At 39.6% G+C, this 481,869-nt stretch overlaps 2 protein-coding genes across 12 annotated transcripts; both read left to right on the top strand.

Annotated features, from left to right (window-relative positions):
* Window positions 1-9,455: 9,455 nt before the first annotated feature.
* DGKH (diacylglycerol kinase eta) lies at window positions 9,456-195,075 on the top strand. Of its 7 annotated transcripts, XM_060080213.1 has the most exons (31): window positions 15,384-15,839; window positions 16,512-16,736; window positions 81,284-81,394; window positions 86,973-87,053; window positions 115,298-115,402; window positions 115,886-116,018; window positions 120,351-120,457; window positions 121,147-121,272; window positions 124,732-124,834; window positions 125,955-126,114; window positions 127,896-128,004; window positions 128,116-128,255; window positions 131,583-131,667; window positions 135,887-135,972; window positions 141,514-141,613; window positions 143,222-143,495; window positions 144,185-144,307; window positions 147,573-147,698; window positions 153,857-153,974; window positions 154,971-155,081; window positions 155,224-155,320; window positions 161,209-161,316; window positions 163,376-163,489; window positions 163,741-163,875; window positions 165,048-165,211; window positions 169,616-169,721; window positions 170,732-170,824; window positions 173,636-173,755; window positions 174,946-175,054; window positions 176,544-176,674; window positions 181,787-195,075. In XM_060080213.1, exons 2-31 carry the CDS (start codon window positions 16,545-16,547, stop codon window positions 181,868-181,870), a joined length of 3,651 nt encoding a protein of 1,216 aa, XP_059936196.1. In that variant the 5' UTR covers window positions 15,384-15,839; window positions 16,512-16,544; the 3' UTR covers window positions 181,871-195,075. The 7 variants fall into 7 exon arrangements, with proteins under 7 accessions (XP_059936192.1, XP_059936191.1, XP_059936193.1 ...); XM_060080209.1 differs by lacking the exons at window positions 15,384-15,839; window positions 176,544-176,674 and adding an exon at window positions 9,456-9,506; XM_060080208.1 differs by lacking the exons at window positions 15,384-15,839; window positions 176,544-176,674 and adding an exon at window positions 9,462-9,500.
* A 28,066-nt stretch (window positions 195,076-223,141) lies between these two features.
* On the top strand, window positions 223,142-270,389 carry AKAP11 (A-kinase anchoring protein 11). Of its 5 annotated transcripts, XM_060079807.1 has the most exons (13): window positions 223,677-223,775; window positions 230,350-230,499; window positions 236,229-236,338; window positions 240,346-240,462; window positions 243,147-243,194; window positions 244,655-244,789; window positions 246,430-246,694; window positions 247,252-251,773; window positions 253,812-253,967; window positions 257,282-257,365; window positions 258,163-258,209; window positions 261,026-261,186; window positions 269,441-270,389. In XM_060079807.1, the coding sequence occupies exons 3-13, from the start codon at window positions 236,279-236,281 to the stop codon at window positions 269,579-269,581; spliced, it is 5,736 nt and encodes a 1,911-aa protein (XP_059935790.1). In that variant the 5' UTR covers window positions 223,677-223,775; window positions 230,350-230,499; window positions 236,229-236,278; the 3' UTR covers window positions 269,582-270,389. The 5 variants fall into 5 exon arrangements, with proteins under 5 accessions (XP_059935792.1, XP_059935791.1, XP_059935790.1 ...); XM_060079809.1 differs by lacking the exons at window positions 223,677-223,775; window positions 230,350-230,499 and adding an exon at window positions 223,142-223,294; XM_060079808.1 differs by lacking the exons at window positions 223,677-223,775; window positions 230,350-230,499 and adding an exon at window positions 223,142-223,339.
* The last annotated feature ends 211,480 nt before the right edge of the window (window positions 270,390-481,869 follow it).

Raw genomic sequence — 481,869 nt, 5'->3', positions numbered from 1 at the left:
AGGGGGATAACTCATGGGCAAAGGCACAGGTGGGCAGCAGCCTCTTGGAGGTATAGGCAGGGCTCTTCGTTGCTGTACTGATCTCCTCCCCTCTGACTGACCCAGATCAGGGGAATGCTGGCCCTCGTTCTCCTTCCCCTCTCTGCACTGGGGGTGGGGTGTGGTGGGAGTGGACACATAGACTCACACACACTCACATACACGGGGTGGTTGGAGCATCCCTCTATGACAACACTAGCCACAAAGGTCTAAGATCAGAATGACATTCTCTCTTAACACAGCTTTTCCTGCTTTCTCTTAGGGTCCTCTTTTTCTCAGGGCTGTTAGGAGGACTGATAGGCCGGAGGGTCCCTCCCCGACCTGGGAAGGCCTTAGTGGGCGACCTAAGCCAAGCAGTATCATTCAATATTGAAGAGCATAGACTTTGGAGCTAGGCTGCTTGGGTGAAATCCCAGCTCCTTCTTCCTACCTCTCACCTCTACCTTCTCCTCATCTGTAAAGTGCAGAAATCATGGTACCTGGCTCCAGTGGTGCTTTGGGGTTGAAACGAAGACATATGTGTAAAATTTTTATAACAGCCAGTTATGACTCCTAGCAGGTGTTATACAAATGTCAACTTTTAGACATTGAGACAAAGTATTCATCCAACAATAATTTATTGAGTATCTACTATGTGTCGGGCACATAAGTACTGAGAATAAAGCAGTGAATGAGACCAGATCTGTCCTTACGAGATGCTTAAACATCCTAGAAGGGAGGCAGTTAGTAAACAGATGAAAGAGTAAAAAGACAAGATAGTATTAGGCTGTGATAAGTGCTGTGGAGAATATAAAAGAGGGTGAAGTAACTGAGAGAGTCTGAGACACTACTCTGGTTTGAGTGGCAGGGACAACCTCTTAGGGGAGATAACACTGAATGAAAAGGAGCAACCCCGTGAAGACTAGGGAAGGAGCATCACAGACAAAAGGAACAGCTTGTGCAGAGTCTCCAAGGCAGGAGGATGATTGACATGTTTGGGGAACACAAAGGACAATGTGGCTGGAGTATAGCGCATAGAGGGAGAGTGGCATGGCATGAGGTCAGAGAAGTAGGCAGGGGACAGATTTAAAGCACCTTGAAAATTTTAGCATGTTAGCAAGAATTTTGGATATCTTCAGTGTGGTATTTGAGGCCATTAGTAAATACTAAGCAGATAACTGACATGATTTTATGCTTTAAAAAAAGTCATTCGGGCTTCCCTGGTGGCGCAGTGGTTGAGAGTCTGCCTGCCGATGCAGGGGACACGGGTTCGTGCCCCGGTCCGGGAAGATCCCACGTGCTGCGGAGCGGCTGGGCCCGTGGGCCATGGCTGCTGAGCCTGCGCGTCCAGAGCCTGTGCTCCGCAACGGGCGAGGCCACAACAGTGAGAGGCCCACATACTGGAAAAAAGAAAAAAAAGTCATTCTTTCTGCCATGTTGAACATGGACTGAGTAAGAGGGGCAATAGTGGAGAGCAATAAGGACACTGGTGCAGTAGTCCAGTAAGAAATCATGGCGGCTTGCACTAGGGTCAAAGCAGAGAGGGCTAGACATGGATAGATTCATTTTGGGGGTAAAGCTGTCAGCATGTGTGATGGATTGGATATGGGGGTTGAGGGTAAAAGAGGATTTATTGTAGGTCTTTCACTTGAGCTGCTGTGTGGATGTTGGTACCTTTTACTGGTGTGGGGAAATGGAGAGAGAAACAGGTTACAGGCGAAGTCTGTTTTGGATATGTTAAGTGTCATATGCCTATTAGATATCTAAATGGAAATGTCAAGAGTGTAGGTGGATATATGAGAATGGAGTTTGGGGAAGAGTCGGGGTTGGAGATAGAAACGTAGATGCCATCAGCATGTAATTGGAAGGTAAAGCCGTGAGACTGAATGAGAATCCCTGGGAAGAGAAGAGAAATGGCCCTGGAATTGAGCCCTGGGACACGTCAGCATTCAGAGGATGAGCAGAGGAGGAGGAACCGGCAAAGGAGATGGAGAAGAAGTGGCAGGTGAGGAGGGAAGAAAACTAAACAAGTGTCATTTTCTGCTTCTTTGTAAACATGGACGTCAAGAGAAGGACATAAGTCCAAAAGCAGGGACTGGTCAACTGTGTAAAAGTCAAGTATTGTTGAAAGGCTAAGTTAGGTGAGGACTGAAAAGGGTCCATTGGGCTTGGCAACGTGGAGGATGCTGGAGAGCTTGACAAGACTGGCTTCTGTGGTGGGGAAGGGCAGAGCTGGATCGTACAGGAGTTAAGGAGAGGTTGGGGACTGGGGAAGTGGAGGGGGTGACTATATATATATATTTTTTTGGACTATTCTTTCCTCACCATTAGGGTAGTAAGAAAAGAAGGCAAGGAAAAGCCAGTTTGTTTTTTCAAGGAAGAAAGGGCAAAAGAGGCCTGTTTTGGTTCTCAACTGTAGGCCTGCCTCAGCCTACCCTGGCTCAGCAAGGGACTGCATCACGGTTTGGGACAAAGCCTCACAGTAATTCGGAGGCACGCTGTCCCCTTCTGCATTTTCTTTATCTCTGAAGAACGCTTGAGGAGAGCTGGCCTCGGTGGGCCCTAGGTTTCTGTCACAATCTATCTGCTTCTCTCTCAATTCGCTGAGAACGCTAAGCTACAGTTATCTTTACTACTGAGAAGAAACTGTTAGAATATTAATTTCATAAATCACCACTTCATTTTGAGGCATAGAGTTGTTCACAGCTAATGACCCTTTACCTTCAATCCCAGCTTTTGGAAAGCCTTTAATCTTGTTAATGATATGTTTCAACAAATGAAACGACATGACTAATTCTGTGGCCTAGTCGCTGACTGATTCCAACAGGAAATTTCTCTTTAGGAAAGTTCACTCTGTAGGTACACTCATCTGATGTCTAGTCATACATAGGGTGTTTTTTAGACTGTGAGGCAAGAATATGCTATTCTAATAATATGCCAGGTGAACCTGCAATTGTTTATACGCTTTGATTTCCTTATTCAAAGCCGTGCTTTAAAAACTACATTATAAGAACTTGTGTTTGAAATAAGTTTCCAACCTTGTCCCCCACCCCCTCCCCAAAGGGTAAAGCCTGCTCCAGCTTGTATTCTTACTCCACCCTGGAGGAAACTGTTAATTTCCAGATCTTTCAAGATGCCAGACTTGTTAGTCAGAGGATTTCCAAGCTTGTTCAAAATACCTCCCTCCCCGCTTCAATCTTCACTTCTATGATTCCATTACTCCTTTAGCCTCCTTAAAAAAACTATTAGAAAAGAGATCTTTAAAAATGGTACCTGTGCTCTCTAGTTTTGAAGACATAGAATCAGGGTATTAAAGATGGAAGATAATAAGTTGTTATAATCAAACCTAACTTGCCTTCTAGGAGTTCAAAGGATTAATTAATCAATCAGATGATGTGCTCACTGCTTGTTCTTATCCTTATGTTAAAGATGTGAACTCAGAAGGCCTTCGCTGCTGTATGAAGCCCTTCATGATCCATTATCTGGTCTTTTCTTCAGCCGCAGCTCTACTTCTCCACGTCATACTGTGGTTAACACTCACAGGACAATTCTTTTCAGAACGTGAAAGAACCAGCAGAGCTCTCCTCTGCCTCTGAGCTCTTATAAAGAATCCGTTCTTTCCCTCAGCCTTCTTTCCTTCCACGCCACCCCTCCATACCCGACTTGGTCCAGCTAATGAATGAGAGTTAGGTCTCACTTTAGATGTCACTTCCTCCAGGAAGCCTCCCTCCACTATCCGAGATTGGTTTAGGCATCCCTTCTGTGTGCTCTGGTAACTTATCATGTATCATGGCACTTATCACTCTCTGTGGTAAGGGTGCAGCCATCTCCCTGATACGACGCCTCAGGTAGAGTAAGTGCTTAGTACATATTTATTGAATGAATAAACTGAATACCTATGATTTGGTAAGTAATAAATTAAAAAAATATTTTCCTTTAACACATTCCAAAATATTACAATAATAAATAATACATTAAATAAATAACTTCATTGTAACCATTTGTAAAGTTCTAAAAGTTCCACACCTCACGACCAGAGACACTTAGCTAATGGGAACTGTTTAACCTCATTTCTGGACAAGCCAGCATTAATGATTTGCACAAAGTCAGTGTTCAATGAATTCTTATCGGTAAAGAAATTAAAATGTAAGGTTTTGAGACACATTCCGGCTGACACAAAAAACAGAGGTATCATTAAGTGATTTTCACGTTCAAGTTAGCGGCCGTATGATATTTTGTCTGGGTGCTGCAGTGCCCACCCCCGCCCTCCATGAAGATGAAATGCAAACAGCCCCACTCTTCCAGCCCCCCAGTTTCTACCCTTCCCCCACCTCTTCAGCCTCTACCCTTGTGATCCCTGGCCTGCCGCCAGCCTCACTGGGTGTCCACAGGGGCAGGGCTGCCTAAGTGGGAGAGGCAGGACTGGGCAGACAGAATGACACCCGCTTTGTTCTGGGCTCAGTGACAGCTGCTACCCACCAGCTGGGTCAGGCAAAGCTTCTGAGGTCCTGTCCCGTCATCTGCTTGTAGTCCCTCAGGTCCTTCCCCGGGCTAAAAAGGCTAGGGTAGGGATGAGAGGAAAGGGCACCTGAGGAAGACTGGCCAGGACCCTGGGTGGGTGGGTGGGCAGGCGGTGGTGCAGGAAGCAGAGTTGAAGGAAAGCCAACCAAGGAACGTGTCTAGTAAAGGCGTGTCGTGTGCTGGACGCTGGGGAAAGGGAGGGACAGACTGGACCCAGTCTGGATCAGACCTTTGTACTGAGGGCAGCTGCTGTATCCTGGGGCAACGGGAAAGAAAACACACTTGACTGCTAGATTCCAGTCTAGGTCATAACAACAGTTAACATTTATGGTGCGTTTCTCTTCCTTGATGTTTCTATTATCAGCTCTGAAGAAATAGAGTTCTATAAGCGTTGTTCCTCAACCTGGGCATCAGACCTTCTCCCAGACATCAGTCCCTCTCTCTTTGGCATTCGGTCATTTTTCTTTCCACTAGCTCCTTCCCACTTGCCTAGAAACACGATTGCTTCCCTAGACTACAAACCAACACCAAACTCCGTCCCCCAACAAAGTTCTTGAAGAGTATGTAGTCCACTCTCCTTACTGCTCCTGCCTTTGTACCACTATTCCTGATTCTTCTTCTACGTCTTTGATGGGACTCCTACATGCTAAGAACTCGACATGCTGGCTCTGTTTCTTACAAGTTCTGTGACCTCAGGCAAATTGCTTAATCCCAGAAACGAAGTCTCCTCATCTGCAAAATGAGGATGCCATGAATTACCCCATGTGGTTGTTCTGATGATTAAAACCAAAGTGTCATTTACTTAAAAGGGAGCTTAAAAAATCTGTTACGTGTAAACTTTGGTAAAATCTATGGTTTTCTAATTCCAAGAGCTGCTAATTGCAGAGTATATGACTTCCCTCATTGAGGGAATAAGGGGCAATGTTCCCCATCTAACTTATGTGACATAAAAGTCATATTCCCTCCACTTCTTTTCTTTTTCAGCTGGAGCTTTTTTATGTTTGTAAGGAACACCTATTTTATGCCAGACATTTTTAGTACAGTATTTCATTTAGTCCTCAAACAAGACTGAGAAATTGGTTTTGTTAGGCTCGTTTTACAATGAGGAAACAACTTGCCCAAGGTCTCAAGGTTAATGAACAGAAGAGCAGGAATTTGGGCACAGTTCTCTTTAATAGCAAATCCCAGGCACCGTCCACTCAATGTTAGTATACCTCAAACGGCAAAGAGCAAATCTCATTCTACTTGTCTTTATTTCTTCCTTGTGCAGTTTTCCAAAAGAAAACACTCCTAAGCTGCTCTGAGAAAACCACTGTATGAACATCAGGGGGAATCAAAAAATACAAGATAGCAATAGATAGTTTATAAGAGAGGAACTTGAGAGTTAAAGTGTTTTAGTTATTTTTTGTTTATTTGTTTAAAATTATCTTTAAAGAAAGGGGATGAAGATATTGACTAATCTTAGGTGTTACATCTGTACGTTAGTTTTAAGGGTAACCACTAAAGAACTGAAATAGAATAGGTATAAATTCCAAATCAGTAGAAGTGTTTAGAAAAAGGGAGTATATTAAGAAAATTCAATGACTAGAACAGGAGATGAGAAAGGAGAAAAAAGAAGCAAAGAGGAAGAAAGTTAAATAAATACGAAATGGGAGGGTGGTAATAAATTCAAAGATGATGATCATAATGTGACAGAGTGTGCTCGTTTTCACCAAAAATCTGTTCCCTTTCTTTCATGGTTATAGAGTTGTGGTTGGGACATGGCTACCCTGCTAGTGGCCTCATTTTCCTGCTCCTTTGCTGCTAGGTGTGACCATGTAACTAAGTTCTGGCTGATGGGATATGAGCAGATGAGAAGTGTGTCACATCTGGGTCTAGGCCTTTGGGTTTGGGTTCCATGCTTTTTTCTTCCTCAAGCTGGAAATCTCTAATCTGCTTCTACCATGTAGATAAAGGCAACACCCTAGAGGATGGAATAGCAATATGGGACAAAGGAGCCACCCAGCTCCCTGGACCACTTATCCCGAGAGTGTTTTATGAGAGAGATATAAATATTGTGTTTGAGGGATGGCAGGGAGGAAGGAGCCTTTTACCCTAATTAATATACATAATAAATGAAAACTGGTTAACATAGACTACTAAAAGGCAGACTCTCAGATGGAGTAAATAATACCAAAATTCAACTGTTATTTCCAAAAACACTTAAAAATAATGACTCAGAATGGTTGAAAATGGAGAGAAGGAAAGATGTATACTAGGCAACCACTAACAAAAAGAAAGATAATTGCATCATACAAAATAGAATTTAAGGTGGAAAAACAATGGACAGATAAACACCTAATGAACTTAACTAGGCAAACTGGGTTATAGTCCTGACTTTGAAATTTATACAGTGGAACCCTGGGCAAATTGCTTTATTCTTTTCTAGTTTCAGTTTCTAGCTCTATAAAAGATGACAAAAACATTATTTGCAGAGTTGGGAGTTAATGCATGGGGAACATTTTCTACAGCCATAAACATATAGTAAGTCAAATTCGATCATATAATTCACCCATTCGACATTTACTGAGCACTTCCCATGCATCAGAAACTGTACTGAGAACTAGGAAGATGTAGTCAGTCATATTACCTGTCATCAGAGAGATTATATGTAAAAAACAATGAGTTTAATAAAGTATTCTACAGCGTTATGGAGGGAGGGGTGTGCATTTTGTCTAGACAGAGTGGCCAGCAGAGTCAAAAAAGATTTCATAAAAAAAGGTGACTCTTAGGTTGATTCTGGAAAGATGATCGGTGTTTGGACAGGCTGAGTAAGAGGAAGGGTATTCCAGGAGAGGGTACAGTATACAAATAAGTGGCCTGATAGGGAACTGCATTCGAGAAACTCAGAGTGTTTGATGAGACTGGAGAAATAGATGCTGGCTAAGGTATTGGGACTTCATCCTACAAGATGAAGCCATTTGAAGTGCTTATCCAGGCAATGACTTGCTTGATTTTGCATTTTAGAAAGCTTATTTTAGCCACAAGGTGAGAGATGGCAGAGGTGGAGGTGTAACCAGCTGAGGGGGCTGCGAAACTAATGAGGAAAGGAATGCAATGGTTCAGGGGCTTGAAAGGAAGGACCTGAAACCAGGCAAGAGCAGTGAAATGGAGAGAAGGTGATGGGCAGGAATGTCTGGTCCACGGAGGGGCAATGGAGGAGAGGAGGGGAGCCTGGGACAATTTTCAGATTTCTCCTTTGGTTGACTAGGCGGATTGTGGAGACATTTACTAGAACGAGACTAGCGAGAACAGGCAACTGGCAGGAAAGTTAACTCCTGTTTTAGTCAAGCTGAGTTTAAGGTCAGTGGGACGTCTGGGTAGAAATTTCTGATAAGAAATTGGCTTTACAGACTGGAGATCTGGGATAGGGACGGACACTTTACGAGTTACTAGCACATGGTTGGTAGTTGAAGTCATGGGTGGGTCTGGATAGACCAGGCAGCATTAGAAACAGACCAAGGGCAGACTATTTAAGCACTCCAACATGTCAGAGATGGCAAAGGGGCTGAGCAAGATGGTTAGAGAACTGGAAACTGAAGAGTCACAGTGGCCAATGGAAGAGAGAGTTTCAAGGATAAAAGTTCTGGTCCCCAGTGACAAATGCTGCAGATATGTTAAATAAGAAGGGAATTGGGTGTCGCGGGGGGGAACAACCCAACGGTTTAGGGAATTTTGAAAACCATAGGTAACCTTTGTCAGGGTCGCCTCGGAAGGAGAGTGAGCACAGAAGTGGGTTTGCAGGGAAGAATGAGTGGTAGATGAAGAAATGGATGTGAGAATATTGAGAGAAGGCGTTTATCTCCCGAAGAGCTTGGCTGTGAGGAGGTGGGGACTGCAGACAAACTGGATCAATTAAGTGTTTTGAAAATTTCAGTTTGTTTTAAAAATGTGTGAATATATTTGACATGATTAAGGGCCTTGGGAAGATGCTGACAGAAGGAGCCTGAAAGTCCAGGAGATGGAATAACCTGTGAAAAGCCATTCTTGGATTGGAAATAGACGGAAACCGTCTTCGATGCCAAAAAGATGATAGGAAACGCTGTGTGAAACGTTGTTTTCAAAGGGCGGGACGAGGTGACTTGCCATTTATTGAGCAGTCACTGCGAGCCAGTCCCTTGCCCTCTAACTTGAAGGTAGTGCTCGAATAGGAAGACAGATCGACTCCTTAGCTGGGTTTTTTTCCATAAAACCGTTAATCATTAAAAGTGAATTAAAGAAGTACTCCCCTCAAGCTTAACCCCTCTTGCAGATGCTAACCCATCTGCAGTGCTTTTAACGTCACAAAGAATAAACCATCCCTAGCGCAACTGGTTCAACAGCGGCTGTGGAATGCAGTTATCTCCCTCGCTCTGTCGAAGTCGGTTACTGTCCAGCGTGATTTCGTTCAAGCCTCAGCGCCCAGAGGAGGGGAGGTGCCTGCCGCGCGGGCCGCCGGCGTCTGGAGGGAGGCGGGCGCTGGCTGCAGGCACCGGGAGAGGGAGACTCGGGGAGAGGGGTGCTGGAGGCGTCTCCCGGGACTCGCGGCCACCGCCGTTCCCGTCGCCAGCGCATCGGCCGGCCCAGCCCGGGCTTTCCCCGCCGCTCCCCGCGCGCCCGGCTGCGGCTCGGCGTCGGCCCCCGGGGAAGGCCGCTGCTGTCCCCACTGCCGCCCGGTGCCCCTGACCACCCGGCGGCCGCTTTCGGTTCCGCGCCTTATAAGGCCTGACAGGGGGGTCACGTGCGTCCCGGGCCGCCCGCTGGGAGGAGGGGGCGGCGGGGAGGAGGGGCGGGAAGCGGAGAGGAAAAGGGGAGGGAGCCGGGGGCGGAGGAAGGAGCGAGGGGCGGATTCTGCGGCCGTGGGAGGCGGTGGCGGTGGTGGTGGCGGCGGCGGCGGCGGGGAGCGGACCGCTCGGAGCTGGACCGAGGAGGAGGAGGAAGAGGTGGAGGTGGAGGAAGGGACCGGCGCGGGGGCGGGAGAGCGCAGCGCGGCGGAAGCCGGAGACGGCGGGAGGGCCGGTGGCTGGCCCCGGGCGGGAGCCGGGGCGGTGGCGGCAGCGGCCGTGAGGACCGCGGCGAGGGAAGCGCATCCAGCGGCCCCGGCGGCGGCGGCGGCGGCGGCGGGGGCCCGGGTCTGCGCGCTCGGGCGGCCGGCGGGCGCGGGCCGGCGCGATGGAGCCGCAGCACGTGCGCCCCGCGCCCGGCGCCCGCAGCCCGGCCTGGGAGGAACCGGTGGGTACAGCGCCCGCGCCCACCCCCTCCCACTTCTCCTCTGTTCCCCTCCTCCCCCCGCCCGGGCCGGGTTCCGTTCAGGAAATGGCCCGGGATGAGGTCCCCAGCTGCTTCCCAGCCGGGACAGCGCTTCCTCCGCCGCCCGGGCTCCTCCTCGCGCGCCTCCCGGAGCGCCTTTGTCCGGCGCCGAGACTCTCCTCGAGGGGCCGCCGGCGATCCTCTGACCACGGCCCTCGGAGGACCGTTTCCGTGCTTCATCGACTTCTCAACTTTTTACTTGATTTTAGAGCGAGGCGGGTGGGTAGGGAGGGGGAAAGGAGAAACCCACTCTGTGGGTCCGCGTGCATGGCTCGGAGGAAACCGGTTTTCCCTCCCGAGACCGCGCCCTGGGCCGTCACCTGGGCGCGCAGGTTCCTAGAGATACGCGCTGGCTAGGCGGATCGCGGCTTGAAGCCCAGAACCACGCCTCCGCCTCGTGTTCGCCGCTAAAGCCCTGGGCTTTTCTCGGGGTCAAGGGGGTTTGCCAGGGATGAAGCGGGAAGCTGACCTCGATTTCGACGAGGATTTTCGCTGCCCAAACAACGCAGAGGTCGGGTAATTTTAGGGACCAGAGTAACGTGTGCGTGTGCATTGTGTGTGCGAGCATAAGGATCAGGAGCCCGGGGGGCTTCGGATTTGGTCCCTCAAACTCCAACTTCTTTCTTCCAACTCAGTCAGAATCACCTCGCATCTCTCCAGTGATTCTACCCCGAACCCCCCGTCTCGCTTAGAGCTCTGTAATCCTGTGTGGGCTGCCTTTTCCCTGGCATCGAATTTTGACTCTCTACGTCCTGCCTCGATGTTTGCTACTGCGCCTTGGTTGAAATTCTTGAACCTATTTGAAAAGCCTCGTCCGAAATTTCTGGCCTCATCAGTATTTTGTTCAACATGTTCGGATGCGCTTTTCCCAGGGACTCCGCGTTATCTGCTCAGGCTGGCCCCCTGCCTGTTGAGAGCTTCTAGGTCAGGTGCTAGGCTTGGTTATCCTTTTTTTTTTTTTTTTTTTCTAATATGTACACTCCCAGCTCCTTCAACTTTGATCCATCTGTATCTGCAGCTGTCTTTGCTTTTATAAATCTGAACATGTTGTTAGGTTGCCCGTCTACTCGTATTTCTTCTATTGTGGTTATTCCTGGGGATTAAATTATTCTTGAAATTTCAACACAATTCAGTTTTGGAGTTTAAATCAAAGATCACTGAGAACTAAATTCAGTGACCTGGTTTTGTAACTTTTTTACTTTTAAACTCTCCTATGTGCAGTCTTTTTTGAACTTGCATACTTTAAGCCAACACTAATCACAATGAAAAATACCCAGTTATATGTATTTTACTTTAGGATGCTGATGCCTCAACTACTTTGTGCCTAGAAAAACACAGGAAGACTTTCATTTTTGCTTTACTTATAATGACGAAAATGAGAATGTTCCTTTATTAGCCTTTGAAGCTAGAGCCCGAACAGAAATATGTGAATGAATTGTGACACTTTGTCCAGCTGCAGAATTCTCCTAAAAAAATGAGGTTTATTTTCTTTAAACACTGAAAGCCTTTTTATTTACCCAACAGGTATTTTATACAGCACCTACTGTGTTCCAGGACTGTTGAAGCTGACAGCATAGGCACAAATCCTTAAATCCTCACAGAGTGTTCATTCTGAGTAGACAGAATGTCTTGTTTCATACATATTAATAGTTTACATTCAGAGAGTCCAGAAAAAAATCTTCAGAGATCTCATCTGTGGTATAAAATGATACTTTTGACAAAGTGATTTTATTTGAAACCCTGTGGCCAGCTATGTCTGACACAAAGTCTAAGAACTAATAAAGGGGATTCTCATTTAATTTCTTAGAAAAGTTATCCAAATTACTGAAAAGTGGTGTATGCAAGAAAAAAGAAGGGGTAAATTAGGGGAAATAGAGTATTTAAATGTTAATTATTTCAGATGTGTGTGGCTAGGCGGGGAAATACCAGCTTAATCTAAGTATGTTGAAGGACAGTTTTCCTTTCAAAACAAATTTCATCAAAATCAGGGATTCTTGAACTTTTCTTGGATCAGTGATCCCTTTAAGAATCTAATCAAAGCTATGGACTCTCTTTCTCCCCAAAATGTACGCATGCAACATACATATAAAAATTTAATAACATTTAAATGGAATCGCAGAGTTCCCAAAACCAAATCTGTGGACCCTCAAAGACCTTGGGTTAAGAACATCTGCTTTGCTCTGGACTCCATTTTGCTGTCATTTAAAATCTGTTTTTTTAATTCAAATATAGGCCACTTTAATACTTTAAAAGTATACTCATTTACATTTATGAAAAGGAATATTCAGTGTTGAACAGGCAGTAGTCACAGCACACAGATCCTGTTGCATTATCCCTTACCGTATATGCCAGCATACATGTAAGGATTTACTTGCCTTATCCTTTTTTGCCGGACCCCAAAATGATGTGATTCTACATGGAACTATTCTGACAGAAGAGTAAAAATAGTATCAGGAATCGATGCTGAGTAATAATAAAGAGAACGGCAAGTCTAACTTGAAATGCACCCATGTCTGGAGCTGAGAGGCAGCTGCTGGCCATCGTGACTTTTTTGTACATGGAGATGAAATGAAGTTATTTAGTTAAGTGAGGGCATTTAAATAAACTGTTAGCCTTATCATTACTCCACCTAGGGCACTGGGCCTACAAGAAGATAAATGTTAGCATTCAGGTGTCTGTGTATTTTCTTTCATGCTAGGTCTGGAATGTAATGAAGTCAGTGGAAACAGAGACATTACCTACATTTCTAATTAATTAAAAAATACTTTGGAAATAGGTGGGTAGGAAGATATTTAGCCAAGCAGCCCTTCCTTGTAGATAATATCCTGGGGGAAAATGGATAGTTAGAATTCTAGCCAGAACTTAGAAGAGTGTGGGAGTATTTACGAAGTAGTTCTTAAACAGTGCAGGGATACTAGAGTAACTTTTACTTGTTAAAATTTATTTTTATTTCCAAATGATTTTTATCTGGTTGGCTCTGATGAAACTATTCAGAACTACTGAAAAATTAGGAAGGGAAGCGTTTCAAAGGAAAAAGGGCCAAAACATAACTGAGAGTTTACAAGTATATTTATGTATTAAGTCTAGATGGCCAAAGGTTTTTGCCTTAGGTACAGTGATGAGCATATGTACATGGAATTGATATCACAATTAATTTTGAAATCTTTTTCGTTGAGGTAACAGCTAAGGAAATTTTAATGAAGTTTTGAATGTTAAATTCTAAACGTGGACTAGATAGTGTATTACGGAAGCAGTTTTAAAGTTTGAATGAAAGCAGGTCTGTACCTGTTCAACCTGCAGTGTTCTTTGCATGGTTCCCATTGATTAGAAACTTGAGTCCTAGAACCTAACTCTTTTTAAAGTGCCTATGTACTTGGGTTCTTCAGAATATAAATGTAGACTTCTTTATGTTTGATATAATATTTAGTGTAAAACCATAGAACATATGAGATTTAAAAGTTGCAAATGGATATTAAACCTCTTGTTATGAGTAGTGATCAATAAGAATGTAATTCAAAAAATCTCTATAGATATTAATATGTTAATATTCATAAAGTTGGTATCAGAATGAGAATTGGCTCTAACTTATACATCTTCAATATAATAGTTCTTTTTTTTTTAAATGGGGCAGAAAGCCCTATTAAGTAGAAACCTAAACCTAATTTAGTGGTAGCTTCTATTTCCATTTCTTTTTGAATGTAGTGTCTGTGTGGCTTATGTCCAAGTTTGTAATAGTGTGTGATATGTTGTGTTCCAAACAAAGATTTCAAAGTAATAATAATAAATATGTAAGACACATCTAAGAAATTATTTGAAAATCTGAAAACACCAAGTAAGGAAAAATTCAAGGAAATCTTGTAAATTAAAGAAATAATGTAATATGCCACATATTTGAAATTTGTTTTAGTTGCTATTTTGAGGTACATTAAAATGGTTGCAAATATTGAGCTCTTGACATTGCTATTATATTTTTAAGGGAAGCGAAGTGCATTGCAAGTATACAGTATACAGCTTAAATATTGATTCTAGAAATTTTACAGATAAGACCTGCGAAGTTGCTAGTGGGTCGGCTACTTTAAATCTGGGATTATTTGAAACAGTTCCTCAGAAGAGATGATTGAAGAAAAGAGGGTTTTTCACGAGCTGCCTTTTGTGGGAAATGATGCAACATTCCTTCACTTGCTTACATAGTATCTCACTCTGAGTATGTGCTAGGGAAATTGTAGAGCAGGGATCATTTATTTAGCATGAGCAGGCTAAGACTGGCTGTGCTTTCAAAGTCACAACTAAATTTTAGAACTTGTTACAGGAGTCTTTGAAGAGCAGGGATAACTGTGAGGTTATTTTTTTATGAAGTAATGAATACCTTTACTTTGAAGCATTAATTGCCCAGCTTTTGCACAGGAAACTATTTTAATATTTTTAAGTGATCAGTGTTTGAATCAGAGTGAGAAGTGTATTCAGTCTTCTTTTTAAGATCACAGAATAGGCATGGACATTAAACAATGCCTGTTCCTTTAATCACTCTTTGCCTGGCTTCTGGAAAATGTTACTTATATAAAATTTTAAAGCCTAAAGTGTGAACAGAAACTTATTATAATTGACTAACTTTTGTTGTATGATGTGGTAAGGTGAATAGAACATTAGAATAAGACACATGATTTTGACTTTGGTCCCGCTTGTGGCTCTGGGCCTCAGGTTCTTTACATTAAAAGAGAGGTCGGAACTAGGTTTATTCTTTCAAAAGGCCCTTTACTAGGTGCTCTTATTTACATTGTCAGACCATTGGACTTATCAGTGATGAAATAGTTGGGTTGGGATAAAGGCCATTATTTTGATTATTTTTTTTCTCTTAAAGAATTCCCTTCTCAGCAGTACGTTCTTTGTAGATATAGAATTGCATTTTTACAGAGCCATAAGGGCTCTTAAAGTTTATTTTGCCACCTCCTTCCCTTCCTAAAGAAGACAACTGAGGCCGGAGAAGTAGCCTTTATCAATTAGTATTACCTGGCAGCAATCTCCTGTCTTGGCACATTCAAACTAATCAGCACATTTACATTTCAGTCAATTTAATCTACCGTGTGGATAGACAGTAGTGTTAGGATTGCATATTGCTTCTTAAAATCTCTTAGAACTGTTGGTTCTGTCAGAGCAAATTATTGAGAGTAAGACTGAAACTAAAAACAAACAAACAACAACAACAAAAAACCCCAAACTAAAACATCCCTCCCTTAGTCTGGAGGACCCTCAAAGGTCATGTCAGTTGAAAAAATTCGCATGAATCCTGAAGGGCACGAACACGCTCAAGAGACTGAATGCTTTCCTGAAGTGTGAAGAGACTGCATAGTCTGGCAGGGACTTTTTGCCCTACTTAAAAATGTAGCTAACAGCAGTTTGGAATTCTCTGTGGACGACAAGAGGAATCTGTCATTTTAGTCTCTTCTCCCGGAAGCCCTCCCACACCTACAAGGGTTCTTTGGCACGGGGCGTGCACAACGCACCGCGAGGCTGCTATTCCCAAGTGTCCGCTCAACCCGCTCGCGGGGGACGAGCTGTGAGCGGTGCCTGCCGCCTGTTGATCCCATTTCCTCCGGCTCTAGTCCGGGTTAGGGAGTGGCTCTCCCAGGACTTCCAGTTTTCGTGCTCGGGCACTGGTGTTCACACGGCTCCAGTGTATTGTTTTCTTCCAGGCAGTCTCGGTTAGCGCTTCAGCTTAGATATTTATTTTGCATTCTGTCGTCTCGGGCTGCGGGTACTTGCTCGTCTCTGCGCGCTCTCCACGCCCTGGCCAGTTTCCTGTCAGCCAAAGGGATCGCTCTTTCTGAACCAAAAGTTCTCAGAGCCGAGTGGAACCTCCCGGAAAATGCTCTTCTCTTCCGTGTGCGCCGGATGGGAGTGGGGGTGGGCCAGAAACTAAAGGCCACGGTCGGGAGAGCTGAAAGGACCCGAACCCCTAGACGGAGGCGGGAGAGGTACGGGTCAGCCGAGAAGGGCTCCGGGGTCCGGAGAGAGACGGGGGGGGCAGCGCCCATCCAACTCGGGGCCGGAGGGGACTTTTACTCGCGGGAACTGTGCGGCGAGGCCCAAGTGTCTCTGGAGAGATTCTGGGTCCAGGAGGTGGCGGGAGCACCCAGGGGAGCCGGGAGGAAGCTAGGTTCCCTTTCTACTCCCGGGGCCGTTCTTGCCCCTGCTGCCCGGGAACCGAGGGAGGGAGCATCGCCACTACCGGACCTGCGGGGATGGGCTGCGGAGGCTTCGCTTCTCCCCCGCCCTCCCGTCCGTCCTGGGGACCCCAGACCCTAGGGGAAGTGGGAGGTTGTCCCAATCCCTCTGTCGCTCCCATCCTCTCTGCCCGCGCCGGTTGTATTCCGGGTCAGGAACCCTGTAACATCCCGAGGCTGGGTGCGCTGGCGTCCCAGCGGGCCTGGGTCCGTGTGCCCTGCGCCCCACCGCGGTCGCCACTCAGGCGGGAGCGGAGCGCGGGATCCTGGAGGGTCCCGGCCGCGGGAGGCGTCTGGTCCCCGGCGACCCTTCCCCCGCGGGGCCGGCTGGGGGAGGGGAAGATGGCGGCGGCGCCTGGGCGCGGGGCTCCGGGCCCGGCTCAGGCAGAGCACACCTACTGACCACCGCCGCCGCCCCCGCAGGGCGGTGCTGTGTCCCCGCAGGAGTCGGAGAGGATGGCGGGGGCCGGCGGCCAGCACCACCCTCCGGGCGCCGCGGGAGGAGCGGCCGCCGCGGCCGGCGCCGCGGTCGCCCCCGCCACTGCCTCGGCCGGGCCCGGAGAGGATTCGTCCGACAGCGAAGCGGAGCAAGAGGGACCCCAGAAACTGATCCGCAAAGTGTCCACTTCGGGGCAGATCCGGACCAAGGTGAGGCGGGCCCAAGGGGTGCGTGGAAGGCGGGAGGCGGCTGGGCGAGGAAGAAGAGAGTGGGCGCCTGGGGCGCAGGGCGATCCCGGGAATGTGTGGAGCAGAGGTGAGGGCGGAGCCTGGGCCCGGAGGCGGGGCCTGGGGGAGCCGGACGGCGCGCCGCAGGAAGGGATCCCCGGCCGGCGCGCTGGGGCCTCCAGGGTGGGTTCCGGGGGAGATGGGTGGGCAGGGGCGGAGGAGAAAGGAACCAGGGAGCGTGGGAAAAAGCGGAAGCGCTGTTTAGAGTTCCCACTCGGGTCTAAAAAGGAGTGTTTCATTTTTGGTCCTACCTGCCGTGCAGTGGTTCGGTAGAGTGTGTGCGTTGCGCAGGGAGCGAAGTGCAGGCTGACCAGCCAGAGCTGCAGTGAACTTCACCACCTTCCCTTCCCGTGGGCAGCAGCCTGCCTCTCCCTGGCCCACTCTCAGAGGGTGGATGGGGAGGTGACACCTGACAGTCCTTGTGCCCCTTTGCTGCCCTTTGGTAAATGATGCTCGCGGTTAACCGCACCCTACGCGGCACAAACAACAGACCTCGAGTACTAGGTTCCCGCTAAGTGCAGTGTTCTTATCTTATCGACACACCCATGGTTATTTTTAATAATGAAAAGTAACCGCTTTGTGTCACATGGAGATTAGCATGCTGTGCTACTCTTTATGTAGCAGGTACTGTTGACCTGTGAGGGCTCAAAGTTGAGAGTTTTAATTTTATATGTATATATAGCAAATGCTTACGACTGACTGAAGGATTATTTATACACTCTAATTTTCATCATACTGTAGAAGTCATCACGCGGAGAGTCAGTTATCACGGGGGGACTTTAACGAGGAATTTGAAAAGGGAAACAATAAAATCATTGGATTTGTGTGCTCTTTAAGAATACATTTGCAGAAGTTAATTCATTCTATACCTATTTTTATGAGAATTTGTTTTCTAAGGTTAATGGACCCGTATATGAAAATAGAACTTTTATTATATGTCTGTGGATTCATGTTTGCACCTGCCTCCGTATTTTCTAAAATAAATATGTGTAAGCACACACACAACTGTTAACAAGCTGCACTTAGGGAAGAGTCAGAGATGCTTCATTTTTAAGTGCACATCTTGTAACCTCCTTTTAACAGTGACATTTTTAATTTAATATAATTTTGATAAATTAAGGATATGGAGTTTAATGTATTTTTAGAAGATTAAGGCTAAACAAAATAGGGACTTTCCTAACAGAGAGTAGTACCTTTAACATTTGAAATCTTAGTTAAAAAAAAAAGTTCCCCAAACTGTGTTAATAATGGGCAAAATGGCAGGTTTTAACAAAATGGTATTTTTATACATTCAACTGAAATGGTAAAAATTCCATGTATACTTATATCAAGATTGACCAGTAAATTTATACTGTTTGGAAGAAAATTTAGAGATAACTAATTTGAACTGAGTAAAGTCAAACAACAAATTTGTTGGGAGTACCACTAAAATTTGAAGGGTTCTTGAACTCATGATGATAGCTACGGTTATACTCTTTAAATTTGATATTATCTGTGGTTTGGGGTAAAGCATCTATATCGAGACTAAGAGTAAATTCAGAAAGCATGTTTATTCTTGGTTTTCCATTTAACTTTCTCACAAAAATATTTAGCACATAATGTTTTGCCATGATTAGGGATAATTAGTGATCATTAAATGAAATGTTCCTTAAATTTCTAAAGATGTACTGAATTTCAGAAGTTCTGTCTTTTATACTAGCTTATACAAGTGCATACGTGTTCATCAACATTATATATGGACACATGAAATCAGGGCCTAAACTGGCTGAAACTGGTGGGCCTTGTCCTCCCTGCCTGTCCCAACCCCCCAATCCAGACTGTTCATCTCTGCTACAGATTTCATCAGTTACAGATATCTCTTATCACAGGTACTGATTCTGAGGGATGAGGGCAGGGCAGTGGGCAGAATTCATAGAATGGGAACTGCTAAATTTAACTGTTGGTTTCCAGTCTTCAGTTATGATCCAGATGAGAGTTAAGGGAAAAGATCTTTAGTAAAGGACAGACACTCTTGATCCCTTCCACGGGTGTGTGAGATGGAGGAGCCTGGAGGAGGAGTCCCTGAGACTAGCCCAAGGCTTAGTCATATTTAAGACAGCAGGAGCTTGTATATCCCGAAGATAAACCAAGGGACCACTAGGTCTCACAAGTTGTGATTACTAATGGTATCTTCTGCCCTGGTTATGTAGCAGCCTGGGGTGGTGTTTGTGGCACACGCACACGTATTTACACGCACATATCCATGTGCTTACATATGTCTGCACATATATGCTCTCTCTTTGGAAAGCACTTATGTACAGACATACAAAGTGCCTACAGCAGAGTGAGTTGTACATAGAGGTCGTAAGTATTTCTTAAATGAATGACTATGTGTATATATTACATACATACATATAATGCTTCATATATATGGGTATTATTGTTAAAATGCAGTACTTATTTTAGTGTCCTTTAAGATCCTTAGGATCATAAAGCTGTTTGGTGTCTAGTTTAGGTTTGGAGTGAAAAACAGCCACTAACTTAAGTAATTACCTTATGTGAAGTGAAGTGTTCCTTGTTGTGAATGCTGGTTAATGTTTTAAATAATTTGAGTGTTAGTGAAGAACCTTAAGTTAATTGTGGCATTTGGAAAGTATCCAGACTTTTCTTAGTTGAAAAAGTAACGTGTGCATATAGTAAGACATTCAGACAGTGTGAGAGGATATTTGGTGATGGTAGGGTATCCAGTGAAAAGTAATCTCCCTCCCACGTTAGACCACATAGTCTCTGTCTCAGAGGCAATTGTTGACATTTCCTTGGTGTGTTTCCAGAAAATTTCTATGCACATACAAGAATTTATATATGTGTGTGTGTGTGTATAAATATGTAGTGTTTAAAAAATACTAATGAGAACATTCTCTACACATTCTACATCTCGTTTGTTTGAAACATGGAGATCATTTCTGTAATGCTTGACTACGACTACCTCATTTTTTCTAATGATGGCAAAGTATTCCATTATATTAGGTTGGGCTAAGAGAAGTTGCTCTGTCAGTATGTCAAAATGGTAGAGAGTAGGGCTGGGAGGTGGGGAAAATGGGGAGAAGTACACACGTTCAATTATAAGATGAATATGTTCTGCGGATTTAATGTACAGCATAGTGACTGTAGTTAATAATACTGTATTGTGTACTTGAAATGTGCTAAGAGAATAGCAAAGTATTCCCACCACACACACACACACACACACACACACACACACACACTCTCTCTCTCTCTCTCTCTCTCTTAGCTGTGAGATGATAGATATATTAATTAACTTAATTGTGGTAATCATTCCACAATGTATATGTCTATCAAATCATCACATTGTGTACTTTAAGTATATACAATTTTACTTGTCTGTTATACCTCCACAAAGCTGGAAAAAAATGGTCCAATATGGGAAATTTCATACGGTTTAACCTGCATGTTATGTCATCATTTAATTAACCAGCTCTCTATGAAAGGAAATATGGGCTATTTTAAGACAACACTAATCTCAGCTTTTTTACAGTGGATACGATGTACTTTTTTTTTCTCCGGTACGCGGCCCTCTCACCGTTGTGGCCTCTCTCGCTACAGAGCACAGGCTCGGGACGCACAGGCTCAGCGGCCATGGCTCACGGGCCCAGCCGCTCCGCGGCATGTGGGATCTTCCCGGACCGGGGCACGAACCCGTGTCCCCTGCATCGGCAGGCGGACTCTCAACCGCTGCACCACCAGGGAAGCCCACGATGTACTTTTTAAATAAAGAATAAATAAGACTGGCATGCCTTTTAAATTAGTGTGGTTTAATAAAATGCTCATGTACACTTTAGTACCCTTGTCACATCCTCACATTGTATGCTCTTTGTTCCCGTTTTCATTTCCCATTTTTTCCTCCTGTTTCGTTGCCTTGCTGGCATCTCTACTATTTTTCTCTTTCTCCGTTTTTCACTTTTTTCCTTTCTCTGTATTAGCTAAATGGAATGTCAGGTAGTCTCATCTAGCTACCCAGGTGCTAAACGCTAGATAATTTTATGGGTGCCTCGATTTCCCCAAAGGAAAAAAAATCACTTATATACAAAAGTTTAAATAGTGCTGATGTGGGGAAGCCAAAGGGAGCTGTAACTCATCAAATCTCTTCCTCTCTCTTTACCCTTGGCTGTTATCCCTAAATTCTTAGTCTTGTTTCAAGAAGAAGCTTGATTTTGCATTCAGATTTACTATTGTAGAGAATTTCACAGGTGTTTGCTGGGAGTGAGACATTCTGAAACAGCACTGATACAACCTCAGACCAGCTTGGTTTTGAACATGAGTGTGAAGGACAGTCGGTTTGCTTTTTGCTGGCCCATGAATACTGTAGTCTTTCATTTTGCAGCGAATGGCTGGAGGAACATTGGTCAGGCTTATAGACTAGGATTGTTCAACCGTCATAAGCCAAACAGTGTAAACAAGTGGGAGCCATCTCAATGACTTTTTTTCACACTGGCTCATCTTGGCTAAGGTCTTGAAGCTTCACGTGTCAAAAATATTTCCTAATTTGGTTTATTATGCTCGCATTTATTATTTGTTGACATTTATGTCTTCTTACAGTTAATTTTAATGTCCATAAATGAGTCTCTAAATTTAGGTAAAGCATACCTAAACACTGGAAAGATATTCAGAACTTTGCAACATTGTATCTGGATTAGGACATCTCTTTCAGCCCATTAAAAGAATAACCACCACGTTCTTCAGTTGGTACCTTGGTTTTACTTTAACACGAAGGATGTATAAATAAACTCTTATATCTTTATGGTAAGGCATAATCAATATGGAAATATTGATTTGTATTTTTCACTGCTTTATGAGATACAATTTGTGCAATTAAAACATTATTTTTCACCATAAACCTCTGATAGAGTAGATTAGGGAAGACTCGCTCAGTGTTTTTCAGGTTGTAGGTGGCAGCCCATTAGTGGGTCATGCTGATTCATATCCGGTATTTAAAACAGAAACCGAATAGATTCGAGAATACTATTTAAGACTTTTAGCCACAGTTCTGCATGGAAACATTGGATTGGGTAATGATCCAAATAGGACGGGAAACAGAAACAAGGCCAGAAGATTGTTAAGAAATAAAGTAATATTAACAGGTTTATTGTTCAGAAACTCAACATGATGTGAAAGGCAAGTAGGAATTTTTACATTTTGATAGGTGATGAGCAGGAAGATATCTTGAATTAGAATAATTAACATTCATCTAGGCAGAAATCAGCTAACTTTTTCTATAAAGGGCCAGGTAGTAAATATTTTAAGCTTTGTGGGCCGCAGTCTGTGTTGGAATTACTCAACTCTACTGTTGTAGTAGAAAAGCAGCTATAGATAATACTTAAGTAGCTATATGCAGCTGTAATGTGGTATATGTGTGGTATATGTCTATATGTGGTAAAATGTGACTACATTTGTTCCAATAAAACTTTATTTAAGGATGTTAACATTTGAGTTTATAATATTTTTATGTGTTAAAAAAGCCATTGAAACATGTAAAAACCTTCTTAACTTGTGGACTCTATACTATCAGGTGCCAGAAGTATATGGCCCATGGATTTGTCTTGTGGGCTGTAGTTTTTTGATCCCTGTCCTAGGTGATGGAAAACGGTTTGCAAAGCACTACAAAGTTAAGGTGCTGTGAAATGCAATCAGCGTTTAGGGGACCAAAAATAGCTAGATTTCAATCCATTTAAAAATCTCATCTTTGTAGAACATTTTATTTTTAGCTTGGTTTGCGTCTTTGCTTCCATTTTAATGTGAACTAAATATAGACTGGAAACTCTGAGTCTTGGTACACTAATATATGGTATAACAGCTTTCTTTCCATTTTGATTATAAGTTAAACCTGATATCCCATTATTAAAGATAAGAGAAGTAATAACTAATTTACTAAACCTTTGCATATAACTTAAGATGCATTATTTGAAGGTATCTAAATTTAGAAAGCTTTCAGTTAGTTTAAGGTTGCATGTTTGCTATTGTGGTGAGAGTGATGGAAGGTTATATGAAACTACTATTGTAAATGACTCGGGGCTCCTTACTGTTTCCAGGGTACAGCGTTTCACTCATATTGGATTTGTTAGGCTTTACTTGCTCAGGAAATACGTATACAGCAAAGGTTTTAATTAAAGAGAGTTTGTTTCATGTCTAAAAATAGACCTTTGAAAAAGACCATAACATGTTCATTATATGTCCATGCCCATTACATTTTCCCTTGGCAAATTAGTTTGATTTTGTTGGGTATGGAGTATTTTTTTTCTGTGAATATTTAGTTATTTGAAACACATTTGTATTTTTGATTTGGTTAAGTGGCTTAAGATGGCCAATAGCCATTGTTGATAATGGCCTTAATTTAAGATTCAGTGTACATTGTTTCTACTTTAGATTGTCACTTACTTTTTTCAAATGAACATATATGGCAATAATTCCCCTCCCTGCCTCCCCCTCTCCCCCCGCTTTTTGTTAGAAGGATATTGGAAAGACTTGTTAGCCTCTTGTTTTTGTTTTTAATTTTTATTGGAGTATAGTTGATTTACAATGTTGTGTTAGTTTCTGCTGTACAGCAAAGTAAATCAGTCATAAGTATACATATATCCACTCTTTTTTAGACTCTTTTCCCATATAGGTCATTACAGAGTACTGAGTACAGTTCCCTGTGCTATACAGTAGGTCATTATTAGTCATCTAATCCTTTTGTTTTACACCAAGGAAATATGATTAACTTTATCATGTGTGGAGCTGGAATCTCTAACCTTCCCACTGTGCGGTTTGAATGCCAGGACTTTCTCAAACCCTCAGATTATAATTTAGTATAATAAAGCTTTTTAAAATAAAGCTTGGGGCATTTATGTCAGAAATTTGAAGATACCTTTCTTCTTCGCATTTTATTGTTTACAGAGCAGTTTTATATACATGATCTCATTGAACAGTTGCTTAAAACCATCTGAATTTTACAACTGATAAAACTGAGACCAAGTTTGAACATCTGCCGAGAACTCAAAAGCAGGACTTCGAAACAGTGGATGGCTTCCAAATGTCTTCCTTTAAGTCCCGTAAGCTTCTTGGGTTTTGAAACTCGACATCTACAGTGTACAAGTATGGATGTATGCGGGTGTCTCCCTACCTCTCCTGCCTCTTCTCCTCTCCCCTAAATTCCCCTCTCCTCCCCCTTCCCCTCCCTCCTCCTTCCTGCCCGGCCCTTTATTCGTTTGTTAATCTGTGAACGTATCTGTGACCAATGTTTTAGGTATCCTAATGCCTTTTTGCAATCGAAACCTCTGTTTTTAGTGAGACGTTAAAGAGGATATGTTTGAAAAGTGAATTGTGGAATAAAAAATTTCAGCTGAAATTTATATTACTTTTAATTACTGTTGGGCAAATCATGGAATCGCTTTGAAAATGTCTTTAGAGGACTAATTTAGAAGAAATGCTTATAGGTATCTAACACTTCAAATAAATTTTCAAAGAAAACTGTTAGTTTCACTTTTATAAGGTAAGATGCTATTTTTAAAAGGTCATGGTATAGCGCTAAAACGAATTATATAAAGTACTTTTCCATTGGCCTATTAAGGCAGAGCTGAGGAAAAAATATGAGTAAAATTTATTTTTAAATAAATGGCTAAGGAATGAAAATGACATTTTGAGGGCCCGATTTTCTCCATCTGACTCTTTTATTTAGATAAGAAAAGGTTCCAGGGTGTATACCTGAACAGGCACACTGTTTTGAGTGGGATTATTTGTACAAACTCATATAGTACTTTAAAATTATGTTATAATATTATATGTATATATGAATATATACTATCTCCGTGGTTTGTGAAGCATAGTGGTAAAATGAACACCTGTGAACCAGGTTTGGCAAGAGAACATTTTCAACATCACGCATCTACCTGTGTGCCCCTTGTCTTTTCTACTCCTTTGTTGCCCCTCAATTCATTCAAAAAGATATTTATGGTGTCCAAGTACTATCATAGGTGCCAGGGATAGAGCAGTAAACCAAACCAAAATAGATGAAAACCCCTGCCCTCATGGGGCTCACATTTTAAGGCAGGGAGAATTTATAACTTATAAATATGTAAAACGCATAGTATATTAGAAGGTGAGAAGGGCTATAGAGAAAAAAAGCATGAACGGGAGCGGGGGTGGGGTAGGAAGGGGAAGGTCTTCCTGAGAAGGTGACATCCGAGCAATGACCTTGAGGAAATGAGCTACGCAGACCTCTGGGGGGAAAGAAGTCAGGCAGAAGGAGCAGCGGCTGCAAAGATGAAGAAACAAGCTACAACAAGGAGGAGGTCCGTGGGGCTGAAGTGGGGTGGGGGGATGGGAGTGGAGGGGAAGCAGGTGGAAAGCTGGAAGTAAGTTAACAGTAAGGCAGTGTAGAGTTCCTTGCTTGGGGTTCATGCATTCCATAGTCTGGATGGGCTTCAGAGGGCTCCCCAAATTTTGTGTCCATGTGTATGCCCCTCAGATGACTAAAACCACTGATTTGTAAAGGGGAATTGCAGGACAGACAGTAAAAGACAGATGAAAAAAATACAAACACGAACTGTAACCATCTGTTGTTGTTGTCCTTTGGAGAAATGCTAAAATTAGGAGTGGGTTCAGGGCAATGCAAGGAGGAACTCCATTGGACAGCAGGGTCCCTCGGGGCAGTTAGGTAGTGTCGGGTTTGCTTCTCAGCTCTTCCACGTGCAATTAGGTGACCTTCACCATGTTATTTGACGTGGCAGAGAAGGCTGTGCTTCTCAGTGTCTGGGTTTCCCCTGTCCTTCCTGGCCCGTTTTTAGACTTCATTTCCCGCCTGCAGATAGGTGGGGCTGTGTCAACTGAGTTTGGGCCGCTGGAATATGAATAGGCAGGATGCTTGTCACTTGGCCTCTGAAGCCGTTTGTGGGACTCTCCATGCTTTGTCCCTTCTCTCACGTGCCAGACGGATGTCAGTTATCCAGTGGAAGGAGCTTGGCTCCCTGACTCATAGAGCAGAGCCTCTGTGATCCTGCCCCCAAGCCTCATTGGCCAAATTGGATCATGACACAAAAGGGAAATGGACCTTTACTGTGTTAAGCCCCAGAGATTTGGGTATTGTTTGCTACAACAGTTAGCATACTCTTAATCAATACACTTCATTTCTCTGAACCTCAGATTTCTTATTTGCAAGATAGGGATAGTGATTCTGACCTCAAAGGGTAGTGATGAGGGTTAAGGAAATACACAGGATGCTTTTGTATCCCTGATGATTATAATTCTTTTCCAAAACTAGTATAAAATCCTGATAACGCAGTTATTCCTGATACATGTGCCTTCTAAATACTGTAATCAGTAGGCTACACAGACCACTCTCCTTTGTTGACTATTTAAAGGACTTGATAAAACTATGTATTTTCACAGACCATTATTTTCTAATTTGGAAAACTGTCTTTGCTACTGTGCAGGGCCCTTTGGACATACGAAAACCCATACTGTTGGGCTTCCCTGGTGGCGCAGTGGTTGAGAGTCCGCCTGCTGATGCAGGGGACGCGGGTTCGTGCCCCGGTCCGGGAAGATCCCACATGCCGCGGAGCGGCTGGGCCCGTGAGCCATGGCCACTGAGCCTGCGCATCCGGAGCCTGTGCTCCGCAACGGGAGAGGCCACAACAGTGAGAGGCCCGCGTAACAGCAAAAAAAACCCCCAAAAAACCCATACTGCCAGAGCAGTGAAGAAGGGCTCCCTCGATGACTTTCATGAGGGCCAACCTTGTTTCTAGAGTAAGATATGCTACAAATGTCTTAGGAAAAAATACTTCACTAAGAACAAACGACCACTTGGAGGTGGTAGTGGAGATAATTGGCCAGGTAGGCTTTTAGGTGCATCCATGGCCAAGTCTGCTTTCATCCTGGACTGATCTTTACACCTTCCCTTTCTCCCCTTCCTCAGCTCTTCCTCAGCTCCACAATCTGGCTTTTGCCCCAGCCACTTCATGAAAACCTTTTGCAAAGGTCACTAATGATCTAATTGCTAACATGCAGTGGTCTCTTTAGTTTTCACTCAGCTGTGTTTCTTGCAGTTTTGACACTGTTGACCTTTTTTTTTTCTCGCGCCTTCTTCCCCTTTTGCTTTCAAGGTTTAATCCCTCTTATCTTTCTCATTAGCTTTTACTGCCTCTCAGCCTCCCTCCTTAATTCCTTTTGCTAATGCTGAATGTGTGTGTTTCCTAGGATCCTCACTCTCTTTGCTTTTCCTTGGTTGATCTGATCTATTAGGTTAGGCTTTGACTACCAGCTGCCCCCATCTTTCTCCAGCCTGTGCTCTCTCCTGAGATCTGGACCCTTTGCCTACTAGACATTTCCTGTGGTGGGTCCTGTAACCATCTCAGCCTCAATATTTTCACAAACAGATTTAAATACACAAGCTCCCCACCTCCCTGGCCACATTTTGCTCCGTTATTTTTATAGGAAGGATTTGCCTTGTAGTTAACTCTGATTTTTTGTCTTGCTGATAATATTCATTCATTCATTTGCTTTTAGCAAATATGCGTTCAATGCCTACTATGGCTAGGCTGAGTGCTGGGGCTTGGGGAAACAGTGGTGTATAAAGCAGATACAGTCCCTTGCCTCATGGAGCTCAGTTAGCAGTCACCAAGTTTGGTCAATTGTGTATTTTCATAGATTATCTCCTTTAATCCTCATAATAAAACTAAGTAGGTAGGTACAAATATCCCCATTTTAGAAACAAGGAAACCAAGGTTTAGAGAAATAACTTGCCCAAGGTCACCCAGCCATCAAGCGACCTGCTGGATGCCTGATTTAACTATTATGACATATAGTACCATCCCTTTCTCTACTGCTTGTATCTGTGGTGAGTTCATTCCTTCCTTCCCATTTCTATTGCTGTTTCCCCAACCTTCACTTAACCTTTATAATTTAGCATTTGGACTTTTGTCATGGATTTCCTCTCTGGTCCATTCTCTACTACTCCTCTGCCAGAGCTATCTTTATAAAAGAGAAGTATGATCACAATACATTTTGCATCAACTCTTAGTCATTACCCATTACTGGTGGGATAAAGTCTAAATTTCTTAACATTGCTTCCTAGGTCTTTCTCAATTTAATGCTAAACTGCCTTTCTATTCATTTAATCATTATTTATTGAGTACTGTTGTAGTTGCTGGAATGGCAAAATCACATAAAAAAGCCTGCTTACTAGAGCTTGTAGTCTATTGAAGGAGAAGTTGATAAACATGTAAGGAAATATATATCATGTTCATAAGCATAATTAAGGAAAATAAAACAGGGTAAAGGGAGAGGGAGTGATATAGCGGTGTGTGTACAGATGAGTGTGTGTAAAGTATTTTGAGTGAATTGGTCCAGGAAAGACTGTCTTTGATGAGGTAATATTTGAACAGGGGTCTGAATGAAATGACATGAGCTATGCAGATATCTGGTGTCAGAGCGTACCAGGCAGAGTCAGTACTGTGGTCTCCAGTCCTGGCCACTGCTGTCCTGTGGGCAGTCACGCCAAACCCCTCTCTGTTCCCAGAGTCCGGCGGGTGCTGTCACGCCTCCAAGTCTTTGCATGAGTTATTCCATCTACCTGGAATGCCTCCTCTTTCCTGTTTCTCTGCCTGGTTTATTTTATACTATCATTTCCCCACATCTCTGAAAATATTCGAAGTGCTTTACATTCAATACTGTGTATCAAGCTTGGGTAAAATGTAGCTAGGAGTGTAGGACCAGAAGGAAGCTTAGTGGGTTAGTCTATAGAGCAGAGACTCTGTTCTCTCTTTTCTCTTTATAAAATATAATATAATATAATAATATACAATGTATAATACAGTAATTTTTATATATTATACACAATACATAACATGCACAATACAACATATAATTTTATAACACTATAATATATAATATGTATATTATATAAAGATATGTTGTATGTTTATATATAATATATATATATATATATAATTATATTTTATAAATATAATAAAGATAAGTTGTAAGTTTGGCCCCAAGCTTCATGGCAGCCAGAGCAACAAGATCACTTACAAAATGTTATTGTCAGTGGTGAAAAAGCCCTCTAGATTTTAGCAGGAAAAACAGTTTTCCTAGATCCCAAAGAATGTGTTGTGTTCTGCCAGTCTTCACAGGGGGGTTACTAAGGGGTGAGGTAGACACTCCCCTACATCATAACACAAATGCTAGAGGTGTCCTTACAATGTCTCCCCTTGTAAGGTCCGGATACGATCTAAACGGCAACTTCATGACGGCAGTTCTGGAGGGGATTTAAGTAAGGCAGTTTTAGTTATGGCTAAATCCAGGTGTAAAATCCAAAATATTTTTGAAGATTGAATAAATGGCATGTACTTCAGACAATACTGTTAAACTGGGCGTCTGCTGAAGTACTTTCAAGTATTGTAGCGTGTCAGGTTATCTGCTATTGTTATTTATTTATTCAGGTGCTATTGATAAGAGGGGATTGAGTGGTATGTTTTTAGCTGATCTAGAAAGAAAAATCTGATGTTTCTCGGTGGTTCTCCACTTCATATCTCTAATAAAGTGGTTCTACATCTAGGTTTTTAAAAACTATATTTGCAGTGTTTTATGAGTGCAATGCAGAATATTAAAAACATGTATATGTTTTAGGAAAATTATGAAAAGAGTGTTGACCTCATGGACCTCTGGAAAGGTCTTGGGGACACTTTGACAATTGTTATGTTTGCACAATGTATCTGGACTGATTTTTTTTTTGAGAGAGAGAGCCAGGAGGATATCTGGAGGAAGAGCAGAACAAGCAGAGGGAAAAACAAATGCGAAGGCCCTGAGGTGGAAACATACCTGAGACAGTCCAAAAATGTTAGGAGGCTGAGGGTGGCTTGGAGTGAAGTGAGGGCCGGGGGAGTAAGTAGCAGGGAAGACCCCAAGAGAGGTCAGGGGGATGACAGACATGTTGTGATGACTTCCATGAGACAATATACATATTTAGCCTGGTGGCTGGTACATAATTAACATTTAATAGGTGCTAGTTATCATAGTACTATTAAAGGAATGCAGTTGCAAGTTTGATCTTTAAAATAAAAGCAGCCTCTAAAACAAACTCTTTAGAATAGAAGTAGGAAAGACATGGAGCCATAGCTAGAGAGAGACCTAGGGGTCAAGTGAGGGCTTCTTTAAAATAGTGAAATAATTCTTTTGTTTTAGGAGAAAGAAGAGAATATTGGTGGTCTGAGGAGAATAATCCAGTTGAGAGGGAAGATTAGATGATGCAGGAAAGAGAGGAAAATTCTTGGAGCAATGTTCTTAAATACGTGAGGCAAGATGGGGTCTTGTGAGTACCTGGGAGCTCCTTTGCTGGGAGCAGGGCAGTTTATCCATAGTATTGGGTAGATGCAGTGGTAAGCGTTTCTGGAAGTTCTTTTCTGATTCCTTCAGTTTTCTTAGTGGAATAAGAAGCTGGGTCCTCAGCCGAGAAGATATTAGCGACCTGAAGAGAGAGGAAAGGTATGAAATACTTGAATGGGAGAGTGGGAAAGTGAGTGGAGTAGAGAAATATGGTGTGAGTATCAAGTGGCATTTAGGGCACACCTGAAGTGAGGGGCCGTGAGTTTAAGGTAAGCACTGCCAGCCTGGTATGGGACCATGTTTGGCCGCAAGGGTATAAGCACGGAATAAGTGGAGAATTGGATTAAACCAGGGTTAAGGTTTGTCTCTGTAAATATGGCAAAGCAAGAGGGGATGGGGAGATTGAGGGTGGATACTGGAGGAGAGATGATCATGACAAGCCTTGGCGTTTGTGTTAGGTATCCAGTGAGTGCTTGGAGCAGGTCCTAGGAAGTAAGGGTGGGACTCAGCAGCTAAGGAAGGGTGGAAGGGAAAATCATTGCAGAGTTAAACTTTAGTCATTCAAATTAAAAAAGAAGAAGAAAGAAGATAAAAGAAAGACTACCAAAAGAAGCTGTCCACTTTTAATTATTTTAAATATGTTTTACAGATGCATTACTAATAGGTTTTCCTGGGGAAATCTCGAGATCATGTACTCACAGCTTGTGTCCCTCCATCAGTAAAGTACAGAGAATATTTTATGTAGAACATGAAACAAACAGTTCCTCAAAGAAATAAATAGATCTGGTTTGGAATTTTTGTAAATCATGCAAATGAAACCCTAACACGCATGAAGTAACCCATGAGTCCCAGTTCCAGCTCTTATTGGTTAACTTACAGGACCTCTCTAAGCCTTGGTTTCCCTGTATTAAACCATATTAAAACTCTTGTGAGGATCAAGTCCTTAGCTCAATGCCTGGCACACAGTAAATGCTAGTAAATGTTCGCTATGTTATTCAAGCATCTTGAGGTGAATGGCCCTTTTTCAAGAAGGTGCCTCTGTGCTTACAAGTTATATAAGTGAGTGAGGTGCTAGTGAAATCTTCAGTCATAGTGAAAAAAATTTCAGGCTTATTCTGCCTTTGGCATGCCAGAGCTGTTTGACTGTAAACCTTTTTGTAAGTTGGGAAGTTTACAGAGATTTTCTCATAAATCTAGTTAAGATTCCACAGCAAAGGGAGGAATGTTGAAGGAGGAGATTCAACTTTCCCCTGGTACCACTTCTGCCTTATCATCACCCATACCTGTCATAACAGTTCTAAATTATTCCCATTTGAGTATTCATGGTCTTTCCCCTCCTCCTCTTTTTTTCTGTTTTTTTTTTTTTTTTTTTTTTTTTTTTTTTTTTTGTGGTACGCGGGCCTCTCACTGTTGTGGCGGCATGTGGGATCTTCCCGGACCAGGGCACGAACCCATGTCCCCTGCTTTGGCAGGCGGACTCTCAACCACTGCGCCACCAGGGAAGCCCTCCCCTCCTCCTCTTAAAGAAGAAGCACTCCAGCTTGTTGGATCAGCTTCTTCATTCTCCTTGGTTATGGAGCAGGAGAGTAGATATGATGAACAGACAGGAAGAAATTCCCTATATGTCATAGGTACCTTAAGGGTCTTACTATATGTGGTATAACTTAGAGGCTGGAATGAACAGGAAGTCACATGTGCTTGGCTTTATTCTTAAAGCAAAGTGTGAGCATGTGTGAGACATTCCTTGGGAAATATGTGGGCAAAGGAAGAGGACTGGGTCCTATGTGAGCAAGTAAGAGAAATAGCCAGTAAAATATGGATCACTGTCATCATTGTGATTCCATGTATATCTACAGGCTGATAAAGCCTGGGGACTGGATGTACACTTTAATTCACCATCTATAGTATACTATGAGCATGTTATATATAAAATATTTAAATTATAAAGCAGTGTACACCCATGTTCATGGCAGCATTATTCATAGAAGCCAAAAAAATGGATGGATGAATGGGTAAACAAAATGTGGTCTATACATAAAATAGGATATTAGCCTAAAAAAGGAAAGAAATTCTGACACTGCTACAACATGGATAAACCTTGAAGACATTATGCTAAGTGAAATAAGCCAGCCACAAAAGGACAGATACTGTATAATTCTACTTACATGAAGTCCCTAGAGTAGTCAAACTCAGAGAAACAAAAAATAGAATGGTCGGTTCCAGGGGCTGGAAGGAGTGGGGAATGGGGAGTTAGTGTTTAATGGGTACTGGGGTTCAGTCTTGCAAGATGAAATCGTTCTGTGGATGGATGATGGTGATGTTCGCACAACAACATGCATGTACTTAACACCACTGAACTGTACACTTAAACATGGTTAAGATGGTAAATTTTACATTATGTGTATTTTACCACAATTAAAAGAAATTATAAAGCAAGCTTCATAGGAACAGCCCACTATAAACTAAAATACTAATATTACAAGGATTTTTTAGTGAAACACTCAAGAAATGTGCAGAACATCAAGACAATTATGAAGACATCAGGAAAACTATGAAACTTTGCTGAGGGACACAAAGAATTCAAATGAATGGTCTAAGTTTTACCTAATTTGTCTGTAAATTTTACACAATTACAAATACATTTGCTACTGGGATTTTGGCTTACTGAAATGATCTGAAAGGTCATACAATAATATCTAGTTACATATTGAAAAGGAAGAGTAATGAAGTGGGCCTTAACCAATCAGATGTAATTAAACTTAGCACAAAGCTACAAAAAAATTAATGTGGCTTTGATATGGGAATAAAGTGAGAGATCAGTGGAACAGGATAACAAGTCCAGAAACTTGCCCATAAATATATAAGAATATATTTTACTATACAGATAATATTTCAAATCAGTGGTGAAAAAGATGGATTACTCACTAATTTCTCTTGTGGCAACTAGCTCACCATTCGATTAAAAAAACTGGAAGCCCAATCCTTACCTCACACTATGGACTACATAGTTTCCAGATGGGTTAAAGATCAAATTTATAATAATTAAATCATAAAAGGACTAGAATATATAAAGGTAAGTAATTGCATAGTCTCAGGGTTGGAGACAATTTTAAAATGTGATACTAAGGAAGAAAACAAAGTAAAAGCTTGTTGAATCCTGACATATTGAAACTCACCATGAACCAAGTTGCAAGGCGGATGATTTCCCAAATTACTCCTGTGTTTAGCTAGAAAAATTCTCATTCTGAAAAGGGAACCCTCCTAGCCTGTTGGTAGGAATGTAAATTGGTACAGCCTCTATGGAAAACAGTATGGAGGTTCCTTAAAAAACTAAAAATAGAGCTACTATATGATCCAGCAATCCCACTCCTGAGCACATATCTGGAGAAAACCATAATTCAAAAAGATGCATGCACCCCATTGTTCACTGCAGCACTGTTTACAATAGCCAGGACATAGAAGCAACCTAAATGTCCATTGACAGAGAAATGGGTAAAGAAGAGGTGGTACATATATACAATGGAATGTTACTCAGCCATAAAAAAGAACGAAATAATGCCATTTGCAGCAACATGGATGCAACTAGAGATTATCATACTAAGTGAATTAAGACAGAGAAAGACAAATATCATATGATATCGCTTATATGTGGAATCTAAAAAAACGGGTACAAATGAACTTACCTACAAAACAGAAATAGAGTTACAGATGTAGAAAACAAACTTATGGTTACCGGGGGTAAGGGGGAGAGGATAAATTGGGAGATTGGGATTGACATATACACAGTATTATATATAAAATAGATAACTAATAAGGAAATACTGTATAGCACAGGGAACTGTACTCAGTACTCTGTAATGACCTATATGGGAAAAGAATCTAAAAAAGAGTGGATATATGTATACATATAACTGAATTACTTTGCTGTACACTTGAACTAATACAACATTGTGAATCAACTATACTCCAATAAAAATTTTAAAAAGATTCTCATTCTGTGTTTATGACACAAATGTCCAATAATAAAGCATTGTTTAAATGATTATGCTATATCCATATCAAAAAATCACTGTTCCTTCAGGTGCACAGTGCCTGGCAGAAAGAAGTTGTTCAGGAGGTACATAAATGAACAAATAGACAAATTAATTCACATCATGTTGACATGGAAGATACCCACCATATAATGGACAGAAAAAGGAGATTATAATACCATGTGTAGCCATGTGTAGCCCCGTGGAAGGAGATAACAGAGATACAGTGGTTTCTCATTGTATTACAGATTTATGGATATTTACTCTTTTCTCTTTATTTCTATTTTTAAATTCTTTTTACAGGTTACATGTTTGCATTTGTAATAAGAAATAACTGTAGTTTTTAAATTTGGATATATTTTATTACAGAAGAATGCAAAAAAAATTTTGAATTCTCAGAAACCAAAGGAATTCAAATACCACTCAGTGTGCATTAATAAAATGTGTCAGATAAATAAGTGGCATAATACGTCATATTTCTAGAGGTGAATTAAACATTTCTGTAGGAATAATCAAAGGTGGATGGTATTATTCACCTAGCAGCATGCATCAATTTTTCTTCTTCTGTATAAAGGAATAATTGAATAATAATTCAGCAATTTATCATTTCTGTAAAAGCAAAGTCAAACAAAAAACCCCTACAGGTGTGATCCATACTTATAAATAAGATTACTATAAAGATGTTATTGAGATGTTAGAAGCTGGAAGTCTGCATAACCTAATAAAATCAATAGCCCTTAAAAAGGGTGGTTAAAATTTGCCAGATTTGTAAATATGGCTTGTAAGCTGAACATACCTTAAGACTGACCTAGGCTTTTAATTTGTTTCTTTTAATAAACTGAATATAACTCTTCAAATTTTTGATCATAAAAAACCTTGGCTATTGGTAACATTTCTAAAACTTATTTGAACAAAAAGTACTTAGCAAATTATAATGTATTGAAAGAACACTAATAGGAACTTGTCTGACAAAATGTACTCCTTTTGTGAAAAATTCCCTTCTTTCAGCCCCTGACACAGAGTATAAGCATGTCAATTAGAAATGCTTCATATGCAGAAACCATTAAAATTTATCAATAATTTGACATAAGACAAAATACATGGCCCAAGTCAGTGATAACATACATCAAATGACAAATATTAGTGAATCGCTGCCTTTGCGTCACTGTGAGGTCAGAAGTCATACCTTCAGGTATCTGGCAATCTTCAATGCAACTAGCTGACATCATTGTGTAACCCAACACAACATTTAGTATAATTTTTCACATAATAAACAATACTGCATGCATTTACTTAACATTTTAATAATGGATCCTCATTATTCACATGGGTTCTGTATTTGCTAATTCACCTACTTGCTAAAATTTGTAACTCCAAAGTCGGTACTTGGGGTGCTTTGGTGGTCATTCCCGGACATGCATAGAGTGGTGGAAAATTTGAGTTGCTTCACGTGCGTGGCCCCAGCTGAGACTGAACCAGGTGAAAACCTGCCTTCCCATACAGTAAACATGTGTCCTTTGTGTGATCTATTTAGTGAGATATTTTTCACATTTTTGTGTTGTCTCTTGATGATCTCGCTGTTTGAAATGGCCCCCAAGCATAGTGCTGAAATGCTGTCTCTAGTTTCTAAAAGCAAGAAGGCTGCAGTGTACTTTATGGAAAAAAATGTGTGAGTTGGCTAAGCTTCCTTCACGTTTGAGTTACAGTGCTATTGGCCCTAAGTTCAGTGTTAATGGACCAACAATATGTTTTAAAAGAAACACATAAAACAAGGTTATGTATTGATCAGTTGATGGAAAGTCTCATAGGAACTTAACCCTGCATTTCCCCTTGGAGCTATGGTTCAGTATTTGCTAATTCAGTGTTCACAGCAACTTTTTTTTTTGAGTTTTGAGGTGTTTTCTTTCTTCTTTCTTTTGTTTCTGTTCTATTCAGCTTTATATTTTTAAAATAATTTTTTACTGAGTTATAATTGACATTATATTAGTTTCAAGTGTCACATGATTCACTGTTTAAATGTATTGCAAAATGATCACCACTATAAGTGTAGTTAACATCTGTCACAATGCAGAATTACAAATATTTTTTCATTGTGATAAGGACTTTTGAAATTGACTCTCTTAGCCACTTTCAAGTATGAAACACAGTATTATTAACTATAGTCACCATGCTGAACATCACATCTTCATGACTTATTTATTTAGAATCGAAAGTTTTTGTGCCTTTCGACTCCCTTTACCCATTTGGCCCCCTGCCCTGCCCTTGGCAACCACCAATCTGTTTTCTGTATCTGTGAGGGGTTTTTTTGTTTTTTGTTTTTGGTTCTTGTTGTGTTGTTGTTTAGATTCCACATATGAGTCAGATCATACAGTATTTGTCTTTGTGTGACTTATTTTACTTAGCATAATCCCCTCAAGGTTCATGTATGTTGTCACAAATGGCAAGATTTCATTCTTTTTTATGGCCAAACAGTATGTCCATCGATGCGTGAATGGACAAAGAAGATGTGTTCACACCTTCTTTGTCCATTCACGCATCGATGGGCATTTAAGTTGTTTCCAAATCTTGGCTATTGTAAGCAATGCTGCAATAGACATGGGGGTGCATATATCTTTTTGAGTTAGTGTTTTTGTTTTCTTTGGATAAATACCCAGAAGTGGAGTTGCTGAATCATATGGTAGTTCTATTTTTAATTTTTTGAGGAAACTCCATGCTATTTGCTGTAGGGGATGCACCAATTTACATACCCACCAATATTGCACAAGGGTTCTCTTTTTTCCACTTTCTCACCAACACTTGTTATTTCATGTCTTTTTGATAATAGCCATTCTAACAGGTGAGGTGATATCTTATTGTGGTTTTCATTTGCATTTTCCTAATGATTAATGATGTTGAGTGCATTTTCATGTACCTGTTGGTCATCTGTATGTCTTCTTTGGAAAAATGTCTATTCAGATCTTCTGTCCATTTTTTAATCATATTTTTTTTTGCTATTGAATTGTGTGAATTCTTTATATATTTTGAATATTAACTCCTTATTAGACATATGATTTGCAAATATTTTCTCTCATTCTGCAGGTTGTCTTTTCATTTTGTTGATTGTTTCTTTTACTGTAAAGAAGGTTTTTAGTTTGATGTAGTCCCACTTGTTTATTTTTGCTTCTGTTGTCTTTGCTTTTGGTGTCAGATCCAAGAGATCATTGTCAAGATAGATGTCAAGGAGCTTTCACCTATGTTTCCTTCTAGGAGTTTTTTTTTTTTTTTTCTTTTTGCGGTATGTGGGCCTCTCACTGTTGTGGCCTCTCCCGTTGCGGAGCACAGGCTCCGGATGCGCAGGCCCAGCGGCCATGGCTCACGGGCCCAGCCGCTCCGCGGCATATGGGATCCTCCCAGACCGGGGCACGAACCCGTATCCCCTGCATCGGCAGGCGGACTCTTAACCACTGCGCCACCAGGGAGGCCCTCCTTCTAGGAGTTTTATGTTTCAGGTCTTACATTCAAGTCTTAAATCATTTTGAGTTGATTTTTGTGTATGGTGTAAGATAGTGGTCCAGTTTTATTTTTTTGCATGTGGCTGTCCAGTTTTCCCAACACCATTTATTGAAAAGACTGTCCTTTCCCCATTGTATATTCTTGGCTACTTTGTTGTAAATTAATTAACCATTTATGCGTGGGTTTATTTCTGGGCTCTCTATTCTGTTTCATTGATCTATGTGTCTGTTTTTATGCTAATAAAATACTCTTTTGATTACTGTAGCTTTGTAATATAGTTTGAAATCAGGGAGCATGATGCCTCCAGTTTTGTTCTTCTTTCTCAAGATTGCTTTGGCTATTTGGGGTCTTTTGTTGTTTCCATGGCAACTATATAGAGCACTACTGCAAATAATGGGAATCAACTGTATATTAAACCACTTGAAAGGAAAAATATCACTAATGTCTATGTTTTTCAAGGAAAACTGAAATGTGTTATGGAGTCCAGTTTAGAAAATGATTCTTCAAGAAAGCATCTATTAAAATACTTAATTTTGTTGAGCTCCTTATTTTTGTTCTTCAGGAGAAAAGAATTATCAGAGATTTTAAAAGTACCATGAAAGCAAAGCCAGTATTTGAGTTGGAACCCATCACTTCAGAACCCATCAAATCAGAATAGTGTACTAAAAAAATCTGTTCTGTCAGAAGAGAAGCTAGTTTGTGTTTTAATTTTCAACACACTCAAAAGAGGAATTTTGAAGGTAGAACACAGAATTATTCATTTCATTAAGAGGACCCATTTTTCTCTACACCAAACACATATTTGACTTTGAGATAATCTGTTCATGTCATAGAAAAATGGCTTTTGTCCCAGAAAGATCATAAAGGCTTGAAATAACAAATAGATATCATTGTGTGTGTTGACCTCAACACTTTATATTAGTTCTTAATCTTTGGGTTTAATTATTAATTATTTGTTACAGTTGATCTAGCAATCAGTTATACATTTCTCACTCCTATGTTGGTTTAATTTAAAAGGAACCACTCTGAGACTAGATATATTCTTAGAGACAGAAGGATACAGTTTACTTTTGTTTTTATCAGTTACACTTTATATCCTTTTCCATATCATAATGACATTTCTGGGATCACTACTCACTGTGTTTATGTAATAGATTCCTGAAGGGATCTTTAAAAATAAGGGCTATTGTTTTGCTTCTGCAAGTTCATATTACTTAATGTCTGAATTACAAGAAAAATTTTTATTATGAGGTCTCTTTCCCTATTAAGTTTATATTTGGACAGTTAATAAGCAGGTATACTGAAATGCTATATAACGTAACTGCTCCTTTAAGGCAGTAGAGTGTGGTGATTAAGGACACTTTGTTTTTTGAGAAAGGCCTGGTCTTGAATCCCAGTTGTCCAACTTACTATCTGAGTGACTTTGGGAGAGTGACTTAATCTCTCTCAAGCAATCTCATCATTAAAATTGGGAAAATAATAGTACCTACCTCATGGAGTTGTTGTGAGCATTTAAATAAGATAATAGGAGTACTTAGAACAGTGGCCAGAACATAATTGGTACTTAATAGTGGTCAGTTATTATATTAATATTAAAGGAACATAGATAATGTACCATAGCAAGTTTGATGTTTAAAATAAAATCAGCATCCAAAACAGACTTTACTGTGTGATGATCAAGAAAAAAGAATGTTTACTTTGCAAAGAAACATAGATCTGCCCATTGTCATCAGACAGTGGCATCCCATTAGTGCTGTTTTAAATAGTTTCTAAATTTACTACATTGTGAAATCTCATTATGAAAGCCTAGACAAGGCATTGTCTGTTGTAGTTTTGTTTATAATCAACCTCTTATAGGACATAATGTTTTTTACCAATGGGTTTTTAAACAAAGGAAAAGATATCTAAGATTCTCTTCTCCCCTCAGATGTCTCCTTCTCAGTGAGACCTGCTCTGTCAAAGCCATGCGAAGTTGCAAACCCCACCCAGTCTGGCATGCTCCAATTTCCTTTCCTTCTCTCTTGTTTCCCTTAGCACGGATTACTGTGATACCTATGTTGTACATTTATTTATTTTCTCTGTTGTTCATCTTCTAACTCCAGAATGTAAACTCCATGGAGGCAGAGATATTTGTCTTATTTTGTTTCCTGTTCTGTGCCTAGAGCACTGCCTGTCACATAGCAGTTGCCTAAAAAGTGTTTGTTGAACGAATAAGGAAATAGGTATAGTTTTGAGAAATTCTTTCATATATTTTAGTTGTTGTGGTAATATTCATCCTCCCCTTGATATCTGTGTAGTAAGAGTAACTCAATTTTAGACCAGGATCCTGCCTGATAGACACTCTCAATATTTTATAGCAGGGTGTGAAGCCTATTAATCCCTTTTTTTTCTTTGCCATTTATTAAGGGTTCATTCTGTGCTGGTGATATAAAATTAGTAGAACGTGTTCCCTTCTTTCATCAGAGGAGGCAGCCATGAGTACAAACGTAATATATATATGGGGACTGATGCATGCTATAAGAGGCAAACGTAGAGGGCACTCTTGGGTGGAAGGCTTCCAGAGGAGGTCACATTGAAGTGAATCTTGAACAGTGAGTACTAGAAGTCAGGCACCAGGGAAGAATGGCATTCTAACAAGACTGAACTGCATACTGGCTTTTTCTTCTAGTACTCTGCTATAATTATTTTGTTATCCTTCCCTTAAGACGCTATTTTTTAGTGTCCACTGAATTCATGGAACCTTTTTCAAGGGTTCACACAGAACCATGGTGCTTTTGTTAGACTGTATGTAACAGGAAAGAGTAATTAGAAAATTTACTAAGTTCTGTTTATACTCATTATGATCTATTTGAATTAAAGATTTTTCTTTTCATTGAGTCATTATGGTTTTAAGATACACAGTAGAAAATCCCTAACAGTTGAAGGATGCTGGTTTATTTGCATTTTTGTGTTTTGGACATAGAGAATTATTACAGAAGTTATGTGTGTTTCTGAAAGAGTAACTTAAGCATATTAAGTAATTCTTCAAGACATGATTTTTGCCATTTAAACCCTTATTCATACAGTTTCACATCTTCTGTAAGGTCACCACATTTACCAAAATCTATATCCTGAGGATGATGAAAGTTCAGGTATCTCACTCAAAATCAGTTGTGAAAAGCACTAAATTTCATCTTCCCTTTCTCCTTGGAATAAATTATAAACAAAAGAAATATTTGTAAACTTTTTATTTATCAGTGGCATGTTAAGATAACTATTAAGAAGACACTTGAAACAATCTGCATTATGGAAGGGAAAAAAAGGCATCCTTACCCTACCTTGGCTTATGCGCTGTAACATATCTGTGTATCTCCTGACTCAGATAATGTTTCAAAACAGGCTACCGTCAGTATCCATCCATCTGCTCATCCCCAAACAACTTGAACATAGGAACTATTTATGTGCTGGAATTACAAAGATTAATAAAACACATCTCCCACATTTTAGCTGTTCGCTATCTGATGTGACTTTTAAATGTTGAATAATACCTCAGAACTTACTTCTAATAAATCCATAGTTTGATCTAACAAAACAATTTTTGGAGAAATGGAATTGAATATATGAAGGTATATGTCATTCTTGAAATGAATAGTACCTGGTGCTTTGCTTCACACCCAGCATTCGAGAGGCAATGCATGGTAATGGATAGTGTTGAGTTTTTAAGGACATACAAAGGCCCTTCTGCCTCTTATACTTACCAGTTGTATGATAGTAGATAGTTAACATCTTTTAGCCTCAGTTTCCTAACTTTAAAATTGAGATAATTCAGTTCACCTTTTGGGGTTGTTATGAGGATTAAATGAGATGAGATTTGGAAAAGTGAGCTTCAGTTTGCTTTCTGTATCTTTTGTGCTGTTTCCTGCTTTAGGTCATATTTCCACAATATGTTAAATAAGTTCACGCTTAAATTTACTAGTGTTGCGTAAGCTGGGGCAAAGTGAGAGAGTGGCACGGACATATATACACTACCAAATGTAAAATAGATAGCTAGTGGGAAGCAGCCTATAGCACAGGGAGATCAGCTCGGTGCTGTGTGACCACCTAGAGGGGTGGGATAGGGAGGGTGGGAGGGAGACGCAAGAGGGAGGGGATATGGGGGTATATGTATATGTATAGCTGATTCACTTTGTTATAAAGCAGAAACTAACACACCATTGTAAAGCAGTTATACTCCAATAAAGATGTTTAAAAAAATGTACTAGTGTTGTTTGAAAGTGCAATAATCCTTCCAATTTGGCACTACATTTAGGATATTAATTTTCAGGCTGGCAGGTTTATGGTGGTTATGCTGCTACATTGTGTCTCACTGTTTAAAGTGAAGGAACTTTAAAATATTTACTTGATCATAAAAGTGTGTCTCCTGGGACTAAGGACATCAATGAATAAGACATCTAAGTGTAAAAGTGCATTACGTACTTGGCTTGACTTTTGCCATCATTATTTTTGTACCGTCGTTAATCTGTACGTAAAATGCTGTCATTCTCTTCCCTTAATTTGCAAATCTTTCAGAAGCCCCTTTGAAATTTAGCCCTCAATAGATTTGTCAACTAGTCACCATAGCTTCTGCCCATTTGTTTAGACTACTTAAATGTTACTTACTAATGTCTATAGGTTGCTGGAGCCACCAACTGAGATTTAAGGAGGGTGAAGGTGGGGACTCTCTTAGTAACGGCCTGATGCACCGATGGCTGTTCATCCATTATCATAGTTTCCACATCAGCACTTGTTGGTACCTGTTTCAGCAGCTTCTCCCTACTCTTTCCTGTTTTCAGGCTGCTATCTACATTCTACAAACTCATTGGCACTTCTGTTCCATCCCTGTTAACTATTTCCATCCTTGATTTCTATGCTCCTAATTGAACCTTCCTGTTTTTATTTATTTATTTATCTATCTGTCTATCTATCTATCTATTTATTTATTTATTTATTTGCCTGCGCTGGGTCTTCATTGTTGTGCGTGGGCTTTCTCTTGTTGCAGCGAGCGGGGGCTACTCTTCGCTGTGGTGCGCGGGCTTCTCATTGCGGTGGCTTCTCGTTGTGCAGCACGGGCTCTAGGTGCGCGGGCTTCAGTAGTTGTGGAGTGTGGGCTCAGTAGTTGTGGCTCGTGGGCTCTAGAGTGCAAGCTCAGTAGTTGTGGCGCACGGGGTTTGCTGTTCCGCAGCACGTGGGATCTTCCCGGACCAGGGCTTGAACCCGTGTCTCACGCGTTGGCAGATTCTTAACCACTGCACTACCAGGGAAGTCCCCTGTTTTTATTTTTGAAGGCCCTAAATCTCCTGAACCATTTTAAACAATGTATAATGTACTAAGCTTTAAATCTCACTCCATAATAGCTTTTTCCAGAATAGTTTAAGGAAGAACAGACTTTCAATGTTTGTAGACATGGGGAGAAGGAAAGGTTCAGGAAAGGTAAATGAAACAGGAAGAGGCCATGAGAAAGATGAGCACATGTGGAGGAACTGGCCTTAAGAAAAGAGAAAGGATACAAGTTCTGACACAAAAGGGAAGGCAGAGAGCAGATGCACAGAGCACTTTTTAGGAGGTAACAGATGGGGTGAGACAGCAAAGCTCACAGAGATTCAAATCATCTTCGCAGTCTCCTCATTAAAGGAAGAAAAGGTTGTAGTGAGAATTTTGTGGAGCAATGAAAAATTTTTTGGAACAGTTATTCTTGAAAATGTGAAAAGGTGTTCACTAAAAATGAATAAAAGTGGAGTTAGTATTAGTAAAGTGTGGGCTAAACTCAGAGCAGATTCAAGTACAAAGTTTTATGACTTTCAAAACACACAGACTGCAGCCTGATAAAATAGTCTGTGGGGTGCAAGGAAGCATGGAGATGGATCCAGTGAGAAAACAAATGCCACCAACAACCAAGGTGTACTCAGAATTCCTCCTCATGATTGTGTAGGGGCAATGTTTACCTCTAATTCAACCAGCTTTTTTGTAAGCATCCGTCAATCAAGACCAATGAAAACAACTTCTTATATAATTTATTACATGTATCATTTTCAATTTTAACTAATTGTTAATATAACCCCATAAAAGGAAGTAACTGATTTCTGTTTTTACATCTTGTGATATTCAAAAACTACCAAATGTAAAACAGATAGCTAGTGGGAAGCAGCCGCATAGCACAGGGAGATCAGCTCGGTGCTTTGTGTCCATCTAGAGGGGTGGGATAGGGAGGGTGGGAGGGAGACACAAGAGGGAGGGGATATAGGGATATATGTATGCAAATGGCTGACTCACTTCGTTGTACAACAGAAACTAACACAGTATTATGAAGCAATTATACGCCAATAAAGAGGTATTAAAAAAAATAATAGCTTTTTCCTTTTAATATGAGCCCACTTTCAGTGTGATTCCACTTTCTATTTTGGATCACTGTATATAATCCTCTTATACTCTTTTTTTTTGGAAATTGCAGATGGAATTTGTAAATATTGTACAAATGGCTTTTATAAATAAATTTCTCAAAATTCAGTCTATGATTTGAAAAAAAACAAGACTCTAGCTTCCTTAAAATAAGCTTAAAAAATTACTTGGCTAGTAAAAATTGTTATCCATGTTGTTTATAGCCTGTGTAACAGACAGCTGTGTTGGAAAGGAAACAGCTCAGTTCTTTATTGGGCTACAGAATAAAAGTATTATTGCTATAGACTGAATGTTTGTATCTCTACAAAATTCCTATGTTGAAACCTAGTCCTCAGTGGATGGTATTTGGAGCTGGGACTTTGGGAGGTGATTAGGTTGTGAGGGTGGAGCCCTTATGAATGGAATTAGTGCCTTTACTGATGGGACCCCAGAGAGCTCCCTTGCCCCCTCTGCCATGTAAGGACACAGTGAAAAGACAGCTGTCCATGAACCAGGAAACTGGCCCTCCCCAGACACTGAATCTGCTGGCTCTCTGATTTTGAACTTCCCAGCCTCTGCAACTGTGAGAAATAACTTTATGTTGTTTATAAGCCACTTAGTCTATGGCATTTTGTTATAACAGCCCATATGGACTAAGAGAATTATTATATAACAAAAAGAATTCAATGTGTGGTATATTTGGATGTATAATTTGTGCTAACATAGTAATTTATTTTCTATTACCTGTAATGGAAAACTTTCTGCACTGGATTTTTGGACAAATGACCAGCTGAAGAAAGAAGAGAAAAATCAACCGCCAACATAGAGCTGGAAGGCAAAAGGCAAAATATTTATATCAGTAGAGTGTTTTGCAAGAAAACATTAAAATCTTTTTTATTGCCCATTTTCTAGAAATCTTAACTGCTGTTCACATTTAGGTTAACTATGTATTCCCTACAGTTGACTATTCTAACTTTGTTTCTATTTTTTGTGACTGTGGAGTTTTCACATATAGTGTTGTGAATTTGATTACTTTATAAGTAATTTATGGCTCTTTTCCAAGAATACCTAAGGAACAGAATATTGTTTTAAAAAAATGTGCCATTCAGATGTGCCAGTACAATTCATCCAAGGGAAGCACCTAAGGCCTGCTAGTTAAAATAATTTGATATAACTCCAGTTTCTATAGCATTGAGAAAGAAGTTATTAGAATGTTTTATGTGTTTTTAAATTGTGTATGTGTGTGTTTTTCTTTTGGTGGTTTGTAACTAAGACTTGTATACTGTTAAAATGAAAGTCGCCAAGGATAGAATATAGAATTATGCACCACTTTCTCTTTCTCTGTAATGTTTATTCACACTCTTTTCCCAGTGCAGTTCAGACATCCTTGTTGGTGCTTTTAAGTTGCTTATATTTGTAATAATCCCTCCACTTGACCATTTAATAAAATCTTTAACATACCCAGAAACTATAGTATATCAAAAGACTAGAAGATGCTTCTAGTCTTAATTAATCTGCCCATATTATGAATTTTTAACACTTTTTTTCTCATATGGTTTAGATCATCACTTTATTAATACTTAAAAGGATGATGTTGCAAACTTCAGAATAGAAATACATAATTAGTGACATTCTGTTTTAGAGCTTTTGAAAGCTTTTATGAAACTTTACTGTTATTACTGATGGCACTTGGCTTAGTGTTGCAATACTAAGAAGTAATAAAAAGTCATTTACCCAGGAAATTTTAAAAGGATTAATGAGGAATGACAAATAACAAATTTCTGAATATTGTTCATCTGAATAAGAACAGAAATTGGAAAGTAATTTTTATAATCTTTGGCCCTGTCCTTGAACTTTTATCTGTTTAATGGAAATGTTAGGCTGAATAAGGTCAGCCTATTTAGAAACATCTCCAACTAGTTTGACTTTTGGTTCAAGGCAGTCGTCTGCTTTTCCGGCTAAAGAAAATAGAAGAGACTGCTGACCATCAAGATTTAAACGTTACCTACTTCTATCTCCACCAGATAGAATTAGGATGAAAATATCTAGCTATACGTGTTCCTGCAAGGGCAGTTTAAGATGATTGCATCAGCATTCTCAGTGGTTTTCCCAATTCCAGCCTTCCTTCTCCTCTCCTCCTCTCTCTGCAGGTGAAATGATCTATTTATTTCTTTCAAAGAGAAATATTTTTGGAAAAAGGTATAGAAAAAGTTAAAAGAAGAAATTAGCCTTTCATATTTCCATTGTTCAGAACTAAACAGTGTGAGTATCTTGTCATATTTGCTTCCACTTTTTAAATTTGCTTAAACAAAATCACTGTATTGTTTTTATGAAAAGAAATATGATACATGTGATTATAAAGAATAAAAATAAATACAGTAAAGTACTGTACCAGTGAGGTTTCAGTGCAGGAAACAAAACATTCTAGGTATTTTAAACAGAAAGGGATTTAATTCAGGGAGTTGGGTCCTTACAAAAATCCCTGAGAGGCTGGATGAGTAAAAAATAGAGGCTACCACTGGACTGTAAGTGTTTCAGTGCCATCAGGGGTCCGGAGGCTGCTGTTATTACTAGAAGCACCCCTGCCACTGGCGCAGCTGTCTTATACCTACAAGTCCTTTCGAGAATGGCTCACGGGTTTTTTTTTTTTAACTTCTTTTTAGGTTTGGGAATGTCTGCCTGTTGTCTTTTTACATGAATCACTTGGCAGAATATAAGTCCCATTTTCCTTCCTTTCAAATTTTGTTCCATTGTCTTCGACTTTTGTATTGTGGAAAAAATCTGAGAGCAGCCTGATTTCCTCACATTGCTTTTTCTATCTGGATGTCTGAATAATTCTTTCTTTATCCTTGAAGTTAAATTATGTAATGTCTTAGTTTTCCCTATACCCAAATGGAAAAATTATGTTTCTGTTTAAACACTGTTATTTAGATTTCTTTATCCGCACCTATTGGTGTCCTTTTCCTTTACGCTTTTTGACATGGTGCATTCCACAGAACAGCTCATGTTTTTCAGACCAAATGTAAGAGTATTAGGGAAGGCATTTAACTTTCCAGTTCTAGATCTAGCCTGTACCTTATGTCTGTACTTTATGAGATGCTGAGTTTTCTGCCATACAGATATGTGAGTACTTGTTGAATGGGTTGGGTTTCTGTCCTCTGGGATAGAAGATTGGACTAGGTGACCAGTGACCCTTCCAGCTCTGATATTCCTCAGTTAGTATTTTGTGACTTCCAGTATCAGCCTGTAACTAGGCAATATTCTGGTGAAATCCTTTGCTAATTATGCTTGTTGTAATGAAAATGAATGAACTAGTTCCAGTTCTTGATAATCTTTTGAAAACTAGCTTCTGAACCAACTCACCTTTTAGAAATCTTTCTCTAAGAGTTTTAGATTCTAGGAAGGCCACTGAACTTGACTATTGTAAATGTCAGGTCTTCAATATTAAGTTATAACAGAATCCTTCATGTCTATTTTTTTTCTTGCCCTACATATTTTTCTTGACATCTGAAAGCTTCAGATTTCTGAGCATTTTTCATTAAGTATACCCATGTTAGTTATTATTTAAATTCCCCTCAGAAAATTTTATCCCCAAGATGCTTATCTAAATTTTATAGACTGTAGCTTCCATATAAAATTTTGCTTCAGGGAGAAAAAAAAGATTTCTCAAATTTAACAATTTAAAACCATGAATCTAGTTCATATATCTTTACAGGTGAGAAAACCAAGAATCAGAGAAGTAACTAAGAATTAAGTCCTGGCAGTAAGTCACAGAGCCAGACTCCTAATTTTTATGCTGCTTCACTCACGCAGTGCTGGGAAAACAAAAACTTGGATCATTCTTCATTCCACATTTACCATCTTATATACATATTTTAAAATGCTGTAGTATTTTGGGGGACAATTATTTGGTATTTGCCAAATGGATTTTCTAATTTCATTATTTTCTATATTTATTAGTTGCTATTTTACTGAGGAAATGTTTTCTCTCCATTTATTTTTAAATTTATTTTTTGTACACATCAGTATGGACTTACGACTTTCTATTTTACTCAGTGAGTTATAAGCCATTGATGCTCCCCACAGGGCTGTATAGAGACAGACCTTCATCACCCTGCTTGACCTCCAATAGCTCCTACTTGCCTGCCTTGCTCAGCCCCACCTGCTGGGCTTTTGAACTGAATTAGTAAAGAAGGAAAGGAATACATGTTTTTTTATTGGTAGAAATAATAGTAAAAAGTAAAGCTGTCTTTTGAAATGTTTTTCTAGACCTTCCAACTATATGTTTAGGGACCTCTATGTTCTTAGGATTTTCATTCCTTAATGTTTTTTTCCAGTGTTGTTTGCCTTATTATCTGAAATGATGTTTACCCATCAATTTCCATTTTATTATTATAGGGTTTTTCCTCAATGTTAATACCTTTCAGAGGCAAAGGCTCAAGTTTAATATTTTAGTTTATAGTAAGTAGTGTTTTTGTTTGATGTCATGCATCGTTGGATCTTATTGCTTGTCCTGTAGTAGAATTAATGTGTGTAAAATAATTCTGGCTTGTTCCAAGTAGTCACATTAGTATTTTCAAATCATCATTTTTACCGGGTTCTAGAATGCTGTTTGTTTAATTTTTCAAGAGATATCCAAGTTGATATCTGTTGGAGGAGGTAGTGTCCCCCCCCCATAGGCATCAATAATATTCCATATTCCTCTTTACTCTACAAATTGTATTGTCAGTTTATATTTGTTTTCCCACTAGAATCCCCAGCCTTTGCTTGTTTGGTTTAAGTATCTCTGGGGCCCAGCATAGGGCTTGTTGAAAGTCTTTTGAAATGAATTGAAGAGTGTGAAAATGAGCCATCAGTTCTAGATCTTTGGGATAATGGAGAGTTGAGAGGATTTATGCCAGAGGCTCTGGCTGCCCAGACTCTTCCTATTTTGGGTCTAGGAAAAAAGCCTAGAAATGTCTGCATTAGCTAGACTAGTACTAGATAAGATCATGGGAATTTTTTTAAAGTTAATGAATTTAAATTAGGGTCTTAGTAAGTATGCTGCCTGTTGTCAGCATCTTAAAATGTTTGAGAAGCAAAAAAAAAAAAAAAAAAAGGAAGAAAAAGAAAAGATATGCTTTTTGCTTCAAGGCCCTTGAGACTTGAAGGGGGCAGTGAAACCAGTACGTGGTGATGTGACTCTTGTGAGGTCACTGAAACTCTTTTTTCCATTTGTAAAACAGTGACGTGCCGTCCTCTCTTTCTGTTTTATTCAGCTGTGAGATTCAAATGGAGACACGTTAAAAACCATAAAGAGTTATAGAATGCAAGGTTGTGTTATTTTACCGTTCAGAATGCAGGGAGTACAGTCATCCCTAGGTATCCAGGGAATTGGTTCCAGTCCCCCCCCCATACCAAAATTCATGGATACTCAAGTCCCTTATATAAACTGGCAGAGTACAGTTGGCTCTCGGTATACACAGGATTGGCATCGCGGATACAGTGGGCTGACTGTACCCGGTGCTCCTGGGATTCACAGCTGCCACCTCACCTGGCGCTGCAGATACCAGCCCGGCAGGGGGCGCCGTGCCCGCCCCAGACACTTGCCAGAGGTTGGGAAAGGTGGTTAACCCAACCCAGCAGGGGTAGGGATAGGGCCCAGCCCTCTCCCTTACGGGATGCTCTGTGGTGTCTGTTGCTTCCTGAATGCACTGGTTGCGAATTCATGGCTAGCCCACCTATCCACCCGCTTCTCTTTGGTGACCCCTTTTGCTTTCCTCGTGTTATCCTTTTATCTCCTCTTGCTGCCTGGGGCTCAGTTTTCTCGGGCACCGGAGCTAGGACAGATGGCTTTCTCTGTCTTTAAAAGCATAAAAGAAATACTAAAAATGAAACAAGCCCCCTTCCCCAAAATAAATGAACAAATAAAAAATTGAAAAAGAAAAAAAAATACCCCAGAAGCCAACATATTTTCTCAAGAATTATACAAAATAAGAAATAAAAGTGAACTTGGTGTTCTACCCAGTTTTAAGTGCAGGAGGCACATGGAGAGGGGCAGCTGGGGATTCCAAGTAGAAGCGGTGACCACAGCAGAGGATCAAATATGAGAGCAGATTAAGGTGAATAGTAGAATAATAGAAACTGGTGACCAGACTTTAATAACAATCTTTACATAGTGATACAAGGACTCCTGGTCATTGATATTTATGCAAATATATTAAATATTTAATATAAAGAACATAGACATTTATACATATGTGTACTTTATGTGTTTATGAATATTTGCACCATAAAGTGACTTAAGACAAAAATTTTTTGAATTGTTTATTCACAGGTATCTCTTGGAAGTTCTTTGCTGTTCATCTTATTGCTTTCCAAACAGAAATAGTACAATCTGTTCTTTTTTTCTTCGCTACTACATTGTAGGAAATGATCCCATCTGCTATTCAGTGTTGTATATAAGAGTGCTTGTGTGTTTTTAGTTTAGGTGTAAATATTTAAAACTACCAGGATTTTTTTTTCAGGAAGTTATTCACAATAGTCTCATTCATCTTAAAGAGCTTTACTATTTCAAAAAATTGATAGTAATGGTAACTTTACATAAACATAATGAAGTGTGGGTTACCTTAATGTAATATTTAAGCTTTAGCTCAGTACAGCACTGCCTATGTTCTTTTCATCCTGAACTAATATTAAAATAACCTCTGTGGTTATATTTGATGCAACCAATACAGACTTAGAATACAATTTTATAGTTAACAATAAATACCATTGTAGGCTGTAGAGGGGTAGCTAAGGATTAGATTTGTTTTTCCAGATTAGTATCTTAAACATGCTAGATTTTAGTTTTCTGCAATATACTTATAATAATTTGGGCTGTCAGTGTCCTGACAAAATTACAAGGACTTTATAACTGCCTAGGTTCTGAATGTAACAGAGAAGTGTAGCAAATTTGGTAAAACAGGTGGTAGTGGTCAAATTAATCCTGCTATATTAACCCAGTGAAAATTTTCATAATGCCTATTCTCTGTTAGTATAAAATAACCTTTAATCCCATAAATGGATATTGTGTATGCACCCTGGATTTCTGTTTACTATTCTTCTTGATCGTGGTACTTTATGTTGCTATTTTTATCCCTGCTTTGAAGTAACTAGCAGTCATCCATTTTGAGCTACTGATCCACTTTATGAATTGAGAATATGATGCAACATAAGAAAAAATGCAAATTTAATTTATATTAATGTAAAATTATAAAAATATTAGCTGAGACATGCTGGATCATCAACTAAATAATAGCTTTGGTGCACTGACCAACACTATCTTGATAGGACATAGGGAACCTTTGAGAATATAATAACTGTTTCTAAATCATAATATTTCATTTCATATTTGTAAAATGTCTGTAAACAAAATACTTTCAAAGATTCCCCTCCCATCCCTCCCTCCTTCCCTCCCTCCCTCCAACTCCCACAAAATAATGGCAATCCTGCCTTCATAAACTGCCCAGGATGGTCATGGCCCCATGGAATACACTTTTAAGATACATCGACATAAGGGGAAATCAGTGATTGTGATTTGGAGTTTGTGGCAGTAGGTGGTTTGAAAGCTCTGATAGTTCTCAAAATAGAAGCAATGAGGCTGCTGTGATGTAGCAGACGTACTTCTTGAAATGTTAAAAGAAATGATCAAAGGTGGTAGTTTTGCAGCAGAGCTTGTCTTTTATGTGGATGAAATGGATTGTTTTGGGAAAAAACGTAAAGTAGAACAAAAAAAACAATGCTAGGATTTAAGTCTCTGAAACATAGTCCTATGCTTTTTTTTTTTTTTTTTTTTGAGGCTAGTGTAGGCAGAGTTTTTAAATTGAAATAATGGGTTTTTAAAAATTATTTCAACTCTTGGAAGATCCAGGTATATTTAAAGTTCATAATCTGAATTCGCTCTTTCCTCTGTGAATTTCTGTAGCACTTAAGAAGTACCTTTCCAAAGTTATTTACTACATAGTGTTGTGTTTGTGTGATGTCCGTATTTTTAGCTCACTTATTATTAGACTTTAATTTTCTTCTAAGAGCAGTAAGAATAGAGATCTTTCAGGCATTTCTGTAAACACCGAAAAGAATCGAAAGCAGTGTCTCAAAAAGATATGTGTACACCCGTGTTCACAGCAGTGTTATTCACAATAGCCAAAAGATGAAAACATTCCAAATGCTAAGGGATGAATGTATAAACAAAATGTGTTACATATTATATGTATAAAATGGAAAATTATTCAGCCATAATAAGGAAGGAAATCCTGATACATGTTACGACATGGATAAACCTTGAGGACATTATGCCAGATGAACTAAGCCAGTCACAAAGAGGAAAAATTCTGTATGATTCCACTTATATGAGCTACCTACAGTTCTTAAATTCATAGAGACAGAAAGTAGAGTGGTGGTTGCCAGGGACTGGGGGTATGGGAGAACGGAGAGTTGTTTAACGGATATAGAGTTTTACGTTCTGCAGGATGTAAAGTGTTCTGGAGATTGGTTGCACAGTAATGTGAGTGTAGCAGACATTACTGAGCGGTACACTTAAAGATGGTTAAGATGGTCAGTTTTGTGTTATGTGTATTTTATGACAATTTAGAAAAGCTTGCAGAAACTATATAAAGGTGACTGTTAAAATAGCTCAGCAGCAATTGATCGGATTTGGTTACACTTCTAGATTTTAAGAAGCTTTAAGAGGGCTTCCCTGGTGGCGCGGTGGTTGAGAGTCCGCCTGCCGATGCAGGGGACACGGGTTCGTGCCCCGGTCCGGGAAGATCCCACATGCCGCGGAGCGGCTGGGCCCGTGAGCCATGGCCGCTGAGCCTGCACGTCCGGAGCCTGTGCTCCGCAACAGGAGAGGCCACAACAGTGAGAGGCCTGTGTGCCGCAAAAAAAAAAAAAAAAGAAAAAAAGAAGAAGCTTTAAGAAGCAAACTGACTCAGATTTGTAATACAATATTCATCTTTAAAGATACATTTTTTCAGTCATGAATTAGAAAGCAGAATTTAGTGTGGGTCTGTGAAAAGCACCACAGAGTTCACAGAGATTTGTCCTTGTATCTCTGTAGTAATGCTTTGTTTGAATTTTCATGCTTCATATAGGGTTCGTATTTTTCCTATTTCTCACAGACATAGATCTGTGTAATGAAATGACTGTTATCCGTCGGGTAGAGTTAAGAGACAAGTGTGCAACAGTGTGCCATTTAAGAATCTTATTCAAAAAGGAGATTCAAACAACAAGGTCCTACTGTACAGCACAGGGAACTATATTCAATATCCTGTGATAAACCATAATGGAAAAGAATATTTGAAAAAGAATGTCTGCACGTGCATAACTGAGTCACTTTGCTGTACAGCAGAGATTGGCCCAGCACTGTAAATCAACTCTACTTCAGTTAAAAAAAAGAAGTGTCTTTATAAAAAAAAAAAATCTAAAAAAAGGAGATTCAATTAGATTTATTTAGAAATTTTATGATTTATATGTTGTTGTTTGTTGGTTTTCTTTATTTTTTATTTATTTTTTTTGCGGTACGTGGGCCTCTCACTGTTGTGACCTCTCCTGTTGCGGAGCACAGGCTCCGGACGCACAGGCTCAGCGGCCGTAGTTCACGGACCTAGCTGCTCCGCGGCATGTGGGATCTTCCCGGACCGGGGCACGAACCCGTGTCCCCTGCATCGGCAGGTGGACTCTCAACCACTGCGCCACCAGGGAAGCCCTGTTGTTTGTTATTTTCTTAAGAGTTGAAACTTTTTATTTTATGAATAATTTTATTTTGACTTATGCAAATTCAGTAGTTTAAGGTCATGACAAGTCATTTTTGAGAAACTTCAAATTCAGTTCAGATCCCATTTATGTGGTAAGTTTTCCACAATCACTCCAGACTTGCTTATTCTATCCTAGCAGTGAATTTCAGTAACTCTAATTTAATAATGTAATACATTGAACATTCTCCTATGCTTACTGGGATTTGCAAGATGATTAAAGTTGCCAACACGCTGGGAGAGAACGTTCTGGTTACCTGACTGAGCACTCTTTCGAGGAGGAGGTATCATTTGAGGTGGAGTGCGGGAAACCACAGGAGAAAGGAGAGTGTAGAGATTATACAGAGACTGATGATGCATCCGAGCACGTGGAAGGAGAGGGTCCCGGGTAGGTGGGTTTCCATGTCCGAAGGTGATTCTGTTTTTCAGTCACACTAGGTTGATGGCTTGGCTGGGTTAGAATTCTGGTTTGGAAATTATTTTTCCCTCAGAACATTGAAGGCATTGCTCCACTATCCTCTAGTTTCCAGAACAGAGAAATTCTTTTACAATCTGGACTTTTGGTGCTTTGTATATAGCTTTTTGCCCATTCACTTTGGAAGCTTGAAGGATCTTCTGTTTTCCAAGGGAATCTGAAACTTCATAGCAATATTCATGTGGGTTTATTTTCATCCACCATGTGGGCTTTTCTGTACACCCTTTCAGTCTTCAGTTCTGGGAAACTGGCTTGAATGATCTCTTCCGTTCTGTTTTCTCTGTTATTTCTTTTCGGAGTCATTATTATGTGAATGTTGGACCTTCTCCACTCATCATCTCATTTTCCTATTCCCCTCCCCTCTCCCCTTTTCCATCTTTTCATTTTTTTTGTTCTGCTTTCTGGAAGATGTTCTCAACTTTATTTTCCAGCTCTTTTATTACATTTTCCTGTCTTTAGCTAGCTAGACGCATATACACGTATATATGTATGTATGTGTGTGTGTATTTGTATGTGGAGGTGGGGGCTTGGGGGAGGAGTTTGAGAGAGAGAGAGGGAGAGAGGGAACGAACCTTGAAGCTGAGTGGGCTCTGTGTGTGTGTGTGTGTGTGTGTGTGTGTGTGTGTGTGTGTGCGCAGGGGGGTAGGGGCTTGTCACGGTATAATCAGGTTGGCCATTTTGTTGGTGGCCTCTGATACCATTATCTTTAAGTTTTCTCTTCACTTTGTCAGATCCCCCCAAGAAGGCTCTTCCACTGGAAAGTTGTAGTCCTGGCTGCCAGCATCCATTGAGGAAAGAGTCTTTTGTGTAATTTTCCTGTTTTTAAGATTATATCCCTGCCTTCAGTTATGCCTGGGCTTCAGTACTAGGCATCCTCTGTGTGACCCTCTCCAGAATAAACCTCCAGTCTTATTCCAGGGTTGGGGAGGGCAGTTGCTAGGCTGAAGTTGAAGAGATTGAGGGTGGAGGTATTGGGGGATGCAGGGATGAAAGGGGGTGTTGAGTGATTTTAAAATAGACTTTTCAACCACTTCCTTTTAGCTTCACCTTTATCTGGCATCCAGAGGCACCAGGTGCTGTCAGTTCTTAAGCCATTTGGGGATTGTTTGTTCAAGGGGGTTGATTTTCACCTTTTTCTCATTGCTGTCTTACATTGTGCTAAGTAGATCCATACTCATCCATCTGCTTTACATTTACAGAATTTTGCAGTTGTTGTCTTCTCTCTCTCTCTCTTTTTTTTTTTTTTTTGCGGTACGTGGGCCTGTCACTGTTGTGGCCTCTCCCGTTGCAGAGCACAGGCTCCGGACACGCAGGCTCAGCGGCCATGGCTCACGGGCCTAGCCGCTCTGCATCATCTGGGATCTTCCGGGACAGGGGCACGAACCCATGTCCCCTGCATCGGCAGGCAGACTCTCAACTACTGCGCCACCAGGGAAGCCTTGTCTTCTCTCACTTTGTTTATCTTCGTGGTTTTATGCCTGTTTAGAAATCCCTTTACTGGGATTTTGAAGTATTGAGAATGAGTAGAGCTGAAAGCATGTGTTCAATCAGCCATTTTAAATTGGGAATTTGGGAAGTTAGAACTTCAGAGGTGGTAAAAGAATGAATATCTTTATATATTTATTTTTATTAAAGTATAGTTTATTTACAATGTTGCCTTAGTTTCTGGTGTACAGCAAAGTGATACATATATATTCTTTTTCAGGTTCTTTCCCATTATAGTTTATTACAAGATATGGAATATAGTTCCCTGTGCTATACAGTAGGACCTTGTTGTTTATCTATTTTATATATAGTAGTTTGATCTGCTAATACCAAACTCCTAATTTATCTTTCCCCACCATCCCTTTTCCCCTTTGGTAACCATAAATTTGTTCCCTATGTGTGTGAATCTGTTTCTGCTTTGTAAATACGTTCATTTGTATCATTTTTTAGACTCCACATGTAAGTGATATCATATGATATTTGTCTTTGTCTGACTTACTTCACTTCTCTAGGTCCATCCAGTGTTGCTGTAACTGGCAGTATCTCAAGGAATGAATGTCTTAATTTAAAAATTAATACTTAAAAGTTTGCTAGTGGGCCTCCCTGGTGGCGCAGTGGTTGAGAGTCCGCCTGCCAATGCAGGGGATACGGGTTCGTGCCCCGGTCTGGGAGGATCCCATATGCCGCGGAGCGGCTGGGCCCGTGAGCCATGGCCGCTGGGCCTGCGCATCCGGAGCCTGTGCTCCGCAACGGGAGAGGCCACAACAGTGAGAGGCCCGCATACCGCAAAAAGAAAAAAAAAAAAAAAAGTTTGCTAGTGTGTAGTGGCCATTGGACCATATTTTAAGAGCCACTCTTTTTGATGACAACCCCAAAATAGATCAGAAGATTCTTAAGTATATGATTCCTCATGTATTCATGTTCTTTAAATTCGTAGTGTAATGCTACTCTCTTTGTGATCTAAATATGCGATGAATACTTCAGAAGTATAAATAATTTACTCCTAACTTTTTTAAAAGTAGTATGTGTTTCTGGGACTTCCCTGGTGGCTCAGTGGTTAAGAATCCGCCTGCCAACACAGGGGACGTGGGTTTGATCCCTGGTCCGGGAAGATCCCACGTGCCGTGGAGCAACTAAGCCCGTGCGCCACAACTACTGAGCCTGCGCTCTAGAGCCTGCGAGCCACAACTACTGAGCCCATGTGCCCCAAGTACTGAAGCCCACACGCCTAGAGCCCGAGCTCCAAAATAAAAGAAGCCACTGCAATGAGAAGCCTGCACACTGCAATGAAGAGTAGCCCCTGCTCGCCGCAACTAGAGAAAGCCCCAGCGCAGCAACGAAGACCCAACAATGAAGGCCTGACGCAGCCAAAAATAAATACATCATAAATACATAAATAAATAAAAGTAATATGTGTTTCTAAAATGAGTTATATTAAAAATCCAATAATTAAATAAATATTTGAGTGCATATATGTGCTAGTGCTATGTGAGCTATTCTTAAGCTAAAGGCTGTGCTTCAGAGCTACTGTTAATTGAGAAAAGTAAGTTTTATATATTTAAGGGCACATCCCAGGAGTACACTGAAGTGTGAAAGGATTTAGCAAAAACTCTTCTCGTTGGAACAATTACAAATTCACAGGAAACATGATTAAATGCTAAATTTTATATTAGACTTAGTGCTATAGAATGTCACAGTAGAGAGAAATTCTTCTGGGCCAAGATAACGAAAGGATGCTTCATCTCGGCTCGGATAGCCTTTCGTCACCAATGCATGTTTAAAATTGAGCTCTTCATCTTCTCATCCACCCTGATCGACAGAGTGTAGAAGGTTTGTGAGTAACTGTAAAGGTACCCAGTTCACCAGCTCTTTCCTGGCTCATTCCAACCCACAACCTCCCCACTAAGAGCTTGTCCTGCATCACAGTGCTTGGGCCACCCTCTAGTGTCTCTGCTTTCTGTAATGGTAGTACCAATTTTGCCGTCCTCCTGTCTCTCTTCTTTACTCTCTGTATCCCATGTTATCAATTCTTGCTGATTCTTCCTTTGCAATATGTCTCCAGTGTGTCCATTCAATTCTAGCCTCTCAACATATTTGTTTAAGTACCTGATATGTGCCAGGGAGTGTGCAAAGTATTGGGGCTGAAGAAAGGCCATGAAGGAGCCTGTACCCCTTCATGGGTACAGAGATACGGACCTTGAAAATTTCAGGAAAAATGTGGGATGCGTTAGGAAAGTGCTTTGCATAGGGTCCTATCGGCAGCATGGAAGGTTGGTGTTTACCCACTGGGGGAGATCCGACAATAATTCAACCCGTTAAAGAACAGAGTGTTTTATTTCCCTCTGATGTCGTAGACTGAGGTGAGCAGTCCAGGTTGGCGGGCAGCTCTGCTCCGTGCGGTCACTCAGGGCCACAGGTTCTTTCCATCTTCTTTCTCATCCATCCCCTAAGACATTGACCTCATCTGGTCCCAGGCACAGGTGACAGAACAGTTCTTTTCTTCCAATCCTTTTCGAGCCATCTCCACGCTCTCCTCACACGGTCTCTTCTGCTGGGATGCTCTGTCCTCACCCTGTCTGCCAATGCCCGGCTCAGTACTGCGTTCTCCACAAAGCCTTCTCACCTCGGTTCACGGATTGTAACAAATGTCCCACACCTTCTGGGAAAGTACTATGCTGATATCTATTAAATTGAAGAGTACATACACCCTTTGACAAAGCAGCTTCTCTTTGGGACTCAACCTTTAAAAGGGAAGAGGATGGGCTTCCCTGATGGCGCAGTGGTTGAGAGTCCGCCTGCCGATGCAGGGGACACGGGTTCGTGCCCCGGTCCGGGAAGATCCCACATGCCGCGGAGCGGCTGGGCCTGTGCGTCCGCAGCGTGTGCTCCGCAACGGGAGAGGCCACAACAGTGAGAGACCCGCGTACCGCAAAAAAAAAAAAAAAAAAAAAAAATAGCCACCCCCACCCCAAAAGGGAAGAGGATGTAATGGGTGTAGTTCAGTGTTTGCTGGAATAGAAGGTGGTGGGTCTGAGGCTGTTTTCACTACAGGTGAAGCAGCACTAGTAAGCAAGGGCGAAGGCTCAGAAGATACTGAATTCATTCATTCAACAGATATTTATTGAGCATCAACTGTGTGCCAGGCAACTGTTTCACAATTGGATGCAGCAGTGAACAAGACATATAAAAATCATATATACATATAAATCATGTATCATCATAAGAAAAGCATAAGTATAATAAATAACTAGATTGTGCATCATGTTCAAAGGTGATAATTGCGATGGAAAGCTGTAAAGCAGAGTGATGGAGCTGGGCATCTTGGGCCCTAACCTGTGGCTGAGTGGTTTTCACACTGTATTCCCCAGAATGTTGGAGGCTGCAGAGGTGCTTCATGGGATCAATAAGCATTTGTGCTGGATTTCATTTTTTTAATATGTTTGAAAACATTTCAAAAACAGTAATGAGAAACAGCATGGGCAAACAAAGTGTATTATGTATGAAGTTTTACACATTAGACGCCACCAACGTGTTGACTGGTGCCAATGCAATAGTCATGTTTGGAAAAAGGCCTGGATTTTGAAACAGTTTTGTTCGTGTTGTAATATACAATTTTTATTCATATCACAATATACAATTTTAACCACTTGAACCGAAAGATGAATTTACTTTAATAAAACATCTCACATATACACTGAGAATCCACTACTAAAATTATTTGAAAACCACCTTGTGGAATCCAGTTTGCCTTCCTCTTGGCTTATCAGAGCTGCCTTCAGCACCTTCAGACTTTCTCCTTTCTAATCTCTCTTGCATCCCACTGCTAGAGTTAATTTTCTTTTTTTTTTAAATTTCTTTAAAATTATTTTTTTAAATTTTTGGCTGCACTGGGTCTTCATTGCTGTGCGCAGGCTTTCTTCTACTTGCGGCGAGAGGGGGCTGCTCTTCATTGCCGTGCGTGGGCTTCTCATTGTGGTGGCTTCTCTTGTTGCGGAGCACGGGCTCTAGGCGCGTGGGCTTCAGTAGTTGCGGCATGTGGGCTCAGCAGCTGTGGCTCACAGGCTCTAGAGCCCAGGCTAAGTAGTTGTGGCACACGGGCTTAGCTGCTCTGCAGCCTGTGGTATCTTCCCGGACCAGGGCTCGAACCCATGTCCCCTGCATTGGCAGGCGGATTCTTAACCACTGCGCCACTGGGGAAGCCCGAGTTAATTTTCTTAAAGCACTGAAGCTTATAATTAAATGCTTGAAACTCAAACCTTCTTGTGGGGGAAAGCAAGACCTTAAGCACATCTTTGTTTTCTCATCTGTAGGTATCTTCTCTGCTCTAAATTTTTATTTCCATGATTTTTTCCCCAAGCTGTGTCAGTGGTCCTTACGGTCCATCTCTAGCTTACCGACCCAGTGCCCCCGCCCCACCCCCAATAATCCCTGCCCTTAGAATGTGCCCTAAACTGCTCATCCTCTTTACTCCTGTCTCCTCCCTTCCCCAAAGCACACACCACTTGCTGATTAATTACTCTTTGCACATATTTATGTTGTTTCCCCAGCCCATTCTGGCCTCTTACCTTAGGCCATTGATTTAAATTATGCAAACTCTTTAAATAGTCTCCTAGAACGAATGGTAAAGGAAAGTTCTTGGAGGAATGTTGGCAGTACCAAAAGATGTAGCATTAAGGTAGATTGCAAACTGGGAACAAGCCACTTGATTTGTCTAGACTGTGCTGTCCAGCACAATAGCCACTAGCCATGTGTGGCTATTTAAATTAAAATCAATTAAAATTAACAATTAAAAACTCAGTTTTTCAGTCTCACTAGTACATTTCGGGTGCTCAATAGCCACGTGTGGCGAGTGCTCCTGGGACAGTGCAGATAGAGAATGTTTCCATCGTTGCAGGATGTTCTACGGGACAGCACTGGTCTAAGAGGTCACAGGTGACTTTTGAGTTGTGTTTCAGGGACTTCTGGAGGAAAAGTATATTTACAGATGGTCAGAGGAAATGCCTGATGAAAAAACAGAAGAGATGAGTTTAGACAGTTTGTCCTAGAGATTTGACAGTGGCAAGAGGGAGAGACATAGGGGAACAAGTAATGGCCAAGTAGAAAGAGGTGTGTGGAAAAAATGTTGTGAGAACAGAAGGACTGGATCTGTTCTAGACATTGGAGGAAGAGTAAGTACGAAGAGGTAGACATATTGGATGTTGGGATAAACAAGAGAAACAGGACGTTGGCATGGGTTTCACTCTGTTTCAGTTTTGGGTGACGCCCCAGAAGATTGCAAACCATAGGTGGCAGTGATATCCACATTCCTAAGTAAGGTTTGCACCTCTTAGTTCACCACCTTGAAGGTGTGGTCAAGCTTGAAGAGACCAAGACAGGGGCTGAGAGGGCGGGAGGAAATGGGATGCTTCCATTTCACCTGAGTGAGGGTGTTGGAAGGAGACCATTTGGCTCTCTTGACATGATCTGTGTGGACACTGACTCTGGACTAGACAAGTTTAGAGGTCAAATGCTGGAGCTCTACCTGCCTGCCTGGCTTCAGAGCCAAGAGGCTCAGCTGCTCTGGGGCCCCCTGTGCTTTCGCTAATGACAAGACAGCATGTCCATCAACAGATGAATGGATAAAGGGTATGTGGTATGTGTATACAATGGAATATTGTAAAAAAGAATGAAATGATGCCACTTGCAGCAACATGGATGGACCTAGAGATTATCATACTGAGTGAAGTAAGTCAGAAAGAGAAACACAAATATCGTATGATATCGCTGATATGTGGAGTCTAAAAAATGATGCAAATGAACTTACATACAAAACAGAAATAGACTCACAGACATAGAAAACAAACTTACAGTTACCAAAGGGGGAAGTGGTAAGGGAGCGGGCGAGGAGGGATTAATTAGGAGTCTGGGATTTACAGACACACACTACTATATATATAATAGATGAACAACAAGGACCTACTGTATAGCACGGGGAGCTGTGCTCAATATTCCAGAATAACCTGTAAGGGAAAAGAATAAAAAAATAGGTATATATGTATGTATAACTGAATCACTTTGCTGTACACCTGAAACTAACACAACATTGTAAGTCAACTATAGTTCAATAAAAAACAAAACAAAAAACAAGGCAGCAGGGTTTGTTTTCCATGGACCAGGAGAGGGCCTGGTGGGTGATCTTTTAAATTAAGAGTGGCCCTACTGAAGAGCCTTTCCTACCAGAGACAGTGTGACCTTTGCAGTACAGGCTAGAGGTGTGCCCATCAGACACAGAGGCTGGAGGGTGGGCAGGCATTCTAAGTATCACCTGAAGAGGCTTTGCTTGAGCCCAAACTAGGGGGAGCTGCACAAGGATGTTTCCAGAAGGAAAATCTTTGCAGAACCCACGAAGAGGCCCCTTTGAGGAGACAGACACTGTGGGTAGTAAATTGAAGGAAGGAGCTGACAGATTCAAGAAAAGAAGCCTTTCCATGCCTGGAACAGCCTGGACTGGGGAGGGGAGAATCTTGAACTTTGAATTTGGGCTGGACATTTTACTTACTGAAATATAATGGTTTTTGTGACTAAAGGTGACCAGAGAACTTTGAATTTTTGTGAATGACTGGCAAAGCTTTGGAATAGATTTCATCCATGACAGGGAAGGAATAGGCTTCTGACTGGCTTAAAGGTGCAGTGGATAAAGAACACAGTTTTTGCTGCTTGCACTCCAGGGAGCCTTATTTATTTGGGGTCATGGCTATAATGATTTGGAGTTTGATGAGAGTACAGAATGTTTAGAAAAGCTTTTAAGAGATTGTGTTGAGAATTAATCAGAAGTAAGCAAAAGAATAATAACCTGCATTGTGCTCCGTTGAAGAGAAACAACAGGAATTAATGGGTCAGGCAAGTGGGATTTTTGCTGCTCTTTCCGTGAGTACTCTGTAGTCTGGGATAAGCAGGAGACTGTTATAGATTTATTTGAGGTTTCTAGTTTTGGAATTTTCAAGCCTCACAGTTTTGTGGATTGCCATTTTGAAGTAAGAGTAAAGCAAATGGAAGACACTATTTAACACAGCCGAGTTCTTTTCTGTTTGTGGTGGTTCCAGTGCCTTTTAAGGCTATTAGGGGGCTAGTAATTAAATATGTTTCTTTCAGCTCATGATTAGGCTGGAGTAGTATATTATTTCTATTTTATTCTTAGGATTGGTTTATTTATTATGTGTGTTCTATGGGGACTCTTGTTATACTTCATCCGTTAGGTGTCACATCCAGACAGCAGACAGAAAACAGGCTCTCTTTTCCGGTATACCAGAAGCAGTCCCTCCCCACCCCCAGACCTCCACTCACACCTCATTGGCTGGAATTGGGTCTCATCCCACTTCTGAACTAATTACAGATGGCACGGGGAAAGCAATCCTCATAGCAACTTATTAAACTAATTAATATGTACTTGCTAGAGCTAGGAATAGATTCAGCATCCCCTAAGCATATGACTTGCAGAGAAAGAGTGGGTATCTAATCAGGGTTCTGTGGGGAAGGAGAAAAAGATATTGGATGCTGGGTAGAGTCTTGTACCTATTCCTAGAATTATATATACTGACTTATTACAGATTAGATGGTAGGAACATAGTATATGTTGACTAACTTGCTGTCACAAAAACCCCCAAATATAGTGGGTTAAATAATATAGAAATGTATTCCTCTCTCACCAGTAACAGTTCAGAGGCATGTGGTCCAGAGCTGGTGGGATGACTCTAACATAGCTTGAATATTAGAGTTGCCAAGTTGTAATAAAGAAACCCCCCAAATTCAGAGACTGAGAGAACAAAGAAATTTCTCTCTTACATCACAGTCCAAGGAAAGTTTCTGAGGTGAGTATTTGTGCTATGTGAGGCCACTCAGGGACCCTGGTTCCTTCTGTGTTGTTTCCTTGCCATCTCCCCAAGGGATTGTCCTTACCTGGGGGGGTCCCTTATGTTCCAGGTTCCAACCAGAAAGCGGAGGAAGAAAACTTGGAGGAGGGAGGCCCATGTATCAAGGCCTAGGCCAGAGGGCACTCATTACCTCTGCTCAAATCCCATGTGCAAGAGCTTAGCCACAGGGTTCATCTAACTGTGAAAAGTTTGTGTTGTACTCTGTTTGGGGGTGCTATAACAAAATACCGTAGGCTGGGTGGCTTATAAACAAAAAAACATTTATTCTCACAGTTCTGGAGGTAGGAAGTCCAAGGTCAAGGTGCCAGCAGATGCAGTGTCTGGTGGGAGCCTGCCTCCCAGTTCATAGACGGCCAAATTCTAGCTATGTCCTCACATGACAGAAGGGGCAAGGGAGCTCTCTGGGGTCTCTCTTATAAGAGCACTTACCCCGTTCATGAGGGTAGAGACCTATTCACATCCCAAAGGCCTCACTTCCTAATACCATCACATTGGGGTTTGGCTTCAACATATGAACTTCGGGGGGACACAGACATTCAGCACCTGGGAAATGCAGCATCAGTGGGCACATTTCAAGGTTGCCCAAGTCATCACCATTGTCGGCCAGCAGAAAGTGGGGAAAACATAGTCCAAATCTAGGCCAGGTGCCTCTAAGGGGATGACACTTGAGTTGCCCCCATCTCTTCTACTCACTTCCCATTGGACTAAACTTAGTCACATGGCTGCACATAAGGGAGGCCAGGAAATGGAGTTTGTAGCTAGAAGGCCAAGTACCGGGGAAGGGAAGAATGGACTATGGTAGACCACTAGCGGTTTCTGTCATAAAAAGGTTTCTCTCTGATCTACGTAGAATCTTTCTATCCTGAGACTGCTTACTTATTAACAAGTTTTTATATAATGCCTAAGACCTATAGTCCCCCATCATAACGTTTCTGACTTTAGTTACTTGCCATCTTTCCACCATAGGAAAAACTGATATTAGTAGTAAAGCAGTATTAGTAGAGTCATTATGAAAAACATTTTTCTAAAGGTGCTTTTTATAAAAAAATATACATGACCTTGGCCTTCTAAAACAATGTGTATAGTTGTGTGTGTTTGTATGTGTGCGTAGTTTTTAAACTTTTATAACCTCAGGTTATACATTTGATAAAAGAAAACAGGCATCTTTTTGGAAGTGAGTGGTAAATTTTCTTCCTGTAGCCCATGTGGACTGAGGTTCTGCTACTCTGAGGTGATAACTTACTTTCTCATGTAGGAAATTACTCTTTGAGTGGTCATAGGATGTTGTCCTAAACTTTTATACGTATTCTTTTGCATGCTATTTTCAGACTTTCGGGTTCATACTTACAAACTAGTTTAGTGAGGTTTATAAGTAAGTGAGTAGATTATACACACCTTTCATTTCTGGTTAAAATGAAATTAGATGTTGTGAAAACCCTTTCTAGAACCTTAAGTATGATCTCCAATATACTATTAGCTCCAGGAAGGCAGGCATTTTTATCTGTTTTGTTTACTGCTCTATCTCCAAGGCTTAGAATAGTTCTTGACATGTAGTAGGCATTCAATATGTGTTAAAAGAATGACAAGATACGTAAAATACGATATATTTCATGTGTGAATCATAGAACCTGATTTTCACCTCTGAACTTATGGAATTTGTATTAAGCATCGGAGCGAAGTAGTCCTTGGTTGCCTCACCTTCCAGGGGAAAAGTACAGCAAGCCTTAGAATCTTCCCTGGCTCTGTTTAACTTCAGCAGACAAATTCTATGTGTACACAGAGAATTGTGTACAATAAGGGTACCACATATGTGATATGGCCTAACATAGGCATCAAGATGTAGGGATATGTGAATTGAAGAGAGGGAAAGGAAATGTTCCACTCCAGGCCAAAAACAAAACATTCACTTTTCTCGACACAGCTTTTCTCAACACAGCTTTTCTCAAGTGGATTGGAGTGTGAGTAGGATGAGGAAGAAATAAAATAATTTGGATCCTAAAATGACTTTTGGGGGTTAGGGAGATAGGGTTAAACTATCGTCTACAGATCGAGTGGGTAACTTGATCTGTTTTATGATTTATTTTTTTCTCATACTGTAATTAATATATTTTTCAGAATTCACGTACCACTGATAATATTGAAAATGAGAGATAAGCTTTTTAGAGTAAACATAATCTTAGCACATTGCTCTCCTCTGCGAATCCATTACCTTTTACAAATAGGGCTCCATGAGGACCGAGCACATGGAATTGCAAATGAGTGAGCTCTACCTAGGTGGTGCATTTGGAAAGGAGGGTGTTTAAGCCCAACAGTTAGAGGTGAGTCAGTGAGGAGGAAAGATCCTGGGGAAAAGCATTCCGGGCCTCTGGAAAGACATGTAAATGTGGGTCCCAAGATAGGAGGGTCCGTGTTTTGTTCAGCAAATGGCAGGTAGACCAGTAAGCCGGGAGCATAAGCTACGGGACCAGTGTGGCTGGATGCTGCACGTAGAGAGGAGGCTACGAAGCCAAGTAAAGATGTAGACAGTCAAGGGCCTCAGACGCAGGGTTTGTGTTTTACTCTGTGGTTTATGAACAACCAAGCACAATTTTGAACAGGGAAGCGACAGGATGAGAGCTGTATCTTAAGGAAACAATTCTGGAGGAAAGGAGTATAGAGAATTAATTAGCGGGGACTAGATTTCCTTTTATGAACAATAGGGAACGTTTGTTGGATCGTGCTGTCCAGTTGAGGCCTTCGCAGTAAGCCAGCATCCCTGTGAGTGAAGAACAACTGCGAGGAAGGTTCCTCATCGTGGGTTTTGTTTGGAGACCTTGAAGGTGGTGCCTCTTGAGCTTGTGCTCCTTGGCGGTCAGGGAACACCTGGTGTACACCTGCTGGGAGAGCCAAGACACAGAGGTCCTGGGTCTCTCTTTGGGCTCACAAGCCTGGCGGACAAGAGGTATTTTGTTCCTATTGTCTGGAAAGGTCTTCTCTGTGTTTCGTCCTTTTGTTATCGCCAGTCTTTGGTAAAGACTTGTTTGAGTGTTCTGTGTTGCCCCCATTTTATTATGGGCTATTAAGAGTGGAGCTGTTTTCCACACTCGGGCCAGACTTGAAGGGGACGCAGTCACTTCCAAATGAAGGATGAGTGCTGGTGGCAGGCTGGCTGCTGGTCCAGCTCTTGTCTGCAGCAGGAGATGCTTCCTGCAGTGCTGCTTTTCGTTTCTCCATAGGAGGTGTCTAGGTGAGAAGTAACGGAGTTACCAGAATGGGGGCACGGGCAGCAGGAACAGACAGGAAGACCGTGTTTCCAGATCATTTTGATGGCAAACTAAGGAATTTAGGGGCAAGAGAGAATTAAAGATAGTTCAGAAGTTTGGGGATTATGTGCTTAGGAAGACGCTGCTGCGGCTGCTGACAGATGGGGTCACAGGAAGAAAAGCAGAGCTGCCGTGGGAAGGTGCTGAGTTCGTGTTGAATTCCAGGTTGGGTGACTTTTACCCAGTGTTGTGTAGTTTTTTCCCAGAAGTTTCAGAATTAGAATCTAGGTTTCCTGGACCAGGCACATGTGTTTTTTAAAATTACGCAAAAACATATATGACATGAAATAAAGTAGACTTGTTGAGTTTCAGCTGGTGATAGCATCTCCATGGAGCTGGAGTTAAAAAAACTGAGAATAAATGGAGAAATTTGTTTTAGGAGATCTGTATCTATTTAGAGGACATAATGGGAGGATAAGTTCACCCAGAGAGATTTGGCAGGTAGGATATGTTTGGAAATAGCCAAGGGGCAGTTTTCTTGAAGAAGGAGTGAAAGCTAGGCATTAAGCCTGAAGAAGATGAAAGGGCAATAAGAATACTCTACTTTTGGGGAAAAAAAGAACTTTAAAGGAAGTTTAAAGAAGAGGCAAGCATAGATTGGAATCTGGGACATAATCAAGAGGTGAAACAAGTTTATACTTTTTAAGAGCAGACATGCTGGGGGAAAGAACGGGTGGGGAGGGAACAATCAGAGATGGAAGGCAGAGGAAAGAGCTCAGTTCCTTTTAACAAACAAATTATAAGTACCATTGAGGTGATGGGCATGGGGCTGGGTACCAGGGATACAAAGATGGAGTAAACGCGGTCCTGCCTTTGGGGAGTTGCCGCCTCATAAGGGACAGGAGTGAGAATAACATAAGAACAACTGATATCTGCTGAGCCCTATGTGCCAGGAAGTGTCGTAAATACTTTACATGAATACATTGGCTCATTTAGTCCTTACCACACCCCTACAAGTTAGTTGTCGTTGTTATTATCCACAATTCAAAGGACAAGAAACCCAGGCACAGAAAGGTTAAGTCATTTGCTCCAGGTCTTTATCAACTGGTCAGCTGTGGAGCTGAGATTTGCACCCAGACTGTACAGCTCTACACACCTGTGCATCACGCAAACAGATGAGTACACTACAAGGCACAGAGAGAAGAACAATGCACAAAAGTAGCACAAAGAAGGGAGGAGTTAAGTTTTTCTGGCAGGGGATAGAGTAGGGCAGGGAAGATCTCAGAGGAGGAATAAACGGAGGACAGGAAATGGATCGTGATAAAGGAACACACTGTCATGACCGAAGTATGGAACCTGTGTTGGTATTTGTGTGTGTGTTATCGTTTTACTTAGTGATTTGCCCAGACTTCGTCTCTCACCTTTACTCTGCCCTGTTCTGATCACAAAGGACAGTCACATTTGATTTTATTCATTTTGGGGAACAGTTAAGATGGTCTTAAAAAATCTACTAGAACCGAGTTATCCTTTCAGGGGTATCAGTCCTGCCAATTGAAACCATCATTAGAGTGGAGTTTATGATTTTAAAAATAATCCCTTCCTGCCTCCCTCACTCCGTCCCTCTCTTTCTTTCTTTCCTTCTTTTTTTCTTCCTTCCTTTCTTTTTTTCCTTCTTTCTTCCTTCCTCCGTCCCTCCCTCCCTTTTTCCCTTCCTTCCTACCTGTCTACTGACCTACCCATCTACTTACCTACCCATCTACTTACCTACCCATCTATCAGTGAATTCAGGGAACTGGCAGAAATGTAACTGAGATTTTCTTATGCAGTTGGGACCCAGATAATCTCTGGGGAAGAACCAGTGAACTTGAAGAGCAGATTATTGAAGATTACAATTGAAATTCCAGAAAATAAACAGATATTTTACACAGATTGGTTAATAGCCCTTTCTGAGATAAATATGTGTGGTAAAGATAGGACTCCTGGTTAGATGTAGCCAGATCCTGAGCATCACCCTATTTCCTGTCCCATCCCTGACTGTCTGGACCCTTTGACCACTTACCCCTCGGTTGCACTGCCGTCTGAACTGGGAACACAGGGCAGCAATATTGCGACACTTAGGCATGGCGTGAGGTCGTTTGTTATGCACATTACTTACTAGTTAAAAAAAAAAAAGTAATGTTCAGTGGTTTATTTTAGCCACATCAAAATGCCCCTGCATCAAAATAGTTGTGTCATTGTGGCCGAGTGGGAAAGTAGTTACATCAAAATGCCATGTGTAGGCAAAGAGATTATTCTTGGAAGTGAGTGAATCCTTCCTTTAATAAAGGAAGAAGTGAATTCAGGATTAGAAGGCTAGATTTGTTTACCCCTTTACAGCAGAGTAATTATGTGCCGCTCCTGGGATCTAGGCAAGGATCGGTCTAACTCTGACAAAAGGTCCATCTATGTTCCTGGCTCTGAAAGAAAAAGCTGGACATCGGGCATAACACCACTACCACCCTGTGGTAATGTGTTGTAGTTCAGGGTGTTTCATGAAAAAAAGTACATCTGATGTGTATACAGCATGGACATTTTTTGTTCCTTCTCCTTTAAATAAAAGTATAAGAGCACTTTATAAAATCATATATTTTTATCACTTTAATATTAATCCAAAAAATAAATTTAGAAACTCTTAAAGAAGGAACATATTAAAAATGGAGAGAAAGCTTAATTTTAGGAATGAACAAATAAAACTCACAAAATAACCACAGTCTCAGGAAGGTAATTATATCTATAGCTTTGCTCAAGACAATTACAAACCAGTGTAGGGGACAAACTACTTTCATAATCGTTAGATGGTTTATTGACATAGAGGGTAATTAGAATATGTTGGTATAATGTCTATTATTTTGCTTTAGAATGCATTAATTTATAAATATAGTGCATTCTAAACTATTACATGTAGAATGGATGAACAGCAAGATCCTACTGTACAGCACAGGGAACTATATTCAATATCCTGTGATAAACCATAATGGAAAAGAATATGAAAAAAATATATATGTATAACTGAGTCACTTTGCTGTACAGCAGAAATTAACACAACACAACAAATCAACTATACTTCAATAAAATAAAATTTAAAAAATAAAATAAAAAGACAAAGTGCATGGTCATAGATTCTGATACACAAAACTGCTTGAGGACAACTGCTTCAAGTGGCAGTTTATAGAAAGGGAAATATTTTGTGATGTAAACAAAGCGCCTGCATCACCTTACTGCGTTATCCTTAAATACTGGTTCTGGAAACACGTGCTATCTCCGTTCTTCTGTAAGCTGGGATCTTCCTGGTTCACTGCATTATCCTCTGGCTCCTGACTGAAACATGTCGTCGTCATTGCCACTGCAGTTCCTCTGCCAGTATTCACTTTCTCAGTGAGGTCAGGTGGGTGCCAGCATGGGTTTGGGTGGTGGTGCAGGCTGGAGACATTATTCAGGAAGGGGGAAGATTAAGCATCTAAGGCTGCTCTTTTCTGTCCACATGCCTCCACCCCCCATTTCCCACCACACGGTCGTGTCCAGTGCAGATGCCAACTCCTCGTTTCCTCATCCAGAGGGGTCTTATTCTAGCCTCCTTCTGCAGATCAAATCTGTTTTTTCTCTGAATGATAGTTGAGTACAGCCTGGTTTCTTGTGGGCCGCTGGCTCTCAAGAGGAGGAAGGGAAGAGCTTGAGTGAGCATGCTCAGTTATTAAACCCAAATGGCTCCCCCCACTGGCTGGAGCAGAGGCAGTGGGGTGGAAAGAGGGCAGGAGTGGTACCCTAATGGGGTTCCATATACAGAGGAAAGAAACATTTTGAACATAGAGATACAGTACTTCCTAAAACCATGTTTTAGAAAGATTCTAACACCAAACCTGTAAAATGTTCAAAGCTAAATAAGAGTAAATGATCAGACTGAATATCAATTAAAGTGCTAAATTATATCTTTTCAAGGTTTTATACAAATTATTATACTTAAATATGTTTATGAGAGTTTATTAAACCTGACTGATAATCATAATGATGAACAGAGATTTTTAAAAATTTATTTATTTTTGGCTGCATTTGATCTTCGTTGCTGTGCGCGGGCTTTCTATATTTGTGGCGAGCGGGGGCTACTCTTCGTTGCGGTGCACGGGCTTCTCACTGCGCTGGCTTCTCTTGTTGCGGAGCACGGGCTCTAGGCGCATGGCTTCAGTAGTTGTGGCACGCGGGCTTCAGTAGTTGTGGCTCACAGGCTCTAGAGCGCAGGCTCAGTAGTTGTGGCGCACAGGCTTAGTTGCTCCGCGGCATGTGGGATCTTCCCAGACCAGGACTTGAACCCGTGTCCCCTGCATTGGCAGGCGGATTTTTAACCACTGCACCACCAGGGAAGCCCATGAAAAGAGATTTTAATATGTGTAGGTTCATATACCCTACTCCAGACCTGTTGAATCAAAACGTCCCAGATATGTAAATTGGTGCAGCCACTATGGAAAACAGTACGGAGCTTCCTTAAAAAACTAAAAATAGAACTGCCATACGATCCAGCAATCCCACTCCTGGGTATATATCTGCAAAAAATGAAAACTCTAATTTGGAAAGATTCAAGCACCCCAATGTTCATAGCAGCACTATTTACAATAGCCAAGACATGGAAGCAACCTAAACGTCCATCAACAGATGATTGGCTTAAGAAGATGGGGTATATATATACAGTGGAATGTTACTCAGCCATTAAAAGGAACGAAATGTCGCCAGTTGCAACAACATGGATGTACTCAGAGGACATTATGTTAAGTGAAATAAAGACAGAGAAAGACAAATACAGTATAATATCATTTATATGTGGAATCTAAAACATAATACAAGTGAATCTGTATACAAAACAGAAGCAGACTCACAGACATAAGAAACAAACTTATGGTTACCAAAGGGGAAAGGGGGGGAACAAATTAGGAGTATGGGATTAACAGGTACAAACTACTATACATAAAATAGATAAGCAACAAGGATTTACTGTATAGCACAGGGAACTATTTCAATATCTTGTAATAACCTGTAATGGAAAGTAATCTGAAAAAAAATATATAACTGCATCACTTTACTGTACACCTGAAACTAACACAATACTGTAGATCAACTATACTTCAATTTTAAAAAGTCCCAGATGAACTGAGGCTGTTCATGTTTATAAAGTTCTCCATGTGATTCAGATGATCAGCCAAATTTTAGAATAACTGGTGTATTTGATAGAGCTTAATGTAATGTATGTATACTTATTTTAACAAAGAGGCTTAAATTTGTTTTTAAGACAGTAGGAAATTCATGGTGGGACAAAATTCAGAAGGGGAAAGAAGAACACAAGGCACAAAGCCAAAAGGTCTGGAATCAAGAGGAACTGAGGGAAATTTGGAGGCTGATAGAAAAACGAGGCTTTAAGCAATTTAATACTTGGATGGTAAAAGAGATTGACAGACTGGATCAGAATGACACCAAATGGTTTATGTTCCAAAGTCTTAAGATGATGGGCAGGACTTCCCTGATGGCGCAGTGGTTAAGAATCTGTCTGCCAATGCAGGGGACACGGGTTCGAACCCTGGTCCAGGAAGATCCCACATGCCGCTGAGCAACTGAGTCCGCGAGCCACAACTACTGAAGCCTGCACACCTAGAGCCTGTGCTCTGCAACAAGAGAAGCCACCGCAATGATAAACCCACGCACATCAACGAAGAGTAGCTCCCACTCGCTGCAACTAGAGAAAGCCCATGCGCAGCAATGAAGACCCAATGCAGCCAAGAATAAATGAAATAAATTAATTTTAAAAAAAGGTGATGGGCAGTAGTCATTCAATATAAGTTCTGGCATATGTGTGGAGAAAAACAGTTCTTGTTTTATAATCAGGCAAAAAATAGAGGAGCTAATAAAAGAAAAAAGTGATATTGTCATAGAAGATGCATACATTAAAGTGCAATCTGGTGATCAAGATAGACGTTTAGTTTAGAGATGTAGAGTAGAATTCAGATATGTGTGGTTTGCATTTGACCTTTCAAACAAATGTAAGTTTAGCTGTTGGATAGAATAGGGAAGGATAGAAAGTTTATTACAAATAATCATTGATTTACACATTTTATAGATATAAGTCTGGATACCACCCAAATACAATATTAATGCTGATGCGATAGATGGCCTTCCTTAGCAATGTGGAATGGTAGTGAATAAAAGCAGAATGGCTTTCAATTTGGGAAAAAAAAGAAAACCCCAAGAGAATAGTCAGCAACTAATTGCTTAAATTTGCTGCAGGGACATTTTCAAATGAGAAAGAGATGGCCACAAAATAAGCACCTCTGGGTGCAGTTCTCAGAGTGCTGTCAATTTCCTGCCCAGGGTCTCCTTTAAAAGCTCTTAAGATAGTGTACAGTTCAAGTTTCCTCTAAAAGACATTCAACTGCTTTATTTGAATATCCGTCTTCACTTCATTTATTCTTTTGTGCAATTAAGAGCTATTCTATGTGCTAGGAACTATGGTAAGTGCTGGGGCTACAGTGGTGAATAAGGTGGGCCTGGCCCTACTCTAATCTAATAGGGAGATCAGTTTGAGCCTAATTGAATTTTGAAGAGCCAGTGGCATCCAAGTGGAGTTATCCGACAGCAATTGTCATCATTTTCTAATTCTTACTGGTAAATAAGACTGATGTTCTAAAAAAGTAAAATACTAACACTATATAGCAGTTTTAAACTCTGCTTCATTATTAAATACAATTTCATGATTGATTTCTCTTATGTAAATGTTCAGAAAACTATACATTTTGGAACTGTATACTTTATGTTATTAAAGCTGATCTTTGTGGGATAATTTCTCTAAATATAAGCATTGGGCTCTTGTTCAGAAATGGTACGTCTTTACTGAACTGTGTCAGTCCCACTAAAAACACCTTTTCCCAAAAGTGTGACCTGTTAAAATAGTACCTTGCTTATTAATGACACTTTATACAGCATTTGGGAGTTTATGAAAGATATTTACACTTCATTTTGTTTTGTCCTAACAACTCTGAAGAATACAAGGCAGGTGACAGTGATCTTCACCTTACAGGTAGGAGAACTTAGGCTCATAAATGTTATTGCTCATTTGTACCCACAAATCTAGTAAATGGAGCCAGAAATGGAACTCAATCCAGGGCTTTTCTGGGGAGTCAGGTCTATTTCCTTTGTGCTTTCTGACAGTATATTGACTTGCTGGAGAGAGAAAAATTGCAATATTTTTCTCCACTTAATTCCTCAAGTTCTTATCAGAAAAAAATGTTTTAATCCTCTTAATTGCTTACTTTTTGTTTCCTAATTATTGAATAAATTTATTAACCTTATTTATTTTGTTTATTTATAAATTTATAAATTTATAATTTATTTAATAAATTTAAATCTATAAATTTATTAGTCATTATTTTCTTAGTCTCAAGTCCATGGTTATATGTGTAGGATGGAAAAATAAGTAAGATACAGGAGAGAGAGAGACATGAATTTTTAAAAATTCCTATTCTACATGATTAACACTATAAGTTATGTGTGGGCATAGTGCTGTGGATATGATGGCCGCCTGAGCCCTGGAGGATGATAGGATGGGGAGGGAGGTTTCTAAGAAGAAGCAGAGGAAACTATTATGAGTAGAAGGAAGAGCTCGTGTAAAAGCTTGGACGTAGGGAAGCATGGAGGATTTGGGGATTTGCAGGTACTTCTCTTTTCCTCTCCTGTTAGAGGAATTTAGGAGGAATGCTGAAGATGAAGCTGTTACAGAAAGTGGGTCATTTATGGAAGGAAGGAAGAGTGTGTGCCCAGCTCACAAGTCTGGGATTACACTGTGGGTGATAGGAAAGCACTGAACATATTAAACCAGAGTTTGGCGAGATCAAAAATATTTCTTATGGATAATTCTGTCCATGGTGGGAACAATGGACTGGTGGTGGGAAAAACTGATCGCCTGGAGGACATGTAGGGTACTGCTGAGTTCAAGGAAATGAGAGGAGCTTGAACTAAGGCAAAGGCAGGAGGAGTGGAAAGGGATGGATTGAAAGATAAGATCTGTTCTGTAATAAATAATGCTTAGCACGGGGACGAATGTTAATGATGATGGTATCTTGTCATACCAGCTTTTAAAAAAATTATGTATCCTTTCATATCCATTGTTTCACATGTCACAACAGCACATAAAGATATACAGCATATGAGGATATTTCCACTTTAGAAATTAAAGTCTGTAAAACTAAAGATGCTTACCATTCAAGGAAGTCTAGACTCATGATGTTATAGGTTCTGTACAGGTACCCTGTACATAGACAGCTTTCCTGGACCTTATATAACAAAATGGATACGGCAAAGAAAGGTATAAGACAAAAGAGTAATTCTCTGTTTGGGAGGGGGGAGTAGATAGAGAGTTAAAAGAGATAGGAAAGAAGTGATTACATACAAAGTATAGAGTGGTGAAAATTCTCTTGACCCATGTCTTAGTCTGTTCAGGCCGCTGTAACAAAAATGCCAAAGACTGGGTGGCTTAAACAATAAATATTTATTTCTCACAGTTCCAGAGTCTGGGAAGTATAAGATCAATGTACTGGTAGAGATAGCCATCTTCTAGCTGTGTTCTCACATGGTGGAAGGGGCAAGAGAGTGCTCTGGGGTCTCACATATAAGGGCATTAATTCCATTCATGTGGGCCCCACCCTCCTGACACAATCTCCTCCCAAAAGCCCTACCGCCTAGTACCATCAAATTGGGGGTTAGGATTGCCCCCAAACATTTAGTCCATAACAACCCACATCTGCCATCACAACAAATTCCATTTCCATTCCCTTTCCCTAGAAGAGAAATTAAGGGGTCGAGTTGGGGCAAGACTAGAAGCTCGAGATTCTTCTGGAATTTTTGAAGGCATCTGTAAAAGATGAGTCATCACTGACCTTTCCAGTTCTCCACATCAGGCTCTTCACCACACCTATTTGATGTCCCCCCAAAAGCCAACATATGAAAATGTATGTTTATCAGATAAATCAGGCAGTAACTGATGTTTTCAAAGATTTTTAGCTTTACAAAAAGGCTCACTGAAGGGCTGTTTGTAAAGTTGCACTCTTCTCAGGACACTGAAGTAGTATGCCATCAAAGCAGCTTCAACTTGTGACACAGAGGTGTTGCTGAAATGTTAGGTGAAATCCTAGAGTGCTCATGTGTGTATAATTTAAAAGAGAAATTACTTTTGTTTGCTTTTAGCAAGGGGCGCGAAATGAGCAATTGCACAGCTTTAAGACATTGGACTGCAAACAGTCTCAGAAAGCCAGATAGAAAGGAGATCTTAAAACTTTTAAAGCTTATTTTATTGAAACAATTTTTTTCAAAGCCAAATTCATTTAACTTTTTGTTTTTAAGATTTGGAAACTGGGTTATTGGATTGCGGTTAGGGGCTATACAACTTCACTGATTTTTCATGAAGGTCAGATTGTACTAAACTAATATCTGCCAGATTATATGATGAAATGGCCATTAAATGCAAATGTTTCTAAGCCTTATTTTGAGGGAGGGGAGAGCTTATCCCTTATCCTAGAAATTGTGAACAAAATAAAATTAAAATCTAATGCTTATTTTTCATAGATTGTTAATAATAACTGATCATAGCTGATTCTTGTCTGTTACTAAATTCAATTTGTTATTCTAGTTGAACATTAATATTGAATATAATAGATATTTAGATTTTCAAGAAAGATTCCTTGTTTCTTCCTTTAGTTTACTCATTATTTTGAGATTTTTCAAACCACAGCATTTTTCTCTGAACCATGCTTTGCCTATATGATTATATTTGCAGGAGCTGCTACAAATTCATCATTTTTGTTATGCTCCTTCTTTTATGAGGAGTGTTTGTTTAACTTGCCATATATAAACAGACGTTTATTTTAAGGATTAACTTTCATGTGAAAAACTGCCTCCTAGTTAAGTCTTTTTAATCACATCTCTAGAGGAAAGCAAGCTAACTTCAGATGTTTTTTTCTTTCTTTTCTTTCTTCAAGAATTTAAAATTGACTGTTTGTATATTATAACATAGAGAAGTTTGTAAGTGCATGTATTCTCCTCAGCCTCACACGCTGCAAATAAATCCCTGCTTGTGCAAGATTTAAAGAACATAAAGTTATATAGTAAAACACAGATAAATTATTTGCCTTGAAAGTGACTATGTAAGGAGCATCTTTAAATTATCAGTAGCCATAAAATCAGGATAGATAGACATTTTCCTGCTCCTCTGACTATCTCTCCCCAAACTCTCACCCAGGGAGTGCACCTCAGGGTCCATATATACTTTTTTGCATTGTATTTGCTGTTTTTTATATGCAGTGAAAAGAAGCAGACCTGCTGAATGCTGGAAACCATGAAATCATTTATAGTTATTCTTTCCTGTTTTCTTTCCTAATTCTATCTTCGTTTTAAAAGACAAAGTTATATACCATTTTACACTTTAAAAGTTGTTTGGTTTAACATTTATGGAGGCCTTGAAGTGTCAGCTAACGTGTTAATTGGTGATGTTATTAAAATACGTAGGACATGGTCTTTGCTCCATGAAGGTCACAGCCTGGTGGGAACACAGACATGCCATTCAGTTGTCATAGGTGCTGTGATACAGGTAGGAGAAGGACACATTCGAGGGACAAAGGTGAGAGTGTTCACTTCCTCCTAGGGGGTGGGGAAGTCTTCCAGAGACGGTGGCACTAGAGCAGAATTGAAGTGATTGGGCGCTTTCAAGACAGGCGATTGAGGAGGGGGTATTTAGGGCAGAGGGAGGAGCCTCTGGCAGGAGGGGCAAGAGAGAAGGTTGGACAGCATCACGCAGGGGTCTTCTCATCCATATAGAAGCTTGGACTTTATGCTGCAGGCAAAAAAAAAAAAAAAAAAAAAGATACAAATGAATTCAGTTACAAGACAGAAAAGGAACCACAGACCTAGAAAACAAACTTACGGTTAACAAAGGGGAAAGAGGGGGATAGGATAAATTAGGAGTGTGGAATTAAAATATACATACTTCTGCATACAAAACAGACAAGCAGAGGGAAGTATACTCAAATGTTTTGTAATAACCTTTAAGGGAAAAGAACCTGAAAAAGAATATGTGTGTGTGTGTGTGTGTGTGTGTGTGTGTGTGTATAACTTAATCACTTTGCTGTATACCTGAAACTAACACAGCATTGTAAATCAACTATACATCGATTAAAAAAAAGAGAGAGAAACTAAGGAAGGATTTAAGCAGTGGCGTAATGTAATCAGGTTTTCATTTTAGAAAATTACTCTAGTACCTATGTGAAGAAATATTAGATTATTTGTGCTATTTAGAAACAGCCTGATAGAACATAAATAGACTAAGCATTAACTTTTCTTCCTCACTGCCTTCAACAGAACTTTACAAATCTTAGAACACCCACTTTTATCATTTGAATTGCCAAAAGATGTGTTCTCTGGATGAGTTATATTTTCATAGCATTTCAAGACTGTGATCAAATTTAAGAATATAGACTCTCTACCCTGGGTAACTTTGGAGGCTGCATCGGGGCAGCTCACCACTTAACTCTTCCTTATTAATACCCTTTTCTTTCGCCATCTTTTGCATCTAGTTGCCCAAGGCAAATGCTTACACTTTCCCGTGGTTCTTTTCTCTCTCTTGCCCTTCATGTCTATCAGCGAGGCCAGTAGATTCTGCCTCCCAAATAACGTCTCAAATTCCTCTGCTTCTGTCGGTCTCAGTGATGCTACAACCTTAGTCCTATCCTCCCTGGTCTCTCCCTGGGACTCCTGCAGCAGCCTCCTAATTGGCCCTCCACTCTTTCTCACCCATTTCCCCATTCTCACTGTCCCGCTTCGACAGTTCACTAGCTTTTTGCACTTAGAATAAAAAGCAAGCTCCCTTTGTGGCCAGCATCGCCTGGCTGTTGTCTCCCTTCACCTCATCTCTTGACACTCTCCTTCTGCTCCAGCTGTTATTTGCTCCCACGGAGGCCTGCAAACACTTATTCACTTCTTCCAAGAAGCTCTTATAATTTGGTGCCTGGCAAATACTCCGTGAACTTAATAGCATAACGATATCATAATAACACTTTCTGCCATTTATTAAATATTTTCTGTAACCCAGATGGTGTGCTAAGTGCTCTCCAGGCATTGTCTTATAATTAAATTAGATGCAACAAGCTTGTGAAGTTGGCATTATTATTTCCATCTTTTAGGGGAGGAAACAGGGCATAGAGAGCTGAAGTAACTTACGCAGATTTATACCGCTAGTGGGTAGTGGAGCCTGGCTCGAAGTCTGTCTGTCTGATTCTAAGTCGGGCTCTTTGGTACTGGAGTTTCAAAAGTATTTTGTTATGATTAAATTTTAATGCTCTCACAATTCCTGGAGGACCATCTGAGAGCAGGCTCTAGAGGAAATCTTTTAATGAAACTGAAAGTAAACATTAGTGTGACCTAACTACCATATTAGAGACAACAAACTTTTCTCAGTATTTTATGTCTTGTTGATAATAAAAGACAGTATAGTGGAAGAGTTGGAAATAAACTCTGGCGTTCAAACAAACATGGGTTTAATCTCAGCATCTTCTATTCATTCATATGGATCTCCATATCATAGTGCCAGATAATGTTCTAGGTATTTGAGACACATCAGTGTGCAGTCCAGTGGGATGGATATAGAATGTTGGTTCTGTAAGCTGTTTTTGCCCTGGAGATTCACTGTAGCATTACTGCTCTTCTGTGAATTCAGGATAGATGTGATCCATCTTGGACCCCCATCCCAAGGGGATCTATTTGAGTCAATCCCATGACATATTTCCTAAGGACAGTCTCATAAGAAGGCTGTAAGTTTAGTTTGCTATAAATAAAGTGTCCTTCCTTCTTCCTTTTTTTTTCCTTTCAGTTGAAATGAAACATTAAATTTAACTTTATTAGATATAATAACTCAGGGAACTTATATTCTAATAGGGGTAGCACAATAAGTATAATAAATAAGTAAATTACATTATACATTAGCAGATGGAAAGTACTTTGTGTGGGGAAGTAAATAAGATCAGGATGGGGGAAAATATGGAGAGCATGTGGAATAGGAGGTCAGTGAGGTGGGTCTCATCAAGAAGGTGAGAGACCTGAAGGAGGTGAAGGAGTTGATCAGATGGATATTTGAGGGAAGAGCAGTCCAGGAGGAGAGAATAGGTAGTGTCCAGTCCTAAGGGACGTGCATGCACGCCCACTTAAAAGCAAAGCATCATTGTGAATGGAGTTGACCAAGTGAAGGAGAGATACTAGATGAAGTCAGAGGGGTTCCAAGGATGTTGTTGGTGGCAATAAAATGAACTTGTATACATAAAGCACTTAGCACAGGGTCTAGCCCAGAATCCCAGAGTCCCTGCCCACCTCTTCCAGCCACATCTCTTGCTGCTCCCCGTTGCAAGCTCTACCCTTGGTTTATAACCAGAAAGTCTGTGAAGAGTCCCCAGATATCTGTGCTGTTTTATACCTTTCTACTTGTGCACGCACGTAAAATACCCTTCTCCCGCTCCTCATCATTCGGATAAACTCCTTCAAGACCCACCTAAGGCTGTCCTTTGGGAGGACAGCATCACTGACACCCTCTGAGGCAGAGCTTCCTTCTTCGGGCCGCCATGCACCATGCTTTGAGTATGTGTTTGTTACAATAACACATAGCTGATGGTAACTGACATTTAATGAGCACTTACTACGTGCCATGCAGTAAATACCTTTACGTGTTTTTAAAATTTATTTCTCACAACAGCAACCCTATAAGGTATGTCCTGTTGTCACCCCCATTTTATACATGAATAAATAAAGCCATGAAGTTTCTTGACTTGCCTAAGATCATCCAGCTACTAAGTGGTGGCACCAGGAGTTGATCACAAGGTTTCTGGCTCCAGAGCCCATGCCTTCTTAACCATTACATTATACTGCACCTCCACCCTTCCACCATCTTACTATATACAAGTATATATGTACTTATATATGTACATGTACTCATCACACTGTATTGAAAAGTATTAGTTTTGTGCATGTGTCTTCCATAGTATTTATGACTGCTTTGAGTCACCATGTTGAATTCACCTTTGCTCTTTGGGACTTTGCACATGTGTTCCCTTGTTGAATGGGGAGAATAAAATAGTCTCTCATGTAATTTGCAAAGCATGAGAAATAATATTCAAAATGTTAATGATAGTGTGTCATTAATTTTGAAATTTATTTGGTTTTGAATTTCATTTTAATCATGTCGTTGTGTTTCTGCTTCTCCCTAGACCAGTATTAAAGAGGGACAGCTGTTGAAGCAAACCAGTTCTTTCCAAAGATGGAAAAAGCGATACTTCAAACTTCGAGGTCGTACACTTTATTATGCAAAGGACTCAAAGGTAATTCGAGAGAATACTAGTTGCAAGCACTCGAAGGCTGTAGGTGGAATTGAAATTTTGGTTCTGTAAACTGTTTTTGTCTTGGGGCTCACTAACATTACTGCTCTGATATAAATTCCATATAAATGTGATACATCTTGGACCAAATCCCAGGGGGGTCTATTTGAGTCAGTTTCATGCCATTTCCCCTAAGGACAATCTTCTAGGATGGTCCTAGTGTAGTTTGCTTTCTTTCTTTTTTCCTTCCAAGTAAAATGAACAGTTAAATGTAACCTTATTAGATATAATAAACTCTAAATTTGGGTTCCCCCCTTTCTTGCTACTCTTTACCCCATAAATCTTTTCCTGAAAATGAGAGAGAGAATTGCTGTAGTTCCTAAGAGTTCATACTCTGGTTTCAGACAAGAGTTCGTATCCCTATTCTAGCACATTCCAGTGGAGTGGCTGTGGACAGCATGTTATTGAGAGGAGGCTTAAATGAAATTACATACATGAAGTGCTTACATAATACCTGGCACAAAACAATCACTCAGTTATGCTAGCACTTAGAAATAAAAATCACAGTGAAATAAAATCAAGGCTTAAATAATTTTTATATAATAATTGAATGAAATAAGAATGATGTAGCTTTGGAAGAAAAAAATTGTAATGATGAGCATCCATTTAAAACGGATATTTTCCTGTTCCTTCAAAAATAAACATTAAGGTGGGTACCCTCAGCTGGCACTGGAGCTCCACTAAAACAGCCCCCTGCCCTGTTAGACCTGGTGGACACCTTTGGCCAACACTAGTGTTCCCCTAAAGTGGCTCCTGCCCCAGGCGTCAGCCCCACACACCAGAGCACCCACAACAGTTGCAACTGGGCCTTGCAGCCAGCCACACTGGGGTCCAGCCTTGCGTACAAGCACCCCCTCAGCAAGTGCAGCCGAGCCACAACAGGAGGACACATGCAGCCCACAAAGGGAACATTCCTGGAGCATCTGGCCCTGGTATCCAAGGGAGACCATGCTACTGGGCCCCACAGGATACCTTCTACACAAAGCCACTCTCTCAAGACCAGGGGATGTAGCTGATCTATGCAATATGTAGAAACAAACACAGAAAGTTAGGCAAAATGAAGAAACAAAGGAATATGTTCCAAATGAAAGAACTAAACAAACCCTCAGAAATAGATTGAATGAAATGGAGATAAGCAAACTTCCAGATAAGGTGTTCAAAGTAATGGTCATAAAGATACTCACTGAACTCAGTAGAAGAATAGAAGAGTGAGAATTTCAACAAAGAGATAGAAAATAATAATGGAAATGAAAAATACACCGGAGGAAACCAACAGCAGATTAGATGATGCAAAAGAGAGGACCAGTGGTCTAGAAGATAAGGTAGTGGAAATCACCCAGTTAGAACAGTAAAAAGAAAAAGGAACCAAAAAATGGATAGTTGAAGGGACCTCTTGGGCAACATCAAGTATACCAACATTCACATTATAAGGGTCCCAGCAGGGGAAGAGAGAATGAAAAGGACAGAAAACCTATTTGAAGAAATATGGCTGAAAACTTTCCTAACTTGGTGAAGGATACGGACATCCAGGCCCAGGAAGTACAGAGAGACCCAAACAAAGTGAACCCAAAGGGACCCACACCAAGACACATTATAATTAAGATGCCAAAATGTTAAGCTAAGGAGAAAATCTTAAAAGCAATAAGAGAAAAACAACTAGTTACATACATGGGAGTCCCCATAAGACTGTCAGCTGACTTTTCAGCAAAAACTTTACAGAAGGGAGTGGCACAATATATTCAAAGTACTGAAAGGAGAAAACTTATAACCAAGAATATTCTATCCAGCAAAGCCATCATTCAGAATTGAGAGAGAGATAGAGTTTCCCAGACAAGCAATAGCTTGTCTACTTTATAGTTCATCACCACTAAACCAGTCTTACAAGAAATGTTAAAGAAATTTAAACAGAAAAGAAAAAATTATAACTAGAAATATGAAAATTATGAAAGACAATATCTCGTCAGTAAAGGCAAAATTATAGTAAAGGTAGTGGATCAACCACCTATATAGCTAGTATGAAGGTTAAAAAACAAAACTAGTAAAACCATATATATCTACAATAATTAGTTAAGGAATACACAAAGTAAGATAACATCAAAAACATAAAATGGTGGATGGAGTAAAAATGTAGTGCTTTTAGAACATGCTCAAACTTAAGCAACTGTCAACATAAAATAGACTGCTATATACAGAGGTTGTTGTATAAGGACCTCATGGTAACCACAAACCAAAAACTGATAACAGATATACAAACAATAAAGAGAAAGGAATATAAACATAATACTAAAAAAATCATCAAATCACAAGGGGAGAGAGCAAGAGAAGAAGAAGGGAACAGAGAAGAACAACAAAGATAACCAGAAAACAATTCACAAAAATGGCAATAAGTACATACTTATCAATAATTCCTTTAAATCTAAATGGACTAAATGCACCAATCAAAAGACACAGCGTGGCTGAATAGATACAAAAAACAAGACCCATATATATGGTGCCTACAAGAGACTCACTTCAGATCTAAAGACACACAGAGACTGAAAGTGAAGAGATGAAAAAGATATTCCATGCAAATAGAAATGAAAAGAAATATGGGATAGCAATACTTATATCAGACAAAATAGATGTTAAAACAATAGACGTTAAAACAAAGACTGTAACAAGAGACAAAGAAGAGCATTACCTAATGATAAAGGGATCAATCCAGTAAGAAGATATAACACTAGTAAATATATATATGCCCAGCAGAGGAGCACCTGAATATGTAAACCAAATATTAACAGACATAAAGGAGAAACTGACAGTAATACAATAATAGTAGGGGACTTTAACACCCCATTACATCAATGTAATTGTAATCATTAGATCATTCAGACAGAAAATCAATAAGGAAACACTGGCCTTAAATGACACATTAGACTCGATGGGACTTAATAATATATACAGGACATTCCACCCCATAACAGCAGAATATACATTCTTTTCAAGTGCACATGGAACACTCCAGGTCAGATCTTTTATTAGGCTACCAATCTCAATAAATTTTAAAATACTGAAATCACATCAAGCATCTTTTCTGACCACAACAGTATGAGACTAGAAATCAACCACAAGAAAAACTGGAATAAAACTCAAACACATGGAGTCTAAACAACACACTCAGTAAAAACCAATGGGTCACTGAAGAAATCAAAGAGGATATCAAGAAATACCTTCAAACAAGTTAAAATGGAAACACAGTGTTCCAAAATCTTTGGGACTCAGCAAAGGTAGTTCTAAGGGGGAATTTGATAGTAATACAGGCCTACCTCAGGAAACAAGAAAAATCTCAAATAAACAATCTAACCTTACACCTAGAGGAACGAGAAAAAGAAGAATAAACAAGTCCAGAGTTAGTAGAAGGAAGGAAATAGTAAAGTTACGAGTGGAATTAAATGAAATAGAGACCAAAAAACCCCACAAAAACCTAAGAGCAGGTTCTTTGAAAAGATAAATGAAATTGATAAACTTTTATCCAAAGTCATCAAGAAAAAAAGAGAGAGAGAGCCAAATAAATAAAATCGGAAATGAAAGAGAAGTTACAACTGACATCACAGAAATACAAAGGATCATAAGAGGTTACTATGAAAACTATATACCAACAAATTGGACAACCTGGGAGAACTAGATAAATTTCTCAAAACATACAATCTTCCAGGACTGAATCAGGAAGAAACAGAAAATCTGAACAGACCAATTATTAGTAATGAATATAATGAAATAGTAGCCATAAAGAATGAAATCTTGCCATTTGCAACAACATGGATGAACATAGAAGGTATTATGCTGAGTGAAATAAGTCAGACAGAGAAAGACAAATACCGTACAATCTCACTTACGTGTGGAACCTAGAAAACAAAACAAATGAACAAACAAACCAAAACAGAAAGAGACTTACTGATACAGAGAACAAATGGGCGGTTGCCAGAGGGGAGGGTTAAATGTCATGGGGATTTAATATATAGTATACGGAATATAATTAATAATATTGTAATAATTTTGTATGATGACAAATGGTTACTAGACTTATCATGGTGATCATTTGATGATGTATTTGATTCTCAAATTACTATGTTGTACACGTGAAACTAACCTAATATTGTATGTCAACTATACTTCAATTTAAAAATAGTAAGATTTATTGTTACTGTGCCAGTAGGATAATCGATCATTTCTATATTAAAAAACACGTGTTTGTGATATAATTAGTAGAGTTATACACCAGGAGGTAAAAAATAAATAAACAAACATAATTCTTAGTTTATGCAGCTGTGGAGGTAATAACAAAATAGAATAATCTTATTTTAAAAGTCATTATGTTCACGGTTGTCCCTGATCTGGCTCCATTCTGACCTCTCACATTTATCTCCAGACAACACTGACCACTCGATCGTCTACAGCCTCGCCCCATGTTTTCCATCCCCAGGATGTTTTTTCCTCTATCTCCACTTAAAGAAATTCCCTGTTTGCTTTAAGGTCCCCCTAAAATTGTCTTCATTCCATTATTCACAAGAGAAAGCATTTGTTTTCTGCTGTGACCTTCCATAGCATGTTGTAGTGTCTGCTCTTCCACTTTTAACAGTCTCCCTTACTTAAAACTAGTTGTGTCTATTTCAGCTCCCGTGCTAGATTTTAAATTCCTTGTAGTCAGGGGACAAGTCTTACGGTCAGATTGGTTGGGTTGAAGTAGAGTTGCATAACCCCCTGGAGATCTTGGGGGTGGTAAAAGTTATCAGATAAGGGAGCCTCTTTTTCTAGCAGTCCTAGAGGAGTGGTGTTATACCTCCCTCCCTGTAAGAACATTGAATGACCGTGAACAAGGACCAACTGACTCAAAGTGGGAAGGATACATTTATTTACTAGAATTTCCTAATTTCTCAAGTGTCCATTTTAAAGATTTGATTTCTATGGAGTTTTTACCACTGAAACTCTTTTGATTAAAATCACTTTTAAGCATAAAAAAAATAAATGTTGGAGTCTGCAAAAATAAATAAATAAATAAATAAATAAAACTTCTTTTAAGAGTATAAAAGAAATGGCATCTTATATTGCAGAGCACACGCACCATCTCATTTGAACACATTTACAGATGAGGAAGGTCACCTTCAAAAAGTTCAGTAACTGTCTGTGATCTGAGCCAGGACTAGTTCTTCTCATTGTGGGGAGTGTGTGAGTATGTGTGTATGTCATACACTGAGTAGTAGGTTTCCCATAAACGATGCTTCTGGAGAGCACAGAGCATTTTTCAATGAAACAATATGCCAGGGGAGTTCTTTAAAGTCCTTTACAGTTTGGAATTTATGTGTTCATTGAACTTTATGGTTCTACTCACCAAGCATCAGTAATTTCCGTTTTTCTTCAGTTTTTATTTCTAATTCCTGACATAGCTTCATGGTCATGATGTGACGGTAAAAAAAAAAAAAAATACTGAGGAGCATTCAGTTAGGTTTGCACTTGACATGTTTGTGTTCTTTTTCATTAACAGTCTCTGATATTTGATGAAGTTGACCTCTCAGATGCCAGTGTAGCTGAAGCAAGCACAAAAAATGCTAACAACAGCTTCACGGTATGGTTATACTCTGGTAACTCCCCCCTCAAAAGTTATAGAATAATCTTTCGTGAGCTTGTACTGAACGCCCTCTTTAATTGCCCGCTGTGTGTCACACGGGTTGGAGTTCTCACTAAGAGCAGTAAACTTGATAAGTACATTGTAGATGCTAACACCCAACGTGTTATGATTGTTTGGGTCCATAAACCAATATATTAAATGTATTTTTTAAAGTATTTATATAGTTTTCTTTTTAGACCTTCTAATTTTAGTGCCTTAAAATTTTCACCTCCCTTTAATGTTCAACTAATTCCGCTGTTCTTAAATATTCAAGAAGTTTGGTTTTTTACCATCAATCTTAAAAATAATATTTTCTCCTTTCAATCTACAGTTACTCTAGTTGCTGTAGTTCAGGCCTTCCTTTCTTCTCACTTAGGTAATTCATTTGGCAGCTATTTAAAGAAGTGTCCTCTGTTCCAGTTAGTTTTTTTCCAATTGCAAATCACATTGCTTAAAAGACCTCACTGGCTCGCCATCGCCTGTCAGGTTGCATCTGTAACTCCGCCGTAAAGTCCTGTAAAATCCTTCCTCAGTATTCTAGCATACTGATAATTATTTGTCCTTATACATCCCACCAGTCCAGCAGTTCTGTCTAAACCTAATGCTTTTTCCATTCCCTCTGACTTAAATGATCCCTCCTCCAGGAACAGCTGTTGAAATTCTACCAGTTCTTCAAAGCTTATCTCAGATATCCCATACTTTTTCTACTTCTTTGATTACAAAAATATGAATTAAATATGAATTGAGGATCCACCATGTGCTAGGCACTCGTGCTAATAAACACAAGGGATTCAGAGAAAAAAAATATACATATATATATATATATCTCACTTCCCTCAAGATATTCATGGTGTAGTTCAGTGAAGTTCATCTGGGATTCTTTTTCTTAAAGAAATATTGAAATATTTATTTATTTATTTGGTTGCACCAGGTCTTCGTTGCAGCAGGTGGGCTTCTTAGTTGCGGCTCCCGGGCTCCTTAGTTGTGGCCCGCCAGCTCCTTAGTTGCAGCATGTGGGCTCCTTAGTTGTGGCAATGCGAACTCTTAGTTGCAGCATGCATGTGGGATCTAGTTCCCTGACCAGGGATCAAACCCAGGCCCCCTGCTTTGGGAACGTGGAGTCTTATCCACTGTGCCACGAGGGAGGTCCCTGGGATACTTTTACAGCTACATTTTCCTTAGGTCCTCTCAGGTGCATTGTTCTTGCTAGGTCGCTGACCCCTTCCACACTCCTAGCCCCTGCCCTAGGAAGCTTCCACTGTGGACAGCAGTGTTTTGTGTTCATCCCCTAGGCATGCCAGGGCAGGGAGGACACACAGATAAACAAATACAGAGCAGTGCCATGATGGAGGTAAGCACTGGTAAGGGTAGGGGATGGAGAAGAAGCAAATGAGTTCAGATTTAGTCTTATTGATTTATGGGCATGTGAGATAATTCATGCTGTGAATATTCCTCCCCCGCCCCCTCCCCAGGGACAGTTGAGTTTGAGAAGAGAGAGGACAGCCAAGAATAGAATCCTGGGAAAAAGTTAAAATGTAAGGTTTGACCAATAAAGACTGAGAGAGAGCATTCTGAAGTATAGAAGGAACATCAGGAGGCAATGATTTATAAAAAGCCAGTGGAAGGGAGTTTCAAGACGGAAGTTGTTAAACATCAAATGCTGTAGAAGAGAGGTCAAGTCAAAGAAGAAAGGAAAAGTGTCTGTTGAATTTGTGAATCAGGAGGTCATTTGGTCACACGGATGTGAGTAGTTGCAGTGGAGGGTGGCATGCAGTAGGCTGCATGGCGAATGCTAAGTGGAAAGGCAGAGAGAGCCAGCACGGACTCCTTGTCCTACAAGTCTGGCGGTTAAACGAAGGAGCAGACATATAGCAACAAGAATGTTCAGGTTTGAAGAGGCGGTTCTGGTTTTGTTGCTGTTGAGGATCTTTTGCTTCGTTTTTCTGTTTGTTTGTTTTTTGGCGGTACGTGGGCCTCTCACTGTTGTGGCCTCTCCCGCTGTGGAGCACAGGCTCCGGACACGCAGGCCCAGCAGCCATGGCTCACGGGCCCAGCTGCTCCGCGGTATGTGGGATCTTCCCGGACCGGGGCACGAACCCACGTCCCCTGCATCAGCAGGCGGACTCCCAACCACTGTGCCACCAGGGAAGCCCTTTTGCTTTGTTTTTAAAATGAATTTTGATTGTGTCTATATGAAGAGAGGAAAGAATTGTTAGAATCAAAAGCTGAAGCTGCAGGAGAGAAAGGGAATAATTGTTGGAGCATGATGGCTGAGTAAACTGCAGGGGTTGGGACCCAGAGCACAGGTTAAGAGATTAGCCTTGAATAGTAGACAGAAAGTTTATGGAAGTAGGTGTGGGCAGGAAGTTCATGTATTTCAAACCCAAACACTACTGTTTTCTCAGTGAAATTGCAGATTAGGTCATATGCTATGAATAAGACTTTAGGAGGGTTTGGAGGAGCTTCTATAGAAGATAAGAATCGAAACGGAACAGGGACCAGTAGAAGATTACTAGGTAGTACATAGTGTCCACCAGAGACTGGAGATAAGTAATGTTCTTAATTCCTGGGCCTATAGCATTTTCTTAAAGATAGGAGTAAAAAAAACCAACTACTTGGCCCAGGATTGATGATTTATAGGGCATAGCATACTGGACAGAAAGATAAGGGATTGTTGGATGTTTGAGGGATCAGTAACTGATCCATCTTCCCCCCTGAGTTCTCGGTTTTTGAGAATGGAGCATAAGGAATACGGGATGCCTTTATTAATGGCTGAACAGGATCCAATAACCACTAAATACAGAGCTTCTGATAAGTTGTTGGAGGCCGAAGGGCAAAATGTTGCTTCTTCTTCCTTCCTCCCAGGTGAAGGTCAGGTAGAGTGATTAACCTATCAGATTAACCACTTGTCTTCCCTGGGAAGTGAGCAATGGTTTTCTCCCCTCTGTGGAGGCTCGTGATGGGGTTGTGGATAAGGGGTCCTCCCCAACAAGGACCTAGAGTTTAGTCTGAGTGACGGTTCTGAAATTTAAGATTTGGGAGAGGTTATTCAAATCCTTGGTACAGCTCTTTCTTGGACCTCCAACTGCATGCAGTCTCTCCTTTTGTACCTTCTCATAGAACTTACTGTATTCCGCCTTGTGTTTAGCTAAGTACTTATGTTTCTTATAACCTCCTTGAGGATAGGGACACTGTTATACATTTTTATCTCATAGTACCTTATCCATAAGTATTTGCTGATTTTAATTAATAAGATGAAAGTTCATTTTGGGCATGAGGAGACTTTTTTGTTGAAATATTTTCAAGAAATTTCCAACGTTTCACTCAACCAAACTTCATTTCTGAAGTTTGTTGGATGAGAAGTGCGAGACTGAAATGTTAGGCACATTGCTTAGAGTTTTATAGCAAATCAATTTGGTAGAACTTTCCAGGGTATAAAATGGAATAAGAGGTATGTTTTCAACCGGTAATTGACAATCCTCCCTATCTTTAAATATTTAAATGTTCCACCTTCCTGGGTTCCAGTGACTGCTACTCGTGGTGTTATTTTGGCCAGTTCGTGTCAGAGGTTAATGGTGTAGTTTGGTGGTCCTATGGCTGGGGAATCCAGTGACAGCTGAATTCTGCCTCATTACAGCCACTACTCTTTGCCTTGAAGTCCCTAAGGATGATATATTGACAAGGGGTAATAGTAAATGGAAAATCTATAATTAGTAAATGGAAAGTGGAAAAGCTGTGCTTTACCCAAAAACCCAGTGTCAAACTCTAGTAAAATGGGTTCTACAGGGAGTGTTCTAGAGAGCAGGGCAGAAACTGACTTAGCTGGGGAAGTCATTCTGTGGTTATGAGCAAGCACTGAGACTGACTGAGCTTCCAGAGGAGGGGACACAGACATCTTGAGGGTGGTGTCAAAGGACCTGCAGACATGGGTTAAGACCTACCTACACGATGATTACTTTTTTTTTTCCTCTCTCTTTTTTTTTTTTTTTTTTTTTTTTGCGTTACATGGGCCTCTCACTGTCCCGTTGCGGAGCTCTGGACGCGCAGGCTCAGCGGCCATGGCTCACGGGCCCAGCCGCTCCGCGGCATGTGGGATCTTCCCAGACCAGGGCACGAACCCGTGTCCCCTGCATCGGCAGGCGGACTCTCAACCACTGTGCCACCAGGGAAGCCCACTATGATTACTTTTAAACAGGCCTATGCTCCCATCCCTGGAGTTAATAATTGTCTTGTTTTTTGGGTTGTCTGAATTGCCTCAGGTATTGTATTAGTTTTCTGTTGTTTCGTGACAGATTACCACAAACTTAGTGGCGTAAAACAACGCCTATTTATTGTCTCACAATAAATAAATTCTGTTGGTTTCACAGAATAGCTGGATTCCTCTGCTCCAGGTCTCACAATGTCAAAATAAATAGATATGATAAATTAAATACACACACAGGCACGTGCACATACATATATTCTTTTTAATTACCCTACGTTGGGTTAATTTTGACCTAAGTTTGCATTTCTGGTTTTACAAGTGTCTTCTGCAGTAGGCAATGACAACAAAACCTACTAACGTTGAATGCATTTTCTGTGATGTTAGGTGTCAGTGATGTGATCGGGGAACAGAAAAGAACAGTTCCAGACAGCCTTATTGGCATTTTATGAGTGTTTAGGTTAATGTTCGCAATTAATTTATTTGTAGTTTAAATTCTACCATGACACTGTCTATGACTGTGGAATCAGTGAAACATTCTTAATTTTTTTTGTCCATTTTTAATTGTTTTCTTTTTTATTTTATTGATATTTGCATGGTGTTTTGGAGTTTTATTTTCACTTTAACTTTTTTATCTTTAACATACCTCTGTGCTGTATGTGAATGTGCTCTTCTTATATTAAACTAGAGAGAACTGATTTCCCTTTGGTCATACTGTTGCCCCCCAGGGAAGGGATTGCAGAGCTCCTGATATTTAACTCAGGGCTCTTTCCTATTGCACAGTATTCTTTCCTTCTGGATAGTCTTTGCCTCTGTTCTCTTTCTTCTCACATCCACAGCTCTCTTTGTCTCTTTCTCACTAATCATGGCATGTCTATCCCCAGCTCTTTTTTATTTTTCCAATTGCAGAGCTTAAGACTGAAGTCAAACAGCCGGGGTTTGGGTTGTGGCTTGGCCGTGTCTGGTTAGGTGACCCTAGACAAATTAGTTAACTGCTATAAATCTCAATGTCCTTAACTTTAATTGAGGGTAGTAATGGTATCTGCCTCATAGGTTATGAGGATTAAATGAAATGTGATAATGCACCAAAATACCTAGCACAGTGATGAGCACGTACAGTTTGATACATGTTGGTGGCAACTGTTATCACAAACTTATTATCTCTTGATTCCCTTCACAAGTGACAGTATTGCCAACTTTTAAAAGTTTGGGAATTTTGAAAGAGAATATGGATGAACTTTATCTTGAGAAAACATTCCATGCTGCCTATTTCTCAGAGGTGTAGTGAAGATTTATTTCCACTTTTATCTAATATTAATAAGTATTGTTGGGAAAAGCAACCATTTTGTAACAAATGGAATACAGTTGTTCCTTGTTAGGTAAATGTTATTTGCTAAAGAAGAGCTTTTTAATGATTTGAAAGCCATCACAATGATGTGGTATACATTAGGCTTTCAAAGTGTACTGTTCAAATGACTTTTCTTTAAATTTTAATGAAGTTTGGGCTAAACCTTAAATAAATGAGTCATCATTTTTAAAGAAATTGTATCAACATTGGTAAAACTTCTTAGGAAGGTTTGTAAAGAAAGCTTTTTTTTTTTTTTTTTTTGAACTAGAAAGAAATACAGAGGTAATTTATTTTGTTTATTTAACCACCCTTAGCATTGTTAGCGAGTGATCTACAAGTGTGTTTGAAGTCCCATGGTTACTTCATATCCATGCTGGCTTAGTTGTATGGAAACAGATGCCATGTGGCAGCATTTATTTTTAGAACTAAATGAGCACTGAAACAGAGTCATTTTAGTTCAGGGGTCACTGGCCACGGTAGACATGACCGAAAGTTGATTAGCATTAGATGATGACTCTTCTGATGAGGTTTTTAAAAGTAGACATACAGAGTGAAGTAAGTCAGAAAGAGAAAGACAAATACCGTATGCTAACACATATATATGGAATTTAAGAAGAAAAAAAATGTCATGAAAAACCTAGGGGTAAGACAGGAATAAAGACACAGACCTACTAGAGGATGGACTTGAGGATATGGGGAAGGGGAAGGGTAAGCTGTGACGAAGTGAAAGAGAGGCATGGACATATATACAGTACCAAACGTAAGGTAGATAGCTAGTGGGAAGCAGCCACATAGCACAGGGAGATCAGCTCGGTGCTTTGTGACCACCTAGAAGGGTGGGGTAGGGAGGGTGGGAGGGAGACGCAAGAGGGAGGAGATATGGGGCTGTATGTATATGTATAACTGATTCACTTTGTTATAAAGCAGAAACTAACACACCATTGTTAAGCAATTATACTCCAATAAAGATGTAAAAAAAAAACAAAAAACAAACCAATACAGAGAATACTCTTACTGCACATAAAGTGCTGAAAATTATGCATTCATAGTATAGTCGAAATGAGCAGACTGTGTTTTCATGGAAGGGGAAAATGTTCTTAAGAACTTGTTTCTTTCATGTTTACTTTCTGTTTATTCTCTTTTCCTCTTAGCTTCCTCTCTGTTAATATAATTCACTTCATCTTCTCTCTTAAGAGAGATATATCCTTTGAACCTAAGGAAGTGTCAGTTTACTCTTATCCATTAATAACTCAATCTTTAGATACATGGAAGTAATGAAAAGTTATTTTCTTTTTATATCATTTGTGAATGCACATTGCGAAACAGGCATTTAGATAAACATGTTAATATATAATCACTTAGATAAATAAGTTGCCTATTTTATTTGATAATATTTAGTCTACTCTGTACCTCTTATAATGCTTTATATCTGATCACTCATTCACTTTTTTATATCAGTCTTATAAGGTAGGTTCTATTATGCTTCCCATTTTGTAGGGGAGAAATCTGAAACAGAGAGGTTAACATCCAATACATATAAATAGCTAGACTCTGAACCCATCTGGGTTATATGGCCTCAATCTGTACTCTTGACTGCTCTGCTATCCTGCCTCTTTATTGTGGAGTTGTAAATGAGTATGATTCAGATAGTATTCCTGTGGTTGCTTTTTACACGTTCAGTTGTCTTTTCTCCTCCAAGTCAATCATAGAGTCTTTTTTTTAAATTTTATTTATTTATTTTTGGCTGCATTGGGTCTTCATTGCTGTGTGTGGGCTTTCTCTAGTTGCAGTGAGTGGAGGCTACTCTTCATTGTGGTGCACAGTCTTCTCACTGTGGTGGCTTCTCTTGTTGTGGAGCACGGGCTCTAGGCGCGCGGGCTTCAGTAGTTGTAGCACGTGGGCTCAGTAGTTGTGGCTCACGGGCTCTAGAGCGCAGGCTCGGTAGTTGTGGTGCACAGGCTTAGTTGATCCTCGTCATGTGGGAGCTTCCTGGACCCGTGTCTCCTGCTTTGGCAGGCAGATTCTTAACCACTGTGCCACCAGGGAAGCCCAATCATAGAGTCTTATATTGTGTTACTAGCTGTATCACAAGCACTTGCTGGTTGTACTACAAATTCAGAGCACTGTATTTTATTGTGGACACTACATGTTAAATAGAAAGGTTGATAAAGACCTCACAGAGGCAGGTAACTAATATCCTTTAAAAAAGGTCCGGAAAATGGGATTGATTGACATTAAAGGGCACTTTTTATTTTAAAGACTTGGGAAGATGTGACATCTTTTCAATATTTGAGGGATTCTTATGGATAAGAAACAGTAGACAGGTTTGGTGTACAGAACAAAGATCCGTGGTTGAATTCACAGAGGGACAGTTTCAGCTCTACACAAAAGAGAACTTTATAACTGTGTCATGTGTTAGAATTGGCCTCTTGTGAGGTAATGGCTCTGCCCATTATTAGAAATCTCTAGTCATCTCATTCCTTGTGATTGGAAAGTGGCCTTCAAGAAGAAAGTCCTGGGCTTCTCTGGTGGCGCAGTGGTTGAGAGTCCACCTGCCGATGCAGGGAACATGGGTTTGTGCCCCTGTCTGGGAGGATCCCACATGCCACGGAGCGGCTGGGCCCGTGAGCCAAGGCCGCTGAGCCTGCGCGTCCGGAGCCTGTGCTCCGCAATGGGAGAGGCCACAACAGTGAGAGGCCCGTGTACCGCAAAAAAAAAAAAAAAAAAAAAAAAAAGAAGAGAGTCCTCAGAGCAGACTCAGGTTCAAGGAGCTGAAATGACTATCTCAAGGTCGGATTACTGATAGCTGTACGCAGCTAGTACAGAATTCGAGGCTCTCAGCTCTTGGCGTTTGTCGGGAGTAGGCAAGGAGCAGTGGATGTAGAACTTGCTCGACTCCATGCTGGACATTGTACACACTCTGTCTCGTCATAGGACACAGCAGGAGCTAAGGGACCTTCCTTCAAGAATGCTGTTGGAGAGAGTGTTGCATGGTGTGTATATGTGGGAGGGGAGATGGTGGAGACTGAAATTTCCTTAGGCACAAAGACTGTCTTCTTCACCACTGACTCCCCAAGGCTAACACAGGGCCAGGCATAGAGTGGAAAGACAGTAAATATTTGTTAAATGAATGAAGGAATGTGTCTTGTTGAAGGAATGAATGATATTTGTAAACTCTAATTTTTCTTTGAGAGAAAGGTGTTATTTCAACTTTTAGCCTAGAGAGCACAGTTTCCTAATTTTCCCCCGTGGTGTAGTATTATAATATACCCATAAACATGTGTATCTTTGTTTGAAATCTACACATCATGACTCAGATTATTTTTATACCAACAATAAGTCTTACAAACATGATTCTTGCCTATGATTAACCATTGCAGTATTTCCACATAATTATTAGATGCCAGATAGTAGCAAACCTCATATTTTTTAAATGTCTATGTTGGTTAAAATATTGTATCGCATTCTCAAGTGATACCACATTAATGCAATTTGAGGGGTTATTGTTTTTTCCTTTTTTTTTTTTTTTTTTTTTTTTTTTTTTTTGCGGTACACAGACCTCTCACTGCTGTGGCCTCTCCTGCTGCGGAGCACAGGCTCCAGACGCGCAGGCTCAGCGACCATGGCTCATGGGCCCGGCCGCTCCACGGCATGTGGGATCCTCCCGGACCGAGGCACGAACTCGTGTCCCCTGCATCGGCAGGCGGACTCTCAACCACTGCGCCACCAGCGAAGCCCCTGTTTTCCCTTTTAAAGTTGACTTATATACAGTTTAAGTTAGACTTTATACTATGAATCTGATAATTTATACATTAAGTTTGAAATTTGTATTTGGTTTTCTATAACTTTGACACCAGGCTTTTAGAAATGAAATGCCTTATCATTGTTTCTGTGGGAGTATCATGTTTATCTTTTCATTGAGTGATGTAGGTCTTTTCCAAGAGTGTAACCCAGAGAAATACTTCTTAACATTATCGTGAGCTTCCTTAGGCCAAAGTCTTAGGAGGTAAGAAAATGTTGGTCCTTTTGTAGCTAGACTGAAATCTTGGGGTGGAAATCAGGTGTGGGTGGGAGAACTGTGCCTTTGTCTTCACCTTCATTAGTACTCTTCCATGAACCTTTCAAATAGATTAACTGAGGTCTCAACCATCACTAGTAACCTTCCATACATCTTTCAAATGGACTTTCTAAAGTAAGGCAAGAACCAGTGAGCATGTCCTCGAGTATTCTGGCAGCTCAGGAGCTCTGGGAACCTGGACTTGGTTGCATAATCAGACCATGGGTCTCCAGATCAGTTTCATCAGACAGACCCTCTGATGAATGATGGTATGAATAGACACCATCAAAATGTTGGGCAAGAGGGCTCATCGTCAAGAGAACTGTGTCCCTGGAGGTCCAGACAGGGTACCATGTTAAGTAGCTGTGCTTGGCATTACCACTTGCCCCTTACCCTGTCCTGGCCTTGCTGAAGATCCATGGCTCAGGGAGGGAATGGCGCTCCTGGTCAGTAACCTGCACCTGCTGCCTCCATACCTTTCCTATCCCCCTAGGCTGTTGCACAGCAGCCCACTCCCCACCTGGTCCTCCACTTCCAGAACTGCCCTTAGACATTCATTCATTCATTAGCAAATAGTTATCAAAAGCTTGCTCTATATATCAGACACTGTGCTAGATTCTGGATACACAGTGGTGACTAAAAGGAATTGGCCACTGAGTACCATAGTTTGAAAAAGTTTAAAAGCCTCCAGGAGTAGGTCCCTGTCTTTAAAGTATGTGGCCTTAGAATAGGATTCTGGGGATATAAAAAGCAATGAACTGCCTCCCAACTAAGACTAGAAACTGTGTCATCACAGGGGCCCAAGTTATAGGAAAGAGAAGAGATTACGCAAACTCTTCGACCATTCAGGATTCCATAGAAAAAATCCTCTGGACTGCTTCATCTGCTTTTCTCCACAAACACATACCTGGTGTCAGTATTTCTGCCACCAAAATATGGTGAGATGTAGAACTGCTTATTCCTGACCCTAAACACCAGTGTTTTATGAAGCTGGTTCCCTGGGAAGCCTTAGCCTCAGGCACCTTGGGGATGGCCAATGGAAGATGTCCACCCAGATGAAAGGTCAGGCCTGTATCATGGAGGGTTGACCTCCACAGTGCCCCTGCCGTATTGAGGCTCCCAGTGAATGGCCACATGCTGCACAGCCTCCTGTTCTTGGGCTAGTTGTAAATCTGCATTTCACTGATATGTTCCACTTACTAGGCCTTTCCCAGGTTCCAATTAGATGGTCCTGAGCTGATGCTGTCCCTCTCGCACCATGATCTTGGACACAGCAGCTGTAGCTACGTGGCCTTAACTTCTAGATCCACTTTCTCTTTTGAGAGATTCTGCATGATGACGGGCAAGGATTGCTCAAGTTTCAAAAGAGCAGCCCCAGGGCTTCCCTGGTGGCGCAGTGGTTGAGAGTCTGCCTGCCGATGCAGGGGACACGGGTTCGTGCCCCGGTCTGGGAAGATCCCACATGCTGCCGAGCGGCTGGGCCCGTGAGCCATGGCCGCTGAGCCTGCGCGTCTGGAGCCTGTGCTCCATAACGGGAGAGGCCACAACAGTGAGAGGCCCGTGTACTGCAAAAAAAAAAAAAGAGCAGCCCGAGGCTGACCATCCATCCAGTTGTACAGAGGCTTCTAAGCTGTGCAGACTTCCACAGGAGATCTCTTCATGCTGCCAGCCTGGCTGCTTCACTGTGCCCCTTTTGGAGAAGGGCTATGGGATTTACTTGGACTTCACTGTGGTCTTAACGTGGCTGAAGCCTCTTAGTTGAAGACTCCTTAGTTCCATACTCATTTAGGTTAGTTCTGACTTCTGATCCCCGTTTGTGGTACAGAAGGAAACCTCAAACCCTGTAAGAGATCATATCCTGTCTCACAGAGGTACCTGGAATAGAGGCCTAACATGGGAAAATAAACTACTAGTAAAAAAAATTAAAACAAAAATAACCAAAACTATCATCAGTGTCTGGATATCAGCTAAAGATATCCTGTTATCCTGTGGCCTCTGACTGAAACAGCAGAATCCTGAAGAGTTTTAGTATCTTGGAAGTTCTATACTGACGAGCAGGGTAGACTTCTGTTTTCTAAGGAGTTTGACGTTCCAGATCTCCCAGGAAGTCAGAATCCTTGGTGCCCTGTTAAGAAACTGGGAATAGTGAAGAGCCGTGGTGGTGCTCAGACGCTCCAGAAAATTCCAGAGATGTTTGCCGTCTTGGGCCTTATGAGTGATCCAAGCCTCCTGCAGTCTTGAATCACCCTGACAAAACCCAAATGATGTGCACGCAAAAAGGGGTGCTTTGTTCATCACACCTGGTCTTATTGATGACTTCAGCATCTGGCCTTGCGTCTGGCATGAACTGCTCTAAAAATGAGAACACGTCATTACACTTTTCAGACTTTGGCCCCATTAGACAATTTAAAACAACCACTTATTTTTTTAAAATATTAAAATAGTTTTAAGTTCACCTTGAATGTTAATGAAATATTAAAACAGTACTAAGGAAAGCCTATTATTCTACATGTTTTAAAAGTTTAAGGTGTTTATCATATAGATGAGAAAAATAAATGCTTATTCATTTCCAAAACCTCTCTGGTCTGTCCTGTAACCCGCAATAAGGAGTAATGAGCGCACAGCAGGTAATTTTTAGTTTATATCTCACTTCATTATCTCATTAAGCCCATGAAGTAGTTATTCTGCCTTCCCTTCAATAGATGAAGAGGTGAGGTTCAGAGAACATAATGTTATAAATTTATATAGTTAACATTAGAATAATTAATATTTAAAGCCTGTGATTTTTCCATGAGGATGAATAGCATATTGGAATTGTATGAGTGCAATAGCAGTAATCAGCGTTTTAAGTAGGATTTAGTCCAGTCCGGCCATTCCTAGTGAATCCTCATTACCTTACAAGTGGGAAGAAGGCTGTGTAGACCGGTGTACCAGCTAGCAACGACTAGAGTGCTTGCTTGGTTGCCACCCGAGGTCAATTTTGGTGATAGTCATTAGGTGAATTATCTTTAATGGAAGAGAGAGGATTAGCAGTCTTGATTGCCCTCTGCATCGTGACAGGTCTCTGGTAAGAATTTAATTTCCAACAAAAAAGTGATGAAAGGAGAGATTTTTCAGTTCCGTAGTTTCTGCCTTAAACGTTTCTATGGACCCAGTTTAAACTTTGCCAAGATCAAATCTCAATGCATGCAGGCAAAGGTAGGTTTTTTTTACTCCTGGAAGACAAATTACAATCTAGTCAGCAACCGACAAGGGGCATCAGAAGCAAAACCTTCCTATTGATGACACGCAGGTGGATTGCTCTCCGGTTGGAGATACTTTTCCTTTTTAGTTTTTCTCGTTGTCGCAGGATGAAACTTGCTGGTAGCAGATCTGAAGGCTTTTGGACCCTCCTGACACTCAGGCTGTGTTAGCTGATCAGGGTTTATGAAAGATCGGACAGCTGTCTTAGGATACTTTCAGAAGTTTCTTGTAAGCTGCCCCCGACTATGGGATTCAAGGCAGAAGATGGTCTTTAAATCTTGGAGAGAAACAGATTATTATCAAGACGCTATTAAACAGAGCTGGCATCTTAGAGTAGAGGGTGTGGCCATAGGATAACCTGGCCCTTGACATCAGTGCTTAATTGGGCCCCTTCCAGCAAGGTTGAGTTATGTCTTCCATTGATCCAGACACCGGACATCACCTAATGACATGGTCTGTCTGGATCAGTTGGTAGGGTATCTTGTCCCTGCAAATGGGATGCTTTTACACACTTCACTAATGCTTTGTAATAATCTAGCACAGCCCTATACAGTATGAATATCTGATGGTGGGTAGTTACTGGGGTAGTAACCAGAAGTCATATGGGCCTGCCGCTAATATTTCAAGTGGGAAGAGTCACAGTATTCTACGCGTTTTATGGATGTATGTTCTATGGATCTCATGTTTATAAGCGTTGAATGTTTGGCCTCTGTGTTCTGGTTTCTGCACAAATGGCCATTTTCTCTTTCAGAATTCCATCAGTAAAAGATGCCAACAATAATTAATTTTTTTTTTTTTTTTTTTGCGGTACGCGGGCCTCTCACTGTTGTGGCCTCTCCCTTTGCGGAGCACAGGCTCTGGACGCGCAGGCTCAGCGGCCATGGCTCACGGGCCCAGCCGCTCCACGGCATGTGGGACCTTCCCAGACCGGGGCACGAACCCATGTCCCCTGCATCGGCAGGCGGACTCTCAACCACTGCGCCACCAGGGAAGCCCAATAATTAATTTTTCATAGTTGCTCAATTAGAACTTCCCTATTTGTTAGGCTCATAATGTAAGAAAGGCTGTCAGGACAAAGCAGCAAATCCTTCTCCCTTTGGAGAACTTTGTAAAAATCAGAGTGTTTTGTTTTCTTTTGTTTTGTTTTCGTACAGGTAAAGTGTTGTTCCTGTGACGATGTTCTAGGTTGCATGTGCCTTTTCAGGATGGGTAGAAGCATGCCCACCAGCAAGTACTGACATGACTACTCAAAATGACTACTGAAAAAAGTTTTAACCTGGGCCTTAACACAATACGATCAAGATACATACTTTATGGGGTAGATTGTAAAGAAAGTTTTTTCAAGTCTTTTAGATTCATCAATACCTTTACTGCCCACATCATCCAGAATTAGCAGAGGTGATGAAATGTACCAATTATGTGTGCAAAGACATATGTACAAGGATATTTATTGCACATTGTAATAGGGAAAGATTGGAAACAATCCAAATGCTCAAATTAGAGACTGGTTGAAATGAATGATGAAATATATCACACGGTGGAATGTTATGCAACCATGAAAAAGAATGAATCAGCTCTCTATGTAACAATACACACCAAACTCCAAGTTTTATTCAGTAGGAAAAACCAGATGTGAAACAGCATGCATGTATAAAATGTCACTCTGTGTGTGTGCACACACACATGCATCTAAACCTCAAAAGACCACATATTTGTTGTAAATGCAAAGAATGTCTCTGGAGGGGTACACAGAAGCTTACAGATATTTGCCTTCAGCAAGGAAACTTGGTAGCTGGGGACAGGCTCGAAAACAGAGAGGTACTTTTCCTTCTAAATATATTTTGAATTTTTTTTTTTTTTTTTTTTTTTTTTTTGCGGTACACGGGCCTCTCACCGTTGTGACCTCTCCCGTTGTGGAGCACAGGCTCCGGACGCGCAGGCTCAGCGGCCATGGCTCACGGGCCTAGCCGCTCCACGGCATGTGGGATCTTCCCGGACCGGGGCACGAACCCGTGTCCCCTGCATCGGCAGGTGGACTCTCAACCACTGCGCCACCAGGGAAGCCCTGAAATATTTTTTGAATCACAAGTTACTTATTCAAAAAATTTTTAGATGCTACATGGGAGCCCTTTCTGACAGCTTCCTAGCAGATGCATTTGACAAGAGTGATGGATCTAGTAGGAAGCCCAAGTTGGACACTGCTGCAGTGTCAAGGAAACCATGATAAGGGTACATATCAGACCACCTGTAATAGGAGGGAAGGAAGGGATGGATGAGAGTTGTTTTGGGAAAGTCAGGAGAACTATGGCCAAAGGGAAGGGAGAAGGTAGAGCAGGAAACTAACGTAGGGTTGTTGAATTTGGGGGGGGTGGTACGTAAATGATGCCTTTAATTAAGGGTAGAAAACAAGAATACAAGCAGGTCTGTGGGGCGTGAAAATAAGACATTGTGAATCGGACACTGAGAATTTAAAATGATGGTAAGATATCCTGGTGATGTCTAGGAGGTGATTGATGGAGATGCTTTAAAGACTATTAAAATGATTTAAAGTACTTTTTAAAGTATCGTTTTCCTGGCTCTATTTACATTTCTAGCATATTCAAACATCTTCCCTATTCCTTAAGTATGATTATGGTGTAATGGAAATTTTAGATTTTAGACATGTTTTAGTGTTTTGGTGCCCAGTACAAACAAGATAATTATTTTGTTTTGACAATTCCCATTGCATATGTGTTCTGTACAAAGCAATGTGCGGTTACAAACCAAAGGAGTGGTGCCAAGGGAATGGGGCCAATGCGTCATTCCAGCTGCTGGTGCAGCCGAAAAATATTAGATGAGCGGTAAAACTTTTACTGTGTCCATTAACACACAGCCACTGCTAGTTTAGGGGGGAAGTGTGTGTTACAGCCTCCGTAAAGAATTTCTGAAATCACTGTGCTCCTTGTTATTAAAATTAATACTGAACAAACAGAAAAACCTTTCAGTTTCCCATGGACAATGTAATACTTAAAATACAGTGCTACATATGATTATCTAATCTTGTCAAAATTTTATTCTCCAAAGGTGTCTGGTTTGCAGAAACCTGTCTATATTAGTAAATTAAATTTATTATTATTATTATTTTACCGGTACCTTTTCTTGTTCATCTTTAAAGAATGTACAAGTATATATAGGATTGAGATATAACTATAATATCCCTGATTATCTTTTAAGGGGAGAAAAAGTGAGTAGCTTGTACAGCCTGTTCTGTCTGTCCTTTTAGGATAATGCCAGTAAATTCTTTGCTATTCTTTCGTGCTCTAGTAGATGGCTAGCAAAGCAGACACAATTTAGTTTCAAATTCTACGTGTGCTTTGTGACCTTGGACAAGTTACAAACCTCTCTGAGCCTTAGGTTCCTCAAATGTAAAATGGATGCTACTTTTTGAGTTGTGTGGGTGAAATTTGATATGGTACAATATGATATGGTATGCTATGATATATGAAATGATATATGATATGATATATTTCAGCACACACAGGTCCTGGCCTGTTATAATTACTCCATAAATAGTATTTTGGGCTTTAAACTGATTTTCATTCTAAATGTGAAACCTGGAGTCATCTAAACTGCTCCCTCATTATCTCTCTTCATAGCCAGTCACCAAGGCCCATTAATGCTGCCTCTGAAAAAGCTATTAAACCCTTAATCATCTCTGCTGTTGGCTCCAGTCTTCATAGACTGCTTCTCTCCACAGCAGCCCCATCGCCACCCTGAACTCTTGTCCTGTCTTGCCTTTCCCACAGTTTCGTTAAGAGTCTTTTCCCGTCTCTTGACTACCCAGCTGACCCACTCCGTTGCTGCCACAGTTATCTTTCTAAAATAAAGTATTTTGTGTCTCTTTCCTGCTTACAGTCCTTTCGTACGTGCTGTCACTTTGAAGATCAAATCCAGACTCCTGAGTGTGATTAAAAGGTTTTTCGTAACCACCTCTCTGGTTTCTCTTTGTTCTTCAGCCTGTGATTGTCATATCACACTACTTAAAACACCAGTCCTTACCTGGATCTTTCTTCATCTGTGTGTTTGTGTGTCCCTTCATTTGCAATATCCCTTCCTCCTTTCCCCTTCTGGCTTCCTCCCCACCCCCTCCGAAGTCTTACTTGACATTCATCCTTAACTGCTTGAGTACCATCTCCCACAAAGCTTTCCCTGATCCTTCAGTTTTGGTTAGCTGCCCTTTCACTGTATTCTAGTTGCACCCTGGGTGCTGAGAGCATAGATAAGGGTCCAGATCTTGAAGGATCTTTAAGTCAGGCCAAGTGGTTTGGAAGATGACAGGAACTGACTGTATTGAAATTACGTATCTGAGTTCCCCATTGTACCATGAGCTCCTTGAGTGAAAAGCCAGAGTATTTCCAGGGCTGCAATATTGCTCGGCATATAATAGGCACTCTTTGCATTTTCTAGTGACTGAATGAGTAGTTTGATGGATGAATTCAAATAGAGAGTGTAAGTTTTTAAACTATCACCATAGGTAACCTTCAGCACTTTTCTCATCATGTTATAGCTCATCTAACCCATTATCTTTGCCCATTGCTTAAGACATTAATATGCTCTGTGCTACACTTGTGTTTGACTTGTATTTATTATTATTTATTTATTTATGTTTTGTGTGTGTGTGTGTGTGTGTGTTTGACTTTTAGAATACAGTTGTGCAACAGACATCAAGTGGATGGAGTCAGAAAGTAATCAGATGTTATTATCTAAGTGGAGAAAACTGCTATAAAGGGGAGAATAGCACCTTGTGGTGGAGAGTGAAAGTGGAGACCTTAGATAAGGTTATCAGGTTATTAGTCATCTCTGATTTTCAGACACTTGGGTGTTGGACTCATGGGGAGCTTGCAAACTTGCAAACACTAAGCAAACTACGTAGAATTACACAGCTGATTTGTGTGGCCTGGCTTTCAGTTCTGAATTCTTTTAATTCACTTTGGTAGTTGTGAAATAGGCTTGCTTTATATTGGCAGTGTAAATATTACTTGATTTTGGTCTCCTCTTAGAATGCTGATCAGTAATTTTTACATCTTTTTTTAAACCAATTTTGGTGAGCTAAGTGTATTTTTAGTGATATTTTAGTTATAAATACTATTATATAGTTAAATGAAGTTGTAGCTTAATTATTTACAGGAAATATTATTTTGTTATTACTAATCTGAAACTTTCTTTATCCTAACCCTTTTGTTTTCAATCGACATAATTGTTTTGATGACACTTGGTTTCTTAGAGTTGGACAGGTCAAATTATAGCACAAGCGATTTCACTTTCAGCAGGGTTGTATGGTGCACATAAAGGCAGCTGAGAAACCAGCTCTACTTGTCTGGTTTAACGAGGAAAGAGGTTATGATATGAAGCCGGAAGTTCTGACTGTAAACTCGGGCTCTCCTATTTAACGAGTCTGTGATGTTAAACAAGTTAAATTTCTTTTTATCTATCACGTAGGCCAGCTATATATATGGATGATTAACTGAGATAATGTATGTGACCGTATTGACAGCAAGGCACTCTGAAAACGTAGGAGGCTGCAGGAGTAATAATTCTGTTTATTAACATGAGAGCCTCCTATTTTTTTTTTTTTTTTTTGCGGTATGCGGGCCTCTCACTGTTGTGGCCTCCCCCGTTGCGGAGCACAGGCTCCGGACGCGCAGGCTCCGGACGCGCAGGCTCAGCGGCCATGGCTCACGGGCCCAGCCGCTCCGCCGCACATGGGATCCTCCCAGACCGGGGCACGAACCCGCATCCCCTGCATCGGCAGGCGGACTCCCAACCACTTGCGCCACCAGGGAGGCCCGAGAGCCTCCTATTTTTAAGGAACTTAATTATTAATTCCTTTGAAGAGAACTTGTTTGCATCCATGGATATTAATTAAAATTGTGACTATAATAAGAAAATATAGTAGAGGTGTCATTGATTTACCAGTTCATTATTGCAATATCAAAAGTTATAACTATGTATTATACTTACTTTGTGGGTGTAGTAAGCTGAATAATGAACCCTAAAGGTGTTTACATCCTAATTTCTGTAACCTGTGATCACCCCTTTATATGGCAAAAGGGACTCTGTGGTTGTGATTAAGTTACGGATCTTGAGATGAGATTATCCTGGATTACTGGAGTGGACCCAGTGTAATCACAGGGGTCCTTATAAGAGGGAGACAAGAGGAATCAGAGTCAGAGAAGATGAGACTGTGGAAGCAGATGGTTGGAATGATGCAAGGAAGGCACCGCAAGCCAAGGAATGCAGGCAGCCTCTAGAAACTGAAAAAACAACGACATAGATTCTCCCCTACAATCTCCAGAAGGAATGCAGCCCTTTGACACCTTTGATTTTAAACTTCTGACCACTACAACTGTATGAGAATACTTTGTTATAGCAACAATAGGAAACTAATACAATAGGGATTGACTAACATTAATAATTACAGTTCATTTGAATTCTAAGAGACTTTTAATACTAACTTGGATCCAAACTTTCTTTATTAGTCTTCAAAGAAACAGTGGTTTGTCATTGTACAAGTAATTTATCTATGTAAATGATACAGTAGCTTACTCCAGCAGGTAACACTTATAGCCTTTCCTGGTAGACTCCCTGAAGCCTTTGCCACGTCTCTTTTTCCAGGGAGAGCAGGGAGAGAAGCACGACCTCAAAGGGACTGTCGTCTTTACCCTGTGAGATTTCACTGTGTCCTCCTACCTTTGGCTCTCTAGTGAACCAGATGCTTCTGGGAAGGGACGGTTAGGACCATTACTATGAAACAAAGCCTTAAAGACAAGATATTCCCATAAAGATGTTAAATAGGCTGCTTTCTTTTATAGTTTTTGTAAGTATTCTAAGACTATATAAATTATATAATGTTGAGTTCAGTTGCTCATTTGAAAAATATTTGGGTTCTGCCACCTTACACATCTCTGTTGTATTGTGTTAACATTTCATTAAATGCTTTTCAATAAAATTTTGATTTTAGAGTATTTTATATTTTTAAATCCAAGTAAAGGATAACTTTGCTTTTTAGAAAGTGAGATCCTGTGGAAATACTGAGAATATTGGTACTGATAGTATTGACATCTGTGGTCATGGAAACAGGTACCAGAATTTATGTTTTATTTATATTTGAGGAAAATCAAATTAGCACAGAAAATGACATTGTTATGAAGCCATGATTCCTTAGTCCAGTTTTATGATCTACAGAACTAATCTTAAGCAGAGTCACTGAAACTCCAGAATTATATGGAAGTAAAATTTGCACAGCTCTCTGCAGCTTATTTCCACCCCATCTCAGTCAGTAATCAGAAGTCTTACTTCACTAGCTTCTGTGGACATTTTAGGTCACTTGAGAAAGGGAACCACGTTACTCATGTAATTTGAGTTTGCTATGGGAGAAAGAGGTAGGAGGTCAGAGGCTTGGGTCCTGGTGGGTATGGCCTGCAAGCTGAGACCTAAGACACCCACGTCCCTCATCTTCTTAGTTCCTTGAAGGGTTTTGCTTGGGGTTCCCAAACATTGTTTTTTAATTGTGAAAAATTTCAAATATACACAGACTCAGGATAACTGTGATGAACCCTCCCATGCCCACTGCCCAGCTCTTACTATTATCTAGATGTTGCCACACTTGCTTCATCTATTCTCTCTTCCCTATTTTATCTGAAGTGTTTTAAAGCAGATCTTTCACATCATTGTATTGGCCCCTCATTCTTTTTTTTGGGGGGGTGGGGGTAGGAGTTTATTAATTAATTAATTAATTTTTGCTGTGTTGGGTCTTCGTTTCTGTGTGAGGGCTTTCTCCAGTTGTGGCAAGCGGGGGCCACTCTTCATCGCGGTGCGCGGGCCTCTCACTATCGCAGCCCCTCCCATTGCGGAGCACAGGCTCCAGACGCGCAGGCTCAGTAGTTGTGGCTCACGGGCCTAGTCGCTCCGCGGCACGTGGGATCCTCCCAGAGCAGGGCTCGAACCTGTGTCCCCTGCATTAGCAGGCAGACTCTCAACCACTGCGCCACCAGGGAAGCCCCTGGCCCCTCATTCTTGAGTAGGCGTCCCTCAAAATATGGTTGCCAGTTCTAGCTCTACCTCTTTCCATCTTTCTTCTCAAACAAAGCCTAGGTATGGAGAAGCTGTGAAAGAGATTTACTGAGTTGACCATAGTTACTCCATTCAGTATTTTACAGTGAAGGAATAATCTTTTTTTTTTTTTAATTTGCTGTAACACTTTTTAAACTCCTCATGTAGGAAGTGGATTAAGTAATTGTGGACAACTCATTGAGCTTCTAGATTTTTTCTTCTCTTCAATATGTTGTAATAAAATTAACACCATACTTAATTTACAAAGATGATTGAAGAATCAATGAGTTACTGCCTTTTTGCCGTAAGTCTGTAGTCAAGTGTTCCTGTAGATAAGAAGACACATATTCCTAGCAAAGATGTTCTGCTCTCATCCAGGAGTCTTTCCCTTTCTATAATTAGTAGATTTTTCAGAATAAATGTTTTATGTACTTACAAACAAATTTCCGTTAGAATTTGTTTTTTCAATACTGCATTTTTTCGTAGAATCTTGCCCCAAGGGAGTAACATTTCATATCTATGCTACAGAATTCTCAAATATTTATATCAATGTATAGGTAATTTTTGTTGTAGTTTGATTTTTGAAATTAATATCATATCCAGATGATATATACCTTCTTCTTAGATAGGAAAATAAGCAGCTTTGAGACAGGCTTCCTCAAGTTCATGACTAATGCCTCCCCCTTTATTATGAGAGCCTATGGGGATGATATGTCCTACTCTACATTACAGGAATGCCCACTAAGATCAGTAAGTTGTTTTTCAGCTGAAAGGACTCATCAGCTAGGAGGATGATCACTCAGCCAAAAACAAAAGTGTAGAATGATTTTCAGATATCCTTTTTGACTCTTTACATACTCTCAGTCAAGGGTCTGTGTGTGTTTGTTTATAAATCTAAACATGGTTCTAAACAGACATAGGAAAAGATTTTTAGATCATTCTGGAAGAGAGTAGGGAAGCCCTTAGTTCAACTACCAAGCAATATGAATTAGCATCCTATTGATATTTCCATAGTGTGCTGCCTGCATAGCAAAATTTCTTTATAAATTCCAGATGTAGATTAATAGGTTCTCACATGTATGTTGTGAATTACCTGTTGATCTCAGTCTTACCATTAGTCCATTACATCTTTATAAGTTATTTTACATTATTTTAGATATTGTGGATCCAGGATTTCATGGAACCTAGTCTCTTCATCGTGAGCACTTAATGCAGACTCCACAGCGTTTACAGCTATAAAATGAATGATGTTAATGGTATTGCGTCAGTGTGAGAAAGTCTCTTCCTAACCTAAAATTCTGTTATTTTAATTATACTATCTGATTTAAATTACACTATCTGTTGAAAATACCTGTGGCACTTTCTTTGGTCTTGGTGCCAGCCAGAAATACATTCATCGTGACCTTTTGTACTTTTATTAGTCTCCTGTTAAAATTCAGGCACCCTTAGGAGAAAATTAACCTTTATCCTCTATCAACACCTCAGAAAAAATTACTCTTTAGGTCAGTCGTTGTCACCTGAGAAAACCGATGGGGCTTGAGGCGACTGTAATAAAATAGGGAAGCACTGACCCTAGAAGGCAAAGGAGTCATGGGAGTTTGTATAGGATTTGCAAATTCAGGTGCCTCCATGGGCCGTTAAGTGTATGCAGTGGCCAGCTGAAGAAAATAGATTTAAGCTGCTTGTATTGTGATGAGCAAAGAACCTGTCTAATATGATGGATATTAACTTGTTGTTTTACAACAACACAGCACTTCATGGTTCAACAGAAATGGCCACAGAAACCTCGGAGATCACCGTTTTGTAAACTCTGTTATATCACGTGGGGTGCTGTAGGTGGGAGGCTATTACATATGGGTCCCACACAAAGAAATATTACTAGGGGCAGATGAGACACTGGAAATTTGGGAGCAGAAGGGTGCAGAAAAGGGAGATAGGGGCCCATAAAGATTAAGAGCACTTTCTTTACATGATTTTAGACCAGATCCTACTTTGGCTAATGAGAAAGTTGGATGCTTCTGTTACCCTTCGTGGTTGATAAATGGGTGTGCACCAGAATTACCTGTATAGCTTTGCCAATATACAGTTATATACATCTGAAATGATCCACGTCTCCCCCCAAAATAAGATTTTGATTCACCAAATCTAATTTGGAGCGTGGTTGGCTGTGTTTTGAAAAAACTCTTGTCTTGATTCAGGTACAAACACATCATTAAAGGCCTATGCCCTTGGATGTAGTGGTCCCTATTTACTCTTTGAAGTATCTCTGCTCTCAAAATACATAAGATGTATGGCTACGTTGCAGTTTGGCACATTGAAGCTGTTAAAGTGAATTACTTCATTCCAAAAAAGAAGAATGGAAAAAAAGGGAACATATATAATTTAAGAGATGGATATAGATTTTATGAGGAAGGATGGAAGAGGAATATTAAGACTGAGCTTTTGGCAATTTCAGGTATAGCAGACGTAGTGTTATAAAGACACGTGTTTATACCTGATTGGGCTTTAACAAAAGTCAAATTATATCCCCTAAGTTATAGTAAGTATAGACAACAAAAATTGTTACAGCACAACTAAACTTTTTGTTTGCCCTGCTCTCCAAGAAAGGCTTCTCACTGCAAATGAACCTTTATTTCAGTCGGGGCTATTCAGGATTAATCACTAAAGATACAACAATAAGGATGCCAGGGTGCGGATGTGATCAGTATGTTGTAAACAACTTTAGATTAGAAATAAGAATTTTTGAACAGAAGAAGTTGTTGAACCCTTAAAGTTACACAGAAGGTTGCAGAATTTCCTTCATTGCAGAATCAGAAATCTGAGTTAAAAGGAGGAACCCTCTATCTTGAATAGTTTAGGCACGATACCTACTAGAGACGGCATTCTGAACTCTTTTCACTGCTGTACTGGGATCTCATGCTCTTTGGTAAGCCTCTTGCCGTTATATTCCTGCTTTGGGTAAGGTTAGACGCAGTGCAATTAAGGGGAGGGGAGACCATTTCTTCTTAATTAGTTTGTTGATGTTTTCCTAATGTCTTCTAAGGAATACGTCATTATTTTTATTTCTATTTTGGTGGTTTGCTAGTCAGTGACTATTTTGTTGACAAAATGCCTCCGTTTTTGACCTAAGCTCCTGTTACTTTTGTCTGTGTACCACACTTACACAAGAAATATATACCTTATAGAAGAAAGCTGTAAATACATACATCATCCCTGTCAGCGCTAAGAATAATTGTGATGCTAATATTTAGTGAGGCTTGGCTTGTAACAGACACTGTGCTGAAGGCTTTGCTTGGGTTGTCTCTCTAATCCACACCACACTCAGCAGACCTCTTGCAGATACGAAACTGAGGCTCAAGGAAACGTTCATAGCCACACACGTAAGAAGGGATGCTGTTGGTATTCATCCTGAGTCCGTCTGACTCCAGGGTTTAGGCACTGAATCACTCTGCTGTTACATGAGTGGTTTCCAGTTGGGAATCTTCAATAAAATATCTTTAGAACACAGGTTCCCAAAGTTGGCTGCACTTCAGAATCACCAGGGAGTTAAAAAAAATAAAACAAAAACTGGTAGCTGAGTCCCACCTTCAGAGGTCCTGAGTTCATTGGTGTGGAGCGTGGCCTGGATGTTGGGGTTTTTAAAAGTCTCCCATGTGATTTTAAAGTGCAGCCAAGCTGGAAAACTCCAGCTTTGGAACAGTGCAAAGTTTTAAATTCTAAATTCCCATTCTTCTGTTAGTAAAAAAATTAAAGAATGTGTTTGTTACTGAAGCACTACCTATTTACTTTAGAAACCATAGACCAACCAAAAATATCATATTTAAATTATCTGCAATTCTTTCACTGAAAGATAACCAGTACGGTATTTGGTTTTTTTTTTTTTTTTTCCTGTGCATGTTTATATATTTAAAGTCTTAACTATATTGGTACTCTTTGATGGAATTTTATATATTTAATGCCAGATTGTTTTATATCTGTTTTATGTATTTACATGCTTTCCCAGACTGAGAAATTCTTGTTCCTTATACAACATAATAGTCTTGTTGGATTAACCCTTAGAGGCCAGTAACTCTCAAAGTAGAACAATATCTCTTTTCCTGTGGAGTTTGTATATTATTTGAAGTAGCATTTAGGAAACGAATTTAGATGTCTTTCCTTTGTACTCCATCTTATGTAGCACTTTTTCGGACAGGCAAATCTTGGTTTACTTACCCATCTCCCTTATAGATTGGTAAGGCAAAGCCCATATGGTTTGTATGCCCGGGCTCTGGCATGCAGTGAACACTCAATAAATGCTGGGGTGGATGACAGGTGTATTTCCCAGGACCCAAGGTGGGAGTGGTAGTTATAGTTTGAAGAAACAAATTATTGAAGTAAGTTCAGATGTGCCTGAAAAAAGTCATTCGGGAATGTTGCAGTAGTGGGAAGAGAGGGTAAAAGTAAGGGTTAAGATAAGGCCAGGGGCTAGGGGACACTTTCAGATAGATAAACTGCAGATCCTTCAAGAAAGGTAAAAAGTCCTCTAGTTCTAGAAACATCCTGGCTTTGGCCCCCAACAGGCTCAGAGAGTCTTCCCTGGGAATAGCCCCCACCTCTGTCCTTCCATCTCCCCACCCTACTCCCTTGTCATAATAAAAAGGCTTTCAGAATAAGAACCAAATAATTTTCAGAGTCTGCTGCTCCTCAGATATTTTCCTGACAAAGATTTGGATGAGGAACTACTGTAGTGTAATGAGGTTCGGTGAAGATACAGCTAGAGCCTGTCAGTTAGCAGATGGGATTGTTGGCATATTCTTTTCTACAAAGGTCAGTGATGAGGAGGAATTTAAGTAAAAGGTGGGGAGGGGACTCAGAGCATTGGAGGCCTGAGGAGTGATTAGCCCAGAGAGGAAAGGGACAATCTGGGAGATGTTACAGGTTTGCTTGGTAAACCAGCCTTGTCTTCATTTGGGCCGAGGCTGCTCCCTGAGGTATTTTTCATCCTGCAGCCACAAAGTGAGACATCTCTGCATCACACGATTTATGAAGGATTTTCTTTTCTTGTGTCAACGTCTTATAATGTAACTTTATAATAGATTTCTTAATCATAAGGCTTGTAAATTACAATTATTTATAATTTCTGTTTGGCTCTTAAAAACTTAGCTTTTATTTTAAGAATATGTTATGATCTTTACTTATTACTGCCCATTTTAAAACACATTTTTTTTAAAAAAGGAGAAATTGCAAATGTAAACATTTTACTTCGTCAGTGTATGAGGTACATGCATGATTGATGTTGCCGAAATCCTTTAGAGTTGAGGCATTTATGTAGTTCCAAAAGCTACAAGAAAAATTAGAAGCTATTTCTCTATCCTTTCCCCTCTTTTTATTGAATTCACAATGGCTTTTAAAGAATAGAAAGGCATTAAAGATAGTTAAAACCATCAGACATCCTGCTTTACTTAGAATTCAACAAAAAAACAAAATTAAAGAATAAAATAGAAAGCCTGGTTTATTTACCTAAGTAATACATGTCTCACTCACTCTAAGATCTTAATGAGAGAGAGGGAATCCTTAGCGTTACATCATATAGTATAGCAGAAAAATTAAATAAAACATGCTAGAGGTGATATTTATTCAGATAAATATCAGATTGATTCAGTCAGTCTATTGACACACAGAGATTTCTGGAGTGCTGTGCCAGTCATCAGAGCCAGGGGTGTATTATGATTTAATGGTCCCTCTCTGCTGCATTTGATGAACTGTCCTAGAAAAACATTTTGAAGCAATAAAGCATCCATTTGGCTCCTAAGTAATGAGGGAGTCATTGCTCTTTGCATTAACTATTTATTGAGGAAGAGGAGTGACCAATTGCTAATAAGCTTTATCCAAGGAGCGTAGTGGAAAACAGAAGAAAATACAAAAGTGAGGTTCTGTTCAATTTCATATGCAATTAACAAATATCCAGTGCTGAATGGTTAATGCTCGACGTCCATGTGACTTCTGGCCGGCTGTATTTAAGCATGAGTGCCTGTCCAGTGTATTAAAGGCCCCTTAGTCTACGGGAGGATTGCGTAGCCTAAACTAATGAGAGATGAGAAGAAGCAGTGACTGGTGAGTAGCTACAACTGCGCTGAGCTCTATAGCTTTGAATAATGGACTTATTTTCTAAGATGAACACTAGTGATTGAGGCTTGCTAGTTTACTCCTTTTGGGAAGGGTTCCTTTTTTTTAGATATAATTATTGCTTTTCCATAACTTGGGAAATCTGCTCTCTCTACTGTAATATGTAGATTATCACTTGATCAGAAGGCTTTTAACCTGGGAAAACTTCTAATTTTCTCTACAAGTAAATATATAATTTATTATTTGGAAATAGGTTCTAGGTGGGAATGTAACATATTGCTTTTCTTTCACAAGTAAATAAATGGTCTCTTCTTTGAAGTAAATGCTTAAGATTTAGCAACTTCAAGGTTGCAACCAGAATATTGTATTCACACATAAATAGGGCTTGCTTTCAAGTCATTTCAGAATCTTACTTGGAAGTTTTTGGTGCTATAACAGCATGAAGTTTTATTCCTCTTGCTTTAAGATTCTTGATATAATTAATTTGCCTTCTTTAGTAACATGATAAAAGATGAAAGTCACAATTATTTTCATCCCTTAAAGCCAACTAAAGGACTTATATGCTAATTCTTCTTCCCTGTTCTCACTAAAAAGTAGTACAGTGGAGTTCTACACAATGGGAAGAAAATCCGTCACATAAATCATATTAAAATAGGCCATGGAAAGGATCTGTAAACCCAACATTATTTAAAGCAGAATAGTCTTGATACTATTATAAACCAATTATGAGATCATTTAATATTGCATGCCTTTGATTTTTGATTTTTCAAAATTTCCATATTGAAAAATATGTGTTAATTCTAGCTTACTATGAATGATTTTGATTTATATTTAGAATCCATTTTCAAGATATATTACATGAAATAAGAATATTCTGCTTATATGAGTTCATAGCCTTGGGTAAAGGGCTAGAAAGCCTGATAAGTAAATAGCAATGAGGGCAAAGACAAGAAAAGCCTCCTTAGAATTTTTCTTTCCTAGACCACATTGTATCACACTGAGAACTAAATCCATTTACCTTACAGAGAATCTTACTTTCTTCATCAAGGAAGTAAGGACTCAAGAGATTAGAAATGGTACCACCTTGTAAGATGTTAGGTCTTGCAATAATCTCTCTTTGTTGGTTAATAACAATCAGGTTGCGTTATCCCTTTCAGATAATCACTCCATTCAGAAGACTAATGCTTTGCGCTGAGAATAGGAAAGAGATGGAGGATTGGATCAGCTCACTGAAGTCTGTACAGACCAGAGAAACTTACGAGGTAAAGTGGCCTCTCTCCTGTCATCTCGTGTTCTTAGAGAATAAATGTGAACCGTAGCGCTATAAGCGATATTCTGCGAAAAAAAAGTCTGTGTAGATTCATTCAGCAACTTGTTTAAACCTGATACTGATTTTTTCTAAGTTAAAACAAAGTGTTTTAGTTTTAAAACTTGTGGATTTGAGGGTTTCCCTGGTGGCGCAGTGGTTGAGAGTCTGCCTGCCGATGCAGGGGACGCGGGTTCGTGCCCCGGTCCGGGAAGATCCCACGTGCCTCGGAGCGGCTGGGCCCGTGAGCCATGGCTGCTGAGCTTGCGCGTCCGGAGCCTGTGCTCCGCAACGGGAGAGGCCACAACAGTGAGAAGCCCGCGTACTGCAAAAAAAAAAAAAAAAATTGTGGATTTGAAATTGTAATCATAACTATATACATTCCAGACGTAGTCCTGTTCTCTTTTTTGGCAAATCTGTGCTAACGTCTCATTTCTAGGTGGCCCAGTTTAATGTGGAACATTTCTCAGGGATGCATAACTGGTACGCCTGCTCCCACGCCCGACCCACTTTCTGTAACGTCTGCCGAGAGAGTCTTTCTGGGGTCACCTCCCATGGCCTGTCCTGCGAAGGTACAGTAACATCCAGGGTTTGTTCTCCCTTGACACTGACCTTACTGTAAACACGCTGCCACGGGTACATCTGTGAACAGAGAAACATCATCATAGGAAGACATTTCCCTTGGGTGGAAGCAGTAACAGGAAGCATGTCAGTGGGACCTGAGTGTTTTAATTTTACTGTGGCTTAAAGTGAAGCTCTGCACACATAGGACCAACTTGGCTCAGGAAAAGGTAACAAAATCATTTGAAGGGACATATAAATCAACATGTAGCATTTCCCTCCTGAGGAACTAGCAGCTACCGTTAAAGAAAATTCTTTAGACTTTATGTATCATTCTAATTTTCTAGTATTCTTTTTCTGTTCTGTTTAATTACAGAGAACAAAACTTTCTGGGAGGACAGTATATACTTTTTGGCAGGATTTAGAGTGTTACTTATGTTGCATTGTTTTAAATGTTTGATTTCATTTATATTTAATTTAAACGGATGTCATCCTTTTAAATTTCTTTAAAGTTTTCTAAAAATAAGGTCTATGCTGTTGTTCTCATAGCAGGATTTGTGGGTTATTTTTAAATTTAAGAACAGTGACCACTTAAAAGAAATACATTAATGGTCACCAAGAGAAAACTCATACCTTCTTCAGATTAATTTAATACCTCAGTGGTTCCATCACTGTGTACTACTTTTGAACTACATATAATACCATTATTTAGCTTTTCTCTCTAATACAAAAAATTCTTAGGTAATCTTGTAATAAAACTGTATCATAAGTAAATAATAAAATAGAAATGGAGTCATAGTTTTAATTCATTTTAAATTACAAAATCCAAGATATGTCAGTATTTCAGCTATCTAATGTGACAATGACACAGCCTAGTGGATAAGAATAGAGCTCTGTAGTTAAACCCGGTGGGTTCCAATTCCAGTTTTACCACCACAAACTGTGACCAGGAGTAGTTTAACCCTTTTAGACTTTTGCTTCCTCATCTGTACAATGGGGATAATAATCATTTAAACCTCACAGAGTACTATGAAAATGAAATGAGAGAGTACGTACAATAATGCTACTTTTCTAGTCAAATATATGGTAGACATTTGTAACTGCGTTATATAAGTTCACCAAGTAAACAATTACACATTGCATCATGGCTTGATGCATTAAAATTCATGAAAATGAGAATTTGGAGGAGGCATTAAACATTTTTTTAGATTTAAAGAATGATTGCAAACAAAGATATAATTGGTCTTTATGACTTTAGTGATCTAAAAGTGTTCCTGTAACTCTACTAGGGCTGTAATATTATATGGGATTATTTTGAAGGTCTTTGTATTATTATCTTATAGTCTATTATCCTCAAAATGCTAAAAAAAAAAATCAGATCTAAAATAGCCTTAGATCTGATCTGTGGTATCCTTCTGATTTGAGAGTTATGTGTTATTAAATATGGTTAACTGTTTAGGAATTGAAGTTAATAGTGGGATGACTGAATAGTTTTCTAAGCATTTTAAAAGAAAAATGAAAATTATATTAACTGGTGAGAATAAAAAACTTCAAAGTCTTTAAATAAATGTGTTAACATTATTCTATTACTAATTAAGTTCTGACTTTTTTTAAAGTCTCAATTATAGTATTTTTTAATTATCTTTTTAGGGGAATATATGTTAGTATTCATTTTCTCTGCTGATAAAAATTTTAAATCTGCAGCATCTTGCCCATGGAGTATTTTTAAAACTGCAACAGAAGGTTTTAAAAATCCCAAGGGTTTTATGAATATACAAAAAAGTTGCCTTTTTATTTTATGAGACTGTGGTTATTTAGGATATTTTTACTGTAAGCAAAGTTAAACTTTAGAAACCCCCTTGAAATCTGAATAAACTGCTGCTTGATAAAACTAAGGGCTTAAAATACAAGACGCTTTAAAAGTTATAACAGAGATGCAAATACAGGAAAAATTCATTCAACAATGACAATGAATAACACTGTATTAGAATGGAATCTCGCTTCCAGTGTGTAACGCCATCACTAAATTTACTTAATCTTTCTGCCCTTGTTTTCACAGTAAAAAGAGTCTGTACTGATTTGTCTTGTGTTGAATAATAACTAAAATTATGACTTTAAAGCTTTGCATATACAAAATATATGAATGAAAAATAGAAGACAGAAAATACATTTCGTAAATAATCCCCTAAGTCAATTGAGAATGTTAATTATAATTTCAGAGCATAATTGTGCTTCACAGTTATTTATACAGCACTCTAAGAATAAAAAGTTAAGTGGTGATTTTTTTTTTAATCAACGCATAAATATCTCCACATGGGTACTTATTTTTATCTTAAGTACCCATGAACACTTGCAAAGTGGTAAAGATTGAATACTGCAATAAAGAATCATAATTTTTTACATGTCACTGTATTTTTTATGTTTTATGGTTTTAAAATAATGGCTTTACAGGTCAGGAAAAAGTGCCTTATTTCAGAATAACTTGTTTGGAGAAAATTAATTGTCAGCTAATTACTAGGCACAAATTAAGGTGCCTAGTAATCATGTCCATTCCTTAGTGTCCATAGTTACAGCCCAGTTTGTTTTATTTTTATCATTATATGTTATATATGTTGTATTAAGCAACTTTGTAATTCTCAAGGCTCATTGCATGAAGAAATTTATTGTTACAAAAGTGATTTTTATTTTTAATGAGCTGTTTGATTTTTAATGGCAAAATCTTCAAAAAGCCATGAAATTATACTCTGTTGCCCTCTTAACTTCCTTCTTTGCCTCTTAGAAAAAATATTGACTGTTAATATCAAGTACTTATTTGTACTTAAAAAGCAGCCTGCTTTTTAAAACTAGAACTAAAACTAGAACCATACTTTTGAGAAATACAGTAACAGATGACAACATTTAAATAGTTTAAAATATTAAATCATTTAAAAGTCACTTGGAGCAAAAAGGAACAGGTCATGCTAAATTTTTTTTTCAAACTAAGCTAATTTCCTATGGTGCTGTTTCTTTATACTGTTGTTTATCAGCAGTAAAATTCAGTTGAAAACTTGTTTTCTATACGAAGTCTGTGCTTAGTCACAAAGTCATTTATAACAAAAACAGTATGATTTCTAGGAAAGAACTTGTCAATGTACACAAAAGAGCAGGTAAATGAAACACTGCCAGTGTCTATAGACTAACATTTTTAAAGGAAAAACCAGCTCAATTTAAGTGGCCATTTATATATTGGCTATTCATGATACTTGAAGCATTCTGAACATTTGGCTATAGGCATCTTAGTTATTTTACTTGACCCCTTCGTTTTCATGTTACATCAAATTAGGACAATTTAAAGAGAATGGTGCGTAACCTGTCATTTCAAATTTGTTAACGATTTACTGGTAGAAATTCCAAAACCATGTGATAAGGAGCCGCCTGAAAAGTCAGAAACTCTTATAACATCAGTATCCATTAACGCTTGGATAATGTGTGTCCCTAGAGGGATGGATAATCTTAGTAGGAGTCAAGTTCTGATTTTCATAAGCAAGGGCTAATTTTTCAAATAATCTTTGGTTTATTTGTTTTTTCATGTATGTGCGGCTTCTGTCTTGGTTGTTTCCTCTTATTTCTCCTTTGCAGGCACCTTTTTGATAATATGGCCTGGGAGAATTAGCGATGCCTGTAGTAGGAACATCACTTCATCATTCCGTTCTTCTACATTGTCATGTAGTCATCCCAACAGGATACTTGCAAAAGACAGTGCCATCTTTGTGACCCTCATCAACCTATTTCCCATGATGCCTGGATATTTTCTTGACATACTTGCACTTCAAAATTCCCCTGAATTATCTTGGTCTTTATCTCTCTGGTAGTTTCCAACTTCCGATTTAAGTGTATTATATGTACAGAAAAAAGCAAATATCAGAAGTGTACACAGCTTGTTGAATTTTCACAAATTAAACGCATTCATGTAATCAGCACCCAGACTTGGAAATCGGCTGTTACCAGCCCTCCTGTATTTACTGAATTTTATTTTCTTCCTTTGTGTGTGTGTTGTCTCCCTTCTCCTCAATAATTTTTTTTGTATTTATTTCCTTTCTTTTCTTCTTTAAGAGTAAGTGGAATCTCTTTAAGTAGCAATCTATAGCTTGATCAAAGTGCTTCATAAACAAGTAGCCAGATTTGCTTTTTAGAATATCATTGAAGAGTAATAGAAGCTTTTTAAAATACTGTTTTTCTTCTGCCCCCCGACCACTTTAAAATTTCATGCTGTGATTTCCTTCCATGGTTGGTCCAAAAGTGCATATTCATTTAGCAATGGTTCACTTTTTTTTTTTTTTTTTTTTTTTTTTTTTTTTTTTTAGTATGTAAGTTCAAGGCTCATAAAAGGTGTGCAGTGAGAGCAACAAATAACTGCAAGTGGACGACCCTGGCCTCCATCGGGAAGGACATCATAGAGAACGAGGATGGGGTAAGCTCGTACTGTCTCCCATCTCTCCCCGGCACCTCCGCTCTTTTATTCTCCTCTCCTGTGGAAATTAAGTGGGAGCGTCTATTAGTTCAATTACAACAGAGAGTTCAGGGGGAGTGTTTATTATTATGATTAGATGGAAGGTTTTGGTTGATTGTGACTTTTTATTTTCAATCCAGTTCTTTGTAGCTTCCTTCAGCTCTTAAATTTCAAGGGGAATGTTGTGTAAGGGCTTAGGAGTGGTTGTTGTGCTGGGCTGGTGCTGTAGACCCTTATGTGGCCAACTAAGTTATTCTTTAAGGCTCAGCTCAGCTGTTTACTCAGATGTTCACTCCTGAGACTTTGGGGCCTCCTCTCAGTGGCGCCCCCCACCTTCAAAACCTTGACTGCCTTGCATGTGAATCGCTGATAACACTTCGTGGTCACTTTATGATAATCTCTCTATGTGCCTTTCTCCTCAGCGAGACTGCAAATCTTGCAGGGCAGGGGTTTAGTCTTACTTATCTTTATATCCCTACAGTGCTCAGGGCATAATAGATGCTCAATAAATGTGGGGGAAATGAACGTATGCCACAAATGATACATGGTGCTGATTCCACAGAGTAAGAAATCATTGTATCTCTTCCCTTGGCTAAGGATGATGTCCTCCACGGTCTTTAATTTGACTGCCCTTTCTTCCTGCTGTACAGCTGGCTATGCCCCACCAGTGGCTCGAGGGTAACTTGCCCGTGAGCGCCAAGTGCGCTGTCTGTGAAAAAACGTGTGGCAGCGTTCTCCGTCTTCAAGACTGGAGATGCCTTTGGTGTAAAACGATGGTGAGAGTTTTATAACTATTTTCCATTTAAAATGTTTCTTTCTGTACCTTTTTCATCTGTGTGATTTAGAGACAAAGCTAAGAATTTATGGCAGAGCAGAGCCTGGTAGCACACGCACCTGTTGTAAGGTTCATCCTTTTTCAAGATGTGTTCCTTCCACTCTGGTTACTTTTGCAAATGCCCTTTTTGTGACACCTACTCTTGTCCCTTTATGTGAGGACCTCTTTCCCACAGTTTTACTGTTTTTCATCAATCTTTAGCCACACTTAAGTGGTTTGCTATTTTCAGCCTGTTTTGCTACCTGTTGCCCACAGAAAGCCACCAAATTTTGATTAACAGGCAAAGTGTAAGTTTGCTACAATCCCGTGTGTGTTCTCCGAGAGAAAGAAGCCGAGTTCAGTAGGCTGTGCACTGATATAACTTAGATTATATACATTTATGTTATATAAATAAGTAAATATTTTAAAACTTCTTTGCATGTGCAAGAAAGTGGTGAGAAGCAGACACAGGGTAACGTGGAGCCAACAGCAAGCAATGGTCCCATCTCTGCCAGACTGTGTGAGGACTGGGCCTCCACCCTGCAGGAGGGCAGTCGGTGCAGGAACTCAGAGGGTGACCTCACGCCCCTCAGAGGGTGATGTGGGGCTAAAAGACAGCAGGACGAGGAGGCAGTGAGTACTCACCTGAGCTCCAGGTGATGCTGTCTGATTACGATGCTGATTGCCTTGCTTTGGGGCAGATTTGTTTGGTCATGTTTTGAGTCTTGGAAGTCAGTCCCTCTCCCCGCAACAAAAAGACAGAAAACCATTGCTTTTAATAAGCATGGTGAAGATGAGCAAATGCAAGAGATGTGCATGTGATATGTTGATTTCATAATCAATGAGATTGAGTCCATAGGCCACAGAGGAAAATAAGTCCTATAATTTTTTAGTCAGGCCTGATAGACAGTCGTGTGTTTCTTTTTGGTTTTTGTTTTTAATTTTTTTTGGCCGCGCTGCCCGGCACGCGGGGTCTTAGTTCTCCACCAGGAATGGAACCCAGGCCCCCTGCAGTGGAAGCGAGGAGTCTTAACCACTGGACCGCCAGGGAAGTCCCCTCTTTTTCATTTTTGAATCGAACATGATTCTCTTCATCCCCATGCTTTTGTTATTCTTCATCGATTGCCTCTTTTATTGACATAGATGTTACTTTTTATTTCTTTTATCCCATTTAATATAATATGCAGACTATATTAGATATCTCTCTTTGGAGTTTTGGTGCAACCCTAACCCTGAAAACCCCCTTCTGCTGTTCCTTATTTTAAAGGAGCGCTCACGTAAAGAGGATTTTAAGTCAAGATTCCATCCCACCTAAGATTTCTTTTTGGGGGGGACAACCACTGATGTATGCATCTACCACTATTTTTATTAGCCTGCATTTACTGAAGTCTATTTCTCTACTTCTGGAACTTCAGCTATTCTTTTATAACTTTTTGAAAAGAAAGCAGGTCATCTGTGTGATGAATTATTTTAGAAAGGTTTTATGTAAGTTGTCTTTACCTGCAATATATAGGTCTCTACTTGTGTTTAGTCAGTAGTTGTCTTTTTCTATTGTAGTTGATTTACAATGTTGTGTGAGTTTCAGGTGTACAGCACAGTGACTCAGTTATACCTACATATATATGTTTATGTATTCTTTTTCAGATTCTTTTCCTTTATAGGTTATTACAAAATATTGAGTATAGTTCCCTGTGCTATATAGTAGGTCCTTGTTGGTTATCTATTTGATATATCATAGTGTGTATATGTTAATCCCACACTCCTAATTTATCCCACAGACATAGCAAACAAACTTATGGTAACCAAAAGGGAAAGCGGGGGAGGGATAAATTAGTCAGCAGTTTTTAAACTTTATTAAGTTAACAGTAGGAGTTAGAAAAGCAGTAGGAGTTAAATTAGGTTTTTTACTTGCTTGTTCTACTCTCTGCCACATTTAAAAAATTTCGCAAATGGATCAGAAGTATTATTACAGACTGTAGAAGGGATGATTCTGGAATGTCTTTCCTCTTTTTTCCTAGCAAGCTTAAACATCACCTTTGCATGAAATCATTCCATGTGTCAGTTAGACATGCAGGTTTCTGGGCCACCATCACTTTTGTTGCATGCCTCTTAATCTTGTACTTCCTATACACTATCATTTATCCATTATGATATTATGATGCCTTTAAAATATGAGTTTCTAACAGCAAAACATCTAGTGTCTAAACATAGTCACCTGGTTCAAAACAAAACAAAACCATAGTTCCACAATCCTAATAACTCTTAATTTTTCCAGCTGTTGTCCAGTCTCTGGGCATAGTTTTACCTTTTCTGTAAAAATAGTGAAGATACAATTTTATCTCTGCTTTTCTCATTTAACATTGTTATAATCATAGAGCAAAATGCCCTATGATTCTCAGATGTTTTAAATTCCTTTTAAAACTATCTCTGCCTGCTCATTTTTCTAAAATCCGTTTGGATTGTTAATGATTAAAAGTCATAACAGGAAACGGTCCAAAATTAGGTCATCAGCAGAACAAGAATCGCTATTAAATTTCAATTATTTTCTCAAAAGTTTTGATAAATACATGTTTAATTGATATGCCAGTTTTCTAAAAAGACTAATGAAATAAAGCCTTATTAAATAAGTGCTTTATGAAGTGCCTGCTCTTACTAATAAAACATTTAAAGGCTCTCTAGTCGAGTACATAAATTATTCTAAATTGCCTGGGTCCTACTTGATATGTTTGCCCTGCTTGAGTGACCTTGAAACTCTTTTTTCTGCAGAGTTAACACACTTGCTGAGTGCCTGTGATGTGTATCATTTTCCAAGATGAGGGGGCAATAATAGGACCTTTTCCTTTTCCTTACAGAGCCATAAGTCTAGCTGAGAACATAGGCACGGATGTACTTATAACTATAATAACATGACAGTATTATAAAAGTTGTGTGAATAGAAAGTTATAGATCACTGCAGAAAGAGCAGACACATTACAGATTGTATTTATCTTCGTTAAATTCTGTAAGAATTTTATAAGGTAGATGTCATCATCATTTCCTATGGACAGTGATATTGACACTCACTGGTTCACCTCCCTTCTTCCTTCCTTCCTCCCTCCCTCCCTCCTTTCCTCTCTTCCTCTGCACTTCTTTCTCTTCTCTTCTGCTCTCCTTCCCTTCACCAGGCATTTACTGACTACATATTACTTGCCTGAGACAATCATGAAAACAGGCTGTACAGACCAAATCAAATTCCCATCTCTAAAATGATTAGGCCATTCCTTAGAAGAATAAATATTGTGCCTTTAAAGTAATTTATGAATTACTGAACATTTTGGGATGCACTTGATCTTCATTTACCAGTTCCTTAGATATAATTTATACCATAATAAAACATTGATGTGTTTTTATGATTCCTGAAGGTTTATTTCATTGTTATTAGGTACACACTGCCTGCAAAGATTTATATCATCCTATATGTCCACTTGGCCAATGTAGAGTATCTGTCATACCTCCAATTGCACTGAACAGCACCGATTCTGATGGTACGTAGCAGTAGTGTAAGTATGTATATTCCTGGTATATCAAATGTTGATATGTACATCTATTTTCCTAGAATAAATAGAACTGTAATTGGTTATTCTGGTTAGTTTTTATATAATAATTCCATTTCAATTGCAGAACAGTACATTTAATTTATAAAAGAACGTTTTAAAATTAAGGTGTAAAAACATAACTGTTAACACTGGTGAAATTACAGTGTATAAGACTTACATTTCAGCAAATAAAATAAGATTGTTATTCTGTAACAAAATGCAATCTGAAAAGATTAATTTTTTATAAGCAATTTTTCCCCCTCCGTAATTGAAGCTACCCATTAGCATAGCTCTTATTGAAATGTGTTTTCTTACCATTTCATTGTAGGAATTTATACTCCTATAAATTCATTCACTTTTTCTGGAATTTTACAACTTAATTGTACGTACTGAAGAACCTGTTTACAGCACTGGTTTTGGAATAGCATACTAATAACTTCCTTGTAAGCAAACCGTATTACAAAAGGCTTTTACCATAAACTCTAATCAATGTTTTGCTTCGATAAAGTGCCTTATGCTTTTCAAACTTTTTATATAAATGATGCCAGTAGATATCATAGATATTATAAGCTGCAGAAGATATGATTTGTTAACCTGTGTTATTAGCAGCCCCCCCACCAAACCCTGATATATCAAAGTTCTGTTATTTATTATAAAATTTAAAAATATTTTCTAAGGCCTTATCAAGGAGGAGTTAAATATAATGCTGAAAATGAACATGAATCCTTTAACAGTTGTGAATTTATAGACTATGATTGGTGTCTCTTAATAATTAAGTGTTGTTAAGGCAGGTGGTAGATCTCAATTTATCTATGATTAATACTTTTACCATCTTTGGTATGATTTTTCATTATAGTGCACATTTTAAAAGATAAGTTCTATAGTTTTAGTGTGTAAATAATAAACCTATCTCCTTTTGGGGGCGCTAAATGATAACATTGTTAAAGTAATAAACAAGGTTCTTTATTTATGAATTTATCTTTTTTCCTCTGAAGTTTTTTTAAGAGTTTAAAAAGAGAAAGCTGTACGTATTGATCTTGTGCTGTGTTTTGTTTCTTTTTTTTAACAGGTTTCTGTAGAGCAACATTTTCATTCTGTGTTAGTCCTCTATTGGTTTTTGTCAATTCTAAGAGTGGAGATAATCAGGGAGTAAAGTTTCTTCGCCGATTTAAACAGTTACTAAATCCAGCTCAGGTGTTTGATTTGATGAATGGCGGTCCTCATTTAGGGTAATTGATTATTGATAAATCTCATTTGAATGATATGTAGCACTGAGCACGAAATACACTTGGTTTTTCAGCTGATGAAAATTGCAGATTCATCTAGACATCTCTGTGTTGATCTTCTGACATCTCCCTTTTTTTAAAGTTCTGATCATAAATTTTAACATAAACTTTTTGATATTTATTTATCTTCCTTGGGTGCTGAAAGTTCTAAAATTTGTTTAGAAAATGTTTTAGAATATATCCTACATCAAACAATTCTGTTTGCTTAGCTCTACAAAGTAGATCAACTTGTGTAAATATAGAAATACAAAAAATAACTTGAGAAAATGATTTGCATGGGAGGGTAGTATTGAGTTGTATATAATACAGACAATCAGTTATTTAACCAAAGCACAGATACTGTTGTGGGCCTCAAGGACAGGCCCTCAAGGATTTCAGACTCAGTTCCCATACATGACACAAAAGTACTTTTGTTAATTGTTCATTTCAAACTTTCTGGAATGTCATATAACCTAAAATCTGGGGGGGAAAGCTTAAGTATATTTTCAAGAGGGAAAATATGCCTTGAGGCACTTTGAATACATTTTTAGTGTATATATATGATTTTTGTTGAAGAGGTGATATTGTGTCATCTGACCCAAGAGCCTGTGATCTCCTTATAATTTACTTATGCCAACTCGGCTTTTCTCTTGGGTTCCACTGTCACCTTAAATCATAAACACAGAAGTAGAAATGAAGATTTTAGATACCAGTTCCTGAGAAGGCCTTTGTGTTTTGTGATTTAGCACTCTCCTATCTTCTCTGTTTCTCTCCTCAGTCTCTCTTTTCATGGTGTCCTTTCAGGGTCTTCCTTCTTGTTTCCATTGCCTTTTTCTTGCTGTCTTAAGCCCTTCTGGTCCCATGAGTGTTGGTCTTCTTCATTTGAACCCAACTCTTTCCTTATGTGCTTGTACCTCCCTTCCTTTCTCCTGCATGTGTCCTGGCACTTCCTCATCTAGCCTCTCTCCTCACCTTTGTCTCTCCCATTGCTGGTTAGCTTTGTCTCCCGTTCTAGCATATCTGTTTTATAATCCTTAATGGTTCCAATATCTTATAGTTTTGACATTTATTTTTTCTACCCATCCTCTAAAATTCTAAGCAACTCCCTTTGTGAAACTTCTTGAGATTGTCTCCATATTTTTTCAGTTTTCCACGATACTTGAGGTGTACAAAGGTACATTCACAGGGTGAAATGTGTCAAAATTTGAGATGAAGGAAGACAGAAGTAGAAAGATTGACCTGAGAATAGGAAAAGAGGAAGCAAAACAGCTACTGGAGTATGGCGGGGGTACATTGGGCAAGGTTTGGTGGGTCTCTTTAGGAACTGCCCCTGTGCCACTCAGGAGCATCAGTGCCCTAGATTCTCCTCCCTGGTTTGTAATATGCTACTCATGGAAATAACATATCCTTGTGAAGTAAAGAGAAAAGTCAGTACTCATACCATGTCCTATCACTTACTTTCATTCTCTTTCCTGGATTCTGCTTCTTTTTTGTTTTCTCATTTCTCACTCCCCTTTTTTCCTAATTTTATCTCCATTTCTACTTATAATCTCCTTTCCGCTTTATGATTAAGACATTTTCTTGAGTTACACATTGCACTCAAATTGATTTTTATAGTATAATTCATATGTAAGAGTTCTTATATTTAATCTGAACACGAATACCAGTAACTAACAGAATGACAAAGAATTGGGGAGCGTGATTTTTATTTATTTATACTAAAATAAAATACTTTTTTCTTTCAGTTTAAGATTATTCCAGAAGTTTGACAATTTCCGGATTCTTGTTTGTGGAGGAGATGGAAGTGTAGGTTGGGTTTTGTCAGAAATTGATAAGCTCAACTTGAATAAACAGGCAAGTGGTCTTTCCTTTCACTGCTAGTTATCCTAACCTGCTGACCAGTGATGTACAGATGTGTACCTATGTGTCAGCTTGTCTGAGGTCTCCTGTGGGGCTGTCTTTCAGTGTCAGCTGGGAGTACTGCCTCTGGGTACAGGAAATGACCTTGCCCGGGTTCTTGGCTGGGGAGGCTCATACGATGACGACACCCAACTTCCTCAGATACTTGAGAAGCTGGAACGAGCCAGCACCAAAATGTTGGACAGGTAATAACAAATTCTCTTCTAAAACTAGATCGAAAGTGGCATACTGATAACTTTTTTTGATAATTAAAATTGTACTGACGATAACCCCTGACGGGGGTCCACCCCTGAGGTCTAGAACAGAGCCTGGCACAGAATAGACACTCAATAAATATGTTTTTTGAGTGAATGAATGAATTGTAAAAAAAAAAAAAAAATGAGGAAACTAGTTTAATGAATCCATTATTTTAAAGATAATGTAGAGGCTATGTTGATACTAATTACTTTTAGTGGCTATTTGGCTCAGAAAGCTTAAATAGTTAATGGGGGGGCTTTTGATGAGTATAATAGGTATGGTCCCTTCATCTTCTGGTTTCATTAAAACTAAGAAAGACATATAAACCTTAGATTTTTTAGAATATCTCTTCTTAATTATACACATTGAGAAGGAATTGAACCAACAAAATACTAAAAAGCAATCTTTCCCCAGGGACAGGGAAGTGTTAGGAAGACAGATTCACATGAAGGAACTCTCACTGTTTTTATGGTATCCTCGACTGCATCTCTTAACTGCTTTCTCTCTAAATGCCCCACACGTAAAGAAGAAATCACAGTGTGTGTGCCCTGAGTATTATGCAGGAGGTGTTTAGAATTGGGGTATAGGGAGCAACCAGGGCTCAGTAAGCAGTAACCTCCATCATAAATGGGACACAAATGTCGAAATCTCATTATAAATTTGAGCTAGCATGAATCAAAACAACTTTGATAGGATTAGCCATCTGTGGTACTCTTCCCGAAAATAACCAAATCTCATCAGGGAGCCACCAATCTAAAATGTAATTACTCTAAAATAAGCTATAACCTAATTAATTGTAACCTTGCCTGACATAAGGTAATTTTGTAATGGCTGATTCTTTTGCTGACAGAATATTTAAAAAGAAAGCTGGGCTGGCAAGCATTTGTCTGTGTTTATCCCAAACCAGTCATGAGAGGGATCCCCCAGTAGTTTGGGAGCATAAAATGGACACAGCCTCCAGTCTTTAAAAGAGCCTGGAGGTGATTTCCCAGACGACTGCCCAGTTCAGTGCTAACCAAACCCCACAAGGTGTTTTAAGTGGCTCTTTGTTGTAAATTTAAATACCGCTCTCCCCACAACCTAGGAAATGCTGTGAGGCATTTCCTCTGCTCTGGGTGTGTGCTTTTCCCTTGTAAGTTATAAAAATTTCTCTAGGTGGTTAGCAGAGAAACAACACCCCCTTGGTAAAATTCCTTAATACAGACCTGCAAAAAAAACCAAAAAACAAACACAAGAAAAAACAAATCAAAGGGGATTAAAAAAGCTAGGACTGTTGTTTAGAAACATAAGAATATTTTGTTCCAGTGCTTTCCTTACTAATTTAAGAATACCATGTGTAAAGAACAGGTGAAAAATTGATGTTTAATAATATTACACATCATACATGCTTTTTCATATATATTAGTTTATTTGACCCTCAAAACAACACTGGCTAAGAAGAGCATTATTATGACTGTTTTACAAAGATGAAAATTGAGTCTTGTGGAGACAGTGGAGTAACAATGAATAGTATTTTTTGTCTGCCTGGCACTTCTAGTTACTTTACTTGATAGAGTATCATCTCGTTTAATCCTCACTGTACATTTAGAAATGGCTAATATCATTATCATCTCCATCTTACAGGTAAAAAGGCTCAGGAGGTTTTTATATTAGCAGTGTCACATAGCTAATAAGTGGTTGAACTGGCTGTCTGCAATGAAATCCAGACTCTACTTCCCAGGGGCTTTCAACACTGCACTCTCTGTTTAATGCACATACTCACCAAATGGGTCCGTAACTTCTGCCTTCAACTCTGCTTAGCTGGTACCAATAAGCATCCCTTCCTGACTTGTGCTGCCACTTTCTCCCGTTTCATCAGCTCCAATCACTGTCTATAAAGGGAGGAGGTATAGCATGGAAGGTGCAAGGACATTTGGGTGGATTTCTTTCCCAATTCTTTAACCATCCTTTGACCAGAGAAGTATTGCCAGATATACGGAACTGGACTTTCATGTTTCCAGTTGTGATTTTCCCTATTTGAAAGTTTACAAAGTTTAATTATGTTATTTGTTGCTTGTATTACATCTGTTTCTGCACTAGAATACAAGCTTTATTAGAGAAGTCTTATTCAATTTTGTATTTCCAGACCCTGGAATACTGTCACTTTGAGACATTCAGTACATACCTGTTGCGTGGATGAATGAAGGAATGGATGACTTTTTGTGCTCAAATGTATATTTACAGTATATTCATGTCAAGAGTTGAATAGTAGCTATACACATCTATTTCGTTTACACATCCTAACAGATAACCTATGTCTTTTGGGGAATTCTCTCAGAATTTGAATTTTTATGCAAAGACTTATTGGTATGAATGATACGCTAGGCTCTATTTACATACTGATGCTAATCTTGGGATTTTCCTCTAGGTTCTATCACTGGCATTCACTGTGATATGCTTTTCTTAAAATCCATGTGTTACAGTACTGCTCTTCTTATGCTTTGTGTCTTTGAAAGATCTTTATTTCACATCCTGTTACTGACAACAATAATGTCCCTACCCAATTGTTCTTCCCAAATTTTGAAATTATTTTAGATAGAAGACTGGATTTATCTGGAGTTGATTGCTTTTCTCTAACACCAAATGATTCAATGTTTGGTTTGAAATTAATATTTACAGCTAATTGAAATAAATTTGCCTCAATTAAGTATTATTTCTATTAATTTTTTCCTCTCAATCCCATGCTTACTTTCTTAATGTAAGAAGGACTATTTATCTAATTTTCATAATTTTCATTTCATGTCTGTATAAGCTGACTTGGCAAGACAGATTGTTACGTGCAGAATGATTTATTTTTCGTAGGTACTATGCATTTGTTTAATCTAGCACATGTTTTAGAATTTGGGGCTGTGACCCATTAGCAACTTACATAATCTAGTTAGAAATTGCAGTGAGCATTATTTAAAAGGGAGACAGAAAGGAATAGAAAAATCAGAATGCTTTGCACCTACTGAAGAGGAGACACATCTACATATCTACATTTCTTACTGTGGGCCGTAGCCTTCAAATGTTCGGAAGTCACCAATCAGAGAATTGGTAAGATATGGAAATCATAAATTATGAATTCAGCATTTTATGAGATTACCAAAAGTCCATCTCTACCCATATTTGGTTATTTTAGACACAGTAAACCATAGTTCATGAATATATGTGCATATGTGTGTATGTGAGGTAAGAACAAAGTCAGTTTCTTAAATTTTAAAGGAATTTTAGACCAAAGATTTTTCTCCCTTCAGGTGGAGTATAATGACCTATGAACTCAAATTGCCAGCAAAGGCTTCTCTACTTCCAGAACCTCCAGAAGCATCTGAAGAATTTTATGTAAGACTTTAACTCTTTATCTATTTATCATTTGAAAACGGGGGTGAATGTCTTGAACAAGGAAAAACATATAAGATATGGTAGTATGTTCACTTAATTGTAATTTTTCTTGTTTGGGGTTTGGTCTCATTGACTGCTTCTGGTCCTCTCCTCCAGAGGAAAGAATCCTTACCATCTAGGTTAGTGTCCTTCCATGAAAACCACCCTGGGCGTGTGAATCCAGCCACATCACTCGCCTTTGTGGGTCACATCTTCATGGACCTCACCTGTTGAGGAGACCACAATGTTGGGAGGATTAAAGGAGGTGACGAGTGTGTGGAAAGCACCAGGCATGCAGGTTCCCTTGCTCCCACCCTGATAGAGTCCTCCCTGAATATTCCACCTGCCTATTTACTCGTACCAACCGGGCTCTGGGGAAGCCAGCTGATGCCAGGCTCCTGTTAGCTTTCACTCATCTTCTGCTTCACCCGTGAGCACCTGTTTGAATATTAGATGTTCGCCCAGCTCCAGACACACATCAATACTTACTCATCACCAGAATATTGTATTAGAATTTCTCTCTTCCTGCTTTCCCTGCTGTGTTGAGGATGCATCAGGACAGGCCTCTAGGTTAAGTCTGTGGATCAAGATAAAACAAAGGAAGACAGTGCACTTCATTCCATCCCTGCTACAGACCATTAATAACTACAGTTTTTAGACGTTCTTAAAGATTCAGCATTCTGATTAAACCTCAAAACACTGGAGATTTAAAACAACCTAATTTTCAAAGGATTATTCTCTGACTCACTAAGACCATTCGATCTATGATAGCTTATTTTTCCCTCTAGGAAAATTCATCTGTTTATTTTACAGTTGAAATCTTTGTTTTGTCATTAAGAAAATTAGGATCTTGTCAAAACTAAGGAAAGGAATGATAACTAGAAACATGGGCTATTCCTTAAAAAAGCTAATTGTATTTAAATTTTTTCCCTGATATAAAAGTAGCAAAAACTGCTCCCAAAAATTTTTGAAAATACAAAAATATATAAAAAAGAAGGTAAAAATTTTATTTACAGTCCTGCCACCCAGAGGTAATTACTATGAAAGATTAATATATTTACTACTTTATTTCCAGCAGCATTTTTGTTTATTTTATTATTTTATTCAACTATAAACATAATGTTTTCATAGGAACCAATCTTTTTTCTTAACAGTATTTTTTAAATGTTATTAATTTTCTCTCCAAAGAGATAAAAGGGGCATTATTTTCCTCTTCTTACTTCAAGATGTCTATTTCCTAGCATATAAGATAAAGTCAGACAATTTACTTTTATCATATATGTAGTCACTAAATATCAGGTACAATTGTAACTACATGGAAGAAAGCTCTTTTTTAGTGTAAAGGAGTTTTGAATGAAACTTCATGTATTTTGCTTTTTTATTAAAGTATTTCATAACAAAGAGATAGTGTGCCTTAAGATTACAGGTTAAATGAGTGTTCTTTGTCACTCTGACCCGTCACCGTGTGACTTCTTTGCCTTGAAAACTGAAATAAAAGTAAGCTAAATATTCCTTCTTCGTAGGCTCAATCTAATGTTCCAGCTTATATTTTTTAAGTAAAATATTTATTTTGGATTCCCTTATGCATGATTGTGAAGTTACTGTTTTTTTCGATTTTCCTTAAAAGGCCACAAAATGTGGTTGATCTTCTTATTAACTGTTAGCATTCTGCTGGCACCATAGAATTATAGAGCTTAAGGAATTATGACAGTTTTATTGATTAATTCCTTATGGCCATAATTAAGTAATTCTATTTGTTGTTGTACTTTTTGAACATTGTAAGAATAGTGATTCCATGATTTCCTTCAGTAACAATGATTCTATTGCTTAATGCTCAATGTCAGAAAACGTATTGTTTACATTTAATGTAAAATCCCTATGCCATCAGGTTCTTCTCTCCTCTACCCCTTGGCGAATGAATATGCATCTCTCCATTGGCCTCATACTAGTTCACTCTGTTCTCACCTCAAGTCTCAGCTTAGGTATCACTCATTCCAGGTGTCCACCACTCACTCCAAGTGGTCATCCCTCATCTCCCAAGTCCTACATCTGTGTCTTTCTTCAGTAGTTCCACAACCCCCTTCACCTTCCATCATCTTACTGCTATCACACTGTAAGAATCAGGTAATGTATATATATTATTCACTCACCATTAATTATATTGTCATCTGGTACGATGACTGGCACAAAGTAGACAGTGAATTAAAACTTAGTATTGTTAGGGAATTCCCTGAAGGTCCAGTGGTTAGGACTTGGCACTTCCACTGCTGTGGCCTGGGTTCAATCCCTGGTCACGGAAATAAGATCCCATCCCATCACAGTGCCCCTGGGCCAAAAGAAATACTTAATAGTAGTTAAGCCCAAACAGCTTAATAAGTATTTATGTCCTGACAACTTAATAACCATTTGAAAAAAATAATACACATAAATTAAAAGAAAAGAAATAACTTATCTCATTCTTAAATAACTAGTTGTGAGCCTGTGGGCACTGTATACATCTCAAACCTTAGAATCAGATTGGACCGTGATACCCTCATTTCCTATTCAACACTAATTTTTGTGTGGAGTTTGCTTTATATCACAGCAACTACTGAAAATCCAGCTGCACAAAAACATAATGTCATCAAAAGGAATGTAATGCAACCTAATATTTAAACTGTGTACTACCTCAAGCTAGTAGTTTCTGTGATGTCCAACAGATGTTGAGTATTACAATGTTTTCTTTGAAATTTAAAAGAATCTCATGGTAGCCCTCTGAGTTCACTGAGGTGCCTGGCACACAGCTTGGCAAACATAGCTCTAAGCTGACTGAAACTAGAGGGTAAGTCTTTTATTTCCAGTCCCAGGTACCAATAGGCACTTAATATTGTTGAATGAATGAAAGAAAAAATAAAGTTACAACTTATGTGTTTTTTATTTTTATTTCTTTAAGATGATAATTGACTTATAATAATTGACTTATTACCAAGCAGCTAGAAAACAGACAGAATTGAGGGGAAAGAAGTTTTATTACTCAATAAGAGTAAATTTAGAAATAAACTAATCAGAAGATTTTCATTTCCAGAAATTTGAGGCCATTCTCTCCTGTGTTTTCAGGGAGTTGACTGGGGTACAGCAGCTCACACCTTCTCTTTGATTACCTTGGCATTGATAACAAGCATCTGTAGACTTACTAGACTTGTATGATTGGGGAATGATACAGAAGAGACCAAAAACATGACATCTGCATCAAAAGTCTTTTAATCCAAAGAGAAAGCAGTAGGAATCTGGCTTCCAAGGAATACATAAGGCCAGAGGGCTTTGATGTCAAGATGTCCATTGTTCTAATACAGTTTGGTATTTAGATTAAAAGAATTTAACAATACGATTTTTCTTTTTTTAAGCCATGCTGCACAGCCTTATTCTGGAGATATACGGGGGTGTTGCATTGTGGTTTTAGTTTCTATTTCCCTGATGGCTGATGAGATTGATCACCTTTTCATCTGCTTATGGACCACTTGTATATCTTCCTCTTTATTTATTTATTTATTTTTCATTTTTAAAGTTTTATTTATTTATTTTTGGCTGTGTTGGATCTTTATTGTGGTGCGTGGGTGTCTCACTGTGCTGGCATCTCCTGTTCCAGGGCATGGGCTGTAAGCATGCGGGCTTCAGTAGTTGTGGCTCACAGGCTCTAGAGCACAGGCTCAGTAGTTGTGGCGCACAGGCTTAGTTGCTCTGTAGCATGTGGGATCTTCCCAGACCAGGGCTCGAACCTGTGTCGCCTGCATTGGCAGACGGATTCTTAACCACTGCGCCACCAAGGAAGCCCTATCTTCCTCTTTATTTTCTAGTCTTTTGCCAATTTTTATTAGATTGTCTCGCTTTTTTTTTTTTTTTTTTTTTAATATATTCAGCTATTTGACATTAATGAAATTTTTAATGGATTTTATGGATTTTTCTAAGAATATGAATTAAAGAATTCCAGAAACTAAGAGCCTTTCACAGAAAGGAAATATTTATCTATTTTGTATAATGACTCTTTCATATATATTATTTATTTCATTAAATCCATTTATATTTCATTATAGCCATTGCCATGTGTCAGATGAGTCAAAATGGTCCCATTTTTGAAGCAGTAATAACTGAGTTGTATAAATGCCAGAAACAATAATACAGTGTGAGTTTTTTATTTTTTCAGATGACAATTTATGAAGACTCAGTTGCAGCTCATCTTACAAAAATCCTCAATTCTGATGAACATGCTGTGGTCATATCATCTGCCAAGTGAGTTGTGGAGTTCAAGTCATGATATAGTTATATGGTGAAAATGAAAGGAAAGCTGTTTCCTACCACATATGACATTTCTTCGTGATTTCCGCCCCCCAAAATATCTGTGAAGTAGGTTATAGAACTAGATATACTAAATTTGCACTGGTTTTTAAAAAACCACCTTAGCATCTTATTTGCAGTGGAGTTTATTTAGAGGCTATTTTTTTGAGGCTTAATTCGAAACATTTTTGTCAAAAAGGTACAGTGAATATTTAGAATTTGATTAATCTAAGTTCTTATTTAAAGAAACATTTATGATTAATTATGATGTGGAAAACACATTTCACTATAATTCATTATTTCCATAAACACTAGTATTCAGGGATTGTTTACACCAGGAAAAGGAAAATAATAATGAGATTTTTCAAAATGACATTTCCCAGTATGTTTAAATTATGTAATTATATTTTAGTTCAAAGTTACCAGATTTTAGTTAAGTTGATTCCATACATGGAGCCAAAGCTACTTGATTTTATTATCCCGAATGTTGCCTGTCTGGAATTTAGGGTTTAGTCTTGAAGCACCCTATACTGCTGTCATGAGAACTGGAAAGTCAACTACAGGAAGGAGTGAAACCCACTGAAATTTTCAACTGATGAGCAAAAGTAAAAGCATGCTTTAGGATTCAGGCTTAGCAAGGAAATATTACTGATATACAGAAAGAGGGGAGAGAAAGGGAAGGAAAAGAAAGGGAGTGGGGAAGTGATGGAAGGAAAAATACACAAACTTTACATGTTACATACTTAATTTGCAAAGAAGTCAAGGAAAGACAAAATAAATCATGAAAAACAAATTTGCTTGTGACCAAAGCACAGATGTAGTGACAGTTGCTTTGGGCGCCATAACCTTCAGCAATAGGAGATAGGACTGAGCAATAGGAAAAGAGTTAACAGCGAAAGGCAAGGGAAGCACACTGGTTGCCCAGATTAGTGGGCTCCAGATGCTCTTTATTTGATGGGCAGTGCTGCTGATGGTTTTATGGTTGATGCCTCGATTGGGTGTTTTTTAATTAGTTATATTGCTTTATGGTGAAATGTACAAATCTCTACTTTGTCCCAGACCTTAGCACTCCCTATTGTCTTTCTCCTCTTGGGCCAAATTCACATACCAAAGTTACTTCCTCTGGTATTTCTTAAGTTACTTCTATGAGGAAGACATTTGCATTTGCCATCCTTGCCCTATGAATCAAGTGCCTCTTTATGGGACATTTTAGAGGACATGGCTAGAAAAGATTGAAAGTTGCAACGGAAACTTTTTTAAGGTATATAACAAGTTATAGAATTATTCTTTAATACAGTTAAGTAAAATATTTTATTTGGCCACCTTTCTTAGTTCAGATGTTAGCAAAGCTTTAATATTGGCTTTCGGGTGTTTGATTACTGCCTCTTTTACATTTTATGTGTTTTTTATTTTTATTTCTTTAAGATGATAATTGACTTATAACTGTCTTTTTTCAAATAAAATTTTATGCAGAATCCCAATATTAAAAAACTAAAATTTTATTTTGTTGGCATTAATACACTGGATGGGATTAAATTATTAGTTATTTAACAGAAAAATAAGCAATAAGGTTATAGGTGACAGTTTTAGTTTTATGTTCTATGCAGTTTCCAGTTATTTCTGTATTTTATGTTGGTTACATGGTCGTAAGGATGCCATTTTTATTTAATTGAAGACAATTTCCTTACGACCATGTAACCAACATAAAAATACAGAAATAACTGGAAACTGCATTAAATATAGTACGAGATTTGCACAAAAAATAGTGAATTCTAAAGTAAAAGCTAACATAGTATTGTTCTCTTGTATATGTAACAGTTATTTTAAAATGTTAAGAACATTTAAAAAATTATATTCTATATTTCTAAATGAAATTTTAATCAAGCCTTCGTGAAATCCTTGAAATATTTCTGAAAAATAGCTTGAAAACCACTGACGTAAGTCACAGTGCTGTACTATGTCAGTCTGAGGTCCTAGATGAGATTCAACCATTTGCTGGCTTTGTGACCTATGCCTGTTTTATCAAGTGTAAGAATGGAAAGAATGCCTGTCCTTCCTCCCTCATGGAACTGTTAGGGGAATTAACTTGAGTAATGAAATAAAATTAGAGCTTATAAACTACAGAGTGCTATGTTAAATTACGGTATCATCACCTCATGTTTTACCCAACTGCATTTCACATTTTTTCCTTGACCTTGGCCTGGCTCCTTGTTTAGGCTCTACTCTTAGCTTGGCTTTGGATTCCTCCCTGACTAGCTCATTTGCCTTTAAGCAGATTCTATTACAACCTTGGTCCCCTCTTGTCACTTGTCTGAGCTCCCAGGCCTGCCCAGATGCCTGAACTGTACAACAGCAGATTAAAATTCCGGGGGATTTGCCATAAAGAGGTTCAAGAGAGAAAAGAGAGGACAATATGTAATAACTTTGTACCAGTGATATAGTATATTTTTACTTTGACTTTTGCTATGGATTTTTTTCAAATATGCAAAAAAGTAGAGACACTAGTATAATGATTTCCCACCATACATTCTTAGGGATTTCCCTGGTGGTCCAGTGGTTAAGAATCCGCCTTCCAATACAGGGGACATGGGTTTGATCCCTGGTCGGGAAACTAAGATCCCACATACTGCGGGGCAACTAAGCCCGTGCACTGCAACTACTGAGCCCTTGTGCCTCAACTAGAGAGCTTGCATGCCACAAACTGCAGAGCCCATGTGCTTGGGAGCCTGCGCACCACAACTACAGAGTCTACAGTGCTCTGGAGCCTGCGCGCCACAACTAGAGAGCCTGCACACTGCAACTAAGACCTGATGCACCCCCAAAAATAATAAATAAATAAATAAATAAATAAACATTAAAAAAAAACTCTCAGAAAATGAGATCATTAGCAGGAAAAAAATAATAAAATTGGAACCATTGTCATAGAACCATAGAATTTTAGATTTAGGATCTATCTTAGAGATAATTTAGGCAAACCCCCTCACTGAATAGATGAGGTAAGATATGTAGTTAGAATCTTTCCTCAGAGCACATAGATAACTAGGGGTTTTAATATATTATGCATTGATGTTTGTAAATTACCTTTAATTTCTGATTGGAACTTTTAAATATCAGATTAAAAATAAAGTTTTCAGGCACTGACTACCAATATGTGGTTCTGTTGGGGCACCATTGCCGTATTTTTCTTAGTGTAGCATTTGCATGTTTTATTGTCATTTACCCCTATTAAAAATAAGTGGAAAACTGATAAATGAAGATGCTGTTACCAGTGATAAGTATAGATCCCATATATAACATAATTAAGATGATGGTGGAAATCATAAAGCATGCTAGCTGTGTGGACTGTTGTTAGCTTCAACTGAATAATTTGACCATGTTCAGATTGGAAGAGAGAGAGAACAAAACTAAAGAAGCACAGTCCTGGATATACCTCATCAAAATGATAAGTAATGTTAATTAAACGTGGAATTAGGAATTTAGAATATTTTTAGCTCTATGTGAAGATCCATGTTCCAGGTTCATTCATTTGATTTTTGCACATATTTTCTGGAAGTCTTTATATATTAAAGCGGGAAACTGTATCAGTTGGAGGATGTTTTTTGTGTTACTATAGTAAATACATCTTAAAACTGTTTTCCCCCAAGTTTGCAAGTTCCTAGTTGGTGTGACTTTGAAATCACACTGCTTTTAAGTATACATTTTATTTCTATTTAAAAAACCTCTGCATTCACCATTTAGGTATAACAAAAAGTGAATTCATTCCTCCAGATTATAAATATCCTCTGTCTTCTGGAATATGGAACTTAGTGGACCGTAAGATTCCCCCAACTAAGTGGCCAGTGTTCCGTAACACAGTATCCTCCTCTCTCCCTGAGCCTCTGTCTGCCTCAGCAGCATGGCACAGGTGAGGAAGCACCCCTGCTGCCCCTTTCATTCCTAGGCTGATGGACCGACAGGCTCTGTCCCTAGGAGTCAGTGCAATGCCAGCAAAAGTAGCTATGATAATGTTATGGCATTATGCAATTTCACAAATCCAGGAGGAAAATTTATCAACACAGTGTTGTAATAATAACAAGGAAAACTTTTATTTTGGAGTTCTGTAAAGAGGAGGGAATGTCATTGTTTCCTCTTCTTAAACATGGGACGTCTTAGAAAAACTTTGAGTAAAGTTCATAGAAGAAATTTCATAGTAGCCTGTCTGAATATTTCAAGAAATTCCATAAAAATATTATACATGAACAAAGAAGACCAAACCTGACATGAGACACATGAATGAATCTCTTAATAAATGGTTAGCTAGAGTCTCTGTAGAAATTTGTTTAAAAACCCAACCAAAAAGGTTAAAGGTTAGGAAGTATTACCTTTTGTCCAAGTGAAATCTAGAAATGGTTGTCAAAAATAACAAACAAAACAAAAAATGTTAGGAGTAATTCATTTATTTCTTAGATGATTAATGTGAAGGTTTGAAGAGTGTGTGTGTGTGTGTGTGTGTGTGTGTGTGTGTGTGTGTGTACTGTATCTATTGAATGGCTCAATTTCCTAATACTTAAGTATCTGGAAAGTTTATGTCACTTGCATACCAGAGAAAATTGTGAGTATAATAGAAAAAAATAATTGCTGTAATCTGGGTTTTTTTTCCTAAAATTCCTCAACCTTTATCAATGTTAAAGAGAAATATTATTTTAAAATAGTCTGATTTTGTTTTCAAAATCACTTTATAAGTGCTTGCTACAAAAAGCTGGTTATATACCATTCTGTTGGTTGTAGTTTTTAATCCAACACCAGTTCTAAAGACTTTTGACAATTTTTTTAATGTTTCAGATTTTTTTCTTTTAGTCTATTTCTATTGCAAGGAAACCAAATGTAATTAAAAGAAACAAACAAGTAAACCATATATATTGCTGACACTAACAAGACCTAAATTCAGTTAGTCTGCATGGTATTACATTGGTTATCTTAAGGAAAAAAAATGAATGGATTTACAGAGAATATAACTCAAGTCAAGTGGCACGTTGGTTTCCAGCATAATGCACAACCTCTTTCCTCTTCAGGAAGAAAATAGTTACCTATATAATGAATAGGAGAGCAACAATAACACCATTAGTGACAGATTTATTCTTGTTTGCTCAACACTGAAAGTCCTGTTTTAAGGACACATAAAGTGCAGAAGATAATGCTTTCTTTTTTAAATAAGGTCTACAACTACTCTTCTCAAGAATTTTAAAAATTTAAATATTTGAGAAAGGCTTGTTATAACCGTAAAATGACTTATTTAAATTATGTAGAGCAAGGTTTATTCATGTATCCATTTATCACTTCTAACGTCTTGAGCTTATATAGGACATGTTACACAGCAAATACAAGTATGGGTTTATAAACAAATGATCCCAATATTTTAACAGTTTACTTAATTGTGCTTATTTTTAAATATGTTTGTAAATCAAAGCGAATCAGCTTACTGAGTTTCCTGAATTGCACAATTTCTTTTCTTCAAAGGGTACTTTGTGAAACTGTAAAGGATTTCGTTGCCAAAGTAGAGAAGGCGCATGAAAAAACGTTGGAAAAAGCTGTTGCAGCTGATGCCGTGGCCAATAAAGTAAGCGGGAAGTGTTCAGGACATGAAGGTTTTTTACTGACAGTGTTAATATTGAACTGTGTTTTACAGCTAAATTGATCAAGTGGCTTTCCTGCCAAAATATCTTAAACCAAGAGAAAAATTACTTTGGAATCAGATATGAGGGTTTAAAACATGCTTTATGGTTAGTCCCTTTATTTTTTTTTAATTTTTTGAGAGCCTGTTATTAAATATTTTATTCTGTTGATTCTACATTCCTTCTCTTTTAAGGAAGTCCCCTTAATATGTAGGAAAACTGCATTGCTGAAGACCAAGACGCCAAATTTGATAACTCAACTCCTTTTTCCCACTGATTGACATTTTGAAGGAGAAATGCACAGTAGTCGGGTCACATGGGGGGAAATGCTGGGAAGCTGGCTTTCCAGTGGGAAGAGGAATGGTTTTCCACTTCCAGGCAAACCTTGGCCACTCAAGTTCCCTCCCAGCATCGTTGCTTGGATTTCCCAGATGTTATGATCCTCGGCCTCTTTCAGGGTTCTGTTTCTTGCTTTGCCTTTTTCTTTATAGATATTTCTTTTCCGTTGTGAGCTTTCTGAGGCTAAAATAAGAATAGTTTACTGAACCTTGAAAGCTACCATCTTTGCTTTCATTTGTGCACGACAGGGCATTCTCACAAAAGGCTTGGCTCTCTTGGGCTTTGCAAAGGAATGAACTTCCCCAGCTATGGTGGTTTGATTGAGTGGAAGGAAAAGAAAATAGAAATATACATTTGAAGTTTTCAGCCTCTTTCTCTTGTTTTTCTGCTCTGTGGAGAGCTTCAGAAAACAGAAACCCTCTGTAGTCACACTTTTTTCTCATAACTATCTCTGCTGTAACTTTCTCTTGGCATGTCATCAAAAACAAAGGGAGGCAGAAGGGACTGGAAATTGTGTGAAGGTAAAACGTGTATTAGGCAGTAGCATCAATAGCTTCGGTTCTAAATGTTTCTTTACTCTCAGGAATTCAAGAAAAGCAGAAAGAAACAAGGGCCCAGTACTTGTTTTCTTTCTGCATGGTTCTTCCTTATCCTGTGAATATTCCTTTTTCTCTTTCTTTGAGCCAATAATCCCTTAAATACTGTAACTCCTTTGCAAACCAAAGCTTTGAAGGTGAGTTTACAAGACTCAGCCAGACTTGGCAGTTTGTGTTTACAAGACTCAGACAGGCTTGGCAGTGACATAAGTTGATTACTTAAAAAAAAAGTTTATGCCATGTTTTGTATAATGTACAGCAAATTTTGTCTAATGTGTAAATTGTTAATGTAATGTGTCACTTTATCGTGAAGCTTTCGTTGTTTTCTTTTAAAGAAAAATAGCTTTAGGAAGATTGTAAAGATTTTCACGTGTGCAATGGTGCTTGAATAGTTCTGGAAGTATAAATCAGTAAATTTACAGAATAATTGTGCTGTTTTTTAAAAAATTATAAGTTATTCAGTCCATAGCTGACTAAGGTATAATTTATATAGATAACCAATTAATGATAAACATCAGTGTAGGCATCTTTCCTCTAAAAATCAAAAACCAATCATTTAACCTATCACTTTCCATCTCCACTAAATGAAGATTCATTACCGTGTTTTTGTTTTCTTAGTGTTCAGTTCTAAATGAGAAGCTTGAACAACTGCTCCAGGCTTTGCACACAGATTCCCAGGCTACTCCGGTTCTCCCGGGCATCAGCCCTCTCATTGTAGAAGAAGATCCTGTGGAATCTTCCAGCGAAGAATCCTTGTGTGAAAGCAAGGAACAACTCTTGGATGACACTACAAAACCTTCCTCCCAGAAAACTGTCAAACCAAAAGAAATAATGCTGCGGGCAAACAGTTTAAAGAAAGCAGTGAGGCAAGTCATTGAAGAGGCCGGAAAAGGTACACATTAACAAAAGTAACTTCTGAAGAAGGGAGCAGCATTCCCGTGGCAAGCACAAGGGAATTTTCCTATTGGTCAGTCTGGACACACTTTAAAAAGTTTCGGAGATAAAGTACACTGGAAACATTAAAAGAAAGTTAAAAATTACCTTTAAATCATATTTCTAAAATTAAAATTTTTTAAGCTGGAATCTGTTAAATTCTTAAAGAATATCAAACCTATAAACTACTTTGAAAATATTTTAACATGTATTTCCTAAATGTTGATGTTGCTTTTTTAAGAGTTTATAAAAGTTACACCTATATTTTAATTTTTTTGTATTAATGTAATATGTATAGTTCTCAGAATTTTAGTAGTAGATTAGAAGTTAACTTTAATATAAATAATTAATATTCAGAAACAGATTGTAACTTGTAATTGGACTTGTATTTCATTCTCTAAAGCTCTTATATTTTATTTTTCTCTTCTACTAAAAATATAATTTTGACAATTTAAAATATTTCCTTTTATAATCTCTAGTACTTAACAGACATCACATGACCCCAAAATTCATTGCCAATCAGTGCTTATTTGTGAATGTGGAATCTCTTTGGGTTTCTATTTCAATTTTCCCTTTTTAAGCATATTTTAATATTTATGGATCTTATTTTTGCTTGTTCAAACATACTTCTCTTCTGGGTACTTAAAGTGATGGATGACCAGACAGTTCACTCCTCTGAACCAGTTAATCAATCATTTGATTACGATAGCACAGAAACAGATGAGTCTAAAGATGAATCAAAAGAAGATGATGCAAAAGCGTCATTAACTGGTAAGAAAACTGTGATAAAATTATTTTGGAATTAAATAAAATGTAATTCTGCTTTTAGTTTTCGAAAGACCTATCAGTTTGAAATAAACTATTTGGATTTTTATTTTTAACAAGGTTTTTCAGAAGTTAAAGCTTAGATATTCATGAGTGCTAAAATAATGAAGGTAACATTATTTAGACCATTGTCAAGTACTCTCACATCCCTTTTTTATCACATCCCTTTTTTATCATCCCTTTTTAATCTAGAAATCATCATAATAAACTAAGGATTTGGGGGCCAAATGTGGCTAAATATCTTAATTTTCCCGAAGAAAGAGTAAACACCAAAACAGCAGATTTTAACCTATTTTAGCCCTCAGATTCCTTTGAGAATAATACGGAAGCTGCAGGCCTCACATGAATAAAACTTGACATTTAAATAATTTATCAGTCCCTTGAGTTCCATTGATCAGCCTAGATGGCTGATAATCCTTATCACTAAGTTAAGTTTTTAAATCATAAGACATTTAGTTACAACCCTATCTCTACTGAAATTATTTTTGCCAGGAAATTATTGTGTAGTTGCTTGAATAATATTAACTATTTCTCTACCTTTTAGGTTTTAATTGAAAATGAATTTATACTTTTAGTTTTTCATGTTGTATGAGGGAAAAAGTGTTAATTTACTAGAATAAAACAAGCAGAAATATTAATGAAGATGAGATGATAATATGAAAATAATTACATAGTACTAACGAAAATCAATTGATATTATATCACAACTGTTTGCCATCATTAAATTTTTGCTTTTACTTTCACATATAAACTTGGATAGATTACTTAAGTTCTCTATGGTTTCCTCATTTGTGAAATGCTATAATGATAATAATGATAAAAGGATAAAATGATAAAATGATAGTAATGTACCTACTTGTTGTGACCTTTACATAAGTTAACACACATTAAGTGCCTAAAATAGCACCTGGTACATTGTTCTGTAAAGGAATGTTTGCTGTCATTATCACTATTATGATTATTGCTACTACTTCCGCTGTTGTTGCTAACTACACTAACTTTGAAAGAGTAGTTCTTAGTTATATTTAAAACTCTTAGAAACTTTGAAATTAGACCATATTATAGACCTCACATGTCTGACATACAACCAGTGCTTTTATATTCTACATCCTTAGTCCTTTTAGACCTTATGTATACCTATTCCAGCACACAACCCAATTTTATAACCTTAGATCTTTTAGACCTTAAATGGCCCCATTGCAGAATATAATCCAATGCAGACATATTTTACAACCTTGACCGATGGTCATTGAGCCTTCGGACTACTCACTTTCACTTCGTCCCCCTCTTATGGTCAGCTCTAATTCTTAGGAAATTTTTCTTTTGTTAATGTATTGAGCTTTATATATTCTTCCTTAAATTTCTACCCATGATTACAGTTACTATTAATAAACTTTTATGTATGATAATGTCAACAGTAACAACTACTGACATTTGTGTAGGGCTTTATGGCTAGTTTAAAAGCAATTTTACACACATCATTTCATGATATTGAAGATGATTCTGCTGTGCGGCAGCCCTGAAATGATACTGAAAACAGCTTTCATGGCATCATAGTCTCTTCCCACACATTATATCTTCTTTTCCAGATTCTCTCTCCTAAATTGTTTTACCAATCTAATTTGATGATTTTAAACTTTCTTTTCCTGGTTGCACCCATTTGGTCACTATGATACCCCATTAAAATACGATGCTCCGTTTTGAGCAATATTCTCCAGATATTTCTGTAATGCAAGAATACACTGATACCTGTATGCTACTCATTCTGGACATAATGAATGGCTCTCTTTGGAGGATTGGTTTTTCAGCACTCATTGATAATGGTTTTCTAACCAGCTACTATCCCACCTTACTATACTCTCATGAATTTGACACTTCCATTATAGCCTGCAAAGGAAACCAAAAAAATACAGATATAGTGGTGTAGATGTTATTGAAATAGGCATAGATTATACAAGTCTTTATGGTGCAGTATTTGACATTATTTTTTGGCTAGTAATCCAATTTAGTGGGAATCAGTAGCAGTAGAAGTGTTTCTGTATTAATCATTAATTTTTTGAAGCATATTCATTGTATTATTGAATAATATAATAATTCGTACATCTGAGATGTGCAAAATACACATTAATATGATCAATGAGATGTTATGTTTAAGAAGAACCATGAAACATTAATTTAGTTACCTGCAATGGAAGATCAATCTTAGTCACTAGAACACACTCTGTTTTTTATCAGAGATGAATATCAAAAGGTTGTTTTTATTAGAAATTAGTTCCAGGGCTCCCATCTGTAAAAAAAAAAAAAAAAAGAGTGGCTGTTCTGCTACTTTTTTTTCTTTAGTGCACCTGGACTGTTTTTGAACAGAGAGATGAGTGTATAAGATTAACATAGTTAGTTTGTAATTAGTCTTAGGGAGAGTAAAGATAATTAAGTTTTAGAGTATTTTTAAATTGAGTTTGAGGATTACTGTTTTTTGAAACACCTGCCAATCGCTCCTAAATTAGTTAAAGATACTACTTGCTCTCCATTAAATTGCCCCAGTTTAGATAGAATTAAATCTCTCTTTTTGTTCTTTACTTTGAGAGTAATTCTGTTTTGGAATAATTTTTTAAACATATTGAGCTTTTATAAAAATATGATAAAACTGTTTTGGACAAATCATTGTCTTGAGTAAATAATTAATTGGGAAGTACAGGAAAAGTATATTGGTTTCATTTGAAAAAATAATATTTTTCCTTCCATGTGTAGAAGAAAATGCTACTCATGTTTCACTGTTAGCTCTGGGAATTACATTCCTTAAATTTTATCATTTATCCAACATTTTTGAGAAAAGGATTGCATTGGTAGTATACACTGCAACACATGTTCCATTTTCAAAAATTGTCAGGCTTCAGAATTTCCTTTTTTTAAAATAATGGGTTTCTCACATTCAAATTATGAGTATCACTGACCTTTAATTATGGTAAGCATCTATTTTTTATTAATTGCCATCTGTTCAAAATGGAAGATCAAGACTTCTAACTGTGGCAGATTCCTTCCACATAGTAAATCCCAAGAAAATGAACAGAAAATGGTAAAAGAATAAACACAATGTAATTATTTTTGGTTCTACTGGTTAAACATGTATGAAATTATTTTATGTCATGAGTGTGTAAGGACTTGCTTATTTTTATAACTTTATCTCCTTTTAATCTGGACTTTTTGCCAACAGTTAAAACTGCACCTCGGTCTCCAGATGGCCGGGCAAGTCGTTCCCAAACTGACTCTGGCTCTGGTCCTGCTGTGGCAGCCAGTAAAGAAAACCTCCCAGTGCTCAATACCAGAATAATCTGCCCAGGTAGTACAGATCCTGAAACATGGTGTATTTTTAAGTATTTCCATGAAAACGTATAAGTACTCATTTTCCTGAACTATAGAACTGTGTTCTTTTTTTTTTTTAAGATTTATTATTTGTTTATTTTTGGCTGTGCCGGGTCTTAGTTGTGGCACCGGGATCTTCATTGAGGCATGCAGGATCTGTCGTTGAGGCGTGTGGGCTCTTCATTGTGGTGTGCGAGCTTCTCTCTAGTTGTGGCGTGCGGGTTTTCTTCTCTAGTTGTGGCGTGCAGGCTCCAGGGCACGTGGGCTTTGTAGTTTGCGGCACGTGGGCTTAGCTGCCCTGCAGCATGTGGGATCTTAGCTCCCTGACCAGGGATCAAACCTGCGTCCCCTGCATTGTAAGGCGGATTCTTTACCACTGAACCACCAGGGAAGTCCCTAGAAATGTGTTCTTAAAGGTAAATGTTCCTTTAAGAAAATGTTCTTGGTACTCTTGTCAGTCAGAGTCCAGATCCTTAGACTTTGGTGTGTACAAGAGCTGCCTAGGAAGTATTAAAGCAAGTGTTCCTGAACCCTACCCTGAGAAATTCTGATTGAGTAGTTCTAGAGTGGAGCCCAGGAATCTGCACTTAAGTACTCATGGTAAATTTGATCTTATATTCTACTACCTTTTATGTATCTCCATAGCCTTCCCTGGATAAAGGCTTGGGATTAGGATAATATTAGCAGAAACCAAAGGACTTGTGTGGAAAGGATGGGATGTAAATGTAGATGTCTCAGAGGTCTCCTTAAGTACCATTTGTTTGACTCAGTGAAAACTTTCCAGATTCGTTCCAGAGTAGACTGGAACACAAATTACACCCTGAAAATCAATTTCTCCTACAAATTATTTTTAAAGGTGAATCATAATTCAATAATAATAGTTGGAGACTTTATTATCCCACTTTCAGTAATGAATAAAACAACTAGATAGAGCAAGAAGGAAATAGAAAACTTGAAAAACACATAAGACAGGTATAGCTAACATGTCTACAGAACACGCCACCTAACGATAGCAAAATACACATTCTTCTCAAGTGCATATGGAAAATTCTCCAAGACAGACCATATATTAGGCCATAAAACAATTCTAAATAAATTTAGAAGGATTGAAATCATACAAAGTATGATCTCCAACCACAATGGAATGAAATTAAAAATCAATAACAGAAGGAAATCTGAGAAATGCACAAATACGTGGAAATAAGTGGGTCAAAGAAAAAAAATCACAGAGAAATTTAAAAAAATACTTTGGTATGAATGAAAACGAAAATACACTATACCAAAATTTATTTGATGCAGCTAAAGTAGTGCTAGAGTGAAATGTATTAAATGTCTATATTTAAAAAGTAGAATGACTACAAAAACCTAACTCTCCACTTTAATAAACTAGAAAAATAAGAGTAAACAAACCCATAACAAGCAGTAGGAAGGAAATAATAAAGTTTTGAGTGGAAATAAGTGAAATAGGAGAATATAAAACAATACAGAAAATCAATAAAACCAGAAGTTGGTTCTGTGAACAGTTTAACAAAATTGATAAGCCTTTAGCTAGACTGACCCAGGAAATAAGAGAGAAGATTCAAGTTCCTGAAATCAGGAATGAAAGAGGAGACATTGCTATGGACTTTACAGAAATAGAAAGGATTGTAAGGAAAAGCTATAAAATATTGCATGCCAACAAATTAGATAACTTAGATGAAATGGACAAACTCCTAGAAACAGGCAAACTACTGAAACTGATTCAAGAAGAAATAGAAAATCTAGCTGGATCTATGACAAGGAAAGAGATTGAATTAATAGTCAAAAAACTTCCTCCAAAGAAAAGCCCAGGCCCAAATTGCTTCACTGGTGAATTCTACCAATGTTTAAAGAAGAATTAATACACCAGTCCCTTACAAACTCTTCCAAAAACTAGAAAAAGAAAGAACACTTTTCTTAACTTACATTTTATTTATTTTTTATTAAAGTGTAGTTGATTTACATTATCATGTAAGTTTCGGGTGTACAGCACAGCAATTCAGTTTCATATATATTCTTTTTCAGATTCTTTTCCTTTATAGGTTATTACATAATATTGAGTATAGTTCCCTGTGCTATACAGTAGATCCTTGTTGGTTATCTATTTTATACATAGTAGTGTGTATATGTTAATCCCAGCCTCCTAATTTATCCCTCCCCCCACCTCCCTTTCCCCTTTGGTAACCATAAGTTTGTTTTCTTTGTCTGTTAGTCTCTTTCCGCTTTGGAAATAAGATCATTTGTGTCTTTTTGTTGTTGTTGTTGAAAGAACACTTTCTAAATCATTTTATGAGGCCAGTATTACCCTGACACCAAAACCAGTCAAAGACATCATGAGAAAGCTATAGGCCAATATCCTTGATGAATAGCAACACAAAAATCCTCAACAAAATCCTAGCTAACTGAATCCAACAACATATAAAAAGAATTATACACCATGATCAAGTGAATAGTATCCTACTAATGCAGAATTGATTCAACATATGAAAATTAATCAATGTAGTATACCATCTTAATAGAATAAGGAGCAAAAACTATACAATCATCTCAATAAATACAGAAAAGGCATTTTTTAAAAATTTGACACTTTCCAGTGGTAATACCACTCAACAAACTAGGAATAGAAAAAAACTTCTTTAGCCTGAGAAGGGCATCTATGAAAAACCTATAGCCAACCTCATATTTAATGGTGAAAGGCTGAAATCTTTCTCCCTAATATTAGGAACAAGACAAGGATGTCCAAACTAGCCACTTCTATTCAGCCTTGTTGGAGCTTCTAGCTTGGGCAATTAGGCAAAATAACAAGAATTAAAGGCGTTCAAACTGGAAAGGAGAAAGCAAAACTGTATCTCTTCACACTTTGACCTTGTATATAGAAAATCCTAAGGAATACACACACACACACACATGCACAATTAGAGCTAATAAACAAAAACAAGGTTGCAAGGTAAAAGAGCAATATATAAAAAATAATTGTATTTCTATACACTAGTAATGAACAATCTGAAGATCTTTGAAAAATAATTTCCAATAGCATCCAGAATAACCCCAAAAACGGAGTAAATTTAACCAAGAAGCTGAACTATTTGAACACTGAAAACTACAAAACATTGTTGAAAGAAATTTTAAAAGACCTAACAAAATTGAAAGACATCTGTGTTCATGGATCAGAGGACTAGATATTATTAAGATGGCAGCTCTCCTCAAATTGAGCTAAAGATTCCACACAACCCTTATCAAAATCACAATTGCCTTTTTTGAAGAAATTGATAAGCTGAACTTAAAATTCTTAATGGAAATATGAAGAATTCAGGATAGCTGAAAAGTCTTGAAAAGGAAGAACAAAGTTGAAGGAAACACACTTTGTGATTTCAAAATTTCCTCCAAAGCTACAGTAATCAAAACTGCATAGTGCTGGCATGAAAATGGTCATATAGATCAATAGAATAGAACTGAAAGTCCAGAAATAAACCCCTACATTTATGGTCAATTGATTTTCAACAAATGTGCTAAGACAATTATTTAATGAGGAAAGAATAGTCTTTTCAATCAGTGGTACCAGGGCAACTAGATATTCACATACAAAGAATTATGATGGACCCCTGCCTCACACCATATATAAAAATTAACTCATTATGGATAAAAAACTTTAAGAGCTAAAAATATGAAACTATAAAATGAAAACATAGACATAAATGTTCATAACCTTGGATTAGGCAATAGTTTCTTAGCCATGACTCCAAAAACACAACAAAAGAAAAAAAAGATAAATTGGACTTCACTAAAATTAAAGACTTTTGTGAATCAAAGGGCACTATCAAGAAAGTGAGATGACAATCCACAGGATGGGAGAAAATAGTTGCAAATAATATATCTGATAAAGGACTAGCATCCAAGATATATAGATAAATCTTAAAAATTCAACAATAGAAAGACATATCCCAATTTAAAAATGGACAAAGGATCTGAGTAGACATTTTCCCTAGAAGTTATTCAAATGTCCAATAGGCACATGAAAAGATGCTCAACATCATTACTCATCAGGGAAATGAGTTGAGATCCACAATGAGTTACCACTTTACCCTATTGGGATGACTATCAAAAAAAGACAGATAATAACAAATATTGGCAAGGACCTGGAGAAATTGGAACTTTCACACACTGCTGGTTAGAATGTAAAACGGTGCAGCCATTTTGGAAAACACTTTGGCAGTTTCTCAAAGGGTTAAACACAGAGTTAACATATAATCCAGAAACTCTACTACTACATATATACCCAAGAACTGAAAATACATGTCTGCACAAAAACTAGTACACGACTGTTTTTAGCAACATTGTTCATAGTAGCCAAAAAGTGGAAACAACCCAAATATTCATCAGTTGATGAATGGAGGAACAAAATGTGGTATATCCATACAATGGAATATTAGTCAACCATTAAAAGGATGAAGCGCTGATATATGCTACAGCATGATTACCCTTGAAAACATTATGCCAAGCAAAAGAAGCTCAACACAAAAAGGCACATATTATATGATTCCATTTACATGAAATGTCCAGAATAGTCAAATCCACAGAGAAAGAAGATAGTTTAGTGGTTCCCAGGATCTGAGAACAGGGGGCAATGGGAGGAATGGAAAATGACTGCTAATGGGTAAGGGGTTTCTTTGGGCGAGTAATAAAAAGTTCTCAATTAATAATGATCATCGCACAACTTTGTGTATATACTGCAAACAACTGAATTATATACTTTAAAGGGGTGAATTTTATGGTATGTAAATTATATCTTAATGAAAATATTAAAGTAAAAAAGATAAATCCAGAACACATTTGGTTCTGGAAAGGCTTCCATGTCTAGAGGTCATATCTCTCTTCAAACCTGGAGCCCTGGGATGAACCTTTCCGGGCTGAAGCTGTAATATGGCTAACCTTAAAACATTTTAGAAAATACTGTACTTTTCTATGGGGCATCTGAAATATGACTCTTCACCTCTTCAAACTGTTCTTTTCTCTCACCAGCATGGTTGTTTTGTTCATCTGTTTACTTACTTAGACATAAAGGGAATTGGCATAGCAGAGTATACCATTGCATATTCAAAACTATGAAATTAAATGACAGAATAAAATTCATCTTGATTATATGATAATCAGTTAAACTTTATAGCTAAAATAATGAACGTCTTCTAAGAGGAGCACGTTGTTGAGGAAAGGAATGTTTGCTAACGAAAGGACTTTTTTTCCTAGTGTTTCTCAATTGCAGGACATATTTTTCTGAACTATTCTTTCCTTTTTGTCTGTCTGTTCCCTTGGGTCCCTATTCCTTTGTCTTCTCACCAGACTTTAGTGCTTCTAGCCTTAATATTGGGTTTGTAGATCATAAAGTTCATTAGCTTTGAATACCATAACTAGTTAGTTGAAAGCTAACTAGTTGTTGAAATAAATTTGAAGTTTTGCATATTTAGAGGTAATATAAATGCTTCATTTTTATGTTCAATACTGTATTCTTCTAAAATTCATAAATACCTGTGTTTAATATTTTGCTACTTATTCTTGACACCAACACTGAATTTTCACCTTAGCATGTCAACATTTTTACTTGAGTATCATTATCTATGCTTTGAGAGTATGGAAGTGATAATTCTATGACATTCTGGATAATTCAGCCTTTATTGTAAATTCCTTACAGACTTACTACCTTATTTGCTAATAAAAAGGAAGTAATATTTACTTGTTGAAGTTACAGAATCATTGATGGTAAATAAGAAACTGTCACAAAGAGATTCCTATTTAGGTCCTCACCTGCTTCATTTTTTATGACAACATATAGATTCCAAGAAGCATCAACAACCTTGTATTTACCATGTATGGCTGAGTTGTTTTGCTGTGCACCTGATACTATCACAACATTGTTAACCGGCCAGACTCCAATATAAAATAAAAAGTTTAAAAACAACCTTGTATCTACCAACGTCATAGTTCTTAGTTATGATTAATGAGAAGAACAGACACTGAAAACCATGCTTTGGGAGCAAGGTGTTTCTGATTAGGTCTAAAAACAATGGACTGGCTCTTTCTGTTTTTCTCTTAACATGTGATCCTGTATTTTTTTCCGTCCAGGTTTAAGAGCAGGACTAGCTGCCTCAATTGCTGGGAGTTCGATTATCAACAAAATGTTACTAGCAAATATTGATCCTTTTGGTGCAACGCCATTTATTGACCCAGATCCAGATTCAGTGTAAGAAAATACTTCTGCTAATATTTTGTTTTGGCTTTCCTTGTTTCTGTTTTATACGAATGGTAACATTTTAAATGCATTGCAGTAAATATAGTTTCACATCCAAAAAGGATCATCAGAAAATTTCAAAAGTCGATAATGATGAGTACGTTGACCCACTTGAAATACAGTGGTTTTCATGATCTGAGGTAGGTCCCTTCCAGTCTGTGGTCTTGGATAACAGCCCAATGGCGAAGTGAGTCACAGCTCTGCACACTTTGCCCTGGAATATTTTATTCATCACTGCCTTCATACTCACATTTTGGCTATTCCTTTCACCTCATTTTTTCTCTGTCTTGCCAATTCTGCCATCTTTCCACATTCGGCCTCTAGGTTTACTTATTTCAGAAAGCTTCTGGCCCACATTGGTCCCTTCCCTTCTCAAAACTCCTTAAAAAATTAGCTGTTCAATATGTACTTCTTTTTACGTACATATTTAATTTCGCTTTTGTTATGTCTCATTTCTCTAATGACACTACTGAAGGACGTTACTATACTCCTTTGTATTTACTTTCCAAAGCACCTAGAAGAAGGGACTCGATCTAGTTCTTTTCTGCTCAAGAAATGTTCAATAAAAGTACAAGTGTGGAGGAGACTTTCTAATTAAAAAAAGAGGACTATTGGCATCTGACTGCAAGGCCCTCCCATTTGTGTGTATTGAGGGGCTTAGGTAGGAGGTAGAAGAACTAACATTTTGTTACAATTAATAGAAAAGCATTACCATGACTGTGTCTCTGCTTTGCCCTGCCCACCATCACTTTACATCATATGTACTGAAAATCACAGACATGTACTGGGGTCGTGCGCATGGCATATGAATAGGAAATGATTCTGCTAAGCTTTCCTCTCTTCTATAAGAAATGGAGGCTTGAATGGTGTTAAGTGCTATTTTGTGTGCAAATTGTAATTGTTGTTAGAAACCTGAAATTGACTTTTATGTACTTTTCCTTATTATAGAGATGGATATTCAGAAAAATGTGTCATGAACAATTACTTTGGGATTGGATTAGATGCAAAAATTTCATTAGAATTTAATAATAAGAGAGAGGAGCACCCTGAAAAATGCAGGTAATTTTGGTAATAGCAATCATGTAATTATGCAAAGGCAGTTTTACTTTAATTTCGTTTATTACCTCTTTTGCTCTCTCTGCCTTTCAAGAGTAAATAAATAATAGTTATACTGAAATTCTCTGCCAACATTTATTTTCAGGAGCCGAACTAAAAACTTGATGTGGTATGGAGTCCTTGGAACCCGGGAGTTATTACAGAGATCGTACAAGAATTTGGAACAGAGAGTTCAACTTGAGGTAAGTTCATCTAGAAGTAAAGACATTTCAGATTATCTTACTTTAAAAAAAAAAAGATTTATTCGTGGAGCTGATTTGGCCTCAGTTTCTCTTAAATAGTATTTAAACACTTGAGGGGAAAAAAATAAACGTGGTTATCAACTTTACACCAAAGGAGGTATAGACACTGGATATGCGTGACACAATTACCATTGTCATTAGATCCTGAAATTTGGATGTTCGTATGGAATTGAGGTGCTCTGTGAAATGGTAGGGCCGTGGGAGTACATATATACGGGATAGCATTTTTTTTAAGACGTTTTTTGATGTGGACCATTTTTAAAGTCTTTATTGAATTTGTTACAACATTGCTTCTGGGTTTTTTTTTGTTTTGTTTTGTTTTGTTTTGTGGTACGCGGGCCTCTCACTGTTGTAGCCTCTCCCGTTGCGGAGCACAGGCTCCGGACGTGCAGGCTCAGCGGCCATGGCTCACGGGCCCAGCCGCTCCGCGGCATGTGGGATCTTCCCGGACCGGGGCATGAACCCGCATCCCCTGCATCGGCAGGCAGACTCTCAACAACTGCGCCACCAGGGAAGCCCAACTGCTTCTGTTTTTTATGTTTTGGTTTTTTGGCCCAGAAGCATGTGGGATCTTAGCTCCCCGACCAGGGATCAAACCTGCACCCCCTGCACTGGAAGGCAAAGTCTTAACCACTGGACCACCAGGGAAGTCCCCAGGATAGAATTTTAAACAGATTTTTCCATTTTAAGTTTCCAAATTCTGACCCAATTTTATAATGCCTGAAGTTTCACAAATCCCTGAAAATATCATAGTAAATAGAACCTTTTAATTTAAATGTATTTTTTGTTTTAATTATCTCTAACAAGTTTCTTAAATGAAAAGAGATTTTGAGCATTTAAACTTTTTAGTATTTTTTAACTAATTTAAATAGTAAATTAAGGACAGCAAAAGTTATTTAATCTCTGATTAACAGGAAAAAAATTTGGGGACATGACTCTGAAAAGTCTGCTACTTTCTTAGAATGTTATTTTCTTTCACCTTTGATCCAGGGCTCACTGTTTATGCTGATAAGCATGTCTTTCCTATCTTGTATCTTTTTATAACTAGATATTTTAAATTGAGGTATAGACTGCATACAGAAAAGTGTGCAAATCTTAAGTTGACAACTCAGTGTATTAAACAGGACGTTTTTATTTTAGGTGTTATCTTGATAGTGGAACGTGTACTATCAAGAGGTGCCTGGCTCATTCATTATCAACTAAATGTCCTAGTAAAGATAAGCCTGTTCTACCTTCCACTCTAGAGCATAACTACATGATCAGCTGGTTTGATTTATCATTGCTTGTACAATTAAGATAGATGTTACTGGCTGAAAAGGTACAAAATGAGGAAGACTCACACTTAGTAAACACTGTCCTTGGCAGCCCCATCCGTTACTCAACTTGGGTTCTTGCCTGTGGATTGTAGTGTAATCATTCATTTTCTTTATTCATGTCCCCTAGTCAGCCACACTCTCCTTAAGGACAGGTAGGAAGTTGTGTTCATCTTTGTTATCCCTGTTGTCTTGCACAGTTCCTGGCCCTGACTTGAGAAGGAAATAGGCAAATGATCATTTTACCCTGATTCGTTACGTTCTGTGATCAAGACCCATAGCTGGGCATCTTTAAGATTTAGGGAACTATCTGGAATCAGAATGACTCCATTGCCTTTATTTCTGGAAGAGCCTTCAGCTCTTCAGAAGTACTACTTTTCTCCTTTTTTATTGGTGGTCCAAATTCTGAACAATATCCTACACAGCTGCTTTGTAATCTCCATTTAGCAGAGGTTCTTAACACTTTTTGAGCTGTGGACCCCTTTGGCATGCTAGTGAAACTATGGACCCCTTCTCAGAATATTATTTTTAAAGCATTAGTTAAATATATATACATACAAGAGAAAATAATATTGAAATAAATTAACAAAATATTTTTAAAGTGTTATAGAGTATTAAGTGTTTCTTCATTGCCACAAAAAATGACAAACATCTAACAGCATATATAATAAGTACCATACTTTTGAAGTAATGATGAACATAGATCTTAAGAGATATCTGAAACATCTGTAATATAATAGAAAATGTCTGTTTCTAATGGTGATGAAGTCTCGGGTATTGCTAATATGTGGTTTGCTATCTACATTTATAATTGAGTGCAATGCTAAATTTCAGAGGTTGCTGACCATAAGAGGTATGTTTTTACCATTCCAGTTAACAGACCCCTGAATCTATCTGAATCTATCCACAGATAAACATTTAACATTTAACATAGAAGTTTATATTGAATGATTAAAAGGAAAGTAAATTTAGTAAAACAAGATAAATGAAAGCATGTTAATATACACAAAAGGTGAAGTAGAAAAATTAGAGAATTCTTTGCCAGAGTTAAAAATAAACAAACAAAACACCTGCTACCCCTGAGGACTATGGAAGGTCCGTTGTTTAAAACTTCATTTCCCCGATGCCGGATCACTTGGGATAGAGGTAGAGAAGAAGACCCAAGGCTTGGGAAACTCTGCCCAGAACGGTCCCTTTCACCAGGTGCCAGTTGTTAGCAAAAAAACTCTTAACTTTTTGCTCAGAAGTTTTCCTTTCCCTGTTGTGTCATATGGAAAAAGTCGTGTCTTGACTTTGTGCAGAAGAAAGACTTTAACCTTGGTTTCTCCATCTGCAAAATGGATAAAATAATGCTTTTGTGCAGAATCATAATTCATCGAGCTAATGTTCAAGAAATCACAGTTTAAACTGAAAAGAATTATGCAAATATAAACCCTGTTTTCAAGCCACATAAACTGTGAATCTGATACATACTGGAGTTTTAGAACATTTGAGTAAGGTTTATAATCCTCTCTACAATCATGGGAATGCCAGAAATGCAGAATAACATTGTAACATCAAATTTTCCTAGTTTTAGAGTAGAAACACCTTTGACCTATGAATGAAAACTGTCGTTAAGATGCAAATTTTTTTCTTAAGGATGACTTTTTTGTCCAAATATACCTAATTTACATGTATCTCGCAGCTTGTTCTGTTTTTTAAGTGAAATAATGATCAAATACTGTTTTGAGTCCTTTAAATACTAAGATACATGAAAGAAAAAACAATGTTCACCTGTAATCTGTAATGAAATACATGATAACAAATAGTTAATTCATGTTTTTTACTTCATGTTTTTTGTAATTTCACCTATTTCCATAATCTCATAACAGATATCTCCATAATTTGTTAAATTTGGCTTGTTATATAATAGTACTTTCTATCTTTGTTTAGTTCATTCAATAATAATTATTATAGCTATATTTTAAGTCATGTTATAATAATTAAGTTTCCTAAATGCTTCCTATCAATACAAATCACCTTTAATTCTTAAACTTTATGAGGTAGTTATTTTCATTCTTTATGAGGCAGTATTATTAGTTATTTCAGAAGCATGAAGTCACTTGCCTAACTAAAACCAAACAGTTTATAACTGGAGAAGCCGAAGTTTCAACTCCAATGTTTTTTCCCCATAAAACATTAATTTGTAATTATGACTGAAGAAAGACATTTGCTGACTCCTTACTATGTGTTTTAGATGCTTTCCTCTCCCTTATATGGACTAGGTATGGCAAAATGAGGCTCTGAAAGTTTAAGGCACCTGCCCAAATAAGTGACAGAATTCAAAACAGGCCCACTACCTTCCCACTACACCACATTGCCTAGTGAATGGAGCAGAAAAAGCAGACACTAATCAGAAAAAAAAAAAAGTGTAGCTGCAGTTTTAAAGCATTTTGCCACATTATGAACCACAAGTGGAAATGTGGGGAGATAGAGAAGATTATAAAAGAATGTAACACTACTGAAGTTACTCCCAAATATGAGAGGAACAGTTGAGTCAGGTGACCTTAATTTATTGAATCTGTACTGCTCATATTTTCCCTATGAGACTCTATGAAATGGATATTAAGCTCTTAACCCTGGGTGTTTTGCCTAATGCATATATATTAAACTCAGCAAAGTATATGGAACTTCTGACAGTTTTCATCTTTTTCCATATTATGCTTGCAAATAGTGTATCCATTATAAAATCTTTAAGGACTGCTCTGAAATTTTTTTTAAATATGCCTTTTATATTTACAGAGATAGCATTTTTTCCATTCCCTTTGTTAGCCATATGACTTTTTGTAAAGCACACAAAGATATTTGTTCAATTTCTGGGTTCAGAAAAAAGTTTATTATTCAACTAAATACTTTCATTTAACAAACACACATTGATCACCAATTATGTGCCAGGAATGGCCCTAGGTGCCTAGATACAGTGTGGACCTTTGAATGTGTTTTCATGTAAAAGAAAAGAAAGGTTGTAAAAACACCTGTAAGGGTTAGTGTTAGGAAGTATTCTCAGTTATTTAAAATATTTGAAAAGTGAGTTCAGACCGGATTCTCATTTGTTCTAAAGGTTGAAGATAATTTTCATTGGGCATTAAAATGCAATTTTTCTAAAATTATGTTAATTATTTTTTAATTTGGGAATTACTTAATGAAAATATAGCATCTGTTTTAAGTATGACATCTGCAAACTCCTCTCTTAAAAACGAAGGCTTAAACCTTCTATTCGGTACGAATTTACTCATATATCATATGTAATTACTTTGCCAGCTATATGATATTGTATGTTTCTTTTAATTTAAGTGGTAATTCATTTACATTTACGTGATTAATTAGAAGGCATGGAGTGTAAAGTGCTTTCTGACATACATGTTTTTTCCTTAAAAAGCGCAGTCTTGAGTTTAGCCAGTCACCAGTTAGTTACAGAGCACAAGCAAACTACCAGAGAGTGTGAGAGGTGCTAGGTGAGATGGTTAGGAGCCAGAGTTTACCCTCAAAGAGCCTGCTTTCAATGTTTCAAGTAAGAACAAAGATGACTATGATGCAATTAAGAATATCTTAAGTCACTTGGGAGAGACTCATGAAAAGTACTGCCTGATTTTGGAGGAAAGAAGAGGTAAAACATTTGTTTTCTTTTTCTTTTTTTGATGTATAATTGACATACAACATTATATTAGTTTCAGCTGTACAAGATAATGATTCAATATTTTATATATGTTACAAAATGATCACCACAATAAGTCTAGTTAATAAATATCACCATACACAGTTACAGAATTCTTTTTCTAGTGATGAGAACTTTTAAGATCCATTTTCTTAGCAACCTTCACATATTCAATAGAGTATTATCAACTATGGTCGCCATGCTGTACTTTACATTTCAATGACCTATTATCTTATACCTAGAAGTTTGTACCTTTTGATTCCCTTCACCCATTTTGCCCACCCCTTACCTCCTTGCCCCTGGCAACCATCAAGCTGTTTTCTGTATCTATGAGCTTAATTTTACTTGTTTGTTTGCTTTGTTTTTAGATTCCACATATAAGTGAGGTCATACAGTATTTGTCTTTTTCTATCTAACTTATTTCACTTAGCATAATGCCCTCAAGCCAATCCATGTTGTTGCAAATGGCAAGATTTCCTTGTTTTTCATGGTTGAATAATAGTCCATTTATATATATATATATCACAAGTTTATAATATCACACGTTTTTAATCTATTCATCTGTCAGTGGACACTTCGGTTGTTTTGTAAAACATTTTTTCAATTTGGTTTTCTGTAACAGCTTCGGCTATAATTATTTACCCTTTTAAAATTTTTAAATTAAAACAATAAGATAAAGGTAACGTGTAGGAATATATTTACAGGAAAGCAAACATTATGCACACACTTTCCTCCATTGTCCTTTGTCATTGGTATTCTAGTATCTTCCAAACTTGTGGTTTTGCTCTTTTTATCTGACCTCTAAGCTTTTGACCTTACAGTGTGATGGGCAGTATATTCCTCTCCCCAGTCTGCAAGGGATAGCAGTGTTGAACATTCCCAGCTACGCCGGAGGCACTAACTTTTGGGGTGGAACTAAAGAAGATGATGTAAGTATTTCCTTGCTCCCTCTAGAAGCTGCCCACATTCCTCGGCTCATGGTCCCTTCCTCCATCTTCAAAGGCAACAAAGGTGGTTGAGTCCTTGTCACGTTGCTTTACTCTGATCTCTTCTTCTGCCTCCCTCTTCCACGTCTAAGGATCTTTGTGGTTACACTGGGCCTACCCAGATCATCCAGCATAATATCCCCATCTCAAGGTCCCTAATTTAATCACATCTGCAAAGTCTCTTTTGCCATGTAAGGTAACATTCACAGGTTCCAGGGATTAGGACATGGACATTTTGGACGGCAGGGAGGAGAATATTATTCTGCCTACCAAAATACCTTTCTATACCTTTAATTTTCCAGATTTATATTATTATTATTACTTTAATTTTTTAAAATGTCAAAGGGCCCATTTGGCCATTGAGGTTTAGGGCTGTTTTTGTTGTTATACTTTCCTGTATTGAAAAGGAAAAAAACACAACCTAAGAAATGCATTTGTTCTAGGGACTTCCCTGGTGACGCAGTGGTTAAGAATCCGCCTGCTAATGCAGGGGACATGGGTTCGAGCCCTGGTATGGGACAGTCCCACATGCCTTAGAGCAGCTAAGCCCGTGCACCACAACTACTGAGGCCCGCGTGCTCTAGGGCCTGCGTGCTACAACTACTGAGCCTGCATGCTGTGACTACTGAAGCCTGCACGCCTGGAGCCCGTGCTTCGCAACAAGAGAGGACACCACGATGAGAAGCCTGCGCACCGAAAAAAAAAAAAAAAAGAAAGAAAAAAAAGAAATGCATTTGTCCTAAAGATAATGAGAGAAGGCACGATTATGAAAGTATATATAACAATAAAAATGAGAAGTTTACCACGATCTTTGAAGAGTCACATACACTGAATGATAAGCCCTTTGATTTGAAGCTCGTGATGTAGTGGTTCCCACTGAACAGATTTCTCAGGGCTATTAAATGTTAAATGTGCAGGCAGGGATTAAAGTATAAAATAAATTGGAAAGTATTTTTAATTTTCATAATGTAAATATATTCCAATCCTATTGGAGTATAAAAATTTAAATTAGCAACCAGTTATTTGTTAGCCCATCATCACTCTTAAATATTTTAAGGAGAAGAAATCAGTGAGATTAAGATAAATAAAGATAGGCAGACAGGATTCTGAGAGCTTCACATTCATAACTTAATACCCTCAATTTTTATCTAAATTTTATCAGTGAAGAAACTGACACAAAGTTCACACGGTTCATAAGTAGAAGAGACAGGGTTTAAAACCAGGCAGTCTGATAATGAAAAGTTCCCAAATTTGTGTCCTGATATTTTCAGTAAAAATTTTAATTATGATACTACTTTATACTGAGTATTTTTTCGGAGACATAATTATTTATGTTATAGTTAAAGAAGACGTAAAAGGAACAAAGTAATACAGCTGAAATTGAAAATTTTTAGGTTAAGTTGATTTTGTGAAAATGCATTTAACATCAAAGCAAAGTAAGCCCAGGTGTTTTCATCCTTTGAGAGTTCTTTTCATGTTCTCAAATGCACTGAAAAGTTGTTGTAGATATAAAGCACATACGCACATTGCTCGTAACACCTTGAAAGATTTCCCTTAGAACATATCAAGTGAACTGGATCATAATTTGCATGTTCATTAGCTTTAACTTTATGAAATCTGCATCACCTTTTGAAATTTTAAAGTTTCCTAAAATTGCATGCATCATTGTATCAAGATATCTGAGTTAGTATGAACAGGTATTTAATACATCTTATATCGAGATGAATTATTTGGAAATATATTAGTTCATTGGTCCTACGAGTGCTTTATAAGAGGGGCATGGAGTATTTTATCTGTGTGGGTTTTAAAACATTTTTATTGTGTTTGTTTAAGCTATGTTCAGTGATTTTTTTTGTCCTTGGATTATCATTTCATAATAATATTTACTTACCTTTCTGCTAATGGTTTTTATAAGTTTTTAAAAATATGCCTGTTGCAGAAGTGCCAGTTCACCTAAACCTTAACTTTATCAATGGAAGTGTAATGTCGGTTTTTCTTTCAGATATTTGCTGCACCATCATTTGATGATAAGATCCTGGAAGTCGTTGCAATATTTGATAGCGTGCAAATGGCAGTTTCAAGGGTCATTAAACTGCAACACCATCGAATAGCCCAGGTTGGTTTCTCTACTCAAACCTGACTTCACTATTTGGGCCACTGAGAAAGCTATTCCAAATGACTCCTACACTGTATATTCATCTGTAAAATAATGGACTTTCGTGTCATGTCAGTTGTTACCGTGTTATCCTAAGTGGAAAAGCATAACATTACATTCCACAGAAGGGATTAAAAGTCAAGTGTGAATACAAGACTGAGTGTCAGCTTCTCAGGATGATTTGTACTCTAAAATAACTTGTTTTATTTCAGTGCCGTACAGTAAAAATCACTATATTTGGTGATGAGGGAGTCCCAGTGCAGGTGGATGGCGAAGCATGGGTTCAGCCTCCAGGGATTATCAAAATTGTGCACAAAAACAGAGCTCAGATGCTCACAAGGGACAGGGTATGTAACAAAAAACCATTCTTCTAAATTTTCCTTTTAAAAAAATCTTAAATTGTTATGAAAAATAGAAACCAAGGGAAGATATTTAAATTGTCTTTTAAGTCTGACATTTAGATGGTGCTTTAAATATGAACAAATATTTATTTAGTTCTTAAAATAATTAGCTTATTTTTTTAGGTTTAGAGAAAAATTGAGCCGAAACTACAGAGAATTCGGATTCCATTCCCAAATACCTCCTCACCTCCCTATTCCCCTATTATAGTCCCCTAGTATGTTCCCCTTAACATCTTGCTTTAGTGTGGTACATTTGTTACAGCTGATGAGCCACTATTGATACATTATTATTAACTAAAATAGTAGTTTACATTACTCTTTGTGTTCTACATTCTATAGGTTTTGACAAATGTACAATCACTTGTCCTCCACCTACCCATCCTCTCTTATCCCAACCCTGGCAACCCCATCTTTTTACTGTCTTTATAGTTTTGCCTTTTCCAAAATCTGTATTTTTTTTAATTATATTTTATTTTTGGCTGCGTTGTGTCTTTGTTGCTGTGCGCGAGCTTTCCCTAGTTGCAGAGAGTGGGGACTACTCTTTGTCGTGGTGTTCAGGCTTCTCATTGTGGTGGCTTCTCTTGTTGCAGAGCACGGGCTCTAGGCGCTCTAGGCACACAGGCTTCAGTAGTTGCAGCAGGTGGACTCAGTAGTTGCAGCACGTGGGCTTAGTTGCTCCACGGCATGTGGGATCTTCCTGGACCAGGGATCAAACCCCTGTCCCGTGCATTGGCAGGTGGATTCTTAACCACTGCACCACCAGGGAAGTCCCCAGAATATGTATTCTTAATTAAGGTCACACCCATAACAAATAAGGCTGCAATATCCATCCTGTCTGTTACGCATATAACAGTAAATATTGAAGCATAAATTGAAGCTGTCTTTTTTTAAACTTTTCAGTCATATAATCATCGTCATCAGTTACATTACTTTTTGTTAGTTGCAATCCACTAGAAAGCTTTAAAATATCTTTTTTGTACTTACAATGTATTTAATGAGGTGTTAGATTAGGGAAAACAATAGTAATTTCAAAGTCATTGATGTACTATCTGAATACACATTTATTTGGGCCTTGGAGCTCTAAACTAACAATTCATTGCAATATTGATTTTAAATAGGCCTTTGAAAGCACTCTGAAATCTTGGGAAGATAAGCAGAAGTGTGATTCTGGTAAACCAGTCCTTCGAACGCATTTGTACATCCAGCATGCAGTTGACCTGGCGACAGAAGAGGTGTCTCAGATGCAGCTGTGCTCACAGGCCGCAGAGGAACTCATCACCAGGTACCGAAGTCCTGTGAACCTTGGGGCCTGTGAGAATGCTGGTCTTGGCCAATTTTGGTTTTTGTATTTTTTTTTTAATAAATTTATTTATTTTGTTTATTTATTTTTGGCTACGTTAGGTCTTCGTTGCCGCGCATGGGCTTCCTCTAGTTAGGGTGAGCAGGGGCTACTCTTCGTTGCAGTGCGCAGGCTTCTCATTGTGGTGGCCTCTCCTGTTGCGGAGCACAGGCTCTAGGTGCACGGGCTTCAGTAGTTGTGGCACACGGGCTTAGTTGCTCTGAGGCATGTGGGATCTTCCCGGACCAGGGCTCAAACCTGTGTCCCCTGCATTGGCAGGTGGATTCTTCACCACTGCACCACCAGGAAAGCCTGGTTTTTGTAGTTTTAATACATCATTGCAGTTGTGTGGGGTATCTAGAAGGGATGCCTTTACCCTCCTTCTTCATTTGCTGCCTCAGTTATGCCTTAGTATTCACTGTTTTTTTTCATCAGCTCCGCTCCAACACACACGTGCACAGACCTGTGTTCTCCACAGGCCAGATCTCTGACTTCCTGAAACACGATGGAGAACTTGCCTAATGAACCATGTTGTTATTTATATATATTATATATAACCCTTCCATTATTATTTCCCCAGTTTACACATAATCTTTACACTATACTACTCACTTATATGGTGCCTCATGATTATTAAGTGTTTATGGGAGGTAGAAGGAAATGCAAACATTAACCATGCAAAAAAATCCAAAAAAAGTCAGGGGGTGGACGTGGGAAGAGTCCAAGAATCAGTTTCCGGCAGACGTATCACAGAGTTTGTGAGACCACAGAAATTAATTTTAGGAGACAGAAAGAGGAGATAAAAATCATAAATTCTGTGAATGCAAAATGGATAAAAATCACTATGATCAGGGGCAGACTTCAGGGGGGAGGAGGGATGGTGGGCAAGTTTCTTATCTCCTCCTCACCTAAATCTTATCAACCAAATGGGGATACAAGCTGCCTGACCGGGTCGCTGTGAAGGTTAAGTGAGACCCACCATGTGAAGTGCTTATGAGCACAGCATGTCTGGTGTATTCAGTGTTCTGAGCATGCTCACCCTTATATTTTTCCCACACCTTCACCTGGTCACTGATCAAAATGTTGAAATAGAAAAGAAGGAAAGGGGCTTCCCTGGTGGTGCAGTGGTTAAGAACCCGCCTGCCGATGCAGGGGACACAGGTTCGAGCTCTGGTCCAGGAAGATCCCACATGCCACGGAGCAACTAAGTCCATGAGCCACAACTACTGAGCCCGCGTGCCACAACTACTGAGCCCACGTGCCACACCTACTGAAGCCGTCACGCCTAGAGCCCATGCTCTGCAACAAGAGAAGCCACCACAATGAGAAGCCCACGCACCGCAATGAAGAGTAGCCCCTGCTCGCCACAACTAGAGAAAGTCCACACACAGCAATGAAGACCCAATGCAGCCATAAATAAATAAATAAATAAATAGATAAATAAATTTAAGAAAGAAAAAAAAAGTGAAGGTTGACCAGATTTGCTTTTGGTCTACCTAGTTTGATTGCACATCTCTCTTTATAAATTTTGCAAATGATGAAAATCAGGCTCACTCATTAATTTTCACAATGTATTCATTCAATAGTCAACAAATAATTTTGAGCCTCTTCTGCGTGCCAACCCTCATATTAGGTGCTGGGACGCCACGATGACTGCAGTCCCTCTTCATAATTTGCTGGCAGAGTAGTAGGAGGGAGACGTGTGGCCAAAGATCTGTCACAGGTCACACAGTGGGCACTGTGGATGCACAGAGGAGGCCAGAGGCAGTGAGGGAGGCCTGGCTGGAGGCAGTGACTTCTCAGCCTAGTCTTGAAAGAAGAATAAGAGAAGGAGTCATCTAAGAATGGGAGCCAGCCTGGGTAATAAAACCCAGAGGAGTGTGAGTGCATGGTACTTTTAGGAAATCTCAGGGTGTTTGGAGTGAGTGAAATGTTAACGTGGTATATTTGAGAGTGTGGGAAATGTGGACAGAGAGGTGAGAGGCAGTGTGGTGGGGGCAGATCTTTATCAGGATGTTTCTGGAAGCAATGTGAAGCAGTGTCCACAGAACAGCAAAGCTGGGGCAAGGGTGAACACTGTCAGAACGGTCCTGTTAGGAAACAATGGACTGAGGCAGTAGAGATGGGAAGGAGAAGGATTTAAGACAGGTTAGGGTCTAAAGTTGGTACCCAGGCATGTTCAGGATGATCTAAGGTTTCTAGTGAATGGCTGGTTAGACTAAGGTGCCTTTGACGAAGCCATAGTATTCAGGAAGAGGAACAGATTTTGAGAGGGAAAATGATGGGTTCCATATTGGACTTACAGAATTTCAGTTACATTAGAAATACCTAGGAGGAGATTCAGTGAGCAGTTGAAAATGTTAATCTGAAGTTGATTTACAACTTTCTTTTTCCTTGAAAATTAGAATAACACTTATCTATCTCTGTTCTTCTTATTAATAACCTCTTCTTCGTGATTTCTCAAGGTCATTGGTAAGGATGCTTAGGTGACATTTGCAAGTTCCTTTGTGCCTTGGATATCAACGTATGATCCTTAAGAATTAAACTCTTGGGCCTCTCACTGTTGTGGCCTCTCCCGTTGCGGAGCACAGGCTCCGGACGCGCAGGCTTAGCAGCCATGGCTCACGGGCCCAGCCGCTCCGCGGCATGTGGGATCTTCCCGGACCGGGGTACGAACCCGTGTTCCCTGCATCGGCAGGCGGACTCTCAACCACTGCGCCACCAGGGAAGCCCAAGAATTAAACTCTTGATTCAGCCACGTGGGGCTTCTCTCTCTTCTTTTGTTCTTCCCTTTCCAGACTGAAGATCATTTTCCTTGAAGACGTTAGAAGCAAAAGGATTAGGATAGTCTTACCTTCTTGTCACCTGCAAAGCTTACCTCATTTTCTAGCAATCACTAGAACTTCTTCTCCTTTTTATTTTTTTGGCTGCGTCAGGTCTTAGTTGCAGTGCACGGGCTCTTCATTGGGGCGCTTAGGCTTCTCTCTAGCTGTGGCATGCGGGGTATTTTTTTTCTCTCTCTAGTTGTGGCACGTGGGCTCTGTAGTTTGCAGCACATGGGCTCTCTCGTTGAGGCTCCCGAGCTCAGTAGTTGTGGCATGTGGGCTTAGTTGCCCCGTGGCATGTGGGATCTTAGTTCCCCAACCAGGGATCGAAACTGCGTCCCCTGCATCGGGAGGCGGATTCTTTACCATTGGACCACCTGGAAGTCCCTCTCCTCCTTTTTCTTCTTGGCCTCATTGCCTCCAGAATCATGTCATTCTAGGACTGTTCTTGAAGGTTTATATTCCAAAGGACAGTGGCACTACAGGCTTTGGCGTTGGATAGACGTAGATTCAAATCCTGGCTCTATCACTGTATGTGATTTAGTATCTCATACTAAATCTTTCTGAGCTTCAATGTCTTCATCTATAATGTGGAGAAAGGTAACCACAGCTACCTTTTAAGTTGTGAATATTAAATTAGATAATGAATATAAAGCACTTAGCATACAGAAGATACATGTGGCAATGTTTTTCCCCTAATCTGTTGTATTTGTGCCTGGTTGAAGTTTCAGTGAATAAAAGATGTGTCTATGCTCTACATTTGGGACCCCTCTCAACTTTCCAGTGATACAGCAAAATGAAATGTTACTATGCCCTGTTCTTCCAAATAACACCTCAATATGCTTATCTCTGATTCTAGGTCTAACTTTTTTTATATAAAAGATTTGGGGTTAGTATTTTTTGTTGCAATAGGGTTTGAATTTTGTAAATCTACCCCATGCCATGCATAATCGAGCACTTACTAAATAAATTTCCTTTCATGACCTTTTTTTTTTTTTTTTTTTTTTTTTTTTGCGGTACGCAGGCCTCTTACTGCCGTGGCCCCTCCCGTTGCAGAGCACAGGCTCCGGATGCGCAGGCTCAGCGGCCATGGCTCACGGGCCCAGCCGCTCCGCGGCATGTGGGATCTTCCCGGACCGGGGCACGAACCCATGTCCCCTGCATCGGCAGGCGGACTCTCAACCACTGCGCCCCCAGGGAAGCCCCATGACCTTTTTTTTAAAACTTGTTTTATTCTACTACTTCAGAAAGCTCAGCAGTGCTCAGAGAAGTTGTCTGTTCATTTGCCTCGTTTTTTCTTTTTTTGGCGGTACGCGGGCCTCTCACTGTTGTGGCCTCTCCCGTTGCGGAGCACAGGCTCCAGACACGCAGGCTCAGCGGCCATGGCTCACGGGCCCAGCCGCTCCGCGGCATGTGGGATCCTCCCGGACCGGGACACGAACCCGCGTCCCCTGCATCGGCAGGCGGACTCTCAACCACTGCGCCACCAGCGAAACCCATTTGCCTCATTTTTTGCTTTCAGGATTTGTGATGCAGCCACCATCCACTGTCTTTTGGAGCAAGAGCTGGCGCACGCAGTGAATGCATGCTCCCACGCACTGAACAAAGCCAACCCACGCTTCCCAGAGGTGAGGAGCCAATGGTAAATGCCCATTCCGCAGATTTTTTGGTGTTACACATATAGCTTGATACTACAAAATGTGCCACATCCTTTGAAAGAACATAATACTAGTCTATATGCGTCTCAGCCAGAAGCTTATCATTCATTTGTGGCCAGGTTTTTCTTTATTTTCCTTTTCTGCTGTGTTTCCATTCCTGCTCTTTAATTTGCTTCCTTTTTTTCTATTTCACTTTCAATCACTTGTCACCTTCCCATCTTCCTTGTGCTCCTTCTCTTTTTAAGTACTACCATTCCTCTTTTTTACCTTCTCCCCTGCACCTTCATATAGGGCAAGCCTAGATATCATGCATTTAACTAGAGCTGTTCGTTCATTTTTGAAGTGGTCCACTGAAATTATTCTCCATTTTGTTTTACTAAATCAGTAAATTTAGTTAATTTTCTAATGTAGAAGTTAATAATAGAGTGGATAGAATATAAATGTGATGAAATGTGATGTATGGCATAGAGAAAACTGGTAACATTATTTTTACCCTTTCAATTAATTATTCAGTTGATTTACCTAAGTTATTATACAAATAAGTGTTAGTCCTCAAGATTATTAAAGTCTAAAAATCAATCTAGTTGGAACTATGGAGAGTGAAACTCAATGGATAGAATTAATTATGCTCAGATAATGTCCCTTTTAAGACATAATTTTCTTTGACTTAATTCTTGCGGGAATATGTGTCTGTTGTCGCCAGCATATACATGTTTGTGTGTAGGAGATGTGGTCCTGAGTGTATTCACTATAGTCAGTGCATTCTTTTGGCTCCGAGCTCACAGAATTAGAAGAGGTAATCATGCTAAGAAATGTGAGTGTGAAATTTTGCAATTACAATAGAATTTTGGTGGACTTTTTAAAATATTTGCGATGTGAATTTAAATCGGAAGAGTGAAATGTAAAGTACTCGCTGATGATTGAATCCCAATTTAATACAGAACTACTTGTCTTTGATGTTTTTGTTTTTTTTTTCCTAGAGTCTTACGAGAGACACTGCCACTGAAATAGCCATCAATGTGAAGGCCCTATATAATGAAACAGAGTCTTTACTAGTTGGCAGGGTTCCTTTGGTAAGGAAAAGAAATGATGGATAACATCAGAATGATGATAAATGTATGGGTCTTGCCTTCATTAGGGAGCATGCATTCATCAGATTCTAATGCACAAGCAGCCTCTGGCCTCCATCCCTAGAGCTTCCTTTTTACCTAGCTTTTGCCTTCAAGAAAATTTATGGCTACACCTGGGAGTTACAGTTTAGGCTAATAGGAGTAGAGATTTCCCCTCATCGTGTTCTTTTTTTTTTTTTTAATAGATCCTTATTGGAGTATTATTGCTTCACAATACTGTGTTAGTTTCCGTTGTACACCAAAGTGAATCAGTCATATGCATACATATGTTCCCCCCAGTCAGCTTTGAGAATCTTGAGCTTTACAGAGAGTGGTAGACATTCCCTAGCGACTCATTAACCCATTAATGCAGAAAAGTAGAGGAAGTCATGAGTTTTGTTCCCAGAATTAACATTTGAAATATGATTGTTATTTTCTAGATTTGCTTAGATGATGCTTTCTCGATTCCGTGTTTCAAGAACTAAATTTCAAGAAGTAGACCTATTCGTAGGTTAACTCAAGATTGGTGTTGGAAATCGAGTTGCAGCCAAGTCTGAATCAGACCACAGTCCGTGGACCTCAGGCCTAAGTGCTAGGAATCCATAGATATTCTGTCTGGTTTGCCCAGTCCTTTACTAATCAGCCTTTCTTCCCTCACCCTTGAAATGTTCTAGCACGTTGGGTCTTTTCGCCACCTAGTGTTCCATTGTAGGTTATTCACACATGCTGTTGTAACTGTAGAAGGCCTGAAACATTAGCTATTGTTTTCTTCCTTGTAACAATTTTGATTAATTGATAGGTGATGATCTTAAAACATTTCTCTTTACTGTAATTTTATCTCTTTCTTGGGAAAATTTATACATCTAAATAAAAGTGAGAATAAAAGTCCTAGTATCTGGCACAGTGGAAGAATGGGAGGTGTGTTCCATAGCCTAGCCAACTGTAAGTGATTGGTTGGAATATCTGCTTGACTGGAGTCCAGAGTACAATGTATCACCCCTGGAGCATCCTTTGCTCTGAGAAGAGAAGCTTAAAGGCTGCATGAAGTCCATTGGTTTTACCCACCTCCGAGGGAAACTCAAGTATAACTTCCTTGGGGCCAGAGGTGGCTGCCTCTGCTATGGTCATGAAGAGAAATTTTTAGGAAGAAACATTGAATATCTCTTCTGATAAAACCAATGGGAAAATCTTCTTGGCTATTCTTGGCACTTCTATTATTAACTTGAATTCTTCTTGCTGCTCTTCTAAAATTAGTCCTATAGGAAAGCCAGTGAGCTGTGACCTTGGTCCCAATTATTGGATGAAGGACATGTATTTTTCTCATGTTATTTGAAATACATTTAAGATAATTTCTGATTGACGAGAACTAAAAGCATACCTTATTCTGTATTTTAGCTCTCTACACTGAAAGTACCCATTAAATGTTACTTGGTTAATATTAATCAATTATATTATGTTAATATATAAGGATTCCCCTCCACTTTTAATTCTTCTGTCATTGTCAAATATGGATGTTTGGTTTGAAATGTATACCAGTGAATTTTTTTTTAATATTTGGCAATACTGATATCAAAATAGTCAGTCATGTTTGAGAACAACTAAGTTATATTCTTCATTTTGCTTGTAGAATGAATATGCAATAACCATTTTATCAATTTTGTAAGACATATATTCTTAGACTTAAAGGAAAGTGGTAAATTTTATTTGACCTGGTGGAGAATCTCTATAATTTTATTAACTTCTAGAAATGCTAGATCGCTTGAATAACAGAGGGGAAAAAATAATGTCCCTAATAAATAACAGTAATATTCTCTCTGAACTTTCAGCTTAAAATTCTGTGAACCTATATGTAGGTACTCTACAATTTTAAAGTAGTTTATAAAAGTATTGATTAGCTGGAAGAGATCTTAGAAAGTGTGTAGTCGCTTTCTACTATTTATTGAGAAGGAAACTAAGACCCCTGAAATCAATTCATCTTCCCTTGGTTGCATAGTTAGTAAAAAGGCCAGGACTAGAATTCCGTCACCTCCCTTTCAATTCTGCACCTAACAGTGTTTGCTTCACCTTTATTCATTTACTGAATTTGTAAGTGACTTTTATTAACTGCTTCAAATGGGTGGATAATAGGTGACCAGTTAAATTCTCTTTAAAGTTTGCTAGCCCTCTTCCAGGTTACAAGCCATTTCGCTTTTTGCTTTGCCCTGATTTGTACAACAACTTTTTGTTGCAAATTTTTCTGAAATCCATGGGTCTTTTTTTAACCTGTTATTTTAATTATCCAGAGGATTTTTGTGCCAGGCAGTTCTTATTATATGACATATTTTTGACCAATTTAAAGTATTATTATTTGTTCGCACAGTGACCTATGTAAATCAGAATGATTTTTGCCACAAAGAAGTAGAATAATGAGATTACTCCCTAGTGCAAGCCGGCAGAATGGGCGGACGGATGCATGGATAGGAAGGGAGGAGGGTTGGATTTACATAGAAAAAACATCACCATAAGTAATACTTTTCTCTGTGAAATTATTAAAGTCACACTAGCTACTTATATCATCTTTGGGAAGTAAGGAATAAATCTATTCAGATTTGCTTAAATGAACTCAATATAAAAAATTTTGTTCTTTTTTCCATATTCTTTTTTATTAAAACCAACAACAATCTAGCCTCGTCTGATAAGAGATGAGGATGTTCAGTGTCAGTAGAATAATTTATTCTATTTGAGGTTGGTCACTGAGGCTTGTTTTATTTTGTTTTTAATCTGCTGGTCAAATAGCAGTTGGAATCTCCACATGAAGAGCGGGTATCCAATGCTTTGCATTCCGTGGAGGTGGAGCTACAGAAATTAACAGAGATCCCTTGGCTTTATTATATCTTACACCCAAATGAGGATGAGGTATGTAAAATTTGTCCTGTTTCTTTATAAATGTGTATGCTTTGTGACAATAGAATTTGAATATATCCTTTGAAGAAGAGATGTTCAGGGGAAAATACATTTTGAATTTAGTCGTCCTCCCTTATCTGCAGGAAGTACGTTCCAAGACCCCCAGTGGACACCTGAAACCTCAGAGGAGTACTGAACCCTATATATACTATGTTTTTCCCTATACATACATATCTAAGACAAAGTTTAATTTATAAATTAGGCACAGTAAGAGATGAACAACAATAACGAATAATAAAATAGAGCAGTTATAACAATATACTGTAATAAAAGTTATGTGAATGTGGTCTCTCTCTCTCTCAAAATATCTTATTGTACAAATGTAATGCCTTTTCCATATCAGCTAAGCACTTCTCATGCACTGTGGCTATAACCTTTGCAGTTTGAGATGCAACAGCAAAACTAGCATGAATTTCTTTTTCCTTCTTCACAATTTCACAGACAGAAGATTCGTTCTTACTGTAGGTCTCAGCAAGCTCAGCATACAATTTTTCTCTTTCCTTATTAAGTCGAGAACTTTCAGCTTTTCATTAAAGGAAGCAATTTTACAGCTTCTCTTTGGCATATCTGAATTGCCAGCATCACTACTCTTGTGCCTCGGGGCCCTTATTAAGTAAAATAAGTGTGACTGGAACACAAGCACCGTGCTACCACAACAGTTGATCTGATAACTCAGATGGCTACTAAGTGACCAACAGATGGGAATACGCTGGACAAAGGGATAATTCACATCCCACACGGGATGGATCAGGATGGCTCACGATTTCATCATACTACTCAGAACAGTGCTCAACTTAAAATTTATGAATTGTTTATTTCTGGAATTTTCCATGTAGTATTTTCAGACCGTGGTTGATCGCAGGCAACAGAAACCGCGGAAAGGGAAACCACAGGTCAGGGGAGACTACTTTCAAATGCACTTTTCTTGAACAAATGAGAAAAAGCTTTTATGTGAACAAAGGCATCTTATGGGAATCAGTACCTTTTCAGGAGTACGTAACATCATGAACTTTTGGGGAAGAAGTTATCACTTCAACCATATTTTGTGTGGGTAACTTACATCTATGTTATCTGTGCTGTCAGAGTAGGTTTTTCTTCTCTTAATATCCTGAGAAAATTCTCTTCTTGTTCGACTCGAACAGGAGCCCCCCATGGATTGCACCAAGAGAAACAGCAGAAGCACGGTATTTCGTATTGTGCCCAAATTCAAAAAGGAAAAGGTTCAGAAGCAGAAGACAAGTTCACAGGCTGGTAGGTGATCCACACGGGAAGGGAAAGTATAACATTATGAAAAAAATAACGTATTGAGGTGATATCACTGAGGGGATGAAAGTGATCTGAGGCTGGAGAGTGGTGATTATTGCACCATGTTATGAATGTACTAAATACCACTGAATTGTACACCATAAAATGGTTAAAATGGTGGATTTCATTTTATGTTCACTTTACCATAATAAAAAAATCATATCACACCTAAAATAAATCCAAATATGAGTAGGAGTCTGTAGTCATGCAGTTAACAAGTCTACAAGGTGGTTGCTGATTTGCTTCTACTTTGCTGGGTGAATGTCAGCATGTCTGTTAGATGGGTCTTCGTCTTGCTCAACAATAATTCAAGGCTTGTAATCCGTTTTCCTTCTTCAATGTGCAAAATCTATATCATTTTGATAAATGGAACGTAGAAACTTTCGTTTACTCCTTTAACTTGCTAGATATATTTTCCACCTCAAGTTATATATTCTCTTCCTTCTCTTTTAAGGACTTACGATGCCATTTCAGCCCCTCAGTAATGACAGTCCACTGTGACACTTGTATTCTCAAGCAAAGATTAAACTCTCTCTTGGGTATTCTTTCAAGTTCCCTTTCCACCTTTCCTTAGAGATTAAATTTAATGCTGTACTACTGCTAAAGACCTTCAAGTTCTGTGTATATGATGGTAGGTGCCTTTCATAATCAAATCATTTTATAACTCTTCTGAGTTAGCCATCTCATTTTGAAAAGTGATATATAACCTTATTTTTGACAATCGTAAAGCAGCTGTTGAAGGGCATTTTAAAACCAAATGTGGCAAACAAAGAGACTTTTATTAAGCTAATCAATGTTGGGTAAAATGTATAAAAGAGTGGTTGTACATACTGTAAAATAACAACCCAACTAATCTTAGAAAGCGGTGTTGACAGTTTTTAGATGACATTAAATTGATTTAACAATACATTTATTGCTATAATTATCAATAATGGCAATCATCAAAACCAATAAAGGCAGTACTTGAAGTCAGCAAGACCTGAAGCAGAAATCTGTGTAAACTTGTACCCTGTGTCAGATTTTAAATCTTAATTAGCATTTGTAGCTAATTAAACTATAATAAGTTTCATATATGGTCCTTAAGGAAATCATCAGAGCTTATTTAGACCTTGTACTACTGATCCTAATCATGAGAAATACATTTTTTATACATACTGTGCAGTTTGCATGGCTTTAAGGAGGAAATTGAGCTAAAGAGAAAGGCACAGGTGCGCAGCAGTGAATGTCTTTGTAGAGTCAGATCCTTGTGTTGATTGATAGTCTGAAACTTGCATGGGAAAAAGTGGAATTGTAGTTTTGTTGAGACAATACCTTGAACCTTTCCCTTTGCTAGCACTGCCGCTGTACTCTGTTTCGCATCTTCTTTGGCCAACCTGTGCTTTGTAATGCATTGAGCATGTAGAAATTAAGGGGGTTTTGCTCTTAACTTTGGTAGTTCAGAAATGGGGAACAGAGGAAGTTGCTGCTTGGCTGGATCTGCTCAATTTGGGAGAGTACAAAGAAATCTTCATCCGTCATGACATCAGAGGGGCTGAACTCTTGCATCTGGAAAGGCAAGATCTTAAGGTATTTCCTTTGTGCTACTCTTCTGCTCTTAAAATTTTTCTTGCAAAACACTCCTTTCTCCTGTGCTGTTCTGTTCTGTGCTTATAGCTTGGCTTATGTTATGCAAACGTGCAGTAATCTAATATGCATTGTCCTGTGGTCTGAGTTCCTGGTAGGCTTTTGAAACAAGAATGTCAGCAATACTTTTCTGTCAAAATCATTGTCTGACTGTTATAGCTAAAGCTTAGCATGAACTTAGTAGGTTTTCTCTGCATCCATTGGTATGGCTGTTCCTGTGCTAATATTTCCAAATGGATCATATTTCCATCAGCTCATTTTTTTGGATCAACCTGAAAGGTGATATTTGTTGCTGAAAATATCTGATAAAAGGTTAACAACTAAAAATTAATTCAAAATACCAATAACAAAGCCTTTCTAATATATGGAACTAGATGAGAGACTTACAGCAGTGGCTACTTAGAATCCTGTGATTTGGTTGTGTTTCAAAATTGAGCTTTCAGCGGTCACATGAACAACTAGACAAATTCGAATTTCCTTTCCGCGACTTATTATTAAAATTGTATTCTTCTCAAAAATAAATTTATTATTTTCTTTAGTAAATGAAGTAAAAATTATGCCTTGTTTTTGCTAGAAGGCAGCCCAAAGCCTATTTGTCTTTTATGACAGGGAATGAAAAGTATAAATTCATGGTCTGCAAGCAATTCCCTTTTATTCTTTGGGTGGAGACTCAACCATAGAAATGGCCAAAGAAGCATATTCTGTCCCAGGGTTAGAAGTAGGATTTTGTAATGTTATATTTTCTTACCCCACGCTGCCATTTAAAAATTCCAAGATTGATTCATAAGCAAGTGACAAAGCCTTCAACATTTGTTGGATTGATTCCTTTCCTGTAGACCAGGTTCTGAAATGCGTAGAATTATGAGACAGTAAATTCCTAATAAATTCATGAACAGTTGTGCCTTTATCTACAAACACGTTAGTAGAGATCTTTATCTACAACCACGTTAGTAGAGACCTTTGACCCCATGATGGGTAACCTAAAGTATAGATTTTTATAAAGCAGTCATAAAGATTTAGCACATCAAAAGTAGACACCGGGCCTCCCTGGTGGCGCAGTGGTTAAGAGTCCGCCTGCCGATGCAGGGGATATGGGTTCGTGCCCCGGTCTGGGAGGATCCCATATGCCGCGGAGCGGCTGGGCCCGTGAGCCATGGCCGCTGGGCCTGCGCATCCGGAGCCTGTGCTCCGCAACGGGAGAGGCCACAACAGTGAGAGGCCCGCATACCGCAAAAAGAAAAAAAAAAAAAAAAAGTAGACACCACTTATACCTAAACATTTTTAGCCATAATAATAATAAAATAGTAGATTAACCAATTATCTTAGTTGAGTCCCAAATCTGGAACATAGCAAAATATATAGTGTTACAGTTCATAAAGTAAAAATTGACTTCAACACTTAAATACGCCAAAAAATAAATGTAGAGGATCATTACATGCAGCGTATTTGTGTAGCTTCTGATATCCTTGGCAGGCAGCAATATTTATTGAATAGCTACTGATTAATATATTATGCCAGCTTCTCTAGGTGGCATCTGCCCTCTAGAAGCTTGCATTCCATTTGCCATGAATAATCATATGTTCAAGGAAAAGACTGTGTGTGTATATAAATAGATATGTATATGTTACCTATATGTATATACAAACATATATAAACATACACACACAGTGAGTGAAGCAGTTATTTGCAGAATGAAAAAGCAAAGCTCACACAGAAAAGTCAAAGTTAGACTGATAGGACCTGGCTGGAAAAAAAATAAGAGTACAAAGGAGCTGCTGATTAAGAGTTATGTTAGTAAAATTTCTATTTAGTTTTTCATGAGACTTTTTTGTTGTTTTTATTTTTTATGCAAATTACATTCTTTCCCTTAAAACTTTTCTTTTAGAAGTTCTATTAACATAGTCCATTTTAACTCTTTTGGTTCTAAAACAGGGCGTGGGGCAACGGGAAAGGAAAGTAATTTTACAGAAAGAGCCTTCAGTGGAACAAAACCGAGCTAGAGAACGAGCTGTCCTCGTACTCTGTGGTTATAGCTGTAAGGGGGAGCAGACCCTTCAGAGGAAAGTCTCTTAATGTTGGTGAAGGGTTACCTACTCCCTAGGTAATCTCGTCCATTCCCATTGCTTCGAATACTGTCTATGAATATATCAGTGGTTCACAAAGTTGTGACTTCATTTGTAAACTTCAGGATTATATCACCAACTCTACTTGCTACTTGGCCATCACACAGGATGTCAGTCTTAACGTGTCCACACGAGACTTCTACTCTCCTGTCCTACTCCCATTCTGCCTCTTCTCCAGTGCTTTACATCTTAGCAACTCAGGGGTGTGAGCTAGAGAAACCCAAGGTCATATTTAGCACCTTCCTCTTCCTTATCGTTTCCCTCCTAACTCATTGAACGCATCACATAGTTTGACTTTAATCTCCATACATTTCTCTTTCTCCTTTCCACAGTCCTTCCTCTTGCCTGTGTAAGGTCAGTAGCTTCCTACTGACCTCTTCCTACTGACCCTCTCTCATCCATTATCCACATTGCAGAGTGACATTTTAACATCAGGTGTATCACTTTTCTGCTTAAAACCTTTTAGTGGCTTCCCATTTCAGTTAGAATAAAGACTCGCATCTATGGGAGGCCTACAAGGTCTGCCTATATAGTCAACCTGCTATGGAATACTGGCCCTTGCTGGGCTATACCCTTCCACCCTGGCCCTATTTCATTTGTTTAAAAATACTGACCTCTCTCACCTTAAGGGTGTATCCTACTATGGTATGCTTCTCCCCCTCCCCGTCACCTGGCTAACTTGCCCAGATCTTGGCTCAGGTGTTCCTTCCTTATCATCAAAACAGCTAGAGATAGCAAAGTGACAGTCTAAAGGTGGGAAAGGGGAAATATTGCTAATGTGTTTTAACAGACAAATAAACTGATTGCATTATTTTACCTCCTAGAAGGCAGTAGGAAAAAGTGAGGGATAACAAAGAAAATGGTAAAGACACAGGGGTTTTGTTTGGTTGTTTTTTTGTTTTCTCCATTTGGAAAGTTGTATATGTGTGCGTAGAAGGATAACAATATCTACAAAGCATGCCTCTGCAAAGTTAAAGCTATTCATCCAAAGAAAGAAAAAGTCAACACTAAAGAATATGATAAAAATAAATATATAACAAACATCATGGCATAACTTTATCACAGCCTAACTCCTAGAAGATGTGAATGTATTGAACTCAAACTAAAGAAAATATAGCTAAGAAGTTAGTGTGACTCTAGGGAAAACATTCATCTCGAGACACCAAAATAATAATTCTGGGTAGAGTCTGCATCTCTCAAAGAAGTTTTTTGTTTTGTTTTGTTTTGTTTTGTTTGTGGTACACGGGCCTCTCACTGTTGTGGCCTCTCACGTTGCGGAGCACAGGCTCTGGACGCGCAGGCTCAGTGGCCATGGCTCACGGGCCCAGCTGCTCCGCGGCATGTGGGAACTTCCCAGACCGGGGCACGAACTCATGTCCCCTGCATCGGCAGGCGGACTCTCAACCACTGCACCACCAGGGAAGCCCTCAAAGAAGTTTTTATTCTTGAGAATACAGTGTGCACATGGCATAAAATAAAATATTTAATATTAAATATATTTCTTAATCAGATAACTATGTTATCACAAAGTATAAAGAATATTAAAATATTCCACTCAAATCAAAGAATCTAAATGCCTCTCTAAATGCTTCTACATTTCTATCTTCCTGTAGGGTTTGACCTTGCTTTTAAGTTTGATGTTTTAGTACACACTCAGGAAATGTATAGTTGCCTTAAGACTCAGTGCGGATGACCTGGTATCATATGAGCAAATATTTTTCAGGGTCAATTAAATATTGTAAAAATGTTACCCTGAAATTATCTCAAGCTCAAAAACAGCACTGGCTGTGGAAGGAGTATTTTCCAGAAGGATTCAGAATCATCAGTAGCATTGCTGCTATAGAATTCAAGGAGATCATAAACTATATGGGAGAGAGAGCGTGTGCATGTGTGTGTGTGTATCTTCTCAGACAAATAATCTTGTGGTACCTTATATTTTCTAGGCTGCTTTGAAAGTCATCTTTTTCCTAATTTTCAAATATTTCACACTCTTTGTTTTGTGAAGAAGTTATTTGACTTCACACAAATTGATTATGCCCATTACGCTTAAAGAAGCTATAGGGAGGCCTTCACCATCTCTTAGTTTTTCAGACAGCGAATACTATGGCTATCTTGGATGGGTCTCATTTATCACTGCAACAAGTATTTGTTTTCCAAGCTCCTGCTCTGTGCTGCACACTCTGCAATCACCATTCATTTCTGAAAACTAAATATTGGCTTCTTGGTTCTTTTTTAGGAAGATAGTCCTTTAAGAAACAAGAATTCTGAGGGGAAAGAGTCAAAAGTGTTTTGAGGAAAAGCATCAACCCACAGATACATACCAATGTTTATGTAATTGTTTATATTTATACATTACAAAGTATAAGGAATATTTAAATATTTCACTCAAATCACAGGCTCTAAATGCAAGTTCAAATGCATTTGAATTCCACATTTAGGTCATGGGCACTGGAGTCTTCCTTGAGGATCAGGCCTCACTTGTAAGTTTAATATTTTAGCAAGGAAATTTATAGTTGTTTTAAGACTAATTGTGGATACCCTGGTGTCACATGTCACTTCTTTCAGAGATCACAAAAGGACCTGTGTTTTTTAAAACAAAAAAAGAAGAAGAAAAAAGAGGAAGTAATTTTGACTCTTAAAGAATTGCCCTTGTGTATAACTTATGAGAATGTTACATTTAACAGTTTGTGTAAGATGTGATTTTTTACTGGTCAGTAATTTTTTAATGTCAGGGTTTTTTTGGTTTTATAAACTTACTTTTCTAACTTTTACTTCCTAAATCATTGAATGTAAACTAAAATGAATGAGCTGAAAGCTAACTGTGTTATTAGCTAGTTATATATTTAATCCTCAGTTTTTCTCTTGTCAGTAAACTTCTTCCTCTTTCTTTTTTCTTTCTTTCTACCTCTTTTTCCTTTTTTTTAATCTTTAGGACCTGGGGATACCGAAAGTGGGTCATATGAAGCGAATTCTCCAGGGAATTAAAGAGCTTGGAAGGAGCACACCCCCAGTCTGAGGTGTAATCATATTGGTGCTATTCCTTGGAAGGAAAGTAATTGCTACTTAATACAAAGTCCTTGGGAGCCATTGGCTGTTCTTGTAGTTTTCTGCCTAGATAAGTAAGCACCACTGAGGCACCTCTATGGCTTGATATGGGTGAAAATTTTGATTTGAGGTATTAGAAATACTTTGTGCCAAAAAAATACATTCCACAAAGCCATTTTCTTATTGTGCAAGCCTGACACATTCAAATATGCTCATATTAGTAAAAAGGTGGGAGGAATCTGAGACAATTGCATTGTCCAAAAGGTGGAATTGCATAATGTTTACTTTCCTTTAACCTGGTCAGATGGAATGTTCTTACCGTGCAACCACATAACAATATGTAGCTGATATTTCTTGGTTTTCATTATTGGAGGCATTGGCTTCTTACTTAAAATCACTGGCTAGAAGACTAAGATGTAAATTAAGTGGTGTTTTGAATTGGTATCACCTCAGATTCCTAGCTCTCAGTGGTCAAAGAATATAGTTAAAACCCCTCAAATACTATGAATGAATGCAAATCTTAATGCACGATGTTCCTGCCTGAATTGTCTTTCTGTTTCTTGCATGTCACATTTAATATGTAACACTTAGCTTTAATGTCAGTTTTAATGGAATTTAATTTATTGCTACCTAAGTACCTTTTGGTTGGCTAAAGGCACTTTTCTGTTCTTTGATGTGGAATTTTGCATAAATATTCTATATCTAAGAATTTGTGAACATGTCTGTGCCCTAATCAACAAATGATATATATCTTATGCAAGCCAACTTTATACCAACCTATCATAAGCAGTAGGTGTGCACATTAAGAAAATTCTCTGGATATTTTCATAAAATTATATGTTCTGTTGCCTAACAAAACTTATTATAGCTCTCCGTACCAAAATTCCCACATTCTGTTTTAAATTTTTCATTTCAATTAAATAATTATTTAATACTCTGTTTGCATCTATAATATAGCAGACTTGTTGACATCCAGGAATTTCCCCAACGTCTCAACTGGGATTGGTATACTGATTGGCCACCCAGACTCACCCACTAGCTAAAGGGACTCCTGACACAAACTTCCCAACAAAAGAGATTTAAGTTTTTTCTTAAGGGCTTTCCATTATTTATTATTATCTAACTTAATTCTTATATCCTATCAGGTAGATATTATTTTCCTTTTTGTAAACCACTATACTTCAGTCTAGCGCATGAGGAGTCAACATTACAATGATCAAAATCTTTGAAAGCCAAAGGCATACATATCAAAAAGTCACAAAAATGTCCTTAAATAAATTTTCTTTAGACATTATATACCAAAAAATTAATTCTAATGTTTAAAAATCTTCTATATAAGCGAAGTAAACAGGGTACTGACCCAGTGGTAACAATTTTCATAAAGTAGCCTTCTAGGTAGGTGCTCAAAAGATATACATATATACACATATACATTTATATGTACATTCACACTTATGTACATGTAATCTGAAATATACTCTCATTGATATTTTCTAGACATTTATTTGCCAGATGCTTAAAGAAAAATATTGATGGGACAACATTTAAAATGAGCTATTGTCCGACATATAATTTAATTATATCAAAAGGGTTTAAATATTTGATGCTTATCCTTATTTATAGCTTGAGTATTTACTAGTAAAAATTACAAAATTTGGGCATCTGAAAAATAAATGAAACTTGATGGGTTCCTGACCAAGTGTGTCCGACTATATATTTTACCTAAGTTGTGAATAAATGGAAATTTTCCAGAGCGAATTGTATCAGGTAGCTTGAAAGAGCAAAGAGCTACTCACTATTTTAATGTTATCCACACCTGTGAAATCAAAGGTCTTCCTTTCCAGTCCCTTTTAGAGTCCCTCACCCTGAAAGTATCCTGCTCTTTCAAGCACTTCCCTGTAAAAAAAAAAAAAAAAAAAAAGCACTTCCCTGTGAAATCAAAATAGGCAGACCAGGTTCTCAGAACTCTCTGCTGAACTTGCAGATCCCTGTTCACAAAAAAAAAAAAAAAAAAAGGAATGGTGGAGGCAAGGGGGCAAGAAATCCTAGAAAAGAATGAATTAATGCAAAAATCGTGACCAATTTTCACTCTCCCCAAATTCTCCTTTGCCAATAGGAAAGATTATCTAATTCTCACATGTTCAGAATTTAAGAGTAAGATGTAAATGATTAGATTTTGTATTTGATGTTGCTTTTTCACTCCTGAGTAACATCCCTTATATATGTTGAACCTCAGTTCACAGAATCCTTAGCTAGAATTTTCCAGCAAATGGGTTTTGGATGAGGGAAATTCTTTAAAATGACAATTTTGATCTTTTTGATTAAATAAGAGCATTTTTCACTGTATGCATTGTCTGTGCATAGCTATGTAGGACCCAAAGGACATCACTCACGCCTGTTTGCCAGGATGGTGCCCTCAGAGGCTCCAGAGGTCACTGTCAGCCTCGCAGAGGAATCAGCTTCTCATGGTAGATGGGGTTACAACAAAGATAGGAAGAGCTTCTCCACATGGCCTGATCCCAGCTCTGGGGAGTGCAGGTGGGGCCTCTGTGCCTTGGTCCATGCATAAGCTGAGGTGAGAAGCTCAAGCCTGGGCCTGATTGCCAGCTGTAATTGCCATCTTTCCTCCCCACCAGACTCTCCTGCATGTAGATAATTTGGGGGTGCTGGAGGGGAATCACAGCGAACATCCACTTCCTTTCATTTTCCTTCACTTCTCGTTTTCCTGAGGAACAACTTACTTGTCAAGAAAGGGACAGGGTCAGGCCTAAATAAAATTTCAGAGTACTCAATTTTTCTCTTCACCTGTCCCTCCACCTCACTTTCTGAGTTTCTTGCTTACTTCCTGGCTTCCCATTTTTCCACGTGCCCAATAGAGATGGTTGCTCAAATTCTCACTGCCACGTACTACCCTTTCCTCACCAACTGTCCCACTACAAACTGACTCATTTTATCTTGCCCCACCTTAGCACCCACTGTGGGTCATCTAGCCAAGTGTTAGGAAGAAAACAATTTAAAGAAACTGATTTTACAGTTTGCATTTTATAAAAGGAAACTTACTAATCTTAATGAATTGATGGATTAGGTCATTTGAGGACCATCACATATATTGCTCTGGCTGAGAAGAGGTGATCCCTGAATGTCTAAGATCTGTGCTGTCCTACATTGTAGCCACTAGCTCCATGTGGCTGTTTAAAGTTAATTTAATTAGAAATTTAGTTTCTCAGTTGCACTAGCAACATTTCAATCACTCAGTAACCATAGTGGACAATACAGATGTTGAATAGTTCCATCACTGCAAAAATTCTACTGGATAGCACTGCTCTGCATCATTGCTACTCAAAATGTGGTCCATGGACCAGCAGCATCCATATCACCTGGGAGCTTATAGAAATGCAGAATCTCAGTCCATTCCAGCCCTGTTGAGTCAAAATCTTCCTTTTAATAAGGTTTGTTGGGTGATTAGCCCTGGCCTAGATGCGTTTTTATCTCTCCTAGGTAGGAGGGATCTGAGGTCTTTGAAGGTTCTCAGAATAGCTTGTTGTCCAACCCACTGTTTCCTATCCCTTCTCCAACTAGTCCCAGAAATGAGCTGAAACTCATTCATCACCCAGCTGAGTTTTCTTCTCAATCCTTATTCCTAATCCAGGTTCTAGATGAGCCCTACCTACCCAGTATATATTTTGGTTATATTTTGGTAGATTAGGTGGCACACAGGAGATTGGCCAACACAACTGGCCTCTCTCCAGCCCCTCACCCCATGTCTAAGTCACTAACAATCTGCATTTGCTTATGTGACATTCTCATCTGTTCACAACTTAAGTCACAGGGAACATTTCAGAAGAATATGTACTGAGATAAGTAAAGACCGGGTTGATCTCCAACAACTTGTACTTTTCACTTTCGTTTATCAGTAGATTATCCTATTGACATAGTTCATGCTTGAGGACACATAACAGCATACACACATTAAATGAATCATTAGGCATGCAAAAAAGAGAGAGAGAGAGAGAGAGACCCAAAATGATTACAAGTAAGGTGAATGTGTCATTAAGACCCTAAAAGAAGGCATGTTTTGCTAGACTAAAATCTGGCTTTCTTATTATGCTAACTTATCCTGATTTTCAGATAGTTAATAATTCCTTAAAATAGTGCCTGAAAAATAGTATATTCTTGACCCTCAAAATACAAATTATTTAATTCTATAATAAGATCTGTCCCAGTGTGACATATGGTCAGTAAGCCTTTACTTAATTTTTACATAGTGATATAATTGACCAAAACATTATTGCCTAGAGATTCTTTAGCTAATTTTAATGAATAAAGAGACCACTACTTTAATCTCCATAGAAGTTATTTGTAACAGGAATTGAGGGAGGAAATACCCATGCAAAACTATGACTTAGAAAATTAGAGTGGAAACGTCTCTACATCATTTCTAAAGTAAATTACCTGTTATCTCCCACTGGGTTGACAACATAGTGGACTTTTCTGTTGTATAGATGTGAATTCTTTAAAGATACCGCTTTTTATTGAGCTATAAAAACATTACATCTTTCAACCTTGACATCTAGGATCTCTCCTGCTCGCTCCTTCCAAAATGAACTTATCTTGCATTTTTCAAATGCAGGTTGGATGAAACAATGGGTTTAGAGATTGATGATGTTAGTGGCAGTTCTTTAAATCAGCTGAAAAGAGTAAGAAGTGAAGATTCCTCAATATTACTGGTCAATGGAATAGCTTCCCAAGTGGTTTCCAGAGCTTGACTGCCATGCCTCTGCTCTCACCCATGCCAAGTGCCATGGGGCCTGGGGCTTGTTTCTCTCTGCTATGGCATCTCCCCAGTGACTTGTATAGCAATCTCTGTGTCAGTTGGGTAATATGTTGCCTTTGCAATAGGATGCCTTCTAAAGAAACAAGCAAAACTTTAAAGAGACAGTGATTATTGATTTTTATAATACACAAAGCATTAATTTTTATTATTATTGTTTCCTCTTTATTTCCTCCAAGTTTGTTGAGAGACATCTCCTTTAGAATAAAAAACTGTAAAAGTTTATCGTGACAGAGAACCGAGAGATAAAAGACAGCTGGACTGTACCTATTTGTATACTTCTTTCTGTTATTTTCAGGAAAAGAAGTTTAACAGAGTAACTGAGGCTGCCTTAAACTCAGTAACGATGTTTAAGAAAAACCCCATATTACTAATATAGATGAACAGGTTAATTCCCTTTATGTAATTAAGATTCTATTTACATATATTTATATCCTCTCCCTCTTAATTTTGTATGCACTTCCAAGTTTTAGTTGGAAAAATAGAAACCAAGCCACTACTTAAACGTTATAAAAACTCCACATAAAATATTTCATTTTAGCTACAAGTTATTCATTGTATAGGAATTTATGAATAGTCTGGATATTTCATAGAACCACATATTCGAGAGCAAGTTAATCAAACCTAAAGGAACATAGGGTTACTTTCTAAATGGATTAACGTAAGCTTCATACTCAATTGATAATGCCACTGAAGTAGGATAATGCAGTTAGATATACAAGCTAAAAAGGAAAACAAATATATTTGTTGTCCTTACTGTTTGCACTATTGTTTGCCACTGCTTAGCCATATCTGTTTCTATATTCTAAGTATTAAGCTGATATGTAGCTAAAGATTTCTTACAGTTCTGGTAACTGGTAACTAGTGCTGTGAAAGGTTTTGGCGTTGTAACATTCCCAGTTTTGTGAGTTATATATTGTATATTGAAGATGACTAATAAATTGGAGTAATATATTTATCTAGAGCTGGGAAAATATAATTATTTTCAAATCTTCAAGTAAGTTGTATCGAATTTTTTCTTCCTCTTAAGTGAAATGAAAGTCTCAGTTTTACATTAAAATGTCTATTTATACAACAGGTTTCTCCTTTTACTGGTTTTATTAATTTTCATATTAAAATTTTTCTTATCTTTTTATACTAAAAAACTAGTCACGCTGGTGATTGAAACTGCCAAGATATATTTTAGTTTGTAGGACTTCTGGCAGACAAAGTATTTAATAACAAACCAGCTTTGTATATTTTGTGGCTTTGGGGGCAAGTATTTTACCTTTTGAATCTCTATGCGAGGCAGTGCTGATATCAGCAAAGTCAGTAATAGACAGTATTACTCATAATCATCAGTAGAAGGTTTTTACAAGTTGTATAAATCAGTGCATTTATTTATTATGTCGTGAAATTTAATCTTTATACAAAATGCATATTCTAGATCTTTTCTTTGTTACTGCTGTTGCTTAGAGTGTAACGGCTCTGTTAATGATTTACTTATGTACTTGAAGTACTCATTTCTGTCAAACAGATGCCCAGTTTTTTTCCATGTAAATATCTGATTCTTTACCATCATAGATAACTGAAAAGTAATAGGGAGTTTATTAAAAAAAAAAATTTCATGTTTAAAATAAATATGGAAAAAGGCATAAAGCCAAAAATGAAATCACCAATATTAAGTATTTACTGTAACCAAGGGATTCATCATGCTATATTTTGCCAATATATATTTTATCTTCAAGTCAGGACTGCTTTTCTGTAGTAAATATTCAATTTTTGTTGTAAAAGAGATCTGAGTGCTTATACTGCCAATATGACATTTGAATGAACATTAAAAATCTTGAACCCTCCAAATTTCACATACCTCCAGCTCTAGGTTTCAGGATGTATATTTTTAACAGGTTTGCATTTGACTCTGGGCTGCTTTAGTCCGAGTACCTATGAGGAATAATGGTTTGTCTGTTTCCGTCAATTAAGTCAGTGGGATTTTAATTGAGTTTTGAATTATTTCTGTTTTAAAATATTCTCTCTTCAACTTTTAAAAAACTAAAAATGTTAAACATAATAGCACAACATACCACACAGAATAAAATCACGTTTTCAAGGAAGAAAAATAACTGTTCTGGTTTACCATGAGGCTGTGTCATATATCAAAGAAATCACTTTAATAAGCCCTAAATTCAACTGTTTTATTGTTTTACAGTGTAAGCAGTAGATGAATTGTAAGCTATTTAAGAACTATAGTAGAAGATTAAGAATTAATTTACTGCAATTTAAAAGACATAGAGTTTTATATTAATTTTATTGTTGCACAAGCAATTATTGAAGGCAGGAAAAAAGAAAATATATGAGAAACATTATATGGAAATTAAAGGAAAAAGGAGCTTGGTAATTTGTGAAAGTTTTGGAAATCAAGAGTTTGAACATAGGTATCTTTCAGTTTATATTATAAAAATGCAAAACGTGTGAGATGTATGGTGAGCACAAAACCACAAAAAACAAAAAAATGTCACACTGGTGAAGTCTGGGATTGTATCTGTATCTTTTCAAAATAACCAGTGAGTTTAGGGAGCCCATTCTACTGTTGAAATTTCGAAGTCAATTAAGCAGGTAGTTTGGATAACCTGATATTTGTGTTTATTACATGAGGCAAATGTCTGTGTTTTCTCAACTTAGTAAGTGATGTAGGGAGAACTAGTCAGAAGGGCTTAGCAACTTCACAGAGAAGAACTCTGGTAAATGTAGGTCAGACCAGACCATAAAGAGTAAAGAGATTGATTTTCATGAACCTTTCAAGGCTTAGAGCCTTGAAATTTGTTAGCAAGGATGGATTTTCCTTTCATTTGAAACAATAAAAAAGTATTCAAATTTACAATATTATAAATAGCTAAATTCTGTGATTCTGGAGATGGGAATATGGTTTAGGTTTATCGGGTTCCTCAACTGACTTTGGCACTGGCTCACTGTGTCCTTACTACGAGCTAGATGTTTTGGTGCCTTGGTTTCCCTAATTAGAAATGGCACACAATATTATCAATTATAAGTACTTGTTAATTTTTCTTTTACAAAAGGAACTAGGTAAGTGTGAATATACTTAAATTTACTGCTTCTTTCCCACTGTCATTTTAGATGTATAGAAAAGCTTCCCAGACTTTATCCCATCACATGAAAATTAAAAGCCCAAATTAATATCCCTTTCTGTTCATTTTAAAAATGAGTGAAGTTACATTAGTACTATCAGCACCAGAGAAGGTTATGGGTATGTTCATCTGTGTACTACAGGTTCATATTATTCATTTTAGTATAGGCTAAAAACTCGCTTCTAAAATCTTCAGAAATTTAGAGTAACTTAATTTTTTCACACTCACCCCAGACAACAATTTTATAAATATATATTTAGCTAAGACTTTCACATCTTTTCTTAGATTAACTCCCCAAAGAGGAAAATGTCTCTTTAAATCAGCGTTTTTAAAAAAGGAATACCGGACTCCCTTACCTTGTTTTACTCTGTGACATCACTTTCTTTCTATACTAAGTGAATTCTAAATGGTTTCCTTGCTGTTTGATCTGAAGCATGCATCACTATCTACCTTCTTTGGCCATGGAATGGTACTCTCTCATGCAAAGTACCTTCAAAACTTCCTGTAAAGAAACTAAGCTAGAAATTGTCTTAATTATTACCATAATGGAAATCTAAGTACAATTAAGGGGAAAGAATTAGAACAACCTAGTTAAAATTATTAAATATAGATAAGGGTAAATGAATATTGACTTTATTTTTCCCTGACATTTGAATTCAGTCACTGTCTGATCCTTGACTTAAAGATTTCCTTGCTAAATCTGGTATTTATTTACGACATTGGAGCTCCTGCCACATCCCCCTCCCCTAAAAATGCTGGAATTTTAAGAGGGTGTAAGCTGCATGACATAAGGGAAAAGACTGAATCAGAGCTCATTCACATGTATTTTGATCTGTCTTAATGGCACAACTTAGTTTTTATAATAACAGATCTCTAAATGATGATTCCAGAATGATTTGGTACAGTGATGGGAAAAAATTATTTTTCTGGAAATTTGCTTCCCACAATGACCTGATATACAGTTGACCTTAGTATAATTAAAATTAATTATCATTTTAATTAGAACCTACCCTGTTTACAGATTTCCATTGTGCAGCAATTCTTAAATATACATAATGATGAGCATGAAAGAATTGCAAACTTGAGCAGTTCTTTTGTTTCCTTGCCTCCTTTTACTTGAAAAGCTTTCAGAAAGCTTTTGAGAGATGACACAGTTCTCATAGCAACATTATGTGATTATGTTTTTCTGCCAAGACACTCATAAGCTAAAATATGGAACAAAACACAGGCTTAACTTAATCTTGCTTTGGAATTGTATAAGCCAAAGCCTTTTCTATATCAAAGTGTTTTTTTAGTATTTATACAGTTGCATATTTTTTGTCCATCTCAAAAATTGAATTGACATTTTATGTTGTATTTCTAATTAGTTGCAGTAAAGCAAAGCACTAATGCCTTGGTTCAGACTTTTATCAGTACAAACCTTTACCATTTTTCTCTCCTATGCTTTTAATTTTTTTTAATTTATTTATTTTATTTATTTTTGGCTGCGTTGAGTCTTCTTTGCTGTGTGCGGGTTTTCTCTAGTTGTGGCGAGCGGGGGCTACTCTTCGTTGCGGTGCACGGGCCTCTCATTGCGGTGGCTTCTCTTGTTGTGGAGCATGGTCTCTAGGCGTGCGGGCTTCAGTAGTTGTGGCCTGCAGGCTCTAGAGCGCAGGCTCAGTAGTTGTGGCGCACGGGCTTAGTTGCTCCACAGCATGTGGGATCTTTCGGGACCAGGGCTCGAACCCATGTCCCCTGCATTGGCAGGCGGATTCTTAACCATTGCACCACCAGGGAAGCCCCTCTCCTATGCTTTTGCCATAGTTTTTCAGCGACCAGTTTTCCTACCTTCATTCTCCCCTGCCTCTATTCCATCTTCCACATGGTTGACAGATTGGTCTTTTTAAAACACAGATTTGTTTTGTCATGCCTCTGCTAAAAATTCTTAACTAGACTCTCCCTCCTTTACAGCATGGCAACCTAACTCCTTAGCGTGATGGATAAGGGTCTCCATGACCTTGCCTCTTCCCACCATTTTTAGCATTGTCACCCACCATTTCCTCTAGAGACCTTTTGTAACCCAGGAGTTTGGAACTTCTCACAGTTCAGTGCTTTGGCATAATCACATGCTGTAGATCAACTAATTCAAGACTCAGTTCAAATTTTACCTTCTATGACACTCTACCTGACTTCCCAGGCAGGTTAAGTATTTCATCCATGCTCCATAGTCTCTTGAAACTTCTTCTACTAAAATAACATCGCATTTCAATAATTCAATATATATATATATATATATATATATATATATATATATATATCACATTTCAGTAATTCAGTATATATGTATCTGCTTGCCCACAACTGGATTTATCTTTGTGGTGTCTAGCTAGCACATAACAGGACTTTAATAAATGTTGAGTGAATGAAGGTAATATAGCACCCAAACTTCTTTGTGTTTTTATACTTTCACAAATGAACGCTTAGACTTCCCTGAGAGTCCACATGAGGGGGATGTGTATTCAGAAGCACACATGGACTCTGGGAGAACCAACAGAAGAGAAACAGTAGGGAAGAGCAGTTGCTTTGTGAAGGATAATCATTTGTTAGCTATTCATGAGAAATATTTACCAAATCTGAATTCTTGTTTCTAAAATTGAAGCTTAGAAAATTTTCACATAACTACCGACTTCTTCTTATTCATAATCCATAAATATGCCCTAAAGATGATCTCTCTCTTTGGCAGATATTCAGTGTATACAATCTACATAAATACATACACTAATTACCTACACAAAAGAATGAGACTTGAGAAAGAATTTTTAAAAAGGTAATGAAGGTGTAAATTTCTGAAAAATAGTTTTCAACCAGAGATAGAGACTGAATTTGTGCAATATCAGGTCATCTATAGTTAATGATTATTTCATTTTTTATTATGCAAATATAAGAAGGCTTGTTTGCCACTGTTTTCACCCCGTATAGAACATAAAGACTGAAAACTATTACCTAAGGGTCTGTTTTTTCTTTTGTGATTCTATAAAGGCTTTCTACCTTGTCTCCAAATTATGATAAAGGTTAACATAAAAAGCCCTTTATCGGAATTCCCTGGCAGTCCAGTGGTTAGGACTCTGCGCTTCCACTGCAGGGGGCATGGGTTCAATCCCTGGTCAGGGAACTAAGATCCTGCATGCCACCTGGCATGCCCCCCCCCCAAAAAAAAACAGCCCTTTAAAGTCAATAATTTTAAAAATTAAATAAATCCATAATTTGCATGTAATTAAATTAAATGGCCTCTTACTTCACTCACTTAATAGATATTTTTCTACCTGCTCTACACTTGACATTTGATTAATGCTGGGGATACAAAGAAAATAAGACATAGCTCTTGTCTGAAAGAGTTCAAGTTCGTTTTTATGATTCTTCTTCTACAGTTTGTTTAAGAAATTGGGAGGACATGTTTTTAAATCAAGTATTCTCAGATTTTTTCAGGGAAGTGGTCACCTTCCACCCAAAAAACTAAATTCTGTGTCATAAATAAGTACTGCCATTTCTATGTCCACAGTTTTTGTATTTTCAGGTCAACCACAAATAATTTTTGACCATCACTTGTCAAGTACATCTTTCATCAATCCTATAGGACCCCATTTCCACAGCCATAGGTGCTATGTGTGATCCAAGTGACTAATGAGTTTGTAGGACACAAGTTCAATTTTAAGTCCATTTTAGGAAGGCGTATATCTTCATTAATGACACACACAGCAAAATATATGAAGTATACATTGGGAACCCACAGTAGAGGGAAAAAGTAAATAGTGCTTTCTGGTATACTTCAAAGGCTCCACTTGAAGCTGAGTTGATGTTTCCACCTCAGTTATTTTTAACGGGGAGTAGGGAGTAATAATATTTAACAGGTAGCATACTTATCTAAGCATATAGTAAATCTACTACTGGTATTTTTGTGCCACAATGCACTGATATATAGGTAAAACAAAACAAAAATATGTGAGTTATAAAAAATTAACTTCTCTGACTATTGATGGTTAGGCAATTGGGTTCCTTTATGAGAAGGAAAAAACTATTGTCAATAAGTACGGAAAAAACCTTACTTGTATGTACACTTACATTTTGATAGGCATATTTGGAAGTCACCATTTTCCATCAGTATAAAGTATCAACCATTTCTATGTTCTCTAGCAAAAGGAAATTCTTAGTTTGATAGAGCTTTACTCTTTGTTCGATGTTGTGAAAGGACCACAAAAGAAAGAGGCTCAGAAGGCTGGACACTTGACGGTCATATTCAGCATATTCATTCTTCCTTTCAGTAAAGATAATCAATCAGTCATGGGACTTCCCTGGTGGCACAGTGGTTAAGACTCTGAGCTCCCAATGCAGGGGGCCCAGGTTCCATCCCTGGTCAGAGAACTAGATCCCACACGCATGCTGCAACTAAGAGTTCACATGCCACAACTAAGGAGCCCACGTGCTGCAACTAACACCCGTCACAACCCCATAAATAAATATTTTTTTTAAAAGATAATCAGTCATGATTTACCTCCTATTTATCATCATGTTGAAAACCTAACAATATTGTTCCTTTTGTCCCTTGCATTGCAGAAGGTAGTTGGGATCTAGCCTTTGCCATATTATTTATAGATAAGAATTTACTACATTTTGGTAGTCTGTTTTGAAACTTGTATCTGAAAGATGGAGATCCTATCTATTTATTACACAGTGGGCTCTGTTTGATGCAGAAAAGAGTGAAACTTTAAACTGCTTAGTACACTTGCCAGTGAAATATACCTGACAGAGCAGAGGTTATAACTTTAGCTCTAATGACTTTTAATAATGGTAAGAAAACGTGAGTTTTGTTTGTTTACATGCTGTTTACAATGGCATAATTTTTAAAATATATACAATTGAGATATTTATTGCATACTATTTTAAAGATGTTTTATGTGTTTTCACCTTTGGAATATATTGTTACAGTTCCTTATACTGATAATTTGGGTGGCTTTGTTAATGTAGCTAGTAATTTTTATGACTACTAAGTGACCAGGTTTCTGTGCCTTTTATCGTGGGATGCATGATTATGTATTTATTGTATGGAAGTCACTGATGCGTGTATTTTTGTACTTTGCCGAGAGTAATGGTTGATCTCGATGTACATGATGATGAGAGATGCCTTTTCCAAAGGGCACTGCCTTGAGATCGTCCTTCTCAAATAAAAAGAATGCATTTGGACAATGTGTGAAGTCTCCATTCTTTTTGGTTGGAATCTCTTTTTTTTTTAATTAAACCTTTTATTTTGAGATAATTGTAGATTCACATATAGTTGTAAAAAAATAACAGAGAGAGAGAGAGAGAGAGGGATCCTGTGTACCCTTTACCCATTTCTCCCTGGTGATGACATCTTGCAAACCTATATATAGTACGATATTGCAACCAGGATATTGACACTGACACAGTCAAGATGCTGAAACATTTTCTCATCACATGGACCCATAACAAAGATACCTCGTGTTGCTCTTTTATAATCACACCTACTTCCCTCCTACCTCCATCCCCCCTTAACCCTGGGAAACCATTAATCTATCTCCACTTTTATAATCTTGTCATTTTAAGAATGTTATATTAATGGAATCATACAGGGTGTGACTTCTTTTTTTCACTCAGTCTAATTTCCTGAGATTCATCCAGTTGTTGCATGTATCAATAGTTTGTTTCTTTTTATTGCTGAGTCATATGCCACCTTGTGGGGGAATTCATGGTAAAAACATAATTTGATTTATCCTTAAAGTCATGAGTTCTTGAAGTTCACCAATAAACACTTCTTAAGAACCAAATATGTGACAGGTGTTGTTTCCAGTGGAAGCAATCTATGAATAGTCCTGTCTAGTGAGAAAGAAAGCTTATTGTAACACAGAGTGTTATGTGCAGTGATGAAAATCTGCAACCAAGTATGTGGGGAGCACAGAGGAAGGGAGGATTTAGAGGACGTTTAGGGGCACCTTCCTGGATAGGTGACCTTGAGTTGAGTCTTCAAGCAGTTAGCCAGGCACAGTAAGTGTGTGTGATGCAGGGGTGACAGTGCAGCAGAAGACAGCGAAACAGCATGGTGGGTACAGCTCGGTGTTGCTGAAGCATAAAAGGAGTGCAGCAAGAGACTGGAGATGGAACTTGCGTAGGTGAGGGCAGAGCAGTGCAATCAGATTTGACCTCCGTGGGTGGAATTGACCTGCAGAGGACTAAGGACAGAAAGATCAGCTGGAGGTCTAAGAAACAGATAATGAGGGACTCTTTTTTTTTTTTTTTTTTTTTCTGCGGTACACGGGCCTCTCACTGTTATGGCCTCTCCCGTTGCGGAGCACAGGCTCCGGACATGCAGGCTCAGCGGCCATGGCTCACGGGCCCAGCCGCTCCGCGGCATGTGGGATCTTCCCAGACCGGGGCACGAACCCGCGTCCCCTGCATCGGCAGGCGGACTCTCAACCACTGCGCCACCAGGGAAGCCCCTGAGGGACTTCTTTAGGGCAGTTTTAGTGGAACTGGAAAGGAGGGAACAGATCTGAGAAATACTGAGATGAAAACGGCCTGTGCTTGGAGACTGGCGGTGGATGAACAAGAAGGACAGAAGAATTCCAGGTTTCTACCAACTGAAAAGGAAAGTACCTTGGTCAAATTCATATTCGGGCATCATGGGTTTAAGATGAGTGTAGGATGTCCATAAGATACATGACAATGTTGGAGAGAGGCATGGGAAAGAAATACAGATCTGGGAGGCTCATCTGGTGGCTTGAAGCCATTAGAGAAGATGAAGTTATGGGAATTCCCTGGTGGTCCAGTGGTTAGGACTCGGTGCTTCCACTGCAAGGAACACAGGTTCGATCCCTGGTCAGGGAACTGCTAATATCCTGCAAGCTGTGCAGAGGCCACAAGAAAAAAAAAAAAAAAAAATGAAGTTGTCCTGAAAGACCCCCAGGGACTCAGAAAAGGGGCTCCACAGATCTAGGACTCATACCTTGGAGGAAGGGTTGCTTTTCAGATGGTGCTTCTGGGAGATGGGTGTGATGAAGCTGGTTCTAGGCTGGAGAATCGGACCCACTGCCCTTCCAGGGTGAGAACTGGTGCCCAGGTGACGCTGGCAGCAACAGTGAACAAAACAGGAAGAGTAAGCCTTTTCCCCTCCCACTTTCCAATTTCCCTCTTGTGTAGCCCATTGGCAGAGTGGGCAGAAAACCAGCTGGCAGGGAGCAATGCCATTTGTACTGCAAGAGCTTTAACCCCAGCATCACAGAGCAGACGATCAAAGTGTGTACTGGGAGCTGAGAGGTAACAGTTCCTTCAGTGGCCACTTAGTCTAATAAGGCACTCTTCTTTAAGAACAGCAATCTTTATTACATTCAGTGGAAAGTGGGGCAAGACGCTGCCCCAGGAGGATTAGTTGAGGGACTGGAGGATTCTTAGCTTGAAAAAGAGAAACTTTAGGGTCGGGGAAGGGGGGTAGAGGTGGGAGGAGATGAGGTTGGATGTAGAATTGATTTAAGTATTTGAGGGACCGTTGCGGGGAGTTGGACTTGCATTAGTTCTTTTTTAATTTTTTATATTTGTATACAATTTTTAAAGGTTACGCTCCATTTACAGCTATCACAAAATATTGGTTGTTAGTGTGTTCTGTAAGATGTAGGTATGTTGATTGCTCATCCTTATTTCTGAGATTAAAAAATAATTTTTTAAAAAGTTTTATACAATGTTTAAAGGTTCCGCTCCGTTTACAGTTATTACAAAATATTGGCTATATCCCCATGCCTTACAGTACATCTTTGTAGCCTATTACAATACGTCCTTGTAGTTTGCACCTCCCACTCCCCCCACCCCTATACTGCCTCTTCCTTCTCCCCACTGGTAACCACTAGATTGTTCTCTGTATCTGTGAGTCTGCTTCTTTTTTGTTATATTCACTAGTTTGTTGTATTTTTTAGATTTCACATATAAGTGATATCAAAGAGTATTTGTCTTTCTCTGTCTGGTTTATTTCACTTAGCATAATGACCTCCAAGTCCCATCCATGTTTCTGCAAATGGCAAAATTTCATTCTCCCTTATGGCTGAGTAGTATTCCATTGTGTGTGTGTGTGTGTGTGTGTGTGTATACACACACACATACTATTAATACATCTTCTCTATCCATTCATCTATTGATGGATACTTTTAAATGAGACAAGCAAGTGAACTTGACAGGAAAAACTATGATGTCCAAAGATGCCCTGGGCTGTCTCATTGAATGAGTTCCCCTTTGAGAGAAGGGTTCAAACAGAGGCTGAGAGAATGTGAACTCCGTGTATGGAAGAACATTTTTTCACCACTGTATCCCAGTTTATGGACCAGTTTTGAACATGGTATGTGCACAACATCTATTTGATGACTAAGTCAGAAGTAATTCAAGCATCAGGTCATAGGACCAGAACATCTTGGGGTCCCCTTCAATTCTGCAGTTGACTATATATAAAGGAAAAATATGCAGAATCCTAACCAAATTAGGAAACACATGAATCAGAGGTTGAACTCCAAAAAAAGCTTGTTATACAGCTTCCTTTTAAAAACAAGTCACTAGTAACCAAAACTTTTATGCATCTCCATGGTGACCCTGAGACACTGCCCGATTCTGAAGGACTTTCTGAATCATCGTATTAAATTACTTATACTTTAAAAGGCAAATTACATGTTATTCTGTAATAATTCTTTACAGTAGTTGTTTGTTTATAATTCCTGATTAATCAGAAGGTCAATTCCCTAATCTTGGCAGCTAACAGTTTATAGTCTATCTTTGTCCATTCGGGCTGCTGTAACAGAATACCATAGACTAGGTGGATTTTAAACAACAGAAATTTATTTCTTACAGTTCTGGATGTTGAGACATCCAAGATCAAGATACTGGGAAATTCTGTGTCTGGTGAGAGTCCGTTTTCTGGTTCACAGAGGACCATCTTCTCCCTCTGTCCTCATATGTTGGAAGAGGCCAGGAAGCTCTCTGGAGTCTCTTTTATACCAGGGAGGCACTAATCCCACTGATGAGGGCACAGCCCTCATGACCTAGTCACCTCCAAAAGGCCCCACCGCCTAATTTCATCACCTAGGGGGGTTAGGATTTCAACAAACATTCAGATCATGGAATAGTGCTAGCAAATTAAATTTTCACTGGGAAATCTAAATACAATAGATTTCTCTGCATTATTATTATTATTTTTATTATTATTTTAGAAATAAGAATTGTCAAAGTAGTCCAAGAATCTGACTCTATCTTTCCTTCCATAGCTCTAGCCTTGATATTTGTCTCCCTCAGTCCTTGTGCCACCGCTGGTACATTCACAAAATGTGACAATCAGTGCTATGGTTGGTAACATCCTGGAACTTGTCTGTGGCTGGGGTGTGGATTCCAACCACAAGAATGAGAGGCTACAGATGAAAAATTGTAGCGTCCTGGCATTGTATAGCACTTCTTAGTTTGAGACACTATATGTACATTTAGTCCTCATCACAACTCTGTAAGTTTAGTATTAGTCCCATTTGAAATGTCCTCACACCCTCACACGACTCAGGTTGGTCCTACTTCTGGCAATGACATTATGGATAAATATGGGCATTGAGCACTACCTTTCCTTAAAGGAGAGACACTGACTTACTAAGTAGGAAGCAGCCCCCAGAAGCATGGTGTCAGTAAAGCACGTTCTCTGCATATCTCCTCTCCCACCTAGACCTCCCTGCCACCCCAATCTACGCTGCCATAGCACCCTAGCAACTGAGAGAAAGTCCGCAAAGCGAAGGGACCAAAGATCTTACCGTTTAGGTTTTTTTAAGCTTTTTTGACTGCTACTCACAGTGAGAGATACGTTTTTTCCCAGTATATACAAATATGTATATATGTGTGTGTGCATATATATGTATAAACATATATGTTTACATATTAACAAGCTTAACAAAGCAGTACTTATGCACATGCAATGTGCTTTAATATTTTCTTTTCTATTTTGTTTTTTTAAATACCGATTGCAACCTATGAAAATGATTTTATAACCTGCTAATGAAAGGGTCAGCAAACTTTTTCTGTAAAAAGCCAAGTAGTAAATATTTGGGGCTTTGTGGGCCATGTGGGCTTTTCCAGTTCTACTCAATGCTGCCACTGCAGCAGGAAAACAGCCACAGACAACATGTAAATAATGGGCACGACTGTGTTCTAATAGAATGTTATTTACAAAAACAGACGGCAGCGCAAACACTGCACTAACAGGTCACAGCCCATAGTTCTACAGTTTTAAAAATGCAACCTTGGTTCAACAGTTTCCAACCCTCAGCTGACTTCCCAAGAATCATCTGAAAAGCATGTTAAAAAGTGTCCAGGACCTATGGAAGTAGAATCTCTGGAGAAGGGGTCAGGGCGCCATTTTGATCACCCTCCCTGGATGATTCTTACCTTTGACAAAGGTTAGGAATCACTGATCAGATCTAACCTCTCCACTCAGCCCCTAGTTTACAGAAAATAAACTAGAGCTTGAAAGGCTGATTTCTGGGCTTTAAGCAATTGTCAACAAATTTAAAGAACCCAGGTCATACAAACTAGGGACTCAACCACAATGCAGTTAAGTTGGAAATTAATAACAAGAAATCTGCAACAGAGCATAAAACTTACCTCTTATAATTTGTTCAATACATATCCCTGCAGAAATTCAGCAAAAGTGACAACCAATTAAAGGACAGAAGCCAATGCCCATTAAGCTGACAATAAGAATACTAAACATCTCAAGACTACTATAAAAAATTGTTCAGCCCAAAGGCATGAATGTCTAAAAGCTCATTACTCCATGATGACAATTTTTTGACCATCAAGAAACACTAATATGTAATACTGTAATTAGCTTAACTATGATTTGATGAACTATACAATTTCAACTGGAAATCGAATTATTAAAGCATTTCAGCTGATCTGAAAATGATTATAGAATCCTGGAAATATGTTTTACATTTTTTGGCCAGAAGTAATTTTTAAATTTAAAGGTAAAATTCAGTCTCTATTTTCATCAAGATAGAACTTATCTTAACATAGGGACTTCAGTATACTGAAACAATAAAATGAGTAGAAATAGGAACAAGCAAAAATTGGAAGTTAGAAACTAAGTTTAGTGAATTAATTCATTGTAAACTCTGAAATTAAATATTAATTTACATTCATTTTTATATGTACTCATACTTATTCTGCATTCTCTGATAACTTTAATTACAGAATATTTTAGGTATGAACTAAAGTCACTTATTTCCCTTGTATATTGACTCTAAATAAAAGGAAAGCTTCCAAGCCCTCCTCTGAATTGGTGTTTCTTCTCATCCTTGTCTGCATCATTTCCCCTGCCCCCACATACAACACATACCACACATACACACACACACAGTACCCTAAATTACATCCCTACTCTCCTCCCCACCTTGACTACCTACACCACCTCTTCTCTAGATGTCAAGCTCCTGCTTATCCATGGAGTCTTAGCTCAAGGGATCTCCCAATGAGACCTTCTAAAGTTCATCAAGGCAAACTTAGACATTCTGGTCTCTGTTCCCATTACACTTTGTTCCCATTACATACCTTGACTAGAACAAGTGTGTTGCATCATAATTATTAATGCAGCTCTCTTCCCACTAAATTCGCTGTTTCTTAAGAACAAAGATTGTATAATACTCATCTTGTCCCCATCACATTGCACAAAGCTTGGCTCCTAGCTCTTCAAAAAATGTCTATTGAATGAGTGGAGAGAATAACTTACTTGCAATATTTTGTTTAAAACTCTTACATCTAGACTTCCCTGGCACAGTGGTTAAGACTCCGTGCTTCCAATGCAGGGGGTGAGGGTTCGATCCCTGGTCGAGGAACTAAGATCTCACATGCTGCGCAGCCAAAAAAAAACCTCTTACATCTATGTTCATAAGTGACATTTCACTGCTCTTGTTTAGTTTGGGAGTCAAGGTTACAGTAGCTCATAAAATGGGTTGAGGGAGCAGTTCTTCTTTTTTATTCTGTGAAAGAATTTGGGTAAGTATAGAGTTGCCTGTTCTTTGCACATATGGTGGAGTTACCTGTAAAACTCTTTAGTCATGGCTTTATTTCCTCCTATTTTCTTTGGGTTTGTTCTCTTTTAGTTTTCTACTTCTTGGGTTGGATGTTTAGTATATTCTCTTTATTAATAAAAGCATAAAAATTATCAATTTTCCTTTAAGTACTACTTTAGTTGCATCCCACAAGGATTTTTCTTTTTCTTTTTTTAGAGGCCATGTATGGGTCCAAGATGGTCATCTGCCTATCTAGGACTTCAGGGACAAGTTCAATCACTTAAGAGAGGTCTGTGGGCTAAGATTCAGGACAAGTCTCTAACCTCAGTTAGGAAACAGGTAGAATCCCAATCAGACAACCAACCCAGCATAGTGGAAGCAGGAGAGAGCTGGAGTTCAGTGGAAAAATTCAGTGGGTGTTCAGACTTGAGAGCAAGTCCTCCAGACAATAGACCTACAACTTCACACTAACTCCATATGAAAAGCTTCCCAATGGGCAGAGGCCTGTGCCCTGTTCAGGACTGACATGGCAAGGCCAAGCCTACTGCTGGGAAGGTATTGTACATCCCCCAACTTTGAACATTCAGCTTCATTATTATCCAATTTAAACATATAATAATTTACTTTATGATTTTTTTCTTTGATTCACAAAATTCTAATACATGTGTTAATGGCAGCTTTCCATCCTGGAGGTGGTCTAGATATAGCCCATGGGATGGATTAATTTCTAACTCACCTGAATGAGACTGAAACGGCTGCCTTTTTGTGTTTTAGCTTAATGGGGGAGGGGGAATTTCCTGTTAGATGCCCCAGCTAGGGTGGTTCCCTGTTTGACTGTCTTTCTCCTGAGATCCTGAGAGCCATGAAAATAGCAGTTCATTTAGCCATTTTGGCAAATGCCCTCAGATAAAATCTGATTCAAGTGATAAACTTAACTCTCTAGATTTTTGCCTTCATTTAGATTTTATCCAGCATTTTTAGTTATTTACAAAGGGAAAACTGGTCCAAATCTGCACTGTCCAATAGCTAGCCACTAGCTATACGTGGCTGTTGAACACTTGAAATGATGTTAGTCTGAATTCAGATATACATATCAAAATTTCCTACTTAGGATGAAAAAAAGAATGTAAAATGCCTCAATAATATTTCTTATATTGCCCAAATGTTGAAATGATAATATTTTGGATATATTGGGTTAAATAACATATATTATGGAATTAGCTTTTCATGTTTCGCCTTACCTTTTTAATGTGGCTCCTAGAAAAATTTTAAATTATTATGCATGACTTGCATTAGATTTCTTTTAGACTGTGCTGGTTTAAATAATCTAGTCTTCAATATTATTTAGGAAATGTATCTGTTTTTAATCACAGTATTATTTTAGTCTTTAGTACTTTATGGATGCTGAATATACATTGTTAGAATACTTATTAGTTTGTTTATATTTTATGAGCACGAATGGATATATTTTTTTAATTGGATAAGAATTTTTAAAAACTAACATGGAGGGGAGAATTTGAGTTCTAGTTATTTTCTAGAATTTTTATTCTAAAAGAGAGCATATAATAAACACTTGAGTTTCTGTCAATGTCATTTCTCAGAAGCAAAAAGATTTTTGGCTTGTGGAATGTCATGTTATTTTAGAGGACAAAATATGAATGTGGAATAAAGCAGTGTCAGGCTTATTTCTTAGATTTTAAGAAAGAAAGTTGATGATTAAAACTAAGAGAAAAAAAAAGCTGTTCAGTAAATGGTGCTGGAATTATTAGATATCCATAACAAAAAAGAAAAAAAATTAGATCCCTTCCTTACATCATAGTCAAAATTAATTCTAATAAATAAAAGACATAAATGTAAAAAGCAAAACTTCACACTTCGTAAAAGAAAATATGGGCACTCTTCCTGTGAAAACGCTGAGGAGGTTGTGAACAAAGAGCTGGCTGCTGCCAAGAAGGTCCTGCTACAGCTCCTGAGTTTACCGCTACCTAATCTGAGGTCACAACTGGTCTGAAGGTGGCAGGTGCCCTCTGTGCTTTTTCAGTGGTTCCCTTCTAAGACTTGAGCCCTCAGCCAGTCCTGAAGACAGGTCTGCACGTCCACTGCTCAGGCCTCTGATATCCATGTGACTGACAGGGTCTTGGTGGTCCAGCCGGGTGTCAGGCCTGAGCCTCTGAGGTGGGACAGCCAAGTTCAGGACGTTGGACCACCAGAGACCTCCCAGCCCCACATAATATCAATCAGTGAGAGCTCTCCCAGAGATCTCCATCTAAACGCTAAGACCCAGCTCCAGTCGATGACCACGAAGCTCCAGTGCTGGACACCCCATGCCAAACAACTAGCAAGACAGGAACACAACTCCACCCATTAGCAGAGAGGCTGCCTAAAATCATAATAAGGTCACAGACACCTCAAAACACACCACCAGACACAGTCCTGCCCACCAGAAAGACAAGATCCAGCCTCATCTACCAGAACACAAGCACCAGTCCCCTCCACCAGGAAGCGTACACAACCCACTGAACCAACCTTACCCACTGTGGGCAGACACTAAAAACAACAGGAGCTACGAACCTGCAGCCTATGAAAAGGAGACCCCAAACACAGTAAGCTAAGCAAAATGAGAAGACAGAGAAATACACAGCAGATGAAGGAGCACGGAAAATACCCAGCAGACTAAACAAATGAAGAGGAAATAGGCAGTCTACCTGAAAAAGAATTCGGGGTAATGACAGTAAAGATGATCCAAAATCTTGGAAATAAAATGGAGAAAATACAAGAAACGTTTAACAAGGACCTAGAATAACTAAAGAGCAAACAAACAATGATGAACAACACAATAAATAAAATTAAAAATTCTCTAGAAGGAATCAATAACAGAATAACTGAGGTAGAAGAATGGAAAAGTGACCTGGAAGATAAAATAGTGGAAATAACTACCACAGAGCAGAATAAAGAAAAAAGAATGAAAAGAATCGAGGACAGTCTCAGAGACTTCTGTGACAACATTAAATGCACCAACATTCAAATTATAAGGGTCCCAGAAGAAGAAGAGAAAAAGAAAACGACTGAGAAAATAGTTGAAGAGATTATAGCTGAAAAGTTCCCTAATATGGGAAAAGAAATAGTCAATCAAGTCCAGGAAGTGCAGAGAGTCCCATACAGGATAAATCCAAGGAGAAACACACCAAGACACATATTAATCAAGCTACCAAAAATTAAATACAAAGAAAAAATATTAAAAGCAGCAAGGGAAAAACAACAAGTGACATACAAGGAAATTCCCATAAAGTTAACAGCTGATCTTTCAGCAGAAGCTCTGCAAGCCAGAGGGTGTGGCAGGACATATTTAAAGTGATGAAAGGTAAAAACCTACAACCAAGATTACTCTGCTCAGCAAGGATCTCATTCAGATTCGACAGAGAAATTAAAACCTTTACAGACAAGCAAAAGCTAAGTGAATTCAGCACCACCAAACCAGCTTCACAACAAATGCTAAAGGAACTTCTCTAGACAAGAAACACAAGAGAAGGAAAAGACCTACAATAAAAAACCCAAAACAATTAAGAAAATGGTAATAGGAACATACATATTGATAACTACCTTAAATGTGCATGGATTAAATGCTCCAACCAAAAAACACAGACTGGCTGAATGGGTGCAAAAACAAGACCCATATATATGCTGTCTACAAGAAACCCACTTCAGACCTAGGGACACATACAGACTGAAAGTGAGGGGATGGAAAAAGATATTCCATGCAAATGCAAATCAAAAGAAAGCTGGAGTAGCAATTCTCATATCAGACAAAACAGACTTTAAAATAAAGACTATTGCAAGAGACAAAGAAGGACACTACATAATGATCAAGGGATCAATCCAAGAAGAAGATATAAGAATTGTAAATATTGATGCACCCAACATAGGAGCACCTCAATACATAAGGCAAATACTAACAGACATAAAATGGGAAATCGACAGTAAGAAAATCATAGTAGGGGAATTTAACACTTCACTTTTACCAATGAACAGATCATGCAAAATGAAAATAAGTAAGGAAACACAAGCTTTAAATGACACATTAAACAAGATGGACTTAATTGATATTTATAGGACATTCCATCCAAAAACAACAGAATACACTTTCTTCTCAAGTGCTCATGGAACATTCTCCAGGATAGATCATAGCTTGGGTCACAAATCAAGCCCAGGTAAATGTAAGAAAATTGAAATTGTATCACATATCACGAAATCGTATCTTTTCTGACCACAACACTATGAGAGTAGATATCAATTTTAAAAAGTTTCTGAAGAACCTAGGGGCAGGACAGGAATAAAGATGCAGACTAGAGAATAGACTTGAGGACATGGGGAGGGGGAAGGGTGAGCTGGGATGAAGTGAGAGAGTGGCATGGACATATATACACTACGAAATGTAAAATAGATAGCTAGTGGGAAGCAGCCGCATAGCACAGGGAGATCAGCTCAGTGCTTTGTGACCACCTAGAGGGGTGGGATAAGGAGGGTGGGAGGGAGGCAGATGCAAGAGGGAAGAGATATGGGAACATATGAATATGTATAACTGATTCACTTTGTTATAAAGCAGAAATTGACACACTATTGTAAAGCAATTATACTCCAATAAAGATGTTACAAAAAAAAAAAGGAAAATATAAGAGAATATTTTGTGGTGTTGGGCTATGGAAGGATTATTTTAAGTAAGGCATAAAAAGCGTAGCCCATTTTTTAAAAAGGATTCAAAATCTCACTGAATAAAAATGTTAAGTTTCTGTTCAATAGTAAACAACATACAAAAGTTAAGAGACCACAGACTGGGGAGAAGACTCAAATCAATAGAATTAGAAATGAAAAAGGAGAAGTAACAACTGACACTGCAGAAATACAAAAGATCATGAGAGATTACTACAAGCAACTCTATGCCAATAAAATGGACAACCTGGAAGAAATGGACAAATTCTTAGAAATGCACAACCTGCCAAGACTGAATCAGGAAGAAATAGAAAATATGAACAGACCAATCACAAGCACTGAAATTGAAACTGTGATTAAAAATCTTCCAACAAACAAAAGCCCAAGACCAGATGGCTTCACAGGCGAATTCTATCAAACATTTAGAGAAGAGCTAACACCCATCCTTCTCAAACTCTTCCAAACAATTTCAGAGGAAGGAACACTCCCAAACTCATTCTACGAGGCCACCATCACCTTGATACCAAAACCAGGCAAGGATGTCACAAAGAAAGAAAACTACAGGCCAATATCACTGATGAACATAGATGCAAAAATCCTCAACAAAATACTAGCAAACAGAATCCAACAGCACATGAAAAGGATCATACACCATGATCAAGTGGGGTTTATTCCAGGAATGCAAGGATTCTTCAATATACGCAAATCAATCAATGTGATACACCATATTAACAAACTGAAGGAGAAAAACCATATGATCATCTCAATAGATGCAGAGAAAGCTTTCGACAAAATTCAACACCCATTTATGATAAAAACCCTGCAGAAAGTAGGCATAGAGGGAACTTTCCTCAACATAATAAAGGCCATATATGACAAACCCACAGCCAACATTGTCCTCAATGGTGAAAAACTGAAACCATTTCCACTAAGATCAGGAACAAGACAAGGCTGCCCACTCTCACCACTCTTATTCAACCTAGTTTTGGAAGTTTTAGCCACAGCAATCAGAGAAGAAAAGGAAATAAAAGGAATCCAAATTGGAAAAGAAGAAGTAAAGCTGTCACTGTTTGCAGATGACATGATACTATACATAGAGAATCCTAAAGATGCTACCAGAAAACTACTAGAGGTAATCAATGAATTTGGTAAAGTAGCAGGATACAAAATTAATGCACAGAAATCTCTGGCATTCCTGTACACTAATGATGAAAAATCTGAAAATGAAATCAAGAAAACACTCCCATTTACCATTGCAACAAAAAGAATAAAATATCTAGGAATAAACCTACCTAAGGAGACAAAAGACCTGTATGCAGAAAATTATAAGACACGGATGAAAGAAATTAAAGATGATACAAATAGATGGAGAGATATACCATGCTCCTGGATTGGAAGAATCAATATTGTCAAAATGACTCTACTACCCAAAGCAATCTACAGATTCAATGCAATCCCTATCAAACTACCATTGGCATTTTTCACAGAACTAGAACAAAAAATTTCAAAATTTGTTTGGAAAAACAAAAGACCCCGAATAGCCAAAGCAATCTTGAGAACGAAAAACAGAGCTGGAGGAATCAGGCTCCTTGACTTCAGACTATACTACAAAGCTACAGTAATCAAGGCAGTGTGGTACTGGCACAAAAACAGAAAGATAGATCAATGGAACAGGATAGAAAACCCAGAGATAAACCCACGCACATATGGTCAACTTATTTTTGTTAAAGGAGGCAGGAATGTACAGTGGAGAAAGGACAGCCTCTTCAATAAGTGGTGCTGGGAAAACTGGACAGGGACATGTAAAAGTATGAGATTAGATCATTCCCTAACACCATACACAAAAATAAGCTCAAAATGGATGAAAGACCTAAATGTAAGGCCAGAAACTATCAAACTCTTAGAGGAAAACATAGGCAGAACACTCTATGACATAAATCACAGCAAGATCCTTTTGGACCCACCTCCTAGAGAAATGGAAATAAAAACCAAGATAAACAAATGGGACCTAATGAAACTTCAAAGCTTTTGCACAGCAAAGGAAACCATAAACAAGACCAAAAGACAACCCTCAGAATGGGAGAAAATATTTGCAAATGAAGCAACTGACAAAGGATTAATCTCCAAAATTTATAAGCAGCTCATGCAGCTCAATAGCAAAAAAACAAACAAGCCAATCCAAAAATGGGCAGGAGACTTAAATAGGCATTTCTCCAAAGAAGATATACAGACTGCCAACAAACACATGAAAGAATGCTCAACATCATTAATCATTAGAGGAATGCAAATCAAAACTACAATGAGATATCATCTCACACCAGTCAGAATGGCCATCATCAAGAAATCTAGAAACAATAAATGCTGGAGAGGGTGTGGAGAAAAGGGAACACTCTTGCACTGCTGGTGGGAATGTGAATTGGTACAGCCACTATGGAGAACAGTATGGAGGTTCCTTAAAAAACTAAAAATAGAACTACCATATGACCCAGCAATCCCACTACTAGGCATATACCCTGAGAAAACCATAATTCAAAAAGAGACATGTACCAAAATGTTCATTGCAGCTCTATTCACAATAGCCCGGAGCTGGAAACAACCTAAGTGTCCATCATCGGATGAATGGATAAAGAAGATGTGGCACATATATACAATGGAATATTACTCAGCCATAGAAAGAAACTAAACTGAGCTATTTATAATGAGGTGGATAGACCTAGAGTCTGTCATACAGAGTGAAGTAAGTCAGAAAGAGAAAGACAAATACCGTATGCTAACACATATATATGGAATTTAAAAAAAATGTCATGAAGAACCTAGGGGTAAAACGGGAATAAAGACACAGACCTACTTGAGCATGGACTTGAGGATATGGGGAGGGGGAAGTGTAAGCTGTGACAAAGCGAAAGAGAGGCATGGACATATATACACTACCAAAGGTAAAATAGATAGCTAGTGGGAAGCAGCCGCAGAGCACAGGGAGATCAGCTCGGTGCTTTGTGACTGCCTGGAGGGGTGGGATGGGGAGGGTGGGAGGGAGGGAGATGCATGAGGGAAGGGATGTGGGAACAGATGTATATGTATGACTGATTCACTTTGTTATAAAGCAGAAACTAATAAAAAATTTTAAAAAAAGAGACCACAGACTGGAAAAAATACTTTCCAACATAAAAACTACCATGGATTAGTATCTATTATATATATACACATATGTACATATGATATATAATGACATATCATACGTGTATATATAATATATATACATACATCCTATAAATCACTTATTTTATTTTTAAGTCAGGTTTATTGAGGTTTTCAGTTTTATTTATTTTTTTATACAGCGGGTTCTTATTAGTTATCCATTTTTAACATATTAGTGTATATATGTCAAACAGTCAGGTTTATTGAGATATAATTTTCAAACAGGAAAACTCATCCTCTTCCGTACAGTCCTATGAATCTTGACAAAAGTGTAGAGTTGTGCAATCAGCTTTATTATTAAAGTAGAGAATATTTATTTCATCTGTAAAAAAGTTCTGTAAGGCCTGTTTCCAGTCAACCCATCCCCCCTCCCACAGCTTGTGGCAATCATTGATCTATATTTCTCTGTATATTTTTGCCTTTTCCAAAATGTCATTTAAATGGAATCATATGTATGTAGCTTTTAGAGTCTGGCTTCCTTCATTTAGAGTAAAAAATATTTTGAGATCATCCATCTCATTGCTTATATCAGTAGTTTTTCCTTTTTACTGCTGAGTAGGATTCCAGTATATGGGTTTTCCAGTTTGTTTATCCATTCACCTGTTGAAGGAAATTGGGATGTTGCCAGGTTGGGGTGATTATGAATACAACCACCATAAAAAATTGTGTACAGGTTTTATATGAACACGTATCTTCCTTTCCTTCAGGTAAACACCATAGGATTGCTGGGTCATATGATAGATATATGCCTCTATATCTACTTTATAATAAACTGCCAAACTGTTTTCCAAATCGCTGTGCCATTTTCAATACCACCATTGATGAATGAGTATTTGTACCTGTTGCTCCCATCCTTATCATACTTGGTATTGTCAGTTTTTAAGGCGGTTCTAATAGGTAAGTTCTAGTAGGTGAGGTTATCTCATTGTGACTTTACTCTGCATTTATTTAATGACTAATGACCTTTTCATTTGATTCTTTGACTTCTGTAAAAATTCACATAAAATGATTTTCAGAAAGTAAACAATCCATTAGAAAAATGGGCAAGTTGTACGAACAGGCAATGTCCATCAAAGGAATTCAGAATAAGCAATATCAACAAACATCTAAAAACATGCCCAATAATACTGTAGTCAGAAAAATGCAGGGAGATGAGATATCATTTTAGACCCCTCAGGTTGGCAAAACTGTGTGATAACACAGGTTTTAGCAAGGATAAAAGTAAATGGAAATTTGTACACCTTGCAAATGGAAATGTAAATCAGTACAACCACTTGGAGACCTATTTGGTAGTGCCTTATTAGCTGAAGATACCTCTGGTCTATGACCAAACAATTCCACTCCTAGGTATGTACATATGGGCACAAAGAGATATGTACAAGAATGTGTATTGCAAGATTGTATTAATGAAAAATAGACACATAATAAAAGGAGAATGCATAAATAAACTTGTCTATTAATACAAATCAATGAATCATATAAACATGCATCAATCAGTATGTTGGATTTTTTAGTGTTGAGTGAAAGAATAAGCAGATTGCCAAATATGTACACACCACATGATACCATTTATGTAAAAATTTAAACACTCAAATAGCATATATTGTTTATGAATTCATATAGTAAAAGTATAAAAACATTTGTCGTAATAATATGCAACAATTTCAGGATGGTGGTTTCCTCTGGAAAGGAAGGAGAAAGCATAGTGAGAATAAAGCTTTAACTGTACCTGGAACATTTTACTTAAAAAAAAATCTGTTATATTACCTTTAGTTTATTTTATTATTTTAAATGTTTAATAATTTAAAACTATAGTTCCCATCATCTACCTCCATATTCTCCTGGCAAAACAACCTGAACCAGGTTCTAGGATTTATCCTAACTTCAAAACTTCTGTTCACTCTGATCTTATGTCTCCATTTAATAACTTGGTTGCTGATTCATACGATTGATTCCTCTCTTTTCGTTGAACCTGAGGTCCTTGGTAACTAAGGAGTTGATCCATGAATGTAAGCTTCCCTTGTTTGGGCCATTTCTCTTCCTCAACTGATGTCCTACTTCTGCACCCATATGGATAGATATTATTTTATTTGTTGATACACATTCTTAGTTCCTGCCAGCTGTCAGCCTGGATTTCTGAGTGTCTCTGGAGCCTAGGTTCCTTCAGCTTGGATTTGTCCGCTTTTTGGATAACCTCTTATACTTGTTGCTAGATGCTTTGACACCTGCTGCATTCATGAACTATTTTGGGGATATGGAACTCTGAGTTCCAGATTGGATTTCCACCCAGCTCTGCTGTCTGAAACCTGTCCCAATCTAGTGGATGAGTGTAATAGATAGCCCAGCTAAGAGTGATGAAAATTCACAGCTCTCAGTACTTGCTAAGCTTTCAGACTTCCTTCCTAACCTGTGTCAGACTGATCAAATTAAATGCCCTTGAGATCCAGGCCTTCAAAATAAAAACCACTTATTAGGACACAACTGTCTCTCTTAACCTTCCCTCACTCCTTAGACCTAAAGGTCTATAATATGTCTATATTTCTTGGAAATATAATTCTGTCTTAGAGATGACTGGGGCATCATGAGTCCTTTAAGTGTACACCCAGGATGGCATGCTTCCAAGCTACTTGCCTTGTGAAATACAACATGTCAGCAACCCTTTGCCTTAGATCTCCTGAATAGCCCTGCATTTGAACAGTGTGGTCTTTCTGCTCTCTGAAGATTCCTCTTTGGCTCTACCTAGGTTTCTTCTTCTAAGACCTCTCTGTTTATTGTACTTTTAGAGACTACTACAGCTCATGCCTGATTTAGACTAATTAGCAACTGGTTCACCCGCAACCTGAAACCCCACTATCCTCAAGGCTACTAACTCTGATCCCAGAGCTCCACTTTTTGTTGCCATTCCTCACGCCAAGCCTCAAGACCAGCATATGAAAAGAGAGGGCTAAAAGATATAGTGGAGCAGCAGAGATGAGTCTGCTGCCCAAACGATGCCTATTGTCTAATACTGTGACAGAGGAAAAATCAATTATAAACAACACAGTCCCTGCCTGCCTTCAAGTAGCACAGCTGTCAAGTAGGTTGCATAGAGGCAAAGATAATGGGTGAAGCAGGAGCTAGGCAGAGTCAGTGTGGAGAAAAATTTATCCCATGGAGGCTTTCTGCCAAATGCCTTTTCAGGAGTTCTCAGGGGGAGTCAGACCTTGGGGATAGGAGGTGATGCCGCTTCCTCCAAGTGGACTAATTAGTTTTCTAGACACCAGATGGCAGTAGACATCTCAGCATTATGATTCTGCCTCTTCTGTGTAGGGCAGTGGCCAAAAACTCCAAATGACAAGCAAAGATGAGATGGTAGGCTCTCAGCTCTGGTCTCCTGTTTGTATACCATTTATTGAAGTACTGGAGTTTTTTCCAGTGCATCCAAGAATCTGGTATGACATGAACTATGTATTCCTAAATATCTTTTATTAGTGTGAAGGGTGGGACTTGAATTTGGCAGGATAAAGGAGAGGCTGTTAGATTTGAGAGTTGTAGAACTTAGGAGCTGTAATTGTAGGTCACCAATATGATAGACTTAATGCTGAGAAGATGAGAAGGGTGCCATGTAGCTTTGTGAAAGGTTGTAAGGAGAGAAATTACCAGGATGTTATTGAGATTAGTAACATGCCAATAGGGTTGCCCCTGGGTACCACTGCTGACATAACATTTGAAGGTCACTTTGGCTTCCCTGAGAAAGCTTGTCAGTTACCCTTTGTGGCTTAGAATTCCTCAACATATTCTACAGTTACAAACACTGACAAAGAGAAATAAATCCAAGAAGTACCTTGGTTAGAAAATGTAGTTCATGTATATTTGATATTCTGAGGTAAGGGTGGATGACATTTAAATAAACGATTTAGATGGTGGGAAGGAGAAATGACCAATTAGTTACCTTGGTAGTGGGAAGAATAGGGCTGAAGATATAGCTTTAGGGTCTGGCTGGTTATTTCTGTCTGGCTAGCAGTCTGGGGTGGTATCCGGGACAGGTCCATTTTGACCTGGCAGGTAAAAAAGGGTCTGTCTGAGGCAGGATATAAATAGGATGTCATCATAATTTAGTTTACAAACAGATTTTTTTGAGAAAGAAAAGAGGCATTAACATCAAAAACTGTGATTATACCAGGATTGTGTATGATTTTACCAGGCAAAAACAGGATGTAAAGTGACCCTGAATATAAATACTGGGGCCTGGGGGGAGGGAGTGGTCCTCAGACTGGAGCAATTTTGTTGATGCCTTTATAGAGGTAACACATGACCAATATGAGTATCCCAGTGGCTCCTGTCATAGGTGGAAGTGAGGCACTTGTTACTGGAACAGCCATGAAGTTGGTGTTATATCACTGAGAGGCAGGGTGTTTAATGAGGAAATCCATCATGAAGGTGGCCCAGGGAAACTGAATGCTTGGCAGGGGGCACAGAAAGCCTTTGGCTTCTCCCAGCAGGTGTTTGTTCTTATGTATATCTTGTACCTCATTACATCCTGTAACTTTCACTTTTTGACCTGCAGGTATCAGAAGTCATGAGTCAAGGAAAGTAGAACCCAAGTTGGCCGAGGTGAACAAATGAACAGAGGGCAGGATTCATGACAATCTTCTGTGGCTTGCAGGTAATTTGAGAGAGACTTCTCCCTGAGGGCAGGTGGAGGATTTGCTTGGTCTCTTCATATATTATTGCCATTTCAGGAGGAGGGACAGGAGGTGGAATACAGGCTGGATCAGAGGACGGAACATTGTGATGTCACAAAACCCTGTCCCCAGGGGAGGTGGTGAATCAGATTGTTAAAAACAAGGAGAGGAAGCATTTGCTGCGTCCTGGCAGAAGGGACTGGTGTACAGATTCTGAATGGTATCTAAGAATCAATTATTTCTGCAGAAAGAGCTATCTGTTTGCAAAATGGCATTGTCCAGTCGTGTTTTAATGAAGGGATGCTGTAGCAGAAAGCTGCATTGACTTTTTCGGTAGAGACCAGGTAGAAATGCAGGCACTTCAGAGGATGCTGGTGTGGAGATGTAATAATGATCCAGAATCGAATAGGATAATGTACATTTCAGCAGACATCAGCTGAGGACATTTGCTCCTCTTGAAACTTAGCTGAATTCTTAGAATCACATAAAGAGTAAAGTGAGCAAGAAATGTTCATGATAATTAAGAACAGTTATAAAAAATTCAGACTAATATTGAAGTTGGCAGGGCATAGGGTTTGACACTAAAGCCCAAGTAGTACCTTGTAAAATGTTGACTTCTCTTTCCCATAAAAGAATAACATTTCCTCAAGCCATACACAAAAGGTGGTGTGGTATTCTATCATATTTTATTTATTGCACATCTTATTTTCATCAAGAGTTTATACAGGAATTTCAGAATAGCTACTGACCATCTGAAAAAGAGAGCAAGAATTACAGGTGGTTAAAGTGTAAAACAGGAGCTCTGTAGGAATCTTGTTACACCCATTATGCCCTGCCTTTAGGCATGATGTTTCAAGATAACAAGATCTTTGTAAGAATCTTATTACAGCAACTGATAAGGATAGCAACCTGTACAATCAAATGTGAGATAGGACAGGCTTTAAAAAGGAAGAACTTTTAGGGCTTCCCTGGTGGCGCAGTATTTGAGAGTCCGCCTACCAATGCAGGGGACACGGGTTCGTGCCCCGGTCCGGGAAGATCCCACATGCCACGGAGCGGCTGGGCCTGTGAGCTATGGCGGCTGGGCCTGTGAGCTATGGCCGCTGAGCCTGCGCGTCCAGAGCCTGTGCTCCGCAACAGGAGAGGCCACAACAGTGAGAGGCCCGCGTACCGCACTAAACAAAAAAAAAAGGTAGAACTTTTAAATCAATTTAGAAATAAGAGCAAAATAAAGTCAGAGATTAGGCCCTTACCAATTTGGGCTCTAAAAAGCGTATCTTAAAAATAAATTGCATGAGCATGATGAAGTGAAGCTCAGTGTGAGTACTTAGTCCAAAAGAGAAAAAAAGAATCCAAAAAAACAAGATATAAAAATTAAAAATTGGGGCCTCCCTGGTGGCGCAAGTGGTTAAGAGTCCGCCTGCCGATGCAGGGCATACGGGTTCGTGCCCCGGTCTGGGAGGATCCCATATGCCGCGGAGCGGCTGGGCCCGTGAGCCATGGCCGCTGGGCCTGCGCATCCGGAGCCTGTGCTCCGCAACGGGAGAGGCCACAACAGTGAGAGGCCCACATACCGCAAAAAGAAAAAAAAAAAAAAATTTAAAATTGCACATATCTCAAGAAATTTGACATCCACTATTTATAAAGATAACCCACTGCGTTTTAAGACACTGCTAATTATTTTCCGCTTTATATTTGAACTCAGATCTACTCCCTTCCCTCTGGAGGAACAGAAGTCTAAGCTATTTCTTGTATGACAGTATTTCGACTTCAGTTTATTATATCCCTGTGAATCTTCCCTTCTCCAAGTGAAATACACAGGTGAAATTTTACCTATGACATATTTTCTTACCCCCTCACCTCTGGTCATATCTCACTGGTTAATGCAGGTGTGGACTGACTAGCTTAGAGTACAGTAGGGCCACTACCTCTTTTGTTCTGAGCATCATACTAGCATTCATGTAGCCTAGGTTTGCATTTTTATATTTCGGTAGCCACATCTTTCAGAGGAAGAGGATAGTGCTAACCGTGAAGTGATGTAGGCCAGTAAAGCAGAGATGGTGGGTTGCTTTGAAGTTCATGAGAACTGACTATGAGGACTCCTCGTTTTCCTCTGGAAGGTTGGCTGATTTCACAGGTTTCCTTGCGGGGAAGAAGAGCAAATCCGTTCTAGGACAACCCCAGGGGATCCAAAACAAATAGGGATCAAAACTAGTATGGCGGGGGGTGGGTGCTTCTCTGGTGGCGCAGTGGTTGAGAGTCCGCCTGCCGATGCAGGGGACACGGGTTCGTGCGCCGGTCCGGGAAGATCCCACATGCTGCGGAGCAGCTGGGCCCGTGAGCCATGGTCGCTGAGCCTGCGCGTCCGGAGCCTGTGCTCTGCAACGGGAGAGGCCACAACAGTGAGAGGCCTGCGTACCGCAAACAAACAAAAAAACAAAAAAACAAAAAATAAACTAGTATGGGGCTAGACTAGACATCTCTAGCGCAATTTAATGGCTTAAAATCCCACAAAGAACAGGGATTTCTTAAAGCCTAGGAAACATTCAGGGTATCTTAAAAGTTCTGTGATTTTTCAGCCTAGATTTTTACTACAGTGTTAAATGCTTCTGGGGCCAGAAGTAGGCATGCAGTATTCATATTTCGCATGTATGAGTATTACCTGTTTTTAAAGATTTAATCACATAAGGATATTTCTGTTGAATTTCTTGTGAGTTAACTAATGATTACGGATGCTCTTATCTCACGTTAAGTTAATGTTTCATTTGAAAAGCAAAGCAGCCAAGCAACAAGGAATGATAGTCCCAGGAACAACTTGTTCTAGGATCTGTTTTCTCTTGTCATAAGGTTATGACAATATTCAAAGGACTTCCCTTGCCCTTTAGATACCTAATCCAGCGTAAGTCATCTAATATCTGTTCTTATGTAGTAAACGTATACGCTGTTGGCCCATATGAAGAGGAAGTCTATTTCACCTTTTGCAAATGACATTTTTGAAAAGTTGTACATAAATGTTTTTGTAAATTATTTTTCCATGTAATTATACTAAATGCTTTAAAAATTCTTGATTACATTTGTGCTTCTCTGAATTAGAAAGGTCTGTAACATAAGTGTTTTATGAACCTTTGCTCTTCTATTTTATAATTAACTCTATACCAACTATTTAAAATCAGCAGGGCTCTGATATTTTAAAAACTGTCTTATGAAGTAATTACATTTAGACATGATTATTTGTTTTTGAATTTCAAACAATTACACATTATGTTTTCTTAAAAGATGGTATATCTGTATTTTACATATTGGAAGTTAAGCTAGTAATTTAGCTATGCCTATGATGTTTTAAATCAGAAGAATTATTATATATGAGTAGGATATATAATAGTACTCAAATTTATTTTGCTAATTCAAGATGTCTAATTTGGAGTGACATTGCTGAATTATCACCTGTATTATTCACTATATATATATATATATGAAAACATTACTGGGATAAACCATAATGGAAAAGAATATTTAAAAAAGAATGTCTATATGTGTATAACTGAGTCACTTTGCTGTACAGCAGAGATTGGCACAGCATTGTAAATCAACTCTACTTCAATAAAAATATTACTAGGTATCATGTTATAAGAATGGTTAAGATGAGTTTTGTCCTTCAAGAGACTCACTACAAAAGAGTAAAGTAAGTATAAGTTATAAACGATACAACAGACTGTGGTGTAATATACATGCTAGTAAAACAATCATGAATGAGAAACTTCATCTTTTAAATTGAAAAAGCATTTTTGTTTTTAAATGGCTGATGAAATTATAATTCTCATATTTTCCCACTTTCCAAATGTTTTACATTGGTTTACTGTTACTAAATAATGTTTGTAAAGCAACCACCAGAAAAGGTAGTCTGCTCTATTATCTTTTCCTGTATCCTTTGTAGTCAACAGGTCGTTAGGAGGATTACACTGAGTAGCTAGCTTTGTGCAGCACGCCTAGTTCTGCGGAAAGGTAGAAGCAGATTGAACCAGCTAATTTTAGTCAGAACTGTGACATTTAGTGCCCCCAGTGATCAAGAACAAACCATTCATCCGTGCTGGGCCATAATTCTTTCATGCGCCGATAAACCAAACGTCTTGGCTCCATCAGGCCATGTAAACAAATGAAAGTAACATTTCCATTAAATAGCAAAATTATTTTGGAGGAGACCCCACCAGCTACTAACTTGATTGCTAGAAATGAGCCCACTAGAATGTGTCCTGGGGACATGTGGGGCTTTCCTAGGCATAATGTTAGGTGCACTTAGACACAGCCTGTGTTCTCTGACTTGTCACTCTGCTGCCCCAGCTACACTGTACACCACTGGCCTTCCCCTCTCTACACCCCCTTCTGCAGGGAGCGTGGGCAGGGGACCTGCGTGTCCCCTGCTACACCATCTCAAGCATGGGACAGACTTTCTACTCATTCCCTTTGCCACAGCACAGATTGGGCTTACAACATTTATCAAGACTTTACTGAAGATACCTGGTGTTAAAAAAAAAAGATTAAAGAAAACAATTTAGGTGATACAAATAAGCTACCTCTTCATGAAGCAGACGGTCTCCATTCGGAGAACTGCAAAATGGAGTGGAAGCCAGGAAGCTTTTATAGGATAAAGAATAAAGAACACGGAAAAGAAAAATAGAAAATATCTGATTGGGGGGCCACAGAGTTGATCTTGCTTGGGGAGAGAAGGAAAAAGGAAATAAGTCCAGAGTTGGCTTGGCATTTGGGGATTGGCTGACTGGATATACTGTTTCTGGTCTAGTGGACAATGTACAGGGACATGAAAGTTCTCTAAGCTTGGTTTGCTGAGGTGGCACCATGGGCCCAAGCGCCTCCATCGTGAGCCTAAAATTTAGTTCAATTCTAGCAAAAAAGGTAAAATAGAACTCCTTTCCTTCCTTTCTTCCTTCCTTTCTTCCTTCCTTCCTTTCTCCCTTTCCTCTTCCTCCTCCCTGTTCCTTCCTTCTCTCCTCTTACTTCTCCCCTCCCTCCTCCCCCCTCTCCCCCTCCTTTTTCTCTCTCTCTCTTTCTCTCTCTTTCTTCATCCCTCTCTCCCTCCCTTCCTTTGAATAGTTATTGAATAACTACTAACACCCGCTATGTACCAGGCATGTATAACTAAAAACAGATGCGGTTCTGGCTCAGGGACCCTACTATCTAGCAGAGGATAGAGACAGACATTAACCAAATAATTACTCCAATAGAAATCATTTTAAGTTGATGAATGCTTTGAAGAAAAAGTAGAGAGTTCTAGATAAGGAGGATCTTACTTAGTCTGGGGAGTTAGGACAAGAGTTCTTGAGGAAATGAGAGTACAGCAGGATGCTGAAGGATTCACGGGCATTCAGAGGCTAAGGGGGATGGAGAGAGGAAGAACATTAATACTGAAGGAACAGCCTGTGGGAAGGCCCTGAAGCAGGGAGGGTCTGGCCCTATTTCAAGCAACCGAAAGGAAGACTAGTCTAAGAAGGAGAATGATATCAGAGCAGAGGAGAAAGTTAGGAAGATCATGGGCAGAACCATAATAAGCCACTGAATGGTTTTAAACAGGGGAGTGACATGGTCAGATGTGAATTACCCGAGTAGAAATGCCAACCCTCTGGGGATAGAGTGCACATATTTCAAACAGCAGGCAAAAAAGGCAAAGCTAGGAGAGAAGCAGCTGTTCTAGGAAAAAAAAAAAAAATATGGACTTTGTGAACTGGATATATTTTATTTTTTAAAGTATTAAAAAAGAATAAGCAACATCCACACAACACTTGTACACAAATATTCAAAGCAGCATAATTCAGATAGGCAAAAAGTGGAAACAATCCAATGCCTATTAACTGATAAGTTGATAAATAAAATGTGCTATATCTATACAATGGAATCACGATTGGGCAATAAAAAGAAATGAAGTACTGATAAATGCTACAACATGGTTGACCTTTGAAAACATTATGTGAATGAAGTGAGACACAGAAGGCCACATATTGGATAATTTTGTTAATATGAAATTTCCAGAATAGGCAAATTTATAAACGCATAAATAGATTAGTCATTGCTTCGGGCTGGGGACAAGGTGGAGGATTGACTGCCAATGGGTATGGGGTTTCTTTTATGGGGGAAAAAACTGTTCTAAAATAAGATTTTGGTGATGATTACACAACTCTGGGACTATACCAAAAACCACTGAACTGTACATTTTAACCGGGTGAATTGTATTGAATGTGGATTATAGCTCAATAAAGCTGTTAAAAAAGAAAATAAAAACAATCCAGGAACTAGGGACACCTGTATAAATGGATTTCAACCCTAATTTCTTCTCACTTTATATTCGTTGGATTCAAAATAATGGTAGCTGGCAAGAGACACCACAGTGACTGTCTTGCTAGTGTGACTTGGGAGGATTTATGGCTGTATTAATTTAGGTTAGAATGGTAGAGTTGAGCCCATTGTTCATCTAAATTAGCAGTAACAAGCAGCACTTAATCATTATAAGGACTGCAAACAGCACTCAAAGGAGTACTCAGTTCCTTCAGCAGTTTAAAAGAATGATCTTAATGTGTTAAAATAATGCCATTTCTCATTCAGCACTTTTCCTTTCAAAAAGTAACACTACAATGTTTCTTGAAATCTTATTTTCATTAAAACCAAGGTGTTAAGTTTAAAATATTGCTCCAGATCTTTTAAACATTTCTTTTCTAGTTCTTAAATCTTGATTAGGAAAAGGTGAATCATTATTTACTAAATACTACGTAGGTTCAAAATAGCTACAGAGAAAGGGAGTATGAGGTTGAGCAGGTGGCGATGCTTCCGTTTTCACACTCTGAGAAGGCCAAGGTTTCTTAGGGAAACATTCCTGGTATCTGTATTAATCAGTTTCATAGTTCCTCAGCTGGTGTGTGTGTGTGTGTGCGTGCGTGCATGTGCGCACTTCCAATTTCATTTGGCATGTGATGACGACTCTGTTAGGTTTTTATAAAAATTCATTTCATTTCCCTTTTCAGCTTCCGTCTTGCTGATGTGTGCATGCCAAAGTGTAATTCAGGCTTAACCACTTTGCGTGTAGGTTAGTTCATTGCCTTGTTTTATGTATGAGGAAGCTGAGACTCAAGGATGATAAGGTACTTTGATTTGGTTGAGTCACCCGTTAAGGAGTTCTTCCAGTTGGAACTCAGGTCTCCTGATTTCTGCTTCTGTTAGTGAAACATCTTCATTTTCTAGCCTTCAACCTCTATCTTTTCAAATCTTATACTTAGGAATAAATATCTGCATTGAACATCATTTTATGTTGGTTTTTCTTAGAACTGACTTTTGGACAGAAGCGGTGGTTATCTGTGTGTTGTAAATGGAGGAAAACAAATCAAAGGTGACTTTCCTTTGGGGCCATTCATTTTCCCAAGTCACAAAATTTCCCATTTATTTCTCCAATTGTAATTAAACAGCAGTAACTGAAGGATATCTAGATGTTCTGAACAAAAGGCGGCAAACAGAACCAAGACTCTGACCTAATGGATTTTAGAATAGGAACGTCAAGGTCATTGGAAATTAAAAATTTTCAGGAGTCTCTCTTACATAGATTATAAATCTCCTAATCTCCCTGCTTCCTCTGTGGTCTCCTTAAGATCCATTCTCCACAGCGAAGAGCTTAAAAAAAATTAAACCTTAGGTGTCTCTCCCCTATTTAAAACTCTCCAGTGCTTTCCACTGCACTCAGAATAAACTCCCTAATTCCTTTATTGGCTTACAAAGCCCTACAGGATGTAACCAATGCTTGTTTACTTCTCCAAGTGCATTTCCAAGCTTATTTCCTCTTACTTTCTCATACCTTCCCCCTCAAACCCTATTTAGGGCCTTTGAATTAGCTGTATCCTTTGCCTGGAATGCTATTCCCTCTGATATTTGCATGCCTGTTAAGCCAACCACTTCTTAAATGTCTCCTCCTCAAAAGGGTCACCCCATCACAATCACCATCACATCATTCACTGTATTTCCTCTGCACAGAGCTTAACACTAACAGACATTTTTCTCCCCCGCCCCCCCCCCCCGCCCATAAGCTCCCTAGAACCTAGATTTATCTGTCTTCGAGGCAGCTCAATCAAGAGCCTGGAGGAGTGCCTAACATATGTAGGAGCTCAACAAAAATTTGTTAAATGAAGACATGAACATACGAATATACCCTTTCTTCCCTGCCCCTCTCTCCCAACCAGGGCAAAACTCATAATGAGGATACACTTAAAAACGTCTTTCTCATCTATCAGGTATTTCCACCCTTGAGGAATAGATGTCTTCGAGGAGACTGCAACATCACCGGATTCGCCCTTCTGATTCTACCTTGTTTCTACATATTAGCTTTTCATCTAGACCTCGGTTTCTCCGTGACCAATGCTTTTACTTCCCGATTCCGATATCGCGTAACGACGGAAGGGTGAGCACTAGGGCCCAGAGATCCCTTGATGCTAATTGTTGAGGTTAGGATAGGGCAGTTGGCCTGCTGCGCAGTGAGTGGTCCTCCCTAGAGATGCTGGGGAGAAGGGGCGGAGCTATCCCAAAGGATGAGCCTTTCTTGGGCCGTCCGATCTGGTGGGGCTGCCGCTATGAGAAGGGCCCCGGGAATCAGAAGAAAGCAAAGCTAGCCTGGGGCGAAGAAGGAGCCCAGCTGACCCCAGGCGGTAAAACCAAGGGGACGAAGGAAAGGTGGCAGGGCCTTAAACCAAAACTGCAGAAAGAAAGCCAAAACTTGGATATTTTGCCAGAGGAAAGGGTTAAACAGTTTCCAAGGTAACGGACCAGGAAGCACGCAAGACTTCTGCAGCAGGTTCGAAGGTCAGCCTCGAGTTTAAAGCTCCCCTGGCCCAGCGGAGTCTGGCCAATGGAGGGGCAGCTGGGCGTGGTCACATGATGCGCGGGGCGGTCCTGCTAGCTGCCCTGAAGCACGTGGGGAGGTTTTTCCTGTTCCTTTTTTCCTTTTTTAAAAAAGCCCACCCACTTTTGCGCGGGCTTTGTCGCGGGGTTCTTCTCGCGAGAGGCGTGCCACCCTCTCGCGTGAGTGAGTGGGAGGCGTGAGGACTAGGAGGTGTTGCGGGCTGGAGTTGCTGCGGCGGAAGCCGGGGGTGGGCAGGCCGGGGGCGGGCCGCGGGGCGGGGAGGGGGGAGGGCTGGGGGCCGCTGCGGGAGGTGGCGCCCGCCTGCTCTGCAGCTCGTGCGGCTGGTCGTTGCGGGCCGGTGACATGCCTGTGAGCTGCGGAGGCTGCGGCCCCCAGGTGAGCCGGGCGCGGATCCGCCCGCGGCGTGAGCAGCGCCGTTGGCTGGGGTGGCGGCGGGGTGTAGGGCCGCGGTGGATATAGCGGCCTGGCTCGGGCGCCGCAGCCCCTCCGTCTACCCGCAGTCCCTGCCCGGACTTCGGAGCTGCCCCGAGCTGCGCCTTCGTACGGCGGTGGGAGGAGGGCGGGAGTAGCGGGGCGGAGGTAGGAAGCTCGAGGCGCCGGGCTGTGGGGGAGGGGTGTCCTCGGGCTGGAGACGGGTCTTCCAGGGGTCCGATTGTGGCGGCGGAGCAGCATCCCCCTTGGATGACAAGCTTAGTTTCCATCCCCAGGGTGGTCTTCAGAGCCGGGTCCCCTCCGTGCGTGCTGCTGCGTATGCTTAGTTTGTGTTCGTGGTGCGCGCACAGGAGCATATGGAGGAGGAGGACATTGCACTTTGTCCTCGAACAGCATCCTTCACTGTCAGAACCCTTGAGCCCTGGAACCAGGCACAAACCAAATCTTGTGACAGAAACGGAGAGCGTCCAGCAGCTCCTCGGAGTGTTGAGATTTGGATTTGCTGTCACATTTTCTTCAACGCTGTTAAATGGCTCAAATGCTGGCCATCAGTATTCCGAATGGATTGGGTGTACTTACTCTTTTATTCCAGGCACTTAAACTGCTTTATTAAAAAAAAATGTATGTGACCAAAGTATTAAAAACGTTGGTGAAATGACAATGGCAGTAGAACCTAAACCACAGTGGTATGACGTGGTAACAGTTCTGCTTTCCCTCCTCTGAGACCTTATTAAACTGGAGGTGGTTTAGCTTAAGATGCTAAGGAAATTTCAGGGTGAGAAATACTGCTGAGGTACATACCTTATGGCTTTAGTGCAGATTGTAGTTAAAAATTCTGGATCTGTTTTCAGCTTTGTAGCTATTCAGCCCCTTGCAAAACTCATAAGCTTTCCCTACCTTATTTCCACCTCGTTAAGGATGTTATATTGATTGATACTGATTGTGATATGTGTGGAATTAGAAAATATAGAGTACTCAGAAAATTTAGGGTACTCAGCAATGCAAAGAAGATTTTAATGTGTTATTATTATTTATGATTTTAGGATAAATGGCATCACAGTTCCTAGCACAATCAGTGTTAGTTAAAATAGTGGCATTTAATGAATCCTTTTATATACACAGTCACGTTTTTCCGTTAGTACGCTGGTTATGCATTCTTTTTTATGGTCCTTCTGGCAGAACTGACCCAAAGGTTGACAGTGAATTTCACTGTTAGTTGTAGCTGTGACTAACAGTTTATAAGTGATCAGAGAATGTAAGGCAGTCAGAACAAATGGATTCCCAGGCTGAACTGGTAGCTGCACTACTAATAAGGGCCTAGTGGTTTACCTCCAGGCTAATGATATTTCCCAGCTGTTGAGGATATGGGACTTCCCGAAGTCCCTGAACCACAGTGAGAAATTCTCTGGCTTCTGAACTCCTGGGATAAGTCTTGAAGCTGAAGAAGTCTTCCTTTGTCTTTTGAGGCTGGTAAAAGAATAGTATGTTTAAATTGTCTTTCTTTTTTTAATTAAAAAAAATTCCAGGAACTTAACTGTCTGGGAAAGTAAATCAAACCAAATCAGATGATACATTTTAGGTTATTCTTAGGGAAATTTCTGGTTATAAATAGTCAGTGGAGCTGTCTATACTTGGAGAAAATGTGAAAAACTTCGGCAGTGTCTTTTTGAGAATGGGCGAAAGAAACCTGTATAGAGTTAAGAAGTTCTCTGCCATTTCATCTTGGCAAACTGATTCTCAGGGATAGAAAACCGGAATTTTTTGCTGGTCTTTATCACCGTTTGGCAAGGGTTTCAAGCTTAGGATGTAGATACTTGTTTCCTAGTGCCTTTGAAAAGTAATTGAAGTCACTTTGGGAAGGATAAATATTTAGGTAAGCTGAATTATCCTTTTTCTGTCAGGTGGCCTGAATTTTAGTAGTAAAATCAGCCATTCGGAGGAAATGAGGGGTGGGACAGGTCAGGAAAAGATCTAAGCTGGCCTGGGTTTGAGTTAAGGGTGTATAAACTGGTAAAGCAAGGAAAGGAAACAAAAATACTTTATCAATTTAAGAACAAACCAAACAGATCTGCCACTCATCTTTATATATACAAGTTTATTTTATTATAAAATACTAGCATAAAGGCATTTGAAATGTATAGGTTAGAGACTGGACAGAAGAAAAGTTAACATTTTTGGATTAATCTGAGAATGTTTCATGGGGAAAAAAATAAGATAAATGGCCATAGAGGCTTGGAATGGATTGGATGTTACGTGAATGAAAATGAGGTACCGTGTAAACGAGTTTGTGTTTGGGAGTCCAGCAAATCTGTTCATTGATGTTAGTGGAACTCTTTTTCTTCATCCCTGATAGGAGAGTTAAAAACCTCAAAGTTACTGTGAAGCACATAGTGACTGTTTTTTCTTTGACCTCTTCTGATGTCTTGAGATTATTTGGCTGCAAGGAGCAGAAACCATTTGAATTAACTTACTTAAAAAGGGCGTTTGTCCTACAGTTGCAGGACTGCCTCTGAAGCCCAGCTCAGCGTCCTGGAAACCAGAACATCTTCAGGCAGTTACTCTGCCAGTTTTTCTCTGGAAACACATGACATGGTCTTGTGTCTCTGTGACTCTGTAATGTCTTCCAGTTTCTTTCAGATTGACTCTCTTTGAAGCTCTTGGTTTCTGCTTCCCCATACCTTTGGTTTGCATGAAACTTTGGTTTGCTGTGGTGACAACACAAGATATTTTGATTTTGTAGCATGGTTCTCAACAAATATCTCCATATCTTAATTCTGAATTTCTGGAGAGATACTTCAGTTGGTCAGGTACCTACTTGTAGTCCAGTTGGCTGAGGGTGGGGGAAGATGGAAATGGGAAACAGGTGGGGGAGGAGATGTAGGTGTGTCTCACAGTTTGTACTTTTTCAGGCTGGGTACTGCAAGTTCTCTAGTGCAGGGGGTGTGAACAAGGGGGGGAAAGGTGGGTACTTCTGGTGTACTTTTAACATCCTGCAGTTTTGAGTTTTTCCCTAGTACTGCGCTGAACTTGCTCTCAGCAATGATCTCCTTCAGGACAGATTCTCCTAGGTGTGTGAGGGCAAATTAGTTAAATGTTTTGTGCCTCAGTTTTCTTATGTGTAAAATGGGTGCAATAACAGCAACTTCTGTTGTGAAAAACATGAATTCTGTTTAACAGCAATTAAGCAGTGCCTGCCTGGCACAGTTTGTAAGGATGTGGTGTGACTGTGGCTGAGGGCAAGCTGTGTGGCTGGCACTGTGGCATGGACTCCTGCAGCGTTTGGAGAAGGAAGGATATCATTCCTGCCCTCAGGCGTTTACAAATCTACTGCTGACCACTCCATACTTAAAACTGTTTCTTGACTTCAGTGACACCTAAATTCTCCTAAATCTCTGCCTCACCTGCTTTGACTGCCACTTATTTGTGGTTCTTTGTTTACCTGCCGGGAATCCTTTATCATGGTTGTCCTCTTAGATTCTCTCTTGATCCTCTGTTTTTACACTGTCTCTGGGATCAGCTTTCAAGCTCTGGATAAGTGGATGATTCCTAGAGTAACATCTCTAGCTCTCACCATGCCAACTGAATGTATTTTTTAGGTGCCCTTTGGATAGTACCTTGACATAAAATAATGCTGTCTTCCAGTTATTTCTTATAGCTCCCCAAGCGTGAAACCTAGTAATTATCTTCCACACTCTTCCTGTTTTTATGCCTCGTTTATTCTGTCGGTTAATAAGTTCTGCACAGGCTTTTAGAATGTCTCCTATGTGCCGAGCACTGGACCATCTACAAAGCAGATCCGTTCACTTATTCCTGCTGCTGGCAGCTTAGGATAGAGCCTTATTACTATTTGCAAGAGCTGCTTAAATGCTTTTTCAGCAATCTTAGAGTCGTGGCATCACAGATGTTACTGATAAGGAAAACTGTGTTCCTGAGTTAAAATTCTGAACATATTTTTTGTTAAAAATAATCTTGTAGGTGGGAGTTATGCATATAAGGTTAAGAACATTATTACTCTACCTTCTAGGAAGCATATTCACATTGAAAGCACAGCGTCAATATTTTAGGTTTTTTTTTAAAGTTGTGTTTATTGTTGGTATACAGGAAACTGTAGAGAAGCAAATACCTTAATAGATAATTAGGTTACAGTCACATCTTTTTTACATGATTGACTATTGTTTTGAAAGACAAAACAAAGTAGTAACTGATAGCTGTGGTATTTTTAGATTTTATAAGTTAAACAGCAGGTCTGTACCCAAGGAAGAAGCTAACATTTCAGTTCCTTCTATATGAGGTATTGTTTTTAAATGTATTATTTAATTGCATTCTCATAGCCATCCTATGAAGATGAGCCTCAGCTTCCTTATCTGCAAGAAAGGGATAGCATCCCCTTCACACCACTGTTTGCTTATTAGGTATTATTCTGGTTTGTTTGTGATGGTTGCTCTGGGGTTTACAAGGTAACTTATCAATATCACTTCTTGTATAGTGTAAGGACAGTATTTTTTCAATTCCAGCACACCACATGCTATGTGTTATTTGATCATACACTTTACTTCTAAACCCCATATTGCATTGTCATTTTCAGTTTAAAGTTATTCTTTAAGGAATTAAAAAAGGAGAAAATATTTTTTATATTACCCTCATATTGACCCTTTGAGATATTACCCTTAGTTTAGATCCAAATTTCCATCTGGTATTGTTTTTCTTTTGCCTGTGGAATTTTTTCTTTTTTGTTTTAAACAGTGATTCTAGTGATGGTTGGCTGGTGATGAATTCTCACAGCTTCTTTTAGTTCAAATTATTTTGCCTTAATTTTTGAAAGGTATTTGGGTATGGATATCTGGGTTGACACTCTTTTTAGATGTTGCTCCATTGTCTTATTTTATGATTTGGCATAGTTTCTGATAAGAAATTTGTTGTCTGTCTTTGTTCTTCTGTATGTAATGTGTACTTTTCTGTCTGGTTGTTTTTAAGATTTTTCTCTTTATCACTGGTTTTCAGAAATTTGGTTATGATGTATATTGGTGTGGTCTTCCTCATGTTTATTTTTCTTAGGGTTTGTTAATCTTCCTTGCATCTATCAGTTTTTGGTTTTCATCAACTTTGGGAAATTCTGAGCCATTTTGTCTTCATATATTGCCCCCTTGCCCCCCCCCCCGCCTACTTTTTGGGATTCCAGTTATTCACCTTTTACAGTGGGTCATCGATGCTGCTTTGCTTGTTTGTTTTTAAGTTTCTCTGTGCAGCATTTTGGATAGTTTCTATTGCTATGTCTTTAAATTCACTGAACTTTTCTCTTGCAGTATCTAATCTGCTATTAATTGCATCTGGTATGTATTTTATTTTCATCTCTAGAAGTTCAGTTTGAGTGTTTTCCCTCTTCTGTTTCTTTCCTTATCATGATCATGTTTTCCTCTCCCTTCTTAAGTGTATGGAACACATTTGTTCCAATAGTATAGTTTTAACACCTTTTCTGTTCATTCCATCATCTCTGTCATTTCTGGATCTGCACCGAGTGACTTATTTCCTCCTGCTTATGGGTCATATTTTTCTCCTCTGTTGTATACCTGATCATTTTTGACTGTGTGCCAGTCATTGAATTTTATGCTGTTGCTCGCTCAGTCTTGTTGTAATCCTTAGGAGTGTTGGATTTAGTTGGGGCTAATAGGTAGGTTGTTTGGAATCTATTGGGTTGTTTTGAGGCTTGCCTTTAAGCTTTGTTAGGGTGAGTCCAGAACAGCCTTCAGCATAGTGCTGGCTTAGTTCCTCAACTAAAGCAGTTCCCTTCTGAGGAGTCCATCCATTACCTGATACATTACAAAGTTTTCCCACTCTGGTTGGTGGGAATGCGGACTATTCCCAAGCCCTGTCTGGCTCCAGGTATCGTTTGGCCTACTGCTCTCTAGTAGTTATTTCCCAACCTCAGCTACTCGGCACAGATCAGCATTCGGTCAAGGACCCTAGGGAAGCCGACCTGCAGATCTCTAAAGCTCTCACTCTTTCTGAGCTCTCCCTCCAGTATATCTGCCCTGCAAATTCTAACCACCTTGGCCTTCCCAAACTATGACCTCTGTTTCTGCAACTTGGTGAGACTGCCAGACTGCTTAGCTTTCCTCTCCTTGTGTTGTGACCTGGAAGTGTTTCTCTTCTCTCAGGGATCATAGTCTTGCATTGTCTCTTGTCTGATGTTTGAAAAGCAGTGTTTCATATATTTTGCCCTGTTTAGTTGTACTTACATTCAACAGAATATTTTTAACACTTGGACATTTGGGATTTGGCCAAAATATGTATTTGGAGCATTTATTATATATATTACAAAAGTAGAAATTATTGGAATCTTTTAATTATATTTTCACAAATAATTCATTAAATGTAGAAGTGTCCATTCCAACATTTAAATGTCAACTTTGCTCTTTAAAAATAATTGCTTTTTATTTATTCGGCGGACGTTTGAATGCTTACTGTGCTAGAATACAAATGCAATAAAAAACACTTTTGTCTTCAAAACTCACAAAAGGAGGGAAGCATGCAAACAATGGCATCAAAGGAATAAAGGACAAACCACTTTGGGAACATAAAGGAGGCGGCTACTTGTTTCGGCAGGAGGGATGCAGGAGATGAGCCAAGCGTTCTCAAGAAGGGAGGTCCTTGGACTGATGTGTGAAGAGTAAGTAGCGGTTCAGCTGATGGAGGAGAGGGTACATCTGAGGGAAGTTTAGGAGGATGATGGGTTAGGGTTTGGTTATTGACTAGATGTGATAGTCAGTAGTGACTGAGGGAAAGACCTCCTGGCTTGATTGGTTTACTGGCTGTTACTGATATAGAGAAAACAGGAGGAGATTGTTTAGAGAGGAGAGTTTTATTCAGTTTTTGAACATGCTAATTCTGGATTAACTGGGATATTTATTTGGAAGTATCTAATAAAAATTGGATATAAGGAACTGAAACTCAGGTGCAAGAACTGAACTGGAGATATATGTTGGGGAGTTATATGCATAGTTAAACCAGAGGTAGAAATAAAATATCCTTGGAAAACTAAATAAAATGAGTACCAAAGAGGAGGTTAGAATTATTAGTCATTGAGTAACAAGTTATGAAATAATTTTGGAAGGAGACTAATGGCTAAAGAGATAGATAGACAGCTGTTTCTCAATCAGAAACCACATAGGGTACTTGTAAAAGATACAAATTTCTGGGTTCCATGTAGACTTCCTGAATTCAGACCTTGTTGGAGGGAGGTAATAGATATAAGCTGATCCATACAGGTACTGAAGTCAGAGAACTAGTGCAGGAGGAGGAGGGTCAAAATGGGACAGTATTGTTGATAGAGGGCTAGGAAGGAATTTCAGAGAGTCCTTGGCTCCGTTAACTCATGGTAAAAAAAAGATCAAGAAATATATGATGCTGACCTGAATACTTCTTAGGCCAGAGGAGAGGAGAGGAAAGACTTTGGAAATACTTTTCATATTATAAAAGAATTTATGCACATCTAGAAACACACATAATTGCATCTACCCAGATAAAACCAATGTTTATACCCATCTAGTGTATGTCCTCTTTTATATTGCATGTATTATATAAATGCACACATGTAGTCATAGAGGTTTTACACAAAGTGGGATAATGTGAACATGCTGGAACCTGCCCTATTTTATTTAATCATCTATCAGCTTTCCATTTATAGGTATTTGACATTTTATGACATTAAAAAAAATCCTAGGGCCTCCCTGGTGGCGCAGTGGTTGAGAGTCCGCCTGCCGATGCAGGGGACACGGGTTCGTGCCCCGATCCCGGAGGATCCCACGTGCCGCGGAGCGGCTGGGCCCGCGAGCCATGGCCGCGGGGCCTGTGTGTCCGGAGCCTGTGCTCCGCAACGGGAGAGGCCACAGCAGTGAGAGGCCCGCGTACAGCAAAAAAAAAAAAAAAAAAAAAAAAAAAAAATCCTAGTTGTCACAAGTGGCCACTATCATGAGTTTAGTCTGTGTCTATCATAGTATTTCCTAGGCCTGTACAAACACACACACGAGTGTCAGAGTTGTGTGTGTATATAATTTTTTTTAAAAAATCACAAGCAGAGAGCGCACTATTTACGTTGTTCTGTAACGTGCTTTTTCCCTTAATATATTGTGGACATGCTGTCACATCAGCATGTGTTGCTCTCTTTCCAACAGCGGGGTAATAGTCATACGAAAGTATGACAATTTATTTGACTTGTGGGCTTCTAGGTTATTTTTAGCTTTTCATCCTTTTTTGTTTTAGTGAATATTCTTTCACATATATCTTTGTGAATTTTGTGCAAGTCCACACGTAGGATAAATTTTAAGAAGTGAAATCACAGGATCATAGGGGTAGGTGTAATTTATTCAAAGTGTCCAATACCTGTTTACTGTTTATAATTGTTTCTCTATCTTTCATTTGTTTTCTTTTACAACCTGTGATATTTCTGAAAACTTTCTTGGTTGTAATACCTATTCTGCTTTTTTGCTGCTGCTCAGGGGATTTCATTTATTTTATGGTATTGTTTTTATATCCTGTGGCTTTCCGGAGCTCCAGCAGCTTACTTTTCAGTTGTCTGTGTTGTCCATCTGTACTTTGTCTCTGATCTGCTTTTTAAAAAATTATCCAGGTTCACTTTAATTTGTTTGACTCTAGGGAAACACCCTTAGCTATTCCCTATTTAGGACTCTTGTTTACTCACCAAGAATGGGACACAAAACAAAAAAGCATTAAGTGAAAAGTTTATTATTGTAACATAAAGGTGTTCCAAGGGAAAATACTGTATTTTTGCTCCTTTTGTGAAATCTGTCTAAAACTACATTCTCTCTAATTATAAAAGATGGTGAGGGAACCCTACTGTGTTACTTTCTCCCCCCCCATCTGCCTGTGTGTCTTTTCAAAGATGATTTTTGTTTCTTTGCTTTATCAGAAGTATGAGTCATGTCATCTCATGCTGGATTCACTTTTGTGGACTGTTGCGTAGATATTCTCTCATAGGTTTTTTTTCTTTGTGAGGTTAATATTTTACTTATGTTTTAAGTTGAACACAAAGCTATGGAGTAGGATTTTCAGTAAGTGTATTTTTCTTCAGTGAGTGAAGCAGAGTGTAAACGTGGAATTAAATTTAGTTTCTTTTTTATTAATACAAATTGTGAGGTACTATTCTAAAAACAGATAATGTGAGTTTCGGGTGACATGAGTATATTTGTCTGGAGTGTTTTTCTTTCTTTAGTTTATCTCTTATATGGTTTTTTGTTTTGTTTTTAAATGGTTCTTCATAGGTCCATACTGGATTCTTTAGTGCTCAGCTTTGAAAAGGGTGTTCTATTCAGGTCGGCTATTCAGGAATATTGCAGGTAATGAACTGGGGTAGCTTGAGGTGTCAGATCCGGGATGTTGTATCAGAGCCCCCTGATCTTCCCCTACTTCCGTGTGACTGTTTCTTCCCTCAGGGGCTTGGCCTGTCGCACCTCCACCTTCAGGTGAGGTAATGGGTCCGTAGTTTTTTTTTTTTAAAGAAGATGTTGGGGGTAGGAGTTTATTAATTTATTTATTTTTGCTGTGTTGGGTCTTCGTTTCTGTGCAAGGGCTTTCTCTAGTTGTGGCAAGCGGGGGCCACTCTTCATCACGGTGCGCGGGCCTCTCTTGTTGCAGAGCACAGGCTCCAGACGCGCGGGCTCAGTAGTTGTGGCTCACGGGCCTAGTTGCTCCGCAGCATGTGGGATCCTCCCAGACCAGGGTTTGAACCCGTGTCCCCTGCATTAGCAGGCAGATTCTCAACCACTGCGCCACCAGGGAAGCCCAGGTCAGTAATGTCTTGCCTGGTGAAGCCTCCAGTGAGTTCAAGTTTAATCTTGGCTCGTGTTGACTTTAGTCAGCAGCTGCAAAGGTCATTGCTGTCTCTTATCTCTTTTCCCAACTCTGCCCTCTCCGCAAGGTTAGGGGTCTGAGAAAGTAAAGATGCTCTGTGTGCTGGTCCTCTGTCCTTCCAAGTTGTGTGTAATGGCTGCCCTCGTGTCATGGTGGGAATGCACTCTAGGTAATTCAGTCTCTCTCCTGTTTCTGGCATCTAGAGTGCTTCTTACTTCTCTCTATTACAAAGTGTGATGAACAGCTTTTCAAGCCTGTATACACTATAGAGAAGAGGGTAAGAGCCTGGGTGCTAGAATTTGAAGATTTGGATTTGCATCTCAGCCCTCTACTGCTTACTGTGTGGGCCTGGTGAATTGTTAACCCCTTCCTCTTGCCTCTGTTTTTCTCATTGTAGAACTGGAGTACTGCTCTGCCAGTCCTAAGGATTAAATGAGATGTGCAAGGAAATCTCTTAGCACAGCAATTGGTGCATTATAAACTCTCCTTAGAACCCTCGCTGCTCCAGGAGCATCAGTTCCTTTGATGAATTCCCAGAAGTAGAATGGTTGTGTCATAGCATAGGAATATTTTCAGGGTTTTGACATGTGTTACAAAATTGCCCTCCAGAAAGGTGGTGCTGGTTTACTCAGGAGATGAATTTGAGTGTTTCACTTTTCTGGCACCCTTGTGTTGGCCTCTATATTTTATATGTTTTATGTGAAGTTTGAGGCAAGTCCACTTGCCCCTGAGGGTTTCTGGCAGCTGAAGAGAACTCTATGGGGAGAAAAAAGGAGAGTGACTTGGCCTGGGACAAAGAAAAGAATTATTTTCTTGCCTTGGTTACATAAACCTGTGTATTTACACCTTGTTTTGAGAATTTTGGTCCTCTTGATCATTTTGGTCCATAAGTAAGTATTTTAATTTTTCTTTTACCTATGTTTTATGGTTTCTCAAGTGCCTCCTATAAGTTTTCCATTTGATTCTTACAATAAACTTGTCCAGTAAGTAGGGTAATATACATCGAGGTAATATACATCATACATACCCATGTAATATACATGGAGGAAACAGATGCAGAGATATTGGAATTTACCTAGAGGAAAGAAAGCTAATGAGAGGTACAACAGGGACACAAACGCTACTTTTCTGTATCCTGGTGTATGGTTCTTTATCTTGTGCTATGGGGACCTCCCTTGCCTTTCTGACAATTCTGCTTCAATTCCAGTCATTAATCAAATTTTATTGTTAAAGAGACCACTAGGATTTTTCTTTGTTCAGAATACAATAGGAACTTTTTTTCTAAAAAATAGAATTCTTTGTGAAAAATCAGAATATAGAAATCTCTAAAGGAAGGTGCATGTGTGTGCCTGCCTGCATACACCCTTCAGTTTTATCTCTGTTGTGGAAGAATATAAAATTAGAACTCCACTAAAATTTAGTTTTTTTTTTTTTTCAGTTCTGCAGGGGACTAGGTTGAAGTTTGGTTTTGCCTATAAATGTCTTCATAGTATAAATTGATATTAACTAAATGTCTTGAAACCCTCAACTAGGTAATTCTTGAGAAGACCAGTTTGATTGAAACTAATAAGCCATTTCTCAAATGTTTATTGATTCAATTTTTTTTAGTGTTTAGTGATTTAGTATTCAGTTCTCACTCCTACCCTTTACTGTAATAAAACATTTTCCTTGTAAGACTCTGATCCAAATGGGCTCTATTTGACTTGTTCTCCTCTGTATCTATAGCATCTAGTGCAAGTAGATTTTGAATGAAGGGACAAGTTACTGTGGTCAAATGTGGTTATTGAGTGGTTAATGCCCAGGTTGATTTAAGCTCCAAAAGGTATTTCATTAAAGCATTGATAAAAAGCTGAGACTTAGCTTCAGAGTTTCTCCCAAGGAGGCTGTGTATGTGTGTGTGTATAAACACATGTCTGTGCATGTGTTTTAAATACTACGGTATTAATCATTTAACTTGGATGTTTTTGAACTCTCGTCATTGGTATGCTGTTGAGATTCCTATATAAGGGCTTTGTTTTTATCTGATTTTATTTGATATGTACAGATTTCATATTCTCATTTGTTTATTATTAAACCTTTCTGCCCAAGAAATAAGAATGTTTAGAGCATTCACAGTTGCTGTAGGGATAGAGTGACTTTTAGGAGGCAAGAAGGCTGAGATTCTTTCTGTGACATTGTCTGCTCTAGATTTTTAAAAGGCTTTTGAAATATTTCTTATTGAGGCTTTCAAATATTTTCTTATTTGTAATAAAAAAGGGCAGTGAGATTGACTAGATAAGGGTAAACTAGTTTATAATAATTTTGAACCTAAAAAGATGTTTGTAATAATTTGGTATCTCGTTAAGGTGCCAATATTCATATTTTTCAAATATTCATGTTGGGTTGCTTAATAAATTTGTATGTCTCAGAATTCTTATGTTTTTTTTTTTGTGAATGACTGAATTTAGAGAAGTTATCTTAGGACAGAATGCTTGCTTGAATCACTAAGATCAATAAAATAGTTATTTTCTTTTAATATTTTTTCTTTAGGTCTTTTGTGGACTAACTCGTCACTGATTACCTACAACAGCAATATAGTTATGGCGACCTTCCAGACTTTCAGAAACAGTCACATGAAAACTAGAGCATCTGTCAGAAAAGTAAGTTCACTATATTGGATTCCTTTTAGTGATAGTTTTAATAAAAACGTTGATCAGTTTTTTTGAAGTTGAAGTCTTGTTAAGCAGCAGGTATTCTTGTTTTTAAAATGAATCTTATTATTGAAATGAATAACGATAAAATACTGCAAAGATTGACATATATGAAAATAGTGATATGAAATCTTGAAGACAATGACTTTTATTTGCCAAAGATCACGTCTCGCTATTTCTTCTCAGCAGATAGTTTTCTCTCTGCTTTTTAGCAATATAAATAGCATCAGGTGTGACTTTTCTTATACAGCTGTAGCTTTACCCCAAAATATTACCATCCATTCATTCACTCAGCAAATATAATATAAATTTGAGAGCTGCTTATATGCCAGGCTCTGTGTTAGGTATTGGCTGGATAATCAGTAGTGAGCAAATTAAATGTGATTCCTGATCGTTTCTGCTTTCTAGTCTGAGGAAGAGCCCTCTCTCTTTTCCTCCCTTGAGACGATTTGGTTACCCTTTCATTTCTTGACATTTTTGTCTTTGCCAAAACTGTGGAGGGGTGTTACTTAAAGGCAGAAAGGAAGGATGAATACTGGGGGATGGTCAGCAGTCTTGGTGAACCCTTTTTTTAGCTTCATCTTCTGCATTATATGACACTCTTGACAAGTCCTTACATGTTAAGACGGCCTTTGACTTCTTTTGTTACAGCTTCTTTCTTTTCTTCTCTCTTACGATAACACTTGTCTCCTTTGCACATCTTTCCAGCTTCTAATTGTTAGTGTTCTTGTAAGCTGCTAGGCCTGCCTTTTCATTTATTTACTCATTTCTTCAGAGATCTGAGAAATGTTTGGATTTGACTGCTAACTGGAAGAGAGTGGTTGTCAAATTGAAAGGTGCCGGCGGAGTTGGAAAACAGAAAGTAAACCTATTTTGGAACAGTGTAGTAATTACATTTTTAAGTAATATGCCCCATGTGTTTTTCAGGTACCTTTAAACTTAGTAGGTCCCCTTTTTAATTTGAAAAAAATACAATAAAAACTATTTTCTCTATTTCTACTTTCTGTAAACTAGAGTATATTATACTTTTTTTCAGATTAGCAATTGGACCCATAGCTTTAACTTAATATTTAAATTGTACTGATTGCTTTAAACTAATAATTAGAACTAAGAAATATATATATACAAAATATAGTAGTGAGCTAGTGATCTTGTTCTTCAGACATTGTACTACCTACCTATTTGACTTGAATTTACCAATATAGTCCTGAGATAAGGAATTAGGCTGCAGCTGAAACTTTATACTATTAATTTAATGTCTTTTTTATTCAGACCATTATTTATATTAGGCCCATGATAAAGATTTGGTTTGAATTCACTTGAATACTTGGAAACCCTTTTAGATAAAAATACATGAATGTAAATATTATATACTGTTTATGTATATGTGTGTTATGCACAGCCTCATAATTCTTTAATTGCTTCCTTGCTTTCTAGGACAAAATTGACCCAGTTTCACTTCCTACTTTACCTTCCTCGGACCTAGAATGGACTGTTTCTCCAAAGAACCCCTGAATAGTATTTAGAAATCAAGATCTGTCCTTTGTTCCTTCACTGTCATGAGTTTATAATGATTGCTCATGTTCAGATTTCACATTTCATATTTTTTCCTTTTTTCAGTTCATGTTCATATCTGAGACTGAAAACTTCCACTCATTAATGAAAACAGAATCACTTAAACTTCTGAATATTCAGATATTGGGGGAATAAACAGTGCAGTAAACACCACATATACTCTTCACTCAGATTCACTCTCTGTTAACATTTTGCCACACCCATTCTGTGTGTGTACATATATACACACTTCCCTTTTGAAACCAAATGAGAGTAGGCTACAGACATTATTTTACTTCCCTTAATATATCAGCATGCGTCTCTTAAGAACATCATTATTACCACCCCTCAGGAAATCATTAATTCAGTAACACTGTCTAACATGCAATCCATGCACAGATTTCCCCAGTTGTCTCAAATATCCTTGTTACTTTTTCCTTGTCTCTCATCTAAGATCTAAGCGAGGTTGACACTCTGTGTTTGGGTATTGTGTTTCTTTGGTCTCCCCCAGTCTGCTCCAGTTCAATGGTCTAGATTCTTTTCTCATGATGGCAAATCTTTGGAAGAGTCTGTACCAGTTATCTTGTAGAACATTCCCATATTCTGAGTTCATTTGTTTTTCCCTGTGGTTCGGTTCAGCAGGAACACCTCAAAGATGATGTCATGGTCATTCCACTCTGTCAGATCAGGCAGTGCATATTGTTAGTACCAGGCTTGACCAGGTAGATAAGTTGTAACCACCAGATATCTCCAATCTAAAGACACATAATCCCTTTGTAATTAACACTATTAATAAATAATCTGTAAGGTGATGTTGCAAAACACTGTATCTTGTTCCCCAGTAGCTTTTAACCCAGTGGATTAGGGTAATGGGTGATCCTTTCCTAAGTCAGTAATTACACTGGAGGGAGTTACAAACGGAATTTTAAAATTTTGTCATTCTGTTCATATCTGTTAGCCAGCATTCTCATGTAAAGTAGCACACTCCCCCAATCCCCACCCTTTTTATCTGTCTCTTTTAATGGACTTGTAGTTTTCTCTTTTTAATTCAGTTGTTATACTCCATTATCATTTTTATTTTTTGATGCTCAGATTATCCCAAATTTGGCCAATGGGAATTCCTTCAAGTTGGCTTCTGTGTTCTTTTGAAATAACCCAGTTAATCTGCATGTCCTTGCATTCTTTCACAATAAGATGTCCCAGCCACACTTCATACATTTCTGCCTCAGACCTGGAACCAGCCATTCTGTCAAGGGGGATCTAGTTCTTTTAATTGGTGAATGGTATTTAGAGATCAAAATCTGTGTGCCGGGTATGCTCATTGCTGCTGAGGGTCATTGCTTCTATGATGTATCAATGGGAAAATGTAGTACATACATCTAAAGAATCTTGAGTTCATATTGAAAGTTCAAATTTAACATTGCATTTTTCTTAATTCTTTGATTTCATATTTGTATCCCTTCTCTTAGATGAGATTTTGACTAATTTTTAATTTATTAAAATTAGCGAACATTTATTGAGTTCATCTTGTATGTGAGGTACTGAAATCTGGGGAAATAAATAGAGTAAAAGACAATCTCTGACCTCAGTAATTTGGTTTAATGGGTAGGAAAGACAAATATATATGAAAGCAGTTATTATAATATGTTGTGATATAGGTTAAATGATCTTAATGTGCAAACAATACAGTAGGAACTTAGAGATTTATTATGACTAAGGGATGGGAAAATCTTCACACGTCTTGGGATGGGTAGGATTTCTACAGGGGAACATTGGGAAGTAAGGACATTTCTGACAGAAGAGCAGATCAACAAATCAGAATGTAGAGAGAAATTAATGTTCTGTTTATGTCCAAATTTAATACCCATTTTTTAATGTAACTTTTTCCTCCCTCTGTTTCTTTGCACTTGTGACATCTTTCTCTTTCCAATCTGGAATGCCTTCCCTCATTTTCATCATACAGCTGCTTTAAGACCCGTGAAAAGCCTTGTTTTGAGTTAATTTATCTTTCTTTTGAGAGTCATCACGTTGTTAGCATACCTTACGATTAGCTTCCACATCATCTCCTTATATAAATTGTTGCTCCTGTTCTGCCAATGACTTGGAAATCAGATATGTGATCTGTTAGGTTTTAGTGCAGGGTGAGAGTGAGAGAACCTGGCTGAGGGCCTCGTGGTCTCCAGTAGGTTGAGTGACTGGGCTGTGGTATGTGTGTGTTGAACACGTGGAGCTCTACTGTAGCCTTTTGTTCTTTCTTCCTCTCAGCTGAGTTGAGTTCTGTTACATCAAAAGGTTTCCAGTGAATATTCATTGGAAAGTTAGTGACTCTTCACTTAATCCATCACCAGGAATTTTTACCTTGTCTTAGAATTAAGTAAATTAAGAATATCTTTTATTTTCAGAGCTTCAGTGAAGATGTGTTCCAGTCCGTAAAGTCTTTATTGCAGAGTGAGAAGAAACTATGCAGTGTATCAGCAGAGGACTGTTTAAAGCAGGATGAACATGCCAATTTGACTGAGGTTTGACAGATTACACTAACCCTTTCCTAATACAGCACAATGTATTTTCATATATCTTTGTAGAACTGCATGGTCTGTTTTTAGAATGCCTAAAATCTCTGCACATTAATACATGTGTGAGAAGTACCTGTTTTAAATATTAAATACCTGCTAACGTTATTCTGTTATAATGAGCACATTTAATTCAGTGCACAGGCATTACCGACCACTCATCAGACACACAGCACTGTATTAGATGATTTCTGCTATGTTCAGTAATTGGGACTTTCATACTAAAATTTTCTACTCTGAAACAAAATATATACTTATTTCTTATATTCATTTTTGGGGTTATTGTTTTCTTGCTTGTTTAAATTCAGTGCTTTGGTTCAAAATGAAAAAGTAGTGGTACGTTTATTTTGAAATTAAGATATTTACCACTTAAGGATACGATATACTACTTGCTCATCTATTTCTCTGTTGCATCAGCATTTCCAGCCTTTGTTTGAATTTATTACTATAAAAAGGAGTAAAATTTTTTTCAACAATATTGCCATAGTCCATTAATACATTTATGTTACCAAAGAAGAGAGATAGGGTATTGGGCCATTGAAGCTCAAAACCAATAAATATGTGAATTAAAAAATCTTTTTGAAATCAGAGTTCTAATAAAAAATCTTGATTATTATTTTTGGGAATGATTTTCATTCATATTCCTTGAGAAACTGTATTTGAAGTAGTTCCATAGGATGGTGAGCACACCTTTCAGACCCTGTAATGGTCTCTGACCTGTGCCTCTTTTTGTATCAGCTCAGTGCTGTGGCACTTGACTGTTCTCTTTTTTTATCCTTTTTTACTTTATTTTAGTAAAGCCAAGCCACCCTAATCTCCTCAGCTGTTGCCAAGCGTGACAAGTCTTCTGTGTCCTCTGCCCTCAAACAGTTTTCCAGCCGTCTGTCTCCAGTTGCTTACACAGTGCCCCTCTGAGCCCACATTCCTTAATCAATGGGAAATTCAAACTTCTACTGGCACCTTTAAAACCCTGTGCCAGCTTATTTTCTCTTTTGTATTCAGTAAAAGGAAACTTGAAAGAATAGGAGGAATTTCTCATTTTAGGCTATAGATATCTCCAAGTATCTTTTTGAAGAAAGGAAGGAAACTTGTTATTTGAGTGTCTCTTTGTTATCGAGTGCCTATGATGTGCTAGGCACTTTCCTTCACATTATCTAATTAATCCTCAGACCTGTGGGAGAGGAGGTGTGTTACCTTAAGTTTTATAGGTGAGGAGACGGCTCCTGCAGGTTAATAACTTACCTAGGCACCTGGAAATTAACTGTAACGTTTCTGTGAAGTAGTAACCATAATTAATGAGAATAAAGATTCTGGAATAATCTAAGATTCTGACTTGTTTTTTAATTATCAGAAAGAGATCAAAAGTATATTGAGTGTTGCTTTGTATTTCAACTATGCTGTTTTCCATTAATTCTTGAGAATTGATTATCCATATTGCTGCCATTTAAGTGCTTCATATTTTTAGTCACAGGACTTGCTTAGTAGACAGTTTACTAATCTATCTTCAAGTGGCCAGAATTTCTTCTTATGATGTCAAAGACATAAAGGGAATATAAATTTTTAAAATAATACTTTTTCAGGTTATAAAAGTACATCTCATCCATATAGAAAAAAAAGAAATACTGAAAGCATAAAAAAGAAAATGACTATCATTAATCCTGTGAATTAAGAAAGAAAAAACCATGGGGGAAAAGAGTAGAGAAAAATAAGATCACTTACAATTCCATCATTGAGAGTTAATCACTGCTTATAATTTGGTATATTATCGTCCAGTATTATTTTCCATGCATATGTTTTTAAAAATAAGGTTGAAATTGTGTGCATAGTCTATATCATATTTCTGTAACTTGTCCTTTTTACTTAATAATGTGACATTTCCTCAGGCCATTAGATTTTCTTCAGTAATTTAATTTACATAAACTTTTGCAGAGAAATCTCTGTGTAAAGGCATTGAAGGAAAAAAGTGATGATATCCCGAAGAGTCAATCAGGAGGTAGCCTTGGGGGTGCCCAGGGAAGGCCTCTCTGAGGAGGTGACATTTAGGTTGGAACTTAAAGAATGAGGAGGAGCTAGGCATGTAAACATCCAAGGAATAGAGATCCGGGTTGAAAGGGCACCAATCTGAAGCCCCTAGGCAAGAATGTTCTGGCGTGTTCTGGACCCAGAAAGGGGCCCATGTGTATGAATGAAAGTGAGGGAAAGTTGAAGGCACCAGCTAAGCCAGAGCCTTGGGGCCTGTGTTAGGACTTTGCACTGAGAAGCCTGGAAAGGTTTCAACAGGGAAATGACAGGATAATTCCTGGGACAGGTGGGAGAGGATTGGAGGTGCACAGGTGAGAAGTGGCATCAGGGGCTATGGAGAGAAGTGGGCACATGTGAGATACGTTTGGGGACTAGAATTGGTTGAACTGGCTAATGAAGTGGCTGTGGGGGAGGTTTAGGAACCTCAATTCTGGAGCCAAATCTTTGGTGAAAACACTTTGTGATCATCTTTGAAAAAATTAATCATCCTGTTCACGACAGCAGCATTTTAATGCTTTGTGTGCTTCTTTTTCTGTTTCTCAGCTCTGTCAACCGTCTAATTGAGACAAGACTTTAAAATTTTAATGGATCTTTATTCCTTTTTTATTCAGGTCACATTTCTAGGTTTTAATGAAGAAACAGATGCTGCTCATATACAGGTATGGTCAATTTATTGAACTGGAAAGGGCCCTGAGAGATTATGTGGAACAAATTTTAAGAGCATGGAAAATTTGCCTTATTAGCCCCAAATTTACATTAAACTCTTCTGTTATCATTCCTATTTAAAGTTAAAAGATGACATTTTGAGATCAATTTTTGAGTGTGCCTTGGACATTTTCACTTTTAGTGTTTTCACCGAGCATTCTTGTTATGACAGAAAGCAGTTTTAGGTTAAGAGACCACAAAAGTCACTTATCTGAGAAGGTTGCAAACCGCAGGCTGACGTTTTCTCCATTCTGTCATAATGTAGAATGAAAGATTTATTTTTTTATTTTCACGTCTTTATAATCTAACTTCAACAGTCATATTCTTATGTTTTTAATTGAGATAGAGTTAAATTTAAAAGATAAAATTTGTAAAAAGTTGTGATTAACCAGTGTAAAAATTTTAGCCTGTTTGATTTAGGCAGGTATTTATAAAGGGACTGACAGTTGAGATTAGGATCAGCAAAGGAAAGCTTCACAGTTACGTGAAGAGGAGTTGAAGCTCGTGTAGATGTGGTAGGCGTACTTTTTTTCACCTCGTACCGCTTCTTAAAATTTGTGATTGCCGTGCTTCCTTTTGTGCCAGTAAAGCATCTCCTAGTAGAAGAAGCAACACTGCATTATTTATAAAGATAATGCATATATCAGGTGATGACGAATGAAAACTCTGCTGTGTGTCTTGATTGTGCTCGTGCCTGAAAGAAATAGTTTAGACAGAAGGCACAAGAGAAGATATAGTCCCAAGAACATAAGGCTGAAAGAAGTATCCAAAATATTTCTTTCATACTCTACTTCCTCTTTAAGAATTACTGATAAAACCAGGAAAATACTCTATGAAGGGTCAAAGATGTTAATAATTCTTTTAACTGGGCAAAACAGTTACATAAGAAGGGCAAATGAGAAGAAAAACAAAGGCATTTTCTTTTCCTTTACATCTTCATAAAATTTTCAGTGAAGTCTGATATAATACCTTAGAGAGGAAAGGCAGAAAAATAGACTTGGATTTTATAAATATGTAACTTAAGCTCCAAAGAAGTATATTCTATAGGCAAGAATCCCATTTGAAAAATTCCATGGTTAAACTTTAGGACTTCAGGTTGACATTTGCAGCTAAAAACTATTAAATGCCTATATTGTCGTGGATGTGTGAGATAACCATGTAAAATTTTGTTATAGCTTGGTATCGTTATTTTTAAAAGGCTACAGAAATAGACGTTTAAAAATATTTTAGTACATTTTATTTTTGAGTTTTTAAAAAATTGATTGTGGCCAGTAAACTGCGTATGTTAACTATTATGAAGTGGAAAATTTATTAACCAGTAGACCTTATGATTTTTTTATAAGGCCACATTATAGGGACTTTAACAAAAGTGTTATGCTACAGTGTTATTTATTGTGTTATTGCTTTAAATTAGGATTTGGCTGCAGTTTCTTTGGAACTCCCAGATCTTCTGAATTCACTGCACTTCTGCAGTCTAAATGAAAATGAAATTATTTGTATGAAGGATATAAATAAATCATCAGATATAAACAATGGTCCTCTAAACCAGGTAACTTTTATATATTATTTCTAATGAGTTTTTGTTGGCAAATTTTACAGTGACATTTGATTTAGTGTATTAAACTTTTAAATGCTTGGGTGAAGTTTCTTTTTGTTTAATGCCATCTCAAGGAAATATGATTCATAAGAAATCTAACTCAAGAAGCTTTGAAATCACTGAAGGGTAAAATAATTTTGGTCATAGCTTTAAATTAGATTTTCCATGTGTGAAGCTCTATAAGTGGTATGCAAGTACATATTAATTTTTTTTCTAAAATTTGATTATTTCTGGATTTCTTGAACTACTACCTGTGTGTAAGTCATAGGAATTTTTCCCTCTTATTTCCAGTTTCAAATTTGTGTAAATATTGTGCTGTATGTTTTATTTTTTTTTATTTTTTTCTTTTTGCGGTATGTGGGCCTCTCACTGTTGTGGCCTCTCCCGTTGCGGAGCACAGGCTCCGGATGCGCAGGCCCAGCGGCCATGGCTCACGGGCCCAGCCGCTCCGCGGCATATGGGATCCTCCCAGACCGGGGCACGAACCCGTATCCCCTGCATCGGCAGGAGGACTCTTAACCACTGCGCCACCAGGGAGGCCCAATGTGCTGTATGTTTTAGAGAACATACTTTAACTCATTTTCTTGTTTAAAAAATTCCATGTAAAATGGATATCTGAAGATATGTTCTTTGTTTATAAACAAAAATGTCATCATTTTCGAAAGGTCATTAGTTTTGTGACATTGAGCTTTTAGTTCTTTATTAAGTGTTAACTTTGTTGTTAATACCTCAAAGAAAAATGAATTGTATGTTTTCCCTCCTGAAAATTGAATTATTAGTATATTTAAAATTTGAATTACTTATTCCTTGAAGTATAAAATACCACTGTGTTTGTTAGGAGATTCACAGATAAAAGTAGAACTGCTCTCCTCATTTCCTTAATTATATTTTTCATTTATATTTACTTTGTTTTATTTGCTAGGATGCAAGAGGTGATTAGCTATTTTATCTAATTTCTAGTTTTTTGAATAAGTCATTTGTCAATATTTACATTTTTAAAAATAATATGTGTGGAAAAATCTGGCAACTTTTATTTTTAATCAAAGCTATAAACATTATTGTAAATTGAAATACCAGGGGAATTTAGGTAAAAGGAGGGGACGATTCTTTTATGACAGGAGAGAATGTGGTATCATACTAAAAGCCACAGGAAAATGGGATACAGAAAGACTAAGACCTGGTTCCTGTCCTCAAGCAGTTTACAGTGTAGTTGGTGAACTAGGTGGATAATTAAATAAGAAAAATCACAGGACTGTACAATAATACAGGAAAACATAATTGTCAAAGGAATGGATAGCAAGTTCTCTAACATTTAAGGAGATAGAATAGGTAGAATTTGAATACCTGGATAAGAGAAAGATGGGAGAAAAAGAGATTGAGAATTGAGAAGTATTGTAGAGAAAGAATGAGGAAAAGAATTAAACATTACAAAACCGGGGAGCCTTTCAGGATGCATGTGTTTCTTTTCTTCTTCTTTTTTTTCTTTAAATGGAATCATGTTATTTCTAGACTTCATTTCCAGGCAATATGTCTTATAAGTATAATATATTTTGAAATTAAAATTATTCTTATCATCTTTTGTCTTTCCCAAGAGTCATCATCCTGGAGTGCTTTGTGTCATGAGAGTGTCATCTACATTACCAAGACTCAGAATTGATTTTATCTTTAGTCTCCTAAGTAAATATGCTATGGGTATAAGGTACACCCTGGACACATGTTTGCATCAGAAGTGCCAACTTGAGGCCACTAATGAAGATGATGACGATACTAACCAGTCAGTATCTTCCATCGAAGATGACTTTGTCACTGCCTTTGAGCACTTAGAGGATGAAGAGGCTTCAAAGCCATATAATGATGGTTTGTTCTTTACTAGATTTTTTTCTTGAAATAGAGAATTAAGGTGTAAAGTTCAGTTTTAAAAGTTTTAAGGCAGTCTTGTTCAGTTGAAATTTATTTTGAAATTTGATCAAGTTTAAGCATCTAAATCTTTTTTTCTGATTGAGGAATTAATTTCCTTGTGATTTTAAGTTCATCGTTATCTGGTTTTTAGTTTTGTTCTTTCTCTTCTTATTTAGGTAGTACTGTTCAAGTACTGTTTCCCTTATTACATTAAGTGTTTGGAACATGCCTAAGTTCAAACTTGAGCAGACTTAGCTGGCAGAGTCACCTAAATATTAGTGTTTCTAACATGCGACAGTGTGCTAGGCATTCTGTAGACCAGGTATTCCCAGATGTGGGGTAAAATAAAGCATGTACTTGCTTTTAAGTATGATTTGGGATGAATCTGTTAAACAACATAGTGTAGAAGACATAGTACAAATAAATATTTCCTGCTTCAAGTCTACTTATTCCCATTGATTTAAATTAATTAAAAAATTCTGTTCAAGAATAATCGTTTTATTCTTTTCCTGTAGGAATAAACATTACTGCACTAAGGAGCCAGTGCGATGCTGCTTCACAGACTATTTCTGGTCACCGTTTAGAAACCCATGATTTCAGGGTTCTGGTTGGCTCTGGATGGCAGAAGTCATTGGCTAAACCTTCTTCTTTAATAAGTATTCTGGGACATAAAGAACTGCCTTCTGTGAAAGCTTCAGTCACGACATCAGTTTCTGAGCCTTGGGTCCAAAGGAGTTTCTATAGGTCCTCTACTGCTTCAGATAAAGATGGTGATGCTGATGTGCAGAAACAGTTGTTCTCTTCCTCTCCTGCCTACTCGTCTGAATCAGAATGCTCAAGTCCAAGTCCTGTTATTTTCTTGGATGAAGAGGGATATCAAAAAAGTTTAAAAGCAAAACTTGAGTTACCTAAAATTCCTGTGATGAAAGATGATATTGAGGATTCAGACTCAGAAGTAAGTGAGTTTTTCGATAGTTTTGATCAGTTTGATGAACTAGAACAAACTTTGGAGTCTGCTTGTCCATTTCTAAAAGATCCTGCCATAGGGAAGCTGTCACAAAAAAAAGGGCACAAACATGAAAAATTGTGTTCTGTAACCACTACTATGAATCCTCAAAAATTCAAGTTTGATCGTCCAGCTCTCCCAGCTAATGTTAGGAAGCCAACTCCTCGTAAACCAGAATCCCCTTACAGTAACCTGTGTGATGCTCCAGATTCTCCCCGCCCAGTGAAGGCATCAGGGGAAGACAGTGGTTTGTTCAGCCCTATTCGATCCTCTGCTTTTAGTCCTCTTGGAGGCTGTACTCCTGCTGAATGTTTTTGCCAAACAGATATTGGTGAAGATAGGATTCATGAAAATCATGATTCTGTTTATTATACCTATGAAGATTATGCAGATAGCCTTTCGTGTGACGTACTGGGCTCGGTTCTTTATACCCAACATACAAATGCAACATCCAACATTAATAGTATTAAAAAGGGAGAAAATAAAATGGTAGCTCTTAAGTGTGGAAGCCTTGATCAAAAAAGTAAATCTAAAAATAAATCCTCAGTGATTAAGGATAGCATTCAGAAGTTTGCAGCAGATCTTGTGGAGAAAAGTTTTGGCAGTGCATTTAAAGACTTACAGAAAGGAGTCTTTTCATGTACCAATGCTTTGTGCCAATTAGCTATCAAATTGACATCATCCGTTTTTCAGATGGCATTTAATGAACTGAGAAGGCAGCGTGCGTTTTCGTTGAAAGAACGTGCCATTAGTGGTCTGGCTAACTTTTTGGTGAGTGAAGCTTTTGCAAATGCTGTAAAAGATTTACAGTATGTAAAGAAGCAGATCTTTACAAACACTGTTGCTAGGTTTGCTGCAGATCTTGCTGAAGAACTTGTTTTTGAAGGCATCATGGAAGTGTGTCAGTTTTCATATCCTCCAACACCTGCATCTCCACAGCGTGGGTCATTTGACTATGAAGACAAAGTAGTGAAGTCCTATGCAAAAGATTTGTCTGAATCTGTAATACAGGAAGCGTTCATTGAGCTGTCTCAAGTTGACGTGACCTTCACAACAAAGGCAGCAGTTAGTGTTTCCACAGATAACATTAAGTATGTGAGCGCAGAAAATGTAGTGCCACCGACACAGACTTCTACATTTTCCCCTACTTTTAATGGTCAAACAATTATGGTGACAAAACCAATACTGGAATATAAAAAGGAATACACAGTACAACAGGCCTTGTTTTGTACTTCTGGAGTTGTTACTTCTATACCAGTGCCCTTGGCAGGAAGTGCCCTTCTCCCATATCATATTTCATCTAATATGTATCAGGCAAAGTCTCATCCATCATCTGATGATAGTAGTTTGAATGGTGGTTCTACCCAAGCAGGGGTTGCCACAAAAAACAAAGAAGAGGAGGTAGCTTGTCTCAGGAATATTTGTTTACCTTCAGAACACCATCTGGGTAACCAAAATGGTGTTAAACCAACTAATGATGATATTGAAATGGAAAGCTCTTCAAAAGTAATGAGTGATCCTGTGATTATTAGCAATTTTTCTGTGGCAGTGGTGCATACAATAGTAAATGAAACTTTAGATTCAGTGACGTCATTCAAAGTTACAAAAACAATGGATAAACACAAAGATTGTTTAACTAAAACAGTAAAGGGAAAAACCCCTCCTTTTCACTGTGATCAAGCAACACTGCAACAGAGTGAGGCTAGCAAGAAGGACATGTTTGCTGATCGATTATCTAAATCTGTTGTTAAACATTCCATAGACAAAAGCAAATCAGTGACCCCAAATGTAGATAAAAATGTGCTCCACAAGGAAGACTTGCCTGTTCCGGGAGATGAGTCACGGTTGACCTCGGAAAAGTTCCCGAAGTTTCTTGAAGCTCAAGATCATTTAACTCACTGTTCACTTTCAGAAAGAAAGGATTGTGTTCTGGAATGTAAAGGTTATATGGCTCATGGATTTTCTTTAGAGACACTACCACGTTGTCCAACTGCAGCAGGTCAGAAACCTGATTTGAAGGAAATTGATAAGGACAAATCCGTGAAAAAGCATAGTTTGAATGATACAGCACTTGAGCCCTTGCCTTTTGGGCAGGAGAACCCTTTTGCGCATTCACATAGTTTCTCATCCCCAGTGCTCACATGTGCAGATGGTTTGCATGTGGAAGATAAACAGAAAATCAGAGACGGGAATGTGATACCTGATACTCCTCCATCAACTCCTCTAGTCCCATCCCAGGCTGCTTCTGAATGGGATATCAAGAAGTTAACCAAAAAGCTCAAGGGGGAATTAGCAAAAGAATTTGCACCTGCCACGCCACCTTCTACACCTCACAACTCGTCTGTTGGCAGTTTGTCTGAAAATGAACAAAATACTATAGAAAAAGAAGAGTTCATGTTGAAACTCATGCGATCTCTCTCAGAAGAAGTTGAAAGTAGTGAAGATGAAGATCAGCCAGAAGTGGATGTGAAGTCAGAGCCCTCAGGGAAGAAAGTTCAGTTTGCAGATGCGTTAGCAATACACATCATTTCTCTTGCAACCGAAATGGCAGCTTCCCATTTGGATAATAAAATAACTCAAGAACCCAAGGTTAAAAGCCCTTGCTTAAATGTGCAAAGTCAAAGAAGCGTATCACCTACTTTTTTAAATTGCTTAGATGAAAACGTACAAACATTATGCAATTTTGCAGGTGATATGGCAGCAGAAGTCATTACAGAAGCTGAAAAAATAGCAAAAGTTAGAAGTTGTATGCTTTTCAGGCAGAAGAGGAACAGTTATGTTGATAGTGACCAAGATTATAGATCAGAAGAGAAGACGGATATAGAGGCTGTAGCACACCCAGGAGAAGCAGATTCGTTTATTCTTTCGTTACCACCAAATTCTTGTCTGTCAGGTCTGACATACAAGTATCCCAGCTGCGAAAGTGTGACAGATGAGTACGCAGGTCACATTATCCAAATACTAAAACAGGAAGGTGGTGATAGTGAGTTAATAATGGACCAGTATGCCAATAGACTTGCTTATCGGTCTGTTAAGTCAGGATTACAAGAAGCATCTAAGACAGCCAAAGTGAAGTGCAACTCAAAAATGTTCCCTGTGCAAAGCTCACAGGTGAAAACCAATGATGAACTGTTACTATTCTTAAGTAAAGAACACCAGCAAGGAGTAGATAAAAAAAGACAAAGTAAAATAAGTGGAGGTTACCTTCATAAAAACCCGACTTGTGAATGGACACGGGATACATGCAGAAATGAGTGCTTGGAACTGTATAGTTTTTCAACCTCTCTCGCTCACAACATAACAAGAGATGTTAAAAAAGAGCTGACGGCATCTACAGTTGGCTTGCCAAAATCCTTAACAGATTCTTGCCTTTATGAAAAAAATGGATGCGATGAAGATGCCGAGTCTCACTTCGAGCCAGAATTTCCCACGTCTCTTCATCCTTCCTCACAAAATCACAGATTTTCCCACAGTACGGGCAGCTTGAGTGGGTGTGGTTATGGAGAGATTGTTGTTCAAGCTATAGAACAGTACGCTAACAAGGTAGTGGATGACGCTTTAGAGCTGAGTTCAGGATCTGCAGTCTTCCATGTGTCTGAGACCACAAAAGCGGCCGATAGGGTCACTTATGCAGAAAAGTTGTCACCTCTGGTAAGTCAGGCTTGCAGGTATTGTGACCGGAAAGAGCTTCATGACTGCACTGGAAATTCATGTCCACGCTTTCCCAGACCAGATTCACTTGCTAGTAGTAAGCCAGTTTCTAATTTAGCTAATTCAAAATTTAGCAATGTCTACCAGAAATCTAGAATTTTTCATCTTGATGTCCCTCAAATTCACATTGATCTTGATAAGAAGACAGTGCTTGCTGAGAAGATAGTTGCGGAAGCAATTGAAAAGGCAGAGAGAGAGCTGAGCAGTACCAGTTTGGCAGCTGATAGTGGGATCGGACAGGACGGTGTCATCTTTGCTGAAAGCCTCACTACTGAGATAATGACGTCGGCGATGAGGAATGTTGGTCAGGCCGTTAGCAGGTAAGTTTCCGATTTCTTTCGGGTCTTAAGATGAAGGGAAAAGTTAACTTGATCATTTGTGTCTTAGGTCCTGTTCAGCAAGATATGATTATTTTTAATCCTAAATTAACAAAAAATACTCCCTATTACATTTGTGTATTGTTTTATAGCCTACCTGTTACTTTCATAGTGCCTTACTTTCATTATCCCACAACAGCCCTTTGAGGGAAGGAAGGTATGAACCGTTTACTGAGCTGGAAGGTGTGGCTTAGCGTGGATAATCACCTTTTGCCCAAGTTTACAAAGCTGTGAAGTAGGTAAAGCTGAATCAGAGAATCAGCTGGAGAATTTTATACAGCAAATATTGAGTATCACCATGTTAACGTACTACTCTGAGATTAAATTTTTATTTCTGTTCACAAAGGTAAGTTTTCTTAAAAAGAGTGTAATTTAACCAAACTGCTCTGAAGAAAGAAAAAATTCTCCAAATACTTCCACTCCTGCTATCACTCCTCTTGATAGGCCATCATCTAAGGGGACAGTTCTTTCTGATGGTCCTGCAGTGTTCTGCATTTCAGTAACCGTGTCTCGTGCTCAGCGATACTAACGCCTTAGTTAAAATATTCACTTTTAACCTTCTTTCTCCTTGGGAAAACATCAGGACCATCTTGTGTTATTAGTTTGTAGGATTATTTTTGTTAGTCTCACAGAAAGAAAATTTCTTGAGTTGAGGAGGAATTTAATTAAGCCACACGACAATGCCAGATATTTTAGTAGCTTTTGTTAAAGCCGTGAGAAGCACTGCCTCTTTTCTTGGTCATCTTAAAATAGGGAGATGCAGGGAGTTAGTGCTGGGGGTGGCAGTGGGCAGCAGCCGGTGGGGTGTGGTGCAGTTTTCAGTAGGTAGCAGGGAAGCTGCTCCGACATAGTAACATTTGAGCAAAGAGCCAAAGGTGGAGAGAGAATAAGGTAAGTGGGAATCAGGCGGAACAGGGTTCCAGGCAAAGGAGTCGGACTGTGCATGTTGGGGAAGCAGCAGAGAAGCTTGTGTGGCTAAAGCAAGGGAGCCAGGGAGAGTAGGAGACCAGTGGAGGTTATGAGAGGTTGTCACACCTGATGTATGTTATAAGGATTTGGACTCTTATTTTGATTGATGAGAAGCCACTAGAAGATTTTGACCAGAAGACCAGCATTTTCCCTCTTCATGTTTAAAAATGTGGGGCAAGATAGGGGTATGGGGTTAAGAGATACCAACTACTATGTGTAAAATAAGCAACAAGGATAAATTGTACAGCACAGGGAAACAAATATAGCCATTATTTTGTAAAAGCTTTCAATGGAGTGTAATCTATAAAAATATTGAATCACTATGTTGTACACCTGAAACTAATTTAATATTGTAAATCAACTATACTTCAATAAGAAACTAAAATATCACTTTAAACTGTTACTCCAGAATAAAATGTAGAAGGGACAAATACAGTAATTGAACAGTGAATGACATTTCTTGTGAAGATGGACTAAAAATATAAATGTCTTTTCATTGAGAAAAAATGAGAGAGGTTATGATCCAAGCTCAAAATCTTGAAGAGATTTGGCTAGTTTGATTATAGGCTTGACAGTACTAGAATTCCTTGAACTACTTTCTTTTGTTCTTAAATTAAGCCAGAAAAGGGGTAATTTTTGGTACAAATAAAATACTCTTACAAAAACTTAGGAATTTGTGCTCCTTTATAGAGGTCCCGTTGAAAATATGAACTGCTTTAAAGAGAATTTAAATAAATGGTACGCTTGGGATGGATCCATAATAGATGAACAAGGTGAGTTAGGGATGTTGTGTAGGTGCCTCACCTAAGTTTGAAGTTAGTATGTTCTCCTGCCACGTCTCGTTATTAGCAGACACAAACCAAGGGTTAGATGGACCACTGGTCTAGCTCTGAATATCACTTCTTGTTTTTGTCATCTTTATCATCAAATGGATAGTCCTACAATTCAGAATCTGATGCTTTTGGACTTTCTTTCTTTCTTCCTTCCTTTTTTTTTTTTTTTTTTTTTCCAGTCCAAAAGAAATAGAAGACTTTCAGTCAACTGAGTCTTTTGGTAGCCAGCAGATGAATCTCAGTATTGGCGACGACAGCACTGGTAGCTGGTCCAATTTAAGTTTTGAAGATGAGCACCAGGATGAAAGCAGTAGTTTTCATCATCTAAGTGAAAGGTGACTATGATTTTGCATGTAATTGCATAGTTCAGGTACTCAGACCTCAGAAGGAAGCTATAAATTTACATTGAGTTTGATATTAAAATTCGGAATTTAAAAATCTGTTATTTTCAAAGTGTGTTTTATTGTTCACAATATATTTCTAATGGTTTTGACATTTATTAAATACAATAACTAGCTGAACTAATTTTCTTTGAATGTGCCAATAGTTGATATGAAAAATACTTCATACATTTGATTCTATACCCTTTAAGCTTTACTTGGACTTCTCATGAATTTTTGAGGAAAATATTTTCTTTCTCACTTTAAAGAGGGTACTTTTTTTTTTTTTTCTCTCTAAAGGATAAGAAAAAGAAGTTATCTGTAAAAGGCATCGAAATGGCCCTGTAATTTTCTTGACATGAAAGTAGTATACTTTGGGGGGAAGGATTCCTTACTTGTCCTTTCAGGAACACTGTAACTTGAGCAATTTATACTTGAATGACTGAACATACATAAACTCATTATAAAAACATGGTTTTGTATAGCAGAAGTCACTTCATATATCATTTTCTCAGTTAACTTTGTTCATTAAAATAGTTTTGGAATCTTTTATTAATTATAACAGTTGTTTCTTATTCTTAACTCTGTAAAGGCCTAAATGGCTTTTCACCTGTTAGAACAGCAGAGAAGCTGCTTAACTCTGTTAAGGCCTAAACGGCTTTTCACCTGTTAGAATACATCATCTCAGAGTATTTTGTTTGATGCTTGGATTAACCAGTAAGTATTAATATTTTTATGAAGTATCTATTTTGTCATAATTTCTTAAAATGTGATGTAAACCACCAGTATTTTACAAAATCTAAATCCAAAAAGGCAGTCTTTAAAAGTGGTAGCAGGAAGTGGGGGTAATATCACAGATCATCATTTGGCCCTTCCGATAACTTTATTTATTTATTTATTTTTCTTTTTGCGGTATGCGGGCCTCTCACTGTTGTGGCCTCTCCCGTTGCGGAGCACAGGCTCCGGATGTGCAGGCCCAGTGGCCATGGCTCACGGGCCCCGCCGCTCCGTGGCATATGGGATCCTCCCAGACCGGGGCACGAACCTGTATCCCCTGCATCGGCAGGCGGACTCTCAACCACTGCCCCACCAGGGAGGCCCCCCTTCCCATAACTTTAGAGTAGAATATTAAACACTTAAATTCTTCTCTCATCTTTGAGAAGCAGGCTTCAGAATTTCAGTTGGGGGTTGACATTGTTGCTTACAGAATCCTGGTGTTAAAGTGGGAGAACAAGGGTTAGAGGGTAGTGGCGTTAAGAGGACTGTAGCTGGTAGAATGACTTGATATGGAAAGTTATCTAATTCGATGAAGAGAGGGAGGCGCCTACCAAGGTCTGTCCTTGGTTCTTCCCCTTCAGCATTATTTTATTAGTGATGTAGGACACTTAGTATTTGTGAGTGACTCAAAACAAAGATGAAAAGGTAATCCCATTAACGGAACCAAGGTTCAAAAAGACCAAATCAGGCTGAGGCTAAACTAATAATGTTTAACATAGGTAAATGCATTTAGGTTCAGAAAATTAATTATTTGAATTCAGGATGGGGAAAACCTGACTTGATAGCCTTTTGTCAGAAAAACACCTGTGGTTTTCATTGACTATAGAATTAATAAGAACTAATGATGCTGTGTGGCCTCAAGGTTCAGGAACAAAGAAAAACTTAGTGGGGCTCATCCAGGGTTGGTGGTGTGCTTGCCTCCCAGAGATTGATTCCCTGGGTCATTGGAGGGTCCCAAGATTCTGCAGGCTTGATAAGTCCCTCAGATTATTTGAAAGCAAGTGATTTAGAGACCACACTTAAGATTCAGAGAACACACTTAAGATACATGGCTTTAGTGTGGAAATGGGTAAGAATTTTAATTTTGTAATTGTTTTCCGTGCTTAGATAACCATTCTATTAATAGAAGTAAATATGCTGTTTGAGATCATTAATTTTCTCTTTCTCTTCGGCTCACAGCTGTCTATCCATTCTGTATTTCCATATTTTCTCATTTTTGGTTTGTCTGGCAACAGACTACATGGGCAAAAACTCTGGTTGGTTTAATGGTTTTATAATAGATCTATATTTGTTTGAACATAATGTCAAAAAGACACTGATCAGTTTTAACTTTTATTCTGTAATGCATTATGGTTTGTGACAGTTTGATAGTGCTAGAGTTAATATGGATATGTTAATTATTAAGATGGCCTGGAAACTATTTAGAACTTTTAAATAATCATCCCCTTTTTTGGTAACCTTGTCAACATTTACTGATGCATGAAAGATGATTTTATGTTAATTCATTTTTTAGAACCAAAATTTTGGTTTGTGTGAATATTAATTTTTATAATTGTCTAGCCTAATATGGGGAAATATAGCTGCTTATCACTGCAAACTAATGTGTGCTTACTAATTATTTTAATGATTAGAATTTTTAAAAATTGCATGTTTAGATTTTAGTCTGAAAAGCTGAATTTAGTTTTGTTTCTGAACGCAGTTGCTTTTTGTGTTCTATCGCTTTGCCGCCCTTGTAGAATGTAGTTGCTTTCTTCTTTTGATTAGGTAGCGTGAGAAGGTATCTGTGCGGCGTCAGTGACTGGCTGATCAGACAAGTGTAATGCTTGATTATACCTTGGTTATTCAATATTCTGAAGAAAATGTATATTATTTGCCACCTACTGAATTATACATAATTAATGAGATGAAGGTAATTAACATAATAAGAGTATTTTAAAATCAGAAGACAGCTTTTCTCCCAGTAGTTAGAAAAGGTCTATTTGGGACTGTGTTTTGGTGTCTGCCATCCCATCCCTTTCCCCATCCTCCACCACCACCCTGGCCCATCACTGTTTGCACTATCTAAACACTTGAGAAAATGTTAACCTGTGGTTTTTTTGTTTTTAAACTTTATCCAAACTGAAGAGCATTGGCTTTCAACAAATTATATCCTAAGCTTTGCCATAGACAGTAATTTCATTGTGAAACTTCTTAGTTCATGCATTCATTTACTGTCCTAAAAGTCATTGTCTTAATCTGTAAAATAAATACACATTTAGAATAATTTTCATGAACTTTTGAGGACAAGTAAGAAAACTCCCAAATCTCTGAAACTGTCAAATACCTTGTACAGTAGCAGCGATGGTCTTTACGTAACTCCACAGATGCTGCACCCACTGTGGCAGCTTCAGAACGTCCGCAGTTGCCACTGACGTATGCTGTTCCAAGGAAAACCAGGGTCGTCTTTACCATTCATTTGCTAGTTCAGCTCTGTTCTTTTCTTCCTCTGGCAGTAATGGTAACAGCAGTAGCTGGAGCAGTCTTGCTTTAGAAGGAGATTTGTATGAGGACAATTTATCCTTTCCAACATCAGACAGGTTGGTCCAGTCCAGAAACCTAAACACTGATGAGTCTTTCACCACTAATGCATGATGTCATATTCTTTAAAAAATGTGGGTTACAGTGCCAATGTGTATCAACCTGCTTTTCTCCTATATTTTGACATGATTCTGCTTGATAAATTTACATCTAATGAAAAAATTCAACTATGCTAAGATGTGACTGACATCTAATTGCAAAATGTGTTAATTCTATGCATGTGTTGCACTGCTTGTTATTTTTCATTCTACTAGTTACTGTTTCATTAAAAAGAGCTTGCTTCCTACAGGATTTCTGTTGTTTTGTTTTGGTTTTTTGTTTTTGTTTGCAGTTTTATTTATAAGAAAGGTATAGAAAAAATGTGTTTTTACTATGTTAAAAAATATACAAATGGCATCAGAAGAAGCATTAATAATTATACATGGCATTCTGCAATATTCAGATGCTGTGTTATCTAAAACCAAATTAGAATATTTTGGCTTTAAATTATTTTAAATTAAATTTTATTATGTAATTACTTGACACTGTATAGATATCATGGTCAGGTAGAACTTCTCAGTTACTGATAACTTACCTTTAGGCATCATTTGCAATTGAGATTTTAACATGAAATGGTGTGAGAAGCAAAGCTTCCTTTTTATTGTCATCTCTCCCCTTTTTAAATATCATATGTCATATTGTATCATTCATTTTTTACCACGTTTTAAGAATTGGCTTTAGTACCATTATTAATTAAAGCTTTTTTTTTTTTTTTTTTTTTTTTTTTTTAACTGCTTCTGCTACTTCATTCGATAAGTGATGGGCCGGATGATAAAGATGAAGAGCATGAGGATGATGTAGAAGGTAACTCACTGACAATTTGTTTTTTCAAAGTGTTTGCATGTTTTTTTATAAGGTTCTTTAGAGAAGTCTTTAATGTTTGTGTTTGTACATTTTCATCAGAGAGGCGCTGGGCTGTTACAAATCAGGGTTTTTACATTACAAACCAGGGTATTCTTTTTTGTTTTGTTTTGTTTAAATTCATTGATTTATTTGCTATAAGATTTTACTAGACTTGGAATATTAAGCAATACAGACATACAAAAATAAAAGACATTTATAATAACCTATATAAAGTCAGATTAAATGGGAAATACTAACTGAAGACTTCTAATAATAACTGAGAAAAAATCATTTTACATTTCACAGTGGTATTTTTTCCCTTCCCTTTTGGTTATTAATGTCTTTTGGGATCCCTTCAATACAATTTTTTTTTTTTTTTTTTTTTTTTTTTTTTTTTGCGGTACGCGGGCCTCTCACTGCTGTGGCCTCTCCTGTTGCGGAGCACAGGCTCCGGACGCGCAGGCTCAGTGGCCATGGCTCACGGGCCCAGCCGCTCCGTGGCACGTGGGATCTTCCAGGACCGGGGCACGAACCTGCGTCCCCTGCATCGGCAGGCGGACTCTCAACCACTGTGCCACCAGGGAAGCCCCCTTCAATACAATATTATTCATTTAAACTATTCAATGTAACTTGAAATAATATTTGTTAGAAAAAACTTTGATTTATTTTTAAATTGTTTTCCATTAAAATTACAAAAGTTTGTAACTAGAGTAGACCCAAGAGAAGTTCTTGTCCAAATTTCTTATTGTACAGATAATAAAATAAAGGAATTGAAAGATGAAGAAATATTCCAAATCAAGGTATTCTTGACTAATCCAACCAGTGTCAGATCCTTTGCTGAGCAGTTTGTGTTATTTGATTGCTAAACTAAGGAAGTACTCATCAGTGTAAAGACTGAACTACTTTAAAAGAATTATTCAATTATTTGAGAGAGAAATTCATGATAATCTCTTCATGTAATTATCTTTTTCAAAATATAAAATTCTTACATTATGAGATATAACTTATTATCATATCACATGTCAGTTTGTTTTGCTGTCAACCTTACATAAATCAATAAGTAAAAATAAAAAAGATATTTTAAAATCGATTCTTCCTTCCCTCAATTCCAGTCTTACACTCACACATATATTTGAAGAAAATATTCGTTTCTTCCTTTAATGAACGTGGTTTCAAAGATATAAATACTAGATACCATTGGTCACAGGCTGTTCAGTATTTTTTTTGTAACTAGTTATAAACTGTGAGGTTAATTATATGTAGGTATGTCATTACTCAGCTTTAGAGATTATAGTCATCTCTCATTATATAGAAAATTGTAGCTAACTTTCAAATTTGTTAAATTAGAAATTGGTAAATTAGGAGATGGATTGATGTATATTTATAAATGATTCAAAATTATGGAAATCCTAAGGCAAAAAGCTTCATTTTTTTTGTTATTGTTTGTAATTGCAGGATGTCAGTTCTTTCTCTTTTCGCTAGGGTTGAGTAACCTCTACAAAGACAAGTCATTCTTAGGCCAGGCAACCAGGAACACTGAACTGAGAAATCCAATGGTACAGAGAACACTTGAACCCCATGACCTCTGCAGAATTTACAGAATGGCCCAAAGACTGTCTGGTACCATCGTCTACCAGACCCGTTTTTGACTGAAAGAGGGGAGAGAGGAGGGAAATGATAATACATTTATTCTAAGAGAATAGTGTGGACCAATTTTTTTAAATGAAAAATCTTTGGGGTCAATATGAATCCTAAAAATGATTAGTAGTGGTCTAGAATGCCCTGCAAACTGTAAAAAAAGAATCAGGGACATTCACCAACAAATGTCCATTACTGCTGCAAATTGGTGCCCTGTCTGCCAGCATGCCCCACTGCTGGCCTCTTGTGTGGGAGGCCCACCACTAAGCAGCAGTGTTAAACACACGATACTGGTCCATGGGCATTAGTTTTATGGTCAACAAGGATTCATCTTCTTTATGTTGAAATCATAATTTTCATTAAAAAATAAACTTGAGAACAGTGTCTTATTTATAATAGGGATGTACCAGAAAATTCCCTGGTTTAGCTTTTGGGAGATAAGTGGTTGCATGTGACTTTTTTTTTTTTTTCATATTTTGCCTAAAGAGTGAAGTGATTAAGAGCATGGAGCCAGACCGCCTGTGTTTATTTCCTGGCTCAGCCATTTCTGGCTGTGAGACTCTGGATCTCTCTCTGCCTCAGATTCCTCACCTGTAAAATGAGATGATAGCAGTTCCCTCCTCACAGGGTGCTTGTGAGGATTAAAGGAGTTTGTATACGTAAAGAGATTAAAACAATACTTAGGATGTAATATGTGCAATACAAGCGTCACTGCTGCTGCTTTTTCTCTTAGTTCAGAAAGCTTTCTTAAAGTCCATTTAATATATTTATTTGAGGTTTTTATTTGTGTTTTATTTATATTTTGATTGTAATTGTAGCATTTTCCTTTTTTTCTTTTTTATAGATTATATTTTGACACAAATTATGGTATTTGTGAATTGGTTCTTGAATTCAATACCTCAGAGTTCTGCATTTGTGCTGTCACAAATGATCAAAGCTGTTCCTTTGTTTTAGTATTATTTTGCATTTTCAAAGTAATGCTTTAGTTGATGTTATGGTACAATTAAGAAAAGATGAATTTTTTTCCAGAATTCCTTGGAATCTTAACAAACGGAAAATGCTTTTATGTCCTTGGAAAGCAGAGCACTGAGAGTTGAATTGATGAGTTTCACTTCATATCATTTCAATTTAAATATTAGGTTCAGAGCAAGATGGAAATACTCTGCTAATTACGAATGTTGACACGGAGCCATGCACAGTAGACCCCCAGCTAAGGATTATTCTTCAGTGGCTCGTTGCCTCTGAGGCCGAAGTTGCAGAACTTTATTTTCATGACTCTGCAAAGAAGGAGTTTATACAAGTAAGTACCTACCCTATTAGGATGGTTGTGAGGACATGGTATATGATGTTCTGTGTCACATGGTTGATAGAAAGTGGGTAAATGCTCAGGTAATAGAGTCCAGTGGTTGGGCTCAGGTATCAGCTCCGCCACTCTCTAGCAGTGTAACCTTGGGTAAGTTCACCAGTCTCAGTTTCTTTATCTGTACTGTGGAAATGAGTATAGAATTTACCTTGCAGAGGTTTGTGAGGATTAAATAAAATACTGTAAAAAAAAATGCTTAATCTACTGCCTGGCACATTCAAAATTTTCAGTTAGGTGCCTTTAATAAGCATTTCATGAGTTTCCTGTCTTATCGATTGGATGGACCTATGACTTCAGGTCAAATGCACTGGAAAGAAGGAAATCAATCATAAAGAACTTGGGGGAAATAAGAGATTTACAAAATTATAGTTATTTCTGGGCAAGTGATAGTGTTTGTGGAAATAAACCATGGCAAGGATGAGTCATATGACTTACGGTCTTTACACTCTGTAATGCTTGGGTCACTGATGTAGAACTGAATGAATCAATCCGTATTAGAAATAGGGTCTTACTGGCAGCAGAAGTTCTGGGAAGTACACCTTGGTGTGACCCCTCCCAGAGTCCACCATTAGCCCCACCAAAGAGCCCAGGTAGGCTCCAGTGTTGGGTCGCCTCAGGCCAGACAACCAACAGGGAGGGAACCCAACCCCAACCATCATCAGACAAGCGGATTAAAGTTTTACCGAGCTCTGACCACCAGAGCAACAGCCAGCTCTACCCACCACCAGTCCCTCCCATCAGGAAACCTGCACAAGCCTCTTAGATAGCCTCATCCACCAGAGGGCAGACAGGAGAAGAACTACAGTTCTGCAGCCTGTGGAACAAAAACCACATTCACAGAAAGATAGACAAGATGAAAAGGCAGAGGGCTATATATGAGATGAAGGAACAAGACAAAACCCCAGAAAAACAACTAAATGAAGTGGACATAGGCAACCTTCCAGAAAAAGAATTCAGAATAATGATAGTGAAGATGATCCAGGACCTCGGAAAAAGAATGGAGGCAAAGATCGAGAAGATGCAAGATATGTTTAACAAAGATCTAGAAGAATTAAAGAACAAACAAACAGAGATGAACAATACAATAACTGAAATGAAAACTAACACTGGAAGGAATCAGTAGCAGAATAACTGGTAAGAACTGGTAATAACAGAAGAACAGGTAAGTGACCTGGAAGACGGAATGGTAGAATTCACTGCTGTGGAACAGAATAAAGAAAAAAGAATGAAAAGAAATGAAGACAGCCTAAGAGACCTCTGGGACAACATTAAATGCAACAGCATTCACATCATAGGGGTCCCAGAAGGAGAAGAGAGAAAGGATCCAAGAAAATACTTGAAGAGATTATAGTCAAAAACTTCCCCAACATGGAAAAGGAAATAGCCACCCAAGTCCAGGGAATGCAGAGAATCCCATACAGGATAAACCCAAGGAGAAACACACCAAAACACATAGTCATCAAATTGGCAAAAATTAAAGGCAAAGAAAAATTACTGAAAGCAGCAAGGGAAACATGACAAATAACATACAAGGGAACTCCCATAAGATTAACAGCTGATTTCTCAGCAGAAACTCTACAAGCCAGAAGGGAGTGGCATGATATACTTAAAAGTGATGAAAGGGAAGAACCTACAACCAAGATTACTCTACCCGGCAAGGATCTCATTCAGATTCGAAGGAGAAATCAAAAGCTTCGCAGACAAGCAAAAGCTAAGAGAATTCAGCACCACGAAACCAGCTCTACAACAAATGCTAAAGGAATTTCTCTAAGTGGGAAACACAAGAGAAGGAAAGGACCTACAAAAACAAACCCAAAACAATTAAGAAAATGGTAATAGGAACATACATATAGATAATTACCTTAAACATGAACGGATTAAATGCTCCAACCAAAAGACACAGGCTCACTGAATGGATACAAAAACAAGACCCATATATATGCTGTCTACAAGAGACCCACTTGAGACCTAGGGACACATACAGACTGAAAGTGAGGGGATGGAAAAAGATATTCCATGCAAATGGAAATCAAAAGAAAGCTGGAGTAGCAATACTCAGTATCAGATAAAATAGACTTTAAAATAAAGAATGTTACAACAGACAAGGAAGGACACTATGTAATGATCAAGGGATCAATCCAAGAAGAAGATATAACAATTATAAATATATATGCACCCAACATAGGGGCACCTCAATACATAAGGCAACTGCTAACAGCTCTAAAAGAGGAAATCGCCAGTAACACAATAATAGTGGGGGACTTTAATACCTCACTTACACCAATGGACAGATCATCCAAACAGAAAATTAATAAGGAAATACAAGCTTTAAATGACAAAATAGACCAGATTTAATTGATATTTACAGGACATTTCATCCAAAAACAGCAGATTACACTTTTTTCCCAAGTGCACATGGAACATTCTCCAGGATAGATCACATCTTGGGTCACAAGTCAAGCCTCAGTAAATTTAAGAAAATTGATTTCATATCAAGCATCTTTTCTGACCACAATGCTATGAGATTAGAAATCAATTCCAGGGAAAAAGACGTAAATAACACAAACACATGGAGGCTAAACAATATGTTAGTTACTAAATAACCAAGAGATCACTGAAGAAATCAAAGAGGAAATAAAAAATACCTGGAGACAAATGACAATGAAAACATGATGATCCAAAACCTATGGGATGCAGCAAAAGCAGTTCTAAGACAGAAATATATAGCTATACAAGCCTACTTCACAAAACAAGAAAAATCTCAAACAATCTAACCTTTCACCTAAAGGAACTAGAGAAAGAAGAACAAACAAAACCCAAAGTTAGCAGAAGGAAAGAAATCATAAAGATCAGAGCAGAAATACATGAAATAAAAACAAAGAAAACAGTAGCAAAGATCAGTAAAACTAAAAGCTGGTTCTTTGAGAAGATAAACAAAATTGATAAACCATTAGCCAGACTCATCAAGAAAAAGAGGAAGAGAACTCAATAAAATTAGAAACGAAAAAGGAGAAGTTAAAACAGACACTGCAGAAATACAAAGCATCCTAAGAGACTACTACAAGCAACTCTATGCCAATAACATGGACAACCTGGAAGGAATGGACAAATTCTAAGACTGAACCAGGAAGAAATAGAAAATATGAATAGACCAATTACAAGTAATGAAATTGAAACTGTGATTAAAAATCTTCCAACAAACAAAAGTCCAGGACCAGATGGCTTCACAGGTGAATTCTATCAAACATTTAGAGAAGAGCTAATACCAATCCTTCTCAAACGCCTCCAAAATGCAGCAGAGGGAGGAACACTCCCAAACTCATTCTATGAGGCCACCATCACCCTGATACCAAAACCAGACACAGATACTACAAAAAAAAATTGCAGACCAATATCATTGATGAATATAGATGCAAAAATCCTCAACAACATACTAGCAAACAGAATCCAACAACACATTAAAAGGATCATACACCATGATCAAGTGGGATTTATCCCAGGGATGCAAGGATTCTTCAATATATGCAAATCAGTCAATGTGATACACCATATTAACAAATTGAAGAATAAAAACCATATCATCATCTCAGTGCAGATGCAGAAAAAGCTTTTGATGAAATTCAACACCCATTTATGATAAAAACTCTCCAGAAAGTGGGCATAGAGGGAACCTACTTCAACATAATAAAGGCTATATACGACAAACCCACAGCAAACATCATTCTCAATGGTGAAAAACTGAAAGCATTTCCTTTAAGATCAGGAATAAGACAAGGATGTCCACTCTCACCACTATTATTCAACATAGTTTTGGAAGTCCTAGCCACGGCAGTCAGGGAAGGAAAAAGAAATACAAATTGGAAAAGAAGAAGTAAAACTGTCACTGTTTGCAGATGATATGACACTATAAATAGAGAATCCTAAACGTGCCACCAGAAAACTACTAGAGCTAATCAATGAATTTGGTAAAGTTGCAAGATACAAAATGCACAGAAATCTCTTGCATTCCTATACACTAATGATGAAAAATCTGAAAGAGAAATTAAGGAAACACTCTCATTTACCACTGCAACAAAAAGAATAAAATACCTAGGAATAAACCTACCTAGGGAGACAAAAGACCTGTATGCAGAAAACTATAAGACACTGATGAAAGAAAGATGATACCAACAGATGGAGAGATATACCATGTTCTTGGATTGGAAGAATCAATATTTTGAAAATGACTGTACTAACCAAAGCAATCTACAGTTTCAATGCAATCCCTATCAAATTACCAATGGTATTTTTTTTACGGAACTAGAACAACAAATCTTAAAATTTCTATGGAGACACAAAAGACCCAGAATAGCCAAAGCAGTCTTGAGGGAAAAAAACAGAGCTGGAGGAATCAGACTACCTGACTTCGGACTATACTACAAAGCTACAGTAATCAAGACAATATGGTACTGGCCCCAAAACAGAAATATAGATCAATGGAACAGGATAGAAAGCCCAGAGATAAACCCGTGAACCTATGGTCAACTAATCCATGACAAAGGAGGCAAAGATATACAATGGAGAAAAGACAGTCTCTTCAATAAGTGGTGCTGGGAAAACTGGACAGCTCCATGTAAAAGAATGAAATTAGAACACTCCCTAACACCATACACAAAAATAAACTCAAAATGGATTAGAGACCTAAATGTAAGACTGGGCACTATAAAACTCTTAGAGGAAAACATAGGAAGAACACTCTCTGACATAAATCACAGCAAGATCTTTTCTGTTCCACCTCCTAGAGTAATGGAAATAAAAACAAAAATAAATGGGACTTAATGAACTTTAAAAGCTTTTGCACAGCAAAGGAAACCATAAACAAGACCAAAAGACAACCCTCAGCATGGGAGAAAATATTTGCAAACGAATCAACGGACAAAGGATTAATCTCCAAAATATATAAACAGCTCATTCAGCTCAATATTAAAAAAACAAACAACCCAGTCTAAAAATGGGCAGAAGACCTAAATAGACATTTCTCCAAAGCAGACATACAGATGGCCAAGAAGCATATGAAAAGCTGCTCATTATCACTAATTATTAGAGAAATGCAAATCCAGACTACAATGAGGTATCACCTCACACCAGTTAGAATGGGCATCATCAGAAAATCTACAAACAACAAATGCTGGAGAGGGTGTGGAGAAAAGGGAACCCTCTTGCACTGTTGGTGGGAATGTAAATTGATACAGCCACTATGGAGAACAGTATGGAGGTTCCTTAAAGACCTAAAAATAGTATTACCATATGACCCAGCAGTCCCGCTACTGAGCACATACCCAGAGAAAACCATAATTCAGAAAGACACATGCACCCCAATGTTCATTGCAGCACTATTTACAATAGCCAGGTCATGGAAGCAACCTAAATGTCCATCGGCAGACGAATGGATAAAGAAGATATGGCACGTATATAGAATGGAATATTACTCAGCCGTGAAAAGGAACGAAATTGAGTCATTTGTAGTGACGTGGATGGATCTAGAGACTGTCATACAGAGTGAAGTAAGTCAGAAAGAGCAAAACAAATATCGTATATTAACGCATACATGTGGAACCTAGAAAATGGTACAGATGAACCGGTTTGCAGAGCAGAAATTGATACACAGATGTAGAGAACAAATGTATGGACACCAAGTGGGGAAAGCAGTGGGGGGGGGGGATGAATTGGGAGATTGGGATTGATATGTATACACTGATGTATATAAAATAGATGACTAATAAGAAAATAAATTTTTAAAAAAATAAGCATTTCATGTATTCATATGAAAAGATAGAGTTATTCTTTGTATTTAATTGCTTCATAATTGTGCTTAGTAATTAGTGTGTCTCTTCAGTTAATCCAGTTTCATTAGTATGAGAAGCTGGCATAAGCAAAAGCTAGTAAACCTTTAAACATTTAATAAGGGACAATAGTTCACTTTGAGCATTTAATAGGGTTCTAATAATAGAACATTCAGGTTCGTTGCACTAATAGGATATTTTTATTGATAACTTACTGTGTGCCAAGTACCTTATGTTTTTATATAAATTTATATATTTATTTATTTTTGGCTGTGTTGGGTCTTTGTTGCTGTGCACGGGCTTTCTCTAGTTGCAGCGAGCAGGAGCTACTCTTTGTTGTGGTGCGCAGGCTTCTTGTTGCGGAGCATGGGCTCTAGTCACGTGGGCGTCAGTAGTTGTGGTGCGCGGGCTCGGTAGTTGTGGCTCGCGGGCTCTAGAGCACAGGCTCCGTAGTTGTGGCGCATGGGCTTAGTTGTTCCACGGGATGTGGGATCTTCCCAGATCAGGGGTCAAACCCATGTCCCCTGCATTGGCAGGTAAATTCGTAATCAGTGTGCCAACAGGGAAGTCCCCAACTACCTTATCAGTCAAGATTTTTAGTTTACAGTCTTAAGGTTTTTGTCCAAGAATTTTCCTTATCAGAACTTTGGTTTAATCTTACTATGTAATATAGAGTAGTCCAAAGAATAACCAATGTAAGATGATCAATAATAACAAAAAAGGAAGAATCAAGTTACTCTTGATTCCTGGTTTAGAACTTACAAAGATACTGTTGAAAGAAGTATGTGAAAAAGGTATTATGTAAAATCTTTTTTTTGTATTTTGTTGTCTTTATTTATACTTATTGGATTTTTCCAGTATAGGTTTCTGTTTTGAGGTAGAAGGAGAAAATAAGACAGAAAGGGTTGCTCAGGACGTGAATTGTGAAGGAGAAAGAATGGGTAGGGAAAGTATTAGAACTGACCTTAGGGAGGCAAACATTTTCAAGTCATTTAGTCTTGGATAAACTGAGGGCTAAGGAAGTCCTTAGGCAGAGCTGAGTGTAATGGTGCTGGGGTAAGGGAACCTCATCCCCACGTAACCTAAGAAAACATTCTTGAAGTTCCTCAAAAGTTAAACACAGCATTATCATATGACCCAGCAGTTCTACTCCCAAGTATATACCCAAGAGGAATGAAAACATATGTCCATGGCAATGTTATAATAGGCCGAAAGTGGAAATATCCTAAATGTCCATTAACCGATGAATGGATGAATAAAATGTGGAATATCCATGCAGTGGAATATTATCTGTCAGTAAAAAGGAATGAAGTAGAGACATGCTGTACCATGGAGGAGACTTGAAATCATTATGCTAAATGAAAGAAGCCAGGTCACAGAAGACCATATATTTTATGATTCCATTAAAGTGAAATGGCCAAAATAGGCAAGTCTATCGACTGAAAGTAGATTAGTGATTGTCTAGAGTTGAGGGGGTTTGGAGGAGTGGGGAGTGATGATTAACAGGTAGGGCTTTTTTTTGGTGTGATAAAAGTGTCCTAATATTGATTGTGATGATGTTGCATTCAACTCTGTGAATATAATGAAAACCATTGACTGGTATATTTTAAATGGGTGATTGTATGGTATGTTAATTATATTGCAGTAAAGCTATTTTTAAAAAGGTTAAGCATATTTGTATTACAAAAAATTAGTTTTTACAGAACTAAGTAGAAAAAAGATGAATGAAGACATGTTCTGATTGGTGGTGATAGTTTAATTAAATGTGCATTTATTTACTTTAAAAAAATTGGGCTATAATTGATAGATAACATCGTATTAGTTTCAGGTGTACAACATAATTTATTCGATATTGGTATATATTGCAAAATGATCACCACAATATTTAATATTTATTTACTTTTTTGGTTTTTTTTTTTTAAACATTAACATTTCTTAACTTAGCCATGTTTCCGTTGAGGCTAGAGTGCGTATTCCAGGGAAAAAACACACTATGTGTTGTGGAAGGAAAATCCACATCCTTTTATTAAACTTGACATTGTCTTTATTATTTTATGTTCCTAATTGAGGGTATGGCAGATGTATTTAGTTAGGTTAAGAATTTCCTGTAGAAATGTAGCCTCTATACGCCCACACAGAGGGCGTATATCTGCTGGGTGAGGTTTGTGGGATTCTGGCTCCAGCAATCCCAAAGTGTCATTCTGTGGAGGAGAGTACTTATAAAAGCCAGGAAGGAAAAATGTTTAATTTGTGTACAGAGTCGTGGTTTAGGGGAGAAGACCTTGTTCCAACTGGGAAACAGTATTTTGCTGCGAACACCAGGATTCTTAGTTTTATCTGATGTTTGACTTACCTTTCTTTCTTACTAGCTTTCAAAACGATTACAAGAAAAAGGCTGGAAAGTGGGAGACCTCCTGCAGGCTGTGCTTAAATACTATGAGGAGATGGAGAAGACGTCCAGCAACGAGAGATCTGAGTCCCTGTTTGATTGGCTCTTGGAAAATGCATAGAACAAACTCCAAACCAGTATATTTTATTATTTGTTTTGAGAGAGGAAGGAACAGATAAAGATGCATAGGGTAAAATTTGAATAGTGAATATTAACATTTAAAGTGAATTGGGAGGAAGGTAAATATAGCTTTTTAAGTGCGTTGTGTCATCACATGGTATATATAGTTCAAACTTTTGTAATCTCTCAAATATTATCTTCGTTTATTCTTCTATACATATGTGTAGTGTGTTAAGACCCTAAGAACATGTATTTGAAGGCTTTCAGGGACATTCACTGACAGCATTCTTTTTGCATCCAAATAGTGCTGCTAGAAATTGCACTGAGGTGGCTGAGGGTGGGTGACAGGGATAGGGAGTTATATTTTGCTCCTTTGCAAGCAAATGGTATCCTATTAATAACAAATCTCACATCAAAAAATAGCATCGAGGCTAATTTTTTTTCTGACATCTTTTGTCCTATTTTTAAGGGTCAATTTTATTTTCATAGTTCAGCTATTGGTAGCTTTTTGAATCCCCCAAGTTATTTAATTTCTTAGAAACATGAGTAGTTTTAGGTTTCTATAAATATCATAAGTGGTAGTTTCCCCAGCCTTTCATCAAATGACATTATTTGCTAATGTTACCAGTTGTTCTGGCATGAAAGCAAGTGTGTGTGTTGTGTGTGCGTGCGTGTGTGTGCACGTGTGCGTGCGCGTAAAGGAGAACTTTACCTTGCTAGTGGTTGGTGCCCTCTTTTATTTTACTCTTTTCTTGTTAGAAACCCACTGTTAACATTAAAAAGGTGCTTTAAAATAAAATGTCTACAAAGATTGTGCAGTAAGAATTTTTATTTCTTTTTCACTCTTTTTGGGTCCCCAATTTATCCTATAAATGAAAATAAAGGTGCAAAACATGTTGACATTTTAAAACTTAATGTTAATTTGGAAATGCATTTAGAGAAGCCCAATAATTATTTTCACTGTTGGGATTTTGGAAAAAAAACACCCCACTTTAGCAAAGATAAGCTTTTTGTAGAAAAAAATGGGACCCTCCCCTGAATCCCTTCCCCAGTAAAGTGTATCTGCACTGTTTTGTAAAGTCCTCTGATACAGTCTTTCTGGGCTCTGCATTTTCTCCTACTTGTCTTTAGTAACTGCGAGTTGACCTGCATAGAGGACCAGGATTGTGTTTTGTATGTGAGGGTATGTGTGTGTGAATTTTTGGTTCTTCCATTAGCAGATTTTGTGAACCCTAGAGTAAATCATTTTTTGTTGGAGGCTTTGGTTTTGCTCTGTTTCATTTTCTTTTTTCTTGAGCACTGACTGTTCTGGAAGCTGCACAAAGTATAGAAGACATAGCACCCACCAGGGGACAAGGAATAAGGGCACTTACATTAATTTGAATTATAATTACAGTAGAGAAATTATTTTATTGCTTTTTAAGAAAAATACCAAAATCTATTTAAATATTTCAAGGTTACACTGTGTAAGCTTTGGTTTTTCTCAATTTAAGATAAAGAAATAGAGCAGGCCTTAAAAATAAATTTTCCTGAAGTTTCTTCAGGTATTTTTTTAAGGTGGAGAAATGCAGGCAATGTATATAACCAGAATTGATTCTGTCTTTAGCTTCTCAGAACTTGATATGCAGCAGCACTGGACTGGGTTTTTTAATGTTAGGAACCAGGTTGTTATGACATAGATTGATTGATTATTAAGCTTAGATTGAATTTTTACAAGTGTATAACTATCAAGTTGTGTTTGTTGACTTCGATGTATGTACGGGTTTTATTAACAGCAAAACTGAGTTCTGAATTTCTTTTAAGCTAAAGTGACAATGTATTCTGTAAAACTTTCTGTACTTGAAAATGTTTGTTTATTTCTCTTATGGTAAGATTATCCTCATATCTTTGTTTTCTTTGCATTATCTGGAGCTGTGATGTATTCAGAATTCCCTTATTCAGCCACTGCGGACTGACAGACCAATCCTTAGACACTAGCATGCATAGTACTAATCACAGTGGAACTCCACACTTCTATCAGTCCAGTGCAGGGGTGTAGAGAAGAATATTAAGTGTTGGCAGATGTGAAAAGAAACGGGAGTTAAGCTTCCGTATATAGAGAGAAAACATTGGAGTTTATAACAGTATCTTTTAATCAAGAGCAGTCTAAACTTACTTTGTTTAAAGGCACTTTGTGATTTTTCCAAAGACGTTGTAGATCTATTTGGTTGCTCAGCCTTCAGAACAGGTCTGTTTGTTGAGGATGACGCTGTCTTATTTTGTTAAAAATATACTTGGCATAAGTAGATATATTATGACAGTGTAATACTGCCATTCTGCACACTTTGGCCCTTGTGAAATATGATATTTTATTCAGAACTGTTAAAGTTGTGTTGTGCTTTGGGTTGAATTCTCTGTTTTATCAGTTTCAGAACCATTGAAGGATCTGTGGAAAGAAAGTGAAGGAGGCCTCTGACGGGGTTTTTAGAACATTGTTTCAGACTGAAATGGAGCACTTCTTTCATATTCTTCTTTTCCCAAGCCAAGATTAAATTACACTTATATTTTGGGTGTTAGTAATTTTGATTTTGAAAATATTTCCTGATTTATACAAAAGGAATGACACGGAAGAAAATTACAGTATCTATTGGATGGTGTGACACAATTTAATGGAGTAATAAAATCTTTGAGAATATTCACTCAGTGAACATATGTGATAACATCTTCATATTTTGAAAAATGTTCCACTTACCCTTTCAGATATTTGATGTGAATTAATTCAATTCCTAATACTTTCATTTTGCTTAAATAAAGGTTTTGTTTTACTGGTAGGAGAAGTTAATTAAATGCACCAGGTATAAAGTGGAAGATAGTTTACCCACGTGACTTTGATATCATGCACGTTCCCCAAATGCAAAGTTTAACCTTGACTCATCATCAGAGTCTAGATGCAGATGTCTTCTTAGTTAATTATTTAGCAAATATTATTCTTCCACAATTAAAATAATCAATTTCCCATCAATCTATTGCTTTAAATTTTGTTTTTTCAAGGGAAACTTTCCACAGAATTTTAAAAAAGTAATGCATCCATATTCAGGGTGTAGGGAAAATACTTTCCACTTAAAACCCTGTCCACCTGTCACCAGCACATGTGATTAGTGCTTCCATGGGAATTATGAAATTGTACTAAAATGAAATGCATTTTTTCTCATTTTTATTAGAAGACCCTGCACACACTTACTCACTCACTGTGTTCCTGTTCTGAAGATGCAGATACGGTGTTGGTCACTCTTGTCACTTTATTTATTTATTTATTTTTTTTAACCATCCATGTACATTCCTTTCACATGGGTAGAATTATAGTTCTAGAAGTTCATTGTTTTGTTTTTGTTGAAATGTTTGAATACTATTTAATATCAGGTTTTAATATTTCTGGATTTACTACCTTTGGTTACTTGTGCAGTGTTAAAAGTAATTCACATTTTTGTTTAATATACCAGATATAGAGCAAAAGCAGCTTTGAGTAATTGTAGCTGTTTGTGTTGAATTACTACATTAAGATCTTGCGTAACAGTAACTTTTTTTTTTTGCTTTTCAATAATTTAATATGTTCATTTACCAAAATACGGACTAAAATTTTGTTTTAGCAGTGGCTCAAAATAAACATTTCAGAAATTACTTTTGTAATAATGTGCAATTAATTGTTCTTTTATCTTTTTCCAGTTGGTTAAGCCTGTGATCTTTCTCTCCCAGCTAAGAATTCCCCAATAAACTTAAGAAATGCCTGGCCTTGGTTATCAATCTGTAGTATCTTGTTAACATACTCAGTACTGAACCAAAATACAAAGGCATCGAAGTGGAATTGCTCTGATAGAAGGCTCATTGAACAACCTCAGTGCTTCTAACATGGTTTTCAAGAAAAACGGAAGCTAGGAATATTTTTAATAGGACAGTAGTGTATCTTAAGTTCTTATTCAGTTGCCTCTGAATGCTGACAGAATGACTTGAAAGGCTATTTGCCCAATTTATTGTGGATTTTAGTGCAAAATATCAATGGAATATTGGGATTGCCTTGAATATGAGCGTGTTAGGAAACTCTCTGGCCTGGATTGAGCACTTCTTCCATAGGATATAGAGATCAGACCTTTGTCATGCTATGTAGCATCAGGCACTTGAAAGTAGGTGCCGGTTGTTTATTACTAAGGGAATTTGACTTCATTGTAAGTACTTTAAGCCTAGGAATTAGAGAATGATTTTCTAGCTTTTCATGAATGTTTCAGAATGCTAGGAAATAATGATAGCATATAATGGCTTGGGTACGAGTGCCTCCCAGTCATCAAGAAAACAATTAAAAAAACACTGTGCAACAGTAAGCAAGATTCCTTAGACTGTAATTCCAAAAAGGAAAACGATTTCAAAAGGAATGGGAAGTTGTGACAAATGCATTTAAACAATTTTGCGCATTGCAAATTGGGATAATTTGTGATCTGTGTTTTAGCTGGGATAGAGAGCGGGGTGAGGGACAGGGCTTGAAGAATTACCTCACATTTTTTAAAGTATGAAAGATGGAAGAAGTCACTCTTGGTGCTACTATGCAAGAAGTAAAAAGCTGTGAGCCTTTTGCAGCATCGTTTACAGCAGGAACAATAAAGAGTGCAGGAAGGCTACTCCTTGGGAGTTGTGGTTACATTTTTTTTCTCCATCCTTTGTAGTTTTGTAATCACCTCACTCTCATTTTACTTTTGTGCTCTGGGGCAAGGAGGATAATATAGATAAATATTATCTATAAATAGATAAGAGACATTTTCAGGAGAAGATTGGCGCCTCCAATATGACTTTTTAGGTTTTCCCTCCTGCCCTTCTTTTAAACAGACACCTAGATTTCTTAGTTTAGAGCAAGAGATTAAAACTCAACTCTTGTGTGCTGAATTCTGCCCACTGATATGCTTATGCTTTGGTCCAATGTGAATCTGATTTTTCAAATAATTGCCAATGGGCTTCCCTGGTGGCGCAGTGGTTGAGAGTCCACCTGCCGATGCAGGGGACACGGGTTCGTGCCCCAGTCCAGGAGGATTCCACATGCGGAGCGGCTGGGCCCGTGAGCCATGGCCGCTGAGCCTGTGCGTCCAGAGCCTGTGCTCCGCAGTGGGAGAGGCCACAACAGTGAGAGGCCTGTGTACCACACAAAAAAAATAAAAAAATAATTGCCAACACTTAGAAGTAAGGAGATTTCACATTTAAATAGGTTTTGTATTTCAACTTTGCTTGAAACATTGGATGCCCTGGAGTACTGATTGGACTCCTGTGTGGCAACGGTTTGCCAGGAGCTGAATAATGATTGCTCCTTTAGTCCAGTCCTTCTGTTTCTTTTTGCCTCTGGCCTGACATACTCCACTTAGCTCATTTGTGTTGCCCGCTGGGGTCCTATAGGTGGCTGAGATGCAAACTGACTTAGGTGAGATACTTGATGTGCTTAGAAAATCTGAATGATACTCTTGGAACTCTTGCCTTCTCTAGGATTGCGCAAAGAGGGGAAGGAAAGTCTAGAAATTATAGACTTGGTGAGTTTATTGCTCCTGAGCAGAAAACAAATCATAATTGTTAAAAGCATAGTTTTTTAAGTATGTAGAGAAGAAAGCAGGGAGAGCCAGCCTAGGTTTACCAAGAGCAGATTCTATCAGATTTACTTTTCCTTTTTCAATAGAACGATACTACGGGCATGTTCGAGTACCAGAGACATAGTAGCTAAATATTTTAATGAGGCATTTTATATGGAGAAAGGAATGACTAACTGTGGCTTCCTAACTCTTTGAGAATGTAGAACAATAGTTTGATTAGTAATCTGCTCGACAGTTATGCTAGAAGCTGAAAGAGAATAACTTTAAAATGCTGGTTAAAAAAAGTCAAATCTAGAAATTCGTATCCTTCTAAACTACTTTTCAAGAGTAAACATAAAACTAAGGTAATTTCGAATAGACTGAAAGAATTTACACTTAACCTATGCTGAGAAGAAAAACAACTGGAGTGTATACCACTTTTCCTAAGAAGGAAATTGAGCTCTAAAGAAACAGGGAAGAAGCAATGTTTAAAAAAATAATTAAAATAGAAAATGAAAGAGAGAAGGAGCAACCACACAAATGCAATACTTGTTCGTATAATAATCCTGTTTACTATTTATGGCAAGCACTTAATGTCATTGAATCCAGACATCAGTCTTGTCATTATTATTCCTATTTTTCCTGTGAGAAAACTCAGGGTCAGAGAGGTGAAGGGTTTTTTTTTGTTTTTTTTGTTGTTGTTTTTGCAGTACGCGGGCCTCTCACTGTTGTGGCCTCTCCCGTTGTGGAGCACAGGCTCCAGACGCGCAGGCCCAGCGGCCATGGCTCACGGGCCCAGCCGCTCTGTGGCATGTGGGATCTTCCCGGACTGGGGCACGAACCCGTGTCCCCTGCATTGGCAGGCGGACTGTCAACCACTACGCCACCAGGGAAGCCCGAGAGGTGAAGTTTTTTATACAGCAGGCATAGTTGTAATGCCCAGGTCTGCCAGGCTCCAAAGCCCAAGTTCTGCTCATTACACTACACTGTGTCACCATAATTAAATACCAAAATATGAAAGATGACAATTAAAATCACCTGCAATAACGTAGAGACAACAACTATTTACATGTTGGTGTACTTCCAGTTTTTTTCCTTCCATACATATATTTTTCATGTTGGGAATTTCCCTTATTTCATAAATATTTGTCAAAAACATTTTTCAAAACTCCACACTCACCTTTGGCCTTTTCAAGTTTGTTAGTCAATGAATCTTGCCCCTTAGCTGGAAATATCTTGACCAGAGCTCTTTGTTCTGACTGATACACAGTTGTATTTTCTTTGCATTCCAATTATTTGGTGTTTTGAGCTAAAGCTGGTTCAGCTGTCAATCTTTACAATATAAATATTTTAAGTAGATCTTGGAGAAGGACAATATGTAAAAAGGGTCTCTGATTGGCTTTAAGAAACCAGGCAAGAGTATTTATCTCGGCTTGACTCTTTTTCTTCTTTCCTTGTCTTCAATCTTATTCTGCCTGGCAGAGCTGACAGCAGTAGAGGCTATTTCATTCATGGTGTCCGTGTCCCTCAACGTGGTGAGAAGAAAATGTTGCAAAAAGAACAAATGTCCTTTCCAAACTCTAGGTTTCCTTTTTCAAGTGTCTGGTGACCTTCTCATTGCCCTCTTGTCATTTCTGATTCAGCATATCTAAAGTGGAGTTCATCCTGCCCCAGCAAAGATACACTTTCTCCTACATACTCTACCAAACATTGATCTGGCCATCCAGGTTGAACACCCTTGAGTAATCTCTCAATTATTTTTGACCTCTTCCTCTCCACCCTGCCTCCCCACTGCAAGAGGAAGGAGAGATGGTAGGTCTTGGGGGAAGCAAGTAGTCCTCCAAGGGAGTGGGGAAAGAAAGTGAAATGTTAAAAGATGTTTAGGAAAGTGCAATTGGTGGGAAGTAACCCCACACTCCATAGGCGTAAGAGATTCCATAAAGATCTACCTTGCACCTCAGTGATTTTGAATCAAGTATGTGTGGTTATAATCATTAATACAATTATTTACATGATGTAATATACTGAGTCCGGCAAAAGGAAGATACTCATTAACATCAGGTGATAGGAGTCACCAAGACATGAGCCACATTTCACGATTCAGTTGTCTGTAAGGTAAGTTAAAGAAAAGCACAATAAATCAGCTTGTTTACTGACTTCCATTTTTGCCAGTATGGTAGATGACCAACCCTTCCATTAAAAACAAACATCCTGGATAAAATAATTTTAAATTTCCTAAATGTGTTGATAGGCTGGCATGAAGGCAGAAACCTAATGAATATAGAAATGCAGAGTTGTAAGCAGGCCCTGAAGTCAACTTTGGCTTTGAAGGCATTTGCTGAACCCAGTAAGAGAGAGAGAGAGTGTGTGTGTGTGTGTGTGTGTGTATAGCATTCACATATCTATCTATATTGCATTTACATGTGTCTATATTATCTATCATCTACCTGCCTCTCATCATCTGTCGAGAAAGATTTATTTATTTATTTATTTATTTATATTTATTTTTTTTTACGGTACGCGGGCCTCTCACTGCTGTGGCCTCTCCCGCTGCGGAGCACAGGCTCCGGGTGTGCAGGTTCAGCGGCCATGGCTCACGGGCCCAGCCGCTCCGTGGCATGTGGGATCTTCCTGGACTGGGGAACGAACCCATGTCCCCTGCATCGGCAGGCAGACTCTCAACCACTGCGCCACCAGGGAAGCCCGAAAGATTTATTTTAAAGAATTGGCTCACATGACTGTGAAGGCTGGCAAGTCCAAAATCTGCAGGGCAGGCAGCAGGCTCTAGACCCAGGGAAGAGCTGATATTGTGGCTCTAGTCTGCTGGAAGAATTCCCTCTTTCTTGGGGGACTTCAGTCTGCTTTCTCTTAAGACCTTCAACTGACTGGATGAGGCCCACCCACATTATGGAGTGCCACCGGCTTTACTCAGTCTATTTATTTATTTATTTATTTAAATTTATGTATTTTATTTATTTTTATTTTTGGCTGTGTTAGGTGTTCATTGCTGCACCTGGGCTTTCTCTAGTTGTGGCGAGTGGGGGCTACTCTTCGTTGCGGTGTGTGGGCTTCTCATTGAGGTGGCTTCTCTTGTTGCGGAGCACAGGCTCTAGGTATTTGGGCTTCAGTAGTTGTGGCACGTGGGCTCAGTAGCTGTGGCTCGTGGGCTCTAGAGCGCAGGCTCAGTAGTTGTGGCATATGGGCTAAGTTGCTCCATGGTATGTGGGATCTTCCTGGACCAGGGCTCAAACCCGTGTCCCCTGCATTGGCAGGCAGATTCTTAACCACTGTGCCACCAGGGAAGCCCCCAGTCTACTGATTTAAATGTTCATTTCATCTAAAAAATTCCTTTTCAGGTAAAATACCTTTACTCCGGACATGTTTGAGCAAATATCTGGTACTGTGGCCTAGCTAAGTTGATGCATAAGGTTAACAATCACAGTGAGCTTTTGGCCCTGGCCAAAGTGAAGACTATGCCCAAAGTATAAAAGTGAACTTGGGGTCGTGGGGGAAACAACTCTCCCACCCTGAGGATTGGAAGAAAACTTTTCTGTCTAAAACTTTGGTAGTGACTCGAGGAAAAAAGTCTTCCCTGAGAATGATAAGCTAACTCTCACGTGAGCTTTTGCAGTCTAAATTCACCCTACCTGGGTGGTCTGAAAAGCCTCAAGCTGAGAATTTAGTTTAATATTTTTCTGTAAATGTCCCACAGCATCTGTCAGAGGCAAATAAATCCTCTTGAATAGCCCATGTTCTTCCTAGGCTTCAATTATTCCCAAAAGATAAAGTTCTAAGAAAAATGAGAAGCTTACTTAAAAAAATTACAAAACCATGAACATGAATCAGCAGAAATGACAGTGTGGAAACCAGCTGAAAAACTTCATATGTTGGTATTGTCAGACACAGATTATAAAGTAGCTGTATTAGTTCTTTTTTTTTTTTTTTTAAGACAAAGGGAAGCTTACAGGTGAACAGAGAACCTCTTCACATCCAGTGGGATGGCTAAAATAAAAAAAGATAATAACAAGTGTTGGCAAGGACGTGATTCCCACATTGCTGGTGGGAATTTAAAATGATGCACGCAGTTTGAAAACTGACAGTTCCACAAGAAGTAAAGCAGTTATATGATTTAATGATTCCACTCCTAAGGAGATACTCAAGAGAAATGAAAATTTAGGTCTCCACAAAAGCTTGCACATGAATGCTTATAGAATTATTCATAACAGTCCCAAAGCAGAAACAACTCAAGTGTCAGTCAACTGATGAAGAGATAAACAAAATGTGGTTTATCCATACAATGGGATATTATTCAACCATTAAAAGGAATGAAGTAGTGATACATGCTACAACATGGATGAACCTTGAAAACACTGTGCTAAGTGTAAGAAGGCAGATACAAGAGGTCATATATGTATGACACAATTTATATATAATGTACAGAATAAGCAAATCCATAGTGACAGAAAGTAGGTTAGTGGTTTCCAGGGACTGGGGAAACAACAAGGGAACAGTGTGTGACTGTTAATGGGTACAGGGTTTCTTTTGGGGTGGTGAAAATGTTCTGGAATTTTATAGAGGTAATAGTTGCAAAACTCTGAATAAACCAAAGACCACTGAATTTTATATTTTAAAAGGATGGGGCTTCCCTGGTGGCGCAGTGGTTGGGAGTCCGCCTGCCGATGCAGGGGACACGGGTTCGTGCCCCGATCCCGGAAGATCCCACATGCCGCGGAGCGGCTGGGCCCGCGAGCCATGGCCGCGGAGCCTGTGTGTCCGGAGCCTGTGCTCCGCAACGGGAGAGGCCACAGCAGTGAGAGGCCGGCGTACAGCAAAAAAAAAAAAAAAAAAAAAAAAGATGAATTTTGTGTGCTGAAAATTATATCTCAGGAAATCTAATAAAAAATGAGCAGACAAGAAAATATTTTTAAAAAACAGGTAGAAACTTCTAAAAATGAAAACAAAAATAATTGAGCTGAAAAACCTCAATGATCGAGTTTAAGAGTCATAGCTAAGAGAGAATTCTTGAAGTGAAAAAATGATCCAGAATGCAGTGTAGAAAGGCACAGATGTGATATATGAGAGAAAAGTTAAGTGATGTTGAGGGAAAGGAGAACTAACAGAAGGAGAAGAGGGAGGGAATGAGCAGGATCAATATCTGAAAAGATAATTGTTGGAAATTTTCTGGAAATGATGGAAGAACCGCTTACAGTTTCAAAAAAACGTAACAACCCTCAAGCAAAAATAACATACCTAATAAATTTTCTAGGAAAAGCTAGACACATATTCATCTACTTTTCTGAATTATTCAATAAGCAAGCTAAAATAAATTTCTAGGATTATCAGTAACAGAATATAAATAAATTACATATGTTTAAAACTAGTGGTGAAAAAGAAAATAGAAGCCAAGAAAGAATAGAAAAACAGTTGCAGCAAAAAAGCACAAAATAAGATGGTAGATCTAAGTCTTGCTTCTCTCATCCCTCACAGGTGTTCCTGAGACCACCCCACCCCCCAATAAACTTCCTTCACAGGAGCATCCTAGTTTGTTGCCAGGGCAACCTGATCTGTGAAATTAGTACAGCTGCTCTAGAAAATGATTATTACCTAATTAAGTTGGACTTGTGTGTGCCCTATGACACAACAATGTTAGATATAAGCTCGAGAGAAAATCTTGCTTATGAAGACCAGGGGCATGTACAATATTTATCAACAGTATAAACTGTGATATGTTCATTCAGTGGAATTTTATACAATGGTGAAGAAGGATGATAGCCACATACTTCAACACAGATGCACTGCAAAAACATAGCAAAAGAAGCAAGACACAGAAAAATAAAACGAGTGAGTCCATCTACAGAAAGTTCAAAAACAGTCAAAACTGTATAGTTGATCCTCCATATTTGTGGGTTCTTTGTCCCCGGATTCAACCAACTGTAGATTGAAAATATTTTTTAAAAAATCCAAAAAGTTCCAAAAAGCAATCTTGAATTTGTCACGTGTCCACAGCTATTTATATAACATTTGCATTGTGTTTACAATAATTTACATAGAATTTACATTGTATTACGTATTATAAGTGATCTAGAGATGATTTAAAGTATACAGGAGGATGTGCATAGGTTAAATGCAAATACTATGCTATGTTATTTTATATAAGGGACTTGAACATCTGTAGATTTTGTAGATCCACAGGGGTTCTGGAATCAATCCCCCGTGATGACTGTGTCATATTGTTATATATACATACATGCACATATGTATAAATACATACATCCATTTATAGTCAAATATGTGTATATGTGTATAAAAATATAAGGGAATAATTAATACAAAATTCCGGATAGTGAATTACCTGTGGAGATGGGGGCCAGGGAGAGGATGCAGTAGAGCCTTCTAAGGTACCAGTAATGTTCTGTTTATGAGGGGTAGGTCCCTGGATGTTCCATTTATTGTTTTTCCTCAAATTATATGCATTCTTTAGATGACACTCTAAAATTTCACACTGAAAAAAATTCATTCAAAACAGATTACTCAACAGAATTTGTTCAAAGGGGCTGTGGGGTGTATTAATTAGGTGTTTTCTGAAATGTTTCCAAAAACAACTTTGAAGAAAAATGATGTTTAAACACAAATGAAGACTAAGGGGAAAAACCAGTCAGAAAACTCTTCTGTGTCTCCTGAATTGTCCCCTGGAAAACATACACATTACCTAGGTTTTCTGCTTGTCGGCCTTTTAGAGTTGGGGTGGGTGAGGGTGAGGGAGGAGACTGCTATCCACGGAGAGTCAAAGAGAAGTTATTTCCATGGCCTGTCTTATCTCTATGTCTGTCTTGAATCTCCTGGTCTGTATTCCTACATCTGGACTCCCACCCCACCTCCTGACACAGCTAGATTACCCCCTCCCACCCTGGTGTTCTAACCAGAAGTGCCTGTTGCCCAGCAAAGCGACTGGATCTGAGGGAGAGGATGGAGGGAGGTGGGGCGGGGAGGGAAGGAGATGGGGGAAGAGGAGGCTTTAAGCCAGAGCCATTAGCAGGAGTAAATGCCAGGAGGTGAAAGGACACCATTTAGCCAGGGAATGCTGAAGAAGGGCATAGCTGCAGCATGGCCAGTGTGGTCCTCAGCCAGGAGTGGGGAAATGCTGATCTCCTGGGAAGCTGCCTTGTGATTCAGCGTGAAGAAACAGGAACTGAGATACTCGAGCTCTGGACTAAGGCGGTCATGTTGGCAGCTTGCTCTCAACAGTGGTACCCATGCACGCCCCAGCCAGGCTGGACTGGTCATAGAGCTGCAGGGCTGGAGGCACAGCCCTTCTGCAGATATCCTGCAGCCTCTCCCACGGGGTTCACAGGTAACCAGCCCGGGAGCATATAGCGTTTTATCACAACAAGAGGTAGTCTTTGGGAAGGGACCACAGAAGCCCAAACTACCGGTCCAGAAACATGGATGATCCACTCTGCTCTCTTAACCTGCAATCTTACTTTGAGCCTCTAGGTGGTGCAGCAGCACAGTCTACCGCTTACAAAAAAGCCTAAATAAAACTTTGCAAAATGCTTCCTGCGACACAGTTAGCCTGACTGCTTGAACCATATCTTAGTCTCTTGCGGGTATTCCTTGTTTCAAATAAGCTGGTTTTTTAGGGTCTTTTCTTGCTGATCTCTCCACTTCCATCCCTGCTCAGAATCTGGATCATTTCCTCAATTCTTTGGTCACTTCTGCTCAGGTTCACCCCTCAGTTTCAGGGACCTGTCATCAAGGGCACCCCCTGGAAGTACCAGGCACACGGGAGAAGTAAGTGCAAGGGGTTCCTCATGCAGTCACATCCTGCTCAGGTGAGCAGCCTGCAGACTGTCACCATTAGCATTCCTCGGGTGTTCAAGCCACCTTCTTCCTTCTTATTTTACCTGTTCCCACCAGCCTCCCCTCCACATACATCCTTGGTCACATCGCAGGAGCTTTTCTGGAATTTTCTGTTAGTATTTCACCATGTCCCTGCCATTTACAATTAACTTTTATTCTAAGTGTATGCTAAATTTTACTCCAAATTCAGTCTCTGCTCAGTTTCATCTTATCAATATGGTTGTCCTTGACCTCGTGTGGGAAACAGCAACTACCTTCCAGCACTCTTTATCCCCTTATGTTGCTTTATTTTCCTTCTTAGCCCCTTTTCCACCTGAGATAAGTATATATTTGTTATCTTTTCATTCCCTAGAGAGGAAGCTCCCTGAGAGCTGGGACTTGGTTGGTCTTGTTCTCTGTTGTGGCCTCAGCCCTAGAACAGTGTCTGGCATGTGGTGGGCACTTGGCAAATGTTTTTTGAATGAATGGGTGGATGGGTGGGTGGATGGATGGATAGACAGATGGTTGGATGAATGGATAGAGAGTTCTGCCTTTCCCTAACAGACCAGTAGGAAAAGCAGTGTCCTGGGGATTTGGAGTCTAGGGTTCTGGCTCCAGCTGAACCACTGGTGGACTTTGAGCAAGTCACTACATCTCCCAGCGTGGCCTGTTCCCTAATCTGTAACACAAGTGGGTTGGACTTCATGATCTGCAGTTTCTTCCTGCCCTGACCGTTTTTGGTTTTATGATTACGCTTCCCAAAGGTGCCGAGGGTATAGGCCAGGTGACAGACAACATGCATTCTTGGCAAGAAACTGTTGTAATTAATAACTTGGCATCAAAAGATGCATTTATATATAGATAGATAAACACATAATTGCTCCATAATCTTTAAGGCTTTAAAAAACCTTTTTCCTAAGAAAATCTTGTATTGGTCTTTGCTTATATTTCCATCTTGACCTCTGGCTCCATGTATTAATGATTCTGATTATTCTGGCAAATAAAGGGATTTTTTTTAAAAGTTATTGTTCTTCATTGGGGATCTTCCTGGGTTATTTCTTTTAATTCGTAATTTATGATTATTTAAAGGGTTGAGAATATTCTATAACAGACACACCTACAGGTTCCTCACTTTAGAAAATTAGTAACATTATTTTCAAAAAGATATCATGCTTCTAGTGTACTTCCAACAAGGTAAGTAGGTTTTGAAATAAAATAATAATAATGAAAAAACTCTTACCTTCGAAAAAGAATGATCACCATATACCATGATTTTCCTCTTGCTATTTGGTTATGATTGTTTTGTAGGATTGGCAGGTGTCTGGTATCTAGAAAACCTTCAAGTATTTTTTTGAGTGAATGGTCAGTGGCATGTTAGAGAAAAAACTCATCCTGAGATATAGGTAGAACTTCGTGAAAGTAGTTCTCTCGTTCTTTTCTGAGGGTGGAAATCTAAATGAGCTTGGGGGCAAAAGGAAAGATTCTCCTAGGTCCTCAGTTTTAAAAGCTTACTCTTCTCTCGAATAAGGAAAAAAACAAAACAAAACTTGATACCTGTGGTAAGTAGAATAGTGGCCCCTCAAGCCCACGTCCTTATCCCCAGATACTGTGACTATGTTACCTCACGTGGCAAAAGGGAGTTTGAAGATGTGATAAAGTTGATAGAGGGACATTATCTTGGATTATCCAGGTGGGCCAATTTAATCTTCTTAAATTGGGAGAGTCTTTCCCAGCAGTAGTCAGGGGAAGATGTGATTAGAGAGAGTTGGAGAGATGTGACGTTGGCTTTGAAGATGGAGGAAGGGGCCAAGAGCCAGTGAGTGCGGGCAGCTTCTAGAAGCTGGAAAAGGCAAGGAAATGGATGCTCCCTTAGAGTCTCCAAAAGAAATGCAACCCTGATGACACTTTGATTTTAGCCTAGTGAGACCCAAGTCAACTTCTGATCTGCAGAACTGTGAGTCAGCGAAATTTGTGTTGTGTTAAGCCACTAAATTTTTAGTAATTTGTTACAGCAGCAATAGGAGAATAATACATTACCTTTTTGTTTGAACAAATGTTTTGAGCTCCCCAGAGTAAAAAATGAGAGGCCAGGCTAGGGATCTAGAGCTGTGCTGTACAATACGATAGCCACTAGCCACTTAAAAGGGGGCTGCTCCAAATTCAGCTGTGCACTAAGTGGAGAATATACATAGATTTCAAAGATTCAGTATGGAAAAAAAATCTTAATAATCATTTATTCTTATTGATTAGGTGTTGATACTATTTTGGATATATTGATTTAAATTTAAAAATTATTCAAAAGTATTTCACCTTTTTTTTTAACTTAAAAAATGTGACTATTAGAAAATTTAATCTACATACATGGCTTGCATTTGTGACTCACATTGTGCTTCTACTGATCAGCTCTGCTATAGAGTATCACTGAAGGATAAGAGATGGTCATTTCAATGGCGGACAGTTCTCCAACTAAGTGGTGAACTGTGACATTCAGGTATGGGTTTCCAAGAGGTCAGGTCAGGCTTCCTTGCAACTTCCTGTACTGGACTTCCTGTAAGAGAAGGTGTCGTGTGGGTCTTTACATCCTCAGCACCTAGCAGGGTGGCTGGCACATGCTGAGACAGTTTGCAGAGCATGCACAGATGCTGTCGACCCTAGAAGGTGCTTTGACCAGGCACAACAAGACAGTATATTTGTCTTGAACAATTGTCCTGAAGGAACTAGACACTGTGGTCTAACAGAAAACAAGATGCAATAAACAGGTCTTTTCCCTTTTGGCCGTTATTTGTTGCCCTACCTTACCCGTCCTGGATGGGGTCTGTTAGCATTTCCAGGAAAGAAAGATGTCAAAAAGAGAAACCAAAAGGCAGCCTCAGATGTCTGAGTCCAAATACCAAGAAGCATTCCATATAGTGATTTCTTCTCAGCCTATTTCGTATCTCTGTGGCAACTTCTCAGTAATGCAGAGACAAGTGGCTTGAGCCACTTTGACTCGGGAGACAAACGCTTCATTTGAAATTTTGGTTCTCCCCTGATGTGCCCCATGATCAGTCCAGTTCCCTGTAGTTCCCTTCATCATGCTTGCATAAAGAGACAAATGTGTACATTGATCAGTACCAAGTGCTGTGAGAATTAATTAGTGACTCTGATTAGAAGCATTCTTTAAATCTCAGGAATAATTTGTGTCAGAAACAAATTATCTGGGAACAGGATGGGGGATTCTGATCAGTTGCTTTGCTGCAACCCTAACTTTGACATTTGAAGAATCTTTTGGGGTTCTGAAGCTGTTAGAGGTTCAAAATGCCATATTTGAAAGTGTCCACCATGGTAAATTGAAGCTAAACGTTGCTGGGTTTTTTTTTCCCTGTATAATGTCATTTGCTTAACTCAGATGAACTTTGTGCCATTAGAAATGGGGAAATACAATTGATTTTAATGCCATTTGAGTCTGTTTTGTGGTCTTGTGGACGGAAATATCCTGGTTACTTGGTTCAGATGATTCATGTAGTAGAGCAGTCTGGGGAATAAACTTTATCTTGTCCTTGTCTTTATTTTTGTTTTCTATATGGAAACTCATCATTTGAGGTTGGCAATGTGGATTTGGACTAAAGTTCTTCAATGAATTTTTTTCCATGGTTCTCTGTTTCAGACCCCAACTCTCCAACTCTAGGCTGTTTTCCAAAAGCAAACGCACTCACAAGCCCTCTGAAAGACCGCTGGCCTGTCAGATATTACAGTTAGCTCTCCTCTGAAGTTGGTTAGGCTCGAATTCATTGCCTTTTAGTCAAAACAGAGAGTGTTACAACTTATTCCCAGGAGTGAGAAAGCAAATCAGTCCTGAAAACGTTGTCGGGGGGAGACTGTTGCTGGTACACAGGACGAGCTCATTAGTCTGATCCCCATGCTGGGGCATGGGACGGGGTGACCAGTGATAAGGTGCTGATGGCCAGGTAATTGAAGACAGTGTGTGTTCATATTCATTGCCCCTGCTCACAGGGCTGTCTTCAGCAAAGAGTATGGCTGGTTTGGTTAAATGCACACACACACACACACACACACACGAGTTATGTTTTTCCTGATGCTTCAAGAAAGTCTGTAAGTTAAGACAAATGATGTGGGCTGGGAGTAACTGACCATCTGTCAATATGAAAATGTCATATTCACAGGAAATGAATAACATGCCCAGCAAAAAAACCAGCCAATATAAATGAAGAGATCAAGGCATTAACTATCCACGGAGAAAATAACAGAGACACAATCCAACTGATCCATAGTAGACTCTAGCAACCTATTCCAATGTTACAGGTAAGATTTCTAATAGCCATATATGTTTATCCTCTTCAGCTAAACAATTTTAATAGTCCCAAGGCTTCTATTTAAAGTTGAAGACCATTCATTAGTTAAAATTATATTTCTTTTACTTGACCAAATATAGAGTAAATATCCTAGGGCTTTGGAGAATACCATTAGACCATGTACAACTAAGCACCAGTTGATCAAGCTTTGAAGATGTGCACAGAATACCCTCTCTCCTGGTCCCTCCCTGGTGAACGAATAGCTTTTGTCCATGTAATGTTATGTTCAGTTTGAGCGCTGCTGGAAGCGATGTCTTTTATTTTTCCTTTTATTTTCTTTATTTTGCGAGCTCTCAGAGCTGGAGGACACAGGACAGTGTGTTATCACCATCAGAGTTTAAAGCTTATCTTTGTGAATGTGATTGTACTTGGGGGTTGTCAAAACCTAAGGAAATGGGGCCTCTGGTGAATGGCCATGGGATAATAGGACAATGTTTTCAGGGTGGCTGGGCACCGGGAACACCACTCAAGGGCCAGACAGGCATGAGCTGGTCATTTTCAACCTTGGAGCCTCTGGCAGTCAAGTGTGGAGGGAAGTAGACATTTTGTTGGCCATTTGTTTCTCTGCTCAAATATATCTGGAAGGTAGCCTTTTAAAAGACAGCACCAAAAACTTATATAACTGTGCCTTGACTTCTAATAGGTGGAGCAGTTCTCAGAGCTTTCTGAGATCCTCTTTCTGGGTTATAATCCTCAAATTTGGCTTAAATAAAAATTTCCATTTATTTCATATATAAATAAAAGGCAACACAGGCATCTGCCTTGGCATCACCTGATTCGCTTCCTCTACCTGCCCGTTGGTGAGTCTTGCACCAGACCTACTGAATCATAGCCCCTCGGGATGGGGTGCCTAGGAATCCTAATTTCTCGAAATAAACTTTTAATTTTCGAATAGTTTTAGATTTACAGAGAAGTTGCAAAGAGAACACAGAGAGTTCCCATTTACACCACACCCAGTTTTCTTTATTAATATCTTACACTAATATGGTACACGTGCTACAATTAATGAACCAATATTGATACATGAGTATTAACTAAAGTCCACATTTTGTTCACATTATGCCCTTTTTCCATAACAGGATACCCCATTACATTTTATTGTCAGGTAAATGTCTCCTTAGGCTTCTCTTGGCTGTGACAGTTTCTCAGAATTTCCTTGTTTCTGATAACCTTTCAGAGTTTTGAGGAGTCCTGGAGAGTATTTCATAGCCCGTCTCTCAGTTGGGATCTGTTTGATGTTTTGCTCATGGCTTGACTGGCGCTATGGGTTTGGGGAAGGAAGACCACAGAGGTAAAGTGCTCTTCCCATCACATCCCATCAGGGGTTCCTACCATCAACATGACTCACTCTTGATGTTTACCTTGATCATCTGGCTGAGATGCTTTTGACAGTTCTCTCCACTGTAAAGTTATTCTTTTTTCCCACCTTTTCATACTGTATTTTTTGCAAGGTAGTCATTGTGGGTAACCCACACTTAAGGAGTGGGGAGTTATATATAGTCTACCTCCTTGGTTGGGGAGTAGCGTTGGAGAGTCTTCTGCATGGTAAGTTTGTCTGTTCTCCCTCCTTTATCTATTCAATCATTTATTTATATCAGTATGGACTCATGGACGTTGGGATATAATCCAATACCAGTTTGTTAATCAAATTACTCCAGCTTTGTCTATTGGGAACTCTTTAAGTTGACTCCTGTATCACTTTGATGTATCCCCATTGTTGTGGTTTTGTGGGTGCACTTCTGGGATTTTCTGCCACTAAAGGATGTTCCAAGAATCCACATTTAAAATTTATTTTATTTTATTTTTACTGAAGTATAGTTAATTTACAATGTTGTGTTAGTTTCAGGTGCACAGCACAGTGACTCAGTTATATGTATGTATATAAGTATGTGTGTGTGTGTGTGTGTGTGTGTGTGTGTGTATATATATATATATATATATATATATATCCACATTTAACATCTTTTTAACATCTTTATTAGAGTATAATTGCTTTACAAGAGTGTGTCAGTTTCTGCTTTATAACAAAGTGAATCAGTTATACATATACATATGTCCCCATATCTCTTCCCTCTTGCATCTCTCTCCTTCCCACCCTCCCTATCCCACCCCTCTAGGTGGTCACAAAGCACCAAGCTGATCTCCCTGTGCTATGTGGCTGCTTCCCACTAGCTATCTATTTTACGTTTGGTAATGTAAATATGTCCATGCCACTCTCTCACTTCATCCCAGCTTACCCTTCCCCCCCCGTGTCCTCAATATATCCACATTTTTAATAGGCACCAACACACTCTAAAATTCAAGATTTATCATTTCCAGCCATGGAAATCAGAAATTTCCAAATGGCCTGCTTATTGATGAATGTGGGACCAGGCGGTTAAAACAAAAAGTTACAGACTAATTTGTGTCTTCAAAATCTCTCTAAGTTTATTCTGTAACATACGAAGCCAAGGCATGTAGAGAGAGGCACATATTCAAATCCAATCAAGAGACTAGGAAACACCTGAGACATCATCAGTGAAGTGTTTTCCTGGGAGTTGCAGGGCTTCTGGGCAATGGGCACAGCTGAGCTATCTAAGTCCCTAGCAAAGAGGATCTGGAGCCATCTCAGCTGCTTCCTTGGGACTTGCTGGTGACTTCCCTGTGCGAGGGTCAGAGAAGACCCATGGACAGCAAAGCTGAGGGTTGGCTGTGGGGCTGGGCTGGGTGTCCTTCAGAGAGGGGTTGTACAGGGAAGGCCTGGACTGTAGGAATGGGAAGAAAGTGGCTTGTGTTTGCACAGGATACTGAGGGTGTGTCTCTGTGTGTGTGTCCACGCAGACCTGCAGAGGGATAAACAATTCTTCCTTCTTCCTTGATCACAGCCATCTACCCTTTATAACTGGATTAGACCAAGAGCTTGTTACTGAAGCATGTGCATGCTGTGTCAACACACCGAATCCATGGGGGCACATCTAGTGCCCATTTCCGGATCTTGTTGAACAGCCTACAGTGATGATGAAAATGCAGCCACAGTACCCAGAACCACTCCAGCATGAAGGCAAATGGCTCCTGCTTTTCCTGGCTCTTCCTTGGTTTCCATAGTTGCCTTGGTTCCTCTGCCATTGCCGACCACCTGTTTACCTTTTCAGAATGCATCTGGCAGTGTTTCTAATTAGTGATAACAACAAATTACATATACCCCTAGACATCACGGCATTTTTTTTCTTTTTGCGGTACGCGGGCCTCTCAGTGTTGTGGCCTTTCTCGTTGCGGAGCACAGGCTCCGGACGCGCAGGCTCAGTGGCCATGGCTCACGGGCCCAGCCGCTCCGCGGCATGTGGGATCTTCCTGGACCGGGGCACGAACCCGTGTCCCCTGCATCGGCAGGCGGACTCTCAACCACTGCGCCACCAGGGAAGCCCCAATCATCACGGCATTTTTAAGCTGCTGAATGTCTGGTCTCCTGGCCAGGAATCACTAGTTATTATTATGTGTAGCCCCACATTATCCATTTTGATGATTCTTCTCCTCTCTACCCCATGTCACTCTTCCTGCCCCCATTGTCCTCCTCCCAACACATATATCCTCTCTCGATTCTGCGGAAGGTGTGTAAGGACTCTCTCAAGGTAATCTTCCCCGGGTGGTTGTCTACAGCAACTATCTTCTAGGTTTGATTCTTGGCACACTCTGTAGCATTCTGGAAGCACTTGTGGTTTCTTTTTTTTTTTAGCTCTTTAGCCTCTGTTGATTATTTTTATTGGGGATTGCGCGTGGTGTGTTTTGTCTCACAGGGCTTTTATCCATCTGTTGCTGGGCTTAAGTTTATGGCAAAGATTCATTTGAAATGGGCTTGCTCTCTCTCTCTCTCTTTTTTTTTTTTTTCATTTGAGGCATGAGTGCAGATGGGCTGTGAGTTTAGTTCCCTTGTTGCCACCTGGGAGGAATTTGTCATTTCATTCCTAAAGTAAAGAAGAAGAAAAAAATCACATCTGAAATAATCTGATGGCAGTGTGTGCCAACCAACTTCAACAACTCCAGTACAGCAATTCTAACAGCTTGTGTGATTATCTATGTCTAGAAAGATCCGTCAGTGGGAAGACTTCCTTCGAGTTTCCACTCAAGGTCTGTAATAAAGATGATAAAAGTAATGTTAACAGCAGCAATAAAAATGTTCATTGAATGCTGTCTAGTTTGATAAAAACCCTTTCACCTAGTTCAGTTTTCACAATAATAGCTTTATGAGGTAGATATACCACCCCCATTTTATGCCTGAGGAAACTGATGTTGAAGATTTTTTTTTCTCCTTTAATCTCATAAAGCTCCTGAAAGTGTATAAAGATAATTTGACTGGAGAATCTACGTAAATAAACCAAGCAACCGACTTACAAGAGGGCTGGTGTCAAATGGATGGAGACGCAAATAAGGAAGAAAGATCCTCAAGTATCTTTCTGGATTGAACAAAGCGTTTGGCAGAGCTGGGGTCTTACCTCTAGGATGGCGACCCAGGGTTCCTGCACAGGATCTGCCTCTTTGCCTGTTTCTCCTGGGCCCTCCCTCCCTCCTGGCCTCAGGCTGCTCTGGACCTCCTGCCAGTTCCTCTCCAGATCTACCCCCCACAGAGGAGGTACTTTCCTGTCTGCTCCCCAAGGAGGCTCCTCTGGGCTTCCAGCCACCCAGCACTGACCTTGCAGTCACCTCCTTCATTCTCTTCCTCTGGGAGGTCTCAGTGGGGTTCTGCACTAACCCCTCACCCATTTCTTCTTCCCAAACTGTCAGAGAGCATCTAGAGTGCTACTCAAGTGCTAAGCATTAAACGCTGAGACCTGGCTCTTGGGTCTTACCCTGCAGTGGTTGCCAAGGCTCGTGGGCTGGCTTGGTCCATCATCAAAGCGTCTTTTCTTCCTCATGGGCAATTAGGGGCACACCCAGAGGCAAAGAGTGGTGCAGGCGTTTCTTTAAGGGTCGGTCCTCTCGAGGTTTCTGTGGACAAAGGGAGCTGACCTTGCACAGGCTTCCAGAAACCCCCTTCCCTCTTGACCTTTTGCCCACTTGCCCTTTCTACCTCTCTCCTTCAGGGTTCTGCTTCACCCTGTAGGGAGGATGGCTTCTCTTCTTGTTTAGATGTGGATGAGCTCTGTTAACTCTGGGTCCTTAACATACTTCAGAGCCAAGTACCCATAAGATAAAACAACAGCAACCACCAAATCTCCTCTTGCTAATATCAAGTTGATATGTATTATGCCAAGACCTTCCCACCCAGAACACACACAATGCAAAACCTGGGGTGAGGTTGAGAGGGTGGGGTGAGCAGAAGCTCACTTATGCCATTAGCAATTCCCCAGTAGCCTTGAGGATTCCCAGATCTATCTGGTTTTGGAGCCAGCATTATATACGTCCCCCTTAAGCAGGACACATGTGCCCATCACCTTTGTTTCTTTCAAAACACGTGTTTCCTTTGGCAGCAAGTCCCTGCTTCTCACACGAAGGACCCCTCCATCTTCTCGGAGCACAGCAAAGATGACTAACATCCCAGAGCCCAGGGCTGACTGCTCATACTTCCCGCCTTTCCATCTGCCCCGGGTTTTCTTAATGACTCATGCGATTCCTTGTATGCCACTCCTTAGGAACCTTCATTGGATCGTTCTTCAAATATTGTGCCAGACAGTGTGAGGATGGTAGTGCAAATAATGGAAATGTTTTTTCCTTGCTCGTCTGAGACCCACATTGCAAAGGAGAGGGAGTTGGTGGATAGGCATTTTCATAATCTACATCTCCTTTGCATTATTGATTTGTGTTTGCATTGCTAGTAAACAAAGTGTTAAGAAAGCTCCAGAGGAGGGAAAGGGGAGCTTTGATGTAGACGATCAGGAGAGTTTTCTTGTGGGAGGTGGAATGTGTTCATGACCTTGAAGGATGTCTAGGACTGTGGCTGGCAGGAATACAGTTGAAAGAGTGGTTTGGGCACAGCAGAGCACAGGATGGACCATATATGGCTGTCCTCAGGGGTCCTGAGAAGATCCACATGACTACTTCTGTGACTAGTGTGGCACTTGTGGAGAGACATGGGAAAAGGACTGGGAAGGGATATAGGAGTGACACTGTTGAGGCCTTCCACGGTGGAGGAGAGTTTTCCCAGTTATCCCAGTGATAACAATAGAGAAAGTACTTTATATATACATTAGAAATAGCCTACATCTTTTCATGGGGAAGACAGTTATCATTGACCACTATACTGTCACTTCCAGTTTTGAACTTTTTAGAAGATGTGGAAAAAAATATGCAAGTACCCTTGAATTCCACTGTGTGGAATTTTTTTCCCCTGAAAATAATTTATTCTATTTAAGTCTGTTTTGACTTTATAAATGGCTTTATGCCTTTTATTTTTGTTCTCTTCTTGTAGCCTGTATGTTTTGGGCTTAAGAATGCAGGCTTGGGGGCCAATCTTCCTGGGTTTAAATCTCAGCTCTATTGCATCCCAGAGGTGTGATGATGGGCAGGTTACTTAACTCCCCTGTTTCTTACTTTCTTTATCTGTAAAATAGAGATTATAATAGTATGTACCTTTCAGGGTTATTGTGAGGATTAGATGAAATTATACATGTAAAACTCTTACTTCCTGGCACAGTGTAAATAATAAGTTTCCACTATCGTTATTATGTTTTGAAAATGAAATGAATTATTCATATTGGTCTTAAAAGAACTGAAAGAGTAATACATACACATGCTGAAGCAATAACGACAGCAAAAGGGTACTAGCACCCTTTGCTAGTACCAGAGGGTGAAAAGTCAATGAAACTCCCACCCCCAGCTCCCAATGCCTCCCCAGCCTGAGACAGTGTCTGTTACGTTTCGCGGGTATCCTTCCAGAATCAGTCTGAATTTCTAGAACATATATATGTACGTGCCTCCCTCTCTCTGAATCTAAAATAAATGAATATATGTGTACATACACACACATACGTATATGTATTGTTTTGCACCTTATATTTTCAGACTGTCGCATATCTTAGCGACCATTCTGTATCTGCAATATGGACCTATATAATTCTTTTAAATGACAACATAGTATTTCATATATATATGTCAATGATATCTCAGTCAAGCTGAGGGAAAAAGGGACAAATGGAATCTTTCCAGGGTTGGGGGAATTAGGAATAAAGCTGCTATAAGTACTTGTATGCAGGTTTTTAGATAAACATGTTTCCTTTTGTTCGGGGTAAATATTGTACACTGGCCATAGAGCAAGTGTATGTTTAACTTTATAGGAAATTTCTAAACTGTTTTCTGGAGTGGCTAAGAATTTGAGTTGTTTCACATCTGCGGTAGCAATTGTTATTGTTTGTGTGTTTGTTTTCTCATTTAGCCATTTTGTTGTGTAGGGGTATCTTAATGTTTCAATTTGCACTTTAATTTGATGTTGAAAATCTTTCCATATGCTAACTTACCATCAATATATCTTCTTTGGTGAAGAGTCAATTCAAATATTTCCTCAAATTTTATTGGGTCATTATTTTTCTTATGCTGAAATTTGAGAATTATTTACATATTCTGGATACAAGTCTTTGTTGGATATGAAATTTACAAAATTTCTTCCTGGTTTGTAGCTGTCCTTTCATATATACATAAATTCAGATTGCTCCTAGTCTTTGTATTACAAACAACGTTCCGATGATCATTTTAATGCATCTTCATTCTGATGGATGTTATCAAGTTGTAAATTAGGAAGCAAATTCTTCCCTGTTTTCCCATAAACTCTACATTTTTCACTCCTGCTTGGTGAGTTGGATTTACTTTAGGGGATATGATGTGATGTGAAGTGTTGTATTCAGCTTCAAGGTAGTATGGAAAACCAGAGGTTACCACGTGGGAGGTACTAGAAAAAATTTTTGAGTGAAAAAATCTCTCCGATGGAATATTATTACCCTTAAAATGTTTTTTTGAAAACAATTTGTTATATTAAGCACAAAAAGCAAAATACACATTTTTATTGGTTATTACTGAATGTGTTGCTTTCTTAAGATACTTTAAAACGAATCCATGAGGTAAAAAAAAAACAAGGAAAAAACATCTGTGTATGAATAGGTAAATATTTTTAAATTTTCCATTAATCAAAAAATTTCCATAATCTTTCAAGTTTTATGGAGAGAACATATGTTATTTCATCATGGAAAAAGGGAATAATAAGGCATTTTTAAAAAACATCTTTATTGGAGTATAGATGCTTTACAATGGTGTGTTAGTTTCTGTTTTATATAAAAAAGTGAATCAGCTGTACATATACATATATCCCCATATCTCCTCCCTCTTGCATCTCCCTCCCACCCTCCTTGTCCCACCCCTCTAGGTGGTCACAAAGCACTGAGCTGATCTCCTTGTGCTATGTGACTGCTTCCCACTAGCTATCTGTTTTACATTTGGTAGTGTATATATGTCCATGCCACTCTCTCACCTTGTCCCAACTTACCCCTCCCCCTCCCTGGGTCCTCAAGTCCATTCTCTATGTCTGTGTCTTTATTCCTGTCCTGACGCTATGTTCTTCTGAACAATTTTTATTTATTTATTTATTTTTAGATTCCATATATATGTGTTAGCATATGGTATTTGTTTTTCTCTTTTTTTTTTTTTTTTTTTTGCGGTATGCAGGCCTCTCACTGTTGTGGCGTCTCCCATTGTGGAGCACAGGCTCCGGACGCGCAGGCTCAGCGGCCATGGCTCACAGGCCCAGCCGCTCTGCGGCATGTGGGATCTTCCTGGACCGGGGCACGAACCCGTATCCCCTGCATTGGCAGGCGGACTCTCAACCACTGCGCCACCAGGGAAGCCCTGTTTTTCTCTTTCTGACTTACTTCACTCTGTATGACAGACTCTAGGTCCATCCACCTCACTACAAATAACTCAATTTCATTTCTTTTTATGGCTGAGTAATATTCCATTGTATATATGTGCCACATCTTCTTTATCCATTCATCCGATGATGGACACTTAGGTTGTTTCCATCTCCTGGGTATTGTAAATAGAGCTGCAAAGAACATTGTGGTACATGTCTCTTTTTGAATTATGGTTTTCTCAGTGTGTATGCCCAGTAGTGGGATTGTTGGGTCATATGGTAGTTCTATTTTTAGTTTTTCAAGGAACCTCCATGCTGTTCTCCATAGGGGCTGTATCAATTTACATTCCCACCAACAGTGCAAGAGTGTTCCCTTTTCTCCACACCCTCTCCAGCATTTATTGTTTGTAGATTTTTTGATGATGGCCATTCTGACTGGTGTGAGGTGATACCTCATAGTAGTTTTGATTTGCATTTCTCTAATGATTAGTGATGTTGAGCATCCTTTCAAGTGTTGGTTGGCAATCTGTATATCTTCTTTGGAGAAATGTCTATTTAGGTCTTCTGCCCATTTTTGGATTGGGTTGTTTGTTTTTTTGATATTGAACTGCATGAGCTGCTTGTAAATTTTGGAGATTAATCCTTTGTCAGTTGCTTCATTTGCAAATATTTTCTCCCATTGTGATGGTTGTCTTTTCATCTTGTTAATGGTTTCCTTTGCTGTGCAAAAGCTTTGAAGTTTCATTACGTCCCATTTGTTTATTTTTGTTTTTATTCCATTTCTCTGGAAGGTGGGTCAAAAAGGATCTTGCTGTGATTTAGGTTATACAGTGTTCTGCCTATGTTTTCCTCTAAGAGTTTTATAGTATCTGGCCTTACTTTTAGGTCTTTAATCCATTTTGAGTTTATTTTTGTTTATGGTGTTAGGGAGTGTTCTAATTTCATTCCTTTACATGTAGCTGTCCAGTTTCCCCAGCACCACTTATTGAAGAGGCTGTCTTTTCTCTATTGTATATTCTGCCTCCTTTATCAAAAATAAGTAACCATATGTGCGTCAGTTTATCTCTGGGCTTTCTGTCCTGTTCCATTGATCTATATTTCTATTTTTGTACCAGTACCATACTGTCTTCAGTACTGTAGCTTTGTAGTATAGTCTGAATTCTGGGATCCTGATTCCTCCAGCTCCATTTTTCTTTCTCAAGATTGCTTTGGCTCTTTGGGGTCTTTTGTGTTTCCAAACAAATTGTGAAATTTTTTGTTCTAGTTCTGTGAAAAATGCCATTGGTAGTTTGATAGGGATTGCATTGAATCTGTACATTACTTTTGGTAGTATAGTCATTTTCACAATGTTGATTCTTTCAATCCAAAAACATGGTATCTCTCTCCATCTGTTGGTATCATCTTTAATGTCTTTCATCAGTGTCTTATATTTTTCTGCATACAGGTCTTTTGTCTCCTTAGATAGGTTTATTCCTAGATATCTTATTCTTTTTGTTGCAATGGTAAATGGGAGTGTTTTCTTAATATCACTTTCAGATTTTTTATCATTAGTGTATAGGAATGCAAGAGATTTCTCTGCATTAACTTTGTATCCTGATTCTCTACCCGATTCATTGATTAGCTCTAGTAGATTCCTGGTAACATCTTTAGGATTCTCTATGTATAGTATCATGTCATCTGCAAAGAGTGACAAATTTACTTCCTATTTTCGGGTTTGGATTCCTTTTATTTCTTTTTCTTCTCTGATTGCTGTGGCTAAAACTTCCAAAACTATATTGAATAATAGTGGTAAGAGTGGACATCCTTGTCTTGTTCCTGATCTTTGTGGAAATGGTTTCAGTTTTTCACCATTGAGAACAACGTTGGCTGTGGGTTTGTCGTATATGGCCTTTATTATGTTGAGGTAAGTTCCCTCTATGCCTACTTTATGGAAGGTTTTTATCATAAATTGGTGTTGAATTTTGTCGAAACCTTTTTCTGTACCTATTCAGATGATCATGGTTTTTCTCTTTCAACTTGTTAATATGGTATATCACATAGATTGATTTGCGTACACTGAGGAATCCTTGCATTCCTGGGATAAACCCCACTTGATCACGGTGTATGATCCTTTTAATGTGCTGTTGGATTCTGTTTGCTAGTATTTCGTTGAGGATTTTTGCATCTTTGTTTATCTTCTCAAAGAACCAGCTTTTAGTTTTATTGATCTTTGCTGTTGCATCCTTCATTTCTTTTTCATTTATTTCTGCTCTGATCTTTATGATTTCTTTCCTTCTGTTAACTTTGCGTTTTGTTTGTTCATCTCTCTCTAATTGCTTTAGGTGTAAGGTTAGGTTGTTTATTTGAGATGCTTCTTTTTTCTTGAGGTAAGATTGTATTGCTATAAACTTCCCTCTTAGAAATGCTTTTGCTGCATCCCATAGGTTTTGGGTTGTTGTGTTTTCTTTGTCATTTGTTTCTAGGTATTATTTGATTTCCTCTTTGATTTCTTCAGTGACCTCTTGGTTATTTAGTAACATATTGTTTAGGCTCCATGTGTTTGTATTTTTTACAGATTTTTTCCTGTAATTGATATCTAGTCTCATAGCATTGTGGTTGGAAAAGATACTAGATACGATTTCAAATTTCTTAAATTTTCCAAGGCTTGATTTTTGACCCAAGATATCATCTATCCTGGAGAATGTTCCATAAGCACTTGAGAAGAAAGTGTATTCTGTTGTTTTTGGATGGAATGTCCTATAAATATCAATGAAGTCCATCTTGTTTAATGTATCATTTAAAGCTTGTGTTTCCGTATTTATTTTCTTTTTGGATGATCTGTCCATTGGTGAAAGTGTGGTGTTATATTCCCCTACTATGATTATGTTATTGTCAATTTCCCATTTTATGGCTGTTAGCAATTGCCTTATGTATTTAGGTGCTCCTATATTGGGTGCATAAATATTTACAATTGTTTTATCTTCTTCTTGGATTGATCCATTGATCATTATGTAGTGTCCTTCTTTGTCTGTGGTAATAGTATTTATTTTAAAGTCTCTTTTGTGTGATATGAGAATTGCTACTCCAGCTTTCTTTCAATTTCCATTTGCATGGGATATCTTTTTCCATCCCCGCACTTTCAGTCTGTATGTGTCCCTAGATCTGAAGTGTGTCTCTTATAGACAGCATATATACGGGTCTTGTTTTTGTATCCATTCAGCCAGTATGTCTTTGGTGGGAGCATTTAATCCATTTACATTTAAGGTAATTATCAATATGTATGTTCCTATTACCATTTTCTTAATTGTTTTGGGTTTGTTAATGTAGGTCTTTTCCTTCTCTTGTGTTTCCTGCCTAGAGAAGTTCCTTAGCCTTTCCTGTAAACCTGGTTTGGTGGTACTGAATTCTCTTAAATTTTACTTCTCTGTAAATGTTTTAAATTCTCCTTCAAATCTGAATGAGATCCTTGCTGGGTAGGGCAATATTTGTTGTAAGTTTTTGCCTTTCATCACTTAAAATATGTCCTGCCTGGCCCTTCTGGCTTGCAGAGTTTCTGCTGAAATATTAGCTGTTAATCTTATGGGAATTCCCTTGTATGTTATTTTTTCCTTGCTGCTTTTAATATTTTTTCTTTTTATTTAATTTTTGATAGTTTGGTTAATATGTGTCTTGATGTATTTCTCCTTGGATTTATCCTGTATGAGACTCTCTGTGCCTCTTGGACTTGATTAACTATTTCCTTTACCATATTAGAGAAGTTTTCAACTATAATCTCTGCAAATATTTTCTCAGTCCCTTTCTTTTTCTCTTCTTCTTCTGGGACCCCTATAATTTGAATGATGGTGCATTTAATGTTGTCCCAGAGGTCTCTGAGACCGTGCTCAATTCTTTTCATTCTTTTTTCTTCAGCTCTGCAGTAGCTATTTCCTCTATTTTATCTTCCAGGTCACTTATCCGTTCTTCTGCCTCAGTTATTCTGCTATTGAATTCTTCTAGAGAATTTTTAATTTCATTTATTGTGTTGTTCATCACTGTTTGTTTGTTCTTTACTTCTTCTAGGTCCTTGTTAAACATTTCTTTTATTTTCTCCATTCTATTTCCAAGATTTTGGATCATCTTTACTATCATTATTCTGAATTCTTTTTCAGGTAGATTGCCTATTTCCTCTTCATTTGTTAGGTCTGATGGGTTTTTACCTTGCTCCTTCGTCTCTTGTGTGTTTCTCTTTCTTCTCATTTTGCTTAACTTACTGTGTTTGGTGTCCCCTTTTTGCAAGCTGCAGGTTCGTAGTTTCTGTTGTTTTTGGTGTCTGCCCCAGTGGGTGAGGTTCGTTCAGTGGGTTGTGTAGGCTTCCTGGTGGAGCAAACTGGTGCCAGTTTTCTGGTAGATGAGGCTGGATCTTGTTTTCCTGGTGGGCAGGACCGCATCTGGTCGTGTGTTTTGGGGTGTCTGTGACCTTTTTATGATTTTATGCAGCCTCTCTGCTAATGGGTGGGGTTGTGTTCCTGTCTTGCTAGTTGTTTGGCATAGGGTGTCCAGGACTGTAACTTGCTGGTTGTTTAGTGGAGCTGGGTCTTAGTGTTGAGGTGGAGATCTCTGGGAGAGCCTTCACCATTTGATAGCTGGGAGGTCTCTGGTGGATCAGTGTCCTGAACTCGGCTCTCCCACCTTAGAGGCACAGGCCTGACACCCAGCTGGAGCACAAAGACCCTTTCAGCCACACAGCTCAGAAGAAAAGGGACAAAAAAAGAAAGAAAAATAAAATAAAATAAAATAAAAGTTATTAAAATAAAAATTTAAAAATTGTTAAAAATAAAAACATTAGAAAGTAATTTAAAAAAAGAAAAGTGAAAGAAAGAAAGAAAGAAGAGAACAACCAAACCTAAAAACAAATACACCAATGATAACAAGTGCTAAAAACTACAATAAAAAACCAAAACAACAGCAACAACAAATAAAGACAGACAGAACCCTTGGACAAATGGTAAAAGCAAAGCTATACAATCAAAATCACACAAAGAAGCATACACATACACACAAACAGAGAAAAAGGAAATATATGTCTATATGTATGTATTAAAAATAAAGAATAGAGCAACCAAATCAATAAATAAATCTATCAATGGTAATAAACTCTAAATACTAAACTAAGATAAACATAAAACCAGAAACAAATGAGATGCAGAAAGCAAAACCCAAGTCTACAGTTGCTCCCAAAGTCCACCTCCTCAATTTGGGATGATTTGTTGTGTATTCAGGTATTCCACAGATGCAGGTACATCAAGTTGATGGTGGAGATTTAATCCGCTGCTCCTGAGGCTGCTGGGAGAGATTTCCCTTTCTCTTGTTTGTTCGCACAGCTCCTGGGGCTCAGCTTTGGATTTGATCCTGCCTCTGCCTGTAGGTCACCTGAGGGCATCTGTTCCCTGCTCAGACAGGATGGGGTTAAAGGAGCAGCTGATTAGGGGGTTCTGGCTCGCTCAGGCCAGGGGGAGGGAGGGGTACCGAATGTGGGGTGAGCCTGCAGCAGCAGAGGCCAGCATGACGTTGCACCAGCATGAGGCGTGCTGTGTGTTCTCCTGGGGAAGTTGTCCCTGGATCCCGGGACCCTGGCAGTGGTGGGCTGCACAGGCTCCCGGGAGGGGAGGTGTGGACAGTGACTTGTGCTTGCACACAGGTTTCTTTGTGGCAGCAGCAGCAGCCTTAGCATCTCATGCCCGTCTCTGGTGTCCACGCTCATAGCCACGGCTCGCCCCCGTCTCTGGAGCTCATTTAGGCGGTGCTCTGGATCCCCTCTCCTTGCACACCCTGAAACAATGGTCTCCTGCCTCTTCAGCAGGTCCAGACTTTTTCCCGCACTCCCTCCCGGCTAGCTGTGGTGCACTAGCCCCCTTCAGGCTGTGTTCATACAGCCATCCCCAGTCCTCTCCCTGGGATCTGACCTCCAAAGCCCGAGCCTCAGCTCCCAGCCCCAGCCTGCCCTGGCGGGTGAGCAGACAAGCCTCTCAGACTGGTGAGTGCCGGTCGGCACCCATCCTCTGTGCGGGAATCTCTCCGCTTTGCCCTCCGCACCCCTGTTGCTGTGCTCTCTTCCGTGGCTCCGAAGCTTTCCCCCCGCCACCCCCCATCTCCACCAGTGAAGGGGCTTCCTAGTGTGTGGAAACTTTTCCTCCTTCACAGCTCCTTCCCAAGGGGCAGTGTCCATCCCTATTCTTTTGTCTCTGTTTTTCCTTTTTTCTTTTGCCCTACCCAGGTACGTGGGGAGTTTCTTGACATTTGGGAAGTCTGAGGTCTTCTGCCAGCATTCAGTAAGTGTTATGTAGGAGTTCCACATGTAGATGTATTTCTGATGTATTTGTGGGGAGGAAGGTGATCTCCATGCCTTACTCCTCTGCCATCTTGAAGGTCTCTCAAGGCATATTTTTTGTATCAAATTAGTAGGGGAAAAACACTGCTAGAGAAAGGCATACAGACAATTTCATGAGAAAGGGACAAACCGTGGAAAGGGCCACATAAGAATGAAGAAAGCATAGCAGTTGGGTCTACAGCTAAAACCCTAGGAACTCCAGTCACCCTTGTGGACAAATTGTACCACTGCTATCACAATAAATATTAATATTTGGGAATCTTGAGTCATTGGAAAAAAGGGCTTAGGAAAGACATAATCAATTGGCTCAAGTAAGCTAGTGAGGAAATGTGTACTATGTGTTAAAATAATCTTCATTATGAGTATTTTTGAAGTGTTGTCATTTAAAGGAGAAACCAGCTGCTATCTGGAAAATGCACGTGTATAGAAAACCGCCTTGTTTAACAATGCTGGATAAACGAGGCCTTAATGTATCTAGTCTTCTTTAAAGTATGCTTTTTAAAATGCTATCTTCAGACAAATCTGTTTGCTTCTTCCTTGGTTAACTGTCTTTTCTTATACTTTTCCCTCCTTGTTCAAGTTGTCTAAGAAAGCATCACTATAAAATATTAGTAGTGGCCATGACAAGACTCAGAAAAATGACCCACAGGTCTAACTCCTTTCCAAAGAATTCAAGGGACTTTCCAAATTAATTTATTTGAATTCCATTTGGACTTTGCGGTTCAAAAAGGGGTTGATAGAAGCTTATGTTTTTACTATCTATAAAGAGAGCATTTACAAAACATATGACTTTGGTTTAACTTTCAGGAAACTAACTTCTTAAGGATCATCAAGTTTTGCTACAGGTATTTGTTCACAAACAAATGGTTTGTGGTCTGATATTACTGATTTACCTAATCTTCCTGTTCAACTTCCAAGGGCTTTACTTGACAACAGTCTGTTAGTCTGCTTGAAATGATAGATTTTATTGTGTTTTCGAAGAGTCAGATTTTCTCCCTAACTCTCTGTCAGTCTTTTTTTTTTTTTTTTTTTTTTGCATTACGCGGGCCTCTCACTGTTGTGGCCTCTCCCGTTGCAGAGCACAGGCTCCGGACGCGCAGGCTCAACGGCCATGGCTCACGGGCCCAGCGGCTCCGCAGCATGTGGGATCTTCCCGGACCGGGGCGCGAACCCGCGTCCCCTGCATCGGCAGGCGGACTCTCAACCACTGCGCCACCAGGGAAGCCTCTCTGTCATTCTTTAAATGGGTCTGGCTTATTGAGGTTAATATTTTATTTCATTTAGCTAATACCTTATACCATTTTGTGAATTACTGTATTGAAGAGTCTTGAAATTATGGAGCTTCAATTTCAACTTTTTTTAATATGGAGATTCGGTTGCAATGGTTCCTACTTTGATCTCTACAGCGTGAGTAGCCATTTTCTCCTTATTCATAATCTGTCCTTGTCCCCAGTGTTAATGAAAATTCTGGTAGGTCTCCCCATCCTGCCATTTTTCTAATACAGGATACATAGTTATTCAAGCGAAGAAACCACTGTTGGATTCTCATAGACATATGATGATGTATTTCTTACAACTGTCCAGTGAATCCTCAACAATGCCTCCAGGTTCTGGCTCTGCTGATTCAAGTGGCCCCTTTCAGATGAGGGCAGTCCATTCTTGCCTCAACTGACAGGCCAGCCCATCTGAGCACCTAGAAGAGTCTTCTGTGTTAGATGACCACATTCCTGACATAAAGAACTTTGCACTGGACATGGGATTCCTGGATTTTTTTCCACCTCTTGACCTTGGCATGTTACCTCTCTTCAATTCCACCATCTTTGGTATAAGAGTGATAATTTTAAAAGGTCTTTTCTGGCTCTGAAGTCCTACGATTCTAATGAAAGAAAAAGAAAGCCATAGTTTAAGTTGGGATGTATTTTTAAGCCTTCTTCTCACTTGCCAAGTCTTTCCAGATCTTTTTTCCTCCCACACATTGCAGAGCTCACCATTCCTTCCACTGTGTCCCCACAGTCCTTTGTCCGTAAAGGCTCCACATTGGAGAGCTTATCATATGCTTTTAAAATTATCAATTTATAGTATCTGTCTCCTCTATGGGACCATGACTCTCTAGAGGGCAGGAGCTCTATCTCTCTCATCTTTATATCTCTCATATTTATATCTCCAGCCTCATACTTGGAATCCATCATGTTAGGTCCTCAGAATGACTGCTGAACAGCCATCCATTTGCAGGAGGAAAAAGCAGCAACTCTGAGAACCTGAGAGTCTTTTTCCTTATCAGAGCACCAGACTGGCAGTCAAGAGACCCTGGTTCAGCAACTGACCAGCTCTCAGCCTCTGAACACCTCGCTTAATCTGTAGTTTGCCAAAATCATTGGGTTGCGCTAAGGATCAAATAATGTGATGCACAAGAAAATACCTTGAGGAATAAAGAGCTAGTTCTCAACTCATCATTACCATCCCCATTTTACCAGTGAGGAAATCAAGACACAGAAATGACTAGCTTGAAACATTAGAAAGTGGATGGGTTGGGATTCAAAGCTCATGCTCTTTCCATTATACCACATTGCCTCCCACTTTGAGGTACATATTGTTAAAGTGATACATCAATATTTAGTGAATACATACTATGTGCAAGGTGCTGTATGTGTGTATGTTATCCATGGCGAGGAGAGGTTGTAGAAATACGGTACTTAGATGCTGCATTCACATCCAATGGATAGTTTCTAGTCCTCTTCCTATTTAACCTCTCTAACCCTGTTGACCACTTTCTCCTTGAAATACACTCTTCCCTTGACTTTTGTAACACAGCCCCCTCTGTGTGACTATTCTTTTCAGTTTTTTAAAAAAGACTTTTCCCTTTCTACTCAGCCATTAAGTGTTGGTATTTCTTAAGGTGGGGTCCTAGACCCTCGCCTCTTTTCATTCCTCTCTCCTCCAATGCATTACCTTCTAAAACAAGGGCTTCCAGGGCTACTTCTATACTGATGAGTTCTAAATTCACATCTCTGAGCTCCAGGCCAGTATGCCTACTAGACATTTCCAGGGCACCACAAATACAGGTCCAAAACTAGATTCGTACTGTCTACCCTTCTCCCAATGCTCCCCTCCTGGTCTTCTCCCAGTTTTTCTGAATGACGTCACTGATGAAATCCAAAAATCCAGGATTCATCCTTTGGACTGCTCTCTCCTTCACTCTTCCTCTGGCTGCAGTTCATTACTAATTCCTATCAGTGTTTGCACTAATTAGTTCTCACCTCTGTCTCATTCTCTCCATTTCCACTGCCCCACTGCAGTGCAAGCCACCCCCACCTCTCGCCAAGGCTGCTGCGTTAGCATCCTAACTTGGTCTTCCTCCATCCTCTTCGGCCTTTCTCCTTTAGTCCCTTTTCCACACACAGACAGAGTGATGCTCTTAAAAATGCAAATACATTCCTCTTCCTTCCCTCTAATGGGTTTACACTGATCTTAGGAAAAAAACCATATCTTTCTCATGGCACAGACTCTCAATGGTCTGGTTCTTGCCCACTCTTCTGGCCTCATCTCATCCACCCTTCCCCTCTCTCTACACTTCAGCCTCACTGGCCTTGTACTTCTAAGGACTTGCCTTCTCCATTCCACAACTGGGTTCTAATATAGGCTGTTCCTTCTGTTTAGAATGCTCCTTCTACCTCCTCTTCCCCTGTGACAGGCTGAATAATGGCCCCAGAGATATTCAGGTCCAAATCTCTGCAACCTATGAATGTTACCTTATATGGCATCAGGGAGCTTGCAGATATGGTTAAGGAGTCTGAAATGTGGAAATTATCCCAGATGAGCCCTACATGAAATCACTAGAAGGAGGAAGGGGGAGATTTGACACAGAAGGCAGATGGCAATGTGATGATGGAAGCAGAAAGGGATATGATCTGGCTTTGAAGTGGAGGAAGATGTCCTCGCCAAGGAATACAACATTAGAAGCTGGAAAAGGCAAAGCAACAAATTCTCCTCTAGAGCATCCTGAGGGAGCATGGCCCTCTTGCACCTTGGTTTCTGCCCAGTGGAACCCATCTGGGACTTTGGCCTCCAGAACTGTAATATAAGAAGCTTAGAAAAAGGCACTAAGTTTAGGGTAATTTGTACAGCAGCAATAGTAATCTAGTACAATACCTTCCTGTTAAAGCAAATGCTTTGAGATCCCCAGAGAAAAAGAAGAGAGGCCAGGCCAGGGGTCTAGAGCTGCACTGTCCAATATGGTAGCCAGAGTTCCAGGTGGCTACTGACCACTTGAAAGTTACACTTGGGCTAATGTAACTGAGGTGGGGCTAGGAGAGACTTGGGTCATCTTCCTAAAAGCAATGCAAATCCAATGGGGGTAGGGGAGAGGAATGCATTTGATTTGAAGGGGCTACCAACTGAGCTTAACTCTCCCTTGCCCCGGCTACAGGAATGGGCACATGACTCAGGCCTGGCCAATCATGGTAGACGCTCCCCAAGGCCATGGTAATTGGCCTGATGGTCTAGTATCCGAGCCAGAGCAATCAGAAGCTCCTCCAGGGATTTTATATGAACGCAGAGATGGCAAGCTCTCTCTTCCCCTCAGAGTTGCTGAGCTGGGGTTATGTAAAACTGGAACTATCTATGGTCCCCTGCTCCCTTTCTCTCTCTGCCTGGGGAAGTGCCTTGATAGCAGGGATAATAAGGTTGATATACAGAGAGAAGCAGAGCTCAGATTGGGGGTGGGGTACAGAGAGTGAATGATCTGATTACACTTCTAGACCCCCTGGTGTCTTTAAGGTCACTTTGGTCCCTGAGATTACAAGGGAAAAGGATCACAAGAAGCTGGGGTCATAGGAGGCCACTTTTGCCACCGTGTGGTGGGAACTTGCCAAAAATGAAGCCAAGAGGGAGGGACGCAGAGATGAGAGATTGTGGAAAATAGCAGGCGTCCTGAAGATAAGCTTGTGAACTTCTGGGATCCAATGAGTCTGACCTTAGCATGACCTCTTAGCCGTCCCCATCATGTGAGCAAATAAGTTCCCCTTTTTTTCCTAAATATTTTGAGTTAGGGTTCTTTCGCTTGACCAATCCAGTTTTATTCATACAGCTAGCCAAGCTACTGTGCATTATCTGAAATAAGATTTTAAAAAATTTACATTTGCACCGTGCAGAGAGAAAGAAATTATTCAGAGATTCTTGAGAGAAGATAGAAGCAGTAACTTATTTTACAACAGCCTTGCAAATGGTGGCAATAAATTCAGGCCCCAGTAAATCAATTGCCTCCCTGCTAAGTTCCATTCCACGCACCCTCCTCCACCTCACCAGTCCTAGGGAGAGTCGTGATGCCAAAGGAAACACACATTCTGTGATCTTAATGCTTTTATTATCCTTTATTTCTGTCCTTTGGGTGATGATTTGGAAAGTATTAAAATATAAGATCTACAAGGCAAGGGGGTTTGGTCTGTTTTGTCCCCTATTGTATCTGCAGTACCTAGAACAGTGCCTGGCCGATAATAAGTGCTCAAACAATATTTTTGAATGAATGAATGTCGGCAACATTTACTTTGCCCCCATTGTGTTCAGTCCATTAAGAGATGCAAGGGAATTGAAGACGTTAGGAATGGTTCTCGGCTCTCACAGAGGTTACAGATTAGCCTTTACTCTAATTCTTTCTTTTTTTTATTATTATTCTTTTCTTATTTCTCTGCCCCACCCTGCCCTGTGCCCCCTAATTCTTTCTTTCTTAATTTATTATAAGCCATAGCCTGAAAAATCATTGAATTTGTTCTCTTCTAATTTGCAAACTGTGCTTCCAAACAGCATCAATATTCTTAGAAATTCTCACATTATCTGGCTCAGATATCTCCTTGGATGCTACAAATGTGTATGCATCAAATGCTTAAGAATTACAGACTCTTTGGAAGCCCCAGGTTTATCCTATGAGATACAAACAACCTTTTGTTTTTAAGCTTAGGAAAGAGATACTTGAAAGATGTAGGATGATTTAATTCCATATCTGGGGTGAAAACATGGCAGTGCATACTCTATTACTCATGGAGCAACCATAGCCCATGCAAGTAAGCCACGGAAATTGTGAATACAATCACCATAATGACGTTGTGATGGTGGTTTTCTGAATGCCACCAGTCAGTCCACAATAGGAGATCTGCCAGAGTCCCCTCCGCTTCTGAACTGGTCTTGAATCACGGCCAACATGTAGTCACTCCCTGACCCGAATGCATGGTTTATGGTAATCCACGTGGACCCTGGATGCTGGTCTGCTGGTGTCTTGTGTGTGCACAGAGCAAAAGCAGCTTTCTCAGCATCAGCATGTCCCCTGCAGTGAGTACTGCCCATAAGGTCGGGGCAGGGGCTACAGCAGATGCTTGCTTCACCCTTGCTGCGGTGCCCAAAGGAAGCAATCTATAAACCAGTCCACACAGTCAGTCTCCCAGGGTCCTCCCAGCAAGAGAGTGTGCACACAGGGCTTAGCACCAGGAGCTGGGTGCCATATACTTCAGTTTGGTTAAGGAGTCATTATTAGCCAGAAAGGAACTATGACGTGAGTTTGGTCTTTGTGGATTTCCTGATTCATTGTTTATGAAGGAGATGTACTCTTAATGGTCTAAGATATCTGGTGAGGTATATGGTTCAATTTGTATCATACAATAGTCATATTTCATTTTCTGCTCTCTGAGAAATTTTATGTAATCTCTCTGTGACATCGTGGAAACAAGTACTGTGGAGGAGATGAAAGACGGTGGTGTTTTTCAGTCTTTCTTCCCTTCTAGCAACCGGGTAGAGGAGCAAGAAGAAAGGCAGAAGTCAGTTTGGAGAATCCTGATTATTTTCAGATTCTGTCTTACAATAACAACGTTGTAGTTTACGAGTCCTTGGCCATCCATTAGGGCCCGGTGCCCACAGAGTCGGGGGTGTTTCTGGGGCTGAACACTCTGCAGCTCCCTGAACGACCAGCACAGGAGATCTGAGATCCCCGTGGTTACTTTCTCATCTTCCAAGCGAAGATCTGAGGGCCGAGCCTCTGCCTGCGTTCAAGGGGTGGGATAGTGGCTGGGTGGCTCTCGGGCCTTTGAATGCAGGTGCTATAAGAATGTGAGATAAAAGTTTCCAGAGATGAAACGCTGGTCAGGAGGCCCTTTGAGGGCTGATAATGCTTTGAGGGCTGATGATGCTGACACAACTGATTTCCCCCCTTCTCTCTCTTGCCAAGCCCTTGGCATTCGGTTGGTTGTAATGTAAGGACTTGAGGGGAAAAAAGGTACTGTGATGGCCTGTAACGCTTCCTCCCTCATTCCCCCACTAGGGAAATGGGAGAGAAGAAAGGAGGGAGGTTGGAGGGAGAGGTGAGGGGAGGGCTTTGACGCTGATCTCCTCTGAAGAGCAAGCCCAGGAGGAGGGGAGAGGCACTGAAATGGCCCCATGCGCCTCGCTGCTCACTTTTTCCAGGATGTCTCAGGCGCCTCTGTACCTGCGGTTCTCTCGTCCTGGGCTGCCCTTAGCTCCTCCGCAGCTGGGAAACCAGTGAGGCTTCCACTGATATTGGGGGCTGGTGGCGAGCCAGACCTCCCGGTCCTTGGTGAGGGCCCTGCTCCAGCACGTGGCATTATTCTCCACTATTCATTGCGTGTGTCTCTCCTAATAGACGGAGCTCCTTTTAACTATAAGAGGTGGGCTTCATCCATGTTTAACTCACTTCTCTGATTCTGAATCCCAAGTGCCTAGCACAGAATCTGCCCAATAACAAGAACTGAAAAAAAAGAACATATATATATATATATATATATATATATGTATAACCAAATCACTTTGCTGTACACCTGAAACTAACACAATATTGTAAATCACCTATCCTCCAACAACAACAAAAGAAGACTGATAGTGCAAGAAAAGCATTCCCTGCCCTGGTCAAGTCCAGGAGGGGGCGGTGATACCGCAGAATCTGAAGGGCCTTCTGGCACAGCCATGCCACCAGGACAGAGTTGAGCTATGACCATTTTGAACGTTGGAGCTGGTTAATTTCACATACAGCCCACATCCTGTTAACCTCCATGTCTGTCTTCTAGATGTCCTCTGTATCATACATTTCTTTCTAGGGATGGATACCATCTCACTCTTGTTTATAAACTCTGTGCTTCCCAACACCCCTCCTAGCACAATGCTCTGTATACAGGGCAGATGTTAGCGTCTTCTTAGTCTCCTTAGCCTACTCCTGTGAGATAACTGTGGAAAGCAGAATGATGGCCCCTAAACCCCGTCCTAACCCCTGGGATCTATGTTACCTTTATTATGACAAAGGGACTTTGTGGATGTGATTGAGATAAGGGTCTCAAGTTGAGGGGCTTATCCTGGATTACCTGGGCACCTGATATATAGGAAGGACACAGGAGGAGAGGAGGAGAGGGCTGACTGTGGAAGCAGAGGTCAGAGTGATGTACTTTGAAGATAGAGAAAGGGGTCACACGTCAAGGAGTACAGGCAGCCACAAGAGTCTGGAAAAGGCAAGGAAGTGGATTCTCCCCTGGAACCTCCAGAAGCAGCCAGCCCTGCCAACACCTTGACCTTAGCCTTGTGAAACCCATTTTGGATTTCTGACCCCCAGATGTACGACAATGCATTCCCTGTTGTCTCATACCTCAAAGTTTGTGGTAATTTGTTACAGCAGCAATAGGGAACTCTGCAGTGGTAGAGCTGTACCAGGGGTCTGGGTGACTGCAGGGCAGGGCAAGAGCCCCGGTGGATGGAAGAAGCAAGAAACAGGTGCAGACTGACCTGCTGACGTCTAGCCCTCACCTTCCAGGGCCTGAGCTGAGGAGATGACGTCTTTCCATCTGTGCCCATCCCTAAGGATTTAAATGTAAAATTCTGGCTGGAGTAGTTGCTTGGTGAGGGAGCAGCAAATGGGAGCAAACAACAATGCTTCTATGGTGCCTGAGGCTCCCCACTTGGGGCTCATCCTCACCCCCTTAAAATCCCCACAGTGACCCAAACTAGGGCTTTTGGTTCTTCCCAAAAACACATTCCCAGAAAAAGGGTCTAATGGCCCCAGGGGAAATGAGCCCCCAAGTTACTGCCTAAAAGACAAGTCAGATGGCATTAGCCATATAATGACAGAGACTCAACTGCCCCTGACACATAGCACATGATTGAATATACCTGGAGACAAGGGACAGTATTAGTACTACGAAATAAGACCGACTGAGAAGTAAAGAAACCAAGCAAATGAACACGAAAATTGGAAGCAGTTATGAAAAATTTAATAGTTGAAATCAGTAACACAGAGAAGGGATAAATACTTGGAAGAGTATAGCTGAGACTGAGCTTGTGAGTTAGGATATCAGATTGAAGGAATCTCCTAGAAGGAAATTAGAGAGGGTCAAGAAATAGGAAATTTAAAAGAAAAGCCAAATCCAAGGGCACAGAAGACAGAAGTAGAAATGCCATTATTCATCTGATAGGAGTCCCAGAAAGAGAAAAAATATTAAAAAAGGCAAAAAGAGAAATGTACGGAGAAATCCTGGAGACTAACTTCCTAGAATTACAGATGAAAGAACAGATTAAAAGACCCATTATCAAGATAAGGAGAACCCCACACATAGACATATTAGAAGAGGGACACAGGAAGAGACTGGCAAAGAAATAGAACATTTATTAACCCACAAAAGAAGTTACCATAAGTACCAAAGGATTAGTATCATATAAACTTTGTTCTAAAACTATAAAACAATATGCGTCCATGTCACTGTTGAATGTAGATGTGTACTTCTTAAAATAAAACGTTAGTTAACTGAATCCAATAATGGTTTTATAAATACATCATGATCAAGTGGGGGTAGATCCATAAACACGAGAATGACCTTAGATGGAGCATCATAGATAGATCTTAAAGGCACAAAACTGAGTAAAGTAAGAAACGGAGTGAGATACACACGAAATACCTTTAACATAAAATAAAAGCACGTGCACACAAAGCACAAATACACTCTTTGCAGGAATGTATACAAACAAAAGATGCACAAGGAACAAATCAGAATGGTTGCCAATGGGCAGAGGGAGAGAAACAAGAGTGGGGTCTGGGGACAACTACTGAGCCCGCGTGCCACACTACTGAAGCCCACACACCAAGAGCCCGTGCTCCACAACAAGAGAAGCCTGTGCACCTCAACGAAGAGTAGCCCCTGCTCGCCACAACCAGAGAAAAGCCATTGCGTAGCAACAAAGACCCAACGCAGCCATAAATAAAATAAATTTTTTTAAAAAGTGAAAACTTAAAAGGACAATCTGAGTGCAGCATGGTAAAACTCAGTTATTCCTTCTATCTCCTTCTAAGGTCAGTTTCCAAAATGGCCACAGTCTTTTGCAACTCTTCTTATTAAGAGGTGAAGTCTTTGATATGTAGAGGGGACGTATGAAGAACCTCTCTAACACGTGGGTGGATAGGGAGGTTTGTTGAGCTTGAAGGAGACTCCATATTCCTCAGATATCTCTGGGTCTACTGGACCATCCACTTACCATCACATCAGACAGTGTGCCCTGAAAACTTATTATCCTTTATTTTCCTGTGTGTTAGACTTACACATCTGGCTGATGCCTAGGCAGTGCATAGGTGTGGAAACTCAAATACAAAACTGAGCTCTCCAGAAGCTCTCCAGAAGCCCCAGAATGTATCTCTTCTCCTTTATTCTGGTTCATAGCACCACTAACCATCAACTTAGTGAAGCCAGAAGCTGTAGAGTCCTTTTAGACTGGTCCGTTCTCTCTCACCTCCAGCCCATCATTAAGTTGTGTTGATTCTGACTCTTCGCTTGAACAGTCCCTTCCTCCCCATGCTTGCAATGACAGCCCAGGTTAGTTCCTCACCTGGGCTTCTGATAGACTGATTGTCCCATCTACAATCTCCCTTCCATCTAATCCTTCCATGCAGTGGTCAAAGGCATTCCTCAAAAACACAGATTGGATCCTAATCTTATCTTGCTGAAAACCCTCTTTGCCCATAGGAAAATGTCAAACCTCTTGAGACAGCTTTCCAAGCCTGCTATGGCCAGCCTCCAACTTACCTCTCTGCTCACCCCTATGTGTCACACTCAGCCACACTAAAGTCTCCCAATACTGGACACCTCTGCACCTTTCTACGCATGGCTTCCTTTGTCTTCCTCTCTTTGTCCTCCTGGCAGATTCCTATTCACTCTTTATGAGTCTGCTCATGTGTCATTCCTCTGGCTAGTCTTTCCAGAACTCCCCTAATTGAACCACTCTGGTGTCCCCACCATGCTTCCAATTCCACTATTAGTCTGTTAACGTCTGTATGATGCTGTTTTCCCACTGGACCAAAATCATCCGTGGAACTTTTTACATATAACGCTACCTGGACCCTCTTGCTAGAGATTTCAACTCAGGGGTTTGGGGTGGGGCCTTGGCTTCTGTTTTTACTAACCCCATGGGAGTGGAGAAGACCTCTCAGATGGAATTTATTTGCTTTCGTGTTGGTTTCTCTCCATAATAGTGAGGAGGAAGGATTCAGGAGGAGGATTGCCTGGGTTTGAATCCTGGCTCTGCCACCTGGTTGCTGAACCATCGTAGGTAATTTTCTTCACCTCATATGTAAAATGGGGGTGATAATAGCACTTACCTTACAAGTTGTGATAATTAAATGAGTATTAAATATAAAGTCCTTAGAACAATGCCTGTTAAGTACTTGATATGTGTCAGCTATTATTTGTTGTTAGTAAAAGTGTCCAGAGCAGGGACTGGGTTGTTTATTCTTTGAATTCCAAGGGCTAGTGCTTCACCTGCCTTATGTGTTGGCATTTAGTAAATGTTTGAGGAGTTGAATTGAAAATTATAATCTACGTGGGAATAAAACTAGAAGACAGGTTGGAAGTAATTTTAGGCCTATAATTTCCTGCCTTATCAGAAAGATTTAGTGTCATAAGCAGTCAGTAGTCCACCCAATTATTGTCCAAAAATGAGAACCAGCAGATGGACATGGAGTGAAAATAGCTCAGGCCATAGAAAATGCAGAAACATGGAGGAAAATTGGGGCATCCTCTAAAAGATTTGTTGAAAAAAATCTTTCTTTTGTAAAAGTACTTTGGTTGGTAAATCAAACACTGAATTAATATAATGCATACCCACGTTGAGTAGTGGCTTTGAAAAAGTACATGAATTTACTACCTTGGCACCTTAGAGCTGGAAGGGGTCGTCTTGGACATCTTAACTCTTCAGATCTCTGTTTCCTTATCTATAATAGAGGGACTGTTGAAGTAGCTTCTCTACAGTCAAATGACCACTAGTGCCAAAATTAGATCCCATGTCAGTGCTGGGTGCATCACAGTCTGCTGCTGTCACAGTAATTAATTGTGATAATTATCAAACCAAACACGTTGCATTCTGATTCCTGTCAAGCCTGCTCCTCCTTCTGTTATAATGATGGCACCACCCTCCTCCCAGCTGCCTTCAGTTGGTTAGTCCTGGTCAGAATGGAAACCTATCAGATTGTAGGAGGACATGTTAGAATGGGTTGTCCATGAGTCAGGAAAACATCATAGATTAGCAAATGAGTATAGAAAAGCAGATGAGATAGCAAATACAAGACCGTAGAAAATTGACATTCTTTAGTCCTAAGAGTGAGGTAAGCCAAGAAAACATTTTTTTAAATATTTTTTATTTGTTTATTTGGCTGCTGTGGGTCTCAGTTGTGGCACATGGGATCTTTAGTTGTGGCATGCATGCTGGATCTAGTTCCTTGACCAGGGATCGAACCCAGCCCCCTTCATTGGGAGCACAGAGTCTTAATCACTGGACCACCAGGGAAGTCCCAAGAAAACTTTTTTTTTTAAAGCCTGATAAGTAGGCTAAAAATCTTGATAAAAATTGGACTTCAAGAATGCTATTTCCGGGCCTCCCTCGTGGCGCAGTGGTTAAGAGTCCGCCTGCCGATGCAGGGGATACAGGTTCGTGCCCCAGTCTGGGAGGATCCCATATGCCGCGGAGCGGCTGGGCCCGTGAGCCATGGCCGCTGGGCCTGCGCATCTGGAGCCTGTGCTCCGCAACGGGAGAGGCCACAACAGTGAGAGGCCCGCATACCGCAAAAAGAAAAAAAAAAAAAAAAAAGAATGCTATTTCCAGGTGACTTCAATTATGGTAATTTAGTTCACTATAATCTGATGTGTATTTTAATTAATTGTATTCAGTTTTATTCCTTCCAAGAGTATAAAGCACATTGTCCTGTACATAGAGGCAAACAATTAGTAGTATGTAAAATTGAATTAAACTGCGTTGCAGTTTTATAGTCCAGCCCTATCAAAAACCAAAGAATTAGTTTCTGTCAATGTCCTTTCACCCAAATTCATTTGTACAAATCAGGTCATTTGTACAAATGAAATTCAATAATTAGACTGGGGTGAGGTGCACATTTTGGTTTGTCCCAGTCTTTGGACAGTGCTAGGCCATCCCAGCTGTGTGACCTCAGGATGTATTTTTCTACTTCTCTGAGCCTCATATTTCTCTTCTGTAAAACAAGGATAAAAATATCAGTCTCACAAGAGTGTTGTATGTATATCTCAGAGTGTCTGAAAACACCAGTAAAACATCTCATATACAGTAAACACTCCAAATATTTTGTTTCCTACTGCCATTGCACATTTTCTACTCCTTTTCTTCCATCTCTTCAAGGATAGCAAATTATCCTTGCCTTAGACATTTAGATTGTTTAATGATTTCTATTCTAATATCCAGGGAAGTAGCTAGCACTGGTTAATATTTCTCCCTTCGTCTGATCTCATCTACATATTTTTTGTCATTTTTATTTCTTTGCCTTTTTATTGAAATACAGTTGATTTACAGTGTTGCGTTAGCTTCAGGTGTACAGCAAAATGATTCAGTATATCTATATCTATATATCTATTCTTTTTCAGATTATTTTCCCTTATAGGTTATTACAAAATAGGCAGTGTGGGAGGGAGATGAAAGAGGGAGGAAATATGGGGATATATGTATATGTATAGCTGATTCACTTTGTTATACAGCAGAAATTAACACACCATTGTAAAGCAATTATACTCCAATAAAGATGTTAAAAAAAAAGATGAGAAATAAAAAAAAGTATATTGAGTGTAGTTTCCCGTGCTATACAATAGGTCCTCGTTGTTTATCTATTTTATATATAGTAGTGTGTATATGTTAATCCCAAACTCCTAATTTATTCCTCCTCCCTCCTTTCCTCTTTGGTAACTGTAAGTTTGTTTTCTATGTCTGTCGGTCTTTTTCTGTTTTGTATATAAGTTCATTTGTGTCATTTATTTAGATTCCACATATAAGGGATATCATTATGATGTTTGTCTTTCTCTGTCTTACTTCACTTGATATGATCATCTAGATTGATCCATGTTGCTGCAAATGGCATTATTTCATTCTTTTTTATGACTAATATTCCTCTGTGTGTGTGTGTGTATACACATATATATACATATATACATGTGTGTGTGTATATATATATATATATATATCTACCACATCTTCTTTATCCATTCCTCTGTCAGTGGACATTTAGGTTGCTTCCATGTCTTGACTATTGTGAATAGTGCTGCACTGAATATTGGGGTGCATGTATCTTTTCGAAATGTTTACAAAAATGGAAAGAAACTTTTCCATGGTTGGTTCTTCCATCCTCCAAATGAAATATAACTACTGTACACGTGGAATGTGTCCCAGTCACTGAAGCACTTTGAGTATAGGCACCACATCCTACATGTGATAAGAGATCCAGAGCCTGGATGAAGCTCCAAAAGAGGTAATTATGTTACATATCAGAAAAGTTGTTTCTGTAGCATTTTCACCCAGAGGTGGGTCTGGCAGGCAGCTGTCCAGAAGCCCCTGCTGCATATACGCCAAAGCAAGCGCTTCTAGAAAGAGGCTGCTGAACGGATTGATAGGATTTTCTGCATTCATTTCTCAAATGTCATAATATAAAACATGGGGAAAGGGAAGGGGAAACACTGCGATGAGGCAGTAAGCCACTGAATGGAGGTGATTCTTATCAATATTTTTGGTGATTTTCTGCATTGAAAAATGTTCTCCCATCAACATCTATTACAAGTATAATCAGATGTTAAAAAGTGATTTAAAAAAATTCTTAAAGCTCATCCAAGGACAAAATTTGGAGGAAGAAATTTGGAGGAAGATATCCTGTGTCTTGAGGAGGGGATGAGTTTGAGTATGATGGCCGAAGAAGTCTCCAAGTGACTAAAAAGGAAGCAGCCCTGGAGAGGGATTACTGTGGAGCTTAAAGAAATGCCTTGTATGAAAAAATCCTAAATTAAACAAATTATTTTAGATTATACATGCTTAATGTAAACATTTAATTAATTCAGTAAAGAGGGGCAAAGAACTGGATTTCCAAATCTTTGGAGACAATAGCTCGTAATAAATTGATAAACATTTATCCTGACACTTTTCTATGCATTTATATAATTTGAGTCTATGTATATAACTTTACCTAAATGGGATTATGCAGCTTGCATTCTTACTCAGCAATATATCTTAGATGGATTTCAATTGGGGAAACGTCCTTGTCATTATTGTTAATGGCTACATGATATTTCATCATGCTAGAATTCACTTGAGAGTGAGTTTCCTTCTGACTGACTCTAATAAGCAATGCTATAATAAACATAGATTTGAAAATCCAACTCTTCTCTGTTAAGTCAGACATTAAGGAGACGTTGCAAAACTGTGAAAGAACACTTTTCTCACTGATTTTTTTTGTTTGGAGAATATTTCTTTTTCCTAAGAACATATTATTTATATTAATATGCAGTGGGGTCATAATACATATTAAAGAATTTTTTAGTTTTAATTTTAATATGGTAAATTATTGACAGATATAAATAAAGCTCTTTGGGGTCATCAATAATTTTGAAGAGTGTAAAGGGGTTCTGAGACCAAAACATTAGAAAACCAGAAGAAAAAAAGCCATATACACCATTAACTTTGGGGTTAATTATCTTGAATTGTTAGTAACCTCTTCTTTGTAGAATCTCATTGCTTTTTTATATATTTCTCACAGGACCGAAAATAGTGCTGGGCTTAGTAGTTACTTAATAAATATGAACGGAATCAATGTAAACCTCGTCATCAACTTTATAAGCTGTGCTTCTGTGCTTGCCGTCTTTAAGGCAACAATGGACCTTGAATATACAGGCAGAGTTCACACTTGAGTAGATGCGTTCTTGAAAAACTCTGTGTGACTGAAAATGGCAAATATCTATCTGCCTTCTTGGTATTTATCACTTCAAATCATCTTCAGTCTGCTTATAAGTGATATGATGACTGACATGTTTACTTTGGTTTCTCTTCTTTTTATCAAAGTTAATGATCAAACATTCCATGTGAAGAAGCTTAGTAGTCACTGCTAAGAAAAAAAAAAAAGTAAAATCTTTCCCTTCAAGGAATTTACAAATTAAGGTGATTATTCTTTTTAGAAAGATTTGTGGGAATTTCCTGGGGCTGTGATAGGGTGGATTCAGTACAACGTCTTATAAAACGGAGCCCCTACCCTCCAAAATCTCCTTGTGTGGGTGGAGAGATACCAGGATGATGACAAAACATGTTGAAGCATAAATGTTTAGCGTTATATACTGTCAGAAACACTATTATTTGATTAACCCTTATAATCGTGAGCTTCTTTAGAAGGGAGACAAAATTGTAACAGGCATCTCAACAACTGAAAACTTCTCTGGGTTAAAAAAATTTTTTTTTTTTTTTTTTTTTTTAGGACAAAGACGTAGAGTAGTAGGATTCAAGTAAATACAATTAATATTAGTACTAATGACAGCAATAATACTTGGCAAGTTTATTTTAAATTTAGTTATAGCCTGAGTAATTAAGTAATAAGTATAATTTATGAATATCTTTATATCTTCTGCTAGCCATGTATCATGACTTTCTTTTTTTTTTTTTAATTTGTTTTTGGCTACGTTGGGTCTTCGTTGCTGTGCGTGGGCTTTCTCTAGTTGCAGTGAGCAGGAGCTACTGTTCGTTGAGGTGTGCGGGCTTCTCGTTGCAGGGCACGAGTTCTAGGCGCGCAGGCTTCTGTAGTTGTGGTGCGCGGGCTCAGTAGTTGTGGCACACGGGCTTAGTTGCTCTGCAGCATGTGGGATCTTCCCGGACCAGGGATTGAACCTGTGTCCCCTGCATTGGCAGGCAGATTCTTAACCACTGCGCCACCAGGGAAGTCCCTGTCATGACTTTCTAAAAACTATTAAACATAGTCTACAGACAGAAGTTAACATTTTAGATGAGTGAATGAAGACTTGCAGTAAAAATGTGTCAGCAAGAGAGTCCTTATTTCTATCTATATGATGGAAAAAAATCACAACAGAGAAATCTGCCATTTAACCTTTCTAGGTACCATCATCTGTTTAATCAGCCAACCAAATCTCTTTGTTAAATTTACTAGTCATAAATCCAATTGTTTAAAATCCAGGAAGACTCTCAAACGACCTGCTTAGTCAATTCACTTTTCCCCCTTAAGAGACAATCACAGTGCTTTATTGAGCATTACTGAGCACAAGCAACAGGAAAGGCACTCTGTTAAATACTAGAAGGGATTAAAAACCAGTATGGAATCTCTCCTCCTTGGCTCATAGCTGCTTCCTTTAAATGTTGCTTCAGTTTCAAGTATTTAAGGATGTGGGGTATGTCATTCTGATCAACGTTTTATTTATCTGCTTCAGACAAATTTGCAGAATTTGAATGAAAGCACAACTGCTGATAGCCACAATTTCATCCCAGCATTTCTGCAGCTAGCCTGGCCATCCCTCCCTGCAACCACGTGTAATCTGTTACAGGAGAAGGTAGGTGCTCCATGATCCCACACCACTGCTAGACTTGTTAGTATGCTCAGAACCTACACTATGTGAAGCAACTTGAGTGGCTGCATACAGCAGGAAGAATCCTGTGGCTTGTGACAAATCTGGCTTCTGTCTCTGTTAACAAAGGTTTCATTTTGCCAGGCACCATGCAATGATGCATGCCATGGATTGGAATCCAGCTTCACTGCTTGTAGGACACGGTCTGGCATGGGGAAAGCACTCAGTGTATGTTAGTAATTATCTCCATCACAACCACTGGATAAGCTTAGGCAATTATTCTCTGAGCCTAAAATGAGAATAATGCCCATTATATTTACCTTGCAATATCACTGTGAAAATTATAAGAAAGATTACATAAATAGTCATTAGCATAGTGGCCAGTAAATAGTAGAACAAAGAAATTATAGCTGCTATTATTATTGATGTTGTTATTGTTACTGTTATTCCTACTATTGAAGCTGGAAGTGTATCTACTTCTGCTAAGCCATCTACTCAGTACAATACATCATAACAATGGATTATAGCAATGTTGCTCTTAGGTGCTGATATTTTCTAATAAGATAAAACATCATATCCACTGCTGCTTTGATCATTTGGAATCAACATTGTTGTATATTTGCTTTGTAGGCACACCATAAAAATCTCTTCATTAACACACTGATAGCATCTTTTTTTTCCCTTAGTCAATCAGAAGTTTTCTCTGCCAACAATTAGTCATGTTTCATCAAAGCAATGACTACCTAAAGGAATACTGATGTTCTACAGAACTTCATCCTTCTTGCATTTTCATAATTGTCATGGGAAATTAAGATCTGATCAGAGTCACAGCCTATAGCATAGGAAATATATGATTCAGAAAACAGCTCAGCATTATTTTCTTGTTGTTACCAGATAACTCTGAACTGTAGGCTTTGCAGAACCGCTTTGGGCTGAAAGGGTTCTGACTCCATAGATTTCTTCCTTTTATGATTGCTAGAGTCATTGAAAGTAAATTTCAGATCGAACTAAAGGAAAATAACAAAGTCATTATGTAGCAACAGCCTCTTGTGTTTGACAGAAATTTTCATACTTTTGATTCAGATCTTTGGAAAAAATGGAAGTAAGGATTAATAACAAACAAGGTGCCAGAGAAGGATATTGCTGCACGAACCTTTTGCTTTGTTGATTATTTGCAAATTGTGTTCTAGTACTATATTCTCATTTGTTAAAAGATGCTGGAAAATAACCCAGCTCTTAAGTTTTGTTAAGATTTTGATGCTGTGGCATAACTCCCTAATTGTATTCATTTTTCACTTCATCCTTTTAGTAATAGAATCTCCCAAGTTCTAGTTGGGTACACAGACCCCATTTCCTAGGCTCCCCTGAAGCTAGGTATGTGATTCCATTCTGGTCAATGGGCTGTGGGCTGCTCTTTAAAAAGAAGCTGGTTGTCTTTCACCCTTCCTACGGGGTGGAATGGAGAAAAGGTGCTGTAGATGAGAGCATTGAGCCACAAGGTAGAAGGGTACACTTAAAGAGTAAATTGAACTCTATGTAAATTGGACCTTAACTTACAAAAATAGGGGGGGAAAAAGAAGAGCCTGTGTTCCTGGAGGACCTCACGGAGCAGAGTCAGTTTCCTGTCCTGACCTGCCCAAAACCCTTACACTCCTCCGATAAAGGAAAATATGCTTCCATTCTGCTTGAGGCACTGTGTTTCAGGGTAGTCGTGCTACAGCAGCTTGGGCTATGCCCTAATTACTAGAGGTGCTCTAAATTTTCCACCCTTGCTATTTTTCCCGTTGGATGAAGGGCTCATGGGACACAGTACACGTTAAAAGGAAAAAGAAAAATGACTTGTCTAACACTTTTTTCCAAGATGGTGGACAAAGACCAATATCACATTATGGGCACTTTTAGCTTATTATGTGTCCTCAGCAGTTTTGGTTCCTTTTAATTGTTTTCTTGTTTGTTAAATGAAATGAACAGCAACTGTGCTACAGCTATGGTAGCCTAGTACAAAAGTGGTAAATTTGTTATAGTAAGCTCTAAGTAAAGTTGCCATTATTGTCTTTTTCTAGATAAGTAGGACAACAGTGGGGAATTCAACATGCCACGGAAATGGTACAGAGGGCAAAGGAAACTGTGATAACGTGAATAAGGTGTAGTTTGTGTTGAGCCTTAGGGTTCATGGCAGCTAACCTTACCCTTCTCTAAAGAGATGAAATAACCCCCTTGCATTTATCAGGTCCCCAGGTTGCCTCCTACAGGCAGAACCCTGTGCATCACACTGCTTCGCTGAAAGGAAATAGGGAAGCTGTGGCAGCCCCTGTGAAACTCCTCTTGACATATTTAGACTGTGGCCTGTGAGTATCCACTCCAACTCCAGATGTGTGGGTGCCCTGTAGTCAAATCGGACAGGGTTTTGCATCTGTCACCCAGGTTAGAGCTGAGAGAAAGGGAGCAGGTATGACAGGCCACAGTAAGAATACAACACAGACTTCCTTTTACGTCCAAGTATGGGTATGTTTTTGTCTCAGTGATACTCTTGGTACATCTGGGATGGTAAATAGTGCAGTGAGTCATTCAGAAAGTGGAAATGGAAAGGGTTGATGTGTCTGTTATTGGGCTTTGCAGCAAAAAAGTGCTTCTGGAGGAACTTGGAGAGTACTGTGCTTCCTTCTCCTCTCCAGGTAGCTTTTTATTGTCTCTGTTTTGGTTACTTCAATGTATGTATGGCTGGGAATTCCTGTAGCACAAGGATTACAGGGATTTTCTGTGCTCTAAGTCACCAGCATCTTAAATATCATCCATGGTTCCCCCAGAAGTATCGAAGAAAATGACTTCTCAACATAGGAAGTTTGATGAGTCCAGAAATAATCCAAATTCCTTATTTTTGGTATGAGAAGCCCTTCATAGTCTGCCTTCTGCCTCCTTGTGATATGATCTCAGATGGTAGAGGCGTTGGAACCATCAGACTCAATCGCGGTTTTGGGCCACAAAGCATGACCCATCATTCCTTGAGATTCTCAGTAGAGAAGACCAACCCCATTACCTTCCTCACCATCATTTTATTTTTATGCCCATGAGAGTCTTTGGGTCTAGTTGGTGGGGTCCAGAGGATAATCCTAAGATCCTGGGATGGTTCTCCAAGAAGGACGTGGTTTAGGAAGTAAGAGGCCATGCTGTCTGCTCACTCCCAGCCTCAGCCGCAGTGTGCCGGGCCAGCTTCGGAGGGAAGACCACAATTCTGGGGCCCCGGCCCTTTCGGCTGCTGCCTTCTTTCCTAAGGTCGTTAACGAGAATGCTAATTAGTGGCAATTTCCCTGGTGGTTTTTGTGATGTGGGGATTTGTCCACTAAGAAATGGCCCAGAACTGCAAACTCATTTAAAATAGTCAATCCTACTGGAGATAGAAATAACTCCTGTCTGTGTTGATCCTAGCTAGTGACCAGTGACCAGGAGGTAAAGTCTTGGGAAGGGAAGCCTGGGCCTCTGACTCAGCAGAAACCACCATCTGACATTTTTAGCCTCTTCTCTGGGCCCATCCTACGGTAGACACACTTCTTCCTACAGGCCAAATTTGACAAAGCATCTCTACCAGATCATATTCTGAGGTACACCAGCTGCCCTCCTGCCAATAAATTTGGACTTATTTCTTGTTACCCTTCTGATGCTCAGGATTCATAGCTCATGTCTCTAAGGAATACCCAGATGTGTATAAACTTGAACAAATTATCTAGGAAGAGGAGAAAAGGATAGCATCACAATAGATCAGCAGTTCTCAGGCAGGAGTGTCTTGAACCTTAGGGGTCTTTTGACAATGTCTGGAGACATTTTTGGTTGTCACAACATGGTGGAAGTATGGTGCTGGGGCTAGTGGCATCTAGTGGGTCAAGTCTACGGATGTTGCTAAATATCTGCAAGGCACAGAACAGCCCAAACAACAAAGAATTATCCAGTCCCCAAATGTCAATAATGCTGAGGTCGAGAAGCCCTGGAATAAGTGAAGACAAAGAAATACTCTCATATATTCTGCAGTTTAGGAAATGGGTTCTAAATTTTTACTGAGCATCTATTATGTACATAAATGGTACTACGTTTTATGAGAGAGTCTAAGAAATAAAAGTCATATTCACTAACATCAAGAAGTTTCTAATTTACTTGGAAATAGTACGTATGCAATGAAAAGTTGTGTTATTAGCTATAGCAGTAGTTCATTTGCAAAGGAGATTGGTATTTGTATTAGTTTGCTAGGGCTGCTATAGCAGAGTACCGCAGTCTGGGTGATTTAAACAACAGAAATTTATTTTCTCACAGTTTTGGAGGCTAGAAGTCCTAGATCAAAGTGTCAGCAGGGTTGATTTCTTCCGAGGCCTCTCTCTTTGGCTTAGAGTTGGCTGTTTTCTCCCCGTGTCTTGAAATGGTCTTCCCTCTGCAATTGTCTCTGTCCTAATCTCCTCTTCTTTTAAGGGCACCAGTCCTATTGGATTAGGGCATACCTAATGATCTCATTTTAATGTAATGGCCTCTCTAAAGCAGGGGTTCCCAACCCCTAGGCCACAGACAAGTACTGGTCCATGGCCTGTTAGGAACCGGGCTGCACAGTGGGAGGTGAGCGGTAGGCGAGCGAGCAAAGCTTCATCTGTATTTACAGCCACTCCCCATCCCTCACATTACCACCTGAGCCTCCGCTCAGCATTATGGTGAGTTGTATAATTATTTCATTATATATCACAATGTAATAATAATAGAAATAAAGTGCACAATAAGTGGAATGCGTTTGAATCACCTCGAAACCATTCCCCACCCCACTCCCCACCCCCGGTCTGTGGAGAAATTGTCTTCCACGAAACCAGTCCCTGGTGCCAAAAAGGTCAAAAAGGTTGGGGACCGCTGCTTTAAAGACCTTATCTCCAAATACAGTCATATTCTGACGTGCTGGGGCTTAGGACCTCAACACATGAATCTGGGAGGGGACATCATTCAGCCCATAACAGTACTTGTTTGTTATAACTTGATAACCAGAGGTAGAAATATAAGAAGAAGCATAGGAATGTGTTCCAAGGTACTACGTAAGGACTATTACACTTTGTAAAAAAGGAAAATAGGCCTAACGCACATTTAAAATTTTTTTGAGTCTTCAAGTAGGAAATGTTGTTGATCTGGACAGGGATGATATTTCAGGAAATTCTCTGGGATGAAGACCAGATTACTTCCTACCCCAACTCATTCATTCAACATAGATGTATTGAGCTCCTGTTATGTTGTACCTGGGTTGTGCTAGTCTCCTAGATAAAGAAAGAAAAGATTGCTGCCTTCGGGAAGCTCACAAGCACATTTGTGTGTGTTTGTGGGTGTGAGTGCAGTGGGGAGGGTGGGTGGAGGATAAGGCAGGAAGAGCTAGAGAACAGTACTTCAATACTTGTGTGGTCCAGGTGCTGAGGACCCCCATGGGCAGGGTAACTACCTCTGAGCAGGGCTATTACAGGGCAGAAATTCAGCTTGGACACTCTGGGAGACTGGTAGTTGACAGCTGGTGTCCATTATGATTGCCCAGCTGGTTGCTCAATATTTTGAATGTCATCCCCAGGTTGTTGAGGAAGGTGAAAGAGGAGGTAAGAGTGTGAGCTGGATCTTGTGGATCAGTAGGAGTTTGCCTTGCTGGGGGGTGGAGTGGGAGGAAGGCAAGGAATTACAAATAGATGGAAGAGCATGGAGTCAGGAAAAAGACCAGACTGTGGGCAACGTGAAGACGAGGATGGCATCTATCTTGCTAAACCTTACGTCCTCCGTGCTACCCTCTGACGCATAATAGGTTTTCAATAAACATTGACTGAATAAATATATGAATGAAAGAGCACAGCACATTTGGAGAATGATGAAAAGCAGTAGGAGCAGGGTTTGGAGAGGAAGTTTGGGCCATGTACCAGGGCTGCCCAGGTCATGGGAGAAATCAAAGACCCAGGCTTCTCCCATTCCACCACTCCAAGAAACTTTTCAGGAAGAGGTGAGAGAGGAGATATGTGGAGATAGGATGGGAAGGAGAGGCTTTGTGTTGCTTTACTCACGAGTCACTTTTAGGGATTAGATGGCTCTGACTTCTCATTCCATTAGTCACACACAAATCATAACGGTAGAGTCTTGGTTGTTGTAACTATCCAAGTCTTTGTAATTCCCCAAGTCTCAGTTTTCTCATCTGTAAAATTAAAATAACACTCATCTCATTGATGGAGGATTAAATTATTTAAAACATATGAAGCATCACAGTAATGGCACATAATAAGTGCTCAATGGAATAGTTATTATTTTTAGATCAGAATGTCTTTCAATGGAATAGATCACTTTTAGTATATTCTTCAAATTAGTTCATCTGTCTACTGAGGCTTGAAATTTCTTAGAGGAGAAGAAACCTACCGCTCTACAAGTAGAGTTAAATGACTTCAAATACAAATATAAATACAAGTAGCAATGGCTTCAAAGATAAACATCCAGCTGAGCTACCCCAGAGGTGTGAATAAACTTCAAGAAGGTGCAAACAGACAATCAGTAAGTGTGATTGACTGGTTACAGAATCTTGTTGGTCAGATTGGAGGGAGATGGTGAAAGAAGTAAAATGTCTCCGGGTACCTACCTCACCAGGAAGGTAAGTGGGAGGTTAAGGAGGACTGCAAAGGGTTCAGGGAAGAAGTGGGGGCAAGTCACTGATTTCAGATCTTTCACTGGCAGGCTTTGGGTCCTACAGAACATGGATTTTTTTGTTCATGTAGGTGTAGGTGGAATCACTGCTGCCTCAGGGATTCATGAAGACTTCTCCAACAAAGATGGTGTGAGTTGGGCTTCCCTGGTGGCGCAGTGGTTGAGAGTCCGCCTGCCGATGCAGGGGACCCGGGTTCGTGCCCCGGTCTGGGAGGATCACACATGCCATGGAGCGGCTGGGCCCGTGAGCCATGGCCGCTGAGCCTGCGCGTCCAGAGCCTGTGCTCCGCAACGGGAGAGGCCACAACAGTGAGAGGCCCAAGTACTGCAAGCGAAAAAAAAAAAAGAAAAAGAAAAAGACGGTGTGAGCCTTAGAGTTTTGGTTTCCAATGATTCAGTGAGCTTTCTGAGGAAGGAGAAAGTTCAGAGTCAGGAGTGTTTAGGGGAACCTTCCTAAAGCTGTGAATGGGAGCAGGGCCTGGGGGAGGAGAGGAGTTTGGATGGGAGAAGGGGGTTAGAAAAGTCTGTAAGGTTTGGGTCCCAACTGATGGTCTTCCTGGAAGGATCCAGCTCATGAATCTTGTCTGGATGCTGAACTCCCTCCTGATGAGGATCCTGATGGAAATTTGCTCAAGGAAAGATGAAAAGTAGGAAATTTTAAAAATTAAGATAATTTGAGTGCTATGTGTCAGCTACTCTTCTAAGCAAGTTATATACATGCCATGTACTATTATTACCCTCACTTTACAGACAAGAGACTGATGTGGAGGGAGTTTAAGCAATTTTTGCCAGAAACCATAGCAAGTCAGTGATGGAGCTACTTTTGAATTGACTCTCATCCTATTCTCAATTAATTAACTAGAACTCAACTATAGGGTAAAAGAAAATAGAGAAAGAAACAGAGAGAGAGAGAGAGAGAGTGGAGAACTCCATCTGTTCTGCTGAATATGATGGGGCCCTGGGCATCAAGCCTGAAATAGTCTAAACTTGCTAGAAAATCCAAGGAAAAAAATGTGTATTTTAGAAGTTAAAATAGCTGAAGTATAATGTGCATACAGAAAAGTGCACCAATCACAAGTGTCCAACTTGGTGAATTATGACAGAGTGAACACAGAGTGTAACTACCACCCAGGTCAAGAAATAGAACATTATAAGACCCCCAGAGGCTCCCCTTGTGCTCCAAGCTCTCCCACCACACCCCAGTTTTCTCTTCTCTCTCTCGTAAATAATTTTTAATGATGTTCAAGCCACCGACTGAGATGGGAAGCTCTTTGCTCAGGAGGTCTGCCTCAGGGTGGTGACAGAGGGCTTGGCACCCTTGAGGAATAGATTGAAGAATTAATCAAAGGTCATAAAGAAGCATCGAACAACTAAGAATTGGGAGGATGGACACAGGATCGTATACATGTAGTCTTTTCACTTTGGACCTCAATGAGTAGTGAGTTGAGTTTGTCATACTCTTTTGTTTATAACTGCTATCATCACTGGTTCTTGTAGGACTCTCACTTATTTTATTTATTCATTACTTATTTACTCATTCCCCAACCCCAGCTTTATTGAGATATAATTGACATGTAACATTGTGTAAGCTTAACCTGTACAACCTGATGATTTGATATACATATATGTTGTGAAATGATTGCCACAATTAGGTTAGTTAACACATCCATCAGTTCACATAGTTACCTTTTTATGTGTGGTAGGAACATTTAAGATCTACTCTCTTAGCAACTTTCAAGTATACGACAGTATTGTTAATTATAGTCACCATTCTGTACCTTAGATCCTCAGAACTTATTCATCTTGTAACTGGAAGTTTGTACTCTCTGACTGACATCTCCCCATTTTCCCCTCCCTCAGCCTTTAGTAACCACCATCTACTCTCTGTTTCCATGAGTTAGCTTTTTTAAATTCCATATATAAGTGATATCATACAGTGTTTGCCTCTCTCTGTCTGACTTATTTCACTTTGCATGATACCCTGAAGATTCAGCCATGTTGTCACAAATGATAGGATTTTCTTCCTTTTTATGGCTGAATAATATTCCATTGTGTATGTATACATATGTATATATATATATATATATATATATGTATACATATATATATATATATATATATATACCACATCTTTTTTTTTTTCTAACATCTTTTTTTTTTTTTTTGCAGTATGCAGGCCTCTCACTGTTGTGGCCTCTCCCATTGCGGAGCACAGGCTCTGGATGTGCAGGCTCAGCGGCCATGGCTCACGGGTCCAGCCGCTCCATGGCATGTGGGATCTTCCCGGACTGGGGCATGAATCCGTGTCCCCTGCATCAGCAGGCGGACTCTCAACCACTGCGCCACCAGGGAAGCCCTATCATCTTTATTGGAGTATAATTGCTTTACAGTGGTGTGTTAGTTTCTGCTTTATAACAAAGTGAATCAGCTATATGTATACATATATCCCCATATCTCCTCCCTCTTGTGTCTCCCTCCCTCCCACCCTCCCTATGCCACCCCTCTAGGTGGTCACAAAGCACCGAGCTGATCTCCCTGTGCTATGTGGCTGCTTCCCACTAGCTATTGATTTTACATTTGGTACTGTGTATATGTCCAGGCCACTCTCTCACTTTGTCCCAGCTTACCCGTCCCCCTCCCTGTGTCCTCCAGTCCATTCTCTACATCTGTGTCTTTATTCCTGTCCTGCCCCTATGTTGTTCTGAACCATTATTATTTTTTTTTTTTAGATTCCATATATATGTGTTAGCATACGGTATTTGTTTTTCTCTTTCTGACTTACTTCACTCTGTATGACAGACTCTAGGTCCATCCACCTCACTACAAATAGCTCAATTTTGTTTCTTTTTATGGCTGAGTAATATTCCATTGTATATATGTGCCACATCTTCTTTATCCATTCATCGGTCGATGGCCACTTAGGTTGCTTCCATGTCCTGGCTATTGTAAATAGAGCTGCAATGAACACTGTGGTACATGACTCTTTTTGAATTATGGCTTTCTCACTACTTTATACCCAGTAGTGAGATTGCTGGGTCATATGGTAGTTCTATTTTTAGTTTTTTAAGAAATCTCCATACTGTTCTCCATAGTATACCACATCTTCTTGATCCGTTCATCTGTCAACGGACACTTAGATTGTTTCCATGTCCTGGCTGTTGTGAATAATACTGCAATGAACATGGGGGTGCAGATATCTCTTCAAGATCCTGATTTCATTTTCTTCAAATATATACCCAGGAGTGGGATTGCTTTACTCATTCCTTTTTGTCCCCATTCTCCAATCTTGTTTCCTTCTCCATATGCAACTACTCTAATGATTGTTTCATTTTGTTTACAAGTATTTGTTGTTTTCTTGTCCGCTTGTAACTTAAATAACCTTTTATTATGGGGAACTTTGAACACAGCTCAAAAGAGATAAAAGAGTATAATGAACTCCCGGTGCCCATTACTCAGATTCAATGACCACTGGCCCGAGGCCAATCCCACCCCATCTACACCCTACCCACTTCCTTCCTTTCAGACATTGGATCATTTCATCTATGCATATTTCAGTGTGTATCTCTACAAGATAACATAACCACAATATCCTTATCAATAGTTTTAAAAGAATAATATTTCCTGAATATCATTAAACAGAGCTCAAATTTCCAATCCTCTCATAAATGTTATTTCTTTCCACAGTTTGTTTATATGAATCAGAATTCATATAAGGCCCATACATGGTGAATGATTGATATTTCTTTGTCTCTTTTAATCAATAGGCTTCCCCCAGAATCTATTTTGTTTTTTCCTCCCTTGCAATTTATTTCTTGAGGAACCCAGGTTGTTTGTCCCATAGAATTTACCACAGTGTGATTCTGATGATTCATCTCTGTGGTGTACTTTAACAAGTTTCTCTGTCCTCTGTAGTTTATTTGAGTTGGTAGCTGAATCTAGGGACTCGATCAGATTCATATTTAAGTTTTTTGAGAAGACTGTCTCACAGTTTGTCTTGTGTTTTTCCATCAGGATGCATGTGATATTTCGTTTTCACTTTTTTGCATGTAATATTAGCAGCCATCAATAACAAAAACTTAGGATCTTATTCGTTTATTAGTGTATTAGTTATTTTTTTGGTCTGTAACACTATTGTCACAAACATAGTGGTTTGCCAAAAAAAAAAAAAACCCAAAAAACAAAAAACCACATTAATCAGAGATCCAGGCACAAGTTAGCTGAGGCTTTGGCTCCAGGGTCTCTCAGAAGTCTACAAACAAGGTGTTGGCCAGGTGTAGGGTGTAATCTGAGGCTTGACCAGGGAAGAATCTGCTTCCGAGACTACCTGGCTGTTGGCAGGATTCAAGTTCTCGGGTTGGTCTGACAGAGGGTCTCAGTTCCTTGCTGGTTGTTGGTCAGAGGCCCACCCTTGGTTCCTTGACATCTGGACATCTTCATATAGCTGTTTACCTCCTCACAGCTAGCAAGAGAGACAGTCAATAAAGAGAGGCTGCTAGCAAGATAGAAGTACAATCTTATGTAGTGTAATCATGGAGGAGACATCCCATCACCTTTACTGTATTCTATTGATTAGGAGCAAGTAACAGGTCCCACCAATACTCAAGGGGAGGGGATTATACAAGGGCATGAACACCAGGGATTAAAGGGGCCTGTCTTAGAGTCTGCCACAGTTAGGTGTTACAAAATGGTGATCTTCTAATTCTAGCATTCTTTTTTGTTTATTAGCTGGAGCACTTCTATAATGAGAAATTTCCCCTGATGTATTATTTGGTGATTTGTGGTATAATTCATAGAGGAAAGCCAGTATAAATGCTTAATTCTTTCTTTTTATTTACCAGGTTTATGTAGCAGTTATATATATACCATAGTATGTACAACTAGTTCTTAATGCCTGCTCGTTGAATATTATTCCAGGGTGTATTTTACCCACTTTATCTCTCTGTTCACCCACTGGACACCAGGACTGCCTCCAAATCTCTGCCGTGGTGACCATTCTCATACAGCTTCCCTTAAGACCCTTGTACCCACAGTGCACCTGCTGGATAGGAGAGTATAGCTAAGTAGTCAGTTTGCTTAAATAGTGCCAAATTGCTTTCCAGAATGTCTGCACAAAGCTATCTCTCAAGGAAATAATTTTTTAACATATGTAGCTGGCTTAATGAGGGCGGGAACACCTCAATATCCTCATGAATTTTATTCCCTTCACTAAGCTGAACTAAATGTCTTGAGAAAGTTCTCAAAACTTTTTTTTCCATGCCTCGTGGATTGTGGGACCTTACTTCCCCAACCAGGGATTGAACCCAGACCCCTGGCAGTGAAAGCCCGGAATCCTATCCACTGTACTGCCAGGGAAGTCCCCAAACCATTTCTATCAGAAGCATCTGAGTTAGTCCACATCTTCAAAGCCATAGATGTGCTAGGTGATGGGAGCTGAGAGAATCTTATACAAGCATTTTCTGACCTAGACTACTGCCGTCTGGTGAACTATCCAAATTCCACTGCAGATCTCAGAAATGAGAAAAGGGAGGAAGAAGGATGGGACAAAGGAAGGGCTGGGGAAGTGACAGGAGAAATGACTTCACTTATTTAGGAAGGGGCATTAGGAACCTTGCCTTATTCACCCACCCAGCATCTGCTCTACAGACATGAAAATCAAGACTAGAGGGGAAGTCATTTGTTTGAGGGTCATTTTGGGAGTGTAAGACTGTGAAGATAGTCTGCTGGCCCCGAGGTGAGGTCTGGGAGGGAGGTGGGGGGAGCCTTTTGCAAAGGGTAGAGATGAGAAGGTGGCTGAGGACCGGAGCAGCTTGGCCGAGTGAATATTCAGGAGCCAGCAAAAGACACAACACTGTGAAGTGGGGAGGGTCCACCTCCTGAGATCTCATGGAGACTGTGGACCTTTCTAACACTTTATGAGCAGCTGATCTAGTCTTCACCACACCTAATCTGAAGGAGGGGTTGCCATTCCTCTTTTAGAGAGGTGGGAACAGAGGCTCAAAGGTTTTAAACAACTTCCCCAATGTCTTGCAATTAGAAAGTGTCAGACTGCCATTGAAATTCAGGTCTGTGGATGCCAGAATCTTTTCTCTTAACACACACACACACAAACACACACACACGTGTGCATGGGCACACACACGCACAGCCAAAGAGAGGGTTTCAAGGAGGGTGTGGTTAATAAGTCTTAATGCTGAAGCGAGGTCAAGGAGGGTGAGGAGAGGAAGTGGTTTCAGAAATTGTGGTCTTCGGTGGAAAAAGTCCTTCACCGGTTTCCTTAGGCTGCTGCTGCCTAAGGCGGGGTGATGAAAGGTCATATCTGCTGATTTGGGGAGCCTTGAAGACAAGTAGAAATACTGAAATCATTTGGGACCACAGGCAAGTAGAAATACATAGTTGGATCTTGAAGCCTTAAATTAGATGCAGTTTCAAACAGAATTTTTCTGGCTTAGTCACAAAGTTAAGGCAACCATAAGTGACCATTAGGAAAATGGCTTTGGCTCAAGTCCATAAAAATCAAAGAGTCGATAAAATAGAGACTATTTAAATGGTATTGATGATAACTTAATCACAAAGTTAAGAAAGCCATAAATGACCAGACTGAAAATGGCTTTTGCCCAAGTCCAGACAAGAAAGTGGAGAATATTCAAATGGTACAGATGATAGAGCTGCTAGGGCAAAGGATGCAGAAATGTCATTAAAGTGTCGTCCCCGAGTGCCTGCATCAGCAGCACACAGGAGGGTGGGAAGGAGCATTCGGTCTAACTTGAACGATTAATGTGTTGGGAGCCAGGGGAAACAAAGGACCAGTGGGCTTTTCTACCTCCATCCTCCTCCTTGGAAACGGGCATTACGCTTTGGGCATCTTAAATAGCAGACAGTTTTTTCTCAAACAGCATTTTAATAAGCAGAGTGTAAATAAATCCACTGCTTCCCCAAAAATACAGAGCTTGTAGTTCAAGGGGCAGAATGCCAGGTAAGTTGCTTTGGGGGTTTAAAAAAACCCAGCATTTCGTGACCATTGCAAGACCGAGGCAGGGTTTGCAGGAGGGGCTCTTTATTGAAGCCAGGCGAGAGCTGCCTCCTCTTCCTGACGGGGGAAGCTGTTTGGGTCCTTAGGAGAATTCCCTGTGGTGATTGTGCATTTCTGGCCCAAGTCCCTGGGCACCAAAGTCTTCCTCTTCTCCCACCATCTTTTGTTTCTTTTTCTCCCTTTTTCCTCCTCCTTCTTTCCCTCTTATGATTTTCCTCTTGCTATGGACTGTTTGTTGGTGTCCCCCCCCACCCAAATCCATATGTTGAACCCCGTATCCCCATATGGTGGTGTTCAAGAATGGGGGTTTGGGATGTAATTGGATTTGGATGAGGTCATGGGGGTGGAGCCCCCATGATGGCATTGGTGCCCCATACAGCGATGAAGAGACCAGAGCTCTCTCTTGACCGCGTGAGGATACAGCAAGAAGCTGGCTATCAACAAGCCAGGAAATGAGTCCTCACTATAAGCTGACCACGCTGGCACCCTGATCTTGGACTTCCAGCCTCCAGGACTGTGAGAAGTAAATATTGCTGTTTAAGCCCTGCAGTCTACAGTATTTTGTTACAGCAGCCTGAGCAGACTGGACACTCCCCTTCCCAAGCCTGCTTCCTTGAGCGATTCAACTTACCACACTCTACCCAACATGTTTAAAAAATTATTCATAATTCCAACATTGGGTTCATGGTAATGCACCAAGAGGATGCTAATTTATGTTCAACATGGCTGCAGTAGAACTTACTTGACCCAGGAATGAACATTCCTGTTTATCCTCAGCTGAAAAGAGGCAACATCTGTAACTTTTGGCTGTAGAGTTTCTTCTTCTTCTGCAAAAGAGGATGACAGTGCCTACCTCGCCACAGGCTCATAAAGAGTAAATTAAATATCCTTCAGTCTATCCTCCATGTCTCTCATCTTCCTATTCATGCCTTCCATCTTTATATCTCCTATGCTGTATTCTGGGTGAATTCCTCAGTACTCTCCTCCAATTTCTAATTCTCTCATCACTTGTGTTCAATTTTTAACCAGTTTATGAGCTTTTAATTTCAATGACTGTATTTTTACTTTTCAGGATGTATAATTGGTGATTTTTCAGAACCATATGTTCTTCGTTCATATTTACTTCTTTTGCTTATTTATTTTTGTTCCTCGTGCATGTAATTACTTTATCTCTTTCAGAGTTTCAAACAAACGTATTTAACATAATGTTTGAGATTGCTCAGGTGCTTCCACTTTTGAAAGAATAAATTTTTCTGGTTTTTGAGATTGTCGTCTGACTTTCTTATGTTAGATATCTTTTAAAATTTAGGTTTGTATGCTCATATTGACTGGCTTGCCCCTCCCTGTAGCCCTGAGTTATTTTTCTCCCCATTTAGTGGTTTTCACGTTGACTCCACTTGACTCCCAGGGGCCCTGTTCCAGAACCAGGTTGAATATTTATGGCTGGGCTCTTCTCCCCATGTACTGGGGATACATATATGTAGCCACTAAGCTGGTGGGTGGCTTCACTCAGAATGGGACTCCAGGGAGGGTGTGGAGAAAAGGAAACCCTCCTACACCGTTGGTGGGAATGTAAATTGCTGCAGCCACTATGGAAAACAGGATGATGGTTCCTTAAAAAACTAAAAATAGAGCTACCATATGATCCAACAATCCCACTCCTGGTCATGTATCTGGAAGAAACCTCTAATTTGAAAAGCTACATGCACCCCAGCGTTCATAGCAGCACTGTTTACAATGATCAAGACATGGAAGCAACCTAAATGTCCATCAACAGAAGAAGATATAGAGAAGATGTGGTACATATATACAACGGAATATTACTCAGCCACAAAAAAGAATGAAATAATGCCATTTGCAGCAACATGGATGGACCTAGAGATTATCATACTAAGTGAAGTAAGTCAGACAGAGAAGGACAAATATCATATGATATCAGTTATAGGTGGAATCTAAAAAAAAACTGATACAAATGAACTAATTTACAAAACAAAAAGACTCACAGACAGAGAAAACAAACTTATGGTTACCAAAGGGGAAAGGGGAGGGGAGGGATAAATTAGGAGGTTGGGATCAACATATGCACACTACTATATATAAAACAGATAAAAAACAAGGACCTACTCTATAGCACAGGGAACTCTACTCAATATCTTGTAATAAACTGTAATGGAAAAGAATCTGAAAAATAATATATATACAGAACTGAATCACTTTGCTGTATACCAGAAACTAACACAACATTGTAAATCAACTGTACTTTAATTTAAAAAAAAAAGAAGAACAAGAAGATGAATGGGGCTCTAGGGCTGTGTCTGCTTCTTCCCAGCACTTCAGGTTCCTGGATTTTATAAAAAGGCCAGTGGTTACAGTTTTCCTGCCTCTTTTTTTTTAACTTATTTATTTTTTGGCTGCGTTGGGTCTTTGTTGCGGCGTGCGGGTTCTCAGTGTGGTGGCTTCTCTTGTTACTGAGCACGGGCTCTAGGCACGTGGGCTTCAGTAGTTGCAGCGCGCGGGCTTCAGTAGTTGTGGCGCGTGGGCTTAGTTGCTCCACGGCATGTGGGATCTACCTGGACCAGGGCTCAAACCCGTGTCCCCTGCATTGGCAGGCAGATTCTTAACCACTGCACCACCAGAGAAGTCCCCTGCTTCATTTTATAACTGAGGGAGGTCAGCACCACCTGTGGCTTCAGGCAGCAATCCTGATTCAGGTCCTATTTCATGCTTGGAAGGCTTTATTCCCTCTTAGCCCAGAGGAATCAAACTTTGGCCACATCTGCCTTCTTGACTGGGAGACCCAGAAGCCCATGGCTTTGACCTGTTTACTACTGTGTGTTTCTCTTCCAGGGAAATATTTATTTGATATTTGGGCGTGGTTTTATTTTAAGCATGAAAAATGTTTCATGTGTCATTGCTGTGTTTGGAGTAGAGTTGGGGAGCTCAGAACGTGAGCTCACCATGGCATCTTGCCTAGAGGTGCCTTTTCCAATTTATCTTTTGTGCTTTCACGCTTGTCACATGGCAGCTGCTCTATGAATTTTGGTGGTTTGTTGTTGCTGGGACATGGGTCTGTTGGACAGGGAGAGGCTTGAGGGTGAGAAAAATCAAGTTATCACAAAGTCAAGGAAAGTTCTGTGTGTTGAGTTGCGTTTTGCATACTCCATGGGGTGTCTGAGACCTTTTTTCTCTGACTATAAAGCCTACCTCGGAAATCCCTCCTTACAGGCAGACCATCAGGGTGTTAAGAATGTCCTTGGCTCTAGAGAAAGTACTGATCCTCTTATTGGAGAAAAGCAGCCTTATCCACTTAAGGGCCTTCAGTATCAGTGTTTAAAGAAAGAGTGTTGTCTTTTAAGCTGATTTGTGACTCATCAGATGATTTGATAGCCTCACATTTGGGCTCTTGGGCCAGGGAGTCAGTGTTGAACTTTAGTCAGTGGTAGAGCCAAGAGCTGTGCTGATGGCTGACAGGAGGCCAACCTGTGTGAAAAGCTGATCTCAGATAATCCATAGATGAGATAAGCTGCCTTAGGGTAATCAAGTACCCTCTGTGGAGAAAAATAAGTCAGTAATGTGCTCTCAGTAGGAAATTTGGTCCGTGGGTTGTCAGAACTCAAGGGTGTGATTACAATCTGACTTCAGTGTAACTTTGACCCTTCTGTGTATGTTTCTCATTTATCTCACGAGTCATAGAAACATTCTGATGATTGCAGCAAAGTCTATGGCAATTTGCTTTTCACTTCACTGAGCCGGAAGAGCCTTATCCAACTGTAGAAAACAATACAGTGCCACACTGTTATGCTCCATATAGCTAGCACATGGCCTCAGCTCTTTCTTTACCTTTTATTGGAAACATATAAGATTTAGAAGACTGGATCCTGGGTGCTGGGGCATCCCAGTTTGCTGCAAGTTTCTGCAGTTTTGGCTCCTTTCTGGCTCAGGGTGATGTAGGAGACATTGGATATTTTTGCCTGTCGAGCACTGATTGCCGTCCTTCTAGGAACTGAATGCTTTTCTCTGGTGGTGACCACATTCCACCCCTTGAGCCAGGTCCACCCTGCCACAGAGGAGGCCACGTGTCCCATGAGTAGTTCAGGAATGGGCCCAGGCCCTAAGCAGAATCTTCCTGGACATTTCTGCTAGAACTATCCCCAAATACTTTCATTTTGCTGGGCTTCTCAGCTGGCAACCATCTTCCAACCTTTTGGAGAGCACCTGTCCAGCAGGTGGAGACAGAGGCAGAGCTCTGAAGACTTTTAAAATTTTCTTTGTAACAAAAAATTGTATATATGGAAGGTATTCAAAATGATGGTTTGATTATACATAGTGAAATGATTACTACAGTTAAGCTAATTAACATATTCATCTCCTCACACAGTTACCCTTTTCTGTGTGTGTGGCAAGAGAACCTGAAATCTACTTTCTTTCTTTTTTTTTTTTGTACTACAGAATTTAATTCAAAATGAATCATAGACCTAAATGTAATGGTTAAAATTACAAAAATTCTTGAAGAAAACATAGAAAAATTCTTAGTGATCCTAGATTTAGGGAACAGTTCTTAAATAGGACACACACAAAAATCACAAACTATAAGATAAAATAATAAATTGGACGTTATTAACATTAAAATGTTGCTCTTCAAAAGACACTATTACAAAAAATAAAGGGAAAACCTCAGACTGGGAGTAAACATTTGCAAAGCACGTATATGAAAAAAAGTACATCTAGATTATATAAAGAATTCTTACAATTCAATCAGAAGACAACTCACTTTTATAAATGGGTAAAAAATGTGAACAAGTATACAATCAAAGGATATATACAGATGACAAATAAGCACATCAAAAGACGCCTAATATTAGTCATGAGTGAAGTGCACCTTAAAACCACAATGAGATCTCACCACATTGCCATTAGAATGGCTAAAAGACTCTCCATACCAAGTGTTGGTGAGGATGGGCAGCTACTGGAACTTTCATATACTCTTGGAGGGAACATAAAATTGTACAATTAATTTGTAAAACAATTTGACAGTTTTAAAATGAAATCTACTTTCTTAGCAAGTGTCCAATATCGTATTATTAAGTATAATCATCATGCTGTATATTAGCTCTCTAGAATTATTCATCCTACATAACTGCAACTTTGTATTCTTTGACTAACATCTCCCCATTTCCCAACCTCCTCGACCCTGGTAAGCACTGTTCTATTCTCTGCTTCTAAGTTTTCGACTTTTTTAGATTCCATGTATAAGTGACTCATCTAGATTCCACATACAAGTAAAATCATGCAGTATTTTTCTTTCTGTGTCTGGCTAATTTCAGTTAGCATGATGTCTTCCAGGTTCATCCATGTTGTTATAAATAGCAGGATGCAGGATCTCCTTTTTTAAGGCTGAATGTTATTATTTATTGATAATAAATACTACATATTATATATATATACACACATGATCTATTGTGTGTATGTATGTAATGATTAAAAAAATTTTTATCCATGCTTCTATTGACAAACACTTAGGTTATTTCCATATCTTGACTATTGTGAATAATGCTGCAATGAACACAGGGGTGCAGATGTCTCCTCAAGGTACTGATTTCATTTCCTTTGGGTATAGACCCAGGAGTGGAATTGCTGGATCATGTGGTAGTTCTATCTTTAATTTTTTGAGACACCCCCATACTGCTTTCCATAGTGTGTGCACCAATTTACATTCCTCCCAAGAGTGTGCAAGAGTTCCCTTTTCTCCACACCCTCACCAACACTTGTATCTTTTTGATCATAGTCTCTGATGACATTGTTTGATACCTTATATCCAGCTTTGCCTGAGGTCAAATGCCCCAGGTATGTAAGCCCACGGATTTCTTTCTTGGCTTTAGCTAATCTGAGTTGAATTGCAGGCACTTGAGATTGAAAGTGTCTTGACCTTTTATGTGTAGGAGTGGGGAGTGAGGAGTCATTCATCAAAATTCTTGATAGCAAACTCTATGTACGTATTCACCCATCCCAGGCCCAGGCTATTTAAGGTGCATGCCCGGCACGTGGGTACACTTAGCGCAACTATTCATTGAGCTTATTGGGCAAGCACTAACTTTTTGGGTGTCTAAGGTTTGAGCTTCTTTGATCACCTGATGCTGGAGGAACCAAAGAGTCAAAATCGGGGAAAGGGAAAGTAGGAATAGGGCCAAGAATAGGGCACCTACTCATGCTAGTTGCTATCAGGAACGGGAGCTATTGTGTGTGTGCCTAACTGCAGGAAAGGCCCGCCACCGAGGCTTCCCCTCTCTGGACACTTGAACTGCTTTCTGTTTACTCACCCAAGGCCGCTGAAATGTCAGCTCACCCAGAGAGTCAAAGTAATTTTTCCCAGGCCACACAGTAAGTCAGATTCAGAACCCAGATCATCCAATTTCCAGGCAAGTTCTCCATTCATCAGACCACACATCTTTCCTGCCTTAGGGAAAGAAAATAAGCAGCAGTTAGAAAGCAGAAGTGGCCACAGGATTCTACAAACTGCAGGGGGAAATGTCCCATAGATAAAAAACATGTTGCATGTGGTCTGCATAGCTGGGAGCCTCTGCACAAGATGTGGGCTTTTTAGAAATTCAAGAGAAGGAGGACAGGGCAGGGAACCTCTGACTTTGCCATCTCCTGGAAAAAGTGGTGGAGCTTCTGACTCAGGGCGCACTACTGTAGTGAGGCTACGTGGGGCAGGAGGGATGGCAGGGGAAGAAGACACAGAAATGAGTGCATAAGGCAAAGCAGATGTGAGGAGGAGGACTGACTCGTGATGAGAATCTTGTTCTTTCCTTCTGTACGCCATGTTAGAAAGGGACCCCTAAATCTTAATACAGTTTGGGATGGACACATTGAAACTGTCAATGATGGGCAAAGCATGGGGAGGGGGCGGCATTGACAAAGATGGGATGAGGGACGAAGTGCTTTGGCAGAAGGATGAAGGAGAGGAGAGTGAAGACTTCCTTAGACAGAAGCTGCCTTCAAGGTGTGTAAGGAAGGCATGAAACGTGGGGCTTCTAGGGAGACCCCAGGTCTTAGATCATGACCCAGATAGAGCACAGAGAGCTGGGTTCAGAAGAAACCTGCTGAGAAGGTGTGGGATTTCCTACCCCAAGGAGGTCTCCCGGCACTGACCCATCCTAGCCACGACTACTGTTTAAACAGGAAAGACACACTGAGAACACGGGAATGGGGCCTACCTTCCATGTCTAGACACCTTTTGTCTGGGAGGCTGGTACCCTCTGTCTGTCTCCCTGTCATGTACAATCCATTCCCTCAACCATCCCTGGCCTTCAATCCACAAACTCAGCCGTGTATCACTGATTCAGTGCCTACATCCTGTGCACCAGCTTAGTGCCAGGACAAAACAGTCCAGGGACAGACATGGCTTCTGTTTTCATCTTTCTGACGTCTCTTTGCCTTTTAACCCCTCCGTCAGATTCCCCTTTGCAAGGGCTGATGACTGAGGTGTGTGCACAGTTGGTGTTCCTAACCAAGAGGAAACCCCGAGCTCTGTCTGTGGTGCGTCAGCATCCTCCCCGGTCTCCTGTTCCCAGCCTCAGTCCTGCCTGATGCAGTTCCTCTGGCTAAGCCCAGGCAGGAAGCCTCCACTCGCCTCCACAAGTTCGAGGTCTTCCTTCCACTCCCCCAGCCCAGCCCCCAGACAGGGAGAGTCTTTGGAGGTCAAAAATCAATCCTTCACTCCATTAACTGAGCATATAAAAAGAGTGGGAGATGTTGCTCTGGGATAGAGTTTTGTAACACATCTGAGATCCTGGCGGTGGTGTCAGAGATGGGAATAAGTGGACAATGACACATGTTGTATATTATTTCGATTTCATCCATTCCATTTGAAGAGTGGCTATGTCAGTGTAAAACCCTAAACTCATAAATATAGAGTCAAAAGACCAGCCTCGGTAGTCCACGAGGCCCCTCTCCATCACAGATCTGATAACATGTCACGATGAGAATTAAAACTACATGGGGACTTCCTTGGTGGTCCAGTGGTTAAGACTCTGTCCTTCGACTGCAGGGGGTTCGGGTTCCATCCCTGGTTGGGGAACTAAGATCTCACATGCGGCGGCAAAAACAAAAAACAAGAAACCAACAAAACCAACAAAAAAACTACATGAAGAAAAACCAGTCAATGCAGTTGCTGTGAGATCCTGAGACTCAGGCTCTGTCAGAGACCCTTTGGAGGTTCTCTGAAGACCTGTCAATGTTCAACAGAAGCTTCCAGCTCTAGGTTTCTTGGTGGGTGCGCGGAGTGTGTTAACACAGGGACCCCAACTGGACTCAGGCAGAGGGATGAGGGCTTTCCTGGAGGGATGACTGTTTCACTAGTTGCTTCGTTTGGTGTCAGAGAAAAGCTTGGCTGCTCCTACTCTGCATCACAGCTTCTCCCAGGGCTCTGGTGTCATGTCAGTGGCTCTCCCCGCATGGTGCCATCTCTTGCTTGGCCTGGCCACAGAGAGACTTCCTTTTGGGTACCTGGGGCAGACGTGGCCACAACCGCAGGAGTCCTGGGCTGAGTCCTCCATGTGGTGGGCAGCCAGGCTGGCTGACACGATGGGGCCAGTGCGCCAGGATTACGCTGGTTGACCAAGTTGGTCAGCTAAAAAATTCCTTAAAATACCCCAAGGGCATGTTTTTATTTTGTATTGTTTTTAAACGGATAAATATTCCAAAACCCTGATGCCAGAAAAAAAAAAGCTCTATAACTTTTATAAAACTGGCCATGCTGCAAGTTAAAAAAGAAATTAGTTAAAAGACTAGAAATTATGGTTACAAAAATATCTCTACTAATAGTTTACTGTCTGGCTTGAGTGAGTTTAACTTTAAGGTGTGGTAGCTCTGGAAATTTCTCGTGAGTCACTACATAATAACTGGCCTCACTATCAGGCATCAGCCCACACACAATTTTCCAACCCTGAACTTTGAATGTTTCACACAAAACGAAAATAATACAGCCTTATGTTTTATTCTAGGGATAAGATGGTTGGCACCACTTTAGACTTTGCTGAAGAGCTGTGAATTTGATGTTTCCTACCAAATTAAAATGTTTTGAGGAAGTATCTTGTTTTTAGTTGGCAAACACAAATCTCCTTTAAGAGAAAAACCATGTCCATACAATCTATGGTCTGTAGGTTGATTTCCTCCTTTGTGGGTGATTTGCTTGACCTGGATCATCATCTCTCCAAATGGCCAAGTCAGCTCTCAGAATGGTAATTACACATTGGAAGGAAGACTAAACCAGCAAACACAGATGGTTATCTCTCTGCATGCTTTATTTTCTCTCGTCTTTTTCTTGCCTTCTGTTCTCTTTCTGGGATTGGAAAACCATAGCTATACTTTCTACTGCATTGAATCAAAGACAGCCTCATGGAGGAGGCAGTAAGTAGATGCCCTTCTTTCTTTATACGCTAGGATTGATATTCTTTTTTTAAAAAATTTATTTATTTTTGGCTGCGTTGGGTCTTTGTTGCTGTGCACGGGCTCTCTCTAGTTGCGGTGAGCAGGGGCTACTCTTCATTGTGGTGCACGGGCTTCTCATTGCAGTGGCTTCTCTTTTTGCAGAGCACGGGCTCTAGGCACATGGGCTCAGTAGTTGTGGCGCGCGAGCTCAGTAGTTGTGGCTCGCAGGTTCTAGAGCGCAGGCTCAGTAATTGTGGTGCACAGCCTTAGTTGCTCCGTGGCATGTGGGATCTTCCTGGACCAGGGCTCGAACCCGTGTCCCCTGCATTGGCAGGTGGATTCTTAACCACTATGCCACCAGGGAAGCCCTGCTAGGATTGATCTGGAGTTTTAATAGTCATTCAAGTGCAATTGGGCCCTTGGAAGACCAACTTTCATGGTGTAAATTCATGGGACACTAGCATTTTCCTGAAAACCTTCCTCCCTGAGGGATGTCTTCTGGGCTCATCAAAGCCCTCCTCAGCCTTCGAGGTTCTGCTAAAATCTCCCCTTCCTTGACTCCCCTGCCTTGCCTTTGTCGCTCCTTCTTTGAGACTTCCATGGCACTTACAGTGTACATTCATTTTGGATGCCTGTTCACTGCTTTTTAATTTGTTATGGCCCATGTTTACATCATCTCCTCAACTAGTCTATAAGTTCCTTGAGGGAAAAAAATACTTTGTTCATTTTTGTCATCCTCATTGTCTAACATGCAGCGGGCTCTGGGAAATGCTTCCTGATTGATTTGTTAAGGTAGTTTGTGTGTTCGTTAACTTTCATCCGGGGCAAATCACGTGATAGGCCCCAGGGTAGACATTTTCACCTCCACTGTCTAACTGAATCTTCCCAAGGACCCTAGGAGATTAATATTATTATCATTTCTTAGATGATGAAACTAAGACACAGAGAGCTTCCCTGAGGTCCCCGAATCTAGGAAATGGCAGAGACAAAGTCAGTATGACCCCAAATCTAATATTTTTGCTGCCATGCCCTATTTACAATAAGAAGTAGGATTATTGAGGCCAAGAGGCAAGGATACTCCTTTGTCCTGGGAGGGCAGCTTGCTTAGGAAGTCAGCTTGAGGAGTCCTGGAACCTTGTTGGAGGTGCCTACAGAGAATGACCGAGGTAGCAGCTGGCGAGCTCCCACCAGCTGGCCTGGACCCATGGCCCCAGCTGAGGCTGGAGACACTTGAGGCCACCCAATGTCTCTCTAAGATCTCCGCTTAGTTCTTTCAATGACATCCTTGTTATGCTAGCTGACATCACAGGGTCCTGATGGCTGTGGGCTGAGAGAGTGCCTCCGGAAGCTTTGTCTTTTATTTCTCCACGCTGGGGATTTTTTTCCACTTGACGGATTTGTGTCCTTTGCACTGTCATGCCTACTAGCTTTCTTGGAGACAGAGCTTGCCACAGGCAGAAAGGACAAAGGAGGATGTCTCTCCAGAGGATAAGGAGGCAGCTCAGCAGGAACGAAGCAGGGCTTTGAAGTCCTTGGAGCCCATGGTGGGCGAGGGGGTCTCTCTGCGAATCCTCAAGCTTGAGGTCAAGGAGCAACACCTTCACACTGCTGATAGGGCTGCTGTGCCGTCAAGGTCACCCAGGCTGTGTACTTGAACAGGCTTGCCTGGAAGGGAATCCGCATGCCTGTAACCATGAGAAACCTTGGTGCCTAGCATAAAGAGCATTACTACAAAAGAGAAGACTTGGCTAACATACTCCAGTGGTTTTAGATAATTTTCCTTTGTTAGTCAACAAACCAGTCTTGGGTGGGGAGGGGTAGGGTCAGGGATGTGAAAATTGTCACCCATTCGCGGCAGTTTCTCAGTGTCAAATGTCTGTCACAAATTTTGCTTGTGGTCACCTCCAAAGCCTACAATTTAAAAAAAAAAAAAAAGCAGCAATTATCTCAACCAAAGTGCTATTGAGTGCACTTTCCAGTGGTTGGTCCTCAGACTCCTTTCCCAACAATGTTTTCCCCATGCAAGAAGCCCAGAGGAGCGTGTGCGTGGCTCTCGAAGCCGAGAAGTCAACTCCGCGGAAAATTTGCATGGTGTAATTGAGTTGCTGGGAACACTCAAGACATCATTCTTCAGGCTTGCGATGATCATGATTCCCTGCAACCTTCCAGGCTGGCAGTGGAAATGACAGTCAGGCTCTCCATTCTCCTGTGACCGGTGTTCAGATTGAGCCTTCATAATCCCCTGGTTTTCAGGAAGTTGAAACTGGCCAACCCTTAGCCTTCTCTTCCCCTAAACTGCTATGGTGTGTTAGGCTTTAGCAATTTATTTACCAAGTACTGTGTTGTATTGAACACTTTGGTAGAGAGATAATCTTGTGACTCTGGCTACAGGGTAAGTCCTTGGAGAGAAAGATCTTGGAGGGAAAGCACTTAGTAGATGCTGAGTACTTCTGAATGAATGGACAAAGAGATGGATTTTGCATTCTCTGTAATGTTTTGAGTGCATGCCTATGATGGGGCCCTGTGCACACATATGGCATGGAGATGTGACTGGGATGAAGTTGAAGAAGGAGCCCCTGTAGAATACTTGAGAATATTTTCATGAAAATTTTTTGGCCAGTCATTCCAGTTTGGTAGGTTGAGTTTACCATGGGAATCATGAATCTACAGAGGTTCCTTGTTTGCCCTAATGCTCAAGACACAATTTGAAACATGAGTATAAGTATTCCTTCTGTGTGTGTGTGTGTGTGTGTGTGTGTGTGTGTGTGTGTGTGTGTGGTGGGGTGCTAGATTCTCTCTTGTCATTGCCTTGCAGTGAAGCAGCGCATAGCTGACTTGAAGGAAGATCCATCACTCTCATCATTCCACCATGCCATACCTTGGGATACCTTCTTGTGTATTGGGGCATCCTTTTCTATGATTTTGTTTTTTTGAACCATTAAATGCTTTCCCAGTGGAATCTTTAGATATCCACGGTTCAGGTATGTTCGGACAGTAAACTTTGAAGTGTGAATATGGAAGACTGTTGGGGGGATATTCCTTGGAATAATTTAGGCTGAAAGCAGGTGAAAACTTTCTTCTGGAGATTTTGGATTGGCTGTCTCCATGGTGCTGAATTCCCACGGTCAAACAGAGGCAAAACTGCAAAAATAGAAATTTATCTCTGTAATTGTCTCTCCTCCCACAATGGTGTGCAAACCCATTGAGCAGATGCCCTCCTTCCCAGCCTCCTATCAAAATCTGTGTCCAAGTTGCTACTATTTGGGACAGTTGACCTCAGGTTCAATTGGAGCCACTGGTGAGACATACTTTCAACATTAGGAGGTATTCTCCTTGGCAGCATTTACAGAAGTGATTTACAAAAGATGTGGCAGCCCTAGGGTGTTTTGTTTTCTGGTCAGATCATGTTTGTTGAGTTCTGAAGGTCACTCTTTAATAAGGACAGCGGCAAATGGGAGCACATCCAGAGGAAGTGAGAACATAGGAAGATATTGTTGTAAGGGGAATGACAGAAGATTTGGGCATTTGCAGTCTGACAAAAGAGACCAGGATGATCCTAGAAACTGAAGGTTAGGTGTAAAGGTGATCTAGTTTTTTATTTTATTTTTTAACATCTTTATTGGAGTATAACTGCTTTACAATGGTGTGTTACTTTCTGGTTTATTACAAAGTGAAACATCTATAACTATACATATATCCCCATATCTCCTCTCTTTTGCTTCTCCCTCCCACACTCCCTATCCCACCCCTCTAGGTGGTCACAAAGTACCGAGCTGATCTCCCTGAGCTAGGTGGCTACTTCCCACTAGCTATCTATTTTACATTTGGTAGTGTATATATGTCCATGCCACTCTCTCACTTTGTCCCAGCTTGCCCTTCCCCCTCCCCATGTCCTCAAGTCCATTCTCTATGTCTGCATCTTTATTCCTGTCCTGCTCCTATGTTCTTCTGAACAATTATTATTATTATTTTTAGATTCCATATATATGTGTTAACATATGTTATTTGTTTTTCTCTTCCTGACTTACTTCACTCTGTATGACAGACTCTAGGTCCATCCACCTCACTACAAATAATTTAATTTCGTTTCTTTTTATGGCTGAGTAATATTCCATTGTATATATGTGCCACATCTTCTTTATCCATTCATCTGTCGATGGACACTTAGGTTGCTTCCATGTCCTGGCTATTGTAAATAGAGCTGCAATGAACACTGTGGTATATGAGTCTTTTTGAATTATGGTTTTCTCAGGGTATATGCCCAATATTGGGATTGCTGAGTCGTATGGCAGTTCTATTTTTAGTTTTCTAAGGAACCTCTATACTGTTCTCCATGGTGGCTGTATCAATTTACATTTCCACCGACAGTGCAAGAGGGTTCCCTTTTCTCCACAGCCTCTCCAGGATTTATTGTTTGTAGATTTTTTGATTATGACCATTCTGACTGGTGTGAGGTGATACCTTATTGCAGTTTTGATTTGCATTTCTCTAATGATTAATGATGTTGAGCATTCTTTCATGTGTTTGGCAATCTGTATATCTTCTTTGGAGAAATGTCTATTTAGGTATTCTACCCATTTTTGGATTGGGTTTTTTGTTTTTTGATATTGAGCTCCATGAGCTGCTTGTAAATTTTGAAGATTAATCTTTTGTCAGTTGCTTCATTTGCAAATATTTTTTCCCATTCTGAGGGTTGTCTTTTTGTCTTGTTTATGGTTTCCTTTGCTGTGCAAAAGCTTTTAAGTTTCATTAGGTCTCATTTGTTTATTTTTGTGTTTATTTCCATTTCTCTAGGAGGAGGGTCAAAAAGGATCTTGCTGTCATTTATGTCATAGAGTGTTCTGCCTATGTTTTTCTCCAAGAGATTTATAGTGTTTGGCCTTACATTGAGGTCTTTAATCCATTTTGAGTTTATTTTTGTGTATGGTGCTAGGGAGTGTTCTAATTTCATTCTTTTACATGTAGCTGTCCAGTTTCCCCAGCACCACTTATTGAAGAGGCTGTCTTTTCTCCATTGTATGTTCTTGCCCCCTTTATCAAAAAAAAAAGGTGACCATATGTGCGTGGGTTTATCTCTGGGCTTTCTATCCTGTTCCATTGATATATACTTCTGTTTTTGTGCCAGTACCATACTCTCTTGATTACTGTAGCTTTGTAATATAGTCTGAAGTCAAGGAGACTGATTCCTCCAGCTTCATTTTCCTTTCTCAAGATTGCTTTGGCTCTTTGGGGTCTTTTGTGTTTCCACACAAATTGTGAAATTTTTTGTTCTAGTTCTGTGAAAAATGCCATTGGTAGTTTGAAAGGGATTGCATTGAATCTGTAGATTGCTTTGGGTAGTATAGTCATTTTTACAATGTTGATTCTTCCAATCCAGGAACACAGTATATCTCTCCATCTGTTTGCATGATCTTAAATTTCTTTCATCATTGTCTTATAATTTTCTGCATACAGGTCCTTTGTCTCTTTAGGTAGGTTTATTCAGAGGTATTTTATTCTTTTTGTTGCAATCATAAATGGGAGTGTTTCCTTAATTTCTCTTTCAGATTTTTCATCATTATTGTATAGGAATGCAAGAGATTTCTCTGCATTAATTTTGTATCCTGCTACTTTACCAAATTCATTGATGAGCTCTAGTAGTTTTCTGGTAGCATCTTTAGGATTCTCTATGTATAGTATCATGTCATCTGCAAACAGTGAGGGCGTTACTTCTTCTTTTCTGATTTGAATTCCTTTGATTTCTTTTTCTTCTCTGATTGCTGTGGCTAAAACTTCCAAAACTATGTTGAATAATAGTGGTGAGAGTGGACAACCTTGTCTTGTTCCTGATATTAGAGGAAATGTTTTCAGTTTTTCACCATTGAGAATGATGTTGGCTGTGAGTTTGTCATATATGGCCTTTACTACATTGAGGTAAGTTCCCTCTATGCCTACTTTCTGGAGGGTTTTTATTATAAATGGCTGTTGAATTTTGTAGATAGCTTTTTCTGTACCTGTTGAGATGATCATATGTTTTTTCTCCTTCAATTTGTTACTACGGTTTATCACATTGACTGGTTTGCATATATTGAAGAATCCTTGCATTCCTGGAATAAATCCCACTTGATCATGGTGTATGATCCTTTTAATGTCTGGTTGGATTCTGTTTGGTAGTATTTTGTTGAGGATGTTTGCATCTATGTTCATCAGTGATATTGGCCTGTAGGTTTCTTTCTTTGTGACATCTTTGTCTGGTTTTGGTATCAGGGTTATGGTGGCCTCGTAGAATGAGTTTGCCAGTGTTCCTCCCTCTGCTATATTTTGGAAGAGTTTGAGAAGGATAGGTGTTAGCTCTTCTCTAAATGTTTGATAGAATTCGCCTGTGAAGCTATCTGGTCCTGGGCTTTTGTTTGTTGGAAGATTTTTAATCACAGTCTCAATCTCTGTGCTTGTGATTGTTCTGTTTATATTTTCTAATTCTTCCTGGTTCAGTCTCAGAAGATTGTGCTTTTCAAAGCATTTGTCCATTTCTTCCAGGTTGTCCATTTTATTGGCATAGAGTTGCTTGTAGTAATCTCTCAAGATCCTTTGTATTTCTGCAGTGTCAGTTTTTACTTCTCCTTTTCATTTCTAATTCTATTGATTTGTGTCTTCTCCCTTTTTTCTTGGTGAGTCTGGCTAATGGTTTATCTATTTTGTTTATCTTCTCAAAGAACCAGCTTTTAGTTTTATTGATGTTTGCTATAGCTTCCTTCATTTCTTTTTCATTTATTTCTGATCTGATCTTTATGATTTCTTTCCTTCTGCTAACTTTGGGGTTTATTTTTGTTCTTCTTTCTGTAATTGCTTTAGGTGTAAGGTCAGGTTGTTTATTTGAGATGTTTCTTGTTTCTTGAGGTAGGATTGTATTGCTATAAACTTCCCTCTTAGAAATGCTTTTGCTGCATCCCATAGGTTTTGGGTCATCATGTTTTCATTGTCATTTGTCTCTAGGTATTTTTTGATTTCTGCAGTGATCTCTTGGTTATTTACTAATGTATTGTTTAGCCTCCATGTGTTTGTGTTTTTTACATTTTTTTCCCTGTAATTCATTTCTAACCTCATAGCATTGTGGTCAGAAAAGATGTTTGATATGATTACAATTGTCTGAAATTTACTGAGGCTTGATTTGTGACCCAGGATGTGATCTATCCTGGAGAATGTTCCTTGCGAACTTGAGAAGAAACTGTAATCTGCTGTTTTTGGATGGAATGTCCAATAAATATCAATTAAATCTATCTGGTCTATTGTGTCATTTAAAACTTCTGTTTCCTTATTTATTTTCACTTTCGATGATCTGTCCATTGGTGTAAGTGAGGTGTTAAAGTCCCCCACTATTATTGTGTTACTGTCAATTTCCTCTTTTATAGCTGTTAGCAGTTGCCTTATGTATTGAGGTCCTCCTATCTTGGGTGCATAAATATTTACAATTGTTTTATCTTCTTCTTGGATTGATCCCTTGATCATTATGTAGTGTCCTTCTTTGTCTCTTGTAATAGTCTTTATTTTAAAGTCTGTTTTGTCTGATATGAGAATTGCTACTCCAGCTTTCTTTTGATTTGCATTTGCATGGAATATCTTTTTCCATCCCCTCACTTTCAGTCTGTATGTGTCCCTAGGTCTGAAGTGGGTCTCTTGTAGACAGCACATATATGGGTCTTGTTTTTGTGTCCATTCAGCCCGTCTATGTCTTTTGGTGGGAGCATTTAATCCATTTACATTGAAGGCAGTTATCGATATGCATGTTCCTCTTACCGTTTTCTTAGTTGTTTTGGGTTTGTTATTGTAGGTCTTTTCCTTCTTTTGCATTTCCTGCCTAGAGAAGTTCCTTGAGCATTTGTTGTAAACCTGGTTTGGTGGTGCTGAATTCTCTTAGCTTTTGCTTGTCTGTAAAGGTTTTAATTTCTCCATTGAATCTGAATGAGATCCTTGCTAGGTAGTGTAATCTTGGTTGTAGGTTCTTCCCTTTCATCACTTTAAATATGTCCTGCCAGTCCCTTCTGGCTTGCAGAGTTTCTGCTGAAAGATCAGCTGTTCACTTTATGGGGAATCCTTTGTATGTTATTTGTTGTTTTTCCCTTGCTGCTTTTAATATTTTTTCTTTGTATTTAATTTTTGATAGTGTGATTAATATGTATCTTGGCATGTTTCTCCTTGGATTTATCCTGTATAGGACTCTCTGAGCTTCCTGGACTTGATTGACTATTTCCTTTCCCATAATAGGGAAATTTTCAACTATAGTCTCTTCAAATAATTTCTCAGTCCCTTTCCTTTTCTCTTCTTCTTCTGGGACCCCTATAATTCAAATGTTGGTGCTATTAATATTGTCCCAGAGGTCTCTGAGACTGTCCTCAATTCTTTTCATTCTTTTTTCTTTATTCTGCTCTGTGGTAGTTATTTCCACTATTTTATATTACAGGTCACTTATCTGTTCTTCTGCCTCAGTTATTCTGCTATTGATTCCATCTAGAGAATTTTTAATTTCATTTATTGTGTTGTTCATCACTGTTTGTTTGCTCTTTACTTCTTCTAGGTCTTTGTTAAACTTTTCTTGTATTTTCTCCATTCTATTTCCAAGATTTTGGATCATCATTACTACCATCACTGTGAATTCTTTTTCAGGTAAACTGCCTATTTCCTCTTCATTTGTTTGGTCTGGTGGGTTTTTTCCTTGCTGCTTCATCTGCTGTGTATTTCTCTGTCTTCTCATTTTGCTTAACTTAATGTGTTTGGCATCTCATTTTTGCAGGCTGCAGGTTCATAGTCCCCATTGTTTTGTGTATCTGTCCCGTGTGGCTAATGTTGGTTCAGTGGGTTGTGTAGGCTTCCTGGTGAAGGGGACTCGTGCCTGTGTTCTGGTGGATGACGCTCGATCTTGTCTTTCTGGTGGGCAGGACCGCGTCCAGTGTTGTGTTTTTGTGTGTCTGTGACCTTATTATGATTTTAGGCAGCCTCTCTGATAATGGGTGGCATTGTGTTCCTGTCTTGCTAGTTGTTTGGCTTGGGGTGTCCAGCACTGGAGCTTGCTGGTCATTGAGTGGAGCTGGGTCTTTGTGTTGAGATGGAGATCTCTGGGAGAGCTTTTGCCATTTGATATTATGTGGAGCCGGGATGTCTCTGGTGGACCAGTGTCCTGAACTCGGCTCTCCCACCTCAGAGGCACAGACCTGACACCCGGCCAGAGCACCAAGACCCTGACAGCCACATGGCTCAGAAAAAAAGGGAGAAAGAAAGAAAGAAGAAAAAATAAAATAAAATAAAGTTATTAAAATAAGAAAATTATTAAAAATTAAAAAGTAATAAAAACAAAGAAAAAATGGACAGACAGAACCCTAGGACAAATGGTAAAAGATAAGCTATACAGAAGACTCACACAAAGAAGCAAGCATACACATACACACTCACAAAAAGAGAAAAAGGAAAAATATATATATATCTATGTATTAAAAAATAAAGGGAGAGAGCAACCAAATCAATAAACTAATCTACTAATGATAATAAATTCTAAATACTAAACTAAGATGAACATAAAACCAGAAAGAAATTAGATGCAGAAAGCAAAACCCAAGTCTACAGTTACTCCCAAAGTCTACCTCCTCAATTTGGGATGATTTGTTGTCTATTCAGGTATTCCGCAGATGCAGGGTACATCAAGTTGACTGTGGAGATTTAATCCGCTGCTCCAGAGAATGTTGGAAGAGATTTCCCTTTCTCTTCTTCTTTCACACAGCTCCCGGGGTTCAGTTTTGGATTTGGCCCTGCCTCTGCGTGTAGGTCGCCGGAGGGCTTAAAGGAGCAGCTGATGCGTGGGCTCTGGCTCACTCGGGCCGGGGTGAAGGAGGGGTATGGAGTGCGGGGCGAGCCTGCGGGGCAGAGGCCGGCATGACGTTGCACCAGCCTGAGGCATGCTGTATGTTCTCTCGGGGAAGCTGTCCCTGGATCACGGGACCCTGGCAGTGGTGGGCTGCACAGCCTCCCGGGAGGGGAGGTGTGGATAGTGACCTGTGCTTGCACACAGGCTTCTTGGTGGCGGCAGCAGCAGCCTTAGCATCTCATGCCCGTCTCTGGGGTCCGTGCTGATAACCGCTGCTCGCGCCTGTCTCTGGAGCTCTTTTAGGCAGCGCTCTTAATCCCCTCTCCTCACGCACCCTGAAACAATGGTCTCTTGCCTCTTCGGCAGCTCCAGACCTTTCCCCGGACTCCCTCCCGTCTAGCTGTGGCGCACTAGCCCCTTCAGGCTGTGTTCACGCCGCCAACCCCAGTCCTCTCCCTGGGATCTGACCTCCGAAGCCCGATCCTCAGCTTCCAGCCCCGCCCGCCCTGGCGGGTGAGCAGACAAACCTCTCGGGCTGGTGAGTGCCGGTCAGCACCGACCCTCTGTGTGGGAATCTCTCCCCTTTTCCCTCCGCACCCCTGTTGCTGCGCTCTCCTCCGCTGCTCCGAAGGTTCCCCCCTCCGCCACCCGCAGTCTCCGCCTGCGAAGGGGCTTCCTAGTGTGTGGAAACCTTTCCTCCTTCACGGCTCCCTCCCACTGGTGCAGGTTCCATCCCTATTCTTTTGTCTCTGTTTATTCTTTTTTCTTTTGCCCTACCCAGGTACGTGGGGAGTTCCTTGCCTTTTGGGAGGTCTGAGGTCTTCTGCCAGCGTTCAGTAGGTGTTCTGTAGGAGCTGTTCCACATGTAGATGTATTTCTGATGTATCTGTGGGGAGGAAGGTGATCTCCGCATCTTATGCCTCCGCCATCTTGAAGGTCTCCCCCAGGTGATCTGGTTCAAATACCTCTCAGGTGTTTGAATTTATCTCCTATATGTCTCTGCCAGATGATCAATTAACCTTGGTCTGAACATCTCTTATGACAGAAAACTTACTACAAGAACTCCAGAACAAGGAAGGCTCTTTTTTTTTTTCGGTACGCGGGCCTCTCACTGTTGTGGCCTCTCCCGTTGCGGAGCACAGGCTCCGGACGTGCAGGCTCAGCGGCCATGGCTCACGGGTCCAGCCGCTCCGCAGCATGTGGGATCCTCCCGGACTGGTGCACGAACCCGCGCCCCCTGCATCGGCAGGTGGACTCTCAACCACTGCGCCACCAGGGAAGCCCAGGAAGGCTTTTTAAAATATTTCAAGTGAGATGGTATAAAATCCTCTGGGAGGCAGACCATCTGCCTTTGGGGAGGAATGAGAAGAAGGCATTCTTTTGGTTCAATATGGTCAGATAAATCATTATGAGAAGTGTTGTGAGGATATAGGAATTGACTTTGCTGCCAGGTCGAAGTTCCCCACCAATGTCAAGATCTGCTATGTTTATTTATATAGTCAAGGTCCTTTGATGACAAGGAATTAAAAAAAAAAATCCGTGAGACAAGCTCAAGTAAAAAGATGTATAAGAATGCAATAGTCTATCTCATTGACCCTCATGAACCAGAAACAAAGTATACGCAGATTACTGAAGCTGAACCCACAAATTCCAGAACCAGAATTATTAGGGCACATGGTCTTTTCCTCCACTTGTCTCTATCGCTGTACTCTTTCTTCAGATGGGCTTTCTCTCCCTACTCATATCTCTTCCCCATAGTTTTTGGCTGGCCATGTCACTGTCTCTAATCCTGGCTCTACCTGAACTTACCACTCAATTCTCTACTAAAGAATTATCTTCTCCATGTCTCTTAGTCCTAAGCCTAGAGAAAAAGCATCAGCTTGGCTCAACCCAGCCTTTGGATCGACTCTCCCAGGGTCACATGTATAGCCTTCGTCCAGTCAGCTACAGCTTAGGGGGCACAGGTCACATGAATAGGTGAAGATGGATTCTCTATACAAAGAAAGACAAAGATGATAATGCCTATCATTGGCACATAGCCTGAAGCCAAAGAAAGGAATATCTAATTGTGGGATTTTAGTCCTTCATAAAGGCAAGGGTCCTTCAAATCTTATCTCGTAGGTCCGTACATTCTCTACTTAATTTGCTCTAGAATCATTCTCTTCTTTGTGGTAACACAGAACCCTCACCTTTTAGAAAAATATAATTTTGCTCATCTCCACTTTTCTTTGCTTGAATAAACATGTATTTCTTTTGTTCACAAAGTTTGGCTGTTTATTCTCAGAACTTTGAGTAGCAGTTTTAAAAAACAGCCCCCAACAGACTCTGTCTTCTGCAATATATATAGATATGTGTTTTTTAAATAGAAAATTCAGAATTAGTTTCTGGTGTCATGTCCTAACTTTCAGGATGCATCTTCCTTTCAACCCAGAGTGCAGAGCATGATGACAAATGAGAAACAATCATTTCACACATCCTAGTAAAATAAACATTTTTTGTTGGAACAGTGGGTGATTAGATCTTCATTTTGATATATGCTGCATTGTCTTGAGAAATGAACTCGTAAGCTTGATTTCAGAGAGAATGCAAATTTCCAGCCAAGAAATACATTGAGATTCTAAGCCTGTGTAAAGCAGTGTAGAGGTGAAGCCACTTGGGGCAGGTGATCTCACATTGGTGAATTCTGTTAGCCTAGACCCACATCTAGACACACATTGTAGACTATGGGTATGGAGAATGCCCTCGGTATCTTACTGAATATTCATTTCTACCACTGTGGTATCAGTATTAGCCATGAAGTTTGTTGAAGCATTAATATGCTTGAGCCATCGCCCAGGTGGAGTCATGGTTTGATTCCTATAAATTGTTCATCTTGGGGAAGAAAAGCTTGATTCAAAATTAATTTGAGTGAACTGTGCTCATTTACAGAGTAACTTATATAAGTGGGAACAATTACCATCTGATGTGATGTGAGTAAGAATTAATATAAATTGCCTGGTCTGGAAAGCTTTTCTCCCATCTCTCTAAGTGCTCATTTCTGGGAGGAGAGGCAGAACATCATTGAGGCTAAGAGCATGACACGTGGAGCCAGGTGGCTCCTGGTTTGATATCAACTCTTTCATTTACCAGCAGCATGATTTGGGGCAAAGCATTTAATCAATCACTCATACCTTGGCTTCCTAATCTGTAAAATGGGCATGATGATAATAATGTCTAACTTGGTGGCGTGCTACTGGGCATAAACATATTTTTATTTTTGCGGATGAGAAAACCAAGGCTCAGAGAGCCGAGTCTCTTTCCAAGTTCACAGGGCTGGTGAATGGAGGGGTCAGGATTCCAATTCCAGGCTGTCAGCCTTCAGTTCATGCTCTTCTCCACAGGCTGTGCTTCCCAAACTTGTCTATCTTGAGAATCAACTGGAGGTGCTTGTTAAAAACACAGATTCCCGGGACTTTGGAGTAGGGAGCAGGCATTGTGATATTAACAATATCCTAGGTGGTAGGACTTGGCTGTGGTATCCCAAAGCCTCTCCACTTCCCATGGTACCCCTGAGCTTTTGCAGCTGGATGGGTGGATCTTTGCACAGACCTGTTTTATTCCCCTCTTCCCATTCAACTTCCCCCTTAACCAGCCTTGCCCTTCCCCACAACCCTCCCTGTCCTCCACTGTGCCTTTGAGAGTGTTGGTTACTTCAATCATCCTCTCTCTGAGATTCCCCAGGCCCTCATGTGTCTGGTCACTTTGTTCAAGGTTTCTTCCTGATGACCCAGATTTCACCTTTGAACTCCTTTTTTTTATCTTCCTCTAGCCAACCCTCTCTATTCTTCATTCATTGTTTTTACTACCCCTCATTTCCTTTCCTTTAGGTTTCTCAGGACCACTGAGATGACCAAGCATGGCATAATTGTATGCAGTATTGTAATGAACACTGAACTGTAGTATACATTTTTTCCCAGAGTATGTCATAATAAAGTCTGCTATTTTTATATTAAGTGTATACAGATTGATTACAGATAAAATAATTACTGATTTGTACTTGACTGAAAGTGATTATATTTTAATCTAGAGAGCCAAAGTGAATGCAGTGAGCCCCGTTAATAGCTGGCCAGGCCTGTGTAACTTGCAGAGGGTCACCTCATTGACCTGCCGCTTCGGGGTCTGCCTTGTCTTCTTTGGGCAATGCCTGGATTTGGCACTCTGAGTCAGGGTGTAACTTCAGATCCCAGTCAATTTCCCACAAGGCCAAATTATATTTCAAGAAACAATATTTTGTTGAAAAAAACCTTGATTTCTAAAATTGTGTAGGTCACAGTCAAATGCACTCATATATGATGTGACAACAATTTGATTCAAGGACTTTGGCCCACAAGAGACCACTGGTGGACCCAAGCCTGAATTAGATGCAGAAATGAGCAGCTGTGTGTGCGATTGTGGTCTGAATAAATGGCACTTAGTAGCACCAAATTGATTGCATACTCAGGAAAGGACAAATAATTGGGTAAATGAAATTTGTAGATGCTTATTTACACATCAATTTGAATTTTCAGTTGAGAGGCACATGATTATTCCAGGTCCAGGGGAGGCTTTCTTGGAGGACAGGATTTATACACGTTTGCGAAATCATGTTTGTTTCTTTTATTCCAGGATTGTTAAACTAAACATTTCTTGCATTTATCATAATTCTCAAGAAATGCACAAGCAAACCTCGTAAAACAAACTGCTTTTCTCAGGTATGTATACATTTTTGGGTATTTTGAGAGTGTGTTAATTCAATATTTTTTTATGGGCCCTAGACATTTGGACGAAAGTTTTAACTCAAAATATTGTTAGAATGCTTTATGGGACACAATGCAAAGATGGAGGTCAAGTCCTGTTAACCAAGTATGTGACCTTGAACAACTAAGTCCCTTCATCTGTCTGAGCCTCACTTTTCTCATCTATAAAATGGAATGCTACTTATCTCAATGGGCTGTTGAGATAATGATGTTTCCCAGTGTAGGCAAGAGTGTCTGGGACAGCCCAGAAACAATAGATTGACATTGTTTTATGTTTGGTGGAAAGGAACAGCCAGTTTTTAGTAGAAATCTGCTGACTGGACCTGCACTGGGAGGCAAAGGGTGTCTTTCAGGACTTGGGATGTTTTGATGTGATTGAATTGTGAGGTGACATTACAACACATAGTCTGGTCTCTGTCACTGGGTGGTGACAGATGCCCTTGATGGCTAAGTTAGAACATCGAAGCTAGAACAGTCTCCTGGGACTTCATCCATTCAGCAGGATGGCTCAGAGTCTAGTCTTTCCTAAATGGCTTTGCAAGGAATTTCATTCCTTTAAAAACACAATTCCATGGCTCAAGAAGTTTGGGAAATGCTCCATGCATTATGTCCCTCTTAGGGCTAACCTTCTAAATGTGTATGGTATGAGCTGTATGATCTAATACATGGATAGTAGCCCCCTGTGGCTATTCAACTATAAGTGAATTAATATTTAATAAAATTAAAACTTCAGTTCCTCAGTGCTGCTAGATACATTTCAATTGCTTAATAGCCACATGTGGCTGGTGGCTACCATATTGGAAAGTGTTTATGTAGAACATTTCCATCATTGCAGAAAGTTCTGTTGGACAGTGCAGGAAAGGCTCTGAGGCCTCCTGCAGTGAAAGAACTTATTTAATTTTGTTCATTTATCAAACCTTTTAATAACCAGTAGAACTTCTGTTCTCTGAGATGCTGATTAGGAAATAATTTGGCATCATTGGAGAGGTGGATCCCCTGTCTGGATCTGTTATTCTGTGACCAGCTCAGCAGCTCTTGCATCCTTACAAAACTTCAATCTGTTCTTGCTGCTACACATTTATCTGAGTTCCTGTCTTTGTTGAAAGATTAATTATTTTGATATTCTAAGACACACATCACCATGCTTCATGTCTCTGCTAAATTGGTCAATAGCCAATGCTCCCTGTTACAGACACAGAACTTCTGAGATGAAAGGGACCTTAGAGATTATGTAGATCAGTTTCCTTATTTTATTTATGAGTAAACTGAAGCCCAGAAAGGTTGTATGACTTTCCCAAGATCACTAAGTTAATAGTACTTTTTCATGCTCCTGATTCCTACTTCTTATTATGGCTACTGGTTAATCTTCTCTTCACAAACTGAAGGAAAAGAATCAATTATTATGGGATAAGGATGATATCAATGATAATATGGGTTTTATCTCTGGGTTGAAATCTTGCCTATCTTGTTGAGAGTGGGCTCTGAGTACATTTATTCTGTATTTCTTAGCCCAACTTGTTTTTACAAGCTCTGACTGGATAGGGGCTATCAGTGAAGAAATCACCCAGCACTCAATTTCTTCCCTCTACTTTACAAAAATTCTTTGATGATCTTCTACAATCAGCCAATAATATCTGTATGAGTTTGCATGTGCTTTTGTACCCACTTGGCACTCCTGTGATTACAATTCTAGCTAGGTCCTAACTGCTTTTCATTTTTTTGGCCATGGGATATAAAAGTGAGTGAAAATAACAGGCTGTGTAATGGAAGAAAAACTGCCTCTCCCTAGTTTATAGCAAGGTCGGCATTTGCTGTAAAGGATTTAGTTCTGAGGTGCAGGTCAGATATGCATTTCTGTGTCCATCACCATGGAGAGGAAGGTTACACAGGTGGGTGGCACGTAGGTTGTAAAATGAAGACAGGTCATCTATCAAGGTAATATCCTGGGAGGAAATGCCCTATTAAGGCTGTGATCTGGAACGAATATACCACTGGCACCTTTGCTAGGATGTCAGTGGGAAAGCCCCATTAGTCATCTCTGCCAGAGGGGGGCTTCTGGAAATCTCTGTGCTGCTATATATGTCTCTATTGATGAAAACATGGAAACCACAAGGGTTGTGACCACAAATGTCTCATCCTACAGATCCTCTGGCCCTGCAAGGATCACAAAAAGGGGGATGGATGAGTCGTGGAGCCTGATCTTTGAAACCTTTGAGTTGTTTTTTTTTTTAATTTTTTTTATTAGTTTCTGCTTTATAACAAAGTGAATCAGTCATACATATACATCCGTTCACACATCCCTTCCCTCATGCATCTCCCTCCCTCCCACCCTCCCCATCCCACCCCTCCAGGCAGTCACAAAGCACCAAGCTGATCTCCCCGTGCTCTGCGGCTGCTTCCCACTATCTATCTACCTTACGTTTGGTAGTGTATATATGTCCATGCCTCTCTTTCGCTTTGTCACAGCTTACACTTCCCCCTCCCCATATCCTCAAGTCCATTCTCAAGTAGGTCTGTGTCTTTATTCCCGTTTTACCCCTAGGTTCTTCATGACATTTTTTTAAATTCCATATATATGTGTTAGCATACGGTATTTGTCTTTCTCTTTCTGACTTACTTCACTCTGTATGACAGACTCTAGGTCTATCCACCTCATTACAAATAGCTCAGTTTCGTTTCTTTTTATGGCTGAGTAATATTCCATTGTATATATGTGCCACATCCTCTTTACCCATTCACCCGATGATGGACATTTAGGTTGTTTCCAGCTCCGGGCTATTGTGAATAGAGCTGCAATGAACATTTTTGTACATGTCTATTTTTGAATTATGGTTTTCTCAGGGTATATGCCTAGTAGTGGGATTGCTGGGTCATATGGTAGTTCTATTTTTAGTTTTTTAAGGGACCTCCATACTGTTCTCCATAGTGGCTGTACCAATTCACATTCCCATCAGCAGTGCAAGAGTGTTCCCTTTTCTCCACACCCTCTCCAGCATTTATTGTTTCTAGATTTCTTGATGATGGCCATTCTGACTGGTGTGAAATGATATCTCATTGTAGTTTTGATTTGCATTTCTCTAATGATTAATGATGTTGAGCATTCTTTCATGTGTTTGTTGGCAGTCTGTATATCTTCTTTGGAGAAATGCCTATTTAAGTCTCCTGCCCATTTTTGGATTGGGTTGTTTGTGTTTTTGCTATTGAGCTGCATGAGCTGCTTATAAATTTTGGAGATTAATCCTTTGTCAGTTGCTTCATTTGCAAATATTTTCTCCCATTCTGAGGGTTGTCTTTTGGTCTTGTTTATGGTTTCCTTTGCTGTGCAAAAGCTTTGAAGTTTCATTAGGTCCCATTTGTTGATCTTTGTTTTTATTTCCATTTCTCTAGGAGGTGGGTCCAAAAGGATCTTGCTGTGATTTATGTCATAGAGTGTTCTGCCTATGTTTTCCTCTAAGAGTTTGATAGTTTCTGGCCTTACATTTCGGTCTTTAATCCATTTTGAGCTTATTTTTGTGTATGGTGTTAGGGAATGATCTAATATCAAACTTTTACATGTCCCTGTCCAGTTTTCCCAGCACCACTTATTGAAGAGGCTGTCCTTTCTCCAATGTACATTCCTGCCTCCTTTATCCAAGATAAGTTGACCATATGTGCGTGGGTTTATCTCTGGGCTTTCTATCCTCTTCCATTGATCTATCTTTCTGTTTTTATGCCAGTACCACACTGTCTTGATTACTGTAGCTTTGTAGTATAGTCTGAAGTCAGGGAGCCTGATTCCTCCAGCTCTGTTTTTTGTTCTCAAGATTGCTTTGGCTATTCGGGGTCTTTTGTTTTTCCAAACAAATTTTGAAATTTTTTGTTCTAGTTCTGTGAAAAATGCCAATGGTAGTTTGATAGGGATTGCATTGAATCTGTAGATTGCTTTGGGTAGTAGAGTCATTTTGACAATATTGATTCTTCCAATCCAGGAGCATGGTATATCTCTCCATCTATTTGTATCATCTTTAATTTCTTTCATCAGTGTCTTATAATTTTCTGCATACAGGTCTTTTGTCTCCTTAGGTAGGTTTATTCCTAGATATTTTATTCTTTTTGTTGCAATGGTAAATGGGAGTGTTTTCTTGATTTCATTTTCAGATTTTTCATCATTAGTGTACAGGAATGCCAGAGATTTCTGTGCATTAATTTTGTATCCTGCTACTTTACCAAATTCATTGATTACCTCTAGTAGTTTTCTGGTAGCATCTTTAGGATTCTCTATGTATAGTATCATGTCATCTGCAAACAGTGACAGCTTTACTTCTTCTTTTCTAATTTGGATTCCTTTTATTTCCTTTTCTTCTCTGATTGCTGTGGCTAGAACTTCCAAAACTAGGTTGAATAAGAGTGGTGGGAGTGGGCAGCCTTGTCTTGTTCCTGATCTTAGTGGAAATGGTTTCAGTTTTTCACCATTGAGGACAATGTTGGCTGTGGGTTTGTCATATATGGCCTTTATTATGTTGAGGAAAGTTCATCTATGCCTACTTTCTGCAGGGTTTTTATCATAAATGAGTGTTGAATTTTGTCGAAAGCTTTCTCTGCATCTATTGAGATGATCATATGGTTTTTCTCCTTCAGTTTGTTAATATGGTGTATCACATTGATTGATTTGCATATATTGAAGAATCCTTGCATTCCTGGAATAAACCCCACTTGATCATGGTGTATGATCCTTTTAATGTGCTGTTGGATTCTGTTTGCTAGTATTTTGTTGAGGATTTTTGCATCTATGTTCATCAGTGATATTGGCCTGTAGTTTTCTTTCTTTGTGACATCCTTGCCTGGTTTTGGTATCAAGGTGATGGTGGCCTCGTAGAATGAGTTTGGGAGTGTTCCTTCCTCTGATATTGTTTGGAAGAGTTTGAGAAGGATGGGTGTTAGCTCTTCTCTAAATGTTTGATAGAATTCGCCTGTGAAGCCATCTGGTCCTGGGCTTTTGTTTGTTGGAAGATTTTTCATCACAGTTTCAATTTCAGTGCTTGTGATTGGTCTGTTCATATTTTCTATTTCTTCCTGATTCAGTCTTGGCAGGTTGTGCATTTCTAAGAATTTGTCCATTTCTTCCAGGTTGTCCATTTTATTGGCATAGAGTTGCTTGTAGTAATCTCTCATGATCTTTTGTATTTCTGCAGTGTCAGTTGTTACTTCTTTTTCATTTCTAATTCTATTGATTTGAGTCTTCTCCCTTTTTTTCTTGATGAGTCTGGCTAATGGTTTGTCAATTTTGTTTATCTTCTCAAAGAACCAGCTTTTAGTTTGGTTGATCTTTGCTATCGTTTCCTTCATTTCTTTTTCATTTATAACTGATCTGATCTTTATGATTTCTTTCCTTCTGCTAACTTTGGGGGTTTTTTGTTCTTCTTTCTCTAATTGCTTTAGGTGCAGGGTCAGGTTGTTTACTCGAAATGTTTCCTGTTTCTTAAGGTGGGATTGTATTGCTATAAACTTCCCCCTTAGAACTGCTTTTGCTGCGTCCCATAGGTTTTGGGTCGTCGTGTCTCCATTGTCATTTGTTTCTAGGTATTTTTTAATTTCCTCTTTGATTTCTTCAGTGATCACTTCGTTATTGAGTAGTGTATTGTTTAGCCTCCATGTGTTTGTATTTTTTACAGATCTTTTCCTGTAATTGATGTCTAGTCTCATAGCATTGTGGTCGGAAAAGATACTTGATACAACTTCAATTTTCTTAAATTTACCAAGGCTTGATTTGGGACCCAAGATATGATCTATCCTGGAGAATGTTCCATGAACACTTGAGAAAAATGTGTATTCTGTTGTTTTTGGATGGAATGTCCTATAAATATCAACTAAGTCCATCTCGTTTAATGTATCATTTAAAGCTTGTGTTTCCCTATTTATTTTCATTTTGGATGATCTGTCCATTGGTGAAAGTGGGGTGTTAAAGTCTCCTACTATTATTGTGTTACTGTCGATTTCCCCTTTTATGGCTGTTAGTATTTGCCTTATGTATTGAGGTGCTCCTATGTTTGGTGCAGAAATATTTACAATTGTTATATCTTCTTCTTGGATCGATCCCTTTATCGTTATGTAGTGTCCTTCTTTGTCTCCTCTAATAGTCTTTATTTTAAAGTCTATTTTGTCTGATATAAGAATTGCTACTCCAGCTTTCTTTTGATTTCCATTTGCATGGAATATCTTTTTCCATCCCCTTACTTTCAGTCTGTATGTGTCTCTAGGTCTGAAGTGGGTCTCTTGTAGACAGCATATATATGGGTCTTGTTTTTGTATCCATTCAGCCAGTCTGTGTCTTTTGGTGGGAGCATTTAGTCCATTTACATTTAAGGTAATTATTGATATGTATGTTCCTATTCCCATTTCCTTAATTGCTTTGGGTTCGTTATTGTAGGTATATTCCTTCTGCTGTGTTTCTTGCCTACAGAAGTTCCTTTAGCATTTGTTGTAAAGCTGGTTTGGTGGTGCTGAACTCTCTCAGCTTTTGCTTGTCTGTAAACGTTTTAATTTCTCCATCAAATCTGAATGAGATCCTTGCTGGGTAGAGTAATCTTGGTTGCAGGTTTTTCTCCTTCATCACTTTAATTATGTCCTGCCACTCCCTTCTGGCTTGTAGAGTTTCTGCTGAGAGATCAGCTGTTAACCTGATGGGGATTCCCTTGTGTGTTATTTGTTGTTTTTCCCTTGCTGCTTTTAATATGATTTCTTTGTGTTTAATTTTTGACAGTTTGATTAATATGTGTCTTGGCATATTTCTCCTTGGATTTATTCTGTATGGGACTCTCTGTGCCTCCTGGACTTGATTAACTATTTCCTTTCCCATATTAGGGAAGTTTTCAACTATAATCTCTTCAAATATTTTCTCAGTCCCTTTCTTTTTCTCTTCTTCTTCTGGAACCCCTATAATTCGAATGTTCATGCGTTTAATGTTGTCCCAGAGGTCTCTGAGACTGTCCTCTGTTCTTTTCATTCTTTTTTCTTTATTTTGCTCTGCAGCAGTTATTTTCACTATTTTATCTTCCACCTCACTTATCCGTTCTTCTGCCTCAGTTATTCTGCTATTGATCCCATCTAGAGTATTTTTTATTTCATGTATTGGGGTTTTAATCGATGCTTGATTCATCTTTAGTTCTTCTAGGTCCTTGTTAACTGTTTCTTGCATTTTGTCTATTCTATTTCCAAGATTATGGATCTTGGAAATAGAATCTTGGATCAGCTTTACTATCATTATTCTGAATTCTTTTTCAGGTAGACTGCCTATTACCTCTTCATTTGTTAGGTCTGGTAGGTGTTTATCTTGCTCCTTCACCTGCTGTGTGTTTTTCTGTCTTCTCATTTTGCTTATGTTACTGTGTTTGGGGTCTCCTTTTTGCAGGCTGCAGATTCGTAGTTCCCGTTGTTTTTGGTGTCTGTCCCCAGTGGCTAAGGTTGTTTCAGGAGGTTGTGTAGCCTTCCTGGTGGGGGGGACTAATGCCTGTATTCTGGTGGTTGAGGCTCAATCTTGTCTTTCTGGTGGACAGGTCCACGTCTGGTGGTGTGTTTTGGGGTGCCTATGGCCTTATTATGTTTTTAGGTAGCCTCTCTGCTAATGGGTGGGGTTGTGTTCCTGCCTTGCTAGTTGCTTAGCATAGGGTGACCAGCACTGTAGCTTGCTGGTCGTTGACTGAAGCTGGGTGCTGGTGTTGAGATGGAGATCTCTGGGAGATTTTCGCTGCTTGATATTGTGTGGAGCTGGGAGGTCTCTTGTGGACCCGTGTCCTGCAGTTGGCTCTCCCACTTCAGAGGCACAGCACTGGCTCCTGGCTGCAGCACCAAGAGCCTTTCATCCACCCGGCTCAGAATAACAGGGAGAAAAAGTAGAAAGAAAGAATTAGTAGAAGAAAGAAAGAGAGAGGGAAAGAAAGGAAGAAGGGAAGAAAGGAAGGAAGGAAGAAAGAAAGAAAGGAGGGAGGGAGGGAGGAAGGATGGAAAGAAAGAAAGGAGGGAGGGAGGGAGGAATGAAAGCAAAAAGAAGAGTGAATGGAAGAAGGGAGGGAGGGAGGAAGGAAAGAAAGAAAGAAAGACAGGAGGGAGGGAGGGAGGAAGGAAAGAAAAAGAAAGTGGAAAGAAGAAGGGTGGGAGGGAGGGAGGGAGGAAAGAAAAAGAAAGAAGGAAAGGAGGAGCGGAGAGAGGGAGGGAGGAAGGGAAGGTAGGAAAAAAAGAAAGAGCAGGTAAAGTAAAATAGAATAAAGTATGAAATATAGTAGCGTTATTAAAATTTAAAAGTAATTATTGAAAAAAAACGGACAGAACCCTGGGACATATGGTGGAAGCAAAGCTATACAGAGAGAATCTTACACAGAAGATTACACATACACATTCACAAAAAGAGAGCAGGGGGATAAATAAAAAATCTTGCTCTCCAAGTCCACCTCCTTAATTTGGGATAATTCGTTGTAAAAAGAGGAAAAGGGGGGAAAGTCTTAAATCTTGTCCTCAACGTCCACTTCCTCAATTTGGGATGATTCGCTGTCCATTTATGCACTCCACAGACGCAGGGCACATCAAATGGGCCATGGAGCTTTAATCCGCTGCCTCCGAGGCTGCACAGAGAGATTTCCCTGTCTCTGCTCTCACAGCTCCCGGGTCTCAGCCTTGGACCTGGCCCCGCCTCTGCGCGTAGGTCGCCGGAGGGCGTCAGTTCTTCGCTCAGACAGGACGGGTTTAAAGGAGCCACTGATTCGGGGGCTCTGGCTCACTCAGGCAGAGGGGAGGGAGGGGCGCGCAGTGTGGGGAGGGCCTGCGGCGGCAGAGGCCGGCGCGACGTTGCAGCAGCCCGTGGCGCTCCGTGCGCTTTCCCGGGAAAGCCGTCCCCGGGTCCCGGGACCCCGGCAGTGGCGGGGTGCACAGGCCCCCTGGAAGGCGGGGTGGACAGTGACCCGCGCTCGCACACAGGCCCCACGGCGGTGGTGGCAGCAGCAGCCCCAGCGTCCCACGCCCGTCTCCGAGGTCCGCGCCTGTCTCCGGCTCTTCCCCCGGCAGCCCTCTTAATGCCGTCTCCTCGCGCACCAGGAAACAAAAGGGAAAAAAGTCTCTTGCCTCTTCGGCAGCTCCAGACCCTTTCCCCAGACTCCCTCCGGGCTAGCCGTGGTGCACTAACCCCTTCAGGCTCTCTTCCTGCCGCCAGCCCCAGTCCTCTCCCTGCGCTCCGACTGAAAGCCGATACCCGAGCCTCAGCTCCCAGCCCCGCCCGCCCCGGCGGCGGAGCAGACAAGCCTCTCGGGCTGGTGTGTGCCTGAGGGCACCGATCCTCTGTGCCGGAATCTCTCCGCTTTGCCCTCCACACCCCTGTTGCTGTGCTCTCCTCCGCTACTCCGAAGCTTTCCCCCTCTGCCACCTGCAGTCTCCGCCCGCGAAGGGGCTTGTAGTGTGTAGAAACCTTCCCTCCTTCACGGCTCCCTCCCACTGGTGCAGGTCCCGTCCCTATCCTATTGTCTCTGTTTATTCTTTTTTTCTTTTGCCCTACCCAGGTATGTGGGGAGTTTCTTGCCTTCTGGGGGGTCTGAGGTCTTCTGTCAGCGTTCAGTAGGTGTTCTGTAGGAGTTGTTCCACGTGTAGATGAATTTCTGATGTATCTGTGGGGAGGAAGGTGATCTCCGCGTCTTACTCTTCCGCCATCTTCCTCCAGGCAAGCTTTGAGTTTTGAAATGTGGAAAATGTCATGTTCACCATGTCTCTTGGAATACATTTTCAGAGAATTTTGAACTTTAACGGCTGAGCCCACTAAGGTACCCCAGAATCTTTGAAGGAGGGACCCTACAAGCTAATTCTTGAGCTCTCTGGTGTTTGAGAATCACTGCTCTTGAATAAACATTTGTTTTTTTAAGGATGTCATCGGCTGCAAGAACAGTAATACAACTTAATTATTATTAAAGAGAATGATGTCAGTATCTTTGTTTTGCCTTCACTGAATTCAAATTTTGCTCATCTACATATAAAATCTAGTGTGAGTTTCCTGTTTAAAGACCCCATATCACAGCAGAGAAGTTTGCTCTGTTTTAGTTCAACCTGCTTGCAGCGTCTCTTCCTGTCTTGTTATATGTAGCGAGAGTTACAGAAAATTCTGGCTCAAGATATGACCCAGAGATTCAAGCCATCTGAATTTTTTCTTTCATGGGGGGGGGGCTCTATACACAATGTTCAGGTGTAAGAGAAGACCTGGAGTGCCCATCTGGTCTGACACCAGACTACCTGCTGTTCCCTATAGCTCTCTTCTGCTCCATGGAGTGAGGTGGCTGTCTTATCAGAGTTCATTTTGATGGATGGATATTTTTTAAATTGATGTAGAGCTGATTTACAATGTCATGTGAGTTTCAGGTGTATAGCACAGTGATTCAGTTATACATATATATTCTTTTGCAGATTCTTTTCCATTTTAGGATATTACAGAATATTGAGTGTAGTTCCCTGTGCTATACCATAGGTCCTTGTTGGTTATCTATTTGCTATATAGTAGTGTGTATATGTTAATCCCAAACTCCTAATTTACCCCTCCCCCACCCCTTTCCCCTGTGGTAACCATAAGTTTGTTTTCTGTGTCTCTGAGTCTATTTCTGTTTTGTAAATAAGTTCATTTGTATCTTTTTTTTAGATTTCACATATAAGCGATACCATATGATGTTTGTCTTTCTCTGTCTGACTTACTTCACTTAGTATGATAATCTCTAGGTTCATCCATGTTGCTGCAAATGACATTTCATTCTTTTTTATGGCTGAGTAATATTCCATTGTATATATATATATATGCCACATCCTCTTTCTCTATTCATCTGTCAATGGACATTCAGGTTGCTTCCATATCTTGGCTACTGTAAATAATACTGCTATGAACATTGGGTTGCAGGTATCTTTTTGAATTAGAGTTTTCTCTGGATATATGCCCAGGAGTAAGATTGCTGGGTCATATGGTAGCTCTATTTTTAGTTTTCTAAGGAACCTCCATACTGTTTCCACAGTGGCTGCACCAATTTACATTTCCACCAACAGTGTAGGAAGTTTCCTTTTTCTCCACACCCTCTCCAACAATTATTATTTGTAGACTTTTTGATGATGGGCATTCTGACCGGAGTGAGGTGATATCTCCTTGTAGTTTTGATTTGCATTTCCCTAATAATTATGGATGGATCTGAGCTTATCTGAGGTTGCTTGGATCCAGAGGTTTATCAGCAGTGGGCATAACCCTTCTTTGAGAGGAAAAGTTCAGTGTAGAAGAAACAGCCCCAGGACAAAGGTCAGGAGACCAGGGTCCTGCCTTTGGCTCACCCACTAGCTAGCTGTTGGCCTTGGGCATGTCTGTTATTGTTTCTGAGCCTCCCTTTCTTCAGCTGTGAAATGAGGTGAAAGTGGCGCAAATGAAACTAGATTTACTAAATCTAGCGGGCCTTTGATCAAAAATGATCCATGATCAACTGTAACATTTGGTATTATGGGCCAAGTCCTCCTTCTAAAAATGTTCACCTTTTTGGCCCTTGGGCCACCTTTTTCATGTTAGTTCCACCAAAATTACTGGGTTGAACATCGCCCCGGAGACTCAGACTTGGAACAAGACAGCTCTTGTCTTTGAGGAGTTCCCGAGACATGTAAACATCATCTAACAATTTTTTCTCTCTCTGAATGCTCCTTCTTATTTCTATTTACATCTTCAATTTTGTTTTTGTTCTGCTACCAACTTGCTTCAAGTTTTCCATATACTCACCTTGGAAAAGAGGTCTCATCTCCCTGGTTTCAACTACTATTTAAATGCTACTGATTAAAAATTATTTATCTTTAACCATGACCCCCCACTGCTTGAGTTATAGATCTGTATTCACAGGCACATCCTGGTCATCTCTACCTGGATATCCCTCAAGATCTTCAAACTCAAAAAAGTTTGAGACTGAACTCATTTTACTCTTATGTTCTTCTTCCCTTCTGCTCTTAAAACCTACCCCTTCTCTTGAATTTTTTGTTTTGGCTAAGGTCATGCCACCCAGTTAGTTACTCAGATTAGAACTTCAGAGTCATCTGCCTTCCTCTCCCCCAAAATCTAATTGGTCACATAGTCTTTAGAATCCACCCATGAAGTGTTATTGATCTCTGCCTCCTCCTTCCTATTTTCCCCGTTTCCGCCCCCATGAAGGCCTGGATTAACTCTCATTGGGAATTCATCAATTTTAAGATGCCCACCACTTCCCACTCTTTAACTTTTCCCAAGTCAGGATGCATCTTTGAGTTTCTGTTGGCTGAGCAGCAGTCGTGAGGTAGATACCTGCACACATGCACCCAAATTTGCAGAATGGGCCTCAGTTGCTTGGAAACCCCAGAGACAATAGTGGAGCATTTTTAAAAGAAATGATGCATCATTTAAAACTCCATATGGCTCTTGAGTGGAAAAGTGTTCCAGAAGAGTCAGACATTAAATGGGAAAAAGTGATAGGAATACCTTAAGTAAATTATTTTGCTTATATTTTCCTTTCCATGTATGTGCAAGGGTGGTATAGGATAAAAATTGGTCAGGAGAAGTCTAAGAAAGCCCTTTCAATAAGTATAAAGTAAAAATTCCAAATGATAAGAGACACTGTGTTATTGTTAAATTGTCAGAATTTTTCTTTCTAGAGGTAAATAAAATAATGGTGCAACTAATAACTGTTTTTATCTTTAACTTGCTAAAATATAGATAAAATACAGAACTTCCTAATGAACCAATACTTTCACCATCCTTTTCAGGCCTCCCTGCCTTCAGTTTCTTCCCCTCTGATCCATTTTCCATATTGCTGCTGGCACACCCAGATCTGATCATATCATTCTCTATGGCAGTGGTTCTCAAACTCAGGATGCATCAGAGTCCCCTGGGGGGCTTGGCTTGTTAAAACACAGATGACTATGTCCCAGCCCTTGAGTTTCTTATTCAGTAGGTCTGGGCTGGGACTGGAGAATTTGCATTTTTTAAGCTGCGAGGTGATATTAATGCTGCTGGTCCAGGGACCTCACTTGGAGAACTATCGCCCTTTGGCATATAGTCCAAACTCCTTTATATGGCATTCAAGGCTCTTTCTTGAGGGCTCCTATTGTACATCTGCAGCAGCATTTGCTGGCATTCTCACACACCCATTCTCCATCATGCCTGGAACGCCATTCCTGAGCATGGCAGACACTTCATGATTCTGTGATTTTTTTTTTTAATACACTGCCTGAGAACTATTTGGCTTTTAAGATACAGTTCAATGAACACATTCTTCAGTGGAAAATATTTCTTTTACTTATCTTTTCCAAAGAGGTAAATTTCGGGATGTTTATCTTTTCAGATCAACTTCTAAGGCAGCAAAACTCAAGGCTCAGTCTCTTCCAGTAATTAGAAAGATACTCTTTGGGGACCAACAGGTCACGAAGTTTGACGGGGTTTTCCAATTTTCTAGATTATCAATTTGGCAATCATCCCTATACAAAATACAGAATTTATTATGAGTCAGTGGAGCCATTATTTTGATAATTTTAAATATTTATAAGATATTGTAAATATATATGGTACTGAAAAACAACTTAAATTGTACCTAACCGGCAAAATCTTCCCTGTTTCAAAGTATTTATAGTTCAGGCTCATAAATAATAAAATAAGATACAAACTGTGGGAAGTGGGAGCATAAGCATAAGAGGAACACAGGAAGGTGATTTTAAGATGCACAGTGAGGAAGAAGAACTATGGATTACGGTCTACATTGTATGATGCTTTTTCCAGACTTGTGGCCTGTGACAAATGGATCTAAGTTTGAAGTCAGATGAGGATTTAGGCTGTATTTTGTAGGAACAGTTGTCACTTTGTTGATGTATTTAAGTTATGGGCTATTTCCTGAGTAGGAACTTGACTAGTTTTATATGTTATTCATGTATGTTCCCATATACACATACATACACAGACATATAGACACACAGATACACAGACACACACACTGACTCCTAATATGGAGCAGCTTCAGAAATGCAGATTCAGTGGAATTGTGACATAGGCAGTGTTCCCTCGTCTGCTCAGGTCTCATGAATAGAACTCTTATTCTTTCATTGACTCATTCCATGAACGTTGGAGTGTATAGTGTATGCAAACCTTATCCTAACTCTGGAGATGCAACAAGGAATGGGTTTACACAATGAATGAAGGAATGAAGGAATGAAAGCCTTTATAGAGTCTGAAATAAAATTGTAACAGTATGACAGTCTACATCTTCAGCATTTCCAGAACCCTTTCCAGGCTCATGCTAGCGTTTCCATGCATGTTATCGGCTGACACAACTACTTAAAGTTAAGTATGATTATTATTCCTGAGGAAATGGATGCTTAGAAATTCCGGGTTAAGAATTTCATCCCATATTACATAGATGATAAGTTGTAGAGCCAGGATTAGCATTGATCCTTGTGCTATGTGTGTAGTTTCTAGTCCGCAATGCTGTAGTCTAATCAGGGAGATAATTTAATAAGCAATTACAGTGCAATGTGGTAAATGCTATGAAAGGGGAAATTCAGGGACAGGGAGGGATTAGGAACACATTAAAGGGGCAAGAAAAGGCTTTCCAGGGGGAATAAAGTCTAGCAGTTAGCCAGGAGTGTGGGAAGAGTATTTGCAAAGGTCTGGAGGTGTGGGTGAGGTTGGCAATGTGAGGGATTGGGGGAAGGTCGGCAGAAATATATATATATATATATATATATATATATATATATTTTTTTTTTTTTTTTTTTTTTTTTTTTTTTTTTGTGGTACGCAGGCCTCTCACTGTTGTGGCCTCTCCTGTTGTGGAGCACAGGCTCCAGACGCACAGGCCCAGCGGCCATGGCTCACAGGCCCAGCCACTTCACGACATGTGGGATCTTCCCGGATCGGGGCATGAACCCGCTTCCCCTGCATCGGCAGGCGGACTCTCAACCACTGTGCCACCAGGGAAGCCCCCAACTATATATTAATGGTTCTCAATATATATATCTTTGCAGTGTAGTCATACATTGGTTTGAGTTTCGACGTAAATATTTTAGCCTCAGCAAGGTTGCAGACATCTTGTGCACTGGTTGTATGTCTCATCCTACATGTACTATTCAATGTAGACAACACAGTTCTGTTTCTGGGAGGCATTGATGGAATTTGTAGAAAAAAAGCATTCCATTAAATAGTGTGAAAGTTTGAGTACTCTTGCATACGGTGGCTTAGTGGTTCTCTGTATCCCTCAAACAGTATGCAGGAGGAATGTGACCTGGTTGTTGCTTGTCCCTGCGGCAGCTCAGCAGTTCCGCCTGGGCTTTCTAAGGCAGGGGTGATCTTTGTAAAGAGCTGGCTGCCTGTCTGCACAGACTTGGGTTAAATGTCTCCTGAAGGAGGTCTCGGGCAAAGCATGTGAGGAGCTAGAGTGTGCTCATGAAGAAAAGGAGAGGGAAGGGAATCCCTGGAAGGAACAGAGGCTTCTCCCATCTCTTTCTTCTGTCGCAGCCATAGTTCTCAGGAAACTGAATGTCTGACCTTCTAAGGTGCTTTCACACTAGTCCTAGGAGATGGCCAGGTACATACTTGCACATCAAATATTTAGTTTTCAAACATTGTTGTGAGAACACAAAGGCCACATAACAGTCAGAGCCAGTCCCCATGAATCTAGCCTGCCACGTGGTTTCTCGGGGCATTAGTCATGGCTTCAACTCCTCCCACCCATGTCCCATTCTTTCCAATGAGAAAAACACAAGTGTAAGTGTTTTACCTACTCTCTCTGTAGACTTATGACTGGTTTGTGGTTCAAGACCACATCTCACCTGTATCATCACTTTCCCTCCTACTCTCCACTGATTTTCATATTAGTGACACACACACACTTTACACCCTGCATAAAGATGGCATCTCTTGGCTCCATGAAATAAAAGCAATAATAACATTAAAATCCAGGTTTTTTCCTCCTATTTGGGCAGTAATTTACATGAGGTTTGGTTCTTTTTCTTCAAATCTGACAAAATAACCAGATTTTCTTCAAATATGTAATCATCTGAGATGAAAAGAAGAATGACTTCAGGTGTCCTAAATACTTTTTCAAAATGAGAGTGCGTGTGTTTCATATTTGTGAAATCCACATACACACACACACAAGATTGGAAGTCTTTTAATAATAATGAAAGATGCATTTCTGACCTAGAAACTCCCTAATGAATCAATACTTTCACTATGAATCAATTATAAAGAAATTTAGAATTAGTTCTGGGACCTGCTCAATTCATTTGCTAAAAAACCCCAACGAACGAGAACCCAACTTATTTTGTACATTTCAATAAATATGCATTAGGCAGGTTTGATGGCGATTTGTGACTCTCAGTGTCAGCTCGGTAGATCTTTCATGATGACGTCCAATGCAGCTCTCCTGGAGTCTACTGTAGTAGTTGAGTTTCATGAAAACATCAGTAGTTTTTGGTTATAATCACTCTAGGTTATAATAATTTCAGATTTTCATTGCATTTTTTTCTATTGTTGAAAATCATATAATGTGAGGTTACACATGAAAGATAACTAAGATGACTGCAATAGCAAAAATCTACCTAAAACATAAAGAATGAGAAGGAAGTCTTTATTCCTTGGTTCTGGAATATACATGATATGTTAGATATCTTTTTAAACCATTTAAGCAACCATCTTCTATAAAAGAAAACATTAACATATAGATGGTATGATGGTGGTATGGGGAATATACTGACAATTTTGACAGATGAACAAAGTTTTTGTTTGTTTATTTGGTTCTCAATAGAGCAGATGTCTGAAAAACTTTAAGAAATCCTTTTCTTCTGCTTGTCATTGGATTCCACGGGCCATAATAAGCACGCTTGGGGGTTTCTGAGTAGTGTGTGATGGCCTCATAAGACTTCTGGAGCAGGTCCCAGTGAACTGGAAACATTCCCAGACTGTGATCCTTGAGGAAGAGGCCCTTTTCTTGTATCAGATTTCTGTAGCTTGCTTTTTTTTTTTTTAACATCTTTATTGGAGTATAATTGCTTTACAATGGTGTGTTAGTTTTTGCTTTACAACAAAGTGAATCAACTATACATATACATATATCCCCATATCTCCTCCATCTTGCGTCTCCTTGCTTTGAGTCTATTTTTAAGGATTGGAAGGAGTCTTCTAGCTCTTAGATCAGCAGACCTCTTCGTGGATGATAGCTGGGTCCTTCCACTGAAGACGAGTTTTGGAGCTCCATCCAGAGACAGGGGCACTCTGCCTACACAATGCTCCAGGCCAGATGACGGCAACCTGACAGCCCACAGCATGACCTTTGGAGTTAGTGCTACTAAGCCCTCAAATTTCCCGGCTAGGATGGATTCCAGCCTGGTCTGTGTGGCTCCAGCTCTTTGGTTCTTTTCCATCAGCTTGGGTTGCCTCTCTAAGAAGCCACTTTACTCCCCAAATTGAAGCCCTGCTCCCAGCTCCAGGACCCTTTCTGTAAAGCAAGGTGCTTTCATACTATGATTGAGAGTATGGCTTTCACCATGTAGGTTCAAATTCCAACTCGGCAACTTACTAACTTGGCAAATCACATCTCTGTGCTACAGTTTTGCATCAGTAAAATGAGGAGATGATAATACTATCTCTTTCATAAGCTGCTAGAAGATTAACTGACTAAAATATGCTAGGTACTTAGAATACTGCCTGGCATGCAGTAGGTTCTTAGTAAATACTATCTCTTATCATTATATCGTCCACTTTATTGCTTTCATGGAAGAGATTGAATCAATTAGTGGCAGTGGCAGTGGCATTGGAGGTGGTGGGAAGATTATTTTTCACACACAGGTGTAAGGCTGTGAGGCAGTGTACACTCCTTACCCTCTTGGCTTGTTCAAGCACCTGCAGAATGAACTGGATGGAGCTGGTCCTGATGCAGTTCTGAGCCAGGATGAGGCCTCTTCTGTGGCTGAGACACAGAATCTCCTCCTGGGGCTACAGCACTGGTCAGGTGAACTTTGACTTCTGGGTGTTTCTGCAGATTCCACATGCAACAAGAGCTTGGGAATAAATAAAACTCAGCTAGGCTTTTCAGAATGATGTCATAGATTCATTCTTAAAAAATCATCAATTTTAAAAAATGCCACTTTGATATCCATTTGGTATAGCATCTCTTTAAAAAATTCCCTTTGTGTGCACTCCTTGGATTACAGCCATGCAGAAACATGGTATATCCCTTTTTAAATCCATATTTTTGAAAACGTTTGGTCAGTAACTCTCATGTGTTTTGACTCTCTGTTCTGGTCGCCAAAACATTATTGTAGCTCCAAGGTGAATATCATGTATGAATGTGTTTAGTTCTTGAATATCCACCATCAAAATGCTGGTGGGGATGTTATGCTTGTTTCAGTGTGCTATAGCTCTTCTGCCTGGCTGCAGCCAGGATAAAGAATGATAAAGGGCTTCCCTGGTGGCGCAGTGGTTGGGAGTCCGCCTGCTGATGCAGGGGACACGGGTTTGTGCCCAGGTCTGCGAGGATCCCACATCCCGCAGAGCGGCTGGGCCTGGGAGCCATGGCCGCTGAGCCTGCGCGTCCGGATGTTGCTCCACAACGGTGAGAGGCCTGCGTACCGCAAAAAAAAAAAAAAAAAAAAAAGAATGATAAAAATTATGCTCAGCCTTCAAAATCAAACATAAAAAAATCCCCTTACTGTAGGGCTGTTCTCTGGTCCCTAGATGCCTTGCTGCTCTGGCTTTACTGGAAGCCTTTGGGGAATCATACATTATCTTTCTTTGCATTTCCATAGTGCTGAGCACCTACAAAGTACCTGGCAAAAATCTCTGTGCTTTGTTAAGTACATTTTTGTTGAATGCATGAATAAAAACAATAATCTTTTTTGTAAGTTTCCCTCCTTGAGCAGCTTTGAGACAGGTTCTCTCTGCTCTGCTGTTCTTTTTCTCATCTAAGTTCAGGCTCAGCTCTTGGCTGGCTGGATGCTCACAACTATATAACCCAACTTTTGTTTCATGGAGAGTAAAACTCAAAAGAGAACAAAAAAAACCACTGGGGACTAACATAAGGTTTCCAATTTGTCATTCTGACAAGAAAGTCCAGTAAAAATAAACAGCCATGTGTTAGGCTGAGTAGTCCCCTGCACCCCAGCTCGTCCCCCACCTTCCCAAAAGACATCCATGTCCTAGTCCTCAGAACCTGTGAATATATTACCCTTACATGATAAAAAGAACTTTGCAGATGTGATTAAGTTAAGAATCTTGAGATGGGAAGATTATCCTGAATTATTCAGGTGGGCCCAACGTAATCACAAGAATCCTTATAAAAGGGGGCAGGAGGGTAAAAGTCAGAGAGAGAATAGAAGATGTTCAGCTGCTGGCTTTGAACACAGAGGGAGTGGCCTGTGAGCTAAGGAGTGCAGGCAACCTCTAGAAAAGGCAAAGGAACAGGTTCTTCCCAGAGCAACCAGAGGGAATGCAGTTATGCCTACCCACTTTTGGATTTCTGAACTCCAGAGGTATAAAAGAGTAAATCTGTGCTTTTTTAAACCACCATGTTTGTGGTAATTTGTTACAGCAGCAATAAAAAACCAAAACAAGCATCAATACATTCCATCACTTCATAAAAGGAATATATTTTTAATGGCAAAAATGTAGGGAGGATTGGATCCCCTCAAAAACACAATGGCAACTTGCACGATTTACAGACAGGTACATGTAGTCACACACGGTTGCCAAGGGCATGATTCTTTTGTGATTATCTGTTTTGAAGACAACAGAGGAAAAATCTAGCATGACTGCGTGAGGCCAGGAGCCCTTGCCCCCTTGCTACCAAATGAATATCAAGCAAAGTGAAGAGCCAGCCAACCCTCTACAAAATGAGAAACACTGGAGCAAAGCCACGCCAGACTTCCCCTGCCCGAGAGGGCACAGCTCGCCCCTCTATACTTTCCACTGGCTTCCAGAGAAACCTGCTCAGTCCATTAGCTGGAGAATCTGACTTGCTTTGTCAATGTGAAATTGACCTAGATAAGTCCTATAAGTTTAATTTAAGTCTAAGTGAAATCTATTAAGCGTATATAGATTTTATTCCAGTACATTTTAGAGTCCACGAATAAGAAGTAAATGTCTAGACTAGCTTTGTAGGAGCCCACTACTTTCAGAGTCTTTTCAAATTCTTTCTTTAATGATCTGTATTTCTCCCATGCATTAATCTTTTTTAAAAGGGATTAATAACAGTGCCTGACTTCTTTGCTATATTCATTCTGCAATAGCTCCATTCCTAACCATATCCTCAAATTGTAAGGCAGTAGGAGTATGATCGACCTAATGAGCTCAATTTACCTGGCAGCTCCTTGCACTGCTAGGAGAAGGAAGAGGGAGGCTATTTTCTGTGGCGAGAATGAAAGAAAGCTCATCTTTTTTTATTTTTTATTTATTTAATTTTATTTTTTAACGTCTTTATTGGAGTATAATTGCTTTACAATGGTGTGTTAGTTTCTGCTGTATAACAAAGTGAACCAGCTATACGTATACATATATCCCCATATCCCTTCCCTCTTGCGTCTCCCTCCCACCCTCCCTATCCCACCCCTCTAGGTGGTCACAAAGCACTGAGCTGATCTCCCTGTGTAATGCAGCTGAAGAAGGCTCATCCTTGTGGCAGGAAATAGCCTATTCTCAACCCAGCGTTACCCAAGGTGGCTCTGTGCTGATTTCCTCAGAATGGTGATAAGGACAGCCCAAGAGCCACGATCTGAACTGCAAAGTCATAGTGACAGCACAGTGGCTCTGCTCTCAAGCTTTGGAATCAGACAGACCTGGGTTCAATTCCTGACTCTGCCTTTTAGCTATATGTTATGGGATAAATCACTTGACCCTTCCAAGCATTCATCTCTTTATTTGGGGTTGCTTTACGCAGTACCTGTCTCACTGTGAAAGCTAAATGGGTTAATAAATGAAATGCATTTAGCATACAGCTTTATCACAGTACTTAATAATTATTCAGTAGATGTTGTAATATATTCTAGGTATCATTTATAGAAAATTTAGAGTTTCTTGGATGATTAATATCCTCTGTATGCTAAAACATCTTCTTCCCTCTCTTGATTCCATTAGGATGCAGTTTTAATGCAAAAGAGTTCACTCCTAATGGATGCTCTCTGATAACTTGAGTCTCTCTGGAATTGAACATTAGATAAAAAGGGTGAGAGGGGCTTCGTTGATTGTTTAACTCTTGCCTTAGAATCCATGGGCTATTTCTGTGGAAATCCCCTTTATGCCTGCGAAACCTCCATGTATCAAAACTTATTTCCGTCTACATTCTTTCCTGCTTCTCCTCCTATCCTTCTGACCCCCTTATGGGACAAGAACTTCATTATCTCTCTTTCTCAAGCTCACTTGGGGAGCTTTTGTCTTTGCCAAGCTTGATGCCTGGACCATCTATAGCTTTATGAAAATGAAGGACAAATCCATAATGGAGTCATTGATTCCTCCCCCAGCTCATGATTCTTCTGCATCAGTTGAGATGATCATGTGGTTTTTATCCTTCATTCTGTTAATGTGGTGTAATATATTGATTGTTTTTTGTATGTAGAAGCATCCTTGAATTCCAAGAATATATTACACCCAATCATAATATATAATCCTTTGATATGCTGTTGAATTCTGTTTACTAGAATTTTATTAAGGATTTTTGCACCAACATTCATCAGAAATATTGGTTTGTAGTTTTCTTGTAGTGTCTTTGCCTGGCTTTGATATTAGGGTAATTCTGGCCTTGTAGAATGAGCTTGGAAGTGTTCCCTATTCTTCAATTTTTTTGGAAGAGTTTGAGGAGAATTGGTGTTAATTCTTTTTCAAATGTTTAGTAGAATTCTCTAGTGAAACCATCTGGTCCTGGCTTTCCTTTGTTGGGAGGTTTTTGATTACCGATTCAATCTCTTTACTAGTTATTGGTTTGTGAAGATTTTCTATTTCTTCATGATTCAATCTTGATAGGTTGTGTGTTTCTAGGAATTTAAATGTTTCTTCTAGGTTATCCAATTTGTTGACATACAACTGTTCATAGTAATCTCTTATAATCCTTTTTTTTATTTATTTTTTTATTTTTTGCAGTACGTGGGCCTCTCACTGTTGTGGCCTCTCCCGTTGCGGAGCACAGGCTCCGGACGCGCAGGCTCAGCGGCCATGGCTCACGGGCCTAGCCGCTCCGCGGCATGTGGGATCTTCCCAGACCGGGGCACGAACCCATGTCCCCTGCATCGGCAGGCGGACTCTTAACCACTGCGCCACCAGGGAAGCCCTAAATGTATTTTATTTTTATTTTATTTTATTTATTTATTTTTTTTGCGGTACGCGGGCCTCTCACTGTTGTGGCCTCTCCCGTTGTGGAACACAGGTTCAGGACGTGCAGGTTCAGCGGCCATGGCTCACGGGCCCAGCCGCTCCACGGCATGTGGGATCTTCCCAGACCGGGGCACGAACCTGCGTCCCCTGCATCGGCAGGCAGACTCTCAACCACTGCGCCACCAGGGAAGCTATAATCCTTTTTATTTCTGTGGCATTAGTTGTAAGGTCCTCTCTATAATTTCTAATTTTAGTAGAATCCTTTCTCTTTTTTATTAGTTAATCTAGCTAAGGCTTTGTCTATTTTGTTTACCTTTTTAAAAAAACTCAGTTTCTGGGAATTCCCTGGCAGTCCAGTAGTTGGGACTCCACGCTTCCACTGCAGGGGGCATGGGTTCAATCCCTAGTCAGGGAACTAAGATCCCACAAGCCACTCAGTGCGTCAAAAACCAAACAAACCAACAAAAACTCAGTTTCTATTGCTTTATTTTTGTTGCTCTATTGTTTTTTTCTATCCTCTATTTCATTATCTCTGGTCTAATCTTTATTATCTCCTTCCTTCTAGCTTTAGATTTAGTTAGTTCTTCTTTTTCTAGTTTGTTGAGGTATACAGTTAGTTTGTTAATTTTAGTAATTTAAGATCTTTCTTCCTTTTTTATTTTTATTTATTTTTATATATTTATTTATTTTTGTGGTACGTGGGCCTCTCACTGTTGTGGCCTCTCCTGTTGCGGAGCACAGGCTCCGGACACGCAGGCTCAGTGGCCATGGCTCACGGGCCCAGCCGCTCTGCGGCATGTGGGATCCTCCTGGACCGGGGCACGAACCCATGTCCCCTGCATCGGCAGGCGGACTCTCAACCACTGAGCCACCAGGGAAGCCCCAAGATCTTTCTTCCTTTTTAATGTATGCATTTATAGCTATAAAATTCCCTCTTCGCACTGCTTTGCTGCATTTCATAAGTTCATTTTCATTTGTCTCAAGGTATTTTCTAATTTTCCTTGTGATTTCTTCTTTGATCTATTGGTTGTTTAAGAGTGTGTTGTTCAAGTCCACATATCTGTGAATTTTCTAGTTTTCCTTATGCTCTTGATTTCTAGTTTTATTCCATTGTGATTGGAAAACATACTTTGTATAATTTAAATCTTTCAAAAAATTTATAGAGACATTTTGTGACTGTAGTATTTTTAAATAAGAACAACTGAATTACTTTTAGGTATTACACATGAGAATTCAAGTTATAACTGAGTGGTATTTCATAGAAACAGTCACTTTTGTTGCATCTCTAAACTGTGAATCTGGTAAGTATTTTGTAAGCATGAATTACAAACACAAATCCCCAAGTTAAGTAATCTATTTTACAACTTTTTACTCAGTGAAAATCACATATAAGGCCTATACTCATAGCCTCATAAGGCCATGTATTGGTCAAACTGGTCTCAGTGGTCATTTAACGTGACCACTTACATTGCTGATGAAGAAACAGGGAGTGTTGCCTATTCCAGAGGAATATAATTAATCATAGGTTATAGCTTGTGTTACAACACATTGATGATGCCTTTGAGACCATCCACTGATGTCCTCACCTGTGATACACCAAGCTAAGTCCTTCTGAAAGTATCATTGGATGTTTAGAATGTTTAAGCAGCCGAGAAATCAGAACTTAAAAAGAAATACATTGATTTTTTTTAGGGCAATTTTAGGTTTACAGAAAAATTGATCAGAAAGTACAGAGAGTTCCCATATACCCCCTGCCACTCCTCCAGCCTCCCCCAACTATCAATATCCCCCATCAGAGTGGTACATTTGTTACAGTAGATGAACTTACTTTGACACATCATCCTCACTCAAATACATGGTTTACATTAGGATTTACTCTTGGTGTTGTACATTCTATTCCTTTTGTAAAAATTGTAGTAAAAAACATATGACATGAACTTTACCATCTTAACCATTTTTAAGTGTGCGGTTCAGTAGTATTAAATATATTCACATTGCTGTGATACAGATATCCAGAATTTTGTTTGCAAGTTTCTGTGTCTAGCAGAAGAGAAACTCTATACCCATTAAACAATTCTCTTTTGTCCCCTTCCCCTAGCCCCTTGTACTTTAAATAACTCATATAAATGGAATCATCCCGTATTTGTCTTTTTTGTAACTGGTTTCTTTCACTGAGCATAGCATCCTCAAGTTTTCACGTTGTAGCCTATGTCAGGATTTACTTCCTTTTTAAGACTGAATATTATTTCATTATCTGTATATACTATCTTTTGTTTATCTAATCATCAGTCAATGGACGTTTGGATTGCTTCCACACCTTGGCTATTGTGAATAGTGCTGTTATAGAGAGATGGGTATGTAAATATCTCTTTGAGATCCTGCTTTCAATTCTTTTGTACATTTATCTAGAAATGGGATTGCTGGATTACATGATAGTTCTTTTTTTTTTTTTGAGGTACCTCTGTAATGTTTCCCATGGCGGTTGCCCCACATTACAATCCTCTTAATACTGCACAGGGGTTCCAATTTCTCCATATCCTTGTCAACACTTGTTATTTTCTGTTCTTGTTATTTTTATTTATAGTAGCCATCCTAATGGGTGTAGGGTATACAATTCAGAATTTTTGATTCTGTCACAGACTTCTTTCTTGTGATTGAACTTTCATGTATTTTGACTGTCCGTTGTGCTAGGGTTAACTGCCAACTTCCTATTTAGGATTGGAACAAAAATTCTACAAAATATTGGCAAAAACTGACAGGCTACCAAAATAAGAGAAAGATATTTGCAAGATATTATGTGTCAATGAATTATTCCTGAAAAGCCAAAATGAAACTGGGTTTGTATGAAAATGAATATTCAATTCAAAATGTAAAATTTAAGAACAACTCCTGATGTTTCATTTTAGATTATTATTAGAATGAGGAATGAGTTACTTTATAGAAAATATTTGCATAAGGAAAAGTTTCTAAACCACACCTATTTCAAGTAATAAAATAAAATAGAAAGAATAATTCTGTTTTTGTTTTTTTTTGGAAGAGAACTACTGAATTTATTCTCCAGAAGAAAAAGCAGACTTGAAGCATCACATTACTGGAACACCTGAAACTTGTTGACAAGTTCTTATCTTCTAAACTTCCATGAAAGTTGCTTGCACAAACTATTTAAAGAATATCTGCCCCTATTGAACAAGCCAGATATCTGATGTATTAAGGAAGTCAGAAGCTGAGTCACTTCATTTCTTTCTGTTGCCCCCAGTTTCTAGAATACTGGCAACTCACATAAATATGTTTAATGTATCCATGTAGATTCCCAGCATCCAATTGATGGGTTCATATTTTTGAACTCCATACACTGGTACTACTTCTGCATGCTTGATTATTTTCTGTGTATCATACAGAATAAACATGCTGAAAAGAACTAATCCACCATAAATTGCCACTGAGTACAGAGTGGCACCAGCCACAGTGGTAGGTGGAAGAAACATAGATCCTAGTGAGGACACAAAGATGACACCCAGACCCATGTCCAGGGGTGCTCCCAGGTTCAAAAACTTCTCACTGGGTGCACACATGGCCACAGTGGAGAGGTCTCCCACAATACCAGCTGTGAACCATGCAGCTCTTTTAAGCATAGAATTGTATCTATATTATAGCATGGAGGGAATTAGAAAAGATGCAAAATAAAAACAAGGAAGAGTTTTTAAATAGGAAAATTATGGTAACTAAGATTTGTTGAGGACTTACCAGATCCCAGGCACATAGAGTTTATATGCACCTAATAGTCACAAAATCTCTATGAGATAAGTACTGATATGCTCCCCATATTACAAATGAGTTTCAGAGAAGTTAAATTAGTAATCTGGGATTCAAGAGCTCTGAAGTGGTGGACCAGCATTCAAATTCAGGTAGTCCAACCTCTGAGGCACCATACCTAACCACAGTGAGATGCCACCTCCCCATGAGGAAGTATTAAACCAGTGTGTTCCTCTATCAGGGGCAAAGACTAAAGGATGACTGGAAAATAATTATCTTTATGTACATGAAGAGTTATGATCTTTTCTTAAAAGAAGGGGACAGATTACATTGAAGTAGGAGGAATTCACATATAAACTCATGTTACATATTGTTTTTAGAGAAGAGTCCTGCATGTAAGTGGTCCAAGACTTGGGTTTTCCCTTAACACTCTCACCTCTACATCCCACCACAGAGATGACAGGTATTCTCTTAATCCCCTGTTCTGAAGCTGACCCTGCACATGGACATATAAACATACACCCATGTCTCAGAGAAAATAGTGTTCTGTAATGGACAAAGCCTGGAATATTTTCCAAATTCCTTCCTTCCTGAGCAGAGCTCAGTGGTTTAAAATTATTACTTATTTTTCCAGAGAGTAGAGTGTAGTTTAACAGCCTTGAAGCCAGACTGCCTGGGTTTGAGTCCAGATCTTCACTCCCCAACTCTATGACCTTGGCAAGCTCTGTACCCATATATGCCTTAGAGTCCTCGTCTGTAAAACAAGGATAATTAATTGCAATGTATTATACTTCATAGGGTAGCTGGAGAATTAAATAAGTCAATATACGTAAAACCCACAGCACAGTGCCTGGAGTATAATTAGTGCTAGTTCAATTTACCTAGTGACTCAGAAGGCAGAACTGAGAGCCACAGAGAATTATTTCCAGGCATTGAAGCCTAGTAGTTTGTCGGGATGGATTTTTTTCCCCTTGTCTTTGAAATTTTTATCTTTTTTCATTTTTCTAAATTAATTTTTATTGGAGTATAATTGCTTTACAATGTTGTGTTAGCATCTACTGCACAGCAAAATGGATCAGCCATATATATATATATATATATATATATATATATATATATATCCCCTCCCTTTCGGACTTCTTTCCCATTTAGGTCACCACAGTGTATTAAGTAGAATTCCCTGTGCTATACATTATGTTCTCATTAGTTGTCTATTTTATACATAGTATCAATAGTGTATATGTGTCAACCCCAATCTCCCAATTCCTCCCACCTCCCCTCCCCCTTGTTATCCATACATTTTTTTTGTCTGGCTGGATTTTAATATTGCTTTGTGCTAGTGACTTCTTTTTACCTCTCCCTCCACCACATTTTTTTTTCCTTTTTTTGAGCTAGAATGTCTCTAACTGTAATCCTATGCCTGTCCTATCTTTGTATGTTAGATAGCATGATTTGTTTCTTTAGTTTCACAGGTTCACAGATGGAGAAAAATTGTGCCTCCCAAGTTTTACTTAATGGAGTATACCCAAAACCTCATTTGTACCTGATTTAGATGACTTAGATGATACGATTTGGCACTTCTGGACTGATGAGATTTAGGTGGAATTTTATGCTGTAATGGAATGAAACTTTTGGAGACCTTAGGATGGAGTGAAAGTATTTTGTGTGTGATATGGATATGGATCCCGGGAGCTGGGGGTAGACTGAAGTAGGTAGAATTTTGGCCTCCCATGATCTCTGTCCCTGGTATTAGTACTGTGGTTATGTTGTTATGTGGCAAAAGGGGCTTTGCAGATGTTATTAAGGTTGCTAATCAGCTGACTTAAAGTAAGGTAAATCCTGGATTATCCAGGTGGATCCAAGTAATCACACGAACCCTTGAAAGCAGAAGAGGAAATCAAAGAGGTTCAAATTATGAGAAGGACTCAATTCACCATTACTGGCTTGAAGATAGAGGGGGCCACATGGGAACTATGAGTAGGAAAGAAACTCTGCCAAAAGCCCGAATGAGCCTGGAAACACATTCTCCAGGTAAGAGAGCCCAAGCCTAGACTTTGAACTTGTGAGACCTTAAGCAGAGTATCTAACCAAGCCAGCTGGACTTCTTCCCTACAGAACTGTGTCACGATAAACAAATGTTGTTTTAAGCTGCTAAGTTTGTGGTAGTTTTTCGTGGCAGCAATGGAAAACCAATACACCAGATATTAATTGTGTTAAAAGCAGTAGAACATTTTTTTCAAGTGAAATATTTGGATCACTGGAGATCTCCACTGCACATTCCTCCCAGGCAGACCCTAAAAGCACTTGCACAGATTCAGATATAGACGTCCCACCAGCGAAGCTTGCTGCCCATCACAACACTTACTACAATGCACGTGTGTGCTCTGCTTTATGCCTCCAGTGCTCCCACTGGGTTCAGTGAGGGCAGAAACTATTTCTTCTTCATTTTTGCCCCCCCACACAGAGCGAAACCCGATGTTGGCACACTGTAGGCACTTGATAAATACTTTTTTTTTTTTTTTGCGGTATGCGGGCCTCTCACTGTTGTGGCCTCTCCCGTTGCGGAGCACAGGCTCTGGACACGCAGGCTCAGTGGCCATGGCTCACGGGCCCAGCCGCTCCGCGGCATGTGGAATCTTCCCGGACCGGGGCACGAACCCATGTCCCCTGCATCAGCAGGCGGACTCTCAACCACTGCGCCACCAGGGAGGCCCAATAAATACTTTTTTGATTGAACGCTAAGTGTGTTTGACAACTAATGTCTCTAGAGAACAATTGGATATGGATAGAGGCAGAGCAAGGGGCCAGAGACACCATAGAAGACAAATTGGGGAAAGAAACAATTTGCAAGGACAAAGGAATGTAGCATTTAATACTTGTATAATTACCATTGGTTTAGAAAAATTTCCTTGATATATCTCTCCTACCCGCACAGCCAGCAGGATAAGTTTCGGGAAGTAGGCTGACCATTGCATAAGTGGCTTGTGAAATATCACTTAGTAGCTCACATTCCCAACAAGTTGAATAAATATGTTTGTGTGTAGTTTACCCCCCAAGGATGCTTCTCCTGGCTCCCCCGCAGCTGGACCAGAATTGCTGTTTAGTAATCAAGTGGCGACGGGCTCCTCTGGGAATGGAATGCCCCATCCCTGATGCTCTCCCTGAGGAGAGGGGCTGGAAAACAGACTGGGTGCAGCCTGACAGAGTGTGGTCACTTCAGACAGTGCAAGGACCCCAGTGCAAACTCCAAGAACCTTGAGGTGGCTTGTGAGGATCTGGCAGAAGGCCTATAGCTAGTTGCACCCCAAAAGCAAGCCACAGGCATGGGATTTGAAGATGTCATCTAGGAAAGCAAGTCCCAGGGAGCATAAAGCAACTGGAAGAAATCATTAAAAAGAAAAATATTTTTTTAAATGAAGACTGACACTGTCTTGAAAACGAGTTAAATAAATGCCAGCCCATTCTCTATTCCCAGCACAGTAGTTGCTATTTTGGTGAGTGTAATTGAATGTAAAAATAATATCTGCCATGTTTGAAAAACAGCCACCGGCTACTCTATTTTAAATGATGTAAAAAAACATGAAGTGAATGTGAAAACTGGCCTTCTAGGGATGGCAACAGGCTCTGTTCCGTTTCATTGGTGGTTCTGCACCATTTGTGATTTCTTATTCATAAAGTAGATAACCACATGTTTTCAGGGTTTTTGGTGCCCCTATTACTGGGGCAGAGAGCAGTACCCAATTATCAGGAGTGTATTTTATAACTTCAATTCAGGTTGTAAATTTGCGTCAGCCATTGCACTGTTCAAGGTCTCACCCTCTTGCTCTAAAAAAGCAGAACAAGCTGAATGGGAGATGAGAAGTGTGGGAAGTTGGAAGTTGTTACTTTTTTTTGCGGTACGCGGGCCTCTCACCGCTGCGGCCTCTCCCGCTGTGGAGCACAGGCTCTGGACATGCAGGCCCAGCTGCCATGGCTCACGAGCCCAGCCGCTCCGCGACACGTGGGATCTTCCCGGACCGGGGCACGAACCCGTGTCCCCTGCATCAGCAGGCGGACTCTCAACCACTGCACCACCAGGGAAGCCCTGGAAGTGGTTGCTTTTTAAACGAGCTTCTGGACTTTTCTTGATCACTTGATGATTTTGTCTACTTTTCATGAACTCTGAATTTTATTAGTGGGTTTGTCAAGAAATACATCCTCTGTACAACACAAATCGAGATTTTGTGAATTTGGGGTTTAAACGATCTTGAGGGTCCCCTTTAAGGAAAGGAATATAAAAATATCAACTTTGGCAAATTTTACCAAAAGATGTGATCATGTGAACACAGCCTCTCATCCCAAGACCCAAGAAGGGCCCTGTGCAGGTAAGTGGCCCTGAATCTAAAGCTTCATTACTTCCTGGGAAATCCACCTTTGCATCTACGGGTCGGTGGAAGTCACGTTGCTTCTCTGAGGAGAAAGGAACATGGCAGAAACCACAAAATGGGGGAGTCCAAAAGATCCTTAAAATCAATCCAGTTATTTTACAGATGAAGAGCTGGGGAAACTAAGGCTCAGAGAGGTTAAGTGATGCCAAGTGTTGCACATAAAACCAGCATTTGAATCTGCTTTTCTTACTTCATTTTTCAGACTGGTGTTTCTGTGCTATTTCTCAAGATATCTTGTGAACCCAGAGAAAACAATAGAGATAAGCATGCCGCAGTCTATATCTTACCCTTGCAGAGGCATGGAGAACGCCAACTAGGGCCATGTAACCAGGTGACTGCATGACCCAATAGGGTCTCTGAGAGGGGAGAATGGGGGATTCTACATGATCCCACCCCCTCACTTGGTCCTATTTGCAGAGGATTACAAGGTGTGACTGCACACCTTTCTAAAAAAATTCAAATACAAAAGGACATTCATATCCAAATAAATATTGTCCTCTTGTCCCCTTCCAAGTAGGTTCTTATCCCAAATTGCTGCCACTGCTGAAGCCGTTTTTAGAAAGTCCTTCCTGGACTAATATTTTATCAGTTGAGTCGCCCAAGAAAGTCAGGTGCTCAGGGCATTTTTTTTGTCTTTCTCTTTCCTTCCCTTCCCCCCACCCCTCACTTCCTTCCTGTTTTCCTTCAATCTGTTTTTTTTTTTTTTTTTTTTTTTTTTTTTGTGGTACGCCGGCCTCTCACTGTTGTGGCCTCTCCCGTTGCAGAGCACAGGCTCCGGACACGCAGGCTCAGTGGCCATGGCTCACGGGCCCAGCCGCTCTGTGGCATGTGGGATCTTCCCGGATCGGGGCACGAACCCGTGTCCCCTGCATCAGCAGGCGGACTCTCAACCACTGCACCACCAGGGAAGCCCTGTATTTTTAAACAAACAAAAAAATTATCATTTATCTACCAGGTTTTGTGCCGAATGATTTTGGGATGTTTCTCCAAATCAAAACCATGATTAAAAGTTTAAGATTTAGAATCATGAAAATATGAAAAATAATTTGATATGGATTCTGAAGAGGACTCTAGTTTTTGCCTAAACCCTATGGGAGGAGGTTAAATAATTAGTCATAATTTAAAGCCAAGGTAGGGAGAATTGATATCTTCTTATGAAAATGCCCTACACAAGATGAAGGAGCATAAATGTCCCGCATGCCAGGTGTTGTATGAGATGGTTTCACGTACATTTCCACATTTACTTCTCCAACTTTAGGAAGCTGGCACAATATGCCCATGTTACAATTAGGGAAACCAAGGAAATGCCGAGTTCAATTTTCAGTGTTAGAGCTGAGATTGGAACTAGGTCTACTGGTCCCCAGACCAATGCTCTTTCCCCTGGCCATCACCTTTCCCCCAACATGGTCATTCCCATAAACGTCTGTGCTGAATTCATGGAGGCTCTGCTGGTACCTACGTGCTCCCAGCCTAGGTTACAGAGGCAGAGGGGGATCAGGCAAATGAGGTCATGAATTCAACCCCAGGAAGTACAGGCCAAGGTCACCAGCCACCCTCAGAGAGGACAGAGAATCAGCAGCTCCCCAGTGAAACCTCTGGAGAAAGAGATAAACCCAATCCCACTACTGGGCATATAACCAGAGAAAACCATAATTCAAAAAGACACATGCACCCCAATGTTCATTGCAGCACTGTTTACAATAGCCAGGTCATGGAAGCAACCTAAGCGTCCATCAACAGACAAATGGATAAAGAAGATGTGGTACATATATATACAATGGAATATTACTCAGCCATAAAAAGGAAAGAAATTGGGTCCTTTGTAGAGACATGGATGGACCTAGAGACTGTTATACAGAGTGAAGTAAGTCAGAAAGAGAAAAACAAATATCGTATATTAACGCATATATGTGGAATCTAGAAAAATGGTACAGATGAATCAGTTTGCAAGGCAGAGATAGAGACAGAGATGTAGAGAACAAATGTATGGACACCAAGGGGGGAAAGTGGCAGGGAGGGTGGTGTGATGAATTGGGAGATGGGATTGGCATATATATACTAATATGAATAAAATAGATAACTAATAAGAACCTGCTGTACAGCACAGGGAACTCTACTTCACTTGGCTGTACAGTAGAAACTAACACAACATTGTAAAACAACTATACCCCAATAAAAAAAATAAAGAAAAAAATAAAGACATTAAAGAAAAAGAGATAAACCCTTGCTGGTGTTTCCTCCTGTGACAGAGTTGTTGGAAGCCTGTTTCTGTCTCTGATCTGCTTCTCCGTCTCTTCTCCAACTCCCTCTCAAGTTTATTCTTTCCTCAATTGTCCACCTCCCCCCCACCCTCGCCAACCTCATCCTCTAGAAAAATGTTGTACTGACGCCCCTAGACATGGCTTTTCATTCATTTCAACATTTGCTTGTCTCTCATTTCTACCTTCCTCACTCCTACTGTTCTTTATTTCATCAGAATAAACAACATGAGCAATTACCTGTAGCAAATATACTCAGAGCCCTCCTTCAACACCCGAGTCTTTCGTCATCCTACCCTGAAGTGTGGTGAAAGCAAAATTGAGAGAAAGACATTCAGGGATCAGCATACTATATTATTCACAGAAATGAGACCCCAGACATTTAGATCAGTTTTTATTTTAAGGACGGGTCATTATGCTTTCTGTACATATTTTTTGATTTTTCACCCACATTATTTATATTGGAATTACCCATGTATTTACACAAAGGTCTTTGGGAGGATAGTATCTCTTCAGTTCCCACCAAGGGTCAGCAGGAAGGAGCACATGGGCTTTATGTTCCGGTAGACCTGGGTTTGAAGAAGCTGGGTACATCTCTGAATGGCTGTGAGACACAGAGCAAATTACTTAATTTCTCTGATCTCAGTTTCCTTATCTGAAAAATGGGACCATACAGTTATCTTAAAGGGCTATGTTAAGAGCACAGAATTTGGAGTTAGATCAAAGTCTGACTCCTACTCTGCCACTGACTAGCTGCGTGGTACTAAGTTGACTCCCCAACTCTTGCTTCCCGGCTGGAAAAAGGAGAGAGAATAATACTTACATAGTATTTTAGGAAACTATAGGATTATTTATATGCTTATTAGGAGGATTCAACTAAGTAATATATTTCAAACTCTTACTCCAGGATATGATACAAAGCAAGCACTTACTAAACAGTAGCTATTCCTAGGATGAATGAGATGGTGCATATGAAGATCTTAGCACGATGGCTAGCCCGTGGTTGAGTTTCAGTAAATGTTCGTCCTCTTTCTTTCCTCCAAGGCAAAAGCAGTAAATTAGATACTGATTATCTCTCCCTTCAGCTTAATGTGCATAAGATTAACTCTCCCCAGTTTCCCCCACTTTGCATCTAGTGACACTTCCTACAATGACATATCTTCTTTGTAAGGACTGGCCTGCCCTAAGGAAGAAGAAAGAACTGCTTACCTCCTATAATTTCAGAGGTGCTGAGAGCTTTATTTGCCTCAAACACGTACCCTCCAGCAGTCTTCTTAGAGTTAGAAAATCGCTTCTTTTTAGAGGTTTTCCTTTGGGTTCCAACATTAGCTCCAGAAGGCTTTTGTTAAGATGCAGCTCTCTTTACTGAGTAGGATAATAGGTCCCTTTTCATTCACACATTAGCATGAATTGGTCAGGTCAAGGCTGCAGGGTGAGACTATGGGAACACTAAATTCTAAGAAGGGAGAACAGTAAAATCTTGTGCTGTCCAGAGGCGCACTGATGGATTTAAGCAGTCAGGAGTCACCCTAGTGGACCCAGGATCGACTTTGTCTATTTTCCCAGTTTGCTCTGGGACCTCTTTCGTGTGAAGGAGCAGTGCCAGAGCAGACCCAGCCAGCATCTCCCTGGGGGCCTCTAAGAACCCAGTGGGCAGTGGTTTCCCGCAGTGTGGAGGCCACTCACTCACCCCAAGGCGGGAGTAGATGATAAGGCTCCGCCATGTTGTCTAATCAGATGCGAGGTGGAGATTTGTATGACGTCTGTACCAGAAAGAATAGAGAGTGTGATAGAAACAGGAGGAGAACTTAGGTAGGACCAAGTGCTTAAGTAACTAATAACCCACAGAGTTTGGAGTCCAAATGGGCTGACTGCCAAATGGGGTGATGGAAGAAACACAGATAGCCATGTCTGAGGATTGGTTGGTAGCAAATAAACAATAAATGAAAATAGGAATAGTTGTTTAAAAAAAAAAACTTAAACACAGGGTTTGAGAAATAGCAAACTATGCAAACAGAGCCCTTTTTATATTTAAATACTACAGTAACAAAACCAGCATTATGTTAATAAGCGAGGTGCCTACACTACAGTACTTCTTCTGAAGGCTTTTTACTCACTAGAGCTTAATTACTGTTATCTCAATCTTTCCAAAGTTGTTGTATAAACAGGGATATTGCAAATGATTTGTAATGCCCAGGTCACAAATCGGATAATGAAGGCACAGCTAGAATATAACTTGTGTAATCGATGTACACATTTCTTGTATGTCTGTAAGTCTGAAACCCAGTTTACTGTTCAGATGGCGAACACAACATGCATATCCTTAAGATTAACCTTCCACAGAAGGAGCCTGGTGAGGCTGCAAAATGTTTTCTTTAATTATAACTGTTGGGGAGGGATATTGCGATACATGACAAATACATATAGAGTAACTGATGTCTACAAAGCAGAGAAGTTGGGGGTCTTTTAGGAACTGCACAGCCCAGAAATTGATCCTTTCCTGCCAAAAGCTAGGAGAAGATTTAACACTCTTTCTCCTACCACAGTGAGACCTTTTAGAGCTGTCATTCTGTGGATTCTGTGTTTGCAGCATTTGTATAGAGAATACCAACCAATAACACTTACAGCGTAATTACCGTGTGCCATGCTGACTGCTCTACATAGCTTATCTCACTATACAATTGGAATCTATAAGGTGGCGAATAAAAACAGACACAGTTAGAGCCAAGGAAATAGGGTGGTTAAAACCAAGGAAGTAGCAAATAAAAATAGACGTGGTTAGAACCAAGGAAATAAAGATTCTGTGCTTAAAAAAAAAATCAACCTTTGAGTAATTGCAGAAAGGCTAGGAATTCTCTGAAATTTGTAGGTAAATCCTGATACCATCTAATGATGTTCATTGTGGTTTGTAGGCACAGATGGAGTATAACAGGGACCAGCAGATGACCTCAGAAGTAGGTCAACAAAAAATCAGAACCAGGGCAGAGAACCGGCTCTTGGCTTTATGTCTTAACTGGGGAGATCTTGCTAGTTAAGAAGACAGTTACCTCTTTATTAAATGAGTATTCCGGTTGTGGGCTGTTTAATATAAATTCATACTTAAGTTCATCTGATAGTAAACTGTACTTAATTCATGATGTAATTCTACATCCTTTCATGGTTTTTACAAAGTCCCAACTTAAAAGAACTTTGAGGACTGCTAGCTAGCAGACGCAGCTATTGACGAGGGTTCAGATTTGGGCTCAGTGTTGTAGCTCATGTTCACAGAGTTGGAGAAGTATTTACAAGGTACTGTGAGTGACTTAAGCAGTATGTAAAATACCATGTGTGACAGGATTCTATTTTGTAAAACAAAACAGAGGGACAAAACCCTAAACCGTTGTTTATTAGTATTGAAAAATGGGAAACAGGGGCTTCCCTGGTGGCGCAGGGGTTGAGAGTCCGCCTGCCGATGCAGGGGACACGGGTTCGTGCCCCGGTCTGGGAAGATCTCACGTGCCGCGGAGCGGCTGGGCCCGTGAGCCATGGCCACTGAGCCTGCGCGTCCGGAGCCCGTGCTCCGCAATGGGAGAGGCCACAACAGTGAGAGGCCCGCGTACCTCGAAAAAAAAAAGGGAAACAGTTAAATGTCTAACCGTGAGACACTAGTTAAATAAATTCGGGCATAAGGACCTACATGTGCAGCCACTAAAATTATGGCTGTAGAAAAATATTTCTTGACACTGACAATGTTCATAATTTATTGTTAAGAACAGTAAAACATAATCCAAAATAGTTTCATCCCATTTTTTATAAAAGGAAATTTATGCATAGGCAAAACATTTGTAAATATAGATGTTACTATATTAACATGTTTACTCTGGGTGGTGAAATTACAATGGATTTTTTTGTACAAAATTTAAAGACTTTAGTTTTAGAACAGTTTCAGATTTGCAGAAAATTGAGAAGATAGTACAGAGTTGCCATATACCTCACATTCACTTCCCTCTATTATTACCATCTTACACGAGTATACATGAGCTATTATTACCTCTTACATTTGTTACAGTTAATGAACAAATATTGAAGCATTATTATTAACTATAGTCCATATTTTGTTCATATGTCTTTATTTTTTATCTAATGTTATTCTTCTGTTCCAGGATCCTATTCAGGAGACCGCATTACATTTAGTCATGATGTCTTCCTAGGTTCCTCTTGGCTGCAACAGTTTCTCAGACATTTATGGTTTTCATTGACTTTGTCAGTTTTGAGGAGTCCTGGCAGATATTTTGTAGGACACTCTATTGTTGGAATTTCTCATAATTAGACTGGAATTATGGTTTTGGGGAGGAACAGTTGATTTTTATATTCTTTTAATTTATTTATATCTTTCAAATTTTCTAAAATGAACATGTATTATTTTTGTACCAAAACAGTTATTATAATAAACATGATATATACATATGAGTGTATGTATCCATTGTTACCAGCCATCAGATTCAAAGATGGCTGCCCTAGTCAGTGAACTTGTGGTTGGCAGTTTTTCTTCAGTGTGTTTCAACCTCTCTTTTCAGCACCCTCTCACTCTCTCCTATCACTCCATTTCAAAGCCTCAAACGGTTGGTAAAGGTTTAAGGTACAGCTTCTCTATAAGGGCACTTGCATTTTAATAGAAGAGTCTTAAAATCTGAAACATTTTCAAGATCCAAAGGAATGAGACTCTAATGGTGGAATTGCAGGGACCTGGTGGGGATGTTTGCCATGGGTAGAGGAGGGACCGTACTCCCTATTTCTATGCCTAATTCAGCAGAGTGGTTATTCTCTGTATGAGATGCCCAGAGACTTATCAGAGACATGTAACTTAAAACATGTCAAAGGAATAAAGTCAGTTATCTGCCAGAAACTGAATTCTTACCTCAGAATGGTTTTCTTCCTGACCCTAGAATCTGTTGTTTCTGGTTCAAAATATGGTTTCTTCCTTCCTTAGATAATAGTAGCCTGATTTTCCTTTCCTTCTCCCAGTGTCCCCCAGTATTCCAGCAGTGGCTATCTGACGAGGTTCAGAGTCAGACAATTCCCTCCTGTCCTACAGTGTTGGTGGATCTGGGGTAGACATGTGACTCTAGGTGAGCCAAGGCGAGCCTGTCCTGAGATCTTTGCAGAAGTCTTCAGAAGAACTTTACTTCTGTTATGGTTATTAAGCTGATGGGATGGAATGGCTAGGGATCACGTGGACTGCTACAGAGAAACAACCTGGCTGAGAAGGAAGTCAATACGAAGGAAAGCAGACCTGGGAAGCGAAGGGAAACAGATTCCTGAGGATAATGTGTGAACCTTCTCATTCTGACGAGCCAGACTTACCTCCTCAACTTTTCAGTTACATGAGCTGGTAAAGCCGTTTTTTAAGTGAAGTCAGCTCAGTTTGTATTTCTATTACTGCAACTGGAAGACTCTTGATTAAAATGCTCTCTCAAGATCTTATTTCCCTAAATAAATTAGCTATCTTTGGACCCAAGTGAACTTCAGCATCCTTTTCCTGTATCTCAATGTTATTTAATTTACCTTTGGATTCTTCTTTCTTGTTTCTGACCCAAAAAGTAAAGCCCATCAGTTAAAAATTGAGTCACACTGATTATTTAGTTTCATGTAACCTATATATTTGTCTCCACCAGTGATTTAATCAAATTCAAAATACATTAAAACATCAAACATGTTGAAAATAGTCTCTGTGATTAGGATGCAGCTTCAACTTTGTGACTTTAAAATATCTTGCTTCAGTGAAGCAAGCCTGCCCACGTTTGGGAACCTCTTTCTCACCCCAGCAGCTTCTTAACTACCAGCAAATTCTCCTGGTCAGTTGCCATGGCAGCAGCACTAACTCAACTTTCCAAATTTAAAAGTGTCATTTGTCGAATGAGCAACTGGCCTCTTTTCTACCACATCCCAATCTGTGGGCCAAAGTGAGACAAATTAAAGAGAGTTACATAGTATTTTTTGTACCAGAAGACATGCGAGGGTGGTTAAAGTGCTACCAAGAGGTCACATAGGGTAGGGATGCAATGTTTGGACATCTCACAGCCACTTCAAATTGGGTCTCAATCCCCAAATCTGCCATATACTTACTGTCAGGCTGCAGAATGCTTATTAAAATCTCTGTGACTCCATCATCTGGGAAACGAGACTAATAATCAAATCATAACTGAATGTAACATATAATACAATAATATACAAAATATTTGGGCTGGAATGAGATTAAAAGATCTGGTCTGTAAAGCGCTGAGTGTAATGGCTGACACAGAGGAAGCCCTCAGCCAACACCAGGTGGCTATTGAGATATACAGCTGTGATGACATCTGGAGATCACTATATGCTTAAAATTAAAATACCTTATAGGAAGCCTGTGGATTAGAGGCATCTCGAAGTGGGAAGAATGTAGTATCAAGCTGATTGGTCTTTCGAGAATAATAGATGTGTGGAGAAAATGCAATAAAGAACTAATTCGGGTAAATTATTTACTGTCTTACTTGTTATGGAATTAGGCCTAGAAATGTTAATAAAAGAATTAAACTATAAATGACCCTCCACCACCATCTCTGTTGAAATGACTCACTGAACACTCTTGTGTGTTGCATGGTGCATGGCCATTCATTTTTCTATTGTACTTGAGTTAAAATGTAAAACAGATATTAGCAAAATCATTTTCCTTTTGAATCTATATCAGAAAATCATTTTCCAAACAAATGCTACCACATGTGGCTTTTCTGAACATAGGGGCTAGAAGTCTAATCAGCATTAGAACTACAGTAGCAGTTCTCGTATTTTATTCTGAAAAGACAAGAAATGATTTCAGGATGGTGTCAACCTCCTATTCCAAGTGTTCTCTGTACTTTCAAGATCAGAAAGTGTGTGAGACTTCAAATGTTATGTTGTATGGACCCTTTAAGGATTACTTCCATCTGGGCGATGGGGTGGTTACATGAGGGGAACTGGGCCTTTAAACCTTGAAGCTGTTGCTTTGATTCACTTCTTTTAAGTAGGAATGTGAGACTAATGATATTTTAGGATAAATGCTGACTGTGGTTTGTTAGCAGCAAAAGTGGTAAGGTAAAGCCACGTGCAAGTTGTGACTGTAGTTACTTTACGGACTGTTGAACTGCCTAAATTGCTGAGTAACTTTCTTCAAGTTCAAATACTATACCAGGGAAGAGACTATTTACAAATAGTGTTTCTTGTACAGCTGGGTAGCATTTAGGGTCATTCATTTATGTTCAGCATTTCCAAAGGTTAACAATGTGAATCATTGCAACTGAGACTGGCATCACATGGCTTCAGAATGTCACCACATCAAACACTGAGCTGGCGTCAGGGAAGGAGGCCTGATGTCATTGTATGTTTGGCCTATATGTTTTTTTAACCCAACAGCTAGCTTCCTGTGAAACTCACTAGCTCTGAATGGAATGTCTCCGTCAACCACATGCAGATTTTTCAGGATACTTCTACCATCTTAGTGATGCTACTGAGATTTATACAGCTGCATGCCCATTAGGAAAATGAATTCTAAAGTATACAGATGAAAGAACAAGGGGAAAAGATGTGCTGAATGGCATAATATAGAGATCATGCCAATGATACTGAACTGGGAATGATTAAAATAAAAGTTACAGTGACCAAGCTAAATCCCATTTTAGGTTTCCATCACAATGACACAGTCCAGTGTGAGGGTTTCACTTGCAGCAACCAACCTTACAGGTTACAACCAGCCTCGAGCTTACGATCCAGATTTGGCTCCTTAAGTCAGAGGTGCTGTTTGCAAATGGTACTCTTCCTTTGAGGAGCTTTACAATGGTTAATTACCCAATGAGTAAAACCCTGCTGTTGTATTGTGATGGCTAACCCTTTTTTTTTTTTTTTTTTTTTGCGCTACGCGGGCCTCTCACTGTTGTGGCCTCTCCCGTTGTGGAGCACAGGCTCCGGACGCACAGGCTCAGCGGCCATGGCTCACGGGCCCAGCCGCTCCGCGGCATGTGGGATCTTCCCGGACCGGGGCACGAACCCGTGTCCCCTGCATCGGCAGGTGGACTCTCAACCACTACACCACCAGGGAAGCCCTAACCCTTTTAATCTCCAAGAATTTCTAGCCAGACTTAGGGTGAGTGATTAAACGTAGAAACCCAGCTAAAGATATGTGTTAGTTACCACAATGTTTTCACTGAGTTCTCTAAGGCGAGGGCTGGGTTTTCTCGAAGGCCCGAGTGGTCATGGGTCTGCCCTACCACCTCTACATGTCACCACACTAGAGCTTCTAGACCTCCCCTACCTGCAGAGCTCATCAATTTGATGGATGAAGATCTCCAGCTAGACTGTTTTCTGAGAGGAAGTGTTGGCTTTTATTCAGCATGATTGCCCTGGTACCCCGCATGGTGCCTGCTTATGCACTGATGTTTGTGTTTCCCCCAGATTCATATGTTGAAACCTAATCCCCAATGAGACGGTATTCAGAGGCGGGGCTTTTGGGAGGTGCTGCGGTCGTGAGGGTGGAGCCCTCATGGACGGGATTAGTGCTCTTATAAAAGAGACCACAGAGCACTTCCTTGCCCCTTCTGCTATTTGAGAACACAGCCAAAGGAGACACAGCCAGAAGACGGCCGTCTATGAACCAGGAAGTGGGTTCCCACCAGACATCGAATCTGCTGGTGCCTTGGTCTTGGACTTCTCAACCTCCAGAACTGTGAGAAATGAATTTCTGTAGTTCATAAACCACCCAGTCTGTGGTATTCTGTTATAGCAGTGCAAACAGACTAAGACAATGCCTCATGTATTTTGGAAACAAGTTGGTCATATTGCTTTTATCCTCCAAATGATCACGTTATTCCCACAGATCATAATTGAGGCATGGGTATCATGAGAAATAGGAATAAATTCTGATTAAGAAAAATAAAACAGTGCACCAAATGGCAAAGTAGCTTGGGTGGTCACTAGTGAGGAATATGATTCTGATCTTTAGGTTCCTGCCAGGAAGGTGAGCTAATTAGTCTTAGCTGATACCTACCCCATCTGATTTTGTTATAACAGAGAGGAGTTTCTAACTCAGCAGAAAGACCAAGGCCATTCCATGCATGCATCAGGGGGCTGGTAGAGATGACCTTTATGGACTCTTGTGTCCCTGAAGTGTTCTAAGTCCATAAAAACCAACAAAAGAAAACAAAATAGGAAATTTTGCACTCAGAACCAGTATTTTCTATGGAAAAAATTCATCAAGCTGTTACTTGGTGTCTTGTTGAAAAGACAACATTAAAAGAAATTATGATGGACTTTTTGTTTACTTTTCCACCAGTTGCTTGGCTGTCATTTAGAAGTGATTCAAACCTGGCGTTTTCCATCTTAGCCTGAGTCAGGAGGGGATATGCCTCTGCCCCCAACCCTTGTCTGCCTGCAGATGCTGACAGGGAGGCTTTTGCATCTGTTGTCATGTTGGCTGACCTTTGGGCTTGGGTTCTGGAGCTTGCAGTGCCCCTCACAGGGACAGGACACATCCTGGAAATGTCCTGGCAGTTGGCTCCCTGGCTTTCTCTGTGGGTGAACTCAGGCAACCAACAACTCGGTGACTCCGACAGATGTTTTTGTCTCTAACCCTCGGGCACCTTGCCTTGTTGTCTCACATACAGAGGGTGATGCCTGGCGTCCTGCCCGATGCCACCAGGAATAAGCATGGCCTGAGGGAGTACTGCCAACTCATGTCGGCCAGCTGCTTTCTGGGAGCCAAGTGGCTGCCAGATAAACGCGCTGGTCTGCTTGCTCAGAGTGCTGTCAGGGGGACACACTTGCTTAGTATCTCACTGCTTTCTGTGGCTGTCAGTGCTACAGCTCCGTTCTGTGTTTTGAGCCATTTTGTTTACACATCACTTTTGCTTCATTGTGCAACCACGGTGACTGGAGGGGCTCATTGGACAGAAGCCATAGATTTTATGACTGTGTCTGTGGCGAAATATTAGTGGGAAAAAATGCTGCTCCCAGTGTACTATAGTTCAACCCTTAAGATTGAAGTCACCTAAACAATAAATAAGAAATAAATTCTCTGCCAGTCAACACAGATGACATATTCCCACTTTTGGTAAGAGTCTGGGGTAGTGGAAAAGCACTGAGCTTATATTCAGAAAGCCTGGCTGCAGGTCCTGGCTCATCACTTATAAGTTGAATCCTTTACATGTTTTCAATTTGTTTTTAATTCTCTCTTATTCGTATTTTAGCAGATTTCATTTGTATGCAAGTATTTCTCATATTAAAAGGAAAATGAGTCAATGTGTGTGCAGCTTAACTAAGTTAGCTAATCTCTTTCAGCCTTGATTTCCTCACCTGCATAATAGAGTTCATTTATTCACTCAACAAACATGAATTGCATATTCTCCTTCTGCTGGACAAGGGCCTGGATCCTGGGGGTGCAATGGGGAAGAAGAAGGAGTCCTGTCCTAGGAGAACTCCTGGTCCATTGGACAGAGTCGTTGCTCAGGGATAAATCCCAAAGTGAAGAGCTAAGTGCCCTTACAGAGGTAACAATCCAGAACTGTGGGAATATGGAAGCCAGAGAAATTTATTCTGCTGGGACAGTCATGCTCCATCTGGAGATGATTTTTTTTTTTTTTTTTTTTTTTTTTGCGGTACGCGGGCCTCTCACTGTTGTGGCCTCTCCCATTGCAGAGCACAGGCTCCAGACGTGCAGGCTCAGTGGCCATGGCTCACGGGCCCAGCCGCTCTGCAGAATGTGGGATCTTCCCGGACCGGGGCACGAACCTGTGTCCCCTGCATCGGCAGGCGGACTCTCAACCACTGCGCCACCAGGGAAGCCCTGGAGATGATGTTTTTGAGCTGAGTGTGGAAAGATGGGCTGGGATTGTGTCAGGCAATGATGAGACTCGAGCAGGAGCAGCGGGAGTGCATTCTGAACAAAAGGGGAAACAAGGTTTGTGGCACCAAAGGGCAATGAAAGGACATCTGGAAACAGGAGACACTGTTTCTGGAGGAAAATAGTGCATTTGTAAAATTCTGTAGTATCTGCTAAATTTTTCTACCGATAGGTTAAAACAATTTACACTCCTTCCAGCAAAGGGAGGAGGGAACTGCCCCTCTCTGTTCTCATTAATGCTGTGTTATCAGACATGGGATTCTGTAAGTGAAAACTGGTATCTCTGTGTAGTTTTAATTTCCTTTTTTTCATGGAGGGAGGAAACACATGCTTCTAGGTTTATAAGTCATTCATATTTCCATCTTTGTATACTCTAATTCGTATACTTTGTCTAGTTTTATACCATGTTGAATATATTAATCAGTTAAAGCTAAACCCTTTCCTGGGTCTATAAGGTCCTATGATCTGGTACCCAGGCACAGGAGAATTTAATGTGGATTAGAAAATACAGGGGAGGGACTTTCCCGGTGGCACAGTGGTTAAGAATCCGCCTGCCAATGAAGGGGACACGGGTTCGAGCCTTGGTCCGGGAAGATCCCACATGCCTCGTAGCAACTAAGCCCGTGCACCACAACTACTGAGCCTATGCTCTACAGCCTGCGCGCCACAACTACTGAAGCCCGTGCACCCTAGAACCCGTGCTCTGCAGCAAAGGGAAGCCACCACAATGAGAAGTCCATTCACTGCAAGGAAGAGTAGCTCCCACTCACTGTAACTAGAGAAAGCCTGCGCGCAGGAACGAAGACCAAACGCAGCCAAAAATAAACAAATAAAAGGAAATTTAAAATAAATAAATAAAAAGAAATCACATATCTATTTATTAAAAAAGAAAATACAGGGGAAAATTTATGAAAGAGATGATAAAAATGGTAAAATGATGCCAAAGCATTCAAGAAGCTACGGTCAGGCAATACCTTTTCGTTTGAAGGCTTCCAGATATCGGGAGTATCTCCTTGGGAAATTATTTTGATTGGGAAATTAGGAAGAAATATTTACATTATGAAAACCTGTATATTATCTTCCACTTTGATAGAAATAAACTGCCCCCCCCGCCCCCTACAAAGTAATACAAATTGTGTTATGGACTCATATCAGCAAAAGCAAAAGGAGCATTGAAGCAATTTTCTGGATTTCTCTGGCTGCCAACTAACTACCTCATCTGATACATGCATATGATCAAGTTAATTTTTTTATAGTTTAAAATGACTTTAGCAGTCACAGCACCTTAGCCTGTATCCCAAGTGCAATGTAATAAGCTTTCCCCAAACATATGGCTTAAAACAATAATCATTCTTTAGCTTATATTACTATGGTTTTGTCAATTTGGGCTGCGCTCAGCTGGGAAGTCCTTTAACAAGTTTGCCTGGGTTCACTCACATGACCACAATGAGCTGGTGGGTTCTCTAGGGGATAATTGACTCTGGATGGCCTTACTCATGTGACTGGTGGTTGGCTGGGACAATGGGTGCAGCTGGGCCACGGGATTCTAGCAGTTAGCCGGAAGGCTAAGCTTCTTTGCATGGTTCTTGGGATTCCAAATGCAGCAAGAGATAGCAAGCCCCAGTGAGCACTCACTTTTCATACCTCTTGTGTCATAGTGGGTAATATCATGTTGGATAAAGCAAATCACATGGTCAAACCCAAATTAAGTGAGGGAGGGGACTGATCAAGACAGTACGTTTTCAGCAGAATTTGTGGACAGTGCTAATGGCATTTGGTCCTGGATAATTCTTTGTGGTGGAGGCTGCCCTATGCATTGTAGGATGTTCACCAGCATCCTTGGCTCCTACCTACCAGATGCCAGTAAAAACCGCCTCCACACCCCCAAGTCATGACAACCAAACGTGTCTATGGACATTGCCAATGACCTCGAGGCGGCAAAATTGCCTTTGGTCGAGGATCACTGGTTTACAGGGATATATGAACCCGGTGTAAATCATTGAGTGTTATTAATGCAACAGTTTCCACATACAACAACTCACATAGTGCTTCAGCGTATATTCTTTGCTACTTTGGTAACCTTATATTCTGAGGCTGTGCGGATTATCTCTACTCACATACATGTTTTTGAAAAGCTGTTCTTTGGCTCAGGGATTCGGCCCTTGTTTTCAGAGGTTGGTATTATTTGTGATTCTGACTTTTAGACTTTGACTTTGCTAGCATAAAATGGACCTATTTATTAGAAAGTATTAAGTATTGTGATAGATTGGATTATTGGACCCAAAGCTTTGTTTGCTCTCTGTAATAATACGTTTTCCCATTATCATAAGACTGACCATGCCTCACAGAGGCCGATATACATCCTTGCCCCATTGTCTTTGGGCTTTGCTCTGTGACTTGTTTTGGCCAATAGAAGGTGGGCATAGAGGATAGTGTGAATCCTGAGGGGAGGTTTTATTTATTTATTTATTTATTTATTTTTATTATTTTGCGGTACACAGGCCTCTCACTGCTGTGGCCTCTCCTGTTGCGAAGCACAGGCTCCAGACGCACAGGCTCCAGACGCACAGGCTCAGCGGCCATGGCTCACGGGCCCAGCCGCTCTGCAGCATGTGGGATTTTCCCGGACCGGGGCACGAACCCGTGTCCCCTGCATCGGCAGGCAGACTCTTTTTTTTTTTTTTTTTTATTCCTAGATATTTTATTCTTTTTGTTGCAATGGTAAATGGGAGTGTTTCCTTGATTTCACTTTCAGATTTTTCATCATTAGTATATAGGAATGCCAGAGATTTCTGTGCATTAATTTTGTATCCTGCAACTTTACCAAATTCATTGATTAGCTCTAGTAGTTTTCTGGTAGCATCTTTAGGATTCTCTATGTATAGTATCATGTCATCTGCAAACAGTGACAGCTTTACTTCTTCTTTTCCCATTTGGATTCCTTTTATTTCCTTTTCTTCTCTGATTGCTGTGGCTAAAACTTCCAAAACTATGTTGAATAAGAGTGGTGAGAGTGGGCAACCTTGTCTTGTTCCTGATCTTAGTGGAAATGGTTTCAGTTTTTCACCATTGAGGACGATGCTGGCTGTGGGTTTGTCATATATGGCCTTTATTATGTTGAGGAAAGTTCCCTCTATGCCTACTTTCTGCAGGGTTTTTATCATAAATGGATGTTGAATTTTGTCAAAAGCTTTCTCTGCATCTATTGAGATGATCATATGGTTTTTCTCCTTCAGTTTGTTAATATGGTGTATCACATTGATTGATTTGCGTATATTGAAGAATCCTTGCATTCCTGGAATAAACCCCACTTGATCATGGTGTATGATCCTTTTAATGTGCTGTTGGATTCTGTTTGCTAGTATTTTGTTGAGGATTTTTGCATCTATGTTCATCAGTGATATTGGCCTGTAGTTTTCTTTCTTTGTGACATCCTTGTCTGGTTTTGGTATCAAGGTGATGGTGGCCTCGTAGAATGAGTTTGGGAGTGTTCCTCCCTCTGCTATATTTTGGAAGAGTTTGAGAAGGATAGGTGTTAGCTCTTCTCTAAATGCTTGATAGAATTCGCCTGTGAAGCCATCTGGTCCTGGGCTTTTGTTTGTTGAAAGATTTTTAATCACAGTTTCAATTTCAGTGCTTGTGATTGGTCTGTTCATATTTTCTATTTCTTCCTGATTCAGTCTTGGCAGGTTGTGCATTTCTAAGAATTTGTCCATTTCTTCCAGGTTGTCCATTTTATTGGCATAGAGTTGCTTATAGTAATCTCTCATGATCTTTTGTATTTCTGCAGTGTCAGTTGTTACTTCTCCTTTTTCATTTCTAATTCTATTGATTTGAGTCTTCTCCTTTTTTTTCTTGATGAGTCTGGCTAATGGTTTATCAATTTTGTTTATCTTCTCAAAGAACCAGCTTTTAGTTTTATTGATCTTTGCTATCGTTTCCTTCATTTCTTTTTCATTTATTTCTGATCTGATTTTTATGATTTCTTTCCTTCTGCTAACTTTGGGATGTTTTTGTTCTTCTTTCTCTAATTGCTTTAGGTGCAAGGTTAGGTTGTTTATTCGAGATATTTCCTGTTTCTTAAGGTGGGATTGTATTGCCATAAACTTCCCTCTTAGAACTGCTTTTGCTGCATCCCATAGGTTTTGGGTCGTCGTGTCTCCATTGTCATTTGTTTCTAGGTATTTTTTAATTTCCTCTTTGATTTCTTCAGTGATCACTTCGTTATTAAGTAGTGTATTGTTTAGCCTCCATGTGTTTGTATGTTTTACAGCTCTTTTCCTGTAATTGATATCTAGTCTCATAGCATTGTGGTCGGAAAAGATACTTGATACAATTTCAATTTTCTTAAATTTACCAAGGCTTGATTTGTGACCCAAGATATGATCTATCCTGGAGAATGTTCCATGAGCACTTGAGAAAAATGTGTATTCTGTTGTTTTTGGATGGAATGTCCTATAAATATCAATTAAGTCCATCTTGTTTAATGTATCATTTAAAGCTTGTGTTTCCTTGTTTATTTTCATTTTGGATGACCTGTCCATTGGTGAAAGTGGGGTGTTAAAGTCCCCTACTATGATTGTGTTACTGTCGATTTCTCCTTTTATGGCTGTTAATATTTCCCTTATGTATTGAGGTGCTCCTATGTTTGGTGCATAAATATTTACAATTGGTATATCTTCTTCTTGGATTGATCCCTTGATCATTATGTAGTGTCCTTCTTTGTCTCTTCTAGTAGTCTTTATTTTAAAGTCTATTTTGTCTGATATGAGAATTGCTACTCCAGCTTTCTTTTGGTTTCCATTTGCATGGAATATCTTATTCCATCCCCTTACTTTCAGTCTGTATGTGTCTCTAGGTCTGAAGTGGGTCTCTTGTAGACAGCATATATATGGGTCTTGTTTTTGTATCCATTCAGCCAGTCTGTGTCTTTTGGTGGGAGCATTTAGTCCATTTACATTTAAGGTAATTATTGATATGTATGTTCCTATTCCCATTTTCTTAATTGTTTTGGGTTCGTTATTGTAGTTCTTTTCCTTCTGTTGTGTTTCTTGCCTAGAGAAGCTCCTTTAGCATTTGTTGTAAAGCTGGTTTGGTGGTGCTGAACTCTCTCAGCTTTTGCTTGTCTGTAAAGGTTTTAATTTCTCCATCAAATCTGAATGAGATCCTTGCTGGGTAGAGTAATCTTGGTTGCAGGTTTTTCTCCTTCATCACTTTAAGTATGTCCTGCCACTCCCTTCTGGCTTGTAGAGTTTCTGCTGAGAGATCAGCTGTTATCCTGATGGGGATTCCCTTGTGTGTTATTTGTTGTTTTTGCCTTGCTGCTTTTAATATGATTTCTTTGTGTTTAATTTTTGACAGTTTGATTAATATGTGTCTTGGTGTATTTCTCCTTGGATTTATTCTGTATGGGACTCTCTGTGCCTCCTGGACTTGATTAACTATTTCCTTTCCCATATTAGGGAAGTTTTCAACTATAATCTCTTCAAATATTTTCTCAGTCCCTTTCTTTTTCTCTTCTTCTTCTGGAACCCCTATAATTCGAATGTTGGTGCGTTTAATGTTGTCCCAGAGGTCTCTGAGACTGTCCTCTGTTCTTTTCATTCTTTTTTCTTTATTTTGCTCTGCAGCAGTTATTTCCACTATTTTATCTTCCACCTCACTTATCCGTTCTTCTGCCTCAGTTATTCTGCTATTGATCCCATCTAGAGTAATTTTTATTTCATTTATTGTGTTTTTAATCGATGCTTGATTCGTCTTTAGTTCTTCTAGGTCCTTGTTAACTGTTTCTTGCATTTTGTCTATTCTATTTCCAAGATTTTGGATCATCTTTACCATCATTATTCTGAATTCTTTTTCAGATAGACTGCCTATTACCTCTTCATTTGTTAGGTCTGGTGGGTTTTTATCTTGCTCCTTCTCCTGCTGTGTGTTTTTCTGTCTTCTCATTTTGCTTATGTTACTGTGTTTGGGGTCTCCTTTTTGCAGGCTGCAGGTTCGTAGTTCCCGTTGTTTTTGGTGTCTGTCCCCAGTGGCTAAGGTTGGTTTAGTGGGTTGTGTAGGCTTCTTGGTGGAGGGGACTACTGCCTGTGTTCTGGTGGATGAGGCTGGATCTTGTCTTTCTGGTGGGCAGGTCCACGTTTGGTGGTGTGTTTTGGGGTGTTTGCGGACTTTTTATGATTTGAGGCAGCCTCTCTGCTAATGGGTGGCGTTGTGTTCCTGTCTTGCTAGTTGTTTGGCATAGGGTGTCCAGCACTGTAGCTTGCTGGTCGTTGAGTGAAGCTGGGTGCTGGTGTTGAGATGGAGATCTCTGGAAGATTTTCGCCGTTTGATATTATGTGGAGCTGGGAGGTCTCTTGTGGACCAGTGTCCTGAAGTTGGCTCTCCCACCTCAGAGGCACAGCACTGACTCCTGGCTCCTCAACTTGGGATGATTTGTTGTCTATTCATGTATTCCACAAATGCAGGGTACATGAAGTTGATTGTGGAGCTTTAATCCGCTGCTTCTGAGGCTGCTGGGAGAGGTTTCCCTTTCTCTTCTTTGTTCTCACAGCTCCTGGGTTTCAGCTTTGGATTTGGCCCCGCCTCTGCGTGTAGGTCGCCGGAGGGCGTCTGTTCTTCGCTCAGACAGGACAGGGTTAAAGGAGCAGCCTCTTCGGGGACTCTGGCTCACTCAGGCCGGGCGGGAGGGAGGGGCACGGAGTGCGGGGCGAGCCTGCAGCGGCAGAGGCCGGCGTGACGTTGCACCAGCCCGAGGCGCGCCGTGCGTTCTCCCAGGGAAGCCGCCCCTGGATCCCGGGACCCTGGCAGTGGCAGGCTGCACAGGCTCCCAGAAGGGCGGTGTGGACAGTGACCTGCGCTCGCACACAGGCTTCTTGGCGGCGGTAGCAGCAGCCCCAGCGTCCCACGCCCGTCTCTGGGCTCCGCGCTTTCAGCCGCGACTCGCGCCCGTCTGTGGAGCCCCTTTCAGCAGCGCTCTTAATCCCCTCTCCTCGCGCACCAGGAAACCAAGAGGGAAGAAAAAGTCTCCTGCCTCTTCGGCAGCTCCAGAGTTTTCCCGGACTCCCTCCCGGCTAGCTGTGGCACATTAGCCCCCTTCAGACTGAGTTCTCGCCGCCAGCTGCAGTCCTCTCCCTGCGCTCTGACGGAAGCCCGAGCCTCAGCTCCAGCACCGCCCGCCCCGGCGGGGGAGCAGACAAGCCTCTCGGGCTGGTGAGTGCCGCTCGGCACCGCTCCTCTGTGCGGGAATCTCTCCGCTTTGCCCTACCCAGGTATGTGGGGAGTTTCTTGCCTTTTGGGAGGTCTGGGGTCTTCTGCCAGCGTTCAGTAGGTGTTCTGTAGGAGTTGTTCCACGTGTAGCTGTATTTCTGGTGTATCTGTGGGGAGGAAGGTGATCTCCGCGTCTTACTCTTCCGCCATCTTACCCGGAAGTCCCGGCAGGCAGACTCTTAACCACTGCGCCACCAGGGAAGCTCCTGAGTGGAGGTTTTAAAAGGTGTCACGTGTTTCTGTTCGTCCCTCTTGTGCTTCTTCCTTTTGCCATGAGAACATTATGTCCAAGTAGGAACTAATTCTTCTACCTGTTTTCCTGTAGGAGAAGACTAATGGACAAGACCTGAACTTGACCTGGAGTCTGGGAGAGAGCTACCACAGCTGACCTGCAGACACTGAGCAAGAAATGAAGACATATTGTTGTAACACTTGATATTTTGGAACTGATTGAAGCATTATCACAGCAAAAGCCAACTAAAACAATTTCCAGTTTTAAAATTCTATCAAGTCATTTTTATTAATAAAGTACATAACCATTGTAGAGAAATTAGAATATTAAGAATGGAAAAATCACCTGTAATCCCACTGTGCACAGAGAAACCATTGTTAACATATATATATATATATATATATATATATATATCCAGATTTTTTTCTGTGCATATTAATTAGTCACTCACTAATACTTTCATTCAACAAATAGATTTTGAACTATGTACCAAAACCTAGATTAAGTTAGATATAGCAGTGTATAAGATGGGCATGCCCCTGCTCTCCAGCAGATTATATTCAGGTGGAAAGACAAAATCAACAACTAGGCAATGAAACGTTCATTTACAATTCTGATAAGTGCTATTAAAGGAAAATACAGGATGTTAGGAGAGTGTTTGATAGGAGAGCATGATGTAATCTGAGGTCCAGAAAAGCATTACCAAAGAAATAATATGTACATGTAATGTATAATAACACATTATAAAATATAATGTCTCCTACATTATAATACATACATAATTTTATATATTATAACCATAATGTTATTTCTCCTATACGTCATAATATAAATTATTAATTAATATGTTCTCTTCAGTAGACAATATGAAATGAATATCTTTCCACATTAATAAATATATTTTATAGCATCATTTTAATGGCTGCATCATATCCACTGATATGCGTACATCATGTCGTATTCAACCAATCCCCTGGTGTTGGACACTCAGGTTGCTTTTCATTTTTAGTTACTCTAAGCCATCTTGTAGGGAACATTCTGGCAAGGACTCTAATATGTTTTGAAGAGAAATAATCGTGGTGAAAATTAGCAGATTATATGCCATGAAGCAAAATTGTATAACATATCCTGTATGTATAACATATCATGTATCCCCTAAGGAAGTATAATGGGAATATTTACTTTTGAATAAAATTTCTCATGTATCGTCAACTACACTCAGTCATTCCTGAAGATCCTTGGGGAAAACTTTGAACCATCTTTCTTGGATGAAGATTTATTGGTGGTAGATAGGAGCAGAATGTCCAGGGAAATGACATTGTATATACAAAGTCAGAAAAGCCAGAATACCACCTCTGCTTTTTCAAATCAAGATGTGATCTGTTGTCATAATACCGTATTGCTGGTTTAGCTTTTTTATTTTGTCAGTGCGGTTATTGTTACTTCATCTGTGGCCTGTTTCCAAAAACAACTGAGTGAGCCTCTGCAAGATAATCACTGTAATATCTGATCCTTTCATGAGTAAGAGGCCAGGAGAACGTACTAAAAAACAGTTTAGCTTGAATGGGTCGCAGGAGACTGAAACTGAATGATAAAATAATAGAATTCACACGATTTTTCTCACACAGGACAAATGAGTCTGACATTCTTATTTTGCTTAAGAAGTAGTAATTTAGGATCGTACATTCAGGAAAGATATGAAACGTAATTTGGGCAAGTTTAATGGTGTAAAGTGATGGTATGGCATTGGGTTTTTTTTCATATGGACAAATCCACTTACCTTGTGGTTGACTATGAGGTAACCATGTAAATATGTGTTCATATTAAACTCATCAGCTGTGAGCAAATACTTTTGGATTGTGAACCCAAAGGAAGAAAGTGGTGAAAAGGCCTCACAAATATCAGTTTACTTGGGTGACATAAACGTGGTAGAGGCACATTTGTAATTTGGGCAGCGGTAACATAAGTGGCTACATTTAATCAAATGACCATTGAAAAATGGGATGATTTGGGAAGCAGTCCCTCTTCCTTTTGGTTAAACCTGGATTAACTCACATTTTAAAGCATTTTTATTCAGAAGAGTAATGGAATCTAACAACTCTCTACATTAAGTCAATGACTTTGAATCAGTCAGTCATATCCATAAGTAGAAAAAGTACAAGCTAGCTATTGAGAGGAAATAATTTCTTTCACTTTCTAACATACCAGAGCAAGTAGGATTCTTGCTCTCAGGTGACACAAGAAGGTACATTTCCTTTTTTTTAAATCGAAGTATAGTTGATTTACAATGTTGTGTTAATTTCTGCTGTACAGCAAAGTGATTCACTTATTCATATACATATATTCTTTTTTATAATCTTTTCCATTGTGGTTTATCACAGGAATATTGAATATAGTTCCCTGTGCTATACAGTAGAACCTTGTTGTTTATTCATTCGGTATATACTAGTTTGCATCTGCTAATCCAAAACTCCCACTCCATGCCTCCCCCACTCCCTTCCCCCTTGGCAACCACAAGTCTGTTCTCTATGTCTGTGCGTCTGTTTCTGTTTCATAGATAAGTTCATTTATGTCATATTTTAGATTCCACATATAAATGATATCATATGGTATTTGTCTTTCTCCTTCTGAGCTACTTCACTTAGTATGATAACCTCTAGGTCCATCTATGTTGCTGCAAATGTCATTATTTCATTCTTTTTTATGGGTGAGTAGTATTCCATTGCATATATGTACCACATCTTCTTTATCTATTCATCTGTCAATGGACATTTCAGTTGTTTCCATGTCTTGGCTACTGTGAATAGTGTTGCTATGAATATAGGGGTGCATATATCTTTTTGAATTAAGTTTTGTCTGGATATATGTCCCAGGTATGGGATTGCTGGATCATATGGCAACTCTATTTTTATTTTTTTTAGGAACTTCCATACTGTTTTCCATAGTGGCTGTACCAGCTTACATTCCCATCAACAGCATAGGAGGGTTCCCTTTGCTCCACACCCTCTCCAACATTTGTTATTTATAGACTTTGTAATGATGGCCATTCTGACTGGTGTGAGTTGATATCTAATTGTAGTTTTGATTTAAATATCTCTAATAATTAGTAATGTTGAGCATCTTTTCATGTGCCTGTTGGCCATCTGTATGTCAAGAAGCTATGTTTCTTTTTTTTTTTTTTTTTTTTGCGGTATGCGGGCCTCTCACTGTTGTGGCCTCCCCCGTTGTGGAGCACAGGCTCCGGACGCGCAGGCTCCGGACGCGCAGGCTCAGCGGCCATGGCTCACGGGCCCACCCGCTCCGCGGCATATGGGATCCTCCCAGACCGGGGCACGAACCCGTATCCCCTGCATCGGCAGGCGGACTCTCAACCACTTGCGCCACCAGGGAGGCCCCAAGAAGCTATGTTTCTTATCTCCCTATTTCTTTTGGGAAGGATTAGATCAAAAGAGGAGAAAAAAACAAGTTCAGGGTCCTCAGAAATTCTATTTGCTTTTAACCATGAAATTATAGCTACAATACTTTATTCTGTGTTTAGCACAAGTTTAACCTTCTAAATGCTGATTTGATGACATCCCAATCTACAGCAATGTCCAGGGCTCAGAAAGATGACTGACCACTTTGTCCTCTAAAAGAGAGCCCTTGCTACACAGCAGTACTGTCCTCTCAGAAAATTATCAACTAAGCTCAGTTTATTCTTTCAAGAAATATATAGTGAGGGCCACCCCCAACTCCCCCACCCAGTGTCTTCTGGGTCTCTGATTTTTGTAGCTTAAAGTCTGGTGCAGGAGACACATAATATACAGGTCAACAAAATGAAGAATTAAGGTAAATCTATGAATGCAGTAAAGCAGAGTAAAGGGTTGGAGACTGGGGGGTGGGGAGGAGAAGGAGGACCAATTTAGAGAAAGGCCTCTCAGCTAAAAGTCAGAAGGGATTCAGCATGAGTGTTTGTTAACTGCTGTATCTCCAGTGGCTATAACAGAGCCCAACACATAGTAGGATCTCAATAAGTATGTGCAGAATAAATAATTGGATGGATGTGTGAGTAAAAAGCATTTGGGGAAGAGGGACCAGCCTGGAGAGCAAAAAAGAGGTCAACGTGGTTGAAGCATTATGGACGAGGAAAGGATACTGAGAGATGAAGTTTTGAATCCTCCTGGTAAGGAGTTTAGATTTTACACATCATGGGAAGTCATGTGAAGGTTGTAAGATGGGAGTAATCTGAATTTTGGTTTAAAAGTTTGCCTGCTATTACCCCAACTAGACAAAAAAATCTTGAAAAAGAACAAAGCTGGAGGTCTCACACTTCCTGATTTCAAAACTTATTACAAAGCTCCCATAAACAAAACAGTGTGATACTGGCAAAAAGACATACCTGTAGTCCATTGCAATAGATAGAAAGCCCATAAATAAACTCTGGCATATATAGTCAAGAATTTTTGATAATGGTGTCATGACTGTTCAAAGGGGGAGAGGACAGTCTTTTCAACAAATGGTGTTGAAAAAACTGGATATCCACATGCAAAAAATGAAGTTGGGCCTTTACATTATACCGTATATAAAAATTAATTCAAAACTGTTTAAAGACCTAAATGTAAGACCACAAACTATAAAATTCTTAGAAGAAAACACAGGGGAAAACCTTCATTGGATTTGGCAATGATTTCTTGGATGTGATACCAGAAATACAGACAACAAAAGTAAAAATAGATAAATTAGACTGCATAAAAATTTTAAACTTCTGTGTATCAAAGGACCTAATCAACAGAGCAAAAGTGCAACTTAAGGAATGGGAGAAAATGTTTGTAAGTTGTAGATCTGAAAAGGGGTTAATATCCAGAATATATAGAGAACTCCTCCAACTCAACAAAAGAAAAAAAGCAACCCAATTAAGAAAATGAGCAAAGGCCCTGAATAGACATTTCTCCAAAGAAGATTTACAAATGGCTAACAAGTATATGAAAAGATGCTCAACATCACTAATCGTTAAGGAAATGCAAATAAAAACCACAGTGAGATATCACCTCATATTCATTAGATGGCTACTATCAAAAACCCAGAAAATAATAAATATTGGCAAGGATGTGGAGAAACTGAAACCCTTGTGCACTGTTGGTGGGAATTGGTTCCAGGATGCCCCAAGGAGACCAAAATCTGCAGATGCTCAAGTTCCTTATATAAAATGGCATATTATTTACATATAACCTACGCTCATCCTCCCACATACTTTAAATCATCTCCAGATTACTTACAATACCTAATACGATGTAAATGCTATGTCAATAGTTGTAAATACAATGTAAATGCAGCCAATTCAAGCTTTGCTTATTGGAAATTTCTGGAAGTTTTTTCTAATATTTTTGATCCATGGTTGGTTGAATCCAAAGATGCAAAACCCACAGATATGGAGGGCCAACTGTAAAATGTTATAGCAGCTATGGAAAACAGTATGGTGGTTCCTCAAAAAATTAAAAATAGAATTATCATATGATCCAGCAATCCTACTTTGGGGCGTACATCCTCAGTTAAAAAAAAAAGAAGCCTAATATTAATGCCCTTAGGCAGAACTCAGGTAAAATATATCCTTCTTCCCCCTGGGACCAGGCCCACGAGGCTCTCCCCAGTAGTAAACAGCTTGCCGGGTGACCATGTGTTCATGTTAGGTCTCCCTTCTTTTCTGTGCCCTGTGCCCATCCTCCTCCTGGACTGGAAACTCCCCAACAGGAACTGCTTTGCCTCCTTGAGCTGCCAGGGCAGCCAGCCAGCCTGTCCTTCATGAATGTTCACCTCTTCCTCAGTGTGAAAGGTAGTGAGATTCAAGTGTCCCGAGACTGACAGTCTCAGGGATGAAGAGTTAAAATAGAAGTGAAGACCTAGTTGCACGGACTTTGAGAACATCACCCTGGAGGCCCACTGGTGGTTTAATGACAGTGGTGCTGCTTTGCCCGGGGCTCAGGCACATTCCGATTGAATAGATCTACCTGGCATCCATTAAAAGCACGAGATGGGAACTGGCAGCAGCATGTACTAAGATGATTCCTATTTCTCTTCCATTTATTACAGTGTGACATTATTGGTTTTACTTAGAAATGTGAATGTGTATGACTAAAGGATTTACAAAATTTTCTTGCATCAGGTTTACTCTGGTAGAGGGTACACAATGCCTAAGTAGACTGAAAGTTGACCAACTGCCAGTTATTGAGGTGACCCATATATTTACTTTTTGGCATCAACTGGATTGCTTTCTCCACACACATCCTCAAACTCTTGACCTTTTATCAATGTATCTTGGCATGGCACTACTAATTCAAACAGTTTGCAAATAGGGGTTGGAGGGTTGGAGTGGGGAGAGAGAAAGAGGAGGTGGGGAGAGAGAAAATGAGGGGAAAGATAGAGAAATGGAAAATATATTCTATGAGTCTGTGTTTCTCAAACTTGCATGATTGTCAGATCATATGGAGTCTTGTTACTACACGGATGCTGGGCCCACCCTGAGTTTCTGATTCAGGTCTGGAGTGGGGCCCAAGAATTTACATTTCTAACCTGTTGTTCGGAGATGCTGATGCTGCTGGTCCAGGACCACATCTTGAGGACCACTGCTTTCAACGGTAGTAGTGGGTCTGAAATATGGCGGAACAGTAGTTCACCCAAGGAACTTTGAAAAATCCTGCCTTCCAGGCCACACCTTAGAGCAATTAAATCAGTCTCTGAAGACAAAACCCAGGCATTACACTGTAGTGTTTTGCTGCTTCCCAAGTATTTCCAGCAGAGCAGCCAAGGTTGAGAACCACAGCTTTGCTGCTCAAATGGAGCTGGGCAGACCAGCATCACCTGAGGATCTGTTAGAAATGTAGACTCTCAGGCACCACCCAGACTGCTGAGCCAGCCTCTGCGTCTAACAAGCAAACTTCTCAGACTTTGATGTGCGTAGGAACATCTGCAGAGAAATCGGGCACTGCAGAGCTGGTTCAGCCAGGAGAGATGCTATAATGCTGACTAAAGGATGAGAATCAAATATCTGCAGAAACAGGACACTTGCTCCTGCTGCTGTCACGCTGGACAGAGTGTAAAGGAAGGACTTTACTAGGGACTCAACCCTCTGATCGACCCTGTTTTCTAATACAACCAAACACAGTTGCTTGCAATGAGCCTTTCACTTAAAAAATCAAATTGAGAAAAAATAGATTAGACATTTTTATCTCTCTTTTTAAAAAAATTTTTTATTGAAGTATAGTTGATTTACAGTGTTGTGTTAATTTCTTCTGTACAGCAAAGTGACTCAGTTTTATATATATATATGTATATATATATATATATATATATATATATATATATATATGTATATATATATATGTATATATTCTTTTTCATATTCTTTTCCATTATGGTTTATCAAGGATATTGAATATAGTTTCCTGTGCTATACAGTAAGGCCTTATTGTTTATCTGAGATTAAACATTTTTAACCTTTATATGGACATTTTCCTTAGTGTATGGAAACGGTCACTTCTAGATTGTTTGTGCTTAGAATACTAATAGCTACAATCAGTACCTAGCAGCATTGAGAATATCTGCCACCTTCATACAAGGAAAGCGACTGAGTGATTCCATCTGTGTGGCCCTTTGTTTGGTTGTTTTATGGTCAGTGGTCTCATTGGCTCACCACATCATCTTCAGAGTGGGTCACCCATTTTTCAGATGCTGTTTTGTGAACTTGAAGGGTGATTCAGAAGTGCCAGATAGGATGTTCTAATCTTCCCAAAGAAAACAGAGCAGCTCACTTGGTGGAAAACTCCTTGAAGAGGCACAGAGCATAGCAAAGAAAAGTGATTTAAAACAGGGGCTCTGGAGCCCAACTGCTGGGTTCGAATCCTACCTCTGCCACTAACTCGCTGTGTGTCCTTTGCAAGTAAACTGACTCTCTGTAATTCAGTCCCTCAACTATAAAATGGGGATGATGATGATGATAACAGTCCCTACCTCACAGACTGTTGAGAGGACAAAATGAGTCAGTATTTGTCTAGCTCTTAGGTCTGGCCAATCACAACATAGCTGCTTTATGATGATTGTTAAATACACAGGAGAGGAAACATAAGAATTTATATTCTTTTGCACAGTTCAACCCCAGGAAAAACCTGAAGGATAATATCTTAATTTATAGAAAAATATCCTCTATGTTTGTGGGACCAAGTAATTTTAAATTGCTCCTATTAAGGGGACTTTTCATGGAGAGGAAATCTTTGGGTCCTGATACCAGGGCTGAGTCAATCTGGGGAACAAATTTCTCTAAATGGGATGGGACATAATTCTCAATTTGAACAACTTCTACTGCTCTCTCCCTTTTAGAACAAAATGATAAAGGGGGCATACGTTAATGAAGAGGAAGGAATATTTTCAAAAGAAGATAAAATAGCACATAATAGTCAATAAGCACCTTAGAAAAAAACCTTCTCTGAAGAAGAGTTGGATACATTGAATTCAGAAGAGGCTTTTCTAGACCATTTCTATCTCATAGGCTTCATATCCACAAGTGATTGGGAAATTATTTTTTTTAATGTTCTCAAAATGACAAAATGAAAAACAAAATGTTTTCCCCTCTGTTAAATGGAAGGAGATGCCCCTGCAGCCTTACCCAGGGGGCTTCCCTGGTCATGAGGTTCTATCTCTTGGGTCATGTGGGCCCACCTAGCCACATAATCCAAACATGCTAAAACACACACACACACACACATAATCTAGGCTGCTCTCCCTACCCCCAGAGCCTCCATGAAACCACCTCGAGCCAAACACAAGGATCACATCACATCACCCCGAAACACACATTTCAAACTGTAAAGATAGCCTGGCCAATGGTCTCCCTCCTGCCAGTGGAGAAGTTACTCTCTCCTGCTTTGCAAGAAATTACCTTCCTGGTCAATCCTTCAGCTCTTTTGTTGTTTCCTTCTCCTCTCGGCTATCTTTCAAAGTTGAAGTGCCCCATCTTGACTATCTTCCCTGTCAGCACCCCTCCCTTAGAGATCTCATCCTGCCACAAAGCCTTTGCCTTTTATCGCCAGTGTAGACCTCTCTCCTGAACTCCAGGCTCATCGTAGGCAAGTGTCTACACATCCTCCAGCACATCTCACAACCATCTCAAACCTACCATGTACAAAACTGAACTTCTGATCTTCCCCCAAACCTTCTCCTTCCAAATCTCATTGATAGCAACTTCAAACTTCCAACTGTCCAGGACAAATACCATGGAGCCATTCCCAAGTCTTCTCTGCCACATCCAACAGTTAATCCACCAGAAAAATCCTGATACAGAAATTATGCAGAATGTGACCACTTCTCATCACCTCTGCTGCTACCACTCTGGTCTGAGCTACCATGGTATCTTACCAGGATTAGTGAAACAGCCTCTTAATCTGTTAAAAGCATTAGTCAGATCATATCACTCCTCTGCTCAAAACCCTGCATGGCTCCACATTTTACCCAAAGAACATTAAAGTTCTCACAGCCTTCTGTGGTCTGGTCAACTCCCTCGCTACCTCTCCGATGTCACCTTCTACTGCTCGGCTCCCTCCCTTTCTGCCCTCCAGCCATACTGCCCTCTTTGAGCTTCCTCTACCTCAGGGTCTTTGCACTGGCAGTTCTGGCCACCTGGCACACTCTTGACTCAGGGAACCACATGGCTGTCTTCCTTACTCCCTAAAGTCTTTGCTCAAAAATCATCTTCTTGGGAATTTCCTGGCAGTCCAGTGGTTAGGACTCAGCACTTCCACTGCAGGGGGCACGGGTTCGATCCCTGGTCGGGGAACTAAGACCCCGCAAGCTGCGTGTCCTGGCCAAAAAAAAAAAAAAAATCATCTTCTCAATGAGACTTACCCTGACCATTGTATTTAAAACTGTAGCCCATCCCCTACATTCACAATCCCCCTTACCCTGCATTTTTTTGGTTTCCCTTAGTGCTTTTAATCTTCCAATACACTAAATATAATAAATAATTTACTTATAAATACTAAATAATTTACTTATTATAATCACTTATTATAATTTACTAAATAATTTACTTATTTATTATCTGTCTCCCCTTGCTAAAATGTAAGCGCCATTAGGTCCCCAACAATAAATATTTGTTAAAGGAGTGAATTCCTGATTGGCTTGGCTGTGACTTCAGTATTCAGCCGTCCTGCTGGGGCATGGAGTCCCAGTAATCTAGGTCATCAGAAGGGTGTGTCATATTTAAAAGACAGAAAGAGTGATCTCTTCCAGTAAGGAGTACTGGGTGCTGTCTCTGTCCAGGCCCATGCCTTGTCCCTGCTGGCTTCTCCCTCCTGGCCCCCTACGGTCATTTGTCCTGCCAAGTGCCTGCTATTCTGATGCTGGTCTTATCGAATCTCATCCTTGTATTAGTCAGCTTGGTCTCTGGCACTTTCTGCCACCCGGTCCAACACAGATGCACATAATCATCAGTGACACCAAGTGGCCTTGTATGCTGTGGCCAGCCCCTGGTCCAGTGCCAGGCTATAGTAAATAGAGGCATGTTTGTAGGTTTGAGGGCCTTAATTTAACATATTGTGTAATTGCACATCCCCACTGATGCCTTGGAACCAAAAGGAAGGGCCAGAGATACCAAAATGTATAGCCCAGATCCTTGGAGGGGCTGCCATTTTGCAGCCCTCCCATCTTCAGAACCATAAGCTACATACCCCTCAAAGCCTTAAGACTTGGTTGACAAAGCCATAGATTGATTTCAGAATGAATAGGATAAACTCCCCTTTTTTCTGATTACCAGAAAAGCCATCACTCCTTGTCATCTCAGAAGTGTTGATCATCATCCCATCTTCCTCTCTGTCTCAATTTTTCTTCTTTGATTAAAAAAAAAAAAAGCTACCGGGGAAATGAAAGGAAATTGTCAAATATATCAGACTGAACAGTGAATATAAGCTAAGTATTTAAGCATACGCCTGTTGGAAATTTAACTAGCATTAATTTTTTATCTTTCACTCTACATATAATGATTTAAAATGTTATTTTTTTTCTATGAAAGAATGGTAACAAATCATGTTTTAAATAGTAAAATTTGGCCTTGAGGTTTTCCAAGGGAGGCTACCTGTTCCCTGGGAAGGAAAAGCTAACAACTAATTATAGGAGCAAGATTACTTTTTTTTTTTTTTGCGGTACGCGGGACTCTCACTGCTGTGGCCTCTCCTGTTGCGGAGCACAGGCTCCGGACACACAGGCCCAGCGGCCATGGCTCACGGGCCCAGCCGCTCCACGGCATGTGGGATCTTCCCGGACCGGGGCACGAAACCGTGTCCCCTGCATCGGCAGGTGGACTCTCAACCACTGCGCCACCAGGGAAGCCCAAGATTACTTTTAAGAATCTGCACAGTGCCAGCCACTTTATTTTTTTCATTCATTTTTTACTGAAATATAGTTGACTTACAATATTATATTATTTTCGGGTGTACAATATAGTAATTAAATATTTTTATAGATTCAACTCCATACAAAGTTATTATAAAATATTGACAATATCCCCTGTGCTATACATTACATCCTTGTAACTTATTTATTTTATAGGTAGTAGTTTGTACCTCTTAATCCCCTTCACCTATTTTGCCCCTCACCCCACTTCTCTCTCCTCTAGTAACCACTAGTTTGTTCTCTGTATCTGTGAGTCTGTTTCTGTTTTGTTATATTTGTTCACTTGTTTTATTTTGGTGTGTGTGCCAGCCACTTTAATATACATGTATAAACTCACTAGATCCTTACTGTGAAAATTAGTTCTTATGTCTCTTTTACAGGTATGGAAATGAGGGCTCAGAGGGCTGAGGGAACTTGCCCAAGGTCACACAGCTATTAAGTGGTAGAATCAGGTTTTGAATGGAGGATGGGTTATTGCAAGGCAGTGCTAAGTGCCTGGCTGAGACCACAGCTTTTCCCTTCTTGGGTTGTGGGCTACTGCAGTGGGAGGAATGTTTCAGACTTGAGATGGTGCATCTATTCTCTAGAACAGTGCCTGGTATGTAATAGAGACTCAATGCACGTGGTTTCTCCTATCCTCTCTTAAGATGATTTCTGACGGCACACCAAGTCATGAAAGAAATACTCACTACATGTGACCTGAGACAAAAGAGTGCAGTATAATCATAACAATAGCAAATGTTTACATAGTACCTCCTCTTTGCTGGTGTGCTGGTCTATGTCATTTGTGTTTTAACTCATTTAACCATTTCAACAATCCTATGAAATATACTCTGTTGTCACCCCATTCAACAGACTTGCCAAGGCTTTACATATACAACTAACAAGTGAGAGAAGTGGGGCTTGAACTTGGGCAGGCTGTCTCCAGAATCCAAGCCCTCAACCACTATGATATACTGTCTGCTAGATCATGGACCTGCTATAGTGTAGGTACTGTGTGTATGTACATGTGTGTGCACTCCATGTGTATGACTGCTGTGAATTGCATTGATATGATCTTGTGGCTCCATCTGACATTGCATTAGTGCAATTCCACAATCTGAGATTTTTCTTCATCCTATAGCAATGACTTAATCAGAGACATGCTATAAGCTAGGTGGCAGAGATGCCTTCAACACCCCCCGGGGGGAGTGAGCTGAAGCTAAGGGGATCGACTTAGGACCCCACTACATTTCAGCTCCAGGCACAGTGCTTGAAATATGCACTGAAAAGGAAAACTGACATTGCAATGTTGAATTGCAGATTATACTGACGGCATGGTTACATTGAATACTGTGCCTTTTGAAAGCCTCAAATCATTACACAGGGTTAGACATTTGAGGATTCTCTTGTAAGCTGGTAGCAGGCAAAAATCCATTTTCATAGCAGAAATCTGTTGTGGAATTCATTGCTGCCTTTTGGGAATGGAGCTGTTTAATTCTGCCTCCTAGGTATGGCCAGACACCCCATGGTCTCCACCTTCTTTGTAGATCTAAGAATAAAACTCTTTGTAATGAAGTCCCTTTTTGTGCAACAATAAAATGTTTCTGAGAAGGATATTAGAGCCACAGACTTTCTTTAAATAGTGGTATCTTGTGTTGTTTACTTTTAAAATAATCTCTAGTGCAAGAGAGGATTGTGTCCTTGAAGAACTGCCCCAGAGAGCTCATGAACAGGAAAAATGGTTTGCACCACTACTTTCTGGAAAGTGGATGGGATTTTCATGTGAACCCAGCAAGGGGTCAGACCACACTGACATATATTTTCTGGTTTCTAATCTTACCTCCACTGCCATTATGGACTGCATTACACAACCCTCTGACCCAAGGCCCAGCCATGTGAGCATTTTATCAGCTCATAGCATGGTTTCTACACAGCATGGCTCCCTCCAGGACTTAGGGACCAGTGGGCAGCCTGACCTCAAGCTCTGGGCACCGACACCCAGATCCCAAGTTCTATTCTGAAATAGAATCATGATATCACCGTGGGCCAATCAAGTCTCTTGTCTGAGTTCAGTCCTGGATGCTCCAGGATGGTGATTCCCAGAAGAACGATCCATGAAATTGTCCAGTGGCCTGAATAATATGAGAATGTTAATTAACTGAAAAATATTTCTTTCATCATGTTTCTTTAGTATTTTTTTTGTCAATGCAAAAGCTAGTTGGGGAAGGGGGATTAAATTTTTCTTTTTCTAGTTTAGCAGAGCATAAGCTAAGAAGAAAATTTCTCAGTAACTGATGCTCATCACCCACTCAATTGTTTAATCAATAATTTTAACCAGGAGTCATATGTGCCCTGTCTTTCATCACAGCCAATATCCAATCCCGTAAGTCGTATTCTCTCTACCTCCAAAACAGTTCTTTAATTTGACCATTTTCTTCATATCCACTGTTAAGACTCTCATCCCGTTTAAAGCTCTCCAGTGCTTCCCCTTTGCAACCAGATTAAAATCCAGACTCCTTACCATGGCCTGTGAGAACCTGCATAGTTCCTGCTCCTTCCCTTTTCTTCACCTTATCCATTCACCACCTCAACCACAGTGCTTCAGATACAGACTTGTTCTTGGTTCAAGGCTTTTGCATTCACCTTCACTCCACCTGGAATGCTCTCCTAGATCTTCCAGTGCTTCCTCTTCCTTATCATTCAGTCTAATTCAAATGTTATCCTCTCAAGAAGGAAGAGAAATGCCTTTCATGTCAACTTGCACACTCGCTGGATTCAACCCCCTGCACCCCAGTGGCAGGGGGACTGTGTCAGTGCTGCTCACTACTTCATCTGCAATGCATAGCACTGGGTGTTGCACCTAAGAGGTGCTGAGAAAACGCATGAATGGAATTCGTATATCCCAACTGGTGTGGATATTTATTGCTGGTAAAGTTCTTGCACGTACTATGCAATGGGCATTTTTACACTGAAGCCACATGGTGATAATAAAAACACACTGATTTTTAGTTGGTTTTATTATTGTTTTCAAATTTGTTACATACAATTCATCCTCTTATTGCTGCACCTGGGATGGACCATTCCCATTCCCAGTGTCCTGCTTTTGGTAGAGTTCTAGAGAAGAAATAGACCTCTTCATACCACTGATGGTAGAAGACAGAGTCAGCTGATCCAGAAAACATGAAGTGTTCCAAATAAAGGGAGTCACAAAGCAGGATCACTAAAACCTATAGAGATAAATCGCTCCTAGTATATAAGTAGAGGTAGGAATTTTGCAGAGCATTTTGGAAGAAGCATCTGTTTCAGGCAGGATAAGTAAAGATATGCTGCAGTAACAAACAACACAAAAAATTCAGTGGCTGAACACGAACAAAAGTGCTTTTTACATCCATGGTACATGGTCAATGTGGGATGGGAAGACCCTTTTGCTCTCTGTAGTTACTATGGGACCTGGGCTATACCTCAACATGTGAGTTTATGTTTGTTGAGGCAGGAAAAGAGAACATGGTGAAGTATGCACTAGCTCTTAAAGACTCTGCTTGAACATGACGTTCATCACTTTTACCAAAGGAAGTGACATGGGCACATCTAGCTTCAAGAAGTCAGGGAAGTATAATCCTACCAGCTGACTAGAAGGAGAGCTGGTACAGTTTGGGGAACTTCCCTGATAACGATCTCACCATCCTAATAATACAATTGATTAGAAAGTTGTACTTAGGGCATTTTGAGCAACTGTAAATATATAAATACATACCCTGGATATGCACACAGGTATAGGTCATACTGACATGGCCAACCACAGATGACATATGAGACCAGAGAAGAAGAACAGAACTGGGCATTAAAAGAAGAAAAATATGGATTTAAATCAGATCAGAAGCTATCTTGTTACTAGTCCTTCTCAACTGGAGTTTTGTAAGAGATTTAATCCTGAAAGTTCTATGCATCAACAAGAGTACTAGGGTACTAGCTGTGTTCCCTCAAGACAATTGAAAAAATAGTCTCTCAGATAACATCCTGTAGAGCTTACTTCTGTCATGGAAGCCTGGTTGGAGCAAGGCTCTTTGTCATACTTGTATAAGTGTTTTCACCATATCCTTACATAGGAGGGCCTGGTAAGCACTGGGAAACCAAAAAATTCATGTGACTTGCTTTATTGCAGTATTTGCTCTATTGTAGTGGTCTGGAACTGAACCCACAATATCTCTGAGGTAGGTCTGTAATTGATTCTCTTTATGATTCCATATCTTTAAAAACAAATTTCAAGTGGACTAGAACAATGGGTAAGTATGGAAGATGAGGTACTGGTTAACAGTCCAGTTCATAATTGGGCCAGAATCCCCTTCCCCCAGGTATATCTGGCTATTCCTGCTCTAAAGGCATCTCATGAAAAAGGAACTAGGGGTGTTGAAATTTCTTTATTAAAATTCAACAGGAAAGTTCAACTAAAATTGGGACCAAATATACGTGATTGCATTGGGACCAAAAATACATAATTGGTTATGAAAAAGAACTTTACTTTGTACAATAACAAGCACAGCTGATGGTTTGGCCTTGGAGACATCTTCAGAGAGGTGTCTTTTGGGGGATTGGCTAATGTAGACTCGACTCAGCTGGGTGACTTTGTTGGTGCACCTCCATCCCAAATATCCAGCCTCCTCTTCCTGGTTCCAGTGGGCTAGTCTGGCACGGTCCTCTCAAGGTGATTGGCAGAAATATTGATACATGAGGCTAGAGAAAACACAAGGCCTCTTGAAGCCTTGGCTCAGAATGGGCATGGTATGACTTTGGCCTTATTCTATTGGCAAAAGCAAGTCATATGTCAAACCCAAAACCAAGAATCACAGAACTACACGCTGCCCAAATTGGATGTACATTGCACAGTTATGTGGAAAGGAGTGTAGATACAGGGAGAGGTTTAAAAAAAAAAGAGCTAATAAGACTTCCTATCACAAATTCTAGTAAATAAACATATTTCTAAAAAATATTAATTTGTACAATACATATTTACTGAAGGAAGATGGCTTCCCCTCTTAGCAAGTTTCTGACCCTGTTCTTTCAAACAAAACATATCTTCAAAAATGTGATGAGGAACATTTGTTTATTTGTTTGTTTTTCTGATCTGCCCAGAGTTTTGTGGCAGCATGATAAGCTCTGGCTACTTTCTTTGTTGTCTGGGAAGAGCACTGCTTCTCTTTAAATGGTCTTGATTCAGTCTACCTCTGAAAAAGGGCAGGGCACATAACAGGGACATGTGTAGGGTTGGGTTGAGGGGATTAAAAACATCTTTTTGCCACTAGGAGAAAAAATAAAACTGTGTTTAGATTTTAACTTCTTTGTGGGAAGACATGTCTTACCCTTTTTTGAATTCCTACACGTAATAAAACTGGGGACAGCATGCTGCAGCAGAATAGACACTGACCTAGGAGTCAGACGCCTAGATTCTCAGCCTGTCAGGCCACCACCACTTGTGAACTTGAACCAGTTACTTTAGCTCTAAGCCCCTCAATTTCCTGTTCTGTGAATGGGAACTAATGGTAAGGTGACCTACTTATCTCCAGAAGTGTGTGAAGAACAAATGACATTACAAATGGGAGAGGATGTTGGAAAAATGCCAAATCCTGCTCACATATAACTATGCAGTTCATCTGAATTCTGGTCTTGTTAACCAGCTTAGAACATGAGCTTAAAAAGAGCGAGGCTATGGATTTAAGCTACTTAGGTTTCACACTCAGGAAAAAGCTGTTGCAATACCCTCTTTTGTTGCTTATCCTCCTTCTGTCAAAATCAGGACTTAGGAGTTGCAGAGCAACTTGGATGCTTCTGGAAAGAGAGGTTCTGGGAAGCCCTGACCCTAAGAAATTTGTTTTAACAAGTTTTTTGAGGTTGTGGACTACATTGAATATCTAAAGAAAGCTATGTCTCCTCTTCTGAGGAGAAAAACATGCACACATGTTTATGAACACACAATTTTGAGTATGTTCCTCTTAGAACTCTTGCTTTAGAGAAATAATTTCCCTGTACATAGTCTCAGTGCTCAGCCTGGCACCATGGGGGCTCTATCTATGTTTCCCCATGTCCCTCCCCCAAGGTGACTCCATCTAGAGCTCAACTGAAAGGACTAAGCCCTCTCCCTGGGCTTCTTTCTCTCATTTTCTGCTTCTCCTCTCCACAGACAGAGACAGAAATTTAGTTCCAAGACGTTAGTGTATATTGGCCCAGGATGTTCTTTGAAGGCTGTTTTGCAAAAAGTTTTTTCATTGACCATCCTCTTCTCCTCTTCCCCTCTTCCTCCTCCCCGTTTTCTTCTTCCAATTCTTTCTCTCCACCTCCTCCTCCTCCTCTTTCTTCTCCTTCCTTAAAGACAATGCTTTTCTATCATTTTACAATGGCACATTATTCATTATGATCTACCTTAACAGACATCTTAAAAAGGCACATCACATAATTAATATAAGCTCAGTGAAATTATTTACTTTTGTAGGGAAAGAATCCAAGGTATTCATTTACATCCCTGCAGGTGAGTAAATAGTAGCACCTTAAGTAAACAAACAATCAACCACCCCTTCCCTCCAGCGTTTCATTTCATGGCAGAATTGCTAGTTTAGCTCTCCAGTACAGGTTACCCGTTATAGGTGCACGTGAACTCAGTCATCACCCATAACATCCCACCTTGGAGGACATTTAGAATCATAACCACCAAAGGATGAGAATCATTGGAAAAATTGAGCAAGGCATAGAAGGACTAAGTGCAGGAAAAGAAATTATGACTACAAAAATTCACAGACCATGACAATTGGAAAAAAGATGATATCAGCAAATGTGGTGATTTTTCTACAGCACTCAAATTCCTGTCTTGTATGTCAACTGAAGAGAATTTTGTCCCAGGGATATCACACAATATTCCCCCCACACCCTGAGGTTTTGAAATTTTTAAAAATAATAATTGAAAAAATTTTTAAATAGTCATATACTCCAGTTTGTCCATTACCCTTCTCTATGATATTTCCTGATGGTTGGACAAGTGACCACTTTATTCTATAAACACTGTTTAACATCCATATCATTTTTATATTTATTGTACATTACATTGCTCAGACTTAATTTATGAGCAATTAACCGTGGTGCTGCCCTTTTTAAATGTCTTACTATGTGTTTAAAAGTTGCCCAGGGAAAGAATAGCAAAAGGAGGACACTGCTGAGCAATGAGTTTTAACGATCCTTCTGTGGTTATGGACCTCATTGAAGATCTAAAGAAAATGATGGCTCCTCTCCCCACACCCACCCCGGGGAGGGGTACACCTATTCATATGGACACATAATTTCAGGATTTAGGTGGAGCGACGCTCCTCCTAGAACCTCTACTTTAAAGAATTAATTTACTTCCCATGCACTGGTAGGAAGATTACCATTTCTCTAGTTCATGCTTGCAATGATTGTTTTCTCCTTTTTCAGGCAATAGCTTACTGGAAGTAAACATTAAATAAACTAACCAGGTGAGCTATAATAGAAAATAGCCAATCTACTTAAAAGAAAATGAAGGTGAGCAACCACACCTTTCTGTGTGTTTTTATTTGGCTTTTATGGAAATGTTTTGGGTGTGGAAATTCGGTGTTTGTGAGATTCTCTCATCCTTTGAACCTATCTATATGTACAGCAGCTGTAGAAAGAGGTGAAGGTCACAGATAGGGGCTTAATCATCCATGCCAACGCTAGTTCGCTGTATATTTTACCATAGCATTTCAAAGTGTTTAAAGTAAGTGCCTACCTATCTGAGATGGCTGGTAAACATGAAAGTGAACAAGGAAACTGCATGGACCACAATTTCCATACCATCTGCATGACTGTTAAAAGGCATTGCCATTAACAGTGATTGCTAAGAAGTGGTCTGAAGGGGCGTGGTTTGGAAGAGGTATTGTTTACTCTGAAAGAAATATTGTTTTCTACATTCTGCAGTACTGAGAAACTTCTAGTATTAGGTAAATGTCTCATCTGATTGCTTTCATTGGATTTTTCTCTGGAGAAACTGGCACCTGTGTCATAATGAACACAATAGATCATCTGTGTATTTTTTCTTCTATTTGTAAAGATTAAATCAATAAGCCTGGTAATACTACACTAAAATGACTTACAAATAAAAGAAATACTAGTCAGTTGTCCATGATTTAGACTTTTAGCTCTCCTTCCTTTTCCCTTTTCTTGCCTGCCCTTAAGGAAATGCATTTTGACTAAATGCCTTCACTAAAGAGTGACCTGGAACCTGGGAAAAAGAATAAATCTCAGTTAATCAGCTCTACTGTTGATTAAGAAAATCCAAGGGCAATAACTTGGAAGGAGATATTTCTTGTTGAGGCCACTACCACCACTGCCACCACCACCACCACCACCACCACCACCACCACCACCACCACCACCACCACCACCACCGCCACCACCACCATCACCACCACCGCCATCACCACCATCATCACCACCACCATCACCACCACCGCCATCACCACCACCGCCATCACCACCATCACCACCACCGCCATCACCACCATCATCACCACCACCATCACCACCACCGCCATCACCACCACCGCCATCACCACCATCACCACCACCGCCATCACCACCACCATCACCACCACCACTGCCACCGCCGCCACCACCACCACCACTGCTACCACCACCAAAACCACTGCCACCACCACCATCACCACCACCACCACCACCACCACCGCCACCACCACCATCACCACTACCGCCATCACCACCATCATCACCACCACCATCACCACCACCACTGCCACCGCCGCCACCACCACCACCGCCACCACCACCATCACCACCACTGCTACCACCACCAAAACCACTGCCACCACCACCATCACCACCACCACCACCACCACCACCACCACCGCCACCACCACCATCACCACTACCGCCATCACCACCATCATCACCACCACCATCACCACCACCACTGCCACTGCCGCCACCACCACCACCGCCACCACCACCATCACCACCACTGCTACCACCACCAAAACCACTGCCACCACCACCATCACCACCACCACCATCACCACCAAAACCACTGCCACCACCACCTCCACCTCTACTACCACCCTCACCATTACCATCACCACCCCCATCACCGTCAGCAGCAGTAGCAGCATTACTACTGCTATCATCAACACTGTTAACATTATTAATCTTTATCATGTACCAGGAACTGTATTAGATACTTTCTTTGATATATTTTAATAAACCTCCTCTTTCATATGAGGCGGGGCATTTGCACGTGCTAGTTCCATTGCTTTGCTGGTAATGCTCTTCCCTGCTCCTTTCTGATTAACACTGACCCATCCTTCAGACAACATTTCAGATAACACTTACCTGGAGAAGACCCCCCCCCCACCAATTCTGTGTCCTTCTGTGCCTCCTTGCCTTTCTCCATTACTAAACTGCAGCTCTAGGAAGATGGGGACCATATCACTTTTTGCTCGCTAGGCAGCATGTAGCATACAGCACACTACCTAGGGCATGAAACTTAGTAATCATTCAATACATGCTGCATTGGGCCATGTATGCAGCCATAGAGCATGGAAGTCAGGATTCCATTCTAGTACTTTTCAACATTAGAGACTTACTCACTATTATACCTTCCCCCCTTCCTCCTGTGCCTTCTTTCTCCTCTTCCTCCTCATCACAACAGCACAGTGTAGTGGTAAAAAGGGCAGTTTCACATTTAGACTATCTGAGTTTAAATCCAGATAGTACATGCAAAGCAGTAAGCACTCAATATTTATTATTACTTTGATTACTGTCCTTCCCACTTCTGTTCTATGGGTGGGGCTGTGTCACATCATATGTCTGGTCATGTCATTTGAATTAGCCAGGGCACTTGCCAATGAAACCAATCATTTAAGACTGACAGTATCGGGACTTCCCTGGAGGTCCAGTGGTTAAGACACCATGCTTCCACTGCCGGGGGTGGGGAGTTCAATCCCCAGTTGGGGAACTGAGCTCCCACATGCTGCACAGCAGGGCCAAAAAAAAAAAGGACTGACAATATTGATCCAGAAAATTGGATGAACTTTAGTGAATACTTTGCTATGGCTATAGAAAAGGAAAAAGACCAAAGACTAGTTATGCAGATAATGGCGATGGAAGGAGGATTCTAGCTAGAGGGGGATTCAACAAATGAGGAAAATTGGGGGGCTGTTTGAATGGTTTTAAGTCAAGGTATAGTGAAACCTTGAATACATTTCTCTAAGAACTGAAGGGCTGAGTGTAGCGGATGAGCGAAATGAAGGGTACCTAGAAAAAGTTCTGGAAGTAGATGGAGGATATTAGCAAAGACATGAAATGTGATGGGAATTCACTGCAAACAACAGAGATTGATTCAAATACTAGGTGGCAAAGATTAATTAGCTAAGATGTTGGTGAATTAAGATAAAGCATGGATTTGCTTCTTTCTTCCTTTCCTTCTCTTTCTTCTTTCTTCCTTCCTTACTTTCTCTTCTTCTTTCTTTCTTTCTCTCTTCTTTCTTTCTTTGGTGTTTTCAAGGGTAGTTTGTACTAACACACTGAGTATGTTATCACCCTCACATTAAAAATCAACTAAAAAGGAAAGCTATAAGCAGGATCAAAATCTGTCTTAAATTTAGTAAAATTGCCATGGCATGACAAACTCTGGGTTTACAGGGTAAGCATGTGAGAAACAAATGTGAAAATTTTATATATCTGTGAACATGTTGCAAAACAGAGAAAAATCAACATATCCTAGAAATTGGTGCTAAATTGCAGGTTTAATTTTACCAGTGGTTCTCTTTCTCATAGTTTCCTGTGTTGGAGTTGATGACATGGGAATGAATGACCACAGAATTAGCAATTATCCTATAATTTAAAAAGTGTGGTCAAATTTGTTTCTGTTAGCACTAAGTTTTCCACTTGCATATAAACTTACTACACAAAAGATTTGGGGGAAATGGATCAACCTTAGGTTCCCTACTTTAGAAGCTAGTGAAGATAATGATATCGTTAAACTCACCATCTTTTTCAGAAAATGACTGATTTGTATCTTTAAATAGCTACATTCATTAAATCCCACTGTCTTGAGATTTGGAGAGAATACAATAAAAAATGTTTTTGAATTTTAATTTTGCACAATAAAATTAAATTATTCTGGTCATTCTACTTATTTATAGCACAGAGTGGCTTAAAATAAAAGCTGAAAGTCCCCCATATATTATTCCACCTACAGTAAGCTCACACTCCCATATTGTTATGTAACTTTCCCTTGATTCTAATTCCTCAGGAAAGGAAAATTGCAACTATTTCTGTATACCTACAATTTTACCAGGTGCAGAGAGGGTACCCAGTGAAAATTTATTGATGAGGATGATAGATCTATTTTTTTTTTTTTTGCGATACGTGGGCCTCTCACTGCTGTGGCCTCTCCCATTTTGGAGCACAGGCTCCGGACGCACAGGCTCAGCGGCCATGGCTCATGGGCTCAGTCGCTCCGCAGCATGTGGGATCTTCCTGGACTGGGGCACGAACCCGTGTCCCTTGCATCGGCAGGCGGACTCTCAACCACTGCACCACCAGGGGAGCCCAGGATGGTAGATCTACATGTGTTGAGATTAAAGTTCTGGAACACTGACCTAATGGCTAACCACCTGGGAAGAAACATAGGTAGGGAGACCTGGATTCACCATCACAGCAAATAGTCACTGTGCTATTTTCTCACTCAAATGTGCTCTGGTTTCCTTAAATGAAGGTGGAAATGTGCAGTGTTGGAGAAGCAAGAGAACTAGGTGCTTTTCTAGAACTCTGACCCCCTCATCTATCTGGTCATGAGGTTCCTTGTCTGGAACATGCTGGTTCATGTCACCTTTCAATGATGGTGGTGGTAGTGGTGCCCTCATCCTTTAAGAAAAGCTCCAAGGTGGATGGTCACTGCTTTGACGGAGTGGCAGGATACAGGCTGTGTGTCTTCTTCCTGCCTGCCCGGCCCAACAAGATGGAAACCAAAGCCGTTGGGAGGGGCACATTGTATCTCATCCAAAGATGTTTCAGAAGCCAAACACCTTGAAAGACAAGGAGCCTAGTTAGAAGTTAATTGACTCTAGCTACAAAAGAGGCAGAGGTACCTACTTCTTTCATCTATAACTGGAAGACCCAGCCCCGTAAAGCATACACTTAGCCATTATGAACACAACTAGTTCTTTAGGTTATTGGGGTAGGTGACATGTTCGAACTTGAAAGTAACAATGACTCTATTTTTCCTGATTCTAAATGTAATGTACAGTGATTGCAAATATTTTGCAGAATACAGAAAAATATAAAGAAGATAAAAACCACTTGGAATCACCAACTTGAAAGTATAACATTTAACCTTTCGGAATTTGTCCTTCTTATCCATAAAAATAAATGAATAAATACTTAAAAGCAAATGGGATCATAATGTATATATTTTTATAACCTTATTTTTCCCCTTAATATACTGTGATCAGTATCTCATATCCTTAAATGATTAAAAAAAATTTTTATGGAAGTTTAGTTGATTTACAATGTTGTGTTAGTTTCAATTATAACCTTAAATGATTTTTAATGACTACACAGCATAGTTATATTTATCTAAACTCTACTTTTGACCATTTAGGTTGTTTACAGTTTTAGAATGAAAAGTAATACAGCGATGAATCCCCTTGTCAATAGGTCTTTGTATAACTTTCTGAAGATTTCCTTATGGTAATTTCTCTACAGTAATCATGGTTTTTCTTAATTTATAATCAGACAAAAACAATTTTTAAAAATCTTTTTAAATTTAATTTATTTTTTATACAATAGGTTCTTATTAGTTATCTATTTTATACATATTAGTGTATATATGTCAATCACAATCTCCCAATTCATCCCACCACCACCACCCCACCCCACCCCACTTTCCCCCCTTGGTGTCCATACGTTTGTTCTCTACATCTGTGTCTCTATTTCTGTCCTGCAAACCGGTTCATCTGTACCATTTTTCTAGACTCCACATATATGCATTAATATGCGATATTTGTTTTTCTCTTTCTGACTTATTTCACTCTGTATGACAGTCTCTAGATCCATCCATGTCTCTACAAATGACCCAATTTCATTCCTTTTTATGGCTGAGTAATATTCCATCATCTTTATCCATTCGTCTGTTGATGGGCATTTAGGTTGTTTCCATGACCTGGCTATTGTAAACAGTGCTGCAGTGAACATTGGGGTGCATGTGTCTTTTTGAATTATGGTTTTCTCTGGTTGTATGCCCAGTAGTGGGATTGCTGGGTCATATGGTAATTCTATTTTTAGTTTTTTAGGGAACCTCCATACTGTTCTCCATAGTGGCTGTATCAATTTACGTTCTCACCAACAGTACAAGAGGGTTCCCTTTTCTCCACCCCCTCTCCAGCATTTGTTGTTTGTAGATTTTCTGATGATGCCCATTCTAACTGGTGTGAGGTGATATCTCATTGTAGTTTTGACTTGCATTTCTCTAATAATTAGTGATGCTGAGTAGCTTTTCATGTGTTTCCTGGCCATCTGTATGTCTTCTTTGGAGAAATGTCTATTTAGGTCTTCTGCCCATTTTTTGATTGGGTTGTTTGTTTTTTTAGTATTGAGCCACATGAGCTATTTATATATTTTGGAGATCAATCCTTCGTCTGTCGATTCATTTGCAAATATTTTCTCACATTCTGAGGGTTGTCTTTTCGTCTTGTTTGTAGTTTCCTTTGCTTTGCAAAAGCTTTTAAGTTTCATTAGGTCCCATTTGTTTATTTTTGTTTTCATTTTCATTACTCTAGGAGGTGGATCAAAAAAGATCTTGCTGTGATTTATGTCAAAGAGTGTTCTTCCTATGTTTTCCTCTAAGGGTTTTATAGTGTCCAGTCTTACATTTAGGTCTCTAATCCATTTTGAGGTTCTTTTTGTGTATGGTGTTAGGGAGTGTTCTAATTTCATTCTTTTACATGTAGCTGTTCAGTTTTCCCAGCACCACTTGTTGAAGAGACTGTCTTTTCTCCATTGTATATCCTTGCCTTCTTTGTCATAGATTAGTTGACCATGGGTGCATGGGTATATCACTGGGCTTTCTATCCTGTTCCATTGATCTATATTTCTGTTTTGGGGCCAGTACTATATTGTCTTCATTACTGTAGCTGTGTAGTATAGTCTGAAGTTAGGGAGGATAACTCCTCCAGCTCCGTTTTTTTCCCTCAAGACTATTTTGGCTATTCAGGGTCTTTTGTGTCTCCCTACAAATTTTAACATTTTTTGCTCTAGCTCTGTAAAAAATGTCACTGGTAATTTGACAGGGATTGCATTGAATCTGTAGATTGCTTTGGGTAGTACAGTGATTTTCACAATATTGATTCTTCCAATCCAGGAACATGGTATATCTCTTCATCTGTTTGTGTCATCTTTGATTTCTTTCATCAGTGTCTTATAGTTTTCTGAGTACAGGTCTTTTACCTCCTTAGGTAGGTTTATTCCTAGGTATTTTGTTTTGTTAAAATGGTGAGTGGGATTGTTTCCTTAATTTCTCTTTCCGACCTTTCACTGTTAGTGTATAGGAATGCAAGAGATTTCTGTGCATTAATTTTGTATCCTGCAACTTTACCAGATTCATTGATTAGCTCTAGTGGTTTTCTGGTGGCTTATTTAGGATTCTCTCTATATAGTATGGTGTCATCTGCAAACACTGACAGTTTTACTTCTTCTTTTCCAATTTGTATTCCTTTGATTTCTTTTTCTTCTCTGATTGCTGTGACTAAAACTTCCAAAACTATGTTGAATAACAGTGGCAAGAGGGACATCCCTGTCTTGTTCCTGATCTTAGAGGAAATGCTTTCAGTTTTTCACCATTGAGAATGATGTTGGCTGTGGATTTGTCATACATGGCCTTCATTATGTTGAGGTAGATTCCCTCTATGCCCACTTTCTGGGGAGTTTTTATCATAAATGGGTGTTGAATTTTGTCAAAAGCTTTTTCTGCATCTATTGAGATGATTATATGATTTTTATTCTTCAGTTTGTTAATAAGGTGTATCACATTGATTTATTTCCATATATTGAAGAATCCTTGCAACCCTGGGATAAATTGCATTTGATCATGGTGTATGATCCTTTTAATGTGTTGTTGGATTCTGTTTGCTGGTATTTTGTTAAGGATTTTTGCATCTATATTCATCAGCGATATTGGTCCGTAATTTTTTTTTTGTAGTATCTTTCTCTGGTTTTGGTATCATGGTGATGGTGGTCTCAGAATGAGTTTGGGAGTGTTCATCCTCTGCCATATTTTGGACGAGTTTGAGAAGGATTGGTATTAGCTCTTCTCTAAATGTTTGATAGAATTCACCTGTGAAGCTATCTGGTCCTGAACTTCTGTTTTTTGGAAGATTTTGAATCACAGTTTCAATTTCATTACTTCTGATTGGTCTGTTCATATTTTCTATGTCTTCCTGGTTCAGTCTTGGAAGGCTATACCTTTCTAAGAATGTGTCCATTTCTTCCAGGTTGTCCATTTTATTGGCATACAGTTGCTTGTAGTAATCTCTTAGGATGCTTTGTATTTCTGTGGTGTCCATTGTAACTTCTCCTTTTTCATTTCTAGTTTTATTGATTTGAGTCCTCTCCCTCTTTTTCTTGATGTGTCTAGCTAAATGTTTATCAATTTTGTTTATCTTCTCAAAGAACCAGCTTTTAGATTTATTGATCTTTGCGATTGTTTTCTTTGTTTCTATTTCATTTATTTCTGCTCTGATCTTTATGATTTCTTTTTTTTCTACTAATTTTGGGTTTCGTTTCTTCTTCTTTCTCTAGTTCCTTTAGGTGCAAGGTTAGATTGTGTATTTGAGATATTTCTTGTTTCCTAGGTAGGCCTGTACTGTTATAAACTTCACTATTAGAACTGCTTTTGTTGCATCCCATAGGCTTTGGATCATCGTGTTTTAGTTGTAATTTCTCTCTAGGTATTTTTTGATTTCCTCTTTGATTTCTTCAGTGATCTATTGGTTATTTAGTAACATATTGTTTAGCCTCCATGTGTTTGTGTTTTTTACATTTTTTCCCCTGTAATTGATTTCTAATGTCATAGTGTTGTGGTCAGAAAAGATGCTTGATATGATTTCAATTTTCTTAAACTTACCGAGGCTTGATTTGTGACCCAAGATGTGATCTATCCTGGAGAATGTTCCATGTGCACTTGAGAAGAAAGTGTAATCTGCTGTTTTTGGATGGAATGTCCATAAATATCAATTAAATCTATCTGATCTATTGTGTCATTTAAAGCTTGTGTTTCCTTATTAATTTTCTGTCTGGATGATCTGTCCATTGGTGTAAGTGAGCTGTAATATTCCCCCACTATTATTGTGTTACTGTCGATATCCTCTTTTATAGCTGTTAGCAGTTGCCTGATGTATTGAGGTGCTCCTATGTTGGGTGCATATATATTTATAATTGGTATATTTTCTTCTTGGATTGATCCCTTGATTATTATGGAGTGTCCTTCCTTGTCTCTTGTAACATTATTTATTTTAAAGTCTATTTTATCTGATATGAGAATTGCTACTCCAGCTTTCTTTTGATTTCCATTTGCATGGAACATCTTTTTCCATCCCCTCACTTTCAGTCTATATGTGTCCCTAGGTCTGAAGTGGGTCTCTTGTAGACAGCATATATATGGGTATTATTTTTGTATCCTTTCAGTGAGACTGTGTCTTTTGGATGGAGCATTTAATCCATTCATGTTTAAGGTAATTATCAATAGTTATGTTCCTATTACCATTTTTGTAATTGTTATGGGTTTATTTTGGTAGGTCCTTTTCTTCTCTTATGTTTCCCACTTAGAGAAGTTCTTTTAGCATTTGTTGTAGAGCTGGTTTGGTGGTGCTGAATTCTCTTAGCTTTTGCTTGTCTGTAAAGCTTTTGATTTCTCTGTCGAATCTGAATGAGATCCTTGCCGGGTAGAGTAATCTTGGTTGTAGGTTCTTCCCTTTCATCACTTTAAATATATCGTGTCACTGTCTTCTGGCTTGTAGAGTTTCTGCTGAGAAATCAGCCATTAACCTTATGGGAGTTCCCTTGTATGTTATTTGTTGTTTTTCCCTTGTTGCTTTCAATAATTTTTTTTTTGTCTTTAATTTTTCTGAGTTTGATTACTATGTGTCTCAGCATGTTTCTCCTTGGATTTCTCCTGTATGGGACTCTCTGCATTTCCTGGACTTGGATGGCTATTGCCTTTCCCATGCTAGGGAAGTTTTCGACTATAATCTCTTTAAATATTTTCTCGAGTCCTTTCTCTCTCTCTTCCCCTTTTGGGACCCCTATAATGTGAAAGTTGTTGTGTTTAATGTTGTCCCAGAAGTCTCTTAGACTGTCTTCATTTCTTTTCATTCTTTTTTCTTTATTCTGTTCCATGGCAGTGAATTCCACCATCCTGTCTTCCAGGTCACTTATCTGTTCTTCTGCCTCAGTTACTCTGGTATTGATTCCTTCTTGTATATTTTTTCATTTCAGTTATTGTATTGTTCATCTCTCTTTGTTTGTTCTTTATTTCTAGGTGTTTGTTTTTTAATTCTTCTAGGCCTTTGTTAAACATTTCTTGCATCTTCTCTATCTTTGCCTCCATTCTTTTTCCGAGGTCCTGGATCATCTTCACTATCATTATTCAGAATTCTTTTTCTTGAAGTTTGCCTACCTCCACTTCATTTAGTTGTTTTTCTGAGGTTTTATCTTGTTCCTTCGTCTGGTACATAGGCCTCTGCCTTTTAATTTTGTCTGTCTTTCTGTGAATGTGGTTTTTCTTCAACAGGCTGCAGAACTGTAGTTCTTCTTGCTTCTGCTATCTGCCCTCTGATGGATGAGGTTATCTAAGAGGCTTGTGCAAGCTTCCTGAGGGGTGGGACTGGTGGTGGGTAGAGCTGGGTGTTGCTCTGTTGGGCAGAGCTCAGTAAAACTTTAATCTGCTTGTCTGCTGATGGGTGGGGCTGAGTTCCCTCCTTGTTGGTTGTTTGGTCTGAGGCGACACAACACTGGAGCCTACAGGCTCATTGGTGAGGCTATTGGAGGACTCTGGGAGGGCTCATGCCAAGGAGTACTTCTCAGAATTTTTGCTGCCAGTGTCCTTGTCCCCATGGTGAGACACAGTCACCCCCCGCTTCTGCAGGAGGCCCTCCAACACTAGCAGGTATGTCTGGTTCAGTCTCCTATGGGGTCACTGCTCCATCCCCTGAGTCCTGATGCACACATTACTTTCTGTGTGCCTTCCAAGAGTGGAGTCTCTGTTTCCTCCAGTCCTGTCAAAGTCCTACAATCAAATCCTGCTAGCCTTCAAAGTCTGATTCTCTAGGAATTCCTCTCCCCTTTGCCATACCCCCAGGTTGGGAAGCCTGATATGGGGCACAGAACCTTTACTCCAGTGGGTGGACTTCTGTGGTATAAGTGTTCTCCAATTTATGAGTCACCCACCCAGCAGTTATGGGATTTGATTTTATTGTGATTGTGCCCCTCTTACTGTCTCACTGCATCTTATCCTTTGTCTTTGGATGTGGGGTATCTTTTTTGGTGAATTCCAGTGTCTTCCTGTCAACGATTATTCAGCAGTTAGTTGTGATTCTGGTACTCTCACAAGAGGGAATGAGTGCACGTCCTTCTACTCTGCCATATTGAACTGGTAACATCTTTTTAAAAATCTTCAAAAGATATATTAAAAAAGGCCATTGACCACATACACATACATAGACACAGGGTAGAACAGGCTCAATAAATTTAAGAATACCTCAGGCTTAGCTCAAAAGCATTAGTGGCAGAATCTTCCACTTTTAACCTTTATACATAGTCACCAATAAATTTTGACTAGATAAGTCTGAGAAAGAACACCTCATTTAAAAACCATCATCTGGGGTGAGGTTAACTTGGAGAATGATGGATTCATGATATAGTGAGAATAATGAAGTGAAGTCCAATTTGATAAAATCTCTCATCCCTTACTTCACTTTTATTGGCCTTAGGGGATGAAGGAGAAAGACAATTTCCAGAGCTGAATTACTGAGATTTTCCACAGGTAGGCATTATGCTCATTGCCCTTCAGCCTGGCACTATTGGAGCCTTTCATTTTTTTTTTTAACGTTTTTATTGGAGTATAATTGCTTTACAATGGTGTGTTAGTTTCTGCTTTATAACAAAGTGAAGCAGTTATACATATACATATGTCCCCATAACTCTTCCCTCTTTCTTCTCCCTTCCTCCTAAACTCCTTATCCCACCCTTCTAGCTGGTCACAAAGCACCGAGCTGATCTCCCTGTGCTATGTGACTGCTTCCCACTACCTATCTAGTTTACATTTGGTAGTGTATATATGTCCATATATACACTACCACTCTCTCACTTTGTCCCAGCTTACCCTTCCCCCTCCCCATGTCCTCAAGTCAATTCTCTAGTAGGTTGCGTCTTTATTCCCGTTTTGACCTTATGTTCTTTATGACCATTTTGTTTTGTTTTGTTTTGTTTAGATTCCATATATATGTGTTAGCATATGGTATTTGTTTTTCTCTTTCTGACTTACTTCACTCTGCATGACAAACTCTAGGTCCACCCACCTCACTACAAGTAGTTCAATTTTGTTCCATTTTATGGCTGAGTAATATTCCATTGTATATATGTGCCACATCTTCTTTATCCATTCATCTGTCAATGGACACTTAGGTTGTTTCAAAGTCCTGGCTATTGTAAATAGAGCTGCAATGAACATTGTGGTACATGACTCTTTTTGAATTATGGTTTCTCAGGGTATATGCCCAGTAGTGGGATTGCTGGGTCATATGGTAGTTCTAGTTTTAGTTTTTTAAGGAACCTCCATACTGTTCTCCATAGTGGCTGCATCAATTTACATTCCCCCCAACAGTGCAAGAGTGTTCCCTTTTCTCCACACCCTCTCCAGCATTTATTATTTGTAGATTTTTTGATAATGGCCATTCTGACCAGTGTGAGATGATATCGCACTGTACTTTTGATTTGCATTTCTCTAATGATTAATGACGTTGAGCATTCTTTCAAATGTTTGTTAGCAATCTGTATATCTTCTTTGGAGAAATGTCTATTTAGCTCTTCTGCCCATTTCTGGATTGGGTTTTTTGTTTTTTTGAAATTGAGCTGCATGAGCTGCTTGTAAATTATGGAGATCAATCCTTTGTCCGTTGATTCATTAGCAAATATTTTCTCCCATTGTGAGGGTTGTCTTTTCATCTTGTTTATGGTTTCCTTTGCTGTGCAAAAGCTTTTAAGTTTCATTAGGTCCCATTTGTTTATTTTTCTTTTTATTGCCATTTCTCTAGGAGGTGGGTCAAAAAGGATCATGCTGTGATTTATGTCATAGAGGGTTCTGCCTATGTTTTCCTCTAAGAGTTTGATAGTGTCTGGCCTTACATTTAGGTCTTTAATCCATTTTGAGTCTATTTTTGTGTATGGTGTTAGGGAGTATACTAATTTCACTCTTTTACATGTAGCTGTCCAGTTTTCCCAGCACCACTTATTGAAGAGGCTGTCTTTTCTCTATTGTATATTCTTGCCTCCTTTATCAAAGATAAAGTGACCATATGTGCATGTGTTTATCTCTGGGCTTTCTATCCTGTTCCATTGACTTATATTTCTGTTTTTGTGCCAGTACCAAACTGTCTTGATTACTGTAGCTTTGTTGTATAGTTTGAGGTATAGGAGCCTGATTCCTCCAGCTCCATTTTCCTTTCTCAAGGTTGCTTTTGCTTTTTGGGGTCTTTTGTGTTTCCATACAAATTGTGAAATTTTTTGTTCTAGTTCTTTGAAAAATTCCATTGGTAGTTTGATAGGGATTACACTGAATCTGTAGATTGCTTTGGGTAGTATAGTCATTTTCACAGTGTTGATTCTTCCAATCAAAGAACATGGTATATCTCTCCATCTATCTGTATCATCTTTAATTTCTTTCATCAGTGTCTTATAATTTTCTGCATAGAGGTCTTTTGTCTCCTTAGGTAGGTTTATTCCGAGGTATTTTATTATTTTGTTGCAATGGTAAATGGGAGTGTTTTCTTAATTTCACTTTCAGATATTTCATCATTAGTGTATGGGAATGCAAGAGATTTCTGTGCATTAATTTTGTATCCTGCTACTTTACCAAAGTCATTGATTAGCTCTAGTCATTTTCGGGTAGCATCTTTAGGATTCTTTATGTATAGTATCATGTCATCTGCAAACAGTGAAAGCTTTACCTCTTCTTTTCCAATTTGGATTCCTTTTATTTCTTTTTCTTCTCTGATTGCTGGGGCTAAAACTTCCAAAACTAGGTTGAATAATAGTGGTGAGAGCGGGCAACCTTGTCTTGTTCCTGAGCTTAGTGGAAATGGTTTGTTTTTTACCATTTAGGACGATGTTAGCTGTGGGTTTGTCATATATGACCTTTATTATGTTGAGGTAATTTCACTCTATGCCTACTTTCTGGAGGGTTTTTATCATAAATTGGTGTTGAATTTTGTCAAAACTTTTCTCTGCATCTATTGAGATGATCATATGGTTTTTCTCCTTCAATTTGTTAATAGGTGTATCACGTTGATTGATTTGCATATATTGAAGAATCCTTGCATTCCTGAGATAAACCCCACTTGATCATGGTGTATGATCCTTTTAATGTGCTGTTGGATTCTGTTTGCTAGTATTTTGTTGAGGATTGGTGCATCTAAGTTCATCAGTGATATTGGTCTGTAGTTTTCTTTTTTTGTGACAGCTTTGTCTGGTTTTGATATCAGGGTGATGGTGGTCTCATAGAATGAGTTTAGGAGTGTTCCTCCCTCTGCTGTAGTTTGGAGGAGTTTGAGAAGGATAGGTGTTAGCTCTTCTCTAAATGTTTGATAGAATTCGCCTGTGAAGCCTTCTGTTCCTGGACTAAAACCAGCTATTGGTTTTATTGTTCTTTGCTATTGTTTCCTTCATTTCTTTTTCATTTATTTCTGATCTGATCTTTATGATTTCTTTCCTTCTGACAACTTTGTGGGTTTTTTGTTCTTCTTTCTCTAATTGCTTTAGTTGTAAGGTTAGGTTGTTTATTTGAGATATTTTTTGCTTCTTGAGGTAGGCTTGTTATAGCTATAAACTTCCCTTTTAGAACTGCTTTTGCTGCATCCCATAGGTTTTGGGTCATTGTGTTTTCATTATCATCTGTTTCTAGGTATTTTTTGATTTCCTCTTTGATTTCTTCAGTGATCTCTTCGTTATTAAGTAGTGTTTTGTTTAGCCTCCATGTGTTTGTATTTTTTACAGATTTTTTTCCTGTAATTGATATCTAGTCTCATGGCATTGTGGTCAGAAAAGATACTTGATATGATTTCAATTTTCTTAAATTTACCAGGGCTTGACTTGTGAACCAAGATATGATCTATCCTGGAGAATGTTCCATGAGCAGTTGAGAAGAAAGTGTATTCTGTTGTTTTTGGATGGAATGTCCTATTCCATCAATTAAGTCCATCTTGTTTAGTGTATCATTTAAAGCTTGTGTTTCCTTATTAATTTTCATTTTGAATGATCTGTCCATTGGTGAAATTGGGGTGTTAAAGTTCCCTACTATGATTGTGTTACTGTTGATTTCCCCTTTTATGGGAGCCCTTCATTTTTAATTCCTCATCCCTGTCTTTCACTCGGGGTTGAAAAAAGATCCTCAAAACCTGTCCTTGCATTGTCTCTGAAAAGGTTTTGCAGGTTTGAAGAGAAGTGAAATGTTTAGCAAATCACCAGGTATTAAATATCACTCATGTCACTACTCACATTCATCATTGAAATAGCCTTTAAAACTAGAAGTAAGGAAGCAGATTTTATTTCTGTTACCTGTAAATCCACCACAAGCCTTGACCAAACTTCATGGGGAGAACCTGTGTCATGTGACAGCTTCCCAATCCACCTTGATGTGGCCTAGCTGGGTCAGCAGCATAGGGGCCTAGAATTGTGGGAAGAAGAAAAGACTGAATGAACAGAGAATGAAAAGCATTAACACTTTTGAAGAATCTCAGTGCTGGGCTGGATTAGTGAGTTCCTTGGCCCACTGTGCTCTACTAGTATCAGGTCTGTACCTAAGGCCAATATGGGGTGAAACCAAGATGCTGGTGATGTTGGTAAAATGTTGAGTCTTCAGCTGTCTTCTACGTTGATCCTACTTGGGTAGCTTTATTTTACTCACATGCTCACCATTTTTTTATACCTCAGCATTATCAACATTCTCTCTCCAGAAAGAATCTGATAGGTTTATTACCCCCACCCGCAACTTTAGCAGAATGCAAGCGTTGGTAAGCTGGTGGGGAAGGTGAGGGTACCTGGTTGTACCTCATATTCTACCAGTTGTAGAGGGCTCCCTTTCTTCTGTAAGGAGAGTAATGATGGCTCTTTCTACTTATACCATCCGTGGAGAATGTTCATTAGTAAAAATGGAAAGGGAGTAGATAGGTGAATATTCATTCAAGTTATAAATCATTATACATAAAAAACAAGACTCTTGCTCCACATAAGCATTTTCTGTGTATATTTGTTTGAAGCCAAGAATACTGTTGATGTAATAACAAGGATCCCAACTAGTCAACAGATACAATTATTCTCTTTTTGCTCTCTTCTTCTTGTGTCCTTGAACTCTGATTCTTTGGACAGTGTTGCTCACCCATTTGGAATGGTGCAAACACCCACCTTGGAACTTACATTCAACTGTTGCTGTTTGTTTCTTTGATTTTCAATCCAGCTCTTACTTGAGTTATTCAAAGTCACTACTACAATCGTTCTACAATGCTAACAGCTTGCACCCTCCATCAGCTAAAAAGCAATGTCCTTGAAGCATACATTAATTCATAGGGAATAGAACTGTATATTAAATTTCTTTTCTAATCAGTTTCCCTGGAGTTACAGTGAACTGTAGCTCAATAAGCAAGGAGGTTATTAAATCATAACTGATAGAGAGAACTCATTTACTCAACATCTTAAACCCTGATATTCCAGGTTGATTGCAAGAATGCTGGGAAGAAAAACTCAGGAAGAGAGGAAGCCAGAAGATCAGCATGCAGCATTGCTGTGAATCAGGTATGGGAAGCTGGTATGCCCCTGTGTGCCTGTGCAGGCATGTTCTGTGCCCATGCGCAGTGGCTCAGTGGGATGTGTGTCATGAAAACAGGATGACCCAATTGGAACCTAGAGGTAAGAATCCAGTGGCTGGTCTTTCTGATGGGTTTTAGTATCATGTCCCAAGAAGGTTGGACTTTCACAAACATAATTCCTCATATTCAATGTTTCAAATAGTTTCTCTCCATGACTATGAAGAAATGAAAAGAATTAACTATGAGATAGGGACTCTGTCAGTCTTTGGGTTACTGCCATTAAACTTTCTGGGCGTGTGGGAGGAATTTGTTTCTCTGGTCTGTTATAACCTGGTGTTAGCTGGATGGGGTCTATTCAGTGTTGATACCACTGGCCAGGTATGCCTTGCCTGTTTGAATATCAAGTCAGAGTCTGAAGTTCATCTTTATTGGTCATCCAATAGTGAAATTAATTATTTCTCAAATTCTGAAGTCAGGAATTCTTGCAGATTCAACTGAGACCCACCTAGACTTATTGAAGAATGGAAGGATTACTTTTTCTATAGACTGGAGAGTGATTTTCAAATATTAGTCACCAGTAGAATCATTTGGCCAAACAAAATTTTATACAAACCCTTGTATGAAAAATAAATAAAAGTGTATCTTTGCACCCAATATAGGAGCACCTCAATACATAAGGCAAATGCTAACAGCCATAAAAGGGGAAATCGAGAGTAACATGATCATAGTAGGGGAATTTAACACCCCACTTTCACCAATGGACAGATCATCCAAAATGAAAATAAATATGGAAACACAAGCTTTAAATGACACATTAAACAAGATGGACTTAATTGATATTTATATGACATTTCATCCAAAAACAACAGAATACTCTTTATTCTCAAGTGCTCATGGAATATACACCAGGATAGATCATATCTTGGGTCACAAATCAAGCCTTGGTAAATTTAAGAAAATTGAAATCGTATCAGGTATATTTTCTGACCACAACACTATGAGACTATATATCAATTACAGGAAAAAAAAACTGTAAAAAATACAAACACATGTAGGCTAAACAGTATGCTACTAAATAACCAAGAGATCACTGAAGAAATCAAAGAGGAAATCAAAAAATATCTAGAAACAAATGATAAGGAAAACAGGATGGCCCAAAACCTATGGGATGCAGCAAAATCTGTTCTAAGAGGGAAGTTTATAGCAATAGAATCCTACCTCAATAAACAAGAAAAATCTCAAATAAACAACCTAACCTTACACCTAGAACAATTAGAGAAAGAAGAACAAAAAAACTACAAAGTTAACAGAAGGAAAGGAATCATAAAGATCAGATCATAAATAAATGAAAAAGAAATGAAGGAAACAATAGCAAAGAACAATAAAACCAATAGCTGGTTCTTTGAGAAGATAAATAAAATTGATAAACCATTAGCGAGACTTATCATGAAAAAAAGGGAAAAGACTCAAATCAACAGAATTTGAAATGAAAAGGAGAAGTAACAACTGACACTGCAGAAATACAAAGACTCATGAGGGATTACTACAAGCAACTATATGCCAAAAAAATGGACAACCTGGAAGAAATGGACAAATTCTTAGAAAAGCACAACCTTCCCAGACTGAACCAGGAAGAAATAGAAAATATGAACAGGCCAATCACAAGTAATGAAATTGAAATTGTGATTAAAAATCTTACAACAAACAAAAGTCCAGGAGCAGATGGCTTCACAGGCGAATTCTATCAAACATTTAGAGAAGAGCTAACACCTATCCTGCTCAAACTCTTCCAAAATATAGCAGAGGGAGGAACACTCCCAAACTCATTCTATGAGACCACCATCACCCTGATATCAAAACCAGACAAAGCTGTCACAAAAAAAGAAAACTACAGACCAATATTACTGATGAACATAGATGCAAAAATCCTCAACAAAATACTAGCAAACAGAATCCAACAGCACATTAAAAGGATCATACACCATGATCACGTGGGGTTTATCCCAGGAATGCAAGGATTCTCCAATATATGCAAATCAATCAATGTGATACACATATTAACAAACTGAAGGATAAAAATCATATGATAATCTTAATAGATGCAGAAAAAGCTTTTGACAAAATTCAACATCCATTTATGACAAAAACCCTCCAGAAAGCAGGCATAGAGGGAACTTACCTCAACACAGTAAAGGCTGTATATGGCAAACCCACAGCCAGCATTGTTCTCAATGGTGAAAAACTGAAACCATTTCCTCTAAGATCAGGAACAAGACAAGTATGCCCACTCTCACCACTATTATTCAACATAGTTTTGGAAGTTTTAGGTACAGAAATCAGAGAAGAAAAAGAAATCAAAGGAATCCAAACCAGAAAAGAAGTAAATGACATGAGACTATACACAGAGAGTCCTAAAGATGCTACCCGAAAATGACTAGAGTTAATCAATGAATTTGGTAAAGTAGCAGGATACAAAATTAATGCACAGAAATCTCTTGCATTCCTATACACTAATGATGAAAAATCTGAAAGAGAAATTAAGGAAACACCCTCATTTACCACTGCAACAAAAATAATAAAATACCTAGGAATGAACCTATCTAAGGAGACAACAGACCTGTATTCAGAAAACTATAAGACACTGATGAAAGAAATTAAAGATGATACAAAAAGATGGAGAGATATACCATGTTCTTCGATTGGAAGAATCAACATTGTGAAAATGACTATACTACCCAAAGCAATCTACAGATTCAATGCAATCCCTATCAAACTACCACTGGCATTTTTCAAAGAACTAGAACAAAAAATGTCACAATTTGTATGGAAACACAAAAGACCCGGAATAACCAAAGCAACCTTGAGAAAGAAAAACAGAGCTGGAGGAATCAGGCTCCCGGACTTCAGACTATACTACAAAGCTACAGTAATCAAGAGTATGGTACTGGCGCAAAAACAGAAATATAGATCAATGGAACAGAATAGAAAGCCCAGAGATAAACCTACGCACATATGGTCACCTTATCTTTGATAAAGGAAGCAAGAATATACAATGGAGAAAAGGCAGCCTCTTCAATAAGTGGTGCTGGGAAAACTGGACAGCTACATGTAAAAGAATGAAATTAGAACACTTTCTAACACCATACACAAAAATAAACTCAAAATGGATTAAAGACCTAAATGTAAGGCCAGACACTATCAAACTCTTAATGGAAAACAGGAGGAACACTCTTTGACATAAATCGCAGCAAGATCCTTTTTGACCCACCTCCTAGAGAAATGGAAACTAAAAGTAAAAAAAAACAATGGGACCTAATGAACATTAAAAGCTTTTTCACAGCAAAGGAAAACAGAAACAAGATGAAAATATAACCCTCAGAATGGGAGAAAATATTTGCAAATGAAACAACTGACAAAGGATTGATCTCCAAAATTTACAAGCAGCTCATGCAGCTCAATATCAAAAAAACAAACAACCCAATCCAAAGACGGGCAGAAGACCTAAAGAGACATTTCACCAAAGAAGGTATACAGATTGCCAACAACACATGAAAGGATGCTCAACATCACTAATCATTAGAGAAATGCAAGTCAAAACTACAATGAGGTATCACATGACACTGGTCAGAATGTCCATCATCAAAAATCTACAAACAATAAATGCTGGAGAGGGTGTAGAGAAAAGGGAACCTTATTGCACTGCTGGTGGGAGCATAAATTGATGCAGCCACTATGGAGAACAGTTGAAGGTTCCCTAAAAAACTCAAAATAGAACTACTGTATGACCCAGCAATCCCACTACCAGGCATATACCCTGAGAAAACCATAATTCAAAAAGAGTCATGCACCACAATGTTCATTGCAGCTCTATTTACAATAGCCAGGATATGGAAGCAACCTAGGTGTCCATCAACAGATGAGTGGATAAAGGAGGTGTGGCACATAGATAAAATGGAATATTACTCAGCCATAAAAAGAAACAAGATTGAGTTATCTGTAGTGAGGTGGATGGACACAGAGTCTGTCATATAGAGTGAAGGAAGTCAGAATGAGAAAAACAAATACTGTATGCTAACAAATACATATGGAATCTAAAAAAAAGAAAAGAAAAAAGCTCTGATGAACCTAGAGGCAGGACAAGAATAAAGACGCAGTCATAGAGAATGGCCTTGAGGACACAGGGAGGGAGAAGGGTAAGCTGGGACGAAATGAGAGAGTGGCATGGATTTATATATACTACCAAATGTAAAATAGATAGGTAGGGGGAAGCAGCCACATAGTACAGGGAGATCTGCTCAGTGCTGTGTGACCACCTAGAGGGGTGGGATAGGGAGGGTGGGAGGGAGACGCAAGAGGGAGGGTATATGGGGATATATGTATACTTATAGCTGATTCACTTTGTTTTACAGCAGAAACTAACACAACATTGTAAAGCAATTATACTCCAATAAAGATGTTACAAAAAACAAAAGTATATCTTCTCTGGTACCCCTGGAGTTCAACCATGGAACTTTACTCCAAGACACAGCATGAAGTCTTCTCAGGGTGAACTATACTAACCAAAGTGGAAAATTCCTTTCCAAATTTGTATGTGAGCAGAACCTGCTTGTGCTAAGTGGTAGCCCATGGAAAGAACCTGGCAACATTGAGGGATGTCATAGGAAGCAACTCTATAAAACTCATTTTTGTGTTTACTGTAGGGATGTTGTTAAGGATGTGGTCAAGCACATCCCACAGTGTTTCCTTTAGGAAGATCTGCTGAAGAAATTTTTCTCTTCCCTCAGGACCACGATTAACCACATTTCTCCTGAGTAACTGGGTAGTTTACATATTGTAGGTACTGTGCATTGAGGCCCATCCCTGCGCATACCTATCGCATAGGGTTCTCAAACCTTACTGCGCACTAGGAGCATCTGGGGGGCTTTTTAAATGCAAATGCCCCGCTGACCCCAGACCAATTGCACCAGAATCTCAGGAGGGACATCAGTATTTTTTAAGGTGTTCTGGGTGATTCTAACATGCAGCCAGGGCTAAGAACCACTGCTACGGGGCCTTATAGCATGTATTATGGGCCCTTTTTTTTCTACCCAGTTGCCCAGTTTGTTCATTCCTTATGTGTCTTTATTAGCCTCACAAATCTTTCTTTGAAAGTGAGTGGATGTGCATACATACATATATACACACATTACTTTATGATGATTAACTGTATGAGTTAGGAATAGTCACTTTTTTTTTTCCTTTGGCCGTGCCATGGGGCCTGCAGGATCTTAGTTTCCCAACCAGGGATCAAATCTGTGCCCCTTGCAGTGGGAGTGCAGAGTCCTAACCACTGGACCACCAGGGAATTCTGAGGAATAGTCACTTCTTTAGATTAAATTCAGTTATTCTCACCACTTTCTCCAATAGTACATATGCTAGTACATATAGTACAATAGTACATATGCTTCTTTGGGTCCTCCAAGAAGCAGATGCCAAGATGGGATTGTATGTGGAAAAAAACTTATCTGGGGAAACAACTGGGGGTGCTAGGAATGGAGAAGGAGCTGGGAAGGGCTTGGGGAACCATCAGTGCTAGACGTGGGTCTGACATCAGGGAAGGAGAAAGAGAAGGAATAAAGGGTGAGTGATGCAGCTCTGGGTAAGTTTGGCAAGGCCAATAAGGAGACCTAGAGCCCAAGTCACCAGTAAGAGGAGCTCAAGGTCCCCAGTGGCAGGCCAGATTTAGCACCCATGCTCAGCCATTGGCTGGGAGCACCCAGAGGAAGGGTAGCCTCCTGCTAATGGGATGGTGGATTTCAGAGCACTGCACTGGGCCCATATGTCAATCATGCTCCCTGTAGTTGGAGATCTGAGAGGCACATTTCTATGGTAGCTGCGGTACATCACCTGAATTGCTTTCCCACTCTGACTCTTCCTATTACTTGTGTTTAGAAATAACAAAGGATTATTAGGGATGAGGATGCATGACAGGAGGATGAAAGAAAACAGCAGAGAGCTTCCCGGTGGCGCAGTGGTTGAGACTCTGCCTGCTAATGCAGGGGATGTGGGTTCGAGCCCTGGCCTGGGAGGATCCCACATGCCGCAGAGCAACTAGGCCCGCAAGCCACAGCTACTGAGCCTGCACGTCTGGAGCCTGTGCTCCGCAGCAAGAGAGGCCGTGATAGTGAGAGGCCCACGCACCGCGATGAAGAGTGGCCCCCACTCACTGCAACTAGAGAAAGCCCTCGCACAGAAACATAGACCCAACACAACCAAAATTAATAAATTCCTACCCCCAACATCTAAAAAAAAAAAAAAGAAAGAAAACAGCAGAGCCAAGAAAATGACAAATGGGGGTGCCTGAAAGTGGCTGCAGGGGGCAGGGAGGGCATTACATGGAGCATTAGCCCTGGTTTAGCAACAGAACAAAGAGAGAGATGTGGGGTGGAGGCAGGAATGACAAGTGAGAGAAGGGTGATGCTTCTAGAATAAAACATTTGGACAGGGAGTGAGGACTGTGCTGGTTCGACCTTGAGAGAAAGCCTCAGATGAAAGTCTGGATGTCATTTGCACGTAAGAAATGGAGGCATATTTCAACCTGGGGTGGCTACCTCACACCCATTGCTTCAGCAAAACACATCTGAGGCTTTAATATTAACAAACACCCTTTGGTTCTTTAGCATCATGGTTTTCTTTCCTGGTTTCATGTGGTAATCACTTGGGGAGCTTAAACGTACTGAGGCCTGGGACCCTATCTGAATAATTAAATCAGAAGTTTTAAGGGCAAGTATGGATATCAGTATTTTTATAAAGCACCTCAGGTGGTGATAATGAGCCTCTAGGTTTAGCTGCTTCAGCAAATGGTTGCAAAAACTATCAGCAGAGCATGTGAAGGGCCCATGAATAAAATATACATTTATTCGCATAAATATCTGAGAACAGTTTGAGGGTATGAGCATTGTATAAGGTGCTTCAAAGTGCTAAGATTTAATATTTAAATAACCCGTGAAAATTGTGTTTTCAGCCTGACTCTTTCTGTTTGCATCAAAGACCATCATACACACATCATCTGCTCTGCTACACCAAAATTATGGGAAAAAATCACTTCCTTCTCCCTTCTCATATTCTTCTGGGAGCAGGGTGAAAATGGGTTTCCATTTCTTAATAGGTCAAAGCAGAGAAGAAGCAAGGATGAATGCATCTACTGCATGAAGAACAAAACCAAATACCCTACTGAGAGTTCATTTCAACAATTATGTATTAAATACTTACCCTGTAACTGGTGCCATGCAGGGCACAGGAACAGAGGTGCCACAGAGTAGAACAAGGAGTAGGACTTCTAGGACATCCAGACCCAGCCCTGGTTGAGAATGGGAGGGCCCGGAAGTGTAGCTCTAAAAAGGCAGAGGCCTTCATAGTGGAAAAGAGAATGCCATTTGGACAAAGATCAACCACCCAAAAGGCAGTCCAACATTGACTAAAGTATTTTATGGTAATTTTATTTTCAATACAAATCATCAATCATTAATTAATTAAGAACATCCTATGCACCAACACTGTGTAGGATACTTCAACTGATTTTATACAGGAAGTCCTGGGAATTGGTCTTATCTGCTTTTTGGGGGGTTCCCATGGAGAGAGTTGTCTCCTTTTCCCTGAAAAGTCCTTGTCATAGATTGAATAATGACCCCGCCCCAAAGATGTCCTAATCCCCAGACCTGTGACTATGTTGCATTCCATGACAAAAGGAACTTTGCTGATGGGAATAAGTTAAGGACACTGAAATGAAGATTATGCAGGTAGGTCCAACTTAATCACATTTGTCCTTAAAAGAGGAAAAATTTTCCCGGCTGTAGTCAGAGAGAGAACTGTGAGAGGCTCAGAGGGATGGCAGTGTGACTTGCCAGTGTAGGCTCTGAAATGGAGGAAGCAGCCATGAGCCAAGGAGTGCAGGCGGTCCCTAGAAGCTGACAAAGGCAAAAAAAAGAAAAAGGATTCTTCACTAGAGTTTTTGGGAAGGAAAGCAGTCCTACTGACACTTATTTTAGTGTGATGAGATCCATGTTGAATTCTGACCTACTGAACTATAAGGTAATAAATTTGTGTTGCTATGTAAACCATTAAATTTCTGGTAGTTTGTTACAGCAGCAATAGGAAACTAATACAGTCCCAGAAGGATACCAAATCCACGTTTAGAAAGAAGAGACATGGGGCTTAATGTTTTTGGATTTCATTTTTTAAACTTTTTATTTTGAGATAATTTTAGACTTATGGAAGAATTTCCAAATACTCTTTATACAGCTTTCCTTAATGTTAACATCACACATAATAACAGTGACATGATCAGTATTAAGAAATTAATCCTGGTATAATACTATAAACTACAGATTTTACCAGTTTTTTTCCACTAAAGTCCTTTTTATTTCTATTCCAAGGTCCCCGTTTGCATTTAGTCATCATGTCTTCTTGGTCTCCTCCAATCAGTGAAAGTTTCTCAGACTTTCCTTGTCTTTTACGATCTTCAATGTCTTCAATTTGGGTTTGTCTGATGTTTTCTCAGGAGTAGGTTGAGGCTGTATTATTGGGAAGAACACCACAGAGATGTGCTTGTCTCAGGGCGTCATATCAGGGATTCATGATGTTGATTTGTCTTATTACTGGTGATGTTAACCTTGATCAATTAGCTACAAGTTTTTCCACGATAAAGTTCCATATTTTGCTTTAAAACTAATACATATAGTTTTGGGGAATGATACTTTGAGACTATACAAATATCCTGTTTCTCCTTAAATATTTGCCCACTAATGCCATCCTCAATCAATGAATCTCATCTGCAACAATTACCATTGGGGTGTAGTCATGGGGATTTTCTAGTTCCTTCATTCCTTCTACATTTATTAGTGGAATATCTGTAAGGGAGAGTTGTTTCTTCTCGGACTTTTATTTATTTATTCAGTTACTTACATCAGTATGGACTCAGGATATTTAATTTGTCCTTTGGGTTATGACCTAGTGCTATTGTTATTTATTCTGTTGATCAAATTGTTTCACATTTGGCCATTGGGGGCTCTTTCAAGTAGGCTTCTGTGCCCTTTCAATATGCCTTGATCCTTTTTTCCTTTCCTTCTTCTTCTTCTTTTTTTTTTTTTTTTTTTTTTATAGTACTGTTCATCTTGTATTTTCCCTGCCCCAGCCCTGGAATCAACCACTTCTCCAAGGAATGCCCTGGTTTATATTATTAAAGAATAATATTTAGAAGCCAAGATCTGGACTCTAAACAGGTTCATTGTTATTGAGATGTCACTGTTTCTAGTCTCTCATAGCAGGCAAAGCTAGGGATAAGTGTATGTACACTAATTCATGCATACACACATTTATTTATATATTCCTGTGTCTATATGTATTTTTTCATTTTTAAAAAATTTTATTAAAGTATAGTTGATTTACAATGTTGTGTTACTTTCTGATATACAGCAAAGTGACTCAGTTGTACATATATATATATATATATTCTTCTTCATATTCTTTTCCATTCTGGTTTATCACAGGATATTGAATATAGTTCCCTGTGCTATACAGTACCACCTTGTTGTTGTTTATATGTATTTTAAAAATCAGACCACCTAGAGGGGTGGGAGGGAGACGCAAGAGGGAGGAGATATGGGGATATATGTATATGTATAGCTGATTCACTCTGTTATAAAGCAGAAACTAACACACCATTGTAAAGCAGTTATACTCCAATAAAGAGGTTAAAAAATAATAAAAGAAAATTCAGCATTCCTTTTTCAAAAAAAAAAATCAGTTCATACTGATTTCTCTAACTCCAATCTAACACCACAGGGTTCTTTCTTACCTCCCCTGTTTTCTTATTTAGAACATGTTTCTGCAACTGTGAGAAATCTGGATCTCCTTATCGACAGTGTATTTACCTATTTTATTTTTTATTTTTTGAAGACAAGTATATATTATTTGCAACTCTCCCAGCTCCATCGACCATACCACTGACCAGTCCAGGCTGCCGGTTGCTGGTTGGGTTCTAGGTGGAATGTTAGGGGATTCTCCTAGTTCTGTTGTGGCCAGTGGATCCACTGTTACCAGGCAGTATCCTGTGGTGGGTCAGTGTGATGGAGGGGCTTTGATCCTCTGTGGAGCTTGGCTTTGGGCTGATCCTTTGGAAGCTGGGTGAGCTGGTAGTGAAGCTGCTGCCCAGTGACCTGAGTCCACGACTGACTTTCCATAGCCTCCAGTGGAAGACAGGGATGTGTCCTCTTGTTATGGCCTTACTGGTGGGTCTCCTATTTATATTCAGACTTGTTCAGTCTGTTAGAAGCCGACTTTATCTATGACATGAAAGGCAGCTCTCAGAAACACTGGCTGCATGGATTAAGGAGAAATGCCAACTCTCTGACAAGCTTAGGGTGACTGAAAAGGAGTGTGCAGAGACTGAATCAGTTTTAGAGAATGTCAGGCTAGTAAAAGAGTCTTTAAATATAAGCGGCCTTACAAATACTTACAGAAAGGTGAGGAAGACCAACTTGATGTTGATGGAAAAGTTAACTTCCTTGGTTAAAGAACTGAAAGAGAAATCCAAATGCTCAAAACAAAAAGAGGAGATGCTAAAAATGCTTGAGTCCCTAAAAGAGGTCAGGAGACTCATGATATCATAAGGAGTTTCTCCAAACCTGCCAAGAGGCCAAGAGCCAAGCCCTGATGGTCCCTTCTGCAGGAGGGGGCCTAGGATTTAAAGCAGCACTGTTCCCTCCCCTTCACTTAGGGATCCTGAACTGTCACACTGTGTTCATCTACCTTGACCTCCATCTCAGGGTCATCAAGGCCAGGGGATCCAGGGGAGCCCCCTATCAGATGTAGTTCCTCCACCTTCACGTGCTGGACCCAGCAGTGAACTCCTTCATGGTCCATTCCTCCACATCTAAAGCATCTTGGACTTCCAGGAGCAAACCAAGAAATGTGGGACTTCTGCTTGACATGAAGTTTGGATTATCTCTCATTAGTGGTGAGAAAAAATGTTGTACTTAAGAGACTAATCTTTTACTCATATTGAATCCTTATCAAACTACATTTCTCAAGACAATGGTTAATATCACTTACATATTATATCTTATAAGTGAACTCTTTATATTTTATTCTCTATATAAATATTATAATTTGAAAATACATTTGGTTTATCAATAAAGGCTTAGCTGTTAACAGCAGTATTTTTTGAGTTGTATTATAAAATATGCTTACTTATTAGCTCAACCCTATTCTCCATTTCAAATAGTTTCAGAACCATGAACCCATATTCCTGTAAGGAACAAATTTACCAGCTAGACTATAGTGTTTGTGTGCAGTTCTCTTTATATTTAGCCTTACAAGAACCAGTCAAAACATTGTCTTCCAAAGATACTTAGATCAGCTGCTTTCTTCCCCACTGCTTAAGTGCTTAACCATTTTTGAAACTTGTCTATTATTTCAAAATATAAGATGACACTCACATTCATGCTCTCAACTTGAAAACATCCCTTTTGAGCAGGAATAGTGCTTTCGCATCTGTTCCAACTTTGTCTCCGAGACTGGAGATCTTAGGCTCTAATACTTTGGTACTCAACTCCTTTAGTCCTGGGAAACTGTTAATTTTGTAAAATAAGTTCAATCAATCACTATGAAGTACTCATCAATTGGACAGTTCCAGCAGCAAGTATCAATTTCCAGACTTACGTGGTTATTTGCCATATGTGCATCTCACCCTTTTAGTTAGATTCCAAGCTTCCTGAAGGCATTCATTCCATGGTTACATCTTTTTAGCAGTCCACCTTGGCCACAAGAGATGCTCACATAGTTCTTGCATTATTATCTATGATGAATTGAAGTACAAGATTATAGACACTAAGTGTGATGGATTTTGTGCTATCAAAAAAGAGGCAATTTCTTTTTTTACCTCGAACCCTCTTTCCTGTATCCCCTTCTGTCCTCCCTTTGCTTGGCTAACACATCTGCTAGGTTTAGACTCAGCTGAAGCATTCTTGGACTTCCTTTTTCCCTCTGTTGCCATTAAGGGAGCCCAGATTCTCTTCTCTCAAACATTGTGTGCAGACACCCTGGATAAAACTTACGACACTGTGGTGTAATTGTTGGTTTTCTTGCCCACCTTCTTCACAAGGTATTGAGCCTTTTGAGTGCTGGCCTTGGGTCTTCTTCATCTTAGTATCCCCATCACATGGCTGCAGGGAATAGATGCTCAGCAGGGGTTCATTGAACAAATGGATAACACTAGTGATTAGAGGAGTGATATTGCAGGTGTCTTAACATGTGTTGTTATCTGGTCTTGGGAGCAGGATAGTCTGACCTTTGGGGACAAGTGGGTACTTGCAAACAAAACCCAAGTGTGAAGCTGTCTAATCTGTAGGCATATGACTGATTGGGACCAAAAAATAATTGGGAAGAGAAATAATGTTTATCAAGCAGCTATTATGTGCCGAGAATTACCAGATACTTTACATGTTTTATCTCATTTTAACCTTCAACAACCTAAGTCAAGTGATTTTTTGTCTTCGTGCAGAAGAGAAGCATCTTGTACTGAAAGGTAGGTGGTTAATAACTTGTCTAGTTCTCACAGCCCTTAAGCGACTGCAGTCCACCTCCATCTTCCTCCAAAATCAATACACTTCCTATTGTACCATGATGTTTGGAGGGAGAGAAATGCATTAAATTAATTTGTGAAATTACTAGAAATGTAAGTCAAAGAGCTTTATTTTGTAAGAATAATTGAAAACAAATAGAAGTCCTTAAATTGAGGTCAAGCTGCATTTTGTTAGCAAGGTAGTCAGATGCAAAACTTCCCATTATTGTTGGTGGTACACTTGACGAATCCACTACATGAAAACTGAGAGACTTGAATGATTTTGTTCACATCTAATCCAGGCTTACAGGCTAAAACTTGGCAGGCACTTAGCCAATAGGCCCATCAGAAGTGGTAGCTGTTATTTTCTAGAATACATGACCTGTCACTTTTTTTCCCCCAGAAGATTCAAACAGCTGAAAGGTCATGGTATCATTGATTTTGGTACAAGAATCCAGCTGAGCAAAGGCTTTCCTTTGATTTCTGTGGTCTCACTCATTGGATTGGAGCAGCTGGATATCATTAGAATGTCGTACAACTTTTATTGGGTCTAAATTTGGTTCCATGAGACTTGACAGGGAGTGATTAGGAGTTATTTTTAATACTCAACTTTTTTTCAGATAGATATCTCCTAGACCACAGTTTTCGTTCAGCAAATTATTATGCTTTTAGAATGGGGGAAATTTGTTCCACTTCAAAAATCTCTCCAAACCTTGTGTGTCGCAACTAATTTTGCTTTCTAGCCAATTCTGTGTGCTTGGCAAGCAAGGTATCAGCAAGAGCATCTTCCAATGAAACACTGGCTTTCACTTCCCCATGGGTGATCACTCTTCCACTTCAGAAGACATTCATTGCCCACCAAGTTAGGCAAGCAAGAGGTCAGGCCAATACTTTCCAAGCACAGTGTTCCACTCAACAATATATAATTCTCCTGTTTCATCAAGCTGATTAAAATGTTTTATTACATCCTGTGACAAACAACTTTCTTAGAGCAAAGAACTGTGAATGAGGAAGTGGAAAATGATTTAAATAATTTACTGGATAAGGACTATAAACAAAAAACATTAGACAGAAAAGTGGTTAGCATTTATTTGCAAGCCTTCATTATTGCAGCCAATCTAGCTTAAGAATCACGTCTGAAGCGATCAATTCAAATTTCTTTAAGGCTAGGGAAAAAAAAAACCCTCCTTTACTCATGATTGTATGGAAGCATTTTAGATGATTGACTAAATGAAAGACAGACTGAAAATCTACAAAATAATCTAAATTTAGAAGAAAATTATGGGGCTATCTTTTTGTGCCAGATATGCTCATGAAAAATCAAAACCTACCTTTTGAGCTGAGAAGTAATTTTAATAGCCTGTTTAAAGTCTTCCAGCTGTGCTTGCTAAGCTTTTTTCTATTCTTTTTTTTTTCTCATGCAAATGAAACCAAGAAAAACATAAAGCCATGCAAACCCCACCTCAGGCAAGTCTGAGAATATATTATTTCTCAGAACTCAGTTGGATTTATGGTCTAACTAATGTGGACTCTGCTCTTAGAAGATAAATATAGGAAATCACTTCAAAAGGATAACACTTTTGCTGAAAACAAACAGTCTTCTGGTTCCTCCTTAGCGTGCCTCTAGCCCTAGACTTTATTATCCTCATTCCTAATTCTTTTTTTCCCCTGTACTTCAGCTCTCGGCCTTAAGAGGGTGCTGGATACACAATATGTACTCAGTAAATTTTATGGGGTGAATTCATGAGTTCTGGGGGGAATAAAAACCTCCTTGTTGAATATAGGCAAAAGCTGCTTCATCATTACTCAGATTTTCTCCCAGCATTAGCCAGACCTCCACTGTAAACTGTTAGCTTTATTCAAGCCACCAGACTATCACTGTATCCCTTCAACACCAGAGCAGTAGGGCTGGAGTACCCATCAAAGACTACGATGGACACATTTAAGCCAAATGAGGTCCCAGCACAACAAACGCTGAGCTTCCCACCTTCTCCTCATTAAAGGGGTCAGGAGATTACACTAGCTCGTTTAGCTGGAAAGAAAGAATTACAGGGAGCACATTTTCTCCAGACCCTCTTTCCATACTCCAATACACATCACTCACACACACCCATACCCAAACCCCACATCACATGTGAATGTCAGTTGTTTACACATATGCTATGGCGTCTACCTGTTATTTTGGCTGGATCAATATTCTTTACCTATTTTCTGATAATAGAAGCCTATCCTTCAGGAATCCTCTCTCTCACTCCCAGACAATGCTGTTTTTGTGTGGCTAACCACACTCCCCATCCAGGGAAGGGCTAATCATCATCGTCCTCATCATTGTTATAGCAATAAATAATCTAATATATTTGGTATGTAGGATGAACCAGATTTGTTCTAAGCACTTTACAGCTATTAGCTTTTCTGATTTTGCAATACTCATATAAGGGTGAACTATTATCTCCATTATACAAATGAAGAAAATGATTTAAAGAGCATATAACTGATATACAGAGGAAGTGAGATTTGAATCCAGGCCATTTGCTTTTGGAGCTCCATGCTTTTAATCATATGTTAAAACTCCTTAGGCCAGGCCATTTACAGTATTTCCTAGTCTTGAGCAATGGCAATTGGTTGACATGTGGGCATGTGACCCAATCTTGGCCAGTGAGAGCCTTCCCTGGGACTTAGGCTGGAGATATCAGGAAAGAGATACATTCTTTTTTGCTGGAGTACTAAGCTGATCTGATGTGGGTCTGGAGCTGCTTGTGAGCTTCTTTCCCCTCCTGGAGAAGAGTGTGTCTGACAATGATGCCAACATAGATGAAAGCAGAGCTTAGAGTTAGAGATTCCTAAGGACCTCACTGGAGCATCTGGAACTCCACATACTCAAAGCTAGACAGATATTGCTTATTTTGTTTAAGTTAGTATGAACTGGTTTTCTTTATTTCAGCTAGAGTTTTAACTGATACGCACTAGAAGCTTACCTGATATACACATATACACTCTTTCTCTACATGAAAGTCACATCCAGGGATAGGACTTGACCTAAATTAGGCCAATCAGAGCCAAGGCAATGAATATTGAAATGACTAAGTAGTTGAGAAAGTAACTCAATATTTCTGGTTGGACCTAAACCCCCAAAAGATTTAAGGGCTGAATCTGCTGCCAATATTTTAATATCATGTGTACCTTGTGTCTAAAGTCAACATAGAGGAAGACAAAATTGTGAAATTGAGGGAGAAAGAAAAACTAAATGCTAATGACATTTCTTTGGCCCTGAATCATGCTGAACCTGAAGCCATCAGGCTCTACCTAATGTCTATTGGGCATTTCTTTTATGTGGCTCAGTGAATCTCATTTCTGTTTAAGCTAGTTTGTGTTGGGTCTTCTATCATTTGCAATGAGATGGGTCATTTGTTGATACAGGATTGCACGGTCTGTCTTATTGCCAAATTTTCTATCCATGTACAGCTTTTAACCAGGGTGGCTCAGGCTCCATATAAATGCCATTACTGTACATTTTTTTCTCAGGTACATGAAGGTCATGCTCTCTGGATGAGAACAGAGGGAGAAGGCATGGGTTAACCTAGGACTAGGTTGATAGCATGATAATGAGGATGGTGGAGAAAATCCTCCAAAGCCAGACACCGTCTATTAATCACAACACTTCTTAGAGATGGTCTGAAAGATGCTTCCAAATGGATGGTTCTGGTGTGGGTGGGCCCAGCAGTCCTGAAGGATGGCTCAGCATTCAAACTTGGAGTTGAGACCATGGATATCAAAGCAGTAGTGTGACTCCTGGACACTGGATCCCAAGGATTATGAAGGAAAAGGGGGTTGATTGAAGCCTGGAAGGGAATGTCAACCAACTGATGAGACCATTGGTTACCAGTGGTCACTGGAAACTTCTGAGCCTCCTGTGTCCCAATTATCCTTCAGACTACTGCAATTATCACCACGTGACTGGATTTTTATTGCCTAGGATGTGTGTGTGGTTTGTGAGGTATATCTCAATGAAGTCCTCTGGACTTTCCAGATTGTCTCATAACCTTGGCCTTAGTGTTTCTGACCTGGTTTTCTCCTGAGGTTGCTGGTTCAGAGCACATGAAGGATGTAACCCATTGGCAACCACGCCCAGTTAGCTGGCTCGTATGAGGACTCATTCTGTATGGAAGAAAAAGATGCCTTGTCTATAGCTCCATGAAGACTTCTGCCTGGGCTAGGAAATAAACTGTGCATTGCTGTGTCCTACTGTGTTTTACTGTTGTAGAAAGGAACCAAGGCTGGGACTTTACAACCTCAGTATGATGGTCCTGAAAGCTCTGACCATGGAGTATCAGGTGATATACCTGGTTTGTGTCCTTGGTCTTCTGCCCTGTTCCACAGTGTGGGCACTACCATTCCACCATGAAGGACTGCGGTAAAGGCAGTGTTTTAGCTGTGCAGTCAGTGAGCTGAGTCACTGTGGGCTGGAACTGAGATAAGGCAAGATGTTGACAACCACAGGGAAGCAGGAGTTGGCAGTAGAAGTGGAATGAAGGCTAGATGTTAGATGGAGGTCCCTGACAGGACGTGGAGGCTGAAGTCTATACACATGGAGACTGGGATCTATACAAATCAAGGCCAGGGAGTGGATAGCATAGACCAGGTTTGGTCAACAAGAGAAATCTGGGCTGGAGAAGCAGCAGCATTAAGAGAATGATCTGAAGCAAAACCAGGGACCAACCACAATGAGTAGACTTGTTGCTTTACTGAGACCCTGTAGACAATTGCAGAATTTTATCTCCCCTTATCCCCCTTCTGGAATTGTTCTAGGTCTTAGAAGTCTAAGGTTTTACCTTTTCTGAATCACTTTTCTTCAAGAACCTTGTGTGCTGTTCAGTATTCTCTAGGTGGACCCCTAGAGGTCAGATGTGGGAAGTCTGGCTCCTCTGGATGCCAGAGGGGAGCAGGAGCTGGTTCTTCCGAAGCCCGAAATTTCCAGTGGATTATTCCTATCTACTCCCACTTAATCTTGGAATGTGAGTTCTTGAAATACTGGTGTTTGTTTGAGCCTCAGCTGTTCCTGTCAGAGAAATCACTTAGAAAGTTTTGTTTTCTGGGATAATGGGACTTCTTCAGAAATATGAAATTTCTCAATGTCCCTAGTTATTGGATTATTTTAGGCAACAAAAAATGTATAAAATGCTACAACTGTTTAGAGTTTATATCCTTCTTACTGACAAGTAGGGGTTGGGCTAATTTGAAAAATAAGCATTCATAAACTGAGGCTACCAAAATGGAAAAAGAAAACTACAAACTACACAGAAGGAGAAAACCAAGTGGGTTAGATTTTCTAATACATCCAAGTAAACCAGTTCCTTGGGAGATACAATCATTTCCTGGTACTAAAAGGAACATATTGTATATGTATATGTCCTAACACAAGGAACACTAAACCACTTACTGGACAACATCTTCAAGAGCAGTTTTGGAGACAATAGAATGAGTAGAAGCTCTGATGATGGGTTGCATAGGTTCAAATCCCAGTTCTGCTGACTTCCACTTGTATGACTCTGGGCAAGTGGCTTAGCATGTCCAGGTCTCAGTTTTCTTATTTGTAGAATGAGGACAACAATAGAACCACCTTCATTTCATTGTCAGGGAGATTAAATGAATTAACATATAAAGAAATTAGAATAGTGCCTGGCACATGGTGAGTGCCAATCAATAAGTCTTCCTCTTCTTTCTATTTTCTTAAACTAATCCTAAATAGAGACTAAGGTCAAGAGTGGTCCAAGGGCCTCTACAGATGATCTTTCTAAGGCTCTATGCTAATTCTCTCCAAGGTTACTTCCACACTCCTTCTCATCCTTCAACTTCTATGGAAACCTCCTTTCCAAAGCCTGGCTTCCCCTTTCCCACAGCCAAATTCCCAGGACGCTGTGTCCCCACAGTCCTCATCCTGGCTTTGGATTCCCCTCTGAAATGTTTGACTTATACTCCTGTTGTCAGGCATTCCTGTCCTGTTCTTTTCTCCTATCTCTTTTATGCCTTGTCAAAACTAGCCTTTCCCAAGTAGTGACATCTCATGAAACTGACAAATAAATATGGCAGGCTAATTCAAGCCAAGGTGCTTGTAATGGTTAATTTTATGTCAACTTGGCTAAGATAGAGTGCCCAGTTGTTCCATCAAATGCTAGTCTAGATGTTGCTGCGAAGGTATTTTTTAAGTGTGATTAACATTTAAATGAGTAGAATTTGAGTACAAGTAGCTTACTCTGTAATGGGGGTGGGCCTCATCCAATCGGTCAAAGGCCTTAAGAGAAAAGACAGATCTTTTCAAGGAGGAAGGAATTCTGCCTCCAGATTACCTTTGGACTCAAGACTACAACATCAACTCCTGCCAGAATTTCCAGACTGCTGGCCTGCCCTGCAAATTTCAGACTTGCCGACCTTCACAATTACATGAGTCAATTCCTTAAAATAAATCTCTCTGTATAAATATACACACATCCTATTGGTTCTGTTTCTCTAAAGAACCCTAGCTAATACAGTTATTAATATGTATAATGGCTAAATGTCTTTGCTTCCTCATTAACACTTACATTTTAACAAGGGCTCAATTTTAAAAAGTGAGGAATGTGAACATTGCTAAATACCATTGGAGAGCAAGCTGAGGGTAGGAGGGTACTTCCCAGCAACTTCGAAATCACTTCATACAGGTAGCAGCCTGTTCATGAGAGGGGCCTGGGCTAGTCCATATTTGGATTTATTTCCTCCTCCCCTGAAGCTATGTATGGGATATGTAGAAATGACTTTAGCTATAGACAAATACCGCATGCATTTATTTTAGTCTGGGTTAATATTTGAAAATCAACTTTAAATAAAAAGTCTTCCTATTGCTCTGTGCATCTGTTGTGAATGTTGGTGTAGTTCACCTATTCATCATAATCACAACAGCAAGGGAAACATGAATCATTGTCTCCTTAAGAGTTTGAAAGGAAGCAAGTCAAATGTTTCTCTGAAATTCCTTAGAAGAAAGTCAATCTTCTACCCATAAAAATAGGGCAGAAAAATCAATCAGTCCAAAATCCAAGTCTTTTTCTTTTTTAGCTTTTCATGTGGAAGACTCAGCAATAAATCTTCCAGAGACATCATTGTTCTTACAAAGGTAATATCACACAGTTTCAGAAATGGTAGAACAATGATAATGTAAGGGCAAGGTGGACTTTGGAAAAGAAATGAACTCCTCCCTGCAATGTGACAAAATATCAAATGGTTTTGGTTTCTACAATGCAGACCATTATTTTGGGGATGATGTTTCCTCTGCATGAAAATATAGAAAATTTGTATTCACTGATAGAACATAGTTACCATATTTCTTTTTTATTGTTGGTGTTTTGACAACCACTTATCCTTATCCATTCTTGCCTGCTCACCTGCTCTCTCCTCCAATTCTTGGTCTGCTTGTGAGATCACAGATATCACATTCTCTAAGAAGCAGAGGTGGTGATTCTGTTTCTCAAAACAGGTGAGCAGGGCCTCCCTGGTGGCGCAGTGGTTGAGAGTCCGCCTGCCGATGCAGGGGACACGGGTTCGTGCCCCGATCCCGGAGGATCCCACATGCCGCAGAGCAGCTGGGCCCGCGAGCCATGGCCGCGGAGCCTGTGTGTCCGGAGCCTGTGCTCCGCAACGGGAGAGGCCACAGCAGTGAGAGGCCCGCGTACAGCAAAAAAAAAAAAAAAAAAAAAAAACAGGTGAGCAAGGCAACCCTCTCTATGAGAATGAGGAAGAAGGTCTTCAAAAGAGGAACAGTAGGTAGAGAAATATTAATGAAGGTTTATTGCCTTGGGACCATGACTCAACTAACCCTAATTCTAGAGTTGGTTAAGAGTTAACGTTTTGGAGAAGTTAACTCTTTTCTGAGAAGGCTTAACTAACTCTAGAGTTGGCTGAGAGTTAACTTTTCTGGGAGCCATCAGGAGAAGGTGAGTGTTGGTTAATGGAGAGGTGAAGTAGGAGCAAAAGGGAAAAGTGTAAAAGGACTGGGGATCTGGTCTTCAGCCTGATTCTAAGGGGTCATGTAATATATTGCCAAGTGCCACGGGACCAGTGAAGAAAGATGAACTGCTGTTTGATTAGAAATCTTATGAATGGCGAAGTGTTGTTTGATTAGAAGTAATATATTGGGAAATTATGCAAAGTGTTGAATTGTAAGTTTCTCCCCTACCTCTGCACTTCACAAATCCCTTAGCTTATCTCCTGAATGTTCCCCAAGGCTGAAGATACAGTCATTCATGGGCCACCCATTGGGGCAGCAGAAACTAGTCTACACACAGTGGAGAGAAGCTAAGGAGAGATGAGCATTGGGAAGCCAGGGGCAGGACAAGTCTTCCCAGCTCTCATAGACTTTAGGACAGATGGATGGTGTCCGGAAGGGGAGGTGGGAAGGGAGAATGGTGCAGATGCCCTCACCTGCAGCAAGGAGCTTCCTTGGCCTGAGCTGGGAGTTTGGTGGATGCTGAATGGCCACCAACTTGTCTTTCTTGCTGCTTTCCTATGGACAATGCTCTTTCCATGACTCAGTTATCCCTAGGGTGATGTGAGGTCGGGGATGTGTCTACCTTCAGTGGGACTGAGATGGGAACAAGGTGGATCTAGACTAAGGTTTCTAAACTTTGGTATTATAGTTATTTGGGGTTGGATAAATTTTTGCTGTACTGCTGTTGTATGCATTGCAGGATGTTTAGCAATATCCCTGAACTCTACCCACTAGATGCCAGTAGCACCACCATTCCAGGTGAAATAACCCAAAATATTGTAGATATTGCTCAGTATTTGTTGGGGGGCACCACTGGCTGCCAGCTGAGCACCACTGGTCTCCACTGAACCAGTTTGAAACCTCCCTCTGAGTCGCCAGGGTATATTCTTTCTCTTCATTCTCTCTCTCTCTCTCTCTCTCTGTCTCTTTCGCTCTTCTTGCCCCTCCCCCCCAGTCTGCTCTCTCCTCTCCATCTCCACTACCTTGGTCTAAGTTACAGTCTTGTCCAGCCTGGACAGCTATCCTATCCTAACCGGTCTCCTCTACCCGCTTTTACCCTCCAAAAATCAGACTCCACAATGAAGCCACAGTGATATTTTTAAAAACCTCTGTCCTGTGCTTAAAATCCTTTGGGCTTTCCCCTTTCCTTAGTTTCCTTAGGATGAAGACCAAAACCGTTGCTACTTGACCCAGCTCTGTGTGATCAAAGTGCTCTGAAGACTCCTCTCTTCCAGTCATTCCCTTGGTCTCTGGGTTCCAACAACCCTGCTCTTCTTTCATTTTTTAGGTGGACTGTGATTCATCTAATCACAGGGCCTTTGCACATCCTGTTCTTCTGCCTGAGACTCTCTCGCCCTACATATCCTCCTGATTCAAGCGCAGTGTTTCTCTATCAGCTCAAGCATCACTTCCTTGGGGAAGCCTCTATGAATGCTCAGAAGGAATCAGGCTCCTCCTGTCAAATGCGCTCATAGTGGTATGGAGAGCTCCTCTGCAGCACTTATCACAGTTGTGATTTTACACTAGAGGGCTGTTACCCAATTAATTCTATCTCCTCCTCTGAGCTGTAAGACATAGAAGGCTAGTACTAACTGACTTCCTTCCTCCCTCCCTCTCTTCATCTTCTTTCCTTCTTTCTCTTTTCCTTCACTTTTTGTGGACACAAGTCCATATAAGTTTGCTGAGCCTGGTCTGTAGCCCCCACGCTGGGCTCTCTAGAATACTGCATCTGTTCTTTCAGTTATTTATGTTTCAACCAATTTCCCTTTCTAGCAGCCTACCATTAACCCTCTGCCCTTTCTTTGGGCTAAGAAGTCTTTTGAAGGAATACTGAGTTGCTGGAAAGATGTCACCCAAATTTCTCTTTGTGGGACCCCTCCAAGGTGAGGAAAAAGCCCAGTCTTTTGTTCAAAGAAAAAGGAGTCCTGAGCCTTCCAATCACATCTCAGCCATAGTACTGCCCATGGCTCTAGCCTGTGCAGCTGATAATAAAAATATTTTTAAAAAATCAGACAAAGGCAAAAAAGGACTCATCACATTTGTCAGGCAAGCTCTGCTTTAGCAGGGCTTTTGACAGTAGGCAAGAGAAAGTATGGTCAATGACAATGGCTGATGGCGGTCGTGCTGATGGGTCATGAACTTGTCTGGCTCCTCTGTTTCTGGTTTGTGGTTCTATCCCAAGTCTGTAATGACATATAAAAAAATAGACCGCTTATCCTTGTCCTCCTTCCTCATCGCAAATCACATTTCTCAAGACAGTACATGGAATTTACAGGATGTAAACTAGTCAGTAAGTATGACACCAACTTATCACTCAATATCTTGTTACTAAATCAGGACCTCACACCTCATGTTTAACTTAAACCTATTTCCTCCATGTGGTTCCACTTTAAACAAGCTTTCCTTGTTTCCCTTTTGTTTTTCTTCTATCTCAGTGTCTTTAGGCTGTTGAAATTCACTATCTCCGGAAGAAAGCTGCATTACTTTTTAGAGTAATGTAGCCATGAACTCTTCCAGTCTTGACAAGACAGTGCTGGAGATCTAGAGCTAATAGTCATAACAGGGGGCATTGTTACAGTTCTCTATAGGGATGAGGCACTTTTCACATCCATTACTGCATTGCAATGACACTTGCAGGATCCTAAGAGAAAAGTCAAGGCCCCAGGCAGAGATGGGAGAGATGTTCTTCTCAGTTGGAAATTCCATCTTACTAGGATTTCTACTGTAAACACCTGGGGCCACATTCTTGTTTGCTTTACAAGCTCAAGGAGAAATGCCCACTGAGAAAATTCACAGAAGAGCTAGATGGGGGAATTGGGCTGCTGTCCTGGTAATTGGTTAAGCTCCATGACTGCAGAGACTGTGTCTGGTTTCTTCAACATCACATCCCTAGAGCCTAGCAGCGTGCCTGGCAGTTAATGTTCCCAGTAAATACCTGTTGATCTTCTGTGTGTGAAGCAAGTAACACAGCATGGAGATGGGTGGGAAGCTTCCAGTGTATACGGGAAGTAGGGAAGGAAAAATGGCAGTAAATAAGCTTATGTTATTTTCTTTAAAAATATTTCTTCTACAGTTATATTGTCCTGAGAATGTCTTTAAGGTGCCTTCTTAAATGATGGCCCTCATTTCCATTTTTCATAGCTGGAGAAGGAAAAACACAAAGTGTAGATTCCCTTGGGTAATGTGGTGAATCTAGTTAATCCTTTTTCTGTTTTAAAATATGCTTGTTTCCTTTTTGATCTTAAGTAGGTTTGTCTCTGTCTAACATTGTTTGTGCTGTGAGACATGGACAAAAACTGTGCCACTGAAAACTTTAGTCTAGTCTGATGTACCATAGGGTTACTTAGAGAGATTTAAGAAGAGTCAAGCATTACTTGCCTAAAGGAGACAGCTGTATTTACAGGAGTGATCAGTTCTCAATCAGTTCTTAATATTAACCCAAGCTAAAATTTTCTTTTGAACTTCCATGACACTGGAGACCCTCGTTCTGCTGGAAGAATTTTCCTGAAGCTTGGGGATAAACGTTTATCCAACATTTTCCTCTTTTTCCCCTAGCATATGGTAGACATCATAACAGAAATATGTTATAAAGTTTTTATTAAGAAAGGTGGTATTAGACAAAGACAAATATCATAGGATATCACTTATTTGTAGAGTCTAATGATACAGATGAACTTACTTACAAAACAGAAATAGACCCACAGACATAGAAAACAAACTTATGGTTACCAAAGTGGAAGGTGAGGAAGGATAAATAAGGAGTCTGCAATTAATAGATACACTCTACTATATATAAAGTAGATAAACAACAAGGACCTACTGTACAGCACAGGGAACTATACTCAATATCTTACACTAACCTAAAATGGAAAAGAATCTGAAGAAGAATATATATATGTGTATATGTATAAATGAATCACGTTGCTGTACACCTGAAACTAACACAACATTGTAAATCAACTCTTCTTTAATGGGGAAAAAAAAATGAAGTGTTGTTAAGCGCTAACTGGATGCCCAGGATATAAGGAATTGTCAATGCATGGTTCCACTGGGAGCTGAAATGTGGATACGAAGCTAAGTATCTAGTTGGGGACAGGATATTTGCACAATAAAAAGGTTGAGAGCTGACTTTACTTTCACTCTACTCAGTCTCACCAATGGTCTCTGCTGCTCAAGCTTCTTATACCCACCACGTCCTGCTTATATTGCTTCACCTTCCTTCTCTTTTCCAATTCCCAGGCTACGTCATGGCACTAAAGATACAAACTCCCACTCACACAATATACACATGAGCAATTCCATGGCTACTCTTTTAAGATCTCATATTTTTTATTGCATGATCTCACAGAGCTATTCCACTATTTTTGAGTCTGAATCACTCACTGTGAATTTGTGGTGTGTTATCAATTGTTTAGATCACTAATATCTCTGTGTCCATTGTTTTACATTTGCACCCTGAGAATGTTCTTATTTATATCACAATATAGGTCTAGAAGAAGAAATACTGGAGATACAAGGAGGATGAAGCAAGTCATGTTTCTATTCCCAAAGGAAACTCAAATAAGTTTTCAATTGCTACCATATTTCTTTGAATCTGTCACCTTTGATTTTTAGCCTAGCAGTATTTATGTACCACTAAGAAATAACAAAAAGTGCTGTCAATTGAACTATGACACATGATTTCTCAAAACATCAATTTTAAGATACGTATCAACTTTGGAGATGTTAAAGTGTGAAAAAAATCAACGAAACATGTATGTTCAACTTATATCATTAGAGCTAGTGGTGTGCCATGCCCAACCCAAGCTACATTTCAAAATTACAAAGTAGGCATTATCAATTATGTGTGTTATCATTTTAGAAGCGTTCTTGTTTGTTTGTTTTACTATGACTATTGTCATGTGAATCCTGAAAGCACTGAAAGCACAGAACCTGTGAGAGCTGTTTTCATGAGCAGTGGATGGACGCGGTCTAATGCTCAGCATTTGACTTACATTACATTTTTATTCAGCTTCCATCAGCCCATTTATTTACTTTAAATCCAACATTCTTTCTATGAGAATTTCTTTTAAAATAATAGCCACTCTTTCGTGCCTCCCACAAATAACCATCCTCGCACACTTGCTGCTGACTCGGCATTGGCAGTTAAACACAGTCTGTTTCCCAGGGCTGTCCTGGCTCTCCCATTCAGCAGGGGGGATGCTAAGGCAGCGTGGGCCACAACACTGTAACTCCAATTGGCCTTGGTTGTACAAGCTCATCAATCAGACTGTTGTCAGTCTGCATTTAAAAGTACAGTGAGGTTTATACTTTCCGAGAGAAAAATCTAAACGTATGGCCTGCTTCCTTTCTTCATTTTATAATAGGAAACTTTGCTCAGTAAACAATATATACATTCAAAGCTCTGAATGATGACTTAGGAACCTCTGTGACCACCTTCATAATGAACTGTCATGGAATTTTGATGGTTTGCTTACACATCAATCAGTCCAACTTTCCTTTGAAAGCAAGGCATGAGCAATCAAGACAGATGTTCAGGGTTAGAGAACATTCTGTATTCCTTTGTTAATTTGTGTAACACTAGCTATTATTTTCTAAGTACTTACTATGTGTCAAGCACTGCTAAAAGGAAATTAATAAGCTCTAGTGATTTATTTCTCATAACACATATAAGAAGTAGGTAACACTACCAGGGACATCTCACAAAGAAGGAAACAATGATATGTATTGAGTTGCATCCCCTCAGAATTCATATGTTGAAGTCCTAACCCTCAGTGTGACCATATTTAGAGATAGAGTCTTTAAAGAGGTAATCAAGTTAAAATGAGACCACTAGGGTAGCGCCTAGTCCAATAAACTGGTGTCCTCATGAGAAAGGATAATTTGGGTCGAGACACAGTCATAAAGGGAGAGCCCTGTGTGAACATGAAGAAAGCCATCTACAACCCAAGGAGAGAGGCCTGGGACAGATGCTTCCCTCACAACCTTCAGAAGGAACCAACCCTGCAGACACCTGGATCCTGGACTTCTAGCCTCCCCAACTGTAAAACAATACATGTCTATTGTTTAAGCCAAGTTTGTGGTACTTTTTTATGGCAGCCCTAGCGAACTAATCAAACCAAGCTAATGGAGGTTATGCAATTTGCCAAAGATCACCCAGAGAATAGGGTCTGTAGCTCACACTTGAACTTCTGTATCTGAGTCTGGAGCCTGGGATCCCCTTAACACCACTCACTACAACCTCTGCTGAGTCAGAATGGACTCTCTTCTCTGGGCTTCATGCTCCACCAGAAAGGATGAGCCCATCAGTGTAAGGCTGGCGGTTCCTATAAAATTTTTAATAATCACACAGCAATGGTTTACCTGCCGTGCCATACTACTGGTGAAATATTGGTTACATTATTATTCCCCAGGGAAAAGTGAGGGCCAAATCGACACCTTCCATCTGTCCTACAGTGTGTAGGCCAACACTGGAGCCAGAAACAGACTTCAGGGACACTGTTTCCAAGTCATCCTCTGGGTCTGAGGAATAGGGTCACCGTGATCTGCAGCTCAGGTGTACTTCCTGAGGACATTTCAAATCTTCAAGTCCTGATCATGTCACTGAACTGCTCGGAAAATTGGATGACCACCTACGGCCACGCGTGCAGAATAAAGCCGCTAATCCTCCAGCTCATAGGGCATTGCCCTGGCCTGTGTTTCCAGATCTCATTAGGCTACCCACCCCTTTTGTATCCACACGCAGGCACGTCAGGGCCCACAGTCATGCCAGCCCACCCCCTTCGTCCAGGACTCCCCATGCAATCTCTCACACTGGGCTCTTCCTCCAGGTATTTCCTTGAGCTGAAATTCCCTTCTTTTCCTTTATTCATCTTTTGACATCCTAGTCACTTGCAGAGTCCAGTTCGTACCTCACATTCCCCAAAGACGTTTCTTTCATCCCCTCAAATAGAATTATTTCCCCTCTAATTCAAAGTCCCAGGCCTATTTCCCAGTCTGCCTTCAAATGGGAATCATTATGACTCTGTTATCCCCATGAAGTCTTAGGAGACACAGCCCTTGCCTTTTCAATTTTTGTGTGTCCTCCACAATATCTAGAATGGTCTTCTTTATACAGTAGGTACTCAAGAAGTTTTTGCTGGATTTCATGTAGTCTTCTGGGTCATCTCAATGAAGACTTCTAAACAAGCTCCAGAAACTTCACCAACCTTCAGGAACAAGAAGCAAAGCCCTGGAGCCTTGCCCTTGGCTTTCATTTTAAACAGAGCCAGCTCATAAGGGCACAGAAACTCTTTCTCATGTTTTTCCTGGAAGACTGAGTATGGGCCTATGATCACCAAGTATGCTTTGTGGTCTCAAGTTCATTGTCTACCAACTTAGAAAATTTATTCTGTTCCTAGACTTAACCACTTTGAACTCCAGGAGTCGATAATTCCCAACAATTCTTTCGATCTAGGTCAGGTGACAAAATGACAGCTCAGATAACATGGTGGCCCCAAACAGAAATGACATTCGGTGTCAGATTGGAAGCTGCATAAGATCAACGTCTATTTTATTTCTTTAGGTTGCTTTCTTCTTAAGAAATGTGAAGGGAGCACAAAATACATCTGCTTCCCAGCTCATAGGCCTCATTGAGGGTGATTGTCCAGTTTAAAACCACTCCAATTACAATTGCAACAACTTCATTAGCAGCATGATCAAAAATTTCAGTTCCTTTTCCCTGGGATATGTTGTTTTTAAACTGGATGGCAATTATTCAGTTCTCAATGGCAGTTGGGTGTAACTGTTAATTGCATGGAACCTGGAACCATCTGCCCTCAAACAAATCCTGGCTGTACCACTAACCAGACCTTTGGGATATTTGATAGGATGTAACTTTCTGGCCCTCAGTTTCCTTACCTGTAAAATGGGGGCAGAGGACTGTTTTAAAGGAGTGTCATGACAAGCTGAGTCAACAGAGAGAAAGTGCATTGACTAGTAACCAGGACATAGTCAGTGTTGGATTTAATGTTAACTGTTATGATTTCAAAACGTTCCCTTCACCAAGGAAAGGAAATAGCAGAGGATATTATTGGCTTCCGTTATGGACGCCATCTCAAACTTCTTTCCCCCTGCTTTTTTTTTTTTTTTTTGTCTTTTCAGAATATGTTGGAAATTATAAGCAAACATGCAAGTGATGCATGTATATTTAGTTTCACATACAACCTCATTCCTGGCATTCTTCCAAGATATCTTACAAGTTATCAATCTCGCCAAGACAGAGTGTGTTTTCTGACCACTTCCCCTTTGCAATTAAGGACTGTGACCACTCGCTTACGCAGACTGAGACCAGCATCCTTAACCCCAAAGGAGGTCAGAAACTCCTAGCTCTTCCCGCCGCCGAGGGGGCTAGCTGAGAACCCGACACCGTGTGTTTCAAGGCTGTGGCTACAACTGTGACCATAGGGACTGGGAACACCCACCAACACCCTGTTTCCCCCAGCCCCACTTCCTTCGCTTCAATGCCATTAAGCATGGTTGCAGTGCATTTGTGAATGTTTTGAGTGGAGTTAGGTTTCTGGTGTTTATTATTGAATTGCTAAAGATCTGGAGAGAAGACAAACAGACAAGCAAAGCAAGAGACAGAAAACACCCTTGACAGACTAGCACTAGGAGCACTGGGGTCCACGAAGGTCTGGGCTCTCACCAGAGCCCCAGGATTTGGTCAGTTGCTCTACAAACAAAACCCACCCTAGACATACAGCGAAGACACTTTATTTGCATAGGAAACCTGCCAGTCTGGCTCTGCAGATAATAGATCATAGTCAGGGTGGTGGTGAGTTTTCCTGTTTACCATCTACCTTCATGGAAGCATTGAATGCAGGGCCTGCAAGGGGTCTGGGAGGGCCACCTCTTCTCCTCTGTCCAGATTGTAAATTAAATCCGGGGTGTTGCGTCTTTGCTCTCTGTATCACCTCTCCTCGATAGCATGTTGACATAGAGAAGATAAACTCACAAAGACTTCTCTTCTGAGTGTGTGGGAAGGGTTGGGAGTGGGGCTGGCAATTGAAAGGTCAGACTGCACTGTGTTGTCCACAGGCTTTCCCAGCTGGGCAGGAAGGCTTCCCCATCTGACTTCTTGTCACCTCTTACACATATACTCACTCACCCACATAAACTAAAGCCAGGAGGCTGTGTCTATGCTGTTTGCCATCTGTAAGCCCAACATCTACCACATATGTGCCTGATGCACACATCAGACTCTTAGTGCATATTTGTTGAATAATAAATAAATGTCTATTAATAGACATAAATACATAGCAATCGATATGGTCTGGATTTAAAATATTCAGTCCCACTGTCTTTGTATGTAGGTTTATGTACAGTCATGATAGTTTTTGGTTCACTGTGTCTGTTTTCTCTTTTTCATTGTTGAAATAGGGATGGCAACCTTCCAAGGACTGGGGAGAGAATACATTTGAGAACAGCCTGTGATTTCCTGGGAGAATGGACTCCAGAGGCTCTTCCATCATAGTTGAAGAGTCTTGAAGTTTGCAAGCTTCTCCATCTAAGATAGATTATATATTCCTTGGGAGTCTCGAATCTTATCACTCCTTTGAGAGGAGCTTAATGTTTAAAGAAACTGAAGTCACTGGATCCAGTGAGGGGGAAGCTGAATGGTACATTTTAAGATTATGAAAGATTATGCTCTTTAAAGATGATGTTGGCTACAAGAGTACAAATTATAGCTTAAAAGGCCTTAAAATTTTACCTTTTTGTCTAATAATTCTTCTAGGAATATAGCCTAAAGATATGATGTGGAAATCAGCAAAAGATCCATACCCGGAAGTTCATCACGTCATCATTTATGACAGCCAAAAGGTGGAAAATTTGAAAGTCCAGCAATGGGCAATGGCTAAGTAAATTATGGGGTGTAGTCATTAAAGTGGAAAATAGGACACTTAGTTATGGCTGTTTTGATACCATGGATATTTTCTGTCCCCAAAGAACAAACTACTCAATTTGTAAGTTGAAAAAAAAGTGACGTATTTAACATGTGCTCCAACTCCAGAACCCTATTTCTTCCTACTTTGACCCTAACCCCAGGACTTTAGTGATTGGGTGGACTTTAGAGATAGGATGAGTCTATCTGATGTACAAATAATTTAAAATCAAAAGCTTCATGATTTGTTTTTAGTGTCACCAGACAACTGTAGATGTTAAACATGACAACCAAAAAAAAAGGGTCATACCTTTACTTATGAGGGTGATGTTTATAAAGGGTATTTATTCATGAAGAGGAATACTTATAAAAATATCAAGAAAAAAATCAGGACACACATGTGCATGTACAATGCAATTTAAATAATATAAACATATTTATATGAATATATAGGATAGTCACATGCTAAATTATTTACATGGATTTCACCCGTGAGAGATGATGAGTGATTACTTTCTTCTCAATATTTTAATGTATTTTTTCATATAGGTGCATATTGCTTTTTCAATTAAAATTTTATAATAAAAATATTAAAGTGATGGTGTATTGGATTGGGTTAAATACAAAGGAGAACATATTGATGGAAAATGTTTTTAAATACTTGAAATGAGATCCTCAAGGAAAATGTGTGGCTACTTTCTCCCTGAGAGTTATGGAAAAAGGATGACCACTCTTCTTCCGGAAGGGTTAGTGAATCTGAGGGGTAGGCAATCTAGACCACTGATACCTCTTGCGTTCTAAATATCTGTTAAATTATGGAGGCAAAGCAAGGATAGTTTAGTGCTGCAGCATGAAATGACCATGTTTTTTCTCTTGACCATGGTCTTCTGGCAAGTGCTTTACCAGTGAGATGGCCCGAATATTTGTTCCAAGGGCTCGGTGCTATTAATAAGTTCCTTATTGTTCACATTCAAGTGCCCTTTCAGTATAAGCCCCTGTTATAGATGGTGGAACCCTTGAGGGCTGGAGTTCTTCTACTTCTCCCAAGGCCTCCTATACATTGTGCAGTATTAGGTGCTGGATTAGGTGATAGCTTTAGATAACAAAGCCAGAGCACCCTAAGCTGAACATTTTCTCACCCCGAATTGCCATAACTTATTTGCTACATTTTGGATAAAGGTATCCAGGGGATGAAAAATAGCTCCCATCTGGGGAGAAGAGTGCCTTGGTGTTTCTTCTGGCTGTGTGTTCAAGACAGTAAAGGAAGATAGAAGGTAAAGAGACCATATCCCTACTAAGAAGTTTATGGCCCTATATAGAGCTGGAAGAGGTCCATATTCGTTTTCTGGGGCTGCCATAACAAGGCACCATAGACTAGGTGTCTTAGACAACAGAAATCCATTTTCTCACAGTTCCGGAGGCTAAAAGTCTGAGAGCAAGGTGTCAGTAGGGTTGCTTCCTTCTGAGGGCTGTGAGGGAGGGATCTGTTCCAGGCCTCTCTCCTTGGCTTATAGATGGCCATCTTCTCCCTGTGTCTTCACACCATCTTCCCTTTGTTTGTATTTGTATCCAAACTTCCTCTTCTTATAAGGACCCCAGTCATATCAGATTAGGGCCCACCCTAACGATTTCATTTTAACTTAATTACCTCTTTAAAGACTTTATCTCCAAATATGATCATATTTTGAGATACTGGGGGTTAGGACTTCAAAAAATATGAATTTTGTGGGGTATACAATTCAACTATAACAAAGCCTGTTCGTTTCTGGCTATGGTAGACTTTGGCATAGGAGTATTTCTCAATCTTTAGTGTCTATAGGTCTGGGGTCCTCCACTTTTTATATCAGTGGGAGAGGGGTGGAGAAAACCAACGAGGAAACACACTGCATGCAAGACTTCAGTCTTACAGCAGGTACTGCGTGAACCTCCCACTCAATCCTGGCCTAGATTGGACCTGCTCTCCTTCTAACTGGAGCAGATGCAGAAAAAGCAAAGTTGTATGGTGAATCCAAAATAGTCTGAAACTCTGAAGCTGGGCAGTTTGGCTGTGTGGTGGAGCCCATTAATTATAGTGTGTCCTGATCCTGTTTATTTGTCTAAACTCTTCTTGGTGTTGCAGAACTGCCCACTTGGACATTAAACAGCAAGAAATTGAGAGCCCATGTAGCGAGCGATAATGATCCACCCTGTGGCTGCAGGTCTGTGGTGGGGAGGTGCAGGAAGGCACACTGCATCTCACTGGGCTGGGGCCCTGCATGACGTGAGTTCACCTGGGTCCCATGGAGAGAGATGTTCCTGAGCACAGTTGTGGGATACCTGGCATGGTCTCCAGGACCAGCTGCCATCTTGTTTATCATCAGCCAAATGCTTTGCAAGTTAAAGTGATGGGTTGTGAGCAAGGGGGTTGGGTGATGAGGTGAAAGAAATATAAATCCTTTCCTAAATGCCTTTTGTCCCTGTCCCAGACTGTGGTAAAAGAAAGCAAGGACCAGCTGGCCAGCCTTGTTTGTTTAAGCTGTTGACTAATCTCTGAGTTCATGTGCTGAGCTGGCTCATGAAGTTCTTGAACTTTTATTATCTTTGGACTTTTGGCACAGTAAAAATGAAATAAGAAACTGGTGCTTTCTTTTTGAAGCCTATGGGATGGGGTGAATTTAATGTTTGAATTAAGAGATTCAAGGAATTCAAAGAAAATTTGCATAATATTTTTGACAGATACTCTGTGCCAGGCACTGTGCTAGGATGTGGAATTGGAGTAAAGTTGAATTTTCTTCTCAGTCCCATCAAGAATTCTACTCACTTGGGCTGGCTCTAGAATCATCGGGTCATAGTGAACCTGAATTTCTGTGAAATGACGTTTTAAATGCTAAATACTACTAGCATTTGTAAATCAGAGATAAAGAAAAGTGAATATAGATCTGTGCTTTCCAATATGGCAGCCACTTGTCTCAGTGGCTGGTGAGGAGCTGAAGAAACTCATTTCCTCAGTTGCACTAGCTGCGTTTCAAATGCTCCATAGCTACACATGCCTAGTGGCTACGGTATTGGACAGCACAAACCTAGAACATTCTCATTGTGGCAGAAGACTCTATTGGGCAGCACTGATGTAGATAATGAACAATGAAATATGGGTTCATATGGAATATTTTTCATTTCAAAACATTCTACAAACTGCAGCCTATGACATCTGGAAGGGCCAGTTAAGATTTTGAATTTATATCTCAGGATTGGAAATAACCTTAAAGATTACCTAGATTAACTACCCATCTGATGATTAATCCACTCTATAACATCTCTACCAATTCTCTGTCTATTTTGGGCTCGAAAATTCTGAGAAATAGACATTCACTTTTTAAGGCAGTGGATTTTGCCAGTGAATTCCCCCTAGTCCAAAATGGTTGGTGTAATTCAGTACAAGGCTCTTAGAATGCTATTTTTTTCTTTGAAAACCTTATGGAAGTTCATATTGTTATTAATCCCTTTACAGATGAGTCACACAATTTCATTACAAATGTGTATAGGAAGAATAAATGTCAAATATGCAAATGTCAAAAATAAAACGAGGTTATGCAGTTTTCTGCCCTGTGTCTTGTGGTATGCTAATAATAATTTAAAAATTAGGTTTGGATGTATTAACACAGCCAAACAGATGACTTACTACTAATAGTGATCTTACACAGTTCTAATGATCTTCTTTCTCAAATACATTTCACCATTGAAAAATGAGTGAATTTTCCAGATAAAAAATTAAGTTTACCTTTTACAACACCCACATCATGAGAATGAAAAGAATCAAGCATGATGGAAATATTTCCATAGAATGTCTCTGCTTGAGTTAACAGGGCATATTGACACACCCAAATTTTTCTGAAGGTCTTGTACTCAGCCCTGGAGCATTGAGGCTGGTCACCGCAGCACCAAGCCTCACTGGCTGTTGAACTCTGCAGTCACTCTGCTGTGCGTTCCTTACTTGTGAGTAATTCTTCCAAATCTTCCACTGCTCTCACCAATCATTTCTAACTGTGGTTGGCTATCCTTTACTATAGGGGAGATCTTATTGCTTCAATTCTTCTGTTTCTTTTCATGCACACTGGATTTATGTTTAAAGATAAGAACCTGAAAGAACTATTCTTCTAAGATTGCTAATTACTGCCACTAAATAAAGTGCACAGTATTTGGGACAGCTCTTTTTCTCAGTGCCCTTCCTCTCACTTCCAGTCCTGACTGATGATGACAGAAAATCTCACTGGCTGATAAATGATGCTGTGTAGTAGTCATAGTAATAATAACAAAAAGAAGAAGAGGAGGGGGGGAGGGGGAAGAGGGGGAGGAGAAGAAGAAGAATGTATACATATAGCTGATTCACTTCATTGTACGGCAGAAACTAACACAACATTGTAAAGCAACTATACTCCAATTAAAAAATTAAAAAAACAAAAAAGAAAAACAGTAACATGCATGTATTAAGCTCTCTTCTAAGGACTTTGGATATGTTGACTCATATTGTATTCATAACAACCCCATAATGTAAATTTCACTTTCTATAGTTTTCAAATGAGTTGACCAAGGCATAGAAACTTAGTCTACCCGCCAGTAAGAGTCAGAGCCTGGATTTCATCACTGGACATATGGCCCCGGTGTTCCTGTTTTCAACCATTTAGTTTTTTGTTTTTTGGTTTTTTTTTTGCTGTACGCGGGCCTCTCACTGTTGTGGCCTCCCCCATTGCGGAGCACAGGCTCCGGACGCACAGGCCCAGCGGCCATGGCTCACGGGCCCAGCCTCTCCGTGGCATGTGGGATCCTCCCAGACCGGGGCACGAACCCGTATCCCCTGCATCGGCAGGCGGACTCTCAACCACTGCGCCACCAGGGAAGCCCTCAACCATTTAGTTTTAAGATAGAGTTTTTAAAGTTTTCACTCCGTAATAAGGTATGGATATATGTATATTAAGCAATCACTTACTTTCATCCTCTATTTGTTTTTGAATTTTATTTTATTTTTTTATACAGCAGGTTCTTATTAGTTATCTATTTTATACATTAGTGTATATATGTCAATCCCAATCTCCCAGTTCATCACACCACCACCCCACCACTTTCCCCCCTTGGTGTCCATACGTTTGTTTTCTACATCTGTTTTTCTGTTTCTGCTCTGCAAATCGGTTCATCTGTACCATTTTTCTAGGTTCCACATATATGCGTTAATATACGATATATGTTTTTCTCTTTCTGACTTACTTCACTATGTATGACAGTCCCTAGATCCATCCATGTGTCTACAAATGACCCAACTTCATTCCTTTTTATGGTTGAGTAATATTCCATCTTCTTTATCCATTCATCTGTCAGTGGGCATTTAGGTTGCTTTTTATGACCTGGCTATTGTAAATAGGGCTGAAGTGAACATTGGGGTGCATGTGTCTTTTTGAATTATGGTTTTCTCAGGGTATATACCCAGTAGTGGGATTTCTGGGTTGTATGGTAGTTCTATTTTTAGTTTTTTAAGGAACCTCCCTACTGTTCTCCATAGTGGCTGTATCAATTTACATTCCCACCAACAGTACAAGAGGGTCCCCTATTCTCCACATCCTCTCCAGCATTTGCTGTTTGCAGATTTTCTGATGATGCCCATTCTAACTGGTGTGAGGTGATGCCTCATTGTAGTTTTGATTTGCATTTCTCTAATGATTAGTGATGTTGAGCAGCTTTTCATGTGCTTCTTGGCCATTTGTATATCTGCTTTGGAGAAATGTCTATTTAGGTCTTCTGCCCATTTTTGAATTGGGTTGTTTTTTAATATTGAGCTGCGTGAACTGTTTACATATTTTGGAGATTAATCCTTTGTCCATTGATTCATTTGCAAATATTTTCTCCCATTCTGAGGGTTGTCTTTTCGTCTTGTTTGTAGTTTCCTTTGCTTTGCAAAAGCTTTTAAATTTCATTAGGTCCCATTTGTTTATTTTTGTTTTTATTTCCATTACTCTAGGAGGTGGATCAGAAAAGATCTTGCTGTGATTTATGTCAAAGTGTTCTTCCTATGTTTTCCTCTGAGAGTTTTATAGTGTCTGGTCTTACATTTAGGTCTCTAATCCATTTTGAGTTTATTTCTGTATATGGTGTTAGGGAGTGTTCTAAAATCATTTTTTTACATGTAGCTGTCCAGTTTTCCCAGCACCACTTATTTAAGAGACTGTCTTTTCTCCATTGTATATCCTTGCCTCCTTTGTCATAACTAATTCATCTTCTATTTTGCATGAGGACCTTTGGTAAAACCTGTGTACTGTTTTACGAGAGGCAGCTTGGTATAACAGAAAGAACATAAGATGTATAGTCCAACAGAAATGAGAGGACATTTGCTCAAGCATTCAGTACATAGTAGTTTGAACAAAGTCTCTTCAGTTTTTAGGCTTTTTCTTCTACCTTTCCTAGAAGACTAACAGTGCCTTCTTTGCATATGAGTGTGTAATACATATTTGTTGTGGTGGTTATGATATCTGCCATACTGGTTATTTCTGAAGTGTATTTGCT

Source organism: Mesoplodon densirostris, chromosome 17, assembly GCF_025265405.1.
Source record: "Mesoplodon densirostris isolate mMesDen1 chromosome 17, mMesDen1 primary haplotype, whole genome shotgun sequence".
Taxonomy (NCBI): domain Eukaryota; kingdom Metazoa; phylum Chordata; class Mammalia; order Artiodactyla; family Ziphiidae; genus Mesoplodon; species Mesoplodon densirostris.
Note: the sequence above shows the minus strand (reverse complement) of the source record. Positions and strands in the feature narration are given on the sequence as shown.

Excerpts from the sequence above, each read along its gene's own strand:
- DGKH (XM_060080213.1), top strand. The coding sequence starts at position 16,545 with ATGGCGGGGGCCGGCGGCCAGCACCACCCTCCGGGCGCCGCGGGAGGA. Across the intron at positions 124,835-125,954 it reads GAACAGCACCGATTCTGATG|GTTTCTGTAGAGCAACATTT; the intron begins GTACGTAGCAGT and ends TTTTTTTAACAG. Across the intron at positions 155,082-155,223 it reads GAGCACCCTGAAAAATGCAG|GAGCCGAACTAAAAACTTGA; the intron begins GTAATTTTGGTA and ends ATTTATTTTCAG.
- AKAP11 (XM_060079809.1), top strand. The coding sequence starts at position 236,279 with ATGGCGACCTTCCAGACTTTCAGAAACAGTCACATGAAAACTAGAGCA. Across the intron at positions 236,339-240,345 it reads CTAGAGCATCTGTCAGAAAA|AGCTTCAGTGAAGATGTGTT; the intron begins GTAAGTTCACTA and ends TTTTATTTTCAG. Across the intron at positions 240,463-243,146 it reads AACATGCCAATTTGACTGAG|GTCACATTTCTAGGTTTTAA; the intron begins GTTTGACAGATT and ends TTTTTTATTCAG.